General features: G+C 41.9%; 4 protein-coding genes across 4 annotated transcripts; 2 read left to right on the top strand and 2 right to left on the bottom strand.

The window, feature by feature from the left end:
• The first annotated feature begins 804 nt into the window (after window positions 1-804).
• Window positions 805-28469, top strand: GGACT (gamma-glutamylamine cyclotransferase). Its single transcript, XM_074156912.1, has 2 exons — window positions 805-867; window positions 27216-28469. Exon 2 carries the CDS (start codon window positions 27233-27235, stop codon window positions 27704-27706), a length of 474 nt encoding a protein of 157 aa, XP_074013013.1. The 5' UTR covers window positions 805-867; window positions 27216-27232; the 3' UTR covers window positions 27707-28469.
• Window positions 28470-30845: 2376 nt separating this feature from the next.
• Window positions 30846-323484, bottom strand: PCCA (propionyl-CoA carboxylase subunit alpha). The gene is made up of 24 exons (XM_074156847.1): window positions 323394-323484; window positions 315999-316076; window positions 312587-312634; window positions 312427-312495; window positions 276497-276610; window positions 274938-274991; window positions 240673-240804; window positions 234232-234268; window positions 228223-228301; window positions 219494-219596; window positions 213566-213660; window positions 206931-207081; window positions 195596-195739; window positions 194048-194122; window positions 188868-188936; window positions 187957-188032; window positions 177465-177575; window positions 167392-167494; window positions 145840-145942; window positions 105654-105752; window positions 90199-90252; window positions 47149-47289; window positions 34656-34733; window positions 30846-31207 (listed from the first exon to the last, which is right to left on the bottom strand). The coding sequence occupies exons 1-24, from the start codon at window positions 323454-323456 to the stop codon at window positions 31139-31141; spliced, it is 2145 nt and encodes a 714-aa protein (XP_074012948.1). The 5' UTR covers window positions 323457-323484; the 3' UTR covers window positions 30846-31138.
• A 39691-nt stretch (window positions 323485-363175) lies between these two features.
• Window positions 363176-366682, bottom strand: ZIC2 (Zic family member 2). Its single transcript, XM_074147911.1, has 3 exons — window positions 365680-366682; window positions 363650-363813; window positions 363176-363451 (listed from the first exon to the last, which is right to left on the bottom strand). Exons 1-3 carry the CDS (start codon window positions 366680-366682, stop codon window positions 363176-363178), a joined length of 1443 nt encoding a protein of 480 aa, XP_074004012.1.
• A 9623-nt stretch (window positions 366683-376305) lies between these two features.
• ZIC5 (Zic family member 5) lies at window positions 376306-382985 on the top strand. Its single transcript, XM_074154692.1, has 2 exons — window positions 376306-377620; window positions 382531-382985. The coding sequence occupies exons 1-2, from the start codon at window positions 376306-376308 to the stop codon at window positions 382983-382985; spliced, it is 1770 nt and encodes a 589-aa protein (XP_074010793.1).
• Window positions 382986-416395: the final 33410 nt, after the last annotated feature.

Below are 416395 nucleotides of genomic sequence, written 5' to 3' on the forward strand. Positions count from 1 at the left end.
TGAAGCTGGAACATCACTTGCTGTCCCAGATGTCACCGAGCTGCAGAATGGTGCTCCCAATGCTCCAGACAAACCAGTATGGGATTGTTCAGCATCAAACAGAGCATGAGGCATCGTAGTCCTCCCACCTGCCTGTTCATTTTCTTACGGTGATTTTACTGCATGGAGTCTCTAGGTGCTTTGCCACACAGCAGACTGGTCCCCGCAGAGCCAGCGTGAGGGGTCCCGGCTGGGAACTGGGGAGCTGCCCAAAAAGGAATAAAGAGAGAAAGCCACTCAGTGCGCTCCGAGTTTTAAAACTTGTGCTTCGTCAGGCTCAAAATGAGTCTCTGGCTACAGCCACAATCCCATCTATACAGTAGTCAATATCAATATTCTTTTAAAATAATAATAAGGGGGTTTTTAAAGTTGTCCCAAAAGCCACACGTGCTGCCTGGGGCTGCGTTGCTGGACGCGGGTTCGTTACGGGCCCCGGCTGGGACGGCCCCCGGGGCCGCCGCTGCGGATCCCTCTGCCGCTGCCGGCGTTTGGAGCGGCCCTTCCCGGGGAGCGCCGGGCGCTGACCCCGGCCCCGCTACGGCTCTCGCAGCCGGCCCTGCTCGCCCGCCCGCCTCCGGGCCCGCTGCCCGCTCTGCCCGTCCCTCCGCCGGCCCCTGGGGCGGCCCGGGCCAACGACCCCGGTTCACCCCCTCCCGCTGCCCCCGCCTGCCCCGGCCCGCCGGGAGGCCCCGCCCCCGCCCACCCCGCGGCCGGCCCCGCCCCGCCGCCTAGTCCCCCAGGAGGCGCCCCGGGACGGGCAGAAGGCGGCGGCGGCGGCGGCAGACGGAAGGCGCGGGAGCGCACCGAGGACACCGGCAGCGCTGGCGAGTGAGTGGCCGCCGCCGCCGCCGCCGCCGCGGGGGGCGCGCACGCTCGGGCTGGCGGGGGGGCGGGGCGGGCCGGCACGCCCTCCGCCGCCGCCACGTGACGCGGCGTCTCCGCGCGTTTCGAGCGGCCCGTGCCCTTCCGCGCGCCCCGGTGCCGGCCGTTGGGCCCGAGGGGTTGCCCCGGCGGGGGAAGAGGGAGGAGAGAGGGAAGCGGGTGGGTGGCCAGAGGTGGCAGGTCCCGGCGGGGCCTCTCCGTGGAGGGGCGGCGGCGTAGGAGAGCTCCAGAGCGGGAGAAGGGGCCTGCCGGCACCGGCGGAGAGCACCCCGCAGCTCCCGCCGGCACCCCCCGCCTGCGGCCGCCGGGCTGAGGGCGGCGGAGGCGGGCCGCGGGTCCGGTGGAGCCGGAAGCTGGCAGCGGCCGAGCGCTCTCCGCCCCCGGCCGCGGGGCTGAGGGCTGCCTCGCCGGGCGCCGCGCTGCCTCCCTCCCGCCCGGTGCCCGTGGTGCGCCAGGCCGGTAAGGTGGCAGCGGTGTGCCGGGGCCGGCCGGTCTGGTGACAGCCAGCCTTCTGCTCCGGTAACACGGGCTGGGTGAGGGAGAGGCGTCCGGAGCGCTGAGCTGGGGACAGCGGTGACGGGCCCAGGCGTGCACCTGGCCTTCACCTGGTGTTCTGGGGCTCGGGGCACCCTCCGAACAGCAGTGGTCGTTGTGATCCCAACACCCATTTTAGTAACGTACCTCTGCCTTACCAGGGTTAGTGACGTGCATTTGAAGAGGAAATGCCTGAACTAGAAGGAGAAAATACTCCAAATACGATATATGAAGAGAAGCTATGACAGTTGATGCCTACATCCTTTCCAGATAACACTTAAATCATCTATATCTTATCTTGGTAAACCTCCTGAGGATTCCATTTTGCTGTATTTTCATTTCCTGCTTTTTTTTTCTTGCATCCTTTTCCATTTTAGAGTTATGTAAACCTTTTGCTTTAAAGTTCATTTAGCTGTATCTGTGTTAACTCCAGACAATTAACTTCCTCATTTTCTGCTTCAGGGCTTTTTAATTTGCTACTTCCGTAATTTTTGCCATGCTTTGAAAATATCAAGGTAGCAACTTATATAGAGCTTAACGTACAGAGGCACAACTATAAATATCTCCACGACCAAGGTGTTTCATGTAGAATTCTTCACAGAGTGGACTTGTTTTATACACTCTCTAGTTTAAGCAGGCAGTCAACCTGGAAAAGCAATTTCTTGACAATTAAAACTGTTCATTGTGTGACATAGGCCATTAAAAGAGGCTTTAAATCTTGCATGTCTGGATGAAAAATGGGCATATTTCCATCTTTCTTCTCCACTCCCCCTGAGAAAAGCCTTAAAAACCTAGACTGTGTCTGTAAAGTGTATGTCTCCTCAGCTAGCCCTAATCTCCTGCCCTTGCTTCATCATAGCTGGCAAAGTCCTATGAAAACTACTGTGTCCTTTTACCTAAGCATATGACAGCATTCTATTGCTATCGGTAAATAAAAGCTGAACCCAACAGATGTCTCTCTTACTGTCTATCTCGAAACCTGAATTGTCAAGGGTGTTACATATTAAAAAAAAAAAAAAAAAATGGACTTCCATTACGTTGCTAATGTGTTAAAATCTGTACCCTATTGCTGACAAATGTTAACTACTTAATATGTGTGTCGTACTTCATTTTGCTTGGGTTCTTGCAGCCTGTCTGCTCCTCGCTTTCCAGATTACTGTGGTGGTCTGCGTCAGCTTTGCAAGCAAGTTTCTTTGGGCTTGTTCATGAGTTTGTTTTGAGACCACTGGAATACTGAACAAAGCTTCGCTCGGTTGCAGAAGAGAGTGGGTCATGTTGTTGATAATCTGTCGTGTCATCAGCTCCTTTTAAGTTTTCTTTTGATGACTTCTTTATATGTGCGATCAGAGTTTTTTGCTGAACATTTTCTCATATCAGTTCAGGGCAGAAATGTTGTTTTGAATAGTTCGCTTGCTGCAGTGTCTGCTTTCTATGCTTTAGAAAGAATCATCATGTCAGTTCCTGCTTTCCGTAGCTGATTTTTGACGTGGAAAGCTAGGTGCCTCCAGAGGGTACCAAGCACAAACCGGGCCTGGTTTTGCCCCAAACATCCTGCTGTTTCTCCCACCCGCTGTTCCGCTGAGCACAGCCTCTTCCTTTGAGAAAGTGTTGTCTAGTGTTGGCTTTAGCCCTGCACTGGGGGGGGAGGCTGGGCTAGGTGACCTTCAAAGGTCCCTTCCAACCAACATTCCTCTGACTCCGTCTATACTTTGTCTCCATCTATACTAAACGCACGGGTTGCGTTTGTTCTTCTTGGGGAGCCTTTGAGAAGTGAGGTTATGTGGCTGCCTGATCTGCATTTTGAATTTGTGAGAGTAGGTACAGGCACAAAGGTGCAGTCCTGAGGGCATTGTGAAGTGAAAGAAGAGAATAATAAATTCCAGGGGTATGTTGTGTCATTTGACATCTGGTACACTTTTAGTCTCTGATGGATTAGCCAAATTATTTTTTCTGTGTAACCATAAGCAGTATTAATAGTTACTATTTGTAGGAAAAATACATTTCGTGTCACTGTAGTTTCTGTCATCCCTTTTTTTGGGGCAAGGTAGGTTTTTTTTCTTCCTATTCAAGTCTTGTGTGTTTCCCATGCTGTAAAGGCATATGCTCTTTGAACTTGGACTTGGTCAAATAATTTTCATAACTCCCTCTTGATGTAAGTAGAACAGAATATGAAACTTGCGTGACCTTATACATGGCATGAACTACTTCAGCAGAGAACATATGCCATGATAGGATGCATTTTCTATCTGAACTGATGCTACCTTCCTTTTTCCCATCTTTCAAAATAGCTTTTTGCAGTGTTCTGACAGAGAAAGTAATACATAGATAATTTGATAGGAGATGGGGGAAATGTATGGATGTAGTCATGTCATTGAGTTTGCAAATGTAACACCTTTTTCATTCTGTCTCTCTGAAGAGTGTGCTTAATACCTTTTTTCTTCAAAAACCAGAACTATTCAAGCAGTAGTAAATCACTCTTCTTAAACCAAAATCTCTAGCTATTTAGAATTTTCTGCTCTTTTTCACTCCAGAAGTTTAATTACATTTTATGGACCATCTCTCTTTTCCTCACTTCCAAAAACCAATTAACGCTACAGAAGGACTGACTATACCAGGATAATATAACATTCTATTGATTTACCATTACAGTGATTTTCAAGAATGCCCTTTACATTACGATTTTGGGCCATTGTAATTTATTTCAGTGTGTCAGCTATTTGCTCTTAACATCTTGAGAAAACGTATTGACTATCACTGTCACTCCTGATTTCTCTGTCATACGAGATACTTACTTCTTTTCCTTCGGAATTACCCATATAACCACCTCTGCAGTGTTTTGACTGTAATTGCTCATGTCCTTTACTGACGGCCAGAGTTACCATCGTATTGCTGGCGTTCTGACAGAAGTTCTTGGCCACATAGAATCACATTTTCTCATCCCTTCCCTGAAGCTTTGCCTTTTTCTGGGGCTGTGTATTGCCACTGTAACTGTGAGGGCTTCAGCTGAGTGAGAGTATCTCTATTAGAGCAATACTGCAATTTTAAATGTATGGGCTATCAAATAATACCAGAGTAAATACAAGTCTATTTCTCTTTTTATCCTTTTTACCTCCGCTCATTTTGTCTAGTCTGATACAATCCCACAACTTTTATCATAGGATAATTCTGGTTGGAAGGGACCTTGGGAGTCTCTAGTCCAACCTCCTTATTCAAAGCAAGGTCACCTGTGTGGGCAGACAAGGCTGTTCAGGGCTTTGTCTAATGTGTCTTGAAAACCTATAGGGTTAGAGGATACACCCTTTGGTTTACACCTGTTGTTTCTCCAACTCCCACATGCACCGCTGTGAAGACCCTACCTGCATCTTCTAGATGACCTCCTCATAGTTATGGGAAGACTGCTATTTGGTGACTCCAAAAACACCTCAAGTGGAACAAGTTTTCTGAGCTGCTTTTCACAGAGCAAGTGCTCCCACTCCATGACCATCTGAACTTACTGCAGTTTATCAGTATCTTCCTCATCCTGGGGGGGCCAAAACTGGATGCAGCGTTTTAGGTGTGGTCTAATGAGGGTCACGTAAAGGGAGATCACTTATCTCAATCTGCTGGTTGTGCTCCCATTAATACAGTGCAGGGCGCTTGCTGCCTTTCCTGATTTTTTTTTTTGTTCAGCAAGGTGTAGTCATGAGTCTTAAGGTAAGGATGAGTAAGGTAAATCATTGAGATGTCAGAGGAAACATGGATCCCAGCCAGCAGCATCTTGACTGCTGTACTGTATTTTTGGCCGAGTCCTGGCTCTCCAACAACAGTCAGGGTTTTAGCTTTCCTATTAGGGAGCAAGGAGATGTAGATGTTCATTTCTCATCACAGGTCTAAAACTCTCACCGTTTACTTGTATTTTCCACAAGTCTCAGGAATACTCATTGGCATTATGTTACTTTCTGGTAACGGTATCATGGACAATTCGAATAGGGTTTTGGAATGGTAGTATAAAAGACTTCTCTTTTCTCCAAAGTATTTTCTGCTGCTGATCTGGACTCAATCTTCTACAGTTTTTCTCTTGTATCTCTCCATATCCTGGCTATCAACCTGTACCTCTGCTACGGCCTTCTGCACCAGAGGGGCTAAAAGTTGTCTACGTATCTAGTGAAATATGTCATTTAGTACAGTTTGCCTTCTGGCAGGCAACCCAGTTTCTGTACAGGACTTTAAATAATTAAGGTTTCATTGTTTCTACTGACACACAGTACTGATAAGAATTGTGGGTTTGGGCCTCACCACTGTCCCCCTCTTTCATCTGCTGCTTTTGATAACAGACTTGCATTTGAAATGTGAGTTTCACTTGTAGTTGGCAGCAAGAGCTTCAGCTCACTTCTCTTTACATCAACTGGTGAGGCCTAAATGACCGGCCTAAATGACCAGCCTAAATTCCGAACTTTAGGAAATTAAAGTGAGGTAAATACTACTCTCTGGTTTGTAAGAAGTTATTAATAGCATTCTTTCTGAATTCTTTTACATTGAACCCAAGTGTTTGTTGCTTAATTGCATATTAAACAGGCTGCAGCATAGACACTGAATTTTAGCACTAAAATCAGTATGTGATTTTAATTATGTCTATGGTTTCTATCCACTGTAACTTCAGTAAATAACAGTTTTGTTGTTGCTTGGATCTCAGAACCGTGTGAATTTCTCTAGAAATCAAAGGAAACAGGTTAGATTACTTCCCATCAGGAGAGGCACAGTTCATATACACAGTAATGCTGAAAGCTAGTAGGAAAATAGAAATAAACCAATTTTCTTCAAAACACCACTGAGAAAAATGTTATTTGAAGTGAGACTGTAAGTAGTGAGTGAGAAATGAGGGTCTTGTTTTGGTTTTGTGTTGGAAGAATGGTGATTGTGGTGGTTTTGAATGACATTTAGACCTAGTCATGAACAAGGAATTCAGGGTTAGTTGGGATATGAGAGTAAGGCATGACAGAATTTCATTAGCTAATAGCTTCATTAGAAGAAATTATGGGTTGTTTTAATGTAGAGGGAAATGCTAGGTAGATAAGCCAAAGTACATAAAGGGCCCTCTTTGAGGTTGTAATCCTCTTGTCTTTAACTAATTTTCTTTTTATTCTTTAAATTAACTCTTTTAAATTAAATTAAATTTTAAATTAATTCTTTTGTTAGCTTTGTCTTTTTTAAGCTAATTTAACTAATTGCATGACCCTCAATTCACTGCAGGTGCTAGAATAAAATGTTTCAGATTCTGGTAGTACATAGGGTGTGTTCAAGCTTGAAGGGAAGTGCTGAAGGCTGTTTAATTCTTGATTTAGCATCTATAGCAGCAATTTCTAAACTAGAAGTTACAAGATAATTGGTATCACAAGAAAGCAAACTTGCAGGCTTAAGTGGTTTGCAAGTCCAGAAGTGCAATTGGATGTTGCCCAGTAAAGTAACTGGTTCAGTGTCAACATCTTCATTGGGTGTCCAGTGAAGGGATATTGGGCTTTTTTTTTTTTTTTTTTTTTTTTGTCTCCCTAATTGTAGCTTGTAAGACAGCATGTCATTGTTCTTCTCCGTGCAGTCCATCACCATGCTGTTAGGCACCAGCTTTCTGTTTCTGTTTGCCCTTCTGCGTGACTCCTGCCTCCCTTTTGTGACCATGTTCTTCTGGCCTCTGTTTTTTATTAATTTTCCTGTGCTCGGGGGGTTATGGGACCGTACACTGGCAATATGTGGAATGAGTGCCGGAATATGCTCTCTTGTATGGATTTACGCAACCCAGCTCACCTGGACTGAGAAGAAGTTTTACAGTAAGGCAATGGGGTCTTGTTGGTGTTTCAGTCTGGGGAAAATTGGGAATCCTTCATGGATTTTGTGAAAAGCTCATGGAAAAGGAAGGCTAGAGAAGGGGATTAATAACATAAGCATCCATAGTAATGAATTGAAGAGAAAATTACTGGATTCAGCTTTTTTTGGTCATTGAGATCGGATTTAAGCTCACAATAGGACTTGCTCAGAGATGAACCATTATCAGAATATGCGGGTGGAAAAATTGGAGGCAACTGAAGAAAGGAGTTTTAAGCAATAGCAGTTGGGTACAGATGATCAGATGAGGGATGGAAAAAAAAAATCACTTGCCATGGTTGTCAGCTGAGATGTGATGATCTTGGATTTATAGATAGGAGGAAAAGAAGGATATAGGCATTAGGTTTCCATATTCCCCCGACTGCATGCCTGTGCACATGCTCAAGGGAGATTGTGGCTTGAAGAGCAATTTAAGTCCAAACTTATTCTGGGCAAAGGAAGAACTCTAAAGAGGATGTGACAACCCTGCAGAGATTAGAAAAGTGAGGGGAAAAGATTATTAGAGATTACTAGGTGGAAAATGTAACCCTTGAGTGAATGTCAGCATTTAAATATGTTCAAGAGTGCATATCAATTGCTATTGATTTTCTTTGAGGCTATAAATCAGTGAAGCCATCAAAACTTAAATTTTCTGTCGAATGAGTAAGAATCTGAGCTCTGTGTTGCATAGTATTTTCACTGAAAGGGGATGGAGTACAGCATGTGTATGGAGTGTGGCAGCGTGTACTTTGAGGCAGTGCTTTAAAACTACATCACTTTGCACAACGCTAAGTACTGCTTTGTCTTGTGTTGTTGCCTGTGAGGTGTGGAGATACTCTTCAGTAAGTACTACTTTGGGATGTGGGCATAGGAGAATAAATGAATTAAATTTAGATGGGATTGCACAGAGCTAAGTCTGCACTATATTAGGAAAAATGTGTAAATAACTGAGAAACTATATGAATGAGAGAAATGTTTTGACACAATTTATGAAGTGGAGCCCCAGGCTTAATTCTGCCTTAGCTGAAAATTACGTAGGGAATAAACCCCAGCAGGACACTTATCATACACATACACGTTCCACACATCAAACCACTAACCTGCTCCAAGGCTGCAGTGCTTGCTGTGATGTAGCTCAGATGTACTGGCTATGAAGACTTTCAGAATATGAATCCAGCCACTGGCCAAATCTTACTAAAGCTTTCTGAAGCTCATTTCAAACATGAAAAGTAACACAAAGTTATATACTTATGAACTTTGTCTGGTTGGGAAGAATGTCTTTGGGGAAGGTGATATGAAGGGCTCAGAAAGAAGAATCTCCGCCTTCTGTGGGCTCTGTAGATAGAGACCTGTTCTCTCAAGTATTATCTCTGACAGGAGTCAAATTCAAGAGAGAATGAGCATAAAAGAAAATCAACATTTAAGAGTTTTAAATTATATTTTACGTAAATGATCTCTTTCTTTTGATTAAACTGTCCTAAGGCAGTGGGCTTTATTTCATGAATATGGTTCCAGACATAATAAATTTCTCAGTAATTTGATTAGTTATGTAGTTATGTAAAGCTTAAGGAAACCTGCTTAACAGAAACAAAACATCTTGGGGAAGACAAACAGGTGCAGTAAAGAGAAAAAAGAGGTTGTTAGTGTTTTTTCGTCTTTCCGGTATGGGGCTTCTTAATGAGATATACTGGCTGGCTGCTTTTTTTCTCTTGCTTCTATTCTTGTTTATATTTACCTTTATTTATCTTGTCTAAATATCAAGAAATTTAGGTCAAAATATATCTGGATCCATCTGCTCATCTAGTCTGTTCTTTTACTGCTAGTAGTTATTATATGTTTTAATTAAGTATGCTTAATGACAGTTTAGTCCACTAATGGGTGCCATCAAGTATCTTCAATTTTGTACATGATGAACTTAGTAATACAGATAAGGGCTTTTTTCCTAATTTCTATATATAAAAACAATTATTTAATTTCTTAGTTTGTCAAATTATAGTCTGGCTGTTTTATCTGTAACTTGCCTTTCATTGTTTTAGGTGAAAACTCAACTAGGCTCTATGTTTATTCAATGATACAGTGATCCATTTCAGTTTTGAGTTTTGATATAGGAACTTTGCACTCTAAATCTTATGACAGCCTTAAAAAATTATTAAGTCCATGACTGACCTTTCAATTCTAGGTTCATCAAATATTTTTTTAATTTTTATTTTGGTTTTTGTGGCTGACCACCAATGTTGTTGTAACCAGATTTTAAACAGAAGTCTGCAGAGTGGTGCAGCAGACACGCGGCCTGGTAGGTACGATACTAGAAGGAAGGAGCAGATGATACTGCCTTTAGGATAATTTGCCTTTCGTGACCCTGCCAAATCAGGTAATTTGGTTTCACATCAGACAGGGCAAAAATTAATCTATTGGGCTAGTTTTTGAGATTATATATGGGATGGATTATTTCTTTGACGTCTACCCCCTCCTCCATTTCTGGTTCTCTACACCAGCCCATCAGCCCAACTACATTATCAGCTGAACTTTTACTGTAGGTAGTAGTAATGCTTTGGGAGTGTGTTTAGGGAAAAGTGTTAGGAAATACTTTCAGTGACTGAGAAGCAGAGAGTCTTAAGATTAATGATTTTATCTCTTAGCAGGAATAAACTCCCCGATAATCTTGGTCTTTTGTGATCTGTAAAAACTGTGCAGTATTAACGGCATGCACAAATTCAGTATTTACTTAGACAACTCTTCTTGGATCCCAGCTCTGATTATTTCTGCTTTGTGGGCAGAGCTGCTGTGAATGTAACTTGTGTATCATGTTGTCTGAGCTACCACAATATAATCGCTTACTCTCTTTCTAAGAAACATGTATTAGTTACATTGATCTTTTTGGTAAGAGTTTCCACTTTCTCTGGATTACACCCATATGCATGTGTAATGGTTTACCGGTGAATCTCCAGTGAGATCACATATGCTGAAAACAGTCTGTGAACAAATGTGTGTACAAGATTGTTTCCTGTGTGTCTAGAAAAATAGTGGTATATCTTGTCTACAGTTGCCACGTCAACAGCTTGGAGAAAAACTGCATGAGGGTATAGATTTTCAATTATTCTGAATCACAGTGATTTATCTCCCCAGCTCGCTATGAATAGAACAAATAAAATAAAGCGTATTTCTGTAAACAAAATATAATTTATATTTTAAAAATCTCTAATAAATAGCGATTATTTCAGAACTTCTTGTGATTAAAATGTCTCGTATCTGTGATCTGAAAGTAGTGCTTGAGAAGAAAAATAGACAAAATGGAGAGACTGCTTGTTTTTTAGATTGGGATTTCTAGCTGCTTTTATGTACAATAGGTAAAGGGGATGGCTGCGTTGCAAACCCTGAAGGGCCCAAGCCGGTGTAGCTTCCTACCTGAGAAGCAGAAGCTTCAGAGAGGGCATGGTAACAGTGAGCTGTGAAGCTGTTCTTGAGGCTACGGCGGTGCCGTCCTGGGTTGTTCTTGCACTTTGCATTCTTCAGTGATTTTATCAGCCAAAGATGTACAGCTGGCCTGGAGCTGCTCTGCCTTTGAGCCAGGCGTACCTCGTGTGTGCCAGGTCCAGCCAAAGCCAGCTTCAAGACCAACAACAGTCTTCACTGTGTCATCTCCTAAAAGTACAAAAATTACATTCATGCCCTCTGTCCCGAAGTCTATAACCCACGTTTCTCAGGAGCATTTGGTCTTGTTTGGCCTTTTGAAGCTGGATCACAGTGCAGAGAGCAATGTAAGATTTGTGGGTTCAGGGAGCATTCAGTGTAGATGTGAGAAACTGGACGTTTCCTAGTACCTCAGGATTTTATCTCTGAGTGTATTTGGGAGGAACTATATGGAGTGGGAATGGATGGGAATCCAACATTTCATTCTCTCTTTTCAGGCTTAATGCTATTTGGGGAAAAAGCCTCGAAAATCAAGTAATTGCATAACGTACCATCTATAAACAGGCAGGGAGCGGGATCTAGAAATCTTTTCTTGAGGTAGTGGGAATCTAATGACTGGTCCACAAAATCAGTCTCTCGCAGTCTCCATGAGTCTGGCGTTACTTTCCACGCATAGCATATGACTCAAACTGCCTTTTATTTTTACCTCTTAAAGGAGAGCTAAGAGATTGTCTCATCCAGTTCCTTGGCAAAAGGCAAGGTTAGCAGTAGTAGTGTTATTTCTGATACAGAATTGACTGACTTGCTGTTGGGAATAGTCAGTGGTGAAGGGATTCCCAGCCTTCCTGGATGGTCTACGCTCTTCTTAACCATTGTGCTTACCAGGAGATGTTAGTCTTTCCTAACATCCATCTTTGGAATTTAAGCTCATTGGGTGTTCTGTCCAAGTAAATGCAGAAAGAAGCTTACTGCCTCGCTTTTTCTATTGCAATATGCTTTCATGTACTCAAAAGCACGAACCTATTTTCTCTAAAATAAGCGATCACAGGCCAGGCTCTTGTTTTTCCTCAATAGGCTGTGGTTTCTTGACCTATGATTGCTCGCTCTCTTCTTTCTGGTCAACCAAACACATTTCTCTAGGAGTACAGTGCTCAAAGCTGGACGTACTACTCAATTTGTGCCCAGAGCAGAGCAGGAGATTATGTTCACGTGTCTTACTCATGATGCACTTGTTTGTATGTAAACATCAGGCTATTTTTTCCAAAAGTACCATGTTGTTGACTCATGTTGAGTTCATGGTCATTATAACTGCCAAATCTTTTTCCGTGGAACTGCTGTCAGGCTAATCTTTCCCCAAATTTTGTTTATGCAGTTGATTATTCTGGCTGATCTTAGAACTCTGCACTGGCCTTACTTGAACAGCTGCTGCAGAGCAGCCGTTGTGCAGGGGCTTGCGGTTGTGGCAAGAGCCCTGTGCGCAGCCTTTTGCATTGTGGCATTACCTGCATCTTTTCACATCATTGAGTGTTTTCATTACTGGTATTTTCCTGTTACCGGAATGAATATAACAAATGTTGGACCAGTTATGTCCAGTTTGAGATGAACCTTTCTATATAGCCTTTCTAACCAGATTTTTTTACCTAATTACCAACAGTTCTTGTTAAATCATATTTTTCTAGCTTGCTTGTGGGAATATCGTGTGTCAAAAGTTCTACCAAGGTCAAGATAAATAACTAGTATAGTTCAAGATAGATGATTGCTTTTCAGCATCCGCACATCTTACCAGCTGTAGAGGTAGGAGACTACCTCTGTGTGTGTTGTAAATCTTAGGGGGTTTATTACTAGAAGGTGTGTATCCCTTTTTTTCTTCCATAGGAACTGACATTGGAAATAATGGGTGTCTCCATCCAAGTGGTGTCTCTTAGGTCTGTCTTGGCAGTCTTCCTGCTCGGCCTCTCCCGCGGAGCGCAGGTCAGGCAGGAGATGTCCGGCTGCTCTGCTGAGCAGCCCCAAGCAAACCTTTTTGACCTGTGTTATTACTTCAACAGTTGTACTTCTGCTCCTGTTCATGTCAAGTTTAAGCACGTTCTGATTCAGTGACCATTGAATGCTAATATCTTTTGGGAGAAAACAGGAGAAACGGATACTTTAAGACCTGCATTTTTTTGTATTTTTTCCTTTTAAAAAGGGGTGAGGGGCTAGGGAGTCCTGAAGTAATTGACACTGTTTTACAGAAAACTTCTGGTATGCGTTTGTGTTATTTTTTTTGTTGTTGGGTTTTTTTTGTTCTGAAATGCTGAAGAAGCTGAAGTGATCAAGTGGTGTTATACTAAATAAATCATGCATGTAAAACCTGTCTAACTGTTAGCCCACCAGACTTAGACAGTCTTTTTTAAAAAAATTATTTGTTAGTGTTAACATCTGTTTAAATTAAGCAATTGGGAGAAAAGCCCCTTTTTATTAATGACTCAGCATCCATCTTCCCAGGCTTCAGCTTGCTTTCTGCTTTCCATGACTTTTTTTTTTTTCCTTTATATGGGGTTTTGTTACTTGATAGCAGTATTTAAGGTTGTGTCGCTTGCCTGCCTTCATTTTAGGTGATCTTCTATCATCAAAAAGCCAGTCCCACAAATCACTTGAGAGCTAGTAAGTGCCTTGCTGGAGCATAGGGATCTCCTCCAAACATTTTCTGCAGATCCTAGATACGTGTTCACCTGAAAATAATTCCCGTGCAAGCGTTAGCCTTTTTGTTCTAGCTTTAAAATCCACAATGGTTGGACTAAAACCCGAAAACCCCATACCTATAAAAGTCCCTATATCTTACTGAAAAAAAACCACTGAAAGACAATATGACTTCTGGAAAGTCTGCTCATGTAATTATTGGAAGGGAAGTGTCAATCTGAATGTGTTTTTACAAAAGGAATTACAAATATCTTGACCACATCTTCCTCAGTTTTACGATACAGAATTTTCTTCCAAAACAGAATTGAAAGATTCTGAAGTCTCTGAAGTATTGCATTCGTTTGTTATAATACAGTATTTTCAGTCTTCCTTGTATAACAAGCTTATGACTCTTCTTTAAAAAGTTCAGGATTCTTTCACTAATTTATTTGAAAAGCTGTATTTAAAAAAAAAAAAATAGTATAACTTATACCAGTTGATCTACATGCCTGCCATAATTCTTGTTTGGGTTTTGAAATAAGCATCAAAAACTGAGAAAGCTTTTATTCTCTTCTGCCTATTATCTAAAGTTTAAAGCAAACAAATACATGTACTTCCTCATTATTTTAATGAAATACAGGGTCACCAATTCTGACTCTCTTTGCATTTTCCATGAATTTGTCAATTTTTTTTATCAGCTCTGTCTTGCTGGCAGAGTGAAAGGAAGGAGAGACTGAGATTAATTGAATTTTCTTTGATACTTAATTTTTTATTATCTTGGAGATCCAAGGAGCTCCAAACAATAATCAATCAAAATCACTCCCCTCTGTCTATTCTCAGTGGAACCATCATAATAACCAATTAATACAGCTCTAGACTAGACAGAAAAGTAGCGAATAGCCAGTACAGAAATTGATTGCACTTAGCTAATTGTGGTGTAGCAGAAGTCACCAGTTAAAGCCTTTTTGCAAAACAGGTGTAGGATTTATCTTGCCCAAAATATGGGGATACAGCAGAATTTTCACTTTTCTTCGGGCCTTTTCTGACCTTGACTAAGACATGAAGGCTATTGGACACCTTGAGTTTAATTTTTAAAATGACCTGTCATGGTCAGTTAACTGATAATGTATCAATTAACCACAAAAATCATCCATGTGCATCGCTTCCCATAATTTTCTATGGTACCACTTTGTTTGAAGTATTACTACCCTAAAATCAAAGCACAGACAACTGCAGAGCATTTTAGAAATATACGGCGTTATTCTGGTGACACCAGGTGTTGAAAGTAAAAAATGTAATGCATTATGTATTCAGAAGCATGCCTTTATTAATCGATAGTTATCGTGGAGTAAATGGTGAACCGGTGAAGGGTTGTCATTTGACAGTAATTTGAGTTACCTGTTTTAAAAGAAATGTTCACATCTTGAAAATCAGAAGTGATTTGTTCATCAGCTCTGTTTTTGGGTCGTATTAAAAAGACAAAATTAAATTCTTACATGGTTTCTCATCTTCCTATGTCTTAAGCAATAAGCTGTTTCTTGATTTACATCCAGCGTAATCCTCTAATTAATTATATTATTCGATTGGTTTTTTTAGTTAATTAGCATCAGTAAGTGATTATTTGCTTAAAGAATGCAGAAGTAAAATTAACTGAGATGTCCGAATGTTCCTAGATGCTGTTTGTCAAATCTGGGAGAAGTAGTGTTCAGAATAATAACATATTCCTGTATTTGGGGATTAGGAGTTACTTGAGACTGCTGCCTTACGTGATATTTGGGTGGGGGGAGTGGCATTGAGAGAGCAGTAATTGCTTTGTTCAAGAGCTGAAATGTAACTTCTACTGCCAAGTTGGACTAAGCAATTATTTAATAATGTTTTGTGCGTTTTCAACATTGTATGGATAATGTTTATCTTTAACCAAATATCATATTTTTGGACTTAAGGACGATGTTAGCTGAAAAATTTAATCTGTAAAATCATCCCTTCTTATTTCAGCTTTCCATTGTGAAATGTATTTGATGTGAGCTGTACAAGTGTTCACCCAGAACTACCTCTTGAAACTCCCAGGCCATAGTTGCTATGAGCCAAGACCTTTCAGTGGAAGCAGTCTGTTTTTTAAAAGCATGGGCAGGGACACCTCCTGCTAGACCAGGTTGCTCAAAGCCCCATCCAGCCTGGCCTTGAACACTTCCAGGGATGGGACATCCACAGCTTCTCTGGGCAACCTGTTCCAGTGCCTCACCACCCTCATAGTAAAGAATTTCTTCCTGTTCAAGGCCAGGCTGGATGGGGCTTTGAGCAACCTGCTCTAGTAAGAGGTGTCCCTGCCCATGGCAGGGTGGTCGGAACTCTATGATCTTCAAGGTCCCTTCCAACTCTAACCATTCTATGATTCTATGACTTTAGGAAAAGGTTCTTCACAGAGAGGGTGGTTGATCACTGGTGCAGGCTCCCCAGGGAAGTGGTCATGGCACCAAGCCTGTCACAGTTTGAGGAGCATCTGGAGGACACTCAGTCATGTGGTTTAGTTTAAGGTAGTCCTGCGAGGAGCAGGGAGATAGACATGACGTTCCTTATGGGTCCCTTCCAACTTGAGATATTCTATGATGCCTTTGTTGCCTTGAAGTGATGAGTCCCCAGAAGTTCTTTTCAGTGGTCCCTAAGCATGTATTTCTGCACTTTGTATCATGAAGAGCCATCTTAGCCTATGAAGTGTGCATTTGAAATATCTAATACCTCTGTAGTGTGAACCAGTCCTCCTCAGGGTGCATCATGCACAGCTGTGGTAGGCACACAACTACTTGCTGTAGCAAGACCGCCAATAAATAAAATAATGCTGATTCCCGAGGAATATGACCAGTAGCTTCTGTCTGTGCTTACTTGTTTTAATAGTCCATTTTAATCTTCCCTTAACTAACTTCTTATTCATATACAATTCTTCCTTTTGACTTGGTCTGGAGATATTTTTCACTGCATTTTAAATAAAGTATTTTACTTGACTCCAAGTCCATTACGTTATCCTTGTCAAAGGAGGTTGTTTTAATGACATTAGTCTGGCTTTTTTGCATTCAGACCCACATTGCATATTATTCCACTTCTCATTTACTTCCAGCACTTGATTCTGTTCTTTTTCCTTTATCAAGTTAGTAACAGAAATTCCTTCTCAAAGGTCACTGAAAAGAGGCTGCACAGCATGTATAAAGCTATTTTCATTTATATAAATATTTTATTTGTAAATAATCCTGTCTCATATAAATGTCTATATAATTCAGATGAATATTATATAATGTTTTCTTATTACAGCCAGACTTCTGTCTTAAGATGCCTTTCATTAAGGCTTCCTTCCAGGGATCCTGGACATTGCCAAGGAGACATTCAATTAGAGTAAATTCTACATGCCATCATAAAACTAAAATAGCTTTTTTTTTTTTTTGCAATTGCAAATCTATGTCTAAGTAGAGATAGGGAATTATTTCCATCGGTATTTCTTGTGAGCCTCCTGTGGCTCCAGGAGAAGATTTAAGGGCTTCATAGCTGGTTTTCCTTGGTCTTGGTAAATACAGACCCATGTAAAATTTTGCATCAGCCTACAGAGCCTGTTTCTGCATCAGAGATGAAACCGCTCCTTACCTGAAAGTAAACGTTTTATTCAACACATCCTTACAAGATACAAACAAACAAATTGGGAATTTCTGGTCTTCTTGCTTATCTTTGACTCTACCAGGCAGGAGGATATGTGAGATTCTGGTCAGTAAGTCTTCTGGATCTGAAAGCAATTAGAGTGCCATTTCAGGCTTTTTTGGATGCCCCCAGAATATGTATTTGTTTCTTCTATGTAAACGATAGCAGGGTAGTAAATGTATTTACTTTGAGATAAGGATGCTTTCCCAGTTGATGAAGAAGGAGATGAGGTATGTGTCAGATTTCATTGCAAGACTTTGCAAGTCTTTCTGGGAGAACAAAAATCAAGACCAGGGCAGTTGAAATAACTCATTAGTTTTCTTTTCATGGCGATCTGTGACTTTTTATCTTTTCTATAGTAAACTCAGTATGAATTTCTAAACAGAAGTGATATGCCTCAGTGGGACTGAAGTAATTATATACATCTGTTCATGGTTCTTTGTAGTTTTGATTTGGTGTTCTGTTTTGGTTTCTATTTTCTTACCTTTTATTATATTAGAAAATGGTGGAAGAGATTTGTTGCTGAGATATAGATTGGGTTTTTATTTTTGACTTGCATTGAACTGCAAGCTGAAATTCACTTTAAAAAGAGAAAAAAAGTCTTTTTATTAAATAAAACTACCTGCATAGCTTATCAAAGTAAGACTTGCATATGTATTTAATAAATTAAGCAAGTAAAATAACTGCAGTTGGAAAATTAGAATAGAATAGGATACTGGCATATTTAGGTTGGAAAAAACCCTTAAGATCATCGAATCCAACCGTTAACCTAACGTTACCAAGTCCACCACTAAACCGTGTCCCTAAGCACTGTGTCTGCCTCCAGGGATGGTGACTCAACCGCTTCCCTGGGCAGCCTGTTGAGCTGATTTGTTTTTTTACTAGTGTGTCACATGTTAAATATTATGCTTTTCCACAAATTTGATTCATAGATTGAAAGGATGGTACAAGCCTCCCTTCTTTAAGGTAGGGGAAAAAAGGGGGGGGGCAAAAAAACCCCTCCCCTCCAAAAAAGCCATAATCAGTTTCTTAGCTTTAAAAAAAAAATTGACCTGAATAAATTAAGTGGGAGGAAAATATTTCTCTGTATCACAGAAAGATCTGTTGAAATTTTTTCATCTTTTCACATTTTCCACTGTTTGTCCAGTGGCTGTCTGCAGACCAGTGGTTTGACTTGCTTCAGAGCTGTAGCTGCAAACCAGTGATTCTACAATTCTCCTTTATTATTATAGGAATACTCCATTTCTTTTTCTTTTTTTTTTTTTTTTTTAATTTTTCTCACCCTTAGTAACCTCAGCTGCAGTCCTCCAAATGCCAAGAAAGGCCTGTTCTTCTTCCACTGCTACCTAGTGGCATAGGTACGAATAAAAAAGCATTCATGTTAGTATATCTTCTATGAGTATAGATATACTTTATTATCCACTACTCCTTCCGAGCTTCACAAAATTTGTATGACCCCGCTTCCAAGCAAACCTGTTGGCCATTACCCCACGCCGTCTGCACTCTTCCTGGTTGAATATTTAAAACATTATTTGCGTTTAAATCCGGTGGTTCCTCTAATACAGCTGGTTTTAATCTTCCTCTCTCCTTTTCCGTGGGCCACTAACACTTCACAAGCAAAGCACGGCTCTGTGTAGAAAATCCTTGTGTGTGTATGTGTGGATGCTGTAAACGTGTATAAAGTACCTTTTCTTGGCCCTTAAGAGTAGCCTGTAGCCCCCCAAGGAGTCACAGGCTGAAAAAAAAACCCCGTCTGTTGGGTTTTTCTGCCACGTTGGTCAAAGGTTTGTGTTTCAGTAGCTGGTCCACGCTGGGGTAGGTCGGTGGTTTCTGGAGGTAAAATAGCACCGTGTTATGTGACGCCCTTCCCAGATTTATACGTGAATTTTCTGTTTGGTCCATTTTGTGGACCAGATCTTATTCCCTGAATGTCTGTGCTTTCATTCGTTTTTTTGGGAGGTTTGAGGAGCACCATGTTGCCACGACCTCTCTGTAGATGCTGTGAGGCTCTGGCACCTTAGCTTGTCCTGGTTGAGCCATCCTGCCACCGCCTGCAGAGCTGCTGGCCGGGGCGGCCTCCTGCTAGTCCATCAGGATGGCCGGCTGCCACCTTGCCTGGCCGGCCACACAGCAAGGCCTGAGAGGTGCCACTGGGTGCTCGTGGGGCCAGCAGGTCTCCCCTGGGCAGAGCCCATCTCACCAGCAGCCCCAGGCTGTGGCATCTCCACATAAGATGGCCTCCAGAGCCACAGGCTCCTGTCGCTGAACGATGGGGATTTATTTGCCATCTCCTTTCCAGGCTCGGTCACGCTCCCGAGGGACGAGGGGCCGGTGCCGTGCCATGACCTGGGCACCTCTCTCCTCCTCGCAGAGCAGTGTTTTGCAGCCGTTCCCCCCTCCATGTCCCTTGTGGAAAGGCACCTCACGCTCTTGCCCAGACCTCATCTTTTCTCTTTTCCCCTTCTCTCTCTCTCACCATCTTTTCAGTGTAGGAAAAAACATGTTCCCGTGCCTAGGTACTCAAAAGCGTTTGCCGTGTTTCGCAGGCCGGGATGCTCTTCTCGGTCCAAAAACTGACCGCTCCGGGTATTGGCATGTAAATCAGTGTGCCGACCCCGCGGGGAGCCCGGCCAAGCTGCGGGCTCTGTCCTCGGCCTCAGGATGTCGGCGGTTTGGAAGCCGGGGCTGTGCTCTGCATCTCAATGGCGGAAACCACTTCAAATTCAGGGTAGCGTCCCTGAAACGGTACCGGCAGCGGGGCTGGCACAGCAGGGCTGCCCTATCAAGAGTTGTTTTCTACTTTTTTCCCCTGTAACGGCGATCCGGCGTTTAAAGTTAATGCTTCATTTTTGGGGTGGGGTTTGGTTGGTTTTTTTTCCTCCTTTTGTGTAGATTAACAGTTTAAGCATTGGTACTAAAGGTGCAAAGATGAGACATTTCTATGTATGGCGTCTAAATTACTTATCGTGTACTCGAAACAGCATGATAAGGACCCACTGTGCTGAGTGGGATTTTGAGAAGCCATCTAGTCTTCTACCTTCTCCTAAAAGCAAGACAAACTATAGCATCCACAACAGTTTGGACAAATACTTACTTTTCAAGAGTTCAAGTTTTCAAGGCTTGAACGCTGTTGGATTGTCAGTAAATGCTTCACACCTCAGTTGCCACTCGAGAATAAGATGCTTGAAGGTATCATTGTGGTCTTCCAAACCATCATCCCGTTGCTCAATAGGCTTTGGAGGGAAAAGAGTGTGAACAAAACAGGAAAGGTGATTTGCATTTCTCTATGAATCCATGGCTTATTCATTCTCAAATATTTCAGTTCTGGTTTTCCTGTCTCAAAAAAAACTATAGGAGAACCAGAGAAGTTAGAGGAAGAGGTGGCACGGATGGTTGTAGGTAATGAGTCTTTTCCATTCTGTTAAATACATGTGGGCTTGTTAGCCTGGCAGAGAGCATGTCCCTGGTGGCAGGGAGGAGGCGCACAGAGACCCCTGAGCTGGAGGAAGCATCAGATGAAGCAAGCAGGCAGCAGGGGAAACAAAAGAGGAAAAAAAAAAAAACCCAAAGGAAATTGTCTCTTGGACTCGCGTGGGGCTGCCTGCCGTGGGCTGCTGCCATCACCAATCATTCGCAATAGGAGTCGTGGGAGCCCACAGGAGGAAACGGCCATTTTGCACCACGGCGCTCGTCGCCTCTGGTTTGGGAAGGGTCTGGACCCAAGTCTGGAAATGCAGCACTGTCACCTTGCCCTGTTCTTGCGCTCTGGCTGAGGTGTCTGCTGTTGACCACCCTCGTACAGGTGATATGGGGCTCTCAAGCCTTTTTGGAGTGACTTATTATGGTTGTTCTTACGCCCTGTCTGTTCTTATGATTAGAAAGCTGTTCCTATACCCACATTAATTATTCCATGCAGAAATTTTGGCCAGCTGTGTGTTCACGTTAAGTGGAGAACCAATTGTGTCTTCTATAAAACCTTTACCTGTATTTTTAGGTGATTACGCCCCATTTCGTCAGCTCCTGTTTAAGCTCCTGCTTGTTCAGCCTGTGCCCCAAAAAACACAGTCCTGGACTCGGTGCTCTGCCCTGAGCTCTTTCTAACTGCTTTTGTAGTCCACAGGTTTCTGAATTGCGGTAGCAAGAACTTGATATAATATTATGTCTGAGGCTTATACCGTAATATTTACTATTATTACTTAATATTAGGACAAAACAGTCACTACTTAATAATACTGATAGAATATTCTCTTGAGGGGACGACTTTTTTTTCCCCTCCCGGACACAATTTGTCCACATACGTTCACTTTCCATTTTCTTTTTTCTCCTAATGTGCTGGCAGTCCCTTCCTGTCTTTACACTGTCTAGAAACGTAGCCTGTTAGTCGGTCTGACGGTGTGTCCAGCATGTTTCTGCAGTGCGAGTCCAGCATCTTTTCGCGTGTGGTGGTTTTATCCGATCGTTACTTGGCGGCCTCTGTAGCTGCTCCTAACAGTCACTTTGGGACTGAAATTCTTTCTGGGAGGAGTAAACATAAACATTTGGATCATCCATATGATTTGGAAAACAAATCATATGAAGAGCGGTTGAAGGAGCTGGGACTGTTTAGTATGAGGAAGAGGAGGCTGAGGGGAGACCTCGTCACTCTCTACAACTATTTGAAAGGACACTGTAGAGAGGTTGGTGCTGGTCTCTTCGCACAGGTAATTAATGACAGAACAAGAGGGAATGGCTTCAAGCTCCAACAGGGTAGGTTTAGACTGAACATTAGCAAAGAATTTTTCACAGAAAGAGTGGTCGGGCATTGGAATAGGCTGCCCAGGGAGGTGGTTGAGTCACCATTCCTGGATGTGTTTAAGAGACGTTTAGATGTGGTGTTGGGGGATATGATATAGGGGAGAACTTTGTAGTGTAGGGTAGATGGTTGGACTCGATGATCCCAAGGGTCTCTTCCAACCTGGACGATTCTATGATTCTATGATAAATCTAATGAAATTTCTCTATACAGTAGAGTTGAAAGTGATTTGAAATGGTTTTAAACAGACAAAAGGCAAATGTTTGCTGTGACGCCGAATGGGTGGGAGGCACATGAGCAGCGCCGTGATTGATGCTTGGCCGAAGGGCCGGCACCCTCGCTCTGCCTCCCGGTGATAAACGCCGCCGAGATGCTCCAGCTTAAGCGCGGGCGTATTTGTTGGTTCGGGGCTGTAAACTATCCAAAAGCGAAATGAAAAATATCTGCGAAGTCGGTTAAGTGGCGTTTCAGATGGTGTCCAACATGGCACTGGTTACTCTAATATTCTTGTTTGTTTTCACAAACCAGCAGCTCGCAGTTTCTGAGCAGAACGACTGCTGCGAGGAGACCGTAACCTCTTGATTTCAAAGGAGCCATCGTTTCGCTGGTGCCTCTGTGGTTAATGTAAGAAAGGTGTCTTGCCATAAACTTTTTCCGAGGTATTCAGCAAGGTTGGAAAGGGGTCGGCCCGGGCAGGAAGCCCTTGTCTGTGCTATAAAGAAAATAGCAAGCAACAAAATGAAAGCATCAAAGGACCAACAGGATGCGGTCCCAGGAGTCCTCTCTGGCATGTTAGTCCTTCTTGAAAGTTAGCATTGAGTGAAGAGTGACCTTAAAACTCGCTTCATTCAAACAGACTGGGCTCAAGTTTAAAGTTCAAGGCATTTTGTTTTTTCACCTGTTTCCTACAGTTTTAAGAAACTTCTGAAGAATTAATGTGTAACTATATCTGGTCACCGAGCCAAGGCGGAGAATTTTTCTCAAGGGAAAATAATGTTACTGTATGAAGGGAGAGAAATGGATACTTACTGAGCTGAGAGAAAAAGTTTCAACAAAATAAACCCAAAAGCCCTGCTACGGCGATGTTAGGTCCCGTTTTTTTCTGTCGGGTTCTGACAGGCGACTGCAAACAGCCCTGGAGCTGGCACAGCGCAGGCGCTATCTCTTACTTTATTTTCAAAAGAAGCTGGTGGGATCCAATAATACTCTGAATCGTGGTAAAAACATGTTGATTGTTGAAGCTGCTGCTGTTTGGGGCACAACCTGGGAGGCAAAGAGCCTGGTGGTGGCAGTTCAGCTTCACCTGCGAGTGCCTGGTGACTGAGCCAGCGACTGGCCCCCGTGGCCACCCGTCCCTCTCTCGCCGCGCTGGAGCCATTTGGCTCCGAGAGGGAAAATTAAAGCCCTGACCCGAAACTCTGTTGGTAGGGGGGGGCAGGCGTGGATACGGTGACGCAGCCCTACCACCGCTAAGGCCGAATGGCAACCTGGGCTGCTGGCTGGCGCCGGTTACGAGCCGCTTTTATTTTCACCCAAACAGCATCCTCTACCCGCTTGATACTGAAATAGTGACTTTATTTTCTGCTCTTTGCCTCTCACCGTAACGAAGCAACTCTAGTAATTGATCCCGCGAGCGGTTCGGCAGGTCATCTTTCATAGCTAAAAGAAATAGTTTGAAGAGATGACATAAAGATTTCACTCACGTTTCCCCATGCCGTTAAATTTTAATGATTCTGGCATGAATATTTCATGAAAGTACCTTCCGAATGGGTTTGTTTTGTCCTGGCAGCTAATACACAGTATAGAGTCTGGGTTGTGGTTTTTTTTTCTTTTTTGGTTGGTTGGTTTTTGGTGGGTTTTCTTTTCCTCTCAGGTGCTTTAACGTAGGTAAGACGTGTCAAACTGGATTAAGTGAGAAAAGGCAACTTCTGTTGGTGATTCGGGGAAGGGGTGCCGTCTGTAACTCTTTTCAGCTGCTTGGTGGAAGTCTGTGAAATGACCCTCAAATAAAATTCTGCTCTTTACGCTCTTGCCACAAGGTGGCTAAAAATGTTTTGAAAGCCCACGATAGGCGAGCGCTAGAAAGGCTGTTAATACATCTGAGAGCCTTTCTGCAACCCGCCACACGGCACGCAGGAGACCAGATTTATTGCCCAGAAAAAGAAATGTATACGCCTTGTTTATATGGAGCGACACTCAGAGAATGTTTTTACCAAGTTTATTTCAATCGCTCCTCAAGCGGGGTTGTCTTGGCTGGGCTTTGGTGTTGGTTTGGGTTTTTTTTTTTTAATAGAAGGAGAAGTCATGGTGCCCGGCCCATCCCACATGAGGGACAGGGCCACTGTGGACCGCAGTGGTGTGATGGGGAGCTCAGCAGCCGCCTGCCCACGGAGCCCCAGTTCCACCAGCACCTCAGCCTCTACACAAACTGCGGCTGAAACGTCAGCTCCCCGCTCCGCCTCCGCCTGCTGAACCCAGCTACTCAAAAGCTAAATCAGAAACGCTTACCCAAGCCTGGGTTAGCGAGGATTTGTTGTTGTTGAATTTTGTGGGCCCTGCACTAGGATGACATCTCTGTTCCTTCACATCAGTAACTTTTCTGAGTAGCCGGCTGCTGCACCGTCAGAAACACGTTCTTAATTTTCGCTAGTTTCACGAAGGGTGACCCTCTTCCCTGCAAACTTTGGAAGCTTATCTCCAGCTGTACAGTAGAGATAGAGCTTTTGTTTCATGGAAATGAAGCGTATCTTTTTCTTACAGATGCAGCCCTCGCTGTTGAGGTTTTTATGTGCGTTTTAGGTTTCCCTTTTTATTTTTTAACTTATTAACTCTGACAAGTAACCCCTTGGTTGTGAACAATTTAATTCACAATTCATTTTTCCGATTCAAAGTGAACACGAGTGCCCTAATCCCCTAATGGGAATTAATTGCATGTTTCAGTGCTTAACTCTGATCCTTTCTCAATCCCCACTGGGAAAAGTTTCTTCCTGAAGGATCTGTGTTTGTTATTCAAAACACAATCTGAAAGGTAATGATTTCTCTTATAAAGAGAGTCAGACCGACTGAATATTAATGCTCTTTTTATTGTAAGGGAATGAGCTGCATCCAAAAAAAACTCGTTTATGTCATGAAGGATAAATTAAGCTGCAGTATCTCTGATAAAATACAGAGCGGGGGGAAATCAGTGTGATCAGCGCGGTCTTTTTTTCCTTAAGTGAAAGCCGTTTCCCAGTAAATACAGGCACACACTGGTTTTGATTGGAAAACTGTTCTGTTACAGAGAAAAACTGTTTACTTCACCAAGGGGGAAAGTGCTTTGCTACTGGTTATTTTAAATGATGCTCCTCTTGGCCGGCAACATACCCCTTTGGATAACTGACCTGATCTAACGGTCTACTAAGAGAAGGGTAAATAGCAGAAAATACATTAAGGTTCTTCTTCCCATCTTCTTTTAAAGATTTTTTTTTCAAACTCAAACTGAATCGTTTAATGACCTTTCTTCCAAACGGAGCTGCACGTGCTCCTCCGCTGCTGGAGGTGCGGCGAGTGGCTGCCACAGGGCCGGGCTGGGTGATGGGGAGGCAGGCTCTGCCCAATCGCCGACCGAGGTGCAGAACTGCTTCTGCCCTACAGAAATGATGGGGGACAGACAGGGCACAGCATGAAAAATAACCCAGGAATGATGAGGGTACCTTTTTTCCCCCCCTGCCTTTCAGTAAAGCCAGACTTTTCTCCCATTTAAACCAGCGTTGAGTGTTTTATGCTCACAGGTAAATGTTGAACAGCATCATTCAGGGTCTGTTTTCAAGAGATGGCTAGCACGTCTGCAAATTGGCTACTTCAGGCAGATGTGGCTTAGCATTTTTGGGTATCTGGGGGGGGGAAGACAGGAGAACGGTGTTACCTGGCCTTTCTGCCAGCAGCCCTAGGTTCCAGTTTTGTTAGCACTGAAAGGCCACATCCCCCAAAGTAAATAAATGGAAGTAACATTTGTACAGCTGCCCCAGACAGGAAGGCTGAGGTGCTTGTGAAGACCACAGTGTCTGGCCTTACCAGGTCTGTCAATGAGGTTTGTCACCCAACATTTATCAGCAGTGCCATGGAGAGCCATTGTGGTTCCCCTCCCGCGGTGGAGCAGGACAGATATGTCCTTCAGCCAGCACCCACTCGCTGGGGCTGTGGGTGCCACAGGCCACCCCACTTCTCTCCCTGGAGCCTTTGTCAGTCAGCCGGCAAGCGGGACCTCAGTGCTGGGGTTACCAAAAACTCTTCAGCGTGCCTCATTTTGCTTGTAAGTTCTGGCATTGAAAGCCTTTTCATCCCTCTTGGTGACAGACAGGGCCTCTGTTTGTCTTGGTGGTGTCCCAGTTTGTACGTAGTTAGCTTGCTGCGGCTACGGGCATGGTGCAGGTTGCTTTTCTTTTCCCCTTTTTTTTTAATTAAGACTGTGACAGAGCTGGTATTACTATTTGGAAAAAAAAAATACCATCAAACGTTTGCAAATGCAACGTAACCCAACATCTGAATGCGTTCATTTGCTTTCAGATGACTGATGCCACTCTGTTTTATTTTACCATGAAACAAGACGACACTGAAACTTCAACCGGCCTCTTCTGTTCCAGACGAAAAGGTTGTTTCTCAAATACGGAGTGAAATGTTGCCGAAAGGAAAACCTGAGCAGAGGAGGGAGGGACGCAGGTGCTGCTGCCACAGGGTCCCAGGACCCACCCTGAGGTGGCAACGCCGGGTGTCCCAGGTAGCACGTGACCAAGTCCCTCAGTTTGGGCTTCAAAACACCCCAACAAGGGAAAACAAAGTAATGGTGGCTTCACTCCTGCAAGTTTTAATAACCAGGTTTGACCTGGGCTGGTTAAACCATAAATGCAGTGGAGCAGCACGGGAAGGTGTCTGCTTAGCTGAGCTGACCCATGATTTTTTTTTATTACTTTTTTCCCCCATAAAGGATGTGCTAAGCGGAGCCTGTTTCCATCACTGGGATGGCTCCCATAATGGTGAGAGAGAAAAAAAAAAAAAAGATAAATGAAGGAAGGCTCAGGCCTTTTCCCCGAGGCTCAGGGATGCGTTGGCTGATGTTGTGGATTTCTTAGAGAAACCATGGGTTTTGTACATGGATTACAGCAAAGAACCGCAAGGATGGCTTTCTCCTGGCATCTGTTTTTCACTGTTACAGGTTTTGACTAAAAAGTTTAAAGCAATTTTTGAATTTAGGATGATATTTAAATGAGATGTAGGACTACGAGACCACTTTTGCACGCACCTGAAGACCCTTGCGTGCGCGCCACCGTCCTGGCGTGGGTGCGGTTCTCCAGAGTGTTGGCCAAAGCAGCCACGTGGGTAACGTACGCCTTTTGTCTTCCAGCTGCTTTTGCAGGTACGATGGCTCGTGTCTTCGTCTACGGCACGCTGAAGAAGGGCCAGCCCAACTACAAGCACATGATCAACACGGCCAAGGGGCTAGCGAAGTTCCAAGGAAGGGGCCGCACGGTGGAGAAGTACCCGCTGGTGATCGCAGGGAAATACAACATCCCTTACATGCTGAACATCCCGGGGACGGGACACCACGTCGCCGGGGAGATTTACACGGTCGACGAGCAGATGCTGCAGTTCCTGGATGAGTTTGAAGGCTGCCCCGAGATGTACCAGCGCACCCTGATGAGCATCGAGGTGGTGGAGTGGGAAGGGAAGGGCGGCGCGGGCGAGGGGCGGGCAGCCGCCGAGGGCGTCGTGGAGTGCTTCGTCTACAGCACGACGACGTACCCCCCCGAGTGGGTCGGCCTCCCCTACCATGACAGTTACGACTCCTCGGGGAAACACGGCCTCTCCTACGTCCTACGCGAAAGCCGGGATTAGGAAGGGGAGGTGACGCGGCCCGGCTGAAGACGTAGTACTAAGCACGTGTCGATGGGTAACCTTGCCAGGAAAGCTGTAACACCTTTCTATTAAAACACAGGATCTCTTGTAACCTTCCCAACCCGGCAGCCTTGGCGCTAGCGTTGAAGTCTCGTAGGCCCAGAGATGGGGACTCGTCCCCTGCCTGGTCAAGCGTCCTCCTCGCCCCCGCTAACCTGCTGCCAGTAACTGGCTTTGCATCAGGCCTAAAAATAACTGTATCTCTGCACATCACTTTTGGGGTCTAGTTGTTTTCTCCGTCCCCCCCCCATCCCTCCCCTCCTTTGCCTCAGTGGGTGACTGAGGTCAGTGAAAGGCAGAGGAACAGGCTAATTTTCTTTTTTTTACCTGAATTGACGAATTTTCTTGGGTAGCTCTGCAAGGTGGGTGGCGTAAGGATGGTACTATTGCACTAATAGCTGAAAGTGATTTTAAAAAAAAAAAAAAATCACGTCTGCCAACAAAGTAAAGCACAACTCGCGTTTAATACTCACTCGTAATGGTGTTTAGTAGGTTACTGAATGTAAACAGGGAGAGATGACCATATAGATACCATGCGCTTCACGGCAAATATTAAATTGCTGGAGAACTAGAGAAAATTTAAAGACTATTCTTACTCTGTGTTGCAGTGTCTTCCTGAACTGGAAAAAGAGTATTTTTAAAACATGTTTAGTTTTATAAGGTACTGTGAAGAAATATTAAAAGAGTATAAGGGAATGACATTTAAAATCGTATTTTTAATTTAACATTCTAAGCACTTTAGGTACCACTTCAGTTCGCTGAGTGACTGTGGGATTTGGGGGGGGTGAGGGGTGTTGGGGACCAGGAAAAGTAAACCTGATTTCAGCTGCCCCCCACGCTACGGCAGATGCAGCTGTTGCGAGCGCTTACCATTATCAAGGTGACTTCTAGCCAAGCACCTGAATGCAGAACTTGCAACCGTACGCAAACTGAATATCCTATCGGGGAAAGATTTTATGTACATGATAAAAAATAATTATTGAAACATTTACACTGGGAAAAAAAAAAAAAAAAAAAAAAGAAAAAAAAAAAAGATGGAAAGAAGAGTTTTGTCCCCCTGACCCAACCAACTGTGCTGGTTTCTGTACAATCTGGGAAAATCGTGGCTTTCTCTTGTAATGCTACTGTGCCTTATATTTTCTTTTCTGTTTGGTACCTATAGATTGTACAGTATAGAAAGCTGCCAAAGGGGATGTGAGCAGGGAATGTATGCCACGCAGTGAGCCGAAGGACGATTAAATGTACTAAAGGTACCATTAAGAACAACGTTGTACTTTTGCTTCCCCACCAGTAGCCCTGTGATGGCCAGAGGAGAGCTCGGGTAGGGAATCAGCCCGGGGAGACAGGGTGAGGAATCAACCTAAACTTTATCAGACGCAGCCACATCTCATTTAGAAAATCAGACAGAAAGCTTGTGCTGCTGCAGTAGGCCAATTAAGTAATTTTAAAGTAGAAGAGTCATGTTTTGTCTCTTTACCGTACATTTTTTTTTTTTTTTTTTTTTTTTTTTTAGTTTAGGGCAACCTGCAGAAGCTGAACTGTGCTCCTTTTGGAAGGGGCAAGATGGCATTAAGGAGATCTGTAGGAAGATCTGCAGGGCCTCTGCCTCAGTTTCTCCAACTCCAAAAGCACTCATTTTCCTGGAGGGCAGGTATTACCCAAACACTCTCCTTACTCATCTCAATGGGTTTTGCAAACTCATTAACAAAGCAGATCCCTGCACTACATTATTCCCCCTTGGCTGTGTGATGTAGTTGGCAGCGCCTCAATAACATGAAAAATGCCTCTTCAATCAGAATTTCCAAGCAGAATCGGGAACCTTTCTGGTTGACCATGAGTCACCAGCCCTGTCCCAGACTTGTTTTTGTCCTTCACCTTCCAGTAAAGGGCGCAGGCGCCTCTGGCCAGAGGGATTTTTCTGGGAAGTGGCATGACTCTGCACATCCTTGGCAAGCAGATGAGAGCAGGCCCCCTCCTCCCTGGGGCAGTGGTCAAGGCACGGCGGGAAGGGGGACTTAGAGGGATGTTGAAAAGGAAAAAAAGCAGCTGTAGGAGGTGAGACCAAAGGGCAGGAGTAGCCCAGTGTCCTGGCCCAGCAGCGGGCAGCAGCGGAGGCCTAGGCAGGAGCATAGGGACAGGGGTGATGCTGACGGCGTGCAGCGACTGCGGAGGTACCACTGTGCCCAGTGAGCCACAGCTGCGGACTTAATGAGCTAGATCAATTAATGGAAGAAGGAGCCTCTGTTAACCACACACTAACATTCTGAACCCAGTAAACTTCTGGTATCTTCACCATCCTGTGGCACTGAGCTCCTGAGTGAGGAGTGGGGAAAAAAATACATCCTCTTACCTGTTCTGACCAAGTCACTTCTGCTCAAGTCTCTTCAATCTTCCTTCTCTTCAGGCCCTCTCTGCTTTCCCACACTGGATACGCAGCTCTTCCAGCAGGATATAATTACGTGTTATGAACAGTCCTAGTTCTTCACACAATCTTTAGTAAGAGCCTCTGCACAACAAAAGACCAGACACTTGGGTTTCCCTTTCCTGTAGGAGTTCAGGAGGAGGCTTGGCCTGAGGGACAGTAAGTGCCTCTAGCAATCCCTGGGGGTGGCCAAGGGGCTTCAAAGACAGTGCCAACTCCTCCTGTAAGGACTTGCCTCCGGTAGTCAATTCAAAGAAGACGGGGGGAGGTGGGGGTGGGAATTTGAGCATGGAGTCTGAATAAAAGAAGACATTTCCCTTACCACTGTAAATGAAAATACACGGGGAAAGTCTGCACTAGCAAAATAAAACATCTAACCTGTAATTTACACCTAGTCTGCACAAAGGCTTCAAAATATTACAATAAATCTGATCAGAATGTAAGCCACCGGCAGTACTCGTTCAGCGCTTACGCAGAGCATAGAAAAACTGCTCAGTTAACCACTCAGTGGTTAATTTTTCACTCTTACCAACCATTCTGTATAATTTGGCTGGGGCCTCAAACCAGTGATATTGCCGTGGAGAAGATGAACCGGATCTGGGCTTTTGTTTTCTTTTTTTTTTTTTTTTTTTTCTTTTTTTTTTTTTTTTTTTTTTTAAAAGAGGCTTTTCCTGTTTTAAAGCAGAAATGGTATTTTATTGATTTTATTTGATCCTGAAAAATCAAAGAATTACAAAGGTTATGTACAAGTATTTCTGGAAGTAAAAATCTGGGATCTGTTGCCAAGGTTTAACATCTGTGTTTGCTGTCTTAACCACTGATACAATAAATATGACTGTATAAAATCTTGCACATAGGACTGTCCATCTTCTGTGTTGAATTGCCTTAATTTTACTTTCTGGATGGAAATAATAAAGGCTTAGCTAATTCAACAGTGTGGAGGCCACGTTTCATTCCAGTTCCACCAGCAGGTCTCCTTCTCCAACGGTATCGCCAGCTTTGCAGTGCACAGCTTTCACCTACAGTACAGAAACAGAATTAATTTCAAATCTTCCTCAATAGCAAGTAAATTTAAATAAATCAGGAATAAATGGTTAAATAAATGGCTTGGTTGACATTACTTATATAGAGTGTCACATCTGCATGCACAGGGTAAATGGCCACTATACAACGTTTACGACCACCACGGGGATCACAGGATCATGTTGGAAGGGCCTCGAGAGGTTGCCAGCTGGACCTCCAGCACTCAGAGTCCAGCTGAGTTTTTGAGTATCTGTGAGGATGGAGACTCCACAACCTGTGGGCAGCCTGCTCCAGTGTTTGACCAAATCGTGTCCAACTCCATCAAGGCATTTAGGCACCTAACACTTGCGGGTTTTCTTATTACTTAAGTGCTTGAAGATCTGAACATCAGATTGGGATGGTACTTCTAAAATTTAAAAAGCACCTTTCTTCCACCTGTTTGCACTGCTGCTCATCTACTACTAAATTTTTATATCTTTTAGATGACAGGCTGACTCTTCAATACTCACAATTGGATATTTCAATGAAATATTCCATTATCTCTTGCATTACAGATTTTAAGTAAAGTATAACTGAATTTTGGGACTGCAGCCACGAAGCGGGTTTCCCTCAACCCCCAGACAGCTGAGAAAGATTGATTCAAATCTGAATTTGGGGCCTTTAACGTAACTGAACTTGGCAAAGAGCTGTCACTGTCAAATAAACGCAACTACATCTGTAGAGGAATTATATGCTCGTACAGATTCCTGAATTTTAGAACACAAACATCTTAGACTACTCCCTCATTTCCTCCTATAAAAGGCGGTAACGTGTTTGAATTCCCTTTCAGCACGTGGAGCTCCAGAAAATACTTGAAGCTGCGTATTAAAGTTTGCTTGCAATATTAATTCAGAGCTCACACTGACATGCCAAATCCATGGTCAAAACCTTGCTCAGCAGTTCGCTCAGTTTAGTCATCCAAACGCTACTTTGGGGTCCCAAAGGGCACCTGCAGCATACCTGAAATACCAGGCTACTACGGGTACACTATTGCCCCCGTCCGAATTTGATAGCCTAAAGCCAGGTGAGCTGTAAGCACATTTCTGGCTCTCAAGCCCAGGAATATTCACTGGGTTGGCCCAGAAATGAAGCTGAACACTGCACACGGGCAAAGACACCATGAGATGTACAAAAAAGGGCTTCGTTTCTAAATCCTATCCCACTCCCGAGTCTCAATCTTTTAAGAGACGAAAGCAGGGTGAAAAATATTCTACTTCTTTCCTTTATCTACAAAGCCAAGGTTCAGCAAACATTGCTGCTGACCGGTGTTTCAAACTCCCCCGTGATTTTTGACGGCCAGCTCCTCGCTCTGACCCACCCTGAGCTGTCCCGTAGGAGACGGGAGGCGCGCCAGTTCCTCTCCATCTTTCCCTCGTTTTTTCAAACCACCTGCAGCTGGAGTAAACTCAGAGTAGATAAAAACAAGCTGTTTTTTCTCACAATTACAAACAGGAAGATGGGGTTTGATGCAGCAAAGGAATTCAGCCGGGAATGAAAATGGGAACGTCTTCCAGCTGAAGACAAACGAACCGAGTTTCAAAACACGGTTTCAAAGCATCAAAACACGGACTAAGAGCCGGTGCCAAACATCCCATTCCTGTGGAGGGGCCAAGTTGTTTTAGTGCTCCGAGCCGTGTCTTTGCACTGCAGAAGGGGACAAATTCTGTTTAGCAGCTTCCTTTCTGCACAGCCCAAAACTTTTTTGCTTTTTAAAATTTTAAGAATCAAATAACGTGCTTGTTATTAAAATGGAGACGCCATGGGGACACTGCAAGGTGCCACATCGGGCCCACAGAATGGTCTGTGCACCATTCAAATCCCACTTTGAAGGATTAATAAGTCAAACATCGGTTTTACGTACGAAAGTGAGTGGGAGATGTTTATTACCGGGAGAAGTACAAGCACAATTTTAAAGAACAGGCCCAGAGGTTGGAGGACACATTGGTGGGAAAGGGAAGGTAAAAGTTAAAAATAAAAAGGGGTGGGTGGGAGAGGGAATGGCATTTTAATTACAAATACTCACTGGTTAAAAACAGTGGATGCAAAAAGCAGCAACAAGGGGTTAAACAAAAGAAGCAAAGATGAAAAAAACAAATGCTGGGAAATATTAATCAAGTGAGAAAATAAATTATATAGGAATTAATGCATGAAATAAAATAATAAAGTGGCAATGTTAGAGCAACAGGAGAAGGCACGTTCTCCTCTCTCTGCGATTTGTTTCCTCGAGACCCAATTTTGCACTAGATGCGCTGGAAGGGGCAAGTCCTGCGTCCCAGCCTCGGTGACGATTTTCGTGCTGTTCCAAAAAAGCCTTTCTTGTAAACACACAAACAGTCCTTGGCACCAGAGACCCATCTTGAGACCTCAGTGAATCTTGCCAGTGACCGACCTCGTCCCTGCCCCGGCGTGAGAGCCAGGCTCCTTGCTGCCTCCCTCTGGGCTAAGGCATCTCGCACTGGGGTTGGCTTTGCTACTTTTAATAATAAAATAGCAGTGCTTCAGGGAGCACAGAGGGGCCCACCCCCAGGCAGAAAAGGGCTTGGACACGCTAGGAAATACAAGAATATATAATCCAGATCTTTGGCAAGGACTCTGACCCTCTGACTCCTCAAGAGCCACTCTGCTCTCCCTTCGGAAAGGACAGATCAGGGGCCCGTGTCTAGAGGATGGTTTCAGGCCGTGAATCATAATCTGGCACAGGGATGCTTTGAGACCCTGATTTGGGGGCTGACAGTCCCCTGACAGGATGGGGTTTAAGGCATGCCCTTGTCACAGTTCCCTGCCCCAGAGTGCTGGTTTTGGTACATCCCGTGCGGCAGGAGGAGGAGAGTCCCAGCTCAGGGGCTGCAACCCCACTTTAGAAGCAAGATACCGCAACGCACAGCCTTGCAAAGCTTAACACATTTGTAGATCTAGGCTTCACATTTATCAGTCACAATAATAAGAAAAAATTGTTTTTCTCATCTTTCTGCAGAAGCACTTTCTATGCCTTGTTCTGAGTGCTTTTTTAATGTCAAATTGTTTGCCATTAATGAATTAACTGGCAAAGAGATCTCTCTTCTTCAGTTGCTCTCTGGAAAGATGGAATTTGGAGAAATGGTCTGCAACACCTTTCAATTCAACTTGGCATTGTAACATCATAGAAAACAAATCATTTAGGAGAAAAAGAGTTATATGAATTTCTGAAGCCAGTAAAACTATTTCCTGCTGTGCTATCTAAGGCTCGGAACTACTTAACAGCATTCACAGCAGATGCAAATGTTAAAAATTAAAGACACCTCACTTTGAAAGACTTGCAACAATTAGACTTAATTCCTTAACAACCAGAAGCCTCCTTTTTTCCTTTTTAAATTCTATCCTATTTGACAAGTTGCATATGGTTTTAAGTGACCCAAGGTAGCTTACCTTGCCTGTTTTAGCAGCAATCATACTGTTCTGCATTTTCATTGCTTCAATTACACAAATCTCTTGACCTTCTGAAACCTGGTAGAATTAAAGCAGTGCAAAATGAGGAGAGAGGATTTGAAATGCTCTAAGTGTGTATGATTCTTCTGGAAAATAAAGGGATTAGTTCATTAAACGCTAAAAAGACTTCCGTGGCACAAGTCAAGTCAGCCAGCTCCACAGTCACGCTACAAACCACAATCACAAACCGCACTTGCATTTGAGAAACCAGCAGCAACACAGGGGAAAAAGGAATCATCTACTTAAAACTACCACCCCAGACAAACCAGAGAGGCTCCTCTCCTCTCCCATCCCATCCATTCAGCTCCAACTCCTACGATTCACATTTCACATCCATCACAGCTCAACATTAAATCCGGAGCAAAATTTGATCTGTGCAGTTTTGGCCGGGGAGCCTTTGCTTTGCTTCCCTGGCGCAGACCCTGCAGATACTAATCCTGATCCAGAAGCCAAAATTTTCTTGGCATGCGGCCGGGGGAGCCCGGGCTGGAAGCTCCAGCAATACCCAATGGGCTGATGCTGAGCGGAAAGTCACACCTCCACACGTGGCAGCATGTGGATGGCGGCTGATGACCTCGGACTGAGGGAAGGGAGCGTGCCCTCAAGGAACCACCACCTCTCATCTACAAGGGAGGCATCATGGAGGCAAACCCACGGTTTTCCCCACAGCTGATAGCTCTCAAAGGGAAACATTCACGTTTCCTCTGCTGGGCTCCCTGTGCCTCCCATTCAGATCCTCCAGATCCTCCCTCCAGCCTCTTGGACCACACCACGCAGAGGAAACAGCCGCTTGAGGCTTTACGGTGGTCGGGGGTTGGGGGGTGCTGCCCATACACGAGGGGAAAAACATGGGATTCAGAATCTGAACCTCGTGTAACCAAGCCATCAGCCAGTCATCCCACGAAGACGGTTTATGCCGGAGAGGGAGGAGCTAGGCCCTACATGCCGGTATTTAGGATACTTGTGCAGTATCTGGGATGCCCCTCTGGGATGCCCGGCTCCAAGGGCCCACTGCAAGTCTTTTCATTAGGCTCATTTGCGGATGTAGTCTGCCACTGGCTCATTATCCCAGCAAATTTGGGATGCTTTCACTCTGATGTCAAAGTTTCATTAATTTGAGACCTGCAGAGATCTGGTTTACGCATTGTTAAATGTGCCAGTGCCCTCAAAATTTATAGACATACATACATACACACAAATATATTTCTCTAATTAATAGTATGTATTTAAGGACAAGCATGCACCACTTTGGAGGAATATACTGTCTAACAGACAGCAGTGAAGTCAGAGATCAAATACACCTTGCACGAAGCCCATTCTGAAAATTTAAAGCGCTTTTTTTTCTCCAGCAGGCACAAGCAATGACTGAAAAGCATTGATGTCTGGCTATGGATTCGGAGCAAGACAGAAGAAAAGACCTTACATTAAAAGGTGCTTACACACCCTTTCTCCAACAGACTGCCAACAGCAATACGACAGGCTTTCGGGGGTAAACAAGGAAAGCTTTTGCTATGGGAACATGGTGTACCAACCGGATACAGAGAATAACCAACACTGAGCACTTTACCTGCAGAAATTCCATCCTGAGCTTCAGGCGAGCATTTAAGTCATTAGCAGTGTCAAATTCTGTGAATAGTATCAAAGACGTGCTCTTTGTCCCCAGTTATTTCCCCTCTATTCCCCTTCCCCATCTTTTGTCTCCATCCTTCCACACCTGCTGCTCTACCGGTAGCCTTGTCCCAGTAGCTCCTTCTGTCCTTCCTTGCTTCTTTTCCTCTTCTCCCTATCTCACTGCTCAGCTTTTCTTCCACCTACTCTGAACTTTCCAGACATTTCTGGGGTTAAGAGAAAGCTATGAATATCTATTTCTTTAAAACAAAAGACAAACAAACAAACAAACAAAAAAGGCAAGAATGTTTGTTGGATGGGGTTTTTTTAATGGCATATTTCAAATTTGCCGGCCTCTGGTTAAACTCAGCTATCAGAGCACCAAGAACATGGGCCTCTAAACGTTGCTGAAGATTAAGATGCTAAGGAGAGCAGATCTGAATTGAGAAGCCTAATTTCACGGGCACAAGAAACTCTTCTTTTGAGGCCCAGTGCAATTCAACTCACATGGCTTCATCAGGTGAACAGCACGCAAATGAAACAGTCACCAATTATCTAAACAGAGTTCTGGAAATATATCTATTGGAAAAGTACGGAATTGCCTCTGCACACATTAAGTACAGCACTAAAATGCCAGGAAGTATTAGCAGTCGTGGGACAGAAATGTCCGCGAATCTGAATTCCTCCTCAGTTTCCCCTCTTTCTCAAAAATAAAATTTTTATGTTTCTTATAACACCTGCTGGGTTGATGACAAAGGAAGGGGTGTCTGGGAAGGAAAGAACCCCGCCCCCCCAACCCACAAAATATCCAGCTATCATCTAGTCTTACTAATTTGGAAGGAAGGAGGCACTTACAGCAGGTACCACGTGTGAAAATGCTGTGTCAGTACTTCTGATGATGTGCAATTTGTTGAAAATTACCTTGGTGAAAGTGTGACTAAAGCACAGAAGTTTAATTACTGTTCTTATGTTAAACCTTTACAGCTCCACTCATTGTGTTGCAAAGCGACAAATCCTAAAATTAGGCACTTGTATCTCTCTCTTCTTTTTCAGTCTTTTGGGCATTGTCCAATTTCTTTCATTCCATAATTGCACATATCCTTTTGCCTGTTATTTAGCCTGCAAAAGAAAACCGCAGTGATGTGCACGAGTTCTTGCTTTCTAACTTATTTAAGGATTTATCTAGACCATTTTTAATGTTGCGTTTTCACCGTGCAATTTATTTCTTTCAGTGGATGGCAAACCAACGTAAACCACCATCTTTACATCTCAATTTAGAGAGGTCTCAGTGATGACCCAAATCTGTCAAAACAGGCAAATAAAATCAAACAAAAAGTCTGATTGACCGGAACCAAGTAAAATGAAAGGGCTCCTTTTCGTAAAAGAAATTAAACTCGGGTATCTTTCTCACAGAGTTACACTACAGACAAATTTACCTTTACGTTGCTTGGAATGTCAAAATAAACGAGTGATTAACTGTTAGACCTGCAGTCTGTATTTCAGTAGTTTATTTCTGCGCAGTGCAGTTTGAAGTAGCTGTTCAGCTTTGTTCTCCACTGAGTGAAAAAGAAAAAAAAAGAAAAAAAAAAAAAAAGGAAAAAAGAAGGAAAAAAATAATTGAAGAGGAGGGTATTTAACATCTCGGTGTTGCTAACAATTCTGATGTGAATCTGGGAACAGTCAATAGAAGTGTCTGAATAACTTGGGGACCGCATGGTGGTTGTTATCTCCTCTGGCCGAAAGGTTACGGGCAGGACAGGGAAACTGTCTCCAGTCATTTCCCAACCAAGCAACTCACCCCATACGGGGCGGGAGCCCAATCTGAGAAGCAGCAACCCCGAGCTGTTTTCTGCACCTACCGGAGGGACCATAAAGACTAATTGCACTTACAGATAGGGCCCTTTAAAACGGGGGAGACGCAGAAAGACAGCGCACACCCGAGGGCATCGCTACCCGAGGGATCCTTATGAATAGCGCAGACTTTTCTCAGACTTTTGTGCATCATCTGATAAAGACTTAATGATTGTGACAGGACGTCTCCAATGTTAGGCTTCCAAAATGGTCACAAGCCCCGCAAGTCTTTCTGATAAACCCAACGGGCGCTGATGCATTTCCCCCGCTCCCTGTCTAATTGGTGTAAAGTTTGCAGCTCTGAATCCCCTATCTTTTATCCAGCTTGCTGCGTCCTCCCCTTTGACATGGGGTCAGGGTTCACATTCGCATCCGATTATCAAAGTGGCACTCATTAACCGGCAGCCTGCCTCGCACCAAAATGAGTTCGCTGGAAGGGGAACTCGGCCCATTTACTCAGCAGATTTTAGCATTTTAAGGAGGCCTGAATGTCACACAGTATTGCGACGTTTTGAGGAGTTTCAGACATCTCCAGCTGATGATTAATTGTGAGTGATGGGAAATAAAATCCAGTAAAGCCAGCTGCTTGCCATGGTCGGCAAAATTACTATAATGGATATAGGCTGCCAATTTTCCAGTTTTACTGGCAAGTCTTCCAAGTGTAATTAAGGGAAGTTATAAATGATATGGAAATCTATCAAGTCCCATTTATTTTCAGAGGACTCTTTCCCCTGAGACTTTTATCTTCAAGCTTATAGTTTGCTTTGTTGTGCTAATGATTTAAACCACTTCTTATTTCTGATTAAAGCCCCCAATATCCTTCATAAGAAGTTAGATCCACTTTATTCAGAAGGATTTAAAGAACCAGAAACCTTTTTAAAGTTGTGTTTGTTAACTGTGCTGAGCTCTCGCTTCCTCCGCGGAGGCACAACAGAGCCTCCTCCATCTTAGGCACCTCGCTACTGTCTGGACTTCTGCTTCTGAAAAATTCTGAGGATTCGGAAAGATCTGGGGGCAGGGGGAAGGAAAAGAGGGAATTAAAAAAAAAATTAAAAAAAAAAAATCCACCATCAACAAAACCCCAACTTCCCTCCAAATCCTAAATCCTCCAAAAACAAAGATCGTAGGTGCTGCCTTAGACACCAGGCATTTAGCACAGGGTGGTGTTGCTCACTAATGTTGTTTGATTTGGAATAAAAGCATGAAAATGATGTGCAAAGGCCTAAAATTGGAGATGTAAAGGATGACTGCACAGTATTCCATTTCTCAATTTCATCCTTCAGAGCCACAAAATGGGGGTGATACAGTTACTGGATGAGATTTACAGTAACAGCTGTGGTCTTCCCACACAAGGGAGGACCTTCTAATGGGCTAAGGTCTGTTTTGAACAGACGGGGAGTAGCAAAACAAGGTTCCCTATTAAGGGTGTGCAGTAATATTCTTGATAAAGAAAATGAGGAGTGGTAGTCAGATTGCTTTAAGAGACCTAAATCTCCTTTCCCTGTTAAAAAAAAAAAAAAAAAAAAAAAGAAAAAGAAAAAATAGAGCTATTTTAGAAAGTGCTAACTGCTAAATAAATGAAAGACATGTAAATGTGAGGGTTTGGTTTTTTCTGAATCTCCTCGCTACGAACTGTAAAGAATGCATAGGAACCAGTGCCAGGGGCATATGGCTTTCTCCTGTGCTGAACATTCATACAAAAGACAGGTTCATCAGTCATTGGAGTATCTGGATAAAAAATTAGCTCCTGATGGATGGTATTTAGAGCTTACCTGCTGCTAGTACATTACCAGAGAAACACAGGTTTTGAAACCCACATGACATTAGAAACTGCAGACCATGAAATACCCCACGTGCAAGCGCACTCGTAATGTGCGCCAGGTTATACAAAATAAGAAATAAGCTATTTAAACCCTCTGCCTAAAATTGGGCCCGCTGCAAGGAACCCTGGGTCAGCCCTACACAGGCCAATTAATGCACAGCATCTGCTGTATAGAAGCCGTGCATGAAGCACTTCCGAATGATTTCAGCAATTAAAAGAAAACTGTTTCCTGCCTGTTCTGACAGCAACTGTTTCAATGCAAGAGTGAGCACCAAATCATTGTGTGCAGCTGAAAAAATTAAGTCTTTTTTTTTTCCTCTCTCTCTTTTTTTTTTTTTTAATCTTGTGAAAAGGTGGTGGGAGGGAAAAAGATTTCTTACGGAATCGGATCGTTCTTTTGTTGTCCGACATTCTGTGTTTTTCTGCCAAATTAGACAGAAGGCTCCGAGGGTTTACGGGGCCCTCTACAGTATCACCTTCTGGTGCACTGTGGCTCCCTAAAAAGATGGATCAATATCAACCCTGCTGATTTGCCTACAAAAGTGAAAATCCCTCAATTACATTTTTAAGACCATTATATTTAGAACACAGGTGCTCCAATGCATAACATTTTTAAGGCTTTTGGATCTGAAGGGGGAAAAAAACAATGTCAGCCCTAAGCAAAAGCGATCTTAGATCTGGTTAAAAGTGAAGAGAGAATTGGATCTTCCTGGTATCTCCTTTCTCAGCTTCGGGGAGACACCAGTAAATACCCCTTGTAATTTCCACTAAGCTGAGATACGTGTCCCTATTGAGCCTCGTAAGAAGGGACAACGAAAGATGGTGCCATATGAAATCCAGTTACCCCCCCTTGTACAAGGGCTTCTGCAAAATAATTACATTCGTCTTGTTTACGGTCGTGCAAAACCACTGAACAGTGAATTAAGTATGCATTCACTATTTAAAACCCTTACAAAGATACTGAGATTTTTTGTTTGTTTATTTGTTTTTTAAACCTAGTCCACGCTGGTATCATCCCCTTCCCGGGTTTTTTTCTCTCTGACTTGTTGGCAATCTGGCAGCAAGCATCCAACAAGAAAACAAATCAAAAGGAATTGGATGAGCAGCAATTGAAATTCCTTGACATTGTCCATTACCATGTAAAATAATTAGTGCAGGTTTTCCCTTCCTTCCAAATTAACTTTGAAATGGGAGCTACAGAGCTGCAAATATAATTAGGGGCAATTAATAGTCCTTGACAAATCATTATTAAACTTTTTTTTTTTGCCACACTCCTTTAACGAAGATAGCACATCTCCAATTTTGTGACCTCTGACTAACCAAAGGTCAGTGATGTCCCCCTGACAGCAATCAGCACTGGTCATTGCACTCCCACTTATCCAAAACACACTTCCCCAACCGCTTCCGAGGTCCCAGCGTGTTGGGGAAGTGATACGCAGGCAGAGCACTTCTGGGGCGATTCTCATGCCCAAGGCAAAACTTAGTTTCCATCACATCAATCCTTATCAGTCAACTTTTTCAGTAATGGCTAAAAAGTTGCTTATCATTCGAAACGGCAAAGCACACCGATTAAAAAAAAAATAATCTATAATCTCTTTCCAAAAGACGGTAGTATTTTTCTCCTAAGAGGAAACTCTGATAATATTGACTATTTCTACCTCAACATCCAAATAGGATTTCATTCTTAATTACACCACACTCAAACACTAATCTAAGACTGTGCAACTGCACAAAGACATAGAAGAAAATTCTATTCAGGTAAAATATAAAAATTACATAAATACGTTATGAGCAATTATTATAGTTAACTATTTCTTTTAATGTAACCATAATTATTACTTGAAGCCTCATGTTATAAGAATGGTGAAATATTTGAATGCTTTTACTCCTGAAATTTCACAACTGCGAAAATCATTTATTTTCCTGTTTACCAATAAATTTTTTCCACCACAAAAATACACCTCCAAGAAATTATTTAATACACAGAATCATAAAAATTACATGAGGTTGATGGCCACATTTGGTCAAGTTTGCAAACTCCATTTCACAGAAAAATGCAATATTTGCTCGGGGATCGCTGAAGAACAGGAGGACAGAAAGGAGGTAAAGGGAAACAAAAAAAGAAGCACAACAATAATAATCATTAAAAAAAATTCACACACAAGAAAAAAATCTTATTTGAATTTAAGAATATCTTATTAAATTATCAGTACCCTATTTGTCTAAATAAAATGTGAAACTGTTACTTAAGCAAATACATTTTTACTGTTTTTTCTGGTTGTTATTTCTCTGTTATAAATTCCAACCAGTATAATCAGAAGAAAGAGATTATTATTTTTTAAATTTTTTTTTTATTTTTTTTTTTTTTTTAGATTTTGAGGTCTGGAGGGCAAATATTTAAAGCAACACACAACTGGGTGATGGCAACAAGTAACTTCATAACTACACCTTTTCTTTCACAAGACTGAGCGATGTAGTGAGAAACAGAATTTAGGAAGCTGTTTTGTTTTCATTTTTAGTAGTGAGGATCTCAGCAGCAGAGGTCAAGCAAAACAGATCTTTTCCCATAGCAAGAACTTTCCTAGGCTCATGAAGTGGAAAATTGTGGAGAAAGATATTTTAAACTATTTTTCTAAAGAACAAGAAGAGACATTTAAATAATGTGCATGTAGCTGAACTGGAAGAGGAACGCAGTTCAGAAGAACTAGAATGCAGCTTAAAACATCTTCCTCAGTTGTTTTTAAAACATGGGATCACTGACAGGAATCTGTTTTGTAAGTTAACAACTAAAAAAGCAGCCTTCAAGATACACAGTTTTGAAACTACTGAGATCCTTAGGATATACATTTAATAGATGACATCTTGGTAGAAAAAAAATCATCCCATGCAGTATCAATACCCTTGGCTACGCTAGCATCAATTCAAAATCGTAAGAAATTTTGATATGAGAAAAGTCCATTTAAAGAGTGGTTTGAATGGTGATAAATTCCAAAACCTGGGGTAATCTTAAATTATTGGGAAGAGGAGAGGAAATTTAGAAACTTAGGTCAAAATAATTAACTGCTCTTGTTCTTTTGGCCGCAGTCCTACAAAGAGTCAGTAACGCTGGGGTGTTTACCCAGAGGTGCTTTGCTTTTCCATATTTATAGATGGGGGGAAACATTAAAGTGATTTGGGGCACCAGCACTGGGGTTAGCTTATTGACCACGGCCTGGCTTAGAAATGCCACCTGTTCTGCCTAATTTAATTTAAAAACCAGAACAACCAGCAGAAACATACAGCCAAAAAAAAAAAAAAAAAAAAAAAAACCACCACCTTTGCATTTCTGACAGATAGAAAACTGAAAAAGCAAAAACTATATTCAGAGGTAAAAATATAGCAAAGGCTACAAGGCAATCGGGACAGTTAAAATCTTTTTTTTGTGGCTGTGGACAGTTCACGCTACCACAGGCAGAATCAGTTGCGGGAGCACTTCGGGTGGCTTGTTTTTAAACAGGGTACGACAACGTTGCTTTACCTGTTCACCCGGCAGGATCTTGGGCTTTCCCTGCTCCCGCAGTTTCAGTGCACAGAATCCCATGAAAATCCAACCAAGCCGAAGAAGAAATACTTGCAAGGGCCTCCCCATTTCCTGCCCTCTAAAGCAGTGAATTTGTGCAGCTTTTTCAGTAGTTTTTACGGTGCTGTCTTTGTGGTGAGATTAAAATCACATGCAGTGCCATCTCCACGCTCCGGCATAAAAATACTGCTGGGTGCTGGCAGGGCTGGCTTGTGCTGCCATCGGTGTCTGCAGAAACAGAGCCAGATCCTTGCCTGGAAGCCCAGTGGTTTCTCTTGCCCTTGGCGCCACGAGGAACCAGAAAGTAGCTCTCCCAAAACAGAATTTCCTCCTAATGCACGCTCATCATTAACAATCAATTTACAAAATAAACAGGCAAACACCCTCACCCATCAAAATGGCTATTCCTATACTATGTGACTGTGTTATCATGAGGAATGTAAGCTAAATTTATTAAATCTTCTTTCCCTAAATAACATTAACCTTCTTTCCAGTCTGCCAGATTTCATATTGTTCTGCTGTTTATGTTGTTTTCTGCTTCTGAGTGCCTTCATTGTGTTTCCAGGAATAACTGAGTGACAACTAATTACAGTCTTCTGATCACATGAAGGAAAATAAAGTAGAAAGTAACTAGAAAGCTAAAAAAACTGGCAGCATCACAAGTTCTGCTTCTCTCTAAATGACAAACAGCACTTCCCCACTGCGTTACTAAAATCTATAGATCATCTTACAGACAAAAGAAAATAAATTCCTTGCATATGCAATATCTTTTGGCAACAATGAATTGAAAACTGCTTATCAGACCAGCTGGGTAGAGGATGCTCACACCATCTTCTATCGGGCTTCATCAGACCAAGTACTTTTCAGCAACAGCGGCCAAATGAGAACACTGTGCTTCAAGGAGAAACAATGATACATTGAGTGAGGAAAAACTAACGCAGAGATCGGCATCGCCTTCTCATTTGGCTGAGGACGCACAGAGAGGGACTAACAAACACCATATGCTTTACCTGACCGGGCGTGATGCCCTATAGCTGAACCGCAGGCAATAAACACGAGTTTGCAAGCAGGGCCATTCAGACCAAGACGGGATGTCCCTCTCTAGGAGTTTCTTCACCATTTGTAAAGTTACAGCTGAAGGAAGGGGTCCAGCAGCCCAGCTCCACTTGTGACCGAGAGCATCCCTCTGGGAGCAGGGGACTGGGCTGCACTAAGGCTATTTAGCATAGACCACAGGTTAGGAGAAAACAACCTCAGAGCAGCTAATAACCAGAGAGCTTTATTGCTGGCAGCAGCTACACCTGAGTGGAAGGATGGACAACTACCTTGCGCTCTCCCATTTTTCAGCTGTGCTGTTTTTTTTTCACACGCCATGCGAATTTGAGCCGCCAAGCCCCGTTGCAAACACAGAACAGGAGCTACTTAAATTCCCATTTCTCCAGCCCACTAAAGAAACCAGACTTTTCCCAAGCAGTGCAACAAAAAGAGCTGTATTTATCAGGGAGCTACAGTTCCCTGCCCATCATGCCTTCAACAGCTGTACTGAGCGAGCTGGTTTCTGACGGACAGCCAAGACGTGTAATCTGAATCACACCATCCCACTGCTTATTCAGTGCCGATAACTGATGCTACCCCTCATCTTGCTCGCCGGCTTGCCTTCTTTTTTTTTTTTCTTTTTTTTTTTTTTTTTTTAACGTTTTGACACTAGTCCTGAAAAGGAAGGATTTAAAGTTAAACCCTTTTCAATAACGCAAATGTGTTTTTGCAATTAAAGCCACACAATTAGCATTGACAAGCTCAGGTCAGCAGAACATAGATTACGCCGTTCAAATGCTCTGCCGCTCAGTGCCTCCAGCAAAAAGCTGCAGGAGAGGAGAGAAGAGGAGAAAAAAAAAAAAAAAGAGCTCCACACATTATTTAACAACTTGTGCTCTGATGCACTGCACCACTTGTGGATTTGTGGAGAGAGATTCATTTATTTATTTACTTAAAATCCCTTTGGCTCTGGCCTCCTTCTCCACTGGTTCCATTCCTTCAAGACAACAAGAACTATTCTTCGGGGCAAGAAGACTGGTAACGTTTAGCAGAATTAACTTCTCAAAAAAATCTTAAACAAATTTTAAAAAGGCTCAAAACCCTTGCCTTAGAAATATTTCCTTTCAGATCTTGCAAAAAAAATGTATTTGCTTAAGATCTCCCTCATTCAGCTACTCTTACTGCCTAGATACAGAAATCACAGATTTCTCTGTCCATGCAACGACAGAGTGCTTAATTTTAATTGAATGCTGCTGTTTTTAAAGGTATAAACACTGTGCGCATGCATGTATAGGTCACAAAACTAGAAAGCTAAGTGTAGAAGCCAGAAGAATTTCTCTCTTAATAATTTTAACTCAGCTGTACTTAGTTCTGTTTTCTCAGAAATGTCCTTATTTCATTAATACAAATATTTGCACCTACAGATCTACATTAACATGATGACTCCCTTCTCTCTGTAAACAGACAGAAACAACCATATATTCTAAAACCAGAATTGGCATCATAGCAAAAGGTAAGCAAACAAACCACTTTACCAGCACTACTGATGACCGTCACAAAGTAAATGCACTGCTCATTTTTCACCTGTGGTCCTGATGCCATTTCTACATTAAGTCTCAAGAAAATCTAGCTTTCACTGCCATAAATTATGAACTCTGCAACTAAAGCTTTCTGTTTGTATCTAAGTGCCACATACATGTTTATGGCATCATCTAACTGACAACAGTACTTTAAAATTAATCTGCACAATCTGATTCAAATATTCCTGCATCTGCATCACTCTATTGCTTTCAATGGTTATGAGAGATAAGGGCCCTGGCCTTAGAAATAACCTACGATACAACGTGGTAGAATTTCATATAAAGCTCAAATTCAAGTAGGTGTTTATATGTAACTCTAAAACACTGTATTTACATTCGTTTCCAGCTGAAGGTGAGGTAAGAAGCACTGGAAATCCCCAGGACAGCAACGGCATGTTCTGTTGCCCTTCTCTATGTCAAGTTTATTCCTTCTGCAGGACAAGAGGATTCTCATAAAAGACTGGGAATTCCCAGCATAGTATTCCAAATTCAGGAAAGTCATATATCTTGCAAAATGCTAACATGGGGATTCTTAAAAAAAAAAAGGGTGGGGGGATAAATATCTATTCTGTCCCCCTTCTGTTTAGTAATATTTTTATTTCTTCAGGGCAGAAAATCAACAATCACCTCTTGCTAGCACTAACAGTATATATATACTTACGTATATTTACATGCACATACACACACAACTTTTTCCCCCTGCTAAGGCATTTGTGATACAAAAACAAGCTATTTGTTGAGTTTCAGCTGAGGACTTGTACCCAGCTGAAAATTGTCCTTTTAAAGCCAGTTTAATTAGAATTGTGCTTCCTTATTAGTTTTTATAATTCAAATGAGAAGCAGCACGCATCCTTCAGCACACTTTATTCTACAGGTGAGGTTAAAAAAACCCCTGTGACCTGTAGTTTCAGTTGCACCAAGGAGAAATTTGTGTGGAATATATAATGAAAATGCAGATATATAGATCACATTTCTTACCGTGTCCCCGGGCTTGACAGAAACTGCCACCACTGCTCCAGGCATGGGAGATCTCAAAATGCTGGAGGTGTCCTCTGCTGCTTTCTCTGGCATGTACTTGCTCAGCTCTGCAGCAACCTTCGTCAGTATTTGTAATTTGTACTAAAGAATAGGAAGAGGAACGTTTTAGAAAACTGCACCTTGGTGAATTCCAGTCAATAATCTGCACTATTTTATGGCATGTTTTTATATAATACATCTGTTATCTGTTCTTCATGGGAGCGTACAAAATATCACTGTTTGAAATCTTTATTCAGAGTTTCATTTTCAGGATGTAGGAAGAAAAATATGCAACCCCAAACTGCAGCAATGAGCACATAAAAGGGAAGACTCAAGTACAGTAAAGACATGCCAGATTCACCTAAAAACTGCAGGTAGAAAGGGGAGATACACATTTTTAACACATCTTTATTCTTACTGCATACTTTAGTGGATAAGGAATATTGAGGGATTCATTTCCAGCGCTGCGCTGAATTGGAAATCGACCTTTTGGGAGTCTGCCAGATTTACAATGACATGACTGATTTTAAACATTATGTTTACTTTTTAAACATATCTTTTTATCATGTATTTAATGTTTGAAGTTAGTAATTTGCTTAGATTTTGCAAATTAAACATATTAAACAATTTCACCTATATTTTTTCATGCACAGGCAAAATGATGGAACATTGTGGTTGTGCTGAATATACTTTATCTGTAATAAAAACTGTTCAGCAGCTGTTATCTACCTTGAGAAAAAACGTTTTCTCTAGCATGTTTTATAGCAATTATAAATGGAAAAGGATCACCCTCAAGCGTCTGACAGTCTCCCTTTAAACAAAACCTTTCTCAAAACATATATGTGTGTACACTAATTTCAGCTCCAGGCTCTTAGTTTTTAAAAACTTGTAATCACTTTGACAGATAATTCATCGCACTCGCACTTAGACAGATGGCCTTCACATTTGTCTCAGGGCATTCGAAAACGAGTGCAAAAAGCCAGTAGATGGCAGCAGGTCTCTGCGTGAAACTCCTGCCTCACCAAGGCCAATTGAGTGAAGACCAGCACCACACTTCATCAATAATTTAAACAAAGGTTTTAATAATAAGCGTTGGATGAACCGCATTTACAATTCAAATGTGTATTTTGCTGATGTAAAGTTCAACACCTTGCTTTGAACAGTATGTTTTCCTCCAAAACAATTAGCTATTGTTTTATTAGCAATAGAATGTCTTTACTTTTCATTTTTACACAGACAGAAAAAATCCGATATCCTTATGGTGAAGGTAAAGGGGGACTCTACCTTCTGCTTCTGTAGAGAGTAGAACAAGGTATTTAGAAATACATGCAAAAGGTGATTAACTCTCCAATGACATCTTTAAAAAGCAGCTTTCAAAGCCAAATTATAACAATATAATAGAGGATTATCATCCTCCATAAATGGCGTTTGGACACACAAGATTATGTACAATGAACAGTGCAGCCGTTCAATTAGAATTACTTGCTTCTAATCAGAAATACAAGCGAACAGTTAAATGAACCGATCCTCTGCCACCAACCCAGTAAAGGTAATAAAATGCCGCAATGATATTCCCAGAAGCTGTAAGTGGCACCCAAAGATTTGAGAACCCATTCCCAAGCATGTGCCTCGGCTACGATTGACGTGGCAGAGGGAAACCAGCCCCATTTTGTATGCAAAAAGCTGCTTTAACTCCAAGCCTCCCGCAGGCATCATCATGACAATTAAGGCTGTGGCGCTCACATTTTCCAATCCAAAATACAGCCCAGTTCTCCCCCTTGCACAAGCAACTACGTTCAGTGCGGTGGGCTCCTTCCAGTTTCTTTTTCTAAGGGTAAAGCGTGCGGGGCGTGTGCATGCGCACGCACGTATGCACGCCTGCATGTATGCTGTGGGGAGAGGGGAGGTGATGCCTATAGGAGATTTGATGACACAAGTTGCAAATAGAACTGCAGCAGTGTGACAAGTTGAATAATAACATCTTATGCGTGTTCCTTTACTCTCGAGTGTCTGTTTTGCAATCAAGACATACAAGTGTCTGCCAGTTTCTGAAGGATATGATCCTTAAGTGAAATTACTGTGCAAATAAAAGCTTTTTACTCCTATTAAAATTCATCTGAGTCATAAGTGGCAAGGAAAAAAAGCTTGCAGCGTGTATTCTGCTGTCAATCTAATAAACATTCTGTGCAGAGGGACTATTTATCAAAGATAAATTGTACTTAAAAGTCCTTCATTAAACCTATGGGGGGGAATATAATTACACCAAATTGCACAGTTTCAGTATCCATGGTTAGTGTCTTCTTTGTACTCGGAGTTTGAAAATAAATAAAGAAAAAAGGAAGAACACAGAAATAAGTTAGATTTGTGGACTGTATTGTTGCCTCTTGCAAGAGACTGTTTTGATGTGTTTTCAAAGGATTAGGTTTAGATGCCATTTAGTTTTTTAAGCCACATGTAATGCTTCCAAGCTGCCCAATTTCAAAATTTTAACTTGAAGTGAAAGCTAGACCTTCTGCGTTCATCTAGGTTGCAGTATTTGGCAGGGATTGAAATGCAGAATTCCCTGTGCACTCCACAATGTACAGCAGTGGGGGGAAAAAACCCATGTTCCTCAGTATGCTGCACTTTAAAGCTCAGTTCTCCACACCAAGTTAAAATATCCCTACCAAACATTGTTTTTACTATCTTTATAATTTTCATATCTTTTAGATTCCTTTCTCTGCAGGACGCCTGCTTTGCTTGGAGTGAGATGTAAGAGTCAGTACACTCAAAGCTTTAAAATGCAGGTCTTTGTTATTGATGAGCTGTTCCTTTTCCTTTTGTATTTGTTTATTGTTCTTTAGTCTGTTTGGGGGATAAGCAAGTTACTGTAATCAAAAAGTAAAAAATAACAACAGTAAACTTCTGGGGAAAGGCCTTTTTTGGCACAGTTGGTTCACAAATGACCTTTCAGAATATAAAAAGACAAAGCCCAAAGAAAGGTTCCTTCTTTAAGATTACCTTTGATGTATTTCTGCTGCTGGCTGGACCCCACTAAATACCCGCATAAGCATCCCTTTGTAACGCTGTTTCATATCTCTGGTGGATGAGCTGTGCAGGGAGATGCAGGGGGCTATTCACCTCACCGAGGTGCAGCCGGGGGGCTCAGGGAGAGCCCACCAGGCTCTCTAGAAGACCATGTCAAACAACGCCTGCCAGTGCCACTAAAACAAAGACAATGAAGACTATACCCCAGTTTTTCATTACATCTTATGCAATTAACACTGCTGCTCTGTCTTTGATTTAGCGAGGAGAACGGTGAACGTACGAAGCAGAAGTTTTGCTATGCTACTAACAGACTGCGGACGAGGTTCAAGTTTTCTTCCTTTATTCTCAGGAGGAGAGGAGATGGGAGAAAGAAGGAGCGTAAATTGGGGAAGGCTGTAAAGTTTGGGTTATAAATAGAGACCAGACAGTTTCCACCGGCCTAAACCAGAAGAAACATCTGTTGGAGTCATAAATAGATAGCGGGTGGACTCTCGGCGCAAGGAAATCTGCTAGCCATCAGATCTGAGCCGATGAGTAGTTGTCACCAGCCACTGCTCTACTCCGCGGGGTTTCAGTGCCGAATTCTGCCAGCCAAAGCAGTTAATAAAGAGGTACCCGAAAGGAGCCATGCAGCTTTTGCTGGCATAGAAAACAGGTGTTTCTTTTCCAGAAGACTGTTGGAGACCCACAATCAGTTGACAAAAATTATAGCAGGGAAAAATGATGTTACTTAATAGTTTTCTAAGGGTAACAGTATCCTGCCCTACCTCTCCCACTAAATGAATTGGATGTCTACGTAATGCAAAACTACCTCTAACAACCAAATCTCCGTGACAAAAAAGAAGAAAACAAAAAGGTGTAACAACAGCAGTGCAAAGGAGTAAGGGGAGGAAAAGAAAGCAAATACAGTGAAAATTATACCTTGGGTTTTGTGGAGGTTTTTTTTGTAGATATATACCATGCTGATCCCACAAGTCAGTAGACAAGGAGGAGACAGGCTGCTACAAAGAAGTTGCCCAGGGGACATGTGACCCTATCTTTGCTTAAAATAAGTTCTGTGGTTTGCACAGAGATGGTTCCCTTGCTGTGTACAACAGAATATTGTACGCCTTCCCTAAAAGGCTCAAAACTGCACTCTGTTACATCTCATATTAGTTTATTAAATATGATCTTCCCTGTACACCTGAAACTCATGTCCCCAGAAGCTGTAAATGTTCAAACTCCATTGGAGATTTTATAGAGCAATCTAATGTATCACTACCCATATGTTACTTACGGCAGTGTTCAAACTGCTGGCCAGATGTGGATTTTCAGTGTGCTGTACCTAAATGTTCAACCATGTTTTTCAAACGTCTGTCATTCTTGTGGTCAGAAGGGTGAAAATCTTATGTAGCTCAGATTTCAGCACAGAAACTGTCTGCTGTGCGTCTTCATTATTTTCACTAACCTTACAGTCTCGTTTTTGAAATTGGTGAAATTTATCAACTGTGGTCACATAATTTCCCTTTAACATTCCTAATTCACATCCTGCCTCGAGTCACTTAATTGCTGTCACCTGTGGTTTGACCATCATGGATTCACAAGTAGTATGTTATTCCGTATTCATTCAAAGCAATACTAAGCAATGTTCCAGTGCTGAACACAACGAGCATGCTGCCTTTTTATTAACCATTGCACGTTTTAACATCGTGACCATACCCTTGCTTAGGCATCTAAACAGGAAAATGATGTATTTAGTCCACATTACTTGAAGGTGTCAGGCACCACCTTCTCTCAGTCAAGGATTTCTTACTCAACAAGGAGATAAATGACATTTTGCAAATCACAGAGGCTTTTTCCCGAGCTCTAGAGCTAATTTACTTCCACAGGGTGGTGGTGAGGACTGGCGTTAACACCTGCACAAAATAACGGCACTTTTAGTCTAATGGAGGAGCAAACACTTAACATGCTATGGAGACAGTTTAAAAAAAAAAATTAAAAAGCCACAAAAATCATGAGCCTATAAAAGGGACAGAAAAAAGAGAGAAGCCTCACCAACACAAAGTACACACCCGGCAGCAGAAACTTAATTAGAATTGTAATTCAGCCACATTTCCCACTTCCCATTCCTTGTGTGATACACATAATTAACACTCTAGAGAAACCTAACAAGGATTAAAGCCCCGCAAAAATATACGTAGATATATATATATATATATTCCCTCTGCTCCAGGCTAAGGCTGACCAGGCAGAAGCGCAAAGGTACAGATGGAAAGCTTGGGAGATGTTCTTCCCTTGGAGCCAGCGAGCAGGCGAGGATGAGGGTGAGAGGAGCCGGGCGAGCGGAGGAGGATGCTGCTGCTGCTGCAGCTGCAGTCGCCGGAGCAGCCCGTGAGCATAATGCTTTGACAACTCCATCAGCGCAGTCTCAAGGTAGCTGTCAATCAGGATGCATCATTTAATACAACAGCACACTAAGGATTTTCTCCTGCAACCCACATGACAGCCTATCTACAGCTCTATTTATATCAGCGCCCAGTTGTGTTTACAATGCTGTTGTAATTAGAAAAGATGCAACAGGCAGCAATATTATTCAGATTTCCATTTTGCCATGCTGCCATGTAAAGTGTGATCTTGCTTCACAGAGTCATGCTAAATGACAAAAGCGCTATTTTCTTCAGTCTCTGTGCTCAGACAGCACTTCATTTGCAGCTATCTATAATTAGATTAATGGTGTAGTGCCGTACAAAGCAGGCCCACTTCACATCAGATAGCATATGAATTAGGACAAACACTTATTTCAATTCCAGGCAGAGAAAGCAGTGACTGGGGTATTTAGCATACCCTTTATGGTGGAATGAGATGTTAATTGTGTACCATTACCTCTAAACTGCTTGCTTGTTGTATAAATCACTGTGCTAATTGATGCAGAGATAGAAACGTAGCCACAGGCAAGAAAGCAACGGAATGAGAGCTGAAGATGGTGGATAAAGGATTATCAAGTAAAACCATATGGAGATGAGGTTCCTTTGAAACCTGCCCACGAGCAGTACCACGATGAACTACAGGGGAAAAAGTGCCACACTGATGCTTAAGAAAAAATATACGTGTTTTACTTCATCGTTTCAGAACAGAATCTTGGTAGTGAATCCGAGCCAAGCATTAAACTGAAGAATAAATGTGTGTAATGAACCTCAACACACGCTTCCAAACGCCAAGTAGCAGGCTAAGCATGCCCTGGGAATAGTCACCAAGCTGCCTGGATTTTGGGGGCCCGAGTTAATAAATAACACTTGTAAACTATCCAAAGCAGATGTTCCCCTGACCCATCTGCGGACTAGAAATGCAGGCTCTTTAAACAGATAATGTGTCTGTGCTAATAATAAATAAATAAATAAATAAATTCAGGTGGCTACTGATAAATTAAATGCCTAATAAGGAAAACGGGAAGCAGCTTTACACACCTGTAAAATATACACCTGTATATACACATATTCTGTGCATATACAGAGACAAGAAAATCCCTGAAAATCCCTCTCCACGTACTGCACAAGCAGGAGAGAAGAATCTCTCAGAAGTAATGAGTAGTCGCATCAGCTGTAACAAAGCCTGCTTTCTCATAGGTGGGGTTTGTAGCTGCTTGTCATCTCCAAAACAGACTTACAGCCTCGGGGGTGTTCATAACTGCACCCCACAGCGTAGCATCTCTTGCCTTAAATAAACGGCGAGTTTGACCAAACCCTCTGCCCACACTCCCTACCACACAGAGTGTAGCTTTCTCCTCTAGCTTGACACCTTTTATTCACAAAATGGGTTGGACCATGACGCTTTTAGGACCCTTCCCTGTCCGTTACATTTGGTTGAAGTCGATCAACTGAGTCAAAGTTACTGGGAGCTGGGGACAAGCACACACAATGGCCTGAGCCTTGGCTTCCTGGCAAAGGTGGCTAAAAATGGCATTATGAAAGGAAGATGAGCCACAATGCCATCTTGAGCACCACATTCAAGGACAAGCCAACTGGGTGACATGCTGACCTTTGAGCCATGCTTCTTCCCCTAAAGACATTGCAAATCTGTTTGGCATAACTGGAACAGGTTGCTCAGAGAAGTTGTGGATGCCCCATTCCTGGCAGTGTTCAAGGCCAGGCTGGATGGGGCTTTGAGCAACCTGGTCTAGCAGCAGGTGTCCCTGCCCATGGCAGGGGGGTTGGAACTCGATGATCTTTAAGGTCCCTTCTAACCCAAACCGTTCTATGACTCCATACTATTATGCAAAAGAGTGGCTCTAGTATACATGCTGGAGCCAATGCCACTGCACTCTAAATCATCTCCCCTCTGCCCCCAAATGATTATATAAACTTTTTTCTTAAGCTTCTTGTTCAGAAAACTTGGTTGAACTTGCACACAGCTAAGATTTGTGATCATATTTTGTGTTAGTGATCATACTTTGATCACTAACAAAATGCCAAGACAAAATGCTAGCAGCCAAAATACTACTCAAGTGTCCTATTCTGAGAAAATATATTCCCCTCACTCACAACATGATACTTAAAAGCAAACGCTGACTTTCAGACACAAGCTCTAAGATCATAGCACAGTGAAATAAACTTCCAAAAAAATACAAGGTATCTTCCCCTTGAGTGTTCAATCCCCACAATTCTTCAGTATTTGATACTGCCTTAATTTAAAAGACTAAAGAGAATGCATTATATCTACTAGATATCTCACTGTCCTAAGGGTCATTAAAGAGAGAGAGATGCAGCATTTTCCAACCTTGTTTTTAATTTTCTTTAGGAACTACTCATCTTTCTATATATGGCAGCTAATTTGTTACTTGGGGGGGGGGGATGGGACATGGGGGGTTGTAAAGTGTTGCAGTAGTGTTTATTGACCTCAGTTCCCAAATAAATACAAATAATACAAATAACAAATATATACGTATATGTGCAAGCATGTATACATGAGAGGGCTTAGGGGTGGACAGTTACCCATTACGAGCAAGCAGTACTAATGTACAAATTACTGCTTGCTGCAAAATCAAGTGAATAGCAGAAGAGCATCATATATTGGTTGATGAAGTGCTTCAATTACTTTGAGAGGAACCTTTAAATTATTTCCCACACAATACACCAAACAGAAGTAAATAGAGTGATGCTAAAGACAGCATTCACTGTTTTGAAATGACAGTGGAGTTCAACAGTTTAGATTTTGGACACTGGACATACAAAGCCTGTGGATTATCCTCCATTATCACTGAAGCTTACAACCTTAAGGAAACATTAGCTATATCTGGCCAACCAAAGGAGCCTATGAAATAGAAACAAATGGTAGTAGAAAAAAAAAAAACCCTGTGTTGACTACTTTGAAATAACACCTCCCAAGTGTGCGGCTAGTTGACATAAATGGAAACGCATTGAGGAAAAGAGCTGTGAAGCTGTGTAACAGTCCTGTTCCTAATCATTAATCACTTTTTTTAGACCATTTAAACTAGCCCATTAGAGCCTGCAGCAAAATGCCAACACTCCCATCACTTGCATGTCAGCAGTGCTGGTGTTAACAGGAGAAAATATATGGTTTCTATGACTGTGCCCCAGTTCTACAGCATTTGCTACCTTTAATTGAAAAAGGCAGTTAAACACAAGGTAAATCATTCAGTTAGTGAAACTGTTTAATAACACATAATTGATAATGTCAATATGTTACAGTGACATAATGCATCACTTTCACCACTCATGCTTCAAATACGGTCAACTTATACTTCAAACATCTACTTTATATCTGCTATTTAATGAAAAACCCAGGGAGAACTGCCTTGAGTGCCATGTGTGGAACACACGTACACACGCCCCTACCTCAACTCATCTGGGGGTTGGTTAGAAACAGGTTCCTACCACAACGCTTGCAACTTTGTGAAAATAGTCTAGTTATGTCACTACTGGCAACTTGCTTTTTGTCTTAAAACACCAGAAGCTCCTACTAGAACAATATATATTTTTCTGACAAAACCTGTTGAAAAAGAATATGAAAAAATCTGCACAAGAAACTACTTGTTTTGTGAAATGTGTCCTAATCCCACAGGCTTTTGCCTAACTTTTCACATGTAACCAGGCCAACAGTCACCATCAGGACTTGTTGTTAGTAGTATAAGGCAAATCACATGCCTAAGTGTTTACAAAATCATACCCCCTAAATATGGAATATAATCTGGAGTAGGAAAAAATATATCTTATCAGCTGTGTACAGACAGTGTGGTTAAACATGACTAACCCCATTATACAATACAGCTGCTTTTAACATGTATTAATAAAAAAAAATAATCCCATTTTATTTCTACAAGTATTTTAAATGGGCGAGAACATTTGACCTGTTTATTATGTAACAAAAAAAATGTAACCACTGACAAGAACTGTGCAATTCTCTTTTCATTGTGTAGCAGAGAACAAGCAGATGGTTGCAAAATGGGACGGGTTTTCGTTTTGTTTTTCAAAAAAATACACGCCCTCTCAAAAAACAAACAAACAAACAAAACCCACAAAGAACAACCAAAACAAAAAAAAGCATCAACTTCTAAGTACTACTGTTACAGGATGGATGCAGGAAAAGAAGGTGATGGAGCAGACTCAGCAGTAGCAGGCAAGACAAAGTGTGCTACCACTTTGAACCTCCATTACCTACATGCAACTATAATATTTGTTTACTCTGAGATTTCATTTGTACCACAGACTAATGGTCTATGGAATATATAATAGAAGGCTCAGTATTCTGAAAATAAAAATATGCTGCCTTACAAAGCAGCTGCTTCTCCTCCTCCTGTTCTTATACTTGGAAAGCAGCTGTAGATAGTGGCAATAATATCACTACGACCAAGTCTTTAAACACTTTTCAGAGACAAGTTTGGTTCAACTGTCCTGGAGGACTTCACTACTGTCCAAGGAGAAGAGTTGCACAGATGTCCAACTAATAAAGGTTGCAATGAACTGCATTGCCACAGGTGACTACAAAGTTGTCTTGCCAAGAAAACTTGTTAGAGTAATGGATTCTCACAACCATAAAAAGCGAGGGTATTGACAATGAACAAAAGCATCCTGTAGAGTTTGGTTTGACTAGAGACACGGGCATTATACAAGATAATGACTTATAAAAAGGGAAAAGCCAGCAAAGATGTGTAAAACTATAGTACCAATGACATAGCAACCCAAAACTTGTAAGATACTTCTGATTTTTCATCCTGGTTCGTTTTGGTTGATTACAAATTTGTACGTTATTCAGTAAGTTCAGTAAGGAAGTACTTTTTGAAATGTACTATCTGGTTTGGGGCACAATGCATTCCCCTCTAGAAAAAAAACGCAAACAAACAACTATCGAGTAGAATTGGTTTACTGAAACATCAAGCAAATGCGCTTAATTTCTAGACACCAATGTTTTTTCTCCTCTGGGTGGCCATGGAATAATAAATGTTTGACTCCTCTTCAAGCTCAGCACTACTTTTGGCACTCGCTTAAATGGAAGAAATAGCAGAGCACAGAGGCCTTTCATTCACTGTGAGGCTACCTGCAACCACACAGAACAGTTAGATAGGTCTTATTTTCCACTGACTGCAGAAATGGTTTTAGTTTGTACGTTTCATAGGGAGAAAATTGCAGAGCAAACTGCATTCTTTCACAGCTTACAAAGTTTTCTAATGGTTGGGCAAGCACTGGTTAGAGCTTGGTCTGTTAATTTGCCTTGGAGTGCTTCCAAATACTACTTGGTGAGCCACAGCATCTTTCTGTTTTGTTTTGTACAGCAGGTCACACAATGACATCTACAACTGGAGAAAAATGCGTGTAGAAAGCCAAGGCCTTTTTTACAGAGATTTTATTCAGTTTACAAAGCTCTCTGGATTGAAATTCAGATTTAGGGAAGTTAATATCTGAAGCCTCTTGAACCTGGGCAAGCCCAGACGCATTAGTAAGGCTGTTGCAAACTCCAAATTCAAAGCAGGAGTCTACCTGGTCATGAGGGGAAGCTGTGAGAAAGGAGTGGCTACGTGTATGAGAACTCAATCCATCAAGATGATGCAGCTTTACATGAACTGTGTGATAATCTCTTCCATACATCTTCCTGCCAGACACTCTGCTCTCAAACCACGGCAATTACACAGCCTGGCAACTAAAACAATTTAGGGGTTTTAGCAGCATTACTATTCAGGTTAGAGAGAGGCTTTAAATCTTGGATCGAGTTTTGTCCTGGACTTGTTTCTGTCAGCTCTCCCACTAATTTCAGTAAGTTTATGGTCTCACCCAAGATACTTCCAGGAGAACTTTCAATTCAATAAAAACTGAGTTGCTACACTGTACATTAATACGGACATATCTGCCCGGAAAAAAGTTGTTTGTTTGAAAAACAAACCCTTATCCTTACAGTCTTATTCAGGGTGAGGCTGGCAGAAAAAACTACTAAATAGAAGAAGTGGTCTACTTTTTCGTTCCTCAGTTTAAGGAAACTTAGTTTTTATTTCAGATGCAATAAAATTAACAAAAAAGACTTGTGGTAAAATTATGAAAATCCACAAAAACTCTCTAAATTTAATTATATATAATAAAACAGTTTTTAATTATGTTTCTTAATTATTCTGGATACTAAATCATCATGCAAGTCCCAGCAATAGTGCAGCTACAGCACCAATATTATACCTGCTTCCTACCATTAAACTTCCAGGGATCATTTCATGGCATTAGGATGGATATCTATATTAACAATAGATGCACATTCTCTAATCTTTGTAATTCAGAAATACATGCCGCTGCATCTATGATTACTAGCAGCACTCTTCATGTAGGACTTAAAATCCTCTTTTATGTTACTGATTAGTGCTTTTATAATTCAAACCTTACATGACATCCTTTGCTAATATCTAAGGGCTAGATGCAATAAAAGACTTACATACCCAAAGCACGATCCTTGGGCGGAACTGAAGCACCTAAATCCAAAATGGCAATACAAACCCCTGATCATCTGTCACTTAACACTGAAGGTACTTATATTCTATCCTCCTCCCTGGTTCAAAATACATGTTTAGAGTTTTGCCACTGCACCTCCTCAGAACTCAGTAATACAGCTACTTCCTTCTTCGAGCCCAGATGTGACCCAGAAGTCAGGAAATCAGGGTCCACTTCTGCTCCAGGGACCATTTCTACATTTTTCTTTCAACTGACATTGCATATCAGACATAAAATACTGCAGAGCAGACCAAAAAAAAAAAAAAATTGAGATTAAATGGATAGTAAAAAAAATGGATAGTAGAAAATACAGAAAACTCTCAAAGACTAGCCTTTTATTTTCAGCTTTAAGCACTCATGCAGTTTAACATATCCCTTATGGGTGCTGATGAATTGGAGCAGCTATTTCAAAAACGGGCTTATATTTACAAATATTTCACTTACAGATATAAAGTTAATAATTGCCAAATACACATAAGACAATTTATGACTGAGCTGTCTTAGCCCAAAGCCGTAACGCTCACATAAGAGGCTTAGGTAAGAAGTGAGTCCTGGGAGTCATTTACCAGCAAACAGCAACATTATTGAGTGGATTTGGGACTGGGGATGAAGCAATGCACATTGCTGTGTGCAATTATGCTTGATAGGGCAGTAGAATGCAATCACCCAAACGAAGATCGCACTAGAGCACCTGATTTAACAACTCATAACCACCACCACTCCACCCCCCAAAGTTATTAGCGTGTGAGCTTTGGCCACTACTTCATAATTGATTTAACCTCTGTCCTCAGGGCAGTATTTTGAAGTTGTTGGTTAAAGTGATTTAGGTGTTGGGTTTTCTCAATTAGACTAAGTTTTTGTGAGTCATTCAGAGCACGGAATATATTGATCTCTGTAGTTTCATCTCTGCTCCTGACTCAATTTTTGACATAACAATTAAAGGATCACGTGAAACTGTTTCAGACAAACCTACTGAAAACAGTGGAGAAAGAAAGGTAGGAATATTTCTTTAAATGCAAATGAAACTCAAAGATAACGGACTTTAAATAAATATTTTATCAGTCCTACTCTTCACTTCACTGAACAATCTTTTTTTTTATGCCATGGGAAATATATTTGCAATTGCCATTATAAGATTTCTTTGAGAGATGCATTTTATACATCTGTTCTGTCTTATGTATCTAAACCATGTTTATTTCTCACACCAGCATTTTTCTGAGTGTAATCCAACAGAATGATTGCTCATACAACCTACAGCAGATCTGGAGCATTACACTAGCATGTACTACTGGTTTAGGCCCAACAGCTATTTTCCAGGGTCACCAGGCTAATTTCTCTGCTGGTTAAAAAGGTGAGATGCAACTTGAAGTGCACTTAATTTGATCACCAAGTAACCTGGTTATATTTCTTTAACTGTGGGTCCTTGCTTCCAAAAAACCAAAGCCACTATTCACAAGAAAGCCGAACTCATTCTCAAGTCTGTTGTTAATCATACAGTGAACTTCTTTCCCCCAGGAGAAGACAAGGAGTGATCTGCTGACCACGAGGTGAAACCGGTGAACTGGAAAGAATTTTAGGAGCGATAACACGGTAGGGTAACACATCCATGGTTACATATCTATTTACTTGACATAAGTAGCAACCTGAGTGAGTCTGTGTATCAATAATTACATAAACCTGGTGTGGGAACAGGAAAACAAAATAGTAACAACAAAGAACGTTGCTGAGAAATACAAATTCCTGAGCATTGCTGCATAGAGTAAAACGAGGATGAAGAGAAGGAAAGGGTTGTAAGACTGGAAATAACTAGCACTGATTCTATCCATCAGGAAGAAACATGCAGCTTATCCTGTTGCTTTAGAGCTTCCCAGATCATCCACAAATGTCAGATTTGCAAAGGAATGGCACTGAGGGATAAGAATAAAGTTGAACAGATCAGTCTTATAACACTATTTACAAATAAAATTTTAAAGTGAGAGAAATTGCCAAATTTTTTTTTTCCCTTTTCTCTCTTTTTTTAAACTTAAATGTATCCAACATGGCTGGAATTTGGCTGACAAGGCAATCCTGCTCTGGGTGCTAAAGGAGGACTTTCTTCAGTAAATAACTAAAACTGCAACACATATGACCAAGCAGGGTAGATCTACTGAAAGGACAATCAAGATGCATCTCAGCACTCCATACTTCAAAATGGACTCAGTAATTTAAATAATAAAAATTTGACTATAGGGTGCTCAAAGACAACCACTCCTGCTGTGCAAGGTGGGCAGTTATGCAGTCATGAGTGGAAAAAAGGGGCAAGGAAGGAACAAAACTGGTTCTGTAGCTTAAAGGCTAAGGAACTCAATGCGGAGAACTCTGCTCCCAGAGTTCCTTGGCTGCCTAGTCTAACACAGGGAAACAGTTCTGAAAATGGGGACCAGAATCTGCTGTCCCAGCAGAAAGGCTCAAGCACTAGGTTTCTCCCTCTACCCACTTAAGACTTGGCAATTACAATATACTGCAGGGACAGAGCAGATTTTAAACCCATCAGATGGAAGTCAGCACAGAACCCCTATCTCCAGCCTTCTAGGCAAGAGCTCTCAGCTGTAAGGGGAGCTGCAAAAAGTGAGTACCTCTGTCTTCTACCACTATGGATTTTGATGAATGTGGCCACAGCTGCTAGGCTTTGGGTTGAACTCAATGCTGCCCACCAATGCTAGATGTTTTCTGAAGACTATTCTTTCAAGGAGACTTGAGATGAGTTTAAGTACTTTGTTTCAGCAGCACAGTGAGGATGACTGAATATTTGATAACGAGTTTCCCAGAGCAAGGGTGCTGAGAAGATACAGGTACCTTTAGTTAGACAGTTGTAAAACCTATTTTAGGTGTCCTGAGGACGCTTAGAAACTTATTGTATCCTAAGCTTCCTGGATCACTTTCTTTGACTCAAGACACCTAAATTGCACTTGAAACTTGCTGTAGGTGCCAAAATAGGCACTTGAGCCCCTCTGGACTTTTAAACCTGATGTCTAAAAACATCTGAATATGTGACACTGAAGTACTGTTGTCAAAAGAGAGTGTATATGATGATACCAATGTTTATGTCAATTTCTGTCACATTGATGAGTGATAATTATTCATCTACCTTCATTTCTCTATGAATTACTTTCTACAGAAAAATTTCACTCAAGATAAAATCATATCCACCATATGGCTCACACCCTCTGCCTCCTTTTCAAATAGAGACAACTGTTGTTATTCCTCTAGCTCTTTGGACCTCACTAGTGTTTCCAAAAGTGTCAAATTCTAGATAACTGTTCAACCGGCTACAACTTGGTTGCAAGTTATTAATCTTAAATATTTAAAATGAGACAAGGATCACAGGGCAGTGGCAGAATTCTCAGTGTGCCCTGCTCTCTTCATGTTGTATACAATAACCAATAACTTACCTTCTCATATTGTAAGACTTCAAGATCAATTGTACAGCCTATGAAGACAACGTTTGGGGTATACAATCAATGACTAAATCTCCGTTGTATGGTTGCCTGTAATGCAAAAAGGGTTCCGTGTTTCACAGTTTCATTGCTTTAGCTGCTGCTGTTTAACAACTTCACTGTAATACAGCTCGTTATCATTATAGGAGACTAGATGTAAGAGCAATTGCGAGGCTATCTCCACGGCTTACTCATGTTTGTGGTAGTTGTGCTTATTGCACTTGTCCTTCCTTGCTACTCTTTCATAGAGCCAATAGCTTGAAGGACGATCAAGCAAAAAGGTATGATCAACACAACTCCCTTCTCCCATTCCTGATTGTTTGCTTATTTTGGAAGATAAGGAGTTTTGACAGTAGAGTACATTACTCAGAATAATATTTGAAGCTTCAAAATCTGCTGACCTACAACATAACCAAGGACCTGGTTTGCTGCAGTCAGTGAAGACTACAGTTCCACCTATAGAGTGTCAGAGGATTTGGAACCAATTGGGATCCTACTTTAAGATCGATTACAGGCATTGGATTTCTCTTCCTCCTTTAATACAAAACAAAAACAAAATGTGTTTACTGCCATTACGGAGGGGTAACCTTGCTAAAGCTTGCAGCTGTAACTTGCCTCATGATATCATATTACATGACCTTCACTGTTTATATAGTCAATAGAACATAATTAAATGACTTCATAGAATCAAATTAATTTCTCCTATGCCGTATTCATTTTAAAATAGAATCAATATTATTTACCCTACCTGACAATAATGCCCCGTGCTTCACATAAGATTGATTCAATACCAGCAGGTAGTTATCAATGAATGCACTTTGCTGTGGTAAATGAACACAATCAATACTCAGAAATGTGAGTTTTCTGGCGTATGACTGAATTGTAACTGAAGTGAAGGGTGAGGTTTTTTCAGCTCTTTTTACTTCTTCTTTTAGGTTTCATATAAGGAGAATCTGAATTTCGTAGTCAGCACCACTACTACAGTAACCATCTGAAAAATTACCAGGCAGCACCATGGCGCATTGAACACCATCCTCTGACAGGTTATGCCACATGGGTTAGCAGACAGAAAAAAGAAAAACTCAGAAAAGAAATATCAGAGATTCTCAACATTTCTTGAAAAACATGATTGTTTGAACTTTTAAGCATCACATGAGTATCATGTGAAAGACAACTCTGTATTGTGAATAGTACATTGCATTAATTTTAATTTGTTCTGTTAAAAACAGAAACAAAATATGTCAAGGCATCGTTTTTCATTTAGAAAAAATATATGAATGTAATGTCAATTAATATGAACTAAGAATCATTTTAAGTTATATTACATACATTGAAAACAAAACTAACGTTAACAAGATTGACATAACTTCTCTGCTAACTTCAAAATAAACTAAAAATTTAATTTCAAAATGAACTAAAAAAACGCTTTGGCAAAGTCATTTCATTTAGGGCAATTTTAAAGTAAAACATGTGAAAAGGAGATATTAGAAGACATTAAAGATACAGGTGTCTGTGACCACTCACTTTCAGGGGCAGCTGGTCTTCTGGTTGCTTATAAAATGCACCCTCAAATCCCCGCTATCCTTCAGCTTTTTGATTTTTTAAGGCAGTTCTCTTTTTTCCTAGAGTAACTTAACCTAGCTTCCACTATTCCTGAAGTCATGCTGCACCAGTCATTTTCTCAGCTACTGAGGTAGCACTCCTTCTTTCTAGCAAGTTCCTCAACCTTTACATGTACTGAGCAATCCCGCTTTTACTTTATAGAAAATTCTAGGAAGTACACTGAAGAAAAGCACTTCCATAGCACGCTTGATCTCATGTTTTACTACTGCTTTAGTATTCAGATATTCTTTGTGTAAAAGCCAAGAAAACAAAAGCAGAATGCTTTAAAATAACATTGGCTCATTTTTATATATTTACTGAGAGGCGAATGGTGATTTTAAATATAAACAGTCTTTACAGTTCACATCTTTCAGAAATCAACTACAAGTTCACAGCTTTTCTTTATATGTGCATTTTAAGACTGAAGTTGGCTTTCTTGGAAAAAAAAAAAAGAATTCATGAAAGTAGCGCCTTTCCTTAAAAAAAAATAATCTGACCATATATAACATCTATCATTGTTTTGATGTCTGCTTGCAAAAAATACAGCAAGCCAGCATGCGTCATCCATCTTTCCTCCCCTTTACCTGTTTCATAAAAACATCCTTATGTCAACCACAATTCTCCCCAAAATAGCTCAAATGCTATATCTAGCTTCACAGAATAAAGATAAAACTCAATCGCAATTAACAATCTATGCCTAAAATTATTTCCTCTAAAATATTAAACCACAAGCAGAAGAGAAGCTTCCGTAATTTACATTTCAAGTGCCCATAATGACAAACAGTAATCAATACAACCTATGTTCAGTGCAGAAGAGCTGCTGTAACTGCTGGAGTCCACAAAACTGAAGGTTTGCCAGTGGGGCAGTGAGGCAGTTTAACGTGTAGCAGTCAACAACAACCACCAAGGAACACTTCTTCTTTTCTCTGCTTTTTCCTTTTTGTTTCTATTCCTCCCAGCCTCATTTTCCCAACATTCGACTATTTAATTTGAAATACCTAGTTATTAACTGGCTATATAATTTCACTAATTCATTTAACATTCACAAAGTTACAGACAGGGGAAAAAACCAAATTAAACTTCACATGCCGAATCTTATTACCCGAACGCACAAAGTGCAATCATCATCTGATTCATCTATATTTCCTTTTTACCACCTAAGTTTTTTCTTTATAAACAATATTTTTATATAAGCATATAAATCTATTATGTATATATAATTTGTATATACATATTTACATAAGTAGATATACCTGTAAGAATTTAGTTCTGTTTTGAGACTTATAAAGCCTTTCCTCTTACAGTCATAAGAGCTCTTTCCTATGCAAGAGCGTATTTAGGGGAGGTTGAGTGCAAGGGGGTTTATTATGATCAGCAACACGAAACATGGAACAAAACAAGGCTTTCTCTTTTTCTCATACATTTTGAAAAGCATCCCAAAGGAAGCTTTGTTCTCCAGTTTCCAGTTAAGGTATTAGATAGTAAGTCACACGTTAAAGAGAAACTTTCTGTTGGTAATGCCCCTGGTGTGTTCTAGGCTCTAACAGAAATGTCCTGTAACATCTCAGCCAGCTTTATGGGGTCCCTTCTGTGAGAAGACAAAAATGAGGTGAGTCACTGTTTCATAAATTTGCTGGTAGATGGCTGGGAGGGAGTTTCATGGCTTTCCTCAATGGCAGTTGAGTTTGCTTAAGACAAAATACAAATAGCCTCTGAATTTTCTACAGGAAGACATTACCGGGCCTGGAATGTGGAAAGCACCTTGGACTGTGGGGCCAGCAGATAAGAACTCATCCACAAGGTATACACCAGACTTTCCCATGGTCTTTGTGTAAAGAAGAGCTTGTAGGAGTGGGGCAGGAGCTCGGCAGGATGTGAGCAGGTGCAGACACAGTGAAGGAGAACAGGGCTGAAAGGATCCATGGTAATAACAAGACATAATTTTCCTCGAGCTTCTTGACATTCCTGGTCGTCATCGCAGTGTATGTCCTCTCCCTTCAAACAACTGCTTGAAGTGCAGAGGATTTGTCCGAGCAGCGCGGTAGCATAAATACACACGGACCGTATATTATTTCTGATTCGAGCAATACATCATTTACTGCTCAACGTGGAATTCCAAACAGGCAAGTTTAATCATTTTAATTTCCAGTTATTTTACCCACTTTACTAATTATCATTACAGCACTAATCAGTTTGTAATAGTTATTCATTAGCTGTAAGTTGAACAAGAGCTGATTTGAGGTAATTGCTTCCTTGACACGTTCTGGGGACTAAGTATTTCACAGTCATCAGATAATTACTCCGACAAAATGCACAGTCAATAGCAAAGACTCAAAGAATCAGTGGTGAAGCTCTAAAATATTCTCAGAATCACCTCTACTTTTCTGCATGTGGATTATTTGGTAAAACAAGCTTTCCTCCAGCCAGAGTAACCAAAGATGTTCCTGCAGAACATACATTATGGAATAGAAAAACAGACTTTGAGACAGCTCAGTATTATGCCTTATATACTTTGTCTTGGAAAAAGACTGTATTTTGCCTATCGGAGGCCCTCCTTACAGGTGATTACACTATCTTGTTTCTGGAGAATGGTTGTTTGTCCTTGCACTCTGCCTTCTCCTCCTTACCCCTTGATCCTCAGTAACAAAAACATCTTCCTCATAGACAAAATCACATGTGAGGAGATTATTTTTTGTTTCATTGGCTTGGAGTTGTTGTGGCTGGAAATACAGGATATTTCATAGGAAAGACACTGAAATCAGGGCCAGAGGATGTGTCTCTAAAACATCCCCAGGCATCTTCCTCATCCTCCTCAGCCCACTCACATGTTTAGTTTTGTCTTGCCATTTTGGCGGGGGCTGAGTTTTGCATCTCATCTTGAAGCACTGATCAAGCCCCATCATTCTTACTACCTATCATTTAACCGGAAAGCAAGTGCAGGATACAACAAGAGATACGGTCCTAGAGACCGGATATTGATTCCTTTTTCCACTGAGCAGTAATTTGTTATCCATGGGATATTCTTTTATCCACTTGTGGAAACTCATGGAAATTTCTGACTTTGATGCGGCCAAGTAAACAGGGTCTGCAGCTCTCGGACTCATCCCGATAAATCTCCAACCACTAAAGCAGCATGCTCCGGTTATGTTCCAGATCTTAAATACCAGATGTGATCTCAGGAAAATTATTATTGGGGAGGAATGAGTTAAACCCTGTTAAAAGCTGTCCACGTTCAATCATCTAAGAGCATGGGTGAAGTGAATGTAGCTCCAGCAGAATTTCCTTGCTTTTACTGCTCAGCTCTCTTCAAAGTCCTGTCACTTACAGTTTTGGCTACAACGGGCCCCAAATTGAAGACTGAAGCTTTGCAGTTCTGTTTCATGACCCCTGCCTTAGAGATTGAATGACTTTGTTTTCAGATCCAGGCTGTGCCCCCAAAGAGGGGAACTCACAGTGAGGGACAAAACATGAGGCTTAGAAGGATGGCAGCAACATAACACTACTCCCTCAAATTACTTGAAATGACTTAGAATTAAAAACAATGGAAGAAAACAAAACAGTAGCTTAGTTCATATGCCCAGAACTAGAAAACCTAAGATGTAATTATTTGGGAAACACCCAAGCTTTTTCCTTTAAGCCTTGAGTCATTTCTTTACTCGATGGAACACAAATACAACACAATATCTCGCAGAAACAAAACAATACAGAAACACCAAAATGGACACAGAACAGGTCAGAACAACTTCAAAAGGGAACAGTTTTTGTTATAGCTAATCATGACACCGAGGATAGATCAAATGACCTCCCAATATATTTTTTACTCTATGAAGCCTTAACAACACTTGAAAAAAGTACATGGTGGGGGAAGATGGAAGTGAAGAATTTACTTTAGATGCCTTTCTTAGCAACTTCTATTTTTACATGATCTGATCTGTTGCCTTTGCTCATCACCCAAAATAATACCGACACCCCTCCTCCCCTGCCAAAGTCACCCCCCCCAGGTTCCACAATGAGTTCCATTGATTTTTGAGACATATTGTCAACTACCTAATAATTTAACTGGTGGCATGGCTCTTTTGGTTGAAGCTTCAGTTTCCCAAACAAAAGCTAACCACCTGAGACCACAGAGGACAGGATATGAGCTACTTATAGCAACACTGGACCAGTGAACAAGAATAGCAGGAAAGCTGCTTATTTTATTTTTTTTTTCCCCAGCAAAGGCCTTTGAAGTAAACTATTTATTAAACATTATAATACTCGAAACAAAAATCTTTGAAGGCAGGTTATCCTCCTCTGCACCATGTCCCGTTGTGAATGAATTGCTTCCTTTTCCTTTTCGCATTTTTTTCACTTGTGAAACTGACACTCAAATTGTTCTCTTAAGCTACTTGGGTGAGCCCCTCGCCTTCGCAGAGAGGAATAATCCATTCATCAACAAAGGGATCATTAAAAATATTTATAACTCAAAGTACTTCAATATCTCTGCACTGTAAGCAGCCACCCTGTTCATCAGGCGCTGTTTTATAAATACAATAAATAAGTTCCTTGTGCACAGAAAACCAGTATCGATTAATAAGTAATGATGCAGCCAGATCATTTGAAACAGAAACAAGCGGTCTAACAGCGAGACTTAATTTTTCACTTTTTTAATTAAAAAAAAGTAAATTCTCCCCACTAACCCTGTTACTGACGAGTACACATGGGTTTTCTTTGTTCTTCTGATTAAAACATTTGTCTCTCTCCCTCTCTGTTGTTGAAAGAACTCATTTTTCTCTATAGTATCACCAAGATCATTGGGGGTTTCAAAACCAGACTTACAGAATTGCCTTTTCAAATACACGTATTTTGAGCTGCAGAGGCAGAACTGTCACACATTATACTGCATTTGCATCTTTGAAAATCTGGCACTGATGTGCAGGGAAGAAGAGGATTGCTCTGAAACAATTGCTAAGAACCATCTGAGCCTGAGAAATTCTCTGGCCAAAGCCTGGGAAATAATCAGAAGTGAACTGAAACTCCCACTGGGCCACCATGCATGCCTGCAAAGTAAAGATGTCACTGGCAAGCTACAGACAAATTCACATTAAAAAAGGTCTTAATAATTCTCCATTGAGAGAAATAACTTACTCCGAGTGAGAGACAGTGGAGAAGCCTAAACTATCAATATCCTGTTTTCTGAAAGACGTAAGAATTTGAAACTTCCACTGATTTGCATGGAAGTAACAGTGATCTACCACCTCGGAAAAATCTAATCACAAAAATATGACTCAGAGTTCCTCAGCATTTTGCTAACTCAGGAGAACATCCAGCCTTTATTCATGCAAAATAAGACACTCTTCACTAAATAGGCCCGTTTTCTCCATTTGTTCTGCCTTCTGCTTTCAGGTGCAACCTGGCACATGTGCAAGCAATGATCAAGCACTAAGAATTTTGAGTTATTTTCTTCTCCATCTCTAAAACATTTGTCCATCTGACAATGTATTTCCATTATGTATCATATTTCTGCATTTCACCTTCCACAGACACCTACGAGCAATTTTTAAAACTTGTATAAAAATTTTGGTGTTTTTTTTCTAATCAAAGCAAAGCTCTCCTTGCACAAAAAGAGGAGAACTAGCCTCCAATAAAATGCTCTCTTGGGTATGAAAGTATTCTAGATGCCTCCTACTTGAAGTCTGTCACTGCTAACTAGTCTTAATTTATCTGTGCTACCTATAAATCTAAGAGATTTATACTAGTGAGCAAGTTACTCATTTTGTATACCCACCAGGCTAAGCTGAAATTCGGTACACTTATTCAGCTCCAAGGAACTGACTTTTGAAGAACAAAGAATCCACCCTTTAATCATTTTACTTGCTATTGGAGGGCATCAGCGTGCCTGTAGCCATGTTACTGCCTCTACCATATAGACACAGTGTCAAGAAGCCGGATAAATTGCACACACTTGTAAAATATATACCAGTGGCAATCACTGAAGTTCTGGAGAACTTGGAGAAGGATTCTCTCTGATGTGAAAAAACAGAGGGTGCGCTCATAATTTACTGGAGATTTTACAGGCTTTCTATGGAACTGGAAATAAACTGTTATAAATGAAGAAAAATTCCTTGAGCATTCATAATTCTGTTACTTATGAATCCTTATTCACATGCAAATTACTGGGAAAACCAGTGCATAAACTGGATGGTGTGTCCTATTTTCCTCTGACTACTCGAGCCCACTCAAACAGGTTTTTGAGTAGGGAACAAAAACTATAATGAATGTAGCTAAATGATGGATCAAGATAAAAATATCTATACAGATCTCAGGTCATAAAAGCATGTCAGGATTTTAAGTGTTTTCAAGGATAAGGACAGGCTGAACCATACACTTGAGCACTTTCCTGACTAAAGGGCCTTAGTCAGGACACTTAAATATGTCTGCAGCTTCTAGTTGTACTAGCTCTAAGGTGTAGTTGATAGCCTGGAGTCACTCTTCTGAATGGACAACTTCAGTGGTCCCATTCCCAAATCTTTTAAAAAGCCTAGTAAGTTATTTGGAGAAATCGCTGATTTATTTTGAGCTATCTTGGGAACAGCCATCAGATTAAAACTCTTCAGTTCCTCTGTCAACTTGCTTTGCTTCAAAATCCAGTAAGACTATGAACCAAAGGGGGAAAGAGGTGGTTGGCAAGAGGCTCTTGCTTCCCCAGCATGCTTCCTATCTGAAGATTTTTCAGCAATTTGCCTTCACACCTCCAAGTATAATTGGATCTCATTCATGAATTCCCCCCATAACATGCCCCATTTGTTCCAACTGTTTAAATCTGAGCCTGAATTTCACAGTCAACTCACCCTCTGGCAAGACAGGCACAAAGTGAATAAGGAACTTGTAGGATAAAATGAAGAAATTGATATAAGATTGCCATGATTTCTCCAAGATCATTCAATTAAGTTTCACAATGAATCAATTAAATGTTTTATTTGCATAGCAGATTTCAATATTTTTTTTAAATTTATAATGTTGAATGAATTTTTACAAATTTTTGTCTTCCCATTTCTGTTATAAAGTAAATAATAAAATGGTTTTGGCTATTATTTTAAAAAACACTTTTCCAGTCATGCGTTAAGTTGCCATAAGGAGCTGCAGTTTACTTATCTCATATATTGTTTTCCTCACCACTTCATATTCTGCCCATCTTCAACACCACAAATAGTGGTATCTGTCCTCGTGTGTCACAACTTTAACTCAAGTTTCACTTTCCAGCTTCTTTGCAATTCTCACTGAACTATTGCATGTTCGATAACCGTGGTCTGGAACTGGGGCGGGGAGGAGGCAGGCATTCAGGGAAAATCAGAGGGCAAACTGGGGACCAGGCAAAAGTAATTTGCAATTTATACAGTAGCTACTGGAAAGAAGTTTCATTCAGATTTTTAGCTTTGTTGGTTAGATCCATTTGAGATACTCTCCTAGTAATGTAAGCAGAATCTGGGCCTTAATATGCATACACCTTTGCAAAATCCTTTCAAGTGTATGAAAAAGAGCTTTGAAATAAAGGCAAAACCAGCTCATTACATCATTTTCAGACACCATTTATATCAGCTAGTGCCATCTAGATTCATAATGGCATGATTTTATTAATTCTCATAAAGCCTGGTTTTGCATTCAGGCAGTCAACATGATTTTAAATGCCAATACCTCAACCTAAAAGTCAGCAAAATATAAAATAACATCAGTAGAATATTAAAATCTCCCACTGAGATAAATAGATATATGAAGGTTCAGACAGAGCCAAATAGATTAGTGCTCACTTTCTACTCATTATGTGCTTTCAGCTAGCGTAGTACAGTTTTATAATTCGATGGAAAAAAAATTATACTTTTTAGCTGTTTTCCAGCCTGACTTTCTAAGGTTGCTCCTCCCCTTAAAAACAGCATAGTATTATTACCTATAAAATAAAACTATGACTACACAACAAGCTCAGTTCAATGATGTCCACGTTGCTGGAATTTATATTCTTTTCTCAGAACATATCTTTGGAAGAACACCGAAACCCAGGGAAGAAAAAAAAAAAAAAGTGGGGGGAGGGAAGGGGAAATTGTTCTTTGACATCCTCCTTACTTCAGAACTTATTTGTAGTTCAGAATGGAGTCAAATGTCGTATTGGCAATTAAACTTTGACTCCTACTAGAGCAATATTAATGTAGAGCGAGTCCCAGAGCAACACTGCCCAGCCCTGCTCTTGGGGTTAGCTCCAGTGCTAAACAGCACGTTGCTGACCGACACAGGAAATCCCTCTCCTGTTCCTTGAGTTGAACTGAAGGGCTGGCATAAAGAAAATGTCCAAAGTATTAACAGGAACAAAAACTACAGGCTCAGAGCCAGATTTCAAAGGCATTTAGGTGCCTAACTTGCATTAATTTTAGTGGGACTAAGTTGCCTCTGAAAATCTGGCCTTCAGTCTTCACTTTTCTTAAGCCACCCCAGATCCTGTGGCTCTGTCAGGATGTAGAAGCAATTACATTTCACAACTTTGAATCCAACAATGCATTTTGGAAATCACTCAAAGTACAGTGCTTTTTTAACATATAGTTTCCTCGTCCAATAAAATACACTGGAATTTTATATACTTGGTATTTGCAGGTTTCACTCCTTTTTCTTTAGATTGAGGCCAGAGGCTAACAGTATGTTGAAACCACTGACATCCAAATAAACTCTGCTTTCTTCCTTTAGGCGGGAGAAGTGTTTAATGGATACCAATGCTTTGACAAATACTTTATAAGGAGTAAAATACACAATTTCAGCTTTACTGAACACTAATGTAATTGCTCCTGAACAAAACCATTGCCTAAAGAATGCTAATCCCAAAAGAAATAATGTAGGTGTTATAGTGCATATAAAAGTCAGAAATTAGCATTTGAGGTGTCCATTCCCATACAACTCCAAAATGAACTCAGCCAAACAAATACCAGCTTGGCTTGTAAAGGAATCCAGTGTAATGAAACACATTGCAAATGAGAAAACCAAATCCTCGTTTTGATTCACAAGGCAGATGTGCATACACTTGAGCTAACAGAATCGATCTGAGAATATTTTAATAAAAATAAACACCGGTAGCTGTAATACCTAAACACAGGTAGCTGTAATATCTGTTAATGCCAGGCCATTTCACGAGATGATGCTCACGCTGCGCCGACAGATCATGCTACGCCAGCTCTTCAGAGCAGATGCTGCAAGCCCTCTCCTCACCCGTGCCCATGTCCGGTTTGTCCCTTGCACTGGTTCCAGCTCCGCAACGTCAAATTACAGAGATGGAGCTTGTAAAAAGGTCTCAGACAAAACTTTATCCCCCTTATCCCCAAAACGATATCCCCTGAAGCTGCAGCAGGGAACAGGCAAAGATCTTAGGTGCTGCCTTTTTTCTCCCCAACATCATCAGCTGGTCTAATCAAAGATGCTGTTTTCCCCAGTGGAACTTCTCTCTGTAGTTTATACCAGTCAGTTGTTTTCCTTTCGGCGAGTCTTGCTTTTAATATCTAGTGACATTATACAAAGAAAACACACTGAATATACATGTATTAGCTATTTAAACACTCTTTTTGCCACAGTGGAAAAGGGTCGGTGGGCATGTTAACCTCCTCCACGGTACAACACACATTGCCTCTCACAGGGAAGAGCAGAAATCCTGTTGTCTTCCAAGAGCACACTACTTTCTCCCTGACCCTACGAGGCAGTATCCCTCTCTTCCCCAAAAGAGTTTCCTCCTTGCTGGTCTCTCAGACCTCCTTGTAGCTGGCTCACACACTTCTGAAAATCACCCCTTAAGAGAATAACCCACCTCCTTTTAAGCACCTGCTTGAGTATAATTTCAGGAAATTTCTTCTTGACTCAGGCTAATCCTTCCTGGCTAGTCATCTTCCCTTTCCTTCCCAACTCACTATTATCCTTTAATTGTTGATTTGATCCCTTATGTCCCAAGTCATCAGGGCTCCTTCCCCAGTCTTGTGCAGGACTGGTTCAACAGGAATCCCTAAGATGGTTAACACCTGGTCAGGCCCATGTCACATTAGGAGGAAACCTCATTTCAAGTAGAAACTGAAGGCAGTAGTTTTGGCTTAGAGAAGGTGAGGTTTTACTCTTCTTTTAATAAGGTGTAAAATTAAAGAATTTACTGCTGCTTATGTAACCTAACAGTTATTCAGGGTTTTTACTCCCTTGCCCTGGTTTAACCTTAGAAATGAAACCTGTTGGAGGATGGAACTCAAAAAAATGTGAAGTAGCTGCATTTTCTTTCATCTTTCTTCTGGAACTCAAACAAAACTACCAGCTGATGAGTGGCCATTTGTAAGACAGATGTTAATGCAATACTAAATGAGACAAAAATCACCAATGCAGTTTGCAAAGCTCCCTGTGATGTACAGTCATCAGGCAACACTGAGACCAGCACTAACCTAAACTGGCTTTGCATATGCAATCAATACATGTTTCATTATTAATTTCAATGTTCCTATCACACCCAGTCGGGTTAATTGAACGTAACAACGACCACATTCCCCCAGATTGTACCAAAAATATAAATGGTCTTTAAAGCAAGTACTAGCAACATCCAAAGGAAACACTTGAGATGCTTTCACAGCTAATTTCACAACCTGTACTTGCAAGGTGAAGTACCTGTTACTGGCAGAATGCACAGAGAGGCCGTCCAAAATATTAAAAAGAACAATTTAAGCCATCATTTGGCTCGATTCACAACACATTCCAGGAACCCCATAAACAAAGACAACATGTGCAATGTTAACTTTCTCTTTTATGCTGACAGCTTTTTTCTCCCATATAATGACCTTCCTGCACAGTGTGTGTTACCATAAAAAGAAACAGAGCCCAGTAAAATTAGAGGAACTGCTTAATATCAAAACGTTTTATCTGAGGAAGACAACACCGCCAGTGTAAATACAAAAAGCACAAGAATTAAAAAGTATTTGTTTTGCTGTCTCTTCTTTAAGTTTAGATTGTTCAAACAAACCTAGCTAGAGTTTTCGGTTACTCTGCACTAGACGGTCCTCCCAAAGGCTGAAACGGTACTCCAGAGAATGTGAACTTGGCTCCAATTTCAGACATTTTTCGTCGTCTTCTTTTGACAAAGAGAAAGCTATTTGAATGCTTTGTCTGTAGCCAAGAATTTGGATATGAAAGACACACCAGTAAACAAGTCACCAAAATGGGCTACTACAACACAGACTGTAGTGCACGCTTGTTTTTTAAAAAAACCTCTCCAGCCCAAAGGACACCGTTTTATTTTACGGGCAGAATGCTAATGTGAAATTTTAGTTAGAGATTGTCTCTCTCATCTAAGTACAAAAGAAAAGCTACTTGCATTTTTGATAGACAGAGCCTAAGTTTGCTATTTTGTTTGTACAAAGAAAAGTAAAAAGGAAGATAAAACAAGAACCTCCCAGCTAGTCAGCTTGGTAAAATACTGCACCAAACTGAATTACCTTTTTATACTTTTATTTGAACTACTACAGAGAGCCAACAGCCCTTATTCATAGCATTCGCCTTCCTATCAGCATTCCCAGAATGAAATCTGACATTTAAAAAATATCATTGCTTTGCACCAAATGCACGGTTAGCTTCCACCATGGTAACTATCCCAAAAAATTCATGCCAGGCTAATCGCAGTTCCCTAGGTTTATGATCTTTTATATCAGGGAGGCATTCAAAAGCACTACAGCTGCCTGGCAGCTGAGGCAGATATTGTCCTCACCCAAAAGAGTTTTAATTTCAGCCTCGTACATGGGGTGAAAACATATCTCTGAAAATCAGCGAGCACGCCAGGCAAAAGCTTACACCAGCTCCAGCATGGAGCTTCTTGCTCCGCAAAATGGCATACAGGAGAACTGAGCAATAGCTCGGCGATGGCAGGGAGACTTCACTGAACATGCCAGTAAAGTCTCCCTAAGCCAGCCAGAAACCCAAGGGAAGGAAATGGGAGTGATTATATACAGCTGAGCAAGCACAGCACAGAGACTCCTAAATCAGTGATATGATGTTCGCTGCTGGTGTTCTGTGGTAAAAATGTTTACCATCTGTGTTACTCTCTCTTTGTTATGGACACTAATGGAGCCTTCAAACATAAAAGCGTGGGGGTGGGGAAACAAAAACACGATTAAGCCGAAGTACTTTAAAATCACTTTTAGCTGTATATTACATAAGGAAATCCTGACACTAAATGAAAAAAGGATCGAAACCAAAACAGAGCAGTTTCAGGCTGAGCTCAGGAGGGCTGCACAGAGCTGGGCTACTCTGCCCTGGAGGTCTAGTTCTGAGTTGTCAGGCACAGACAAATCCTTTAGGTACTGAGAAGCGGCTGTAGTTTGGACACAAGAGAGCGAGGTATACTCCAATAGCCTTTAAGCCCCATCCTCACACTGAGCACGCCCATGGCAGTGAGTTTCCTAGGAAGCAGCTGCGCTTGTACAAAGCTTTTCTGCAGAGGAACTTCTCCGCTGCTCATCTCCCGCTGCAGAGAGGCCACGATGGCCCGGGGAGTGTAACAGTCTGTAGTGAATCCAAAAACAAATATATGCCACTCAGTTTGCAGTCTGTGCATAAAACCAAGCATCTGACTTGCTCGTGCTAGACATCTCTCACTCTCATACATGAAAATAGGTGGAAACCACAGTCTCCAGCCTGACTTCTATCTCAGACATTTTTTTACTATGGTCATCAAAATTTATATAAGGGAAAGGAGTTCCAACGACCTGGTATCTCCACTACAACGTCAAAAAGTTGCCTCACTGTCTTCTGATAGTCCCTTTCTCCCTCACTACCCAGAATGACACTGCAGGGCATCTACGGTAACAGGAGGCAACCCTGCTTCCTTCAAGCCCGAGGAAGAGAGCTTGGCTCAGACTCCCCTACTTCCATTCAACGCAAATAACTATCAGGGCACCTATTCTCCAACCCCCAGCACATCCAAATTCTTTGGCAGCCAGTGCCCAGTTTGAGCAGAGCTGTCAGTAATTTGAGGGTATTCAATTCAGCGTATGCCCACAGCGCAGCCTCACAACAATGCAAGATCATCTGCCAGTGAAAATAACTCTTTTTCAGATGAGAAGTTTCAGATAAGTTGTTACATCTCTCATGTTACTGATGCCAGTTTGAACGTAATTTTAGCAGAGCAGAAATGGACTTCATGAACCACAAACCAAGCCAGGAAGAAGAAAATCAGAAGTGGAATAGCAGTTTGTTTTATTTACAACTGGAAGTGCCTCCCAGCAGTCTCACAATGCCAAAAGTCATTTTGGAACAAATTTGTGCCACCTGCAACATGACCAAAACTGAAACACCACTTGGGTTTGAAAAACACTTCCAGAGCTGGCACAAAATTGGAGGAGCTTCCCCACCTGAAAACAATACAACTGAATCAGTCTCTGGCCCCAAATTCACCACTGCTAATGCATGGTCTCAGCAGACAAACCACTGAGGGTGGACCATTCAGTGATGTGCTTGTGAAAACTCCTTCCTGAATTCTTGGGAACTCATTGACTTTTGGTCCCTTATGGCTCTCAACAAGTGTTCTGTAATAAGAGTTAAAAGGGAGGAGGGTAAAAGGCACTGGTTGCCACAAGTAGATCTTCTTCTGGAGCACAGCAAATAACAATGTAGGGAAACCTGCATGGAAATGAGCCAGCAATCATAATCCTAATAATAAAGGAAAACTCCATAACTAAAAGAGCAGAGCCAGAGCTCTCTCGATCTTCAAACTCTACAGCACTACCAGCATATTCTGCTCCATGCCTCAGCACTACCAGCGTATTCTGCTCCATGCCTATGCTTCCACCACAAGCATCCACCCTTTCTCAGATTAGAAGTAGAGCTTCTGACCTCTCCTCAGACGGATACTTCTCAGTGCAGTCATACAAGCTCTTGTAAAGAATGATTATTCCCTTTTACACTTAGCATTACTCCAGACCTGGAATTGCTTGTCCTGATTTTCTCCATCTATATTACTTCTATGTCACTGCCCTGTAAAGCCTTCGGGGACACCCAAGAATTTGCAAAATCACTGAATACATTGTCAAGACATGGAGTCATTAGATATTCAAAAACCGTCTGGACACAGCCCTGATCAGCCTGCTCCAGTTGGCCCTGCTTTCAGTGGGAACGGGGGTGTCTGCTCCCTCCCAACCTCAAATATTCTAATGACTATGAGAGTCTTCTCTGGCCTCTCTGAGAGTGTGAGCGTGTTTGTACAGTTACTTCACATGTAACATTGCATTTCTATTTGGCTATTTAACATCAATTAGAAAACGGTAACATTCTGGGTTTTCATCTTGCCTGCAGTGTGGTGAGAAACATTTTAAGGGTGGAGGAACTCACTGCTGCTCTTGCATCCTGAGATGCTTCCCAACTTCTCAAAGGTATCTTCTGCTTTACAGGAAACATTAGTACAGTTTGTGCCTTGTAAAAGCCACCACATGGTGCCATAAACCAGGATATTTCCAGCAACACAAACTCCTTTTCTATATCAGTGTGTCAAAAACTGGCTGGTTTTGACAGATGCCTAAAAGGACAGATGCCTTTTAGGATGTAGCTGTGATCTTCTTGATGCAGTGTCCAGATCTGGCTTTGGTACAGTAACCACATTGGGTTGTTCTGCTTGCTGAGTATTTGTTAAATGTTAACAGTGGGCTTGGAACTTATAAGGCTAAGGGAGGGCTTCCCTGTGGCTCTTTTATAACTAAAAGATAAACCTAGGGAGAAAAAAACAAAATAACACAAAGCCCTCACAAAAAAACAAGGAACGCCCGAAGACATGTAACATAACACTAATGTAAGTATTTTCAAATTCTAGCGTCTTTGTTTTTCCTCATATGAAGACTGACATCAAAGAAAGCAGTAAGTGAGAGTTGGTTCTGAGGGCATGTGAGGAGAAATCGCTCTGAAGTATGGAGGAGAAGGAGGTAGCAGTGGAAACACGGGACATCGCCACAGCTTTCCTGCCCACAGGGCTTTTCGGCCTCAATGGAATATTCCCACATCCCGCTCGGCGCTGCCATGTCCTATACACTGAAGCCCTTTGGTACGGAGGCAGTTTGTTTTCACTGTCCTTACAATAGCGCGGGCCTTTCCTTTTCATCCGCGTTGCCCTGACCTCCCTTTTCTCCCTCCCTCCCCCCAATCAAACAATTATCATCAGATGCAGGAAGAACCTTGTTGTGGTTCTGCTGCTCATAACACAATTTGCTATGCGAATACTTCCTGTGCACCCTGCCAACATGGCACCTCTCCAAGACATAAGACTGGCGTTTGGGAGATGGTCACACAAGCATGATACTTCCTACTACAACTGCTCTGCCCTTCACCTTCCTTCGCCTTACTATGGGCAAGGGCTATAAATATCAACTGGCATGAATGAAACGAAGATGGAGTAATGCATGTTTGCCGCAGTGTGGGTTGCTGTCCTCTAGACAGGCAGGGATGGGCAAGACCTTTGTTAAAACGTCATTAACGGAATTTTCAATCTACTTTACACAGAGGAGAATTTATGTAAACCTTTAGTTTCAAAAAAAAGTGAAATAACTTGTCTGTTCCTGCTTGGTAAATTCAGTTCCTCTTGTTATTTGCGTAGAGCCTTAAATGAACACTGGGAAAAATTTGTAAAGCTTCAAAAATTTTAACTGAAGGCTAATAGTAGATTCTACAGGCAATGAATAAACTGGAACCAGATACTGTAAGATACACAATAAGGACAAAGGAAAGACTTTTATCTCACAGGAGTCACTGGTGTTCCCTTTCTATAACACTTATATGTTAACTCCAGTAGCTGTATGACTTGCTGATGCACAGCATTTTTTCTATAGTTTATTCTTATCCTCATGCTTCTCCTTAATGCTACTTACAGAAAAACATGAAAGTCGGTGTCAGATTAATAGTAATACTTCTTGACCCATGGATCTCTCTTGCAAAAAAACAAGCATGCCTAAAAAAAACCTGACATAGGACATGCACAAGAGAAGCAATCTGTGAAAAGATGGAGAAGATAAATATGGAAGACTCAAAGAAAGGATAACATGAAAGAACAATATCAGGAAAAAAGATTTGACATGGCATACAACAAAGTAATATAAGGCTTTGGTGATGAAGACAGGACTGAAGTTCATGTATAGGGCAATAAATCCTCTCAAAAGAGACAACACAGAAGCAGACCATTTTAAAGACAGCATGGTTGAACACATATTCTGGAGTCCATGAAAGGCATCCGGAAAGAGGAACTGAAACCAGTTATAGTTAAGAGGCAAACGCACAGGCAAGGGTTTCAGTTGCGGGAACAAAAAAGTATGGAACGCAAGTAAAAGCCAACCGAGCACATGATGACAGCACTTAGATCCTCCACATTGGCTTCCCACCTGCTTCAAAGCACTGCGCGGTGTGTTAAGCTTGACCTCTGACATGGTCTGAGAGTTGGCCTTTCCCTCTGTGATGGTCCTAGCAGTAGAGATATTTTAGCTCATAGACAGCCAAAATGCAATGAAATGGAAAAGGCAAAAAAATTAGAGTTATTTCATCAGTTTGTGAATTTAATTACATACGCTACCGTTTACTCATCTTTTGTCAAATATTCCAGTGCTTTAACAATGGGAAAACAAAATTTGCTAAGTTAACTTACAAGAATCTCTTTATTTGTACTTAGGATATAACCCACTGTAATTGTGAGCAGCGTGTGGCAGTATTTTCACTATTTAGGACAGGAAGTGAAAAATACCAAACACATCTAAAATGGCATGAGGGATTTGTGCAGACAGAAGGTAATTACACAAAGTGGACTTTGGCCAAGACTCTCAGAATACGAAGCAATCTCAGAACCTCGTGGAAATTACCATGGGATCTTTAATGATAAGTGGGCTAAATCTTTGTTTAAATTGTCCTAAAAAAAGATGCCTTCTCTAACAGCACATTATCTCTTTGCTAAATGGATTGACAGCACCGTCGTACTCCCAAAATTAGATGGCATGTAACACTACAGCACACAAGTGGAAAACCAAAAACAAACAGGAAAACCCAAAACCCCAAAGCACAGTCATTTAAAAAACAGACCAGGGGTAGACATCTCAAGTGTTTCAGATGCACAGAATTACTTGCTTACCCCTCTATCTAATTTATTTCAGATTAGTAAGAGATCTCTTATTTTAGGTCAGTGCTATGACAATGGAAGTATGCCAACATAACCTTCATTTTCTTAATTAGTATTTAACAAGAAGTTTGTCCTCCTCTAGAAATATTTCCTTCCATAAGGAAGAATAACCTTGAACAGAAGACAAAACTAAGCCAAGGAGAGGAGAAAAATGAAACTGGAGCTCCCTATATATTTACACGCCTTTAAAATGCGTTTGTTTACATACCCTTAAAATTTTAATGAAATAGATCCTAGTAAAAAATGACTTCATCTCCCAGAAGCAAGCACAGCACTGTAACTGTATTCATAACTACTCCAGGGAAAACCAACCACAAAGAAAGTACCCCTTTTACACATGCTTCCTACCATGGACCATGTGCTCATATAACTCATTGTTTATCTAGTCTGGAAACAAAAGTGCCACGAAAAAGCAATCAAGGCAGATGGCCGGTTTCACTAATCTGACCCTATTTCTTCCAAGTAAATCTAGTCAACTGTTACAATAGTGATGCCCCAAATAACCCACCATTCCTATAATACTTAGCTTTGCATATTCAGGTTAGAAATGCTCGGCATAGCTGGATTAAGATTCCCCCCCCCCCCCCCCAGTAAAACAATGCTTTGTCATAAATTCTACTCCAGACACCATGCTGATTCTTAAACCAGACGTGTCCTCACACTGAAAACCTAAGTGGAAGCACACTCGCAAAACATTCTTACCAACCCACACCTCTATAGCTGAAACACGTTTGGAAGTTTCCTTTTACTCTACTTAAAACCCGACCGTAAAGAGTGACAAATGCAAAGATTCCCTCTGTAGCCGCCCCCACAATAACAGATGACAAGATGCAGCACAAGCTTCATCTCTTGCTAATTAAACGAATCAATTAAGAGACTATTGTTGCAACTGTGTAACTGCTGTTCTATAGTGGCAATAACAACCCCACGGGGAGGTCTTTTACTACATTAAAATGCTGTCCTCCACAACTCCATTTGATATTATTAGAAACAGTTATTTGCGTCTTGCTGTCATATTAGTAGCAAAGGCAAATTATGGAAATATGCAGACCAGAATGGTCCCAGTATGAGATCAGGTTTGGTTTTCAGCCTCCAAGGGAACAATTGCTGAAATTCCAAAGTTCCCTAAAGTTCTTTAATGGAACTGATAAATCTATCAGCACAGCATCCATTTAGATTCTAGGTAAGGGTCACATATTTGCATACTTTCCTGCTAAGCTGATACAATTCAACTAGATAAATTATCATATTAAGTTTACCCTCCTGAGTTAAACTGATGGAGTTCAAAATTGTTTTCGATGGTTGTCATTAATCGCTGTTACATCCTAAATGCTCACTTTGAAATCTAATTGTGCTGGTGTACCAAGGGTCATATTAATAGCATTTTTAATGTTAAATCTTTGTAAAACATGTTTATTTTACTGATATTACCACTGAAGCCTACAAGACTAATGAGAAACAAAGTATATTTATTATCAATAAAAACTTCATTTAAAATTTACATTCGGAGACTTAATTTAACTTTACTAACTTCATCATGCCTTTGTTTCATTAAGATCCCTGGTTAAGCTTTAAAGCCATATAAATTAATACCTCCTAAACAGTTCTTGGGTATATGCCAAAGTTGCAACCATCAAAAAGCTGTTGAAAAACATGGGCTACACATATGTTTATTAGTTGGCAGTAGACATCATCTTCAGAAAAAAACACTAGATGTCCACAATGAAGTAACACTCTTGATACGGTTAAAAAAAACCACAAACCAACAATACTTCTTTGGCCAAACAAAGCAAATAATTATTATTTTAACATTGGTAAACCTCAGTCTACTGAAGGAAATCACTTGAGTTACTTGGGTAACCTGTCCACTTGTGTTCCAAGAAGTAAAAGGCTAACCAACCAAGTTCAGTTCTTGTCCTTAAAGCATTACCGGGCTCAATAAGAAAGAAACTTGGCAAATGAAGTACAGAAAATCAGAAATCCTTATTTTTCCATTTGCTTATTTCCAAGGGATAAGGGGCATAATTTATTATAAGTAAAGACTACTACACTACAGATAGCACATGCACTACAGAATCCACCAACATTAAGGAAGTTAATGGGAATTCTGACCTACTTATGATGTTATCACACATTTTTTCTCTGCAAATTAAAACTTTAATTGAAAACAGAAGAAAAGGCCAAGATTAAAAATGAACAAATGAAAAGCAAAACATTAGAATCTAAATGTAATAGCACATTTCCAGTCTGGTTTTGTAAGAAAGCAACACTTGCAATCTAGATTTCTGCCTCTTAGTCTCCATCCTCAACTCATTCTGTCTAATTATCCCATTTGCACCCACACACACTATTTTAACCTGATGATCAATTTCAACCAAATTTGATAGGTAAGTCCAACTACCTATAAAATTGTAAGAACCGTAACTGTGCTTCCAAAAACCATCTGAAAAGCACTGTGTTATGGAAACAAGAGACCTAAATCCAGCTGAGGGAAATCTGGCAGCATCCAGTTGGCCAGCCAGGATGTTCACATTGGCCATCCAAGAAGCATATATGAAGCCTCAGCTTCACCTTGACACCACCACCTCTCACTCAAGGTGGTCTTGGGCAAAGACTACAAGAAGTTGTTCTGTGGGAACTTGTAGCATTTCTGGTTTCTTTCAAGACACAGAAGCAAAATGCAGAAAGAACTCCAAGCACTTTCCTGTTTCTCTTTCCAAAAGAATCCTGAGCAAGATTCCCACAATAATCTAAGTGATTTTAGGACATGGCTTTTGGTAACACCAGTATGACTAAATCTCTCAGATGCTTTTGAGAGTTTGCCCCCAACAGACAGCTTCAATATATTCACAATACTTTCTGCCTTAAAAAAAAAATAAAAAATAGAACAGAATTGAAATAAGGACAACATATGTAGCTGCGTGCCTGCACCTGATCATCCACATTATGTGAGCTGGAACAACTCTCACTACTGAGTCCTAATGATAGGCCAAAGTATCACTACTTTCACAGGAGAAACCTTCCTTGCATGAATTACCCATTTTCTGCAGAATACTGCAGCAGCTTGTAGCCAGTCTCAGGATTCTCGCTGCCCATGTTCAAAAGGAACTTGTGGAAATAAATACTTCCAGAAGCAACTGCATGCTTTTCCTAGTGACACCTTCTGCACTACCGAAATGCCGCTGATGATAGCCTTACTAGACGCACTGTGGTTCACAGTGCCTCTGAAGCTGGGTAAAAAGAAAAAAAAAAAATTATACAACAGTAGAATTCCCTTTAGATCAGCAGGGACCCTAATCTTAAGGCTTGTGAAAAGGAAGACTAAAAATGCCATTTTAAAAAAAGACATCAGCTTGCAAAATAAACACCTACTGGACTATATTTATTTTCTTGTGGTTAATACTCTACATATTCCAATAAATACAACCTTTGTAGCCTCTGCAGGTTTTCAACCAGTGTTTGATAGTCTGCATAAATCTTCCATACCTAGTTTCTGAAGCGTCACACATAGAAAGAAATGCAGAAAGAAAGAAAACCTGTTAAGAATTGCAATGATTTGTAAGGGTGAAAGAATCAGGTTGTTAAACATTCGTCATTGTGAGCTAAATCAGGCTCATACAGTCAAAGCTTCCATCTTTATTGCTATTTAATTGGTCTTTGTAAGAATGCAGGGAGAAAGAAAAAAGGAGGAAGCTGTCTGGAAGCTGATGAGATTATATACAGACTGAAAAGTTCCAGGACAATTTGTAAGCCTCAGTAATGGGACAGAAAGTTGGAAGTTCACTGTTGAAACAAAAAGCAGACAAGTCATGGCAGGAGGGACTGGAAAGGCGAAGGAGCAGTGAGAAGTAAAGTTCATACACTGACCTGTAGCTCCTAGGATTACCTTAGATACATAAATAGTGAATACGCAATAAGCCAGGAAGCAAAGGCAAAGATTTTGATGAATGCCTCTGCAAAAAGCTCGGGATTTATGAGTGAATTCATAAACAAAATACATAACTAATAACCTAGATTGTGTATGAAACATTCTTTTGCCTTTTGCTAAAGAACAATCAAAAAGTCATTAATACTGAGTGATCATTACTGTACTAGAACGTATGCCAACTACGCTAAAACGCATTGCAAGGGCTTCACAGAGACTAGTTTTTTCTTAAATCCAGTGTTTCAACCTGGAGTTTGCAGATCTGGTTGCAGCGGTGGTTCTCTGGACTGTTTTAAATGGGTCTGCAAAAAGGCTGAAGAAGAGAAAGTGCAGCATTAACAGGCTAATGGTAATCGTAAGAGAGCATAAGCCTCCACAGCAAAGCTTCAAAGGTTTGTAAATCAAAGGTGGCAAAAAGCACTGGCTCAGGGACGAGACTGAAGCAATGGAAAAACCTCCAGTGAGAAGGCTGAAGCAAGAAAACAGTGCTGGGACACTCAGAGGCACCTAAAGACGGCTTGGATCCTTAGGCCAGGGAGATTCCACTCTGTTCCACCTGGGTTCCTATATTGTGTTCACCACTGAAGGAACACTGTCAAATAATATACTGAACAACGTGACTAATATTTGTCACATATATGTTCTTACATCCTTCCACAGCAGAAATAAACAACTGTTTTTCTCTATATCACTGCTCTGATGTTAGAGAATACGTTAGAAGATCAAAGAAATGGTACAAATGATGAGCAGAGAAGTTTTCCACTGTGACTGGGGACTTCTCAATATCTGGGACTGTCTCTTTTGAGGAAAGTGTTCCACTGGTCTAGCAGAGCATCGCTGTCAAGCACAGCCTGCAGCCCAAAGCTGACAATGATGTTACAGGTGCAATAGAGCCAGGCCACTCGCTATCTGAGCATATGGACACTACTTCTTTATTTGAAATCCTACAGAGAGGTCATTACACACAGTCTAGAATAAGTTTAATGCTTCCATAATTATCTGTAGTTCCCTATATACTTGCAGCTTTCTTAGTGTTAAAGGCTGCCTGTCCAGACGTATTTCATTGCCGAAGTCCAGCTGACATTGGTGTGAATAACCAACAAATGATTGGGGCCATCAGTGGGCCAGCACAAAACATTCCTCTCACGTAAGAGAAAAGAAGGAGGAATGAAGAGACAAGAGACACGACTGAAACTGAAGGCTAACTAGAAAGAGAGGAATGAAGGGTGGACTTTGGTCCTCTGAAAAGGCTACTCAAACATACAGGCTTTTGAACTGCAGAGGCTGAAGCAGAAGCTCTGTGTATAGATCTTAGTGTTTTTCTATAGATCTTTATGTTTGTTACAAACCTACACACAGACGACCTCCCCGTTTCCTGGTACTCTTGCTTTTGGGCACAGTTTTGCACATGGATTACCTTGTCTCCTTTTAGTTTGTACAACACATAGCACAATAAGATTCCTTGGTGTTACGGTAATGCTATTAATAAATACAATATCCGAATCATTCTAGCTTAAAGCGGCAGAATAGCAGGACTCTATCAGTACATGATATCAAGTCATGTCCACCAGAGAGGAACAATGAGTAAAGTCTCAATTACAGCAATAATCCATGATTTGCTCCAAAATAATTTAATTAGGACTCAAAATGTTATCATCCCAGGAAAATTTAACCAAATCAGTGTAGTTTCCCATTCATCAACCATTTCTTACAGCTAAAAGTATATAAAGTTGCTTGAGCTTTGTGCAAAACCATCCTTGTACCTCCTCCGATAGCGTGAGTCCTATATCAGACTTGAGACTTATAGCCCTCTACTGAAAAACAATTCAGAGAAAATAAGCTAATGGCGCTACAATTTGAAGATAAATGCTCAAGTAGCAAAGAATTTCTAATCATGACCAGAAACAAACAAAAATATTATTACAAATCCATGTAGATTCTCAAATGATGCTAACAGCATGCTCTCAAAGCTATGATTTCACTGGGGAAAGCAACATGATTTTTCTTGCTCTCCTCTAAACCAAAAGAAATATGTTGCTACACTAACAGAAATACTTGTCCTACTGTTTACATGTTTACCATATGTCATGCAGCAGAGTTCATATTAAACTGTTATCTTTCTGCTGCAAAGTAGTTTTCTCTGTCCTTCACCTAGCTATAACCGGGACAGCGAGGATGTTTCTCATAGAGAATCATACCTTTCACTTCTCCTCTGAGTGTCAGCCAGCTTCCTGAAGCAGGGGCTTGTGTTTTATTAAAAACCAGTAGCAGAATTGTTTCTACTGTCCAACATAAAAAAAAAAAAAAATTAAAAAAATAAAAAAAAATATCAAGTGAAGCTGTTTATCGAAGCTGATGCCCTCCTGACAAGCCAGGGAGCCGTGCTCCTGATCAGCCTGGTCTAAAAATACGTTCTGATGGACAGGTCAGGTGTGTGTATGCTCAGTAGCACCACGCTGCCCGCCGCCACTGAAGTGCCATCAACATTGGCCCCTGTCAATAGTAACATGGAATGTTCAAAGCTATCCCTAATGTTTTCTACTACAAAAAAAAGAACGGAGTAATAATTTCACAAGCTGTTTATTACACTGATAAAAATATATTATAATAATAACGAGCAATCAAGAGTTTCTTGCTGCTCAATATTCCTTTCAAACGCTTAGTAGCTTGACTGCACTTCTATGCTGGTAAAGCTTTAGTAAGAGATAGTAATGGTAAGCCCAAAATGTATTTCTAGGACCTTCATTCAAGATTATATTCTTTGATTGACTGAACTCGTGTATTATGTGTACACATACACACAGATACACCCATATAGACTGTGCATCTATATACGTAGGCAACTTGTATGGGTTATCATTGTAAGGAAAACCCATCCTTCCTCCCCGTTACCTAAGCTGAGGGTATTGAGTTCAAATCAGAAAAGTGCATAAATGTTAAAGGAACAAAGGTCAAATTAAAAAAGGACTTAGGGGAAAGGAGAAGGGCAGTAGGCTAGAGGAACCGATAGGAACACAGGTGCAGACTCTGGCTTGGATTCTGTGGGAAAATTGGTATGAGAGCAAAACCTGGGAAGCAGACTTCATTACGCTTCTCTACCCTGCTTGCTGAAGTTCTCTCTCCGGGTTTGACCAGCAAGATGTGCATAATTTATATTAAATAAAAAATGGTGAATAGAGTACCTACAGGCTTTTCTTTTTAGTCCTCTTGAGAATTTTAGTTGTAATCACAAATTTGATTTCCCAAAATAACTAGGATCCAATAAACACACATGAGCTAGTCAGGAAGATCTGATATATACTATAACCCATTTTTTTTTAAGCTAAAAGCACATCGAAACTGTATCCTCTTTTGTCTTCTTTTGCTGTTGCACAAGGCCCAGCACAATAGTTCTAGTCTGTAAGCGAGACTGAGGCACTTCTAACATATGAATATGAAATGTTTTCATACCTAACAACAAATTTGACTTTTAATGTCACTAAATACACACTTAATCAGAGTTTTCTCTGCTACAGCACCCAATTACAAGGGATCAATTAAAATCTTTTCAGTATTATCAAGTTGCATTATATCTTATCTACTTGGAGTAATTATTTCTTCTCACACAAAGACTATCACGTCAGTCAGCTAGCAGCAATCTCACATACGCACGATGCAACTCCACAGCTGAAGCATCATTACAAATACAATAATGCAGAACAAAACTTTCATTTCATGTCTTATTTGTAACTGCCACTCTGCTTGATATTGAATAAGACAAATGTATATGCATCTATATAGATGTATTTATAGAAGCAAAAATTACTGGGGGCATTTTTCATCTCTAAAAACCAACATGCAAGTCTACAGGTATTCTTGTTAAGTTTACTCTTACCGAGTTATACCTCCCAGAAAATGGCTTCCTACAACTTGTAGAAGAACTAATCACAAGTCAGTAAAATTAAAGTATTACCATATGCCATCTTAATTTACTCTTCTCCAAAACATATAGTGCAGAGATGTCAGGACTAAATTATAAAGGGAGTGTTTCATTCCTAGGCTTTTCACTATTAATGTCACTACAGGGAAACCTGTTGGCAGCAATCAAGACAACTTACTTTAGAGGATATTTCAATGTTATTTCATTTCCAGAACTATTCCAGAAGTGCATAAGGAACTTGGAAAAATTCAGTGACTGCATTTTAATCATGTGAATCATGGAATTCAATGCTGCTTCAATCACATATATGTTTATAAACATCCGTCACCTAACACAAAACTTCAGTTTTTATATTATACATGATTGCTCAAGATAATAGCAGACAAAAAAAAATTCTACTTTACTGAGTAAATTCTGTCCAATGGTGTAAAATCTGAGTAGGATTTTAAATGTACTTCTCTCCAACAAACAAGGCCTGGGAGAACCACGGGACATTTTGCATCACTATACAGTTCTTTTTATAAGTCAATTACTGACCCACCTCTGGCATGTGAAGGTACGTGATATGGTGAAGCAACAGAGATCCCAAGGTTGAGGTGGTGGGGAAGAGTGGGTTAGATCCTGATGTGGATCAAACGAGTATGTTGCAGTAAGCTTACAAGTCTACAATCAGTTCTTCTTAAACCCCTTTTAAATGACACAGAGGCAGGCTTGAATCAATTGAAATGTGGAATGGAGATACTGTGCACTGTGCCTTGGAAGTCAGCTTCAGAAATTCGTCTAAATTCAGCTGTTATTCTCAGAATATTTACACATAATACTAACCTTCACAAATACAAGCCTAAATGTGCTGCTAGTGTCATTTACCTATTTTCTGTTTCAATTATATTCTTCTACCAACAATAACTCTTGACAATAGTTATACTTACCACTGTGCCTAGAAACTGAATGCTTGTATCTCCAGAGGCATTCCGAGAAAGCCGCTGAAAAAAACAGATGTAAAAACTGATTAGAAGTTTCTCCGGAATTTGAAACCATTCCATTTTCTTTCTGTCACATCACTGTAAAGTAATTGAAACTAATCAAGTACACAAAACTATACTTAAAACAGATAAAATATAACAATTTCCTTTAAGAATTTCAGTATTAGAAGACTAAATCGTACTTCAGCTTGGATTTTGGTTTTGTTTCAGTCTACTCAGTAGAATTTATTTCTGAAGAACAAGGAAAACAAATATGGCCAAGTACAACACAGAATAACCTTGGGCTTGCAGAAAGATGAATGTCATGAATAATGAGGGGTTTGCCATCCCTAAACGTTTGTGATTCTGTATTCCTATTACTCACATTTTGTATTACCTTCATTCTCTCCTAATGAGAGACATTTTAATCTCTCTTTAAAATGCAAACCTCCAATGATGCTACTTTGAAAACAGGAAAAAAAAAAATGACCTTATGAAATGTCTGGTCACCTACTGTGGTTCAGGAGTTGATTGAAGTTATTAAACAGTCTTCAAATATTACATTGTCAGTAAGCCACAAGACAATGCAAAAGAAAATACGTTATTGATTTAACACAGCATTATCCATAATCTAAATATGCAAAACACACAAAGAATTCTTTCTTCTTGTGAATCATCTCCTCCTTCAATGTGAAAAGTTTTTTGTCCCTTTATCTTCCTGCTATTAAATTACAGCATATATAGACCCAAAATCATGTCCCTAGTCACAGAACACGGCCCTAATACTTACACAATGGCAGGTGTACATATGAGTACAGAAGCACAGATTTGAGAAGGCGAGTATAAATTGCAAACAGAGGGCTGCACTGAGATCTTCAGCATTTTAAAGACAACGAATCCTAGGTACAGGGCTGCAAATCATCTTGAGAGATCTTCTAATCTAGTACCCCTGGCAGAATCAACACAGACCTGTGTCACTCCCAAACATGCGTCTAACCCATTCTTAAAATCTTAAAATCCAGAGATTTCACGGTCTCCTTAAGAAATTTATCCCAGTGTTCAGCATCCTTATCATTAGGAAGTTTTTTTCATAATATCTGACTAAAATAACCCTTACTGCAACTGCAGCACATTAATTCTCCTCTTTTTCATCACAGACAGGAAACAGATTATTCCCTTTCTTTTTACAGCTACCTACAAGTATGTGAAGAGCCATTATCATGGCTCCCTTTAGTCTTGTCTTCTCTAGACTAAGTGAGAAAGTGCTATACCACAATAGCTAGTTACCCCCTGAAAAAATTTTAATAGCAACAAATTAAATTCTGATCCTTTTTCAATAATGTTGCATATTCCTCAGCTACACTTTATGAAGTAATAATTACTACAACCCAAATATGCTTATTTTTTGACTTAACAGGTCACACACTGACACTGCAATCTGTACAATCATATGAAAACAAAGGACGATGTGCCAAAGCCTGACATATTTCAACAATAATGATTAATGGAATGGAAAATATGGGAAATAAAATTTCATACAAAACCTGACGTTTACTTTTATAAAGGAAACAGGAATATACACTTTTCCCACAGTCTAGGATAAACACAATCAGGTTTTGGAAACCACAAAGAAGAACAAAGTACCGGCTGCCTACAATGAATGAACTGCATGCCAAAACAAACAAGTCCCAACCACTTGATAAGCTGTCAGAAAATGGCAAGCCGAAAAAAATTAAAGGATTTAATTTCTTTTTTTCCTGGAATGCCCTCCACCCTCGTTAGAGTTCTGTCACTTATTGTGCTACCCTTTTGTCCGCTTTCAAGGGTCATTAGAGACCTTTTCATGTCCTAATAAAAATTCCATTTTTTTGGCTAATCTCCCTGTCACACAGAAAAACACAACTTAAAAAACAAAACAAACCACACACACCAAAAAAAAAGGAAAATAGAGCCCTTTTGTCATTTTCTTTAAAGGCTTTCAAAGTAAAGCCAGGTACCTTGACAACTTGACTTATTTTTCACAACTGAAAACCAAATCATTAAAGTAGTTCCTCACACAGTTTCTCTTTAGTCACAACTAAATCAGACAGCGTAGCAATAACCAAGCCCTTTTGAAAACAATGTAATAACCAATTTAATAAACCCAAATATATATATATGTATATACGTTTATCAAGAAGGCACTTTCTAAAGGCATAGTCTTGATAAGACAAAGACGTAAGCAGCCTTTTTCCTGCTCTGACGCTGTTGAAGTGCACTGGTATCACAGTATAGTAAATCCTCACTGCTACCACTTGCTGTGTCCAAAATACAAAGCATTACATTCAGTTGTTGACAGCATTAAGAGTCAGCGTTAAGTAGTAAAATCCATCTCTTGAATTAACAGCAAGTGAGGAGGAAAAAAAAAAATAATGGGGAAGGTGAGGAAAATAGTTAACAAACAGAGGAGAAAAAGAAATTTCCCTTCTGGGTATATTTCAAAAAACAAAAACAAGAAAGAAAGGTAGAGAAATTCTCCAAGTCACAAAACATATGTTACATCAAGACCAAAAAGAGAACTGCCAGGCTTTTGAGAACCATGTTACAAAAGAAGTCAGCACATTATCATAATTAATGTTTCAAATTACAGTTGTAAATAAATTTCAGCTGTTAGACGTGATTAGATTTTTTGAAGCATATTGAAAGGAGTTATTTCTGTTCCACTGGTGGGCTTGTGTTTCTGGGATTTGTAAATGTAATTGATGTTTTCAAGAAAATGAAAGGACATGGTTAACAATTATTCTTTTATTTTCCACCTCTTTAGAAAAAGGACCAGTCTCCAGTTTCTCTTGTAAAGTTAGATATTTACATATTCTATACCTCATAATAGATGGTTTCATATTGCATGTGATAGCAGGAAAGTAATCAAATAGAGGTAACAAAAGAGAATAGCTAATTATATGCGTTGTCATTGTTTTCCTAATAAATTGCAAATTATTTACTAGGAGGTTTACACCGAAAAGCAAGGGAAGTCTACCATTTGAACAAAGACAAAACAACACTGTTTACCTGCCAATACAGTAAAATGACACTGCTGGCATCAATTACATGGTCTTAGACACAACCAATGCTCTTCTGGTGGATTCAACTAATAGAGCTTCAGACTAACTTAATTAGCATAATATGAGTTAAAAGTTGTTTTTTCCTTATGAGAAAGTAACAAGCTAAAACAAACCTGAAAAAAAAAGAACTCACAACTTCAAAAAACCCATCTGTAGTCTCAAAGCTGTCAAATGGGTGTGTGTTACATAAATATTATATGTATTTTTACACACACAGGTTACAGTACGCTATACTGCATATGCTATGTATATACAAACAAAATGCTTATGCACACATGTAAAAATAGACAAGTGTATACAACCATACAAAATGTGTTTGATTTTCCTCCTCTATCTTAAGTGTATCCTATACCACAGTCATTTCACAAATAATCATTTTAATCTGTAAATCCCAGTAAATTACCAGAGGTTAGTGTGATACGACTTTAAATTCTTCTGCTTTGCCACAGAAAATTATTTCCACTTAGTTGGGTATCAATGATCTATTCATCGTAAGAGGCAGTAGGATTACAATCAGCTTTACATTAAGCCTGCAGTGGATGAGCACTTGCAGATAAAAATGATAACAACCTTTACATGAAGAAGGATAAAGAAGCTAAGCCAAACATAAAATATGCATTATTGAAAGAGATTCTAAACATACACAGACATTATTAGACAACAAGAAGATCTTCCACAAATGTATTTTCCACAAATGTTCTGGTACCTTGGGCTCTCCAAGCTACTGGAGGAGAGCAGCTGCAGGGAAGGAATGATACCAAAACAAAGGAACTCCAACAGACCCAAACCAATTTTTTTGCTTTGCTTACAAATGAAAAAGTAATGTCTTGGGTCAAAATGAATATGAACTGGCAAAGGAAATCATATATACATAAGTTTCCCAAACACATTTATCTTGAACTACTGTATACCACCCTTTATTTGTAGAAAGTAAAACTGGAGCCCACTTGTTACAGAAAATGTACATATTGTCATTTGGCCAATGTTTTTTGCAATTTTTTCAAGCCATGGCATGACTCCATTTACAGTCAGACAACATGTATCAGGCTATACAGAACAAAAAAAACAAAACCAAAAACAACCCACAAGTCCAGAAAACCCAGTGATAAGTATCTAAAATTCTAAAATCATTACAGGAGATTTATGGATAAAATACTGAGTGAAACTCGGTGTGGTTTCCCAGCACAACGCTGTTTGTAAGAATGCAGAAGTTCTTGCAGTCCCTATTGCTTCACCTCAACTGCTCACTACCAGAAATACTGAACATCTCATGCCATGAATTTCAAATCGAGAGTGCTATCCACTTTTTGGGCAATATTTATGAATTCTTGAAAATTCAACCTAGCAAAATACTGGCCAGAACCAACCTCAGACAGATTTAATTAAGAAACAAATTATTCCCACAATAGGGTAGTCGAGGGAAAAAGCCCCAATGTTTTATCTTGCAATGTTATAGCAAATTCATCTGCTAGTACCTCATCTATGAGGTTTTGTGTATGTGAGGGTGCTTGGGCATCTGGAAAGCTCCATCATCCACCTATGTCACCCCCATCATTGGAGTCCCATGGTTGTGTGAGAGAGCAGGAGAAAGTTACAGAAGTAGCTGTGAAACCGTGATCTTCATGTGAAAATGTGAGGATTGATTTGGCTTTATCAATCTCTTTTTCCGTCTCTTCCTAGAACCTTTGCTGAAAGTAGAACTTCATTTCAGCACTCCCTTTCCACTGTGCAAAATCCCAGCCTAGGGATGTGACCGAGCTCTCTTGTATGTTGGAGACTGTCTACATTGTGCTATATGTTCAGGTTTGTGCAGCCTCGCAAGCCCTTCCACTTAGGGGATCACTCTACTTTTGCCACAATTTAGTGTTCTCCACTGGTGGTGCCATCATTTCCTCCCTTTACTGCATTAAACTACAGATGGAAACTTAGCTTGGTTTTGAGTGCTGCTCTACCCTTAGCATTTATCAGTTTTAGATCACACTTTACAGTAAATGAAGCCTCAGTTTATGAGGAAACAACTCAAAACAAACCCCCCAAAAAACCCCAGAACAAAAAAAAAAAGTCCAGAAAATCCACTGATAAATATCTAAAATAATTATAGAAGACTATAGATAAAATATTGAGTGAAACACCACATCCACATTTTCCAGGATCTTACAAGGGCAGCAGTCACCCAGTGGAGAATGAGATGATCAAGTCCTGCTGTGTATGAAGCATTTTGACATGTGAAGGATGTCCAAGACTGGCATAAATGGTATCATGCTGAAGTAGTCTCTCCCTTTAAAAGGGATCCTGCCAGGATGCTGAGATAATGGGCTCCCCTGGCACCTGTTGCAAGCTACCTCAAGTCCTTTTCCAGGGACTAAATTGAACCAATTCCCAAACAGTACAAATACGGGTGTTAAACATAGCGCGAATGGCTTATAGGGCATCAATCCACACAGATAAAGATGCAGGTGCAGTTTCCAAGAGGCTGAGGCACCATATTACCACTTTTAAAAGAAGAATCATTCTTTTAATGCTTAAGTACAGTAGATGGCTTAGGAATTTGTCCTCCCACAAACAGAAAAACGGAAACACAGATCCTTCCCAGTATTTCTTTACACGATATCCAATGTTAGAATCATAGAATGGTTTAGATTGGAAGGGACCTTAAATATCATCTCATTCCAACCCCCTTGCCATGGGCAGGGATACCTCCCACTAGACCTGGTTGCTCAAAGGCCCATCCAACCTGACATTAACGCATGTTAATGTCATATCACTTGCTACTTCTTTTTGCCAAGCTTTAGACATGCAAATGTTTAGTAATGATACCACTGCAGTATTGCTATTTTATATAGAGAGAGCACTTTCCAAGCATGTCCATGTGCTCCTTTAACACCCTGAGGTATGATGTTATAAAGCAGTGAATGAGAGGCTTTAAAACAAACAAACAAACAAAAAATCACCAAAAAGAACCCCACAGGAAAGACTGTTTATTTGGTGTCGGTAAAGAATGAACCCAAAAGACATTTACTCCAGCCCAACATTTCCAGCTATTTACAATTATTTACAATAATGAAGAATTCAGTCCTCCCTGTGAACTTCTAAATTTTTTGCTGTTATTATGTTAAAACACAAAACTACTAAAATGTTTAGAGGCTACCCTTGTTTTGATATGCTGCAATGTTTTGCTCTTAGAGGGGGACAGTGTGCAGGTAACACCCTGCCACATGATTCTAGATCTGACAATGTTTATGACTGCCCTGAGACAGATTCTTTGCAGAATCCATAGTCCTTTCTCACTCTTTGACGTCCCTCCTCTTCCTTCCTCTTTGCTCTCTGGCTGTGTTACCATGCTCAAGAGAACCATTCCTTGTCTTTCAAGGTTTAGATATCATAAAATTACGACGTCTGTCAATAACTGAATACAATGCTTTGGTCTTTGGACACATATAGAATCCTTATAGTTATTCATCCTGAATATTGTCTGTCATTAAAATTTATAGCTCCTTTGGAAAAAAATACAGCATTAGATACTGTGACAACTAACATTATTTGATTAACCTCAAGTACACAGCATATTACCAATCCCATTAGGTTAAAGAAAGGGAAAAGTATGTTTTTCGTAGATAGAGCTTTATTGTGGGAGAGCTCTCTCTGAAAAGCGGACAATAAATTACAGATGGATTGACTGGGCATAGCAGTTGATCACTCATTTCCTTCCCAAATGAAAGATGAAAAAAAAAAACCACCCACAGACATTTTCATGAAGGAATCAGTAAGGGTGGTGGTATGTGCTTTTTGCTTGAGCCACTTAATTTAAAAAGAAAAAAAAAAAAAAAAAGAGCAGTACTCTGTAATTTCACGATCTTTTATTTCCTTGAATTTTCCCATTCCCTTCACACATTCTCCATTTGAACCATGGTCAAGAGTGTGGAGTCAGCCTTGAGTTAAATTGATTTCACATAAATTGCAGACAACTCATGAGATTCAGGTACTTGCTATTTAAAAGTAGACATGAATACAAATATTCTGGTATGACAGTAAAGGATATCTGATATTTTTAAAGACTTCATGATTCAGGAGCTGGCCATACTGCTGTCATATAGGCTATATGTATATTCAGTGCTTATTTTAAAAATTAATAATTTTAACAATTTTGCCAAGCACCCAGGTCAATGAAGTTATAATATTAGTATTAGTTTTAATATGCATTATTGGCCATTACAGCAAGTAGCACCAAAAAGACTAGCTTTTATACACCTTCCCTTTCCCTACAACCCTTGGGAATAGAGGAAGTCTCATTCCTTCTTTAAATCACCCGTGATTAAACGATGAAACCTAAGCAGTACAATTACTAATTTTCTTGTACAGAATCTTTCACAAACTCAGCAAGTTGAATTATCTAATAATTACCTAAAGCAGATCACTCAGGTCTTTCCAAGTACATCTCAGAGATAGGCATGGGGTCATGCATGCTGATGAAGTTTCAGAATTCCTTCTATGACTTTTCTCTGCTTCTGTCGGGTCCTTTGGGAAGGATCCACCTCAACCCACAATAACAGCTATGTTGTTTGCCAAGGGTGACACCAGGACATTAATATCTGTGCTCTAGAACACTGCAGAGCTTCCAAGTTTCCCAGCAAAACCTCCTTGACAAGAGTTTATCTTTCTTCCCTTGCCCACTTGGTTTCCCTCCACCTCCCCAACCATTACCAATCAGAACTGAAATTCAGTAGAAACATCAGCTCCATTCCTAGTTTTGGATAAAAAAAGCCAAAGGAAATATTTGAAGTCAGTAATGAGAACAGATAACAAATCAGTGAACACTATCAAGTTATGGTAGAAGCGTAGGTCTTGCCCATATGCCTTTAATACTGAGCACAGCTCAGAAAGGAGCTAACATAAATGGAAGATGTTAAAAGCGACATAAACATGAAGTCAGGTTTCTCTGCAAGGAACAACTCCGCACCACTGAAGAGTGGCAACTGAGTGAGGATACAAGCAGCACAGACACAGTGGGTAAAGATAAACTGCTCACAGTCTCATCCAATACAAGAACTAGGACGAATTCAAATGAAGCTAAAGGACACTGCCACAGCTGTCATTAGGCAATGAAAAGGCTTGTCCTGGTTTCAGCTGGGATAGAGCTCATTTTCTTTCTAGTAGCTGTTGTGTTTTAGGTTTGGCATGAGAATGATGCTGATAGCACATACTGTTTCAGTTGTTGCCAGCTGATGTTTTACATTTAGCCAAGGACTTTTTCAGCTTCGCATAGAAGCTGAGAGGGGGCACAGACAGAATGAGCTGGCCAAAGGAATACTCCATACCATAGATGTTATGCTCAGTGTATAAATGGGGGTTGGCCAGGGGACAGGGTTCCGTGATCACTGCTGGGGATGGGCTGGGCAACCAATCTCCAGGTGGTGAGAGTGATTTGTGTTGTATTATTTTATTTTGTATATTCTTTTACCATTATCTCTTCTTTTTGTTTTTCCTTTTCCATTATCGTTCTATTAAACTGCCTTTATCTCAACCCAAGAGGTTGTGGGTTTTTTCCTTTCCCCTCCTTTTCTCCCTCTTCTCCCTGCCCTGCTGGGGAGCCTGGTGGTGGTGAGCAAGCAGCTGGTGGTCCTAGTTGCCAGCTGGGGTTAAAGTATGATAAGGCTGCAATATGCAGGGAAAGAAGTAACAATAACAGTGCCCTGACCAACAGATATTAATATTTCTCAAAAAAATTTTAGAAGCCTGAAATAGCGAGGCATACTACACTGTATGCCACAGGCTTTTGTATTTGTCTTTTACTTGGGATATTTGAGAGAGCTTGATTGTACTCGTCTCAAATGCTAAGAGAGTGTCAAGTGAGGTGATAAAGATCAGTTTCTCTGTGTCATATGCACTGATCATTTTTGGAGTTTCAAGGCTGAGCTCCATTTTCTCAGACGACTGTGGCCGGATGAGAAAACAGGAAAACATGGGCAGCCTGCACTCCTATACTGCTAAATAAAGGAGGGCCAGGGACTGATGCCTAGTCCCAAAGCCAAATGGCCATGATTATCTCAGTCCCACCGCTTAGGTCTATACAGCATGGTATAAATCTCTACCAGATTTGCCTAGGTCAGCCACAACTGGAGCGGGCTGAAAACAAAGCCAAGAAGTGAGCTACCGATGAATGAATACGGGCCACCAGGAATCCAACGCTGGGGCTCACACTCTGGCTTGTCTTTACCCAACAGTACAGCTATTTGGATATAGCATACCGGAAGGTCTGCCCCTCTTTGCAAATCTCCTCTTCTAGAGACAACCTAGCAAAAATAATTTTGAAATCATGGGCAAATGACACCAGAGTGTGTGCAGTAATGGCACAGAGCTAAAGAACAGACTGTTCAGCAGTCATCATATACACTGCTCACTAAAGCTTCCCAAAATCATTTTCAGGATTTAAGAAAATGAGTGTGCTGAATAGATCAAAACCCTATATAATATATCATTATCACAGATTACATCTGAGATCTCAAAACAGTAAAAAAAAATCCAACCTATATAAATAGACAATTTTTCTAAAAAAAAATTACACATTTGGAAAAAGTCTCCACAGGGTTGAAGGAAATGAATACTTGAGCATAGGCTTTGTTCTCCTGTCAGACATTTCCCAGGAACAAAGGCTTCATAACCTACAGCATTTTCATTTTTTTCTGTTATTATAAACCAAAATAGCAGTAAAAAGTAACATTGTATCAGAGAAGCACTTATATTTGTCATATCCCAGGATGCAGAATATACTCCTCCTGCTGCAATTGTTGATGCAATAAATAAATTAAATTAAAAAATAAGTGATGCCATCACTGAATTCCCTATGATACTGATGATTTCAGCTTTACAGGATCATGTTCTTGTTTAGTAACTCCATTACTCTCTTAATTACACCTTGCTGTGACTGATAAAGACATTGAAGTTTGGGATGTCCAACAGCTACAGAACAGTTAGGCTGGAAGGGACCTCTGTAAATCAGGAAGTCATATTCCCTGTTCAAAGTAAGGTGTCCTGGTCTGAGGTAAAACAGAAGCAATTTTCTGATCAGTAATTTTATTTTTTAGCCAAGCTTCTTCTGACTAACTGAACAGTCTGAAATTAAGAGCATATATTCAAGACTCTACTCTTGTCCGCTCCCAGAGTGACTATTTCTAGTTTATGCCAAGGAATGCTATTATGCAGAGAGGTTTTTGTTTATACTTATTGCTATAACAACCAAGGCCAGCTGACTTTGTTACTTGCCCCATTGGAGGGTCAGAAGTGGAAAAGTGTAGAGGGGTCGCACCTGCAGGGAGGAGTGGACAGGACAGGTGACCCAAAACTGACCCATGGGGTATTCCATCCCATCTGCACCATGCTCAGTATAAAAGCTGAGGGATCAAAGGGTCAGCTCTCTTTCTCCAATGGCTGACATCCGAAGAGAACTCTGTCTGTTCGTCTGCCTTCAATCCCAATCCATGAGTTCTGGAATCCAGATCCGGAATCCAGTTCCCATCCAATGCTGAGTCCAGTCTGGGTCTTTCCCAGTGCCCGTCAATGATAAGATCGTCATCCCGGGAGCTTGATATGGTTTTGTATATCTTGTATATATTTCATTATTTTCTTTTTATTATTTTATTAATATTTTCATTAAAGTAGCTTAGTTTCTCCTAAACTCATAAGTCTCTTTTTCTCTCTTCCTTCTCTTCTTGGAGAAAGAGGTGGGGGAGAGCATCTGTCGTTCGTTCCAGTGGCCAGTTCAGCCCAGCCCAAACCACGACACAAGGCTAACGTCAAAGCTGTATTGAGCTGCTCAGGACCTTATCCAATTGAGTTCTATCTACATGCTACAGAGCTTCAGTTCAGCAGAGACCAATCCTCTGAAAGCCAGGAAATATGAAGCGAAAACACCACCAGTGCTATTGTAAAATTGCTTTGCTGGAGCTGCCAAAAGCCACCAAGAGTTTTCCAGGCTCCAGGCAGAATACCTGCACTACCTTTAGAGGGTGGGAGGTTTCATTAACGCAATCTAGCAGAGCTGTGAAACCAGTGTGAGCTGACAATATGCCAGTGGAAAGACTGGGTGCATATGATAGGATGAAGAGGTGCAAGTATTGGCAAAAGATGGTAGCAGATAATTTATTCTGGCTCAGAATCTTTTTGCTATAGGGAACTGTCTACAAGTAAATAGTACATAAAGATGGGTTGAGCCTTTGATGATGGGATAGATGAAAGCAGAGCATTTAGCAGCACTAAGGAGCTGTAAAATTTATCCATGTGGTGTTGCCATAGAGCAGCCTCAGAATTTCAATGGTCAGTGGACTGTTTTTTGAGAACTTGCCCAAACATAAGTAGTGTCATACCAAAGAGGGTTTTAGGATGTCCTACAAGCACTTTTCTTGTGCAATCTGCTCTCTCTGCAGATATCTGATCTTCCTGCACAGTGTCCCGGTAGAAGGCCCCTACTTGCAACCTGACTGTAGTAAGGAGAGACTTGCAGTTAGGTTCAAGTCCATCTGCTGAACTTCATGGATTCATTGATTTATCTTGAGGTCCACTTAGATTCTGGTTCACATAAGGGAATAAAAGGAGATGTTCAGCTCTATGCAAAAAAGCAGTTTATTCCCTTCTCTCTTCCCACCCCCTCCCGAGTTCATACACACACGGAGAGAGAGAAGATTCATAGATTCATAGATTGGTCCAGGCCAGAAGGGACCTCCAAAGGTCTTCTAGTCCGACCTCCCCGCAGTCAGCAGGGACACCCCCAACTAGACGAGGTTGCCCAGGGCCTCGTCAAGCTTCACCTTGAATATCGCAAGCGAAGGGGCCTCAACCACCTCCCTGGGCAACCTGTTCAGTGTTCCACCACCCTCATAGTAATCATAGATGGACAACTTCTGCAGGCACAGGGCTCACTGAATCCAGTTTGCTTGTAAATGTGAGCAGAGGTAGGGGGATCAAAATGCCCTCATTGTCCCAAATTATGCCTACTGCCCTTCTTCCACCTGTTGTTAAACTTTCCAGGATACCATTCTGAACTCCACTCTCCCTTCCAGTTTCCACTGAAGTTCTTATGGTTCTTTTCCACAATTCAATCAACCTCCTCTTTTCCATTCTCTCTTCACAGGAATCATTAAGAACCTCATTTATTTGCTTATTTTTACTCTAAATATTGCCTGAAGGGCTATACCATATTCAAATACTGTTTTATATATAAATGTATTTTAAACATGCATTTTCAATTGAATAACAGCCGATCCCTTCAAATCTGAATCCTCAGGAAGACATATTGTAACCACACGCCTACAGTTACTCTCTGATTTTCAGCAAAGGCAGATTCCAAAACCACAGTAGCTAGGTGTAAATCAGATTCTGAGCCACTAACATCTTTGGAAACAGGTAGGAGAAACCATTTTGGTGAAGTATTCCTGCACATGCAAGTTTCATTTGCTTGGTAAACAAAATCTTTCACTTCGCAATGCGTTAAATTCAGCCTCCCCAAATGAGAGGTAGAGTCTAGTCATAAGTGGAGAAAATGCTGAGAAACTGCGATTAGCTGAGGAATTGCTGAAAGCAACAACAACAAAAAACCATGACAGAATCTGCTTACTTCCAAGAAATGCTAAGGGGTCTGCCCACACCCTCATCACAGAGACTGCATCATAGAAAACACTTGGCTCAAATAATCCCAAATTTTCATCAGTTCATCACCTTCTATAACATCCTATGGATTCCATAGTAACCCTAAGCAGCACAAAGATTTCAGAGACCTTACGCTGCAGCCAAATGGACCTGCAGTGTACCCCAGGGTTTTGGTCCCTCTATCATCTGGGGACCCGGCCAGGCGCTCCGCAGCGCCCATCTGCCACACACAGATGGGCTTCCTCGCAAAGGAAACAAAAGCGGGAGGGAGGGAGGGAAGGAGCGAGGGAGCTGCCACACATCTTAGTTGTGCCCTGATATGCCCTAGACAGACTGTGACCAGGGCATATATCTCTTCTCAGGCGCTCAGACGTATTCCCAGGTCCCATACTCTAGAAATAGTCTTGGAAAACCTGGTTTTTAAACTCATAGGCCTTCTGAACTCTGTGGCAGAGCTGGTACTCTGCTTTGCTCTAATGCACATTGAACCTTCAGTAGAGGAGTGGAAATACAGGAACATGCTTAATTACTTATTTTTAAATGTGTGACAGACATGCAACAATTTAAATGTCTAGACTATAATTTACATAAATACATTTTAAACCAAAACATTTTAAAATTATTTATTTCCTGCTTCTATGCTTAAGTGCTTTGCTGGATTGGGGCCAGACTGCAGGATCGAGCCGAAGGTGCATAAATCAAACCTTCAAAGAAATGCAATGTTCACAAAGACTGTATTTGGTTGAGCAAATTTAGAAGAATGAAACCAACTATGAAGAGAAATTAGATTGGCTGAAAATTAATAAAGCACAGCTGGAATTATTTGATTCATCCATATTTGTTGCTTAAATGGCTCTAGGGCTAAGTCTTGCTGAAAGAAGATACTTCAAGACTCAGGGGTCAATTGCTTTTGGAGACAAATTGACCTACAGGAATACACTTGTCTAATTTGGTTCTTGCAGTGGGGCAAGTCTACAGAAATACATAACCAAGAAACCAATTTAGATTCCAGTGAGTGGATATCAGAGGTCAAGTTTAAGGTTCCCATAAATTTACATACATACACTAAAAGATTAATAACTTTGCAAGCTACTGGGTTTCTTCGCTAAAAGCGAAGACTTATAGATAGCATCTGAGAAAGAAACAACATATGTGCTTATTCCACATTCTGTTGGATAGAGCCCATGCAGCCAGCTCATCGCTTGTTGCTGTGGCTAGCCCTGCAGTATTTCATACAATTTGGTCTTACTCAGGGAGTGCAAGTACCATTATTGCTGGCTCAGCTCCTAGAAGAAAGCATGTTCAGATCTCACCACCATTAATTTTGAAACTAATTTTATGTGCCAGTTCAAATATTACACTTTTAGTTAACTGGTCTTACTACTAGTAGTTAGAGACCTGTATCCAGCCATACAGTTATTATATAGTTTGCAACACTGTTATCCATTCTAAATATAATGCTTTTCTCCTAAACAGATTTTATATGTTCATAAATCCGTACTGTTTACTACTCAAAATTAGGGATTCCCTTCATAAAATAGCAGCAAAATGGACCAGTATTAAAAAATAAAAATACACTTTAGAACACAAAATTATTTTAGATATAAGTAAGCCCTGAAGTTGGCATTAACCCTTCAAGAAATCTACAAAACTTAAGTCCAGAATTTACTTGGGCATGTCATGAAAAACTTCACTCTCAGTCAATACTATCCTTGAAAGATAAAAAATACTGTAACTTCAAGTTGCAGTCTTTTATCCAGTCACAGCAAAAATAACATTTCCATTTGGGTAATTTACCAGGGGTGAAAATGAAAAGATGAATTCACATATTTCACTGTAAATGATCGGAAATCTAACCACTGACAAACGTACACAAAATAAACAGGTAATGTTGTATGTAGAAAAATACTTTTAAAAACTCAAAAAGTTTTTATTTTTTGTTTTCTTTCACTACTTCCAGAATCAATAGATATTTATAAATGAATGATTTCTCAACAAATATGTAAAACCTGACTGGCACTGCCTTCAGAAAACGTGCATGGCAGTTAAAGGTACACCCTTTTGTTTGGAGTTGTTTTCAAACACATTAGTGGTCAGAATGAAACAATGTCCATTAATCTTTTTAGACATCTTTTCTTAGAACCACATAGGCTTGGGATGCTTTCTACATTTTTCTTTTCAAGTCATGGAGCTTATCATATTTCATAAAATAATATATAAAAACATGTCATGTGGGAGATGCACTGTCCCGCAGCTTTCCATCTGCGAAGGCCCAAAAGTGGAAAAACTACACAATTCAAACATGAGGAAGACAATAATTTTACTGCAGGATCTCACCTTTTTGTAAACTGTAATCTGTTCTTTATTCCTTAAGTGATAAAGAAACTGTATCTCCTCACAGTCATTAAATAAAGAGATCCTAGAAACTGAGATAAATTTCTGGCTAAAACAAGCAGCAACTTCTCTTTAAATGAATGATGTTCGAAACTCTAGATGAACAAGTCTGAGAATTCCACTCCACTGAAGCCCTGGATGTATTCAAAGTATAAAGATTAAGTTATTTGCACAACATCACATAATTTTTATGATGCAGCAAGTTTAGACAGCACATATCAGTGTTATTTGTGTACTTAAAAGCTTCTGGTTGTCTCAGCTCTACAAATGAAGCGTTGGTGGATTTACCTGTATAGTCCTCTGAGCGCCATCAATGGTGACAGACAACAAGGGTGAAGCCAGGTTCCACTCGCTGGTCACATTTAGTTTCATCCCATCAACTTCCACCTGTTGTGACACCAAACAAGGCTGTTAACTATGAAGACAGACAGAAAACTGCTCTCAAGTTCATTACTGCATACAAAGCAGCAACCATTTTAAAACAGATGGCTCCCAAACAACCTGTCATGTTTACTGCTTCTGCCATAAAAGACAGGGTCCAACAACAGAGTCTTCCAGCTATCTCTGGGGAGAGGTGAAGGACCTGTGAACAGCTGCCTCTGAGTAGCAAGGTTTCAAGTGATTTCCAGCAAGTAACAAACAGCCATCCAACTTTTAAACCTATCTGGACATGCTACATTTACTGCAATTAGACAAGTAATGCATATAAATTCCAGTGACACCTTGCAACCCACACAACAGGGCTTGCATATAATATTCTCTCCAAGGACCAAGGAAGAACTTTTCCTGCGCTTCTAATGAAGGGTTTTGCATTGTTATCTTAATTAATATGAGGCAGTAATTAATTCTTCAGTGTTTTGCCTCAAAAGTCCAGGAAAAACTTTGCAAATTCTGTCATGTTTTCTTCCAATATACAGCTGATCAGAGGAATACAGTTCCTGACTTGAATGCCAATATGTTTATCCAGAAAGAATTTAAAAAAAAAAATAATCCCATAATCTTTATGCAAAAATATTTCTACGTGAAGAGCAAAAATCCTGAGTTCTGAAGAAAATGTAGATCAGAGTAGCTTTGAGAGAAGAGAATGACGCTTCTGTTATTCTTACATTGTATAATACTATTTAAAAACGCACATCACGCATTCAACACCATTAAGAGCCTCAGAAGAAGAGCTGGATTATGAAAAAAATCATTACTATATATGGACTAATATAATGAATTATTTGTATTTATGACATGTTTTGAATGCTCATCATGCTATTCAAGGTACGTAAATACAATTTCACTTATATATTTTACTATAAAGAGAAGAAAAATCATGGTTGGCTGATTTTTTCCTCTCTCAAAGCCTCAAAAATATTTTCAATAAGTAAATTACAGACAATACTGATAGTGACACAAATATTGCATGCAATCTTAGTAAACTATAGAAAATTAGTGCATTTAGAATAGAAGCTGAGCCCACATTTTGCAAAATAAAAAACTTATACAGCCTGCCCTTTTAGATCTCAGACTAATCATTATTCCATTTTATAACAAGAACAGGCAACTGTAATCTCAGTGTAACTTAAAAAGAAATCCATAACAGACAAATGCAGAGAAGCAATGTGTAATTTGATAATTTTATTTCAGTTAAGAGGAAAAAAATCTGTCTTAAAAAACCTCTAATTTTATAGACTTTAGTTTAGAACACAAAATCCGTCTTTTAGTGATAAAATCTACTCAGTTTCTGCAGGCTTTAACTATAAATAAAGTTACATGTAAAGAACATGAAGAAAAACAAGTCATTTACAATGGTTCACCAATAGGCCAGATCAGCTGGCACGCTTCAGGTACTTTACACTGCTCCGGTGATGCAAACCAGCCATAAACCTGACTTGAGTTAAGCCAGACCTGCAGCTGGTTTGCATTGCCAGAGATCCGCAAAGCAGCTGGTACATGCCACTGAACCTAGCCTGCTCTCGGCAAACCTGATTCAGCAAATACTGCCTTTATTGAGAACAGCAGAAACGTCTGAAAAAGACTTTCCGAATGGAGAAAAGAAAAGCTGGTGCTCTGTCTCAACCCTCTTTGATTAGCAGTTGAACTTTGGTAAGGCATTTATTTAAAAAGCTGTCTCTCACTATCGCAATAGCCGAAGACAGACTGTTTGCACTGGAGCCTGGGTCTGAGAGTCTCTCCAGGGAAGGAGGGGAGAGGGTATGAAAACCTACCAGGCTACTGGCCACCAAAAAAACTTCAACTGTACACCGTGCTTGTTGCACTGTGGGATTTACACACAGACTCACAGAAAATCTATAGCCAATACCTATAGTCCCAGCAAAGGGTGTTCCAGTGATAAGATATAAGTCAATACCTTCACAAAAACCTCAATTTAATCATTAGCTCTTTTGTCACTGTACAGATGAATAAAATAAAAGTAAACCAAGTGTGTCACAGAGGTAAATGACCTGTTTAAAATCTTGCACAGGGGTCAATACAAGTCTAGCCATCATTGATTCCAGATGACGTTGTATCAAAAAATTTCTGGTGGAAACCACCCCAAAAGCAGAGACGCAAGCAGTCAGATGGGAGGTCTAAACAAACCATGGAACTCCAGGAACACTATGGCCTGCTTAACGTGCAATAGAGAAACCAGCAGACAATAAATTGCCTCTACTATGTTTTCCCTATTCAAGAAAAAATAAAGGGCCAAAAGGGTAAAAAAAAAAAAAAAAAAAAAAGTGTTACTTGAACTAATGCATACCCTGGTAAACTGCAGCAGTCTTTGCACAGAACAGAGCTACATGCTCTTAGCTGCTTTTATCTGGGGTTCACTACAGTATGTGCAACTGGGGAAGATGATGTGAAGCCAAGAGGATCACAAGGAAGTTGGCTCTGTCTGCTCCAATAAGTAGGATGACAAAGCCAGGAGGTCAAGCCATCAGAGAATATGAACGAGGACTGAGGGCAGGAGATTTACCATGTAGTGAGCATGTTACTTTCACTACAAATCTTCCTTCTGCAGCTCAGCAGCCAACAGCCTAACAAGGTTAGTTGGTGGAAGTAAGAGAATAGATAAGATGTTCGAAGAACTTATCAGAAGTTTGCATTTGCCTTCATTCCTCCTCTAGCAATGGATACGATAACAGAACCTAATAAATACTGCAATAAAACCAGGGCCTTTTTGCTTTAGTCCTGGGAGGCGAAGGGGGACATGGGGATGACTAATGAAGAGTTATGTTGACTATTTCCTCCTTCATTTTGTTTCTGTGCTCATAAGGCAACCAGGAACAAATCATCACTCAATGGATACTAGCACTTGAATTGTAGGGAGGAGATCCCAGCCAAATCACTTGTGTAGTGGGCCACGGTGTGCTTTACACCACATCTATGTAGTCTAGCTTTATTCTCAACTACTCAGTTCCAACTGGATGCACGTGTGTGTATGCGTGCATATGTGTGTTGTGTTCCATGGGGGAATTACTCTATAGTAACTATGGTTGTTTGAACCATTGCTACACTGCATCAATGTGGCGTGGTAGTGATGCATTTTTCTTTTTTTAAATAGGATTGTCTGTCCCTGTGTAAGGGCATAAAAGATAAAAGCAGCCATGGTCCTCCTTTACAACTATTTCCAATTCAAAAGCTATTGTAAATGAGGTCTCAGAATGAAGAATGACAAGTCCAAGACACGACGCTAGAAAAAGGTCAACAGCTTGCTCTACTGTCACAACTTTGCAGACTTTCGCTGGCATGTACCTGAACTACACAAGTAGCAGCCCCTTCACCTCTTGTGGACTGAGTTCCTGATGTTCAGCATGATAGGTACCAGCTAACCAATAGTGCAAAGAGCTGCAAAGCATAATCTGCATTCAGTTTCCTTCAGAGAACATCATTTGGCATTCTATATGCATGTCAGGCAATTAAAGGAGGCAGCGCAAGCCTGAGTGTTATAGCCCTGTTAATTTACTAATGCAGAGTCTCGCATACATCTGGCACATGTCACTTTTTTTCTCCTGGAAATGAAGGTAGTTTTCCAGGAGACTGGAAGGCAGCTCAAGCAGTTGTTTCCTGCCTGATGCTTCAGAACATTATGTCTGAAGTTCCTCATCCCAGCCTTGAGTCTGACTAACTTAAGGCTGCTGACTTAATCGCATGGTTCCAATTTTGCCTCCCAGCACAGCGTTTAACTTGACTTCAACTTGATGCTTTTGGTTTAACTCCTGGCCTAGAGAGTTCTGGCCCTAACTACTGGGTTATGCCATCCCTACCCTGATTCCTTACACCCCTTAGTTCTACCTCTTGTGATAGCAGATTTGTTGGCATTCCCCAGTCGATCAGATCAACTAAATGAAAAGTCACCCTCTGCAGAGCTGCCTTATTGAAATCTTTCTCTGATCAAGACAGCTGCCCATGAAGATACTACCTTTCAGGAAAACAGATATTACTATTCACAGGAGACATAGGAATATTCAGCGTCATAGACTCCAGTCCCTTCAACTGGCATTAACTTAGCTGTCAATCTAAAGCACATCCAGTGGGCAGCAAGGACTCTACAAACTCAAACCTTAAAATCATCCTGCAAGGAAGGAACAATGGTAGCAAGCATTGCTGTTATAAACATGAGGTAACATACATGTTTGAGGACTTCCCTCAAGCCTACACAAAGTAAAGACATCCTCTGGGAAAAGTAACTGTCTCAAGCAGAAGCCTCTTCACCTCCATTACTGCTAAACACCACCACCCATCGCAAAATAGCAAGAAGATTCATTTTTATGAGTCATGTAAAGGACAGGTACTGCTTCTTGTGCAGAAGAGGAAGCAGACAGAGCACTCAGCACGATGTAGCAACAGAAGGTCCAGCTGTAGGCAGCTGTATTCAGTAATAGTTTGTCTGCAGCGATCTCAGACTAAGCCAAATTGAGTTGGACAAAGCGGTTTTTGGTTCCCAAACAGTTTCCACAAAATTCCTGAAATTCTCATCTAATCTGCTGTCCAGCTAATGGAGAAGCACATGGAATGGAAAAGGCAAGTGAAAACCGTCCTGCACCAAAGCTATTGTCCCTTACCTTTTGCAGTCCCATGTATACTTAAGAATGAGAGCAAAGTCTTCATGCGGCTGCTGAGTCTAAGACTTCCTTTAGAAGCATGACACATGAAACCCCAGGTATTTTGTAAAATATTTTGCTAGTCCTCGATGCAAAAAAAGCCCTCTTTCCCAGTCAGCAGGAGAGCTCCAACACTATCTTGCATCTCACTGTATATTCCCAAAGCTAATAACCACATAATTTCCTTATCGTGAAAATTACCAGCCAGCTGGAGGCTGTAAGCACTTATGGTCATTTGCAGAGTTGTCTTGGCAATTGTTGGGTCTTCCTATACAATTTTCTCCAACTCCCCCACATTGTCTTTAAGTACCTTGAATAAAAAGGGAGTCATCTCTGCCACATGAGGAAATACTATCAACCCAATAGTATTTCACATGTTCTTATTCATAAATGCAAAGAAACCCACAAAGATTTCCCATGAGGGCCATTCTTATTAGTTAAGCTCCTTCTTCTTGTATATGCTTTTTCTCCTGCTCTTTGGACTGTATTTATCAGTGAGTTAGGGTCTGATTACCCATAAAGCATTTGACATTCTTCAGGATTTTGTCCTGGAAGCAGTGACAGTATATTCTTGTCAAGTTTACAGATGGCACAAAACTAGGGCAAAACAGTTACCACACTCTAGGGCAGGTCTGCCATCCAGGGGGCCTAGACAGGCAAGAGGAAGGGGCTAATGGTAACTTTGTGAAATTCAAGACATATTGCTAAGTGCACCATGTGGGAAGGAAGAACCCATTGCAATGATACAGGCTGGGACCTGACTGGCTGGGGAGCAGCTCTGTGGAGGACTTAGAGATGTGAGCAGACATGTCAGCTGGACATGCGTCAGCAGCACACCCTGCCAGCAAAGGCTGCTAACAGTGTCCTGTGCTCTGTTAACAGTATAGTCTGCTGATAGAGGGAAGCAAATAACCCCCTTTAGCCAAAACTCAGACCACATCTAGATACTGTGTCCACAAGATATTGACTTTGTTTAATTATACATAGTTCCCATTAGCCCATTCTTCTTGCCTGTCCAGGTCCCACTGGGTGGCAGCATTGCCCTTGGCTGTATTGAGCAGCTTCTCCAACTCTATGTCTTCTGTAAATTTTATGACCATACGCTCCCATTGCCTCCTCCACATCATCAATAGGTTGTTGAACACAACTGGTCTCAATACAGACCTTTGGTGACCTCCGAGTAGAGTACAAGCCATTAACCATGACTCACTGAGCCTGACCACTCAACAGGCTTTTTATACATCTGGTTGTGTGAGACGGTGTCAAAAGACTTGTTAAAGTCAAGGGAAGTGACATTCACTGCTCTCCCCTAGTCCACAGATTCTGTCAATTTATCATAGAAGGCTGCCAGGTTGATCAGCCCTCAGTAAATTCATGCTGACTGTTCCCTATCACCTTCTTCATGTGCCCAGAACTGTGCTTGAAGAGGACTCATCTATGAGCTTCCCAGGGATTGGAGTGAGGCTGACGAGTCTGTAGTTCCATGGGGTTTGCTTTTGGCCTTTTCTGAAGACTGGTGCAACATTTGCTTTTCTCCAGTAGCAAGGGACCTCCCTCGACCTTCATGACCTTTCAAAGGTACTCGCTACTACATCAGTCAGCTTTCTTAGCAATCTTGGATGCACTCTGTCTGGTCCCACAGATTTCCACGCACTGAACTCTCCCAGTCGCTGATTTGATCTGCATCTGCTTCCTCCCTGAACTCTTTCTCTAGTAACAGGAGCCTGGGAGACCCTGCTGGTGAAGACTGAAGCAAAGAAGTCATTAGGTGTCTCAGGCTTATCTGTGTCTGCTGTTACTAAATCACTTATGATCCCTTTGTTGATCCATTTCCTCTTTTCAGCTTTTTATTACTAATGCAGTGGTAGAAGCTCTTCTTGTTGCTCCTAAAATTCTTTGCAACTGTCAAGGTAAGCTTTAGCTTTCCTAACACCATCCCTGCACGCCCAGACAATTTTTCTAAATTCCTCCTTTGTATCCTGTCCCTGCTTTCACCTCTCAAATGCCACCTTTTTGCACTGGAGCTCTGCCATTATACCTCCTCCTAATGACGCTGTTTTCCTAACAAATGTTTTTATTTTCGTTGAGTATTTTTGCACTTAGAGGATGCTGTCCTTAAAGACTTGCCAGCTTTTCTGAGCTTTTTTGCACTTCAGAGCTGTCTTCCATGGAATTCTCCCTACCTGCTAAATAAATAAACAATAAGCTGAAATCTGGGGTCTCTACCCTCCTAATCTTGTTCCTCACTCCCTTCAGGATCTTGAACACCAACCATTTATTTCATGGTTGCCACAGCCACAGCTGTCATTGGTTATCATGTTTTCAACCATTTCTTCCTTGTTAGTGAATAGGAGATCTGGCTGTGTCAACACCAGTTCACCTACCCTGTACCAGTACTAACCAGTTATCTCAAACACCTTCAGAAATCTTCCTCCTTGCATCCCACCATGTTGCCTTTCCAGATGTCAGGGTTCCCTATGAGGACCACGTTCTGTGACACAGAGATTTCTTCCAGTTGTTTAAAGAACTCTTTTTTTACTTCCTAACCTAGATCAGGTGGTCTGTAACATACTCCCACCATGCTATTTTAATTTTTTTTAATTGATTAGGTGAGTAACCTTCACCTGCCCAAGTGATTTCATAGTCTGGATACTTGGCTTTCAGCTTCTTTGTAGACACAGAATGATTTGCTTGCCCAAAACCCTCGGCAAATCTATAAACATAGATGGTCTTCTCACTCTGGTGAAGGATCCTTCTGGCCCACAAGCACTCACAGTCATATCCCTGCTTCTTAAGCTCTGCCCTTTCATATTTGCTCACAGCATGCTTGCTGGTGCTGGTCCTTCTGCTAGCTGTGGTGCACACACAGAATAGCATGTATCTAAGACACTGATGGGATTAACATCCACACCAGCCCCTTTGCCACCATCATCACTCTGGCCTGAATGCAGGACTGCCACTAAAACCCCAATTTTACATGCACAGGTCATATAGGATTTTTCAGGGAAATCCACATTGACACCACTTTCAAGATGACTGGTCTCATCTCAATGAAAAAAGAACCAAAGCTGAAAATGCCATAAGAAGGGAAGCTTCTTACTTTTGTTTCTTCCATAGGTAACTATTTTTTGAGCTTTCTTCTGAGAATGCTACATGAATAAACTTGGCAGATGAATGCTTCCTTTAGCACACTAAAATGTCTTAAAAGTTTTGCTTATCACAATTAGCAATGGTCTAAAAACCTGCAAGATTAACTGCCAAAAAAGTGCATGAAAGAGCAAATAGGACAGAGAGACCCTGTGGCCAACAGTGCAGTGTATCAAAAACCTCATTAAAATGTCATAGGCAAGTTTCTTTAAGCCCGAAACAGTGGCTTTCAAATAAAAACTGAATTCACTGATGCTTATGACAGCAATTTCTTTGATCCAAATTAACCAGTTGGTTTAGCTTGCATTTTCACCTTGTAGTTATTGACAATATGGTCACACTGGACTGACCTTTTCTCTTCTTTTCTTCAAGTGACTGTAAGGTTAGCTTTTGGGATTTTTGAAGTGGTTGGCCAGAAGCTTTCAAAAGGAAGGCAAAGTATGCGAGTTTCAATCTCATTAAAAAGGCCTCTTTTTTTTTTTTTTTTTTAAACAAACTTTCCTTTTGTTCATATCAGCACTTACTTTTTTAAAAGACCCCAAGAGAGAGTTCCAGTCTATAGATCACTTGTCCTGAAGAAAGCTCTGTTAACTATTTATAGATCATGTCCTTTTGTACCAAACTAGATCAAGCAATTTGTTCAGTGCATGACTGCAGGAGAGAAATTCATTTGCTCTAAGTGTCATCAAGGCAGCCTTTTACCTGCTATGAACAAGACCAGAAGATCTGAATTGCTGGGCTTTTACTTCAAATGCACATTTTGACATTGTGTGGGGTGCCATCATTTCTTTCAAGTTTTCAAAGTATTAAGCACATTCATAGAATGGGCAGTCCTTAATCATGAGACGAGCAAATAGCCCATAACCACAAGAATAAAGCAAACATGTGCACACATTCAAATTATCTCTCTTTTCTTTAAAGTAGCACATATAGATGCAAATTACCATTAGCTGCTTTGATATATCTCACTTTTGAAACGGGAGCATGCCAGCCTAGAGACCAAGGAGAGGAGCACACGACAGGCATTAGCTCCTCAGTTTAACAACAGAATCAAAATAATACAAGAGAGAGAAGCAATGGCCTTCATCACCTCTAACCAGCAAGGGCTTTCTTCAAGCATTCACCAGGGAAGTGGATCCTCTCTGTAAAACCTAGTAGAGAGGGGGTACACAGCAAAAACTCTCCACTGTGGCACATGCTTTGTTTTATTACTTCAGTTTTCTTTGTGGAGTCATTACTAAGATGACATCTCGTCTTTGTAACCTGCCTGAGCCCACTAAGGTTTAAAAGAAATAAAAAAAAAAAAAAAAGAAAGAAAGAAAAAAAAAGTTAAAAACACAGCAAGAAAATAAATCAGCTATTAAAAATCACTGTCATTTTCTAGCAACAGCTTCACACAAAAAAAAGCACAGTTGGTTTGGAGAATACAGGTGTCTATTGTTACAGAACCAGTGCATAAGAGAAGAAAGAACATGCCTTACTTCCTTTTTACAGTTGCTCTACCAAGACAAATGCCCTGGTTCTGCCTAGCTAAATACGCTCCAGTCTGGCTACAGGCATATTGCTTCTAGATGGCTGGAAAATGGGGCAGGTGGTTCAAACAGTATCGCTACAATCGTGTGTACATGGCACTTCCAAAGTTGCACTGCACTCCAACTTTCCTTAGCCTATAGGATAACATGTTGGGGATATTCTCCTTTTCAATCTTGAAAAGGGGTCTAGCATAGAGACCAATGACAGAATATGGGTCATTAAAAGCATTATGCTGGGAGTTAAAAATACATTGGTAAAATAAATAGTGATAAGGTAGACACAGTTTTAGTAGCTTTGAGTCATGATTCATGCCTATGTACTGAAATCACTACACAAGCCTGATTCCTAAATGACTTTCAGCTGCAGAGTTTTCCTTCTTCCCCTTCAGAGGCACACAGGGATCCCAAGCCCTATCCCACTCAACAGTATAAATTCTCAAAGAGTAGAATGACATTATCATACCAAAGTGCCACTACAAAACATGACAGATTAAACCTCATACTACCACTTTACACAAAGAACACATTTTGGAATAGATTTCTTTTTTTTAAAAGCATTCATCTAATACATATATTCATTTAGTGAAAGTTATGCAATAAAGATACAGAATCACAGGATCTTCATGGTTGGAAGGGAACTTTGAGATCATTGAGTCCAACCACAAAAAAAAAACCCAAAAAAAACCCAACAAAAAACAAAACAAAAAAAAAAAAACAAAACCAAAAGCAAAACACCCACAAACAGACACAAACCAACAATCTCGGGCACTAGAGCGTGCCCTGAAGTGCCATGTCTACACATTTCCTAAATACCTCCAGGGATGGCGACTCCACCATCTCTCTGGGCAGGCTGTTCCAGTGCCTGACCACTCTCTCAGTAAAGTAATTCTTCCTAATATCTAATCTAAACCTCCCCTGCCGCAACTTCAGATCATTTCCTCTGGTCCTGTCATTATTCACTTGAGATAAGAGGCCAACACCCATCTCTCTACAACCTCCTTTCAGGTAGTTGTAGAGGGCAATGAGGTCTCCCCTCAGCCTCCTCTTCTCCAAACTAAACATGCCCAGTTCCCTCAGCCTCTCCTCATATGACTTGTTCTCTAGACCCCTCACCAGCTTGGTGGCTCTCCTCTGGACACTCTCCAGCAGCTCAATGTCCTTCCTGTAGTGAGGGGCCCAGAACTGAACACAGCACTCGAGGTGAGGCCTCACCAGGGCCGAGTACAGAGGCACGATCACTTCCCTACTCCTGCTGGCCACGCTATTCCTGATACAGGCCAGGATGCAGTTGGCCTTCTTGGCCACCTGGGCACACTGCTGGCTCATGTTAAGCCGCCTGTCCACCAACACCCCCAGGTCCTTTTCTGCTGGGCAGCTTTCCAGCCACTCTTCCCCAAGCCTGTAGCGTTGCCTGGGATTGTTGTGACCGAAATGCAGGACCCAGCATTTGGCCTTATTAAACCTCATCCCATTGGCCTTGGCCCATTGATCCAACCTGCCCGGGTCCCTCTGTAGAGCCTGCCCACCCTCAAGCAGATCAACACTCCCACCTAGTTTGGTGTCATCCGCAAACTTACTGAGGGTGCACTCAATCCCCTTATCCAGATCATCAATAAAGATATTAAACAAGACTGGCCCCAAAACTGAGCCCTGAGGGACACCACTGGTGACTGGTTGCCAACAAGAAGCTAAGAACAGATTAATTTTTTTAAAAAAATTAAGCAACCATTTCACCAGAAGCTGGATCTCAAGCTTAGAGTCAAGAATTAATGAATTCCTGACTTGACTGCCAATGTGCTGCTGACAAGTCATACATAACTCTCAAGATTCTAATTTTTGTTTTCTTGATTTGGAGAGAGGGGTGGGAGTTAAATACTGGCTATATGGGAAATCCCAGTACCACTACCCAGATATTGATTTGGAAAAATATCATTGGAGAATATAAATTAGGAAGATAATTTTTTAAAAAAAAAACCTTTTTTTTTTAAAAAAAAGTCAGATGGCAGGCAGACCAATATATGCACACACATCCCCAACATTAAAAAATAAATATGTCCTAAATAAATATTAGTACCTACTGGTCTCCTTTCCATCTCCTTTCTAAATAGAGAATTATGCACTAGGTAGACTTCCACATCTGGTCTAAACCAAGCATACCACAGCAATTTGAAGAGCATTTGAAATCACGGGGACCATATCCATCAACTGAGAAGAAGTGTTGTACTTCACACACCATTTACAACTTGACACAGAGATCCAACAAAATCAGCAGGCTCCAAAATGGCTAATGAGAAAGAAAAGTGTCACTTTATTATACTTGGAAGTTGTACTCTACCTCGGCTTATTTGTGTAGGGTGGGTGCCCACAATGGGCAGAGTCTGCCACTGATTTCAATTACTTTTCCTATTGCACTACCTTGTAGTACAATACTACAACTACTTTACTACAATACTTTCAATTGTACTTTCCCTTGTACTACCATGGCAGCAAGGCTATCTCCTTCTCAAATTAGTAAACAGCTAGAATATGCAACAGTTAAAAAAGAAAAAAGAGTGTCTTTGATTTGACATTGTGTAGTGACAAGAAGAAAGTACAGTGGGCAACTGGGTATGGATTTCATCCAGCAGTTCCAACCTGCTGCTCTCAGCTGTCACAACAGGATATAGGTCACCAGTAGTCCTTCAGATATCCCCAGCCCAAGGTTATTCACCACTTAAACTAAAAGCTTTACATGCAAAATATCTGCCGTTGCATATCTTCCCCAAACTGCCCCAGATGCTTCAGGACAATAAGCACAACATGGAATCAAATCCTATTCTTCTTAAAGCCAAATCCATTTTGATATCATCTGTGATCCAATGTATGCCCTTCAATCAAATAGCCAAACAGAACAATTCTGTATGCTGTATCAATCCACTGGATTAAGGAAAAAAGAGGTAACAGCTAGACTATTTATATGATTTCCCAAGTGTAAGAGAAACTGTCATTGTAGGAGACCTTTCTTACAGCCAGAAGATAAAAAATAAGCATTGGGGAAGAGGAGATTAGATGCAATTAAAAATACCTGTAAAGCCACTCCTATTGTTTGGTTGCTTTCCAAGTTCAATAATGTCAAAATCAAAGCAAGCGTTTTAACTGATGAATTTCAAGAAGCCAGTCAGAAGTAAAAGCATCATCAGATGCTTACCAAATCCCTTCCACCATTCCCTGCTCCACAACCACACACTTGAATCATCTCTCTTGAGCACGTTTGACCAGCACCAAGAAAACAATACTAATTTTTAATCAAAACACACTAGCCATCTTGCAGGGAAAAGAAAAAAACTTAAGGAACTGTCAGGAGTAATAGTAGGTATATTCTCTCTTTAGAAACCCCTCTAGCTTTTAAAATAAGCCCAGAAAAGGGAGTGAGAATGTCACCACTCCAGAGGTGTCAGTGATAAATAGAAAAGGGAAGAACACAGGCTGCTGCACAAGGGATAAGGATGCACAGCTGACACAGCAGGGAGAAGATGAGATACCAGAAGAGTCATAAACCATTTACACCAAAGAGAAAATGCTAAAAAGTTTTGTAGCATTTCCATAAGCAGAACAAATCAAGTCATGTAAAAAAGATGTTTACATCTAACGCTATTTACCTTAGCAGTTAATGGGATTGCATTGTTTATGTTAACAAACTGATTACCATGAATTCACTCAAAAGGCATAGAAGTGCTGTTTGTGAATAGACCCCTCTTCGAATTCAGTATTTCCTCATGGTTTCAGCTACTTACATTTAAATAGGTGATAGTGGCTTGGTACTGACTTTTACCACAGTAAACTCAAATTCACTGTGCTAGTAGAATGAGTTAAATAAGAAACAATATTTCCTTCAAAAACATCATATAAATTAAATTCAAGTTCTTTTTTATGTTTTGGGTTGAACAATCTTAATTACATTTTTTTAGCACATAAAAGTTGATATGGAAACAGTTCCACAACTTGTTTGGAACATTCAGTTTTCCGATCTGCGTAAATGTAGGGGAAAAAGTGAAGTTCACACCCTGAAATGATTTGGCATTAGAGACAGATTACCTACATCCTTTAGCATTGAACAAAGATAATTTCCTTAACAGAGAAACCTCATGAAGTGATTACAGTACTGTAACTACAAAACTGCAGTCAGCACCTGCTAAAGAACCTCTTTATTTTAATCACCTATAAATATTCAGACTTTGGGCAAATCAAATATACCTCTTTATAACAGCTGTCAACAAGAACATAATAAGTTTTATACTGTCCTAAGTAAAACATGCAATCGCCATGTATTAAGCAGCATGTTTACTACAACACTGTGAAATTCTAGAGATATGAATTTGTTATCAACTAGATACTAGATCAGAAGAAAACGCACAGAGAATACAAAACAATCATGAGGTCTTTTCTCAGGCAGCAACGAAAGGGGCATCCTGACACCACAGTTTCTATTCCCTTTGATGGTTTAAATACCATGAGAAATGCATAGACTTTTTGGAAGGTTTTGTCACAAAAGGCTTATCTTCCATAAGAAACATGTTGTGGAGCTATCATTAAACACCTCCTGGGATCTTTCAGAAACATCATTAATATTGCTTGTGAGTAATTATTAACCTAAATTTTCTTTCATCTTTTTCTAAACGCTTAGAAGAAAGAATCTTCCAGTCTAATAGCCACCATTTCACATTTTCCAATGTAGCCACAAAACATCAGTGAAACTACAAAGATGGCAAAATCCAGGAAGTTACCTGTGGATGTGGATCATAATGCTTCCATATTCTACCAGTCTCCAGAGATACAAACATTTTCCTGCTTTTCCCTAACACTAAACAAGGGGCCAATTCCTAAACCCAGTAAATTTGGCTGGGCTCTAACATGCATTGAAGAAAACATCCTACATAGCAGATGGGGACCCTCGTACACTTACTGTATAGAGATTCCACCATCCCGGTCATTTAAAACTGTTCCCACACCAGAGCATAGAGATGCTCCAGCCAAGGATCAAAGAACAGGAAAATCTCCATGAGAGAAGTTCCTTCTTCTCTTAAGGGATGGGAGAAGAGCTCGATGCAATGCCCCTGAACTAATTTTGCTCCTGTTTTCATAGTAAACTCTCTGCCAGGGGCATCCCTGCTCTTAAAGCAATAAGCCAGTCCAAGTCAGTCAACCAGATACTACAAAGGCAGTGTATACACACTGTGTAGAAATAACTGGAGTTTACCTCCAGTGAAATGCTACTGGGGAGCAATCAGCTAATCATCTTAATTTCTTTTAAAAGGTGTGAAATTCACTCTCTCTCACTACAAAGCAAGATTTAATTTTGACATTGTAATAGAAAGAAGCAGTTGGAAGCATCATGCAGTCTGGAAGGTACAAAACAAAAAAAATCACGTTAAAGATTTTGCTCTGTACAAGCTTTAATTTAGAAAATATGAGAAAATATAACCACAAAAGGTTCTTTGGAGAACCAGGGCTTTCAGCAGCCTGCATCTAAAATCCAAAGAATCAATGCAGCTCATGAGGGAAATTTAGGAGACTATGAATGAAACAAAGCAAAATCAAAACCAAAACAAGAATGTTAAGACTTCTGCAATATTTTTAAAGAGTTTGAGGGGTTTTATGCAAGTATATCAATGGAAATGTAACATAGTACTAGTGCAAAACTAAGAAATATGAAAAATTAAGAAGTTGACAGAAAGTGTTTTAAAAGCTGAACAAATTTTTTTTTTTTTTAAATTCCAAAAGCAAATTAGAAACACTGAGGGAAATTCCCAATAAAGCTGAAAGAAAACACCAGCAAATGAAAAACAAGTTTGAGATCCGATAAAAAGCCAAACCAGCTAGTGTAACTCCAAGCCAAAAAGGCAAGGGAGCCCTCCCTCTCAGAGCAGGGAAACCACATCGCAGATGACACCAAGCTAAGCAGGAGGGTTGATTCCCAGGAGGATAGGGAAGCTCTACAGAGAGACCTAGATAGATTGGATCATTGGGCCAAAATCAATGGCATGAGTTTCAACAAGGGCAAGTGCCAGGTTCTGCACTTGGGCCACAACAACCCCGTGCATTGCTACAGGCTTGGGGAAGTGTGGTTGGAAAGCTGCCTGGAAGAAAGAGACCTGGGGGTTCTAATTGACAAGCGGCTGAATATGAGCCGGCAGTGTGCCCAGGTGGCCAAGAAAGCCAACGGCATCCTGGCTTGTATTAGAAATAGCGTGACCAGCAGAAGTAGGGAGGTGATTGTGCCCCTGTACTCAGCACTGGTGAGGCCACACCTCGAGTATTGTGTCCAGTTTTGGGCACCTCAATACAAGAGAGATATCGAGGTGCTGGAGCGGGTACAGAGGAGGGCAACGAAGCTGGTGAAGGGCCTGGAAAACAAATCATATGAAGAGCGGTTGAAGGAGCTGGGACTGTTTAGTATGAGGAAGAGGAGGCTGAGGGGAGACCTCATCACTCTCTACAACTACTTGAAAGGACACTGTAGAGAGGTTGGTGCTGGTCTCTTCTCACAGGTAATTAATGACAGAACGAGAGGGAATGGCTTCAAGCTCCAGCAGGGTAGGTTTAGACTGAACATTAGGAAAGAATTTTTCACAGAAAGAGTGGTCGGGCATTGGAATAGGCTGCCCAGGGAGTTGGTTGAGTCACCATCCCTGGATGTGTTTAAGAGACGTTCAGATGTGGTGTTGGGGGATATGATATAGGGAAGAACTTTGTAGTGTAGGGTAGATGGTTGGACTCGATGATCCCAAGGGTCTCTTCCAACCTGGATGATTCTATGATTCTACATTCTCTGTCTATATAGAGGCCCTACCTAGAAAACCATGTTAACAAAGTTAATTCCCCACATTAAAAATCAAATATATCATAAATGCTAGGGAGAGGACTATAAAGACCCTGGTACAATTGTGTATCCATAATTCAAGGCCTCATTATTCAAAATGTGGTGATAAACTGAGGGCAGCACAGAAAGAACAACAAGGATGGAAGGTGGGCTTGAGTATACTGTTATGAAAAATAGCAAAAAGTTGAAAGGGTCAGCATTCAAATTATTAGCATTGGACCTACATAATACTCTACCATCATGCTTGCTTCCCATTTAAAATGATCCTCTAGATGCCACCACATCAGACTTACAGATAGACTTTGGCAAACAGAGGACAGGCAGGAATGATAGTAACGATTTGAAAATTCAAAAATCCAACAGGTGTAATCATCATGGCTCTTGATCGGTGTGAGTAGCAGGATAGAATTAAGGAGAAAAACTTGGATGAGTCAGGAAGAACCTTTTAAGCAAATGAACAAGAAACTTCTCTTGGGAACAAAATGCCGCCTCCGCCTCACTGGTCAGGGCTTCCCCTACTAGCTGTGGGATAAAGGCCCAAGAAAGTAAGCAGTGCTGTCCCTTCAGATTTTCCTCTACTGTCTTTCCCAAACACAAGGACACAGATGTTTTACAGCACTACTGCTCCTTTGTGAGGGACTGGGATGACCCTGAGGTCTGAGGGTCAGGGTTTGGGCTTCTTCACCCTCTGCACCAGGTGGGATGCAGCAAAGGACAGCCAGGAAACACACCACCACCCCAGTCCCGATTCTTCCCAAAGGGCTCCTCGTAACAGAGCTGTGCATCAGCAATATGCATGTTCTTGGAAGACAGGCTTTCCTTAACCCTAAGCCATTATTAACAGCACTTAGCATGCTTAAAAACAGATATCATTTTGCCCTAACAGTAATTTCAGTTTATCCGGTCTTTTAGGAACTTTCAGAGTAAGTTGCAGAACTTCCCATTGCACGTTATCAGCTGCAGCAAGTAATGAGCTGTGTCTGTAAACACTCCTTTAAGCAAGCTAGTTAACCTAGTGCTCCATGTACAAAGGGTCAGCAGACTTGAATGGAAGATCTGGCTGGCTTCAAATATTTAAAATAAAATTGGTATCCGGAGCTAAACAATGTTGAATGATGTTAGCATGATATTTTAACTAACAAAAGAATCCAATAAGATTTTTTGAATGCCATTGATAGAACGGCACATGATACTACAAGAGCTATTAGGAAGCTACTTCTTGGAAATGAATGATAGCACAAATCACGGACAAGTCCTAGTTTTCATACGGCCATTAAATACATGTCATTTTCAACTTGCCACTACTTGCACCTCCCGTAACAATTATTCTCAATTTCTTTTCATCTGTCCCATAAAAAATGATTGCTTCTGCTTTACTTAATCCTCCACTTACATCAACCCTATTGTTCGCTTCCTTCCCTTTCATCTTCTCCACATTAATTCCCCCCATCGCTTTTGATCCAGCTTTTTGTTTCCTTTTTTTCCCCTACAGATTCTTCCTGATGAAGAATTTACAGCCATAATGTTCATCTGACGTGTATGCTAATATTTTATTGATTTGCTACTCTGTCTATTAGTTTTGTATAATGAAAAGCATTACACAAAACACAAGATGGGTTGCCTATGCCTATATCTTGGATCTTAAAAATCCATTTAACCGAACTTGAAAAATGCTCTATTTTATCAGTAAATATTCATATTTAATTATAATTGGAGCAGCATATGCAAGGAGCAGCCAGAGAAAACAAATATTTCCTCCTCACAGTCCAAAGAATTCCTCTTTGCCATAGTGGCAAGCCAAATAAATAGAATAATTGCAATTTTCACTGCTGCTAAATAAGAAATAGAAAACCTCTCCAGGAACTGTTCTGTGTGGCTGTAATAAATGCCCACAGAAACAAGCTAACCTGCATTATTCATCCCCCTGCTGAAAGGATAGTCCTTTTAGAGCCAGAAAGACTGCAAGAAGTGGAGCATCTGATTTTAGCTGCACGTTTATTTTAAATGTGTGCTATATTTAATTTTTAAGGAAAAAAATGGTATTTAGTTCAGGCAATTCTTAAAACTTAATGCTGAACAAGCACAGGTTTGATGTTGATAAATTAACAGCAATACCCAAGTATATAAAGCCCTCAAAAATTATTTTACTTACCATGCTATACTTTACTTACTGCAAGATCATATAACCCAAGCTAAATTTTGTGCTTACTCAGTTATGTCAAAACCACTCACTGGATAAAAGTCTCTGAGCAGTCCCAGCAGTAGAAACCAGGCTGTGGTTCCCTTTCTTCCAGCCTCACAGCCAGCCTGTAACTGTGTTCCTCCTCTGGCATTCAGTCTCTGGCCTCGTGAATCTCGTATTCCTCCCTGCACTAGTACAATGTTAACAAAGGAAGGGCTTAAATTGCTCCCTACTACACAAGAGGGGTAGAAGGGAGAGTGGCTGCTGGCTCTCATGCTGAACTCAACGCCAGCAGTGTTCGCTAGTCCAGAGGTGGCACTGCCAGTGTACGTCCTTCAAAGGAGGCAGGTGCAGAAATACCCAATCCATCATGTGTCAGCAGGAAAGGGATGACAAGGCTTCAGCCCAGGCAAGATACTGGAAAGTCCAGACATGTGCAAGTACCAATCCTCTATACAGTTCTACTGGCGGAAAAAAAAGAGCACCTGAAGTCTTTCAGATACATTAATGGTTAATCCTGGATTTGGATGACGGCACCGATTGACATACCACCTGCATACAACACTGAGTTCTTCTACAGACCTAGGCTGGTTCTTCAGTATGCACAGAGAATCATTTGTCATAGTTATCATCACACAGTCACCTAAGATTAAGGCAACACTGGACAAGTTTAGAGAACTAAGCTCAGCCATCCTGCTTCTGCCCCAACTACTGGCTGGGGACAGTCAGACACTCTTTCTCAAAGGAAAGCTGAAAAATACTTCCCTAAGGGAAAAGATCCAAAATACAGGTTTTAGGTCTCCTCACCTTTTCTTTTCCCTGCTCGAAAATGGAGCCTGTGCACTTGGCTGTACCCATCACCTCTCCTCATCCACAAATTAAGTTCTCCCCACAACGTGAACACTTTGTGTCTGCCTGTGCAAGATGATGACTTGGCAAGGGCACCATTTGTTTTGATAGACACTGGCCACAGCACAGTTGTTGCCTAACCTCTGTCTCAGTTTTTTACAGGTTTCCTAACAGAAAAGCTTTGGGGAAAGACTGGAGAAGGAGAAGAGGATAACTCTGTAATGGGTAAATTGAAACGCTGCCTATTGTCTTTCTAGTCAATAGATGGTAGGATGGAAAACTTAAGTATTCCTGAGCTATTAACTTATATTAAGAAACAATAACTAACAGTAAAAAACCTTCAGCACAGATAACTGAAGTTGACAAAAATGCCTATTTTTTTCTGCTCTTAAGAAAACCCAGGAAATAAAACTTTTCTGTCTACCAATCTACACCAATTTTCAAAACGATCATACTCATTTCTGCCAGCTATGAAGACCAACACAGACACCTTTGACAGTTCACAGGTGAAGCATCTAGGAAAGGTCAAAATACCCAGAACAATCAACCAGACCAGCTGTCAGAGCCCTAAATGCATAATGAAATGCCAAAATTCTAACACTGAATCTTTTATAGCTATAAAATGATGACACAATAAAGCAAAACAGATCTATTTTATGTATTGATTTTCTCATCAGTCTCGAAAAACTTTCAGCATGTTCCTGAATAATAATTCTATGAAAACTGAATTCAGACAGGGTCATTCTGCGACAACAGACCCTGTGAGCTAAAGCACCCCATCATTCTGGTTTACTGTTAACTCTTGTTCTCTCCAATGAATGATCTCCACTTTTTCCACAGAGGTAGCTTAAAATTTGAAATTTTTTAAGCAGCTAAGGAAGGTCTCTATTTTGCATCATAACACCTACTGGCTACAAAAATAATCAAAGCTTGTTAACATACATATAAAATGTAATTACCTGGCTGTGCATTGATTCGCACTGTGGGGAGTTTCCTTGTTATAACCACAATGAAGGTGGTGCTTAATGATAGTAATGGCAAGTAAGACTGGGAAAAATGAATATTCAGAATTATATGATTAATGAAAAGAAACGCTTAAAATCCCTGCAGTTTGATGAACTTTCTATCCAAGAAGCTGCCAGTTACTGCATTAAGTTTACAGGTCTTCTGTTTGTTTATAATTGCAACATTTGATCATTTTGTAGCTTTACACATCTCTTTATAGGAATCCAGTATCTTCCTGCCCATGAAGTTGGGATTTTTTGGGTTAGCTTTGAGGCCATTAAGAGTGAGGCCTTGGGCATTGATATTTTCTGATACAAAGAATTTCAGCCACCTCACAATGGAAACTTTTCATACATTTTTGCTCTGCACAGCCAGATAATATAAAACAAAGAGGGATCTCTCTTTTCAAATTCTCCAATTCTTTCAAGGTATCAAGCCATTACACTACTTGCTACTTAGAAAAGAAATCTCAATATAGATACATTAGTATTTCATTTCATGTCAAATATGTGCCAATTTTTTCTTCTTCACACATTTTGTTTCCAGACAAAAGACAGCAGAACTGTCTTATAGGTGATAAAAACTGAATACACTTTTCGATACAGACGCATATTCTGTATCTGTACGCGTGCTGAAGGCATTAGTTCTGTTAATAAAGCTGAAACTTGCAAAATCCTCCTTGCCATTATGTTATGGAGAAAGGAAACCTTATGTCTTCAGAAACAGAGAAATACTGAATAAAGTACCTCAACTAAGCAGAAAATAGAGGTTTGAAGTACTTTACTCACCTAGTTATGAATTAAGAGAATGTCAAGATGGCACTGTATCAATAGGAACCTTGGTTTAACTGCTTTTACTTTATCTGTTGCTGTGACCATCGTGAGGAAACGGGACTATTTGAAATTAATCAATCCTTTTGTGTAATTCCAAACTCTTTATATCACACTACACATTACTGAAAGCCCTATTTATTGGTATTTTTGTCTTGAGGTGCATCCTGCTTTATTATAGCCCTACAAATGAAATCTGTTTTATGCAGTTTGCTCATTGTAGAACCTGCACAGCCAAACGCAGTAGAACTGAGACTTGCATCAAGAGGTGTCTACTGGGACATAGGCTATAGTAGGTTAGTTTAGGCAGCCACAAAACTATAGAAGTAATTTTAGGAGAAAATATTCGTGGGTCTTATGAGTTGTTGCCAGAATTACACCAATGAAAGGGATAGTAAAAGACAGTGCCTCTGCTGTCAAAGAGTAAATTTTTTACTCCGTTTCCCAAATGTCCTATTAGGAATAAAGCATTTGCTGTGAAAACAAAATGCATCACTGTTTTAACAGTAACTTTCACAGTTACAATACCCCTCGAAGTGAAGAAGTCTGCCAGCCCTCCGTACCCCTGGAAACAGAGCTCTCTATCTCTCATTAACCTTCAAAGGCTGAAGGTTTTCTTGAATGCAGCCACAATACGGTTCCAGTCCCCTTAATCCAGCTTCTCAGTGCAGAGTCCATTTGCCTGGGAGATCTGCATGCTTCTGGTGTTAATAGCTCATAGACGAAGACCTCTCCATGAGAACATACCATTTGTCCTTTCGTGAAATGACATGGCTGGGCCATTTACACAGATGATGCTGCTGTGTTGTTGATCACGTTAAAAACAAATTTGTCCTAAAAAAAAAAAGTTTCTGAGACGTGATAATGAGAGCATGGTATCCTTCAGCACAAACCAGGTAAAGCTCCCTTTCCAACCCGGCATGAACCACGCTCTCTGCATGGGGCTGCCTGCTGGTAGGCTCCCTAACATAAAAAGCTGGCGGCTGTTGTTAACACATTCACGATGGTTTCAGCCCTAGATGACAAAAAGAATCTCCAATAAACTCACTACTAAGAAGGCTGGAAGAGGAAAAGGAGGAGTTTTCGACTTACACCTAACTCTGACAGAACCTATTTCTTTTCTTTCCCTGGGTTCCAGCCAGACTGGAGTAGGGGCTCCTGAATGTGATGTGCTCCTCACACTCAACAGGGTCTTTGCTCTTATACATGCGGGGTGATATGTGGATGCTGACATGAGGCAGACAGACACTGGCCACCAGAAGAGCTCTTTCAGTTATGAGAGTGGATCTCATCTTTGGCCTGGAGACAGCAAAGTACACTACCTACAAGCAATTTAAAAATATTATAATGGACTTTCTTTTCATTGTCACTCAGGCATCTGCAAAGAACTGAAAAAGATGGTAACTCAGGCATGCTTTAACTGAGGTAGGCATTGTATATACTTTTCAATATGGAATTGTACAATTCCTGCAAGACCTTGCATGTTGAAGCACTTCAGGGGAAAAAAAAACAAACTGTTTCTGTGGGGAGAAACCTCGGGTGGGCTACCGGTCACCTATTTCCAGTAAAATGGATAACAAAATTACAAAGCTGCATATACCATGAAGTTTAAGTAACAGCACAAGAATTTTAGAGATCATTTTCCATGATCTTAATAAGCCATTTCATTGCATTAGATCTGATATCTAAACTGTCAATAGCCCACTTAACTAAAAGCCTCATTTCCTCTGTCATGCAACATAATGCAGAACGATTTAATAAAACTATAATATTACCCTTAAATTTACAGAAACAAAACAAAAACCTCAAGCCCAGAGCAATAAAGATTTTATGTCTTATTCCTAGTGTTGCAAAACCCACTTCTTTGAAGGTAAGACATGCTTCAACCACCACTATTAGTCCAACAAATATTTCTTAGCCTTGGATGCACGCAATCAAAAATGGAGATTATCCCTACTATTTTAAATGCAGATGCCTGACATTGGAATGAGGGAAAAAAAAAAATCTTAGTTTTCCACAGCAGACTGGGCTAATGATAAAGTTTCCATATAAGTTAAAAGACAGCATGCAATTCAGGGCAGAATTCCTACAGTCCTGAAGCTCAAGGTTATCCAAACCCAAGAGATTGTTTACACAAAACGTATTTCCTTAGAAAGGCCAAAAGGTGCAACCAGGGAAAGAAGAAAGAAAAGAAAGAATGCCAAAAAATCACAATTCTCTCTGATTGAGAGATTTAAGATATGAAACAGTAATAATGCTATACTTTTTTAGTAATGTGCTAACATATGATTAAATAGGATGCATACATTTATAGAAGTGTGCACTTAAACACATACACCAAAAATTTAAAGATAAAAGTACAAATGTGAACATCCATGTAAAAATCATACAAGAAGCAATGTACAATATTGGTACAGAATGATCCCTGCCATTCCTTTTTTGCAAATCACATACCTTTACCAGCAGCAAAAAAATTAAATGACTCAACATTTAAAAGAAACCAAAAAGCTCCATCATGCCCTAATGATCACTATGTAAGGAAACCATCCAGTAGAAGAGTCCTTGTGTACATAACTACTTCACTCCTTCAAATCAAACGGTGCAAGCCAAGATGGCTACTTGTATAGGTAAAGACCACCCACAGATGTGCACCATAAAGCCATATCAAAGCTATATGTAGAACTCTCCTTGTGTGTGCTTGCTTTAGCAGAAAATAAATGTAAACAACACTTATATGAAAAGCATCATAATAGATAGGCCTTAACTCTGTATTTACATCCTTAAACTTAAGAATAGACTTTTTATCTTAGTTAATTCACCTTTATATTAATTGCTTCTACAAGGAAGCATACACCAGTTAAATTAATGTCTTTTTTTTTTTTTGCTTAAGTCAAGCAAATATTTAAAGCCTTCCGTGGGAGATAATAACAGATTAATATGTGGTATTGGCATTACAAGAGTCATTCAAAGTATAAAGGGCAGCATGGAAAAAAAAATATCAAGATACCTGTTGGGGAAGATGACAAATAGCAATAAAGGCTGGCAAACTCAGCTGGAGATAAAGGGTACCTTACAGGTGAAAGGCTCAGACATCTCTTTTCTTCCCAATGTTAATTAATCTTCTACGTGCTTTGCACAGATTGTTTTTTAATGTCATTACTTAACAAGAAAAAGATTTAACCTAGTAAGATATACTCAGAGATTATTCCAACTCATGAAGCTGCATCTAAATATTATTGTTTCCAAAGTTACCTGTGCTTTTTATTTACTCTTCAGACATTTCTTAGGGATAAGACCAAATTGCAAAATTTGCACTCAGCTTTCTTCAGTATTGGCGCCAATGACAGGCACCACTGATACAGGTTCAGAGCTGGAGCTCTATAATCCACTTCAAATGTAATGTAGGCTAGTGCTGTTTAAAAAAAAAAAAAAAAAAAACCACACACCGCAACCGAAAAAACAGTAGTTTAATTGAAAAATCCACACCAAACCATGTCATGTGGATTAAAACAATTCTTGATTTAATATTTTAAAGAGATAATTAGGCCTAAATGAGAGAAAATACATTACCAGATTTTGAAGAAATAATAACATCAGCCCATCTTGTTTTCAATTCTGATCTAGAGAAGATGAATAATAAATGCTTTAAAATTCTAATTCTAAGTACTAATATATGCTGGTAATTAGGAAAGCATACAACAGAGATGAAATATAACCTAGAAGACCAAATGAGAATTTATACTCTGAAGTAATTTCATCTGTTAATCACTCCAGCTAACTGTACCAGAAGTAAGCTTGCTAAAATGATAAGCTAATGAAGACCATTAAAAAATTGCTGCTGAATAATAATAAAAAAAATAAAACAGCACATATGCACAGAAAGAGCCAGGCATATCTAGTAAAGCAGATTAATAGTTACAAATGACTGAAAAATGCCAGAGTTGTGTGTAACATCGAACATACTTCCTACTGCCATTTTCAGAACAATTTCCCACCTATTCTGGAAAGCATTACTAATGTTGAACTTTCTGGGGCACACCCTTAGCTACTGAAACAGCGTCTGTTTGGAACGTGAATTGTTCAACAGATTCAAAAGATCCCACTCAGTAATGCTCCTAAAAGCATTCATTCTTAAGACAATCTAGAACTTCAGTGTGTTTTTACAAAGCAAAATCATGTATTGTGAATTGGGATTTATGACATAAATTACAATAAACCAAATAATGAGTATTTGTATGCTGCAGGGTCAGCCTGAGCAACTTTAGATCATCTTTGGTTCAGTTTGGGCTGCAGATGTACCCAATATAATGGGCCAACACGATTTGATCTCCCCACTGACTTCGGTTGGGTAGACTAACAGACAGATTGACTGACTGACAATGACCATCCCTTGGCACTTTCCGCTCTGTTCCTATTAAGTCACCTATTTCAGAAAGTTTTCCTTTGCCAAGGGCAGGAGAAATCCATTAGCTGTGTAAGGGAGAGGGTCTGTTTCTCTCTGTTTTGTCTTAAAGAGTTGCTGCTGACCTGTTCAAGGGCATCCTATTCTGCCTATTTTGTTCTTGGTCTGTTTAACTGTTAAACAAAAGAGGCCCGGGCCCTCAGTTTCCTGAGGTTTGGATCTACTATCTACCTCTATCCTTTTCTTCATTTATTGCTGTTATCTTTAAACAACAAAATTAGTCTTCGTTCTTGCTTATTGCCTATTTAGTGTTCAAGACCAGGTTGCATGGGGCTTTGAGCAACCTGATCTAGTGGGAGGTGTCCCTGCCCACGGCAGGGGGGGTCAGACCAGATGGTCTTTAAAGGTCCCTTCCAACCCAAACCATTCTATGATTCTATTTTGCTGACCAGCCACGAATGTAGCTTTCCTTTGAGAGTTTAGATGATAAAAGACCCTAAATTACTCCAAAGTATGTTCGTATAAATTAACAATATGCAAAGCTCACCATCATCAAAATAAAGGTACCAGTTTAACCAAACACACTTTTCATTAAACTATTTCCCTCCTCCCCTATCAACTAGGAGAAAACACTAATTTAAAATGGGATAAACTGTGCATGAAAGCTCATCTGCTAGCATCAAACAGCTGGGCTGCTCCAACAGGGACAAAGGGGTCACTGTGTGAAAATACACAGTGATTAGGGCAATAAAGGAAACAGCTGATAGAGGTTAGATGGTGGAAACAAGAGGGCAGCCACAACAGAAAGACAAGGTTGGAATGAAGACAGAAGGAGCACGGGGGGAACAGAGGAAGAGCCTGCCGAAAGGCATGGGTCTGGGACACAGAGCTACAGCATGAGGGGGAAGAGGAGAGCCTTAGTGCCAAAGTTGTCCACTGTATTTTTAGTTTCTTACAACTCAGATGAACTCTGAGTATTTGGGCTGAACAGTCATTTAGAAGTGATTTCAGAAAAGGGAAATTTCAGAGAAACATGCAGCCATTTCTGACACAGAACAAGAATACATTTTTGGCCACCATAACATTATATTGACTTCTCTCTGAAAGGCTGCGACATCTCCTTTATCACTTGGAACAGAGGCTTGAAAATCTGCCTGGCAAGTGAAACTGTTGGAGCACACCTCTACCATCCCCCTGCAAACTGCAGAAATTTGGATTCTATGCATTTAAAAAAAAATAATCCTACCCTATACCTGCAGATTACCACACTTTACAGCTACATTTCTAGAAGACACCTTATTTGTATTTAATGTACCAGCCCAGGGCTGAACACAGCTTCCTCTGAAATTGTGTTTTTGAATTGCAGAATACCAGCCCAAGTATAAACCTAATGAGATTGCAACCTCTGTGGTTTCAATGCTTACACCTTCTAGGGCCAAGCTCCAAAGAAAGAAGCAGCAGTACAAACAACCCACAAGTAACAAAAACTGGACATTGAGGGCCCTATGACTGGAGAAAGCAGACTGGAACAAAGATTGGAAGTGTCAGTGAAGGAGGTGCAGAAAAGATGGGAGAGGACAATTTGGAGCAAGAAGTAATGCTGTGGACACATTACTGAACAATACTTATTAATTAAACTAGCCTCCAAATTGTTTGGTAGGCTTATTGCATACTACTCAAGTCTTAGTCCACAGACAGAAGTACTGTGTTGTTCATCATACTTTCCATGTCCCCCTTAGCACATAATATTTCACTCTTTCACGCTAGAGAAACATCAGTTTATTTTCACCACATTCCCATCATCTCACACCATCTAGTAGAGATGGGACATCAAGAGATCACGGTTTAAAAAGACCCTACTAAATAGATGATGCACATGAAACCTGATACTGCAGAGTACTTTGCTTTATAACTTTCTGATAGCAGTGATTTCCCCAGCAGCTGTAAGTATTCAGTGTTTCCATGACTGATTCTAGTGAGAAGTTTGAGGCCCAGAGAATGAAGAGCATACAAACCTGACTGTATTTATAGAAAGTATGGTTTCAAAGATTTGGCTAGCACCTCTGAAAGACTTTGGCAGAGGCAGAGATAGAAGTCGGCCCACAGCCCCATTAACCGCAAGACTGACCCTTCTCTTCCTTACCTTCACCTCCTGCACTGCCTCTCATTTCATTTCCACAACAAATGAAACAAAAGGTATATAGACAACAGTCCTCATCTCTACACAAACTATGGGAAACGCCCAGAGCTGGCCTATATAACACACTGAACAGCGAAGGGATTCTGCATCCAGTCACATAGTTAATGCTATTGCAAAATGCACACCTGACATCTGGCATTCCTTAAATCTGAGTGATTTTGGAACAGCAACAACAACCTTTGAAATAAAGACTGATGCATACAATATTACCTGAAATAATTCTAGCATTATGGAGCTATAGGTCTACTTTGGTTTCCAGTTGATTTCAATTTATTGTACGTCCTCAAGATCTGTAGATTTTCTCTGGAAAATGAAATAAACCATTGGCAGTTGGTTACAACTACTTAAATCAGTTCCTTTTTTTATTCTTTATATGAGCCACAGACAGTGATGCAATTCATTTTTAATAATTTAAAATCATTTCCCTCCTCTTGCATTCAGAACAACCTTTTTCTTTTTTAACCCTTTCAATAACAGTACCTTTAGCCTGACCTTGGAAGGAAAAAAGTGTTTAACAAAACACACTGTTTATTTGTGAGTCCTTCTAAATCCCCATCACACACTCAACGCGTATTAACCAAACATATTAAAATCCCTCTAAGTTTTATGGAAATGAGGAGCTGCACAGAGAACAAAACGAGTGTCCCCATTCAGCCCTTGGACAGACAAGGACAATTTGGTTGTCACCCAGCATCTGGGCTGGGCAACCTCTACATGAATGACTGCGCAGCAGATCCAGACCTGCTTTCCGGCAGGACAAAAGGGGAACACAAAGACACCTGCGGAGAAGTAGACGATTTAAGAAAGGAGGGTGACACTGTGAGAGGCAAATGGAGGGAACAACTGGGTGAAGCTAGGGGCAGGAAGGAGTTTCCTAGCAGACATGCAAGCTTGCTGTAGTTACTGATGTGGACAAGTAACGGGGACCTGAGAGACAGCCCTGCAGACCAGCCTGTTCCACTAATGCCAGACTGCTCACAGCCCACCACCCCACCCAAGACATTAAGCAGCTACCTGAGCATCCAGTGTTGCAGGGATCCTGGGGTTCTTAAGCATCTAAGAGACGCTCTCTTCTGTCAATGTGTCCTAGGTGCCACCAGCTGAGGCAGTTGGGCAGGACTGCCCCTTCTCTGACAAGGAAGAGAAGAGGTGAACAGCAATTGCCAGAGGCAAAACCAGCTCAGCTACATTGCTGGGGAGCAGAGAAGTATGGCCAGCACAATCAGCCTGTTTCTGCAAACTGATTCCCCTTAGTCAAAGAACATCAAGACTGCAAAGCAGCCAGTGGGGAATAGACACAGGCAGAGCATCTGTCACCTTGCCTTCCTTCCACTCCTTTTCCTTAAGCATCAACCATGACAGTATCTGAGTATCATTCACTGAATATTTGACACCAATCAGACACTTATCACCAGCTTTCATGATGTTCTTTGTTGTAGAGGTGTCGCAACATGGCACAAGGCAGCGTGACGTGGAGATGTGTGTGCCAGCTCTAAACAAGTTAGTTCCACAAGGAGTAGCACAGCTGCATTAATGCAGCACTGCCCTAACTAGGTTACCCAGCACAGGTTCCTTTGCACTGCACTAAACTGTGCCACGTAAACATACCCTAAATGATGAACAGTAGAGCGTACAATGCCTCTTTGATGACTACTGTATATAAATAATAAATAGGAACGCTATCCATTGATGAGCCTGATCATTTGTAACCTCTTAATCTTCATTTTCATCTTCCCACAACCCAGGTTCCCTGGTTTTATTAGAACATCCTGCTTGCATTCAAATCTTCCTTGCAACGAGCTTAATAGCCAGACGTACAGCTGTCCCACTAGTCTCGTATAGCACGATCTATTCCACAGATCTCCGACTTCTACCAATAGCTAACATTGATACCAAATGAACTCTCCTGAACAAAGCTATGTTTTCTTAATAATAACAGTTGTATAAACATAAGGTCTTCTCAGTTAAAGGGAAACCAACATCAAAAAGCAGTAAAACATGGAACCCTAAACCCTTCTTTCTTTGAAGAAACACGTTTGAAGCGAGGTGTTTCTAGTTATGGGTGAATGAAATGAGAATTCAGCTGCAACAAACGGACATCCAGTCCGTATGAAAGACTAATTAGATCCATCTGAGAAGCTGTGTCTAAAACTGCTTCACATATTTCAAAGGAAAGCTCTTCTAGTCTATCTTTTGAGAAGACTACATCAAAACATTTAGTCACAGCTGACGCACATCTATCCACTACAGCAGCATTATTTTTCATAAGCCATAAAAGCTACATTAAAGTAATGTTAATAGTCTGGTTTACTTAAAAATTAAATTAAAGGGGAAAAAAAGCAGCAAAGAAATTTAGAGCTAAGAAAGCAACTCAAAGCAGCAACGACCTTATAGTTCCCCCTACGCCAAAGCATCAAGAGATCCCCAAGTAGAGTGTCATACTGAATATTAAATGTGCTGAGATTTGCTCAGAGAACAGAATTAAAGATGAAACACTATCCAGGAGCTGCAGAGTTAACTATGGCTTTTGTGGTAATAAGCCAGGCTCTTAACATTATATTAGCATGCTTTTAAATGTAACTATTGCTACTGCTGAACCAGCAGGAGGAGCTCACAACATTTTTTAATCTATTCATTCTACAAAATTTGGGGAGGGGGGTTGGGAAGTTGGAGGGGTTTTTGAAGGCAGGAAGGAGTTGGTTGGGCTTTTTCTTTCCAGTTTTGTTGGATGCAAAATCAAAGGTAAAGAAAAGCATCCAAGTGACGCTCGTGTAAGCATTGTTTTTAGAAACTAGAAAATAGTGATATGAATATTGTGGTGCAGGATCTGAAGTGTGCATGGCACACACATGAATTGAAGACAACACCCACGCCCCCATGGAGTTTTCAGTCTTACACCAAAAGACCACAGAAGGACTGGAAGGGTGGCAGACACATTAAATGCTGTTATGCCAGAAACAAGACTTTCTGAAGAAAGAAAATGGTATGTTATCTGTATTGTTACAGATATTTAATTTATATTTCAGTTCATTGTTCACTGGAATTCCTGGAATAATTGAATCATGACCTATGACAGAACATAGTGTCCATTTTCATACCACAGGAATTCATCCTTTGAAGCCACCTCTCTGGGTAAAACTCTCCATTAGATAATTTAGAATTAATCATTGTAAAAACTTAGCTTCTTCTCTGCCTTTTAAGAACTATGCTAAACAATAATGAAGAAAAGTCCAATTCTAACACAAGGAAGATAAATATCCGAACGACCACTCTTGTTTTTAAAATGTTTTAAATTTTAACATTTCAGACCTTTCTTTGCATTTTCTTGTTAAACAATTCTTGTAGGCTACGTATCAGTGCCAGACCATAGTTACTGTGAGCTTTGCAGCAGAACTACAAATCTCCAAAAACTACTATAACCAAGCTATTACACTGCCCTGCCAGAGGGGAAAGCATATTTAAAATTACATAATTAATTACCTTTCATGTCATTTTTAGTTCTCAACCTTGTAGGTATTTTCTCTATATGCTTATGGAGTACTGTGTGAAAAAGCTAACCAGAGACATACAAATCCACACCAACAATCTCTCTTTACAAAGCAAACATGCACCTGTTGTACCAATCTCTTTCAGATACTTATGATGAACTGGTGTGGTATTTTGAAAAACATGCAATCCAGATACACCCCGCTTCTCTTTTTGCTTAGTATACAAGCATACCTAGTATTGGTACACAAAAATATTATATGAGTATACTTAATATTTACCTAAGCATTTTTACCTCTATCTCATCTAACACGTCCCAGCATCTAAATTCTCCGAGAGACTCAGTGCAGCAAAGTGGAAATGCATACCAGAAAGACTGGGTTCACAACAAGATACTGAGGCCAAGGCCACTTTCATTTAAAAAAACACAATGTCAGCAGCCACAGAAACGTAGCAATTAAAGCACTTGCCCACAGAGTCAGAACACGAGGATCAATGCTCTCCTCAGATTGAAGGGTTCAAGCACACAGCACTTGCCTCCCTGGAGAACTTGTCCCCACCCCATCAGGATTAGGATGGGGCAACCTCTAGCCTTCCAGTAAATCTGCCGCCATTATACAGAACATGTAAGTTTTACAAATAGAAAATGCTCTCCATTTGAACCTGAATTGAAAGAGTAGAAGCAGGTACACAACCTACAGAACAACAGATTCTATAGATATACAGCTTATAGAACTTGTTAGTGAAGAGTTCTGTTTGCACAACTACATGTGTACTGCAATGGAAAATTTGTGTGTTACGCTGCAAGTAATGCAGGAAAAGTTTTCTGCTTACGGCTGTAAGGATTATCTAACTGATCTGCCCCTTCCACTTGTGCACTTTCCCTTCATTCAAACAAATATAGGACATGGGAAAAAGAGTATATTTTATTCCATATGAATAACAATACAACACATATAAACTTCCAATATATAACAATATATATTTAGAACTAGACTAACCAGAAAAACTTCATTTACTTCTCCTGGGGAAATATGTTAATTTGCATCTCTACTGGGTACCCCTCTTATTGTTTTAATTCCTCCAGGTATTTGCTTTTCATCCCTATTAAAACAGCCCTCCGAATTCTTTTATATGACCAATTAGTTATATATTATTATGTGCCTGAAGCATACCAGAAATGTAAAATACCAGTAAAAATAATTCTGGTATTTTATTGATTCTCTTAACAAGATTATTAATTTTATATTGATAGAGCTGGGCAATGTTATTCTTCTACATGGAATACTGAAAAGACAGAACTTAATATGCACTAGATTATGATCCTGCTCCATTCACACTTGTGTTTAAGGAATTAAACGTGGACTAAGTTTGCTTACAGCAACTTTCTGTATCGTTGCTCTGATTTTACATTATACTATTCCCTTTTACACTTGATGCTTTGCATACTTCAGCTACATCTAGTTTGATTTTTGGGTGATATTTCTTCTTAAGCATTTCCCCCCCCCCCCCGAAGAGAAATTATAAAGCAAAGAAAATATTTCCAGAAGTAATTTAAAAATCAACTTACCCCTCAGTCATAACATTTACAGCAAATGAATACAGCAGAGTTCTCCTAATTAAATGTTTATTACATTTTAATTTTAAGCCAAAGCTTAATCATAACTAGATATACATGAATTCACTAACTAAATTAAAGCATACAGCTAACTACTTATCCACTCTATGCTGATGATACAGGATATATTCAAATAATGATGACAGCAATGCCTTAGATTTGTACATTTATGTTCTCATTTATGTACTATACAATAGGTCTTTCTCTTGCAAAAATATTAAAAGGTACACAAGCCAATATTCCACCTACACAGATAGCTAATAAATTATTTTCTTCTCATGAAAAAGATACGGAAAAAAACATTGTTTTTTCATAAAAAAATTAAAAACATCCACTATCAATTTCTCATTGGGCCGAACAAGCTTCACAAATTTTTCATAGATATTTCATGTCTGTACTATATTTACCTGTTCTTCAATTTGCAATTAGGAAGCGATCCAGTATTTTGTGAAAATGGTAGCCCATTCTAGTAGCAATCTGAAAAAAGTAATTAAGCTTTCCCTACTCCTCTTACTCAGTGCTTGACCTATACAGATCCCTCTGGAAATATATCAAATTTCCATTTGCTCAAAGTAACTTCTGAACTATTTCACCTTATGCTTTTTAAAAAAAAAATAAACAACTTTCATTCACCACAACTTCAATGATAAGAAGCTACTTTATAAGTGAAAACATCTGGAAATTCTTTGTCAACTGAACAGACGAGAAGATGAGGCTAAGTGGTCTGGGAAGGTATGCATCTGCTACAGAGATGAAGAACCCTAACAGGAAGGGCTGGTTTCAAACATGAAAAAGGAGAATAACAACAATGACTTGCAGAGAAATCACACAATTCAGCAAAATTCAGAATTCTCAAAACAGGATTCCTATAATATAGCAAAGAATCAAAAAATGGATTATGCCAAAAGCATTTTCAAGAATGCAGTTTATTGCATAAAGTACAGCTACAAATTCCTTGTTGAATTAAAATTAGATCCTCAACCTACACATAGAGCAATAAACTTCAAACAAAAAGAAATATGACTATCTCCTAAAGTGTAATTACTTAGTGCTGGTATTCATCATTTAAGACTTCAGATTCACCCATTGCTTTTGTGAAAGCAGAGGTATAGACAAAAATGAAGATGACCCACCCCTTTTCTACCACCTCCTCTATCCCAAAGAAACTAGTATAAACCATTCCTTAGTTGTCTAATTCGAGTGACATTCGTAACAGAGAAATAAAACTGAAGAAGATTGAAGGAAGCAAGGAGGGTGGGTTACACCAGTGAAAAGATTGCACTACAGTCACCTAATTACTTATCTTTCATTCTTTTGTTGAATGAAAATTATATAGTCATGGATCCAATAAATTAAACTTTATTATCGGATACCTGGTCCAATGTATTTGTGTTCTCCCTTGCATAGGCCACTTACGTTCTTTCCAATTATTTTTATCATACATTTTAAATGTATCACCTACATGAAATCCATCCACACTGGAGAAGGTTGGTTCATGGCTGTCCATGACACTGAAGCCCTACAGACACCAGTGGTCAGTGGGCTGCTCACAACACAGCTGGGGAGGGCAGCTTCCATCCAGCACACCGTTAGCAAAGGGACTCCACACTGGCTGTCAGCAGCCGGGAGTGAAAGGCTGAGAACAGGCTAAGTCTCCCTCACAGGGATCCAGAGCATCCTCGGTGGCCGACATCTGGCTTTGAAGGGTCAATTTAGTACAGTGCAGGGAAATCACACAGCTACCAGGTTTGCTCAATATATGTAGGTTCCCATTTGCTTTTGTCTCTCCCGCCCTTTGGTACTCTGCAGAACGCTCAAGCTTTGTAGAGAAAGAACAAACTCTAAACTTCATCAGCAAAATGGGATCAAGTCTTTGTAGTAATGAAATCATAAAATAAACATACTTCTTAGCCAGACTGGCAATTGAAAAGGGCAAGATGACAAAGATTCCTGTCTGAACTAAACAAAAGATTCCAGAGTTTGGTGGAGGAATGCTTCTGGATTGTTTGTTGCTAGTTTACATTAATCTGATGTAAAGGAGGGTATTCTTCTTTCAAATTCTATTTTAGCAGTAGTCTTGATTGTAAGATCTTTAACTCAATTGATGAGAGGAAAAATTTTAAGCGCAAGAAGAATACTAATCAAAGCCCAGAATCTGACCATCTGTCCTCCAAGAACTAAATGGATATATGGAGCAAGCAGTTAGCTAAAGATTCTTCTAGCAATTGATATATAGGACAAAGAAAAAGAATAAACAACATTTACATGAATTTAGTTGGCAAGTTCTTGGTACGCAAGTAAGCAGATCTCACCAAAGTTGTTAAATTTTAATTCTCAAGTCAAGTCATTAGAATCTTTTAATTGCTAACACGTTTGTTGTTATGTTGATAAGGCATCACCAGAAACAACTGTCTGATACTGAAAATTCTAGTACACTAATTTCATACAAACTTAAATACTAGCATGTATGTTGCTGGCTTCAGAATAACAACAGAGCTACTTCTATTTTAAAAGAAAAAATATCTGATTACAATTCGCAGAAGTTTTTAACCTCTACTGGAAACAAGAAAACTAGTATTTTTTGTTTGCACTGCTTCAAGCAAACAGTATTGCTCACACTTGACCACTTATCTTTTAAGTCCTTCAGTTTGGGGAAGCAAGGCCTCTAAAGCGGCTTAAAGCCAGCTTGCATCAAGGACCTCTGTTACAAATAAAATGCTTAAAACCAGATGGTTACAAAACTCAAAATCCTGAAAAATAAAGAGCAAGCAAAGAGCAGTTAACGCTGCACAATTCATTAAGATTCTCATGATAAAGGAAGAAAACCACAGATGACCCATAGACCGCGATGCTGACGAATGATCTGCTGGCGAACAGCGGGAAGCGTGGCGAAGCCTGCTGCTCGCGCTCCCCGCACAGAGAGCAAAGCGCCGCACACTGTGAGGTGGTGAGGTTTCGGCCGGCGAGAGGAGGAGAGTTAAGGCAAAAAAGAAAGGAGTCACCGTTGGAAGAGTCCCAGTGGTAAACAAAGTAAATCAGGATGTGAACGCTGCTGCTGCAATGCACAGTTTGCAGCGGGAGCAAACTTCTGAAGGGGAATGTGAAGGTGGCCCTCCCACTGGGCTATCTAACTGCACCACAGATTCAGCTATCTTTGTCACAAGCCACAAGGGGACACAACCCACAAAGTCAGGAGCCCGTGTCACACCAATTTAATAGCAAAAAGTAAACGTAGAAGTTCAAAAAGTAAGGCTTGTGTTTCTGGCAGCAAAGTTTTAATAAAGAAGGCTTTGAGTCTCCCCATTTTTTCTGATGGTATGTTATACCTCCTCATTAGAAACAAGATTTCTTATTCCTAGTCTTTGACTCTTCCTCTTTGAAGTTTTAAGACAATAGGTTTTCCATTGTAAAGCTTTGAACAATAATTCACAAGATTTTAGATTGTGCTGTATTTACTATATTCTCTTGTCTGCAGCACAATCATATGAGAACCCTAGCAAAAAGAAAATTATTAATAAGGAGTAACATGCAGTCTGCTATTTATCCAATAAGAATGAAAAATAAGTGCAACTCTAAACAACCCTGGTATTCAAAAACTGTTACCTGCTTTTTACAAACCCAAGCTCAGGAGTCAATTTTAATACACTATACCTTAAGGTTTAAATGAGACAGACCTCTGGTCCCAGTGAAATCCACCTACTGTGATTTATTTCACCAGCTAAGGAATTTTCCAGATACAAGTAAATAAGGAATTATCTCTCCCCAAGTACACAGGCTTGATTAGGGTAGAATCAGAATGCAGAAGCTTCTGTTGCCAATCCTTCTGGCCCAACCTTTAGGGTACGCAGCCTGTCCTTACCTGGCACCCCTGCTTCCTCCCTGTTGCTTATGTATCCCTTCACCGTGATGCTCAGGGGTGCTCAGCTCCTCAGAGGTGCTCCTCTCTCCTTACCTAGCAGTAAGAGGTAACAGCAGTAGCCTGCTGCAGGGACTCAAGGAACCTCCACAGGTCTGTTGCTCCCCTCCCCATCCTGATGGGATTCTTGCTGCTATCCCTCAGCGCTTTCCCTGCCAAGGAAAAGCAGCAAAGGGGCCCCGAGCAACTTTTTGAGAGATAAAGGAATTTATGAAAACAAACAACAAAAATAAGGTCATGCTTAACTACTTATTCTTGCCTGGTTCATTAATGCCAGACCAACCACTTGATTATGTTGGAGGTGTTAGTGTTTGAATAACAAACTGAAGGACTAGAAATCAGACTCCACACATGCCTTGTTAAACTGGGCTTACATCAGCTGTAATGCTGGTACTGCCGCAAGACACCAGAACTATTTAACAGCCCCATTTCAACTGAGGGAATTTTGGACCCTGGTACAGGTAGGAATGATTTTCTGTATGTTAAAATGATACATCAGCAGCAATAGCATTACACGTTCAGCATCCTTTCTCAGAGTTCGTACCTCCTGGAGATACACAGTGCAGTTTACAATGCAGCTGCTCAGCTGCAAGTGGAATCCAGGACTGACCCATATACAAGCTTGTATGTTCAGTTGCCTTCAAAATCGATAGAGGCAAAAGTATAAAAGGATGCTTAGGCCTCTTCAGTCGGTAAACTTTCCTCTGGCTGATGTAAAGATGTATCTTTATTGAGTTTAACAAGCAAGTGTAAGTGACAGCCTAGATAACTAAATGAAAATACTGGTGCATGCACTCGTACAGATACATGCTTGTGTAATTAGTTGTGCTAAACCAAACTCCTAGTTCGGGGAGGTCCAGCTATGGGAATTAGTTTGCTGAGCTGACAGTAGGAAGGGCCTATGCAACACCCACAGCAACCAGCAGCCACCCTGTGTCTTCCTCGCAGCAGCTGGCAGCTCCAGGCTGATGGCTGTTCGATAGCCGCCTTGCAACAAAAAGGAGGAAAGGCTGGGGGCAACCACCACCCCTGGGAAGGTCTATCTCTGTCACATAAACCAGTGCCGGTCCAACTCTAAATTGTGCTGAAGTCTGGCAGAGATGCTTTGTTGTTTGAGCAATGGGTTTTATTCAAGTTCACAGGATGCCCATTAGAGCCACTATATACATTTAATTCAGTAAAAAGCTGCATGCAGACATGGCCTTCGCTCCTGAAGCACCATTCCACAAGTGGGGTGAGTGCCCCAGCCATGCTGCAACGCCATATATTAGGTACTGAGTAAACAGTTGTTCAAGACCTCCTAGAATTCTTTCTAAAAGAAACACTACAACTAAACTGACCACCTTCTTCCACACTTAAAAGTAGTATACTTGCAAGAGAAAATTTTTGAAGGTGGTAACCACAATGACTGATCTCCTCCATATCGTTTTTACGGTGCACCTATGATCCACACGGAACAGAAAGTCTCTCTCCTCTCTATTCATACTCTCACATTCATTACGAGTATCGGTAAAATACACTGTGACAGAAGTAAAGGTAATACTAAAAAGGATATTGGTTAGGCACCTTCTTGCCCAATTCGGCCAACAAAAAGATTGAAAAAGAAAATCTAGGTTTTTATTACCTCAGTTCACATAAGTGAAAATAACCACCTAAAAACATGACCAGTTTCAACTGAAAATAATGTCTTTTACATTGAAATTTCAGTAGAGCAAAGCAAAAAGTGAACCGAGACAATAACGTTTCCATTATTTGAAACATTAATGCCCGTTTTCAAAGGAATCTCATGATTCTGAATGCAACATAGGTGTGAACATCATGACTATAAAAAAATGTCATGGAGCAGATATTGCAGAAGCGTCTTCAATAAAGACACACAAGAAGTCACTCTGTACTCAGCACTGGTGAGGCCACATCTCAAATACTGTGTTCAGTTTTGGGCCCCCCACTACAAGAAAGACATTGAAGTGCTAGAGCATGTCCAGAGAAGAGCAATGAAGCTGGTGAAGGGTCTAGCGCACAAGTCTTAGGAGGAGCAGCTGAGGGAACTGAGGTTGTTTACTCTGGAGAAAAGGAGGCTGAGGGGAGACCTTATCACTCTCTACAACTGCCTGAAAGGAGGTTGTAGTGAGGTGGGGGTCGGTCTCTTCTCCCAGATAACAAGCAATAGGACAAGAGGAAACAGCCTCAAGTTGCGCCAGGGGAGATTTAGACTGGATATTAGGAAAAAATTTTCTTCACTAAAAGGGTTATCAACCATTGGAACAGGCTGCCCAGGGAAGTGGTTGAGCCACCATCCTTGGAGGTATTTAAAAGACTCGTAGGTGTGGCAATTATGGACATGGTTTAATGGTGTCCTCGGTAGGGTTAGGTTTAAGGTTAGACTTGATGATCTTAAGGGTCTTTTCATACTTAAATGATTCTATAAGAGTAAACAGCTGTCAGAAGTAAACTAGAGAGCTTCTGGGATTCCTCATAGTCCTGCTTCTCAATGATTCTAAGAATAACTGTCTTCTTTAGACCCTTTTGAAAACTTGTCTAAGAGTCAACAGATACTATGCAACTCTGCTATTTTCAAAATAAAATCTCGGTTTCATTGTGAAATTACCATTAACAGGCTTAAAAAGTCATTCTCTCTATAAATCTACCTTCTCAATACTCCAATTCAACCAGCTTATGTCTTTATTCTTTATTGTGGCTTTATTCTGTTGAACACCTGAACTACTGAACCCAGCATTACCGCTCTTCTACTGTCATGGTCTGTCTTTCTGGCTTTCATGCTGACATCATTAAGTGCTTATGTTATTATCTTAGAATATCTATAAAAACAATAGCTTACACACATGCATCTGAAGTGACTTAGAAACATTTTGAAACACTGGCATTTTACTATGACCACATACAGTTTTACCACTGAGGTGCTGAATAATTCCATTCCAGTATGATTATGCATGCAGTTTCCTTGGTTCTTTGATTTGTTTTTTTAATCACTAACTCAAGCTAATGTAGTTTTTGTCGACATTGCACTTATTTTCTTGCTCTCATATATCTACAATGGAGCATAAGACCTTACTTCTAAACAAGACACTAAACAGGGTATTAAATGAGTTTTCTAATTAACAAAACAAGTAGATACAAAAACATTCCACAGGCACGAACACAGAAATATCTTTGAACACCACCACTATCTAATTAACATAGAATGTCTTGTTTTGCAATTCACAGCAATGTCTACAAAAAACAAAATAAACACCTATCTCTGTTTGGTCACTGAACAGATAGAGAATTGTAGTAGGTGTCAAAGATAATATATATTGACTCAATACATTGAATTTCTTAGAAAATGAGCAGAACTTACAGAAAATGATGTGCCATCCTTTGAAACTGCAACTGGGTAAATTCCATCTCCTAGACGCACAGAGAGCTCCCAGCTACTTCTCTTTGATTTAGCAATAGGAATTCTAAAAAAGAAACAGACAGAAGAAGAATTTTTAACAGAGATTTCATGCTTTTCCCATTTTAACCAGAAGCGCTTGCCTCATAGGATGGTCATGAAGGATATAAAATATCATTAATCTATGGACACAGTTGGAGAGCACACTTGAAAAAAAAAAACACCTAAATATATTTTTCTGTCAAATGGCATATAAGGAGAAAATACTCTACTTTCTTTCTAGATTTGCCTTGACACACTGGGTACGTTGATAAAGTTAGAGGAGGCTCTTGAATACAGCCAGTGCTTGCTGCAGAATTACCTCAAACAGGATGAAAAGCAGATGAGAAAGTGGGTTGACAGGAGAATAGCAACATAATAGCTAAAGCATTCTTTTAAAGGGCAAAATATAATCACTATTTCTTTCTTCTCATTCTCAGTAAACCTTAATTAAAGACCAATTATAGACAAAAGATTTAGCCAAAAAAATAATGCAAGTAATTTTATACTTAATACACATTTTATAGTATCTCATCCACAGAGCCCTTCGAGCAAACTGAAAATACAATGACATATCATCACAGCCCACATGCAGGATTATACCCATTCCTGCAGCATTCTGTGGCTGCGCCAGTTATCAGGCAATAAGAGAAATCTGAATCTTTTCAACTTAGCTTAGAGAAACACACCTGACAGCAAAGGAATGAGACCTGAGACTCCAGTCTTGGAAGTTCAGAGTGCAACAAGTAATTTTCAGCTATTTTATTTAAATGTATGTTTCATTTCAGTTTCCTCATCCTAACTTCTCAAGTCTTTTCCACTTTTTTCTAACAACTGGTGTCCAAAGGTACACTACAACTTTCCTGATGAGCAGTTGCCATATATTAGTATCAGCAAGCACCACATAGCCTAAAGAGAAGATATGAAGGTGGAGTTTAAACTCCATTAAAACAAAGACACATTATTTTGGTATAGCTTTCCTTTGACATTAACTCTTACACACATTTAGATTCTCTGTAAGAAATCTATAAAGACAATAAGTTCCTCACCTTTAGGTCTCTTCCTCAGGATAATTTCTGCTATAATGTTTATCTATTGTACATTATAGAGCTTATGATACCATTTTACTGCAGCCTTCAGAGTCTTAAAATTTGGAAACACGTCTGTCTGTGTTGTGCCACGTGCACCCTCCTGAGGATTCAGGTGCCCAGTGAACCGTATCTCCCCAAAGGCAGCCCTGAGGTTCCCCGTGGAATCAACAGGGAGAAGCACCTGTGAGTCCTCCAGAGGCCACAGGAGGAGAAATTGTCTGCCTAAGCCAAGGGTAACACACTGACTTGCTAAGGATTTCAGCCATTATTTTAAGAAGGTTGGGTTTTTAGACCTCTAAAATCCAAGCAAGTGCAAGCTTATGTACCTAAATCAGCCAAGGAGTTTTCAAAAATTGTGCCTTGCAATGTGCCTGAAAAGGGAAAATGGAAGCTAAACAAATAGATGAACACTTATCATTAGTTACTTCTGGATCCAGGCCAAGTAAGGCCTGCACCAGATTTTGCCTAACATCTTAGCTCACCTCTAGCTGTCACTACACACAAAGTTCACACAAACAGATATTGAAAATAACCTTTTCCCATACTAATGATGCCAAGTGTTACCTTTCGCATTTAATATACAGCGACAATTGTCAAAACAACAAATCTGAGGAAATATCTACGGCTCATTGGGTGCAACGACATTTCTCAGCACCTCGTCTTCAAATTCCTGTATGTCACCAAAACATTTAGACTGGCTGATAGGAAACGTGACAGACACAGGAGTTCCTGCAGAAGAGGAACAGGAATTTCCTGCACAGGTAGCAGGCAGCAAAGCTGAGAGATGTTTTCATTGCACTTCCTGGTACCAGAGCACCAGCAAGGAGGAACGTAGCAGGATTTTGGCAGAGTCAGGCTAAATTCCCCATAGTACTCCACTGCAATAACCAACAGGACTTAGTGGTTTATAGCAACTTCATATTTCTTGTATAAGAGGTAAGACCTCATCTCAAACACAGCTTAGGAGATCCGCTTCACTGGTGGCATGAGATTCCTTAAACCTTGCTGGCACGGCCCCGCTTCATATTGCATTTGACTGGAAGTGACCTCATGAATCTGGCTGCTGGCCATCAAAGGAAAGACAGTCTTGTTCTCCAGCAGGGATTATTTTTGTTCGGTCCTGTCTTGCTGAGCTTTGTCAAGTGTATCTCCAAACAGGATGCATGCCTCTTGAAAGGCATGACTATGATCACTGCTTCGCCTGGGTTTCAAACAGCCACAGAGGCGTATAATTCCTCTCTCTGCAACACTGGTGGTCAGGAGGGCAAGGTCCAGAGATGCATCTAATACCAAGTACACAGCAAGTTGTGCTTCCCTCCTGGAATTGCAAGAACCATTTGCACAGGGACATTTTTCAGCTCTGCTAATCAAACCCCTGTGGCTTTGGAACTGTAACCTACAGTTACACTGGCTAAGACAGATACATTAGCTCATGAGAATCCTACTTTTTCTTCATTAAATCAAATTCCTTTCCAATAAATTTTCTTGCAGTAGACTCCATTTTGACAGGATTCAGAGGGTTTTTTTTTTCATATTAATAAGGATCACAAAGTCCAAAAGTAAGGATCAAAGTGCAAGTTCCTTGGATATGGAAAGGAAGTTGCTCAAGTCTGTGATCTACTTTAGAAATGCAGAAGTTTCTATCAAGCTAAGAAAGGGACTTTTTGGTGGGTTTTTTGTTGTTGTTTTGTGGGGTTTTTTTTGTGGTTTTTATTGCTTTTTTTTTTAATGTCCGAGAAGTCCCAGTGCATGGGAAGTAATCTCTTTGTTCTTGGCCAAGGTTGCTTCCTTAGCTGAGAACTTTCCTAAGTCCTCCAAAGGGAAAACATCTGGATATATTTTCCACTAGTTCATGGAAAATTCCCCAAACTTGTGGCTATTTTCAAAAATGTGTAACTTTTAAAATTCTACATAGTGGGCTGAATCTGACATATTCTATTTACAGAATAAAATAGTGAAAGAAAAAATAATGCCGTTTTTACCATCACAAAAGAAGCAAAAACTTAAGGCGCTCCCCTCCAACCCTAGATTCAGAATCCACGCAATATGTCTTTCATAGGGTTCAACATGCCCTCCCTTTCTTCTCCCAGTTTTGGCAAATGACATATCAAAAAAATGACTTCTTTTACATGCAAAGATCACCGGCTGCAGGAAGAAATGCAAGTTTGGCAGCAAGACGAGTCCCAGGTGTACGGGAAGTAGGGCCACGGAGAGCTGTGAGCTGTTGTCCCTTGCCAGGAGTATCACAGCCAAGGAGGAGAGAGCAAAGGCAGGATGCTGGCTGCAGCAACAGGAGGTGGGTGGGAGATGGGGGGTTACGAACTCCCTCAGTACAGAAATGGGCAGTTCTGAACCTCTCTACTCCATATTGCCTTCTAAAGGGGAGTACCGCAAGCAACAGGGGCACAGACGAAGAGTACGGTGATGGCCTAAGTCATAAAGGCATTACTCTAAAGCACCGAAGTTACAAAAACATGTAAAAAGTGCAAGAAGAAAACCAGCAGTGTTTGCCTGCTTATTTATTTATTTTCAACTTCTGCTGCTGTTTGTTCAACTATAGGTGATGTCATCCTCCCATAATTTATTTCATTCATTGCACAGTGTATTATTGTCCCTTTTACCCCCAACTGCCATGAGAGAGAGGGAGACATTTTATAATAATGCAGCAATTATAGCTCCTGCTTTCTTTGCAAGTTGTCAGAGAGGACAGCAGACAACTGCTAAAAATTTTAGATCGACGCACACTTACTGTGCACATGGAAAACAGACACTAGTTAAACCATTATCTAGCCTAGTCAAAAACAAGTAACGAAAGAAAACAGACATTCACAAAAGCAAGTCAAGTAATAACTCTGTCCTGGCCCATCCATTTTGATTGTCATCAACCAATCAGATAGAAGGAACTCAATAAAACTACAATTTTCTGCAGTTTACGGCAAATAAACTCCCCTCTCCCGATTACTGTTGATGATGTAATGAGCTATGATAAATGTCACCAGCTCCTAAAGGGTCAGAAAATTGAGTATAGATTTATTTATCTTTTACTTCCAATTCAAAATGTGAGTTCTAATGCTGGGGCGGGGGGGGGGAGGGAATTACAAGTTCTCTTTACTTCTGATATTTCTGCTGCATAATACTTTATGTAAACACAGAGAAATCCCAAACTATCATAACAAATTCTCTCGTTATGAACGATTATAAGCATTTGAAAACCACATTATATGACACTCCGTAAAGCTGTTTTTCAATTGTGCAATTACCTATTCAGTAGTTAAATAAAAGTGAAATATTGACTTAAAACAATGTTAATGGTCAAAGAATCATTAAGAAATCCTTCATCATAACTTTCACAGCAGGTGGCCTGTAAAATGATCAAGAATAATGTGCTGGATTCTGTAGCCACCAAGGTCAGTTTCTGCATACAAATCTTTGCAGGGGGAGAAAAAAAGACCTTCAGAAAGTGGGCCATTCATCTGAACCAAGTTCAGAGAATTTCCAGCACTGTGAAAAGATATGTTATGCAAGCACATAGATGTATTCAGTGGGGGTAGACTGAACCAGCTACATGGAGACTACAAAGGAGCCCTCCCATGGCTCATGAATAAGTCGAGGAAATGATCAGAAAAAAATGGAGAGATGTTTAGACAGATGGCCCACTTAAAATGCCTGGGACAGGGCATAAGCAATTTTAATGAAACTTTAGATCTACCATATAAATTGTTTCTTATTTTCTCCGCCCTCCCCCCCCAAAAAAAACTCAAGAAAGGCAAACAGAAATTTAACAACTCAAACAAGAGCCTATCTTATGATGCAAAAAGACGAAAAAGGGATGTAAATCTCACACTTTTGAGTATTATTGGTTTAATAAGTTAATATACAAAGAAATATCTTTCACAGAACCTTCAACTATCAGATGAATATAAAAGCAGGGGATGGATAGATTAAAAGAATTCTAAACAGAAGTGTACTGCCAAACAAAACAAAAATCTAAGCTTTACTATCCGAGTACTTTCAACACTTTCCAACATAAAAGTTCATCGTTGCACAGAAAAGATAAAAGCAGCACTTTCACAGGATTATTTTAAGAACTAAAAATTATGTGAAAGGAACCTAAGAATCTGGGAATATTTTATTCAGCAATTTGAAGTATTTTCAACATCTATTCACACACATTTTCTACATATATACAGATTGATCCATCTATACATATCACATGCGCTTTTACATAAAAATGGTTTTTCCTTCTTTCTGCTTCATATGTGCATATGTATACACAGATCCCTTTCACCAAGAGTATGAAAATATACCATCATTAGAGTAAATTATAGTTCTGCATATGTCATACAAAATAATAACCTCTACTAGCCTGTGTGCCAGCTGATCAGACAAAGGCTGAAAGAATTACTCGATGGTTATGTCAAAATGATTTTACATTACATTTTCTTACATACTGCATTTAGATCAATAACAAATATGCATATTTATAGCCATATACTCTATCTGAACAGTGACCACAGGAAAAAACTAAATTACATGAAAGGTAAACTATAAAATAAAAAGCACCGCTTTAAAAGGATGCTATGGAGTGCACCGTGCTTTGATTCAAAACAGAGTACATCTGGATGCTTCCTTTTTCCTTTAATAGAAGCCTTTTGGGGGATTTGCATTGACATAAGGGCCTGAAATCCAGTGCCCAATGAAAACCTCCACTGCCTTCACCAGTGAGCCCCAGATCAAGGCTAAATAAAGAAACAGTTAAAGCTAGATCTTATAAACCTAGGGTGAATTTAGCTGCCCAGATCTAAGTGTGTGGGCTCAACCCCTTTCATCTTTGTTTAACTGGCAAGTAACCCGGCAAGACTACCTGAGCTCACCCTCTTCCACTCCGAAGGTCTCTAAGCATGCAGGGGTTGGGTCCTGCAAACAGAGCCACCCTAACCCATCTGCTTTGCAGCAAGATCCCCATCAGCCTGGAAGGGGGGCAGGAACAAGGGACTCCTCTGCCAAAGCTGTCTCTGTAGCCTTATGGAGAAGGTGTGCTCCAAACATGCATGCAAACATCAACAATTCTAAGCCTCTTGAAAAACCTTTTATGGCTCTTTTAGCTTTAAATCTATCAGGAAAAGGAAGTGGGATTGCTGCTATTGCTCATCTTGCTATAACAAATTCATGCTCGCAGCACATACATCCAGAGAATGAAAGATCTGGGTTATCAGTCTCCCTCAGCCTGAGAGGCTTCAAATCTACCTCCTATCTCTCCAGAGAAAGAGCCAGGGCCCAGGTAGGCATTAGAGGAGTCACCATCCTACCCTGCTGATGGTATGAATGAATGAGAGATTCATGGAGACTCAGAGAACACAGCTTTGTAGCCTGATGATGCATCCTCTGGGACAAAGAGTTTTGGCATTTGGTCCTACACCAGGAAATTTCTATGCACTTTGCATTTAACAAACTGGATAAAACACAAAGCAATCCTGGGAGCTGCGAGTACAGCCCAAGACCTCTCAATTTCAGGGGAGGGTCAGACTGTTCAGTCCTTCAGCAGATGCCAGCATACCTTGAAAATTGCAAATAAATAAATGTAAAACATGATATCTGAAACTCATTTCCTCTCCTATGGCATGTCAGGGCCTACTTCAGCATTTGGTTTCTCTTCAAAAAAGGAAACATCACAAGCATTAATGCTGGATGAGAGATGTTACTCCCTGTCTCATTGCAAGCATTTGTGAGACAAGAAGCAAGGAAGCTTCAAATCACGTGTTCACAAGTACAGAGAAAAGACATTTATTTTACACATAATTTACAAGTCACTGCATCCGATCTGTTCTTCTAAACCATCTTTCCTAAATCAGCAAAACTATTTACCAAAGAGAGACTACTTGCAAGCAGGTGGTTTTAATCAGATCAGTCAACAATATTGACTTATGCATGCTGACAATCGCTATTGAGAGAAAAAAATCTGAAAATCTGTTTGTAATAAAAAAATATTTTTGGCTATTTCTCCTCCATTAAAGTATTTAATATCATAACTGTATTTCTCTCTAACACCCTTAATTTTTAATAGCATTTACTTTGGGCAGTTGGGAAAACTAATAACTATAATACCCTCCACAAAAGGAAAATGACAAACTTCTTTTCCTGTACAAATTCTCCTGTATTTCCTTGATCAAGGAAACTTACTAATTCTTTTACTGTGCGGCTATTTAGGAATAGTCTTACAATAATTATGTCACCTCTTTTAATGTTCAAAGAGCTTCAGAACAAATTACCCTGATGCAGTAGGGAGGACTACAGCTCTTCTGTTAGCATCATCAGTAGCACTTATATCCTTCCATGTAACATGATGGTATTGGGATGTAGCTGTCTATTGGGCAGCCTGCTGCCTGCACCTCCATTCAAACAATGGCTGTGCCCAGTAACAATGTGCTATTTTTCACTTAATATTAAGTTTAGAATATTACAGGTTTCCTGTGTATGTTAAAAGTAGGCAGCAAGCAACCTTTGATACTTTAGATCATCATTGAATACTTTAGATATTGGGCCATGGTTTAAAAGGTAAACAAAAAACTGATACTTAAATTCAGGCTCAAAACCCTTTATGCAGTTGCCCCAGTAAAGAATAGTTATGTTAAGAAGGGCTTGGTATCTGCCAGCTCCTCTCAGTTGAAAGCAATGAGAATACTGCACAGTGCAGCACATTTGAAAAATCATTCTGCCAGTTTGGAGGACAAATTACATCTATTAGAATCAAACTTAAAACTCCCATTTTGAAGAAATCTTGGCCTGACATTCCAGTGCTGTCTCTATCCCATTAATATAATACTACTTTCTTGTACACATCACTGTTTTCTCCAACTAACAGTAATTTACAAGGTTAATCCCCAAAAAACACATTAACCCTTTCATATTCAGTGATCTACATCTGCACTGTGACATCCACCATTAAAGGCAGTAACTGACTGAAATGCAGCATTTCTTTAAAGAGTAAAGTTTCTAAGACCCAATTCAGTGAAACCTGTCAGCACCTGCTCAACTTACTAAATCAAGAACCAGATCAGGAGTGAGACACAACTACTACGGTCAAGGGAATAGGAAAGACATCAGAATAAGGTCACCTCTGAGGAAATTTGGCAACAGCACTGGGACTAAGAACATCCGCCTTCTTCAAGGCCCACAGGGCCACTGTGCAAACAAATGAAGAATTATGAATTATATTAAGCTAACCAAAAAAACTCAACAAATTGTCTTAGAGCCAAACTGAAAATACGATCTTATAGAACATCCCCAAATATCTTTTTGAGGCTATTATTAAGAACTATGTATTGAATGCTGCCTTTCCTGTGTTTAATAGTTTCATTTAGGTCTCTCACCGAAGAGTGAGCACATCCAAGAGCTTAACCATCTCATGCCAATGAGACCAGTTTTGTAATACAGCTGTACTGATCGTATTTGTTCTGTTGTGATTTCTCCTTTATATGGGATTTAATTGAGGAAATACATAGCATGCACATTCAGGATGGCACACAGTCCCAGAACAGGGTGGTCAGATTTTCCCTTACTATCCATCTTACACGCCACAGTGTCAGAAACAGAAGCTGGCCAAGAACAGTGATTAATTTGCAACAATATCTTTTTCTAGACAGTGGCTAGCTTTTCAAAAAGATGCTTCTTTACTGTATACAGAAGATCTAGTGCTAGGTGACAGCACAAATCTCAGTGATGTATCTACTACACCACAGACACATGTGATTGGAGTGTTTGGCTAGAGGTACTCAAGCCCGTTTCCAACAGGCAATGTGACAGCTACTTCCTCTCCCTAACATGTGAAAAATGTGGCATGTTTTACAGATTCTAAAGCTTTGTTCTCTTTTTCTGCACTAGATTCCTATGGAACAAATTAATGCCACTAATTCTGTTAAGTTAAAGAGAAAAAAAATAGCAGATGAGAAAAACCCCAAGAGTTCATTAAAAATTATATTAGATAATATAAAACATGCATATCTTCCATAAGTACTAATTCTTCATGTCTACACAATTATAGCACATAGCAGAGCTCCAGTGACTCCCATTACCTTCAGTACATCTTCTACTGCACTTTCAGTTTACATCCAGAGCTCACACCACTGAGCCTTCGCCACCTGATACTAACTATCTTCTCTCTTTAATTGCAAGAGAAAGGTACCTCTCTGCAATGACTTGGACCTTAGATAGGTTTTAGGTGATGCTTACCTCTATTTATTACATTACTTAGGCACTACAAATCTGGGCCACACAAACCCAGGCGCAAATTGTTATTTAACAATGTCATATATATCCAAAAGAAGATAAATCTCTATTGCCTTCCATATATTTTCAGCCTTTTAACAGGACACCTGCTATTGTTCATATTATGGTCTCACAAGTAAAGAGAAGAAAGCCAACAAGAAAAAAATCGTGTGTAGGTTTCCTACTTGGCTAAAGTTATGTGCATCAGATGTGAATGAAAGAATTTCAGAAGAAATTTTTAGTTAAACTAGGGATGATTGTGAAGGACAAAAAATTTGTAACCACTGGTGTCTCATGCTCACTATTAATAAAAGAGTCTTCTGCCCACTAAGCTTTCTGCTGGTTAAAGTCAAAGGAGAGAAGCCAGGCTGTGTAGGTGGGATGGACCCAAGGAGTGGCAGTAACACAACTGCATGTAAAGTTTAACACAAAGTGGGTTGTTGTCTTAGATTTCCTTTTGCGTATTTTGGGAGAATCATGATCGACACAGAACGGCAACAAGAAAACAGCCATACTGGGTGGCCCAAATATCCACATAGTCCATTATTCAATGATCAACAGTGGCTGGATAAATAAGGTATAAGAATAGTACAAGAATGTAGTCACACTTCTATAATGTACTTAACAAGAAGTCCCTTCTCCTTCCTTGCCTTTAGCCAAGACAATTAGCACCAATCAATGTAGTTTGGTAATTCACAAAGCTAAGAAATAAATTTCCAAAATACAAAACATTTTTCACACATACACTATATAGTAATAACATGGCCCATATATAACATGTGCCATGTAGGTACATTTTTATATGCCACAGAAAACACATTTTTCTTTAAAAATGATTTCTTACACATCCAATTATTATTTAAAGGGTTCACTTAAAATAGGTGTTAAAACTTGGGAAAAGGAAGCCTGTAGTAGAGGCAGAAACGCAGTGTCTGAGATCAAAGACTGAAAAAATCATAACTAATAAAGGAATAAGGTGGACAATGTTAGTGAACATCTTAAAATGACTGTGATTTGCCTAAGGATATGAGTAACCAAAAAAAAAAAAAAGGATTTGTTGCAGAGTGGAGTGGGGAAAACATAGGATTTCAAAGAGAAGCGCTCTCACTAGTTCAAGGAAAGAAACAGAGAAAAGCTGTCAGTTTATGGCATCTCCCTCGTCTAAGGACATTAAGGGCTGGATGCAGCCAGACAAGGACCTGCTTTAAATTTTGGTGTCTGGCAGAAGAATGGGCAGCAGGGTCTGGAGAAAATCATTACTGCATGACCAAGGTGTATCAGCTCACCATCCATGGCAGAGAGAGGAGCCTCAAAAACACGTACCACAACGCTAGAGTAAAGACAGAAGCTTAAAGCCTAGGAAGGATAAAATTTAATCAAATACCCCAGATTTTTTGATGTGCTTTTTAAATCTGAAATTCAATGGGCAAATAAATTATTTGTATCGTCCCACTACTAACCGCAGCAAGACTAATCTTACTAAGCACCACAGAAAGACAGGATAAAGACTTGTCATCATCTCCTCTCTAAATCAATGGGTAAACATCCCTGGTTTCAAAAGAACCAGGTCCTGCGCCATTCTTTCCTGCCCAGTCTTTCTCACACTATGGGCTTTGAAGATACATGTTAAAGGGAAGCCACAGCCAAAACAAACTCCAAGCACCACATCTAATTACACAGAGAAGTAAACCACTAAAGAATGGGCTGTGAAAGATATTAAAGGATCGTCCATACTCACAAAAGGAAAAGTCATCTGAGCAGTCTCAACACAGATCGAGGGGAAAATATCCAGGTCTACTATGAGCCAACAAAAATCAGGATATTCTTTATTTAAGGCACCATCTATCCCAAGTATCCCATCTGAAATATAATTATATATCCATGTAGTTTTAAGATTCACAACACCACCAGGCCACAAAGACAAAAGTACGCAGCTTTTGAGGTGGAACAAAGAGGGCTACCTCAAACACAGGCAGCAGACCACTGAGTTTTGAGTTGTGCGAGTCTCAGGCACAAGATTCAACTCCAAGATAGCAAATAGCAGCACAATTAGCAATGTTACCTCTCAAATACTTCTCTCATTAGTACTGGACAAATTTACATTGTTGCAGAGCGACAAATTTACATTGTTGCAGAGCAACAAATGGGCCTGTGGTCTTACATATAAAGAAATGAAAAACGTTCTTTTTTTTAATTATCACTTTGTAATGCACAGTCCAGGAAATATCTTATCAAGAAAGTGAAGAAAGAGCTCTCCCAAGACTTCTGAGAGAAAGGCAGGACTCATTTTTCTTGTGAAAAGGTTTCAATATTTTCACTTACACACACGCACACACACACTAGAACTACGCAGAAGTGAAAAGAAAGAAGGCTTAGCTCAATGTTGTATGTTTACACTTTTAATCTTACCCTTAAACAAGACTGAATTGAGCATAACCACACTGAAGGTCAGCTTCTATACTGGCATATCAAATTTCAAGCCAACAGCTCTTTTATTTAAAATATGTTAGATAAAAAGGTAATATGCTCTCTGTAAGAGTTCCCTTGAGGTTAGAAGAACCAATAAATTAACTGTTACCATATGTTTGGCTCCTTTTGGCAAAATTCAGTAACAAAACACTGCCAAACCTCTTTTGGCAGGTAATAATATTTGGTAGCTTATAGTGCAACTTTGGAAAAAAAGGAAACTGGACAGAAAGCTTGGAAATTAATAGAAGAAACTGCATTTCTATCCTTGTATGGTTAGTGATACACCACTGAAAGAAAAATTCTAACAAAGTCAGCTCTATGGGTCTGATCTACAATAATCAGCTGTCTCCTCAAAAAAAGCTGTATCAAATGCAAACCCAAACACTCCAACTAGTGCAGTAATGTAAATATTCTGCATTTGTATTTTTTAAACAATGCTAGATATGTATGATCTATTTTGCAAATGAGGAGCTTTGTAAAGTCAGTATTCCAAAGCATTAAAATGCATATTATAAATGTTTTCATTATAGTGGGTTTATTTCATTATAGATGAGCAAAGCCTGGGTTTGTTTGCAATGCCATGTTCTTAAATTTCACTTATGTTAAAATTAAATACTTCCCCCCCTCGCCCCCCATCTTTTATACCTACATAATTGAGAATAGAACATGACAGATACAAAGCTTTTAACACTACACCTCTAATTATAATTACAGGCATAGAATATGAAAATCTGGATATTTTAAAGACCTCTATTACAGACTTTTTTAAAATTCCAGCTAAATAGGTGGGGGCGAACCTAGCTGATCCTATTCCATTACCAAGACAAGTAGGACAGGCTCTGTAAGGCCACAGTTATATGAAATCAATGCTTTTTCAGACAAGAAAATGTCCATTTCATTTTATTTTTGTAATCACCTATGATAACACATTCTAAATTCATTATTATTCTCATTTCCAATAAAATGAATATACCCTGTTGTTCATGCTATGATGGTTTGCATGCACAGGAAAAAACAGACACTTAAAAGTTCCGTATCAATTGCATCATCCCATTAATTTCTAATTTTTATGTATATAAATAACTTGCTATTCAGCTTGCAGTTCCACAGACACATCTGGCAAGTAGTCTGAAGCAGGTTGACAGGTATAGGCCAGACATTTCTTCTTAAAGTCATGTTATTGCATGGTTAATCCTATATTTGCATTAATTCGATTACAAGCACTTACAGGTAAAAATAATCCTAAAGTGTAGGTCTAAAGATTATAATATAAGCTCCTGGAATGCTTTTCCAGAAGAAAAATATTTTTGCTACTCTATGGATGCTTGCCCCATTCAGCCATTTGGAATCTTACTAATAATCTTCTCATTACTGTATTCATCTTCTGCTTTGTTATTTTTTATTTTAAGTAAGGCAATTTCTGTGAAGACTTGACACTGAAATCAGAGACTTCATTACCCTGCAAAATATATCCCCAGTTCAAAGTATTTAAGAGGGTTAAACAAAATGCAAACATTTAATGCAACATTAAGCATGTGAAATAAAAACTTGATTGCCTAAAGAAAGCATGCTATGCTGTTACCCTGGTGACAGGTTAAAAAAGGATTGTGAGCTGAATGGCTGTATGATATGAAATTAAAATGTTTCACATTGAACAATCCAAAATGAATTGGGAAAGGTTAGAGCAGAGGAGAGAGAAATCAATTCTCCAATGGCAATGGTGAATGGAAGCGAAGTCTGAATAGGATTTGCCAGTGGGGTGCAACAGCTGCCAAATATCCTGCAGCCAAAGAATTACAATAATACTGATGAAGTGTGCAAGAGCTTTTGGAATCATTGCAGGGAACAGAGAAATACTCCTACAATAATGAGGCCATTCTGTGTCCCATCCCACTTTCGCAGTTGAATCAAAGGAAAAAAACAGTTGAAAATTGTAATACTCAATAACAAAGGTATAAATGAATTATCTATCCCTTCAATCAATATCTTATATTTAACTACAGCCTTTGTGAACCATGAATGAAGCAGGCATGCTAAAGAATGGACAAATCAAGACACATACATGTAAAAGTATGCGGACAATATTGAATGAGTGACTTTTTCTTCCCATATTGTTGATAACATTTCTACTGCAACAGCATCCAGAATAAGCTATACACTACACAAACAGCAGGACACAGCCAGTGTCCCAAGGAACTTCACTAGGTAAGGTCCTGATGTTCAGGCTTATCTTTTTTATGTTAATAGTGTTAGGAAAGAAATATCAATAAAACTTCTCACATGAATTCGGTCACACACGCATTTACTGAGCTTAGAGTCCCCCAAAGTCAAGAAAAACTTTGCCCTTCCCTAAAAATCTCCCATACAACTTCATTTCTGCCCTTCAGAACTCCAAATAAAACATACAGATGGAGAGCAAAAACTATGCTAAAAATAGCTGTAAAATGAACAGGGAGCATGTGGCGATTAGCACACACCTTGTTAGTTCTAAGGTTTCAAGCCTACACTTTTGACACACGACAAATATTAAAGAAAAGGTTTAGGAGGTGTAAACTCGCATGAGAGGAAAGTATTGCTGGTCTTATAAAAAGGATCAAAGTAAAGGAAAGAGAGAGAGGTCTTGTGGTAAAGACAGTATCTTGCAGAAGAGGAGGTCCTAAGCAAAGCACGAATGAGAAAAAGGAGCAGATTCACAACTAAAAAGGGCCAGGAATATGGCAGCACAACAGGAAACACGTGTGTACACTATGTAAATTCAAGTTTCAACATGAAGTGAACAGTAGCCACAGAAGCTATAAAGCTCCTAAAGCAGCTGCTGTTTTCCCAGCAAACACGGTGAAAAGGAAAACTGGTCATAGTGACTTAGCCAGGTCCATTTACTTTGGTGAACGGCTTTGCCACCAGCAATCTGCGTGCCACTGCTCTGGGGATCTTCCCAAAAGATGCTCAGCAAGGTTCAAACTTCTCATAATTATTACCTTCCTAACAACTTCATAATGATTATTTACTCTAAAGATTGAGCAGCCATGGATTCCTGAGTGCCCAGGACACCTTTTTCCCTACAAATGACATAGGCATGACAGGCTGTGAAAATTTCCCATAATAGACCATTTTGGGTTTGGAATAGATTTTCATGAATCTTATGGAATGATGGCTCTGCTTTCAAATGATTATATAAATACCTTGATATTACTTATCAATTCTGATTCCATTAATTTAATCTAACAAAAGAAAAAAATATGACACACACTAGAGAAAGTCATAAATGAAATGTCCCATTTCAACATTTATATTTTACATAAAAGTTCATTTCCACTAGTCAAAAATACCCGTTTCATATATTTGCATCTATTTGTTTGTCTCTAGCACATATAATCCTCTTTCTGTAATAAGCAACTGAACAAAATAGAAGGGTAAATAATACCAGATTTTAAAGACAGATAGAATATTATATAGGCAGCTGGTTTAGTAGTGATTAAGCAAGATTACAAAAAAAAATATCATTATTTCTGAGATGTCAAACAACAACATTAAGTATCACCTAAAGAGACAAGAGAGAGTTATCACAATCAGAAGAACCCGTTATAAACAAGGATATCACACGAAAAGAGGGAGAACAGAGTCTTAGTACCTTGCTAGTCTACAGGGAAAGAAAAAACCATGAGGACTTTCAAAGGCATAACAGTAAATCATGAAAAGAATGCTTGACTTGTTGACCAGGGGACCAGAACAGTAAGGATAAGACCGTGTTATTTTCATGAGCTAAGGATGACTGCATAACTCCAAAGCGAGGGAATGAAGAAAGCCACAAATGGGCTGGACTTAGTCATCCTTACCAAATGAAAACAAAGTGTTTTATCTTTATATCACACTAGAGGGTATTTGTAGGGTAATGCAAAGTATAAATATTTAGCTGTACGTGCAATAACTGTTCGTGTTATTACTGCGGTTCTAGGGAGGAGGAAAAATAAAAGTCACATAATGCAATTGATACAATTCAGCGGTGTCTGTGACTGTGCTGCAAGAACTCTCCCTCTTTCCAAGCAGCCAGTGCGGGTGACTCCAGTGAATTTTCCTGACATCGTTTTCCTCCTCCTTAAAATTAATGTAACATAACCTTATTCTGTGTTGCTCCAGCAATGCAGGAGTGCCAGAAAGCTCTCCTACTGGGCAGCTGACCATCCTTCCATATGGGGAAGCCCTAGGCTGGCAAAGGGCTGGCTCTGTCCCAGACTCCAGCAGGGTAATAGGTGTAGTCTATGTGAAAGCAAGCATGCCCAAGAGGTGCGGGGCTCCGCTGCTCTCTGAGCCCTTCCCTCCCTGCCCTAATCACGCAGCAGCAAGGCAAAGCAGGCATCTGAACCATCATTACTAACTGTACTTGAGGATTTATGTCAATATATCTGTATCAAATCAACTTAGACACAAACCCACAATAATTCGTTAAATAAAAAACTAAATATATTCGTTTCTGTTCCTGCAGTTCACTGGTTGTGTCATGTCCACTGCACTGGACCCCTGGATTTTCAGAATTTTAAAACATATAAAAATTCAGCCAAGGCATTTCAGAACTTAACAAAAACTTGCCTGTATTTTATCTCTAACTTCTCACTATACAGTTCCTGTGAGAGTACTATTTTAGGCTTAGAAAGCATCATCCATTTTAGGTCTCAAAAGACTTCATAAATGTTGATAAATAAATATTTACAAAACCTCAATGTAGTAAAGTATTAAGGCCATTTTGTCTTTCTGTAAATTGAGGTCCAATCCAACTGACTTCTCTGAGGTCCCACAAGAACAGTTAGGAGGTTAACTCAAGGCTCCTTAATCCCAGCCTTCCATATTAAAAACACCAAGAAAAATCTTTACCTTTTTTTGCTAGCAATATAAAACATTTTCCAATGTGTTACCATCTTTTTGCATGTAGTATCAGGTAATACGGGCATGCAGCCTCACTGTTTTTTTCCAAGTCATAAATGATGAAAGGGTAAAACCCATAGAAAAATTAGGAAAATACACTTAGCAGCCAACACAAGCAACGCATAGGAAGTGCTGTAGGCAATTGGGTTTAGAAGTATAAACATCACATTAGTAGACCCATGAGATAGCATGATGTAGCCACACCTGGAGAGTCACTCTCCTATTCCCCTCCCAACCCACTAATGAAAACAAGTCTGAAGCCAAAATGTGAAGATTCAACTGTACAACATCATTTTGGTCTCAAACACTAACTACATCAAACAGACGTAAAATAAGCTGGATTCACTTCAGCCAAAATATGTTTCCACTTGAAACAAGATCGAGGTCTGTCTAGAAGACCTTGGGATTTTACTAGATGCTGTAAATCTGTTCAGCAGCTGTGGGTGGCACCAGTTTCACAATAAACTGAACTATGGAATAAGTAGGAAAAGTCCTGGGTAAAATAACTGAAAGCTGAACAATGAAACAATCGTCAATCATTCATGGCTCTTTCCTGTAGGAAACATGTGCCCCTACTATCTGGATATCACAGTGAAATATTCACATTAGTATCTGGCTCACAAAATACCAAGCATTTTCATTACCTAATTATCTTTAAAAAAAATTTTAAAACTCTAAACACCACACCCCACAACAACCCCTTCCCAAGAAAACTGCTTAAATAATGACCAGTTAAATTGAAAAAAAAAACCCACAGAAATTTATCTAAATATTAGGTTGCATAATAGAAGTAAATGTCTATATTTCTGTAACTCTGCGCACACACAGGTCTCCAGCAGCCGTTCTAGGTAACGGTGGGCAAATTAATCCTAGGAGACTGCTGGTGAGGCCAGGGGCACAGAGCAGTGCAGACAGTGGAAACTCACCTGTGGGTGCTCCACCCAAACCATAATACAATTTATTCTAACACAGGAAAGGCAAACTGCCCTTCAGCTTGTGGCCTGTATTAACCTCAGTGCCACATAAACTACTGCAACAAAGAATCCCACTACAGGGGTCACATCTAATTGAAACTAGCTGAAGAAAGTTGGGTGTTTGATCCTAATGAGGCAATAGCTCGCTGATCATCAGAGTGCATTCCAACACGAACCTTACAGTTGATGACTCAGTCATCCAGGGGATTGCAAAATACATAATTTTTTCCAGTCACATCCCTGCAAATATCATCAACTGTAGAAACCCATCCCTCACGAGGCTGCTACGAGTCTGATCTGTTGCACAGAACAAGGCCCATCTCTGCATCTCTTTTATGGGCCATCCTCTGCTCACCTCTTCCTCCTTGCTACACATTCTCAGCCTCGTAGATCTTCCAGAATAATTTCACTTGTCATGAGTACTTAACCTGGTTCTGTCAGAATGATCTAAAGTAAAGTATTATTAAACTGTTTCTACACTAATACGGGTTATTTTAGCAGAACCAGAGTAGAAAGCAGATACACACAAAATCACGCCTGCATACCCGGGGGAGGAGGAGACGAAAAGGCAGAGACCAAGCAAGGAGCAGGTTGGGACACAGATTCCTTAATCTGGCTCATCTGCATTTCATCTGATTACAGCCTCAGTAGCCCTGATAGTGAAAGGTGGAGCTTCTGTGAAAACTTCCAAGCATGGTTCTTTCTATCTATCAAATTAGAATAACAATCCTGAGCTTGGGCAGAATAAATCATGGGGAAAAAAGGGAACCCAAAATACTCCTGCAGTTGTGAAAAGAATCCATATTATAAATATGGCACCCAAAAGGGAAGACAAAATAAACCAAAAACCAAAGATAAGCATATAACTCAAGTTCAGCAGAAAACTGTCTATTTGGCAGCTGTGACAAGTTTAGAAGAAATAATACATGATTTCAAACTACTACTTTTCAGTGTAATTCCTTACCAAAAAATCCTCAATTGTTTTCAGTGCATGCAAAAGAAAAAAAAATGCTGTCAACATAAATAGTGCCAGAGGGCTGAAATTTTGAAGCTGATGATCAACATGTCGATGTACTTTTCCAAACCATTAGGAGAATGTTATGGATCAACTTTGGAGCGTGCAGTCTGTCTAATCTGCTTACATCCTCCAACATGGATTTAAAATTCACACAGACTGCAAACACCCAATTCTGCCACAGTGAACTGCATCCAAGATTACAACTGGCCTTTTTGATTTGTTGCCAGTAGCACAAGTTCCTACTCTGCACTTCTTGTTTACTAGTATTTTTCAAACAGATTGCAGTCATGCCAATAAAGATGTGTTCTCTATGTCCACAATTCTGCTCCCTAAAAAGTACTCATGACATGGAACACCTTTAAAAAAAAGTCAAATGCAGTTTGGGTAAGTTAAGGACATGCCATGAAGGATCCTTGATGGGACTGCAGTAACCTGTAGGCTCCACAGTCCTCGTTCCCCTCTAGAGGGAGTCCACTAGCTGCTCTGAGGAATGGAGAACCCTGTCCAGGACACTGCACAATCCTTTGACCTCACTCTGCCTTTGTTTCTTTGACTTTTCCTCTGAAGGAACTGCATGATTTTGGGGAAAGGGTATCATTACCAGGTTTGATTTTCTTCAGAAGTTACCCTTTTACCAGTAAACCCTCTTGCATTACGTTGTCCTTACTTGGTCTCAGAGAGGCAGCTTTACCATCATTAAAACAAGTAGCTCTAGCAATATATGTGCACTGAAACCATGACCTATTCAATAAGAACCCCATTCAGCCACCACTTAGAGAAAATTGTAAGGCTGAGCTCCTGAAGGATTCATTCCAGATCTGCATAGGCCTCAACAGACATTAAAGACCATCCTTAGAAAGCTGAGCTGAACATCAGTACACCCCATCATGGCAAGAGAAAGGGATCTTTCCTGTACTGAAAAGATTTGTTAGCTTCACCATTTAAAATGTGAAAAAATCAGACCTTAATCTAGTCTTACAAACTTCATGTGGTCAGACTCTGCTGCCTTCTCTGCTCATGGTGGAGGAATATATGTGAAGGCTTTCAGCTAGGTCTCCAAAAATCAGCTTTTTTTTTTTTTAATCAGGGGTCTTCAAAGGCAGCACAAAAAGAGATGAATGGCCATGCCTGATTGCTGAATGTAAACCTTCATTTACATATCTGATCTCAGTTAAAATAGCTTTATGTGTCTTTTCTATTAAGATACACAGATGCCTAATACTGAAAGAAAATACTTGCAATAGAAAGAAAACATTAGAAGATTCTTAAAAACACGGACTCCTTTTCTTTTTAGCAAGTAACAACATTTTACAGGCCAGAGAAAAAAACCTCAAGTCAGACCAGGGAATGCAACGGCAATTTGAGATTCACTACTTAAGTCAACAATTCCTACCCTTAGTCTAAGTACAAAGTAATCCATTAATTCTCTGTAGCAGTACCAGACTACTTAACTTCCGATGCTGGCCAGTAAAAACTACGATCAAGGCTCCTCCTCATTTTCCCTCATTCATCTTTTATTTAGGGAACAGTGGCCTTTGAGTCTCTGTTCTTCTCCTTATGCCATTTGCTATGGAGGATATAACTCGTGGAAGGAAATAAAAAGGTGCTTTACTTTCCCCTATAGGTGCATAAGGCAAGCCGTGGCCTAGTCCTACATATGCTACATATTACAAAGCCGTTATGCTTTGCCCTAAGTGTCTCTTTTTTTTTTCCCCTTTTCTTTTTTTTAACACCATATGGTACTATTTATCTTTGTGGGTACAAATAAAAATAAAGACTTCTTCAAACCACATTTGATTTATTCCTGACCACTGTAAAATCAGTAATAGAATACACTGTCAAACCACTGGCATGGAATGTGAATAATGTCTATCCCTGCATTCTGACTTCCCTCTCACACAGACACGCAACTACATTAAAGAATGTGAGGCAAGAAGAAAGAGTCATGCTGAAGTTAAGATTCACTGTACGCAACCATTGCAAACACCAACTACCCAAGCAAGTTTCACAAATTCAATTGTTCTAATAGAAGATCTCAAGGCATTGACAATGATGGACCAGAGGACAACAAAAGCTAGAAGAATCCTAGAAGAAAAAATATTACTGTTCCAAAAAGTCAAAAGAAATTAATTAGTATTTTAACACAAGCCACTGCAATGGCTGGCCAATTAACAGTACTATGTAGATTACTAGCAGCTACTATCTGAAAGAATGAGGGAGTCATGGAACACAAGCACCAAAAACATACTTAAAGCAAGGTGCTGACTCTTCCAGCATTTACCAGTCAGGAAGTATTTTCAGAATTGGACCCTAAACTATTAAGGTTCTTCATCAAAGTAGCAAATTACTCACAAATCCACAGTATTTTAAAGCTCTGTAGCTGAATATTCATATTATCCCAAAGATCACTTCAAATGGGCACATGGGAAATTTGTGATGCTCAATTTGTGGTTAGTTACTAATGCAGCAACATTTTGCATTAATGAAACTCCTGATGTGCATTAATTACTGTACTGGCTTGTAACACATTTTTGTGCCTATTAGTTTGCTAATATGTAGAATAAAAATAATCATGTATGACTTGTGTGAGTAGGGAAATGTAAGCCACAGCTCATTTGAATTTAGAAAAAAACAGATGATATTAAGAAACCATGCAGTTTCTCACCAGTGTCCCTCGTGCATGAGAAGATGCCATTAACAAAACACATCAGCACATCTGAGTTCCTAGAAATGAACTTACCTTGGAGTGCCTAGAAATTGCTGCGATCTCAGTTGTTCAGCCACATACAAAGACGCTGCTGTTGCCAGTAGTTCTCTTCTTTCGAGATCTGTCAACTTGTGTCCTAGTTTTGAGAAAGCATTTTAAAAAAATAAATTAGGTAATACAGACCAACACAGACACAAAAAGTAATAACTACCAGTGAAGCCATTGCTCAGCCCTTATACATGAAAACTCCATTTTTTCCCCTCTAAATTCAGATAAGGCTCAGCAGAGCAGACGCTCTGAGTTTCAGAGTTTAAATTGCATGTTTTCATACAGATCAGCCCTACTGCTAACACTGGTATCTCTGTTAAAAACAATTTGACAACTGAAAGAAAAAAAAACCTGAAGGATGCTGCAGCATCTTGTTTTCGTTACTGAAATGTCACTGGTTGACACATTGTGCCTCATGCTGGTAAGGAATCCATCTGTACATTAGAACTTATTCAAAATATACAACATTCTTTCTCAGTACTTTACCTTGCAAAGGCTACAGATCTTCCAAGCAAAAGGGATAACGCAACAATATAAACCCCAAAAATAAATGGGGATAAAACTACTCATCAGGCCTGGGTCATTTAGTGCCCTTTGTGTAATCATTATTTGCAACTAATGGGGTCAAAGTCATGTTTGGTACTTCAGAAGCAGAAAATGGCTCAAAGTAGCCTACAATCTGAAGGCAGGCAAACTAATAAAGGCTTGGACAAAAAGGTGCAAACCAGGGTGATTGGAAACAGATTTCCCCTAGCCTGGTCTTGTTCCAGAAAGTGAAGGTTAATTAGAAATTCAATTGTTCATTCAGCAAGCTAAAAGACAGAGCACAGTGACAGAACTTTGCCATCCCCACCTTTAGGTCAGAAACCACACAACACAGATTTGGGATGAGAAGCTGGTAAATCGGTGGTCAAGACTAGCACAACCAGGCCAGCAGAACAGTCAAAACTAATGTGAGAGGGAGCAAAAGGACAAGTAAAGTAGTCAGCCCATAAGGCAGCGGCAGGCAGTTAAAGTTGACGTAGAAGTGGACAAGAAATGCAAAGACGAATCGTCATGGAGAAAGGCAAACTTTAGTCCCAGGAGAGAGATTTTGCACAGATGAAAGCCAGAGTGTTTCAAAAGCCAGAGAGGAGGATAATGCAATAAATAAAGTTAAAAAAAGATAAGGGTTAAGAGTGAAAGACTTCACTGAACTCAGTGCTCAGAGTGCTTTATGTGTATGTATCACAGCAAATGCCATCATCCACAGCAAGTACAGATTTCACATGAAGGGATGGGTGAAGAGGTGGGGGGAAGGGGTTCAGAAGGCTGTATCTCCCTGAGCAACTCAGCCCAGCAGGGCACGTTTGCTTCCAGTCCTGCAGCAGAGAGGCAGTTACACAGGTCCCTTCTACATCTCCACTCTCCCATCACCTCAGCACTACTGCATGCAATGTTAACGCACATTTCCCAGTACTGGTCACTAGTGAGTGACAATTTCTATCAATAGCATAAATTAAGACTAATACAATTCTCAAGAACACCCAGAATGGAGACCTCTGAAAAGAACTGGAGCAGACTTTCCAGTAACAAGTGCACAATTCCGAAACAGGATGCGTCCTTCCATTGAGCACATTAAATATGAATAGGTAAACAGGCTGCTTAGAGTCCACCTCAGCAGTGCAACAATGCCATGGTGATGGAAACACACTCATTACAGTTCCAGCCAACAGTACAAAGAAGCTGTCACAAGCCTAAAAATTTAAATTTAAAGAAAACAAAAGCTAGCAAATCTGCATCAATTTATTTTTAATTTAGTCCACATTAACATATTCTGGCTAAAGCTTACTGCAACTTCCTTTGCTCAGCGTTTATTATTTTTTAATCTGCCTTGAAATGGAAACTGCCTTTAACAAACCTATGCAGAAATACAAATGTTGAAAGGTTGAGGAACTGGCTTGAGAAACAGACTTGATCTTTCCTTTGCCAGTTACCAGAAAAACTGATTGCAAAGCCAAAGTCAAGAAACACTGAACTTTTGTACTATTTGTGTATATACACACATACATGTATATATAAGCCTTATATAATTATACAATGCAATAACATCAACTATCTGGCTCTGACATGCCAGTTTTCCAGTTGTTTACACACAGTGAAGAAGCTCCAAGATCATTTTTCCAAAATGTTGTATCTAAAATTGATAATTTGTTTACACGTCTCAGCTAAAGATACAATCAGGAAATCTATCCCAAAACCTTTCCTTTCCAGTCACCCTACCTAACACCCATGACAAGTTTGTGTGACCAAAACTGCGTGTTTCCACCTGCTCCAACACACACTGGTAGTATGAACTCATATAAAGGAACAAGGTGAAACTAGAAAGATCCCAATTTGAAGGTTTTATTGCATGACCTTCATCTTGGATGAAATCAATACCTGCTTTTGCACTTGCTGTGCTGCAAAAACTATTTTCTCCCTGTGTCTTCAATAAAAATCAAACTCCAAACAGTGAACAAAGGTCAATAATTTGAAACAGGTTAACAACTAATCAAGAGTGTCATTCACCTCTTCGTTATCACAAACATGAAGAAAACATTTATCCACTTTCTCTATTTGTCACCACTTGCATTACTTGCGGCACAGACGTGGCAAGGAGAATATCGGTCATGACTGATGTCCAATGTGGTCAATTTGCATTTATTTTCTTAAGTCTGGGAGATAATATAGACTTAACAAGAACACACCAAAATTAGGTTTTGGTCTTTGGCAATAAAGATACAATCCTACCACAGAATGTCCTTAGCATAACTCTGGAGGCATACCTCAGAAGGTTGATTAAAGGCTGCTTCCTAAGGATGGCAATTTACCTTTATTATACAGGACAGACTGCTGGCAGTACTGCCTTAGTTCTCTCAACTCCAGTGTCACTTCCCTTGCCTTCTGCTCTTGCTCTGCTGCTATGCTCAGCAGAATTTTAAACAGTTTTAAACTTAAGCTTCCGATTACATTACTATATTTGAAAATACACAAATGCACCAGATAGCGATACCTTTGTTTCACTTCAAGCCACCCCTTAGGACTTCAATTGGATGCCTTAAGGTATAAGTTAATATTCACCATTAATAAAGATATAACAACATGGCCTTTCATGTTCACCATGGAGAAGACTGAGCTGAAAAGTGACAAAGCTACCTCTGGGGTATTTGTCCAAGTGCTGCCTTGACAGGGAGTGAGAGAAGTAGCAAAGGAGGAGAAGCAGCATGGGAAGTTCGGTCATTGCCCTTTCCTGCTCTCATCACTACAGACTCCCGGGCTACACAGAGATTTCATCTGCACCGAAGATGTAAACCAGCTCCCAAACCTCTCTCTCAGCCTACGATATGTTCCTGCAGTCTCCCTATCATCACTGAGCTGAATTATATAAGGTGAACATAAAACAGGATTAATGGCTTTAAAATTAAGTCATAACTAAAGGAGTGGAAGCACTGTTGTTCGTATTATTTAAAACTAGATCAAACGCATCTATTACTACTAAATGACAGAACCCTGGTCAGAAGGAAGACAAGGAAAAAGTATTTCTCTCTCATTTCCCTGATGTTATGATTGCTTAAATCAATATTATCCCAGTATCCCCCAAGCTGAGTCAAAAAGGTTCATGCAATTACTTTACATAACCAACTTCAAATTAAATTACATAAAAGGTCATTTTTCCCATAACAGTCTCATTTGCATTTTGTCCTAGAAATGTGTTTCTTACTATCAATTACAGAGAAAAAAGAAACCAAAACAAACAAGCCCTAGTTACGTGCCCTGGTCTGTTACTTAATATTTGAAAAGTGACCATTTTCTGACTGTGAAGAATAAAAATTAAAAGCAAAATGGGCAAGATAGAAAGTACAATGCATAATTCAGATCCATACCAATACAAGCCATGTTTATATCATTCCTGGTTTCTGTTTTGGCTTGAGTTTTTTCCCCAATGGATTTTGAAGTTGACCATTACAGATGGCACGTATACCAAGTAGGCTGAGGCAGAAAACAAAGTTGGATGCTATCAAAGGTTTTAATTTCTTACAAAGTCCAGCAGAGTTTTGCTCCACCCAGACAGTCATGGTAAAAGACGATATTGTCTGTGTAAGCAATCTCACACCATTCAGAATAGAATGAAGAATTATGTCTCTCAGAGAGCTCCCGATCACTTATAAGATGGATGCCTCAGCATACAGAAAGGAAACATCTACTATTTTGAATTATAAAGGGATTAGTGACAGCCCAAGAAATGTTTCTTGGCTTCACTTGTAAAAAAGAAGAAAGTCAAGTAAGGTATCTATTAAGTCAATTTTTATAATCCAGTAGCTTCATAAATGAAGATAAATATTAGATTCCAGTGAAGATGAATGGAATTAACAGCAACCATCCTCTCCCTTCTAACAGTAAAACAGCCAAGGGAACCTGCATTTGCCCCTCAACTAATAACAAAAGTCTCCAGACTGAAATTAAAAAGTCTACACTCCCAATTCACCTAAAAAGTGGTTTCGTTCATAACAGAATCCTGGAGTGACTGAGGTTGAAGGCCCCTTGGGAGGTCTCTCATCTATTCAGTGTGCCTCCCCTCCCCACAGAGCAATCTCAACATCAAATTCAGACCAGGTTGCTCAGAGGTTTGTGCAGTCAAGTCTTGAAAATCTCAAATTTAGGACCACTGTCTCAGAATCACACAGAATCACAGAATGGCAAGGGTTGGAAGGGACCTTCGGAGATCATCTAGTCCAACCCCCCTGGCAAAGCAGGTTCACGTAGAGAAGGCTGGACAGGAACGCGTCCAGGAGGGTTTGGAATATCTCCAGAGAAGGAGACTCCACAACCTCTTCAGGCCACCTGTTCCAGTGCTCTGGCACCCTCAAAGTTTCTCCTCATGTTGAGATGGAATATCCAGTGTTCCAGCTTGTGCCCGTTGCCCCTTGTCCTGTCGCTGGGCACCACTGAAAAGAGTCTGGCCCCATCCTCTTGACACCCGCCCTTTAGATATTTATAAGCATTGACGAGATCCCCTCTCAATCTTCTCTTCTCCAGGCTAAACAGCCCCAGGTCTCTCAGCCTTTCCTCGTAAGAGAGATGCTCCAGTCTCTTGATCATCTTCATAGCCCTTTGCCATACCCTCTCCAGCAGTTCCCTGTCCTTCTTGAACTGGGGAGCCCAGAACTGGACACAGTACTCCAGATGTGGCCTTACAGGGCAGAGTAGAGGGGGAGGATAACCCCTCTCAGCCTGTTGGCCACACTCTTTTTAATGCACCCCAGTAGACTATTGGCCTTCTTGGCCACAAGGGCACATTGCTGGTTCATGTTGTCCACCAGGACTCCCACGTCCCTCTCCACAGAGCTGCCTTCCAGCAGGTCAACTTCTAACCTGTACTGGTGCATGGGGTTATTCCTCCTTAGGTGCAAGACCCTACGCTTGCCCTTGTTGAACTTTATTAGGTTCCTCTCCACCCAACCCTCTAGCCTGGCCAGGTCTCGCTGAATGGCAGCACTGCTCACTCTGCCACTCGCTCTGCTGCTGTGTACCTCACTGAAGACCTTGGCTCCATCTTCTTGGGAATCCCCTCAGAGGTATGAGAAGGCTGCTATTAGGTCCATCCCAAGCTTTCTTGCTTCCAGGCTAAACAAGCCTGGTTCTCCCAGCCTCTCCTCACAAGCCCTCTGTTCCAACCCCACCATAACCCTGGTGGCTCTTTGCTAGACTTACTCAAGTTTATTCGCATCTTTCTTAATGGTGTAAGAGGGTTAAAACTGGACACAGTATTACAGAGGTTGTTTAATAAGTGTTGAGTAAAGCAGTGTAATCATTTCCTCCAACTCATGTAATTATGACAAACACAATGTATCTAAAAGCCTTCACCTCATACATACCCTCTGGAGACAATTGCAGGAGAGAGAGGTGATTCCTCTTTTTTCCATTCTATGTTAGAAATCAGTTAACATAAAGGATTGTCCATCAGAACTTCTGCTCTTCCTCTCCACCCAAATGACATAAACATGCTAGAAGAGGGGAAGTAAAGGATTCTTTTCATTTTCCCCTATGTTTTAGAATGACTTCTGTGATAATCTCTTGGAAAATGCCCCTTTTCTCATTTGTGCAGGATGTCTCTCCCAAAGAGACTGACCAAGCATTTGAGACGTCATTTAATAACCAGGAACACTGGACCATTTAAAATATCTCAATATTAAAACATATCCAGGGAAAGATTAACTGTGAAACAGACTGAACCAGAAAGAATAATCCAATTGATAGGGTACTAGCCTAAGGATCCTTCAGTTTAATTTGTTCTTTGTCAAAAACTCCTCTTAGATCTTTGTGAAAATAAAGATGCTTTCTGTGCCTATAAAATAGGGATAATAGTATATTCCTTTCTCAGCAGGCAGGTTAGGAAGGCATCTCAAGCTGCTTGGAAGCTGCAGAAGGACAGCTCATCTGATAATACTCTGGTAGTACAGGCTACTCCTGCGTGCTTGGCAAACATTTTGATTCTGTGAGCAAAGTGTTTGGAAGCCACTCTACAACCAGTGTTGCTGCACTTACCCTCAGATCCACACTCCTCCCAAAACATGCATGTGTGCTCAGCTCAGGCAACAACCCACTCCAGCTGACCCATTGCCAGCCGGCATTCTACCCATCCTTCCCTCGTATAGAGAACAAAAGGGTATGACAGCAGCTGTTTTCCCACACTAATCTCCTGAGCAAGGTTAGTTTCAGCACAGCAATACTTCTAAATAACTTGCAATAAACTGTTTTTGTTAATGAATGCTTATTTAAAGAAGGGAAGAAAAAGAGTTAAATCCTAATCATGAAAATTACTAAACATTCTGGTTCTAGATGTAATTTGAAACGAGCATCACAGGTTAATGGAAAAGCTGCCAAGATATTTCTAATAATTAATTTTTTCTGAACTTACAGTAAAAGCCTTCTAATACAGGACTTATAATGAAACCCTTGAAAATGAGACTGGAAAACAAAGCATCTCTTATTTACTTATTTTACTCTTAAGTAAGACTAAAGTTAATACTTATATTTGAAGAAAAATGCACATAAGAAATGGGCCAGTACCTCATGCAGTCACCAGAAAGAACACAACTGACATTCATTACTCCTAATGTAGACCAACAGTGGCAATTATGTAGTTTGCAAAAGAAACACACTGGATTATGCTCAAGCATTAATATAGCATGTATCTTAATTGAAATTTTTTCATTTCTTAAGTTTTCCAAATCTGAAATACTTCTGGTATGGATTTCTACTGTTAACAACAGCACATATTTCTAGGTATTTCTAAATCCGCTTTGGCAACACATTGCTTTAATTTTTCAGATTATCCCTGTCCTGGTTTTAGGTTTGTTTTTTTTTTACAGCTACATATCTTTTATAAGCAACATTAAGACAGATGAAGCTACTTAAATTTTCAAATCCTCCTAGCAAAGTTTACCCTCGATATTTATATAGAAGGTTAGTTGAAATGAGCAGAGAACTTACAACACATAAATTGGTTTGCCCCTGTTTCTCTTGCTGAGCTTCTACCCATCATCTGCCCACCACCCTTGCTTGCCTTCAACAGTTCCCATTAGAGTTTTTGCATTTGTAGAAATATTTTCCAATAGTTACTTAAAAAACTGTCCTCAAATTCAACTCAGTGATTTTATTTTTTTTAAGCCAGAAGGGTCTGATACAGAGCAAACTACATCCATATTAAAAGGGCTCTCAGTTACTTCTGTGAACTTTAAAGCAGTATTCATGAATAAGTATCCTTGACTTGAAATACAAATGCTTTGTAATAATGATACCTGCATTTTTTTTATCATTAAGAAGGCTAATGTATGCTTATATTTGATATATGGAAAGAGAAGAGGAAGACTTTCCATGCTACAGGAACTACTGTCACAGTATCTCTTCTTGTATCTTCTGATGTCTAGAGCAAAAGCTTACCTTTAAGAATCTGTTAATACAATACTACTGTTTACCTCAGACTGCAATGCTAATCAGTCATTTGCATCAGTGTATACGTGCACACAAATACGTGCACATATAGTTCATGTCAGATGACCCCAAAACAAATTTCTATTCATTCTGCAATTTGTGGACTAACAAGTAATTAACTGATTATATACAGGTTAATATTGCAATATAAAATATTAAAACCAGAATAAAAGAACAAAAGGCAAGAGTGCTTTTCCATAGTCAAAAATACAGAGCAAGACATCTCCATCTGGGTCAAAAAAACCTGTCCCAAATTCTTACAAGTGACCAAGGACCCCAACAGACACATTATCACAAATAAGGGTAGAATGGTTTCTGTCTTATTGTTCCCACTTGTGTGTCAGGTGAGACCGTCTTTTCACAACATGGTATAAACCTAATACTTTGCATCCTCACCTTTTTCCCCCATACCATTCTCCCCATTCCTAGCATATCACTCACTTTTCACATCTGAAGTTCACCAGATTCCTTCGTGAGCTAAGTCAACCCAAGAACTCTCAAAAAACTACCCCAACAACAGCAGCAACAATAAAAAAAAAAATAGTTTTACAGTGTTTCAGTACTGGAATTTTCAGGGAATTGAATCCACTCAAGAAAAACACTGGAAAGTCTCAGAACCATCAATGAGACAGGACATGGGATTCTGTATCAAAGCATCAGGGAAGAGAGAGAAACCACCTAATAAGCAGCACTGAGCCTTCAGAGCAGATCAGAGCAGACCCTCAAGTTTATGCTGGATGAAAGCCAGCTGAGTTACCTGAGGATGAGTTACGTACACCTTAACAAAGACGACAAAGGAACATTTGAGCTCCAACCATCACAAACATACTACTGCCACCCAAGGTAACCAACTCATATTGCTGTGGAGCCAGTAACAAGGTGGATACATTAATCCCACATGTAGGACTGTACCACATATAGAATTGCCAATTACATCATGATAGAAAGTAGTTCCATGGATGAATATTCTTTGCACCAAACTTACACATTGAGTCCTGAGGTAAGAAAAATCTGTTCTGCTCCTTAATGAGACCAGAATTTGGCAAAGTGCCAGTCACGTCCAGTGACTGCCAATCTGGCAGTGTCATCTCCAAAGTGGGATGAGGATTCTGCCACACATTTGGTTAATGATCAATGTGGGAGAAAGGAATCTCCAAGGAATTCATAAAGGACCCATGAATGATGAGCTGTTTACACTGTCTTTTTTTTTTTTAAATAAGCAAGAGGTTCTGCCTGATGAATGCCAGCTGAGGTGTGAGGCCTGTATGGAAGGATGGAGTCCCTGACCACACAGGTAAAGAAAGCACCTACAGCAGATTGGCTGAGAGAAGACCACCTTTTAAAATTTGATCCTTGTGAAAGGAAACAAATCTATTTGTTTACTTACATTTCTCTACCAATTGCTGTTATATATTTTTGCAACTGAGTTGCTTGGGATGTTGTAAAGAAACATTTGCATTTGAGTTTATGTTAACCTAGTCTATGAGTTTATAATAATTTCAAAGGGATGCCCATTACTGTGCGTAATGGGTATTAAGACCAGGTTACTGAAATACTTTGATAAAATGCCAGATCTTCCAGACAATGCTACAGTGAACACAAAGGGTGCCAAAAGATGACTCTAAAGATGCTGCACAAACTTGCTGGAGAAGTTATAGCATTGAGCAGAGAGAAATCTTATCTTCAAGTTAACAGTACGAGCATTGTCTGTAATGAAGCACGATAGCATGGTAGACTTGCATTGATGTTTATTTTACATATTTCATAACACCTAGAAATTGCTTTTCTTGACTTTGGAGGTACTTCATTTACTATTTTGCCACTAGAAGTATGTATTTTGCCTTCTTGAAAGTAAAGAAAGTAACCGCTTCAATTACATTATGCATTATTCAAAAACTAATTGCATGTACACACAGATACATTTGAGGAAAAAAAAGTAAAGACTGATTGGGGAATGTGTCAGCCTATAATATAAAGGAATAATAATCAGAAACACCACCTCAAATAAAAAAAAAGAAAAAATGTTTCCACATGGAACAAACCTTTAAAACCATCAGGATAGACCTCAGGAAGGAATTTAGTGCTGATGTCTCCTTGAACAAAGCGTGGATGGACGATCACTTCTCGTAGTAAAGAAATGTTGTGAGCCACACCTGAAAACAAAACATCGATACAAAATCAGGTAAACACATTAATCCCAAATAACAGTAGTAGGAAACAAACTTGTAAAAATATGAGCTCTTATCTTTGTAGAATAAATGCTTGTCTACAACTTAGGAGACCATAATATTGATGCAATCAATGCCAATTTACCAGTTTTGTTCCACTCCTGCCTCAAGATACCCTCCTTAAACACTCAGTTTAATGCAGAAATAAACCTTCCAAATTTTCACCTCACCAAGCCTAATTCAAAAACCTAGTTAAGTCAATGGCAGCAAGCACAACTGAGAGACTTTTGGTTCAGTCCTAGCAGATGTAGGCAAGGCCTGAGCCATCTCTTTGAAATAACAGATAAGTCATGACCGTAAGTATCAGCCCAATTCCAGTGAACCCTGGTCCACCTTGTCATCCTGCCACCTTATATACGCACACTCCTGTGGAAGATAGGGGCCACATTACACCCCAATCATGGTAATGAAAGACAGTAAAGAGTTTTATTATTTATATATAATTTTATAACATTTTTATCATTTGTAAGTCGTAAGAGACCCCTGTGGAACTTACAAAACAAAGAAATCTATTGCTTGCTCCATATGTACCTTTGTCCAACCTTGCCTGGTCAACTCTAATCGAATGCCCCATTCTTCCTTTAGCACCATTCCATGACCCTGCTAGGCATACAGCCCTCCTCCCCCCTGAATTATTTCTTTAATTAAAAAAAAAAAAAAAACAATAAAACTTACAGAGACCTTATAGCCACTTTTGTCCTTTAATTTCTTTGAATATTATATGGTCTTTTTTTCTTAATTCCTTCATCCCCTTTCATTTCACTTCTCAGTCTGTCTCATCATCTCCTTTTTTTTTTTATTTTTTTTTCCCTTCTTTTCCCCTGGTTTTTGTGCCAACAAAGACAGACAACTTCTAACAAACGCGATCTCAAGCTACACAGCTCAAAGGATACTGCCAGTGTCAGTCCAGTACACAAAACATAAGTCCTCTGCCCCTTCCTCACAGATAAGTGAAAGATCAACTTGTTTTCTCAGAGAGGAAAGGAATAATCCATATCCCGTTTCCAGCACAGGCTGGAAAAAACATAATCAGGAGTACATGTCAGCAAAAGATATGTACTCGGGATAGTTAACACTGGGAAAAGATTGCCTAGGGAAAGATTCTGGAGTCAGTGAAAATGTTTCAAAACAGGTTAAAGAAAAACCTGCCAGGACGCAGATACAGATAGTACATCTTACTTCAGGTAGTGGGAATAGATGACCTTCTGAAATCCTTCAAGTTTCATTTTTCTTTGAGTTTAACAGGGCTGAGTAACCAAGTCAGTAACTTAATGCTAAACTACACTTTGCCGAAGTACTTGCAGTTTAGCACCAAATACGATGGTCATTAAAAGTCATTTCACTGAAATATTAAATACAAAGAAGTCTTTATAGGAGGTCCAAGAGGAAAAGAGGTGCAAAAAAATCCCCAATTTAAACTATCTCCTGCTTACTGCACTCCAAACAATTTTCAAAGAGAAGATACTTTCTTTTTTGAGATAGTACATAAGTCATCTCTTGAAAGTTTAAGATTATGCAGGGAAGAGAAAAACATCATCTTTAGCTCAACTCTCTTCTCTATTTTGCAAAAAGCTTTAACAGAAAATTTGAAAAGCCACCACAGTTCAATCTCAATGCAGCTACACAGCATAATACTGCCTCATAAGCATTAATGTTTCTGAAGAGAAGCTGAAACAGACATGCAATTCAGGAGCATAAACTGTAAGCGTTGGCTGCAGCTATTGCATCCATTCCAGGTATGGATAACTGAGGAAGCTTGCTATAGGAAAGAGGTTACCCAAGCTCAGCTGTGTGCTGTGCACATTCTCACCTCTCGGGAAATAGAAAGTAATTCACATTCTTTCCTCTCAGTGTCAGAGGGACAGGCAACTCCACAACACATTGCATTGCTCAAGTCACACAAACCTTGGGGTTAGGCACACACCATGAAGTATAAAATGCAGAGCACATCACAAATTAGTTTGTCTTCTCAAAATCTGTTTGTGCATCCATATGTCTTGTAAAACACAAGATTCTGAGCTTCAACTTCAGGTACATTTATTTACAAGTTATTATGATTAACAGAGTGATGACATGACTCTGAAAGTTATTTACACATTTTTTTCTAATAGCTCTAATTTAAAATAACATGAATAAGAATTCGTTGTAAACTCAGGTCTCTCAACTGTAAATTAAGCTATTTGGATTTTTTTTCCCCTATCGAGATCTCACCAAAAGCAAAAACACTAGCAGTACAGTGACTGCAAATTGCTGTAGCTACAGAGGGAGATTCTTTTGCGCTTCTACTTTATTTCTCTTTGTGTTTTTACAGTTTAGAAGCATGAATAACATTCTTGTTATTTTTATATGCAGACCAGTTCAAACAGTTTCAAAGCCTTTTTCCCCTACAGTCTGCTGCTGGTGTGAATTTTCAAGGTCTCTGTGTGGCCGTCACAGAAACCACTTTCAACACACAGAGTCGGACTCAGCCTCATTGAATCATGAAGTCATAGCTTTACAGACTAGTTCATGAGCCATTAAGTAGCACATTACACAACCAGTTCAATGATGACAAGATAAAAATTTGACCATTTGATTAAAAGAGGATCAGCCTCCTTGCTGCCTGTGACCTAGATAGTCATTCACAGACAGTGTTTCATAAACACGGAGTGAAACTCGCATTGCATCTCCACTAAAAGAAAAATTTTAAGAAATCTTATGCTAAACGACTATTAACTTCAAAACAAACAAAGTCCTTCTTTGGCTGCTACAAAATTTCCCCAAAGTTTCCCATTTGAATAGTAAGTTGAAATACCACAGAGATTTTCGTCTATTAAGTACAGTTTCAGGACTACAATTAAAAGACAAAGAGGAGCTCTTCAATGCTTCCCAACTTTGAATCCAGGATTTAAACACACTACAATCTGTAACCAGATCGTCTCATGGCTTTTTTTTCCCTAAACTGCTATAAGATCCCTGGTGAGATGATGGCTGATGACAGATGACAGAGCTTGGTGTCTCAACTGACTGCCCCAAAAGACCTGAAATCAAAAAAATACTATGAGTACCTTAATTATTTCCAACTCATATGCATCTGAAAAATCAGAGGCTTCAGCAACGTTTTAAGCTCCAAAATTACTTTAACAAGTTCAATAGAGCAGACAAGCCTAGGTGTTTGGGAAGCAATATAACACATTTTACATACGCAAATTAAAATTTAATACACAACAGTTTCCCTTTAAAGTATCATGAAAGGCTATCTTTATCAGTGCCCATGATCATTATGTGAGCAATGACTGCATGGCTGATCTACTAAAAACTGGTATCTTTAGTGATGTTCCAAATCATATAGCTTTAAAAAAAAAAAAAACAGCCACAAAACACCAAAACCCAGTGTAATCCTTCACAAGTCTAGAAGTTTTAGATTTGCAATTTAGCGTGACCTCTGTCAAAGTTCATAAGGTCTCCATCTGTGTGTGAGTAACTGCTAGGCTACAGAAATATGGACCCCTAGAGCAGCTTGCTCCTGACTACCTGCTGCTTCCAAAACACTGGCCAGACATTAGCCCCACACTCTCACAGGATCAAACAGAGGCTAATAGGCAGTGCTTATTTCATGCAAAGTTAGACACTAAACTGAAGTATATTGTATTTAAGTTGCAGTGGTTTTCAGGGAATTTTTCTTTTTCTTGACCAGGTCCTGCAGTCTGCCAGGAACAAAATCACATTTGTTAACCTGACAAGCCATGACATTGCCAACAAACAAACAAAATCCTTAACTATATCAATTTATTTCCCCTCCAGAAAACAAAATTTCACTTCAGCATCATTCTTTTACACTGTTCAGACTGATGCAGAACTGCAGTTACATTCTTCTTTTCTCTAAATCAAAATACAATAAAAAAATAATAACCAATGTTCCTTGTACCTCTATTTTTTTCTTTCACTTGGCTGCACTTTTCATACGATATCACAGCAGTAGAAGCTGAATTCAAGATCTACTCAGACTTGAATCTTGACACACCATTTTTCAGAATACACTTGTAAAAGAGAGTGGGCTAACATTTAACTTCTGGAGATCTAAAAAAATACATATATATATTGTTTGTATGTTTTATATATAACAAATATGTATTCCTGACATTCAATTAATTTTCTAGTTAATTTGTAGTTATTGCCTAATGAATATATAAGCACACTAAATAATCACATCGTTCACCAGAGCTGATTAGTAACCACTATTTGAAGAGGCCCTCATTAAAAAAAAATAAAATTATAATCAGAATAAATTACTCCACATACAGCTTGTCTCTTTATCCTGCCTCCTTCCCCTCCCTGGATTCCTCCCTGGATTACATCTGCCTTAAAATCTTGCTAAATATACCATATTTTTTTATTAATTTACAAACTGTTGCCTAACTCCTAACCTGTCTTCCCAAAAAAGCAGAAAGATGAAAAAGACAAACAAATAAGTTTTATAGAAAACAAAAGTTTTCTAGTAGGTTTATGAACATGGTATCACACCACATTTTTACTCACTAAAATTCAGAACTTGGAATGCCAAGGCACAAAATCATAGGCAGTGTTTTCACTATAAATATTTACTGACACTAAACATATTCAGTGTTGATTAGCCTTTTTACAGTATTAAGCTTCTGTCATCTTGTCTGCAAACATAAATCTGCATTTATCCATGTAAACTTAATTGGAGTCCTACATGCCTCTCTGTAGATAAGCAGTTGAATATGCTTAACTTGCTGATAATTTCAAATTGTGCTAAGTGGAATCGAAAGAACTTTATTTGCATACTTACTGATTGCAAAAACAACATGTGGAGTACAGTACTGGAGGTTCCTCTTTTTCAGAAAAATAGCAAAGCTAAATTATCACCAATCAATTTAAATGCTGAATAAGAATAAATGCTATGAAGCTTAGAAGGCATCCCAGCTGATTTCTCTAACCAAAAAATAAAATATATTGAGAAAGGTCTGCACTGAGCATTATGAAACACTGATTATGTTACTCTCCACTTAAAACAAGAACATTATCATAGATTTGCACAGAATATGAGAACAGCACTTTCAACACATGAACTTTTCAAAGTTCACGATTGCTACCCAGCTAGCCTCCACGTTTGCAATTCCAAAATTTGCCATAATATTCCCTAAAACCCTCAATATTCAACTGTTAATTGTCTTTCAAAGCTTGTGTTTTGCTTCAATTCACTTCAGAGCAGGCTATCTGCATACAAAGTCCCATCCCAAAAGCAAGAAGAAAGGCTTTTTTAGCTTTTTAATTTTAATATGCAAACATCCACATAAAGTTATCACATAGGATCAGAACACCATTGACTCTCGGAGCTGAACATGTATTTCAATTAAAACATTAATTCTTTTAGATATTAAATTGTGGACCTCACAGAACTCATAGACCAGAATAAAGGCAGGAAGGAGGAGGTGGGGGGGAGCAGAAAATATATGGTAACATCTTACTGTAAAAATCATTAGTTCAAACTGGAATTAAATTTTGTACTGCATACACTTCTCAACCTCTTAATAAGATTAAGCAGTCCAGTATTTATGGTGTTAACAAACACATATGAATGTTGAATCAGTAGAATAATTGGAAGCAGAAGTTAAGCAGGCTTTGTCAAGAACAAGTGAAAGCAAATGGATGGCCATCCTGCCACCATCCTCTCCTCAGCCATCCCTTTACTCTAAAGAAGGGGAATAGAACACCAGGTCAACATTATATTTAAGGGGCATAACTAGAAATAACAGCACTTGTGTTTCAATGCCTCCTCAACCTGGCACACTGCATTTCTTGTAGTTTTTCCATCACCACAACACTTTTTTTCCTTAATTAAAAAAAAAACCCAAAAGTTCTCTGACAAAAAAAAAAAAAGTACCTTATTTTATTTCCCTTCTCCTGCACCCTCACAGTAAAGAATTTCTTCCTAATATCTAATTTAAATCTCCCCTCTTTCAGTTTAAAACTGTTACCCCTCATCCTATTGCTACACTCCCTCATAAAGAGTCCCTCCCTAATCAGTTCTACATGCTGCATAAATATGTCCATTTCTTTTATTTAAATAAAGACAATTTTCATATGTAGACTTTCCATAAATTCATATTGGGCTTTATAGATGCCTTTAAACAATGATCAGATTATTCAGCATCATAAATTACACGACAAACACATGCTAAAATCTTAAAGAAATTGAGAAGAGGAAAATCCCACATCATGTTTACACACACAGTAGACACACTGAAAGGCGATCTTCCAATACCCAATTCGTGGTGTTCAAATTAAAAAGAAGAAACAAAATCTTAAGTTTCTGAAGAAAAGTGGCATAAAACAAGAGAAAGATAAACTACTAATAACAGTGCACGCTCAGAGGAAACAACTCATGCCTCATCCTGATAAGCAACAGGGCCTCTATGCTTGACCGACATCTTGAACTTTTCCGTATTCACAAATTCTCCATTAACCACGGGATAAAATGAAAAGTGTATCTGCTTGACACAAATCTGGGTCAGACCTTGAACATTAATCATCCCTGAACTATACTGGAAGACCTACAGATAAAAATGCTACCTAATTAGACCCTTTCCCATTCAGAAGTCTCAACTGAGATTTTGAATTCAGATCAGTTCTCAATGGAGGAGTCAGTTCCTATCAGAATAATTTAGGCTGTAAAGGACCTTTGGAGATCATTTAATCCAATCCACCACTCAAAAAAGTACTATCCTACACTTTCACCTGCTCCCATTAACAACGCTGTAGATATTAGATAGGAAATAAGATGCAGATTATATTCCCACAACCACACTGACCATATCTTGAGTTAGTCACATTGTTAGCATCTACCAACAAACAGACCACGGAATTTCTTATTTCAGTGTAGGCAAGTTGTCGCCAGCCCACACTGTAATAAAATGTTAAGGTAATAGGCATTTTCAGAGCATAGCATTGTTTCAAATGTCACAATTTGTTTTATTCAGCATTTATAATCAAGATACTGCTATTACAGGCACTATATGATGCAGCATGTTGCTTAAAACATTATTTACTCAAATTTTGCATAAGTCTGCTTTCTTTGCAAATATTAGATTACAATTTTTTTGAAAATTTAATTAATTTAATTTCCTTCATGATGTTGTCGGCCAGATTTAACTGGGAAGACAGCTGAACTACAGATTCAAGGCCAGGTACTATCCGGTCCTAGAAAACAAGACTGTAAAGACTGTAGCCTGAGGATTTGTTCCTTGTAAGTGGAATAGAGCTAAAAGGGAATGGGTAACTCTTGGATATCCTAAAGCCACAGCATTAGAAATTGAATGTCTGCTCATACAGCCAGTAGACAAGGAACAGCAGAGCAAGCCCTTGCACTTCACACTGTCAGCGTGCCCTCAGGCCAGCCTGGATGAGTCAACTCTTGGAGGGTCACTGTGCTGCTTCAGTCTCTGGACTCTCTGCTGGGACTGCCATGAATGACATTATATGGTGGCATTTGTTCCAAGAGGACATTTGTCTTCTAGGAACTGGATAAATCCCACTGATTTCACACAGGTCAGCAAGCAACCATCAAAATATTAGTGACTAAAAGTCCTTACCAACTTTTGCCTGCTTTGAACTGGTGACACAGAAGTGATGGGAAAGACTCCATCTTCCATTAGGAGTCCCTAAGCTACCCATTAGATGGTCCTTGACCTGTTACCCAGTCACCCCATCCCACTCCCACCCTACGTGAGTGAACAAGCACTTTTGCTTACAAAAATGTTGCAATTCTTGGGAACTTAAATCTAAATTTTCACAGTGTACAATTATCAGTACAATTCACGCTGACTTCAGCCAGCAATGCTTAGCTAAAATGCTTTGTAACTCAGAAGAGACTTGTTACTTACAGGGAAAAATACACTGTCTCTAAAACAAAGCAAAGGTTAAGAGCTGCTTCCATGGAAATGGGAGGGGGAGGGATGGTGGGAGCAGGTTTCAGAAATAGGAATATGGAGCACACTATTCAGGAAGACTATGGTGATCTCTAAGCCGCTATGGTACAGGCTCACTATTCAAACATAAAACCATGTAACTTCAAAGCTAGGTAAAAAACCATTCTGTATCTTTTACTACTAATAATGACTCAGTTATGAAGAATTCATGTGAGGCACTTTCACATAAGATCAAGGTGGTTCAATATTGTTTTACATAGCACCTAACATTTTAAAGCAAAAACCTCTACAATAATTAAAAAAAAATACATGAAATGGCATTTAGTTTTCTGATGTTTAATTATTTTTGTCCGCTTAAATACCAATATATTACTACTACCTGTTAGGCTTACTTGAACTTGTTAGAGACAACTTCTCTACATGTTCTCTACATGTCAATGCAGTTCAGAAGATTACAGATAGGACAGTCTCTACAAACTGCTCTATTAAGTGTCATCACACTAGGCAACAGAAGAAATGCTTTAATATCCAAGAATGCTACATTTTAAATAAACCCTGAGAAGAAATTACCAGCTGTGTAAAACTACACAAAAATCCTGTTGGTTTTCAAATAGAAACCACTGCTCACCACAGCTACAAAAGTTCAGGAAATTCATCTACTTTTGAAAACTGTGGGAAATTAAAATTTGTCTCTTCTAATACTTTTTAAAAAAAATGCATCCCCCCTAGTTCATTTATTACCTCTTTCAATGTTTTTAATAGCTTAAGAGCTTTTTCACAGGTAGATATACTATAGAGGTATCAGGTACGAACACTTAAATGCCTACATGCATACTAATAAAAGACTAAAAAAAATCAAGAATGCAAATTACTAATTTTCATATGTAAGATATCATATCCTTTGTAGGTATTTATGTATCTGTGGAACTTATGAGGTACGTACACATCAGTGCAAGACACCTAAGAACAATTAGGTTCCATCCCATATTATAGCACACAATAAAAGACAACACTACACACACAATTCCAATATTCTCATTAACTAATCCTCCTAGCATAATTTTCTACTGATTCAAAGTGAGTTCGAATCCAGAGCATTTCTCCATTAAAAACAAAGAAGAAAACAAAACAAAAAACCCACAAAGCCACCAAACAACACCCCACATTAGCCTAGATATAGTGGTATAAATTTTTCTTTCATATAAATCTACTCAGCTGATACACAGCAATGGTTATTATGCAGTTCCATTTACAATGGCTAATCCTACTACCTATCTAGCTACACTGTGGTAGAGGGATGCTCATTTTCCCCTAGATAAACCTTACTAGTCTCGCATGGCATCTGCAGTATTCACAGACAGCATTAAAGCCAAACCAAGTTCTACAGAAACACTCCTATGATTGTCTGCTAGATGAGGTCTCTCCTGCTCTTCTTCTCAGCCATTCAGAGGAGGAATTAAATAAGTGTTCCAAGTCTTTCTTCCATCTCAAACCATGGAACAACCTGTCCAGCAACCAAAACAAAGAACAAAGGCAGCAAATCCTCCAACAGTTTCCTTCCTACCTACCCTGGTTCTTCAAGTATACTGACTAGCAATGAAAGAAATAACTCCCCCAAAGACCCACACATTTAAGAGACAGAATGAAGATTTTTGCCACATTACAGTTCCCTTCTCTAATCATCCCCAGGAAAAGAAAGGATAAGAAATCCAATTTTTCCCCTCTGAGTTTTCCTTCCTATTTTCCATAAGACACAGAGGAAGAGCTAAAAGTTTCTCCCACACAAACCATGACTTCCCCCTCTAAAACTTAAAAGGAGTTAAAGGGGTCATGGTTGATTCACCTCTGATGCTTGGAAAGGCTAGAACAGCTACTTCTCCTAAGCAGACAGTCGGCAGGAGCTGAAACACATTCCAATCAACAGCCTACATCTGAAGTTGCCCAAACTTACACAATTTCCTTGAAAATAATACATATATACACAATCAAATACTGCATTGTGATATTATTTGACCACAATCAATGTATTGTACTGCTATAAAATAGCAACTACTTTAAATTTCTTACAGTGTAGTGGCCTTTTTTTTCCCTCCACCACATAAATGAATTATGTTATCATTTTGTGAAAACTCTGAGTTTAAGGAAACGATTTAAATATTTATCTCATAATATTCAAGCAAAAACAATGGAGAAAAAAATGAAGTCTCTTTAGATTTGATGTATCTTCTCAGCTTAATTAACACAAGCTTTTCCTGTTTTAATTTGCACTTAAGAAGCGGGAACTTTACTCAATTTGCTAATTACTACATTTTCAAGCTGTTTTCTTGAAATAGATGGCAGCCTATCACACTAGGAACCCAAATTTCTGTTGTTACCTCGAATTACGTAATTGTCCAAAGCCTCTTCCATTCTTTTCAGTGCTTCAGCTCTATTAGAGCCATAGGTAATAAGCTAAAAAGAAAAAAAAAAAAAAAGTATCTAAGTTACCTAGAAATGGGATAATGTTTGCCTCTAGATTCTGAATAGCATTTATAATGAAAATGGTTTGTAAAACTTCTGCTGTCACAAAATCATTTCTCTCACATTACTGTATCTGTGCTTTAGAGGCTCTTTAAAACATCAAGAGAAAACTAAGATCTCTTAACCCATTCAATGAAAGAAGGCCAATCACTTTTCCTTCATAAAACTTAAAGCATCTAAACAAGCTCTCTCCTCTTCAGGCGCACAGAAAATTAGAGCAGAGGTTCAATATCTGGTTGACTCTCCTGACTTCCAATGCCCAACCAACTTCTAAGATTTAAGTGTGATTTTTTTTTTACAACTGAACTCTGACTATAATGTCAGATTTTCATTTTACCAATATGTTATTGCTGAATAAGAACTAATACTAAGAGACGCTATCAACCATTTCTTTCACTGCTTCTTTTGGGAAGGCAGAATTAAAGAAATTTTAGTTCTAGCTAGGTTACATTTAAAAAGATAGATTGGCAGCACCTAAGCCTGGAAGTAATGGCTTCTGTCTAAATCAGAATCCTTTTAATAATCAGAAACTGCAAGACAATAACGATGTCAAAAGAGAAAACAAGTTTTGTTTAGAAGTGACACTAAGTTTCTTCTACTCCACATCTTCCTTCCCTTCTCTCATATTTCCCGAGGCATGTTACGTCTAGCACCTTTAAAATATTGATTTATTAATCCTTTAATATAATATCTCTCCTTTGAAAGATGTGTGTATAAAATTAATATTTCATACCTTTAGAATATTGAAAAATAAACATCAACTCACTTTTGAGATCATAGGATCATAATAAATGCTAATATCACTTCCTTGTTGTATGCCACTGTCAACACGCACCTTCAAAAATAAGAAGCAAAAATAATTATGTATTGGAAAAAAAAAAAAAGTATTTCAACATGAGATCAAATCTACCTGGCAGGCTTAAAACATAACACAATGAAGCTTATCACATACAATTTTTTCCCCTTGAAGAACCAGAATAATTATTTGTTTTCAGAGAAGCCGGGAGGGGAGAAAGGGAGCTTTTTCCTCCACCAGGAAAAATTCTTGCAAGTTATTCTCTCCTTTAAAAGAAAACATGACTGCAATCTTCAGTTGATAGTCAAAATTCTCTTTTGTTCTCCTAGAATGCACAGTAAACATATTAAATTCGATCTAACAAACTCTAAACTTCAAGTCTGAACGTATCCAATTCCGATTTAATCCCTGCAATAAAATACAGTTGTAATTATTCTTCTGACTGACACCTGGCATGAAGGATGCCCCTTATAATCACATCCTTTCTGCATCTATATGTAATCACGTCCCCCATGTTCCGCTACAGCCCTTCCAAGGGCTCCCGTAGGAATACAAGTAGGGAGCATTCAGCAGGAACTTTGGAGCTCGGCTTATCAGCTCCATAGGAATACTGATCCTGTGGTTTTCATGTCTGTAACACTTTCCTTCTTTGCCTCACCCTCTCAACTGTAAAACATTTTTTTTTCTGTTGCTGCTGTTCTCCTGAGGCTTTAATGTTTACACAGCTTTTTCCATGGCATTGCTTTGTAAGGACACAGCCCCAATTAAAGCTCTGATTCTGCAATATTCATGGAAAAAAATAACACAAGTTCAAAAATTTCTTTTGAAGAGGCTGATTGCTGTTAACCAGCCAACAAGTTAGTTAGTATATTGCTGATTCTTGTTTTCATCTCCGAGTTTGATTTCATCACTGTAGCAATGAGGTTAGCCATATAAAACTTTTCAAATGAGCAATTTCTGGGGAATAAATATTTATTAAATTGCTGCTTTTGAGTGCAGGAATCTGAAATATTTTTTTAAAAACTAATAAAAATAACTTGAGAGTGATAAATGCATTCTGGGGATCATAAGGATGGAGGGCTCTAATCAAAGCTGTTGAAGCAGCAGGGCTCCGCTATACTGCATTGTAAAGGGGGTAGGAAAGAGGGTCCTGGAATCTCACTTAAATCTTCACCTGTGGGAAGGAACCTTTGTAATAAACAGCAGCTCATCTGTCTGCAGCAAGGCAGAAAAAGGTCAACGCAACGGCTGTTAGGCCTTTAATATTTTAATTTAGGCAATTATCAAGGGACCACATGTAGAACCTCTTGTCTACAGAATCCACATGAGGGCATGATGATGACTTTATTATCCAAATGACACAAAAAGATACTGAAGAACGTGAGTACACCTGCTAGGGTAAGAAACACTGACTGATCAGTTTTTCTGACATTATGTTCTTTTCATTGAAAAAAAGCATATATTTACTCATATATTTGTATGTACATATTTATATATTGTTTCTTATATATTTATGTTTATTTGTCTATCAGATGTATTCATATGCAAAGGTAGTAGCACTTTGTAGCATTTTTATCACATCTTATCTGAATGTGCTTTATCTATATTTAACTAGCCCCCCCCCCCTACCCATTTCAGGTACATTTAACGTTAGCTACTCATGAGAAGGTAGTTCAGACATGTCATGATTACAGAAGAAACACACAGTGTATTTCCCAGCTCCCCTTCTTGCAACTGCTAAATCATCCTTCCTCCCAGGAAGTCTGCTTACATATAAAGTCAATGCATACATTCTCACATTCATATCCAAGAAAATCCCTTGTCCATAATATTTTTTTGCAGTATACAATAAATACATATATAAATCGTGAAGGTATGACATACGTACTCCACAAATACTTGAAATATACTGTGAATTCTGCCTCCAAAGTAGCACCTATAAAGTGACTCCATACAAGTGTTCAAGGGTGCTTTACATACACGTATATGTACATGTATGTATTTATACATGTATACCGTATTTTGACAAAACAAAAAGACATATGAAAGGTGCATAATTCAGATCCAGAGTAAGCAGGTTTGTCAGACCCTGGAGTTAATGTACGGCTTCTGAGGCTACTGACTACACACTCTACCTGCTCTGTCTTTCTGTTGATACAGAGCATACATACATACCACTATACAATTTACACTTTTTCCTATGTAATTTCCTTTAAAAAAAAAAAAAAAAATCTAGAGTCCTCTGTAGAAGTTTAATTTTCATAAAACAAACTCAAGATGACAAAAAATGACAGCAGAAAAGAAATATATTTACAATCTTCAATTCTCTCTGTGGTGCTTATGTTTTCAGACTCTGGTAACAGTAGGCAATTTTATAAACTATATGGTGTGAAAGAACTTAATGAATATTGGATGAAAAAGACAACCTAATTCACCAGATACTCACTATAATGTGCTTAACTTGATAAATAATAGCAATACTTATTAGACCTCCAGCATTCACTTCTGCTCAACGTATTCCTTTCTTTTATTCAGTATTTAAAATACCAAAGAAAGGCTATGATTCAAGATCTTACCATACCCCACAGCTTGTTGGTATTACAGCCCCCAAAACTTTTATTGCTGTTGTACTCCCATTATGTGTTATTGCACTAGGTCAACAGTAAACTGATAGACAAAAAAACCCTAAGAGGAAAAAAAAACAAAACCACAGTCTATGTCCCAGTCCTGCAATGAACTATTAGTGCATCAAATTCCACTTACCAACACATACATGGTCTAGTATTTCTCAATTCTTTGCCATTTCAGAGTCTAAGAGTTTTCTCTTTCTGGAAAGAGTCATTAAAAGACCAGACTGCCCATCATACTGGCAAAGAGCAACACTGGAGCTCTTCAGATGTGGCAGCACATTTGCTATGTTGTCTAAGAGCGTTGAACATGAATGCTCACCATCCTAAAATGGGTTTTTATGTTGCCTATCTTAAGCTTCATTAACAAAGATGAAAAAAAAATTTTATTTGTGACTACCATGTTCTAAAAAAAATTAGACGACGTGACATAAAAATAGCCAGTTTATTCTTATCTATGGCTCAGAAAAGAACCTTCACAGAGCCATGCAAGCCAGTTCCACCAGCTTCAGCAGCTGACATGCAGGCACAAGCAGACAATCAGAACCGACTTGAGACGCAGAAGAAATGAATTGAAAATGCATTTGGCAATACACTACTCATAAGCCAAAATTGCTGTGACACACTACAAGTCTCCGCTAATATTTTTTAAGCCAACTTGTTGACAATTCCAAAATCCAAAATGCAGAAAAACACATACTGTGGCACAGTGGGCCTGTAACGCTGAACTTTTTTAGTCATATTAATTTTGTTCTTAGCGGCATGACATTCTCAGGAGAGAAATTAGTTTCACAGTGGCAGAAAATATGTATTAAGACACCAAAGCATGAGTGTCTACATAAAAATAGCTGTTCTATTTTTAATATGACAATAGAAGCAAACAGAAAGAGAACAGCCTAGACACTCCATATGAGCTCCTCAAGCCATTGCTCTGAAGCCTCTAGCGTAATTAAAATTTCTTTCTTTGCTACCACGATGGACCACGTGAAGTGATCAGGCATCTCCCACCCTTCATTTTCAATTCACCTCTCCCCCTAAGCACAACTCCCAGCCCATGCCGTCTACCTGACAAGTGACAGCCCAATCTGATTAAATGCTTGCAAGGGAGGGGACTCATGGGCCTCCATGACAGGCCAAAAGTGATCACCATGGAGATACATAATTACAGCTGTCAACGCGTCTACTGTCCTGCTGGCATCAATTTGATTGCTCCCAGCAATAATGATAGACAAAGCTTAGTGTGCACTCTCCTGCACCCAATCACTTTATCTATTCCGTGGTCCATTTAGCTGACATGCAACATTCACACAAGCAAATAACAGCAGTAAGCAGAACATTTAAGGCATTTTAATTGTTTTTTCTTTGTATGGATGGCTCACAAGCGCAAATGTTATTACATAAAACTCCTGCTGCAGCATTAATTGAAGAAAGATTTGGTGGGACAAAGACTGTAGGGGGTATAGTTTGTCCATTATCACTTGTACTTTCAACAGGTCTCACGTTTGGAAAATTGCAAATTGCAAAAACTTGCAAGGGCAAAATGTTTGACATCCTGTTAGCTATTACAACATGGTGAAAACTTCTAACAACCACTGGAGTATTCATTATAAATTCATATTAAATACACTCTTTGTTTCATTTTAAAAAAAAAGTTTAGATACATCCAATGATACCTTTTTCCCTCATCTCCTCTTTAAGATCACATAATGCCTTTTAGATCTTTACATTTTTTTTCTGCTTTCAGGCTTTGAACACAGCATGAAGCCTTAAAGACCAGAAAGGGTCAGGTCCCTTCGGAAAGTACACGGGCAAAAACAATTTAAGAAGTGAAATAAATCATATATCCAATAACATCTCCACATTTAAGATTCCTCCTCTAATCTCTCACTATTTTCCGTGCAAGCAATCAGACTGAATAATCGTATTCACAGATGGTACAGCCTTGTCATTCCACCAACTGACACAGTGTCAGGTATATGTGCACTCCTGACTTAAGACTACCTTGATTTTACAGAAAGCCGGTGTCCTTGTTCTTTACACATAGCAGAAAACACTGTTTGTTAAACAGCTGTTCCATATAGTTCGACTGTATCCTGAAACGTGTAATAATCACTGTAACAAATTTCCTCTTCAAAGTCTACAAAGCTAAACAGAAAGCACCAGCAGCTTCTCACCAGCGCCCTCAGTTCTCTCTGGTTAAAGGGCAGACTCAACATTTCACTGTCCTTTCTAATCATCACTGTATTTTTACTGAAGTGGTGTTTGAAAAACTTAAAATTATAGAATATAAAATATTTCAACGTATAATGGGTTTTTGTTATACACAATTTGAACATTTAAAATCCAGTTTGGAACCATACATTTTTAAACATTTTTTCAGGTAGTATTGCCATGTTCTGTGTCCCCCCCTGCCCACCAAAAAGATGGAAGAAAGGCCTGATTTACAAAGCTGCTGAGTACTTATAGTCTCTGTCCATAAAACAGACACTCAGCATCTAAGAAAACCAGAACTAAGTTACTTACACTTGGCACATGCAATGGTTCCTGATATTGAGAGAGTTTACCAATGGATGGCAGGCCAAAAGATTTGTAGGGGTCCTGAAATAAAATTCAACACGAGAAAGCATTAAGCTTTTACAGATGTGGAGAAAATAATATTAAATAGCTTGAAGTCTAACAGAAATCACTGCTGGAATAACTTTGTTTTCTTCCCCAGAATTACTTGTGTTGAAGTATTATATGCATTTCTTCATCCACCAGCCCCTGTGACTCCAAATAAAGAACCCTTCCATTGCAGTAAAAAAGCAGAAAAGAAGTGCTCTGCACACAGCTGTAAGCACATCACCAAAATATACAAAGATGACATTTTAATTTGTCACACTGTGCCTTGGAAGAAGGTTGGGAAAGTACCCAGAATGGTGGGGTTTAGAAGAGATTATAAGGAAAAAAAAAAAAAATCAGAAATTCAGTTATCTTAAGAAATCAAACCGACCTTTATGCCTTCGGAAATCTCCTCCATAATGCAATACCAATATAACTTAATAGGACAGCAAATAAACATGGCCCATAGAATAACCAAGCTCATGGCAAGTGGTTGGATCCATTATTTAGCAATGTGGAGGAAGTTGACTGAAAAACCCCGAGCATCAGTTACTCCAGGATAACACCTACTCATACTCCAAATAGCTTTCATACCAAACACAGGGCAAATATTTAGTCCTTATTAAAATAGTTCATAAAACTTGCAATCAGTAGAGCAAATTGAAGATCATGTACATGTCATGAAGAGAAAGAAAAAAACAACAAATTAAGATGCCCTGCGTCACAAAAGCCACAATAGTTAAAGGCGAGAAGAAAACATCTCCAGGTGCTGAATTATTTTTGCAAAGCAGTTACCTAAAATGTTCCTAAAACAAAATGTGGAAAGCAAAGCATCATTTTTTCATTATCAAACCTTGATTTTCATGTATGAAAAATGACAGCAAAAAAATGGTTTTATATTTTAGTGAGTTTTTTCAAGGTGAGCTAGAGTCATACTGTAGTTACAGAGTTACTGTCTTGGAACGCACTTTGAAAGTTCATCCTATAAACTGTAGTTTCAGAAGATATGTAACTTGCTTTTTCAGCAACCTATTAAAATGTTTTAGTACAACAACAAAAGTTCTGTAAGCCGTTGAATTTCAACTGTCTTTTTCAGACGACGAGTTTCAAGTACACAGGTTAAGAAACCTGGAAACACTAGTTAGCTTTAGCAAATAACTCCAGCACTGCATCACTAAATGGGAACAGAACACACAGCAAATGGCCTTAGAAGTGAGTCTTAGTTATCCCTTTTACCACTTTTAATTTTGACTTTCAGAAAAAAAACTACGTTGAAATCCACACTGTACTTTGAATTTAAAAATAAAAATTCTACAGTTCTCCAAAAGCTCATTAAACATTTGTGTTACATACTCTAAATCCTGACTTTCATATGATATTCCTTGACTTCACCTTGGCATCTACCCACACCTGGGTATTGTTACTCCACAATTCAACCACCTCCCCTCCTCCCCATTACCACTTATTTACCTCAGCATAAACTCGACATTCAACCGCCCAGCCGTTGATGGGAATATCAGCCTGTTTGTGCCTGAGAGGGTAACCCTTAGCAACACGAATCATTTCTTGGACTAAGTCCAGGCCGGTAATGCATTCTGTGACGGGATGTTCAACCTGCAAGGTCAAGAACTGTCAGTCAGTAGGTAACAAAAACAACAACCAAAACAAAAAAAAACACTCTCCATAAACAAACACAGATAAACAAGAAATTAGACAGACAATATGTTCCCATCTTGGTCATCTTCCCCAAAAAATTTCTACTTGACAGACTCCAGCAATCACCTTCTTTGCAGGGAAACCCCCCAAAATAAAATAATTAGCAGATTATAACAACCAGGAGCAGGATACAAAATGAAAACTATAAAGAACATATAGGAGGGTTTGGGGTTTTGCAGGGGTGGGGTTTTTTCCCATTTATTTTACAATTCAAATGCACCTGGTGATGATGAGTTCATTTTCCTTTGTTTGGAAGCTTTTCCCATTTGATTTGGTTTTGGAAAGATTTGTACTGTAGCAGTAAATATATTTCAACTGAAAATCTCAAAAGTAGCCGATAATCAACCCGTTCTGCTACACTTAACATGGCACGTACAGGAGCCGCTTAAAATTTTCCATAGAACCAGCCTACCCTAAATCTCACCCATTCGCCTGCTTTCACTAACCTGTCCTGACAAGCAACCAGATTAGCGTAATCTTGCATCAGCGCAGTGTAGCAGAAATGAGCAGATGGATCCTTCAATTTTTTCTTCCCTCTCACCACCCCCCCCCTACACACACACACCCCGCACCCTCTCCCCACTCCCTCCTCCAGCCTTATCTGTTTTAGTGCTTAGCATGCACAATAGCTGGGCTGGACCAGCAGAGTCACTCTGCGCTCTCAGCAAATTGCCGCTAACGGCTTTGGATGATGCTGCCATGGGAATACCCCTCGCTGGCGCTAACCCCGCCATGTGCGTAGGAGCATGCACACGTGTGCGCCCATACGCACACGCTTTTTTTTTTTCCCCTTGGAGGGGGGATATAAATGGACACGTTTATTAACTTTAAAAAAAAAAAACTTTAACTAGACATACGACAGTAAAAAAGGCACCCAAAGACAGGATGGCGCACCATATAGATGATGTAAAAGATGGGCATGGCTAAAAGCATGTTCTTCACAAAAAGCCAGTTTTCCATATAGAAATTCTGACAGAACTGCTATTTTTATTACAAAATGTTTGTGTCCCAAGGGCCAAAATACCTTAAGAAAACATACTTCATAATGGTTTCTCTATCATGAGGTGTCACACTACATACATTTTGTGACACAGGAAAAGGTCAGTGACCAAACCAGTTGTCTTTCTTCCTTCAACTACATTAGTATTAAGGAAAGCATTTAGTCATTATAATAATCTTCTGGCTTATCAGAAAAAGAAGATGCTTTGGTCTTTAAGAAAAAAGCGTTGTAAAAATAAACAGATGGCATCCATAATTAGCCCTGTGTACACTGTGAGTTTGTTTAGAGTTTCAACAACATTTTAAGACGTTTTGACATAATTTTAATGACAAATCATCACTGAAACAAGCACCTATTCTTTGAAGGATAAAAGTGACATTGAAATGGGAATCTGATTATACAGTTTAAGGATGTACCTTTGGGATTCAATCCTGATTCTACCTAATACATGATATTCTCCAGCACGTCAAGCTTAACAACAGTATTTGGAAAATCTGCAAAACATCTCAGTGTCTACCCTGCAGTGTTAAATTGAAGCAATTCAATTTCTATTAAGAATTGAAGTTTCTATTAAAACTCCTTAAGTTTTAACAGAAATCTACTTATCATACATTCATATTTGGACAACAAAACTTACTGGCTAATTTTGGAACTTAAGTTTTAAAAAATTACATTCAAGTTTAGAACACATTTGGAATTCTAACATTCCAGATTGAAAAAAAATAATATTGTATTTTAACTAAGACATTTACATTATTTAGTTATACTGTCATTTTTCTTGGATTGCAATTGGCATTCCAGATTCAACAGCTTCAATGTTGTTTTCCGCTTTATTGTTGATGATCAAAATAGGATGGAATGTTTCTGGAAAGAAAAATATTTTTGTTGTTTGGTTCTTATGACTCACAAACATTTACTTAATCCATTCTTCAATACAGATCTTTGACTTGGTCAATATTTTCTTCTGTTTCTTCAGAATACTCCCTTTGTGTCTGCACACAAAACAGCATTCAGAAAATATGACGAGGAAGAATTTTTGAGGGGTTTTTTGGGGTGGGGAGAAGTTGTTCTGCTTTCTTTTAGAACTGTGCTTCACCTAGTGCTGTTTAGACATAATATGGACAGTACCAATCACACATTTAAAATGCATTTTAGTATACATTAAGACCATCACATTCACCAAAATAGGGTAGAAAGGAATTTTAACCTTGAAATCCTAGCTGACTTATTTGTAACTTTAACCTTTTGGTGAGGTGCACAGCTCAAACTCCACTTGTTTTAGAATTTGCAGGGTTTTTTCAGCAAGGGGGAGGGGGTGCATCAGTATTTTTAGCATTATACAGAACATTCTTCAGTATACAGTACAAAGGACATTAACAAAGGAGTCATGCCATATCCTGGTTCAACAACCACCCTGCAATGAAGTTCTGGAGGTGCAAGAATCCACCCACAGAGAGATACATGCAGGATCAGAAATTAAAGCTCTAATTTTTTTTACAAAATAAGGAAGGATGGGCATAGAAGTGAAGAAATTAAAATCATAGAATCGTCTAGGTTGGAAGGGACCTTTAAGATCATCTAGTCCAACCATTAACCTAACTCTGATAAAAAAAGAAACAAAACACCAACACACACAAAAAAAAACCCCCACATTACTAAACTATGTCTCTAAGTACTATGTCAACCCCTCAGTACTATGTCAACCCATTAGACCCCTCTTCTCCCTCCACTCCCGAAAAAAAAAGAAAACACAGACATCATCATTCACAGAATCACAAAATGATATGGGGTTGGAAGGTACCTCTGGAGATCATCTAGTCCAACCCCCCATAATTCCCCACTTATGAAAGCTCTAGAATAACTGTCACAGCTATTGACTGAGGTAACTGTTGTATCTACTTTTAAACCACTAGCCAAAGCTAGGCTTTAAATGTTTTCCTCTTACTTTTCAGCCTTCTACTTTAGGTGTCACTCCTCTTGTTTTGTGTGCCTGTTTTATTTTCTTCCATTTTCTCCTTATACTACACCTCTTCTCTTCTCAGCCTTAGCATCCATAAAATGGTAAGTAAAGTCAAGGACTAAATTTTTAAAGAAATGAATGTAAATATGCTCACAAATGGAGCTGAATCACACTCCATTGATCGACCCTTCTAGCTTTGGGCCATAAGCAGATTTTGTAGTCAGCTGATCCAAGATCTTGCCAGTGAAGTCCCAGTCAATAGGGTAAGAGCCAATGGTGGCATAGTTATATTATAGTGGGTAAATTCACACATTATTTCTGTCCTTAACACAAAGGGCAGAACCAGACATGTCTACAGCAAGCAATCTACAGATCACAGCTACATCAAGGCAGCTGTACCTTATCCTCAACAGGACAAGCAGAAAAATTCATCAGCGATAACTCTCAATTAGTTAGCTGCCAAAAGTAGCACCTTTACTACCAGTTCCTTTACTCATACCAAGTCTGGTCATAAACAATTTATAACAAATCATCATTTCAACGCGCTTAAGTACGATACATACTTCCTTTAAAAAGTCTTACTCCCCACTTTCTGTGATCCACACACACCTCTCTCTCTGAAAAATGCCACTGATGTTCCTGCTTTTGTATCCATAAAGCCACAGCTGTTATGGCCAGCAACATCCATACAGGGTAAAGGGAAAGTGCTTCCTCTTCATACTGGATCTGCTCTTCTTCAGACACCTCACAGCAATCAGCTTCCCTGTGAGCACTACAAATGTTTTTGCTTCCCTAACCTCTTTCAGCTTATACAGAAAGTGACACTGGTGGCAAACCCTGTAAGAAAACAACAACTAAGACCCAGTTTATAGGTGGTGAAGAAGACACAAGAGAGCTAGGGGAACCTGCCAACACTGCAGTCCAGTTCGCATCCGTCACCAGAACAGTAAGGAGAGGCTGCTGAGTTTCATCCTGTTCTGTGAGTGCCAACAGTCTTAATGCTTTACCATCCTGGGGTTCATCCACAGCTACAAAAATAGTCATGCAATTTTTATGAAGACTTGGAGCTAAGAGTTAAGCGAGCAATGGCTGTTCCCCTTATATTCAGGAGAATAATTTCAGGACACATTTTTCTCAAGACCATCAAGGTACTCAGATCTAATAGCAAAGACTTCTGGATACTCTCACTGATTGCTCTCCTGCCCCTATGTGGATAAGGCATCAAGTTACTCACACACCAGTTGGAACATTCAAGCAGACCACAGCGGCCAACAAAATCTAAACTTCAGTAGACTTAGAACTACAGCCCATGTAACCCCTACTACTGTAAGTCCCTAGTTGGTGTCATATACTCCTTTACATTCAGATAAATAATCTCAAAACTAACTTTCAACATACACCTCAGCTTCACCTGGATTCACGATTCACCTGGAATCCCACAGGCTTTTCCATGGCAGCCACATCCAGTATCAATTCACCCAAACCCAATTTACAGATGCTCCTCAGCCCTCTTTTATTTCAAGTAAGCCTGGTTTCTATTTTGGAGAAGCGAACAGCAGAGGTGCACACATGTTCTGCTCTTCAGGCATGCCAGCTTCCTGTCTACTATGAGCAGAAGCACTCTAGGGTCACATCTTTTCGCAAAATAGTTCACAACAGCCATGTATATGGGATTCAGGAGCACATAGTAAAAAAACAGCTTTTCAGAAAGGCTGTTGGAGAGAAGACAATGTTTGGATTAACATACAGAATGAATGGAAAGCACACAGGAATACATAACTGGCAACGTCCTATGTTGGCCTTTTCTATAGGCATAGTACATCATATGAATTGCTGCTTATTTTCTGATTTATTACTGTGTGATTGAAGAACTGAGTGCAACCAGAACCACAAAAATTTTAATGAACTAAGATGCTCAGGTAGACTTCTTGTTATTTCCTAAGTAAGACATTGCAGAATTAAAAACTAATGCACAAACATTTAGTACCAACTAATTTTTTAATAACAGCATATAATATCTTTGAAAGATATTTAATCTACTTCCACATAGGAAGTTATCTTCTAATAATATTCGGTTTTATCAATTTTTCTTTGCAAGGTTTTGTTACTTTATTGTACTGGACAGACATGGGTAAGAAACCACTTACATAGAAACCACTATGAATATGGAATCTGTCTTTTCTGTGCACACACACTTTGTATCAACAAGTTATTTAGCTCACAAGCTCAACATAACTTTCTCAATTAACATCCTGCACTTCACATAATAAAAAAAAAAAAAAAAACAAACTTGCACCCACAAAACCTACCCTTTTTTTCCTAAAGATACAATTCCTGCTTTCACAATATTTAGCAGCCCTGTTAAAGCCCTGTCAGAGTACTTCATTCAAGGTGGCTCTGGTCACACTGCAGCTATTCTTGGGTTTTCTTTACATCAAGCTCAAAGGAAAAAAACTAATGTACCCTTTAAAGACTGATCTTTTGTTTCTCTGTTTATTAAAAATGGAGAGAAGCATCCTTTTTCTCTACTGTTTTAATAGTACTCCATGATAGTTACGTGGTAACGTTGTCTCTAAGATATCACTCCGTGCCCTGCCAGCACTGTTAATGGCATCTTTCAGATTCAATGACTTACACAAACAATGTCATTCTCTTCTGTCAACAACAATTAGCAATGCCTTTCTGTAGTTCTTTTGGGAAGCCTGAAAAGCAGACAACCAGTAGCTACATAATGGAAGTTGCATTAGGAGGCAAGAATGTGGCAAAAATCTGGTTAACTGTCGTCGGCTGACCCTCTTGTGTGAAGAAGTGTTGTTTGGCAGCAAAATCACCTTTTCTTTCAGTTCTAAAAATGGCCATGAACAGCTGGTATAAACTGTGTGCAGAATGGATTCTGGTGGGTTTAGGGGATTGGTAATGGGATAAGAGACCTTTCACCTTGAGGTCAGTAGTTCAAATTCAGCCCAGGTTAGCAGCAATTGAAAGTCTTTACCATCTGACACTGTTCGTTAGCCTATTTAAAATGACTGAAGCAAAGTGTCACAGTAAAACAAGATTCCAGTATTAAGAAATATGAAGAGTCTCAGCAAAACAGCAGAAACAGTCACTTGAGACTTCACTTTGAAATCCCGCCATTCAGACTTTGTAGAAACCTACTCCCCTTTACCCCTGACAGCCCCTTTTTCAGGGTTCCTATGCTCCTGCCCACCACCTATCACAATCCATCCTCCAGGCAGGGACGCACACCAAGACAACAAAACCACCTCTCGCCGTCCCACGGGTCTGCTACAGATACCACAGTCACCACCTCTCTGTGGTTTTCGCTGGCAATCCGGACTCAGCTCATCGCTTTGCTATTTATATTTTGCTGCTGATGTTTATATAGTGCAGCTGGAATATTTTCCAGCACTTCTCTCCTTCACTGGGCAAACGTGTAGCAGGTGCTGCCTAATGATGTGCAACAGAATACAGATACCATTAAGAGACTGTTAGAACCAGCACTTTATAAGAAGTGGAGCTCCAGACAACCACCAACAGGTTTTCTACGTATTTCTAGACATTTCCCAAAACTGTGCTTTTTATACTTTCATGAGTGGACAAACAGATGAAAAGGGAGGTAGAAAGAGACATGTTGCATGTAAAACTTCTTCCTCTGTCTTTTACATCAGGCACAGCCAGTTTTGTACAAAGACAGAGCTCTGGAATACAAAATTTTCCAGAGGTCAGTAAAACACTGAAAATAATGGAGAAAAATCTTAACACTGGGTAATGGTTTATGGGTGTATATAAGCTTCTTTACATTCGTCTGATGCCTTAGAATCAAGTTACTTTAAGAGAACCGGAACACATTTATATAAAATAAATACTCTCTCTATAATTAACTGTAAAATAAAAACATACAGATATGCCATTTGCTTTCAATAAATCTTTTACAAACACATAAAAATTAACTTTTAGTCCCTAAAAAGATATCACAGAAATATTCAAACTGTCACATGAGGAGAAGACACACTGCCACTCAAATAACCACACTTCTCAACTCCACTGTCCTGAATTCAGTCTATGCAAATGATCTTCTCAATCAGATTACTCTAAGCAAATTTGGTCACTTTTTGGAGGAGCAAGGGAGTGCTCGCCAGTTACTTAAATCACACAACACACAGGGGAAGCAGAAGGTTGGGAGCAGACCTGAGACACAGCTGTACAAACTGTATTCAAGATGAGTGCTCTCTTCACACTGCCTATCGTACTTTTCTCAGTTCTCCTCAAGCTTCTCATTTCAAGGTACTTCAAACTTCTTGCTGTCATCTATTGATTCACACGGAAGCAGCTTAGCCACATTGCACACCCGTACATTAACAGATATTCTTTATTTACAGACCGTAGACTCTCCTATAAAGTCAAAGAGGTACATTTATAATCTTCTAGTGAAATGTAGAAGAGACTTTCCTGGTGAACGCCAGCATTTCAGATGGTACCACAGTAAGGAGATTTTGACAAAATTTTCAAGTTAGAAAGGCTATCAGTCTATGGGGTCAGAAACTTTTTATTTATTTAAAAGCTCTTGTTTGGACTATGGACTTGTTTGTCTGTGGACTATGACTGCCTTTGATTAGGCTGCTGACAACTAAGTAACACAAAGCACACCGCAGCATAAGCAGCTATAAAGAATCAGATATTCAACATCTGGTCTGCCTCAATGATCCTAACAGCAGTAAGCTGCCTGAAAACCACTCCAAAAGTGCCCTAAATGACAACATACAGAATTTCTCTTGTAGCTGCTAGGGCAGCCATATCTATGTTTTCTTGTGGAAAGCAAGAATAACTAGTTTTGCTATGCAATTATCCAATCTCACGTTTCGTACTTATCAGCTAGCCTTTGAAAGATGGCAAAGCAGCAGATAGAACAAAAAGTACATTGCCAACAGCAAAGAATAAATCATTCTAGCTGAATCACTTGGAGAGAGTGAAACATCTGTAACAGATTTGTGTAGCATACAAGAGACAATGGAGCTGATTCACCAACTTTTTTCACTTTTCAACTTCATATTGTATTGCAACAAGACTTAAAACAAAAATAAAACAAAACATAAGCTTCCTGTAAGGTGCTACTTATACTTTTTTTGCAGAACTACCCAGCAGAAAAGGCATATTCCCAAAGAGTTCCCCAAAAAGACAGCCAAATAATACAACTCTCAATTACTGCAAAATCATTTACAAAAAACACTGGAAAATATCTGACAGATACACCAAAGGAAGGGAGGGGAGAAATCAGCAGGCAGTGCAAAGTATTGGACATGGTTTAATTAGCTTTACACAAGTATATTCTGAAGTCTGTATCTAAAGTAAAAAGGCTACAGTGATCTGATAAGAAATTGCTGAAACATTAAAACAGACACAGGGAATACCGTAACTTAGTAGACACATGCTGATGATGCTGACAGGTAGCTGTGTCTCTAATGCACACTAACAAAGGCCTTAGAAGCATCATTTATGGATCAGATGCCCATCATTTAGGGAAGTTCTTCCAGCTGTGGAGCATTCAGCAAAAAACAGGGAAGTGAGCCTGTTAGCCACTGTTCACAGTTAGGAGATGCAAAAGGAAAAGGTTGAAGCAATACAAGAACATCTTGAGACTCTCCTGGTTCTGAAGTTAAATCTGGACAAGCTTCATTCAAGTTTCTATGTTTGGCTCTTCATAGAAGGGAGCAAGAACAAGATGTTAGTTGCATAACTGTTAGCTGAACAAAAAGTAAAGCTTGAGACCTGGGAGAAGTGACAAATCAATTGGGTAAGCCTGGGGAAGAATCAGAGGAAATTACTACTCTCCAGCCTCAAGCTGAAATGCTAATTAGAGACAATACAGCATCAGGATAGAGGAATTAGAGAATATCTACACAACTACTGTAATTTAAGATTACTAACTTTTTTAAGAGTTGGAAAGAATGAGTCTGCTATTATAGGGAACTGTCAAACTGCTTAGGCTATATTTAAAAAGAGTCCTTAAAGTCCTTAAAGATGGAATTGTGAAAGCTTTCTTACTGCTCTATGTAGAGACCTCTACAATTAAGCAAGTCTGAGGTTTGGGACTTCGAACACTTACCACTACGCATTGCAGGGGAAAGACACCACAACACAGCAAAGATAACGTCTTAAAAACAAATCATAAAAAGAATCAGCTCCAAGGATATTCCATCACTAATTCCATTTAGGAATCGATGGACAATAAAACACTACAGAAAGGAAATGGTTTTGAACTTCCTCTGCACTGGTGAGGCCACAACTGGAATACTGCATCCAGTTCTGGGCTCCCCAATTCAAGAGGGATAGGGAACTACTGGAAAGAGTCCAGCGAAGGGCAACGAGGATGATTCAAGGATTGGAGCATCTCCCTTATGAAGAAAGGCTGAGAGAGCTGGGACTCTTTAGCCTGGAGAAGAGAAGGCTGAGGGGAGACCTTATCAACGCTTATAAATATCTAAAGGGTGGGTTGAAGGAGGAGGGAGCCAGACTCTTTTCCGTGGTTGCCAGTGAGAGGACGAGGGCCAACGGGCACAAGCTGGAACATAGGAGGTTCCACTCAAATATGAGAAAAAACTTCTTCACGGTGAGGGTGACAGAGCACTGGAACAGGCTGCCCAGGGAGGTTGTGGAGTCCCCTTCTTTGGAGATTTTCAAGACCCACCTGGATGCAGTCCTGAGTAACATGCTCTGACATGCTCTGGGCAATCCTGCTTCAGCAGGGGAGTTGGACTAGATGATCTTTATGGTCCCTTCCAACTCTAAAATTCAGTGAAATTCTGCCGGGTTATGCAGAAAACAATGAATTAATTTTCTTGTATGTAAACAAGAACGTAGAGAGTCACTGGAAAGCGTTCTCTCAAAAACTACAAGATTGGGAAAAGCATAAAGAATATGACCAAGGAGGAAGAAATTCTTCATAATATTTTAATGAGCTATACACTGCCATTAACCACCGGCCTCTCTAACTGAATGTTAAGGTAGAACAGATTGCGCAAACTCCTAGCAAACGCACATGAAGCATGTCTCTCATCACTAATTCCAAAAATAAGGAAAGGCAAATTTTAGCACCAGTCTTCCCCAGTGCAGGGGAAGATTGCAACACCCCCATTCCTGCTTTGTACCCCAAATCCTCTCTCACTTCTTTACCCAAAGCATAAATTTACCCAGCCATTACACGAAGTCATGCAAAGATGTCAGAATTACGAGGACCTCTTCATGCTCTGTCACTGCCCACATGTACAAGGGGCAGGCAGGACACAGCCCTAGCTAAATGTAGCTAAAACAGAATAAGAAGCTAATCTCTTTATTGCTTGATTCCCCATTTCAGTCTTTCCAGCATTATTTAACAAAGTCAGAAAAGGAGGATGAAGATGATGGAATTTACTTGCTTGTAAGTTGAACTTTCTTCTCATCTTTGAGAATGATATCCAGACTTTAAGTTATGTGCCTGTTTTCATAGATTATGACCAGAAATGCATTGTAACAGTCAAATAAGAGGTAGAGGGGGTTTTCCATAAAACACTGTTTGACCATTCATTTGCAGTGTGCATTGTAACATCTACTGCTGACTGCATGAACTATTACAAAAAATCCTACACCCTGTCAGCATGCTTTTTACACAGTTTCATTCCAGTCACAGTTTCAATCATACGCAGATTTCTAGTGTTTTTATTGCTGATATGCACATATAGTGTTAATCACCCTCCTAGAGAAACTCAGCAAGCAATCATCAAAGTATTAAAAAAAATAAAAAAGAAACTTCAGGGACCGGTGGGGAAAAGCATAAGAGCACAGTGGCTAGCCACTTACTGTGAACTCACAGTGGCACTTAACAGTGACCTCTTGCAAGGTCTCTAGGTCAAGTGTAACAAAGAGCCAAAGCTCCAAACACTTACTTGAGCGCTGTGCAAGGGCTCACTGCTGCAGTGTTGTATATGCAGGCTTATTTAAGTGAGTACATCTTTTAAGTTCAGTGGGAAGTGCTCACACACGTCAAGTTAGTTATGTTTAAGTCTTTGCAGGAGCAGACCCCTAAGTATGGAAGGAGGTTATGTTCTGTTTTTTTAAATAACACTTTTTTGAATCTGTAGAACTGTTTTTCTTACCTGAAGTCTAGTATTCATTTCCAAGAAGTAGAAATTCTTACTGGAGTCCACAAGGAATTCTACTGTTCCAGCAGAGGAATATTTTACCGCTTTGGCAAGAGCTACTGCTTGTTCTCCCATTGCTCTTCGAGTTTCAGGGTCTAGAAAAGTGCTACAATACAGAAACAATGCCTTTCTTTAGTTAAAAAAAAAAAAAAGTAATTAAATCATTTCATCTTCTGCTTTAACTACCACCAAAAAAGGGACATCATTAATTAAGTTATGAAAACATGTCAAGACTGTGAAATGTTCGCCCTTTCCTTTATATTGCTCCTGAATAGATATGCTGCATGCTTCGCAATTACTGCTACTGTACAGGAAATTCAGGATAAATAACAGAATTCTTTAAAATATAAAATAACAGAACACAACACTTTTTAGAACAGATATTTATAATAATCCAAGTTAATTGAAAATAAATACAAACAGATCCATGATATTTTAGAAGGCATATCTATTTGCAAAAAACCAACAAAAAAATCCCTCTAATGGAAATATAAATGCCAAAATACAAGACAGAAGGTCTAAGGGGATTTTCTTTTCTGACTGAATTAAAACACCATGGACGTTTCATTGATATTCTATGCAATAAAGAAAGAAAATTCGGGCATACATACTATTTGACTAAAACGTCATCAACAATATCATGACTTAAACCTTCATGTCCTGTATTTACTCTCTCAGCTTTACGTGTAAGCTGAATGCTAGTTATCCCTATTTGTTAATTGCAATTCATTCCTTTCCACAAATTCTGGACACACTCAAGGGCACCCAAAGAGCAGCTCAGCTACCACCTTGGAAGCCACTGTGAACATTGCCCAAATGCCAAAGTCCTCCAGGATAGGCAAGCCTGAGCCCCAAAAATGGGGAGGTGGCCCCCCACACGAAAGGCAAACCCAAGCACCAAAACAGGTGAGGCAGACCCACCTAAAGGAGAGCCCAAGTCCCAAAGACAGAGATTCGGCCCCTCTCCCCAGAAAATGCAAGCCCAAGCCCCAAAGGCGGCAAAGTGGCCCTTCCAGGTAAAGGCGAGCCAGAGTTCCAAAGTGGGCAACATGCCACTTCCACTGGTCAGGAATCGAAAGACTCCAGAAGGTACACATTCTGCTTGTTAACTCTCCTCTGTACTGCAAATTCAGATTTAGATTAACCTAAGCAGAATGTTGATTCAGAGCTAGAAAAATTTCTGTGGCATTCCACCAAAGCTGTGAAAATGGTTGCCCCTCACCCTGATACACTGACCTTCAGTGAAAGATGACATGTAGCTGTTCATCTTATATGAGCTGTTCATCTTATATAAGCAAAGATGCTTATTATATTTCTTTGGTGACTTACATTAGGCACATAGCTATCATTTTTAAAGTACTTTTTTAAGGGAATAGGAAGTTATTTCTACCTTACCTTTAATAAGTTACTGCTTAAAACGAAAATACCAAGTATTACATATTTCTTGAGGTGTCCTCAACAGTAGGTCCTAATTCTGCAAAGGAGCAATCAGGAACCTCCGTGTAACTGAAGTGGTCCCATCAAAGTCAGTGAAGCTCCCTCTGGGGCCCAGGGCCCAGACAGAAGCCAGTGCTGGGTCAGGACTCATCTTTCAGTACTTACTATGGGGGTTTTCACTGAAACCTGAACTCACAGAAGAGCTGGAGACTTCTGCCACACCAAACCATATTTGACACGGCACAAAAGGTGCAGAAATACCTAGGCAAACTGGGAGACAATGGAAGCCTTTTCTTCACGGAAAAAGTGCTACCTAGCACCTCTGTCCTTGCAGTGCCCACAGAGGCAGATTCTGACGGACAGTAGGGCAGGCATTTTCAGAATTTAGGAAAAAATTCCTTTCTTGGCAAACAATGCCATCACAGGAAAAAGAAAGTCAAGCCTAATCCCCGGAAAGCTATCAAGACCCTACATCAGATGAAAGGAAAAACAGAAGATGTGCACACCTACCAAAAATAGGCGCTGGTAATGTAAAAGTTTCATAATATTTCTTATTTTGATTCAATAAGAGAATACTACATTACACAAAATCAACAATCTATAACTCAGTTTGGGGTTTTTCTGCAGGGGCTTTGATCATGAAAGGTCAATGAGTGGCTTATGAAGAACAGAACCTTTTCAATATCAGCTTCATACTCTATTTCTAGAATAACTATTATTACTTCTCATATGGATGAAAGACAGTTACTCCCCCTTATTACAGTGGTGTCTTCCCTATGTTTGTTAAATGTAGGTCTGAGATCTCTCTGTTCACCTCCTGCTGTAGCCGAAGAATGGAACAGAGGTGTCACACTGCTAAACTTGATCTCTGCCACGTGGTTAAGCCTTATGTTCCAAAATGACTCGATCATCCCTGCAATCAGCTAGGTTAATTAACCAAAGTTTTCCTACTCCCCTCTGCTGCTTTACCTTTCATATACATTGTTTCTCCCTTCTTTAGCAATGCACCTTTTGCAACTGAAATAACTCTTCTCCAATCTAATTAGGCATCACTTGAAAACACAGCATTTTAAACCTGACTTCAAATCTTTTTCTCATACATATACCTGTTATTCTTTTGACCAAATAGCTCCTATGCCAGCATGAAGGCTGCAAAATAAAAAGGATTCACAAGATAAAAGCACCAAAAAAAAAAAAAAGATCAGACCTGACATTTCACTCGTAAGACCTTCTTCAAGCTATTGTGAAGTTGATCAAAGACAATACAGTTGGTTTGTTCTATTGTTTCTAAATCCAGAGAGATGACCACATGGGCAAGATGTTACCTCTCTGCTTCTAGTTCATCAGATAATGTTTCCCAAAAATATCTCTATTGCTTCACTCATAGATAAGGTTGAGATTTTGAAAGGTACAGACAGTTACACCATCAGTGGAAATTTACTGCTCAGCTTAAACAAAACAACAACAACAACAAAAAAATCACATTTACTCTTTCGCTGAAGATACCACTACACTGGGAGAGAATAGTAACTTCATTTTTTACATGTCAAGGTCAGTTTACTTGCTCACAGCAAACAATTAAGCACAGTTTGTTTAAAAATTTACTGACCTACAGAAAAAGATTCTCTTTTGAGTTATCTACCATGTACTACCAACACCATAGGCATAAATATGCTCAAGTATTTAGAACGCAGTTTTGCCCCCACATCTAAACTGTGCCCACCTACCAATCATGTACGCAGTCACAAACAGAACAGGTTCCCTGTTTCTCTTAACCCCAAATCCTTCAAGGATTTCTAGACAGAGCAATAGGAAGCGTGGAGCCTGACATGCATACAAGGCAGCACAAGTCTACAGAGAACTTGTACGTGGTCTAGTTTAATAACGTACCTTTTTGCTAAGTTCTGGCCTATACACATTCAATCAAATTGTTAGTGGCTTCACGTAGCACCCTGGCAGATAACCTGGAATCTGATCCTGAAGTACTTGACATCATACTGAAATCTTTCAGAGAGAGCTTAGTGCTTGGAGAAAGTGAAAGAAGTTGCTGTCCGTGCACCTTCCAAGGACAGAAACATTCCTGAGAGAAGCTAACAATGGAGCATGCAAAAAAGGTCACAAAAATAGTTTAACTGTTTCACTTGCATTCTAATGCAGTCGCTTACTGGTAAAACAGTCTCCCTTTTAAATCTCCTGCCTCTTAGATCTTTCTGTCACAAGCAGAAAAAGACATTTTTGTCTTTTGAACTGAAACTGAAAGAGTATCTTTTAGTTTAAAAAGACACCACAAAACTAATATCTCAGACAGACCAGGCAATCTCAACTCTGAATGTATGCAGCTAGGAAAAAACCCCAACATAATAAACAAATTATTTCCTGCCCAAGATGAAACTCGGGGAAATTTTGAAAAATTGTTGACAAACTGTCTGAAGAGTCACCTTATTCTGAAAGTACTGGATGCTAAGGATTAACCGAAAGGATGTGGAATCACTGGATAAAAGTAGAGACAACAAAACAGGCAGATAGCAAGGTCTAAGAACTTGCTCACTGTGGATGCCAATATGGATCTTACATGCCAGTACAAAATACAATGGCAGGGTGCTCTTCCATCATTACTTGTCCAGGATAGGTCTGAAAATGTAGAGAAGGTTTAACACCCACTGTCCTGAAGTTCAGCATTTTGAGGTATGATAGAGATCGTATCTCGAATATTGTGTTCAGTTTTGAGCCCCTCACTACAAAAAAGAGCTAAAGCATGTTCAGAGAAGGGCAATGAAGCTGGTGAAGTGTCTGGAGAGCTAGGTCTTATGAGAAGCGGCTGAGGGAACTGGGGTGGTTTAGCATCTTCCAGAGAGGTATGAAGCTAGAAGCAAAGAAAATTACTGTAAATCACTGGAAATTTTGTGTAGCGCTAACTTTGCCCAACACTAACTAAAAAACTGGTGATGATCAGATGTGTCTTATTGTCTGCGCTTCCCAGAACAGACATAGTAGGACAACTGACTACATTAAAAGAGTATAAGCAAAGTTTGTTGGTCTCTTATTTGAAACTGGGGGGCAGGGGGATTGGCCACCGGGAACACCAGGGCTCCCCTTGAATACCGTAACCTCATCAGGGTGTGAACCAAAGAGCCTTCTCTCCTCAAAAGAGAGACTGAACTTCCCTAGAAAAACTGGAGATTCAAACACAAAATGATCCCGTAAGTTCAAAAGCTGCAGACTTAGCTGTAAGAAAATCGTAGAGATTATTCTCAAAGCCAAAAGGCCCTCAACAATCAGTCTTTTAAACTAGATACTTAGGAGAAATTCATCATAGGAAAAAGTAAAACAAGAGAAGCTCAAGAAGCAGCCAGAGTCAAAAGCCCTAAAGTGTACAAGAGAAATATTTTAGCCTATAGCATCCCTATCTCCTGGCCTTCATGAAATAGGTTGAAGCTTTTGTTTTTCTTATCTCTGAGCTTTTAATAGCAGCTACCATTTAAAATAGGAGAAAAAAAGGACTACCTATTTCCTCCACCCAGCTGCATGAGAAAAGGTGTTTCCAGGAATCACTAATCAATGAGATTAACTGGAACAACATTCACAAGAAGGGCTAACTTCAGGCTGTAGGGTCTCTGTAGTATCTCACAGAAGTTAATGCCCTGCTTATCCGCAACAGTCTTGTAACCCTTTGTAAATAAATGGATTCTGCAGCCAACTGCAAGTGGCTGCAAGGCAGATAAGGCTTCCAAAGCTGTCAGTAAAAGTTTGGCAGAGTCTAAAACATTCAACAAAAAGGAAGAAGAGTTTTCACGCCAAATTTTGGAAGCTATTGACTCGCCTACACTCTTTTGTAGAGTTATAGAAGGGGATGAGAAAACTTACTGGCAACTCCAACAGAGAAGCCCAAGAAAGTTAAAAGGCTGGTATTTCTGATGAAAGAAAACACTCTGATCACAGTTGGCTGGTGAGAGAAAGACATATCACTCCTTTTAATTGACCATAGGCATGGAGAATGAGAAGGCAGTAGTGGCAGGCAGTGCCTTACCTGTACTCCTGAAGCAAAAGACTCTCTTAAGTGCTTAGGTATACATATATGCACACACACACATTCTATTGGAACCTGAAGACTTCACATTTCACAAACAAAAGCATAGTAAGATCATTAGGCATAAGCCTTCTGACAAAACCACAAGCGGTACCAGAAAGCAGCAAGTGCTATTTAATTATTTATTAGTGGGTTTGTTGCTTAAAGTTTGGTTTTAATTTAAAATGTAGGTCATAACAGTGCCAGTCTCACAATTATGATCCAATATTAATTTACATGCTGCCTCTAAATAAACATCATTTGAATGACGTGCTTTTCCTCACATCCTAAATTGTTGCACCACATAGTTCTGTGCTATAATAATGGCAAACCCATCCCAGCTGGAGAACACATTACACTGGGAATTCCCATAGTAAGTGATGTATCTATGGCCGATTTTCTGAAATCAGAACTTCCTTCTGACCTTTTTTCTACACATATTGTCTGATGAATGCCATGTAACAGAAAACACAGCAAGACCATACCTTGCAGAGTGGCAATGAATTTCAGCTCTATTTGAAATCAGTGGGATTAAGATAATTTAGTACTTGGACAACTACATCTACAGTTCACTACCACAAATGGTACTAAAAGTGGCACAGAGTATTTCATACTTCATGCTCCATTTCAAATAGAAATAAACAGTATTACCTGTCATTCTCACAGTTACTATAAAGTAGTCAAATATCTGTATATGTAGTAAAATGAATATTCTATATTTTACTCTCAAATCCGGAAGTTGAATGGCAAAAAAAGAAATAACCTCAGATATATTAAGAAAACCGTCTCACATACTATACATTTGATTGGTAAAATCCACATCCATATTATACAAGATCATGAAAAAAACTACCACCACAACACCTCTTTTATTCTTACGGAAAGACATCATGAAGCAAGATCAAAACACCTCAGGTACAACTTCAGAATTACATTACAGTCAAATGACTGTAACTTAAAAACTACAAAGAAAATAAAGGTTTAATAGAATAAAATTTCCTTGCATTTGTACAATAAATAAAACTAGCAGCTTTCCAAAAGTGCTTTCAGTAACTAGGAAGCTGCATCAAGAGTCCAGTATACATACCTCGGAGCTTCCTCCACAACTTTTTGGTTTCTCCTTTGAATGGAGCACTCTCTTTCATTCAACCACAAGGCATTACCATGTTTATCTGCCAAAACCTGAAACAACAACATGCAGCTATTAACAAACAGATGTATGCATACATACTATGATGGAGCATTCCATTTAATTTAAAAATAATTTTTTTCCAATCTAGAAAAAAAGGTTGGGAAAAAATGCTAGTGTAGAAAATTAATTGTGTATGAAATAATAATTGAATGCTCCTTCAAATTCTGAACAGCATTATTTTAAAAAGTCTCTCTATATAGAGTCTATACGTGGCAAAAAAAACCAGTCACTTCAAAATTTGTGAGAGGCTCCCAGAAGTTCAGAAATCAAAAGACTGTACTAAGATTAAAACTTTTTCAAGCATTTAAAATTGTATTGCATAATTTAATTACTCAAAAGTATATTGTTAAGCGATATCTTGTGTCAATGAAGGAGAAAAAAAATCTCAAAGAATGCCAAATTTTGTTACTGAATTACACACAAGCGTTTTCAGAAAAAATGGCTATTGGGGCTTTCTTAGTAGGCAAACCACAGCACTCTGTGTTTAATGAAAAAGAAAAATCTTCAGAAACTTTGCAATCTTTTATTACAGAGACTAAAATTCACTACTTCCTCAGTGCTTTCAATGGAAATTAAAGCAGTCATTTCAGGGAATTTCTTAAAAATCAGGTGTCAACTACAGTTCTTGGATGCAGCTTCAGTTCATGGAAGAGTTAAACATACAGTTAAGTACCAAGATCCAACTACCTAAAGCACATGTTAGAAAAAAACCCACAGATTTGGCATAATAGAATTCAATTGATTCTGCAACTCCAAACTGGAAGGAAAAGTAAGAAAAGGAACTCTAACCCTTTATGAAATTAACTGTACAGTGCAGCCATTTCCAAGAGCAGGATACTGGTTTCGAGGATTCAAGTAGACTTCTTCCAATCTTTCAATGTTATGCTCTACACTTATTCTTGGAACAATTTCTTTCATTGCAGACCACACCTGCTCCCTTTCTTCCTTATAAAATTTTCCATCTAATCCATTTTTTTTCCATCTATCTTTCTGCTCTGATCTGTGGGAACCTGTGCCAATATTCATGCTTCATTCTTTAATGGTGCAGTTCTACACTGAAAATCAACAAGATAAAAAAAGGAGACAATCTTCCTCAAACTGCGTGAACTCAACCGTATCTACTCACATTTGGGACAACGAATCTGTATTATTTATTATTCCTTTCAGCACCACAGAGAGAGTATGGCACTAAGCAAGATGAATTCCTGCATCTATGACACCAATTTTGCTGATGCGTGAATAATCTGGGTAGATGTGACTGAAAAGGAGGCACTGATCTCATGAAGACAACCTGCATGCACTGTGCAGCACCAGACCCAGAGCACTCCGCACCCTGTAGGATCAGATGTATCTTTTCCTCAGAAATTCTGTTGTGCTCCCATAAATTTATGGAGCTTTCTGCTGGGGAAAAAAGTCCCCTCCAAAGAGTTCTACAAGATCAATAACTTTGGGAGTTCCTAAACTACAACGTGTCCCAGAACCCCCCTCCCGGCCCAGGGGGAGGTTTAGCAGTGGCAGCACCAGGGTACTCCAGCCAACTGCAAGATTCTGTAACAGGCACCTCAGCACCAGTAAAAAAAAAACAAACCCTAACAGCGTGTAAAGCAACTTCCTAACAGAGTCTTAATTCATCCAATCCACAACTAAACATCATGGAAGCTCTACAGAAACTCATTTGGGAGGAGAAAAGATTTTTTTTGTTGTTGAAAACAGTACCTCTAGGGCATAGCACAGTACTCAGATGGAAAAATCACTGTCCTGCAAGTAGAATGACTCATTGTGAGCACTTCTGTTTCATTGCCACAAAGCCTACAACTTTCCACAGAATTCAGCCTCACAAAACCAAACAAACCAAAAAGCTTCTAATATTTCAAAAAAAATTAGTGCCTGTGCTTTGCTTCTCTATTTTCTTAAGGGGAAAATAAAATACTTTTCAAATCAACTAGAAAAAATTTTCATAGAATCATAGACTCGCCTAGACTGGAAGGGACCTTTCAGATCATCTAGTCCAACCATCAACCTAACACTGACAAAGAACATCACTAAACCATATCTCTAAGCACCACGTCTACCCATCTTTTAAATACCTTCATGGATGGTGACTCGAACACATCCCTGGGCAGCCTGTTCCAACGCTTAATAACCCTTTCAGGGTAAAAATTTTTCCTAAAATCCATCCTAAATCTCATCTGGCACAACTTGAGGCTGTTTCCTCTTGTCCTATCACCTGTTTCTTGGGAGAAGAGACCAACCCCTGCCACTCTACAACCTCCTTTCAGGTCTCCCCTCAGCCTCCTTTTCTTCAGGCTAAACAACCCCAGCTCCCTCAGCCTCTCCTCATAAGACTTGTTCTCCAGATCCCTCACCAGCTTCATTGCCCTTCTCTGGACCCACTCCAGAACCTCAATGTCTTTTTTTGTACTGAGGGACCCAAAACTGAACACAGTATTTGAAGTGGGGCCTAACAAGGGCCGAGTACAGGGGGATAATCACTTCCCTAGTCCTACTGGCCACAGTATTTCTGATACAGGCCAGGATACTGTTGGCCTTCTTGGCAACCTGGCTCATGTTCAGCCGACAGTCGACCAACACCTCCAGGTCCTCTTCCACCACGCCATTCTTCCCCAAGCCTGTAACGCTGCATGGGGTTGTTGTGACCCAAGTGCAGGACCCGGCACTTGGCCTTGTTGAACCTCATCCCATTGGCCTCAGCCCATCGATCCAGCTTGTCCAGATCCCTCTGCAAAGCCTTTCTACCCTCAAGCTGGTTGACACTCCCACCTAACTTGGTGTCATCTGCAAACCTACTGAGGGTGCGCTCGATTGCCTGGTCCAGATCACTGATAAAGATATTAAAGACGACTGGACCCAATACCGAGCCCTGGGTGACACCACTCATGACTGGCCACCAATTGGATTTAACTCCATTCACCACCACTCTCTGGGCCCAGCCCTCCAGCCAGTTTTTAACCAAGCAAAGAGTACTCCCACCCAAGCCATGGGCAACCAGTTTCTCCAGGAGAATGCTGTGGGAAACTGTATCAAAGGCCTTACTAAAGTCCAGGTAAACAACATCCACAGCCTTTCCCTCATCCACCAAGCAGGTCACTTTGTCATAGAAGGAGATCAGGTTTGTCAAGCAGGACCCGCCCCTCATGAACCCGTGCTGGCTGGGCCTGATAGCCTGGTTGTCCTTCATGCTCTGCATAATGGCATAAAGGATGATCTGTTGCATGACCTTCCCAGGCACCGAGGTCAGACTGACAGGCCTGTAGTTCCCCAGATCATCTATCCATCCATTCTTGTGGATGGGTGTCACATTTGCTAGATGTCAGTCAGCTGACTGACAAACCTCCCCGGTTTGCCGGGACTGCTGGTAAATGATGGAAAGTGACTTGGTGTCCCTTCACGACATTGCAGAAATTAAGTAGGATACAAGAAATCTGGATCTTAAAATAAACTTTTATCCATTATCAGCTAATACAGCTCTAAGAGACAAGCATGAAGATTCACTATGAAAACATAATTATAAACAGAATAAGGCAAACAACATCTGGGGTTAGGCTTTTATTTTCATTTTGTGTCCACTGTTTTCATTATCAGAAACTAAAGAAGATACTTCATAAAACAATTATATTTCAGAACACATTTATAGAATGTTGAAATCATTACCTCTGAGGTGATGCGAGATTCCAGTATACATGTCACTAAAAATTCATGTCACAGCTACAGCTTTTTTTCCTAAATATTCCTAAAAGTATACTTCTTGTTTTGTGGCATTAGATGATTACAACATTAATACATGCTATGCACATCTAAATACCAAAATAATTAAATAGACTGTATTGCAATCTCTCCTACATGATGCAGCTAAATTCCACTTCCAGCTGTAGGATTAAGCCAAGTAATAGTTCGACATTCCGGGTACTCTTACTTTAAACTCAGGTCCTTTATATCAGATATTTCAGGAGATCAAGACTTCAAATCAGTTCAAGCATAAAGTCTATTTGGACTCTATTTTCCTGTTAATTGTTTTAGTCTTTTCTCATGTTTTACAAAGTGATTGTTTTATAGCTAGACACAGGAAACCTCTTATTTAAGAATTTCAAGTACCAATGCTTTGGAGCTATATGAGAATGGTAAAAAGAGTTCTATTTAAAAGTTACTGCTAAATTAATAAATATTTGGCATCTGGTCTCCAATTGTTTGTATATTTAGCAGTTTGAAAATTAACCAAGGCCAACGTCCTAAAGCTGATTATGAACATGAAGTTAAAGTGATATGCTATGATATTGTTAAAAGGTACCATCAAAGTGCTGGTCTAAGGAAAACAACATTCATTGTACACTTATTATAAATAAAACTATAAATTATTAATGACAAAAGCTATTTTGTTTAATCTAGGTGAAATTATTCAACTGTTCTTAAATACAGTACTGCCTAATTTTTTTCAGGTAATCTTTTTTAAACCTAAAAATGTAAAATCTAGTCCCAACTCATGAAAGTATGGAGGAATCAATCTCATCCAACTTTAGTCATCAAAGAGTCTATAAGAAGCTGCTGAAGCTCCCAAATCTGCAAGCACCAAAAGGACTAGATCATTAAGATGTACCAATTTGCATACAAAAAAGAAAGAAACAAAGACACAGGCAGCCAAAAGTTATTAGCAACGGCAAGAGAATATAGGAAGATGCTCTAAAAATCTGACCTCTTTTGTAACCTAAGATCAACACTAAAACTAAATGTTCACTATATACCTTACCGTAACCCTTCAAATAATAATAGGTTGGTGTTTAGATTTCATTTTTACAGACTGTTTCTTCATTTCACATATGCAATAAGTTAGCCTGTGCACAGACAAGTTTTATATGGAAATCTAAAATAAACAAAAACATAGGAAGTATCAGGTTTGAGTGGGCACATATCTGGCGGAGTAAAAAAATGTTAAATATTTCTCTTACAAATCATTCCGCACTATCAAATTTATTGTTGTTGGTTCGTTCAGCTATTGAGCTACTGTCAAAATATTTCAAGCTCTCACTGTAAAATAAAACATGCCACAACTTAGAAAGAGTTTGCATTTGGACAAAAATTAATTAAATTTCTGTTGAGGAAACTGACATACGCCATATAGATTTCTTGTCAGGAAAGATTATTTCAAGGCTATTGACAAACCCAATTTAGTTAATTTAGTTGCCTACATAAGATCAAACATATCACAAATTTTAAAATCATAACTTTGTTAAAGAGTCTGTCTGAAACAAACAAGTCCTGTTTTGCATTAGCACATCTGGCTTAATAAAAGATATAAATGGTCATAATACAGAAGTTAAGGAGAATGCACCTGATTTTAAACCACAAACTACCCTAAATAGGACACAAATCCTCCTGAGTTCCCAAGAAGCATTAGATACTTCAGAACAGAATCCAAAATTCTGACAAAACCACCTAGAGCTTGCAAGACAAATATTAAGCACAGCAGTGCTGGAATTCCTACATCCTTTCCGCACTCAAGCACTGCAATCAGGATCCAGAGTTCAAGCTCCAGTCCTCAGGACAGATGCCTACCACCTTTTCTTTTTTTTTTTTCCCCCCCAACGAATTGAGCATGGTTCATTGTCTTCCTGCTAAAGAAAGGCTAGAGAATAAAAACAGGAAGGCTGTATTATGCATGATAGCCATGTAGTTTGAGCAATGGCCCAAGACGCAGGAAAACACAAGACTCTAGGCCTTTTTTAGTGGTGTGTTTGAAACGTTTTGAACTTTGATTAGTGTAGGAGTTCAACTCTTATTAACTAAATAAATAATGATAATAATACAAACCTGGATTTCTATGTGACGAGGATTATCAATGAACTTCTCTATCAGTAAGCGATCATCACCAAAACTTGAAGCAGCTTCTTGAGATGAAAACCTAAAGCCTTCCCTTAAATAATGAAAACAAAAAGAATAATCTGTAGATTAAAAGTTGTCAAGTTCTAAAGTACACAAGGAACATGTATTCATTTCAGTCATCTGGCAGTTTTCATCAATCAACACACATGTTCAAAAACCAAGTTTTACCATTTGCATTTGATTCTTTCAAAGTATCACGTTTTTCTTTTTTTTCTTACAAAGACAAAAAATTACATTCTAAAGCACAAAGAATTCCAGCGTTTCATAAATTAATTTTCTTTGTTGGCATTTTCTTCTGCAAAAGTAATAAAGCAATCAAGTTTTAAAAACCATGAATTACAAAGTACTCGTTATACGGAAGTAAAGGTGATGCTCACCATGATTAAGGAACACAGCCCTCAACACTCAAGAATAGCAGAGGTTAGTTGCACATGAATTAGATGAAAGAACTGCAGATATAATATTGCAGACCTTGTAAATTCAGTCACAGCCTAAAGATGCAGAACTTCACTATACAGAGCATACCAGCTGTACTACTAGTTTTCCATGCATTAAAGTATAACTGTTATACCGCACGCTCCATGTATTTCCCTCTGTTTCTTTTATGTATGTAATTACTCAAACAAGTAAAGATTGTAACATACTGTATTCATTGGTTTTATTTTTCATGGCAGAAAGATTACTCCTATGGGGCATAACAGCTAACAAACAACTTCATGCACAGCTTTCTCAGGGTGAAATGTACCATAATGCAGGGACCCAAAGGCTCCACAGAAGTTTTCTACAGGCTTTGTAGTCCCATTTATGTCAATAGATATGGAAAGTTTGGGGTAAATTTCTGTGAAATACAGCAGCCCTGACATTTGTGCCCCCATTAAGAACTATGGCACAATTGAGTTGAAGTTTCCATGTTTTCCATCTCTTGATTATAGTTCAATTCCACAAACAAAACCTGGACAATAGAAATATGAGATAGGTAAATCTACAGTACAAAGATGCATATGTTTAAAAGTATTTCTTCGCTTTCTTTCCAGATTGTGGAATAATATATACTATAATTTTGAGAGATTATATTCAACGTACAGTCTTTCCTAAATTAATATTTAACTTGATATTGAATTACTTAATAAAGAGAAAAAAGGGACATCAAAATTTGTGATTCTGTATGCAACCTGATCTGTCCAAAAAAAACTAAAGTGAGGTAACAAACATACACAGTGTTTGAGTTTACTGAAACAGATTTAGAGCTATCTTAACTCCTATATCAAAGGCTCTGTTTCCTTTTGTAAACATTCTATCAGACAGTTTTATGCACAATTGACTATTTTTCCTTCATTGAAGTATGTGCTAATTAGAAATCTAAACTGCAATACTTGTTAAAAAAAAAAGTCAGGTGCCCAATTATCTAATCCATACATCTGTAAATCTTTTTTAAATTATATATAACAGGAATGACTATCTCAGTCAGGTATTCTGACCTTGTTTGTATCTTACAGATGTGTGTAGTTGCATTTGCTTAGCAATAAAAATTACCAATAAACACACTTCACCTTGCTTAAAGAGAGATTGTCCTCACCAAATGAAGATGAATCCAAGACTCTTTACGAATATTTAGAATTTTTTTTTTAAAAAAATAGCTGTTTAGGCTAGAAGAGAATTTGCATTTGAAGCATTACCCTTTCACCAAGCAGCAGCCCTACAGAGCCTCACTGCAAGGAAGATGGTCCCCACACAGCACAGCTCCACTGATACGTGCAACCAAGTCCAAAACTTTCCTGCCCACGCTATCCCCAGAAGAGAAGTGCAGAGGAACATGGGACAGGGAAACCTGAGCTCAGTGTCCCTGCCTGGGCCCAGGAACAATTTACCACACAAGCAACACGCTGTCTGCAGCCTAATTAAGCCTTGATGTTTGACAAGACACAATCATTCAGGCTGATGTGCCTCATCCTATACCAGTAACAGAAGAACATGGAATCAAGGATCTGTTGAGAAATCAACCCATACAAGTCAGTGAGACTGCTCTGTCATCTTTGAAAGGCTTTGGAGGTCAAGAGAGACTTCTGATAACTGGAAAACAAAAACATTGTACCCATCTTTGAGAAAAGTATGAAAGAATGAGGAGCGCTACAAATTGGTTAATCTCACTTTAATTCTGGGGAAGAGTCATGGAGCGAGATATCCTGAAAGCTATTTCTAGACACATGAGAAAATGACTGAGAACAGACTGAATTTACCAATAGTATCACACTTGACCAATCTATTTGTCTTTTATAACTACACCTATGAATTACAGGAGAACGTAGATATCTCCCTCAAATTTAGCAATCCCTTTATAGTCTCCCACAGCATCACTGTTTCCAAGGTAGAATGTTACAGTCTACACAGGTGCACAACTAGATGGGTGAAAAGTTGGCTAGATTGTTGGACTTAAAAGTTAGCAGCTCATCCTCTACCCGGAATTCGATACAAAGGAATCTCCTCATGAACGTATTATTCCAGAACCAGTTTAATCTCTTTATCATTGACATGAAATGCACCACTACCAGTCTGTAGACCACGCTAAAACAGGGTCATCAATATACTCAAGTGCAAGGCTGCATTTCAGAGAGTCCTAGACAGTCTGGAGGAACGAGCTCACAAGCATCTTCTGAGTTTCCACATGAACAAATGCAGAGTCCTCTACCTAGAGCAGCCTAACCCCCCCTGTTCCCTACAACAGTACAGTGGGTGGAACTGACTGGCTACTTAAGATGCCTTGGAGGTCCTGGTAGGTAACAGGCTACAATGCAAGTGCACAGTGCACCCTTACAGTGATGAAGGCTAAATGAATAGTGGGCTGTATCAACCACAGCACCACCAGCAAACCAACAGCAGCAATTATTCTCCTTTACTCAGCACCTGTTAGACCACATTTGAAATACTGCATCCAGTTTTGGACACTCCTAGTACTGTATTGTTACGCTCAAGTAAGACGGTCAGGGTGCACCAGAACTGGCACAGTCAACCAGGCTTGTTGAACCTGGAAGACAGCAAGGTTTTAGTGGACATCCAATAGCAGCCTTCCAGTACTTAAAGACAATTTTACCAAGACAATGGAGCCCAGCTCTTTCTTGCAGTGTACAGCAAAAAAATGAGACAGCGGTCATACAATGAAGTGGGGAGTTTCCAACTGGATGCAAGGAAAACAACGACTGGAAAGAACTGAGAAACGGGGCAGGCTGTTTAGAGAGGTTGTAGAATCTCAATGCAAGATCCAAGTGGGAAGAGCTCTAAGCAACGAGCTTCAAATTCAGTGCTGATCCTATTCCAAGGACAAAGCTGGATGAGAGGATGTCCCTAGGTCCCTTCAAACATGAAGGGTTCCGTAAGAGGAAGAACAGGATGTCTCCAAAGGCTCCCCTCCCTACATTTATTCACCCTGAAGTATAAGTTGTACAAAAGCATTTACTGATCTTGCCACAAGCTTTTAGTGGTTGTCTGAAGTGCGATAGCTGATGCCAACTTTCTACCTCCAGCTCTAAAATCAGCGTTGCTGCTTTAATTAAAACAACCACTTTCTTTGGAGGCAGCCAGACACTAATAAAAAAATGGCAGTCATTATGTAATATTTCAGTTTGCAGTATCAGGAAATAGTAGAAGAAAATAGTCTGTTCTTGTCAAGGCCAGAATTAGAAAGGCCATCTAGTTAAAAACAGATGCTTGTTAACCATTAGTACAATAGAATCTCCCTACAACCATGACTGGTAGGTTAAGTAACCAAAAGATACACAAAAGTTCTTTGATTTTACACACAAAGACAATATCCATTGCGTCAGCTTGACTTCAATTTAAAAAAAAAAATAAAATGATCTAGTCACAGCATTTTACATGTCTACACATGTAGCTGGCATGGAAATCTGTGTTTTAAAAAAAAAAAAAAAACACAGTTTGTAGGAAACACTGTTCTTCACTCATCCAGTTGACTCCTTCTCCTTACCTTGGCATAAGCACCAAGAAAAAAATTTAAGCAACGGGACAATTTATATTTTCCTGTTATTATAAGTTAAAGGACAAAATTAGCACAAAGCCTCCACATTTCTCAAAAAGGACTTGTTAGAAGATAATTCAGTTATAATTTCCAACTTCGACGTTCTGTTTGCAGCTGAAACTACTAACTAGAGAAACTTATTTTTAGCTGCAAATCCATGGAGCTTAAAACAAGGGCCAGTAGTTTTGGTATGATGACCTCTGATACTGAACCAACAAGTCAGTAAGCACCTTTGTGTGCAAAGATCTATTACAATCTCTGCCTGAAAATTTAAATGTGTTCTTTGGAGAGGATAAGGTCCTCGAATTCTTTTTCAGAGCTGCCAGCAGAAGCCTTAAAGCCTAAAGAAGTAGTTATAGGTAAAGTTGTTATAGAATCACAGAATGGTTACAGTTGGAAGGGACCTTAAAGATCATTGAGTTCCAACCCCCCTGCCATGGGCAGGGACACCTCCCACTAGACCAGGTTGCTCAAAGCCCCATCCAGCCTGGCCTTGAACACTTCCAGGGATGGGACATCCACAGCTTCCCTGGGCAACCTCCAGTGTCTCATCACCCTCATAGCAAAGAATTTCTAATATCTAATCTAAATCTCCCCTTTCAATTTAAAACCATTACCCCTTGTCCTATCACTACATTCCCTAATAAAGAGTCCCTCCTCATGAAAAAAATCTTACTTAAAAGCAAGAGAGCCTTATGTTTCTCCACAATCAAAGAGGGAATGATACAGAAAATTTCTAGATATTCAAACACCTATCCTAGTCATGTTTTGTTGTACTTCATAGTGAACTTCATGTTGCTTATATTTGGAAAGCACTTTCAGATCAGGCTCTCTGGGATGCAAGGAGAGGCTCTTCACATATAAGACCAGAGCTGTGATGATCAGCTACGCTAATGTCCCAGTTTGAAGTAAAACAGAACCAATTTTCTGTTCTGTAATTTTACATGTTAGCTAGGCCTCTTCTAACTCTCTGAAATTAACGGCATATTGTGGAGAAAACGGCTCATTCTCAGAATGATAAGACCAATGTTTTTGCTCCATGCCAAGGAATGGTATGCAGAGAGGCATTTACTTATTGCTATAACAACCAAGGTCAGCCAATTTCGCTATTTGCCCCATTAGAGGGTCGGAAACGGAAAAGTGTAGAAGGGTCACATCTGTGGGGAGGAGCAGACAGGAGAGGTGACCCAAACCTGACCAACTGGGGTATTCCATCCCATCTGCCCCATGCTCAGTATAAAAGCTGAGGGAAAGGGTCAACTCTCTTTCTTCAATGGCTGACGTCCAAAGAGGACTCTGTCTGTTCATCTGCCTTTGATCCTGATCCATGTGTTCCTGACTCCAGAGCTGGAACCCAGCTCCTATCTGTCGCTCAGTCCAGCCTGGGACTTCCCCAGTGCCTGCTGGTGATGTGATTGTCATCTTGGGAGCTTGATATGTTTTTGTATATATTGTATCTATTTCATTATTTTCTTCTTTTTGATTCTAGTATTAATTCTTCATTAATGTAGTTTAGTTCATTCTAAACTTCTAAATCTCCTTATCTCTTCCTCTCCTCTCTTTTGAGGGGTTGGGGAGGAAGGGGCATCTGTCAGTCTGGTTTTGGTAAATTTGGCTGAAAACACAACAACTAAGACAATTACTTTTAGATACGTAAAGCAGCAGAACTTTCTCAGGCTATGAAGAACCTACAAACCTGAATTCAATGTAAACTGCTCTTCAGAAATTTGCACTTCATTGTACTTATAATTTCAAGTGGGTATCTATTATGTGAGGAAAGCACATCCTAAATTCAACTTATCCAAACCAAGACAACTGACCAGGCATTACATTAGAGTGAAGATGGGGTTACTTTAATTTCAGATGAGGATTTAGTGGCTTAAACTGTACACAAAATTCCATACCAACATTTTTAAAAAAAAAAGCAACAGAAGTGAGAGTTAGGAGGGATTAATAGCTGAAGAAATACAACAGCAGCGCTACTCAGATAAAGAGGCAAGGGGCAATATAGCCGCTGTCCACAGTCACATGTACACGAAGAGCTATTTCAAGAAAAAAAAATAATTCTAAGTGGTGAAACTATTCTAGCTGCAAGTTATTAACTAGCTGAAAGTTACAGAAATCTTAGCTGTAGCTGGAATAGTATCATAATATTTAGAGAATCTAACAAAAATTTCATCCCTGGGGATAGTTAAGAGATGTGAAGAATGAAGCACCAGTGAGTTACCACAGTGAACAATTCTGTAACAGTAGCGGTTAAGTCATCCACATAGGTCTTTTCCATTTCCAATGGCTATTTCCATGTCACACCACACAATACATTTAAGCTTTCTTTCAATGTTATGCATAGCCAGTTGAGACAAGGAAAATTCTCAACTATCCTGAAAATCCAGAAGTATGTTTTTAACAAAATTAGTTTATATAAGGCTTTTTTTTCCAAATTGCATTTGGAATTAATCCCACGTGACAAAGCCAAAGCAAGTTTACAAATGAAAATATTATCAATGATTCTGCACACTCATCTTCCATCTATGAACCCTGAAATACAAGAGGCCATTCAGATACTGGGTTCTCAGAGTCTGCCAACAGATGAAAATTAGTCAATTTTTAGGATTACATGGATTTGGATGTAGCAAGACAATACATGAGGTCAACAACTTTTCATGAGATGTTAAAACCATCAGACACATTGTTTTGTCAGTAATGAGTCACCTTCAAAACACTCAGTCTGATGTTCTTCAGACACATAAAAAGGAACAATCTTAGTTCAATAACACAATGCAAAATGCGCAACAAATCCTTTACAACCTCACAGGTATTTCTTCAAGACAGACTATAAGAGAAACCCAAATGCTTTATTTCATCTGTAACTGCAAAGGAAATCTGTTTCTATCTTCAGTTCTTTATCTCATTTTTATCTTCCAGCAACAAGTACTTTGTGAATTTTATTTTGCCTTCATTGCTTCTTACCTGTAGATGTTAAAATACACATTTCTCCTTGATATAGGATCAGTAACTAGTGTCGATCTGTGACTCAGTCTAGGTGTTCTTTAGCACTTTTTAGATATTACTCTACGAAATTATACTTTAAAGACAAGGCCTGCATAACTACCAAAAAGGACTATTAGAAGAGCACCACTGGCAAATAAGGAATTGAATGGTATTTCAAAGGCTTTCCACAAACAAGGCAACCACCTCAAACTAGTATCAGCGGGTCAAATAATATCACTAAATTAATTTTGCATGCAAATGTACAAAAATAGTATCTCTGGCTGGCTTCTGCTGATACAAACCAGCTCTATCAGGTGACTTTCTAAACAATAACTACAACTTTTCTCCAAAACAAATTAGCAATCATTATTTTAGATCCAGCTTTTGATTTTTAAACAGTTACTTTAATCAAGCTCCTTTGCTCCTTTCTGAGCAAAACAAGAAATGAATGCCTTCCTTTCAAGTCCAGCAGATGCAATTTCTGCCTGAACGAGATCAAGGCATCAATTTTGGATTCTAAAGCAGTGGGAACAAAGCATCCTTGTAAGAAAGCAGGTTATTCTAGATCTTCATTCTAATGCACAAAACCTTATTTTCCTATTTAGATTTTAATATATATGGGCTAGAGGTAGCATGGTACAAAAAAAAAAAAAAACACAAAACACACCACCTCATGTTTTCTTTAAATCTAAAATTTAACTGCTAGCCATTCGTTGCTCTTTTTTCCAGTGTTTAGGTTTTGACAAACAAAAATGTAACAGCGAACACAAAAATATGAGAGGGAAATCTTGCAGGTGACTAAATTAAATTAATGAAAGTTCGAGTTGTACTTTGAGCTCATTTCAGCATGTGCTGCTCTCTCCATGTGGAAAGGAAAACATTTAAAAGGTTACCTAACTTTTGACCAAAAAGGCTTTTTGTTACAGGTCTAAAAAATCCCAAAACACATTTTTCTGTAACATCCGTGGCACATGGGGTGGAAACCAGGCTCCTCACTGCCAGAATATCAACAGAGAATGGATTGTAAAATTTATCAAATCAGTAACAAAGCATCTTGAAGTGTTCAGGATTCAGACAAGAGACATGAAAATGTCTGTGTTTAAACAAACATTGTTTCAAACAGGCAAAAGCACAATAGTTTGCTCAGAAATATTTTAGACACAGAAGTATGTAATTTATTAGAGCACATTCTGGAAACACCGTATGTGTTTCCACACATAAATATTCAGTCTCATCAACTTTAACAGAACTAATGCCACACATTAATGTTTGAGAATCAGGGCCAATAAGTATTCTACCTAGCACACAGACAATTAATACATCAGCATTCTGAAAGGCATACAGCAAATGTTATTTACAGTCTACATTTACTATCATTGGACTAAAGGCAGTTCTAATGTTTTTTTACTCAAATTAATGGACCGTGTTTTTGTAAAGTTTATGCAAAAATTAATTTTAAATTGACACGTACAAACTCCCAAAGTATACCGCTCGCTATATAAAAGGGAGAAAACCAAATAATATCCAATTTCTCTGTTTAACATTTCATATCTGCTCAACTGTCAGCTCACAGTGGCTTAATGGGACTTTAGTAACTGCAGCATTCATCAAGGCAAGTTTTTGGACAGCATCTCACCTGGTCTCTTCATCATCCCAAGCGATTCTCATGCCTTTCCCACCACCACCTGCTGAGGCCTTGATCATGACAGGGTAGCCTAACAGCGGGGAACAATTAGACAGAAGTTCAAACTTTGTTCAGTTGGTCAGAGGAACATGACAACTGACCACATGTCCAATAATGCGAATAGACAATAACTTCGTTTATTAAAACACTTTGTTTGGAAGGAGAGGAGAGGTTTTTCTTTTCAAGACTTAGCTGTCAGTGCAGTGATTTCTGAAGCCAAGAAAGGTTGCCTTCTCCATTTCATTTACACCAAAGAAAAAAAAAAAAAGCACTGAATGAATTATTCCCAAGTAACAAAGTGATTTATGAATAAAGGCATTTGACCTTTTTAAGCTCACATTTCTTTAGAAACTAAATTTTGTTCCTTTGTTACTGCTGAAATAAGCTATAGCTCTGATAAAATTATTAAAAAGATTACTAGCAAAATAAGCAGGAAATCTTCAAAAAGTATTAGACAAGAGATTCAGTAAGCAAACCTGTATCTTAACAACACTTCTGGTGCAGTACATTTTAAGTAACAGAGCACCTCAAAAGAGCTGTGCTGCTCAGATATTATGTAATACTATATCACAGAAAACAGATTAATACACTTTTTTTTTTAACAATAAAAAAGGATTTTCCCCAAACTGACAAGTAGCAAGAAAAAACAAGCAGCCTAAATCTGACAGCATTGTGCATAACTGGTAATATTTTACTCTCGGAACAAGATACCTTAATACGGGTATGAATCAGGACCTCAGTTTTCAGAAAGCTAGAAGAGTACAGTAACAAAGTATGCAGTTTAAAAGCAGATTTAGTAATGATTGTCTTGTAGTATAGTATTTTAATTCAAAGCAACTTCTTAAAACAATTTCTTATTCATATCAGTGAACTTCACCTTCCTCCCACATGAATGTGCAGAAATTTGAGAATTAAGGGTCTGATTATAAAGTTTTTGACATTTCTAGGACAGTAGAAAATTCTTCTAGCCTTTGGTCTCCAGCATGTTTAATGAAAAGCAGAAGATTAAGCCAAATATCAGACCAGCTGAGATAGTCTGGCAAGACAAGTCCATCAGTCCTTGCAAATTGAAGATACATTCCATAAAAGGCTTTGATTTAGGGACAGAAAGGGACATTTGAATATGGTTCCCAATAGAAATGGCCAAGTCTGCTATCATATGTGTAACTAATGTTTACAGTTTCTTTCTGGAATGTAGATCTACTGTTGTTCTGCCAAGTGACAGTGATACAGTACACCCACCTCCTTCCTAAAGTAATTTGACTGAAAGGAGGTTTAGGAGAAGATAATTAAAACCAGCAAGATCTGGAAAACCTTTTGCTTAAAAAGACTGGAGTGGACACAAAAAGAAGAGGCATGATAGGAGCATAAGAAACAGGGTAGCATTGACTGGAAGGTAGGAAAGCAGCAACAGTACAAGAGAACATTAAGCTAACAAAGAATCAGCAAAATTCAGTAAAATAGTTTCCAACGTAACACGTTATTACACTGTGGAACTCCATGCTACAGAGCACTCAATGTGGCTGAAAGCTGCAGAAAGGCAATAGGTAAGCATATGTAGAGCACAAATCAAGTTCCTCTAGGCAAGGATGACCAAAAGGCTATAAATCTTCGTGCTTTAGAGTCTACAGTAAACTCGTTACTAGGTATAAGGGTAAGACGAAACAGAGCCATGCAAATAAGCTTGCTAGAGCATCTCTTACGTTTTCCTATGACTGATGCTGCCCACAGAGGAGTATGGGATAAGACACAGAGTAACAATGGGTTTGATCCAGAACTATACTAAATATTTTCAAGGCCTCTACAATCCCAGAGACAAAAGGGCATGCACAAAATAACCCTAGATTGCCTGTAGTGAAGTTCAATTCATTTTCACGAAATGCAGTATATGAAATATCTACGTAAGTACAATTTATCTATGCTGTAGCTGCTTTTCCAGATCCCTGGCAACTGCCAGTCTCCCAGACGAGTCACTGGCTATCTTGAAATAAAGGAAAAACCACATGATTTTCATGCAAGAAATGAGATATAACTGGGTAACACTAGTGAACTTACACCTCTGGCAACACTATCACCAGCTGGAGACTCTCTCCAACTCAAGAGGCTGCAAGTCTGAAATTCTGAAATAAGCATTGTTTTAAGCCCTATTATGGCCAACTCAACTATGGCAATTTCCATCACCTAATCTATTTTATTCAGTATTATACATGCTTGAAAAAAATCATCATCAATTATGCTAACAATTTCAGTCTAACAATATGAGTCTCTTGAATGGCTTGCTGATTTTAATTCTGCAAGCAGTCTAGTCCTAATTTACTGTTCTTTTATTTCAACAGCAAAATAGACACGTTGGCAGTGAGCCTTGCTGAATCTTTAAATGCTACAGAATATAAAAGTTCATATATTACAACTTACATGGTTAAACTATCAGACAGGATACATGGGTTACTGGTGTTGCTCACCAAATGTACAACACTTTGCTTCCCCTTCCTCCCCTTTTATATATACTGATTACGTCAACCACACTTGTATGCAAGGTAGTTAAAGATTCCAGAGAGCCATAACGTAATTAAAAAAAAAATTTAAATTGAAATAAGGCCTGTTTTGAAAAAATACAAACAGCTTTATAGGTTGAGAAGGAAAAATTCTTTGCAACAGACCTCTGCAAGTTAGGATGACGAGTAGCCAGTCCCCTGAAAATAAGGCAACTTGAACTTTTGCTCCAACATGCCTTTACACAATATTTGCTTCTCTGGAGCACTGAACTAAGCTAAACAGCAGTTCTTTGGCCCATACCAAAGACTGATGTGTGCTCAGAGAAGGAAGGCTTTGCAGAATCTAAGTTTTGCACACATATTGAGTACAGGATGCTGAGATCAGGATGCGTTACTCATCATTCTCCTAACCACTTTTGCACTATTCAGTCATTAGCAATCAAAATCACTGAAATACGTTCACGTGGATTGGTTGAATTAGTTGTGGGAAGGAAGAAGCATGCAAACAATTTCTAATAGTATTTATAAGGACTCACGACAACAGCAATGAAGAGTCTCGCAAAGCAGGCATATTTTTAGTACCTGTTAGGTTTTCAACCCTTGCCTTAAATTAGACACTGTTTACCATGAAATTAAAATTGCATGTAATAATAAAAACTACTCTTGTTCTACAGTTTTACAGTCTCGTAATGCATCTGAAGGATGGGTCTAAAAAGATCTTAGAAGGCAGGAAGATAAGAAGCTGTCAAATTTGAAGATCATCAAGCAAACTTCTGCTGTTAAATAGGTACTATTAAGTTAGGACTCCTTTGTTTCCAGGGTGGTTACTGTTCTGAGAATCGGAATGGTAAAAGTAGTAAATGAACTTCTGGTGTCCCACAGTTATTATTAGTTCCCACCTTTTGGCACCATGATTTTAGACGTCATTTAACCATTTTTATAAAGTTGCAGGTAGTAGACCAAAGAATGCATTGTGTAATATCAGTTTAAGCAATAGCGCATGTGGCAATACCAGATTCTTTTCCATATCCATTATTGAAAAGCTAGTACTAATTAATCCCATGTCAAATGAAACATGACAAAACCATGTTTCTCACCTATTTAGTTTTGTATAGACTTTCATTTATTTTAACTGCCAGCACTTCATAGTTGTTAAATTCTTTCAAACTGAAGATTATCTACAGTTTTATCAATGCTTCAGAAATCTTAATGTACAACTTGCAGCCTTAAAAGTAGCATGGGAAGAGAGCCAACGTGATTAAGCACTACAGAAACAATCACGAGAGAAGAACAGCCCACAGAGACAAATAGAGAAGACAGACTATAGAAAGGAGCCTATACAGCAACTTGTGCCTGAACTTCTTCCAGTTCCTGATTTAGCCCAATTCCTCTGTCATGTCCTCTCTTGAGAACTTCGGAGAGCACAACTCAAATGAGGGGCACAAGGCAGGTTTTATTCCCATACTTAGAAAATTTGAATCCATAAATAATAGTCACTGAAACAGGTGTCTCAACCCTCAAGTGCCATATTCCACTACTAGTGGATCTTTGGCCAGGGCATAGCAGGGAGAAGCAGGAAAAAAAAAAGCAGGCAGCAAGAGAACATCACACAATATTTTCGTTTTAAGTGCTGACTCACAGTGATATTTTTTTTAAATAATTACTTAAGCATTCTTGGAAAACTGAGGCTCTGGATAAGTGAAATTAAAAATAATCTGAAAGTATTCAATTGCATATCAAAAGCCTTATATACAAGGACAAATGCATTATATACATAAGAGACTTTAATTTCATCCTATTTAAAATCATTTGAAATTAAAAATCATTGGGTTTTATTCAGATAAGTGGTTATGATAGACAGAGGCTTAACCAAACTGATCAATTGGTTGAAACATTCATGGGGAAAAGCTAGCAAGGACATTTTTCTTTCGTTATGTGGCATCACAGTACAAACCTTTTTTGTATCACAATGGTTTAAGAATTTTCCATCTAGATAAAGCACTACCCAGCTGTCTCTAATTGACTATAATATCTACAGATTTAAGATTGCCTTGATACAATGACATCCAAAGTGCTACTGATATCAAAGACTGGAACAAGTCGACAGAACACCAGGAGAACTCAGAAGAATATTAAGCAAGAATACATTTTATCTAGGTATCTAGGAAGCCACTGAATGCCTTCCACTTACATTAGTCAAAACTGCTTTAAAAATACTTGGAGAAAATCTTTACAAAACAAGAGTAAGAAACACTAATAAAATGAAATTAAACTGAACTAAAGTAAAGACATAATACTATGTTTGCCTTTAAGGGCTAAAACCAATTTTGCTTCCAGTTCTCCTCTGAATGTTCCAATTTGGTTGACAAGCTCTTCCTTTTGTTTCTGCTCCCAGTGACCAGTAATCACTTGATTTCCCAACAGGGACATAAAGGCTGACCAACAGAAACGCTGACTTCAATCGTGCCTAAAAGCCAGCCAAGCCTATGCTGAGTGGTGTCAGAGCAGTGAACTAGTGCAGGGTAAGAACCCCAACTTAACCTCAAGGTGGAAAGGGGTTACACTGATGAAGTCATATGTAGCAGAACAAGACCCAATTTCTGTTTGGAACATAAGGCACTGGTGAGAAGTATACATAGGTGAGATGTATTTGTATGCCTAAATCAGTAAGAGAAGTTTCAAACGTAGATACATCCTTTGAATTATGTACCTGTGATTAACCTAAATAGCTTCTCATGGCTACTGTCTCAAAATGAAAATGCAAAAAAAAAAAAAAAATCACCCAAGAAAAATCTATTACTGCATTAGATTCTTCTTCTAGAAAGCATTTAAGAACATGTGTAATTTCAAGCATATGGTTAAATATTTTCCCTAATATTAAGCTTTAGTAAATAAAAGCCAAAACTCATTAAACACATATTACACTTAACCTTCATCAAAACGAGTCCCAGACAGTTTGCTGGTTGCTCTTTTCACCATTCTGTAAGATATTTAGAAGCTGAACAGTGACTTTATTCCAGAAAACACAGAAGAAAGGCTGGTGGTCTGGATGATATTCAAGTTAATTGCAGTCCACACAGTGATGAAGAATGAAGATCATAACGTCACTGGTGTCAGCCCCCGTATAAAGAGAAACGTGCCACACCTAACTTCTGACTATCATGGCCAATTGCAGATATACTTTGAAATAATTCCTTTAGTGAGCTACTCATTACTGTGCATTACATGTGTTCCACAAATGACAGCTGCACTTGTTCTGTAAAGTCCAGTTGGTAAAGCTAAAATGTGATGATTTAAGAGAAAGGGCATTAATGCCTAGATTCTTCCAGCCCTATAGGCAACAGGGAACTTAAAAACTATTAAAACATTATTTGTTCTATAGGGATTACTTATTACACATTCAATTTAGTCAACCATGTCTGCTGAGAGGCACACAAATCCCACCATAGCTAATTTAAGAACTTACCAATTTCCCTTGCAATTCTGACAGCTTCATCTGCATCCTGTAAAAGCAGGAAATGAGACCCAACGTTAATCCCATCAGCCATTGCACTATGTCCTGAGGGCAGTCATATATTGCACTACTGTCTCCTCTGATTCATTTAATGTTTGATTTTACAACCTTCTGACCCTTTTCAGCCAGAGGAATGTAAAATTAATACCATAAGTGGAATGTAAATTCTACCTCATCATTAGTACGCTGAGAAACTCAAAGCAACGAGGAATCAGCTGACAGGAAACACAACCAGGATCGCAAAATGATTTTCTGCAGTTGTAGGAATTTAATGCTAGAATTTAGAAGTTTACAATCAATAATGGACCGTAAATCAGATCGTTAAAGTTTGTCCCCTGCCAGCTTGTTTCTGTCCTCACAGGTTTTTCTTGTGTTTTCCTGGTTGCTGTCAGTAGGGGGAGTTGATTCTCTATTGTTTGGGAGTGATTCAGGTTCAGAAAACTTGCAGAACTTCTTTAAAAACGACTTTTTTTTGTCTACTGAAGAAACAACAAGAGTATTTCACTTTTGTAAGTTTTTCATTCTAAAGACGGAATAAGCCTTAAAACCATAATTTTAAACTGTATCTGAAATTAGAAGATTCACGTAATTGTTTCCATTTAAGAGTCCGCACATTACAAATTAGCAAAATTCTTTTGTTGATGCCACCTATTGCTTCAGCTGACTCATACCACTACAGCTTGGTACAGAAATAAAGTACTAGGAAACCCAGAGGATAAGAAACAAAATACTTGAATTGCTTACTTTTTAATAACTAAACGTTCTATCACGCAGTAGTTAATTCTGGTTTCTTCTGTTGATGATAATATATTTCTATTACACAATACTTGAAAGAAAAAGGGTTCAATTACAGTGGCACAGGTTAAGTTTGAAAATTCCATCCAAATTTGCTAATATTTATACTATTCCATGACATGCACTAAAACATTTGTATGGAAGGCAGTAATGTCTGGAAACCACCAGCTGCTAAGTGTGTCTGAAACTATGGGGGCTGACTTATGAACATTAAAATGAAACCTGATATTTTTAAAGCTTTCAAGGCAATCCGTTTTAAAAGCACCCAGGTCAGAACTTTAAAAAAAAATACATAAGAAATGTTCATACCTGGTTCATTTATGTCCGATAATAAAACAAAATCCTCTTTAAAAGTCTTCAGTACCTAGTAACAGCCCCATGAAGAATAAGGGGGCTGGCAGGGGAAGTTGTCAGAAAATTTAATTTCCTTTCATTAGCTAGTCTGCTCCACAAATCGGTGCTTGTTAAGTTCAAAGCAGTCCTGAAAGCAACATCAGTTTTAAGTCTTTTTGCTCCAGTCACATCTGTTAATGAGATTTTTCCAAATAACAATTGTTTTTAAGTCAAGAGATAAATCTAGCAAAAAACCTTCCCCTCCCACCCCCCCCCAAAAAAAAAAGTCAGTTTACTGTTTTATTACACCTTGCTGCTTTCCATGACCCTGCACCCTCCAAATTTTAGCTTAAAGGGATAAAATGCATGAAAAGGGTCATTTAAGAATGTTAGTGGTTTCCACACATTGAGTTTGAAGGTTCTTTGTTCCTGCCTGTGACAGTTATGCGAGAATACTTCCCCTTAATAGCCTCTCTGTCAGGAAGTGTTAAACCTGCCAAATGCAGACAATTAGAGCCTCTTGAACAAAATGCAGGAAGAGTGATGACTGATGAAGAGCCACGATTATAGTCGAGAAGGAAACTTTTACATTTCTTTTCTCTTGCAAATTCCCTCATATATTTGCAAAATAGAATTAAGGGGGGGGGAAGAAGGAAACAGGGTGATTTTTTTTTTTTTTCCACTTAGTTACCTGCAAACAAGTGGCTAACTGATACATTGCAGTCCCCAGGAAGACAAGCTGCAAATCATTACTGGGGAACTTTTCCCTGCCACTGTATTTTTATACTTGCCTACAACAACTTTAAGTAATAAGGGGCATCGTATCAGCAGCGCTAATTGTCTCAGTTCTGGCTTGAATAGACTGAAGTCATCTGCCCAGCACAGTTATTAATCTACACTATTTCAACATCTGTTTCTTTTACAGTTCTAATATATTAGGATCCAAACTAAGATACAAAAGAAAGTCCATGCATATTCAAATTCTTTAGCTTTCAAAGAGCATTTCTGAAACAGAAAACAAAAATACGCTGTGCTTTGAAGAGGAAAAACTAATAAGCAAAAAAAAAAAAAATCAATAAACAACTGACATATTGAAATATCTGGTAAGTCTTTTGATCTTTTTCCCTGAGAAAGTATGTTTTAGTATCATGTATTTCACTTGCAGATTACATAAATACAGCAGCAGTTTGAGTACTCATAAGAAGTTAGAACAGTTATTACAGATTTTTAGTGCAAAGAACTTATAATAGATACACATCATTTGCCATAGGGACGCAAAAAAACTGAATGCTATGACACTGTATAACACACAAGTCCAAATGTGCAAAATACACAAAACCACACTAGTACTAAAAACATTTTTAATTCCTTTTTAAAAGCAAAAGTTCTCACTGATTTACTGCCATTTCCTCCAAAAACACATTAGCTGCACTACCATTTTCCCAAAATAAACTGGAGATTGTAAAGAAATATATAATTTTAGCACCACCTTTTATTGTACAAATAAAAATGTTCAAGTAACTGTACAAGTTTATAAAAATCATGAGTTATAAAATGATGTCATAGTGTTTTTACAAATACCTGATTTCATTAAGTTAAAAAGATGTAAAGTACCCATTTAGCATAAGCATTTCTAACCCCCTAATTTCATGTACACGCCTCTCAGCCAGGTACCAGCAGGTGGAGACAAAAAAGCAAAACTATTCTGATGTAGAGAAACCGCTAGAGATGTAAAACATTGTATTAAGAAGAACTACACGATAGTTTTCATGGCTGAGGGTGTTTGGCTTAGAGAACCTCCAGTTCATGTCTAGTCTCCAACAACCTCTCCAGCAACACAGTGATCATTTAATATCAACATCAATACCCCAATGCAAGAATACAGCCCAAACAGGTGCCTGAAACTTAAACACAGTAAATTAATAGCCTTGCTGAAAACCTTCAATGGGACTACGTTCAAAGTGAAACTAAGTAGACACCCAGAGACATTCATCTTCTGGATCTACATCCAGCTGTGTTCTATCAGCCTTAAAAACAAACCGGCTGTACGTGGCAAAACAATATAAAAGTCCTTCTTCCCTTGCCATTCTTTTGCCAGTTTTTCACCAGGACCCAGTGAAAAATGATTGATTAGAGATGATCTCTAATCTTGTCATGTATTCCTCTTTACTCGTTTACAGACATTACACCTTCTCAGCTCTAACTTTAGTATAGCCATTGCTCATGTGGATTAACACTACTTCTTTTGATTAAGATTAATTTACCACTATCTCTCCCAATCAGGTTTTAGGAAACTAACTGTAAAGATTTTGAAATTAACTACTTTTGAATGCTTTTGCTGGCTTTCTGGCTGACAGCACCAGACTCAGGTTCTAGGTCCTCAGGTGTAGACTGGAAAACCCTTGCCCCAGCCAACTGAGAAACTGAACCAGTGATGAGAAGAAAGTTACTGTTTGTCAAACTACCTCATCCACCCTCACACCATTTCTTTCCATTCTCAGTTTCATATTTGCTACAGCATTTGCCTATATGAGAGTAGTTAGTTGTGTCTGTTACGTCAAGCATCCTCCCCTTCAATCCTTCCAGGTCCTTAAGTATACCATTGAAGGACTTCCTTCTCTTAAATTTCTAATTTAATCTCTACTCACTGGCAGTTTTTCTGCATGCAACTTCTCCAAGATTTTATTACAAAAGCTTAGCAACTCCAGTGTCTACTATGTGTAAGTGCTAAGCAACATAAGAGGGGGAAAACACCCTTTATTCATGAAGGGCCTATGTATCTGTTGCACTGTTTAGCAAGTGTTGGATAAAAACAACTCTTCGAGTAACAAAGAATTTCAGTACAGTCCCGAGTTTAACAATGAAGGACTAGAAGTTTTTACTCTACTTTTGCTTTAACATCCACAATTCCACAAAAAATATGTGTGACTGATCTTTCTTAACTTCTGGCATTGTCAGAGGCATGAAAGCAGTTTTTTTCCAGCTTTATTAGACTCCAGTATAAAGATTACATCATCTCTAATCAACTCAATTATCAAGCAGACATTTAACTCCTTCCTAGGACCTTTAAAATTTTTATGTCTCAAGACAAAGAGCCCTCAAAGATTTTGAAAGCTTCGTAACTCTGTGACCAAAGCAGATCTCTCACAGAATGGCAGAAATCCTATACAGTCTCCAATTCCTCATGTGTTGCTCTTCTGATTGTACCTGGTATCACACAGCTTTGCCCTTCCTATCGTAGTCTGAATTGGCAAAGTAGCACATCAAGCTCTAATCAAAGATCAGGCATCCTGTATGACCTAATTACTCGGGTATTCATCTGAGCAAAAGACACATTATCACAGGGAGGAGATTGGAGGACAAACACAGGCACATATTTAGATCCATAGCAAGGACAAAAATACCAATTATCAGAAGTTTATTTCCTACCAGTTCCTTCCATGAAGTGGTAACCAAAGCACTGGTTCACCTAAGATTTTTATCTCCTCTTTCTGATGGAAACTACAACACTGGCAACACCTGTGAGCTCTCCTTTTTCTGATTTGGTGGGTATGCTCCAGGTTTGGTTGTCTGGTTGTTGTTTGGTTGTTGTTTTTTTTTAAATCTTGTGTTCTTCTTCCATCAACAGATAATCAGAACTAGTGCAAGGCTGAGGTATGTGAAATTGATGTGACATTTGTGGGATTTAGATGATTAATTCAAAGTTAACTCCTAATTAGATGTTTTTCTAGACGTTACTTTCAGGATTTCTAGAAGAACATACAGCATATCAGACAAAACAGAGGATCTAACGCACAAAAGCTTGGCTGCTGTTAAATCTTGTGAGTGCTAAAGGACCACATACACAAGGACTGCTAAAACATGCAACAAAACCCCGAAGGAATGCTGTGTTCAACTTATCAATGGCAGACTTCATCTGAGAGTTAGGTTGGCGTTTGTGGCAATGCTGGAGCCCTCCACAAGAGAAACAAGCCTTTGCACTTTTACCTGTTGCAGCATATCCCGCTGCCAGGCGTTAACACGCACCAGGCACTTCCATCACGAGTACTGAAAAATTCTCTTGTGCATTTTGACCCCGTTTCATGATTTTATTGTCCTCTCCAGCCAAGTTCTCCAGGCATCCTCATCAGAACAGACAATTTTGTGAAGGCTTAGCACCTTTGTACTCTATTGACCTTCCTCATCTAGTTGGATTTGCTTTTTTCCTCCTAACAGAGTTCAAAATCCAACTTAGCTGACACAATGCTGAACATCATTCCCCTGGAATATGTTGGTCCTTAAACTACAGTCTACATTCCATCAATATATTCAGTTGTTCCCAATTATCTTGACATTTCCTATTACATCATGTAAATAAGATTTATGATTATCAGAGGTCAATATGAATTGTCATAAAAACTGAAAAGCTTTCTTTTCAACTACATTGAAGTGTCATTGAAACAAACTTTACACTTTTTCCTGCAACTCAAAGTTTTACTCAATTTTTAGTTCGAAAAAGCCCAACTTCACATATTAAACAAAAAATTTCAACCCAGGAGGTATAGGTTTTATAATACACCAAAGTTCTAGGCATACACAATGAAGATTTTAAAAGAAAAAAGCTTATTTACCTACATTAACACAGATAATATATAAAGACACACAGGGAAGCTCAAAAGAGCCCAATAATTAATCACTATAGCAGCAAATAAACTGAAACCAAGACATGCTTTTTTTCACCTTATAAAATACAAAGAAACAACCAAAATATTTTTAGAAAACTGTTGGAAATCATTCCTTCTAAAAACCCCAGGAAGAACACTAGCTGTAGATTCAGAAAAAGAGCCACCAGCTCCCCCTCACCCCGAGTTTTGCAACACATGGAAATCTACCATCAGCATCAGACTGTAAAATGCAAGCTTCATCCAGTGTAACAAACTTGACTGTTAACTTAGAGCTGTCAAGGTCTTGGCCAACAAGAAGTAAAGACCAGAGAAATATAAAGACCTGTGCAGATAGTTGAATGCACACCTGACATTTAACACATTTACCTGCCTTCATGTTAAAGCAAAACATTTTTAGAGACTCCATAGAAGCAGTCCTTAAATATGTTATGTATTATGATGGACTTTCTTCTTCTCCAAAGCTCTCTTGCTAATAAAAATCTGTACCCCATTTTTAATTACATCTTATTGAAAAAGAGGTTGAAACATATAATTACATTCTGCATCAGACCTTCAACAAGTGTTCCTACAGTGGGCAGACAGTAATTAAACAATTTCTCACCTTGACTACTCCATCAAAGCCAGGGATCGTGTTGACTTTTGCATTTTTGGCTAACAATTTGCTTTCAATCTTGTCTCCCATAGCTTGAATAGCATGTGTGTCAGGTCCAATGAAGGTGACACCTTCTGATGCCTGCAAAGACAATGAAGATATAACTTTTGGAGATGAAACTAAAAATCAGCTTTATGCAAGTATTGCTATTAATTTTTTCTCTTTTTGAACTGTCTTCTAAATGTTGTTTCATTAATCAGTGATCTGTTTATGCAGCAACATAGCAATATATAAGCAGCATTTCAGCTGGTTCATTAAAAATGTGTGCGATCTTGTGAAACTATGTATACACACAAATTCAAAGCCCCTATAATTAGCATTTGTATAAATCAAAGCCAGGCCAAAGAAAAATAGCTGAAAGTGGAAGTACTCCAGCCTGAAAGTTAGAAATATCCCTTGAGAAAACAGAGGCTAGTTAACTCACCATTGAAATAGCCACAAGTGATTTACAAAGATATGCTCACTAAACTGCAATGCATTTGAAAATCCCATCATGCATTCCCAAAACCAAACCTTGACGAAATGACAAAACGAAAGTACAGTCTCTTGCTCGATGTATTTAAAGATCTTGAAAATAAGGTAGTAAGTGAAATAACGTTTCCCCAATTGTTTCCAAAACTGAAGTGGAAATAGGTTAACATAAAATACTTTAATACTTCAACTTTAATATGTAGGTAGAACACTGAACTGCATTTCCCGCCCCCCCGCATTTCTCTATGCCAGCAATAGACTTCAGTGATCAAGCACACAGACATTTTTTCAAACCTCTTCAGGGTCAGGACTATACAGAGCTAAAGGCAGTTCTATCAGAACTGTTTCACTGAAAGTTACTGATGCATCAGTGAGTACATGCATGTTTCAGGAAACTTAACATCTTTTGTAACGTCAGAAAAAAAACATCAAAAGGGTAAGCACACCAGCCTTGCACAATTTCTTCCAACTGTTTCATTGATGTTTTTGCCCAATTCTGAGACACCTGTAAAATGCTTAAAACCAACTTGTTTCCAGCCAACGGGTAGTTTGGTTAATACCAACACTAACACAAGAGCAAGCATTCAATTTCTTATATCAGAATTTGTGTCTTAATGTTTTGTATCTTTCTGACATACACTTGTGCTGCATATGTTAGGGTTGCCAGACAGTTATAGTCACTAACAATAAAAACTAATTTGATGAAGCTTTGTGTATTTATGTGATGGTAGTACATGACCACAGAACAGACATAGGAAAAATATGGTTTTTAAGCTGGGGAACAACGTCCTCCTATTCACGATCTTTAAGAGCGGAGAGCTCCCAGCATCCCTGTTTTCACTGTCAGCAGCTTCCTAGCAGGAAGAGTGTAATAGCAGAAGCTCTGCGTACACGACTTCTTATCATCCTAGCTAACAGGGTGCTACAGATAACAGAGAAAAGACCAGCTAAGTTTTACAGACACACTAGGAAGCTCAGTGCAAAGACACCCAAACCAAACGCAGAGCATCAGTTGAGCTACATCAAAGGCTTCTTAGCTTCAACTCACAACGAACCATCTGGGGTTTTATCTCAGCTACAGTTCTTCTACTACAGTTCTCTACTACAGTTAGGCTTATTAGCTCAGCAACTCAGTAATACTGATTTGATGAATAGCTGTCTTATAAACACAAAGTTGGGAAGACTGCAATAGGAAGGAGGAAGGGGATAGGAAGACCAACGTGAAGACGCAGATCTATTAATCTAGATCTAGTACAAAAGGATCTAGTACTAAAGGAATTCACTTTTAAAAAGAGAAGGGAAACAACAAGCAAGGAGTTGATGTTTGAAATCATAGTGACATAATGTTTGCAGCTGACCCTTTCAGAAACAACAGCAGATTACAACCTGATACTTTATTCTCTCTTAACAAGAGGGTTTTAAACATGCATCTGCATACACCTGGAGATAGGGCAGAGTTCCATTTTGTCATCAGACTGCACTCCAATCTCAAAATGCTTTGTGGAAAAGATTCACTTACATACAGTTTCTGCCATAATATTGGCATATGTATCCTGATCAATGCCACTTCAAACTTCACCATGTATTGATTTTGCTTCCTACTCTCTTCTCAAAGACTGATACCGAAATATGGGATCTCCAGACGTCATCAAGATAGCGGGACCAAAACTTTTGCTGCCTTGACAGACCATTCAAGACTTCCAGCTTGCACCTTTCTAGTGAAAGGCATGTAGGGGACATCTTGCTTGACTGTCTACTCTCACTGACTTGTGGCATAGACCTTCAAAGTATCCAGTTGACTGCCTGCTCCTGTCCAAGCAGGTACCTGGGTAAGAAGAGGACAGCACCATTCAGCAGAGATTTATTCATGAACCACCTGAGAAGGAACACTCCAGGCCATTAAAAGAAATTAATCTGCTGAATCCAGTATATTTGTTACATGAATCTTGTAGAGCTGTAATATTCCACGTAGATACAACCAATACTACTTATTAAAAATTAAATACTAGATGATGTGCAACAGATTCACATTGCTCGAATGTAAATATCACCTGGTACAACCTACATCTTTGTCTTTTTTTCTTTTAAATATATACTTCTAATGTCCAGAACTTACAAAATGCACTTGTCTACACATGCACCTCTTGGCTTTAACTGCTCTGAACCTTTGTACCTTACACAGAACTGCTTTTTCATTGTGAACAAGCAGCAGTTTAGTACCACCGGCTATTCCCCTATATGGTTAGCCAACTGGAGCAGTCATCACATCCAGTTATCTCCCAGCAACAAAATCTGAAACAAAATAGTTTAACTCAACGTGGTATCACAAGATACCCAAAACCACTTAACTCGGTATGCTGCAACATCCGTACATAAAAAATAAGTTAAACTAAGGGGGATCTACTGGTTTCCAGCCAATATGCCAAACCATCACTTACACAGAAAGTGTGCATTCTCTCACATGACTTGCAACTAACTTCAGTGAAGCTTACAAAAAAAGATTTTGTCAGCTTAAGGCACTACTAGAAAAACTCTTGCAAGTCTTGCTACAATAATTTAAGCCCCCATCACCCAAAGGTGCTTGCTCAAGCCCTCTGCCAAAGCTTCTCAGCTCATCACTAGAAGAGTGCCCCAGCTTCTTCATTGGCAATACTCACACGTAACCTGTTCAAAACTCTAGTGCCTGATACTGAAAATGCCAAAAGTAGACCATAAGAAAAAGTGTGGCAGTAACATCTTCAGCTCCCACAAAGATCTATCAGCACTCATCCATTAGCATCCTTAGTTTATGAAACACACGGAAGTGGTAAAACTGTGCAAGAAAAACATCCAATGCCTGATGACAGTCTGTGCATGCACAGATTTGCCAGTGTAGCAGCAAGTGCTAGAACCTCTGCTGTACATACACAAGCTTACACTCTATATATCAAACAAGTTCTCCCAAAAGCTCTGTTACTTCTCCACACCTTCAGCAGCATACTCCAGCCTTGAAGACTAATTATCTGGCTGCAGGGAACATAACAAGTTTCACCATAAACATGAACCAGTATTTAATTTAGAAACATACCCAAGATATCTGTGTATCACTGCTCTGCTTTGCATAGTCAAACATACAGACAAACACTAAGGAATATTTTACAGAAGAACAATTTCAGAATACATTCCATGCCAAGAAAGTTAGTTCTTTGACTAAGAAGTAGATATTGAAGAATTTTCCCCAACACACCTCTATTTTTGAGAGCTGCAACACTTGGTTAAATAGTAGTGCCATAAGAATCGCAAGCATTTCATTCTTTTTTTTTAATTTTTTTTTTTTAAAGCCTTAAGACAAAAAGCCTTATTCTACCCCCAAGGAAGGCAGGGCCCCAAATATAGCAAAAAAGGAGGAAAACTCATCTGGGAAGTCTGTGGTTGAGCTGTATGTGACATTCACAGTCTGTCAACCACGTGCAACTGCTCTGGGAACAGAGCGGGGCAAACAGACCTAGTGTAAATTGCCACACTCCCAACGTTTGGAAAGGACCTGTCCATCTGTCAAACTCTTGTGCACCTGAGGTAACTGAAGAGACTGATCCTAGAAGAGGAGATTCCTTTGCATCTCCTCCTGGAAATTATGCATGCAGAGATTCACAATTACTGTATTATACAGTCAGTAGTGGATTCAGCCTCAGTGATAGCATAAGCAGAACTAAAGATAGAAAGCATGAAGGAGGGAACACTGCATAATAAACTTTCATACATTCTAGCTCCCTTGGCAACATATACTCTTCTGTGGGCTTATGAATACGTGGCAAACCAGCCAACTCACTGCCAAGCCTCTCAGCACTGCAGGAAATGACTGAACAGTTCCAACCCAGCTTTAGACATAACAAGAGATACTAAAACTTTTCCTCTGTCTTTCGTCACATTAGTTATGGACAATTAAGCACACTTTTTGGTGTCCTCATTCGAGCCAGGATATTTGAATCTGCACATAACATCAGCTTAACACAAGCAGCTCCAGCCAATAAGGAGGTATGCCGTGCACAAAAACACAGCTATCAAGAATCTTATGTTTTATTTTTCAGGACCATTTGGCAAGGGGATTCTTCCACTCACACCATGCTGAGGTGGCAAAACACACTCCAATTGCCCAGTTGCTTCCAGGTGCAAGAGCCCCTATAATTATCTTACCACACAGAAGCAATGACAATAATGCAGGCTTTGTTCTTGTTCACTCCCTGGCACCTGAAATGGTTAGTTGTAGGAAAATGTTTCCCATCTCTGAGGAAGAAATGGCTGAGAGGATGGAGAGATCTCAGCAGCAATTTTAGCTGTTCCACCTTACTGAAAATAAACTTTCCTATGTAAACACAGGGCTGGTTTTAAATAAGCTCATGAAATTTACAGGAAAACCCAAACGATCTGTTGCATACAGCCATTGAGTCATATGTTCTCTAACTCAGACTTACATACAATGTTTGCAAGATTAGCCAAACTCAGGGTTGCTACTTATCAGAAAAAAGTAATTCACTTAGGAGAAAAGGGCTTAACTCCAGCACCACTGGCTGGGTAGGCTCAGAGCCTGCAGTCTGTCAGGCATGACCAGAGAAGTGACTGAGCCAACCTAGTTGCTTTTGCCCCGTTCTCTCTCCTTCCTTTCCTGCACATCCCTTCCCACAGTCCTATCTATCCCCCTTCTCTAGAGCAGGCTCTGGTACTCCACATCTGACCTAGCTAACACGGCAGACGATGGCCTAGGTCTTTTGTGAGAAGCGTTCTCCTTTCCTTTGTAAGCAAATATTAGCTAAACAGAGAAGCTTAATGAGCATTGGAGAAAGGACCACATAAGCTGCTGGACCACACAACTGTAAAGAACCACCTTCTTTTGGGGAAGGCACATAAACTCTCAGGTGTGCAGGAGGAAGACTGCATGCTGCCATATCAGCCTGCTTTTGTGTTCAAGTCTGCACTTATGTTTTAAGGTTTGTTTTAAAATAAAGCCTATTGTTGCTTCTCTGAGGAGCACTGAGTACTTACAGAATGGCTGAAGTTTGAAGTAGCAAAGCAATCGAACAACCTCTTTGACATATACTGTCAAGTAGTGGAACAACTTAAGGGCAGAAGCAAGATTCTGTTGCAGTGAGATAACAGCAAGATCAGCAAGTGTGGGTAACAACTTACCACACTTACTCAAGAACTTATTGGTGAATGAGATTATGAAGGAAAGTCCACAGATAAGAACTCCAGTAGAAACATCATAGGCCTGGTTTTCAAAGGGCTTGTGTCCAAACCTTCAAGTTTTCTCCACAGGAAAATCTGGAAAAGGCTTCCATAAAATATTTGCATGCGGGTGACGAATTCTTTCACTGTTATACTGGAGAACGACTGCCTTAATTCTTCTGCTGTCTTGACACACAGTCAGTCAAGGAGGCAGATCCAACGGGGAAGGGAAGAAGCGGAAGTAGTCTAGTAATCACAAACAGTATCAGAGTTCCAGAAACTTTACATACAAATCTACATACAAAGTAATGCAGATAAGCAGCAGAACTCGAGGATGACTGTAATTAAGGCCTTTTAGCCCAGCTACCTAAGTCACACAGGTCAAATGCAGGGTTGAGAAGCAGAGCCGGCAGCAAAAAAGTCCAGAAGTTTAAACAACCTAGAAAATAACCAAGCAGAACAGAAAAATCCAGGTGAAGTAACCAGATGAAATATCCAAACACAGACAAGATTCAGGAGTCATACCAGGAAAAAAAAAAAAGGCACACTGACATCTGTTGAAAGATGCTGAAAGGACGTAACAGATTACCCTGCAATACAGGAACTGTCCATTCAACACTGGGTAAGAATCCCCTTAGGAAGTGTACTATAAGAATATATTATAAGAAGCATTCACTCAACCTACGAAGTACTAAACTGGTAAAATGCTCTACAACAGAACACGGTGGAGGTGAAAGAACACTCTTAAGCTTTCTGCCAGATGCACAGAAACAACCTATCAGCTCAAATAGTTGAGCCCTGTGCTGCTATCCTGAAGGCTCAGAATAAAGAACATATACAGAGGTGGCCAATGATCTGCCCAGGCATCAACCTGTAAATTTAGTACTAACAAATAGGGTATTTCATTCTATGCAGACTCATTTTAGGCTGGAAAAGGCTTAAAACAGTGAAAAGCCTGGGTATTGTCATGGATCACCAAAAGTAGTAACTCTCCAGCAGTTCAGCGAATAGGAATTCCTCCAATCTTGTTTAGAATGAAAAAGCAGAACTTTTGAAGCCAAAAGGTCTTAAGAATATGCACATGTTTATGTGCAAATAAACTGTACAAAACTTACATGTACAGTAGCATCCTTCATTAGAACAAGTATTTTTAAAAAAAGTGAGCCATCATCAAGAAAAGTAAACTACAACCTTCTGTACAGGCTTACAACAGAACAGCATAGCACCTCTTAAGTGAACAAAGTATGTGATATAAGCAGACGGACAAATATGCTAGAGGGGGAAGGCCTGCAGCATCCTCCTTTTCTCGGACTACACCTGTCTTTGGCTACTGGAGCTCCTTCTGTTGGTCTGGGCTTTCATTTTGTTTGAGGGTTTGGGAAAGAGATAGAGTATTACAATCACCTCAAGTTGCATAAGCAGCAGGCAAGTAGACTGTGATAGCAACTAGCCTCAAAAATAAAAGGTTAATTTGCAACTCGAAAAGTGACAGAGCCCAATGCAACTTACTAGAGGAAGAGGGTGGTGAAGAACTGTATTGCCCAGTCTGCCAAACCCCGTGGCTTGTTCCAAGTTCTGCTTTGAAATAAAACCTTACTGTTACTTGGCTCCAAAAAACACTGCATTTGAGAGGCCAGACCCACCACACAAGCTATGTCACCACGTGTCACACTAAACTGTGCCATTTTAAATATCTGTACTCCCTGTCTCAAATAGGGGTACATACTGTAAGAGAACATGATACATTGGGAGTGTTTCTTTAGAAAAGGAAAAGCCAGCAGAATGAAAAAGCCTTACCTGAAATTGAACACAGCTGCAAGAAGTTTGTCTCACTTCTTAAAACTGAATTTAAAGAACACTAAACCATTTTCACAACCACTACCATAAGTAAGGGAAAAGATGATTGCTGGGCAGAAACATCAAAAAACTGAAAACCTGAATACACTAATTTACTTGGAAGTAAACCAACACAGATGGCAGTTTCCGTGTTTAACCTCTGGCACGGGGAGGGAGATGTGTTAACGGACTCCCTTTAAGCCATTATTCTAAGAAATATTGCCTGATTTATTTAATCCTGGTGTGAACCTGTTCACACTGGTCTCCCAAGTATAAACTACTCAGAGCCATGAAAATACGTTAATCAGTTACCAAAAATTCTTGTACTACATTTAAGTTCCATCAGTATCGATGTACCTCATGACCAAACTTCTGAAAAATCAAACAAAAACAGGCCTTATCAAGGACCCAAATATGCCTTCTCTAAAGCAGGCTTGGAATAGAATGTAGGAACACCATATATCTATATATGAGGTATCTTTATGCTTTTCAAAATGTAGTATACGTGTATTTAAATATTAGGGGAAGAGATAAATCAGTTAGACTACTCTAAAGTTCAGCTTAAACAAAAGGCACAGTTGCTGAACCAGTATAAACACAATTTAAGGCTACTTAGCTCCACTGTCCCAAAAGCGTGCACCAGTCAGAAAAGGTGCATGACCTGCATAAACACCAGGGAGCAGCCAGAATACATCTAGATGGTCAGCAACACTTCAAGCACAAATGTTGCATAGAAAATAACTTTTAAATAAACTTTAACATCATCTCCTCTTTAATTCCACAGAAGTGGTAAATTTACAAAGTCAAAACTGTAAGAATCAGGCTAATCTGCAGACATCTTCCTCAACAAGACACAAGTTGTGAATTCGTACTGTGATAGAGTACGTGTGTACAAAGGGAAATGTGCTTGCATTGATTTAATTCTGCATTTTAAAATAAAGAAGTCCGATTAACCAAACATTTAATAGTGTATATTATACCTTTAAGTGGAAAAAATGGTATTCATCTTCCAAGTCATATCTTTGCAAGTGAAAAGAAGCACAGATGCAGCTTCTTCCAAGGACTCAACACTACAAGACACTGTGAGAACAAGAAGTACCTCTGGGGTCCAATACTTAAAAATTTTCACTGTGGAGCTGATCATCAAGCTGAAGTTTTACTTGGTAATTTCACTTCAAAACAGTTTAAAGCTTTAGATGGTCTTTGTCCAGAACCCAAATGCGACATTGAGTTATCCAAGTTTTTAGAAGATTTTCTCAAAAACAAAATATAAAACTTGAACATAGAGTAGTGTCTATGACATGCCACTGTCAATGATGAATTGCTTCATCACCTACAAAACATTCCACACACACACCACCCAATGCACAGGAACTTAGCCCTGCTGTTGCAAAAAGGTTAAGTGTTCAACTATATCAGTAGTAATAAATACCCAGAAAATTTAGGGAGAAACAAACGAAACTCAAGAATTTTCCCTGGATGGTTTCCATATTGCTTTTCATCACTTCATGGCATTGAAACCACCCTTGATTTTTACATGATAAAAGAAATCTGTGGAACTAATCCTAGAAACCTCTTTCTGTTTCCTTGCTTAACACCTCCAGGCAACAGAAAAGACAAAATGCTTCATTTGCATCCTTAAACATTAGAAACTGCGAATGAGCCTTTTCAGCTGCAAATGTTATTGCATCTACATTTCCAGAAGAGAAAGAAGGTTAAACAGCCTACTCAGGTTTATGTTAACTCATCTCTTTTTAACACCATGAGCACCACAAAGAGCAGAGAATGTGGAAGCTTAACAGCCCAACCTCTTTCTTCATTACGTTCAATTAGATCCTGGAAATGGATATAGCTGCTGATTACACGAAGATAAAGAGAAGAAATCAGGTATGCACAAAGGAAATGGAAAACACTAACAAGTGTAATCTTAGTCTTCCCAATCATCTAGCCTCATGAAGACCATTTCATTTTTCATGCAAAAAAAGTTCTATCAGTCGTATGACCACACAAGATTTTTGCCTGACGTAAAGTCAGCACTTGTTTAATCATTAATACAAACTCTTAGTTTAAATTTGATGTGCCAGTTGCACAAAATCCTCCTGAAGATATCAGTAAAGAAAGATTCCTTGCTCCATCCTATCAACTAATGAATAAATTTGAGCCACAGTCAAATAGCCAAACAACACTATTAAGCTAATTTACTTCAGAATACATTTAAGTACAATTTATTTTTCAAGAGTACTAGATCTCCTAACTGATAACTTTTTTAAAATTAAGATTCAACCTAGATGGTATTTTTAATTTGTATGGAGTGGAAAAAAAGCACTTGGAATTACTGTACTGAATTCAGTAGAGAAAGTTAGCAGCACTTTATCTTGTGGGCCATTTGGCTTTCAGTCTGGAAAAGTCTTCAGCTTGGCAGAGGACACTTAATGAGATGTTTAACACAAAATATGTATTACTCTAAATGAAAACCAGCCATTCGTAGAGAAAAAGAAGGACAGAAAGATGAGAGGGAGAAACAGGGGAGCATCCTACTAGCCAAATGAATACCACACGTTACCAAGGACCCAAGTTTATGACATATACAAAGTTTTCTGTATCAAACTAAGTTCAGTAGGGAAGACAAATGGTGTAACACAAACAGTTCAAAAACCTGAATATTAGAGCAGATTAAGAAAATGCACAGGCCCAATTCTTTATACAGCCATAATATTTCTCCTGTCCTACAGATGCATGTGAAGCTTTGCAAACAAATATGGAACACAAACATATAGCCTGACTAATAAGTGCACTTTGCTATGCCTTAGCTTTTTTTCCCCCCTTGAAAAAACATGAGAGAGAGAGACATGATAATATATTTACAAGTCAACAAGTAATCAAAAATTAGCACCGTGTTATTGAGATGTTACATAGAGCTTGCAGTCAAAGGATATTAATTGTATGCCTGCAAAAAAACCAAAAACATCCCTTAATAAATCAGAACCCGGAGAGAAAAAATTAACACTAAAAAAATCTGATATTTTTCCAGACATTCTACAATGCTACAAAGTTAGGTGACCATCATTATATTTATACTGAATATTCAGAAACCGAATTAAAACTTAATATGACTGTCCAAACTCACACGACCCTGAATGCACTGATGAGTTAAAACACCAGGAATCCTGTTACTGACAGCCAGGAAGACAAGTGACCCTAGAATCATCTTCCTAATAACAACCACTCCGCATGTTAAGAAACAGAGTTGAGCAATGCACACAAATATACTGAAAAGTATTATTTCTCAAACACTGTAAAAAGACAGACACTGAATAAACACCACTTCATAAAACCAAGGGTGTAATATTCTAACTATATTCTAACGTGGATAACTCCATCCTACGCACCCACAGCTCCCTTTTCTCAGCTGGTTGATGGAGTTTAGAATCTTCCCTGTCCTGACATGAAGGCTGCTAAGTTACCTCCTGTCAAATACCTGCCACTGCCAATGTAAGACAAGGTCATATTTCTTCACTAGATGTAGCCATCTTCAAACGTATTTGATAAAGACTGTTTTGAAGACCTTCAAAATAAGTTAATAAAGATGCCAGTAGCTACACCATAAGATGCAGAGCAGACCAGTGATTTCACTTTAGAAAACTGCAAGTGTCTACATCTTGTTAGTAAATTGGAGTTATTTTCTCAAAGGGCCATTAAGCAGCACTAGATTTAATTTCTGACATTAAAAAACAACATCATATGGTAAATAGGCATATTTATTCAAAAATAAATATCAATCTGTCAATCACGTTAATAAACATTAGTTAACAGCTAAACAAGCAGTAAATCAATCACATGAACAACAAAAAAAAAAAAAGCATGTGCACACATTTGTTTGTGTTGGTTTGTGGTTTAGTTTGGTTTTCCCCCACAAACCAGGTTTAATTCACTGAACCAACACACTGTCTTCTACCAAATCCAGCATATGCTGACCTTGCAGTTACTAAAAACACACAAGTGAAGGAGAGAGAGGACCGGGGCAACAGTTGCTCAAGGTTAAAGCCATTTTAAAACCCCAAGGACCAGATGCTGTCCCTCAGGGACAGTAAACTGTCACACTAAGGTTAACAGAGTACTGCCTTGGCAATGGTGATGAGATGACTGACACAGGAAGTGGCTGCAATCTGTAATTGCAAGGGATACTAGAAGAAGGTGGTCAAATAGGGGAATCGGTAGCCCAGAGAGGCTGTGGAGTCTCTACCCTTGAAGATATTCCAAACACAACTAGACATGGCCCCAAGCAACCAGCTGCAGTTGATCCTTTTTTGAGATAGGGACTAGATCGCTGGAGATCCCTTCCAAACTCATTTACTTTATAGCCCTAAGTGTAGAATAGCTAGAAGATTATTATCTTTGGCCAGGTGAGGAAGCTTGCAGCAACCAACAGCATAGAAAACTTGGCACAATCCTTCTTGTTAAAAAACAAAACAAGACCCACTTAGATTGCCTGGGATAAAGGGATATGGATCTTCCTACTGAATCTCACAGAGACCATTTATTTAAGAGAAAGCAGAGCCTGGTCATACTGATCTTTCTTCTCTAATAACTGGTGCTGCTGCTGCCTCTAGCCATTTTTTTCTACTTCTGTACTAAAGTATGCTGTTCCCTTAGCTGTGCAGACAGAAGTGATATCCATTAGTTCAATGAAATAATTGTTCTAAACCAAAAGTCCTGTCCAAGGGTTCCCATCTCTGAAAGACAAGCTCATCCAATTAAATTAGGTGGTCACCACAGGATGCAGCACAGGGCTGGGAAGCCACAGCTGGAGGCAAGAAGGGACAAGAAGGAACTCCCTAGACCTGCGCTACTGTGTGAGAGCACTTGGGAGAAGCAGCTAGTCTGAGGGAAAGAGGATGATAAAGTATATATACATTCTACAATGCCCTCTCACCAGTTGAGCAAGCATTTCTGTACATACAGGATACCAACCTCGGACAACATAGCCATAGTAAAAGATAGCACTTCACAGAATTCTGTTAAGCACTACTGTCTTATCTCCTTCGGTATTTATTTGTAAGAGGACGCGTGTAGTAGTATTACTAATAGAAGATGTTCTTATTTAAATCTTACACACAGTTCCTTGGAGAAATCTGTGGACTAATTACTCTGCAATGAAAGTTAACTAGCTATTACAGCTGCCCACTGAGAGAAGACCAATACACTGCATTTAAGTAAATGAAAAATTCATTGATTTTTTTTTCTTTGGAAAGTGTTCTAAGAAAATTCTGAGTTTTTTCTGTATGTTCTAACAGCTGATTTAGTTCTTTGGTACTTATGTAGTTCCCTCTCTGATTCTGATCCATGCTCAACTAACACAATGACGTTTACATTAGATATTATGGGCAGAGATGTATGTGATTGTGTTGACCTCTTAAATGCAGATGTTCAAATAACATTAAGAAAAAAAAGGCTCAGGTGCTTTTGTAGTGAAACCTAATGGAAAAAACATACTCCTAATTTATTATCTTTAAGTAATGAGACTTGTATATACAAATTCAGATTTTCCAACAAACCCTGTTTTTGGTCTCATATTCTCACATGAATGAAACAATCAAATTTGGCCTTTTGCCTTCACTTTAAAAATAAAAACAAAGAATTACATCGATCATCAACATCACTAAATATTACAAAAATTTCAAGCTATTTTAAAACGATGTGCATATTATACTTCTTGGCTAGCATGAGGCAGTAAGTGGAATTGGGAATATTAAAATCTATCGAACAAAATGTGATGAACAGCAGTATTAAAACACTCATAATGCTACAGCTTTGGGATAACACCCTCTCGTTATCTCAGTGTCATAAATAAAACAAGTCAATAATATGTATCAATATGCAGTACTAGAGAATTTATAGGCACTTACCATGAAGCAATCTATGAGATTCTCCTGTGGCCCCGCTCCATATGAACCACAACCATTCTGAGCTCAAGATAGTGTACTATAACAAAAATATCTACTATGTATTCTTAAATAAAACAATCTCTGGATCTGAAAGATAAGTTTAGTCTGGTGGCTAAGGGTGGAACAGCTTTTTGGAACATACACAATCAAGTTCTTCCCTCCCTCTCCCAACAGATGGGCTGAAGAGTTGGACAGTCTGGCTTCCCTCATGCTGCAAAGTAATTAGACAAACAAATCTGGACCCTGTAAATAAGCATGTGCTTGAAATTAAGCGTGCTTAAACAATTGCAGGATGAGGGCCTAAATTTCAAAATTTTAGCCTGTAGAAGTCAGCCTACTAAATGATGGCAATCTTTCTGAAAAGTTGGCATTTCTTTTCAACAGTCCCCACAGAAATGGGGATGGCAAGGGGGGAGAGAAACTTGAGTAAGCAGAAACTATTCAACCATCCAATTTTTTTTAATTTCTTTTTTTAAATGCAAACTGATGCCTTAAGGGTGCTTAAGATGGTAAACAAGACCACAGTACCCTGGAAAACTTTTTCTCTTTTAATATTTTAGTTAAGTTACATGAAAATAGTGAAATGCAACAACTCCCACAAGTCCAACCTCTAATTTACCCACCGGGCTAGAATTACTTTTTAATTCTTAGCAAACTGGATTTTCACTTCTGAATTGGATGTTGAAAAGTATGTGCAACTTCCTCAAAACTGCAGAAAGATATCCTTAAAATTAAAGGCAGAACACACTCTGAGAGATAAGCAGTGAAAAAACCAACCACACGTATATACAAATGGCTACATTTAAAGCAAGTGACTTTACAAGTTTATCTGAAGCATCAAATACACCAAAGAAGTTTCCTATCCTGCTTTTTTATCAATCAATATTGTATAGGACGTCTGTAATGGACACATCCTAGACTGAAACAAATTGCCTTAAACACACCTCCTCAGAATCTGCCACCTCACTCGCCACCTACCTCCTGCAGCCAAGGAGAGAAACAACGAGACAAGGAGAGACCACAACCAAGTTAGTAACCAAGAACTGCATCACAGCGCAAATGCATGCAGGGAATGAACGCAGGGTGCCAGAGCTACTCTCACCCCAACGTGCTGTAACTCCTGAAAGCCCAAATATATGGTCTTAAAGTCCCTTCCACATCCTTGTAGTCACCTGTTCTGATAGGTCCAGCCAAAGAGGGAATGATCACGGAATTTCATCGCCAATGGCTAGAAGTGCTGTACCGTGATAACTAGGTTAATCTAGTGCACATTCTGCCACAGAAGACTGGGGTCTTGACCTCCAAGCTTTTCATTCTTCACACCTAGTCTATCGCATTTTGCTGGTGCTAGCATTAACTTCTCTTTCTGGATTACTTATAAGCTTGCTCTAGATAACTACATAAACAGTCATCCCAGCAGAAGGGAGATGGCAGGAACGTGTGTCCAGGGCCGACATCTCCTTGAAACAGCAGGAAAACTTTAGCTTATGGATACTGTGAAACTGCACCTTTGCACAAATATCCACAAGACGGAAGAGGGTATTATGGCTCCCACTCCTTGCTTTGCAGTAGCAACCCAGATACCACTGGCAGCATGAGCTACAGCAGGACTTGAAACATTCACTCTGGAATCCAAGAAGGAGGAAAGCCTAGAACAGAAAGGAATTTACCATGCAAGCTCTGTATCATCCTCCTAAAAAGTAAATGGTCCCATCATTGAAATATATAGAATTATTAACACTGCCTGTAAATCATTTGTGATTGCATCCCAGACAAGGATGCATTTCATCAGGTGAAAGGTGGGAGGGACCTGCTCCAAATTAGAGATTTCGGCTATTGCTGAAAAACATTTCTGCATCAGCAGAACTCCTTCCCTAAGCCTCAACCTTAGGGAAGTACCTGAATCTTCACTGAAACATGACATGCAAAAAGCCTCGAATGGATGCAAAGTAAGCATGATATTATGAACGTAAAAGGGTTAGCTTGGCAAATTCTTAAAAGAAATAAGAATCACCACTTCTAGTGGGAAATACTTGGTTATTTTAAGTATAATGTCACAATGATCTCTCTACATTATCCTAATACAGGATTTCATTAACTGCTCAGAGGCAAGTTAAATGTGTTCCTTGCCCATGCCAAAATTTCAGTCTGTGTATATTTTTTGAACAGAAACACAAATCTGAAGAGTGTATTTATTAGCCTGTGTGTAAAACTGATGCTCATCATCTCTCCAACAAATTAGAAATTCAAAAACAAAAAGTCAACACTAAATGAGTACTGACAAAGACAGCTGGAGATACCAGCTGTGCAAAAAAGATGAGCTAATCTGAGAGAAGATACTCACACACCAAAACCAGTTTATGAATTAGAGTTGGTGCTTAAGATGGACTTTTTTTGGAAGAATGAACAAAGATCCCAGCTCCCAAGATTTTCAGTACAGGAAAGAAATGAGAAAATAAGGAACTCATTAACTTATGTCTGGAATAAATAATGCTTTTCACTCTGAATATAAATACATTTCAAAAGAATTCAAAAATATTATGCATAGGAAGGGCAAGTTCCAAAAACACAGAAACCAAGACCAATACTGTCAATCTTTCCCAGGCACCTATGCCCTCTAATTTTAAGGGCTACAGTCCAGATACCAGGTCTTGAATTAATATCAATATCCTTTAAGAAAACAAAATAAAAGCCACATTAAGTAGCTTAAGTACTCTTAAGCTTATATTGTGCCATAAATATTTAAAGTTAGAAAATTCTTGGCCTCTGCTGCTCGTATTTAAACCAGGCTTCTGCTGAAAAATTACTATAAATGGAGTGCACAGGACTCTTCCCATTGGAGAAGCTTGACAGATAACATAGAAAAAAGGAGAGACAAAAGCCCATACCTTTAAGTACTGCTTTGCCCAGCCACAAGGACTGATTGCACTTCTCCATTTTTGAAGAATGGTAGGGGTTGAGATTTTTTCTGGGTGCAGGTATTAAGGTTTCCCCAATTAGAGCCCCAGGCTTTTCTTCCCCATTTATTTTTAGCTTATGCCTCTTTATTTTCCTTCAGATGCTAACAGAATTGGAAGAAGGGGAAAAAGGCATAAACCAGCTCTTCACTACACATGTGCATATGACATCTAGCACAATATGGATTTGGTGAGCATAATTAGGTTCTTTGGATTTTGGTCTAATACAGATAAAGTCAACAACAGACATTAGTGATACTGTAATATAATTACATTTACTATACTTACAATAGCCACCATTACACATTTAAAATAAAAAAAATGAAGCGTCAAATAAGTGTCAAACAGTCAAAAAATTTGGCTGATGTTACAATCTAGTTGTGTCTGTCTTTGCTGTTTTGCGGACTACATTTTCACTATCATTAATTCTTCAGCATTACATCAGAAAATACATATACCAATCTTCGTGCAAAGAGCAAATCTCTTCATTGCAGGTGTATGAACGGTTCATAGGAGAGTTCTTGCTGTTCACAAAATTAGAACTACATTCACTCTATAGATCCCAAGCTCTGCCACCAATGTATTATATTTCAACCACTTTATGTAAATATACATATTTTAAAGGTATTTTACACTTTTTTTGTCTTATGATGATTCTCTTACTGGTCTGTTTATCACACCTTTACATGAACAGACTGACTACATTGGTCAAAGGACAGCTTCTGCTTTACTCACCCACAGAGAGCTCCAGTTCCACAGTAAGTCTGGAACTCATGATCTTAATCTCTGAAGAAAAATTAGTTTGACAATGCTTAATACATTAAACATTCTTGTCTCAGTCTGAAAACATATACTGTTTGTATATATTATGATATGCTTTTTTAATCCATAGAGGAGCATATAGATCTCCCCCCATACTTCCTAATAGCCCGTTTAATTTTTTTAAAAGGCATGGTGAATTAAGACCCTTAACAATTGTACAGAAACAACACTATTATCCAGCAAACGCCAGCTGCCTTAAGTAATGGAAAGTTACAGTATATAAACACCCCGGTCTTTTTAAGTCCCCATGACACATTTGAGCAGTTTCAAAATCCCCTGGAAGATATTACAATGCAGATAATGTAGTTGAATGCTAAATTCCTTTAAAGTACACAATTCAAAAAAGAACCACGACATACTAACTGCTTGATGCTTAACAGCATTTCCTTTCCTGCCTACTGAAGACAATCAGTTGTTTTCCATTCTTTAAAAAAATAACTGCTCAAAAGTTGACCTTGAAAACATCATCCCAGAGCTGTGTGACAATTTTAAGACTCAGGTTCGGGTTTCTGTAGTTTACAATTGTACAGCATACATGATCACTCTCAGTTTTGGCATAATTAACATAAAGTTACTACATTAAAATGATACCTGTCGTTTTGACTGTAATCTTCAGAATATGGTCCAAAGTGCATGTCAAACTTCAGGCTGCAAGACAGTAACAAAGGCCAAACTCCTGCTATCTTCTCATTTATTGGAATGCAAGATCAAAACATCTATCTTCTAATCAAACAGAGAGTAAGGAATTGAAAGTTAAATTTAAACTCTTAATAGTAACATTATTTATTTTACTTCACTCATCTTAACAATGGCATTCAACTATCACAGGAACATGGGCTACAAAGTTTTTTTATCCGTGCTGAAATCTAACCATTATCTAGCTTTTTCTTTCGCCAAGTTCCATTTTCATTTCAATTCCTCCAACTAATCCCTGTAGTAGCTTTTCTTACCAAATATTTTAGGAAGATTTGTCATTCCTAGAAGGGAACCCAATCATCAGATTTTATTGCACTCTAACAGAGCAAGATACAAACATGTTACACTAGAAACTCCTTAAAAGGGAATAGTGTTTTATCATTCAAAAAGCCCTCTGTTTTCTTTCACTACTTTTTAGAGGTAGTTGCAATGACTGCAGTTTTATCGTATCATGTATCAAGACCGATGTGCCATTTCATGACATTGAGAATACCTGGCACTACATGTGTCATTCATGGAGTCACACATTCAGTAGGAAACCACTCCTGCAATGAATGATAATGCAGACTTTACAGAAATTAGCTGGACTGGAATCTTAATACACAAACAAGAACTTTTTTTTGGGGGGGTAGGGTTCATGCGTGGTGTTTTTTTCCTATTCTGCTGCTGCTCTTAGTTTTAAGTTTTGGTCACAAATTTCCTCATCTCCAGTTCTGTGGAATATCAACTACAAGATGGATTTGTGTATTTTTCCTCAATCATACAGTAGTCAGAAACTGGGGAAAAAAAAACACCAAACCAGAAAACAGGCTCAAGGGGGAGAGGGAAAGATAACATTTGGGTTTAACTGCAAGAAGAAGAATGCCTGGTGCTGAACTCCTCATGAACAATACTTTTTTTCCGCAGAAACATGGCAGAATGCTAAGCAATTCAAAGTAGTATAGACTTCAGTTCTCGCATGAACATAGTGCAGATGCTTTTTTCCTTACTACTACAATTTTAAGCTATAATGGAAAATTCAAATTGTAAATTCAAAGAAAATTAGTTCTGTAGTTTTCTGGCACTTGGAGCTAAACAATAGCCTGACTTATACTCAAAACACAATAAGCAAATACATACTAACACCACTTCCATGGATACAATATCTGTACTCAGTTCTTTAAGCTGTCTCTTATGGATTTTTTGTGCTGTGAGGTATGCAGTGTGTCAGATTTTTACCTTTTTTTTTTTTTAAAGGCAAATGTTTTAGCATTAGGTATTACATTACTTATTTTACGTTAGAAGAACAGTTATTGCACTTAACACATTTAAGTTACATTTGAGAGGAAAGGCACTCACAAAAGCAACAGGCAAATCACCAGAAATAGGCAAAGCAAAAACACTCTAGGAAACCAAATACAAATTTATTTTCAATAGAATCTTTAGCTTCTTGCCATAGGAGCTGTTTGAACCTCCCATCCCTTTAATTGTGGAAGCTACTTAAGAAATTCTATGTCAGCCAGGACCAACACTGAAATACAACTATAGAAGTCCACTTTCAAAATTCTTGAAAACCCATTTAAGGATATCAGTAGGGGGTAAATTAAAGCTGTATGCATTAGGAAGCTAATAATTTGAAAAATGTACAGGGGCAATGAACCCTGAAGTTATCAAGCACTGAAATGACTAGAAAAGTGTTTTGTATAGTTGGAAGTAACTAAACACAAAAAAGCTGTTGTAAGAAAAGTACAACTATAATCTACTACACAACCTAACATAATATTAATATCTGAAGTGTAACAAAATCTTGTAGATAAAACATTAATTTCTTATCATACACACTTTCTGGTATAGGTATAGTGGAGAGGCAGAACGAGCCTATATGATAGCAGAACTCAGAGTACGCTTTATTCACTCTTTGTAAACACTATTACTTGAATATACTTTTGTCAAATTCTAAATCTCATTGGACTCAAGTCTTCCACTCCAAGCGTTAATTGCTCAAGAATTTCTCTAAGCATCTCCAGAAGACTAGAACTTTCAGTGAAGAAAAATTAAGTGAAAGAACAGCTGCAATACTTTTTAAAAGTTATTTAAAATGAGGTGAAAAAGAGTTTCATACAGAAGCTGGAGGACTTGAATCAACAACCCTGAAATCAGAATGGAAGCCATGATGTATCATGATAAGCATCATATCATAAATAATTCCTTTACCATTCTCATGAAAAAAGTTACTCATATTTCAGTTTCTAAGCCACTGAAAACCTCAATTTGCACAACCTTCTAGGAAATTTTGGAGAGATTAGCTGTCAGGTGCTAAGAAAACTCATTACAACCAGAGCACACTTCACCCACTGGACAGAGGATCCACACAGGACTATATGAAATTGCTCCTTGCAGATGGAAATAACTGAAAATAAGGCCACTTATCTCCTGAGCTGCCTATGCTTTCTAGATGAAAAAGCCAAGACATTGTTGAACATAGAAAGACAAGAAAGAAGGAGAACATGCAAGGAAGTAGCAGAACATGAGCTGAGCAAGAGGGGATGAAGAGCAGCAAGATATTTTGAAAAGAAATACATTAATATGTATAATATTTACAAACATGCTAGAAAAGAAAAATATTTTCCACCTAAATTTAATATACATGTGCCTTGTGCAAGGTTTGAATATTGCCTGAAGACAAACACTGAAGAGTGAACACACAGACATATTGAGCCTCTGAGTAAGGCAAAAGTCCCACGGAAACAACCAAGCAACTACATAATGCAAGACTGTGGCAATGCCTACACACACCTGCAAGACCCAAACGAAAGCAGTCTTCATTTGGGTATTTTTATCTTTGGGGTAACCTGCTTTTAAAAAGCCTGATGTTGTTTTAACTTTTAGTTTAATACCGTAAGATTAAGCACAGCTTGCCAGCAAGATGCCTTGCTCAAAAACCTGGGCAGGGAGCTTATTCTTTCTAAATCCCAGCCAGAGCAAATTAAGCTGAACTTCTCTGGGTGGGAGAGGTGGAAGCACTACTCTGCAGCACACCTGCTGCCTGCCTTTGAAAAGTAAATTTCGACATCAAATTCCTGAGCAGCCCTTTTGTGCCAAGAGGCATGTTCCATATATACAGACATACATGCACTTTCAGCTTTTGTACATGTAAAAGCTCACACAGTATTTGAGTAGCCCACTACAAAGATAGTCACTTACCCAAAGAGGTCATAGTTGTATAACAGGGCTACTAAGGGAATGATTTGTCTAGATTATTAAAACAGAATTCATGAATAAAAGTAACAGTCTTAAAAAAAAAAAAAAATCAAGTGTTTCAGTTGGGTACCACCTTAAAATAACACGTTCTTTCTGCAAGAGGAATAAAAATAAGCACCAAAGAGATTGCAGATTACCTTACAGATGGTATTCTCTGGCTTCCTAAAAGATGCAGAAACTGATACTTACTGTCCTCCCAAAGACTAAAAATTTTTTAATTGTTTTGGGACACAAAAATTAATGTCTGATGTATCACATATGTCACAATATCTATTACTTAAATTGAGCAGCTTGAGAAGCATCCTTTGAACACTGCAGTATGGGCTGCATGGGTGTTGACTTCATGAAATTGCCTGCTAGCAAAGGTCTCCTTGAAGGCAGATATGGTAATGGACTACACCAAAAAGGCTGACAAGAGTCTGCCTCTCCATAAAAAGCCAATTAAAAATTTAGATTAAGAGAACAAACAACTCCCTCCCAAAAAAAAAAAAAAAAAAAACCCAAACAACCAGCCTGTAGGTACATCTTTTACATTTTGATGTCAGATCCTGTTCCAAAGATTAGAGAATCTGATTTACTCAGAGCTACCTTTGGTACGGTAACAGCTTTGCCCTAGCATTCAGTTATAAGCTACTCCTACCAGATCACACACAGGTAAGCTACAAACCACAACTCTTACTCAATCAAGAAAAGGCCAAAAGCACCAAAAAGCCACAAGACCCAGAAAGCAAACAGCTCACCTGAGTTTAAGAACTGCACAACCCTGCACACAACTACATACAGTAGACAGTGCCTTAGAGTACAGCTTAATCTTACTTAAATAACAAGGGCGGCTGCACACACAATAGCCACCATTTTTTTAAAGTTAGCCATCAGGAAGCACATTCAGCTAGGCAGCAGGTGGTCAGAGCTAGAGGACCTATTCAATAGAAGCTAAGCCCCCATCCCAGAAGCCTGCCCCTCCATAAATCTGCAAGAGGGAATCATAACTGAAAGCATTCTTCACTGCTTTCCCCATTTGATCCATTCAGAACCACAGTCCAACACCAAGACATGAAGCCACAAAAATGACAGTTGCCACTGAAAAAAGAAACCAAAACCATTTGAAGTTTGAAGTGTAAATGTTCTCCCCACTCTTGTGCAAGCTCTGCTTGGGCATCCTCTTGACTGTTTTTTTTTTGCTGATCTCAATGTCTCCTTTCCATGCTTTGCTATGAGTATCTCCAGCTTTCTGACAGAGTAAAGAACATGCAGGTGTCCTAACCACAAGGCAAAGTATCTGACACAAGTTTATCCAGAAAAAAAAAAGCATAATTTTCCCCAGTTTTTTATTATGAGCCAAGAAAAATGTCTTGGCTTAGTCAAAAAATATCTTTCCAGCAATATCTATAGATACCTGTTAGCTCATAAACTACTAGTTGTTGTCTAGTCACAGTCTCAATCAACTGAGGTTCTGAATTACCACTTCAGACTTCTTCTACATGTTAGCACAGTGCTAAAGGTATCGCTCTTCCCAAACAACCCAAGAAGCAGCTGTTTTGCAAACTAACAATAGGGATTCCAAATTTGACCAAGGCAGCTATGAAAATATTTCTAGCGTGTGAAAAATATTCAAATGACTCTACTTTCTGCAAACAGTCTCATTTAAATATATGCACCTAATGTTCAGATAGGCTAATAAAAGGGTTCACAAGTTCTTACACAATGAACTGGCAGGTTTTATTCACAAGAATGTTCTGGAATATCTTTTGCTGTTTTTCCCCCCGTTCTAAATGTTTAATGCATTCCCCATCCCCAAACTGTATAATAAGTAGCTTGAATATAAACAGTGTTCACAATACCTTAGAGAGAGTGGGAAAGAGTAAGCACCAGCACTCTTTTGCTAGAGTTCTGAAGAACATGTCAGTATGATCCTAACAGGCATCTGGAATAAAAATGCTTAGTTGTCGGTGTACATATGTAAATTTAGCAATACCTATCCTTTCGGACAGAAAATATATGCAGGACTCTCTACAAAGGAAAGTATAATTTCACAGTATAAGTTTCCACAGTACTCTGAAAATAGCCAGAGCAGCTTGGAAAATAGCAAGAATATCACTCCATCAAGAATACATTTAGTTAATCATATGGTTTTATTACCAAACTAAGCTGTTGCCACATGAAAGCATTCATTTCCCCCCAAAAGCTAGCAATCTTTATCTTGCATCTCAATTGCCAACCACAATTTTACTGCATCCCAACACACATATATTTGCCATTATAGCAGTGAACCATACACATCTTCAAGCAAAGATGAAGCACGAGGCAGACGAAAGAAAAAGGAGGAAGAGCAAATATTCACAGATAACCCTATTATCATAATCTGACATCAGGAAAATGTACAGCTCATAAGATCATTTTTTTCTAGGGCCCATTGCACAAGTAGTACTTTCCTGTGCCACCTCTGAACGAGTAAGTAACCTGGTTGGGATGTCTATCTAATGTACCGTGTTCTCCTATTATGAGAAGGCCCACCAAGAGAGGAATTTTGAGGAGAATGACCATAAAGTTAGTTACAAAGAAACAGGGGTTTGATGGTAAAACCTACCTGAAGTAACCTTTCTAGACATCATCTTTGCATTTTCCTGCTACTCCATGCATTACTAATCAGTGACCCAGTGGAAACTTCAGCACCCATTGAAAAGCCTGGCAGGGTATTTGGCTTTCAATTCTTCTACTCAGTTTATTCCCAACACAAGTATATTCATCAGGCTTAGAAACAACTCTTGAACAAGGGCAGCCACTCAGCAATGAAATGTAAATTACTGACATGTGCTAAAACCTGGACTTGCCACTGCTAATGAGCACATTAAAGGGAAAAAAAGCTCACTAGATATTACTCCAACCTTTTCACTTAACCCTGTGTGTACTGAAAGCCATAATTTAGTATCAATTAAGAACTCATCTCTAAACAGTGAGATGCTCTTCAGCAGGTGTACACTTCTTACACAATTCTGATGTAAAAATTATGAAGATGGACAAAAGTGTGAAATGCCCAATCAGGAATGTGTGCACACTGAAAGCAGTCTTATTTTTAATGTAAGTTTCATTAAACCGTCCAAGAGGTCAGTAAAAAAAAAAAAAAAGTAATACACACATAAATTGCTAAGTTTATAAAATTAAAGGTGTCAAATCTCAGATGATCAAATAAAACATGATTTGCTGTCAACAAGCCCCAAGGTTAGGAAGTTAAATTGTAGCAACTTTTCCCTTCCAATTATGCTCACAGGGGAGTGCAGACCCTGAAAAAAAAAAAATCTTCTCCAAACAGTAGTGGCCTGCAGAGTCAGGGAAAACAGCACCTTTGCCTCAATAGTATCCGTGCAATAAAAGCCCCACCAAATACGCAGTCACTTCAAGTGTCAAAGCTTTTAATAATTCAGACTAGCAATGCTGCAAGAAGCAACTGTAAACTTATATGCTGGAGAAGGGGGAGAGCGAATGTTTGGTGAAAACCATTCTCCCCACCCCCTTTGCATTTTGTGGAATGAAGGAAATTGTTAAAAGATTATTTGGCTAATTACATTCTTGAAATGCTTATATTATATAATGTTTTTGATAGCACACAGAACTGATTTTCAAAACCTAAGTTTTAAACCTAAATCAGCCTAAATTAAGTACCTAAATCCCTCTCAGTAAGGTTTCTCTCAAACACTAATTCAGCTATAAACAGGTTAAAAGGTTATCAACTTCAGATGCTTATTTGTACCTCTTATTCCCTATACCCCACTCCCAAACTGCTGTCCCTTTGAGTTTGCCTCTATTTCAAGTCAGGCAGAAACTCCTCAACTTTGCTTTGCCAGAATCATTTGTATCAGTTAAAAGACTATAACAAGGGACTTGGGAGCAGCGGGGACGGATGTGCTTAAACAGAGATAATTTTAACAGGACGGGGCTACAAAGTGACCACACGTACAGTCATTCCAGCACATCCAAGGAGGGCAATAACCCCTCATGGGAACAGGCAGCCACAAGCCACTGGGAACAGTAACCTCTTCAGGCAGCTTGGTCACAGTCAGAAGAGCAGTCTGACCACAGGCTCTCAGAGTAACCTGCTCTTCAGGAGCTGAACACATGGGTTGACGTTCAGAGAGCAAGTGAAACTCAGATGCTAGGTTACCCACAAAACAAATCACCTAACTCTAGGAAATCAATTTTAATATTTGTGTTCATTCAAAACTTCATTGTTGAAGTAAATCCAACTGCCACATATTATAACCATTTTCCCCCAGAACACATGCATAACAACTCTAGCAGGAATTGTTCAGTCATCCCAGTACTTTAAGTTATCAGCGTTATTGATCACTATCATTCAGTCTGAAACAGAAATGAATGAAACATGCTGTGCAAATATACAAAACTTATTTGTAAGCCAACCTTCAAACAGAATTAAAGACAAAATGAAAAGGCAAATGCATTCATAATAATGAGTAGGAAGTCTTTTAAAGTTCCAAGGAATTCTTTAAAAGATTTGCAAAATGAACCACTAAACACAATTAGGCAGCTTCAAGTAATCTATTAAATTCTTACTCTTACCTGGGGGTCATCATTCCTGTTGCACTGGCTAAAGGCTCTCATTGACGAAAATTGACAAACCAGGTAAGTTACTATCAAGTAGTGCTTATGCTTATATGTGTTCATAGATTTTTGTTTGTTTAAGCATCTCTACTATGAGGAAAGGGTGAGAGCTGCGATTATTCAGCCTGGAGAAGAGAAGGCTCAGGGGGATCTCATCAATGTATATAAATACCTGAAGGCAGGGTGCAAAGAGGACAGAGCCGGGCTCTGCTCAATAGTGCCTAGTGTCAGGACCAGAGGCAATGGGCACACACTGAAACTCAGGAGGTTCCCTCTGAACATCAGGAAACACTTTTTTTCACTAAGAGTGGCCAAGCACTGGCACAGGGAGGTTATGGAGCGTCCACCTTTGGAAATATTCAGAAACCAACTAGACACAGCCCTGGCAACCAGCTCTGGGTGGCCCTGCTTGAGCAGGGGGGTTGGACCAGATCACAGAATCATGGAATTGTCAGAGTTGGAAGGGACATCTAGAGATCATCTAGTCCAACTCCCCTGCTAAAGCAGGGTTGCCTAGAGCACATTACTCAGGACTGCATCCAGGCAGGTCTTGACCTCCAGAGGTCCCTTCCAACCTCAACCATTCTGTGAAATAAAGACTGTATTTGATACCTAAAGCAGAAACCAGGTCCAACTGATTTATGCATTCTACAACCATACAGTAAAAATATGCAACCAGCCTGAAGATACTGTAACAAAGTAGAAGATATTAACTGGATGGCTGAGAAGTGACATTAAACAGTTTAAATACTGCAAAACTTTATTAAACTCTGACATGCCTGAATATAGCTTGCCTTGTATCCTTTACAGCTTCCACTGTTGATGTAACTCGTGCATCTACACAGCAGTAAAAAATACAAAATTGAACTTCTCACATGCTTCAATGCACTTCGAGTAACCAACTGTATCTGGCATATTAACAGTGATCCCCTCAACACGCAGAAGTAACTGGAACAGCTCTCAGAGACACAGAAAACAATGACCCCAGAGAGGCTCGACAACAACCTCCTGCCCACGAAGCAATTTTGAAACAAGGGAATCCTGTAGTATAGTGAACAAACGAGTAGCTTATGTCCTGTTGCTGTAGAAACCATTAAGAATATTTGATCACTGTACATTATAGGAACAACTTAACATAATGTCCTGGTATTAAACACCTACAGAAGAGTTTTAACCAAGACAGATACAATATAAAAGGAATCAAACCAGAGCATAAAATAAACCCTAAGTTTATAGAACTTCAAGTTCTAATAATTCAACATGATCTGAAGCACTAACTTCAAGAAAATACTTCCTGAAGTAAGATTACAGTCAAAATACACACTGTGAAAAACAACACACACACGCACCCAAAAAAAAAAAAAAAGTCTGCCCAGTCCAGGATAATAGGTCATGTTTAGAGTCATGTTAATCAAAAACCTTGTCTCTAACATCTTTTTCCACAGCTAATGTAAAAATCACTCAAATGCCTTTGAAACAGTTGCTAGTCATAATCCTCCCTTCATGAAGCTCATTCCTGGTCTCAGCAGATCCATTAGGGGGCAAGTATCAGAATCTGATCTAGAAGTGTCTGAAAGTAGGAGACGCTACTCCCCTAAAATTCAAACCAGCAAAGCCAACTGAAGGGTGTGAATTAGGAATGAAGACTCAGCAGAACATCTTATTCTTAGAGAGTCATTAAAATAGAGGAAGACCCAACAACATATAAGCTTCTTCAAGCTAAATGAACTTGTACAGGCAAACAGAGAAACTTTTCCCCTTCTCTCAGAAGTAACTACCTCCTAGACTTAGGAAGAAGCACATTTAGTATGTTCATATCCTCATGTAACACATCACTATCAATAACAAAACCCCTTGTGTATGAAAATACAGTATGCCATAAGACAACATCTTTCTAGGCTAGTAAAGAGTAACTTCAGTAGACAGATTTTTGTTCATAATTTGCTGCAATTAGTTTTTAACTACAGAAGAGAACAGAGGATAAAATAGTCAAAATCAGGAGATTGAAAATGGTTCTATTGCACGCATCATTGCTTCAATATACTTCTACTCTGTAGGACCACACAAAAATCCATCCCACCACTAAGTTGCATTCATCTTTGAAGTTAGAATTTTCTTGATATGCATATTTTAGGAAGAATATATAGAAACCCTTAAGTATTCAATCTGCAATGTAAAACTACTCAACACATCATCCATCACTATAAAATACATCATTTCTTTAAATGTAGACAGAAAGCTGAAGCGGTTACAGAAGCATTAGTTTTGTTGAATTCTAAGTGGAAGCTTCATCTGCCTTGTCACAAAAGTAAATTAAAATCCACAGGGCAACAGGAGTTATTATTTCAAAAATGTGTCATCTCTTAACTCTTCAGGTCTAATCCAGCTCCATTGGTATCAATGGGAGATTTAAAACTGATTTGGAAACAGAGAAGGACATCACATTTGCAAGGTCACCACACCAATTATACTGGAATAGGACAAAGTAACAAATCACCTCAGCTCAGAATGGACAGGGCTCCCCATAACCAGACAAGCCTGTCTGTATCATCATAAATCAACAGTAGAATAAAAAGGCAGAGAGTGAAAGGAAACAATATTACCTATGTAAAAAGAGAATTACTCAGCATTCCGCTTGCAAGGCTTCTGTTATTGCAATGAGGAAGCACACAGGCATGTACAATTAATATAATTGCAATTATAGAAACAGAGCAAGAAGTATTTATTCTCACAACTAGACATGGCAAGAGTGGAAGAAAGCGGACAGAACAAAGCACTTCAGAAGCAACACAAAGAATTCCTGTAAGCCTGGAAATAAGTGCTATTGCAGTGACACTGGCATGTCAAGAAATAATGAATTTTTACAAATCAGGATTCCACATATCCATCCATCTGCAAAACCACACATCCTAATAAGCACGCCAAAGTGCTGCCATTGAAAAGCATCTCATGGGAAATACTAAATTACTTATGACAGTCCGGATAGGCAAAAATCACTCTAATATATTCTTTTATCACAAGCACAGCATTAAATCATTCCAGAAGTTACGCAAGCCTACAGTTCATCCACCCAGTCTCAAGTTGCCAGACATTACTATTTAAATCAAGAGAGTTTGTGTTTGCGTTTTTTCTAAGAAGTTGCACATGTTAAAGCTTTCAATCTAAGCCACTTTAAGAAAATACATAGCTTTAAAAAAAAAAAAAAAAAGGTTAAAAATAAAGGCTTATTCTAAGAGAAAAAAATATACAAATAGGTCAAGACTGCCATGTCAGAGGAAGTTGCCTAATCAGGAGATCAAGACTAAAAACCCACTAAGATTATGGAGTTTAGGCAAAAGACTGAAAAGAAAAGAAAGTGTTTTTGTCAGCAATCACACAAACCTTCAGCAAAACACCACCCTGCAGCTTTAAGTACATGCCTATAGGTCATACACATGTATATCCACAAGATATGCACCCTGAGACTTGGGTTTTGTTGGTTTTAGGGTGTTTGTTGTTTTTAAGTTTAGATATACACCTACAGTTGAAAAAAGTATGCTAGCTATATACAGCAGTTGCTGAAGATAAAGATTTATAAGTTGCAATAGAGTAGAACTGGCATCAACTTGTTCTGTAGCATAGGCTATCTTAAACAGGACACTGATGACACAACGTAAGCTATCGTACACTTTTAGCAAAGGTTTGTGAAGTTTTCTACAATAAAGTAGTAATACAGCCTTCCTCCTTACGCACCTGAAGTGTCTAAGCAGATAGCTTGGATGACTCAATTTCATTTTTCTAGCTCACATGCACTAGCAGAGGAATATCTGACAAATAATGCCCATGATTTAATGCATGCACTATTTGTCCCTCACATGGATTTCACACAACCTGATACTGCAGATGATTTACATTTTTTTCTATGAAAAAGTTTACTTGGGATTAAACATAAGAATACGGGTAACATTCAGAACCATTCTGCTTCAGAACAGTAAGTAGTCACGCATCAACATTACAGGCTCACAGGCAGAGCTTTTCTAGGGGGCAAACTGGTGACCTCTTCACCTAGACAAGTACATTGCCAAACCTTTATCATCCAGGAGGGGCACAGTCTCCAGCCTCCATCAGACAAAGCACCTTAAGCCACCACAGGCAGTGGTGGTAGGCACTTTGCCACTTTGGTAGGCAATCACATGGTATGCATTGCAGGACAGAGTAAGAAACCCACATTAACAGCTCTGTCTGGCCCACTCCTTAAGGATATAGTCTTTGCCATAAGCAGCTTCTTGCCACCAAGCTTCCAAAGTTGCCTTTTTTTCAACCACTGCTTTGCAATTTGGAAAGCACAAATGCTAACCAGTGACATGAATTGCCAGGTAAGAAGCCAATGCATGTGGGAACAGCATGAGAATCATACCAAATACTTCTCAAAAACATAACATCCATTGAATCATGATAAAGGAACTTCACAATTTGCTAACAAATAACCAAGCCATGCACAACAACAGGAACCCTGCTGCCATTAAGAGTTTACATTTTAAATGGTGACCAACCCATAATTAGCCATGCATAGGGCTATGGATCCACCTGTATAAAGTTCTTCACAGGTCAGACGTGTGTCCCCTTAGAGAACAACATATGTCATCTTCTTTCTTTTTACCTTTTCCATCTCAAATTTAACAGCCATTTACAAACAAGTGATCAATCATTTACATATATATTGTTTGCCCATTTAAGACAATACATTGTTGGGGGTTTTTTAATGCCACCAAGAATGTTAATCTAGCTTCAAAGGTCACTCATTCGATACTCCCCCATTCCCTTCTTCACCCAGGTGAAGAAGGGAGGAAATAAAGAATCACTGGGACCATGGGCCGATCCCAAAGTATTCAACACATGAAGAGACCCGACTCTGCACTCCCACCCCCCACCACAACAGCTGCCCTGGAGGTTTGCAAGCAAGGAAAGGAAAGTGGCAATTTCAGGAAAGTATATCTTTAAACGACAGGCCAACCAAAAGGCTCATCTTACTTACTCTCGGGGCTTTCTCTTTGCCAAATTTCAAAGGCCTGCTGCAGACAATAGAGGTGATAGAGCTTCTTACAAAGGGTCCGCATTAATTTTATATAATGGGAAACATTACGCAAGCTAGCCTAAATACAGAGGTCACTAGCAAATTCTCCTAAAACATGAAGGAACAAATTGTTCTTGCAGCTCTGCATAGCATCCGGCAAAAGATACCAGCAAGTTTGCTGTTTTGGTTGGTTTTTTTTAATGTTGCAATAGATTTCAATTGTGCCTCTGGATTTATGTCAATACTGAATATTATACAGTTAATCATTGAAGGAAGTACACTGCTTACATGCAAATATATTTGCATAAACAACAAGCTATGCATCAAATTTTACAACTTCAATGTATAGATTATTTTTATAAATGACTGCAAGACTTCCAAGTTGGATAGTTCAAATTTCTGAATTAAAATTAGAATGCGAAGTCAGATTCTAAGGAACTACACTCACTTGCACAAACACTTTTTGTTATTCTACATAATAACTAATCTTATCAGCGTCATCTTAAAAGTTTTTCAAAATATTTCATATTAAAATATCAATCTTTGAGAAGCTGACCTTGGGGTTTAGGAAATCTTTCACAGACTCACTTGATGTAAATGCCATGGGTCCCTTTTCTGCCAGCCATCAACAGCAACCAGAATAGAAATACATGAAGAGGGACTGAATACACCTACTTTTTATTGAATCACAATGAAGAACATGCCAGATATTCACCTACTGATTGCTTTTTGGAAATTTTGTTTTGGAAACAACAGATCATTTACTTGTGCTCTCCCTCATTCTAAAAGAGAACAACATTCAGGTCCTAAGAAGAAAAAAAATAAAGACTAGTAATTTTCAATAGTATAAATGTATCCATCAAATTCTTCACAAGGATTGTCTGTAGCTTTGTACTATTCTGTGAACCATTTAGGCAATAATGAACAAAAAGACATGCATTTGTTCAAATCACACACAGTGGGATTACATGTGAATTGACCCTCCATGTGTTAATGGAAGACAAAGCTTTGCTTTGAGCTCATTACCGCTCTTATAGACAGATTGGCAAATTTAATAAATTTAGTGTATTTCTGCTTCCAAATCTAGGTAGTTTGTTTTAGAAGTACAGGTGCACACCAACAAATAAGCCCAGGTTTCTTAAGTTTCATCACTACTTTTAGCGCAAAAGAACACAATAGTGTATGTGCAACAAAAGGGATAGAGACAGAAAAAAAAAAAAAAACCAGAACAAGAACACATCTTTGGCAACTTCACAACAGTTTTGTAACATTTGTTGCAGGCTTTAAAAAAAGAAGAGAAACAGTAGGCAAGTTTTCCTCCCAAATATAATACTCAGAGTGTCTTGAAAAAATATAAGCAGCCCTCAGTGTTAAAAAGATCATTTCACCAATTCTCACTAGGGGCTTGATATTCTAGAGCCACTGACATTAAGGGAAAGTCTCTTAATTGAGACTTTAAACAGTGCATTTCACAAAGGAAAGCAGCACTTTTTACTATCTTTTTAGAGAACGGAACACATCAGGTTTCTGAAATGTAATTAAAAGCTATTTTGAGACTGTAGCACCAATCCAAACTTGAACATGTTTCTAGTCACCAAATTATTTCAGGAATTCACTTTTCCAAGGATTTGAGTGAAAAGAAGGGAGAGGAGATATACAGGAATGTTTGTACTTCCTCCATTACTGCTTAATCCTGTCCAAAAAAAGTGTTCCAGATTGTCACGTCACCAATATTGTAATTTACATCATCAAACAATAACCAGATTACTAGGAAATGAGCCGAGTTTAGCATAATAACTATCAGATTTCAAACTTAGGCAGCAAAACAGCATGAGCAAGCACTTCTGTTTCATTAACTTTTTATTATTAAACAAACAGGAACTGTCAACTAAAGCCATTATCCTGCTGGTCCAATCCAGTCAGAACACAGTTTGTTATAAATTAACCCAGGAATCTTCCCTCTAAAAAGAGACTCTGGTACATGAAGCAGACCAGTAATAAAAGAAAGCTGCTAAATGGCATGAAAACAACATGTAAGAGATTACCCCAGATTTGGTAAATCCTGGCAAACACCAAGTGTTTAGAATTCCTTTCAACTTCAACATCACCACCACTCAGCAACCAGCGGGATGCATTCAGCATCACACAGAACTTGCAAGTTGTTTTTATTTGGGGGCTTTTCAAAAAGCACAGTAACTGAGACATATAAAAATTTGAGATTTCATTCCCACATACTCTCCTTGATGAGCAAGCGGTATTCTGTAACACCAAATAACCAACTAAATACTAAGGGTCTATACTACAATTCAAACTCAAGTCAAAAGGGACGTAGTCAGGAAGAGATGTGGAAAGAAGAGCTATTCCACAAATGCTAAGTACAAGAGCGCTATCATTTTATAGAATCACATTCCTTATGTGTATTTTTACAGTGAATCGAAAAGGTGTAAATTCCTCTCAAAACCAGCAACAAATTTATCTTACTGCCTGTAAAACAAGATTTTTTTTCAGCTATATAGTTCATTTACTCTGTAACAGAGTTGGTAGCTACAACAGCTTTCTACTGGAAATTTCAATGTAGTATGCGCTTGTCCTTCTTCTCAGTGAAGCCAAAAGACAATAACGTATGATTTGGAGTGACTACACATACAGCACGCACTCAGGACTATGGTCAAACATTGCGCATGTAACTTTATCCTAGCACTGCTCAAATTTACAAGCACCTGCATGAAAGTTTTTGGAAAAAAAATAAAATCAGTGGAAAGGCCATATATCAGTTTCTGTGATGTACAAAAATCCCACTGAAGTAAAGAGGTTGTGAATAATCCTTTCTATAAATTCAGACATGAAGCGAAAACATTACCCACCCTCTTGACTCTCTTTGGTCCTTTCAAAGAATGCAGCTCCACAATACACAACCTCCAGCAGAGAAGCTAGTTTTTAAACAGCTTTCTATTCCCATCCTGAAAGTGCAGTTCAGCACCTTCTCAGGGCTGCTGATACAGCTGTTCACCAGCTGTGCTATGAATCACCAAAATGATCACTTAAAAACAGATACTTTTAACCTAGATCATTTCAGTGACCCAGTTTTACAGAGCAGCCTCATAAACAGTACAGGCACAAGTGAAAACGCCAAAAAGTTCTTACATCCTTGGTAAAGTTCTTACAAACAGGCACCTCCCCTTTTCCCAAAAGAAAACACAGGCTGTAATTACACCCTCCAAACACAAGAAATCCACAGAAAGCATTAGGAAGTCCCCTATCTTAAGGTATCTTTTAGAGCTGCCTTGAATTAGCATCTTGATTGCTCAGATACGTTGGAAAGACTATATGCAATCTAGTGCATCATTCACAGACAAGCAAATGGAAATAACTTACCAAACGTCTAGCAAATTCTTTATTTTCTGAAAGAAATCCATATCCTGGGTGTACCTTAGGGGGGAAAAAAATAAATCAAGCTGATTGAGTTCTGAAGCCAGCCACCAGATTTTTTAGCATGTATTCAGACACTGGGGAAGGCGAAGTGGACCATTAAGCGTTTAAATTAGCTGAATACCTTAAGAAATCGTTTTAACACACCGACTTATATGTCCTTAGGCAAGCCGTAAAGACTCACTGGTTGAACTGCCATTTCTGAAACACTTCTTACTTGACTAGGGAGAAAGGTGCTGTTTGCAGAGCAATGGACCCACTCCCTATAGTGTTTTGCCTTCTCTTTTTAACTCCACTTTGCCACATTTATCTCACTGCTCATCCACATTCTTCTCAGTAACCACTGTAAAGTACTCCTCACTCCAAAGTATTTCTAGCACTGATCACAACAGTGGTCTTAAAAGTCCACAGTCATAAGTCTTCTACATCTAGCGACCCTTGCTGGAGAACATGGTTTACTGCCTCAGTCCAAATCATGAATCCGAGTGTGCCTAGTTTGCTATTCACACTCCAATACACACCTAGCATAATTACTTGAGAGGAGTATGGGAAACAGTTTTCATTTTACTTTTCGCAATTCACATAAGGTTCTTGATCCAATATACCCTGATAGACAAAGTATAAGCCATTTTATTCCCCCTCTTTTGAAGAGTCTAAACAACTGGGTTCCGTATTCAGAAACTCAGAGGGAAGGAAATAGTTTTTTCTTTATAGGAAAGTTTTTGCCCCCTGAAAGCATTACACCAAAACATCTTCTTTGAAAGAAATTACAATGCTGATCCAAAGTGTTCCTAAGTAAATAGTGTTGCTTCTATACACCCACCAAATTTTATTGTAATAAACGATCTGTGTACAGTAGGTCCGAATAATACATTTATTTCACTGACAGAACAAAGAACATTAGGCATCTGAACATGACTACACATTAGTTTTTCCAACCGATTCCTGCTAAGCTTTGAATCTCTGGCCAATTTCATGGGAGAAAGGCAGAATAGCCCATATTTACACATATAAGCTAAAGTGCATTTTGCAAACATTCTGAAACAAAAATAATTATAGTATGCACCGTTTACCCTACCTTCCTGAAAATAACATTTATATAATTTAGAAAGCAATTCAAACTAAGTTTAAGCAAAAGCCTTTTTAGGCACACTTTGTCAAACATTCAAAAAAGCCATTATGGCATATAAAGGGTTAGTGCTCAAAACTAATTGGGATTTTTTTTTTTCCCCCAGCAAATTTGGAAATGAACTGAAGCTGCTCCCTGGTGTGAAAGCTGAATCCAGCAGCCACCTGCAGGATCAGCAACCAGTGCTGCCAGATGCTACAAAGCCTTTGATTTCCAGTAGCGATTTCGGACACATTTAACTCATGTGACATGAACTAACTGGAATAGCATATTCAATCACTTCCCCCCCACACCTTAAAAAAAAAAAATACAAACTCTGGCTTTTCTGCTTTCTATATATGAAACAGCTGCAGCAGATAGACTCATTCAGACTCACAGCTTGGGCCCTGGTTTTCTTAATGACTTCCATGATGGCATCCATGTTGAGGTAGCTTTTGCTGGTGGGAGCTGGGCCAACACAGACAGCTTCGTCCGCCATTTTCACATGAACCTGAAGAGGCAATATTCTGCATTAACAGATGCTCCCAGCAAAAATAATTACTATCACCCTGAAATATGCACACAAATCTGATTGTTTCAAAGATAATTTACATACCGTAAACACTCTAAAACACACACTGAAATTACCAACATTGACACACAAGAACTCACACAATAACATTAAATCTCATTTCATTTAACTTACAGCTTAAGTCACTGTCAAAATGTTTTATTATTCCAATACATTATTTTGAATTTGATTAAATAAAATCACAACAAATATAATTTCAGCTTCCTATACTGATCATCTATATGTAAATTCAGACTAAAACCTACTTTGTTACATGTAACCAGGGTAGCCTAATATCTTAATACTTAATAACAAACATTCATGACCAGTTCTAAGCAGGCTCCCCAGGAAGTTGGGGATAATTAGAGTGAATTGAATGAAGGGATGCAGTGAGTGTCCCTGCACAGCATCAGGTCAGCACCATGCACAAATTAAAGCCTATGACTAAAGAGTTCAATATCACCACACGTGAACCAGAAAATCTTGAGAATTATTTAAGCAGGCTCGTGTTTGATTTCTAATCCATTGTATCCTTATTTATATGCATTTGCCAAACATTTTTTAGTCAAATCTGAACTATACAAAACAGAAACATTTCAAACATTTTACCAGAAATAATAAAATAGCCAGGTTTGAAGTTAGAAGTCTACTTACAACTCAAATGCACCCTTACCTTGAAGAAAAAGTTACAAAAGTTTAATTAGATTGGTCTTTAACATGTTTTCAGAGTTCAGAATACTTTTTCTTTAAAGATACACACAGACCCAAGAAACAAAATAATCAGTTTTTCCTCATCCTGCTCTCCTCTTCTAAGAAAGGAGAAGAAAGCATGCCATTGCTTAGACTATGTAAGATAATATTAGCTATGTGTCAGTAAGACTTGTTCATACTGACAGTCTGACATTTCCAATGCTTACCAATTTTAAAAGTTATTTTTATGAAATACTTGATATCATCTTCAGCATTTGAAACTGAGAATACACTGTTTAAAACCAATGTTCTTTTAGAATGTGAGAATTCACAGGTGAAATCTGAAGTATTTATAGTTTGTGAACATGGAATTTTGTTCTTTGTGAAAAGGAATTATTTGAAAGCAGCATGAAGGCTGTCAAGTACAACAAACTACAGGTAGAACTACTGTAGCCCGCATATACTATTGGCTCATTCAAAAGAAACAAGGCCAGAAAAAAAAAAAATCTAGAAACGGTGATAAGCACTAGTCAAACAGTATTTTGAAGAATAAATGAATATTTATTTCTCAGTGTAAGTATAACAAGCACAGGAGTCACTTATTAAGCATTTCATTTTTTTCTTCATTTTTACTTTTTTCTGAACTTTGCAAAAGTTAATCCTACCACCAGGAAGAAAAATTAACTTGCCACTTAGTTTCAAGTTCCTTTCCAGGTGCATCTCTTCAATAGCTTCTGAATGTGCTGTATACTTGAGTATTTAAGAGTTCACATAACCTGGAATCGCCACGCATTTCACATTTGAATTGTTGCTTCTGTAAAGTCACAATGGTTTTATCTTACCACTACAGCATTAGCCTCACGTTAAAAACAAAGCAAAACCAAAAAACCCTAAGCACTCACACAGACAATCATGCAGCAGGATTTTAATGCTTTTTAGGAAGTACACCTCAGCAACTTAAATCAGTAATCTGTTTTGATCAAATGCTATCAAGATTAGCCTGTCTGTCGTCCTTCCCGAAGTACTAAGTACAATCAGCAGCATAGACCTTGGATACCCTTATTTGCATGATTGATTTATATGCTTAAAGTTGTTGTTTTGAATTCCAACATGGTTTACATATCTAAACAAAGCTATTTAAACCTACGCATAGTTAAGCATGTATGTTTTACAAAACCAAGTTTCCTTATAAAAAAGGACTAACGTAAGATAGTTAGCTATTTGTAGGTATCAAGAGAAAAACCCCACACTGAGACACCAACAGTCTTACTAGCACCAAGATTAGCCATAGAAGATACTGCAAAACTTAATTTTATATATAAAAATAGTCTTCTACACCTCCCTCCCTGTCTCCCCCCAGCATTTTCTCCCCCCTTGTGAAGTGTTTCATTGTTACTTCAATTCTTTGGAGTTCTGACTCTTCCCTTCCCACATTTCCCTGTGTTCTAGCAAATCTATTTCTCTTTATTTACCTTACTGCAAGTTGTTAGTGCCAGTTCAGCTTTGTGTACACCCTAATATACCACACGTGGGTACAGCAAAACAGTAGCCGCATCACAATTCACATTACCTAATACATTGCCACAGAGCACCAAGCAAATCTCTCAAGGGCAACTAAGAAATCTCCATTCCCCAAAAAAAAGTTCAAAACCTCCAGACTTTTAGGTTCCAGTGACAGCTTCTTCAATCTATGGATTCTTCTCATATCTACTATTTTATAAATTATTAAGCCAGTCCATATATAATCTGGAAATAGGGATATGTACCTTCTTAGTAATTCATGACAATTCCCCTCTCTAAGCATTTAATTTATTTCACAATGCACTGTAGTTCATGAAGAATACTCCAAATTCCATAACACAAATATACTATATTGTAAGTTCTGTAGTGTATGGAAACATAATTACACTAACCATAATTACTAGCAAACATAACAAAACCCATCATTTGAATCTACACTACAAAGTGGCACCTAATTCACACCACAATGCAGTAAACCTTTTCCTCTGCAGAAGCTGACTTATAATGCAGTACTTATAGATGGTCCAAAGAACCCAGCAACTCCCTTTCCTCAAGCACTACAAGTTTCAAATATATTTATTTTCAAATTCAAGGGTTGCTTTAAGTGCTTGACTTAAAAATCACATTCAAAACTTGTCCCTAACTTACTACAGCTAAAATTTCAGCAATGTAATTTCTGCCTTCACTGTTTTAGTTTACAAAAACAATGTCAACAAAACAAAGAAGCAAGTCTCAGGAGGTTCCTGAAGAAACACAATTCCTTCATAAATATTAGAATTGACCCTGCAAGCTCAAGCATGAACGGGTAACAACAAAGGCTGGAAAAGCAGACAAACCTGGAAGTGCTAAATGGTTGTTACCACAAGTTTTAATCATATTGGGCTACCTGTGCCTCAAAAGATACATTTCAAGCAGCTACAAGGACCTGTTAAGTTTGAGAATACAAACAACTAGAAATCATGAAAAGACACATTTCATTTGTGTAAGAGGAGTTTAATTTCTGTGAAAGTTGTGTATTTGAAGTAGTATATTTCATAAGGGCTAATTATATTACAGCAACAACAGAAATAAGACAAGGCGTTCACCAAAACCTACTGAATCATCGTTTCACAGAACCTCCACTTAATTCAAAAACTACAGACTAAATTTAGTCATCCAAAGCTCATATAGGTTTGTTACACCTTTGGAAATCTTAACTCAAATCAGTAACAGACACCCAACCAGCTCACCACAGTCTCCTCAGCTCTGCACCTTTGACAAATAATAATAATATTCTAAATTTAACAAGGAGTCCTAGCAGAAGAAGATTAGAATGAATACTCTTAAATTGTGTAACTACTTTTGGATTATGGTACAGAGACAACAGGACACAATTTGATATACAACAATGATTTTATTGCACAGTTCTTCATGACCACATACAGATAAAAGAACTAGCTCATTAGTCCAACAAGCTTATTAATTCAGAAGCACACCGCACAAAAATGGCCACCTGTTTCCAAAGCTAGTTTAAGTCCAGGAGCCGCCTTCATGGCAAGGCACCTAAACCAGTAAAATCCTGCCAGATCTTTACAGAGGAACAGCTTTGTGTTTCTTCACCACGTTTCCGGCAAACAGGCACGTAAAGCGAGGAGTCCATCAGGGCTGATTAGCCAGCCATTTTCGGCCTGGATTGGTTCCAAGGACCGCTCCAGGCTGCGGCAGCTCTCAGGGTAGAGAGCGCGATAAGGGGTAGTAACAGCAGCAGCGATTGGCTTTGGAGATCCTTTTTCTATATTATGTTTCAGTCTTTCAGGAGGATTTATAAACCAGGTTTGGTGCCAGGGCTTAGCATCATGTCCCAGGAGAGAAATATGCCCATAATCCAAAATTTTGGATGTAAGCACCACAAAAATATTCAATACTTTGCAGGAGACAACCCGATTTAGAAGGGCTGCACTGAATCAGAGCTCATAAGTGTCCAAATTACCTAGATTATGTTAGCTCTCCTTTACCCTGGAGGGTGGCACATGTACTCATTTGACAGCGGCATGCTCTCTTGCCCAGCCATACTCTGAATTTATTGAATTATCCCCTGAATCAAACCTGTATCTCAAATAATCATCATTTTGAGAGATCAAAATGAAGAGCTTACTACCCAAAATATACACAGCACTCCTTGAAATGTCCTGTTTAACACAGCAGAATCAAGGTAACGTTCTCCAGGAGTCACTCAGCTGCTGCAGATTGCTAGTTGAAATCTATATTATAAACAAGTCACATTTACATAGGCATGCCCCTCAACATTTAAACACAGAGGAGTTTTCTTAGTATGGAAACAATGCATGAATATAGGAAAAATTATTTTAAGGCAAAGAACTAACACACTTATTTTCAGTGCATATGTAACCTATAAAACAATCAAAGACACTAGAATAATTTACAGATCCCTAGCATCATAATTATTCGGCGACTCCAGAATTTATTACCTTCTTATGGATCCGATTCATAACAGAAGCGCTTTTCTTCCAAATCTGTTTTATAGTGATTCTCATCTACTAATTCCAAAAAAGTAAAGGCTCACTGTCATGACAGCCAACAGTGGAACAAAAAAATATATCTACAATTGTTTCTTAACATCACCGCATAGTTTTCACAGATTTTATACACTTCAGCAGTTTCTGATGTTTATCATGTGACAGATGCCATTCACTTCAGTGTAAATGCCTAATTAACACATACACACACTCACTCCCCCTACTCCTCCATCTCCGAGGATGTAAACGTCTGGGATTCCCCAGTGTCCTGGTTTTTCAGAGCAGGTCACCCTACGCATCCCCTGGTCTCAACAGAAGTTGATATTCATGCAGCAGGGACAGTTATACTGAGTTGCAAGATGCATTTTTTTCCCCCCAGTTATTCTGTACTGTTTCAGAATTTATATACAGGGAAACTTTTATCTGCATATACAGTGTTAATTAAGCCTAAGAAATTAAAAAACCTCCTTGAAGAGAACACTTCTGTTTGGTACACTAGATAAGATCTCAACTATTGTTTAGACAAAGAAATCTAATCAAACAAGTCATTCTCCTTTTATAGCTCAAATCAATATTACACATTGGAACAACATCCGTTGGTGTAAGTGGATTCACTTAATTGGCCCAAACTGCATAATACCGCTCAGCAAGACAAATCACAATTAGCTCAACCCATAAAATAGGGCTAATGAGTAAATCCTTTGTAAGGTAGCTAAAAAAACCAACCACATCAAATCTTGCCAGCACCACTGCCAAAAGAGACAGACAAAACAGAACAAAAAGCTTGTGGCATTGAACAGTCCTGAATTAAAAAAAAAATCAAATGGATGCAAAAAAGGTTCAGATTTACTGCTTTGCCAAAAACATATCTTTCATCTGACCTCAGTGTCTTTAACAGCTTCACGCTAAAATACACACACTGATAATACAATAAATCTGTGCACATAGTAAGCATGCAGTATTCATACAGCCTTTAAAGTGCTATCTGCAAGGAAATACTGCCACACGATTACAGCATTTAACCCTAAAATGAAATAATGGAAACATTTCTAAACCATGTGAAAAGCAGAACTGTGAAAGCTAGAAGTAGCATATCTATCCCATATTTTCCATGTTTATTTTTACTCAGCATTTCAAAAACCTAAATAAAAATTTATGCAAACAAACAAGTCAACCTACAGAGTCAGCGTAAGTAGATTTCTCTGCAAGCCTTTCTTAGAACTTTTTGGTTTTTTAATTTGATGGCCCATAAATAGTTGTGTTAGGACAAAGGTAAAATAATTCTTCAGTGGTCTTCAAACATTTGGTTTGGTGAAAGGTATTTACTCACAGTTGCCTCCAAGTCTACAATGACTCTCAAAACAGCCCATCCATTAGCATCCGCAGGATTAGAGGCTGAGTTAGGAGACACCAGCCAAAGAAAAAAAAATAATAATAATATTAGCACCCTTTCCTCTACTCCCCACTCCTGCCCTTCAGTTTGCCAACCAGTCAGAACTTGAAGACAGCAATAGTCTCACTAAACAGTGGCCTCAAAAAGCCACAGATTTCAATTAAAATGGAAGGATCCAGGTTGAACTGAACAGTCTTTAAAAGAAAAGAACCACCAACTAGGCAAGAAAGACTGCATTTCTAACCAAGACTAAGAGAATGCACTTTTCAACACAAAGGTTTTCATCTGTTCGCATTCTCACTTACAAACATGAATTTATTTTTGTAACCTTAAAAGAACAAGTAAATCTCAAAATTTTCCCATGAAAGAAGCTCCAGAACTTTGTTGGCTGCTAAAAAGACACACAATTTTCCTTGATAAAGACCTTATCAACAGGAAAGGAGCCCCCCTTTGTATCTAGAGGCCTGATCACTAGTACTGTGAAAAACAGGCCATGCTAAGGCTGTCATGCAGCAATACTCTGAAACTGAGTTCTGTTTGCTGGGACAAGCAAGGAAACACCTCCAGAGTCCTGAAGACGTTACAGATAAGAACCTAGAGGAGAGTCTTCCAGAACAGCTTTGGCTCCTAAAGCCTTTTCCTATATGCTTATTCATTGGCAGATAACTTCCCAGTGAAGCACCTTCTAGAACACTGCTGGAAAAGAAGGCTTCTCCATCAGAATTTCATCGCGAGTGCTTATTACATTTTACCCTCCAAAGCAGAAAAGACCAGGAACTACTAATTTAGTGCCTCATACAAGCTTAAGACTACAGAACTGAAGTTTAGCCAGATCTGAGTAGCTGAATGTTGGGAAGACCATATAATTAGGCTGACTAAAACAGGGTGGTGGGGTTTTTTTGCCATACATTGAAAACTGAAGGTATGGTGTTTGCCTCTATAGTACGTTCTCTTGGACCTTTTCTAGAAAAGCTTGTCTCTACAGGGTTCTATTCAGAACTCAATCATTCTTAAAACAAGACTTCTTTAGCCTCTCAAGTCTATCTGCAGATAGCCAAGAAGTACAAACAAAAGGTTGCTTAACCTCTTTTCAAGTTCAAGCAGCTTTTCTTTTCAAGAGGAAACCCTGCTTAAAGCTCTAGAAGACAAAAAAAAAAAGCTAGTCTGGTAGAGTTAATAGCCAATAAGAATAACTCATTTGCTAATAATATTCAGCAGAATGAAACAGTTAGTTTGTATCACAACCTTCCACATGTTTTAGTCCACACTAACTAGGAACAATCAATCTTTCTTTGGTAGAATAACTGAAAAGATAGAAGTGGAAAAAGGTAGATCGATAGTCATCTTGTTCACTGATCTATCTTTGGACGAACTGCAGGATTAACAGAGGTAGAGCGATCAGGAGGGAAACATCACAATGTTCATTCTTCAACTCACTGCATCAATAGCAAAACACTTCTTACAATCTTGAGGGAAAAGCATCCCCCTCGTCTCCTTCCACTCACACCTCCCTTTGATAGCATGGGGCAGCTACCAAGTTTCTTCACCCAAGTGAAGATTAGAGGCAGCACAGCCACTCAAAACAACCTTTGCTCATTTGGGGGGGGCTGTGAAGAAACAGTGTGCAAGCTAGAATCTGCACTCATACCTCTGCAGACTATTTTGCTTCGGAGCACATTATCTAGAGCAAGTCTCCAGAAGAAATGGAAGAATTTTACTTCAGAGCATACACTAACAACTTGGGAAGAAACTTAAGTCTGTTCACCAAAGCAAGAGTCTCCATCTGTTGTAAGAGCTGAGCAATTCATCCCATTTAGAACAGTCCACTAGGCTCTGTGTGGATGCTACAGTTTCATCTTTGCCGTGTATGTGATTCTGAACCTTAAGTGTTTTAGAAAAAGAACTGAGTTTTTTGTGATGTTAACAAAACAATAGTGCCCTACAGTGTTTTTAGGAGCCTCTCTGCATTTCAAACACATCTGTACCCACATGTCAGCCTTTCCCTAATGGAATCTCAGCTTTCTAAGCACATTAGCAAAGCAATAGGACAGATCTTTCTCACGCTGTTTCTTTTTCCTGCCTCTCCCAAAAACAAGCTCAGGGTGGAATGCATTTGATGCATGTTTCTTTGTTTTGTTTTCTAAATGGATAAGATGTGGGAGATGGGAAAACTAGTAGATAGGCAGGTCTAGAAAGTAGTATCATGTGGTAGCAAGGGTAGCCAACAACTACAGAACTTCATATATATATATTTAGCTCTTAACTGAGCTAAATATCCCAGAAGACCATATGGGATTCAGAAAAAGTAGCTTAAACTTAGCCACTAAGCAACACACAGTATGCACTAGTGGCATGCTCCTATCTAGCATTTTCAGCTTAATTCAGAGTTCCTCTTTCAGATAGATGAACACAGTACACACTCATTCAGATGATGTTCCCATATAATCTCCAAATCTGCCTGTCTACAGATGGATGGACTGCAGAAATTGCTTCCAGCATCCAAAGATGGTAACAAAGTCAGGGATCCCTGAAATCAGTTCCAGGGTTGAGAGAAGAGCCCACAGCAACAGCAAGGTGAATTCCCAGCTTCCTCGCATTTCAACTATGCAACAGTATTTAGAAGAAAGGTGAGAGGGGAAGTATGGCAACATATTCTGGAGCAGTACCCGAAGGACTAACATTAAAAAAAAAAAAAAAAAAAGAAATGCAAGATACAGACCCTACAGTAAATTAAGTTCTTCTCAATGTGGACTAAATTTTGGGCCAAAATGAACCATATATTGAGACATGAATGAAATTTCACAATAAGCCCCATTTTATGCAAATACAAGTTGCCACTCAAAGGACCCCACCCCTATCTCTCCTCCAGATTCAGCTCCAGCAATTACAACACTGCTGAGAGAGATCAATAAACTGAACAGACATAGTGGAAAAGTAATCTAAGGGGAGGGGAAATTAACCTTCTGTCAGATCAGCAAGTTAAACTATCTTCCAAGCCATACCATCATTGGATCCAATCCAGTGAATGAATGGGGCGGGACAGGAGAGCACAAACAGTCCTTTCAGAAATATTTTGGACTTCGAGAAATGTAGACATAATATGAAACAAGATCTAAAACGTTAAACATTTCATAAAAGGAAATTCCCAAAATAACAGGTTGTGGGTGAATGCAGAATACCTTAAGGACAAGAAACTTTCAGTGCAGGTTTTCTAAAACACAGAAAGTTTTCCTTATGTTTATGCAATATATATGTATCATAGAAAATATATATGTACATACGTGTGTATATATATATATGCACATACACACACCTCTTAACCACTTTTAGGTACCTAGTGAGCAGAGGTTTTCTATTAAGGTTAAGTATTAAAGCAGTACCTATAATAAACCACAAAAATTCAGTCATGAAACCTCAAAATTATCATCATGCCCAGCATAAGACTACGTTTTAAGAGGAATGGAATCTTTAATACTGTATTACATAATGTACACAAAAGTAGAGCATTTGTCCTTCCAAAGTCCACTAATGTGAATATTCAGATTTCTTAAAAATTATGCTTTGTTAGTTATTCAATAAAATTGTTAGTTCTACAAGAAAATTACTTTTCTGACAGTGTATTAGAACTATTCATTACATTATTGGACAATTTTGAAGAAGACTGTCCTCTATGTAAAACCCATCCTAAGTTTTCTACCCTCAAAAGTCTGATTTTGAAAGACAAGTCAGCTCTGAGATTCCAAGAGGCAGATGACAAGGTAAAGACTATAAAAACTGTGTAATGGAGAAAAAGCAAAGCGTGCTTGCTGTGGGAACTCACAAAACAGAGTTAGCCAGAAATTCCACGAAATCTACTTTTTAAGTAACTTTTCAGAATAAATTTACCTTTTTTAAAAAATATGATTTTTAGCAAGAGGTGTAATCACTTCCATGCCATGGTCCTGTTACAACAAACATAGTAAGAAAGTACAGATCAGCATTTCTTACAAAGCACAGTCAACACACCACAAACTGCTAGCCCTAACTCACATTTAAAAAAGGGTTTATAACAGACCCTGTCAGTATTTGCAACCCGGTATTCAAAGAAAGTTGACGCAGATTTTGCATAGTGCTAGATAAGAGTGACCACAGATCACAAGTACATAAAGAATTACATGGGAAAAAAATGTATTCCATAAAGGAGGATCAAACTAGACAACAGCCAGGGCCAAAGACCTCCAAAAGACAAAAAACAGATCAGCAGAACTAAGTTACAGGATGAAGAGTTCCAGAATTATACTGCGGCACAAGAGCTTTTGCTGCACAGAAAATCTTAAGTCTTCTGCACAGAAGAAAGAAGGCAGAAAAAGTATTTACTCCTCAGTTTCACCTTATGATGTAATACTTTTTAAAACATATTTAACATTGTTCATTAGATCATGGTACTAACCTCTATTCCATCTTTAAACAGGATTTATACATTTATATTCTACAATGCTGAACATAGTACCCATACATTAAGTGAAGTGTGTATCTGCTGCTACACAATACATCCATACACTTGAAAACAGTTGTACAGTCAACCAGCTGGCTCACCAAATCTGTAAGGACTGTCCACAGTCCAACAAACAGGCAGGAATAGACAAGTAAATCTGTACTGTCTACATAAGGTTTTCACACAGCTAATACCAGCACTGGACAATTCAACTACAGCATGCTGATGCCTGACTTCATGTGGTCCTATCCTTTTCCAGATCATCTGACAAAAATATTTTCAACAACTTTTTGGTTTTTTTCTTCCTTACAGCCAAAAGTATTTCTTATCCCACAAAGAATTCTGCCATAGTTACAACTCAAATTGTAAAGATTTTGTTTTAGCATAACCCCAGGAAAATGCTTGATTTGCTTTTTAGGTTTTGAGTACTTTCCCTGATAACATTTCCACCTCTCAGCTGATTTCCTATGATACACACTTTTCCATCTGAAGGTAATTCAAGGATAACAAGCAGAATCTTAAGTCTCTACTTAATGCATCCCATTAATTTTATGACAAAATTGTTTCAGCACATCAAGCAGATTTAGTTTAAAAACAGTGCACTGTATTGAGGAAACAGGTCTTGATATATAAAAGAGCATCCTTCACAGGCCACTATGAAGTTCCACCCACCAAGGATTTAAGCACAGTTCCCGTTCCAATAAACAAAATTAAAGCAAAAAAATGTCAGGTCTTCTCCCACACCTACTTTACACCCTTCTATAACAAGCTATCACTTCTGGATTATTATTTTTTTTTTAGAGGCAGGAGTTCAGAAAGTGTACACAGTAAAGCTCTCCTGATAATCACCTTTGAAGACTAAAGTAAAAACTAGAAAACATGGGAAGTATCACTATCAGATTAGTTCAATTACAGTATCATAAATATTTAAGGCCTATAAATTCTAATAAATATAATACAATTGATCTATGTTAAAGATATTTAGTGTAGTAAAAAGATAACTACATTCTAGATAGGCAACACCTGCACAACACTAAAGGAAAGAAACAACCTATTTCTGTAAGGTGACAACTCCTCCTATTTTTAAAAAGGTACAAATATATAGATAATATTAACAAGTCTAATAGATTAGCTCAACCTCATGTACAGGTTTATAAGATACTGGAGTAAACTTTTATATAAAGAGATTCTTCTTTTAAAAAAATTAAGAAAATTAAGACAATCTTTCCAAATTTCAGGGAATCTGCATAGCACAGCAACACACACGGTCACACAACAGTTTCTTCTAAATTCTCTTTCCTGTTAGCATTTAGGTTTGGGTATTTTTCCCCCCTCCAACCTGCTAAATAAAGTCATATTTCCTGCTGACAGCAAATGATTGGTTTACCTATAACTCCAGGGGGTTTAACTATCCGTCCTTTAAGAAGCTTTGACAGTTTAACCTGCTGAGCTCACAGCACCCAAGGGAGGGTCTTACTTGCAGTTTTACTTCTGCTGCTGCTGACCACTAATACTGACTCCACAGATAATGGATTTCAATAACAACCTCCTACAGGTTAACACTTCGGGTACTAGCCATGATACCGCTTTAATTAAGTTAATACATGAAGGTCACAGTTTGGTAGAAAGTTTTATTAAATTTGGTAGTGCTTACAACAGCAGGAAAAGTGCACAGGCTCACCTGTCCAGTCAGTAGCTTTGGGATAAATTTACCTACAGATATAATTCAGTTGGTTTATGGGTTTACGCAACTTTAAGTTAGCTCAGTTTATTAGTCCTATTTCCTCTAAACATGGATTTTTCCAGCATAACGGATAATTTCATGATGGATATGAAATGGATGCCTCTAACCATGCTGGGCACAGAATATATCTAGCTGGCATATAAATAGTCCATGCACTACAGTTAAGGGGTGTTAGGTTTAGTTTTTCTTTGCAAGGTTTGGAGCATCCTGATGGTGGAAAAGATTAGCATATTTATTTCCTTGAAGCTAAGTTGCTAACAAATTTTATTTTTAATATTCTAGCAAGTTATTAATTATGTTGATTAAAGATCAACATCTAGTTGAAAGCAGGAAATAATCAATATTCACTGAAAGCAAACATTTGACAAAATAGATAAAGTGCAGATTGGCGAGGCACATGTTTAAAGGCATTTTTCTGACTAAGTATACACTTACTCTTTTTCAACACAGCACTTGAAAGCACATACTCACTTCAAAAATACCGGGGGAAAGAGGTTCTTTGTTAAAAAGCTGGTATTAACTTTACTTGCAAAAACACCTATTTGTTGGATTTCATTTTATTTTTTGTTAAAGTACACAATCTGACAGACACTCTACAGAGTAATAATGAAGCAGCATGGGACCCATTTAATATATTTCTTGATTAACTCATTGCCTGTCCAGTTCTCATACAGACATGTGCTCACATGTCATAATCGTCATAACTCCCATCATCCCTACAGTTAACACACAAGCTCCTTGATTAGTGCACAACTCCCAGACGAGCCATTGCTAATGCTAAATAATTCCCTTCGGCCTCCTGCGACTATACCGCAGGCTCTCCAATTAAATATGTCGTCTCTGATGAGCCATATTAATACGGACAAATTCCTGCCAGGGATTCTAGCCCACTCACTTTCACCAAAGAAGCAACTGAAATAAAGAGAGGAAAGCTGTATACATAAAAACGAACTGAAAGAATAGGTTTGCCATGAGGCTTTAATTATAAAACTTTGCTGTCACAGGTATGTTATTCTTGGAGGTATCCAGGAGATTGGCATATTAAAACAAGTTTACTGATAAATGACAATGAGTAAATTACCATTTTAATAACTGAAAAGCAAGCATGTAAAACAGCTTTTCAATCAGTTAATTACAATTAGCAATATCTAATCACATGTAATAAAATTAACTACAGAAATCCTCAGATCACTTGGGTTGGTATGGCAATTATACTCAGCTGGTCTTGTATATTAAGCATCGTTTGAAACATTGGCATAGCTGTACACACCTACACAAAAGGGGTTTTTTCAGGTTATAAAAAATATTTCTGTAATGATCCATGCATGATATTTTCAAAACTTGCACCAAGAAACTATTGTGCTTGTTAAAAACCTGCTGCAGCATCACAGATTATATTGCAAAGTCCACATATTTTAAAATATTTACATATGTACCAAGCAACATTAAAATACTTTAATGATATAAAGGAGCCCTAGTCATGGATCAAATACATAGCAGCCAAATTATGGTAATTTCCCCCCCTTTAAAATGGGAAGAGTCATTGGAAAACCCAACCTTTTCAGAGTACACTGGGATTCCTTAACATCATTTAACTCAAAATTGCTGCCATTAACTGGAAATTCATTACTCAGGTTTTATTAAAATCATAAGGAGTTCCTAGTCCTTAGAACAGAGAGACTGATGTCCTTAACCCTAGTGCTGACCCTCTCACTAGACGAGATATCAACAAAGGACATGTAAATAGACTGTTGCAGAAGTATCCTTTAGTAGTTTTAAATATTGCTTGCAACTGCACAAATTGTAAGATATTCAAATAACCCCCATGAAATTTTGATAAGCTCTTCCCCAAGGTCCTTGCACCTTCATCCTTACACTAATGCACTTCATCTTCATTTACCTGATCATTAGTTTCCAGTTTGTTCAGCTGGAAACCAACACACACTAATTACTTTGACATCACAAAGTCCTATCTGTCTTCACCACCTCCCCAGACAGCAGGGAGAAATTATCAAGGGTAGGCATGATAATATCCTGATAAATGATGATTCACATCACCTCACTGTCAATCATCCAGAAGTGCTCACGCAAGATACCACTCAATCTCATTACTGAATCCTAGGGCTAAGAGTACAATACACACCAGGAGTCATATTTCAAACAGCAGGCCACCTGGGTAAGATGCAGCTCTCGGAGATTTTCACAAATTTTGTTGGCTTTTTGTTTTAACGTGGTAAATGTCAAATATTCATATATTTTACCGCTGGCAGAAAAGGACATGCCAAAAGCAAGGCAATTAGTCTTGAGGGTTCAAGAGAGAAAAAAAATAAATCTAGGTTCTTTGGAGGGGAGGAGAAGGACAGGTAGGTTTCATGAATTTAAGAAGAACGTTAATAAACTCATCTAGAGTTTCAAAATTCAGCTTCATGATTTAAACATCCTGCTGAAACAGTATAAACGTGTTCAGAGCTCTGAAAGAAGTAATGCTAGCTTTGAAACTCGTTGTCACAGGCAAAGTTTGCTTATTCCATGACAGAAAGCAGTTATTCATAAAAGCAATGTTCCTGCTTCAATAAATAGCCAATCTGAAAATAATTTTTTAAAGAAACAAAAACAACACACCACCACTCAAGCAGCAAAATAAAAACTTGGTGAGAGCTTCTTTCTCAGTGAAGATCACCTCTTTCCTTACTTCCTAATTAGTATCATCATCCTTCCAGCTCTCAGTCCAATTAAGACACATCAGTAAAGCAACCTCCAGGACTTGCTGCTTAGTGCAGAATCTAGGAGTTCTTTTTTATGCTAGGGAATGGAACAGAACAACACACAATACTATCTCCTAGGTTTGTAACACTCTTCATCTTCTTGCCCAAGGTAGACCATTCATCATCAGTAAACTTGCATAATGATGCACCATACATTGAGCAATACAATCAATCACTGAGGGAACAGATGAGGGAGAAAAGAGGAAAATAAGACTTGAAAGAATATGGGGGGAAAGCGAGAGGGGATCCCACAACCATCTATGATTCTGCTAGTTACTGCCAGAGGAGAAAAACAGTCAAAACTAAGGACCAGAAATTGAGTGGAGAGCACTATAGAAGCAAACAAACAAAAGAGAGCAGACAGCAAAAGAATAAAGAAAGCCCAAAGATGCACATTCTAGCATCCCACTGTATTTTTCTGGCTCAAGACATTTTAAACACTCAGTGCAAGCGAGAGCAGCAGAGTGCTCTCTTGCAAGTATGGATGGTGCTGCTAGAGGCACACTGGGGCAGCATCCAGCGACTGCCAGCCCACACAACTGAGCCTGAACTTGGCAGGAACCCTCACACACACTTTCTTGCACCTCCGCTGCCCCAGACTGCTTGAAATACGATCATAGGCTCACAATGAAACCCTTGTCCCATTTCAAAGCACTCTCCTGTGGGGCTGCACAGGACAGGCAGCAACTTACAGGCTCCTGTTCAGATGTTAGCATAACATTTTTCAGGGGGAAACTCAACGGACATGTTCTAAAATATATGTAAATGCAAGTATAACAGAAATGCAAAACTCCATAAAACCCCTGAATGAAGTCATTTAGGTGTGGTTGCACTACATACCTGACACGTACATTATTTGAAGTCTACCTTTCGGAGCAGCTGTGGATCCCTAAGGGAGTTCAAAAGTCAACAGCTCTTCACAAGCTTCCTGTCAAAATACTCACCCTAACAAAAGCTAGCCTCCAGTCTACGCATCCACACACATTTCTCACTCCCAAGTCTGTGACGAACACCCCTCACCTCTTCCTCACAATTTACATTAAGGTTGGCTTATCAACCTTGCCTATGATACCAAGTATGATGGATAAGTCATTCTATAACGATTTGGCCCAGAACGGTTAAACACCACATGCCTGGGCAATAGAACTTAAAGCATTTTGCCCCTCAAGAACCAAAAAGTCTGAAAATAAATATAATAATAATAAATAATAACCTATTATCTCTGCATATCAAGCAGTGCAAAATTATGAGCAAAAACAGAGTACTTTTTTTTTTTTTTCCACTGAATGCAACCTCAGTGCTTTCCTTCCTAGGTTTAGAGAAGGGCTGCTAGAAGAAAACAAATAACTAAAATTGCTGGTTTAGTTACAGAAGCCGAGCACTTAAACGAGCAACTCAGACCAGCAAACACCACTCCAAAGAAGCTTCAAAGCCACAAAATTTTACAAGTGTTATTCAACGATGAACTTCATATAGAAGTACATTAGTTTTCATTTTGACTTCAAAACAAACAGCCACCTTCATACCAGACTTACTGCACCCCTAATTTCTTAAAGAGAATATGATCTAACTACTTACACCTTGAGAAGACCACTGTTGGTTTAACTGCTTGAAGTCATACGATTCAAATTTCTTCTGCAGAAAGAATACTGGTGTAGAGAATACACAGGCACGCATGCCTGCCCACAAAACGAATTTAGAATGACAGTTAATGTTAGCTTTACTCCCAGAAATCTGAAGGCAGAAAATTGTAATAGTGATTGCATACTTTAGTTCAGCTGACATGTATATGACGTTCTACCAATTGAAGACTTCCATAAAAAGACCTATCTTCAAATCAAAAACTTTGTTGAAATTTCTTTATGTTAGGGCTCTGACAATTGCTTTTAACACAGCAGTGTCACTTCTTGAATCTCATTAGCCTAATTTTAAAAATTAGCTTTCAGAGCTAATTCACACAGAAAAAAACCACACATGCTTATTTTTGTTAGCTAAGTTACAAAAGAAAATTCTCTGTAGAAAGAGCAAAAACCTGGCACAGAAACAAACTTTACTATTAGGCAAATATTCAGTTGGACATTAAGACATAAAAACTACATCTTTCTTTTAAGTTACTTAAGTTAACTTGCAGCAGAATTACGGTATTTCCTCTGAAGGAAAAAAGGAAAAATGAAATAGGAAACCGCTGTCAGGAAGCATCACTACTGCCGAGCTCACAATCTACAAAGTTTCTGTCAATCTTGAGCTCCACAGATACTGAACAAGAAGCATATGACAAAACTTCAGGCTCAATTTAACCCATTGAATAGGCTGATTCAAAAAACTCTTCAAAACATTCAGCAAGTAGAAGTAAAATACAAATTACACTTTTACTGTAACTGGATCATAATAAAGTCATATTTACTATTAAAATTCAAGTTATTGCCTAAAAAAAGAAATCATTCATACAGCTAAGATCTCCCCACATCATAGTCATGTCACTGTTCTCTATAAATATAAACTTATATTTAGGGTAGCTACAGATCCTCTACATACTCTTGTTTTATCAAAAGAAAAGCTAACATTGATCTAGAAGATACACAAGATCTTTATCATTAAAATGACAAAAAATACAATAGCAAAATCCATATTAATATTACGGTCCTGTAAAATTAAAGCTTTGAATTCAGCACCTAATTACTGAATAAAGAATCACCAAACACTGAATTTAATTGAGTATTACATACGGCACAAAAAGTGACTCCTCACACCAAAAATACGAAATGTTACAGTGGCTCCCACAGTTCTCAAAAAATTTGGCCTAACAAGGTAAACAACACAAGCAAATACATAAATAGTTCAAAGTTTCAATTAATCTTAAAGTTATGAGCAAGAAAAGCAGTACCTTGCTGAAAGCGTAAGAGAAGAAACAAAGCAACAGCTATGGTTTCTCAAGTCCCAGCAGAAGGTCGCTGTAGCAGGCAGTGAGACTGCCCAAAAGCCCAGCCATTCTGAATTTCATTCTCTTTTACGAAAAGGAAGGTTGGCAGGGTTAGGTTAATGGCTGGACTTGATGATCTTAAGCGTCCCTTCCAATCTAGATGATTCTATGATTCTATGACACAGTGATCCAGCCCTATCTGGAAACGGTGCCCAAAGGCAACTTCTCAACCGCTGTCCCTTCCCTCCCACATACACAAGGTTTTCAGCCACTAAAAACATACAAGCAAACAGTACTAAGTCACCCACCTTCAAGGGCATCTGGAACACTTTCTCACCACATACATGAGTCCAGGAAGAGCCACAGGCAGGCAAAGCCAGGCAGGCTTCCAGCACCAAGGCTTCACTGCACCAGGCAGCAGACCTGCCAGGGCCATAATGCTAGAGGAACATCACAGTACTTAAAGCTTGTTATCACAGCATTTTTTTTGCATTTTTTCTTTTTTTTAAAGCCAGAGACTAGATTTCTGCTAGTCTCCAAGACATTCAAAGTACCAGCTTCCCACCTCCACAGATCACAAACATTAGCCAGGCAATACAACCACCTTCTTTATGTTCAGGGCAAAAAAAAAATTAACCTGAAACTGCAGGGAAATGTAGCCCCTCAGCAGCCACCCCACACAATACACTTGTTCTGTTAGTTCTTCTCCATGATAAACTCCTTCACTTATTAAGCAAAAGCAAGCTAAACAAAAATCAGGCTCAGCAAGTTAACTTCTTCTCAGGTTTAGGAGCATTTCTAGGAAACTGACAGTTCTAATACTGAACCAGTAGAACTGAAGAGCTTTCAAACAGCTAAAGCACCATATGCAAAATTGAAAAACGTCGCGCAAAAATTCAGCAAAACTATGTAGGAAAGTTTGTCATAAACAAGAGCTATTATTTAACTTTCTGCGTATCACACTTTGATTTTTACACACATTTTTAATAAAAATTGAGAAACAACTGGAGACTATCCTCCACTTACTACACATAGCCACTTGCAAAGGTCTTGGCTCTGCAGGTTCTCTGCAAAGAGCCTGTCAGTCTGTTTGTCCTTTCCGACCCTGCAGCCAGCTCATCACTTCCCTGCAGCTCAGAACCTGGACCAGAGCACACCTCACACTTCTGAGGGCTCCCAGCCTCAGGGAGAAGCACCAGGCATTTGCAACACCCCAAGACATGGAAGACTGCAGCCTCGCTCCTTCCACGTACTTCAAATATTAATTCACGATTGCTGGCAAGATTTAAGATTAACACATGTTCTTTCACTTGACGCTGCTTTTCTTTCACGCTTACAATATGGGATAATAAGGAAACAATGAGGCCATGGGATGACTTTTGCAGGGAGTATCATAGGAAAACAGTTTCCAATATTTAACTAATAATTTAACTTTCAGAACATCCTTTGGGAATGTAGCATCGATACCATCTAAGAACAGACAAATCTCTTAAAAGTTTCATTCCAAGAAAGAAATTGCACTACAAAAATGAGTTTTAAGCTCCTCTGACATCTTGCTAAATGCATAGAGTCCCAGTTTGATGCAGGGCCCCCACCAAGGTCTGGTTACAGATCAGAAGAGCTCTTCTGTATTCACCAAACTGGCATCTTCACCATGCACAAATGCCTGCCCCCTTTATAAGCATACATGCTGAGAAACAGGATCAGAGTTACTCACAGATGTTTATATAGCCATATTAGTGAGAAACAAGACCAAAAAAAGTATTCCTTAAGGGACAGAAGTTGCATTCTCTGGAAGACTGGAAAGGAAAGCTTCATTCAAGTTACCTTTGATACTCCAGTACTGTCTTAAATCAGTGGGAGAAATTAATTCCTCATAGAAATATGACAGCCAGATGCACTTGCACTGTTGAAAACAATTTTAGTATTTTATTTAAGCCATTACCAAAACATACTGATTTTCATTAGCTAGCCATTAGACATTCATGCAAAAAGAACTGAACACAAGCCTTTTAAAACAACATTCAGCATCTTCACTATTCAGCATCATGACAAAACATTAGGAATGAGTAGCCCAAATACCGAGCACTCAGTTTCACACATCTGGAAAAGTAATACACAGTTTGGAACCACATGAAAAACAAAGCCACTCAACAGGAGAAACTTAAAACTGCCTTTTTTCCCCACCCCCAATTCTCAAGAGACAACCACTGCCAAGGTAAATAAAGAAATATCACTGTAATATCTGTACTAAGGCAGGTCACCTGATCCTTGAGAAAGTGCCTATAACATATTTAGATAAGAATCTACTATAAAACGTGCCAAGCAACAAGAGCTGGAAGATCACCTGGTCACACCTGTTTCTATGCAACTACACAAACCAACCGCAACCACTGGCCATACGCCAGCATCCCACATTGCTAACTGGGATCTTATCTCTGTGCAATTCAACACAGTTGCCTCAGCTTCCATTCACATTCTCCTCCCACAGGGAGCCATTCTCCAACAGTTGTGTCATTGTGGGATTCAATGCGTGTTCGTTGCTCTGACGGCTGCATGCACTTAAAGAGAGCCACAGTACTGAAATATAATCCAAGATTACCAAAAAAATACAAAGGGACATAAAACAAATTTATGATTTCTTAACAGGGTTTCTACAACAGGTATTAATGTAGACTAAAATTTTTATACTATTGCAAGAAAAAAATGGGTTTTGAAGATAGAAAAGGAAGAGTACGTAACAGCATTAGTCAGGCAGCTCAGACTGCTCACGTGGAAGAAAGGGTGTGAAGAACTGTGCCCCCTTTTCTTTCTCCCACTCCCTCCCTTCCAAAGCACTACCATTCACTGCCCCCAATCGGTCCTATCAGCGCGCACTGATTCTATGGTTTCTTCTCAGATTCATTCATAATGCTTCAGGAAACTACAAATGGAATAAAAAAGATGAGAACAAAATTATGAAAGGTCAATCTTGGAGACATGCTTCCTAGACAGTGATGTTCCATTACTACAGAAGGCACACAAGGAAGACTAAATGCTTTCACGAGCAATCAATGAGTCAAAAGTTTGCCAACAGCTAAGCTCACATTGAAAACAGTTTTGTTTTAACAACTGCCAGCATCCTACCTTACGAGGTCTGTAGCATTACAGGTCAACAAGCGAACAGATATTAAACATTAGCTACAAAGGGACTGCAAGAATTCATGCAATGCTGTACATCAAATTAACGTCCAGGAATGAAACTCAGAGCATTGCTTGATTAGCACAGCAAGACAGAGACAGAAACCAAAAAAAGGTACTATATCTAAACCGAATGCATGCATCTCTATCAACCCAAGTCACCACTAAGTACAGCTATTACCTTGCACCAACTATTCACACACAGACTACCATTCTTACCCTATATTAAAACAAGATACATGAAGATTTATATTTGGGGGTTGGAGTGGGGGTGGTTTGGGTTTTGTTGTTGGTTTTTGTTTGTTTTTTGCAGGGGTTGTATTTGGTTTACATGGCAAGGTTTTGGTAGCAGAGACACTGCAGGGGCAGTTTCTGTGAAAAGCCACTAGAAGCTTCCCCCATGTCTGATAGAGCCAATGCCAGCCAGCTCCAGGACAGACCAGACCCACCACTCGCCAACACCGAGCCCATCAGTGACGGTGGCAGCAACTCTGTGCCAACATATTTAAGAACGGAGGAAAAAAAAAAAAACCAACCACACAGCAGCAACCAGGAGAGAGGAGTGAGAGCAACAACCCTGCAGACACCAACATCAGTCAAGAAGGAGGCTGAGGCGGCACTCCAGGCACCGGAGCAGCGATTCCCCTGCAGCCCACATGATGTACTTTAAGCGGGGTAAATGACCCTGCTTTGGGACAACACATGGCGAGGCAGGCTGTCCCCCTGCAGCCCATGGAGGGTAACAGTGGCACAGATATCCACCTGCAACCCGTGGAGGACCCCACGCTGGAGAAGGTGGATGCCCAAAGGAGGCCATGACCCCATGGGAAGCCCAAGCTGGAGCCACCTCCTGGCAACACCTGTGGCCCCATGGAGAGAGGACCCCAAGCTGGAGCAGGTTTGCTGGCAGGACTTGTGACCCTATGGAGGGCCCACAAGGGATCAATCTGTTCCTGAAGGACTGCACCCCATGGAAGGGACCCATGCTGGAGTGGTTTGTGAAGAACTGCAGCCCAAGGGAAGGGCCCACATTGGAGAAGCTTGTGAAGGACTGTTTCCCATGGGAAGGACTCCACACCAGAGCAGGGGATTACTGTGAGGAGCCTTCCCCCTGAAGACCACAACCCCCAGTCCCCATCCCTCTGTACCACTTGAGGGGAGGAGGTAGAGAAAAATCAGGAGTGAAGTTGAGTCTGGGAAGACGGGAAGGGTGGAGTGAAGGTGTTTCAAGATTTGGTTTTATTTCTCATTACCCTACTCCGATTTGATTAGTAATAAATTAAACTAACTTCCCCAGGTCAAGTCTGGTTTGCCCATGACAGTAATTAGTGAGCTCACTGTCCTTATCTCCACCCATGAGCCTTTTGTTATATTTTCTCTCCCCATGTCCAGCTGAGAAGGGGAAGTGACAGAGCAGCTTTGGTGGGCACCTGGCATCCAGCCAAGGTCAACCCACCAGAGTCTTTTTTGGCACCCAACATGGGGCATGAGGAATACCTCTCCCAATTATCATTCTTATCTTGTAACAGGCAAAACATGGACTGAACACAGCTAGAGAGCAAGGAGCAGAATGATTGCAGGGAATTTCTGTTGTTGGAAGTGTGTTGAAAGGATGAGGGGTGGATTGTGTACAAATCCTCTATTTCCACTTCTGTTGATATAAGTGAAGTTTGTGAAGATTGTGTGATCAATGTGATGACTGTGCATTTTAATAAAAATTTTTAATTAAGCAATTCACAGATGCAAGGGGTGTGGTTTTTTTCATAAAGGTTGGTTGGGTTTGCGTTTTGGGGGTTTTTGTTGTTGCTTCTTTAATCAAAAAGAGTCAAACCAGCTAGTGCTACTTTTTCTTTAAATATTCTATATCCTCCTGGAAACTACGCATCCCAGTCTTATCACTCCAAGAACAAGCAGTTTGCTCCACAATATGCCATTAATTTCAGAGAGAAGGGGCCTGGCTAAAATGTAAAAATACTAAACACAAAGTTGGTTCTGTTTTACTTCAAACTGGGACACTATGCTAAGGCACATGGAAAATAAGATGGTTGGTGACAGCCAACATGGCTTCACTAGGGGCAAACTGTGCCTGACAAATTCAGTGGCCTTCCATGATGTCATTACAGCATTGGTAGATCAGGGAAGACCAACTGACATCAGCAACCAGGACTTGTGCAAAGCATTTGACACTGTCCCACATGACATCCTGATGTCAAATTCATGTATCTCCAATTTAGACATGTGGACCACTTAGGGGGATAAGGAATCAGCTGGATGGTGACAAAGTCATGGTGAATAGCTCAATACCCAAGCACCAGTGATAAGTTGCATTCATCAGGGATCGGTATAGGGACCAGTGCTGTTTAACATTTGTCAGCAACGTGGACAGTAGGACTGAGTGCACCCTCAGCAAGTTTACTGATGACATCAAGCTGCAGTTGACACATTGAAGGGAAGGGATGCCATCCAGAGGGACCTGGAAAGGCTTGAGAGGTGGGCCCATGCAAAACTCGAAGTTCAACACAGCCAAGTGCAAGGTCCTGCACATGAGCTGAGGAAATCCCAAGCGCACACACACAGGATGGGCAGAGAACGGATTGAGAACAGCCCTGCTGAGAAGGACTTGGGGGTGCTGGTAGATGAGAAGCTCAACATGAGCTGGCAATGTGTGCTCAAAGCCCAGAAAGCCAACTGCATCTTGGGCTGCATCACAAGAAGCATGGTCAGCAGGTCAAGATTCTGCCCCTCTGCTCCACTCGTGAGACCCCACCTGAAGTACTGTCACCAGCTCTGTGGCCCCCAACATAAGGGCATGGACCTGTTGGAGAGGGTCCAGAGGAGGGCCACAAAAATGATCAGAGGACTGAAGCACTTCTCCTACGAAGACAGGCTGAGAGTTAGAGTTGTTCAGCCTGAAGAGAAGACTCTGGGGAAACCTTATAGCAGCACTTCAGTATCTGAAGGGGCCCTACAGGAAAGATGGGGAGGGACTCTTTATGAGTGAGTGTAGGGATAGGACATAGGGTAATGGCTTTAAACTGAAATTAGATTATGAATCTTAGATTAGATATCAGGAAGAAATTCTTTACTGTGAGGGTGGTGAGACACTGGAACAAGTTGCCCAGAGAAGCTGTGGATTCCCCATCCCTGGAGGTGTTTAAGGCCAGGCTGGATGAGACTCTGAGTAACCTGATCTAGTGGGAGGTGTCCCTGCCCATGGCAGGGGGGTTGGAACTCTATGATCTTTAAGGTCCCTTCCAACTCTAACCATTCTATAATTCAGGATGTAAATCCATCCTGAAAAATAATCAGGAACATGTCAGGGCTGTAAGCTTTTTTCAGTAAACTCCTTTTTGGAAGAAGTTTCAAACATTTATTTATAAGAACTGCTATATTAATTTCCAGTGAAGACCTGAAATCAGGCTCCAGGGCTGACTATACAGACCTAAAAGATTAAACTTTAGCCAGACACTAGGAGACAAGTACTAAGCTAAAAATCAGTTATGTAATAATATTTATCACTCATGTTGGCCAAGACATGAAAAAAGTTGCAGAATAAGAGTTTTATCATATCCTTTGATATTTTAAGGATATTACAAGTAGACTCAGGCTTAATACCAACAAATTCAGATCAACTCCTATATAATCTGATTTTTCACAGTCCTTGCTTACTCATGCATACTCAAAAGTGCTTCCTGTCAACCTATGACAGGAACCCAAGTTTCAATCAAGGCCTTCATAGTAATAAACTCAGTTTTATAGAAAATTTTCCACTGTGAGACATAATAAATCTGGCTAGTAGGACAACATTCATATGTATGCAGGCATGCTAATCCAAGGAAAATAAATATGGAAGTTTTCTCCAGGAGAAAATGGCAATTACTGTCTAGTTATCTAGAGCATTTTGTCTCCAAGAAAGAGTGAAAAATAATTTGTATACTAAGTAATTGCTTAAAAATTAAGAGGACTTTTCTCTGTAAGATTTAGACTTCAATATATTTTTTAAAGTCTCTGTGCTTAATAGTTTAACACAGGCCTATAATCTCCAAATTCAACTTCAAAGAGTCCATTCATTCTAACAAATTGAATGTGACAATTTTTGTCGCACTAATTTCACAGTAAGAACTTGTCATCCAGACATGACCTTTAAATAACGATTCTACTCCTGATTCCCCCCCTCACACCTGAACTAGACAGGCATGGAGGACAGAGCTACGGCTTGGGCTTTTTTTATTAAACAACCATCACCATGTATCTGAACTATCAAAGAATGCTAGTTGCTACCTACAGACAATTCAGTGGTAATAAGTGAAAGTATCTTAAACTCATACTTATTAAATTATAATGCTATCTTGTTGAAATTAAACAAGTGAAAGACAGGTGGTTAAGAACAAGGAAGACAGTATAACTTAAAACCACAACACCCATAACAGTAACATATGCATCCTTGCCTATACTTTATACCCCACAAACCACATTTCTTTCCTTTTCCCTACTACAACTTCACTTTGTTTCATGTCTCCAGTCTTGAGTTTTTCCATTTTTCATACACTTCATATGTAATTCAGTTCCTTGTTTAACACCCTTCCCTAGAAGAGCACCAGGATCCCATCCATAGAACCACAGCCTGTCAGCCACAGACCCCACAATACCCTGGTAGCTGTTTGTTCTTAGCTGTATAGCTAACAATCAAGGAAAGTATCAGGCTTTAAATACAACCCTCCTTACAAGAATCTTTAAGATGGCTCTGCTTCCTGATCCAGCTCTTCAGATATTCCCATCACACAGCCCACCACCAGGGGATGCAGAGGAAAAGGGAGCAGGGAAGGAAATCACTATCAGGGATACAGGCTCAGAGTGACTTAAGACACTAAGTCTACACTGACTCTCTAAAGGTTAATCAGGTACTCTCCTTTCTCCTGGTCCCCAACCAAGTGTCCTGATGGCATTAGCTCTAGCCTTCATTAACCTATGCAGGGAGTCACATCAGCTTACTGAGCCACATTCTTTCTTTCCCACCCAACCTCACACCCCCCACCCCCATGGCACTGTTCTCAGACAGATAAGCAGGCCTGGATCTACTTAAAAGGCTGCACATGAAGAGTGTCAGGTACACAAAAGATAGGAGGATAAGGGGAGAGAACTACTCTCACCAGACAGCACAATCTTGGATCACTTGTAAATGCCACTTCCCAAGCACCGGTGAACATTGTTTACAAAAAAACCTGCCTCAGGTTCATCTCTGTCTAGAAGTTGCCTTAATAGAAAAGGGAAATTGGGCCCAGGGCCTGCTGACCAGTGTTTACACCCACACAGACAAGAAATGAGACACCAAAGAGCATTGCTCACAAATACTGCCTGAAAACCAACCATCCTTGAACATCCACAACCACAGCTGATAAATAGCACAGCTGGGACAATATAAACTGCAGAAGCAACAAACATGAACCTGCACAATTGAACAGTTGCTGCTGAGCACCTGGGTGACGGATAAAGTCAGGAAAGAGACAGGACACTCAGAAAGCCTTAAAGGAGACTGAGTCCAAGGACCTTCTCTTGTCTGTAAGGGGGTGAGGCAGCAGGAAACAAAGTCACTGTGGCACCTCTCAAATCAACACAGTATAACTATCTTTTTTGGTCACGTCAACAGTGTTTAGTTGCATAAGAATTACTACATACAGCATTTTCCACCACCACTGCTGGAAAGGTCTAGAGATGGAAAATAAAAAAAAAGCAAAATGGACTATAACAGGTATACATCCACTTGTTTTCTTGGGGCAATTCACTGTAATAAGCACAGTAAAATTTTAAACCAGCATTATGGCAGCAGGAGCCATTGATCCAGAGCTGCCAATGACAGTATTTCAAGCAGTGTCCTCAGCAAACACTCATGGCTTCAAAGGCAGGAGCTGCCTGCTCTTACTCTGCCACCCAAGAGAGGCAAGTCTTCAGAACAAGTGAAGCCTGGTGACTTCAGCCCTGCTCAGCCAGTCACCTAGACTTTAAGGATGATCACTGAGGTGCCTTTACATCTCCCCAAACCCCAGAGCTCTGGGTAGCCCTGTAGCTAGCAAGGCAACAGAAGTCAGTTTAACTGATGACCAACTCATCTTGCTTCCATATACGGCTCCAGCACCTCTCAGACATTCCACTGAAATATTTTAGCATACTAAATCAGTAGAAAAAATGATAACTTGACAAATAAGGTGTCTGGTGTTTACAGAGCACTAAAACAGCTCAGCACAAGGTCAGAAAAGTGCTAGAGCAAGAAAAGACCCAGAAGGGCAGTACCATGCAAGCAATTAGAGCACCTTCCATTTAAGTTCAAACCAGGACTGCTTTTTTCCTCTCAGTCATCCCCACTTGCAACACATTTGTCTCCAACACACAGCTGTCTTGAAGCACAAGAACTGGATACCTTCAAGGCAAAACTCCACCAAAAGATACAGCCCAGCAAGCACATCAAACCACCACTAGCAAGCACCAAGTCCACAGCACCAGACTAGAACTAATCAAAAAGATGCTAAAAGGCAGGCAGCAAGGACACCATGTCTGCAGCATGAACCACTTCACTCTACAGATCCACTCCTATTACTTTACTTACTGATGCAGGCAGTCATCAGTACCCACAGAACCACTTTATCTCTCCACAGTGCTGAGCACCTGCACATTTAAGCCACAACTAACTTCTGACTGGGCTTCTGCATTTTCCTGCCCCAAGGATAATTCAGTACAACTTCTAACAACCACCTCCCCCAAATGAGCATTATGTCAAGAAATAAGTTTTAATCCATGCATTGATCCTTCAATTAAGTCACCTTGGTAATCAAATAACCCTCCCCACAAAAGGTCAAAAGATCTGGATTCAACTCCCTCTTTCCAATGAGGGACTTCCCACCTCCACATACTTCCCACCTCCAAGGAAGTATCCCCAAAAGGGCTGCAGCATGATGCTTAAAGCATTCTGCTCTACACCCTTCTCCTACTCAATGTTACAGTTTCAACCAGAATCCAACACAACGAACATTCCAGCTTAGCCAAACTACACAAAAGCAGCCTGACCCATTCCAAAGGTCATACGTGCATTTCACATCATTCTATCACCGAATAAAATGCACAGCCAGTCCTTGGAGGACAGGCTGGAACTTTAGGACTCTAGAGCTCTGATGAGCCCCCCAACTTTTAAAACTGCAGATGAAGCTTCCATTGCTCCTCACAGTCAATGAAAAAACTGATTATTTCCTCATCAGCAGCACCCTCCACCAATTCACCCGGCTTTGAAGCAATAATACAGTTACAAAAAGAAAAAGCAGATGACACTTGGCAGACAAGATAGTTTTGAACAAAAGCACACGTCTTCCACAGAAGTATTTGAGTCTTCACAGGATGACCCCCACTTACATATCTCATGCTTTACACAACTGTTCAGTAATTGACTTGATAAAGCAGGGGGACAGGATAGTAACATCACCTCCACCATATCTTGTGAAGAAATAAGCCACATGCTGCCTTGTTTTTCTAAATAAATTGAAAGGAGAGCAGAACACCAACCACAAACCTGACCCTAATGTTTCCTTGGTGCGATTTGGTACATTGCTATTCTGCATATCTTGCAAACACCACTATTTATGAAGAGAAATTTTCCAGACAGTACATGGAAGCAGAGTCCATTCTGTACACACTAGACTGTCTGGGAACCATGTGTTTAAACAAGGCATTAAAATATTAGTTTCTTTCTCACATACCTGAGGAGGGATCTTTTCAAGTTTATCTGAGCACAAATTCCTGAAGTGCCATTAGGAGGCAATAAGCAGTCAAAATGACTGAATTTCTGATTTTATAGCAGATGGAAGAAAGCTTTGCATATTTTAAAGAAGTGAACAGCAAAAAAAAAAAAAAAGTAAATGAGAGTTTGGACAAGCTTTCAGACCTCTGTATTTGTAAGTTAGTTACAAGTAAAGAAAACACCTTCATTTTGGATAAACTTCCATTTTTCAATCTAATTTTTTTTAAGATTAAAACTTAAATGCCAAATTTCTCCCACAATTTTTGTTTTTGCCAACGAGATTTCTTAAAAGTGAAAGCAGCTGACAGCACCCCATTAAGCTCTAGGGAATTCTTCAGCAAAATTCAAAGTTTTTATTGCTTCAATCAAAAGCTCAACTTGCTCACCCAAATTCATTCAACTCAATACAGACTTGGTACAGAAGCTTACAAGCTTAATCAGCTTTGTTGTTTCCCTAAACCACATTTCTCCCAAATTCCTTCTGAAATACTGCCTCAGACTCCAAGCTCAAAAAGAGAAATAGAGTTAGGAAAGGAATATAGATCTTCCATTTCTACATCATTTGATTTTTTCCATTTCCCTTCACTCAGAAGACTACAGTTTCTGGAGAACAGCTGAATTCTGTGCAATTACTCTTCCTTCAATAAAAGGATTTGCATCATTTTTGGTTTTATATTTTCTAGCAGAACAAGATGATGATCTGGAAAAAGCTAAAAACATTTGGACATGTCTATACTTAAGGCAATTTAATATACTAACACCTGAAGTCTTAAGTGAACAATAGAAAAAAAAGCCTATGTTTAAGAAGTGTAACTAACTGTCCACTACTCTGTAAAGTTTTAGTAGTTTACATTACTTTCCCATGGGATTTTTTCAGTCATTTATAGTTCATTGCTTCATATGGCTATAGAATCCCTGCTGTGTTAAAAAATGCCAAATAAAATTATATCTCATTCACTGCTTTATGCTATACCTTCTTTTGTTCAGATCCAATTAGTGAAAGCTTGTTCTTCATTTATCATACTTTTAGCTGATTACATTAGGCATTACAATAGTTCTCTAGCTTTCCTTGACAATGTTTGCACCATCAGTGTTACATTTATGGTTGAGGAGGCTCTTTCATCTTAACCCTCTATTCCAATCAGTTCAGGGGGAAAAAAGTACATACGATTACTCTTGTTCAGTCAAAACCCTTTGCTTGTTTTCTCATCCCAAAAATAATTCCACCAGATGTTTTAATTAAAAACATTTCCAAATTCTATTGGTCCTTCCCTACTTTACCTATCCAAGTGTAAAGAATTAGGGCCTTGAAAGCTGAACCCTGAAGTTAAAAAAAAAAAAATCAGCATTTTGAACAGTATAGAATTTCTTTCCTCTGTTTTCACCAAAATAACATATGTAATGAAGAGTATTACCCAGGATTTTCAAGACCTTAAAAAGCACCCATTATGACCTACTTTTTTCAACACGCTCCACACCACAAGAGCAACTGTATGCTCTATGGGGGTCTCAGAAACCATTTTGTTGAGGTTATTTTCCCCAACCACCAGTGATTTAGTTTCAGGACAGTTAATGCAACAACTCTTCCACTGCATAAATAACTTTGGACACAATCTTTTTTCCCCTAATTCACACTCCCTCCCACCTCTGCTAAGGTAAATGGTATTAAATGGGACTGGATTACACTCTCAGGTTCCTGTAACTTTGCATTAATACACAAATACCTAAAAGTCTCTGAAGTCGCACACCTCCTTTTAAGCTTTGTTAACATTACCTCCCCATGACTTTAATTCTAACCTATAGAAATCTTTCAGATCTTGGGCCATTTTTTAAAATTGAGTGCAATAAACAGTATTTTTGCTCTTTCTATTTTCTTTTTCCAGGTAAGCTTTATTTGGCTCTCAGTAGGTTGCTCAAATTTTCACCATGTTATCAGTTTATAGCAATCCTGTCTGCTGCTTCCTGCTCGTAACAGTAAAGTTTTAATTTCTTGAAATGAAAATTCCTTCCTACTGTTATAGTCTAGTTACCTTTCATTAATATGTAAAATCAGTATATCAAAATTACTATTTCTCTAGCAGCATACTCATTCTCTAACAGCACTTGCCATTGTGTTCCACAGAAATTAAGTCTGAAGAACAATAAAAAGTAAGTAGTTTCATTGAAGGTCTATATCTATTTCAGCTATTGCCACCACTGCCATTCAGCACTGTAAACTCCACAAGGATTTCAGAGAATTTTAACATTAAAAAATTAAGGAAAAGTTGAATATTCAACAAAAACAGTTTCCAAAATAAACTTCTGGGATAAGATTATTCACTAATGGATCTTACAGTACCTTTATTCAAAGACCAATGCTTTTAAGACTATGTATACCCTTTCCATCCAAACACTGGTAAAAATGTCTGCTTGGGTCATTTATGCTATGACACTGGATAGGGAATAAACTAAGAGCTAACACTGAAGAGCCTGAGTAGTTAGGCACCTCCTGATTGTATTTTTCCCCTTAAATATTTAGTGAGCACATTCAACCCTGCTTCAGCTCAATTTCAGTTCTGTTTTCAACCAGTATGACAGAAAGGGAAGCCAGAGAGATGGAACAGACTGTGTAGTTTGCCCTCCTTTTAAAGTTATTTGTAAAAACAAGTTAGTATTGAGAGTATCAGACTATCCATATTTCAGCAAGTAGCTACACAGGTACTGTAATAAGTGTAGTGCAACTACTACATCTCAAAAGCTACTCAGTTCTAAGCAGAAAATTAACTTATTCCAGTTAATGTTATTTCTAAACACCTTAAAAAATTTTTGTAAACCATCCTTACCTACTTCAAACTGGGTCCCACTCTTTAGAGAAGACAAACAGCTTTGGGATGGGCAACTAGTTCAATCACATGCTTTTACATTTATTTCTGCCTTTGGCTTAATGATTATCATCATAAGGGTAGCTGCCTACGATATTCATTGCCTTTGATACAAGTCTTAAAAGAGTGAGAGATATCTTGCTTAATCCTATCAAACACAAAATGAAAAGGATATTCACAACTCTTTTACAGCATCTCACCACTGAGCAAACAGGTTTCTCCTAGCTACATGAGGGCAGAGGTTCATTTGGCAGGTTGCATCAGCTCCCAAGTTTGATTTCAGAGTGTTTGAGATTTTCCTACCACTGGCACAACCAAGAAGTTAGCTGTTGATGGAACCTGAACACAAATTAACAACATGGGACAAACATGGTTTGTTATTTTGATGGCAATTAACAGTCAAAGAATTTAGCCTCTGGACTCACCTATCAAGATCATCCAAACTGGCAGTCACACACATCATTGCAGGAGCCAGGACATTCCCACAAACAGTTAATAACTGGAGGTAACCAAGTCATTAAGTAAGATTACATTAGTTAAACTAGTTCCCAGTGAAAGCACCCAAGGTAGTGATTAAAGGATGAATAATAGACATAACCAGCATACATACAATTAGACCAAAAAACTAGCTTAGACTTAATACCATTACCTTATCTGAAGCACACAGAACAGCATTTCAAGTAGCCTCTCTCATTTTCCTTTAAATACTTGGAGCTTGTTCAGTGCACACAGCTAATGCTTAACCTTGTATAGATAGGTTTGATCAGTCTTTAAGCACAGATCCAAAGAGCTAAACAGACACTATTTCACCCTTACAGCATTTGTTAGAGCCTCATCTCTAGCCCATGAACTCAAGAAGTCAGCATCTTATTTAACACACTCGTGTTATCTTTAGGAACTGTTATGATTATATTAATGCATTTCTGAGATACCAGCTTGGATTCCCTTTTATGGACTATTAGAAATTAAAGACCCTCTCTGTATTTTAAAGCTAGACAGCACTGTAGATTGAAGTACAGTAGACATTTTCAATTTCCTCTTTGTAATGCACTATTTGTACTCCCTTCCCTAAGGTCATGAGTTGTACATCATTCTTACATATGTACGTCATGTGTCATGCTGTCATTCTTATTCCCTTATGTTCTTAAATCATGGTTTTTACTTACTACTTTCAGATTTTTTTCTTAGTCTCCTGCTCATAGCAGAATCCATACAACAAACAAAGCCATCCAGACACACCGGAGAGAAGACCAATTCATTTGCTCAAGTCTATAATGGTGAAAGAATAAGTTTTCTTTTTTGAACAGCTTTTTCTAGTCTATTTTCAGAATTCATGCCAGTGAACAAGGCTCTGCTGTGCTGCTAAACAGTGGATCCATTTATCCTAACAGCAGATACCATATACATAAGATGGACTACAAGTACCCAACCGCATGCTTCAGTTTTACCAGCAGGATCACAGATCATACAGAGTAGTTTGTACTTGTATCCACTTAACCCTTGGCTTCCAAAAGAATTAGAATTTATCATGATGTCTGACTCCAATCCATTAAGAATTTGTTTCACAATCCACTTGGCACCCACAAGCAACTATACTCTCCCAGTTATAGCTACCAGTTAAAATCCAGACCAAGTATACTCTTCACTCACCTCAGAGAGAATTACTTGGCATAGAAATCCAGCAGTAGGGCATTTGTCCTGTCCCAGAAAAGTCCAATTTCTGTCCCTTGCTCTACCTACAGCCTATTTATATGAACAAGATGGTCATGTAGGACTAGAACCACAAAAGGACTCAGACAAAAGCACTGTCAAAGTCCAGAACTCCCAACAGTTATCACCTTTCACTTAACTCTGAAAACACCCAACTATTTTCACAGACTCCATCAACCATGCTTCTGTTTTCCAGTGTTGAGCAACCCACCACCTACATTCGCAAGTCCTGTCTTGATGGCTTGTCTGAGGGACCACTTCTATTAAATCATAAAAGACTGTGTTAACTCCCTTCCAGATTTCAACAAACTATCTTGGAACATGTGGGCAACCCCCAATTCCTTCTCCTGTAGGAGTTCTTGCAAGCAAGGAATAATATGATGTTCCCTCTAGTCAACAAGGACAGACAAGTATGACTACACTTGCTCTAATATCACAAAGGAAGTTATCTCCCTATTCTTGCTAGAAGCGACTTAAAATATTTCTAAAACAGAAGGGAGTACAAGACCTGAAAATGGGCAAGTACCTATACAAGTATCTTCCTTGTATAGATAGCCATTTTACCGCTTTCCTGCCATGCTGCTGAATATTCAAGGCACTTCAATATCCCCATCAAATGGAACAGCTGCAGTAGGCTTGCTCAGCACAGCTGGGTAGGAGAACATTCCTCTGGGAAGTGGGAAGAAATGAGTTGGATTTCCCAGGCACAGGAACAATTTATATCTTTTTTCATAGAATCATTTAGGTTGGAATAGACCTTTAAGATTGAGACCGACCATTAACCTAGCACTGCCAAGTCCACCACTAAACCATATCCCTAAGCACCATGCCTACACATCTTTTAAATATCTCCAGGGCTGGCGACCAACCACTTCCTTGGGCAGTCTGTTCCAATGCTTGATAACCCTTTTGGTGAAGAAATTTTTCCTAATATCCAATCTAAACCTCCCCTGGTGCAACTTGAGACTGTTTCCTCTCGTTCTATCACCTTTTACTTGGAAGAAGAGACTGACCCCCCACACCTCGCTACAACCTCATTTCAGGTAGCTATAGAGCAAGAATGTCTCCCCTGAGCCTCCTTTTCTCTAGGCTAAACAATCCCAGTGACTTGTAAGTCTTGGGCTCAAGACCCTTTGCCAGCTTCACTGCCCTTCTTTGGACATGCTCCAGCACCTCAATGTCTTTCCCGTAGTGAGGGGCCCAAAACTGAACACAGTATTCAAGGTGCAGCCTCACCAGTGCCAAGCACAGGGGGACAATCACTCCCCTAGTCCTGCTGGCCACACTATTTCTGATACAAGCCAGGATGCTATTGGCCTTCTTGGCCACACTGTTGGCTCATTCAGCCAGCTGTTGACTAACACCTCCAGGTCCCTCTCTGCCAGACAGCTCTCCAGTCACTCTTCCCCAAGCCTGAAGTTTTGCATGGGGTTGGTGTGACCCAAGTGCAGGACCCAGCACTTGGCCTTGTTGAACCTCATACCATTGGCCTCAGTCCATCAACCCAACCTGTCCAGACCCCTCAGTAGAACCTTCCTACCCTCACGTAGATCAACACTCCTGCCCAACTTAGTGTCATCTGCACTTATTGAGGTTGCACTCAATCCCCTCATCCAGGTCATTACAATATTAAATAGAACTGGCCCCAATACTGAGCCCTGGGGAACACCACTTGTCACCAGACATCAACCGGATTTAACTCCAGCCACCACAACTCTTTGTGCAGGCTAAGAGTACACCCATACAAGCCATGAGCAGACAACTTCTCCAGGAGAATGCTATGGAAAATAGTATCAAAGGCTCTATTAAAGTCTAGCTAAACAATATGCACAGCTTTTTCCTTATCCACTATCATTGTGTACATTAGCAAAACAAAATTTAGGTTTCACTGCCACTCTTACACTTGGTGCACATATCTGCCAGGTGTAACTGTCTAGCTTAATCCAAGGAAAAAGCAAGGTAACATTTACACAAGCAAAACACAGAAGACCTCACACAAAATACATGCTAAGTACTTGTTCAGTCCTCTCCCCACCTTGGTATCTCCCCTCCTTTCAACAAACACACGGAGGAATAGGACATATACAAAGATACTTCAGAATTGCCAACTTGCCCATCACCATCACCAATAAGCCTGCATAACAGTCCAGCTGAATTACTAATAATCTCATCTCCCATTTGAATTCAAGTAGTACTTACAGCATTGGAATCAACATCACTGTGTATGGCAACTGTTTTAATCCCCATCTTCTTACATGTTTTGATGACCTACCATATAAGAAGTGACAATTATCAATAATTAAAATACAAATAGTTTAAGAATTATAAAAAGAAAAAACTTAAAAGATTACATACTTACTCGGCATGCAATCTCTCCTCTGTTGGCAATAAGGAGTTTTTCAAAAGTCTGAAGAAAAAACAATAAGGATCTTGTGAAATAAAACACATTTTTCTCCCTCCAGAAACACGCATTCTTTTCTCCTCCACTTCCACTTAAACCTGGGATCATCCATGACCTTGAAACTCTGAGATCACCTACTTTTAGAAGTGTTCTGCTGACTTTAAAATGATGATATAGCATAACAGGTATGCTATACTAGATCTGCCTAGCACATACACACGTTCAGAAGAAAAAGGTGTTGGCTATTTACACTAGCATTCCCTGGATCTCCTTATGACACACTGTGCAGAAGCTAGACCTCTACAGAGGCTCTAGGAGACAGCCAAGTCCAGGGAAGAGTCATTCATAAGCTCTGCCAAATACACAACAATAACCTCTACCCTAGAACTGCTTAAGTCCCATGTTTTTTAATGCACAGAAGGAGGCATGCTTTACCATACTTCCCAGGTCTCTTAAAACTACACAAAGGGAAGGATCCCACATTATGGCAGTACTCTAAGGATCATGTTTTAAAAGTTTGCTCTGTGTCTAGCAGAATGTAGGTGTAAATGTCCATGCCAATGTTACCACCACTGTTGTTCTCCCACCACAGTACCTGTGTGAAAGCTCCCAAATCTGCTTTGGGAAACTGTCTATACAAAGCCTAAACCTAGCTGATTTTACCTCTACTTGAGGAATGCTGGAATGTACCTGTGGTCAGCATCTCTAACCAGCACAGATGACCTGGAATACAATACTAATCTGTCATGGGGGATCTTTAAAAAGCATTCCAGTCAAAATGAGAAGTTCTTCTCTGCCTAGGGCATGAAGGTTAAAAGACCAACACTTCCACCCTGTACAGGCATGCTTGCTGAGTTGTACCAGCCTGGTGCCTCATTGTAGCTATGCCTCATGTGAGGAACCTGGCAAGATCCTGCATTGTCATCATGACACTGTTACACACTCAATATTAAGCAGCAACCAAAGTGCAACAGAGCTGCAGATCAAATTTAGTACACCCCTGAAATTCCTGTCACCTTCCACACTGGAGTGCACTTAATGCTGTAAATATACCTTCAATATTTCTATCATGCCTGTAAGAAGGGGATAACAAGCTGTAAGAAGTTAATAAGCCTTACACCCTAGACAAAAACTTCCCATTAAGACAGAGTGGTGGAGGAGCAGAGTTGCTTAGCATAAGAGTCTCATTGCTGGGAGTAAGGGTTACTGCTGTCACTGGCCTTGCTTCTTCTTGGTGCACTTCAATACTGGAGACCTGCTCGGTTGTACACACAGGCTGCCACTGAAAGGGGCAATCCTGCTTTACACTTATTCCCACTGCTTTTGATACATTAGACCTAGCAGGGATGCAGCTTCAGGACACATCAGTTCAACACACTAATCGAACAGTCCTACTCTGCCTCCCATGCTCCAAATCAAAAAACAGCATAGGGAACCAGCAGGACTCTCCCCTTCAGGGGCAACCTGCAGTTATGCCAGATTAGGTTTATCAAACTATACCCTAAAACGTTCAATAGCTATTCTCCCTCCCGTACACCAAACTGCTGTTTTTCATATGGACTGGCAGGAGAGGAAGTATTGCCACTGCAACAATGAAACTGTTTGTTACTCTCAAGTCATTAATTAATTTGGAGAGGGGAAGGTAGATGTAAGAGGAGAGGAAGGAACACTGCAAGACCCCAACAGGAACTGCTACGGACAGAGTAGGCTATATATTGTTTGCTCCCATACTCCAAACAAGCATACACAAGGTGCCCTTGACCAAATTTACTTCTTCAAAGTCAGGGCTGAGCTGGCACCACATGACCAGTTTAAAAATACTACCATGTGATAACAACATAGAGAAATTAAGTGATAAAACCCTCCAGGTAAGAGCTGCAACAAGCTTATACGGTAAATTCAGCCAGATGAGCAGAGGAATGCATAACCCTGCCTAGTACACAGGCACACCCACACCCCACTCAAAAGACAGATCTTAAATAACCATAAGCAAACTCAATTATCAAAGGTACAAATACTGTAACACCACCACAGGAGCTGGCAATTTGTTTGAAGGTCATTTTTAGCCAGGGACCTGGTCTAAAACCCTGTGAAAAAAACTGAAAGTTTTCCAACATGCTCACACAAGTTGTTCCCAAATCTAAGTCATTTGCTTTAATATTCAAGTATGGTCACAGTACAACACAAGACTTAGTACTAAGATGCTAAGAATATTTAACATTCATTTTAATTTTCCAATTCTCCAATAAAGACACTAACAGGAAGAGATTGGACTCCTGTTAAAGACAAGTCTCAAGTCCAACACAAAATATCACATGCTGCTTTAAAATAACATGCAGCATTTCTTTATGCTACTTACACTTTCTTTGTAATGACCAGACTTTCATATGAAACCTTTTTAAGCTAATTAGTTGAAGGAGCAGTGAATGGAAAAAGCAGAAAAGAACTTAAACTATCTGTAGGAGTCCCCAGTTGGAATGACGCAGCTCCTGGTTAAGAGAAACCAAATTACATTGTCTAAACATAACTATGCTTTTAGAAAAATGAAGGGGACCTTGATTAAGCAAGGACCTTAAGAATACAGATTTCTTCAGAAGACTTCTTTTTAAGCCAGTTCTACATAAATACTGGTTTTCCCTGTTTTCTGATACTGTTTCACTCCTGCTTGATTGCTTCTACACCGGTAGGTAAGGGCAAGCCTATCAGTCCTGAATTGTCAGCACTCTTGCCCTTCAATACTAGTATACCTTCAGCCACATTATTTTTCCAAATGTGTTACTTTAGAGGCCATGCCAAGAAAATCTCCCACAAGAAAAGTTTTTCTTGGCTCGTAACTGTAAATTCAGATTGCTACTGCACAAGTCCCAAGATGAGGATTTACTATTCTCTGCAGGCCTTAAAGGCCCATCTTTATCCAGGCTCTAAAATTCTCACCCCGGTGTCAGATCATCTAACAATCATGCTGCCACTATTGCATACTTTTGTTTCTACGAAAAGCTTTTGGCTAATCTAGCTCCCAGATTTTGTAACAGGCCTATAGCTCCCACACCATGCAAAATGTTATTAGTTGTTTCATAATTATAACATGTTCAGGCCAGTATGTAACTTTCCCCAGCTCACAATCACTTATTGAACCTTTTAAGGTATGCATTTGAAGTAGTATCCAATCTTGACAAGTATACTGCAAAAGCAACTTCCTTTTTGGTTTAAAAAAAGGAAGAAAAACATGCTATTAAACCAGTGACTGGACACAGGTTATACTAGGAGAGCTACCATTGTTAATAGCAGCACAGGGGAGAGGGTAGGTTTAAAAACCAAATGTCAGTGGTACAGTAAAATGTTAAGAGAAAACATGCACCATACTACTTACCTTTTCATTTGGATCATACACAGATGAATAGAATCGATGTGAAGTTACAAGGCACCATCTTGAACACAGTGCTTCACACTGCAGAAGAAAGAAGGAGTTGAACATTTTTTTTGTGCTACAATATTCCAGCAAGATAAAAACAGTTCATATACTGACATCTTGAGGAAACTCTTCCATATCCTTCTATTCCCCCACCAAGTGGATGAAAGCACTTCCCAAAGCACACACCCAACAAACAGTAACTAAGAACTCAGAAGCTCTAGTTACAAAGTCATTAGCTAAGGTATAAGTTCTTTTTCATAAACTCTCCACTACACCATCTTCTTTCCTTCTTGTTCCAAGGAGTACCTACCAAGAAGTTCTCAGAAGAGCAAGCATGTGTCTGTATGTGCGTGGGGAGAGGCCTTCAGTGCTAGGAGTAGAGCAGGTAATGGACTAGACCAGTATGGAAAGCAGAAGTAGAACAGAACAGACTTCAGATGCTAGTTCAGCTCCCAGTCTTCCCTACCACAACCCCTGACAGTGGTCTGAGGAAGAGAGGCCTTTCTCTTCAAGTCTTCTGCTCTGAACCAAGATAGTTCCTATAGTTTAACAATTTTGCATATATCAGGAAAAGCAGCATACACATGCCATTTCAAAGAGAACACAATGGATGATACAAGTGTATCAAGAAGGCAATTCTTACAGATACTTCTCAAGCAAGTCAATTTACAACATAGTGTGAGTTGCAGTTAACCATAAATAAAAATAATCAGATAAATGATCCCACAGCAAAGCTGCAACAGCTGTGGGAGAACTACACTTGCTCACCCAGTTGGAATCATAAAGACTGTAAAAGTGTTATCAGATTCTTCTGATATTTTTCATGTTGCATCACAGAAATCAGAAACCAGCCCAGGATTGAGAAGTGCATCACACTTGTAATGCAGCTGATACTATATAATATTATAAAGGAAAAATGGTTTATTTCAATACAAGTCCTGTAATACAGAACTAAAGGAAGCCACAGAGCACACTACCTCGTGCCAGCTCAGCTCGAGCTTCATAAGTGGAAAGCTGCTATGGCTTCACAAAACATTGAGAAGCCATTCACTAGTGGCAGACATAGTCTACACTGTCCTGGATATTCCGGATTATCTGAATTATTCTGGAACTAAAAAGTCAGAGGAAAGCAACTGTCCCACCCTGTTTCACATGCTAGGCTCCCTCCCACTCAGCTTTGTTTTGGTGGTTTTTTTGCTTCTTGTCATTTTTTTACTTTACTCCCCAAAAATAAAATGCAGAACAACCTTAGGTGCAAATCATTTGATTTGCTAAAATCAAAACCAAAGGTCTGGAGGGTTTTTTTGGCAGGGGTATATTATTCTTCACCTGAGGATGCAACAGCACAAGCTGTTTCAGGTATTAAAGAGGGAAGATGCAGTCAAGGACTGAATTCCACCAGTTGCAACCACTCTCACCAGCTGGTCACCATCCTAAATCTGCAGTTGGACTGTTACAACAACTTCAGTGACTGTACTGTGATTCAGATCCAGCAGCAAGGATAGCTATAGCAGAAACAGAATATACTCTCCTGCTCCACAGTACACACAGTCAAGCAGATAGAGTCCCTTTCTTCTCAAACACTATTGACAGAAGTGCCTGTGGGACCACAAAGAGTCCGAAGAAGGTCATACAGAACACACCAAAACCACTCCACCAAGTTAATATTACTCACTGAAGAAAGTGCTTGTTAAGGGTCAGTGGGGCTAATCTAAATACTTGCAGTTAGCTGGGAGGAGAGAGCAAGGGAAGAAAAGCTTCTGAACTTTGTAAACACCTTTTATACAAAGCTAGTTTTGAATACATATGAGAAGCCAGAAGAGTTATTCCACACGTGGAAACTGGAAGGAAGGCTACGATAGGAAAATTAGTTAGCATTAAGTTTCAGAATCTTGGCCATGTGCTGTCTTGAAAAAAGGCCCTGTTCAAGCTTTTTATACAGAAAGAGTGAAGTTACCAAGCAATTAAAAAAACTGGAAAAGCATGAAACCACACTCAGCTCTGCTTTTACACTACAGAATTGGACAGATTTCACATAAAAATCCTGTAATAGCCTAACCTAATTATGCATCTATGTTTAAAAACTTAACTACTTCCTCCCACACACACTAGAATCACTTCGAGAGCCAGGTTCAGCTCCAAATTGTGGGGTAATTTCCTAAACCAAACCTAGCATATTGCTCAACTCAGATGTGAAATTCCAACTCCAATTCACAGTTCTGGAAAGAAGCAGTTGTGAGGTTTCGTAAGCAAGTTCTTAAGCCTTAGTATGTATGCTACAGATACATAATCTAGAATCCACTTCAAGAAATGTCTCTTTAGCAGTCTGTTCCCAGCCACTATGAGCAATTGAATAAGCACTTAGAAATAAACAGACATTTTGTAAATAATGCATGACTAGGGCCACAACAGAACACTGCTAAATCGCCATCTCCAAGTCGGGTATCAACTACCTCTGGGATCCCAAACACCTGCTATAGGTAGGTTTGTTAAAAGCTACAACAAAACCTCCAAATAACTCTCAAACCACCAACCCTACCAAGCCAATCTAACCCTCAAGCTAGATTCTTAATTGGCTGCTTCCTCAAAAATCACACATGCCCTAGGTATTATACCTTACAAAAAAAGTCACTAGGTCAAGCTGAGCTCTCTGGGCTCTGTTCTCAGCCTTTGTGTATCTCGCAAAACCAGGAAAGGGCAGTAGAGTCATCAGGTATAACCTATTTTTGTCATGACCTATTACTTCAATCTGATAAAGCTTTTGACTCTTGAAAGCCCAAGAACACAAGGTACTTACGACAGTGCAACTCTGGACTTCCAAGTTTGGCCTGGAGTTTCCTACATCTACTGAATCCTCCAAAAAAGATAGTGTTAGTACTGTATTGTAGAAAAGCATCCTGCTTTATCTATTAATTATACAATAGCCAAACCGAGCTCAAGCCTGAATAGCTGTAGCAGTTATAAATTAACTTCACGTAAATCAAACCACACAGTTAAGCTGTGGAATGGTACACTCATCACACAATGCCACTTTGAGGCCTACCAGAGAACCTGCCTCCCAGAGACCCAGTGCAGCCCTAAGAAACATCTTTGGGTGGTTTCAGGACACAGCACACAACAGCAAAACAGAAGTTTGACTTGTTATTTAGAGATGGCTTATATGTGTGTTTTTAAAAGGCTTATGTGTCCCTCATCAAGGAAAGAAATTTCCCTGCCGTACTGGTCATCTTGTAAATAACTCATTGATACTGAGCTTTTCGGACAGAAAAAGGTCTCAGTGTTGAAGTGCAGATGCAGAGTTCCAGATTTCAGGCAGGAAAAGCATCATATACCAACATTTGCTTTAAGTCTAATATGGGGAGGAATGTATATTTTAGCATTACTAGAAAAGACAGTAAGCAATGCCCAATAGTAACAGCTAGAGTAGCATACTTATTTTCACTAGCCATAAATTCTACCTATTCCTTCTGTCTTCCACTAGTAATCCTACTAGGATTTCTGCCCCTACACTTTCAAAGATTCAAGCTTAAGACACCATGAGAAAAACCCCTTTATATTTTCAGTGTCTTTTCTACCTGCTCCAAGCATTCCCAAGTAATTATAAACATGAAAAAATGTAATTTTTTTTGCATAGTTTGATTACAGAAACATCCAGTGTCTGCAAGAATTTTAATCTATAAGGCTGAAAATGTAGCTGTACAGTTGTAAAAGACTGCACAAGTCTTGTCAACAGAAGTCAAGCACTTGTAGGTTTATTTTTTTCCTCTAATGAAGTATTTTCTCTTCCTTTGTACTCTCTCAGAGTGCTGAACAGCCAATCACTTGTAACTGTGGACGTCCTCCCAAAGCCAACTGCAAACAAAGATGTAGTACAGGGTTCTGTAAGGTACAATGCATTATACATAACAGTTCTTTCACTCTTACCAGGTTTGAGAGCCACTGGCAATTCTAAGAGGGAGAAGAGAAAATCCACTTTTATTTGCCAACACAGCACAAACTACAAAGAAGGAAACACCTATATACCTAAGGCTATATTTTTTAAACTAAATCACTGCTACACCCAAGTACCTTCTCCCTTCTGCCAGTCCCAAAACTTCGTATAGTCACATAGTAAACTAGACCAGGGAATACACCCAGCTGAGAGGATACTCACAAGGAGTGGGAAAAATGTGTTCTCAGCCAGATTTCAGTCCAGCTTATCCACTTAGATATTCAGGCAGCAGCGCTGGCACAAGTTGGACAGAGACAGGAGCTTATAAGGAACAGCCTGTGATCCGGACCTAGCAGCTGCAGAAAGTTGGAACAGTTTGCCACAGCAGCAGGTTAAACAGCTCCAGCAAGGCTAGCGTCTGTGAAATAGATCACAGCACTGTAACAATCATGCAGGAACCACCAATGCAAGTTTGGGACAAAAAAAAACTGAAGAAAATCAAACCACACAAGTAGTATTTCAGAACAAGACTGCCATTTTTTTATTCAGTCTAAACTTTAATGAACTTTTCACTTTTTCTTCCAGAACTAAGATTTTCCCATAGTAGACAGCACCACATGCTTTGCCTACAGACTCTAAACAGCTGCTCCTGGAAACAAGGAGAAAACCAGAAATCTCAACCTGTGGTCTGCTTTAAGATTGCTTGTCAGCACCGGAATCTCTAGTTTACATACTAGAAACAATCACTGAACTCTAGAAGTTTAGGACTACACTCATCTCCCTAGATTGGTGAGCATTTTAACCCCCATCCCTAACAGCAGATGATACCAATCTTACTATCCCATCAGCCAAATACTTCTGTGTTTATAAACAAGGGGAAAGCACATTTCCCTGTAATAACATACTAAACATTTTATAACACCATAAACATTTTAGCATGCTAAAAACAATGCCACAGAAAAGAGCAAGGAGCTCCCACTGTACAGATAGCATTGATGACTTAAAAATGGTAGGTGCATAGATAACTTATGAGGGTACAGATGGCTGAGAAACTTCCCATAGATTTAGTTCAATGGTTAGAAAACAGATCTATACTGATAAAATCTGTATCAGTTTACTCTTGATTTCATGACGTATAGCATTTATTACTTTCTTCTACATTATTTTAGACAGTCTGACAGCTCTCTCAGAAGAATTTCAGGACTGAAATGTCAAAGTCATCTCTTATTCTGCAGCTACAGGCTTCTTTCAATATCAGATATTCTCCCAGGTCCAGAAGTGCAAAGCACTGAAAACAAAACTTTAGTTATATTCTAAACAGAACTAGTTCTGCATAAGAGCTAAATAGAAGTGCTAAACATTAGATTAGAAACACAACGGTTGAATCCTCAGCTCAGTGTTTTTGCACTATCCTTTCTCAGGTCCTTTATTGATTCCCACATGAGAGGGGCAGAAGTTAAGGACAACCAACTAGCTAGTGGCCCTTGCAAAAAACAGAAGAGCTCTAAGCACATTAAGTTTGAAGACATCAGTTATATTATTTGCTTATGTTAGCAAAATCTATGAAAGTAATTTCCATGCAAATTTGTTCGATTAAATCTTTTCCCATATACCAATGTCTTGAAGGTCACTTTTATGCACAGATATTAAGGGCTAAAAATCACTTCCATTACCAAAGTCACAAGTGCTATTAGGTAGCTATAAAAATATTTTGTTTTACAGAAGTGTCACCAACATACCATTCCTATAATGTTTATACTGACAGTCAGACCATAGCCTTGAGATGTTAGAAGAAAGGTAAAGTAGGCCTTTTACAGGGAGGCTCCAAAGGACTGATATCAAAGTCCTTGCACTATTAAGCAGTAAAAACAGAAGTCTTCCACATCTATATACACATAAATGTGTATATGGCTACCAAAAATAAAGTCAAACAGCACAAGCCCTCTACTAATTCCAAATCACTGTCTCCAATCAAAGTTCTTTTCTGGACTTTTCAGTAAGCTTCTCTTGCATACACCTTTGCAGCAAAACTAGTTTGCTATGCATATTTCCTGAGGAAAAAAAGCTTGGGTAAAGCACATCCTTTATTCCTCTTTTATCCTTTCTCAAAATGCCCTGGCCACATAAACTAGCTCTTTGACATGATGCCTAAGGATATGCAAGTTTATTACAGCACTGTTATGGGATTACATTTCTAGAGAGAAACCTATCCCACACCCTCAGGGGTACACAGAACAAGAGTTTTCTGCAAGTTAATCCTCTCTTCTCCACTGGAACTTGCAGGCCTCACATTTTCCTTTTCAGGAAAAAAAAAATACTATAAGTTCTTCCTATTGTAAGTAGAGGTATTTTGTACCACTTTTCCACATACAAACTAGCTGTAGTGTCATTCAACTGTTACACAACATTGTGTGATAATGCTGCTTGCTCTTATCCTAACTCATCTCCTCTTTCTTTTAATGCAACCTGTAGAAGTAATAGAGAAGAAAACATAGGAACTGCCTCAATGAAGCTACTCCACAGTCTAAGGAATAAGGCTTTCTAGAAGTTTAAAGTCCTCAGCAAAAACATCAGTATAGTTCTACAATGAGTTTATTGCATTTTCATAAAGAGTGAGAAGAATCATAAAGACACAGTGAAGCTTTAATTGACAGTTGAAAGATCCATAACTATCTAGAGTATAGGGAGGAGGGGGAAGAGACAACACAGCTTCACAAAGCAGTAGCTGTTTCCTATGAGCTAAGATTTTACTTCTAAAAATAGCACAGAACTGCACTCTTTACAGTATGTAACATGCTATTTAAATTATGTTCTACCCCTGAGTTTTACCAAGCTCCTGTTTAACAGAGGAAAAGGACAGAAATAAACAGGGAGTAACATGTAAGCCTCTCCAGCAACAGAAAATTAAGCTAAAATAATAAAAAAAAAACCAACCAAAACCAAACACATCGAGGCACAGACTTGGAGGGGGTGGGGGGGATAAACCAAGCCACAGACTCCTGGATGCTGCCAGCCCTCAGCAACGGAACACCAGGACCCAGCTTCTACAGTCCCGCGACAACCACCGCCTTCCAGCCGGTGTCGGCACCCGCAGCCCCCCGCCCGGCGGGGGAAGGGGGTGGCCGGCTCCCGGCAGCCGAGGGGCACCCCCGACAGCCCTAATCGTTGAAATAGGAACGTCCCCTCCCCTCCGGCAGACCTCCTCAGGAGGGGGTGACCCTCTCCCCCACCGGCCTCACACACGGGGGACAACACCCGCCCGGCGACCCCATCCGCAGCTCCTCACAGGAAGGCGACCCGCCCCAGCCCTTTACCACAGGGACACCCCCTCAACTACCCCGGGGAGCGGCCCCCACAGCTCAGCGCCGAGCAGGGGCGCAGCGAAGGGGGGAAAGAAACCGGCCCCCGAAGCGGCATCTCACCCTCAGCAGCGCCCGGAGCCCCCGACGGCCGCCCACGGCCCCCCAGCGCAGCGCCGCCGCCATGTCTGCCGCCGCTGCCCCGGCCGCCCTTTCACCCGAGGCGGCGGAGGGCCGGGCCGCCCGCAGCCAATCCCAGCGGCCGCCGCGGGCGCGAGGGAGCAAGCGCGGCCGCGTGCCGGGGGGCGGGGAGGGGCGCGAGGGGGGCCGGGCAGCGCGTGCCTGCGGGTACCGGCAGCTGCCTGCCCGCCGGCCCGCCAGCCTTTGGGGCTCGGGTTTATGCTGGCCCCAGGGTGTGTGCCCCAGGGCCGGCGCTTGGAAGCTGGAGGGGGACCTTTTGCAGGGCGTGTAGCGATAGGATGAGGGGTAATGGCTTCAGACTGAAAGAGGGGAGATTTAGATTAGACGCTGGGAACAAATTCTTCACTGTGAGGGTGGTGACACTGGGACAGGTTGCCCAGGGAAGTTGTGGATGCCCCATCCCTGGAAGTGTTCAAGGCCAGGCTGGATGGGGCTTTGAGCAACCTGCTCTAGTGGAGGTGTCCCTGCCCATGGCAGGGGGTTTGGAACTCAATGATCTTGAAGGTCCCTTCCAACCCAAACTATTCTATGATTCTATGATTGTACACGGGTCAGGGCAACCCCAAACACAAATACAGGCTGGGCAGAGGACAGATTGAGAGCAGCCCTGCCAAGAAGGACTTCAGGTGGATGAGAAGCTCAACATAAGCCAGCAATATGCACTCACAGCCCAGAAAGCCAACCACATGCTGGGCTGCATCAAAAGAAGTGTGGCCAGCAGGACAAGGGAGGTGATTCTGCCCCTCTGCTCTGCTCCAGTGAGACCCCACCTGGAGTACTGCCTCCAGCTCTGGGGCCCCCAACATAAGAAGGACGTGGACCTGTTGGAACGGCTCCAGAGGAGGACCACAGAGACAATCGGAGGGCTGGGGCGCCTCTCCTATGAAGACAGGCTGAGAGAGTTGGGGTTGTTCAGCCTGGAGAAGAGAAGGTTCTGGGGAGACCTTACAGCAGCTTTCCAGTATGTGAAGGGAGCCTACAAGAAAGCTGGAGAGGGACTTTTCACAAGGGCAGGTAGTGATAAGACAGGGGTAATGGCCTCAAACCGGAAGAGGGTAGAGTTAGATTAGACATCAGGAAGAAATTTTTCCCTCTGAGGGTGGTGAGGCACCAGAAAAGGCTGCCCAGAGAAGTTGTGGATGCCCCATCCCTGGAAGTGTTTAAGGTCAGGCTGGATGGGGCTTTAGCAACCTCGTCTAGTGGGAGGTGTCCCTGTCCATGGCAGGGGGGTTGGAACTAGATGACTTTTAGGGTCCTGACCAACCTAAACCATTCTATGATTCTATGGTTGTGTGTGCCTCTGGAGGTGTGTCCTCGGCAGCTGCGCTGGTGTAGGATTCTAATGTATGGCTTTGGGCTGGCACGTACTGGGACATACGTGCCCCAGGGTTGGCATGCTATTGTCAGTCTGATCTGGGCATGCATCCCTCCTGCGTGCGGAGCTCTGTGTGTCTGTATATGTGTATATATGTGTGCACGTGTGTGTATGGCTGATTTCGCTAAGTGCGGGCTGGTGTATGAGGCCTGGTTTGAGCAACACAGGCCTGATTTTCAGTAATTTTACTTGTCAGTAAGGTCTTTTCTAATGCCTGGGAAAACTGCATTTTTAGAAGACTCTAGTGTCTGAATTTGTGAAAATACTTACTTTATAGCCAGCTATGGTATGTGAGTTTCAAGCTGGACAGGAGCTGACAATGTGTGCTTGCAGCCAGAAAGCCAACTGTATCCTGGGCTGCATCAAAGAAGCGTGGCCAGCAGGTCCAGGGAGGTGGTTCCACCCCTCTACTCTGCTCTGGTGAGGCCCCACCTGGAGCATCCGGCTCTGCAGCCCTCAGCACAGGAAAGACATGGACCTGTTGGAACAGGTCCACAGAAGGGCTACAAAAACAGTCAGAGGGATGGAGAACCTCTCCTATGAAGACAGGCTGAGAGAGGTGGGGTTGTTCAGCCTGGAGAAGCCCTTATTGAGGTCTCCGGGGAGACCTTATTGAGGCCTTTCAGTACTTCAAGGGGGCTTATAAGAAAGATGAGGACAAAGTTTTTAGCAGGGCCTGTTGCGATAGGACAAGGAGTAATGGTTTTGAACTAGAAGAGGGTAGATTTAAACACAACATAAGGAAGAAATTTTTTACAATGAGGGTGGTGAAACACTGGAACAGGTTGCCCAGAGAGGTGATAGATGCCCCATCCCTGGAAACATTCAAGGTCAGGTTGGACGGGTCTCTGAGCAACCTGATCTAGCTGAAGATGCCCCTGTTTGTTGCATAGGGGTTGGACTAGATGACCTTTAAAGGTCCCTTCCAACCCAAATCATTCCATGAGTCTATGATTCTAAGCTCTCTCGGGCTCTGAGTACATTCACAACTTGCAGAGAGAGCCAGGGTGTCCCAGAACATCTGGCATATTCCCATGCCTTAGGGAGGCACAGAGGAGAAGAAAAACTGCTGAACAACTGCGTTCATCCAAACATGAGCTTTTGGTATTTTCATAGGACTCACTGCATGGTCCTCTCAGCGAAACACAGGTTCCTACCTGCATTTACACATAATATTGAAAAATTTGGCCGAGTTTTATTATTTTTGACATCACTTTTTTAACTTCTTGTATCAGTACGTATGTTCAAAGTGAAAATAGGTGAAAGCTGTGATAACAGAAAGGAGAACGCTAGGATAACACAAAGGAGAACTCATCTCTGTCGCATGCTGATGGTATGTGAAATGACTTCTCCCTTTCCTCCCAAGTGAGTAGCGAAAATAAAATTAGCATTGGTTGCCTCTGTGGCATGTTTATGCATTTGCTCTGCTGTGTTCACAACTGCATAGCTGGAAACAAGGCAAGAAAACTGTGCTTACTCTGCCTAAAAGAGGTCACCGTATTTGCAATTGATAGTCGCAAGCAGACACCGCAGATCTTTTCAGTACACATGGAGAGTCTTGAAAGTAAAAGAGCCCAAGAGCAGAAGGGAGGTGCGGACCGCATTGTCCCTCACCGCAGGCTCTGTGTTAGATATATTAGATGCACAGCGATACACACCACGGCATCATGTTATTGCATGGGAACAATATCCTGAGGCACTTGACGTCAGTTCCTCCTGCATGCATAAAGCAAACAGTCACATGGCATCGCCGGGATGTTTTCTTTTCCTCTACAGAAGAGATTCTGTTTGCAGGCCCCGGTCGAGGGCTCGGCAGCCACCTACAGAGGCACATCAAAGGAGGCCCCCCACAGCTGCAAAGGGAAACTGGCTGGGATTACACAGAGACACCGCAGCACAGAGAAACTTCGCAGCCAGCTGGGTGCATAAAGAGCTTGATACAGTGAGAAACGGCCTAATGCAAGCCCGTTTCCCGGTGAGGCTAAGGCTCCTCGCATATGGAAGGGACTGAGGAAAAAAGAACAACAACTCAAGAATGCTAATCTTTCTCCGTTTGCACATGAAGTTTTCTGCTTTTAGTATGATTTGATTTTGACTGACAGATTTTGCTAACAGTCTTTTTGCCTATTCTATATTGAAGTGGGTACTGCACATGAAATATAAAATCTTGCTTCTGTAAGAAAAGGAAGATGTCTAATCGATCAAGATTATACACAATTACTGTTGAACATTTCAAAACCCAAAGAGGGGCTAACATACATGACCATTGCTAAAGAAATTGTAAATATACAAAAATGAAAATACAAAAATAAAGTATCTAGACTAATTAAAGGATATATGAGTTTGGATAGAAACAGAGACCCTAGTTCTGCATGTCTGTAAGTGCATTTGTAGTGTCATAACTCTCAACATACGCTCCTGTCTCAGTTACTAAAGCTATTAACATGCACAAAGTTAAGCAGCTTTATAAGAGACTGGAATACTGGCCAACTTATTCTCTCATTATTTTGAAGGGATGCTGGGGAACTGTAGCTTTCAATGCTGAGAATTTCCTCGATCTCTTCTTTACAGCAGAAAGTTACCTTTGTCCTGCAACATAATTCCAAATTTAGACAGGAATCGTAAGTTGTTGTATCATCACCCAGCTTTTAAGCTGTAACCCAGGGAGAAAACTGAAGTAATTGTAATCCTTTTGCCTTTATCTAATAAGGAATATATTGCATCAAGTTTATAGAACATGAAATGCATTATGCACAAAAGCGTGTGACTGAAGAACTCAAAGCTAGAAAAGCTCTTTGAAGTATCTGTTATATATTCTGTAAACAGCCTTTGCTTCTATCAGCATTCTGCTCAACACACTGTGAGAGACAGAAATTCAGCCTTAGAGTCAGCCAAGTCAATATCTCCATACATCTCTCTGCTAAGTAACTACAGAAAAATCTTGACTGTGAGGAAAGATCCTTCATGCCAGACTCACCTAAGAGAGTCAAGAGTTGGAGGCTTGTCAGGCACCCCAGAGAAGACCCAAAGCCCAGCCACAGACACTGGGAAACTAGGATGGGGTCCAGGCTACCAGCTCCCTACTCCTCTGGGGCACCTTGATTTCAACCCCACAACCAGCAGCCCAGGGACTACTCAGGGACATCCTGAACCCCTGACCTCATGGGTACCTTGATGCCCATGGGTACCTTGATAAAGCTCTGAGATGCTTTAATTTCACCCCTGTCCAGCCACACAGGCTCCACCAGGGAGGCTAGATTCTCCTTCCCAACTGGCCTCCAGGGTGACTTGACACCCCTCCAGACTCTGAGGTCTCCTCAGAGAAGGTCTGAGCCTTCACCCACCACAGTATGGCCTCAGGGGTGATTTGATCCCTTTCCCATCCTCAAAGGCTGCTCTAGGAACCCCTGATGTCATCCCCCAAGCCCTGCTTCCAGCCAAGGGACTGTTCAGGGATGGCTTGATTATCCCACCCTTGCCCAGCTCCACTGACAGCTTCAGCCTCACCCCACCTTCCTGCTGTTGGTCAGGCCCAACCTCCCCCTTTCACCAGCCATCCAGTCCCTAGGGCTCTTTAGGGGCAGCCTGAACTGCCCCCAGCCACCCCAGAGGAGCCTCAGAGCCCAGGCAGGAGTGACTCAGGGAACTCTTACCACCAGGGCACAGTCCTGCAGGATCTGAACAGGGTGGACAGACCTGGATACTGGCATCAAGGTCCATTGACAGTCCCGGATTGCTGAAGGTGATGACTCAGGTGTAGGTCTGTTCTGGGACTCTTGCCGGGGGGTAGCAGCAAGAGACAGGGATACGAAGCTGTGACAGTAGACCAAGGTCCAGGAGATGACAACAGAGATAGGACTGGAAACAAGCACACATCAACAATATAGCTTAAAGCAAGGCTGAAGGCTCAGGTCTGAGCTTAAATGGACAACCCGGGCCAGGGGCAGAGGCCCCAGGTAAGGTTAATCAGGACCACTGTTGGTGCACTCAGTGCCCCAACACCCTGGCAAAGTTCCTCACTGCAACTCAGGGCTGATTGAGGAAACATGTAGGAGCCCCCAGCCCCTCCACTAGCGGAGTGAGAGTCCTTTTGTCTTGGGGACCATGTCTGGCTTCCTCCAGTCTGATGATTTGGATCAGACACAACTTTTAACTTTTTTTCACATCCTCAGGATGTTAAAAGTCTGTTGACAGAAGTGTGATGTAAAGACTACAAGCACCTCCTGCCTCAGAGTTAGCTGGAGCCTGCACAGGTTCTGCAGCAGGGAGGGCAGGCGAGGAATGGGAAGCAGGGCAACTGCAGAGCGTTTCAAGCTTGTGAGATGCAGCCCTAAATGGCAGTAGTTATCAAGGAGGGCACGTGCACATTTCAGGAAGTCATCGCACTTGGGTGTGATGAAGTGATACCACGTAATGAAATTTCTTGAGATTAGCACAGGAATCACAACTGCTTTGACGCAGCGGAGTGATGTCTCTGTGGGAATTGTGCTTTTCCTGTGATTTCATGGACTGAAGAGTTCTGCAGGACTGCATCAAAGTGGCAGAAATCCAGACAACTGCAGAGAGTTCTTCAAGGAGGAAAAGGATGAGAATGTGAAATTCACAGAGAGAGTGCAAAAAGAACCGGAAAATGTATTCCAGTGTAGGCTGGAGGTAAATACAACCCTAGAGAAATACTGAAAGAGACTCGTGGGCTGGAGAGGACTCAGACTGCACCAATGTAAAGGTCTTACTTCCTCCTCAAGAGCCCTGGGGACAAGGTTGTTACAGAATCAGGTAAATGTGATGGCTCCACAGGTCTGAGCACACATAAACTCACAGTTGTTCACCCCATTGCACAGAAATTAGCTTTGTCTTGGAGCCTTGCTGATGAACTCTTGGTGTTGTCACACTTGTAGGACCAAGGAGGAGAGAGCACAATCACACGATCACTAGGATTGCTGCTCAGCACCTGTATTCCACCTCCAGAGGTTCTGCATGACTGTCATCTGTCATCATGTCATCTATCCAGGAACCAGGGAAGTGACTTCTAAAATAAGGGAGGTCCGGAGCACTTGCTATGTCTGAAATACATTAAAGAACTGCAGTACGCATACAAAAATTTTGCTAATCCTCTTCTCTGTGACAATGTTCACATGGAGTGACAATGGGCTTGACTAGTAGTTTGAAATTTACTGCCTGCTTGTAATGTGAATTCAGTTTTAAACAGCTTTGGATCCTTTCTAAGGCATTAAGAGTAACCTGAAAGATTAAAAACAAATTTGTAATTCCTTTGATTAAAAAAAATAAAACAACCAACATCTTGTCAGGACTAACAAAGATTTGCGCAATGGCTGGCTGGGCTGTCAAGCCCTAACAGCCTCATGTTGAATTCCTGCTATAGTATTTATTGCCTGAAGGTTCACTGCTCAGTAAACAGAATAGTACATTTAAATTTAAGATTGCTTTTAGAATTTGCTACTCCTGGGCATGGACAAGCTAAAGGAGATGATGGAATTCCTTAAAAGAGGCAGTAAGTTCAGCAGGGCTAAATCATTTGCTTGGATTCCAGCCATGGCATGAAAGCTTGGGGCAGAGGCAGGCAAGTTGGTTTGATCATGAGGAAAAGAATTTTTCTTCTTGGGTACGTAGAGCAACAACTCCCCTGAGTACAGAGATGGAAATGAAACATCAAGAGAGGAAAAGGGAACAGGCCTGAGATAAGAATTTTCTCAGATCTGTTCCTGATGGTGGTACCCAGAACTGGCAATAGACACAATCCCCAGTGGGTCACGTCTTGCTGTAACAGCAAAGGTGTATGTTCTTACCCATCTCCTGATTTCTGCCAGAAGCACTGGGAATTTCAAACTTGGGAAAAGGAGCTCAAGAAGGCTGAATCTCAAGGTCAAGCAGCATGTTCATTTAGTCACAGCTGTCTGACACAAAGGGCTCTCAGTTGTGTGGGTTTGTCCATCCCATTTTCCTCAGAAAGATCAGTATCTTCTGTATGTGGCATGACATGAGACACATCGGTGATAATCCTCATATTAACCATGAGGATACTCCTGGCTGGTCCTCACTTGCCTGTGAAGGCTATTTAAGCCCCCTAAGTCTTTACAGCTTTACTCTGGTATCAATTTCACGATGCCCATGGTTTCATATTCCTCCTTGGATCCAGTGATGACAAGGGAGGACAATGCATTCACCATATGGTGCTAGAAAGTGCTGGATTTTGGTAGTTCAAAGGGTGGTGGAGTTAACAAAGACCAGCTTTTGAGGCATTGATTTCAGGATACTCTGAGAACAAATAAGATGTTAAACACTGGGGGAAGAGCACTACTGCTTGCTCTCTTTCTGCTGTCTCTGAGGGTTGTTATTCATTCAATCCATGACCCAGAGAGGTGACTGAGGAAGGCTATGCTGGTCTCCAGTGCCTAAATTGTCCTGGTCAGCCCCACCACACCCATACCATCAGCCCGTGGACGCCATTTCAGTTCAGGTCTGAGTCATCAGGCCTGATCTGAGCAGCCTTTTCCTGAATTATTGTTCAGATTTTCTGGATTGGCCTTGGACCCAACTCATGACCTTGTCTCTGCTTGATGATGGCCAAACCGTCAATAGGACCCTGTCGCTGTCACCACCCTACTGGGCTGCTGTGGGACAGCCTTACCTGGGTTGTGGCCACCCTTGGCTCCTTACTTACATGATCCCTGAAGACTCACCACATTTTTCATGTCTCCCCTCCTGAAACCTCATCACCCAAACTACATCCATTGCCAACACATTGCCCCTCCAGCAGTCATAGTGCAGGGGCAACTAGAGTACCAAGTGAAGTAAATTTGGGACAGACTCTAAACCAGTTTGGGAGAGGCTTCAATATCTCACTAACTGGCCAAGCTACAGATCTGAGGAGCACTCCCTGGAACCAGCTGGACTGGCCAAAATCAGAGCTTTTCGCAGCAAGTACCCCTCAAAACCCAGGGTGTTGTGTGGTGCAAGATCACACCGTGATGGGAGGGAAGGCTGTGCTGGGTCCTGAGTGCACCCATAAGTACTAATTGCCCAGACTCACTCGAGACCTCAACCCACACCCTCTGCCCATGATCAGGAACGCCATTTCAGCCCATTTGCTGTTCTGAGCTGCATTTTAGACGTGCCTATGACCAGTCCTATTCCCTTCTGCTCCTGAGTTGTTTGGATTTCCTGGATTGACCTCAAACCTGACTGGTTACATTGCTTTTGTCTGAAGATTGCTGGACTGTTGATGGGACCTGTCGCTATCGTGACCCTTGCTCTGTTTGCCCTGCCCAATCGTGGAGGGACTGTGCCCTAACAGTCAGGAGGAGGAAAGGAGGGCAGTGCCCAGTGAGGGCACTGTCTGTGCTGTGGTTACCCTCAGCTCACCTTCCTTCACGGAGCAGCCTTGTGATTGCTCCTCTCTGAAAGGCTGTGGGGATTGTAGGAGAAAGGAAAGTCCTGCAAGGGATGACAGGGAAAGAAAGGGAGATGGGAGAGGTCCAGGGAAGGTTACATTCCCCAGCCACCACTACCAATTCCTGTGTTGCTGACAGCTGATCTCAGCTCTGCCACAGGGGATCACAAAAAATGTGCTGATGAAATGCTACCTAACAAACATGCCTGCCTGGTGAATTTTGTTTCTCCAGCATTTCAGGAGAAGTAGCAATGGTTCCCACTCTTTTTGGAGGTAGATACTTTCCCTTCCCATTAACCTCGTTTCTGCTGGGAGCTACCACCTTCAGAAAGATTTCTGCATGGTTGATCAGCTTCTGCTGCGGCTGAAGGAAGACCTAAAGGCAGCATCTTTTTTATTCCCTGGGGAAACATCCAAATTCTGGTCAGTACTGCCTTGTGGGCAGACAGGTTACCTCCTTTCCTCTTCCTACCACAGCTCTGGGGTGGCCTTATAGCCTCTCCCCACTTCTCCTCCTTTTTTTTTTTTCTTTTCCTGTAAGGATCTTAACAAGTCCATGTGGAACCAGGCACCATTCCCACAGCTACACCTTAGAGAGCAGGTACCAGTGAGTCTTCATCTCATCCAGACCCAGCAGCGGGGAAAAAGCGGCCTTGGTTTTGCTGTGACACTGCTGGTCCTTCAAATCCCTTTCAAAGCAGCACCTCCCACTGCTTCTGCCCATCCTCTGCCCAGCAGCAGTGCTACAATGAAGGTAGGAATCATCCCCTCACTGCTGAGACAGAGTCAGTCGATGCCCTGGCCTCAGCTCCCATAGAGTGTTTCGGAGTGTCCGTTATACTCCCCATAGGGTGATAGCTGGAGGGGCTGAGGGGGAGAAGGTGCTGAAGGCAAAGCCTCACTGGTAGAGATACACCAGATCAGAGTTTGATAAATAACTAGAATAAAGTGTACAAACAGCAGGGATATCCATAGTTACACAGCTAATGGACAGATAACGTAAACACAGAAGATCTTGTCCTGTCATCCTTGAGGACACATAATATCAACCAAAGCCAAAGGAAAAGAGCAGCAGAAGAGCCTCTATTCAGGAGGGAGCGCATGCAGCTGTTTAAAAGACCTTCTGAGTGTGGCCCGGTTATTCACATGTTCAAAGTTAAGTGTGTACTTAGGCCGTCTCCTAAATAGAGGCCCAAAGACAGTCAGGATTTGACCCAGACCACGTAATGATTTAGCGAGGCTGTAGGAAATGATCTCTTGGTACTCTGTCCCTCGCTCCAGCCAGTGAATCACGGTGCCTCTCCAGGCGATCTAACCAGCGTAATCCTGGGGGGAAAAGTAGGAAAATAAAACAGGATTTCCATTTTATCAAGATAAAGCTGTAGCCAGAGCTGATAACAGGTTACTTGAAAGAATGCTGGTCATGTACGCTTAGTGATTGTTGCTTAATTTGTTTAAGCTGAAAAAGCCTATTTCTACAGTGGAATACAAATTACGGTAATTATGTTGTGATGGAGTACTGCATGTATAAGATGAAAGCCTTTCTTTACAAAAGCCTCTTCATCACTTGAGTAGAAGAAAATAAAATCCTGCTTAAACAACATATTGTTTTCTGTATTTCCATTTGAAAAAAAGACTTTTTAATCTTCCCTCGCCCCCCTCCCCCCCCCCCGTAATATTGCATGGCTTGGTTTTCTAAAAGTACTTTTATTTTTGGCAACCTCATAATTAAATCCTCCAACATACATTCCAATATGTAAATATAAAAGGCCAAGGTAAACATAATAATGTATAATTGTTTCAAAGCCTTAGTAGACTATTAGTAGCTGGGTATTAGGTTATATATTTCTCACATTCTCCTGACTGCCACAGTTGCTCATAAGCTTTCTTTTCTCTTAGAAATGTGTCATAAAAACATAAAAAACATATGTCATAAAACCATAAAAACATATGTGTCATTAAAACACAACATTCAATGATGTTTGTATTAGGTTAAAATAAAGTACGGATTTTTTTTAGGCATTTTATGAGATACAAGCATCGTCTAGCCCCTTTGTATTCACGGGCACTATAGGGTTCTCTCAAGAGCTGAAATAGGTCCAGCCAGATCATCTGATCATAAATTACTCAGATACAGATTGAAAGTGATTCATTGCAGATATATGTGTATCCATGATAATGATTTTTATTTCAACCTATAAAAATCTTCACTTCCACTTTCTATGTGAACTGCAGTTACTCTTTTGCACAGGGCATCTTCTAAAGCATCAGTGTGAAATGCTTAGTGCACAGGCTTACACTTACTCAATGCACATATACACTTGCACACTTACTTATCCAAATGATCTTATGCTGCACATCCTTATTCACATAAGCAAATCTTCCTGTACTTAGCTCCAGTGAATTGCTGTGTGACTAAGACCTACTTGCAGAAGTAAGAATTTGCTGGATTGTGCCCTTAGTTAACATGACAGGTGAGAAAATCGATTTCCTTGTACAGGAATAGTAGACAGTGTTAAAGTGAATACACGGAGAATCATTATTCATTCTCTTCACACTATGATTCAAAACCAGTATTTGAAGTTTGGGGAAATTGTCTTAATTAGGATTATTTTAAATTATGGCAATTTAAAGGCAGGCAATTTAATTACCAGGAAGAGAGATCAAAGCAAATGCTTGAAATGGACATTTTAAAATGACTTATCAAGGAAGATGGAATTTAATAAAATAAAGGAGGAGAGAAAGTAAATATGCAGATTGCCCAAGTACTCCCCTCCCTAGGATTTAAGAAGACTCCCTCTCCGGCTTCATGTGCTTGACTGGAAAACCAGTCATACTTGTAAGAAATAGATAGGTCAGACCTGGATATGCACACGTACAGAGAAAAACAGATAATTGTTTCTATCTCCAAAAGAAAATGTTATTTTCTGGCTTACTTTTGAAAAAGTAAGGCTGGTATTTACACATTCAAGTTACGTTTCTGTATTTGAAGTAAGGTAAGGTGTCTGAATTATAGCTTTTTACAGCTGTGATTGACTGGGACACGAGAAGGCACCTAAAAATGGCATATGTAATCGGACTTGGAACAGCACAGTGTCACACTGACTCACAGGAACCTGGGCAGGGGGCAGATTGTGCCTAGTCCTGCCTGCCCTTAGTAAGGTACGAACATGCCAACAGAGCCACAAGGAGGGGAGCAGTCCTCATACCTCTGCCTATGGGTGCAGAAGAAACCGAAATCGCTCAGTACTTTCTGGGGGGACCTGCCACTGTTTGCTTATTTGAGTCGCGTTCTCATTTGTTCATGATGTCTAGTAACCTGAGTTAAAATATATTCCCAGACTCTCTAAAATTACAGAGTGCAGTAAGTACAAGAAGCAAAAGTCACTTACTAGGTATCCATCCATTTCGGAAAAAAAAAAAAAAAAAAAGTTTAGTTTATTGCTAAGGTCTACTATTTTAGTCTATTACTGTGATTGCCTTTGATACAGTCAATAAATTGAAGGTCGGTAAACAAAAGCATATGATTAAAAAGGATCCAAAACAATCAGTGAAGTTTTAGACTCTTAAATAGTCAGGGAAGGTCCATTGGGTCTTTGTGATTCTAGGTAATATGTAACTTTTCAGGCACCACATTTTTATTACCTTTTTTTTTCCCTTTTCCTAAATGAAGAATATGCTATGGAATAAAATACTTTTATTATATTATTTAGTGAGTATTTGCATTGAGCTTATCTTCTTTCCTGGCATTAGGATACGAAACCAGCTAGAGTCTAGAAGGTGACCCTGTGGTATTCATTTGCAATATTTTTCCTGGATTCTGAAATAAAGAACAGATTTTCTCCATTTCAGTCCTCCAAAGTGATGGTTGCAGTCACACAGCTCATCAGAAAACACCGTCACTTCCTTAGTATTGAGGTATCACACCTTACAGTAGAGCACGTTTTGAGGAATGATATTCAAATATTTTGTGATTATGACTCCCTTAGGCTCAGCTCTGACAAAAGAGAGAGCACAGGGTTTTATCTCTGTGGTCCAAAACAGGGCAGCTTGCAGTAATGACCTAGCAGAGCTCTGGGTGACTATTATCATAATACACTGTGATATTTTTATAAGATTATTCTGCCCCCTGAACCTTCCACTGACATCCCGTGGGAGTTGCCCCTGTGTATCTGACAGCTGAATTGGTCCTCAGTGAATTTTTAGCACATGGAGCTACACACACAACTTTGGTTAACAATAACATGTTGCTATGGGAGCTCTGCGCGTGCAACTCCCTGCTTACTGTGCCGAAAATTGAGCTGGAAGGCAAATGTAAGTATGTCTGGTATTAGCCTAATTATTAAGTAGAATTAGAATCTGGTGCTCTATGAATATCAACCAGAAAAGGAGCGTAGCATGAATAAGGATGCTCACCAGCAGTGGCTGAGGTGCTGCTTCTGCATTCTTTTAAACGGAAATCACATCCATAGCCGGGAGACTAATTATTTTGGAACCTAAGGGAAATGCAGCCTATATAAGAGAGAGAGTGATCTGCAGTTAAGGATCAGTGAGCCAGCTAATGGCTGGTTAGTCAGGAGGGTACAACTCCAGAATGTTAATAAAACGTGTCTGAAGTCCAACACCTCAGGGAAGAGGCTGAACGCTGCAGAAGATATATGGAGACAGAGGCTCTGTTGTTTTCTACTGCTGAACTACTCCTTTAAAGCAGGTTTTAAATCTGTTTCGAGACTTGTTTATGAATTTCAAAATACCAGCAGGATAATAAAACAAAATGCACTGTGGCCGAAGCAAATGCAGCTTATAAAAGCAAAATATTACCATTTTGTGAAGTGCATAAAACATGTTCGATGCTTGCTGCGCAGGTGTACAGCGCAGTACTTTTGTACAGTAGAGGCTTGGCTGGTTTTCATCATGCTTGCTAACATAGATCATGACTTATTAACCAAAACAGCATGTAACATTTTAAAATATTATATAAATGCTAGCTGTTTAATCCTCACGAGAAACAACTCAGGTCAATACCATAGCTTTATTTTGTGGACGGAGAGAATAAGCTAGAAATCAGTTAAAGGTTTTGACAAGAAAGCCTGTAGGAAATACCAAATTGCTATTTAAGATATAATACATAAAATGGTTGTCATTTTATTTTGCTTGATATAGTGTATGCAGCTGTGGAATAAGTGCTACAGACTAATACATTGACAAACACAAGAGAACACCTTGCTCCTTAAAATGTCCCCTCTCAGAGGACCAACTGCTGTGACCCTACAAGCTCCACACCCAGGCTTGCATGGGGCTGAGGGCCACAGGATGGATCCCACACACCTTGGAGACCTGAGCGACAGGGAAACTGCAGGAACAGCTTGGAGGCAGGTGACAGCGCAGCTCCTAGGGGTGCACCTGGAAGCGGACACAGCTCCATATCATGGTGGCCCAGCCACAGCAGCCTCCACCAATCCATTTTTTCATGCCTTGGCAGGAGACCCTGCTCAAATTCCTCCATCCACAGCCCTCTGAGAGATTCCTGTTTGGTATGAAGCCCTTTTGTAATTGTGGAAAGAGGCAGATATGTGGGATATGTGGGCAGATATTCTGGGACTGTTTAGTATGAGGAAGAGGAGGCTGAGGGGAGACCTCATCACTCTCTACAACTACTTGAAAGGACACTGTAGAAAGGTTGGTGCTGGTCTCTTCTCACAGGTAATTAATGACAGAACAAAAGGGAATGGCTTCAAGCTCCAACAGGGTAGGTTTAGACTGAACATTAGGAAAGAATTTTTCACAGAAAGAGTGGTCGGGCATTGGAATAGGCTGCCCAGGGAGGTGGTTGAGTCACCATCCCTGGATGTGTTTAAGAGCCGTTTAGATGTGGTGTTGGGGGATATGATATAGGGGGGAACTTTGTAGAGTAGGGTAGATGGTTGGACTCGATGATCCCAAGGGTCTCTTCCAACCTAAACGATTCTATGATTCTATGTGTTTTGCAACTCTTTTATATCTCAAACTACAGCACCAGTCACTTTGCCTAAATACATTTACTGTTGGCAGAATCGTAATAGTTTCCTGAACAACAGGGACAGGCATTTTTTATCTGAGAAAAGTACTAGTAAGACTGTGATATTGTCCCCACAGCATTCTGTAGTGTCACCCTTATAGAAGCAGTTCTCAAAGAAAATGAGACTTTTTACATTAGACCTTGAAGATGACTACAGCCATGCTTTATGTTAGGCTGTTGACAGCCTTCTGCAATTAATACTCTCTACAAGAGACAAGCAGTCTCTTGTAGTCTAATCTCTTCTTCTACAAGTGTTTATAACGCATAGTCTAAACTGTCTGATTACTCCACCTCCTCCTCTACTTCTACTAACAGTTGTTGTGGCAATGGCAGTTTCTCTTCCAAAAAATTAGTTGAAAGGGAGAAAAAAATTTTATACCAATTGCACTAATACAAGAACTCAACTGTTATCAATAGAGTTATTCCAATTTACAACACCCTAATTAAATTTTCTCTTGAGTTGCCTAAAGCTCCCGCAGGAAAGATGTGTCAGCAGGTGTATTTGTAGTTTTCAGCTTCTGAAAACTGAGATATTTTAGTATATAAGTCTTTTCACTGGCAACATATAATATTTAGATAAAATATTTTTTAGGAGTTAGGGACACTTCAGAATAAATTAGTGTATGCATATAACAAGGGGGTAGGAGAACTCACAAGTAATCCAGAGCCACTGAAGGACTTCTGCTCCATTGAGAAATGTTAAGTGTCCAGTTTGGAAGATTTAACAGTGGTGAGTTTTAATCCAGGAAGGAAAGTGAAGTGGTCAGACCCTCAGACCATGGTCTCCACATTCAAATGGTGCAACACCAGATCAGATGATGAATTTGCACCTGCAAGGAACAGGGCAGTACCAGCCTCTGATGAGGGCTCTTGCTAATGGCTGTGTCATCAAATGGTATCTTTGTTACCTGTTGGACATGCATTACTTGGATTGTTGGCGTATTTTAATACCAGCCATTTTATCATGAATTAAAAATATAAATAGAAATAAAAATAGTCCAAAATATCCCATACAAGCAGTACCAGACACAGATACCAAATACAGTATAGGAGCTTTTAGCAAAAGTTTATCCTTATTTCCACATTCTTTTGCCTTCAATAAGCTCTGGCGTCTTTTTCATATTTGTAATCCAACATTGGTAGAGATGGACATAAACTCGAAACAATACTTTGGCATACTTCCCAAAAAATGAGTTCATACGATGAGAAATGGATTCTTAACAGAAATTGCATGTTTGTAATTGGTTTTGACCTGTTTTTGTTACCACGTCATGTGCAATTTTGTAACAATGAAGTTTGCAAGAAAAACTCATTGAGTGTTTACAGTGAGACCCTTCCAAAATGCAGTCAGTGTGTTTGGTATTTGAAAACATGGCCACAGCACATGAAGCCCCAGAGTGAAAGGAAATCTGGACTGAGTTTTCAAAAGTGGAAAGTGGAGATCCGCACCCAGAATGGGGTGTTGGGTTGCACAGCTGTGGTGGACTGTCCCCTCACTGGGAACCGGAGCAACCAGACAAAACCTGGAGTGTGCTTGCATTGCTGTGCTGGGGAGGAATATCGGCCTCTGTTATTTCAGCGATGCCGTGGTGTATTCATTATTTACAGGTGATGTAAGAGATCCTCCTTTCCTAATCAAAGGACTACAGGAAGGACTAAAGGAAACCAAAGGGCTACAGGCAGCTTCCTTGCTCTCAGACACCTATGACTGCCCTTTCTGCACCTCTTCTGGGCTGTGCTAACAAGTGCTTGAGTGGAGAAGACAACAGCACCGCACATTTCTGCTCAATTAACTGCCCTAAAAAGTGCCTTCACCCAAAACGCTTCAAATTCCTGAGCAGACTAATGCTGCTGGTTTGACTTGTGACTTCTGTGTCAGGTCCCTGAGGGTACCTTCAAGCCCTACTGTCTCCAACAGGCTTCCAAGGGACCTCCTTGCTCACCATCCCCACCCAGGACACTGGTCCCTGATTTGGCTCAGCTGTGCCCCATCCCAGCCCCATCTCCATGCTGGCTCCAGCCAGGGCTGGGCCCAGCGCCATGGGGAGCTTGTAGTCTGGTCTCACTGCTCCCCGAAAGTGTCAGGGGCTTTCGGTGCCCATGGGAGGACACCCATCAGGAGTCACAGCCAGCTCTGGGGTCCCTGCAGCACTCCACTCCCTAGCGCCCTCATGGGGCAGCCTGGCTCCTGTTGCACCACACAAAACACCCGTTTTTTGCAACAACCCTAAATGAAGAGCAGAAATAGGAACAAACAGTCTCACCTGAACATAACCAACCCGAAACAACTGCGGTTTCCCATGCAGACTGGACACTGTACCTTCGGATCGGAAGATTACCAAAAAAAAAAAAAAAAAGAGTCAAATTTGTCCTTTTCTCCACTGTGATTATGTTCACAGACAGGACTATACAGAAGATTCCTGTGTGTCCAAGTAGTCTTCTACCATATGGAACCGCAGTTTCTTTTGACGTCTGTTTTCTTTTTCACTTACTTTCACCCTGTTTTTCAAACTTCATCTACTGGTACGATAGATGTGTCATTTTCTCTGAAACCATAGTACTCATAGCCTAGGAACCAACCCCTCACAAGAGCCGAAGAATGCATCCCACATAGCTTCTGTTCTGAATCCTAAATTTTGCGTGGATTCTGATGGCTTGAGAACTTCTATCTGAGAAGTTGACTGAAATGAATTTGACCTTTTTTGAAGAATATTAACTTCACTATGCTCCTCTATAAACCTGGATGTTTTATTTCCTCAGCTGTTCTTATTTGCCTTACTTAGGGAATAATATTATGCCTCCAGTCTTCATTAAACATTGTTTGTAGTTCACACTTCCAGCCTGCAGTGGACAAGAAAATACATTTTCAAAGACTAAACGTCAATAATGGGTTATTACAGTTGATGTAGCAGAGCTATAGCTCACGTTAGTCCATACAACTCTCTGGCCTATACTGCTTAAAAATCTGCTTTCTCACAATCTGCTCAAAGACAATTTTTATTGGATTTTTGATCAAGACAATGAAGCAATCTTTGAGCCTCAAGACAGTGAAAAATATTTTTTAAACACTTTTTTTTTTTACTTTACAAAAATTGCAAGCTGTTTTTCTGCTACTCTATGGACAAAAGGGCTGGGAGGTAAGAGAATAACATTTGACAGAATAGCTCTTTATTGAAAAGTATCTGTGAGTGATCCATAGGAGGTCAGCTGAGATTTGGCACACCTGCCAAACCTTGAAAACTGTACCTTCTGCAGAAGAGTGAATCATTGCTCTTCATCTGCATTAAGAAAGAGCAGGCTGCCTGGAACTCACCTGTGTGGGGAATGGCCATGTCTCCTGAGGACCACATTGAGGGGTTCAGGGCTGTGGAGCAATGCTGTGTCCTTGGGGTGCAGCCATATGGGGTGCTGAGTGCTCCTCCAAAATGCTGAGCACTCTGACCACCAACTCACATGGAAAATGAGTGAAGGATCAAATCTATTTGTAACATTTTACAGGACTAGATCGTGACTTTTATGCTCTAGCATGTTACTGTTCAGTAGACATCAATTTAAAAACTTACTATGCTGCATTTTCCATGCTTGTCTGTGTCAGTCTCTGCTAAGATCCTGCTCTTATCAGCAAACTTGTCCACTGTTTCCGCTCCTTCTGGACTTGAATGGTTTTTACACAAGCTAACTTCATGTTGCTTACACAGAGAATGAAACGTGTCTCAACACTGATTCCTTTACAAATGGCCTTTTCCTCTTCGTAACCTCCCTATAGATCTAATTTGGGCCTCATCCTTCCATTAGTCCACCATAATTCCATTAACTTCAGTGAACGTGCCACACAGGAAACAGCATCAGGACATGGCACAGGCCAATATTGTATTAATGCAGAAAATAATGGCTTTTAAAAAAAAAAAAAAATACAGTTACTACTATTGTTTTACAGACTTTTTGTAGCCCGCATAATCCCCTGAATTTATTTAAAAACTTGTTAAAGGTCTAAATTAATGTATCTAAAACATTTCTTGTGTTCAGAGTATTACAGTTTTTAAGGACACTGTGGCAATAAGATCTTTGTCCCATAAAATGTGCTTACACTCCGTTTTTCTTAATGCTTTCCACATTTGATCTCTTAATAACTTTTGCAAACTTTCTCTCAGTTAGTGAGAAAGTAGTTTCCTGTTGATGACAAAGTAAAGTATTGTATTGCTGCTTCTAAGTTGCTGCCTCCACCTCTTTTCCAGGATAGATATTCAGAGATATATCACCCTCTTGCAGCGGATAAATCTGTTCAATTCTACTTCTGTCATTTTTATGTTTTCCTCAGGTGGATATTCTTTGCTTTTTTATGACACAATGTCATTACAGGAAGAGATAGTAAACTTGGCATATTTGGAAATATGTCTTAAATGTAAACATTTGGTTGCCTTTCAGCATACACCTGACTAAGGTCTGGAGAACCCAACTACTGACTCTGGAGTTAAAGTTAACCTTTTTGGAAATCAATTTTTTTTAGGTTTCTCCATCTAGAAGAGTCAGATATGAAATACTGTCCTTTATCCATATTACTTTAAAAAAAAAGAAAGAATACCCCCTCCAACTCCAGAATGAATATTTTATTTGTGTGTGTTATGGCTGTATTTCTCTCTACCATCGGTTACAGAATGTCCATGGCAAGGTTTTTTGAGTACCTAGAAAAAAATCTTGAGTACCTTGTTACCCCTACTCAGATGTTAGTGCACCAGGTTCCTAGCTGAATAGGTTCCATATTTAACACCACGTTAAATTAAAGAAGGTAAGTTTGCTGAATCCAAGAAACTCTCAGTATGGAGGCTAAATACTCTCTCTTGGCTCTGCTTCTTTAAGTATATGTTGGCCTCTTCTTATCAGATATGCTATATAATAAGGCAAAAACAGAACTATTTACTGCACCACTATACTGAGGATTAAAATGACACAAGTATGTGATTTCAATAAAGAGTTGTTTTTCAGCTGGCTCCCTATGCAAGGTGGTCAGGATGGCTGGAGGCTCTCCTCTGCAGGGGGTGGTCAGAGCATCTCACTGATCTAGGGTGATGATTTCAGCCTATAGCTTGGCTATAGTCCCTATCCAGTTGGAGAAGCTACCATAAGCAGACTCCTGTTTCCCGGCAGAGGGAACAATGGCCTGGAGTAGTACAGAAACTGCAACATCATCTTTAATGGGTGAGAATGGGACATAGATGTCACACTGGGACTTGCAGCCTCTTGCCCAAGACAGGCTTCTGATTCATTATGTTTCCAAACATACTCCAAATATATATGCGTACACTACAACTATACATGTACCCAGATGAGGTTGAGAAAACACTTCAGCATAGGATTTGGATGTGATTAATGTGCCTTAATCTAAAAAGTCACGTAAAAAAGTCCTAACTGCAAGACACATTGCATGCTTCTCCTGATGTCACCAGTGTGCTTGAGCACGCTTATTGCACACAAAAGCGTGTAGTGCAGCATAAAAACATGGTCAAAGCGGTGAGACACCAGGCTATAGGCTGTCCTTTGCTTCAAAAGATCCAGTCTCAGCTGTTCAACCACAGGTTTGCAGGCACTGGGGAGTTACTGAGTTCTGCTCTGGCTTCCCAGGATTATTTATGTATTTGGCTAGGTGTCTTCCCTCTTCTGGCTGACTGCCCTACCCCCTAAGCTTTTATTTGATGTTTCTTCTTGCCTGCCTTCCTTCTGGCCTCATAACTCTTGCATTCCTGCCTCTGCTGCAGCCCAGGGGTAGAGGATGTGGCCTCCACTCAGCCACTCTTCACTTACAAGGCTCCCCAGGACGGTCATGTTGTACCCCTCAACTCTTATAACAGCTCTCAGCCCACCTCACTTAAAATTTCTTCCTTATCACTCAAACTGTCTCTGAAAACAAATCCAAACTCTCATTTCAGAGCAAATCAGTCTGCTAAGGCCCTAACGAGGGGTGAGGGCTAAAGCACAGCATTTCTGACCCAGGTGTGCTGACCAACACTGGGGATCTGGTAGGTTGTCTTTTGAATTTAAGCATTTAGTTTTAAGCATCTTGCTCCATTTTTTTTGGAACACCCCTGTGTGACCAGGCACCTAATCTGCCTGTGAAACCTACTCAGGAAGCAATAAGGTGCCTTTCTGGATCACACCAGGGTTGTCATAACCGTGCTGCATTCAGAAACACAGCAGCCAGCTCACCCTGCTGCCACTGCCAACGCTGCGGTCCAAAACCTGCTTCCAGGTGGGGTGCGGTGACCATAAAACATTTGGCACCAAGTGTTACCTGATCCCTGAGGACACTGGTTCTTGGAAGGAGACATGCTCCTGCCTCCTTAGAAGATTCCCCAAGGGGTGGATTTTCTTTAATTACCTCCTTTCTTTTTCCCTTATTACACCTTGCAGTAGATTTTGTAGATGCAGTGTAAGGGTTTCATCATTTTTAAGATACCATGAAGATGTTGATAAAATTAGTTGATCTCTCTATCAGTGACATATTCCAAGCTGCATTGTGTTTCATTTATTATTTTGTAAATTATTTGATGAAATTTACTTTCCTTTAAAACCTGCTATGTATAGAGATGTGTCTTTCCCCCTCATAGGCTGCACTGCTTTTACTTCACATAAGTAATTTTGGCTTTTCCTTTATCCTTTTCTAATTGCGCAGAAGGTTGAAAAATAAAACATGCAGTCACATAGGAAATTTAATTTCATTCAGGTATAAACAGTGTTGGGGAAAAGACAAATGCCTTGTTCTCAGTGCTTACTCGTGGGTAACGCAAATGGTATCCAGGAAAACACATCTGAAGGCTGCGATGTTCCCCAGGCTGCAGGCAAAAAAGCCCCAGGCTTTTCTAATAGATATGTAAAAATAGATGATTCTTGGAAGACCTGAACGATGATACAAGAAATGTTAAAAAACTGCAGTTAAAGAATATCCTAGTACTGCAGCTGTGGAGTGGGCAAATATAAAAATCCATATTGAAAAGCTGTACTGGCTGGCTTCTTTTTGTTCAAAATGCTGGATCTTAGCAAAAGGCACTATAGAAGACCAAAAATTATTTGTAATCAAAGAGTTGGTTAAAGCAAGCTTCCTAGGCAGATGTGTCTACAGAAGATCTGAGAGAAGTTTGTCCACTAACGTAAGCTTTTGTGGAGCGTTCAGAAAAAATAGTCCTAGCAATCGCTTTTTCTTTAACTGTGAATTAGCCATTCAGGCTATTTCTTCAGAGAGGGGAGGACTTCTACCACCACATCCCAAAAGGTATCTCTCATGTTGCTACTCATGATAGCTGCCAAGCGATGCCTAGCATGGAAAGAAATACTCTTCACTCTTCCTGATTTTAGCAGCCGGTCTGCTTTGAGCTTCCTGCTGCCGTTGCCACCCTCCATCAGAGCTTTCTTAGGCACACTGGGAGTCAGGATTTAGTCCTGGTTTAAGGGCAAGAAAACGTGGAGCAATTTTAATTCCCTAGATTCATCCCAAACCAAAGTTTAGTTTAGGTTAGGTTAGGTTAGGTTAGGTTAGGTTAGGTTAGTTATTTTTTTCAGTTTAGCTTTGTTTTGTTTTGCTTTTACCCAAAGCCACACCAAGCATTTATCTGTCCTCACCATCACTTTCTTAGAAAATAAGGGTTAGAGAGAAAATTGAGCTTAGTTACCCTTTAAAACAGCTACATCGCAGCCCAAGTCCTGAGTTGCAGTGCAATGGAGAGAATTAATTAATTCCTCACAGTTGTCCCAGAGAGAAGAGTAGCCATCCTTCTAATTTGAAAGAGATGGCGAAGTCTCTCCCAGCCTGTCCATGTCTGCATAACTGGTGTGTAGTTTCAGCTGAACAGAATTGATCTATAGAGATAAACTTAACTGGAAATATATACTTAGTAGCCATGGTTATAAGGTAACATCACTGGTTGTTTTTCCCTGAAGCTAGTTTCCTTTATTTTCTGAAACTGTCTGTGTCACTGTGACAGGTAATAGATTTTTTTGTCCAAGCTCAGTCGCTATATGGCTGAGAACATACCTGAAAATACCAGGCTTACAGTAACGGAATGCTCTTAATTCAATTTTATGCAGGCTTTTCTACCGAGATCAGGAGAGTTTCATGTTAATTTGTGATAAGACAGTAAAATATTTTATCTCTAGTTTACGCCTGAGCAAAGAATTAAACATGATACAAACTCTTTAGGCAGGTCAGAAACCAGATTGAAATGCCAGAGCAAATTTGTAGCTGTCCTTGATGCTGTGTCTTTTGAGACGGATATAGATCATGAAAATCTTGCTGTAATAATTCTTGAAGTTGGCTGACTTTTGAATGCTTAATCTTTTGACCTTTATGATGCATTAATGTTTTCAACATATTTATCCGAACTTTTAAGGAAAAGGCATCTCAAATTATGTGTGGAGGGGGAAAAAAAAAAAAAAAGGAAAGAAATCTGGAACCAATAAACTTGTGGAGCTTGTAAATTCCTTCTTTCCAAGTTATTCATCCTAAAGAGGGTACAGGCTCTGCTTCTTAGAAACAAAAATGCAGACAGAGGAATGGGACACTTAATGAGCATAATATATCTGGAGGCTTCGGACTGAGGACAACCTATGCAGAGTATCTGCCTTTTCAGTCAAGTCTCTTAAATTTCTTTCCCAAAATGAAAGGTTCCTACTACAAAACAGTCAAGATTAATGAAGAATTAATCAAAATATGACTGATAGGACACTGGCCTTCGATGCAGATTATGTCCATGTTAACTTTGCTGTGATTCTTTCATAGTTTGGGAGGTTTAGTCTATGTGGAAAATATATTTTTCCTTTTTTTTTTTTTTTTTTTCCTTTTTTAAACCATCACCACTTCAAAAGTGGATGAAAGAACATTGTAAAAAAAAAGACTTAGGAAAATCATTTAGAGGCAAAAACCACAGAGAGGAAATTTGAAGCCACAGAATATTTTTTTAAGAAAATTGATCACATGAAAACAGGAAAGAAGATGATTAAATTGAAAATATTTGGCAACCTTAAGTATAATAGACACCAGTAATCATTTGCTGCTGTGTTTACTGTATAAACCATATATGAACAAGCTAAGTATACACAGAACATGTCAGATTTCAGATGTGAACCAGGTTATGAGTGCATTGCTTTATGATTCACAACAATGTGTGTTTTCTCATCCATGTTCCCAAGAGCCTGTGACATACGGAGACTATGGGATCAAGACTACAGACCTTAAAACTGAAATAGTGCATCAATAAAGCAGGATAAACTGCTCTACTGTTCATGCATTCCACCCCCTATGGGAAGTGTCATCCAGTCGTGAGGCCTCGGTTGGGTTGTCTCATTCAACCTCAAAGCAGTAGAATCAGACCTCACTGCAATAAATCGAGGGGCTGATATTACTTGTCAGTTCTATCAAAGGTTGATAATTTCATATTCTTCTGCATGAACTGGGCACCTGGATTATTTGTAGTGCTTACCCCTTGAAGTGCGGAAAGAAAGGCAATCTGTGCCTGACTCTGCTGCTTCTGGTCTCTACTCATACCCATGAAGTGCAGCTATAGCTGGTTCTGTAGGATGATAGTATTTCATAGTGTTAAAAATAAGTTTATATAAATTAAAATTGATTTTGTTTAGCTTAGAGGCAGTCAAATTTAAGATACCAGAAAGGAAGTACTGGAAATCCTTGTAAATGTTGGAAGACAAAAATGCTCTAACAGATTCCAAAAAAACTGATGCCTTTGAGGTTAACTGTATCTTTGAGAGGGGGAGATTTAACCCAACTTGATGGGTCCGGTGGCTTCATAGGGATTATCTGCTGCCGCCAGAGGAGAAGGGCTGTGTTATTTCACTACAGGCGGTCTCCAGCTTTTAAGTGACTGATCACCCATGTTCCTGAGAGACAACTAAGAGTCTCTCCAGTATAAGCAGGTTTGGATTTCCAGGGGGAAACCCACACAGCAAAATGGGCTCATGGCACAGCATGCCTGGGGACCCTGACTCTGCTTCCAAAGCCTCACAATTTTTCCATCAGCCATCACAGCATAGCAATTTCTGTAGGATCAGTGCAGTGAGAAGCTGCCAGATGAGTACTGCTCACTGCCCCAAACTCCTCAGCAAAAAAAAAAGTTAAATATTTTTCCAATTAAAGTTTCAAGTAAATTTAGGCAGGGACAAAAGCATCCAGGTGGAATTTGATTGGTGTTGTGGAAAATGCCGAGAGTCCCATGCCACTGGAAACACAGATGCTCCCTTTTAAACCCCATGACCAGGTGATGCCATCCCTGATAGAAACAGGCAGGTTCTTCTTGCACCAAGATTTTGTTGGAATCCCCTACAGCACTTCATTTCAGGCTGCAGGGAAAGCAAGAGCACTTTTGGATTGTACAGGCTGATTTAGTAACGAGAACATTCTGACCCTAATGAGAAAAGAGTAGACACACTAATGCAAGAGGATATACTGAATGTCATCACTTATTATCAAAGCCATTGTAATAAATTTTAAATTCCGGTTGCCTATTCCTGCCAGACCGAACCAGCCACAACTCACAGACCAACCCAGTCTCCTTGTGCCACTGATTGCAGACACAGTGCTAAGTCTGGGGACATTTGGTTTTCTTTGCAACCAGCTTGCTTGTCCCCTTGTAACTCCTTGAAAACCAACTCGATTCTAACCATTGGTTGTAAGGTAAAGTATGAGCACAAACTGTTTTCAATATCCATCACCATTTTTCCACATTGGACTTTAATTCCCAAATTGTATGTTGGCAGTTGCAGTCAATAATGACTACAGAATTTTCTATTATATTAACTGTAGCAAACTGAAAACTAATACCTCTGAAAATACGGAAAATATCCTGAGTGTTATAAAAATAAAACAAATATTTCTGAATGGAGCCCAGCAGCTGTCCCCTAATTACTTTAAATTTCAGTATATAGAAACTATGTTGAGTGACAAGTCAATTTATTCGCATGCTGGAAAAGTTCATGTTCTAGGCACGTGTTTATATGATAACAGCTTCAAGCATATGCTTTTTATTTTTCCCAAATAGACATGTGATGGTTTTTTTTTTCCTAGAGGCTTGTAGTAGGTTTTCTTCTCATACACTGCGGTTAGCACACGTTTTTCCTTATTTATAGTTTTGTGGGTGTGAATCTACTGTTCTTGGAAGATGTTGGATCAGTTGGATCCTGCAAGATACTCCAACCTGCCCTGCTACATTCCTTAATCCTGACCTGATGAAACTGCCTCCTGGAGAGAGAAATCAGGTCACTCTTTATGCCCAGCTGGTACCTGGCTTCTTCACTAAAGGCTGCCCACAAATGCATCAAGCAAGACCACTTCTTGTGGTACTTGTTGTGGTTTGGACATCTGCTTGGAGGAGCTGGTGGAAGATTTCTATTTGTTTACTAATCTGTCATTTCTATAGGTACAGAAGCCTAAAATCTAGCTTTCTTTTGGATACTAGGAATGACGATATGTCTCAAAGGACAATCTTGCATGGAACTGAATCAGTCTTAGCAAATTCAGTATTTTATACAGATTTCTAAAAAGCTTAAAATACCCTTGTTTCATAGAAATGTTTCTATTTTACTAAGACATATCCCAGAAAAAAAAAAAAAAAAGTTATTGTCTTCTTCTCTGCTAACCTCCAGGTCCCTTTCACAACGATCACAATCAAGCGTTCAGTCATACTAGATTTAAAACCATTGGGGTTTTTTGTAGAAAGCAAACTGCCTCACAGACATGTGTAAAACCAAACCACACCTTGGGGGTAGAATTTGATGGGGTGAGTCTTCATAAAACTCAGCCTTAAGAAGATGCAGAAATACCTTCTGGAAATAAATGGCAATTGAGTACTCTGTTCTTTACTAGGTCTATGCCCGTGAGATTTTTAAAACTCAGCCTCAGAGATATGGAGTGTGGCCCTCACCTTGGCAGCAGTTCAAACCAGCTGAAATAAACCTGGAGGTTCCATTTTGCCCAACATGCCCAAGAGACAACTCTAATCCATGCGGAGGCTGGATATAAAGCATGTAGGCATGCAGTGACAAAAGGTGCCTACAGGCAGCAAAGGGCAAGAAATCAGGATGGGTCAGCTGAGCAAACATCAAAGACTTTCAAATAACCAACAGAAAAGTAAATATTCTCAAGCAAATGGGATATGCCCGTAGCACTATTGAGATTTCATAGAAACCAGTCTTCGAAAACAGTTCCGCTGGGGTGTCTCTATTTGTCTTTCCCATTCTGGAATATTGAATTAAAACAGTCTGTTTGCTCTTAAAGTTCATCCGCTCTTGCTACTTGTTCCCCACCGCAGCCTCTTGACACCACAATTATCTCTTCCACAGCTCCTGATAGTACCACAGATGTTGGTGTTGCCCATCTGGATATTTCTAATGCACCCCACCATGAGACTTGCTTAGTAAAATACATGCAGGTACAAAGGATAAAAGGTATTTATCCATAGAGGGACTGTGCAAGGTCTAGGAATTATTTTAAATCCACTTAAACCCCGTGAAGGCAAGAAGTAATGCATTTAAGGATTATTATTTAAGGGTATTAAAGGAAAACATATTTTAAAGACAAAAATCCCTACATGACATCCATTGTTTCATCTCCTGCAGAAATTAGGATGAAGGATTAGATACCCATTAATTTCAATGCTCAAGCCTGTAACTTGGGCTAAAAGCAGAATTTTTGCTGTTTCACTGTCCCACATAGCTTCCGCTGTTCTTTTATAAGAGCAAAACTGATATGAGCTGCATGTGATGTAATCATCGCTTCATGTAACTGGCTGATCTCGCAGCACGTCATTGTTGGTCTGGCTTAGGTGGTGTTATCTCTAGTGGACTGCATATGGGAATTGATCATTTTGGCTGCACAAGGAACCACCCCAACAGCTGATTTAGTCACTTAATATCTGGCATAAGTGGTGGGATGAATGAATTCTGCTGGAGGCTAAATCTCCTTTAACAGCTGTAGCAGAAGGAAGGTTGCCAAAATCTCACGCTGCAGCCTGTGAATTCAGGCTAAGGCATAGCAACTTTCTGGAAGCGCGGTGGGACAATAAAAGATGTGCTAAATATACAAGTCCATGGAAGGCAAATAAAATATATGAGATTTCTTTTGGCTGGTAGTGATGGTTGGTTGGTTTTCGCTTGGGAAGCAAGAACCTGACACTGAAGCACGTTCTTTGCACCTTCACCTCTTCTTCTGCCCCTTCTGCCTGTTACTCTTTTCACTGCCACTGTGTAGACAAAGACAATGTTTTTTTTCTGAGTAACTGTTCCAGTACTAGGTTGCCATTACCTTTTACAGTACCTTTTGTGCAGTGGAGCATCATTATTTAACCTTACTTGTGTTTTCAGCAGGTGTGGGTTTCCGTGGGTATTTTAGTGTGAGTGGGGCAGGTGGGAGATGGAGCCAGAGCCAGTGCAGCGTGTTGGGCTGCGCAGAGCCTCTGCTGAGCTGGCAGCACAGAAGCCCGCACGCTGTGTGGGTTGCTCCCGAGTGGGCGCCTTTGAAAAGCCTGGAAAACGTAAGCAGTGAAAACCGAAATTAAAAGGTATTAATGTGGAAGGGCTCGTGAATGTTATCTATCAAAAAAAAAAAAAAAAAAAAAAAAAAGAAAAGAAACAGTGGAACAAAGACAGCTTCTTCCCTTCTCTGGCTGCTGCATAGATGTGCTATAAGCCTTTTGGTTTCCGTGGCCCCGGGCTCCAGCCGCCGGGCCAGCCCCTCGACCTGGCCGTGTCTGCGCCCCCCGTCGCTGCCCGCTCCGCGCTGCTTCTCGGTGCCGTGTTTGTAAACGCCACCATCACCACCACGTCCCACCCCCCTCCCAAGGCAGGGGGCACCGCGCCGCCCCCCGCAGACCCCCGCCGGGACCTCCCTGAGGTTTCTTGCCCGCTGCTTCCTCCGACAGCGCGTACGGGTGCGGCGAGAGCCCGCGCCCCGAGGAGCTCCCAGCACCGAGGGCACTACGGAGGGAGCCCTGGGGGGTTACAGGGACAGGGAAGGAGCCGCAACCCTGCTTGCTCATGTCCCTCCGGCTGCAAGAGATGGAGGGGACGAGGGCATTAACCGGGGGAGGTTGCCCGGAGGCTCCGGAGCCGGGCAGGCACATTTCAAAAAGTGATGGCACAGTGTGCGTGTGCCCCCCTGTTCCTCCCGAGAGCTGGTGCTGGGGCAGACCCTGGGGATTTGGCCCTTTGTTGCCGGAGTCGCCCCGACGGCGGGGACAGCCTCCCCGAAAGCCGGAGGGCACCCTCCGTCCCCTGCGCGGTGAACGTTTAAAGGCCGCCACGGATGGGTGCTTGCCGAAATGATGCCGGGATGCCGGGCACTGAGAAAGGCGACCCGAAACTTCCCCGCGCCCCGGAGCCGTCTCCGGCACCCCTCGCTCGGTGGCACCGCGGGTGGGAGTCCTACGTCTCGCCCGGCAGCGACATTCAAGGCGGCAGGTTGCACGGCCAAGGTGGGGAGAGGAGACCCCGCTGTCCCCGCCGCGGGAGAAGCAGGGGACAGGACGAGCGGCCGCGCCGGGGGAGGCTCCGCGCCTCTCGCCGCGAGTCTGGGCGCTCCGCGGGAGCTGTCCCCGTGCCTATGGGGCTGCGTGTCGCCGGGCTCGGTGACCAAAGCCTGAAAGTGCCAGGACGCACATCCCCTTCGTAACCTGCCGAGGGGAGCCGCTTCCAGGGCTTCCTCGGGGGAGGGGAGGAACAAACCGGCAAAAAAAAAAAAAAAAAAAAAAGAAATTAAAAGAAATGAAGCTCCTCGTCGCGTTGCAAAATTACCTTCATCGGGTTTTGGGGCAAGGGCTGTCTCTGGGGTTTTACTATTCATTCACCCCCATACCGGGGAAGTAGGGACCCCTCAGAGCGAGCTGGAGCAGCCTGAAGGACTTGCCAGTCAACCCGCCTTCGGTGACCAGAGCACCACTTGAACCCGGGTTCCCCTTGCCTCAGTGAATCGTCGATGCTTTTAATTAACCGCAGCTACCCCTTTTTGTTACAACCCCGCCTAGAAGAGTTAAGTTCCTACTTCTCGGGAGGCAGCGGGCGTGTGTGGGCCGCTGAGCATCCGACTCTCCCAGCGGAGCGGGCAGTCGCTCGGCGCATCCCTGCCAGACCTGTCCGCTCGAAACACCTTGACAAGGAGAGACGTGGGGGTGTCGCGCCAGTTTGTTTCAAACCCATTAAGGGGAAGGCGAGGGCCGGCTGAAACGGGGTGGGGTGGGGGGGCAGGATCCGACCCCCTCCCCGGGGGCCGAGATCCCCATCTGCAGCAGACCCCCCCCAGATTCCTCGGGGCACCCGCACTGCCGCTGGTGCTGTGCGGAAAGCGCGGAGAGGGGTGCAGGGTCCGACCCCCGACGGGTGCGCAGGGAAGAAGATCCCGGGGGGTGAGGGAGTGGGGGTTTGGGGACCAGGGGGCCGAGCGGGTCCCTGGCACGTCCCGTCGGGGATTGCAGCGGCGTTGCCCTCTGGGCTTGAGGGGGAGGCCCGGCGGCGCGCTCCGCAGCCTCCCGCGGCGCTCCGCGGCAGACCCTGCCGGAGGTCCCGCGTTAACCAGCGCGTCCGGGCGTCTCCGACAGCCTCCACGCGTGGAACGGGTCCTCCGCGGATTTCTTCACTGTCTTTGCCAAGTTCCAGGCTTTTATTTAAGAGCTGGAAACGAGATCCTCACACACCCCCTCTTTTTTTGGGGGGGGGGGCAGGAGGAGAGGCGGGGGTGTTTGGAGACGGGGAGGAACCCGCAGCCCTCCGTTTCGTGCCGGCGCCGTTTGTCCAAATCGGGGAAACCTCCCCGCGCCCCGACGCTGCGCGACCCAGCGCCGCTGTCCCCGCGGTGCGCAGGCAGCGCGCAGGCAGAGGGCGCGGGGCACGGCGGCAGCCACGGGCGGGCAGCGTTCGGGCTGGTGCGGGCGGGCAGCGAAGCGCTTTCGGGCAGCGGTTTTGGGCAGCGGCGGTACCTGCCCGAAACGGGAAATCCCGCGCTCCCGCCTTCAATTTTTGGGCGCACGTCGGGCAGCGACGGTTAGGCGGTCAGAGAGCCCTTGGCCCGGGGAGGGGGAACCCAGGGGACCCGGGGGAGCCAGGGGACGTGCGGTGGCCCCGCTTGGCACGGCGCTGGTCCTGCTCCACCCCGAGAGCAGCCCCGGAGCGCGGTGAGAGCTCGCCGCCTCCTTCCTTCGCTCAGCGCTTCGGAGCCGCTTGGGTAGGGGATAATTTGCAGGAGCGAGGGGGGGGGGGTATTTAATCTCTTTCCTGAGGAGAAAGATCCTTCGCTTTGCTTTTCCTTCCTTTTTTTCTTTTTTTTCTTCTTTAAAATAATCTTTTTCTACTGTACACCTACCAAATATAAATAAATGAGGGCAGGTATTTCCCGCTCCCCCTGCGTAACCCATCACTCCGAGGATGTGGGGAGAGACTGGAGAGGTGCGGGGAGGAGATGATGGGCAACGCGAGCTCGGCCGGGTACCCTCCCTGTCGGGTCAAAAAAACCCAAAAAACCAAAAAACAATCAGGGGATGGAAAAAGAAAGACTTGCAGCGAAGCCCCCCCACTCAAACCCAAGTGGGGTCACCGGAGGAGGGGACAGTAGCAGTTACCGTGAGGAGCCGAGATTAAACCTACCTTCACCCTGCTCAAAATTAAAAAGCATCTCGGTGTCCCTGCCGCAAGGAGGCTTTTAAAACCCCGCTTTGCTGAGTAGAAATGACTCCGGGCACACTTCCCTCCTGCAACTTCCCCCCCTCCGCTCCCTCCCCGCACCCCGAAACCTGCCAAGGAGCACGAAATCTGCCCGGTCCTGCCGGGCACCTCCACGGGAGGAGGCCTGCAGGTTTTCCTTGTAATTCCGGGATTCCCTTTTGTAAGCTCTTAAACAGAATATTGAAACCATTTTCCTTATGGTGCCTGTTCTAGACTTGTAGCGCTGGCATTAAACAAATGGGAAAAGTGTGTTAAAGGGAGGCTACGGTTACAGCATCTTGGCCTGACATTCCCACATATAATTAAAACCATAGCCACAACAATACATAAATAAATAACAGCAAACAGAAGGATCCGTTCCTGTTCCAATCGAAATCAACCGTTTTGGCTCTCTCGCTGTATTATTTTATTGGAGTGGTCTACGCCGTTCCGTCCTAATTTTATTTTATTTCATTTCATTTTAGTAGGAGGGACAACGGGGAAAGAAATGATGCATTTGTTTTTCTTTTGAGTCCATGTTTAGTTTTAATTTTCCTGCATTTTAAAATAAACACGTTGACTGGAGCATGTTTGATCTTTGCAAGAAGGAAGTCTATATTGTAAAGGAATGTGTAGCAGTTTGGTATGAAAATGGGGTTGTGACTCACAGCTGCAGGCAGAAAAAAAAGGTGTTGTGGTGTCAGCCAGAGGTGTTCAGTCTAATAACTCAAGCTGTAAACTGTATCCTCTAAAATTACTTACGTAGTAAATCACTCAGGGGTTAAAAAATAGACTGGAAAGTGTAAGAGAGGAAAAAAAAAATCTTTTAGAAGTTCGCTTCATGAAAATTATTTGTAATGACGGGAATTAGGACTTTAATATCTCCCTCATTTTCTTAAATGTCAGCCTGATACACCTAATTGCCCCTATATAGTCGATGGTGTTTGCTCTAGGTCGTCCGCGAAGCTACAGAAACTTGAGACGCGTGTTTGGGGATAGCTATTTCATTGAGTGCTTTGCCCGATTTACAGCTAATTTTGACCATCTCGAAGGGAAAAAAAAATATATATATTAAAAGAAAAAAATCCAAGAGGCAGCCGGGGCAGCGACTGATCCTTAACCATTTACCACCGCAGCGAAAACCCTCCTGAAAGAGTCTTCTCCGCCTGCCTGGCCGGGCTGCTCTGCAGGGGCACGGGGAAAGCGCCTCTGCAATGCCTCTCTCTCCGAGAAAACGGCGTTTTCCCGTCTCTCCTTGCCTACCCTAGGTGTATCCAGCCTGGGAACGGTTGGGAAACTGAGGAGGCTTTGGAGAGAGAGGTCTCTTTCAGCTTAACTGCTGGTTTTGCCGCACGGTGCGGGAGAAGAGAAGGGGAAAAAAAAAAAAAAAAAAAAGAAACAAAAAACCCCCCAATCAACCCCCACAACTCCGATGTCATCCGCAGTACTAAGCTGCGAAGGAATGGAGGGAGCAATGAAGCAGAAATGCGAAAGGTGGATCCCCAGGTCGAGATATCGGCTTTCAGAAGAGCTTTCCCCGTTTTCAGCAGCGGTTGCCCTCGCTGCGCCGTCTCATGGAAACGAGATGCGGGCGGTGGTGGCTTTCTGGAGGTTGCCCCTCGGCTGCTGGGGAAAGTAACTTGCTGGAAAGATTTCCAACGGGAGGGAGAGATTCGGTGATCGGGAGGGGCGGGGTGGGGGGGAGGGAATAAATAAAATAGGACAAAGTAAGACAAAATAAAACAAAACAAAATGAAAGAAATTAAAATAAAACCGGGAAAAAATGCCCTACAGAGGTCAGCAAATGTTTACGGTGGAAATCAGAAGTCAACAACAATTAAAATCTGGAAGCCACGTTCATTAGTATTCAGGACAGAGGATCTAGCTTTTATGTTTATCTTTCTCCACGGATCAATATTGTAGCAGCATGTGCCGGGAACGAGCAGAAATCTGGCCACTGCATGTGGCTGACCTTTCCCTCTCTCCCTACAGGTCACATCGTCTTCATCAAAACAGGTCAGATCGTCTTCATAACTATCATCACCTAATGCGGCCGCAGCCACGGCTCTCATTAAAACCCGGACTTAATCTAGGGGCTGTGACTAAGAATCAAAGGAGAAGGGCTGTTTGCCCACACAGAGGAATTAGTTCTCTGGGAAGGAAAAAAAAACCAAACAAACAACAGGAAAACAAAAGTTGGAAGGAATATTGCGCTTTTTTTTTTTTTCTTTTTATTTTCCCCCGCCGCAAACTGCTTTATATCGAGATCCAGACCAAACCCACGCAGACGAGCACACGCACAGACTCCGTCTCCCGTGGGGACTCCGCCGCCCCTTCGGACAGGGTCGCTGCCCCCGACCCCGCGGGACGCTCCGGCCGCGGCCACCCACGGACCGCGAGGACCGGGGGCGCGGAGCCGCTCCCCCACGACACCCGCGGCCGGCGGAGCCCCGTGGGGCGGTGTCGGGTCGTCCACGTTCCGCGGCGGCCAACCCTACCTTCCCCGGGCCGGACACCCCCGGTCCCCCCGCGGACCCCGCGGCCGCCCTGCGAGGAACGCTGTCGCGCGTGTAAAACGCAAGCGCAACCGCTTACCGCTTGAGTTACTTCCCACTCCCTACCCACCCCACCCCCCGCTTCTGTTGGCGATTATTTTTTATTTTAACACCAAAAGAGCGTCTTCCCCCCCCCCCCGGGACGCAGCAGCTGGGTTGCCACGCGTGGGGCGGCGGCGCGGCGTGGGGAGAAGCGCCCACTCCGCGGGGGATCCCACCCCGCGGGGACCCCATTTCCCCCCGCGGGCGACATTGAAAAAAGCGTTTTGGGGCCACGGGCGAGGGACGCGGGGGAACCTGCTCGTGTTTCCTGCCCTGCGAGGAAGTGGGGTCGGCTGTCCGTGTGGTGCCGGGCTTCCTCTCCTCGGGACAACAGCAGGGCAGCCACTTTGAAGTATTATTAAATAAAGACATGAAGCCTCTGGTGAAGGTCCTCCCTCTCCCGGTCTTCTTCTCCTTCTCCTTCTCTTCTCTTCTCTTTTCTTTTCTTTTCTTTCCCCCCAAGTATTAAAGACAGAGAAACCCTCCAGTCTCATCGGAATAAAAAAAAAAATAAAAGAAAAAGAAATAAAAGAAAAAAGGAATAAAAAAAAAGAGAGTAAACCCAAAGCACTGGGGAGGAATTGCATTTTGGGAGGGAGGGGGGCACAGTGGCCTGCAGGGTGGGACAATACTTTTTGCTTGCTCTGCTGGTAAAATGCGTCTCCTCCTCCAGCCGGCTGGCTCGGGGGAAAAGAAAAAGGGGAGAAAAAAAAAAAAAAAAAAGAAAAAAAAACAAAAAGAAAGAAAAAAAAAAGAAAGAGAAGAGAAAAAAATGAAAAAAAAAAAAAAAAAGAAAGGAGGAAAAAAGCGACCCACGACATTAAAAAACACCAACAAAAAAAACCCAACCATGCATGGAGATGAAAAATATACGTACCTCGCTGTGCCCGGGAGCACGTCCAGCCTGCACGTGCGGCTGGGGAGAGGTTTGGGGGAGCCTGTTATGTCTTCATAGCGGGCAGGAAACGTGTACGAGTTTCTGAAAACAAAGGGGAAACTTAAAAGGCTGTTAGGGGTTTGGGGAGGTCTGGCCAGAGCCGAGCGGAGCGACTGCAGCCCCCCGGCTGCCCGCGGCGGGGGCTTGGCCGGGCAGGGGCAGCCCCTTGGCCGCGGTGGAGCCCCGCCGGTACCGGCACCGGCAGCGGCACCTCCGGGCTCGGCAGCCGCTCCGCTCTCGGATTCGGGCGAGAGCTGCCGTATTTTATTTTATTTTATTTTATTTCGGTTTGGGCTGTTGTCATCTCTGTTTCTTTGGTGGGAGGTTAGTTTGCCTTTGGGTCTGGGGTTTGGGTTGATTTTCTTTTTTGTCACCACCGGCTGCCACACAAAGACACTGGAGCAGCCAAACCAGGTGAAGAAGAGGTTTGGCTCGGTGCGGGCAGCGGGGGCAGGTACAGGCAGGGCAGAGCCCCGAGCGGCGAGCTGCCCTCCCCTTGCGGGTGCCCGGGGCAGAGCACAACTTGTTTTATGGAGGGAGCCTCAATATTTCTTTTTTGGCTTGAGAGGAGTGCATGAGGAGAGAGCAATTCCCAGAAAAATCACTCCGTCTTTTCAGGAGGTCTCCGGCAGAGTTAGGAGAGAATTTTATGATTAATAATAATACTAATAATAAAAATTAAAACCACCGCTCCACGCTGTTTTTCACGGTAAACGAAGAGTTACGCCGCCGGAGGAGAGCCCGCCAAGTGGGGCTGCCGCTGCTGGGTACGGGGTGACGGTGGGAGGGCAGAGCCGTGCCCCCCCCCCCCCCCCACTGCCCACCGGCGGCGGGGGGAGCGGGGGCCGGGGCGACCCGGGAGCCGTCGGGGCAGCGCCGTCGGGGGGTGCGGGCCACCGGCCGGGGCACGGCTCCCGCTGCGGCTTGGCAAGAGGGGCTCGGGGGGGTCGGAGCTGACGGGGGTTCCCCCGGATTCTCTCCAAGTTGGTCCCCAGGTTGCCTTCAGGGCCGGGGCAGGGAGATTTGGAAAGCTCAGACTCAGCGAGAGAGACAAAGGGAGAGAAATTGGGGCGGGGGTGGGGGGGTGGAGAATTGGGGTGAGGCTGGCGAGGTGGAGGAAAAAGATGGGGCAGGAGGGGCACAGAGGAGGACTTCGTGGCCAGCGGTCCCTAAGCCTGGGCCACCCGCGCACAAGACTGCAAGGAGGGTCTTGGCTGCCCTCCCCCCCCCCCCCAAAAAAAAAAACCCAACCCCTGAACCCGATGAATTACCGCTCTCCCTTAAGCGTGGCAGGGCCGGGCCGGGGTCAGGGCCCGGGGGAGGCGGGCGGAGAGGGGCTGCGGGCTGGATGCGCCAAGGCCAGGGTCAAGTTCAGGGCCAGCCTGGGGAGGACAGGGAAGGGGGGGGGAAGAGGGGAGGGGGGCTTGCTGACGGCCGCGGACGTTTCGGCCCCGTCCCCGGGCCTGTCGGGGGAGAGACGTCCCTGTCCGCAGGGAGCGGAGCTGCCCCCGCTGCCACACGACCCGCGCTTTGGGCTAGGGGGGGGCCGCCTGCTCTACGCATCCCCGCTACCGCGGGTCGAGAGAAGGAATGACCCCTGGGTCTCCCCCGAAGCCAGACCGGCTCCGAGGGGCGGGAGAAGGGGGAGCCCAGCTCCGGGGCGCTTCTCGTCGGCCGGGGCAGAGCGCACCGGGGCGAACCCAAAGCGGGTTTCGCCGCCCTTGGCCACGGCTGCCTGTGCGCCCCCGGGCCCGGGAGGGGATTTGGGCAACCCGGGGGCTGGCAGGAGGCTGGCAGCACACGCCGGGCTCTGAAGCGGGACCCCACGTTTGGTTTCCCGGCGCGGGGAGGCCGGCAGCACAAAGAGGGATCCTCGCAGCTGCCTTTCCCACGGATGTCTCCAAGGGGCAGGCGGCATATGCCAATGATTTTAATAAATATTTTTTTGGCGTAATATTATTACCGAACATAAATTAGGTTTTAATAGCCGTTTGATTACCCGGGGAGCCTGCCGCGCGCGCGGGGCCGGCCGCGCTGGGAGGGGCGCGGCCGCAGGGGAAGCTCCGTCTCCGCTCCGCATCGAAACTTCGTTGGCAGTGGCGGGACGGGGGGGGGGGGGTGTCTTTCCCTCCCTCCTCCCCTCCCCCTGGGTGTAGGTAGTCCCCACCTCACCCCAGAAGCGAGCGGGGCCCCGTGTACCCTTATCTCCCCACCTATCTCCTCCGCACCGGCTTGGGACACCTCTAGTGCTATTTGAACACGGGGGACAAAGCCCGGAAAGCTCAAACCGACGATTGGTCCGGGGGGGTGGTGGTGGCAGTGGGGTTGGCCGGGTGTGAGGAGCAAAGGGCTCTCCTGCCTGCACAAGATGCCGCTGAAGGCAGCGCAGCCACCGCAGGGCGCTCGGAGCTCGACTCACAGCGCTGCCTCTTCCCAGGGCGTATTTCGGTGGCTTGGCAAGGCCGAGCTTTTTCCTAGATTTCCCGGCTGCTGTCACACTCGCCACGGGTGTCCCGGTGCGGCGGGGTGCGCCCGGAGAGCCGCTGCCTGCCGGCCCCAAACGGGCGGCTCCGCTGGCCGGGCCCCGACGGCGCCCGCGGGGCTCTGTGCTGGGCCGGCACCCCGGGAAAGGCATCGCCCGGCGGCCCTCGGTCCCTCGCTGAACACGTCTGACAACCCAAACCGCTCCCTGGGCTAAAGAAAAGAAAGAGAGAGAGAGAGAGAGAGAGAAAGAAAGAAAAAAATATATATCTCCAAGGGAAATGTGAGCTCTCGGGCATCGCCACTTTCTCCTCTCCAGGGCTGGACGGAGGCTACCAAAAATGCCGGGAGGCGCAGAAGGACACGATTTACGGCTCAAAGCAGCCTTGCGCAGAGCTCAGCGCTTGCCTATTGCCCTTCCACCTTCGTCCCGGAGCGCCCCGCTTTCTCACCCCGCGGGGCAATGAGCTCCCCGGCCACACAGGCACCGGGGGAAGGAGCGTAAGCCCGAGGAAGGCAGAAGGAGAAGGGAGCTGCGATCTTGCCGTGTAGAGCTCGTCCTGAAGGACATCCTGCCTTGCAAGTCATTCGGGGAAGATGCAAACGCTCACCCTTTTCTTTTAGCCCAGAGGCTTTCCAAATTCTTTTTTTTTTTTTTTTTTTTTTTCTGGACGGGGATCCCAGCTGGAAGAAATCCTCGTGTTCCAGTAACCGGCGGATTTTTTAAAAGCATTTGTTTTGCAGCCGCCGCTCAGCCCCTCACATGCATTACAGCAGGTTCCAGAGAGCCCTTGGCATAAAAAGGAAACGGTTCGTGCAGTTTCAACACGTTTTATTATATTTCTGTATGCATTACTCTCAAAACATATCACAAGAAATGATGAAACCACTTAAACCTTCAAATAAAAAATCTGAAACAGTTTATGCTCACAATTGTACATATTTATAGTTAAGAAACATTCTTTATAAATACTGTTTCCTCTGTAGCAAGTTAATACCATAATTTAATTACAAATGGATAAATATGGTAACAGGTATTTACAGGAGGAAGGGTGTTATTACGGAAAAGCTAACGGCACGACGTTTATTTTTCCTCACAATCTTCCGAACAGGAACTAACAAATTGAACTTGCAAAAGCACTAAAACATCACATGTAAACCCAGCTAACAGAAAAAATACATTCACAAGCGTTGTTGTTCGTGTGTGTGTCTGTGAGTATCAGAATGGAGACTTTGGCACGGTATTTCTTCCCCAGTCTATAGTTGAAATGCAGTTTACAATCAAGTTGCCTCTTAAAAAGGAACACAATATTCAAGATATCACAATTACAAAAGAAACCATTTTTTTCTTCCACGTTACTTTTTTTAAAGGAGTGAACTAAAAAAGGAGGAGAGTAGGAGGTGGGGAGGGGAAGCGGGAGAAAAGAAAACAAGTCCATCACTTTTCTCGGGGAGGGAGGAAGAGGAAAAAAAAAGAAAGACCAAAAAAAAAAAAAAAAAAAGAGAAGAAAAAGGAGAAGGGGACCAATCCGCGGTTTACAAACGGGACGAACTTCTATACACCAAGAATCCAGGAAAACTTCGTTCCCCGCCTCGCCGGAGGAAGAAGAGGGCCGCTATGTACACAGTTCGTGGGGCGGGAGGGCGCTGGCTGCTCCGAGCGGGGAGGCGCAGGGGTCGGGGGAGTTTTAGTCTCTGATCTTTTGTCTGGAGGCTCCGGAGGGAGAGTTTCTTTCCGCCGGCTTGAGGAGCTTTTTGCTGGGTGGTGTGTTGGTGGCGTTTGGGGTTGGGTTTTTTTCCCCCTCGCTCTCTCTCTCTCTCTCCTCTTTCCGTTCCTCTATTTATTTACTCATTCTCTTACGTTTTTCAGCACGTACTTTTAGAGATATTTATTTTCTGGTTCAAAATGTTCTCAAAAAAGAAAAAAAAAAAAAGAAAAAGAAAAAAATCCAACAAAAATTTTAAAAGGCCCGAAGGCGGGAGGAGTGTGGGGAGATAAAGGCCCCCCCGTTCCCATCCTGCTCGGCCGTCATTTCGCTGCCAGCGGGTGCGGCGGCATCTCCCGACGCCTCTCCGGCGGGACGGCTCCCTCCTTCCCGCCGCCGCCGCCGGGGCGGGGAGGGCGCACGGGGGGCCGTGCAGAGCAGTCCGGCGGGGCCCTACACATACCACTCGTTGAAGTTGGAGGAGAGGCCGCTGTGGCCGCTGCCGCCGCCGCCGCCGCTGCCACCGCCGCCGCCGCCGCCGCCGCCGCCCCGGTGCACGGCGGACACGGCCGCCGCCGCCGCCGCCGCCGCCGCCGCCGCCGCCGGGGAGAGGTTGCTGGTGCTCTGCGACTCGGCGCTGGGGGACACCAGCCCCGGGGGGGTGGAGGACTCGTAGCCGGAGCTGGCGGCCGGGGAGGACTCGGAGCCTTGCGGGGACGACTCGTGCACCTGGGGGGCAAAGGCAACACGGCCGGGTGGAGGGGGGACGGGGAGGCCGCCGCCGCCGCCCCCCGGGCGCGCCCCCCGCCGCCGGCCCGGCCCGCCGCCGCCCCCGGGCCCCGCGCCCGCCGCCCGCCGCCCCGACGGGGCGCCCGGTGCGGGGCGGCCGCCCTCCCGCCTCCCGCCGCCGGCTGCGGGGCTGGGTACCTTCATGTGCTTCCGCAGGGAGCTGGGGTGGGTGTAGGACTTGTCGCACATCTTGCACAGGTAGGGCTTGTCCGAGGTGTGGACGTGCATGTGCTTCTTGCGGTCGCTGCTGTTGGCGAAGCGCCGGTCGCAGCCTTCGAACTCGCACTGGAAGGGCTTCTCCCCTGCAAGAGAGCGGCGGAGCGGCGGGCTGAGCGCGGCCGCCCCCGCGCAAAGCCCGCGCAAAGCCCGCGCAGCCCCGCGTCCGGCTCCCGCGGGCTTCCCACCCCCCTAACTCTCCCCCCCCGCCCTTTCCTTCTCTCGGCCCCCGGCTCCCAGCCACTTCGCCCGGCAGCTTCCCAAAGCAAGTGGCCGGCTTTGCCCCGGCCCCCCGGCGCGGACGGGCCGCGCCGCTCCCGCTTCTCCCGGCAGCGAGGCAGCGACCGTCCCCCGCCGGCTTTCCCAACCGAACACACACACACACACCCCCGGGCACACCCGGCCCGGCACCACATCCCGCCTGTCGCCGCTCTCGGGCGCTTAGTTTTATTTCATTTCGACCGGTGCCGGCCCCGAAAGAGATTGAAGAAGAAAGGCGATTTTAAAAAAAAAAAAAAAAAAAAAAAAAAAAGAAGAAGAAAGAAAGAAAGATCGAGCCGTTTCGCCTCGGTACCAAATCCGCTATCCTGTTAAACTGAAAACCATTACCGACAGATTTACAGGCCGGACAGATTGTTTCGTGTATGGATATTCGAGATAAACGCGCATCCGCTGGGAAAACTAAACGTCTGCAAAATACTTCATTTAATTTTCATAGGGATGCCTCTCGCCCGGCTGCCAGGACTCCAAATGCCGGGGAGTAATTTGGAGGTGAGAACTCCACATCCCCCCACCTTTGGAGGGGGAAGCATTTAACATTAAATTCCATTAGCACCTAAATTGTTTCTTAAAGACATCCGCTCAGACACAATGACTTCAGTGCGGGCACCGCATGCAAATACATTTCTCAAATTTTAAACCTTGTTAAAGCTCGTCTCGCACCTCGCATCGGGCTTAGCACTTGGGAAAACAATAGGCCTGGAGATTTTTAGCCTTTCTCCGAGTAAATATTTAGAGTGGAAGTCGCTAAAATATTTGGCCGTCTTTTCTGCATTAGTCTGGCACGGTTCGGGCCGGCAGGAGTAGTAAATGAATAATAGATGAGGCGGGAGGATGAGTTTATTTTTTGTTACCCATCGGCTCAGGCGATTTTCCATCGGGAAAGCCTGGGCTCCTTCGCCCCTCTTCCACCTGATTTGGGTGGAAGTTTCCTCCGAGCCTCAAATCCTCTGTTCCCTATTACATAATTTAATAAACTGTTGCAAAAGCGCCTTAAATCACCTCGAGTGAGACTTTAAAAACACTTTTTTTTTTTTTTAAATGAGAAAATTTTATTGCCTTGCTCACACCATTTAAATTTAATGGAAAGCATTCCCAGAAAGGGACGTTTTGCCACTTCCAACGGGATTTGGGACTAATGACGAATTTTGCACGTATTTCTATCGTTTCTCGGTATCCATACATGAAAGCCATGCTCACAAGCGCTGAAGTTACACGCCAACACGTTGCACATTGCAAATGTATAAGGCGTTTTATGTGTATGTGTATATGTATATATATATATGTCGTCCCGTTTTTTATCAGGACGGCAGAATTAAGTTCGCGCTGTATTTTACGTTTCTACGGAAAGACCCCGCCGAGCCTCGACACGAATCTATGTCGCTCACCCCAAAATTTAAAAGAAATCAGCAAAATATCCTTTGGAAATCTGGGAAAGGGGTGGGGGAAGAGAGGGATGCTGGTGGGCAAGAAACCAAAACAAACGCAGCGGTGTGATGGAGCGGCAAAAAAAAAAAAAAAAAAAAAAAATTAAAGGGGATCCTTAATTTATCGCTCCCATCATTTTACACCTCTCTGCCTGAGTGTCTATCTGTTTACGTATACATATATATATATATATATATATAGGCAGGGGCAGAGGGGGGAAATCTGCCGAAAGAAACCCGAATTACCTGTGTGCGTCCTTTTGTGAATTTTGAGGTTTTCTGATCTGGCGAAAACTTTTCCGCAGCCGGGGAAGGGGCAGGGGAAGGGTTTCTCTCCCGTGTGCACTCGGATATGATTGACCAGTTTGTATTTCGCTTTGAAGGGCTTGCCTTCCCGGGGACACTCCTCCCAGTAGCAGACATGGTTGCTCTGCTCGGGTCCCCCAACGTGCTCCACCGAGACGTGGGTGACCAACTCGTGCATGGTGCTGAAAGTTTTATTGCAACTTTTTTTGGGGTTGTTCAGCTGCTCGGGGTCGATCCACTTGCAGATGAGCTCTTGCTTGATGCACTGCTGCCGCATGTAGCGGAAAAAGGCACCTGGGTGGTGGTGGTGGTGGGCTGCCATGTTCATGCCCATATTCATATTCATGGGGCCGTACTGGTTGTGCAGCTGAGCCGCCGAGTAAGGGTCAGTCCTGGGGCTGGAGACCTGGCGGTACTGATCCGACCGGGCGAACACCTCCCCCGGCAAGCCCAGGCGCATCTGCCCGTTGAGGACGTTTTGGGAGGCGTGGGGGCCGTGCTGGTCGTGGATGCCCGGGAAGAGGAGGTGGCTCTGAGCGTCCGTGTGCGGGTGGTGCAGGCTGCCGGCCGCAGGGCCGAAGATGCCGTGCTGCCCGCCGGCCGGCGACGAGTCCCCGAAGCCGCGGCTGCGAAACAAGAAGTCCCGGGTGGAGTTGAAGGGCGCCCCGGAGTAGGAGCCGACGTGGGCGGCGTGGGGACCCAGGGCGGCGGCGGGGTAGCCGGGCGCCTGCGAGGTGAACGCCGAGCTCTGCCCGGGGGAGAGGTCGTGGGCCCCGGCGTTGAGCTTGAAGGCGCCCATGTGCGCCGCCGCCGAGTCCACGAAGCTGTTCTGCGCCGCCAGGCTCAGCTCCCGGTCCTGCATCTCCGCCGCGGCCGAGTGGTGATGCCGGGCGAAGGTGCCCACGCCGAGGGCCGGGAACTGCGGGCCGGCGTCCAGCAGCATGGTCCGCGCCGCTCCGGGGACGGGGACGCCGCCGCCGCCGCCCCGCTACCGCCGCCGCCGCTACCGCCGCCGCCCGCCCGGCCCGGCCCGGCGCGGGGCCGCCGCCGCTCCGCTCCGCTTCCCCCCGGCAGCCGCCGCGTCCCCCCGCCTCCGCCGCCGCCGCCGCCCGCGCCCGCACCGGCCCGCTGCTGCCGCCGCCGCCGCCGCCGGAGCCGTATCCGGAGCCAGGCAGAGCAGAGTCCAAAGGCGAGCGGAGAACCAAAGTGTATTAAAGGAGCTGAGGCGGGGGCGGGCAGGGGAGGGGAGGGGGAGCAGGGGAGGGACGGGGCTGGGGACGGGGACAGGGAGGGGGGTGGGGGGGGCAAGGCTCGCCTCGCCGTTCCCTGCGGCACACACACACACGCACACGCACACACACACTCACTCACACACGCCGCCGCCCCCCCCCCCCCCCTCCCTACGCCGCCACCGGGATGTCAGCGCCGCCCGACCCCCGCCCGTCCGGCCCCGCGCCGCTCCCCGCGGCCCTCCCCGCCGCCTCGGGCCCCCCCGCCGCCGCCCCCGGGCCCCCGCTCTCGTTTTATCCTCCGCCGGGCATTAGCGGTGCCTCTCACGGAGAAAAAAACTTGCAGCCGCGGGTTCCCACGGAGCGAAGGGACCCGGGGGGGGGTGCCCCGCGCCGCCCCCACCCGCCGCCGCGGAGGGGCGTGGGGAGGGGAGCGGGGGGAGAAGAAGGGGGGTGCCGGAGGCGGATTAAAAACAATAAGGGAGGCGGTGGGGGTGGGGAGGGGAGGCGGGGGGCGGGAAGGGCCGGCGGAGCGCCGGGGCCGGAGCGGCGCGGCCGGGGCGGCGGAGTTGCAGCCCCGCTCCGCCCGCGCCCTGGCTCCCTCTCGCTCCTCTGTTTATTTCGGTGGGCGCTGCTGAGGCGGCGGCTTTTTATTTTTTCTCCCCCTCCCCTCACTCCCCCTCTTTCTCTTCCCTCCCTCCTTCTCCTCCCTCCCCCGGCCTCTCTCCCTCTCCCCGCCCGCACTGCCGGCTCCTCTCCCAACGCCGCCTTTCCCCGCCGCCCGGCCGCTCTCCCGCCGCCCGCTCATTGGCCCGAGCCGCCCCGTCCATCCGGGCGTCCCCGGCCACCGGCTAATGGCGGCGCGGCCGCCCCCCGCCCTGCCCGCCCCCGCCGCCGCGGCCCCCCGCCCGCCGCCGCACGGCACCGGCCCCGCTCGGCGCCGGTGGCCGCCCTCAGCCCGGCACCGCCGCCGGCTTTTCTCTCTTTTTTTTTTTTTTTATTTTTTGGGTGGGGGGTGTCCGTCTGTCCACACCCCCCCACCACCCCCGCCTCCCCCGCGGCGAGGGAAAGGGGTGGCGTGGAAGAGGGCGAGCCACACGCACGGAAAATATCGATGTGCGCTTGGCCATGCGATCCTGCCTCGGGAGGCAAACAAACAAAGCGAGGGGCTTAAAACATAAACAGGGGGTTGGGGAGGGGGGGGGGAGGGTTGTGTGTGTGCCGCCTTCCTTTTTTTTTTTTTTTTTTTTTTTTTAAGTGGTGGCAAAGGGAGGGAGGAATTCGCCCATCCTGCAGCCCGTTTTCGGCTAAAGCAAATTAAAACCATGATCGATACAGGGACCGGGGCGGGGGGGGGGGGAATCAAATAAAAGTCACGTTGGCGGGGCGAAAAATAAAATAAAAAAAAAAAAAAGAAAAAAAGAAAAGGGAACGGTTGCCCTGGTTGTTTGGGCTTTTAAACCACTTGTGCGGGAGCAGAGGAGTCGATCTGCATGTGTTGTGAATGTGCATCCGAGAGCAGATGCTTTAGGAGTTTCCCTTGTCTCTTCCCTTTCTTGATAAAGAAACAAAAACAACCCCCACCACAAAAAAAAAAAAAAAAAAAAAAAAAAAGGAAAAAGAAAAAGAAAAACCCAACCCCAAAACCCACCCTGCCATTGTTATTTGGAAACCGGATTCTTACATGGCAGGAATAAAAAAAGCATACAGCCAGCACACACCCGCACACACACACACACACACACAGAGCAAACAAGTCCCCTTCCCCTCCCCCTCCAGTAAATACATGTCTGGCCCCTGCTTTGGTTTGTTTTGTAGTGGCTGAAAAATAATCATCTCGGGGCCAGCAGCTCACCAATAAATAAGGCTTTGTAAAAATTAAAACCCGACATCACATTTGTCGTCTTAACCGTCCTGCACTTAACCTCGCGGTCTCGATCCCCATCGGCTCTGTGTTTGGCGGAGAAGCAACCCAAAACGTAGAGGTTTGTGGGGTTTGGTGGGGCTTTTTTCTTAAGAGGCAGACGAAATTTTCCCTGCGACATTCCTCCCGTGACTCCTCATGACATTAAATTCCCTCATCAGGCACAGGGACGCTCAAACCTGGATCTAGCGTCCGAGCAGGGTTTTTACAGGGATAGGTAGGTAGGTAGGTAGGTAGGTAGATAGATAGATAGATAGATAGATAGATAGACAGACAGGTGACAGATAGAAGGAAGGAAGGAAGGAAGGAAGGAAGGAAGGAAGGAAGGAAGGAAGGAAGGAAGGAAGGAAGGAAGGAAGGAAGGAAGGAAGGAAGGAAAAGGTAACATTGCCCACCAGCTAGGGTTGGTTAAATAAGGTTTCCCCATCACTGCCACTAAATAGTTAAAATATTTCCAAGCCTGTCCGAAAGTGGCTGAAATGTGCCAGTACCGGACATTACTCTTTGAACAAGGCGAGGATTTAATTTGGGAAGAAGTGGGATTCCTTCTAATCTGAAATGGCCATTAGAAGATAACCTGAATATTAATGCAGAGCTACACCTCTGATGCCAACAGCCCTCTCCTCTTCGCCACGCCGTCACTCGGTCCTGTCTTTGCAGGCAGGAGTGTCTGCTCCCCAGATATCGCCTTCCCAAGTTGCAGCTTGGGAGCATATGCTGTCCTTGTCCTGACCCCCCAGGCTCCCAGGGACAGACCGCGAACAAATTCTATTTTTCTTCCCTGAAAGGTTTCCGAGGCGGGGGTCTGAGAAGTGTCCTCCACCGTTGCTGGGGATTTCGAGAGCCAAAGTTGGAGAGGAAAGCTTGGTCTCCTGTATCGTCTGACTCCAGAATAGTAAAAAAATCATACGCACAACTAGACATTTTTTGGTGGTTTTGTTTGTGTTTTTTTTTTTTTTTCAAATTCAAAAGAAGTTATTACATTTGAGATTAGAAAGGGAAACTAACTGTCCAGGAAAATTCTCAGTTAAAAATATTGTTTTGGAAAAAAAAAAAAAAAGAAAAAAAAAAAGGTGAATGTCCATACAAATGCCTACCTTCTGGATTTTCACCTTGTTCTTCTTTCTTTCTTGTCTTTCTTTCTTTCTTTCTTTCTTTCTTTCTTTCTTTCCTTTGTTTATTCCCTTCTTTCTTCCCTTCTTTCCTTCTTTCCCTCTCTTTCTCGCTCTCTTTCTTTCTTCCCCTTCCCTCCCTTTTAATTCCTGTTCTTCACTTGCATTCCTTTCCTCTTTCCTCTTTCCTCTTTCCTCTTTCCTCTTTCCTCTTTCCTCTTTCCTCTTTCATTTCCCCTCTTTCCTTTTCTATTTCCTTTCCTTCCTTTTCCTTTTCCTTTTCCTTTTCCTTTTCCGTTTCCTTCCTTCCTTCCTTCCTTCCTTCCTTCCTTCCTTCCTTCCTTCCTTCCTTCCTTCCTTCCTTCCTTCCTTCCTTCCTTTTTTTTTCTTTCTCTTCCTTTCTCTGTTATTCCTTTCTTCTCCTTCTTTATTCCCCTTTCTTTTTTATTTTTTTTCTTCCCTTTTCTTCTTTCGCTCCTTTCCCTTCGTTTTCCTGCCCCCCCTCGCCCCGCTCTCTGCCCGCTCAGCGGCGCCGGCACCGGGGCGCTTTGGGGGGTACGCGGTGAATTCCAGCCGGAGCCCCCGCCGGCTGGCCGCGCTCGGCTATTCTTTCAAGGCTCCAACCCTACTCTCTGCAGGAAACAGAGGAGCTGATCCAAGTTCAAAGTCACGTCGCCGTCCCTCCTAAGAAGTGCTTTATTTCCCTCCGAACTGCAAAACCCCCTTTCCCCCATGTCACAGGGCAACAAGGGAAAGGAGCGCGGGAGGGAGGGGGGGATGGGGGGGCAGAGGCACCGGCAGCCAGCCCCGCACTCGCCTGCCGGGCCACCGCCAGAAATGCAGCCTTCGCCTCGCGGCAGCTTTCGAGGGAAGAAAGCAAGCGGTCACCCGAAGTCGGTGCTAAACTGGTTTATCGAAAGAAGTTTTTCAACAGGTTTCTGGAGGTGTCAGACCCGCAGAGCAAACGTCAGCCTTCCCGGGAAAAGCATTCCCCTCCTTGTAAGTTTTCCGAATTTTTCTTGATAACTGCTCTGCTCTTATTCTCGCTGATGCGGAGGGAGCTGGGAGGGGGGTGGGGTGGGGGGTGAGGTAGGGACCAGCGAGAGCAATTTCTTGCTTCCCCTGGACGGTGTATGCTGCCTTCACCTTCTAGTCCCTTTCCCCGGGAGGTGCCACCGCCGGAGCTCCGCGCCCCCACCTCCCCTGCCTCGCTCCTTCCCTCTCCCCGGGCAGGCGAGGGTACTGCGGCGGGGCCGGGGGCTCTGCCTGCGGGGGGATGCGGCCGGCGGCAGCCTCGCCGGGGAAAGAGAGGCAGAAGGGCCGACCGGGGGTGGTGGTGGGGGGGTGGTGGTGGGGTGGGGTGGGTGGGTGGTGGGAAGAGGGGGTCTTTCCCCCGAAATTCAGCCTTTGCTTCTTCCCGGAGTAACGGGACGAGGTGCGGGGCGGGGGGGAGGCGTGCAGCCGGCCCGCAGCCCGGGAAGAAGAGGAGGCCAATTGAGCGGAATCACTTGCACCGTTGTCTGTATCACAGACACTCATAAATTCAACAAGCTCATCAACAGGATATTAAGTTGCAGGTTACCTTTGATGGTGCCGATCCGAGGCACTTCTAGGCCCTTCGACCTATGACCCGTGAAGACCACATGTGTTGTGCTGTAGCCTCCCTCTGTAAAACACACTTCGGGACAAAAGTTCTTTGTCAGGCTCTACCGGCAGTGTAATGTAAAGAAAAAGGGGAAATAATGAAAATCTCAGCCAAAGCTGTAACTTTTAAAGGCCCTTTTTTCTTCTTTTTTTTTTTCTTTTTTTTTTTTTAAAAAAAAAAAAAAAAGAACGGCTAGGCAGGGCGGGGGGAGCAGGAAGGAGCACCTCGCTTTCCTGCCATTAATATTTATTGTTTTCTCAGTTGCACACACACATATATATATATGTCTAAAATAAGTTGCCGTATAAAACCCGCGCTCGGCGGCGACGCCGGGAGGCGGAGGCTGGTTTCCAGGAGGGGAACCTCAGCCGAGCGGCAGCCGCTGCCTCCCCCCGCCCGTCTCAGCCGCCGAGGGATGCGCAACGCCGGCGTACTTTGCGCGCCCCGCGCCCTGCCCCGCTGCGCGCCTCGCTCGGCAGCCGGCACGGAGCCGGCGCGACGCCCCCAAAATGGGGTCTGCTGCGGCACCGCCGAGTTTCGTTCGATGCACCTTTTTTCCGCCTGGAGATGCCCATATGAACGTAAGAGGCAAGGGAGAAGCTTCCCGATAAAGCGCGGTGGACTTTGTAATACAATTTATGCTGTCATTCATAAATAACAATGCCATATGGTAACCATATTGCTTATACAAGTAAAGCCGTCAAAGTGTCACTATTTGATTTATCTCAACAGCTTCTTCCAACGGTGACGTTCAGCTACAGAGAGAGAGGAAGGGGGGAGAAAGCGCAGAGCAAAATTTGGCCTGGGTTTCCTGAGGCCGCCTCTCTCTTTATCTCGCTCTCTTTCTGTATGCATGAATATATACATATATACAGGGATTGAGGGACGGAATTTTTTTGTCCTTATTTTGCCCCTATTTAAGCAAAGCCCCGAAAGGGACGTACGGGGATGGAGCCCGCTTTCCCTTGCGAGGCGCGCACTGAAAATGGCAGCTCTGAAACTTTCGCAGACGCCCGCAACGTCCCCGTTCCAAACGTGCGGCGGGTCTCGGCCCCGGCAGCCCCGACGGCCCCGGCAGCCCCGACGGCGGGCACGGTGCTGGCACCTTCTCCAGGCCGTGTCCCAGCCGTCGGGCTCCCGTTTGCTTTCATGAGGCGACAAGAACCCGGCGTTCATTGAGTGCAGGAGAAATATATTTTTAAAGATATAAAATATCCAGCCCCTGATCCCCTCCAGAAAGGCGTAGCGGGGAGCCCCGCAGGCAAATCGCCCCTCTCTTCTCCCCTTCGAGCCCGTGGGCAGCCACGACGACCCCCCACCCCGTCCATCCCCATCCGCCCTGGCCCGGAATCCCGGAGCTTCCGTGCTATCGCCCCGACGGGACGGTGAGGGGGGTGCCGGGGTTAATCCCCGCCCGTTTCGGCGATGACTCGGGGCACTCCTCCCCGCTGCTGGCCGAAACCAGCGCCGGTCACGCATGTTCGCGGAGGGAACCGCATCGTAGGCTGCCCAAGCCGCAAGGCAGCCCCACGAGCGAAGAAAGCCACCCGCGACGGGTCGGGTCGGAAGCTATTTTAGCAGATTTGGGGGAGATTTGAAGGTCTTGCGGAGGAAAGGGGCAATCGCGCTCACTTTGTAATGGTGCCCCAGAAGAATGTTTTCCACGTTATAAAATATTGCTCCCCGCTCCCTAACTATCAATAAGCCGTGCATTAAAGACGATTGTTTGTAAATGGTCTTCATGATCGTTAGCATACATTTACATAATGCAGCATACAGCACAACATTTTACAGCTAAACGTCTCCTAAAGCCTATAGCCCAGGCTCGGTTTCTGGAGGAACGTTGACGAAATCTATTTGAGGGCTTCCAAGGCTTTCATCCCGCCTCTCCAGCCTCCCCCCGGTGTCCCTTGGCGGGTTTGCCGGCCAGCGGGGCACGGCGGGAGGGCTCTGCAGCCGGCTCCGCCGCGGGAGCGGGGCGCGGGGCCGACCCCCGACGGGCATTGCTGGGGGTTTTGTGGCGGGGAGGGTGGGGGTGGGGGGGAAGGGACACGAAATCGCCCGCCCCCCTCCGCTGCAGCCTCCCACCGCTGCGCTGCGGCAGCCTGGGCCTGAGCTGGGGTCGGTGAGTTAATGGGCTTTAAATTCTTCACGGCCCTTTTGTAGCTGGCACGGTCCAAAATCGTGCCGGCCCGGGCAGCCGCCTTCGCTTCCCGGCGTCCTAAAAATGGGCGAATTTCCACGTGAGTCTCTGCCAACCCCTCCCTTCCCACAGTCGCAGGTCAGCTGCCTATTACCCGGCTATAAAATATTTTCTTTGTTTTATAGCCCCTCATAAAAAGAAATTGATCGGGGGGATATATTTGAATTAAGACATATTAAATCGATGACAGATACATATCACGCTGCGTTTAACAAGAGCGGGACAAGGAGGCGTGCGCAAGGTACCGCCGAGCCGCGATGCTGTTCTTCACCTCCACAGCATCTCCCATCAAACCATTACAGCTCGGAAGCTCGGTCCAGCAACGTGCCCAGGATTTGGGGAGGGAGGAGGGCACTTTTTGGGCGCACGTATAGAAAACATACGTATATAAATACGTGTATAGACGCACGAGTAGTTTGCGAGAAGTTTTTACTGTGCAATAAAACCATCGAGCAGCCCCTTTTAAAAGCCGGGGATTATTTATTCTTGTTCCTTGCCTCGCAGCATCACTGAAACCCCCCACCATGGCCAGGCGAGCCGGAAGCATCGGTTCGGCTCAGGGGCGGGCGAGGGGGGGCGGGGGGGGCCACCAGCGGCTGCCGCTCCCTTAGGGGGAAGGAAACTGGGGCTCCCCGCGGGGCTGGCTCCTGTGTTACAGCCCATGCCCTCCTTACGGCAGTCGCGGGCCAAATCCTGCGAGTTTTCCCCACGTGAGTAGCGGAGGGAGGAGGAGGAGGGGGAGGAAGGGAGGGCTGGAGCCTGGCCCGGGAAACGCCGGACCGGGTTTGAGGACTTGGCTCGGCGACGGGCAGCGGCAGATGCGCTTTGGTCAAGGGGATTTAGGGAGGCCGGGGAGAGCCAGGAGGTGTGTGTGGGGAGGTGTCCGCTGGCATCCCCCCCCCGCCCCGTCCCGTTCCCTCTCCTGGCCTGGCGGAGGAGCGTCCCTCGCCGCCCGCAGGCAGGGAAGGGCAGGCAGCCTGCCTGCACTTTCTAAAGCGGCGAGGGAGCGCCAGGCATTCCCAGGGGGACCAGCAGGCTAAGGAAAGCAGATGACATGTCAATAAAGGGCACCTCTCCTCCCGCAGCCCCCCGGAAAAGCCACGGCAACGTTCTTTTCCCCCCGTTCTGTCGGCAGGGAAATCCCCCTCCCCCCCGCCTTTTTGGCACCCCGAAACGGCAGCATCTTCCTTTGTGCGGGAAGGGCAGTTTTGGCGCTCCACAAAGCACTTTACTTCCGAGGACCAACACACCCCGCACCCCAGGGGCGGTCTCATCTCTCCCCCCCCGCCCGCCCCCCACCTCTTCCACCCTCTAGTGGAGCCCCCACTTTTCCTGCCTTTTCCGCCGAGTGCAGCAGCTCCTGGCAGACACCCCCCAGCCGGAGATTCCCCCAGTTTCTAACCCACCGCCCCCACTCCCTTCCTCCCGCCTCGGCATCCCAAAGCTTGGAGGAGCGCGGGGCGGCTCTCCCGAGGGGGCGTCCCGTGAAGGGGCTGCGGGGCACCTGAGGAGGAGGAAGCCCCCAAGGAGGCGGCGAGGGCAGGCTTCCAAAACTTCTCCCTAACATGTGCCGCAGCCTCCCCCTCGGCTGCTTACTCTCTTACTTTCTAAAGGAAAGGAATCCCCCCCCCCTCCCCCTTCCCCCGCCGCCTTCTTTTTAGGAAAACCTTGGCTGCCTTCCCCTAGTGTTGTTTCAATGGCCCGTCTCGGGCATGACTACACACAGTCGCGGCCTCGCGTGGGTGTGCTGTGTCAGGGCGTGCTTTCCCGCCTCAGCGATGAATGAAAAGAAGAAGAAGAAGAAGAAGAAGAAGAAGAAGAAGAAGAAGAAGAAGAAGAAGAAGAAGAAAAGAGAAGGAAACTGAGCGCCGAGCCCGGCAACAGCCCCCCACGCGTGGGCTGCTCCGAGGCGAGGAGAGAAATCCCGCAGCCCCGCAAACGTAAACACGGCGGTGCAGCGCCTCCGAGCCGGGCGCCCCGTCCAGCGCCGGGGTGTGTGTGTGTGTGTGTGTGTTGAAGCGGCAGCCCCTGCCCGCTGCTGCCCGCTGCCGGCGGGGGTGTGTGTGTGGGGTGTGGGGGGGTGTGGGGCGGCGGGTGCGCCCCGTCGGGCCCCGCGCGAAGTTTTGCAAGTGCAACTTCGGGGGGCGGCGCGGGTCGGGGGCGGGGGGGGGGTGTGAGGGGGGCCGGGGCCGTCGGGGAAAAAGGGAGGGGGGCGGCGGGGGCGGATCCCTGCTGCGCCGCCGGCCTGAAAGGGAGCCAATGGCGGCGCCCCGGCCGCTGCCAATCACGGCCGCCCGTCCAATCCCTGCGGTGCGGTGGCCGAGCCGTCTTTCCCACCGCGGCGGCGGAGGGTGGTGAGGGCTCTGCCAATCGCGGGGCGGGCAGAGCGGGGCCGGGGATGCGCGGAGTTAGGAGCGCAGACAAAAGAAGTTAAAGAGCCGCTTAATATATACATGTTTTTGAAGGCGGGTAGAGGGAAAAAAATAACAACAGCCAGCGTAGATGGGCTTGGCTGTGTCGTTATGGAGCCCCCTTTGAGCAAGAGGAACCCGACACTGAGATTAGCGGATTTGGCAGCGGCTCAGCCCCATCCTCACCAGAACATGACAGGCTTCCCGGGGCTGGGGAACCACCACGTCCACCCCCACCACGCGGCCCACCTCCACCCCGGGGACGCGGGCGGAGACCCAGGCGGCGCCCTCACGCCGCTGGGACCCGAGCACATGGCGCAGCCCGCCGCCCTCAAGCTCACGCCCGAGGCGCTCACCGCCGCCGCCGCCGCCTTCGCCGCGCCCGCCGCCACCACCGCCGCCGCCGCGGCTGCCGCCGCCACCGCCGCCGCCACCACCGCCGCCGCCTACGCGCCGCCCGCCGCCCTCCCGGGATACCCGTCGGGGGGGGCGGCGAGCCGGGACTTCCTCCTGCGGCGGGAGCTGCCCGCCGCCGCCGCCGTTCACGGGGCGCTGGGCGAGCAGCACCCGCCCGCCAGCTCCCCCCACCTCCCGCACCCGCCGCCCCACGGCGTCTTCATCTCGGCCGCCGGCACCTACGGGGCGGCCGACGGGGCGCACGCCTCCTTCCCGCCGCCGCCGCCGCCGCCTCCCGGCGAGCAGGGCTCTTCCGCCGGCCGCCACCCGCCGCTCAACGGGCAGATGCGCCTGGGGCTGGCGGCCGCCGCCGGGGAGCTATACGGGCGCGCCGAGGCGCACTACGGGGCCGCCGCGGCCGCCTCCGCCTCCTCCTCGGCACTGCAAGGCTACGGCTCCGTCAACCTCAACCTGGCGGCGGCGGCGGCCGGCCACGGGCACCCCCACCACCCCCATCCCCATCACCACCACCATCACCACCACCACCACCACGGCCACGTCGGGGCGGCGGCGGCGGCGGCGGCGGCCGGGGCCTTCCTGCGGTACATGCGGCAGCCCATCAAGCAAGAGCTGATCTGCAAGTGGATCGACCGGGAGCCGCCTCCTCCGCCGCCGCCGCCGCCACCGGGCGGTAGGAAGCCTTGCTCCAAAACTTTCAGCACGATGCAGGAGCTGGTGAGCCATGTCACCGTGGAGCACGTCGGCGGGCCCGAGCAGAGCAGCCACGTGTGTTACTGGGAGGAGTGTCCCCGGGAAGGCAAGCCCTTCAAAGCGAAATACAAACTCATCAACCACATCCGAGTGCACACGGGAGAGAAGCCCTTCCCCTGCCCCTTCCCCGGCTGCGGGAAGGTCTTCGCCCGCTCCGAAAACCTCAAGATCCACAAGCGGACTCATACAGGTGGGTGCCCCCCTCTCCCGCCCACCGCCTCGATAAGGGTTTTCTTCCTTTTTATTTCTTTTCTTTTTTTTTTTTTTTTTCTCCCGTCTTTTCCTCCTCTCCTACGCACCGCCGGACATGTGACTTTTTTCATGAATAAGTAATTCGGCAGCACACGGGCCACGCACACACAGCCACGCACACGCACCCGGCCCCTCTACCCTGCACACACGTGTTCTCCCCCCCCCCCCCCCCCCCTTCCCCGCCCCCTCCCCCGCACCTTGGGCAGCTCCTTCCCCACCCCCTCCGCCACCCACCCCCCGGCACCACCGGATAAATAAACCGATTAATAAATAACGCAGAGCCCGGGGGGAGATAAGCAGCAGCCCCTGCGGAAGAGCGAAGAGAGGATGAGCGCCGGCCCGGCTCCCGGAGCACCCCGGGGGGGGTTCTCACCCCGCGGCTGGGGAGAGCTGCGCGGCCCCCCACCCCGAAGAATGCCGGTTCTGCTTTTCTTGCCGGTTCTGCCGGCGGGGACGGGGGGCTCTTGGCCCGGAGAAGACGGGGCGGCGGGGGCTCTTGGGGGCGCAGTTCCCCTGCACTGCGGGCGGCGGAGCGGCTCCCGGGGCTGCCCCTGAGACCAGTGCTGCCGGGGCTACCCTCGCAACGGGGCTTGCTCCGCTACCGGGGCTCGCTCCCACTGCCGGGGCTGTCCTCATTACTGGGGCTACCGCTGTTACCGGGGCTACCGATTCTGCCGGGTGTACCCCCCTGACAGAGCTACTGATGCTGCCGGGGGCTGCCGGCGCCGCCGCTGCTGCCGGGACAGCGGTGCTACTGGGGGCTACCGGTACCGGACCCCGCTGCCGAGGGTACCGGTGCTGCCCGAGCTGCTCTCGCCTCCGGCGGTGCCCGCGGAGCCGGGGAGGAGGGCGCAGGGCGGGGAGGACGGTTGCCGGAGGACGCTTCCCTCTCTTTGTGGATCTGAGGAGGAAACTTCAAAGCGGCCCCGGCTGCCCGGCGGGGCTTCGCGGAGCAGGAGCTGCGGGAGGAGGGTGCGGCACTCCCGGGGGATACCCCGGGGGACAGGCCGGGCCCAGTGCGGGGCTGCTGGAGCGGCTCGGGCTGTGTTTGAGCCTTTGAGACTTCTTTTCTTTCTTTCTTTCTTTCTTTCTTTCTTTCTTTCTTTCTTTCTTTCTTTTCTTTTACTTATTATTTATTATTATTTTATTTTTCCCTTTCCTCTCCTTCCTCGCCACCCCCGAAATACGCGTTTCGCTCAGGGTGTAAAAACTCTGCCGAAAACGAACCAAGCTGGGATTTATAGTACTAGACAAATATTATTCCTCGGAGGACGCTTAAGGAAGTGGAGTTGCCGTAATTGCTTTCTTGATTTATTGTGCGCTGCTCGGGAAGAGAAAAGCGGCGACCGTGCAACGTGTTGTTCCGATGTAAAACCAAATGGCCCATGGCGGAAAGGATTATAGATTTTTATCTCCAGAATATGTCAGGCATGAGCCCATACGTAGCTGCGGAGACCTGAGGATGCCCAGCTCTCTGCGCCCAGAGCCGGGGGGGAAAGAGATATTTGTCCTGCGGGGGGGCTGACACATTTTGGGAGGGGGTGGTGGTGGTGGTGTGTTAATGGCACCGCGGAATGAGTTAAATGCTGGAGGCCCGTGCTTTTGTCATCTAGCCGTCCCCATCTGTCTTGTTTTGGAAAACAAAACTTCACCGCGGACCTTTCTGGGCTCCTCAACTCTTTCCCCATCCCAGCTCCAAGTGGGGGAAATGAGTGAATCCATGGGGGGCTGGGAGGGAGGGAGGGGAGACGGGACGACACGACACAGACGCAGAGGGATTCAGAGAGAAAAGGAGCCCCCCCAAATAACCTAAATATGTATCGGGCACAGTTTGCAGCTCTGAGCTGTGGCCGAGCGCTGCCCCGAGGCCCTAAGTGGGACGTGGCCTCTTGGAAAAGAAATTTGGAGGAGTTTGCAGCCGGGGGCTCCCCGCAGCTCCCCGAGGGCTGTGCACCCCTCGACGGGCCTGGAGCCCTCACCCCCGGCCCCTCGAGGGGTGCACAGTCCCCGAGAGGATCTCCACGCGTAAGCCCCCAGGAGAAGGCTGTCTCCACGCAGAAGGAGCCGTTGCAACAAAGCAGCCCTCAGGGCTCGTGGTGGGGGGCAGCAGCCCCCCTCGAATGACAGCTCGGCCCACGGGGCGGCGAGGGGGACGTGAGTGTTTCCCTACACACAACCCTCGGGTGGACGAGGGATCCCAAACCTCCTGCCCGTCCCTATCAGATTAATTACTGTAATTTTGCCGCCTCAGCTTTCATTCAGTCGTGTGCAGCCTGAGAGCAGGGGAGATTTACGAACTATTCGTTTATTATGGGCATTTTGGGGGTGGTGGAAATAATAACACCGTAATTGTATCATGAGGGGATTTTGTGCGTTTCTGGTAATCCCGCAGGAAGAAAAGTATATCGGTAATTCAGGAAGCGTTTGCTTGCTTGTTTTTCCCCCTTTTTCCTCGAAAGCATCACCCCGGGAGCTGCACACCGCGCCCTGCGCCTCAGCCTCATTTTGGGGACAAACTGCTGTCCCCCACCCCCGGCGAGGGCAGTGTCCTAACGGGGAACCCCTCTCCGGCAAAATCACTGCTCTCTCACCGGAAACGGTGTTCAGGATCGCCAGGCTTCCCCGCGACGATTCACCCCCCACCAAAAAAAAAGCCGGGTGACCCCAAAGCCCCTCCGTGTCCCCCCGTCCCCACCTCGTCCCCCCTCCTTGTCCGTCCCCCCCGCCGGCGCTGCTGCTGCCGGGAGGAGTCAGGGGACGGCGCCCGGCATCTCGCCCCTTTCTTTGGGTTGAAACCACCTACAAATGGTTAAACTCTGACGTGACGCCCTCGTCAGCGTGCCAAGGACACTACCAGGACCTTCCCCGCTCCTGGATTTGTGTGGAATTGGATCGTCGCGATCCGAAGGCTGGCGAGTAGGATCTACCCGGCGGCTGTGCATCCCTCGAGGGGACGGGGGCGAGGGGGACCCTCTCCTCCGGCACGCTCCCGGGGGCTGTCCCCCGGCCTCTCGAGGGATGTACAGCCCCCGGGAGGGTGCCCACGCGTGACCCCACGGGGAAAGGCACTTCCCTAAAGCCCCGACGGGGTGGGAGGAAGGCGGTTTGGTCCAGCGGGTTGGAGCACCACAGGGGGCTGCGCTGGGGGGCTCTGCAGGCCACCGCCGGCAGCGGGACGTATGAGCCTGTATCCTTGGGGTAATACAGGGATAAACCGTCCCAAACCCTTCGGTCGATTCGCTTTAGTTCTCCTGAAAAAAAAAAATTAAAAAAAGGGAATAAATTAATGAACAAACGAGGTGACTCGAGGTTTGTCTCGGTGGGAGTGGGAGCGTGCGGGGGTTTCCGTGCACGTGAAAATTCCACTTAAAACCCACGAGATGCATTTTCTTACTATCTTTTTCGTTGTTGTTGGTTTGGGTTTTTTTATTTTTATTTTTATTTTAAGGATAAACTTGCTCTTTCTAGTGCTACCGCTTCACTAGTAGGTGAGATGATTTTAGTTGAAAAAGTTGATGCGTAAATAGGCTGCGGAGGGACATGTTTCTATAGTAACAGCCGAGATGTAGCTAGTTTTTAAAAATAATTAAAAAATCGTTTTCTTTTTCCGTTATTGTTTTGCTAAACGTGATACGAAGGAGCAGTAAAAATCCCCCGGTGAAAATTGGAAAACGCCCACCGAGAGAGCTGATGACTTGGTATTTTTGAGCGCTCAGAGCAAAACAGACCTGGAAACACGCATCAGCCGTGCCTAAACAGAGAGCTTTTTTAACTCAAGAGTCGCAATAGTCGTGACAAGAATTATCAGTGCAGGTCTGTCTGCGCCAGCCTCACGTGTAGCGTGGCAGGGAAATAAAAAGTTGCTGTAAGAAACTCCAGTCCGTGTGCAGTACAGGGATCTGGCACTTTTTTGTTGGTGTGTTTTTTTGTTGTTGTTGGTTTTTTTTTTTTTTCCCTGGTCTCTCAGCATTAGGCATTTACTCAGCCCTGTTCAGGGACTGTGGGGAAGGGTCGGTCCAGGGCACTGCTATACGTACCAGAACCTATATGTCCCAGGGTATGGTATGTCAGGAGCGGAAGGGAGGGCGTGTGTGTGTGTGTGTAAGGTACGCCAGGCAAACCCGCCCCGGGCTGATTTTCACAACCATTTTAACTGTTAAACAATGCGTAAAGCTCTTAAAATAGATCGCCCGGAGATTTTTAGACCCAAATTAGCCTGAGGTAACCAGCTGCGGTAACAGCAGCCCGCTGCTGTCACCACCGGTGTCCGGGCTGGTCCTCCCAGCCTGCAGGTTCCCAGTACGGGCTGCTGGGTGCTCCCTCTTTATATAGGGAAGCTTAAACAGGTGCTACTTTTATTTCCCCGCAAACTAATTATTCCCCCAGCGCAGCGGCCCATTGGGAAAGGATTACGCAGGAGATGTGCCAGGCGAGCCAGGCTGCCGGCAAACGCCAGCCCTCGCAGGCGAAGCCATTGAGAGGTTTTTGTTTGGGCTTGGTCATTAGAGCGGTAATGAAGTTTTCTCGTGTGCGAGGGGAGCGCGGCAGAGGGCAAACAAGGCAGGGCCCTGCCGCCGCCAGCCTGGGGCTTCAGGTTTGGGGACCGCCAGCGACATTTCACAGCTTGCAAAACACGAGGGGGATGGGGGGGGGGGGGCGGATTCGGAAGCCTCGGGCGTGTCACGACTGTCGTGAGGGTGGGGAGAAGGGGGAGGAAAGGGGACAGAGAAGGAGAAGGAAGGAAGGGGAGGCTTTGCTCTGCTGCTCTGCCCCGGCCCTGCGGAGGGGCTGCGGGCAGGGCCGTGCCCCTTCCTCGCCGGTAACGGTGCCATTGCTGTGTCCCGGCAGGGGAGAAGCCCTTCAAGTGCGAGTTCGACGGCTGCGAGAGGAAGTTCGCCAACAGCAGCGACCGCAAGAAGCACTCCCACGTCCACACCTCCGACAAGCCCTACTACTGCAAGATCCGCGGCTGCGACAAGTCCTACACCCACCCCAGCTCCCTGCGGAAGCACATGAAGATCCACTGCAAATCCCCGCCGCCCTCCCCGCCGCCGGGCTCCCAGGGCTACGCGGCGGCGGGGCCCCCCGACGGCCCGCTGCCCCCCGAGCCAGACCCGGCCGCCGAGCCGCCCCGCGGCCGCTCCGCCGCCCTCTCCCCGCCGGTCACCAACCTCAGCGAGTGGTACGTCTGCCAGGCCGGGGGGGCCGCCCGCCGGCCCCGCACCCCCTCCAGCCGCGACACCTCCCCGGCTTCCGAGGGGGAAGAGCCCCACAGGACCTCGGGGGGCAGAACCGCTCCCTAGGGCCGTGCCAAGCCGTGTCGTGCCGTGTCGTGCCATAGGCGACCCCGGCCCCGCCGCGCTGGCCCCGGCTGCAGCGGCAGCCGCCTGGCACGGGGTGGGGGCTGGCGTGGAAGTGCCATCAGGTTTGACTCGCGCTATTTATTCCGTGTACGAAACCCTATGGTGTTTGTACGGTAACTAATTTAATTAAAGAGACTCGGACCTTTTTTTTTTTTTTTTTTTTCTTTTGGTAAGAAAAAGCATTAATAACGCCAGAGTGGGCCACCTCAGCCACAGCCACGCTTTGCAGGGGGGGACCGTGCCAAGGGAGATGCCCGGCTCCCGCCCTGCCCACGCCGTACTGCTCTTGACAAGAGAGCGAGATGGGGGGAAGGCTGCGAGCTGGCAGAGCCATGGAGCGGCACTGAAATACTTCAGCTGCCACCCCAGCGCCTCCTCTTCCGCCCGGGTAAAGCCCCAGGTTTACAGCGGCCTCCTGACTATAAAGCAGCACCTGCTGAAAGCTCCGGCCAGTCGAAGACAGGTTACGCACCCCTTAAAACAAAATGAAATAAATGCATTTTTTTTCCTCCCCTCTTGCAGTTCAGCTCCTTTGTAATTTACTGTCTTCCCTCCCGAGTCGTGGGGTCCCACCCGTATCCGGCGTTTTTTCTCTCCAGCTTTCTTTTCTTTCTTTCTCCCTTAGCCGTAGCCATGTGAAAACAATTTAGGGAAGGAAAGACAAAAGGTGCAGCACTCCCTTACCGCTTCTCCACGGTTTGTATGCCTACGGCTCCTAAAACGTAGCCGGAGAATAAAAGAAACCCGCTGCTATTTGACAACTGTGATACTGTGATACATTTTGGTTTTTTTTTTTCCTTAAAAACAAAACAAAACAAAACAAACCCAAAACTCCCACAAAAACTGACAGCGAATTTCCCTTTTCTTGGGATTGGTATTATTATTACTCTGGTTATTATTGTGGTTTTTTTGAAAGTTCGTCTGGCAGAGGAAGACTGTCTCTAGCTCCCTCCAGCCCCGTGTGCAGTTCGTGGATGGGAGGGGGAGCAGCCCCCCGGGCCCTGCGACTGCTGGAGGGGAGGGGGGTGCGGGGATTATTTTTTAATTATTATTTTATATATATAATTTTTTTTTTGTAGGTTTATTTCCTCTCTCCAGCCGAGCCAGTGCCTGCGCGCACTCTTGCTTTTCACCATCCCCCCGCGGTGGCCGGGCAGAGTCACCTGGGAGGAGGGGACCAGAGCTGCTGGGAAAGAAACGGGGGGTAGGGAGGCGGAATGGGGTCGGGGTGCCCACCCCAAACACCCCCTCCCCAGCAGCCCAGCCCAGCGGCGAGGGGCTGCGGGGCGGGGGAGGACACTCCGGCCCACTGCCCGTCCGTCAGGAGCGGGGCGCAAATAAACTAAAGAGCACTAATTCCTCCTCAGAGACCCCGAGAGGAGAAGCGGCAGCCTCCCTCCCCTCCCCCAGGGCTTGTGGAAATGTGTTTTGTGTGCCGTGAATGGTGGATGTCGTCTTGTCATTGTTAATAACGTGTATGTGAACGCGATTATTTTGTACAGTCGAATTAATTTATTTTCTGACATCATCCTTTTTTTTTCCCCTTTTTTTCTTTTTTTTTTTTTTTTTTCCTTTCTTCCTGGAAGAGTACAGAGCACACCAAAGAATTCTCTTATTAATTTTGGTGATAGATTGTTGTTTATGATGCTGTGGTTTGTAAAAAAAAAAAAAAAAAACCCAACAAAAAACCCATTATATTTTTCAGCTTACTTGAATGAACGATGTAATGTGAAACAGACTCTTCCTGCATGTCCTCCGTGCGGTGTCTTGGTGCTGATGCATATATATATGTATAGTTCATAGAGATATTATATTATTAGTACAGTGCATGGTGCTGTCACTCTGGAAGCCTTTAAACGTTGTCTTCATATTGTCGTGTCGGATCTAAAGAAGCAGGCGTTACTTTAAAACGAACAGAAAACTTGAATAGAAAATAATTTTTTTAAAGTTCATTCGATTTGCTTTTTATTGGTTTTTCAAAGCCCATTTGAATAAATAGAAAATAATAAAGTAAGGTATGGACTTTTTAAAGAATAATTTATGTAATGTAATCTTATTAGAGATATTTTGGTGCTGATTTATAAACGGAAGTTTTTAATTTATGCATTTTTTCAACAACAGATTGCACTATACATTACTACATGGCAGGGTTTATAAACTATGGCTCGGGGGGATATATCACTATTTTTATGTACTTGCTACACGTAGGGTCAGACACTTGCCCATCAGTTTTATGACACATGATACCTCCTAAATAAAATAATACTAATTTAAATTTTTTCATCTCTGTAAACCCCATAAAAAGCAAAAAAAAAAAAATATTATCATGCAAATGAATAAAAATATTATTTCTATGTATTGCATGTGCCTTACTGACAGACGAGGGGCAGAGACAAACCAAATCAGCCCCCCCCCACCCCGCCCCGAGGGTCAGTAGGTAGAGTCAGATACATTCACAGCCTCACGGCGCCGCAGGAGCAGGCCCGGGAGATTTGGGGGCGGCTGAGATACCCCGGCTTTTCCCAGCCAAACGGGTGAGTAAAAACGGTTTCTCCTTGGGTTGTACATTTCGGTTTGCAGCCAGGCGGAGGGAAGAAGGATGCTCTGGGCCGAGCCGTCCCCGCCTTCCCCCCGCGGCTGCAGCCTTTGCTCCCGTGGGTGTTTGCCCCTGAAGTCAGCCGGGCAAAAAGGGGAGGGGGTGGGGGGCACAGGATGGGGGGTTTGCCTCCTCATGATGGAGCAACTGGGTGCTCTGCTGCTGGCTTTCCATGCACAGAGGAAAGAGAGGCACAAGACAGATAGATAGCTAGATAGACAGAAGATAGATAAGACGCAGACAAAAGTCAGGCATTTGTACGCACGATATTCTTCATCTCTCTCAAGGACAGCTAATCGAAGTATCAAATCAAATCAATTAAAGCATTAATATTTCTCGGGGGGGGGGGGGGGGGGGAGGGAGGGGAGGAAGAGAGTAATCTTCCTGGCAGTCTCCTTTTGCAGACACTAGTGAGTTAAATAGCACTACTCTTCAGTAGAACACATAGTGGCAAAACCGTGTGCCAGAAGATTACTCTGAAGTAGGGAGTCAGGTCAGGCGAGAAATAACGTCAGGAGATCACTGGAATGAAGGGGGGGAAAAATGGTTTTCGGGAGCTGAGTAAGGACACACGTTTCTCCTTTCGACAGAGAAAAAATGAGTGAAACTCGGTGCTGGAAAGATTCTGGGCACAGTCGTGTGTCAGCATCCTCTAGGATTATTTCCTTTCTATTTTTATTATTATTTTTAAAAATAAAATAAATAAATCTAGCCCAGGATGTTCCCCCGCCCCGTAATTTACCAGTGCTCGAAAATGGCTGGTCAAAATGTCAAGAACAGTTTCACCAGAAGGTTAGAGTGTTTTTTAAGTCAGTTTTGTTAAATGTGGTAAAGGTGAAACAGGTTGCAAAGAGTTGTTTCAAGCAGAATGACAATAACCAACATACGAAGCAGAAAAACACTCATAAATGAGGGCTCCAATCAATGGGAAAACTTATAGCTCCCTAATGAAGTTTCTTGTGAAAAGGAGGGCGACACAAAGCCACCGAGACATGAATCATTCATGGGAAATATAAAAGATAAAAGATATCTGACAATGAGCAGAACCTTGTATAGAGTGTCTAAAACAAGTTTCCCCTTCTTATTTTCTGCTTCCACCCCCCCACCCCACCCCCCCAACCTCCCTCTCCTAGTGTTCCCTGCCCGCCCTATAGAGTTAACATTGACCAGTGCACGTCCTGCCCCACTTCAAAGTAATTTAGCCCAGAACGGAAGGCTTGGCGCTTGGACAATCTTCATGGTGTGTTAAGATTTCTATGGCAATTGGCAAGCAAGACGTTCCCATCTGAATATGGCTCAAAGAAAGCCACTTATTGACACCGAGTTGGCCATCATCAAAGACTTCATCTTTTCCTAGGCGAAACGTGGTCCGAGCAAACACTGTTTAAATCATCTACCTTTGTAGTCGGGGCTGGGAGACATCTCGCCACACACTACTGCTGGCGCTCAGCCCCTGCAAGGCTGGAGCGGCGGGAGCGAAGTTTGAAGGGGCTAAGAAATTTCGGGAGTGTGGGAAATAGCGTTGCGGAGGGGGGTGGGGGATATATGGGTAAGCGGGGGAGCGGAGAGCCGCGGGGCTGCGCGCCCCAACGCACCCACGCACTATGGGTGGTGGGTGCAAGGTACAGGGGGCCTCCCCACCCGGGGCAGGCTACTGCTTTGCTTTTGGGGCGTGATGGGGGGGGGGGGGGGAAACCAAGGATTTTCAGGGTTTTTCTCCGCTTGTTTCGCGCTGCTACAAAGGTCGCCGGGGAGTTGCAAAGCGCGGGGAAGGACGGACCGTCAGCACCCCCCGGAAAAATATTTCCAGGTAGAGCAGACCAGGAAGGGTCAGAGAGTGTGGTGGCAAACACACACACACACACGCACACACGGTCTCCCCCCCGCTCCCCGGCTTGGACACCCAAACCCCGGCGGGGCGCTGCCCCGCTCTCCCCCCCGCATCCCGCGTACCGCCGGCACACACAACCACGCTCCCGCATTCACACACACACCACGCAAGTGCCTAATCAGGCAGGGAGAAGTTCAAAGGCAGGTTCTTTGAAATTCAAACTACTGCTTTTATGGTACATCAACATGGAGCGTTAGGATTGCTATGGCAATGAGCGCAGCAAAAGCAAGCTGCATTTAAAATAGTCCACCTCGATTCGAGACACTCTATTAAGATACAGTTGCATTGACCTTTAGTTTCATGCCGTGTTAGCGCAGTCAATTTTCACTTCATCAGAACGTCTCATATTTTTTTTTGGCCTTTCTCCCAATCCCCCCCTCCCCTTTTTAGGACCCCCCCTCCCCAACTTCAACAGATAAACAAACAAACAAATAAGCGGGGAAGAAGCTCCATCTCCAGCTCTTCTCTTCCTCCTCTGCCCCCCCCCCCCTTTTTTTTTCCCACCTAAGCACTTTTATTTGCAGAGCGATTGTTCTTTGTTTATTTAATACAAGTACTGTGTGAATGGTGAAAAATAAACACGATGAAAAATAACCAAACAGATGATTCCGCCAAGTGAAAAAGCCCGGACTTAATAAAAGTGCGAAGCAGTCACCGTTGAATGAGAAATCCTTTGAAGTGGAACTTATTATAGGAAGAATACTTTTTGGTTTCCCTAACGACGCTGCTGAATTGAAAGGGCTCGCCTTTGTCAACGATTTGTTCTCCTTTGCCGGGATGCCCGCAGAAATTACTTACATGGGCTGCCTTAACATGCAGCCTGCAAATCAGTAACTTCCCAGCTCAGACTCGCAGACGCCGCTCTCCTAAGGACAAAAAGAAGTCAGGAGGAAAACACCCCAACCTTTCACTCAGCCTCTTATTTTGGGGGGGTGGGGGCGGAGGGAGAAAAGGGGGTCTGGGACGAGGGGGAAAGGAGGGTGTATTCCCCCCCTTCCCCTTCCCTCCCCAGCCCCCAGCCCCTGTCCCCCCCACCCCTCCTCCACCCCGGACTGCAGCACCCGGAGCAGGACCGGGACCGGGATCGCTCCTCCGCTCCATCCCGGCCCCGGCTGGAGCAGGGGGGCGGCGGGGCTCCGCCGGCAGCGCCGGGTCTCTCCTTCCCCCACCCCCGCTCCCCCTTTTTTTCTCCTCTGCCAAGTGATTTTCCCAGGCAGAGACATATTTAATAAGGGTCGTTTATTACGAAGGCGCTTTGAAGGGTCGCCCCTGAAGCCCTGTGTCCATTAAAAACATGGAGGTGACATTTAAACCTCGTTTTAAAGGAGCTCTGGGGTAGTTCAATGAAAGGCAACTCGTTTGTCTTATGAGCTTGGAAACAACCTCCCTTCTTCTCCTTTTGACCACATGGCATAACTCAAAAACAATAGTTCAAAAGTAAAATGGCATCGTGGTGTTCAGCCTCAGACAGGCACCCATCTAGCAGGAGAGAAAAGGGATAGTCCATAACACAATGTGCTTTTTGTGTCCGACTCTGTCACAAGGATTTCGTTGTTTGCTTTAGAGGCTGCGCCTGTTATACTTTCTTGAAAGTGCTTGTGTTAAACAAGAGTTATAAGTCATCCAAAACAACAAACATTTTGATTTTCTTTGCCTAAAGGGTTTTCCCTGGCCATGGGCACCGTGAAAAAATAATGTACTTGCTGAGAAAGGAGCACCAGTAGTAGCATTACAAGCACAGTGCATTAAATATTGAATGACACGAGGGAAAAAAAAAAAAAAAGAGCTTGTCGAGGGGCACTCAGCCTTAAAGTCTTTCTTCAACTTTGTCTTCAGTGCCTGTTGGACTATTTAAGATGGTGTTAATTAAGGGCTGCATCTGATTCCACTAGCCCCCAGCTTTGTCTCTTTGCAGCGCTCCCGTCAATAGCCCCTCTCAACCCCGAGCTTTCCCCACACGTTGGTTTAGTGGTGCATGTGTCACTTCTTATTTCGAGGCTGAAGAGAAACCCGGATCGTGCATTAAGGGCAACGGGGAGATAGTCATCAAGAGGTATTGTAGGGCCAGGAGGGACGGCGGCGGCGGGTTAGGGGCAGAAGGAGGAGGAGGAGGAGGAGAAGGAGGAGGAGGGTGCGGTGGCCGGGGCTGGAGCAGGGAGCGGAGCGGGGGCACCGCGCCGGGGTGAAAGCCTGTTTGCACATTGCCAACAGCCTGTTTGGCAAACACGAGGCGGGCGAGCTTCATTTGTTTCAAATTAATCGTTTTCCACCAAAAAAAAACCAAAAACCACCAAACCAAACACCACTCACCAAAAAAAACCAACCGAAAAGACACACACACCGCCTCCGCCCCCCCCAAAAATCCTGCAAGCGAACAGGAGGCGTCTCAGGCCGTTTGGTCCCCGCGGCCGCCCCGTGTGCAAGCCCACGCGTGCCTGCGTGGGTAGCCGTGGCGTGTGCCTGTGCACCTTCCCGGCTGTACCCCGGCCGCTCGCAGGCTGTTGCTGCCGCTTGTATTTGCGCCCCCCGTCTTAAATGCGCCCGGCTCCGTGTCGGACACCCCCGGCTCCGCGTCGGACAGTGGGCTGGACGAAGGCAGAGTCCCCGGCAGCCACGGGGAGGGGGGGGGACAGGCTTGGGGACAACCGGCGTGCCACTTCACCCCTATTTATCTTCCCGTATCGAGGGGCTCGCTGTTTCCTCCTCCGCGGGGAGGACGGAGGCACCCCAAGTTTCGGGGAGAAGCCGTTCCCGGGCCCCGTCCCGGGTTGCCCCGGCCGTCGGGGGCGCTGCCTGAGCCCCGGTGGGGTGGCTCGCCCACCCTCCTCTCCCCCCCAAAGCGCTGGAAGCCGAGAGGGCTTTTGCCCGTGGGGGGTATCGCCTCCCCACTCAGCAAATGCCAACAGCAGGGGCAAAAATTGGGGGGCGGCTCCGCTTTTCTCCCTGACTCGTTTCCAACCCGCCAAAGGCACCGGGCTTTAAAAGGAGGGGGGCGCAGAGGGGCCCTTCGGCAGGTGGAGGGGGGTGGGATCCCCTCCCTCCCCACCCTCCCGGGGTCAACGGGGACCCACCGTCCCCAAAGAGTGCTCAGAGCTGGAGTCGGGTTAGGTGCCTCCCTAAATGCGGGGTGGGGTGGGGGGGGTGACGGGCCACCTCGACTCTGCCCTGCCCGAGGGTCGAGGGGGAGAGAGCCGAGCGTGGGGCTGGGAAATCCAATAGCCGGATTTTCTTCTTCTTCTTCTTCTTTTTTTTTTTTTTTTTTTAATGTCTGTGTTCCCCCTCTCCTCCTCCTCCTCGTCCTCCTCCTTTCACACGGCGGGTCCGTCTAAAGCGCTCCAAATGGCCTTTCAAACAAGGAAACCCTTCAAGGAAAAATGGGCACACATCCCCTTCCAGGCACCTTGCCAAAATCTCCCAAGCACCCTACCTGGCATCCTAGCTTAAGTTTCTTCAAGAAGTGTGTGTCTGAGTGTGCGGGGGGGGGGGGAAGAGTTGGGGGGGTCGGGGCCGGGGTGGGGGGTGGAATTACAGCCGCCCTGTAGTGGCAGACACAAGTTCAGAGCTCCACTTCCCCCCTCTTTAATTAGGCTGGGGAGAGCCGCGGAGACGCCTGGTTGAGGTGCAGGCGAGGCGGCCGAGCCGAGCGAGTGAGTACCCAGCGCAGCCCCGACGGGACGGGGATGGGCGCCCGGGGAGGGAGCCGATGCGCGCCGTGCCGGCGGGAGCTCCGGGCAGGGGAGGGGGCGAGCGGCCGCCCCCCCCAGCCCCAGGAGAGGGGATGCGGGGAGGGTGGGAGCAGTGGGCCGGGGGTGTGCCAGGGCGACTCGCCTCCCCGAAGTTGCGGTGCGGGCCGCTGGGCGAGTTTGGGGAGGCCAGTGCCGGTGCTGCAAAAGTCAGCCCGAACCAGCTGTGACTTCACCTATTAGCCCCGATGTCTTTCCGAGGAGATTGGCGGAGTTAAACATCCCACAATGGGCGCTCTGGGGCGTCTCCAGCCTGACCTCTACCCGGTTTTAATAGTTTCATAGGAACTTCATTAAATCAATTACTTAGTGAGCACATCATCATTTATTTGTAATTAGCACTGAAGAGCTTGATTTTTGCAGCAGCCCGCAGCCCGGTTCCCAGCGGGGTTGGCCATGTACTACAAGCACTTTTGTTTGCTGTGTGTGTTGACTCGTGGTATTATTCGGCCGCCACAATAAAAGTGTAATCTTCACGTCTTAATCTAGCGTTCAAGGGGGGAAAGGAAAACAAACACGGAGCGGACGAGGCGCCGGTTCCCCATGTGTCCCCGTCCCTCCCCGTCATCCCCCCGCCAACCCCGGGCTCAGGCGGGCGCGGGGGGCGGCGGAGGAGCGCGGCCGGTCCCGGGGCTCCCGGGGCGTGCGGCCGGGAGGGGGGTGGAGGGGAGGGAGGGTGGGACGGGGCCGAGGGGGGGAAAGGGGAAAGGGGGAAAGGGAGGAAATGGGTCATCCGCCGCCAGGACAAAAGAGAGCGGCGGCTCAGTGGCTTGAAGGGCATGAAATAAGAGCCGCAGCTGCGAATCGGCTGCCCAGAGCCGGGCAGGGGCGTGGATGCGTGGGTGTGCGTGGGTGTGTTGCGGGGGGAAGCAGCGGGGCTCGTCGCTGCAGGAGGTTGGGGGGGGGAGGCCAGCAAGGAGCCTTTCGTTTTGAGAGTGTCGGGGAAGGAAAGGAATAGGTAGCGGGCAGGGAAACCTGCCTTGGACGTGGGGGGGGAGTGAGGGAGGAATGACACCCACCCCCAAAACCAACCAGGCCTCCTCGCTTCTCCCCGCAGCCAGCCCCTTGCCATCGCAGCCCCCCACGGGGCGGCGGCTCCACGCGTGGGGCGCCCCACGGCTGCCCCCAGGCGACAGCCCCAGCCGCTTTCTCCCACCGCAGAGGCCGGCCGCAGCCGCATCGCTGAGCACTCAGGCCGGGCCCTTCTCCGGGGAGGGGCAGCGACCCCGGGCAGCCCCGGGGGGAGAGGGGCTTTGTGGCCTCCCCGGGCTGGGCGGGCTCCCTGCGAAGCGCCCGCCAGGCGGGCTGGGGTTTGAGGAGCGGGGGCGGGTTTTTTGGGGTATCTATCCGCTGCCCGCTCCCTTCTCTTTCCCCGGTTAAGGCGGGAGGCTGTGGGGGGGCTGAAGGCGACAGCACGCCCGCAATCCCCTGGGCTGACACGCCCCACGCGCGGCCAGTCGCGGGTGGGCACCGGGGCAGGGACCCACGGGAAAAACCTAAGGCCGAGGGGGCGGGTAGGGCTGTATATAGCCCTATATGGGGAGAGTACCGTGTCTCGGTCCTGGCGACACCCCCCACTCCTGCTCCGTGCTCAGGCGCTGCCCATCTTTCGGCAATTCACCTGCTGAGGGGCTCCCCCGCCCCTCGCCCCACGGCGCGCCCGGCCCTTCCCCACGGAAACCCGCCGAGGGGAACGAGACGAACATCCCCGCCGCTACTTGCTCGGCCCGGCTCCTCCCGGTCGGGAGGGGTCCCGATCCTTAATTTCTATCCTCGTCGCGGCAAGAGCCCGGGCCCGGGCCAAGGCAGGTGCAGGGGAGGGTGCACATGTCACCCGCGGCGGAGCCGCCCCTCACCGTGCCGTCGGACACCTGGTCGGGGGCGGCGGGCGTCTCTCGGCCCCAGCCCGGGCCGTGGGGAAGCGGGGCACGGAGCTCCCACGGCTGCAAGGGCCGAAGCTGGCGGGGGGGTGGAAGGGCGACCGTGGCTTTGGCAAAACTGGGGCGGCCGAGCATTTACCGCCTCCCGGGGGGCTGCGAGGCCGTTCGGACACGGGTGATAAAACACGCGTGTAGGGGCGGGGGGGGAGGGCAGAAAACGCGCAAGTGCCGGGGGTTTCGATAGGTTCCCAAATTCACACAAACAACGGGAAAAAAAAATAATTAGCTGGGGCTCGGAGCGGGGAGAGGTGCTTTACTTGCGCGGAGCAGCCGGGACGCGGCGTGTTTTTAATTGCAACGTCTTTTTAACATTAAAGCACTTAAGCGAGGATATCGAACATATCCAATCTCTTCTGGTGGAAACCAGCCGCCCGAAAAGCTGAGCAGGGCGGCTTTGGCCCCGAAGTTGGAATAATTGGGAGTTTTTCCCGCGGTAGCACCGGGGAGGCGGCCAGCGAGGCTGCGCGGCCGCGGAGATTGCGCGGCGGCGGCGAGCGCTTCCAGCTCAGCAGCTCTTTTTTTTTGCCGGGCAGGAGAAAGCAAGCAGAGCCCAAACCTCAAACGTTAAAATAGAAAAAGGCAATTTTTTTTTTTGGTGGGAGGGGGCTCTGTTTCCCGCTTAGGCTCGGAGCCGGAAGAGCTGTGCCCGGCTCTGCCCCGGGACGGGCGGCTAAGTCTAGGGTGCTCCTGCCCCCCGTTCCCCCCCGTCCACGGGCAGTGCCCACGCAGGACCTGGACGTTTTGTGGGGCGTTATTTTTAGGGCGTGGGAATGGGAATGGTGGGGCGGCTCCGGGCTTTGCGCTCCGGGGGTGCGAGCCGGGGGACCCAGCACGCCGGGTCCCGTGGGTGACACGAATTGCTCGTGAGTGGCGGGAGAAAGAAAGAAGGACCCCCTCCCACCACCCACCCCCAGCGCAGAGCCTGAATTTGCCGGAGCCGCCCTGGTGCGCGCTCCCGGCGTGCGCGGCCCCGAGGAGCGGAGGTGGGCAGCGGCAGCGGCACCTGCCCTTGGCCAGGAGCGGGTCCCACCCGTGGCCGTGGGGTTTCATGGAACCAGGGCAGGTTCCCAGCCAGGACGTTGTTTACAGCCCAAACCCCGTTTGGGTGGGTGAGGGGCGCTGCCGCCGTCCCGAGGCCCCGCTTGGAGGGGGGAGATGTCACGTAGGGACCCCCTGGCTTGGTCCCCCCTTCCTTCCCTCCCCCGGCCCCCGCTGCCCGTCTTGCCCGGCCACCACTGCTCCTGCCTGTCCCTGCTTATGCCTGCCTGTGCGTATTCGCCCTGCTTCTCCTGCCTGTTCCTGCCTGCCCTGCCTGCACCTCCCCACTGCGCTCTCTTGGACTAGGAACCCTCCAGCCTCTGGAGCTGGCGCTGTTAATCGCTGGCAGGGAGTTAATGTACATTTATTGGAGGCTGCACCCTCTCGCAGCCAACCCTTTAATCTTTAATAAGGAGGAGGAAAGCTGCCTCCCGTGGGAAACGGGTGAGGAAAGGAGGTTCAACAGGACAAACCCAGGCAGCCGTCCCCTCTCCTAAATCTGGAAGGGGCTCCCTGGACACCCATCATCACCAACCTGGATGGCAGATAGTGTTTGAAAGTTGGGGCTGTGCTACAAAATGTTTTACAGCAGCTGTTTAACATTCCCCAACCCAGTTATTAAATACGAACGGGAGTAAATGAAAATGGCAAAGTAAAATGAAATAAAAGCCCTCTTTTCATTCTGCTAAGAGACAACACCTAATTAAGGAATATTTGAATCCCACAAAAACGCAGACTCTCCGTGGTGACATAAAACTTCTCTTTTAAAACCATAACCAAACACAAACCAACCCAGCACAGCCCAGGCTCAGGCGGTCCCAGCCCTGCCTTGCCAAGGGCCAGGGCAGGCTGAGGGTATAGGACTTGCTGCCTGGACTCTGCCCTAGACCAGATCCCCTCGCAGGGGACTTTCTTTAGGCTTTTATGTTCCAATTTCCTGTAGGGCAAGGAGGCAGGCTCAGCCCAGAGTAGCTTTTCAGATTCCAAATTTGCTGGTGGCGAGCCAGGGCAGCACCAGCCGCTGGCTTCGACAGCCGTGCCCAAGAGTGCCTAATGGTCCTTGGATCTTTTTTTTCCCTCTCCCCTGGCACAGAAAAAAAAAAGTCTCCCTTGAAACTGTTCATCACGTGATCACTGGGAACCTTGGATTATTTTATGTTGTGCCATCACCCGTCCAAGAGCTCAGAGCAATCTGCCCAGGATTTTACCAAGATCTTCCTCCCTGTCTCAATTTACTTCATCAGAACTTAAATTTCTGTTCCCCAGTTGGCAACGTTCCTGTGCCAGATGCGTTTGCCATTTGGCACATGCTGCAGAGGTCAGAGAAACACAACCCAGGGCTGAGCCTGACCTGCCCCGATCGCTGGGGGTGTACCTGTGCAGTTTGACACTTGCAAGTGGCACCCAGGACCTTCCCAGGGTTAGGAGCCTGCCAGGCAGTGCTCGGAGGTGAAACTTTAGGCTGGGTGCGTGTAGTCTCACACCAAAGTGGCTCTTGAGCAGAAAGCAGGGAGGATGGGGAGCCCTTAAGCCCAAATATACGCACAATACGGGCACAGAGCTCTTTCAGTGGCGCAGTGAAGCACGGAGGCGAGTAGCCCCAGTTCCTCAGACGTTCATGAGCTGGTGAGCTAAGGGTTTAGCAGCATTTTATAGCCATGTAAATGAAGCTACATTCGTTGCTTTGTAAGGCACCATAAAGCACGAGTTTATCTGCCTCTTGGATGCTCCAGTTCTGCTTCGTGTCCTCCCCAAAGAAAGAACGTTTCTGCAATTGCAGGTGAAAACCCACTACACAAAGGTAACATGTGTGGGTACATGCACCTGGTTCCCTGCCCTCGCTTCCACACGGACACCGATCTCATCCAAATACCCTCAGATCATGCTCATGAGGAGAGTAAAATTCTCAGGGATTTTTCCAGGATATAGGGGAAAGAAAAACCCAACCTGGGAAGGAAGGTAATGCTGCTGGCATTTGCCCGACTTCTCCCTTGAGCTCTCCAAGGACACAACCAACCCCTTGTCACAGAGCCCAGGGCACAGGGTGACAGCAAGGTCCCTTTAACAGCAGATGCGGCTTTGTATGAATGGCCTGTTTTGTAGTGTTTTCTTTATTTTTATTACTTTGCCACTTAAGAAGCAGAGCCCCAAGTCTGCTAGGAGTCAAAGCATTGCTCCCTCCCTTTCTTAGTTGCCCATCTGTTGAAGAACTCAGAATTTTACAATGCCCATTTATTGGATCCAAATAAAATTAGACAGGGTGTGGGGGTGGAACATTTTATTTAAAAACAAAAAAAAATTGCTCTGAGCTTTAGAAAAGATAGGGCCAAATCATGTTGTCCTGCCCAAGTCAAGCCTCTCTTACCGGCCACCCAGCCAGAAGCATCACTTGCAGCTTCCCCTCTCCCTGAAGGCCCCGTGGGTCTGACGAGCTGGCAAGGCCAGGGGTGGAGGAGGAACACGTGTCCCATCCTCTGGCTGGGGCAGGGGTAGGGGCAGCCCAGATGTGGGGCTGTGAAGGGTAAACCACTGGAAGGCCATCAATGTGCCTCTCCCAGGGGAGAGGGACGTGCACCTCCTGTATATCACCTTCTGTCCGCTCCTTCAAGGAGGGCCACCTTCACCTCCTGAGAAAAGGACCCCACCCTGACCCTTGGGCAGTGCCCATGCTCCAACACAGTGTGACACCTTCCAGTTCAGCATCCTCCATGCCGACACCGACCTCCTGACTTGCAGAGGGCAGCAGTATCATTTGCTGGGCTGGCACGGGACTCCAGTGCTCCCCAGTGACAAAAGGGACGGGTATGTAGGCTGCCCGTGACAGGGATGTGCAGGCTTGTCCGTGGCTGCCAGCTCTGGGAGCCAGCGTTGATCAGGGCTGGCAGAGGGTGCTTGATTGATGGCTGGGTGTTACGGGGAGGGGGCGGGTGGGTACAGTAGATGTGTCGTGCCAGCTTCAGCATACCTGGTCCAGAAAACCAGGGATTATATCAAAATGGCAGCTAAAGGTGCTTGCTTACAAGCATGGTGAACCCAGCCATTTCCTAACGCCAGCACTAGATTTGCTTTTCACATTTGCATCTGTGGCTTGTCTGAGCTCTGCACATCGGGGAATTTAAAAACAATCATTCGTGTTTTTTTCTTTGTTTCTGAATGAACCAGGCCCCTGCAGAAAAATAGCAGGGGGGAATATATTTCTGTTCAGGGATATAGCATTCTAGTCAAGGCATTTGGAGAGTAAAAGCATAAATGTATAAAGCTGCAAAGAGATAATACACGGGGAAATGATTTTTAAAATACAGAGGTAAAACCAGGATTACACTTTTCCAGAAGCAATTTGTAGACTACATGGCAATAAGAATTGGCACGGCAAGTGCAAAACTTGGATATACAGATATAGATACTATAGGGATCCTTCACCAGCCATTTAAAACAAATGATTAAGGTCACATTACAGGGTGCAAACATTAAGGTGTGCATACATGCACATGCACACACAGAGAAACACATATGTGCACGCACACATCTTTGCAACTAATGCTGCATGATTATTCTTTTGTTTTTGGAAGGTTTCAAAATTTTGAAGCACTCTGATAATTTACACTTACCTATAGGGTCTCAACCATTGGGGTGGCACCTGATTCATTTCTTGGCGATGCTGGTGCCAATAATTTATTTAAATGACCAGAGGGGACGTGCTATGCATTAATGATTACTTACACGCTCTATACATATTCAGATTTTGACTCCTGAGACTGTGCAGGTTTAGTTGGCCAAGAGATGCTGCTGTCTCTCCAGCAGGTGTTATTAACGGAGGCAGTGTTCAAGCAGCAAGCGGGGCAGTGGGAGAATATCTTCCATAGCTGAGAAGGATCATATACTTGACTTCAGTAAAGCTGAAATACACTCAGGCTGTTACCTTTCAATCAAAGATTATTCAAACCTCAAGTCTGCCTTTGAGCGCAGAGATTATAACGGGATCTGTTACATTTCAGAGCCAAATCTGTGTTGCCAGGTTATAAACTGGCATTTCTGTCACGGTCCAGTCGCTGCTGGCTAACCATCTCTTCAGCCACCAGCACTGCATTTTCAAAGGACGGTTTGGGACACGGGGGAGTTGTGAGGAACCAGGGATGCCAGGGAGTCAGTCTGGTTCAGGACTGGCTCTCTCTTTGTGTAGCACGGGAGGGAGCGCTGGGCCCACGGCATCCTCAGCTCAGAGGAGGTGAGGGAAGCACAGACAGAATTACTAACCACATCTCCCTCCACGACAAACTTGTTTCCCTGAGATGCCTCTTCAAAGCACAAAGGAGAGAAGATAACTGGCAGGTGGGGCTCCGCTTGTGTGTGCTGAGATTTTTCTGCACCCCTTCCCCCAGGTCTAGTTTTTGTGGTTGTGGCTGCCTTTGAAAGGCAGTAATGAGGTAGGAAATATTAGCAGTCCTCTTGACGTCAAAGGGATTCAGAGCAGGATTGATGCTGGGACAGCTGGAAAGCAAAAGTCTGAATAGAGAGCAGTATTTAGGGGTAGTGTAGGCCAAAGTGAGGTTTTTTTGGCTCTATGCATGCAAATCACTTGATACATGTGCCTGGGTGGACATGGACCAAAAGCAGAGCAGGCTCATTTAAAGGACTTCTTCCTAAATGATACTTGTTGCTGATCACCGTTGTGCAAACTTGGTTATTCTTGATTGCAAAAGCCTATCTTCTTTTGGGTCTCTTTGGGAGAATATTAAATTTTAATTGGCAATACGGATTTCTAGCTCAGTTAATCCTAACAGTGCCCTAAGACAAATCAACACGGCATTGGTAGGAAGAAATAATTCCCTTAGTGGAAGCTGGAAGGTGGTTGTTTTTTTCTCTCCTGTGTCAGAGAAATAAAAATATTCCCCCAAATTTTTTCCAAGAGGCACAGTCTATGCACTGAGAGCTGGGACCCATAACCACTCATCCTGGCTCTGACAGACCTTCTTAGTGGCAAATGTCCCCAACCTCCCTTCCAACACCTGTAAAATGGAGATAATGAGAAGGTTGTCCTCACTTCCTTGGGATTTGATGTGTGCTGAGCCGTCGGAGGCTGGTCCTGCCGGCACGCCTGTGTATGACCGGCTCCCCCCCATCTCCACGCTGGTATTTTGCTGCCATTTGGTTGGCATAAATATCCCACAACAGCGCAGTGCTCCAAACTACCATGGGCAGGCATGTAGCAGTCATCCTTTGTTTTCTTTAAATGATTTCAAGCACCAAACAACATCTCTTTTTCCCGAAGCTGCAGGCAAACCATTTGGCCTCCTGGCAAACAGCTTTCCTAGTCCTCGAGAGCCCACTGCCATTTGCCGAGTAGGCACACGTTGTGTTTTATGCCCCTTCCTCTCAAAATGTTTCTTTCTGAGAGGGGTGTGGTGATGCTCTCATTTTATTTTTATTTCATTTTTCGAGCCCCGGAGGTGGCAGAAAATAGCTACCTCTGAACAAGCATGGCTGGTACAGAGCAATGGCCAGGGTGGGGATGCTTCCTGGCTGCATGGGCTGTGCACCTGTCTTGTTTAAGATCAATGTTGGAAAGAAAGTGGGACCTCTAGAAGCTTTTTCATAAAGCACCCAGCAGACACCGGCATGAAGTGACAAGAAATATGGGGAACACCTAAACGACACTCGAAAGTGCATTTTTTTGTCCTTGGAGAGATTTTTTTAAAAACTTCCTTACGGACAAACTCTCAAGGAGTGAACAGGAGAGATGTATTTCTGATTTTCAGGCTGAAACACAGCACCATGGCTTGCGCTGCGGCCATAATAAAGGTAAGCAGGTGAAAAAAAGAAAGGCAAAATAAATGTTTGCTTGCCTCCCACCTCCACACGTTCGGCACCGTGTCTGCATCCCAAGCAACCTCTGCTGCATGGCTGCCACTGCATTGTGGGAAAAGTGTCCAGCAGTGGCCAACCCGTCCCTACCATGGCCACGGACACTGGCCACTGGCCTCGGCCACCCAGGACAGCCTGACCAATGGTTACCACCATCTGTGCTGCAAGATGCCGAGCAGAGCCACCCTAATCACAACAGAAGCCGCTCTCCCCATTGCATTGATAAAATACATCCTTTTCCCCCATCTTCCCTGGGAGAGCCATGTATGAAATCATGGCAGAGAGGGCCTAGGCCACACCAAGGATGAGAATTCCTGTCCCATTACTCCAGCTTGGTGAAATCATGTTGTGCCTCTCTCATGTTTCCTGTTTTTTAGGTCAGGCTTGTTCTTACTGTTTGTGCCATAGGTAGAAACAAGGGGGCTCCCAATTCACTGTGGTAGTAGTAGTAGCAGTAGTAGTAAAAATAGTAATTATAATTATATTAAGAGACTGGGCTGTAGCCAAAACAAAATCCCTTTTCACACATTTCTATTTAGATGTAATCCATAAAACTGCATTTTTATGTCAACACATTGGCAGTGTAATAACCCTGTAGTGGCGGCTGGAATAGGCATAGGCATAGCTATATGCATATTTATTTTATATCAGCTCGTTTCTACATGAGTGTGCGTGTAATTACATGGTACATAAGAATTTATTCTCTGGTGTTCACTGGGATATACATACATAGCAGTGTGCCATTTACACAGCAAATGTCAAACTACTTTGGTTGGTTATTCTGGGTGGTGCTCAGGTACCCTAACCTTTTCCGATCACCTGTAAGCTGGTCTAACCGTTTTATGGCACCAGAGGGGATCACCAGGCTTATAACTTCACAGAGGCAAGGAATTGGCCCTTGCCACTTGTAGCTTCAAAAAAAAAAAAAAAAAAAAAAAAAATTAGACTAATTGCATGAGGTGCTACCACTTCCCTCCTCTGATCTGGCATCTCCCGTAGCAGCAGATTGTCCCTCTGGCTCGTCTAACCCTGGAGTCAGGCGGTTGTCAAGAACTGACTTTTTCCCCTCTGGTATTTTGGCTCTAGGTCTCTGGGTTGGAGGCCACAGTTTTCAGCACCTGTTAATAATTTTTTAACAGATGCTAGAAAGGAAGATTTCCAAATACGGCAGATACAATCTGCCGTAGCCTGGGTCAAGCATGGACCACTAGGGTTCATTTGCCCTAGAGATGGTGGGGCTACTGATGTCCATCATTTCAGCAAAAATGTTGTCTTCCTTGAAGACAATGGTCAACGTAGGGCCTTTGCTGCAGAGGGGATGCATGCTGTGTGCAAGCTCTCCTCCTTCCGCTATAACAGGAACTGGCTCCTCCATCAGGGCAGGCAGGAGGAATCCGCATTGCCAAGAGCCATCATTTGCATTTTTTTCAAACAAACTTTTATTTAAAATCCAAAAGAAACATTGAACCGATTCAAGATATGCAAGCTCAAGTTGCAGTACCACCACGGGAAGAATTCGGAAGCTCTGTTCCTTGCAGAGATCAAGTCTAAAACAAGTCTTGACATAAACCCCCACTTCGATATTTCTGGCAGCTCTCTATCCCATGACTTCCAGCACCCTTTGCTAAGCAAGTCCCCTGCCCCCTTCCCTCTGTTTTTCTTGTGATAGAGTGTGTATTTTAATCCACTATGACTATTTGTTCTCATAGCCTTCCCTGGTCAGCAGGAAGTAATGGGACCTCCGAACGGCTCTTGAGAGGCGAGGGAAATAGATAAAAGACAAGGAAATTGAAACAATAACAATGAACATACCATCCAGGGCAGGTTTCCATTAGGCTCAGAAGGCAAATGATAACAGGCGTGGAAGGCTGTAGATGAGACAAAAAGTCTCATAAGGTTTTGTCACTCTCTCATGGCACTGGCTCGATATAAATATGCCTTTTTGTCTTTCTCCTGGGTCCTAAACAGACACAAGGCTCAAACCAGGAGAAATGTAGAAGGATGGCCATTTATAGAGTCCATGTTACAGCTGGGGCTTCTTCCAATGCCTTTTCCCAGTAGGTATGTATCTAACTACTTATGCACGCCATATACATCTATAATGTCAGCCAGGTCTCTGGGCTGGTAACTGGTATGGGAGAGCTGCTCTGCCTTCCTCTAGGGAGTCCTTGCTCATCCTCATCCCAGCCCACAGGTGATGGGCGCACACACTTTTTTTCCTATCTCAAGTTCAGAAGTTACTTTAAGCTCTCTTTCTGTCTTTGTACAAATTGATTACTTTCAAACATACCCAAATTCATAGGGTCAGAAGGAAAAATCAGAGAGTCCAAGTGAACATTATTTCCCTTCCTTCCCCTCTTTTTTTTTTTTTTTTTTTCCTGCTTGCAATACTCCTTTTCAAGTTTGGAAATTATTTTCCTGCCAATGTTTTCTGCTTCCATGTGGCAAACGTTGCTCTTTCCAGTGGAGCAGGAGCCAGCATGGCTGCCTCGAGCATGCATCGGTTTTGTGTATCCTGTCAACTCTTTCCTAGGCAAAGTGAACAGTCCTGAGATCTGTTCTGCTTTGCCCCAGTCCACTTGTGTGTCACCCTCTCAGCTTTAGTACATCATGCATGAACCTGACTGAGGCAAAGTACTGGCTATTTTTTTTCTCATAAATACAATTTTGAGGGCATTGCTCATTTTATCTAAACTATGTAACCTTTTCCAACTTTTCCCTGTGCCTTTTCAAGCCTGGATATACCAAAAAATGTGACTAAACATCCAAAGCACAGACTTCCACATGACAGTTATATGCCCAGTATACTGACAGTATATACTTCCACATGACTACTCGTTATATGCTCAGGTCACAGATAAATGGATAGTTTGTCCTAATTGTTAGTTTTGCATGCTTTTTCTAAGGACCCTAGTCCTTAAAAAATACAGATGACTGTCAGTGCAGGGTCTGAGTCTGTGACGGGGGCTCAGGCATCTCGTTGCCCTTCTCAGATGGAGAAGGTGAGTGGTCTGTATAAGTTCATTGGAGGTGTCAGTGGATGCCTGGCTTGCTCTTCCCCTTTTTTGTTAGGCATCCAGCACATGCACCCTTGGAGACAGGATTCCTGGCTTGATGGCCATTATCCACCCTGAACTACAATGGTTATTCTTAAATAAGAAAAGCCTGAAACATAAGGGAAAAGAGTTTCAGGAGGGGCGACATTTTTTTCCCAGTGCATCTTAAATATTCCCGTTAGTTGTTCTTGTTACATTCATATTATTTCATATATGTACATAAATAAAATCAACAATCAATTACAATAAATAAAATCAATAAAAATCGCTTTTTAATATATAGGGTAAGCACCACCTCTGGATAAAATCCATGATTGTGGATGAATCTTATCTTAAAACGTGTATTCTGTCCCTTTGCCATGGAGAAGTCCCAGTCCATGGGAACTTGGGTAACGAACTGGAAATTAATTCATATTTTCTGTCACATTTGTGCTTGCATCTATTAAGGGGACTTCTTATGGATTCAGTAGCTCTAGGTCCTAAGGAAGTGTCTCGGATTTGTTTTCTCTCCCTTTCGCTTTGTTTTCATATTTTGCACTCTGGAGAAGAACAAGTCTAATATGTCCATGTACTCTTCCCTTTTCACATAGGATGCGCATTGTGGCCTCTGCTGAATAGTCTTTAGCCATTTATATAGATGTAGAAAAAAAGAAACCTCTTAGCCTCACATGAATACACCTTGGAAAACTAGACTTTAAATACGGTTTGTTTTTTTTCAAGCATTGAATCAGGAGGCCATGGGTGGATTTTTGCATGCTAATTTAAAATAGATGTAAAATGAAACAGGATTTCGGCTCATAGCATAGGCTAAGTGCCAACTTCCAAAGCCTGTATTTCAGGGTATATTTCAAGTTTTGCTTCAGTCTTCATGATATCGTTGTTTACTGTGTTGTCAACAGAGTTTTGTTTCTGCTATACTTCTGCCCTTACGATACATGTATTGATGACTGCTTAACTCTTGCCAGAACGCGTCTCCCATATTGTGAATAAATTGCAGCTTGAAGTTGCCACTTTTTGCTCCCATTGAGGAATCACTGTTTTATTTATTATGGTGTTGCCATGGTTCCACCATGATGGACTTTGAGTATGATTCTATTACTCTCAGCAATTACATGGAAAAATGATGCTGTCTTGTCCTCTGATCTGCCACCTATAAATCAAACAATATGATTTGACATATAGCTAGTCAGATAATTCCCAAGGACTTATGCCAGCTGGGAAAAGCCCAAAATGATACTGCAAAATAGCTGGCCAACCCCTGGTCCGGGATATCACACAGGGCAGAATGCACCCCTGCAACTCTACTGAAATAAATCCAATAATTCCTCCCAAAGTGGCTGCTGCTTCACATCTGCCCTCTTCTTTTGGGGCAACATTTTTTTTTTCTGTCACTGTATTAGACATCATAACCCAGCACTGGTCCTGAGAACTGCAGAGGTTTGTGCCATGGCCAACTGGAGTCTTGGATGAGTGGCACCGCAGCTTTCCATCAGCTGAATGCTGTTGGGGCAGGGACGGAGGTGAATTTGGAAACCAGCAGTCAGTGGGTGCAGCACGAAGGCTGCGTGAAGGCAAAGGCTGGGACTGGTGGTAGTGATCTGGGAACCCTTGTTTTCACAGCAGCTTGCAGGGAAAGGATGGGGCAATGCAGGGAATGAAAGGAAGGGTAAAGACCAGACAGTCTGGATGTCTCTTCTAGATCCCTTCGTGTGGGACGCGTACCTTGGCAGCTAGCTGGAGCCAAGTAGCTCAGAAAAGTCTACCAAGAGGCAAGGGACAGGAATGAATGCAAGCCATCCTACATAGACCTTGAGCTCTGACTGAAGCCAGGTGGTCATTTCTGTAGTCCTTACCCAAGCCAGACTCTCCTTGGACCAGTGAGACTTTGGTCTCTGTACAGAGTGCAGATTTTGGGCTCTGACATACTCTGCGGTGGCAGTTTCCTGCAGAAAACTGCTGCTGCAAGGCCATTGCTTGGGGCTTCACCAGGAGAGAGCAAGCACAGGGGAAGGGACGTTTCCAAATGAGAAATAGATTTTTTTTTTTTTTTAAATGAGTGATTTGTTGGCTTCAGGCAAATGGCAGAAGGTTTTACTGAAAAGGCTTCTTTATGGGATTGTGGTTTTGCTTGGGGTAGCTGAGAGGAGTCTGTAAACCCCAGGAGCTCAAGGAGTTTGACAGGTTTGACAGACCTTCCTGCTACTTATGAACAGGAGGCTGGAACGAGTGTTCCCTAGATCACCTCCCTGTTTTCCGTCAAAGCATGCTGGCAAGCCAGAGGAAGAGAGAAGCTGGTTTTTTTTCCCCCCTATTTTATTTTATTTTATATTTTATTTTATTTTATTTTATTTTATTTTATTTTAAAGAGAATCTTAGAAATGTGTATTTCTGAATCTTTTAAACTTTGTATTTTCTGGGCTCCCCTCAATCTGAAGTTTCTGGTAACCTTTCTGGGCTTTGGATTAGACCCCCCCAGAGAACGCTGAGCACCTTGAAATCGGTATGGCAATAATCGTTAGCAGCAATAGGAGATTCACACCAAAGACTGGTATACACCACCTCCAAAGAGCAATGTTCTCACATGGACCGCAATACCACTGTCATCCAGTCTTGTGTCCACTTGCCCCTCTGCGCTTCACATGCTGCCCTCACCCAAAGGGAAAGACAGATGAGAAAATAATGAAAATGACTGTAGAGCTGCATCTGTGTCATGTGAAATGACAATAAGGGCTGCAGTTGCTGGTGCTGACAGGGAGAGGAGCCCTCTTTACCCTCCCTGGGTCAACCTATGCCTACGCACCACCCCTGATCTTACTCAGTAAGGGGAGCAAACGCTTCTAATTAACATCACATACTTCCCGAGTTTGCAAGGTGAAGGGCTTGGATTTCTGCTGTAGCAGCAGTGGCTGCTGCAGTACTTAAACCATTGCTGGTCAGAGAGCTGTTGCAGTGCCTGAGCCGGGGGTCACTGCCCTGGGCATGTGGCAAGGGGAAAGCCTGGAAAGAATCAGTAATTCATGAAAAATGTACACATAAGGAGGAATTTCCTATTTCTTTGAATGACGGTAATTTAATTTAAAAGGAAATCCAGTGACAATTTCCTAGGAAATAAATGCCTTTTTGTAAGTCCCTGTTTGTGGTGAAAAGGTGCTTAGCTGAAAATCAGCTGAATTCTTCTTACTGTGATTTCTAATCTTGCCTTAGTTCCTAACCCAGCCTAAAGCTTGGGAAACCGAAATCAGCTCTGACAACATGAACAGGCTGCTTAGGGGAGAACAAACCCAAGAGATTAAGTTAAACTTGCCAGCTGAAGCAGGCTTCTGAGCTTTGTCAAACAGGGAAGCTGGAGAAAACTCTGGAGCTGACATGTGATCCTGCTAATATATGAGCCCACTAAATCTTCCAGCTGCAAGGAGCAACTCAGACCTGGGGGAGTCTCCTGCCTGCTGAAGAGAAGGAGCAGCTTAGCTCCAGAGGTCACCCTTGTAATTCCTTAGCCTTATCCCTGGCAGCACCTGACCAGCCCACCTTATTCAGCTGGCCCAGCCTGCAGGCTCATGGGCAAGCCACTTTATTCAGCATCAGCTTAAAAAATAGAAATAACAATCCCACAGGCATAGCACCAGAGAAAAGGCTAGTTGGACTGAAGAAAGAAAAACAAGCCCTTCAGTGTAAACCTGCTAGCTCTCTTCTACTTCCCTCTTTTTTTATTTTTTTAGTCTTAATGAGGTCTTTTAATACAAATGATGGATTTCAGCCTTTTTGTTTTCATATAAAGCCAGTTCCTGGTTCTCTGTGCTCACGGTGGTGGACTATGTCCTACCACTCATAAGTATTTTCATGGAACAAGTATTTCTTGCCCCGTTCTGCACAGAGAGTCATGAAACTTTGGAGGTTCTTCCATGCCACCTAGCCACTTAGCTGGATTCTTTGTCCAAGTTGATAACGTAGCCTCACCCTTCATATATTACTCTTCAATTAGGTTAATGACGGCAAGCCCCAAATGACTATGCTAGGACTGTGCAAACACGGGAAGAGGTGACCTGTGTCCCAGAATGCAATATCTAAACTGACAAGACAGAGGAGATACTAATGTTACAGCTGCATGAAGAGGAACTGAGCTGCACCAAGTTTAAGAAAGGTTTCCACACAGGAAATGCGGAGGTGCTAGAAGCAAAAATTCAATTTGATCCTACCTAGCGCTTTGCCACCTCGTGGCTCTCTTTCTGATTAGTTTTTCCCTCTGTGGCATTAAATGTTACCTCCCAAGTCTCCTCCTTGTAGGTGCAGATCAACCGGGGTGGACTAGAGAAGTTATCCCCACAATTCACTGATTTCTCACGGTGAGTGTGGACCCAATGATGCACGTGCTCTGAGGTGCAGCTGGCTGCCAAGCTCTCCCCGTTTGCATAGTCATCTGCATCACATCCTACAAATGAAAACCAGAGCGTCCTTCAGATACCTCAGTCATTAAACAGTTGGTTACAACCATATGAAACCCTTCAGGAGCTGTGGGAATTTCCCTGCAGCTCCCAGTCTGGGATTTGGGGTGCGCCTCCTCCTGTAGCCCTCACTCCTGAAGCGTCCCTGCGCCGGTGACTGCCCTTTGCTTGAGTCAGGGATGTCCAACACAGCCTTTCAATTTGGAGTCAGCTCCCACTCCACAAGTCATTTTTATTTTACTGGGATACCAGTGAAGCTGTAGCTCAGTAACTGATGTTAAGAGGAACTTTTAACACCTCAACAGCAAATGGAGGAGAGTGTTTCCCATTAGTGGCTGAGGAAGTAGTGCTCCTGTAACTTCAGCCTTGAAAGCTAATGAAGCTCAGATTGTGGCCGTGGCCTTTGATGTAGAGATGCCTGAGGTCAGTGTAGCTTTCGGAGGTGCCAGTGCTATGCTATGTCACCGCGTTCGTCTGGGCGAGGGCCCAATAACTCTAATCCTGTAATCATGTTTCTGTAAGCAACAGCATTTATTGTGCAGATAGTGGGGGATAGCTGCAGCGGTAATTAAGTCAGGGATATGCTATAGAGGAGAAGCTAATCCAACCCTGTGATATCATTTCCAGTGGAGGAAGTTACAGCCAACTTCGACAGTAAGTAAGTAGCAAAATACTGGAATCAGTTTAGGGAGAGAGCGCAGGGATAAAAATGCCTTGTTTGGCCATCTAATCCATCTCCCTGCCAGTACCCCCACTCTGCTAGGGGAGTGATGTTAACGCACTGGCAAAAGTCAGGAAATTCAAAGCTGTGCCTTGGCACTCCATCTTTGGCTCCCACTAATGCACGGGGCGGGGGGTAAAAGCACCCACTCATGAGTTTGGCGCCGTTGGCTTTGAATTTAATTCCTTCTCTTGGGTTGTTTCACAACCTCAGGCCACGTACTACATATTTCATGTCTCCGAACGTAGGCTGTTGTCTCCCAGATATATGTGCATTGTCAGAACACGATGGCATATTCCACTCTAGTGGGGAAACAAAAATCTGTGTGAAAATACGGTTCATGCAGGAGATGAGGAGAGCCTCCAAAGAGCTGCTCTGCTGTAATAATTAGTATGTGTTTAGACATTCTGGTTATTTTATTTTGCACAATCCACTCAACTCCATTATAGATAAATCTCTTCTTATGTATATCTTTCTAAATCAGAGTTCTTTTATATTATATAAGCACTAGATACTAAAAACCCCTCACTGTTTTACAAAGGAGAAACGAACGGGAGTACTTTGTACCCTTTTTCGCATGCGGATATCTCTGACTTTGGTGGGGGTTCTGTGTGTGACCTTGGTCGTGAAGCATCAGTCCTGTATATGAAAGAATTAAAAAAAAATGCTTGTTTAAAGAAAATGTAATGGCAAACTGCAGACTTCAGTTGTACTACACACAAATGCACGCATGCATATATATATATATGAATATATAGCTAGTATGCATGTATATATAAAAAAATACATACACACAAATATTTTTCCTTTAGCTCAGTGCCTGAAAGTTCATTTGTGGGCATCCTGATTCTTGATATATTATTTGTAAACAGAGGGCTAGGGGACCGGAGTATTTCCTTGACTTCAATGGATGATGAGGCCTCAAGCTGTGAACTCAGATTGGGACCTCTAAGTATCCTGCTGCTACCTAACAGCTTGCTGAAAAATGACATAATTTGTGACATCAGCAATATGCTGCTTTAATAGAGGTTTGTAAAACGGTTTCCACCCTCGTGTGTCAGAACAAAAACACCTATCCTCACCAAAACCATGGCGGCCCCCCTCCCGAATTCCTCACACACCCTCACGTCCTTTGTACTTTTTAGGTATATGTCGCTACAAAATCCCAATGTCTGAAGAGCGATAGGAAATAATTTGGTTATATCCGTGCAAGAACTCCCGCCCCAGCAGTGCCAGGGAAGATGTCACTTCTCAGGAGAACAGTGGCTGCCAGCGGGAGGTTCAGCAATGCAGATTTTAATGCGGAGATTTAATTTCAAATACAATTCACAGTTTGTACATGGTTGAAAAATGTTTATTACCACCTGGATGTTCAGGACACTGTTTTGGAGGAAATAAATTTCAATTTGGACAATGCCTTGTCATTTCAATTGATGCCTTTAAAGCATTTCACAGGTCTGCAAACAAGCTGTTTTATACAATTCTAATAGCAACAGCAGAGAACACACCAATTTAAAAATCACGCAAAATAATAATAAAAAAAATAACTGCCTGTCTTGGATAACAAGACGCTAGTCTGAAATTGATTCAAATGTGAGAGCTTTAATGATTTTTGCAAATGCTCCATTCTATAATACAATGAGAAAAGAATGATTTGCTTCTTGGAAATAATATTGCATCTGGGATAAATGAATTTATTTTAAAATAAGATACAAACTTAAGGAAAAAAAAAAGTTTTAAAAGATATAAACATTGTCAGAACATGAATGGCCGTAGGAAGAGTGAAAAAGATGGTGCTTCTGGGTTCATTGCTGCACTGCTGACACACGAAATGAAATCAGTACCTGTTAGGAAACACATCTTGGGAGTCACAACTGCCCAGTCACAGCTTCAGCAGCTACTGGGACTTCTGGTTGGAGGGAGGTTTGATACACTAATGGGAGGGGGCCCTTCACACACGGCTCCTTAGAAATGGTAAGGGATCTCAAGAGACAGACCATCTCCACAAGTGGTGGATGAGGCAGCCTCTTCAGATTTTTTGGGTTTTGGGTTTTCCAGACCACCACATTCTGCTCCCTGACGTGAAGGTGCACCTTTGATAAGAAGAATACTGAAGTCAGGAAGGCTCCATGTGAAAACACAGAGACTTCTTCATCCCTCTAAATAGCAGTGTTGTAGGCCTTCATCACCAAAGGAAAGAAAGAAAAAAGTATTTTTCAAGGAGGGAAACAGTCCATTGGTGTAGATGTTTAGGGGTAGGAAAGCAAGTTCCCAACTCTTCTCTTGTCCATTTGCTAAGGTTTCTCTTTCCCCCCCACTTTTTTTTTTTGTTGCACCTCTGTACATTTTATAGTGACTAGGAAAGACCTCAGGGCTCATCTAGTCCACCCTCCTCCATGAAGACCCTGCAGCAGATGCTTACCAAGCCTGCTCTAAAGAAACCTCAACCCTTTCCTTTAGTGACTTATCTTGTTGTGCAACTTCAGTTAGAGAAGTTTTTTTTTGTTTTACAAATAGTCAGATGTTCACACTTTCTTTTGCTGCAAGCTAAACCAATTTCTGCCTATCCTTCTGCCTACAAATGTGTAGAACAAGGGATGACTCCAGAGTATGAGAGGACAGGCATGCAACTGTCCTCTCTATCCCCATCCCTCAGCCATTTCTCAGCCACTCTCCACCAGTATTCCCCCACCCCTTAGGCCACCTCTCTGTTAACATTTCCCATCCAGCTCGTGGTCCATGCCTACCTACTTCTTACTTGTAGTCAACTCTTTGTTCAGGTCGGTAACTGGATGCACCAGAGGAGAAGTAGGCTTCCACAAACAGCTCTGGAGAAAAATCACCTTTTATGAGCTTTTACTGTGGGAAGAGATGGTTTATCAGCTGTTCTGGGGCAAAATGGAAGATGTGCATGGAGGGGGAACTGTAAAGGCAGAACCTGGTGGGTTCTGCCAGTTCCTCCTCAAATGCTGTCGGGAGCCTCGGGGATGCAAAGATGATGGCGTTGAGCCCACAGTGCAGTTGATAGGCTTCAGCACTGTCATGATAACAGAAACAAAATAAGATGTAGAAGAACAAAACAATTTCTGCTTTTGCCCGTAACACTGTCTTATAACTAACCTCAGATCTCTGATGATTTCTGGCCCAGTTTTCTGCGTGTTGGCTGTGGCAGGAGGCAAAGCCATGGCTTCTATTTTCATACTTGTTTCTCACATGAAATAATGGGGGGGAGAGGAGGAGGGGGGAAGATGCAGCTGCAAAAACAGTCAGTGAAACATAAAAATCCCTATTGTTTCGTTGTAGTTCTCAGTGCCCTTCAACTTCTGGGCACAGACAAGGCCTCCCCCTGCTCAGGTTCAAAACGCAGGGGAGCCTTGGGGCTCAGAGCTCCCTCCCTACTTTCCCTAAGCCCCGCCGTCAATTGTGCTTTTGTTCATGGAAAAAAAAATTTAGCCCAATGCATGCTAATTTATAGCCAGGGAAGCAATTAAAAAAAAGTTTATTATTCTCCCTCCCCCGCCCCAAATGGAGTGTTACAGCAGCAGGGTTTTTTGGTAAACTTGACACAAACTGATGTCAGTTAGGGGGGGAGCGAGGCCAGGAACCGAGCACAGCTCTTTACATCTCCCCTCCACGTGAAATGGGACAGCCTTCCAATTTTCTCTGTCTGCCTACACTCGGGAACGTGCATGCCTCAGGAAAACCTGGGCACAAAGACACACTCATTTCCCCGGGCTCTGACAGCAGACCTTGCACTGTACACATCGCCCTCACCTACCCCTTTAACAAATGATAGTTAAACATTAAAGAAAGAAATGTCTAATACAGCTACAATGCAGAGATGTGTTTACATTTATTACTGAACTTCCTGTGTGTCTTCTTCTGTAAATTTGGCATATCCATAATATTCAGCAAAATCATATTCGTCTGCATGGAGAAGCTGCTTAATCCTGTTCCCCTCGGGATTTTAGAGTAAAATTTTAGAACTTCACCTTGCAAAATCTTAGAACTGCACCAACAGAGATTTTGCCGTTTGTCCTGGTTTGGACCCAACCGCGACACTGTTAGTGCAGGACTGACTTTGTGTTTCAGGGGGGAACTGGTGGGTGGTTTTTTTTTTTCAAAATCAATTGAAAAGAAAGCAATAGATGTCTCTACCTACTATATATTGTAAGCAGTCTCTTTCGCAGCGAGTAAAGTGTCACGATGTGGAGCTGAAAGTGCCTGAACGTTTTCAAATGAACAGGTCGGCTTTTGCTTGTACCCCAGCAGTCACAGGAGTGAGGACCTAGAGTCATGGCACCGCCGTGGTGGGCAGCCTCTACCAGGCCCTCCTGGGGCATCTTGTGGGCAAGGATCACAGCTCTTCCCTGCACTCTGACCAAGTACCACAGACCCGTGAGACCTTCTTACGCTCTAAAATAAAACACAAACCCTTCACTGATGGCCCAAGCTCTGACGATTGAAGAGGGTGGAAGTGATTTTGCTCTCCCACCTGTGCTGTGGCACAACGATGTAACCTGACAGCCCTTGCACATCCTCTGCCACTGGTTTCCTCCTCAGTTGCACGTATTTAATTCCGTATTATCCAACAACGGGCCTCTTGGTGACGAAATTGGAGGCAGGGCTGTCAGTGATGGTCAGATTTGCAGCGATACATGCACTATTGACTGTACCTGAGTTGCATTTTTACGTAGGACAGGACGTGCAGAGTTAACATGAAGCATTTCCAGTGGTATCCCGTGCCATCCCATCTAATGGTTGTACAAACACTGCTATATATTAGGGACTAGTACCTTGCAAAAGCAAGGCAGGAATGAAGTCAGGTATCAGGAAGCCTAGACCTGGTCTTCCCACCAGCACGAACACGTCTCCTATAAATTGCAGGCATTTCTCACACAGGGACAGTGTTTTTACCTTCAGCAAGCTTCGATGTGGAAAATTGCTAACTGATGCAGGTGCTTGATATTACAACTTTAATAACGTTAGCAGCACTAGCAGAAATAGGAATAAAATTATAAGCGTAAGACCCACACTTTAAATTACAGAGGCCCAAGAAGGTACCATAGGCATTCAGCTCTCCTCATTCTCACCAGGATGATCAGCTTCAGATGACACCAGCAGGCAGCTACAGGATTTTTGCATTTCCAATGACATCATTCTGAGCGGTACCTTAAGTTCTTGGCTTTGCTTCAGATTGCTCCCAGATTTGGGAGTTCTTGGCTTTGCTTCAGATTGCTCCCAGATTTGGGAGCTTCAGACTTAATTTGGGAAGCAATAACCCCAATCGTAGTGAGGATATCTGATCTCTCCCCTGCTTGCTGTATGGGCACATGCAAGACATTTCTGCTCCGCATCCCATTCCATGCACCCCAGGACCTGGGGAGGAATCCCCCCCTCCTCTTCCCAGGGAGGAACCCCCACTGCTGGGGGGCGAAGGGAGGCCTGGGGTGCACTGAGGGGACAAGAAGACACAGCGGGGACTGTGAGGGGGAAGGAAGGGGTAAAGGAGATGGAGGGCACTAATTTCTCTCTTGGCCCTTGCAGGGACCACTGGTGCTGGGCTGGTGTGTATGTACCTCTCTGTAGGTGGCCTTTCTACAGGCACCCTGGTCCCGGCTGAAGGGGTGCTGTGGGCATGAGGGTGACTGGAGATCGTTCTGGTGGTGGTGTAATGAGCACGATTAAGGCACTTTTTCCTCCTTCTCCCTTCTTCCTTCTCCCTCCTTCCTCTTCCCTTTCCCCACTTCCCTTTCTCCGTGGTGTCTGGGGCTCCTGGCAGCAACTCAAGAAGGCACAGGGCTGTCCCGGTCTCCGTGGGGCCAAGGGCCACCATCCATCTATCCATCCATCCGTCCATCCATCCACTCACCCACTGACCCATCCGGTCCCCGTCCCCGCGGCGGTGCGGGGGTCCCCTCCCGGGCTGTGGGGGGGCACTGTCAGCTTCTCGACCCCGGGGACGAGCAAATACCAGCACCCCAAAAACAGCCCGGAGCCCTGCCCACCCCGCTGGGGCTCCCCTCCGCCCCGGCTCCCCCGGGGGGTGCGCGGCTTCCAAGCCCCGGGGCACCGGGAAAAATAGAAAATAATATACTGCCTTCACGGGCTTTTTTTTCACCTCCCCTTGCCCGATTTTCTTCTCTAAAACAGTAGTTAAAAAAAATAGCGCTGTCTCGGAGCTTTGCCACGCTCTGAACCTGAGGGAGGCGAAGGTGGGAGAAGGGAGAGTGGGAACCCCGGGATAGAAGAAATGCTGTCAAAGTTGGGTTTGCCCCTCCACCCCCCGCCCCCCCATTCGAAATCAGGAGTTACTGCCTGAGGAGCAGATACTCCGTTTTATTGGCTCGTAAAAAAAAAGTTTTCAAAGCCTAATTTCCACCAGATACATTTATTTTCCGTTGAAAGCAGAATTAAAACAATACGCGCGAGTAGGTGCCATTAAACCTAAGCCGTCTTTTGCTGTTAATCACAGGAGAGAACAATTAGAAAAGTCAGTAAAGGAGCACTGTGTTTTAAACGCAAAGATCCAGCTTTTAGGAAGAGTAAAGCTCAGAGGAGGAGCGCTGGAGCAGCCCAAGAAACAAGGAGGGACTCTTAATAAAAGTTAAAATTCAGTGTCAGGTTACGGCTCGATATTACAGGGAACACGCCGTTCCTGCAAGGGATTTGAGGTTGTGAAATGCATCCTTTGCTAAAATACCGTTTGATGCTTGTGTCGAAGAGGAAACCAAAAAAGTCTTTTCCTTTTAAGCCCCGATTTCAAAACAAAATCAAATAACAAGAGGGAAAAAAAAGGCAACAAAAAAAATGCCTATAAATTTCAAGCTGCAGCTTTGGACAGCTTTCCTGGCGATATTCGCTTGAAATCTCACAGGCGGAGTGCCCCCGTGTTCCCGAGGTCTCCCTGCCTTCCCTTCCCCCGTTTCTGCTGTTTGGATGGTAGGTTCAGAAGCAAATGCCCTGCTAAATAATTGCTAGAATTTGAAAAAAAAAAAAAAAAAAAGGAGAAAAAAAAAAAGAGAGAAAATGCGCACCAGCATTCAGGTGCTAACCTACTTATTTGAAAGTAATTTATTTTCCATTTTGCCCGTTTTCCCCCTTTAAAACAGAACGCTGAAAGAAAGAATAAGTGCTTTAACATTTCAATGTTGTGCTCTGGTAATTACTTTTTCACTTTTCCCCTAAGTTCCAATGTGAAAACCTCACAGGGGGGTCTTTGCTGTAGCAGGGCTACAGTTCCCAATCCCAAGCGCAAGATCTGCAATTACAAACCCATTCGGTGCCTTTCCCTATCATTAATATGCACAAAATCCTGCCGCTAATCTTATAATCTGTTTTGTTTCATCAATTGCTTGCCTAGCACCAGGCGGGAAAGAAAAAGAGGGAAAGAAAAAGAAAGAAAGAGGAGAAGAATAAAGCCGGAAAAACACGGAAAGCTTCCTAAAGTAAACGAAAAAACAAATAAACCGGATTTTATTTCACATAAAGCGAAAATGGTTAAGACCGTTAAACGGAAGCAGGAGTTTCCGCTGGAGCGAGGGTGTGTGGCAGGGAAATTTAAGGCGAAATCTGACGATATCCAACATTTTATTTGCATATTTGATTTCTCCGCCCACGGGTCACGAAATGAAGTTACTTAAGCGATCAGTTGCGGAAGCGAGAGGTTGCGCGTAAACACCTCAAGAGAGCTGATTAGTATTTCTGGGATTGCTTTGGACGAAGGACCAGAGGCAGCGGGGGGGTGTGTGGGGGTGTGTGTGTGGGGGGGGGGGTATGTGTGTGGGGGGGTGTGGGGGTGTGTGTGTCGGGTTGCGGTGCGCCTCCGCCGCCCCCCGCGCCCCCCTCCGCAGCCGCGCAGCTCCCGCGGGCTTGTCACACATTGTCATTAAGACTTCAGTAAAACAATAAAGACATTTTTTTTTTTTTTAAATCCCCCTCCCCCCCTAACCCCCCCTTTCCCTCACCCGGCGCGGTATTAAGGGAATAAAACAATCTACGCCACACGGGTCCTATTGAGATTAATGAAAAAATTATGCAAAAAAAAAAAAAAGCGAAAAA

Source organism: Numenius arquata, chromosome 1 (assembly GCF_964106895.1).
Source record: "Numenius arquata chromosome 1, bNumArq3.hap1.1, whole genome shotgun sequence".
NCBI classification, from domain to species: domain Eukaryota; kingdom Metazoa; phylum Chordata; class Aves; order Charadriiformes; family Scolopacidae; genus Numenius; species Numenius arquata.

Coding starts and splice junctions, on each gene's coding strand:
- ZIC2 (XM_074147911.1), bottom strand. CDS start 366,682: ATGCTGCTGGACGCCGGCCCGCAGTTCCCGGCCCTCGGCGTGGGCACC. Junction 363,814..365,679: donor TCACAAAAGGACGCACACAG/GTAATTCGGGTT, acceptor GCTCTCTTGCAG/GGGAGAAGCCCTTCCAGTGC. Junction 363,452..363,649: donor CCCTGCGGAAGCACATGAAG/GTACCCAGCCCC, acceptor TTTGCCCCCCAG/GTGCACGAGTCGTCCCCGCA.
- GGACT (XM_074156912.1), top strand. CDS start 27,233: ATGGCTCGTGTCTTCGTCTACGGCACGCTGAAGAAGGGCCAGCCCAAC.
- ZIC5 (XM_074154692.1), top strand. CDS start 376,306: ATGTTTTTGAAGGCGGGTAGAGGGAAAAAAATAACAACAGCCAGCGTA. Junction 377,621..382,530: donor CCACAAGCGGACTCATACAG/GTGGGTGCCCCC, acceptor GTGTCCCGGCAG/GGGAGAAGCCCTTCAAGTGC.
- PCCA (XM_074156847.1), bottom strand. CDS start 323,456: ATGGCGGCGGCGCTGCGCTGGGGGGCCGTGGGCGGCCGTCGGGGGCTC. Junction 195,740..206,930: donor AAATGAATACTAGACTTCAG/GTAAGAAAAACA, acceptor TTGACCTTGCAG/GTTGAACATCCCGTCACAGA. Junction 145,943..167,391: donor CAATTTCTAGGCACTCCAAG/GTAAGTTCATTT, acceptor TTTCTTTTTTAG/AATTCCTATTGCTAAATCAA.